The sequence below is a fragment of the Arvicanthis niloticus genome, chromosome 18 (assembly GCF_011762505.2).
Source record: "Arvicanthis niloticus isolate mArvNil1 chromosome 18, mArvNil1.pat.X, whole genome shotgun sequence".
NCBI classification, from domain to species: Eukaryota; Metazoa; Chordata; class Mammalia; order Rodentia; family Muridae; genus Arvicanthis; species Arvicanthis niloticus.
The window spans coordinates 25,840,415-26,417,130 of record NC_047675.1 but is presented as its reverse complement, the minus strand read 5'-3'; the positions used below and the strand labels follow the sequence as shown (position 1 = coordinate 26,417,130).

At 36.1% G+C, this 576,716-nt stretch overlaps 1 protein-coding gene and 1 pseudogene across 4 annotated transcripts; both read left to right on the top strand.

Moving 5' to 3' along the window:
- The first annotated feature begins 83,027 nt into the window (after window positions 1-83,027).
- Window positions 83,028-84,724, top strand: LOC117723486 (metallothionein-1G pseudogene; annotated as a pseudogene).
- Window positions 84,725-145,507: 60,783 nt separating this feature from the next.
- Cdh8 (cadherin 8) lies at window positions 145,508-513,374 on the top strand. 4 transcript variants are annotated; one of them, XM_034522729.2, is made up of 13 exons: window positions 145,508-145,924; window positions 160,421-160,871; window positions 279,501-279,795; window positions 326,863-326,982; window positions 360,533-360,700; window positions 364,382-364,569; window positions 370,319-370,572; window positions 393,132-393,268; window positions 440,195-440,316; window positions 452,952-453,069; window positions 504,070-504,321; window positions 506,699-506,881; window positions 512,893-513,374. In XM_034522729.2, the coding sequence occupies exons 2-13, from the start codon at window positions 160,620-160,622 to the stop codon at window positions 512,937-512,939; spliced, it is 2,136 nt and encodes a 711-aa protein (XP_034378620.2). In that variant the 5' UTR covers window positions 145,508-145,924; window positions 160,421-160,619; the 3' UTR covers window positions 512,940-513,374. The 4 variants fall into 4 exon arrangements, with proteins under 4 accessions (XP_034378620.2, XP_076771816.1, XP_076771817.1 ...); XM_076915701.1 differs by lacking the exon at window positions 145,508-145,924 and having other exon boundaries at window positions 160,503-160,871; window positions 506,699-506,918; window positions 512,893-513,157; XM_076915702.1 differs by lacking the exons at window positions 145,508-145,924; window positions 512,893-513,374 and adding an exon at window positions 507,849-508,035 and having other exon boundaries at window positions 160,503-160,871.
- Window positions 513,375-576,716: the final 63,342 nt, after the last annotated feature.

Here is a 576,716-nt window from a genome sequence, read left to right as displayed (position 1 = left end):
GATTAAAGCATTCACCAGTTGAGTATATTTATTATTTATTCAAAGTCTTTGGAGACAAAAGGGTCCTGGATTTAATATTACTTTTTGTACTTTAGTATATTTGAACATACATGTGATCTTGTATATGGGACCCAAATCTAAACATGAATCATATTTCATGTGTAGCATACTCTCAATAATATTTATATGATATTTTAATTATTTTGTGCATAATGTAAAATTCATTTACACTCAGCCCTTGTAAACCAAAGATGTGACAGATGTAGACCAACAATGTCACAGACAACATATTGGCAGTCACTCATGGGGTTGCCATCATTATTGCTTCTGTCAGAATTTACATGCTACCAATAAGTATCTTTGCTTTCACTTCACTATTAATTAGTAAAATATAATACTCATACTGCGACTACTACTAATAATAATGACGATGCTGGTGTTGTTAGTGGTCATGGTGGTAGTGATGGTTATGGTGCTGGTAACAATGATAATAACATATTGGCATAACTTGGACCAGAAATGTCACTAAAGATTCATTGACTAATGTCTTGGTTGAGCCTTGTATTACTCGGAGTTTGTAGAACCTTTAAGAGGTGGAGCCTAGTAAGAGATATTTCTGTAACAAAGGTCTTTCCTAGAAGAAAACAGAACTCTTTCTTCCTACTTTCTTTGGCTTCATTCTCATGGACTGATTGATACTCTTGTCTTATCATACAATTCTACCTTGATGTATTTCCTCAGCACAAATCCAAAGCAGTAGGGCCAATCCATTATGGACCTCTGAAAAGGGAGACAAAATACACATATATTTTGTCTCTATAAATTAACTCTCCCTGGTATTTATTACTAGATAAAGATAAAACAGTAAGCCATTAATGAAGTGAAGGCAACCTTGTGTTCTAGGTAACTCAATAGCACATGAGCATCACAAAAATAGCTTTATTTGCTGTTGAACAAAAGCAGCAAGCCATAGTTTCCACCAAAATCAAATACTTTTTCCTAAAAATGTTCCTATGTCCTGTAGTTCCAAGTTTGGGTTAAAAACAATTCAGCTAATTAGTCAGATGACAGGACTTTTGCAGAATAAGAGGTATTTGAAGGGAGACCTTTTAAAATTTCTCCCCAAGTCACTAGCCTCATATGGTCTACAATTTCATACATGAACATAGTTTCTTGTGTTACTAATGCACACTGGCTTCAACCCATTCCAAATTGTACACATCTATTCCTTAGGTCAGGTACAGTTATCTCCTATGCAGTACTGATATCATTTTTCCTGTATCTATTATTATAACTAATGGTTCAAGAACCATTTCAGCTATTTCATTCACTAGTTGAATGAAGAACTGAAACACTGCTGCAGATGTTAAAGCCTTCTTCAATACCATTCTTTTTGTGTGTTTGCTTGCTTGCTTGTTTTCATTGGTTGGGCCAAAAGAGCTTTGCACATTCTAGGAAAGCATGTGACTATTTGGTGACATCTTCTCCCCTTTTGTGCTTTTTTTAATGGTAGTGTTCCACCATAATGCTTAGACTGAATATGCATTTACTTTGTATCCAAGACACCATGAATGTGTTATCTTTGTGTCCCATTTTTGCTAGCAGCTTAGATGATAGGTCTGTGCCATTAGGATCTCCAGTATCATTTCTGGCATTTCATAATCACCATATACTTTGTTAGTAAAAATTGTAAAAGTCGAATACAATGGCAGAAGTTTCTTAAACTTCTGCAACCAATGTAGCAACTGTTTAGAGTCTCCTTTGATTTTCACCTTGTCATTAAAGATCTTTTATGTTTTATGAAAACCACTCCATTAAGCGGCCTGCAATCCTGCAATGGTGGTAGATCCAGTCTTTCACTGCATGACTGAGACCTTTACTTTTAGCTTTATGTAATGATTTTTCTGTCTTTTTATTAACTTCTGTCTGTCACTTTAAGCACAGAACTCTAACAGTATATCTGTCTATTTCTTCAGGTCAGAAATGGCTGTCTTTTCAACAACACCATTTGTAAGAGGTTATTAAAAAATACTGCATATTTTCTTGGATAGATTGGGTCTCCATGCCTTTGAGAAATACATGTTTTTATTTTCTTCTTGCTGTTATTCTTAAGGCATTGGTGAACCTTTTTATTTTTCAAAAATATCGGCACACATCAGAATTGAAAGCAAACAAACAACCCATGTAGGTGTTGCCCTCATGTGTTGCACTAGGCAATATGTCCATGAATGTAAAAACTATATCACAGTACAGGGGCATAGTAAGAGGCTACCTTCTTTTAAGGATAATCATTAAATTGTTTTCTTAATGCATTTAAACCGCAACAAGAATGAAGTCAGGTGTGCTTGTTTGCATTTATGGTTCCATAAAAGTGCTCAAGTTTTTTAAAATTCAGAGCATTTTGAACTTGGGTTTTTCAGATTAAGCATGCTCCACTTCTAATAACAAAGCATTTCCCTGATGATAATAAGAGTAAAATAGAGTAGAAAATGCAACATGTCTTGCTACATATCAACAAAGGTCCAAATTGTTGACTCATATTTGAATTGTGCCTCATAAAAAATAATTACATTTACTGAATTATTCTTATATTTTGTCAACTTTCATACTGTAACAATGTAATTTTAGATCTAGCAACATCTTGAAGTTAAGTACTTGGGTTAAATGATTTACTCAGCGCAAAGAGAATAAAAAAAAAACATTTATGTTGGTAAGAGGCATAGAGTTGGCAAAAAAAAAAGTGCTATGTACTAGGGTTTCATAGAAAAAAAGATATTGGGAGATGCAATCAGAAAATTAAATCAAATGCATTTGAACATGTTTTCAGAGGTTTTAAGTATTAACAGATTGTATGCTCTTTTGGCCTTTGCCGTTCCATTTAATTCAGAGCAACAAAGGGATAAAAGTAATCTAAAAATGTAAAAATTTGAAAGCAAGAATCATCCTCTTGTAGTGTGTTGCATATCTAGTTATCGTTGAGTAGAGATGTAAACTGAAATTCAATATGCTTGACTTTGAATTTAGACTTTTGAAATCTTATTAATCTTGAGAAACTTTATTTGACCTCACTATCTCAGAGTTTTTTTTTATTCTTAAAGAGGGAGTATAATAATTTCTACAATGGAAGCATGTATATATTCCATGATGCCAAACACATTGGAAGAGAAGGAAAGCCTTTGTAAAGTGTAATTGCAATGATATCAATAAGAGAAAATACATTATGGCTTGCAGCTCCTCTACTCCGTCTTTTCTGTAACAGCATTATTGTCACTGCAATGGGTTTTCAGTAACTTCTAATGAAGAATAATGCTGGCTTCTCCAAATCAACTTTCTTTGATTAAAAAAAAGTGCATGATTTACATCATAATTAAATAAATTTTGAACACTCAGAATATGCTAATTTTAAATCTGCTGTACTATTTTTTTTCTCTCATGGTAACAACATGTCCAAAATCCACAACAGAAATTGTTGTATTGACATATATCCATTGGAAACAAATTGTACTAACAGAAAATAAGTACATTAATATTGAAAAATACTAATAGAATAACTAAGCAGATAAATAAATAAATGGAGTAAAATAAACACAACATTAAATACATTATTTGTGACTAATTATATATTTAAAATCTTTAATGATTTTAATTATTCACATATATAATTTTGTTAAATAATTTTTCAGTTGATTTATGAGTGCAGCTTCTTCATATTATTAAGTAGCTTTTGAATATTTTTGGGTTTATTAATAAACCAAAATTCCACCAGAACTGAGACAGTGACAATAATAACAAAGATGAAACAAGGCGATTCTCCAACAATAAAATTGTCAAAAATGTACATGGTATAATAGAACCCATATGAAAGTAACAATATATTTCCAGTTTTGAGGATATGGAGATTAGAATATTACTAAAATAATTTTAATAAAATTAAATATGCAATCATATAAAAAACAAACAGAAAAGACAGTAACACAGAGGTTTAAACTATCAGTGTCTGTTCAGAAATTGCTCAGTTATCCATGAGATTTAAAGCTAAGACTTCCCTTATCAACAGCAACCATTGAATCTCATGTCCCATACAAAAACCACATAGTTACAGTTTCAATTGACTAGACTGTGAAAAAATAATTTGCCAACAAATTAGCCATGGAATGTCAAATCTTTATCTGAATTTCTGATTTTTACATCATCTTTTTGAACTTGGAACTCTCTTCACAACTGAGTGTTCTATATTCTAAATGTTTCACTACTGACTGTCAACATGTCATTAAGGACATTCTCTGAAACTGAACCATTAAAGTATAAAGCAGGCTGCACAGAATGCTCAGTCCACATTACACAATAATATCAGCATCTGTGGTAACAAAATTAAAAATGTCAAGTAAATCTTATAGTCAACAAACTATTGGAAAGCATTTAAATAATGTTGAATAAAGTTCTCTTCATTCTAGAAATTTAAGAATCCACAGATTTTTCTGCAACATAGTATGAATGATCTTCAGTCAAAATATTAAAAAACAACCCACTGTATGATCAATGTTTTTGATCTACTGTCTTTGAATCTAGTGGTTTTAAATGACTATTTATGGGAAATTGTCTATTATATATTTATTTTGTCAAATAATCTTTTCTATGATTGAATGTTGATTGGGCAACATATATATGATAAAGTTCTAGTATCCTGATCTATTAAATGGGAATAATATCTTAGGAAATATAAAACAAAAAAGGCATAGGTCTGTGTTTATTACAACCCTGCTCATAACAGCTAATGTATAGTTCAGCTTCAGCATCTATCAACAGATTAATAGAAACACGGTACATACACATAAAGTACATAAAGTTTCATTTGGCTATAAAGAAGTATGAAAGTGTCACTTGCAGAAAAATGGATGCAACTAGAGATGATCATGTTAAGCAGAATCAATTATGCTCAGCCAAATATTGTGTTCTTTCTATCATTGTAGGTTCTATATTTTACACAGGTATAAAAATTCATGTGTATGTCATGAAAAAGAAATGAAGACTGTCTGGTGAGTACAATGGGCTAGCAGCAAAAGGCAGGGTGAAAAATAGAGGATATGAGAGATAAATATGGCCAAATATGTAATGCACTTACATGAAAATGTCTTTATGAAACCCATTACTAGTAGAATGAATAATTCCAATAAAAATAAAATCTTATTAAAAGTAGTTATGAACATCAAATGAGGCTATTCAAATACCATACTTAGCATGAACTTGGCAGATATTAATAAATGTCACATAGCTTTACCTGGACCAAGTCATTCAATACTCTGAAGTGCCTTAAATAAGGAAATGACACAAGAATCCTGTAATTTAACCATTATAAACTGCCTGTGCTCATTTCTGGACTATGATTCTTATCCTTAAAACATCAATGGACAAGGTGCTTAAACACTTTGTGCCTGCCTTTTAAAATGCATAAAATAAAGTCATTCCAGTGGTCATCTCGAGATTACAGTATCACTCATATAAAGAAAGGGTCTGCCAGATGATGAAAACTCTGTGAATGCTACCCACATCTTCCACTGACTAAAATATACATTCTCAGAATTACTGCAATCTTTTTCAGTGATGCTTAATGCTGTTTGAAAGAATGTTAGAGTGCAAATTCTACAAAATTATTTACAATTTTAATGGTCTCCTGAAAATAGATACATGCAAGCTTCATTGGATTTCTATTGGTATGATAGACACCAGATATACATTAACTTATCTAAAATTCTGCAATAATCTTCAGAGGCAACATTATCATTTACAGTAACAAAGAAGATGAATCAGACTCAGGAAGTTTGTACATCCTAACCAGAGTGCACTTAATAACTTTGGTGAGGCTGGGGTCTGTATCTATTATACCAGACTATCTAAAACTTTTCCCCTGCAGATATATATGAGACTTATACTTAGTGGCAACAGACGTGTCTTTTCTGAGCATTCAGTTTAACACGTTAGTGTGAAAGTACTTTCTAACAGAAAAGCTAGTGACATGCCATGATGATAGAGTGCATATACCCAATGCAGTGTCTATTGCTTCTGTTGGTATGTCTACTTTATTAAAGAAAGTAACAGCTCTAAGAATAGCTACTTACATCATTGAATGTAGACAGACGTATCTAGATGTGATGGCTCACAAGAAGATTGAGGACAAAAACATAAAGCTGATACAAAGATGCAGAACAAAGACCAAATCTCTCTTTAATAGATTCTACATGTTGTAAAATAAACATTTAAGAAATATTATTATTGAAAACTGTATATTGTTGTATTGTACATGTGTTTTTTAATTGATAATACATAAAATGAGTAGAGAGGAAGAAGACAGAAGGAGGGAAAGGAAAAAGAAAAACTGAAAAATATATAGTGTATGATTTTAAAAGTTAGATAGGCAACACTTTAAACTATATTTCCTGAGCCATAGGAGACACAGATTTAATTTTTTAAAAGTTGCTTGGGTTCTCTATGTAATTTTTCTCCTGAAATTCTACTCTCTTGTTTTATATTGTAGTGTCTGTCAATGGATATGTGCTTCTTCAGTCAATCTGAATAACTAGCCTTGAATTATTTTTTTTTTATAAAACATAGCTTTGAAAAACTAAAAGATGAATTAAAGAAAATCCACTGTTATATCTGTTAAGGGAATTCTGCAGGCCCTGACACCACTTCCTCCTCCTCCTCCTCCTCCTCCTCCTCCTCCTCCTCCTCCTCCTCCTCCTCCTCCTCCTCCTCCTCCTCCTTCTCCTCCTCCTCCTCCTCCTCTTCCTCCTCCTCTTCTTCTTCTTCCCCTTCCCCTTTCCCTTCCCCTCCCCCTCCCCTCCCCCTCCCCCTCCTTCTCTTTCTTCTTCTCTTTCTCACTTTCTTTCTTGTTCTTCCTTTTCTTCTTCTTCTCCACAAAATTAGATCACGAGTGTATAATATATTAAAACAGTCTATTAGTAACACTTCTTAACCCTAATAATTTCATCTTAGATGTGTTTCTATTAATCCTGTTTCCCTGTGAAATCTCTTTTCATTTATTATATAAGCCTCAGATAACCTCCTAGCTATTTCTTATAAATTTTGTGTGAAATAGTTAACTTTTGTGTCTGGATTACATATATTGTATACTTTGAGATATGCCCATGTATTTATGGGTTATCAATGCTTCATTTTTGACTATCCCACACTTTGTCTATGGAATCATAGCAATTGGATGTATTCTTTGTGTCTATTTATCGCTCTTACGAATATTGCTGCCATGAATCTAGGACATAGGTATTTATGAGACACATGTCTTTATGTGCCCATATGTTTCTATTTCACTTTGTTATATCTAAAATATGGGATTATATAGTCACATGGCATATTTTTGTTTAACTTTGGAAGAATCTGCCAAGAATTTTTCAAGTGGCTGCCTCATTTAACTTCTTTAGTAGCATGAAGGCTTAGAAAACATACTTTGTAATGTTGTCTTCATGGATATGACTTGGCCATAGCTGTCTTGAACTCACAGCATGTGGTTGCATGCACAAGATTTTTTGCAAAATTCTGACATAGAGAAGATAATCTCTAGTCTACCACATTTTGCTATTAATAATGGATAGTGGATGGAGGAGAATAATTTTTTATTAATATGTGACCAGTTTTAGTGGATAATCATACATGCACATATGCATAGCACTAACTGAAGTTATTAGATTATCAAAACAAAAGCTAAGTAAAGTTGGAAGGGAGAATGAGGGAGTTTATAGGGAAAGTTGGAGGAGAAAAAGACATAGGTATTATCATATTTCATTATATACATGATATGTATAAAAATTATACATGTATAAAATCATGTATAAAAAAACAAACATAAAGAAAACTTAAAAGTATAAATCCTTATTCTTCCACAGAAATTAGTAAACTTCTTTGAACAGCCAAGTGACCTAGGTAGATATATAATTCCTAGAGGAAGTTCAGAGCCTAGGGTAGCTGCATTGAGGAAGTTAAAAGGGACAATTCTACTTGAGTTAGCTACTCCCCTGAGGCAGCAGACCTCAGTACTGAGATATTGTATCCTTTCTGTGACTTTTTATTGGAGGAAGACAGTGGAGTCTGTGCCCACAATTTTTTGACCTCAGAGTGATGACTTGGGAATTCATTTCTCTCTTGCTTCACCAGGAGTACTGATGAAATTGGAGGCCTAGAAGAATATGGGAGAACATCCTTATCTGCTATATCTCCAAATATAGATGACTAACTGTGTGAATTCAACATCATTAAACCTGTATAAATAAAACAAATATGAACAGAATGTTACAGAAACATTGACAGTAATATATTAACAATAGAAGTTATGATTACACTTCTTCCATTTATGAACAGTGGATAGGAAAACTCAATAGAATATCATTAATTATATGTCAAATGGCCAACATTATATAATCCCAAGAATCACATACAGAATATTAATGTAAATTTGATATTGATTTTCAATTTTATTCAATTTAAGAACACCTAGGAAATTGGTAAAGCACACCCATGTGTGTATTGTTGTTTGCTGGATGAATTAACTAAGGACAGAATATAAAATGTAACATTCAATGGGCTTGGGACAAAATGGAAACAAAGGAGAAGGAAGACTACTGATGTTAATGTTTGTGCTCTGCGTCATCTGTCACTTGCTCACAACAAGATAACCTGTCTTACTATGTGCCCAAAGCAATTCATCTAGACAGCCTCTAAACAATACCTCAGAAAACATGAACATACTTTTAGCAAACACTTTTAATTCAAGAGCTTTCTGTTTATTGTAAACAGGATTAATAAAGTCAAAATTAATTAATAGGTCAAAAGATAAAGCAAACAACCAGTTGACATGGAGTGAACATAGGAAAAAAACAGAGGGTAAGAGGAAATCAGGAGGATGGATAGAAAGATACATAGAAAGTAGAAAGGGGGACATGAGCTTGAAGAGTTGACTGGTGGCAGTGAGGATGGATACTAGAGGATCGGTTGCAGAGGGGGGAAAGAGATAGGATATGAGGGAGCCTGGGGAGAAAGAGCTAGAGTTTAGGGACATTTGAGTTGTTGGTCAACTGTGTATCATAGAAACAGCCAAAAAAAAAAAAAAAAACCCAGGATGTTGGCAAAACAATAGGTTGTTCTCTACAAACTGAGAGCAAAAGCACATTGCTGAAGACAATACCCAAAACTCACTAAAAAGTTAACTAAAGGTCCAACAGTTGCCTACACAGGACCTTTTTTTGATAAATGCAATCTACCCAAAGCAAACAAAACCACCAAAACAAACATAAAACGGTTGACCAACAATCTCTCCTGAGTATAAAATATGCTAGGGCAATGGTGGCACAAAGCTTGTGGGAATGACACCATGAGATGGAACCCATACCTGACATGGCTTGGGTGGCCAAAAAAGCAGAGAGTAGATAGCCCAGAAACCTGGGGTAAGACAAAATACTACTGGTCTAAAGAGAAATAATAAATAATAAATAATAAATAATAAAATGACTCGTGATGATATTCTATTATGTGCATAGATCATGGCCTCATTTACTCAACATTGGGGAACCTTCCTCTTGCCGCAGATGAAAACTAATAAAGAGACTCACAACCAAACATAGAGAGAGATTCCTTGAAACACACAGCTGTTAATGGTATGTCTTCATAAATCCCACCCCTCGGGCATCAGGGAAGACTACAGTGTAGGAGGCATAAAGAGTGTAAAAGCCAGAGGAGTTGAAGGGTACCAGCAAAAGAAGGCCCTTTAAATCAATTGCATGAAGTTTATATAAACTCATGGAAACCAAAGCAACAGGATAGAGCTGTCATTGGTTTATTTCTTGTCTGCTGTGCATATATTATAACCTTCAGTTTAATATTTTTACTATGGTTCTTCTGAGTATGTGGAAGAGTAGGCCTCTCTGATTCTTGTGTTTTCTCTTGGGGTCTTTTTCATTTGTTTATTTTCTTGGTTCTACTTTGATAGGTTTTGTTTTACTTTTTCTATTTTATTTAATTCTTTTTTTGATTGGTACCTCTTAGAACCCTATTCTTTTCCAATGAGAGACAAAAAGGAAGTGGATGAAGATCAGGAGGGAGGTGGGGGAGAAATTGGAAGGAGTAGAAGTATGATCCATCCCCCTGTCTCCAAGATGATGTACTCACTTCCATCTCCCATCCCACCAGGACTTCCCACTCTTTGGGGCCTCAAGTCTCTTTAGAGAGTTAGGTGCATCTTCTCTCATTGAGGCCAGACCAGGTAGTCCTCTGCTGTATAAGTGTCAGAGGCCTCATATCATGGTATATGATCCCTGGTTGGTATATCAGTGTCTGAAAGTTCTCAGGGGTCCCTAGATGAGACTGCTGGTCTTCCTCTGGGATCACCCTCCTCCTCAGCTTCTTCCAGCCTTTCCTTAATTCAACCACAGAAGTCTCCAGCTTCTGTCCATTGTTGGTTGTAAGTATCTGCTTCTGACTTGTTCAGCTGCTTCTTGGGCCTTTCAGAGGGCAGCCATGTTAAGCTCCTGTCTGTAAGCACACTGTAGCATCAGTAATAGTGTCAGGCCTTGGGGCTTCCTCTGGATATGGATCCCAAGTGGTATGGGCACTGGAGTTGGTCTAATGCTACAGTTCACCATGAGTGTGTATATGGGCAGGATTAAGTGACAAAGTGGGATATGAAAGCAGGGGTATAGAAAAAAGAGAGACAGAAAACAGGGCAGGGATTTAGGATACAATTATGTTGGGCAAAGTCTAAGAAAAGGAAATGTTGAGTGGAGATGATCTAAATGCATTGTATACATGACATTCTCAAGGAATTAATAAAAAACCTTAGGTTAAAAAGATAAATAATACATGGAATTTTAGTCTTTCTGGGTTTACTTATTTTATTTATGCAATGATCTCCAGTTCCATTTATTTTTCTAACACAAAAATTTTATTTTTTTTTTCTGTGCTTGGGAGGAAATGTTTTATTTGCCCAACATGCATTAATCACACCTATCATTGCTAGAAACCAAGGAATAAAGTCAGGCACATCAGTAACCTGAAGGTAGGAACTGATGCAGAGCCCTTATAAGGATGAACTTAATCTGTGGGTAGTCCAGTTGTTTAATTTTCTTTGTTTTGTTTTGTGGAGTCTTTATTTCATTTTTTCTGTTTCTTTCTGTTTATTTGTTTTAGATTAGTATATAATTATAACATTTCTTCCTTCCCTTTCTTTTTACAAACCTTCCTATTCTCCCTCAAATTCATGACCTCCTACTTATTGTGTGCTATTATGTAATACATGAATATGCATATTAATATTTACATTTTTCTAAATATAACATGTTCAATCAGTAAAATGTTACTTGTATGTGTTCATAGTAGATCATTTTGTATTGGACAAGATATGGCATTTTCTTCCCTTGCGAAGACCTCTCCTCCCATTTCTAACTCTTCTTAGTAGCTTGTAATTTTTATATAGGATTGAATATGTTGGGATTTTCCTTACCAATGTTGGTGTGTCCATTGGTGTGCTATTTATTCATCTCATATTTGGGCAGCCCTGTTGATGACACATTGCCCATTTAGCTTCTGAAGTTACTAGGTATGCTAGATAGTCTTGTGTCCACTTGACAGAAATTACTGGAGTTATTTGAAAGTAGGGAACCTCAATTGAGAAAGGACTCCATAAGATCTGAACTTTTTAAAATTAGTGATTTATAGTATGTTTACCTAATTCTGCTTATTAGTATTCTAATACTAATATTGGTTGTTTAAGACCTGATTTCCCAAGAGAAGAGATAGTCTGCATGTAGACCCAAGTAGTGCTATGTGACCTTTCCTCCAAGTTATTTCTGATTGGTAAATAAAGATGCCAACAGCCAATAGTTGGGCAGAAGAGACAGTGGCAAGTTTTAGGATTCCTGAACTTGGGGATCAAGGGAGTACCATGAGAGAGAAAAGGTGAGCAGGAGAGAGTCACGATGAGTTAGGAGTCAAGAAAACATGGCTCTGAGAACTGGCCAACTGAAGTTAAAAGAAGCTCAGATGAAACATAGTAAGTCATAACTCAGGTTTTTGATAGGAAACAGAGTGGGGAAGTAACATTAGTAGTTAATAAGTAGTTAATATAGATTCCTTATGGTGTTTCCAGACAACCTTATTCTTATTTTACTATTCCTTCTTTCTTCTGTATTTACTTTACTTTCTCATTTTAAAGGTGTCCCTTTTCTAATTCCCTTACTAGAGCCCTTATATGCTGCCACCTACCCAGTTGTAGTCTGGGTTCTCCCACATCAATCGTCAATCAAGAAAAGGACACACAGACTTGCATACAGGCAAATTTGATGGAAACATCTTCTTGATTTATGTTCCTTCTTCAGAGATACTCTAAATTGTTTCTGGTTGAATGAAAAAAATAAGTACACTAATGTAGAGACATGCCATGCTTCTCTTCTGAGCCTTTCAAGAACTTACTTGAATAGAGATTTACATAGTAGCTTCACCCATTTACATTTCCATGGATATTATTAAATTCTTTTTTTTCATTTCTTTGCCAGCATTTGTTTAGATTTTGTTAACTCAGTTAGTTGGTTATTTTATGATATTCATTTTGATTGTATCTCACTGTCATAGTAATATGTATTTTCTCAATGGCTAAATGATTTGAACTTTATCTTGTATTTGTGGTTCATTTGTATCCCTTCCGTTGAGAAGTATTCACTTAATCTACCCATTTCTACTTGTATTATTCTTTCCATTAGTATTTAATTTAGTTTCTACAAGAGATCCTGATTCAAGAAATAAAGAGGAGATTGAGCAAGGTGGAAGTTTGGTCCACCCCTCACCTGCTCATCATATCTGCACACACCTGCATGCATTTGTACCCTTCTAACACACATACCCAAACACACACTGTACAATATAAGGAAAAAAGGAAACACACAAGTTTAGCAATGCCTTGGCAAATTGTACTTTCTGATATATGGACTACTAACATCAAGGAAATGGTATTGGATTTGTAAAGATTGGTAAATGATGCAGTAGTTGTATTTAGAAGTCATTAGTAGTTAAAAACTGACGCTTAAAAAACTGCAAGAGGAACAGGCAGGAGAAGGAAAAAATTAGAAAATAACCTCTGAAACTAAGTTCATTAATTGCTCTTTTTATTTTGTTTGGTTTTGTTTTGTTTTGTTTGTTTTTTGTTTTGTTTTTCGAGACAGTGTTTCTCTGTGTAGTCCTGGCTGTCCTGGAACTCACTCTGTAGACCAGGCTGGCCTGGAACTCAGAAATCCACCTGCCTCTGCCTCCCAAGTGCTGGGATTAAAGGCGTGTGCCACCACTGCCCGGCTTTAATTGCTCTTTTTATTTGTGTATCACTAGAAATTTTACATAGTAAAATTCATTTGATAATAAAAAGGGAAATGAAATTATTATAAAATATAAAAGTATAATATGAACTCTTAAAATATATTGCAATTTGCAATTTGTAAGCAGTATAGACAAATATTTCTTTGGTGGTATTCAGTAGATCACCATATGAGTCATTTGAGAAGTTACCATTTATATTAGCAATCATTAATTTAAAATAGTATGCTCATTATAATGGTTTCATGGCTCAAACCGATTTTATAAGAAAACTGTTTCATAAATTACAATTTAAAATATATATGTGTGTGTGTGTGTTTGTGTGTGTGTTTGTGTGTGTGTATTTCTAATTTCAGTACAATGAAATGTTTTTTAATTTTTTAAAGATGGTTACTAATAAATATACCAAACCAAAAGGGTGACAGCACTATTTGAAAAAAGTGGATAATTCGTAGCCTTTGCATAGTAAGTATACAAATTTAAAATGGTACAACTACTATGGGGAATATGAAGTTTTTTTTATAAAAACTTTTTAATTGGATATTTTATTTACATTTCAGATGTTATCCCCTTTCCCCATTTCCCCCCCCCACCCCTGCCCACCCAGGAATCCCCTACCCCATCCCCTTACTCCCCCATCTCCTGCTTCTACGAGGATGTGCCCCTACCCACCTACCAACTCCCACGTATGCACCCTCAAATTCTCCTACACTTGGGACATTGAGCCTTCATAGGATCAAGTATCTCCTCTCCTACCTATGCCTAACAAGGCCATCCTCCCCTACATATCGTGCTGGGGCCATGAATCACTACCTATGTGCTCCCAGGCTGGTGGTTCATTACTATTGTTTCTCTCCCCATGGGACCACAAATACTTTCAGCTCCTTCAATCTTTTCTCTAACTCCTCCATTGGGAACCCCATGATCTATTCAAAGTTTAGCTGTGAGCATCCACCTCTGTATATGTCAGGCTCTGTCAGACCTCTAAGGAGACAGCTCTATCAAGCTACTGTCAACGTGCACTTCCTGGCATCCACATCAGAGTCTATCTTTGGTGAGTGCACATGGAATGGACACCCAGGTCAAACAGTCTCCAGATGGCTCCTCCTTCAGTTTCTGTCCCACAATTTGTCTCCATATTTTCTCCCATGAGTATTTTGTTACTCCTTCTAAAAAGGACCGAAGCACCCACATTTTGGTCTTCTTCATGAGCTTCATGTGGTCTGTGAGTTATATCTTGGGTATTATGAGCTTTAGGGCTAATATGAACCCACATACCTTTGGTCACTTGATCTTTGACAAAGGAGCTAAATTGTCCAGTGAAAAAAATGACAGCATTTTCAACAAATGGTGCTGGTTCAACTGGAGGTTAGCAGGTAAAAGAATGCAAATCAATCCATTCTTATCTACTTGTACAAAGCTCAAGTCCAAGTGGATAAAAGACCTTCACATAAAGCCAGATACACTGCAACTAATAGAAGAGAACATGAGGAAGAACATCAAATAGTTGGGCACAGGGGAAAAGTTCCTGAACAGAACACAAATGGCTTATGCTCTAAGATCAAGAACTGAAAAATAGAGAGGAGGTGGGACTCCCAGGAGCTCTAACCCCGGAAGGATCTTAGGTAAGGAGGCAGCAACACCCTCCCCAAACAGGGAGTAACTGGGACCCACAGGGACCCAGGAACTCACTCAAGGCCAGGGGCAAGCATCACAAACAGAATACAAGAGATAGAAGAGAGAATCTCAGGTGTAGAAGATACCATAAAAAATATTGATAAAATGGTAAAAGAAGATGCAAAGTGCAAAAAGCTCCTAACACAAAACATTCAAAAAATCCAGGACACAATGAGAAGACAAAACCTAAGAATAATAGGTATAGAAGAGAGTGAAGATTCCCAACTTCAAGGACCAGTAAATATCTTCAACAAAATTATAGCAGAAAACTTTCCTAACCTAAAGAAAGTGATACCCATAAACATACAAGAAGACTACAGCACTCCAAATAGACTAGACCAGAAAAGAAATACCCCCCATCACATAATAATCAAAATACTAAAATGCACAAAACAAAGAAAGACTATTAAAGGCAGTAAGGGAAAAGGTCAAGTAACATAAAGGCAGACCTATCAGAATTACACCAGATTTCTCACCAGAAACTCCAAAAGCCACAAGATCCTGGACAGATGTCATACAGATCCTAAGAGAACACAAATGCCAGCCCACTCTACTATACCCAGCAAAACCCTCAAATACCCTAGATGGAGAAACCAAGATATTTCATGACAAAAAGAAATTTACACAATATCTTTCCACAAATCCAGCACTACAAAGGATGATATAAGGAAAACTCCAATACAAGGGGAGAAGTAATACCCTAGAAAGAGCAAGAAAGTAATCTTCTTTCAATGAATCTAAAAGAAGATAGCCACACAAACATAATTCCACCTCTAATAACAAAAATAACAGGAAGCAACTATAATTTTTTGTTAATATCTCTTAACATCAGTTGACTCAATTCCCCAATAAAAAGACATAGAATCTTTGTCTGGATACATAAACAAGACCCACTATTTTGCTGCATACAAGAAATGCACCTCACCAACAAAGACAGACACTACCTTAGAGTAAAAGGCAGGAAAACAATTATTCAAGCAAATGGTCCTAAGAAACAAGCTAAAGTATCTATTCTAATATCAAATAAAATCAACTTTCAACTTAAAGCTATCAAAAAAGATAAGGAAGGACACTTCATACTCGCCAAAGGAAATGTCAACTAAGATAAACTCTCAATTCTGAACATCGATGTTCCAAACGCAAGGGCACCCACTTTCAAAAAACAAAACAAAACAAAACAAAACAAAACAAAAACCTTACTAAAGCTTAAAGCACACATTGCAGCTCAAACAATAATAGTGGAAGACTTCAACACCCCACTCTCAGCAATGGACAGATCATGAAAACAGAAACTAAACAGAGACACAGTGAAACTAAGAGAAGTTATGAACCAAATGTATTTAACATATATCTATAGGCCATTTCATCCTCAAACAAAAGAATATACCTTCTCAATACTTCACGGTATCTTCTCCAAAATTGAGTATATAATTGGTCAAAAAACAGACCTCAGCAGATACAAGGAAAATGAAATAATCTCATGCATCCTATCAGATCACCATGGATTAAGACTGGTCTTCAAAACAACAAAAACAATGGAAAGCCCACATACACATGGAAACTGAACAAAGCTCTACTCAATGATAACTTGGTCAGAGAAGAAATAATGGAAGAAATTAAAGACTTTTTAGAGTTTAATGAAAATGAAGACACATCATACCAACACCTATGGGATACAATGAAAGCAGTACTAAGAGGAAAACTCATATATCTAAGTGCCTATAAAAAATAACTGGAGGGAACATACCCTATGAGTTGACAACACACCTGAAAGCTCTAGAACAACAACAACAAAAAAAAAACAAAAACAAACAAACAAAAAAAAGCAAAGACACCAAAGAGTAGTAGACAGCAGGAAATAATCAAAATTTCAGGGCTGAAATCAACCAAGTAGAAACAAAATGTACTATACAAAGAATCAATAAAACCAGGAGCTGGTTCTTTGAGAAAAATCAACAAGATAGATAAATCCTTAGCCAGACTAATTAGAGGTCTAGAGACAGTATCCAAATTAATAAAAACTGAACTGAACTGAAAAGCATAACATAACAACAGAAACTGAGGAAATTCAAAAAATCATCAGATCCTACTACAAAAGCCTATACTCAACAAAATTGGAAAATCTGGATGACATGAAAAATTTTCTAGACAGATAACAGTTTTAAAAAGTTAAATAAGGACCAAATAAACCATCTAAACAGTCCCATGAGACCAAAAGAAATGCAAGCAGTCATTAAAAGTCTTCTAACCAAATGAAGCCCAGGACTAGATGGTTTTAGTGCAGAATTCTATCAGGCCTACAAAGAATACTAATTATCTTTAAACTATTCCACAAAATAGCAATAGAAGGAACATTACCCAATTCATTCTATGAAGCTACAATTACCCTTATACCTAAAACACACTAAGACACAAAAGAAAGAACTTCAAACCAATCTCCCTTATGAATATCGATGCAAAACTACTCAATAGAATTCTCACAAACCAAATCCAAGAATACATCAAAAATATCATCTACCATGATCAAGTAGGCTTTATCCCAGGAATGCATGGATAGTTCATTATACAGAAATCCATCAATGAAATCCACTATATAAACAAACTCAAAGAAAAAAACCACACGAACATATCTCTAGATTCTTGGAAATCGTTTATCAAAATTCAACACCCCTTCCTGGTAAAAGTCTTAGAAAAAAACAGAAATTCAACACCCATAGCTAAATATAGTAAAAACAATACAGAGCAAACAAGTAGCCAACATCAAACTAAATGGAGAGAAACTTGAAGCAATCCCACTAAGATCAGGGACTAGACAAGGCTGCCCACTCTCTCCCTACCTATCTCCTATAGTACTGGAAGTACTAGCCAGAGCAATTAGACAACAAATGGAGTCCAAAGAGATACAATTTAGAAAGGAAGAAGTCAAAATTTCACTATTTGCAGATGATATGATAGTATACTTAAATGACCCCCAAAATTCCACCAGAGAACTCCTAAACCTGATAAACAACCTCAGCAAATTGGTTGGATATAAAATTAACTCAAACAAATCAGTAGCCTTCCTCTACTCAAAGTATAAACAGGCTAAGAAAGAAGTTATGGAAACGACACCCTTCACAATAGACACAAATAATATAAAATACCTTGTGTGAATCTAACAAAGTGAAAGATCTGTATGACAAGGACTTCAAGTCTCTGAAGAAAGAAATCAAAGATCTCAGAAGATGAAAAGATCTCCCACGGTCATGGATTGGCATGATTAATATACTAAAAATGGACATCTTGCCAAAAGCAATATTCAGATTCAATGCAATCCCCATCAAAATTCCAACTCAATTCTTCACAGAGATAGAAACAGCAATACTCAAATTTATTTGGAATAACAAAAAACCCAGAATAGCAAAACTATTTTCAACAATAAAATAACTTCCAGGGGAATCACCATCACTGACCTCAAGCTGTACTACAGAGCAATAGTGATAAAAACTGCATGGTATTGGTACAGAGACAGGCAGGAAGATCAATGGGATAAAATTGAAGACCCAGAAATGAACCCACATACCTATTGTCACTTGATCTTTGACAAAGGGGCTAAATGCATACAGTGGGAAAAAAACTACATTTTCAACAAAGGGTGCTCATTCAACTTTAGGTCAGCATGTAGAAGTATGTAAATTAATCCATTCTTACCTCCTTGTAGAAAGCTCAAGTCCAAGTGGATGAAGGACTTCCAAGTAAAACCAGATACACTGAAACTAATAGAAGAGAAACTGATGGAAAACCTTGAACACATGGGCACTGGGGAAAAGTTCCTGACAAAACACCAATGGCTTATGCACTACAATCAAGAATTGACAAAAGGGACCTCATAAAACTGCAAAACTTCTGTAAAGCAAAGAACACTGCCAATAGGACAAAATGGCAACCAACAGATTGGGGAAAGATCTTTACCAGTCCTATATCTGATAGAGGGCTAATACCCAAAATATACAAAGAACACAAGAAATTAGACTCCAAATAACCAAATAACCCTATTAAAAATGTGGCACAGAACTAGGCAAGAATTGCCTCTCTCCATCTACAGACAAATTACTGTCCAGAAAAGGACACACATGCAGAATAGTCGACTGATTATATCTGCCTAGACAGAGTAATCAGCCCTTAATAATCCTGCATCACTAAGGTCTGTCAGATGATTCTGGGCCAGAAGGCTGAAGATTTGATGCTCCAACATTCAGTAGTATAGGGGCTTTTCAGGTGTTCAGCAGTCTCTATAAATTGGCTAAGTTTTAGAAGCTATGCTTAGTGCTTCCCATAACTTCAGTTAACTCAGTCATTCTGGATTTCTGATGGGGTTGAAGACCTATAGTCTCATAACCAATCCTGGCTATTTGCTTTGAGAGAAAAGATCTGAGTAGATGGTTTTCAGCTAACATTCATTCTAAAGCCAAAAAGCCAGGATCAAAAGTAAGTGTTTTAGTTAGAAGAGATGACAGAGGTTCTGGTTAGTCAACAGAATGATGGACTGGGTATTAGGACTATCTTGTACCTCACTGGTACAATTAGGAATAAGTATGCTCTAATTGTATTTTGAGAGAAAAGTTCTACTTTAACAGGAAGAGTGATATGTAGGAGGAGCTAAGTGGGAAGGAGTACTGAGAGGAAGAGATGGAACAAGGAGAGAAGATGAAGAAGAAGAGAAGCTAGGTGATGAGAGAGAGAAAGAGAGAGGGGGCATGGAGGCAGATGTTCACATGTCTCCACCAGTCAAAGATAGTCTTTATATCTTGGTTGGGTATTGGGTTACACTTCTGATTGAGCATTACCAAAGTTATAAATCCTTTGATTAACATTTTAAAAATCCTATAAAAGCAAAAAGGAAAGGGGGGGCATGGGACAGGGGTGTTCTAGGGAAGGGAAATGGGGAAAGGGGATGGCATCTTAAATGTAAATAAAGTATAAAATAAAAAAATAGAAGTGCCTACTTCATAGGATGATCCTGAAAAAACAAAACAAAAAACAAAAAACAAAAAACAAAAATGCAGCACAGAGCTAAACAAAAATTCTCAACTGAGGAAACTCGAATGGCCAAGAAGCACATAAAAAATGTTCAACATCCTTAGTCATCAGGAAAATGTAAATCAAAACATCCCTGAGATTCCTCCTCACACCAGTCAGAATGGTGTGAGGATCACACCATGGTCAGAAGATCAAAAACTCAGGTGATAGCAGATTTTGGTGAGGATGTGGAGAAAACACTCCTTTATTGTTGGTAGGATTTCAAGCTGGTACAACTACTCTGCAAATCAGACTGTTGGTTCCTCAGAAGTCTGGACATAGCATTACCTGAGGACCCAACTATACCATTCTTGGGCATATACTCAAAAGTTGTTCCAACATATAACAAGGACATATGTTCCACTATGTTCATAGAAGACTTAATTATAATAGCCAGAAGCTGGAAAGAACCCGAATGTCCTTCAACAAAGGAACAGATACAGAAAATATGGTACATCTACACAATGGAGTATTACTCAGCTATTAAAAACAACAAATTCATGAAATTCTTAGGCAAATTGATGGAACTTAAAAATATCATCCTGAGGGAGGTAACCCAATCACAAAAGAATATGTAGATTCTTTAGTATAGAAGAATTTTAATCTAACATCATGGCTGCTCTGGCAAGGGATCCTATTCAAAATTATCATCAGCCCACCAATCTAGATACACCGTGGAATATAGTAAGGTATGGAGGAACACAGACACACCTTCAGTATACATCTTTAATCCCTAACAATGATGGAAATTAAGACAGAAGCACCCATATTTTAAAGTCATGTCTAAATTAGGGGCAGACAACATGAAGAATCACAGAAAGATTATAAGAGACAGGTTGCAGGGATAACAAGCTAAACATAGGCGAAGACAGAAGGATCCAGAAGAGAAGGAGAAAGTAAATTAGAACATATTGCCATTGTTAGTATGAGAGCAACCAGAGAAATTCAGACAGAAGAAGAGAAAAGACGATTTGAATCAGTCAGTTTAGCAGATTACACTGTATGCAGGCTAGTTGCTTCAAGGCCAAGGCGTAGGAGTAGAAAGAACAGAGAAAGACCCCATCTGGGTTCAGCCCAAGCTGTGTATTTATATAGCTTGGGTATGACTCTCATCTAATCCTTTCAACTGAGGAAATAAAAGAATCATTTCCACTTCAGAATATGAAAATTAGGACTCTACATGATTCAGCAATCTTACATCTTGCCGTGTTCAAAACAACTGAGAGTATTCAAGAGACACCAGCACCCTATACTTACTGTAGGGCCACTGTAGCAACCAAGATATGGAAGACAACCACATCTATCTGAGGGGTGGATGGATAAATACCTTCCTTTTCTCGAATGCTTGTTCTTTTAAATATTATTCCATTTTAAAAATAAGTCCTGTGAAGAACAGTAATATAGGCGAGCATGGAATAGTGTCAAGGTAGAAGAAGCCACCTTATGAGACATCTAGAGAACTTACAATCATAGGAAGAAACATAGAATGAAAGAAATCTAGAAAATACTCAGTAAGGTTTAGAGCAGACTGTGGACTAAGACTGTTGTGAAGCTTGTCATAAGATGTATCTATGACTTTACTTCAGATGCTTTCCCTTTTTTCTTTTTACTAGTTGTGTTCGCAAAAGGAAGATTATGGTAGGACCTTCTTCACAGGCCATAGAAATTATGTCAGAAGACACTGGCAAAAACCCAGTAGCCAAGCATTCTTTGGTCTTTAATAATCAGTACCTTTAACCAGTGAGCCTTCCTGTCATATTGGATGCTTAAGAAATGTTCCTCATTAAGATGTTTTTCCTGAAAATATTTGTAATATTTTTTGATGTTATAAACATCATATTCATTATTTAGCACTGTAGAAAATACCAAATTGATGAAAACTGCCTTGTCTTTAAGGATATTTCCAGTGTTTATCATATGTGACTATAAAACAAACATAATGAGTCTTGGTGATTTTAGTTAATAATGTAATAATTTTCTCATAATAACAAACTTAAATAAAATGGTGTTGGCTTGTAACTTATTTATAGCATTTGTTGTCCATTTCTCTCTCTCTTTTCCATAAATGTTTCCTTTTTAATCACTGTATTTGAAATGCACACATATATACATATATGCATATGTACACACTGTATATATAATGCTTTTGACATTATTTCTTATTTTATTTTTTAACTTCTTAAAATCATATATTATTGAATGTGTGTATGTATTTATAAGTAGATATGCAAATACATATGTCTACATGGGCATGATTGTCACATTTATGAAGGTTGGAAATCCACTTGCTAATGTTTATTTATTTATTTATTTTTTTTTTTTTTGATCATGTGGATCTCAGCATTAAATCCAGGTATTCAGGTATGGAATCAAGTAGTTCACTCACTGAGGCATTTTACTTGATTATTTTTATGCTGTTTGCTTCAGGGTATCATTCAGGGCAATCTAGAACACACTATGTAGTTCAGGCTTGCCTAAAGTTCAAGTCGCCCTTCTGCCTCAGCCTCACCATTACTGAAATTTCAATCATTCACCATCAGACATGACTCTACATTTATACGTCATATGTTCATAAAGTTATTTTTCTTAGATTTAGATAAACTCCACATATACTGTAACCTGTAACATTTGTCAGCTTTTTAAAAACCCAAAGAGACATAACTGTTATCGTTTAGTAATAAGATACTTATTAAAGCTTATTTGACTTATAAAAATCTATAGCATTGTATTTGATTCTAAACTGACTCTTAGTTTCATCTTAAAGTATCAAATCCCTTAGGAACAAAATGGTGTGGTTCCAAATATTACAATTTTCAAAGTCTGAACACTGGAGGAAAAAAGTACTGCAAATACAGAAGTAACACCTCATTCCTGAGGCCCTGCACAGCAGATTAAGCTCACATATCAAGCGCAATAAACAGATAGACTGAAGTAAAATTCCTGTGAGAGTTTTTGTGTATAGGGTTTTGACACTGGATTCCACAAATCTGTGCTATATATGGCATTGACTCCAATATATTAAGATAAAAAAATCAGTGTTGTTTTTATCTGCTGTTACGTTTGATCAACTTGTACTTTTGTTTCCAGAGTACTTTAAAAGGTCCTGTACTCTTACCAACTTAATGTTTTGCTGGATATATACCAGTTAACATAAATACAAAAACTCTGAAAATGGACTGATTTTTCCCATTTTAAGTAGTTACTTTTCAAAAATTAAAAAGGATAGTACTATTTATTAATTATTGCTACAATAATTGTGTTGGCATGTGCAACACAATGGATGTTACCGTGTATCTTTCCTCCCTTAACTTTCTCCCATTCGGTAATATTTCCTGTTACATGAATCTCGATTTGGACTTTAAAGGACATAAATTTGAGGAAGAAATTTTATATTTAGATGCAAACTATTAATTATGCAGGCAAAAAAATCATTCTTTTCTCTTGTGACAGACACATGCCATGAGATCCATGTCTAATTCCACAATGTCTTCAGCTGTCAATGACACTTGACTTGCTAAAATTTTACATATTTCTTCCCTAAACCAAATACCATTCAAAATTATTTCCCCCAGAAACATGTTGAATTAACTCTCATCCTTACATATACTTGGCAATACTGTATGCATAACTTTTTTCAAGCATAATAACAACTGATACTAAACACAGCCATTAATCTATTGACTCTAGCTTGTTTTGAGATATGTCATGCCTTAAACAGTCAATGACATGTTTTTCTTAAGGACTGGGGGAAGGAAGCTATTTTTATTTTTTTCTTTTCTAGCAGAAGTATAATATTTGAAAGCAGCTGAACAACACTTTCACCTGTTTCAGATATTTAAAAATTCTGTTGCTCATTTTTTCCATCCATAATATGTATTTATCCACCTCAGGTGAAAATAACATCAAGGAGGAAGAAAAAACAACAGTAAAACACCAAACCAAATTAAAACAGAAAGATTAACCTAAAATGTAGCTGGACCCAGTCTGATCAGTGATGTTTTATTCATTAATCACCTGCACTTATGTTGAATTGTTTATACGTAGATCTCAAGCATAAATAATAAATATATCTATTCATCTTTTTTTCATAATATCATAGATTTATTTGGGATCTATCAGCCCGATAAATCCACATCACTGTTCAGTTGCCACACAAACTGGTAACTTAATATTTTTGTATTAAAGTAAAAAACAACCACTAGGTGTTTTCTGACATAATAAAATTAAATATCCAAGGTCTTGGTTTCTCTTTTAAAGGTAAGTTAGGTTGGACTCTGAGTAGTGTCAACTCGTTTTTATCATGGGCCAAATTTCTGCTGATGTGTGTGTGTATGTGTGTGTGTGTGTGTGTGTGTGTATACATATATACATATATATGAAATATACATATATATGTATAAAATCCTTCAAAATGAATATTATTTGCAAACAGAAGTATCTGTCAATATTCCTCTGCTTAATGCTGAAGAGTCAAGGAAAAGTTTCAGCATGAACTAACAACACTTGTATTATCTTAATTAATATCCCCAGGAAGATGGAAGAAGGAATGTTTAAGCAAAACTTTGCATAATGCTAAGTGCTGTTTACACAAATTTTAAAGGAGATATCTAAACACTGTCACTATTAAAACAAACACCCTGATACAGGAAAAAACTGAGACAGGTTTGTTCCTGGATGAGGAGAGGTATTATAGTGTCATTTACCACACTTAATTCATACTACTTCTGAACTTGTACACTGTACACTTTCCCAATCTGCCTAAAAAGAACATCAGGATGTACCGAAATATTTTTCTGTAGTTCAGAGACAATTGATCACTTGTTCTTCCCTATAAATCACAAACGTTGTACTCTAATATAAAGGCATGAGCTGAGAAAATAAAAGACATCCCTTTGATATGCAACACCAGTACATTGAAACAATAGTGGTGCAATATATACATATGCTAGCTATATAGTGAATCCACATTGGGCAACACATATTAAAATTGTAAGAGCAGTGTAAAAGTAAAAGAAGTGGTATGGTATTCAGTATTCAGGAGTGGTTTTCACAAAAGTTTTTCTTTTTTTTTTCTTGTTTTTTTCTTTTAGTTCTCTTGCTGTGGATAAGTAATCTATCTTTATAAGATATGGGTGTCTACTTATATGCTTTCAAAGTCTTGTTTTGTTAAAAGAGACTTACATAAAACAAGTTAGAAATGGGCCATTCTTTGACTGTACTGTAAGAAGAATGTTGTACTTTTTTAACAAGAATAGAACATAGGCTTTTATTTTGAAGGTAGCCTGAAGTCAGGAATAAAGAGATTTTTGATAAAAGACATACACCTTATTTATAAATAAATGAAATTTATTGCTGGCCTTCAAACATTTTCTCTCTGCTCACTATTTACACTTTTATCTTAATTTCAAAGTACAATACTAATTAAGTAGTTCTGAGATCCTAAAAAGTGCATTCATACCTGGGGCACCTAACTGCTTTCTGTCACCAGAAATCTCATTTTCTAAATCAGGAAAGTGTGGAATATAAATATGTGATTCTCTAAATATCCTTCTAATTTTGACATCTCCAGTTTCTTTATGAACTTAGAATCTCAAAGATGTTACCGTGAAAAACATAGACAGTTCCCTTTTGAGCTACGCATGCTACTTTATCCTCCCAATGAGACCTTGAAAAAGGTGGAGCTGCCAGCCAGTCCTTGCATTTGTATCAAGCAAGACCCCACTGACAAGCTCCTGGTATTGTTTGGCTCACTTCCTTTAGCCAATACACACTTACAAACAAAGTTAACTTTTTATATTCTTCTTATGGATTGGAAATTTTGATAGGAGATAAGATTTTGCTTTTATCATAAAATCTTAATAATTTTAGCCAACATATGATGAAAAATGCTCTCCATCAAGAAAAGATTCTGTAAATTTTTCAATAATTAATTTTTTTCTTTTCCCTTTTGAAAAGTGGGGTGAGTTTTGATGGCCAATACTTGAAGCCCTTAAAATTATCAGTTCCTTGTGCTTTCCAAATCTCAGGAGCTCTGTTTTCTTTGAAATGTTTGTTTCTCTCAATTTGTAGCTTCTTGGCAGATCTATTTTCAGATGATAAAATTAAAATTTCAAAGGAAAGTGAATAACCTTTCCTAAAGTTTATAACAGATCACAATTGTGAAGACTAATTATCACAGTATGTAACACAGTAAAGTATAATAATCAATGAATATGAAAAATATATGGAATATATGTTGCTGCATGTATGTCTAGCCTCACAACTTCCCCTGAATTTGTTATTTGATGTACAACTCATGCATGAATCAATCAAGTCATTTCTGCATTCGACTAATGCTGTGTGAACAGAATAAAACTGTAGTCATAAATTCTAATCAGACTTAAATAATTTCATGGAAAAAATTACCCAACAACTTCCATCAGGCTGCAGTAGATGAGGAACTCCAATTTTGCTGAAATTCATCACTTTTTGTTTCAGACTCTTATCAGGGTTTTATAAAGTAAAAGTATGGAAGGAAAGTCCCCAGGCTTCAAGAGACTATAAAATCTCATTGAAGTTGGTTTCCTGCAAGTCAAATAAAAAGGAAAAAAAAAAATCCCTTGGTACTCATGCACTGCTGAGTTGGTCAAATTGAGCCAATTGTAATTTTTCAGGGTTGTTGAACTCACCAGGGAGGACATGAGCAGACAGATGGAGTACAGAGGACACTTTATGGACCTGCCTTAGGAAAATGCAAGTGCTTTCTCAGCCTTCCCTTCCCTAGCCAGGAATTCTAAATGTGGGAGCTAACAATCTTTAGTTAGAGCCTCCCATGCCTCTCTCAGGTTGCCTGCTCCCTTGATAATACCTTGTATGACCAGAGATCTCTTCAGCTTTGGACTGCAAACTCTACAGTGGGGCAACACTGATGCTTCACTGGGTATCTATAGGAAGGAAGGTATGCTTTGTAATTCAGAAACTTGATAGTTTTGACCCACAGAAGAATAGACGTGACCACACAGAAAATCTAGAAAAAGCTGGGAGCGGTAAGAAGATAATGAGGGAAAAGTATTCCTTGAACATCTGACAAATTGAATGTTGCTGAGGAAACTGTACTAAATAGTGTCAGGATCCTGAACCTGCATATTCTTGAGCTAAATAAATCTTTTCCAGAATGGCTGTTCTGGACACTAGATGTAAGCAGGCTGAGAATGTGGTTCATTAGGTAAAAACACTTATTGCTGAGAGGAATGAATGAGATAGGCTCATTCCATGACAGGAATCAAATTGGCAGCTAAGGAGACTAGGCCTAAATCTCTGTTTCCAAGAACTGAGCAAGTCCAGGCAATCCTAGGCAAGTCAGTTATTGGGAAAAAAAAACCCAGGCTTCAGACAGCCAGTGAGAATCTGCCCACCAGAGGCCAGGACAATGGGTCAGCAGAGTTTCTAGATTTCCTCAAGAATACTTTCCAGATTTACCCAGTAACAGTTTCCAGCACCAAACCCCAGTAATAGTTCAGAATTTCTTGTAGAGATAGACCAAACAAATTAAGATAGATGACATTCATCCTGGAATTCCCCTAATGTGCTTTAAATTGGGCCTGTGAGCTCATTTCAGATTCTTTCTATCTTAATATTGGGAGACCCCAGCATGCTGGATTTCTGCAGAATAAATCACTGTGAGTTAACATACTATTTGAGTCCAGGGTATCATTGTTCAGAAAATCATGGACCCTTACACTGCCAAACTTGGTGACATCAGTTCCATTCTTGACATAATGGAAATCAAGAACTGAATGTATATTGGCATATGATGGCCTCCTGGCTACTGGGGAAGAGAGAACATGGGAAGAATATTTCTCTTTAAATATTATCTATGTCTGAGTGGATTGCTCCACACCTGTGCGCATATCTGCAGTACAATTTACATCAGTGAGATATACATACATGTGTGTTTGTGTATGTGTGTGTGTATTATTTTAATCTTTGTAAGACTTAGATGTAATTCTCAACTTTTGCTTCTTTAAGAATGTCCCCTTTATATGTTGAATGTAAATGTAGGCAGCCACTCTGCAGAATTCAATGTTTCTAAGGCAGTAGACTAATATATGGAAGTACCTACCCTGATATAGCTCTCAAATGTAAATAAGTCATATAGTATAAACATATTAATGAGTAGGGCAAATGGAGTTGTACTGAATGATTTTCAACAGAATGGTGTGATAGAACAGCTACTAGGATATAAAAGATGTAATCAAATCCCAAGGACCAGTCTCAGCATGAAGAGTGTTCTGATAGAAGGGGTATCTGGGAGCAGTAACAAGAAGGACTTAAAGTCATATCGTGGATCCATGCCGATGACTTGTACTTGCGTTTCTAGTCTGCTTCTGTGTTCTGCTTTCTCTGTGGAGATTTCTCTGTCTATATTCTGCTTAATTACTATTCTAAGATCTCTCTCTCTCTCTCTCTCTCTCTCTCTCTCTCTCTCTCTCTCTCTCTCCCTCTCCCTCCCTCCCTCCCTCCCTCCCCCCCCTCTCTCCCCCATGTTCTGCTTGTTTGTGAGTATATATGTCAGTGTGACTGTGTATATGTGTCTATCTGTGAGTTTGTCTCTGTGTCTGTCTGTGTGTGCTGGTCTTTGTGTCTGTCATTTCTCCAAGTTCTCTCTTTTTATTCTCTAAAGTTCTCTGGATAGCTCATCTCCTGTAGAACTCAGTCTAGTCTTCTATTATACATATCAATCCAATCATTTTCTCCAATTCTTAAGAGACAACAAACATACATTTTTTTTTACCCTTACTAAGGAATTCAGAGATCTGTCTGCCTGTGTTAAGCACAAAGGATAAGCTACTTGGAGAGGACCCTACCCTACCACACCTGGGCCTAACCTCACTGTCCTAAGCTGTCCTTGAACTCAAGAATCTGCTAGGTTTTTCTCTTTCTGACAAACTGTCTTTAGTGTATCTGCCTTTCTTCCCTTAGATTCATGAAGCCCCTCACAATTCCATATTGCATCCTATTTTGCATAGGTGAGAACTTATATATTTTGACTCATATATTTAGAGCTCTTTCCCATAGCCTTAAGGGCTTCCCTATATGTCCCAGTGATTACCATTTTATTGAGACATTAGCCATACCTTCACCTCCTGGACTCTTGCTGTCAAATTATCATGGAGTCATTAACATTAACAGAGAGGACATTCCTTGGAGAAACGTAAAATACTTACATCATTATACAAACAAGCCACAGCAGACACTCAAGGAGGTTCACAATGGGGACCTGTCCCAGGGTTTTGAACCATGTCACTCTGTCTTCACCAGGACCACACTGGCCTTTGCAATAAAGTCATAATGAAGATGTTGTAACAGCCAGACTTAAAAATGAAAAAAGAGTGGAATTCCAATTTGAAGAGCAAATGAACTTGTTTGAAGAAGGACAATACCTACAATGCTAAAATCTAAACAATAAAAAAAAGTATTTGAAAAACTGCAAGGGTGATCAAGGGACAGTCCATAGAATCTATCTTTATATACAAATTTACATGTGTAAATTTGTATTAAATTATATTATATACATGTATTATAGAATTTTTTAAGTATAAACAGTCAATAGTATAATTTCTTATGACTTTTTCAAATATCCTTATTGTTACTTTACCCAATCCTTTCTTCCAACTCTCTTCCCTTTCCTCTAATGACCCACCTTATTATTTCCTCTATCAGATTACTGTATCCTGGTATTCTCCTTTACCCTCCTTCCACCTTCTTCTGTGTTTACCATATATATATAAGGTAAATATATATATATATATTTATATATATTTATTTATATTTATTATATTTTTTATTATATTATATTTATTATATTTTATTATATTTATTATATTTATATTTATTATATTTATATATATTTATTTATATATTTATATATATATTTATATATATATATTTACCTTATATATATATATTTACCTTATATATACATATATATGTATAATATAATTACATATATGCAATTACAGTATGTGAATGAAGAGGCCAGAAATTTTAATTAGAATAGGGAAGGGATTATAGAAAGGTTTATGGATAAAGACATAGAAAAGATAAAGGGGAATATTTTAATTATACTATAGTCTCAAAAATTTAGAAAATATAAATGAAATAAAAATATGTTGTTGCTGATAATGAGCAGCATTTAAGAATGCTATAGTCAGGACATGTTAAGGACGCTATAGTCAGGACATGTTAAGGACGCTATAGTCAGGACATGTTATGCACTTGGATATTTTCTTTCTTTTTTTTTTTTCTTCTTTTTTTGAGCAATAGACTTTATTCTTACTACCAAGATAGAAGAAGAAAAGACACTCAACCTTATCATTGAACACAGTGTAGACTGTAATTGGTTTTAAAAGTTAAGGACAAAATTACAACAAACTGAAGCATGTACACAAAACAGATATCAAACTGGAACTGAAACTGACTAAAGTCATTTGCATGGCTTGAGTATGAGGGTTAAAAACAGGAAAAGAATTATCTGAGGAAATATACTACTAAGTTCATTAATGGACATGATCTCGATAATTGTGATTTTATCTCCTAGAGTTTCATGCTCTTGTCTAAAGTAAAGCAACAACACTTCTGTGGAGTTATTTTCAAGGGAAGAGGTTTCGATATATGATCTTAGACGTTAGCACAGAGGAAGTATTAAAAACAGCATTTTTGTAGATACACAGCAATGTAGGTAAATGATGCTTTTTTTGTTTGTTTGTTTTTGTTTTTGTTTTTTTGTTTTTCGAGACAGGGTTTCTCTGTGTAGCCCTGGCTGTCCTGGAACTCACTCTGTAGACCAGGCTGGCCTCGAACTCAGAAATCCGCCTGCCTCTGCCTCCCAAGTGCTGGAATTAAAGGCGTGCGCCACCACTGCCCAGCATGTAAATGATGCTTGTTAGTGCAGTGATCATGGCAGCACTTTTCTTGTGACAAAGTAAGTCATGTTGTTTTCAGAGACTTTTCACTCTACCTTATGATAAATGACTTGAATAGGGAAAGATTTTTTTTTTTTTAATTAGCAGAATTGGAATGTCTAGTGAATATACCACTTGACAAGAATTAGATCTTGACAGTAAAAAATATATATCTATGTGAGATGAGCCAGATGTGGATGAAAAGCCATTCTTATGAAAAATCAGTATATATTTCTGGGTGAAGGCAAACCCCATGTAAAACAATAATGGGATGTAAAATGTTTGTAATACCAAAAATGTTGATTCAATAGTACTTCATTCTGTAGCATTAAGAGAGGAGAAATATGTCTAAATAAGGAAGTCATTATCTCACCAGTGAAATGAAAGAAACTTATAGTACAGGGAAAAAAGAGTAATGCTTAAACATTATTTTAATGACTGCATCCTTGAATACAAAGAATAAAACAGACAATGTAATCAGGCCATAAAAGCTCCTTCCTTTATAAATGGTCATAAATGGTGAAAGACCTTTTCAGTAAGATCCACTTATTTGCTAAATGACATGAAAAACAGTGCCCTAGAGGTATGGCACACAGGACACTGACCTCCTTCTCCTGTTTAGATTCCTGTAATTCCACTTGTGTTAAGGAGGCCAGTAGACCAGTTGGCAGATCTTTTTAAGGAACTTGACCCTGAATAGCTTGCTTTTGACATACGGCCAATGGAATGTCAAACTGTAATTTATCTGGGGAGTCTGGTTGAAATGTATAATGATGGACATGACATGAACCCAGCTAGAGTGACTCTCACCCGTGCAAGGGAATTGGAAGGCTTACACAGAGGATGCTCCAAGGAGAGAGTGCAGAGAAAAGCGCAGCCTTCATTTGAAATATACCCTTGGTGAATTTCAAGAGTCTGGAACATGTTTTAAGGAAATCTGGGCTTGCTTTCAAAAGCAGGATCCATTTATAGTCTTCAGGGAGAGTCACAGGAGGCTGGGGGGATGCTGGCAGACACTCTCTTTGAATTCCTTGATTTTCCAAATCTGAAGCTCAAAGTCAAATTCTGACCCTGCCAATGATTTGAACCATGACAGGAGTTAAAAGGATTCTTAAAGTCCTTGAAAAATTATACTGCTGGTGGTGACTCCAGCTTGACAACTTTAATTCTGTATCATCAATAATGGTGTCTGCGTTGGGTATTCCTTATGGCGTTCTTCATTTTTTACTTGCGTGTAAGATCTCTACATATATCCCTTGTTTTGGAACCACACGATTCATTCAGGAATAGCTGTAAAGTATTTTACATAATGTGATTTTCTTTAAGCCATGACAATCACCACTTGCTCTGCATTTGGGAGGGTGGATTTGGACCTCTGTCGCTATGACATTTTGCAAGAGCATATCAAAACCCCTTTAAGAAGCAGGCTGGGAGAGTTTGATAGACATATGAAATAACCAGGGATTAAGGCCAGGTGCAAATATAAGTAGTACTTCTGTGTAGAAATGAGTGGAACTAGACAATGGAATCAATAAAGCATGGAGCAGGATTTTGTCACCATTTTACATGTAATGGCGATTGTATGTAGCAGGACTGCTCTGTGGATATACTCCCTTGTTAAACAACTTAATGCTCTTTTTTTTTTTTTTTTTCAAATGTCCCTTATCCTCCCAGATTCAGAAAGACTATTCCAAACTCACCAACTCTTACCACAACACTAAGTCTTAAGCTTGTTTTGCACAGGCTGGTAGTCCTTGTCCATGATCGTTTCTATCCATTTCATAACACCCCCTGTCATTAATAAGCTAGAGAGGCTAGACTGTGTTACTAACAACTTGCAAATCTAATTTGCACACAGCAAGAGAATCTATTGCTTTCCACTTCTAAATGTTGTGTGCATGCCGTCATGGGCCTCTGTTGAAAATGTCACCTGGGGACCCAGGCTGTCAGAGGCTCTGCCATGTTATATTCATACCATCTGTGAATCTAGTCCCTTCAGAGGAGCCAGTGCATGGGGTGTGAGAGTGGAGACTAGTACAAAGATTGATTAGAAACTCTTTCCAAACGTGATCCAAATAATTATATTCCTTTTGTTATTTGGAATTTGTCACCTCAATTAGATTCATTGCAGAGGGGTTAGAAAGTACAGAAGAGGAAGGTCATATTGGCCTCGGCTACGGGTTAGATGTAGTTTGTCTTCCCTAAAGCTCCCTGTGCTGAAATTTAGTCCCAGTTGTAAGGAATTAAGAGGATAGAAACTTAATCTGATTATAGTGTTTAGACATGGGGCCTTTGGGAGGTAATTAACATTAGATAAAGTCATTAAGGTGGAGCTCCCATGATTGAATCCTGGTGGCTTTCTAAAAAGCAGAGACCAGAGCAAACACACAGGCACAGAAAATCAATCTCTGTTTCTGCCTCTACCCCTCTTTGCATCTCTGTCTTTCTGACTCTGTCACTGTTTCTGTCTGCCTCACTATCTCTATATCTATTTTCCCTTTCTCCTTCTTCCCTCCATCCCTTCTTCCCATTTCCATTCCTTCTTCCATATGCCATTACACATAGTGATGAGTACTTAAGAACTACTGCTCACTGAAGTCTCCTAGATGCATCTAACATACACACACACACACACACACAGGCACACACACAGGTACACATGCACACACACACCCGCACACACACGTATACAAACATATACTCTCTAACACATTAATTCATTAAGTTAAGTGTTGAAAGTCCCACTATCCAGAAAAACCCTCCATCTAATCCTGGCCAAATGATTGAGCACTCTAAAAAATGAGGTACGTAAGTCATTTTTTTTTTTTTTTAAAGAAAAGGGTCTCCAAGAAACACATTTGCCTACATTAGTTTTAATGAGATGTTTGGGGAAACATCAATGGAAAGAACAGAATTACTCCAGGAGAAAGGAAAATAGGAGGGAGTGTGAGCGAACAGTTGTGAGAGGGGATGACCAGTGACTGGGATGGGAACAGGTAGCCAGATGTAAAGTGAATAAGTAAAAACAAACAAACAAACAAACAAACAGAACTCAGCTGGGTCCAAGGTGGTCTGTAATTAGTTGGGGCACTAAAGGATAATAGACTAGTATCTGGATGATATTTTTCATCAGATATGTTGTACATACTTGAGAATAATTGAGGTTAATTCTTGCTACAAAACTCAGCTATAAACCATCTGCAGCCTCTACACTGAACCACAGCAGCTGAGGAAAGAATGCTTTGGCTGTCAGCGGGTGACTGCGACATACTTTTACCGCATCCGCCAGAGAAAACAGTTCTAGTAAAAAGTCCCTGGGAAACTACATGAGTTTTTGTTGCAACTTGGGTCTGTGTGTTTATAAACCTTTCAGGAAGTCAACTCCTCTCTTGCATCCCTTCGTGTTTATTTTGGAACCTGTAACTCAGCTGCTTATGTGCACTCTAATGATGCAACTTCAGTTCCTAGGAAGAGAAACCCTGTTAAATATTACATGGATATGCTGTTCACTGCTTTCCTCAGACCGGGTAACTGAAGCCATTTCTTTACTCCCCTGCCCTCTTCCCTAGGCTTTCCCCACTTGGGAAATTCTGGCCAACATCAAAGGGTAGCCAACCTGTGAAGATCTGGCTTTGGCATAATGATTTCTCATCGTGGGATGCACTTGATCTTTCCTTTGTCTGTCACTTAATGCTGACCCAGTACAAGTCTCTAAGGGGCCAAGAAGGAACTACCTCTCTGCACTTCAAGGAGCATGCTTTTTCTTCTCAAATTATCACTTAATAGACAAGATGACCCTTTTCAGATCCATTCAAGTTACCCAATGGGCCTCTAAAACAGGTCATGACACAGGCTGTGCCTTCCTGGATCATTAGCATATCTCTGTACAAACTACTAGACGGAAAATGCAAATTATCGCTTGCAAAAGGCACCTGAAAAATAAGTTGTAATAAATTATCATTGATATTAGTATAGGCCCGTGAACACTTAATCTATAAGACACTTAAAAAATATTGATGAAAAGCCTCAACTTTGGAATCAAATACTCGTAACTTACAATTTTACAGGATATATCCCCCTCTCCAGTGATAGGAAGCACATTCTTCTGACCTATCCTGGCACATACCTGTGCAGTTCACCAAAGGAGTTAATTGGATTATGAGAGCTACCCTAAATGCTTTGGAATTGATGCATCATTCACTCAGGCCAGAAATTAACCTGGTTGATTCTGAGATGAATATGTATTCCAGTTCTGACCTAAGATTCACTAAAAGTGCTCTAAAGTGGACTGTTTCTTCCTTAAGCAAAGATGGCCTTTTCCCTCTGCCATCTACTACTGTATTTCTAGGTATTTTCCTGAGGTTAACTTCAGACATCAACAAATCACACTAAGTATGAAGCAACATGAAGATTTCCGAAAATATATTAAGCTCTATGGAAAAAAAAAACAAGATCCCATGCTGTCTTGAATGTTTACCTGTGCCAAACATTCTGGAATTCTTTTCACCACAAGGCTTATTATGAATATATACCTATATTATTTAGTGAGTTGGTTCTAGGCTTTTTAGTAGTCATAGGCACAGAGTTATACACACATATATGGTGTGTGTGTATGTGTGTGTGTGTGTGTAGAAGTGAGTAGGTGATATAAAAGAATAAGTGATAGACATGAAGAAAAAGAAAAAAAGAGTAGGAGGTGATGTCAGAAGGGGTGGGCATAGAAGAGAGACTACTTAGTAGTAGCTATTAGCAGTAGGAGGAGGGAGAATAGGTTTACTCACATTCATCTTGATTCCAGAGTCCTATTCCCAATGATAGCCAAAACTTCTTCTGCTATATACCTCTTGGCTTTCTCTTTCACTTGAAGAAGATTGAACTAGATTTAACTAAGCAGAATATGAAAGACAAATATTGATTAGTTCACTTTTTCAACGTTCATTAAAAGTTAAAAGTACACTGAAGATACAGTGGCGTTGAGATGCATAAAGCATTCTTAATTATCATGATAATCATCTTCTTTGATCTTATCATCTCTTCTGAAATAAAAACCTGTTGTTCTTTAAGTGACTATCATGTTACTGGCACTTACATTACAGTTTCTCAATTAATGCAGCCTACATTCCCCACTTCTATTGTGATAGGATAACTGATTCAGTTTTATCACATAACTATTCAAAGAAACTAAGCCAAATATAACAACTAAATTTGATGAGCTATTGTACAATAGTCAGCATAGAATTGCAGTGTCTTTGACATATAAAATAAGTGAAATGAAGCTCAAGATCTCCCCAGTTTTTCCTCTGAAGAAACTTTCCAGAACTGGGCCACTGACTAGGAACCTCAGAAATACTAAGAATCGTGGTAGGCTTATCAGAGTTAAAACAGGCTCAGGCAAACATTCTCAACATCCGACTACTGGAAAAGATGAAGGTATTGGTTCCTTGAATCTGAAGAGAATCGGTCCTTTGAGTCTGTACTGAATACAAGGGGGTAGAGTGTATAGGAAATAATTCTGTGAACTTGGTGAAAGGTATTCTAGCATGAAGCTTAAAATAATTCTCAGAGCTCCCACAAAGCTGAGTCTTTTGAGTGTTGACCAGCCAAAGTGAAATGGCTCAGTGAGCATCCAGGTTATCAAGGAAGCCAGTAAAACTATCTCTAGAATAATAATTACTGTAGAGCAACACAAAGTGTGTGTGTGTGTGTGTGTGTGTGTGTGTGTGTGTGTATAAAAGCTAGCCTGGGAAGTAGGTTGCTGACACACATGATACTTAATTGCCAAACAAAAACAAAATTCAGCCATTGAAAAACAGAACAAAATTTAGACGATATAAAATTTGGTATGTGTAATTCTCACTAAAATATATTAGGCAGCCAATACAAGGTAGAGTTATAAGCTGAATGATGCACTCCTAGAATGTAATTATTAAATTTAATCCTGAATTTGATGAAAATAGATAGTGAAGCCTGTGGATGTAATTAAGCCATGAGAATGGACCACTTGTACATGAGTTTAAAGCCCTATTAGAACACGCAAAAAGTTTCATCTGATATTTCTCTGCTATGCTTACCTAAGAGAAGTTAACTCTCAATAACCTAGAAGAAAACCATGACCCAAACCAAACATATTCTTGAATCCTGATAATGAACTTTATACATCCAGACTGCAAGAGATAAATATTCATTGTTGGAGGAAATATCTATGAGAATCAATCATAGGAGCCCAAAAAGGAGAAATAGAATATCCAGGCAATGTCAGAATCATGAGTTTAATATTCACTTTGCTCCAATAAATCATCATCAACAACAACAAAAAAACCATGAATAATTAAAACTTCAGAAACCCAAATTGTCCAGTGTACTTTGTTACTCTGACAGAAGTGTTGATGGGTGATTTAAAGTCTTTGGGACGAATCCATTTTCAACGATGAAATGCAAAAGGTGAACAGATTTTAAATGTAGAATGAACACATGCAAAGCATTGAAAAAAGAGCAAAATATCCACAAACAGATGTTTGAGAATCTGAAAAACAAGCAACAAGGAGACTATAAATATAAAAGAATAAAAGAATAAAAATTAATAATGTACAAAAGGAAGAAATCAAATATCAATTGAAATAAAAAAGAAATATGAGAAGTTGCTTTTTATAATTAAGATTAAATTACATGCTTCTCAGGATAAAGGATATTTTATTGAAAACAATAGAAAGCATACAAAGGAAAATGCAATGAAGACTGCTCAAGTAAAAGTACCGTAAAGAAAATGGCCAAAGTTGATAACAGTGAGATGACACCTATATAGAGGTACTGAAAATAGTAAGATAGTGGAACAAAACTAAGGAATTTGTCACAAAAGAACACCTTCATAAAAACAATAAACTTAACAATAACATCTGTAAATAACCCAATTATGGAAAGTTGAATTTTAGTTAAAATGCCCACAGTATGGTCCAGGAAAAGCACATTGTAAGGATTGCACAAGTGTCCTAAAGGCTGCAAAGAAAATATCTGAAAAGGTATACGGAATATGATTGACCTAATCAGCACTTATGTAAACTCAAGAATGAAGAGAACCTTTATTTCTTTTTTATTTAACTCATTGATTATACCACTGGTTAGTCTACTCATTTATGCACACACATATTACAGTTTGAGCATGTTAGCATCCTAACAGTCTCTCTTCCCCTCTCTACCTCTCTTTATCCTTCTCTTTTCCCTCTTCCTCTTCTTCTTCCTCCTTCTCCCCCTTCCATTTTATTTATTTCTTCTCCCCCACTCTCTCTTTCCTTTCCCCTACCCTCATCATTGCTTGTCCCCACATATAAAAGAAAATTCAAATTTCTCTTTGTCATACTTTATTTAATACATACTAATATAATTTGTTTACTATTTTTTCAATTGTATATGAATAAACCATCTTCATGCATAAATACAACCTTCTTTATCTATACTTTTGTTGCTAGACACCTAGGTTGATTCCTTAACTTGACCGAGGTAAATACTGTTGAAACAATATAGGCATCCAGATATCTCTTTTGTATGGTGACTCTTTGTTCCTTAGTCTGAATTACAGAATAGATATTTGAGGAACACAATGGTCTTCTTTTTAATTTACTGAGGAAACATCATAAGAATTCCACAGAGGCATAAGGGAAATTGGTATTCTCTTTCTTTGTTGAGTCTTTGTGTGGTTTTGGTGTCAGGCTGACTGTTGCATGATAGAATAAGTTTGGCAATGTTCCCTCTGTTTCTATTTTGTGGAATAGTTTGAGGAGTATTGGCACAGCTAATTTTTTTTTGAAAGTATGGTAGAATTGTGTGCTAAGACCATCAGCCACAGGCCTTTTTTTTCTTTTCTTTTTTGGTTGAAAGACTTTTAATTACTGCATCTATGCTTCTATTTTCTTAGGGGTTTTAGAATTATTCCAGTAGTTTATCTGTTCTTAATTTAGCTTTAGTAAATAGTATCTGTCTAGAAAATAATCCATTTCATTTAGAGTTTTCCAACTTTGTGGAGTACAGGCATTTGAAGGAAGACCTAGTGATTCCTTGAATTCCCTCCCTCAGTGTTTATTTTTGTCTCCTTTCTCATTTCTGATTTTCAAAATTTTGATTCTCTCTCTCTCTCTCTCTCTCTCTCTCTCTCTCTCTCTCTCTCTCTCTCTCTCTCTGACTTTTAGTTAGTTTGGCTAAAGTTTGTCCATCTTGTTGATTTTCTCAAAAAAACAGCTCTTGGTTTTGTCGATTCTTTGTATTGTTCTCTTTGTTTTAGTTGATTGATTTCAGCCTTGAGTTTAATTATTGCCTGCCATCTATTCCTCCTGAGTGGGTTTGCTTTTTTTTTTCTTCTAGAGCTTTCACATGTAGTTTTAATTCATTAGTTTGAAACTCACCGATTTCTTTATGAGGGTACTTAGAGCTATGAACCCTCAGCTTAGCACTGCTTTCATAGTGTACTGTAAGTTTGGGAATGTTGTGCCCTCATTTTCATTGAATTCTAGAAAGTCATTAATTTCTTTAGTTGTACCCTGACAGAGTATTCATTAAGTAGAGAGTTGTTCAGTTTCTATGAATATGTAGGCTTTGTGTTGTTTCTATTTTTGTTGAAGTCCAGCTTTAATCCATGTGATTTGATAAGATTTAAGGGGTTATTTCAATCTTCTTGTGTGCGTTGAGGTATCCTATGTGACTGATTATACGGCCAATTTTGGAGAAGGTTCCATGAGGTACTGAGAAAGGTATTTAAATGAAATATTCTATAGATATCTGTGAGGTCTGTTTGAATCATAACCTCTGATAGTGTCAGGTCAGAGTGGGCTGTTAAAGACTCCCACTATTCATGTGTGATTTAAGCTTTAGTCATTTTTCTATTACAAATATGGATGCCTTGGCATTTGGGGCATAGATGTTCAGAATTGAGATGTGCTCTTGATAGATTTTTTCCTTTAATGAATATGAAGTTTTCTTTCCCTGTCTCTTTTAATTATTTTCAGTTAAAAGTCTATTTTATTAGATAAATTAGTGGTTTTCTTCATTCTTTTATCATTCAGGTATCTTGAATATATGGAATGCTCACAATATTTTATAGGTTGAGAATTCCTGAATGGTGTAAGATTGGCGGTTTGAGTAGATGTTCCTACACCAATTAACTGTCAAGTCACTCTACCACAGACTTCCTACAGGTCAACTTCATCTATATATTTCCTCATTAAAAATTTCTTTCCAGGTGATTGTCTAGTTTGTCTAAAGTTAACAGTTAACATGCTAATTCAAGACTTTTGTTTCAACTGTTTGGAATTCTAAGAATTTGTTTTTTAATATATCTAAACAAAGTATGGTCCATGAGTTGATATTTTTGCATTGGCTCCTTATTTGTAATAGTAATCTAATTCCTCTATAAATAATTCCTAATGATATTCTGCTTTACTCATACATCATTGCCTAGCAAAAACATCATTAGAGAGGCTTCTTCCAGCAGCTGATGGAGCAGAGAGAAAAACCCACAGTCAAGCATTAGGCACAGCCCAGAAAGCATGCAGAAGAGGGGAAAAGAAGCATTAGGATATAGGAGCCAGAGGGGTTAAGGACACCAGGAGAACAGAGGCTTACTGAATCAATTAAGCAGGGGCTTATAGGGGCTCACAGATACTGAAATGACAATCACAGAGCCTGTATGGGTATTAGCTTAGTCATCTTTGTATATTTTATGGATTTGTAACTTGGGGTTTTGTTGGACCCCAGACAATAGGAGTGGGTGTAGCTCTGACTATTTTGTCTGCATTTGGGACTATTTTTCTATAGGGGTGGCTCAACCAGTCTTGATATATAAAGATGTACACATTGTGGCATGTTCCTATGTTTGGTTGATATTATGGGGAGGCCTGCTCTTTTTTGAAGGGAAAAGGAGGAACAGTGGATCTACAGGAATGTAGAGGTTGGAGAGACTGTGTTCAAGATGCATATATGAAAGAATAAAGAAAAAAGAAACATTGAAAAATATATTTTTACAATTTTAGTACATTTTCTATCAAATGGTTAGTGTACAAAACTTGCAGAGTTAGCTAGTAGGTAGCTCACTATAGCTGTTAGAATCTTAGCTTTTGGCATCCAAAGCTAACAATAGCTGGGTTTAGGCTAAAAGCTATTACATTCTGTTTGTCTGCAAATGGTTTTTCTTCTACTGTTAAGAGTTTATGCAATTGTGACTATAGAGGTGGTTCAACTGCTTAGATTATATACTGATAATCAAGAAGGCACAAGTTTGAGTCACAGTAACTATTTTAGGTGGCTCACCATGTCCTATAACCCTAGCCAGAGCTTCGATGAACATCTAAACTCATGTGCACAAACTTACATATAAATTAAAATGAGAAAATAAAGTTTAAAAAGCATTTTAAAAGAGTTTATGTGGCTTGTTAAATCTACCCAACTACTCTAAAATAAACTCTCTATTTTAAAACCATCAGAATAGTTTTCCTTATTTTATCAACAGTTAGCAATGTTGATTCTTCAAATAAAGTGCCTTCATGCTGATAACTGTACAGTGAATCACAGTGTATTTGGGAAGGTAAGTATTCCAAGAAGTGAGTATTTCTCATATTACCACACAAGTCTTTTTTGGAGATTAAATGAGAAAAATAATACAAATAATTGAATATAGTGGCTGGTATGTAAGAAAGTCTACATGATTACTAGCTGGCAGTTGCCAGCAATTATCTAGTTTGGGCCATACTTACCGTATAGTTTTAAAAATATAGAAAGGCTTTTAATTTAGAGTGGAAGTATGTGGGTCAAACAATTTCATTAGAATTCACAAAGTATAACAGAAAATCTTAGTACTATCCTTTAGACAAGAAAGCAGACATAAAGTATGGGCCATGTGGAGGGCTGTTAAATAAAAGGAGACAACAAACTTGGTTTTCACCATTTTCTTGTTACGTAGCCCCTTCTTATTTATTCAATTCAACTTTATCTGCAGACTTTCAGCTAAGAAATGGAATTAATAATTTCTATCACTCTATAAAAAGGAGAGAAAATGAGTATAATACTCCAAAATAATAAAGTCCAGTAAATATATTTCTACCTAAATTTATACACAGCTTTTGGAATTAAGACACATAGAATAATAACTCTGCTTACTTAGGAGTAGAATTCATCTTCTTACTCAGTAAAATGATGAGAAACATTGTCCTTTCCCAGGAAAATTGGTAAATTAAACTAAAAAGTTCATGAGCTACTGTGGCTTACCCAAGTTTATCCTTCAAAAGAATGGTGAATGCCAGAGCATTTCCTCTCTCTCTCTCTCTCTCTCTCTCTCTCTCTCTCTCTCTCTCTCTCTCTCTCTCTCTCTCCACACACACACACACACACACATACACACACACACACACACACATATGGTATATAAGTATGGTGTCTTATACTTACCAAAGATGACACTGAATTTTTGGTCTTCTTGATCTACGTCCCCAGTACTGAGGTTACAGGTGTATGCCACAAAGTATCATTTACATGATGATGAGAACAAGACTCACAGCTTTGTACATGCTAGCCAAACACTCTACCAACTGATCAGTACCCCAGTCTTCATAATCTTGATTTTGACATATTTTCACCTCTCAGTACAATCATTAAGTAATATTAGTATTCTAATTGTTATATGAAAAATGACAGAAATATATTTCACTTGGAGATGTGCAAACTAAATAAACACAGTCCTAATGTAAAGTCTTTACCACTGAGGATTCATCTCCTGTGGCTGAAAATGAAATCGCCCCTAAGCTTTTCTCAGGAAACCTCTGAATAGGCTGTATTTTGCCACTATTTATTAATGTTATCTACATTTTAAAATAAATGTTCCATATCTGTGTACTCTGCTCACTAACAATGCTGTGAGCCAAGTCATGGAAGATTAGCTAAGATTTTGTATAATTTGCTATTCGACAATGATAAAATATCCACTGAATCAGGACTGGGCTTGTTAAATGGAGGTAGCTTTCAATTTGTAAATTTCCAGTCAAAAATCTTTACAATGTTGAATCTTAAAACTAGAACATTGAAATAAAAGAAAAAACTTGATCAACTACTTATATTTGTTGAAACATTTTCCTGCTTTACAAATATACTTACCACAATATTACTGTAGATTTAAATTCCCATGTCTTTAATTCTATGTTGATGATTTGTGTACACACTTAATAAATTATTTTTAAATAAACTATAAAGATGTACATAAAGTTATACAAAAACATTATATATACACATATAAATATAATTCATGATGGTGGATATAATTACTGTATATACAAATTATGTATTGGGGCACTTCACAAAATGTATTAGTTCTTATGTATATGTTTCTATAGACAAATAATAAGTAGTTTGTTTTTAATAAGTGCTTGTTTATCATATTTTCATTATAAACTCTATATATCATATCACAGACATTCGTAAGCATCATACAACTATGACTTCTTTGCATAATATTTCTTTAGTGTATGTATTGAAATATTTATACACATGTATGAAACACAGATATATATTTATTTATGTATACAGGTACCTGGATGCCATAATCCATATTCAGAAGTTAGGGAACAACCTCAGGAGTTCATCTTTACATCAACCTTTGCAACAGGTTCTCTTTGTGGTTCACTACTATGAACAGCCTGATCTTCCACGAAAGAACCTCCTTTCACTGCATCCCTTCTTCCCATAGAAGCATTGGGATTCCTGGTACGCATTACCATGCCCAGATCTCATGTGTGTTCCAGGGATTCAAATTCAAGTCCATTTCTGGCTCTTGTGTATATTGCTTTTATTTTTGTAACTACTGTAAATGAAGTTTACAAGAAGTACATGAATTAACTTATTTGATGTTCTTCATTTCAAAACTTTATTCCTATAATACCCCTGTTGGGTGCTGATGATTCATTTGGTAGTCAGACATCTTTCCGTGAGCATTAGACATTTTTAAATTTAATTAAAATATAATTATATCATTTGTGTTCTCCCTCCCTCTCCTCTTTCCAACTCTCCCACCTCATTTTCCTTATAATAAGAGATATTGGCTTTTATCATGAGTAGAGATACAGTGAACAATGATTAAGACAGTATACCTTAGAGAGATTAACAAGCCATACATGGGCTTTTTCCTGGGTCTTCCAAACAAGGGCACTCTGTATTTCTCAAACCAAGCTGTTATATACAAATTGACTCCCAGAAAGTTTTCATTTAATCGTGGCTTTAAAAAATGACTTTTTTGAGGTACGACACAATTGGAATTTCCTCAAATATTGATATATGAAATTTGTTTCGATGAGAATGTGAGGACCATCAGACTGTTTATTTAATGGGAATTTATTTGGGTGTTAATTAAACATAGCGTCCTAGTCTACTGCTGAGTAGAGAAATGGATGAAAATGGGGTTCTATTTTTTTCAAAGATCTTGCTCTCTGCCCACAGGAATACCATTTAAATAGGCTATTAACTTATAGCACTGATCCACATCCATCACAGAAATCTCTTATGTTGGTCATTGGAACAGAAATGGATAATATCTTTATAAACAATATAGCTATTGTCTCTGCCATACGTTGAATTAAATATTTTAAAATATATTTTCATCAAAATTAGTCATCAACGTGATATGTTAGTTCCTGCCTGGGGGTTTTCAGAGCAAGAAAGGCTAACAAACATATTTTAAATCTTGAGGATAGGCTATTAAGGTCAGAAACCAAACCTGGGTAATTATAAAGACTAGGTACATCATAGATTTCGTGTATGACATGGGTTGTTACTGGATTATTTCTGGTTTGGGACCAGGGCTCAGGGAAGGAGTGGTGTTAAAGGATAAAACTTAAAAATTCACAACAACCTTGGCTCCTAAATAAATTCATCTATAGCCAGTAGCTGTACTACAAACATACTTGTTTAATGGGAGGGAATATCAACAGGGTCATAGAGGACATGTTCAGATAGAGACACCAGAGAAAACACGGAACATGCAGACAGTATAGCACAGCAGGGAGTAGAAAACAAAGGTATCAAGCAAGGTGATAGAATTCTCAGAAAACAATAACTGACAAACCAAAGCTTTTACATTATAAATTGTCATTTGATGCCATGGAACAGGTTCTGTAATAAGTCGCATGGCTGATTTAGAATTCAGAAAGCTTGCTCTTCCTTCAGAAAAATGGAGGCATCAGAAGGACAAAACCTGAGAATAACCAACACAGGGAAAACCCTATTGAAAATGTCTAAGAGAGAATAATATATCAAGACAGAGGGAACAGAATGGAAGTGCGAAGGACATTAAGGGACATGAAAGTTGGGGTGGAGAAGTGGAATTTCACATTTCTACCTCAATAATAATATGGGCTTCAGCTCAGGGCAGGTGAGTCCAAGGACACAATAAAAGAGAAGAATGGTGACACCCCTTTGATTTCTAATAATTAGTTGTACCAAGTTATGGAATCACTACACACGTATGAAAATCAGGGATTTTTCCATATCTTTTCTTTTCAGATTGACAGAGAAATTGAGGTTGCTTCAGGATATTGAATGCTACACTAATTCTTGACCTAACAGTGATAAGTCAGAGTACATTTTCCTGCCCTTGGCTTAGAAGATGGATGAGCCACCTCCAAATCTATACAATTCTGTATCAGAAGAGATGCTTAGCTAAAAGAAACACAGATGACAATGAATATTGCAGGAGCACAATTTTACCTGTCTTAGTACCACCTGTCACCCTTTTTGGTGAATGACCTGCCTTCTTCACTGGCACCTTCGCTATAAATGTGACTCACTGGTCTTCTCTCATCTAGTCCTCTTAACTAATATGGTTCTATCCGTGGCTCCTACTATTATGTTGGCTGTTGATATTCTCCACACTACCCACCCACCCCCAATTCATAGACACTCATTTTCTATAATTTTATTAGGTATTACTTTCTCCTTTGACAGGCACAATGTTTCTTGATTGACACATTAGCTTGAAATATATTTGACTTCTTTTTTTTTTTCAGCTCGAGAAACTAACTTGAGAAGTTTTTAAGGTAGAAAACATGAAAGTCATTTCAGTTTGAAGAGGAAGATAAGGCTTGGTTTATGTTGAGTCTCTTATTGTCACATATTAGTACTCTGAACTGTCAGTTCAGGGCCCAACAAACACCAAGATTAGTTATCGTAGTCATGTTATTCAAATAAGCTTATGTTTAAAGAACTTATATGCCTTCTCAACATGCCACAACAGGCTAAAATTTAATTCAGTTTTGAAAGGAAATGAAATGTTTTTGCCTGTGTGAAATCCCCTTGGAAAATTCTAAAAAGTCCCTCCAACTTTCTCTGACCTGCTTTCAATTACTGCACCAGTTCACTCAGTAGTAGAGGCTCCTTGCCTTGTAAAAGTGCCAACAAAACAGTCACTTCAGGACATTCAGTGTTCCGCATTGTTTCATTAGTGTTATCTGAATTGTTCATTTGTCTGTTGCTGTGGAAAACATAACAGGAGTAATCCGACTGCCTATTTTCATGACTATTTAACAATGTCCAGGTATTATAGGATAAGATTTAATGATGGCTTAAAATCATTTGCAACACGTTTCTTTGTGTACCAAAGGAAGAATGAAGAATGAAATTTATATTACACATCAGCTCTGTCTCTTTTCTCTGTAAAGAACATGGATATGGTTGAGCCTGTAGGGAAATCAGCATCCTAGTGTAAAACTAGTATGAAAACAATGCATGATCCTACCATGCCACTCCTGCATATGTAAAGAGTTAAAGTCACCAAAAGATACAGATTTCTAGAGATTCTTGATTTTTCTAAAAAATACATTAAAACAGTCAAATTATGCAATCAGACTAAATGCTCATAAAAGAAGACTAAATAAGGAAAATAGAGCAATTATAGCCACAAAGAAGTATCACTCAGGTATAAATTAGAACATATTTATGTCATTTGTAAGAAGATGGGACATTTGTAAAGAGTGGGGGAAGTAAGCAGCATTTTGATATATGCCTTGGTAAACTCTCATTAAAGAGAAATTAAAATTTCTCTGGAAAGAGTAGACACTGAGATGTATCTTTCAGGAGATCAAAATTCAAAGATGACTCAGGACAAGACAAGAAGTTCTTCATCTCCGCGGGCAGTCTTGATTCCCTTTGCATTTAATTCTCTATAATCTGTAAGTTTCTTAAGGAGCAAACTTTGAATTACTTTTCAGTGTGTGAAAACTCTTGTATCTCTGGAATCAAAAAGCAATATGAGTTGATTCTGAGGTAAAACCAGGGGAGGGGAATTACCTTTATTCAAGCCAATCTCAAGAAGTAGCCTTATATAGTTATATAATACCTGTGGATTCTATCTTGAAATTTCACTCACACTGCTCCCCACCCCCCTCCCCCAACCTCACCCTGTCATTCTGACTGAAGTTTTGATGACTGGATCAGCCAACATAGAGACTCATTTCCATTTCTCCCAAAGTAGTTATGTGATAGTAAAATTTCAAGTCCCATGCTGCCTGTAAGAAAGAGAGCAATACAGCCTGTTCCAACCATTAAAATCATGAAAACATCAGTGTCTTAGTGTTACAAAGGGAATAAATAAAAAGAGATACAGAAAACAGAAAATTTGTCTTTACTTGTTCAATTTCAAAATGACTGAACATGGGCACAGTGGGAAATACAATAAAAATACATAAACAGTGTTGAGTCTTGATAGATTAAATTTTCAATGAACTGTCAACTATACATGTTTTAGGTTGTTGTCTGTAAACTCCCTATTGCATTATTTTTTTTCTATTTTTTATGTCCCTTTATTTTATTGGTTTTGAACTTTTTAATTTTTGGGCAAGTTTACTTAAACAAAACACACTGGGAAAAAAATCAAAAAACCTTAGTTTTATGTTTGAAGCATTCTAAGTAATTCAAAGGATTTAGAAAAATGCCCAAACTCTAAGAATATCCTCATCTATAACAGAGGACAGAGCAAAATAGTCATTCATGAGTTTATAATGGAAAGTCAACTTTTCTGCAAGTATTTAGTCACATATTAAAACTGTCATTTTCAGGGCTAGCCAGCACACTAAGGCATCGTGTTAACCACCCTGAAACAAAATCCAAAATGACTCAGTGCTTGTTCTAGTATTTTCCATATGAGGACAGTGATTAGATAAAGGACAATCACAACTCACTGCCCTCATCCTACCTACTAGTATCTTTTGCTGGCCTGACTCTCTCCTACACAGTAATGGCATCCTTCTTCCCTGTCCTCTCACTCTGAAGCTGAGGAAATCTGCCCAAATATCTTGAACCAACATTGCATACACATATATGTTAACAGTGCTCACTTTCACCCCAATATTTCTTTTTGTCTCTTTCAAATTCAGGGATATGTATACTCCTCAATTCAGTAAATAATTATATTTTAAATTGAAATAGAAATTTAGATTTTTCTTAAATTTTAGTTCTCACCTAATTAACTATGCCTCTTTTTTAAGTATCATTTTTTAAGTATCACAAACACTCTTGTGTGCATACACACATATTAAATGTCTAAAGATTAAGTCAAAATAATGACCATTTCTATATTAAACAATTATTTTTTGTGATAAAAACGTACTCTCTTTCTAGTTCTTTATAAAACATATAAGTAAAGTTTATAAGCTGCAGTCACCCTACTCGTCTATAGACATAAATGCACTGTTTCTATATTCCTGTGCTCTATCACCTGTTATCCGACCTCCTTCCATCTTCTTTCCTCTACATTTCTTATCCTTTAATAACCAACAGTCTTTTTTGTTTCTACAAAATCATGCTTTTATTGTCCACATATTAATGAAAAATGATATTTCTGTTTTTATAACTAGCCTAGCATTGTACCCAAAGAGCCTCTTACAGCACATCTGTAACTTTTATAAAATGAATGAGTTTTCCTTGTGGAGTGCATTCCTAGTGATCACACAAACACTAGTTTCAACCAAGAAGATTAACGGTGCATGTAGAAATCAGGCTGTCAAGTGGATTCTACCAGCAGCAGAGGTTCAGATACCTCAGCAGTTACTCTTTTTTGTTTAGATTAAAATTGCTTAGTAATGAGTCTGTACATATAACAACCATGTAAGTAATGTGGGAACATGTAGCAACAATTACATCACCTGTTTTACATACTTTGCTTTGAACAGGGGCGCTGATACAGGATCGGAAATCTCAAAGTTTACCATTAAGAATGGTTAGTATATCAGGCTCCTGTCAGCATGCACTTTCTGACATCCACAATTTTGCCTTGCTTGTTCTTTGACTATTTGTGTTTATTGTCTTGCTTGTTTCTTGACTATTTGCAGTGATTGTATTGCTAGTTCCTCAACCTAGAACTGACCTTACTACTTGCATGTAATTAAAATCTTATAAAAGCAAAAAGGAGGAGGAGGAACGGGATTTCTAGGGAGGGGAAATGGGGTGAGGGGATGATATGTGAAATGTAAATGAATAAAATATCCAATAAAAAATCTAATTAAAAAATTATTAGTAAAGAAATATTGGTATATTATCCCAATGCTCAGGACTATCTCCGTGATTGAAAATAATATTCCAGTAAAGCAAAATGGTTGATGATAAAACATCATACTTAAAATGACATTTTAGAGTAAAACAGTGGTTGCATCTTAGTTTTCATGTTGCATTTGTTTTTAGAGATGGTCTATAGCTACAGAGAGCAAAGTGTCAAGCTTCACATTCTCACAACTCTTCATAGAGTTTTTGTTGGAGGCTGTTTGTCATTTGAATGATATAAACGTTCAAAGAAATAAGCTCAAATTTCACTTGTTCACATTTAAATAAACTTGTCAATTATTTAAACTTCAAGTTTTTAGTCTAAAATTGAGAAGTCTTGTTGTATCCTCAAAGATGAGTCATTAAGATGAGTAGATTAAATGAATAATAAAATGGTTGCTAAAATTTTAAACATGATACAAATATCTATGGTTATGTTTTATACTTCTTTACAGCCTATGGAATGGAGATTAGCTTGAAATAAACTCTATGCTATAATCTCACTTTCTATATGTGTGAACAATGCCTCAATCTTTTCTTACTTTAAAGATAATATGAATTAACCAAAGTTAATACACAAAATAGTTAAATTCATGAAATAACTGTTTGATAAATGGCCTTAGAAAGCAGGTACAATTTAAAAAGTTTGGGATAAAGAATAAAAAATAAATAAACTTACTAATTTTATTATGTATTTATTATGTAAAGAATATGAGAAAATGGAAATTATTGTGTTAAATGTCGTTAAATAGGTAGATAAATAAAATAGATTATCAAATAGTTCATTGAATATATATAGCCATTTAATGTACCTACCATGTGTCCCAAAATTATGACATGATTGAAATCAAGGTTTTCATTTATCATAGTTCCCTGCAGAGAGCTCCCTTGAAATGTTTATCAAAACAAATGAAATGGAGTGATAGTGAAGGATTCTATTTTTTATTCTTAAAATTCATCAGTACATAGACTTCTTGATTGTGTGCTTTCTCCAGGTCCTTTCATTTATGCAGTTACAATTCTGAGTGTGTAATATAAAATACATTGCCATAATCCCCGTCAGTCTCTACCTCTCTTACCTCAAAGGAAAAGAAAACTTTCTGCAAGACTGTTAGAATACAGTTCTGTTTGGGGAACAACAGCAACAAAAACAGACATAAATATGTGTGTCTAGGTGGCATATATGTTCTGAAACCTCACTGTTGCAGGCTAAAATAAAAATAATATCTGTGGGAAATATTGTTTTGCTGATGAAGTGCTATGCTTTGAAGAATATACTGAAGTAAAAGATGCTCTGAATTAAAACTAACTTAGACAGGAGGAGGAGTAGATTTGTGGGAGTGGGGAGATGGGTAGTGACTGGAAGGAGAAAATGGAGGGGAAACTGTGGTCTGGATGTATTGTATGAGAGAAGAATAAATTAAAAGAATAAAGAAAATATTTTAAAATAAAAAGTTGAAACACAATAACTTTTCAGCCTCTGCACCAAATCAATCTGTTTTCTGAGAATTAATTGAAATGAGTCGCCCACGTTCTGAATGGATCTCATATTAACTCCTGAAGAAGCCTGATATCATTCACACAGTTATGACCCGTCTTATTTGTTCCTGTCAAGTTAGTTACCTGTAATATGTACAGCATTCTGACTTGCTAACTTGTTAATATACTAATAGTATATAAATATGTGATGTTTTGTGAAATAAATGAGCAACTGAATAAATAAATTAGCAGGTGATAAAACATGACAGACAATTCACTACCTAGATCGGTAGGTTGAGGAATAAGTAGTTATTTCCCTGTGTTTTGGACAAATTAACCAATTCTATTGTCATAAAGTAAACAAGTAAACCATTAAAACTACTTAGCCTGTTAACTTTATTAAATATTTCCACAATTGTTCTTCAGATTCAATCTATCAGTCAGATCTCTATAACACATATCAAAAAGGGAATTTAGGGTAAAACAACATTTTTTTTAATTCAAGAAATATTGAGCGACCTACAAAGCCTCTGCACAAAGAAAGAAGAGATCAATTGATGCTATTATCAGTGCACTTAAACATTGCTTCTAAAAATGAGACACTGATGAAAAGGAGTTTAAAAGCTGTTCCCTTAACACTATTCTAAAATAGTTGATGTTATTTCATTTTTTTCTCCTCTTCCAAGCTTTCAAAATACTCATGCTGAGATACTGAGATTGTATTTAGTTCGTGAAATTAGTGACATAAAGCTTCTGCAGACACCCCTATTATCTAGCACAAAGATGCCAAAGCAGAATTGAAACCCTATTATATATATTGCATTAAATTGGTTCCCAGCAGGGCATCTTAATTAAGATGTGCTTATTACCTGGGTCCAGATTAAGTGGTACGGACTGTATCTTCGTCTTTAAAGTCAGACAGAAAACAGGGTTATCTGAGGCTCCGATTTACTAATGAAGGCTAATGGCCCATTGCCTTCATGGTACAATGGTGGTAGGGGACTTTTTAATACCCTACCAGACACCATTTTAATTTAATGCTAAGAATGCACATAACCTTATTGCCCTTTCTTAAGTAAATACTTGTAGGACTTTGAGCATTACCCTCCTAATGAGAAATTTGAATCAGACTTTGACTTTATGCTGTAGCAATAATATGGTCTAACTGAACCTGGTAAAAGTGGCATTGTTCTCTGTGTGAACTCTCTATTACCACTCCTCTCTGCAGATGGTCACGATATTTCCCTATCTCTTCCCACAAGTTTTCTAATTCCAATTTACAAGCCCCAATGGGGTGTGGGGGAGGAAGCTATGAGCAACAAAATAACGTGTGGTATTAAAGCAAAAGCAGCAGTTCAATCCCTTGGGTTCAATGCCTGAGCAATTGAATGCTGAAATTTGGATAACATTCTTTATGCTGGATGTGATCTATAATAGAATACAAATAGATATTTCAAACATATGGGATACAATACAATTCTGTTGGTTTTGATATTCTCTATTTTCATTTGGCCATAAAACCTTAGCTCTCTTACCTAATACCTATCAGTGGCAAATAAGGAGATGGATTATCTTAGTTGACAAGGAAAAGTAGGTGATAGCGGACAAAGTAACAAGATGCTTTCTCATCCAGGAAGATACTCTTTGGTACATGCTCAGTGACCTGTAAGTAAAATCTTTCTGGACATGTGCCTTTTTTTTTCACTCTTGCATTCTTAGGAATTCCATATCTCACTTAAATATTTAGTAGAAAGCAATGATTCTAAGAAAATCAGCTTTTCCAAAATAGCTAGCACAGTCATATAAATATTTGATGATTCAGTTACTGGTGCCACAATAATTACACAAGTCGTAATGGTGATCCTCACTATCAATGATATCATTCCAGATAACAGCACTGTGCACTTTACTCTCAGAGAACAATAACAACATAAACACAGTCCTGACACTTGGTAAAGCAGAGTTTCTCAAGCTGTGCTCACTTGACAATCAGGACAGCAAGGAACCTGAGCAAGTGCATATGTTTTTGGCTCTCACTCAGCTACTGGAGTGTCAGAGAATATTTGGCACTTAATGCTGTGCAGTGGTGTTCCCGTTTGATTGTCTTATACAGTATAAGACGTGAAGCATGGCGTGAAGTAATTTAACAACTGGAATATAACAGACATTTGGGGGAAAACTAATTTTATAGGGAGACTGATCACAGACACTTAAATTGTTCATCAAAATATCACCTTATCATATAATGCAATGTTGAAGATCAAGAAGTGGGTGAAGGAAAAACTGCTTGTTGGAAAATGTCCTTCAGTTCCAATGGCACAGAGTCTATCTTTCATGAGAATGTCATCTTAGCTCCAAATGCTAAGAGGAGCTTTCAAATTGTATACCTTCAACATTCCTTAGTTTTCAAGAACTGGGGAGCTGGGCTTGCAAGTTTGTCTCTTAACAAACTCTATTTCACGGACTGTGTTACAGTATAGTTCTTCCCCTCTGCCTGGCCACTAACAAAACAGTGTGTTTAAATACTTCCGGCTGTGTATCAAATATATTTATTATAATTCAAAAACATGGAAAATGACCAAGGCAGAGTGTAAGCCACTTATGATGCAGACATATTTTTCTTCCCTAGACAATATTTCCAAGTCAATCTCAGACACCAGGCTTCTCATCATACTCACATTATCAAGAATTTCTGTTGGGAAAAGGGTTTTTCTTGAGATGCTTTGCATTCATTGGCTATGCAATTTGCTCTTCAGCATTAAGCACCCACCTCACTCATAGGTGACACTTGTCACTGCCAGGATCTACTCAGACTAGACAGAACTGTGACAATGATGGAATCCTACATTTCCTGCCCTGAGTTGAGCAGAGGACTGAGGACTGGAAAAATCCACACTTCCTTTGCTTTCTTTGCTGCCAATCTTTTGCTTTTTTTTTTCTTTTTTCCCCTGAAGATATGCATGTATTTTAGAATTTGATGAATCCTTAGAGTATAAAACTTGTATGTACTATGTTCTAAAAATACTTTCAACTCATTAATTCTTATACTCCAATTAGCACCCTGATTCATGTCAGAATCATCAGTGACTTGAATGATTCATTGAGTAGCCTTTCTCTGGTTTTTTTAATCTATTTATCTGATAACAATTTTACTGTCAATATTCACCCTAGCCACTCTTATGCTCTTTAAAAGAAAGCAAAAACATGTTCAGTCTATGATCAAATGTAAAATAAAATGAACAAACATTTAAATCTTTTTAAATGAATGATATACGGTGCATCAGTGTAAGGTACATCTTTCTCTTTCCGTGTAATGAATAATAAGACAGAAGCAACAGCAAGGACTTGGCTGGATTTCTTTGTTTTTATGAAATCCAGTAAATAAATTAGTTTCCAGAATGTTAAAGAACTCCATAACTTTTGTTGAGTTAGATAAGTAATTACAGGGTGTGTTATATCTCTCGTTGGGCACCATGGACTGTGCATTAACTTCAGAATTGGGTCTTGCCACGTCTTTATTTTCAGCAAGACTTCTCTATCATGTGACATTACTATAGTACCCAAAATTAAACAAAATTACAAGACAACTAAAAGTATAAGAGGATTTCGTTGTGAGATATTCCATTATAGGTTTAACAATGGGAGGTTCACACAAATTATAGATATGGTTATAAAGGAGGTGAATCACTTAAAATACTAAAAACTTACATTAGCAAATTGATATTCAGGAAAAGGGATATCCTAAGGAAAAATGCACATCTATATAAAGAGTATCTGTTAAGTACCCTACATTCTGAAAAATCCATACATCTGCAATGTTACTTAATGCCAGTCTTTTTGTGTTTGTCTTTAGTCTGCAAATACACCTACAAGTACAAGAGTGCACAATATACTCCAGTCATTTTTTTTCTTTAAAATATAAACCCCAGATAGGAGTCTGAAATGATAGCCAGTCAGGGCTTTCTCTCTCACTTAACTCAGATCTATCTTCCCTTTCACATTCAGATATAGAAAAGAGTTTTGTATTTTAATTTCAAGTAGAATGCCACACTCTGCTCTACCAGCTGAGTTTCTTGCTCTAGAAGAGACATCGAGTATAAATCAGTGGGAGGAAATGATGGCTGGGAAATGAATCTGAACAGTTTTTCCATGTCCTTAGAAGTTTATATGGAAAGATCTTTTGTTGTTTCAGATTATACACACATAAGATTTGTTCATGACTTCAGCAGAATTTTAAGATGGAATTTATAGGATTGGGTGATATTTATGTGTAATTCATAAGGCTGTTTTTATGGAAGTTTTTTTTTCTCCACTTCATTTAGGTCATTTCAATCAATATACCTTACTGGCTGCATGGAGAGCAAATGCCCCAACTTTGGATTGTACACTTCATTTCTTATATCTACAGGGTTTTTTTTTTTTTTTTTTGTCATGAACAACACCTCTCTGAGGCCCATTAATTCCATCTTTGACACCCTGAAATAAGATAAAAAGTCAAGAAGTTAGTAACTCCTGCCTAGTCATCCAGTCTTTGAGATGATTGATAAGACATAGTTGTTCTTAAGTGCCTGGCAGAAATCATGTTTGTGCTCCAGAAATCAGAGATTGAAAGGAAGAAAGGTCTTTATGATTCATGGAACAGGAGAGTAGGAGTTTGGATGATTATTTGGACGTGGTAAATGTTAAGACAAGTGGAACAGAGAGAGATTGTGAAAACATTTAAGGACCAACAGCCTTAAAGAGCATTAGGAATTTTAAGTTATGTGAAAAAAAATATTGATAACATCACAAGACTTCTGTTTATCAAAATAGAATTTATAATCTTATTTGTAAGTTAGAAAATATATATAACTCAGTCTTTAACAGGAAAGACACATCTAGGACACATCACTGGTCCACATCATTGAGCATTTTTTAGTTGTTTGTGTTTCCTGAGAGTATGTGACCGTACTGCTCACTTTTACTACTCAGTTACTCTGAAGATTTCATAGTAGGATATGCCTAGTTTTATATAATACTTTTGGGTGTTTTTCTATTATTTTCATAGTCAACATCTTGAACAAAAATCAAGTTGAAACATAGTTCTTTTAACAATGGGGCAAAATTAAGTAAGCATTGTTAGGACACAAGCAAAAGTGTAGAAAAATGTAAAATATACAGTCTTGGAAATGGATCATTGAGTAGCAGAAACCAAGATCCCTAGAAGGAGACTCTATGATGGAAATCTTCACAGAGAGAATGTTTATTGAGAAATACATTTAGGAATAAGTGATTGTGGTGCGTTTGGCAAAGAGAAAAGTAGATGGAAAGTTACATTGCAACTAAGTGTTCAGAAAATCTTTCAAGTTTCTCTGAAGTCACAGCAATTCTTTAGACAGGCTCAAATGTAAACTGGGTCTTCAGAGACATTGTACCTCTTCATTAACTCTGTATCATTGTACAAAATACAAGGGTCTATGATAAATATAGACTTGAATAGGTTGAAGACAGTATTGTCATCAGATGGGAATTGGAAGCCAATGTGCCAAACAGATATGGTCTGAACACTCTTTCTATACTTAGAGACAAAGTGAAGGGGAACAACAGAATATATTAAGAATATTGCTATAACACTCCTGGGCATATAGCCAGAAAATGCTCCCACATATAACAAGGACATATGTTCCACTATGTTCATAGCAGCCTTATTTATAATAGCCAGAAGATGGAAAGAACCCAGATGTCCTTTAACAGAGGAATGGATACAAAAACTGTGGTACACTTACACAATGGAGTATTGCTCAGCTATTAAAAATTATGAATTCGAGAAATTCTTAGGTAAATCGATGGAACTAAAAATATCATCCTGAGTGAGATAACCCAATCACAAAAGAACACACATGGTATTTACTCACTGATAAGTGAATATTAGCCCAAAAGCTTGAAATAGCCAAGATTTAACTCACAGACCACATGAAGCTCATGAAGAAGGAAGACCAAGTGTGGATGCCTCAGTACTACTTAGAAGGAGTAACAAAATACTCAAGGGAGAAAATATGGAGACAAAGTGTAGGGCAGAAACTGGAGGAGGGGCCATCTGGAGAGCATTCCACCTGGGTATCCATCCCATGTGCAGTCACCAAAGGTAGACACTGATGAGGATGTCAGGAATCACATGCTGACAAGAGCCTGATATAGCTGTCTCCTTAGAGGTCTGCCAGAGTCTGACATATTCAGAGGCAGATGTTCACAGCTAACCACTGATCTGATCAAGGGGTTCCCAATGGAAAAGTTAGAGAGAAAACTGAAGGAGCTGAAAGGGTTTATGGCCCCACGAGGAGATCAACAATACCAACCAACCAGAGCACCCCAGGGTCTAAACCACCAGTCTGGGAGCACATAGGAAAGGACCCATGACTACATCTGTATATGTAGGGGGTGGAGAGGAGATTCTTGGTCCTATAAAGGCTGAACACCGAGTGTGGGGGGGAATTTGAGGGTGGGGAGGTAGGAGTGGGGAGGTAGGTGGGAACACATCCTCATAGAAGCAGGAGGAGGGGGGATGGGGTAGGAGGTTCTTGAGTGGTGGGGGGAATGGGGTAAGGAGATTAAATCTGAGATGTAAATATGATATCCAATAAAAAAGAATAATACATGTTTAAATTGTTTTAATACATGCTTTAAATATGGTAATATTTAAAATAAATTTCAGTTTTTCACTTTGAAATTAAAGGTCTGAAGATGATTACTTGAAAAAATAAAATTCACAGAAGCAAAAAAAAAAAATGAATATTGAGTTTCAGATCTATTTCCCTGGCTGTAGTAGATCTCCTCAGAGGCCTTCAAACTGTTGGGTCTTCAGAGGAGCAGTCAAGCTTGGAGAAAGAGGGAAACCTGATCTGGTATTGGATGAGGGAAAAGGACTGAAGCCCTGAGGGTCAGCAGAAAGAATGGAAACAGGCAGCCTCAGGAGGTAGAAAGTTGGGGGGAATCCTCCAGAACGCTCCAGACACCTGGAGAAGTTGAGAGATTCCCAGGACTCAAAGGGAGAGACCTTAAATGAAATGCTTGACAGAAGGGAGAAGGAACTTATGGAGCCTACCTCCAGCAGAAATAACAGGGCATCAAGAGAGGGAGGGGTTGCCATCCCACAGTCAAAACTCTGACCCATAATTGTTCCTGTCTGAAAGAACTGCAGGTATGGGAATGGAGAGAAGCCCAAGGAAAAGAAGGTCCAGCGACAGGCCCAAAGGGAGAGGTACCAAGGCCTGATATTATTACTGAGGCTATGGAGTGCTCACAAATAGGGACCTATAATGACTGTCCTCTGAAAACTCCCCAAAAAAGCTGAAAGAGTCAGATGCAGATATTTGCATCCAATGAATGAACAGAAGCTACTGACCCCTGTGGTTGAGTTGGGAAAATGCTAGAAGAAACTGAGGATGAGGGCTACCTCGTATGAGGACTAGCAGTCTCAATTAGTCTGGACCCCTGAGATCTCTCAAACACTAGACCACCAGCAAGGCAGCATACACCAGCTGATATGCGACCCCCAACACATATATGACAAAGATTTCCTGGTCTGGGTTCAGTCACAGAAGATGCACCTAAGATTGGTGACCCAGGGTGTTTAGAGGTATGGTGGGGTGTGGTTGTGCAGGGGTATCCTCGTGGAGACAGTGGGGCGGAGAAGGTATGAGATGTGGAACAGTCAGAGGGTGGCCAGGGAGAGGAATAAAATTTGGAGTGTAAATAATCAATTTATTTATTTACTAATTTAAAAAATAATGAGTTTCAAACAAGAAGGTATACATGTTTCCCCAATATATTAACACATTATTTATTTTTGTTGGCGTCTATAAGTATGTGTCACATGTATGAGATTGTCCATATAGCTCAGAAGACACTGAGGGATCCAGAAGATACGGAGTGATTCCCCGACACTGCAGTTTCATGTAGTTGTGAACTTCCCATTATGGGTACTTGGAACTGAACTTTGGTCCTCTGGAAGAACTGTGAGTGCTCTTAACTATTTACCTTTCTCTCTAGCCCTCTCTTAATGCATTACTGAAGTGGAAACTGACACGTAGTTCTGGGTAGATCATTCAGTTGGTAAAATACTTATTAAGCAATCTTGAGAACTTGAGTACAGATCCCCATCATCCATGGATAAACACTGGTTGGTTAGTGGGCACTTGTGATATCAACCAGCAGTAGGTAGGCTGGTGCATGTAGAACCTGAGGCTTTCTGGTCATCTAGCCTAACAAAATTGATGAAATTAATTTCAGAGAGAGACTCTACCTCAAAAAAGTTGTAGAAAACAATAGAAGGCACTGAACACTAACCACTCTCTTCCATATTCATGTGTACACACAAAAAATTGCATACATGTGCAGCTATTTCAATACATGTATGAATTATATATAGTATAAATTTGAGTATGGCTATCTCCTCAAATATTTATCTTTTGCTAGTGATGAAAGTTCCAAGTTTGCTAGCTTTATTAAAAGAAATGATATATTGTCATTACTCCTAGCTATTCTTCTTTGCAATAGAACTAAGGATTTATGTAATCTTAGAAAATTTAGTACACAGTCATCTACCATTACCGGTCTCAAAATTGTGAACAAGTGACCATTCCAGAATGTGTTCTATCTGTCTCTGATGAGTCAAGGTTCAGACTAAGAAAGAAATCACTGATGAATTCTTTATCCAGGAGACAGACAATGACCTACAAAAGATTCCATCGTGACTATAAGCTTTTATAATATCAATTTTTCATAGTGATATGTTGGGACAAGAGTGAATGTTGACTTAATGACACAAAGTTTGAGAAACGGGAAGGACTGATGCTTCATTGAACATAAACTGATGCCGGTTTATCAAGACAGCATACATATGTAGTAACACACAATGATATAGAAGATCCTTATGAGTAGCTCTGTTCACAATTAGGACCAGATAATACTGTATTATATTTCCCATTCTATGTGAGGTCAGGCATTTAGCAGCACCCTTGATGTCACTAGAAATTGACCATCTCCAGAATTCATGAGAAACAACAATGTCTCTAAGTATAGTACATTGTACACTGAACATTGTCCACAGATGCCCAAATGCCTTCATACTATATGAATATTACTGTTTTCTTTATGTTATTACTTGAATCTATTTTTCTAAATGTAACTGTTTCAGAGCTATAATCTGGAAAATCTCAGGCAAATGGCTCAAGCTGGGCATACTTATTAGGCCCCACTGTGTATTATTATATGGATTTAAATAATATGAAGCAGAATTGCCTAGCAGGAGTTTTCTCTATCATGTAAAACAAGCTTCTAATTTCTTCAAGACAGTTCTATGGTGATAAACTGCAATATAAATGTGAATTCAATATATTTTTTTTAACAAATCTGGTAAAAGGTGTTTCACTAAAACTTGACCATATGTGAAATAGATTTTTTTTTTCTGGCAATAAGACCATGAAATTCATCTAAGCCAAGTGGAAAAACATTTTAAAAGTCTTAAGAGAATAGTCTTCACAAATAAGTTTTACAATCAAAGACCAAATGTTCACATAAAATTAAAAGTCTAGTGATTTATAATTACATTTTTAGCTGCTGTTTCAAAAATATAGTTGCTTGTTTATCCAATCCTTTCATTTGTTTCAGTAAATTAAGAGGGTTGAAGACAAAATGATTGAATCCAGGGCACAAAGCTAGCATTATGCTTTTGATATGCAGACATTCTAAATATAGTAATGTAAGCTAATTGAAAATTTACTAATGAGAGAAAAACTAGATTAAGTATTGTTCTTCCTGTTAAAAATTGATTGATTACTGAACTCATGTATATTTGGATCCTACTATAGACTAGAGTCCTGTTAAGCTTGAGGGAACAAAGATCAATAACACCTCTTCAATTATATAAGACTTGATGGGCCTTGGTAAATCACTGATTGATGCACATGACATGAGTAGTTGTCATCACCTTTACCATCATCTTCATCACCAAACATTGACTGTAGGTGACACCTTTGTTTCAGTGCATTTGTGGTCATTTAGCTTACCAGTCACATTGTGTGTTCTGTGAATACTGTGAGTGTATTAGCCTTTAAAAGATAGAGTCAGGCTGTCAGAAGTAGGTCACTCAGTATGATTCTTTGATATTTGTACCTACCCCTCATACTGGTTTAGTTAGATATGCTTTGTGTCTCTCACCATGTGAACAAGCGTCACCCTGATACTCCAGTCACCACAGGCATATTTTTACCACTACCATTTCCTCATAATAATGCATTGTGACTCACCAACATCACAAGGCAAAAAAAAAAAAAAAAAAAAAAAAAAAAAAAAAAAAAAAAAATACCAGCCTTTACTTCCTTAGGTCAAAATAATGCAAAAGAAACCAGTAAAACAGATACTCAAATTTTTCTGAAGTAAATTATATAGAAATTGCACATGAGATCTGATTTGTTTTATATGTTTAAGAGACCACACGGTGGTCTATAAATACAGAGGCAAAAATTCCATTCTAACTCTGAACATTATGTCCTTAACTGCCACTCTAATCTCTGGTAAAATGCTTTTCCTCTATAACTGCTATTTAGTTCATATATGGACAAGTGTGTGATTTATTCTTTCTCAAATAGCATAGCAGTATGTTGTATCGTATAATATTTTTGGGTTTTGTAAAATAGCCTTTATTTCCATATTTCACATTGTTCTCAGATGGCATTTCATGTGAATCCAAAATAGGGTGTCCTGAGAAGCATTATTAATCTTCCAAAAATAAAAACAGGTCCAGAGGAAAAAACATTTTCAAGGTCACAGAACTGGCAACTAGAAAATGTGGGTTTGGAAGCCTCACACGTGATTTTAAGAGCTGACTTTATTAAGTGTCTCTCCCAAGAGCGAGTGGTGGTGGTGATAGCACTCCAAACCCACTCTTGTTTGCATGATATTATTCTTCTCAGCTTCATAATATGCTTACAATACTCATGAACATGGCAGTGAACAACAGGCAAGGAAAAGCATCCAAGGGCACTTACTAATAACCTTTCAGTCCACAGTCTCTTACTAGTAAAGAAACCACATGCCAAAGAATGAAATACTCACAAACGTTCTCATGGGACATCCTTTCTCTACTTGCCATAAAAAATTTTATGACCTTGCATGTAGACAATCTATTTATTTCACAGGTTTGTCCTCTTATAAATATGTTGCTTTAAATATTTTTGAATGGTCATTTACAATCTTGATACATGCTGCAGGCCCTCATTTTATTTATATCTTCACAATGCTGAAGAGGGCGGGGGAAAAATGTCTTTCCTTATGGTCCATGGGGTTATATTTCATGTAACTAACTCTCAGGAATAGGTTATTAAATATGAGTGTTTCTTCATGTCTCATCCCAGAAACATTATAGGCATATTCTAAGTGTTCAGATAACATCAACTATGTTGAAATGAAACAGATTTCACATACCACAGCATTCATATTTACATAGTTTATATCTGAACAATTATTTTTTTCTCCTCAGTGGAACTCAGATATTGGCCAGAAACCTTGTTTCTACATTACAATGGATATTCTCTTTTATGGAATACCTCTTAGGTAGACCATGCTTCAATCCTAAACCATGTAATCACTAAATAAGAGGATAACCAATCCTCGTTGTCCAGATAAGACACAGATTTCTATGCTTATATATTTACAGGTAGACTTTTCTTTCTAGATGTATGACATAAATGGTATCTGATTACAACACTATTCATATTATTGTCTTACTAGAAATGAGGTGGAAAACCAACTTCTGAGCTTTCGATGGAAAGAAAACTTGAAGCTCTCTATTTCATGGATTCTGTAGATTCAAAACAAGCAGCCCTCATCGCATTTCTCCCATGTTTCCCAGCTCTATTCTGCACATGGCCACCATATGCTCCATTTTCCAAACTGTGTCCTACTTAGTTAAGGCATTAGAGATTAAATGCATAACATAGTAATTACTATTTGAGCTCTTAAAAGACAAATATTAAATGTGCTTTGTGTTTAACAAATGAAAAAGAATGAGTATACTGACACCAATATTTGAGGATACAGAGAGGAAAAGAATAGAAAAGAAAGGCTTCATGCTTGTCTCTCACTGCATTATTTCTCTTCTCTTGTTGAAGCATTCCAGTCCTTCTGTCAACCTCTGTTGAAGTGTCTGTCCCCGTCAATTATCTGTTGTTGCTTAATGCCATTCTTAAAAAGACTTACAAACTTTCTGAGTGACATTGTAACTTCAATCAATATGCATTTCTGCCACAGTGGAAATTATTTTTGAAAATCTCTGCATCCTTCTTAGACTCTTGAGATCTTAATTGCCTAGAGTGTCACTCGAGCTCCACACTTTCTGCACGTGGCTTCATTTGAAAGGAGCCTGTGTGAGCATAAGGTGCGTTTCGTTCATAAGGCAGTTATACAAGTCTAAAGCCTTGTCAGACACACAGTGTGGGACATTCTGGCAAGTTAGAAGATGGTCTAGACTTCTGTGAGCTGTGATACAGAATCTCACAGTATTTACTAAACAAAATCTAAAGGATATATATGTGTGTGTGTGTGTATGTGTGTGTGTGTGTATGTGTATATGTATAACATATATATGTATATATGTGTATATGTATATACACATATATACATGTATATATATGTGTGTGTGTGTGTGTGTGTGTGTGTGTGTGTGTGTATGATTCTTTCTTCTACAAGCCCTGAAAACCCAGGGAGTCTATATCAACTATGGAAATGCTGAGTTGCAATTTTTAGTACTGACGCTTTTACTGTTTAACTTACAATAGATTATGATGATTAAACGGAACTGTAATTCTTAGATCAGACATTGAAAGCATTCCATTAGTGCCCACTTGTCTCTGGAAAAAAATAAACATATAAATGCTTTGTTTTGTTTTTTTAACCTGGTGAAGTTTATGATAAAATACATGAGTACAAGGTTATCATGGAAAAGGAATTCAGTCTTTGCTATCCTGATTGAAAATATTCTGTTTGTAGTCGGGGAGTGATATTTTGATTGTGTTTCTGACTGGCTTTCTCATTCATGCTTCATTTTTCCCCACTGGCTATTTCACTTGCTATTCCATCCCTTTACCCCTCTCTGCCTGAACCCTACCTTCTGTCCTTCTCCCCTTCTTCCGTCTATACGTGAGTCTTAGGAAAGAAAGGGAGCTTTGACAAGGTACCATGATGTCTACTTCATAAAACTAGAGAGTGGCAAAGACAGTTGTAAGATACTATCTAGCATGACTACTGTCCGAAACGCCCAATAACAAGCTGAAAGAGTCAGATGCAGATATTTACACCCAACCAATGGACAGAAGCTGGTGATCTCTGTGGTTGAATTTGGGAAAGGCTGGAAAAATTCAAGGAGAAGGTTGACCCTATAGGAAGACCAGCAGTCCCAATGTGAACCGCAGAGATTGCTCTGACACTGAGCCACCAACCAGACAGCATACCCCAGTTAATATGAGGCCCCCGCAACACATTTACAGCAGAGGACTGCCATATCTTGACTCAGTGAGAGAAGATACACCTAAGCCTCAAGAAACTTGAGGCCCTAGGGAATGGGGAAGTCTGGTGGGGTGGAGGAATGGGGTAGGGACATCCTCTTGGAGATGGTGGTGGGGTGGGGTAGAGGAGGTATGGAATGTGGAAGAGTCAGTCAGCAGACAGGGACAGAAATAAAAACTGGGCTGTGAAAAAAAAAGATTAAAGAATAAAAACTAGAAAAAAAGATACTGTTGAAAAAATTTATCATTTGAATCCTAAGTGTTTATCACCACCCTACCATTGTCAACAAAGAACTGACATGATATATGGGTTCATGTTTACATTTTACATAAAGAATGAGTTGGAGTGTTGTAGAATTTACCTCAAGTTTACCCAGCAAGAGAATTGTGAGCTAGGATGTCAGTCCTTTGAGGGCTTAGTCTGCATCAAGGTGCTCTGTCTGCAGCAGCACTACACAGCTATACTATTCATTTCTTTGATGAGATGACACTAAGCCTGCCTTTTTGTTTCCCTCTTAGGGAAGGGCTGACTCCATATCTAATAGCTGCTATTAACATTCTCATACAAGGTCCTTTTAAAATGTAGGAGTAGCTATGAGATTAATTTCTTTTAAAGCAAAGTTGAACCAGCTTTTCTATTGATGCTCTGAAGAGGAAAATAGTCTTGCCCAAGGTCGATAAAGAATTGAAAAGTGAGGTTAATAATAAAAGCAGAATTAGAAGCAGTTTCAGTGGTGATATGTCATGTTCGAGCCTATAAAATAAATAGCAATTATCACATTAGAAAAATGAGTCTCTCAGAATGGGAACTGTTGCTGACAACTCCATCTATGCTCTTCTCTCTTTTGGCTTGCTCACTTATTTCTCTTGTTGAATAAATCAATCCATGGTACTTCCCACCCCTATGCTTAAAATGAAAGCTATATTCTTTTATGAAATGCAATAACCAGAAATAAAATCATGCTATTAGAAAAAATTATCTCTATAAATTGACTTAACATATTAGCAAATGTTTCCTCTATTACATTTTGTGCATGAAAAAATTATTTATTCATTTCTATGATACCTAAAATGAAATAATAAACTTGCACCAATAGCATTAGATAATATCTATGACATTTTAAGTATGAACAATTTTAAGTTATTCTTATGTTACTTATATATTTATATAATCTTTTAAATTACTGATAGTCTTACAAGTTAATAATCATTATTGTCATTTTAGGTATCTGCAGTGAGAGTTTGAGAAGGCATCATAACTTGGGTGCATAGCACTAGAGACTGCAAAGGAAGTTGTAACACACTTTTTAAAGGATATTTTATTTTAATTCTTAAGTGTTTATCACCATCCTATTGCTGTCAACAGAATATCCAAATATAAATGGTGACACCAAAGGCAGAAATTTGTCAGAAGCTCTTTTAAAGATAACAGTCCTGAATTTTCATTGTCATATACACGCATGTGTATCTCATTGTAGCAATTGCATCTAAGTAATTTCTGAGTCATTTATGTCAAGTATAAATATCACACTGATAGTTGAATGCATTAGGATGTTTGCTTTTATATCAGAAGTGATATGCAATGCTATATTCTAATTGAACCAGTAGCACTATTCTCCTCCAAGTAGGGTGGACTTCTCTGTCCAAGTCTTTCTCTTCTGTATACATTAGACATCATTAGCACAAGTCCATGCAATTTTCATCTCTAATATGAAACCACACCTTTCTCTTTGTTTCTACATATGTGCCCAGGGTGATAAAATAATTTGCAAACAAACAGTGGAAGATGATTGATTAATAGGATGTAGAAACAGGTTTCCCTAATAAATGCAATTACTTCCCCTGGGTACATGAGTGATGGTGAAGGGGAAATTTGGTTACTGGACACATCTTATGGGATGCATATGTTTATTTATTATTTACAGATATCAAAGGCTTTATGTTTATCTAAGAATATCTTTAAGGCATAAAAGCAATCATATTTAGAATACCTGAAGAGGAAGCTTTTCGAAAAAGTACTGAAGTGGAATTGTCACATCAAAAATGATTTTATAGGAAATGAAGATACTCAAAAGAGGATGGAAGCTGGGTTTTTGTTTAATGTCAAAAAGAAATATGATGGTTTCAGTCAAGGCAAGATCCTGCCTGTAGGGGTCTGAGAAGAAAGCAGTGGCTTGTTCCTGAATCTCTGGCTCCCCTGAATAAACATAGCGTCTTCCATCTGCCTTACCATGTAGGGGGCCAGGTAGCCAGAAACAAGACCTTGCATATACCCTGAATAGGCTCTGAGACCCTGGCTGCATTTGGAAATATACATGATTGCTCACTTGGGTTAAGTTGAAAAGAAATAAATGGTATAGTGGAGAGAGAGAGAGAGAGAGAAAGAGAGAGAGAGAGAGAGAGAGAGAGAGAGAGAGAGAGAGAGAGAGAGAGAATTGTCACATTGAAAGCAGTAGTCCTCAAAGTTTAACCTCAGATAACAGCATCAGCATTACATTTGTAGCCGTTCAACCTAAAATGTTGTATGTCATTAAAGATGTACTAAGTCAGACACTCTGGGATCTGGGCCAAAAACACACCTATTTAATACTGACAGGTAATATACATGCACATATCCAAGAACTAAATTTTAGTTCCAATGCTTTTCAAATGCATACAAACTTTAATTCATGTGAGGATTAATGACCATTAGAAAGAGTTTCCAGGCATTGACTGATTGAATGGTTGGTTTTGCTTCATTATAATGGGTTTCTCAGTGAATTTAATGAGCAGAGTCAAGACCTAAATGATCCAGGTGATGGCCCTAGGATTTCTATGGAATAGTACTCAAATTTAAATTATGTTTTCAATCTGAATTACCTTCGAATGCCTCTCAGACACTACTCTATTTATTTGTTTGTTTATACAATTTATTTTTTAAAAAAAAATTCTGTTACGTGTGGTGGTGCCTGCCTTTTATCTCAGCACTTGGGAGGCAGAGGCAGGCAGATTTCTGAGAGTTCTGGGCCAGCCTGGTCTACAAGGAGAGTTCCTGAACTTCCAGAGCTATTACACAGAGAAACCCTGTCTCCAAAAAGCAAAACAAGCACAGAAAAAATTAAATGCTCAAGTTTCAGTTTTACCATAGGTAAAGAAAATTGGTTTTTAAGACCATATGGTAGACATGAGATAGGTACTATCCTTCATTTTCAGAAGAGGAAACTGAGGCACGGACACGGTGTGTAATTTTTGGAAGTCTCTCATGACTAAGATGAACTCTGATTGCTAATCTTAGAAGACTGTGTTTTCAGCTATTCTTTTGCAACAATCTAAGCCCACAGCAGGCACACAACTCTCTTTGATTATTTTCTTTCTCCCCACGACTTAAAGATTCTTTTCAATAATGACCATCTTGTTTGTTATAACCAGAGTAACTTCAGGCTCATTTCTTACAGCACTGATTTTTAGAAGTTTGACATTTTGTCTTTCAGGAAAAGAATAATCATTTAAAAATATTTTATAATTTTTGATTTATTCCATGTATACATGCGGGAGAATGTTCAAGTATGTGCATGCCACTGTGTGCACTTGGAGGTCATAGTTCAACTTTCAGGAACCTGTCTTCTTTTTCTACCTTGTGAGTCCCAGGGATCAAAGGCAGGTCATCAGGCTTATTGACAAGTGTCTTTACGCATTGGTCAATCTAATCTATCCAAGGGGAGAGATTTTCTTTTTGAAGAAAGAAAATAGAGGACACGGGATGCTTTTTTATGAAACAAAACAGAATGTTTCTAGATTTCAAGTTTAGGCTAAGGTAAAAGCTTGCTTGGTGTCTGTTCATTGTATTTTGCCCCAAATCTTTACTGTGGTTTCTCACTCCCATACAAGTGTTTATTTATGTTTCTTTTCTTTCAGAGAACAACAGCAAAAGTGAGAGCTCTGAAACAGCTTTAAGATGAGCAGCAGTATATAATTCTATGTGAGAACCAATCTGGTTTTGATAACACTTTTAACTATACCATTGATAGAAATACAGTATTTCCTTATTTGCCCCAGTGGATTCTTTTATATGTGATCTAAAGATGACTTTGGTACTTTCTTGCTGAAGGACTAGATCTGGCCTTCAAAGAATTATTTTGAGTAGTATTTGAAAGAGCCTTACAAAAAGAAAGAAAATATATGTTTTTGGAAAAATATGAATTATTGAATGTTTACAAGGTTCCATGTGCCACTCCATGCATTTGCTACACAAATCTAACTTGATCTTCACAAAATACTATAAAGAATGACTATGGTTATTTTCATATACCTTAAGTCAAATAATTTTCTGATAGCTTTTCAGTAATTAAAAACATGAAACTAGAAACTTTGCCTTCAAATATGAGTTCAATGGATCCTTGCAGTCATCATAGTTTAGAGGAAAATGGACCAGTAACAGTGAGAATGAAAACCTGGTTCAACCTGACTTAGTCTACCAGGCTGGATCAAACATCTAATGAGTCTGATGCCAGATGGTCTATTGTCAGAGTATTCAAACATTATAAAATTTAGGAAAAAGTTTCCAGGTGACAATCATTTGAATTCCAGGTACACAATCAAGCATAAGGTATGACTACATAGAAATTCCTTTGCAAAGTACATGTGACCTTGAAGGTGAATTTCCTAGCATAAGCACTTAGGATCTGGTGTGGTCTCTGACATAGCATAGAGGTCATCAGACTTATAAAGAACAGGTCACACCTCCCCTAAGAATGGGTTCCATTAACTGGGATCTAAAGTTAAAGTTCTAGGGAGGGAGAGTCTGGGATATCATTCTGGGAGGATGTGGGTGAGATCTGACTCTACATATAGCAAAAGGGGGTGGGAGGAGTGAGCAAAATGTCACACGATTGTTATCAAATCCATTCCTTTTTCTGAGCTAAATGCAGCTATTTCATCTCCTCCATTGAGCTGACACCCCTGCATGTGTAACATTCCTGGTGTCCTTAACAATCTGTGGTTGCAAGGGTCTTTGTATCTCCCAGCCCTGAGCCTTTTAGCTTCTATGCTATACAGACTCATTTAGTATTGTTGTCTACAGACTTTTGTGTTATGCTCCTGTTTCCCCTCCATTTAATTAGCAAACATGTTTAATACCCACCCTAAAGGACAACTGATGAATCTGCTGGGATAGCATTCAGGGGATTTACATGATTATTTTACATCTTCAAGAAACTCATTGGATTTAATGTATTTAAATTTTTCTTCCTATCTCACTGCAGCCAAAGTATAAGTTATGGTAGATGATGAATACATTTGTTAAATTAACATATGTATATGAGCACAGAACAGGGAGCGAGCTTACATGAACTGAGCCAAGGGGGGAATAGCAAACATATAATCTTTCGGTTTTTTTTCTGAAACATTTGCTAATAAGTGTTTTCAAAGAAAAAAGAAAACTTTGCCCTTGCAGAATCGCTGGACTCCTATTTGTCAACAATGGAATCACTAATATATTTATAAGCCTAAATACAAATTGCCTTTTCCTCTTTTTTTTTTTTTTATGGTAAAGTGCTATGGTTTACACATACATGTTTCTCCAAAATTAATACATTGCACATTTTATACGCAAGGATGTTATTAAGAGGTGAGTTCCTTAAATGTGATCTGAATAAAGACAATACTATATACGGAAATGTCGGTTAGAGGAAGCCTAGGAGGCTACACTCAATCCTACACTGAAAACTATAGGCAAGTAAGAAATGCTAAGAGCTGGAGAAATAGTCTTCTGTAGGTAATATGTGGCTGGAGAACTCAGAGTTCCATCATGCCAGGCTGTGTGTAGTTGGCTGGGAATGCTCTGGGTTCCTCCAGCGGGAAGCTAAGCCCAGCTGCTGTGGTTCTATGTTTCTTCACAACGCAGTCCCCAAAACGAAAAAGTCCATGGGTTTCCAACACAGGTTTATTGACATGACTGATGGATCTGGACGCACCACACACACACACACACACACACACACACACACACACACACACACACAGTAAAACTCAGGGCGGTCCTGAGTTAAATAGGGAAGGAAAGAGGGGGGAGGGGCTGGGGAGGAATGCTTAATTGGCTCCACCCTCTGACCTTCAAGTACCTTATTAGTATGTAAATCTCTCTAGGGCCTGAGGCCTGTTAATCACGCCCTCTGCCTGTGCCCTACACTGTGACTGAAGGGTGTAGGTTGAATGGAGATTAGACCTCTTAGACCTCATGTCCAAGACCCAACAGTCTTCCTTATTATCGGTTATCCAACACCAAAGGGTAACCCAGAAAACATATTCAAGTAATATTGCACAGACTGAACAGATTATAATATTACTCTTTTTAGGTAATAATAATTAATGAAAAACCAGTCCATATATTTGAAAGGGATTAAGGGAATATATTTTAGAGTTTAGAGGAAGCAAAGGGAAGGGAGAAATGATGGAATTACATAATCTCAAAGAAAGTAATTTAAAAGGGAATTCTATGGAATGTGATTAAGTACCCAGTGTTCCAGCTTGGCAAGTAAAATTAAAACTTTTATAGAAAATGCTAAGCATCATATGCTAGCCCTATTTGTGTCTTTGAAAATTTTCTTTGACACTGGGTACATGAAGAGACAATTTTTTTTTTCTGTCTTTCCGACTTCTTTTATATGTGGGCACACCTGGACCCATACACTACTAGGATTCCAAGTTATTTAAGATAAGGTATTTTGCTATAGTACTCACTAACAAAGGAGTGGCATATGGCCATGTAACCACTTTCAATTAACTTAAATAGAAATGCAGTTTTAAACACACTTTTCACCAACTGTCCTTGTTTAGAGAAATATAACTTTTAAGTGTTTTACTCTTAACTACTTTCTGGAATGCAACAATGATGGGTGGATCATATCAAGCATCATAGATTTTTGCTATGGCATTTATAACATTAACAATTCAAAGGCAGTGGACTGGGACATGGAACCTGGTGCGAATCTTATTCTCTAACCCAATATAGGAAAATCAAATAGATTCTATGTTTTCTTTAATCTGTAGTTATTTGGGCATTCCTCTCACAGTATATTCAGGTCTTTGTGATTCAATATCCATAAATAAATAAGTACAATGTATTGTAAGGAAACAGGTAAGGGGCAATCTGTCTGACAAGATGGTTGGGAAGTCAGAAGAAATCCTAGAAGGAAGAGATGGAAGCTTATAGAATTATATTCTAATCTCCAGATTGAGGAAGTTCATCAAGAAGCCAAATTATTTCTTCAGGATTCAGTAGATAGGTTTGTCTTTAGGCCCCTCCTGATTAATAGATTTATAGTTACTAAAAGTACCTCCTTAAATATAGAGTGCCCAGTGTAAGAGATAAGACTGTTGCATATTTGCTCAGTAAAAACTCACTGCCTCTCACAAAATTGATCCAGTCTCCATATCTAGCCTCACATATTGCTAGTGGAATGTTGTATTATAAACTTAAGCTGTATTACAAGGGTGATGCTTAGTACACAGTATGCCTCATCTCAGCTTTGCAGTTCAATTTTTCTCAGTTGCCCATATTTCCATTTACTTATTTTATTCCAGTTCTGCCTACCCACCCCCTCCTTACCTTTCCAATGTCATTCTTTCTACTGGTGTATTTTATTTTTATTTTTTATTGGTTATTTTGTTTATTTACATTACAAATGTTGTCCCCCTTCCTTCTATAAGGGTGCTTCTCCATCCACCCATCCACTCTTGCCTCACCATCCTAGCATCCCCCTAAGCTGGGGCATCAAGCCTCCACAGGAAAAAGGGACTCCCTTCCTATTGATACCAGATAAGGTAATCCTTTGCTATACATGCAGCTGGAGCCATGGGTCTCTCCATGTGTACTCTTTGGCTGGTGGTTTAGTACCTGGGAGCTCTGGGGTGGGGAGGAGGTTCTGGTTAGTTGATATTGTTTTTCTTCCTATGGGGTTGCATTTCCCTTCAGCTCCTTCAGTCCTTCCCCTTACTTTTCCATTGGTTTCCCCATGCTCAGTCTGATGGTTGACTGCAAGTATCTGCATCTGCATTGGTCAGGTTTAGGCAGAGCCTCTCAGGAAATAGCTACACCAGGCTCCTGCTAGCAAGGGCTTCTTGGCATCAGCAGTAGTGTCTGGGTTTGGTGTCTGCAGATGGGATGGATCCCTAGGTGGGATAGTCTCAGGATGCCCTTTCCTTCATTCTCTGCTTCACTCTGTTTCTGCATTTCCTTTAGATAGGAACCATTCTGGGCTAAAATTTTGGAGATGGTGGATGATTTCTCCGTCAACTGGGGGCTGTGTCTATACTCTGGATATGGTCTCTACAGCTTCTATCTCCCCTTTGTTGGGTATTTCAGCTAAAGTTATCCCTCTTATGTCCTGGGAACCTCTTGCTTTCCTGGCATCTTGGACAATCTAGTGGCTAACCCTAGCTCCCCATCCCCCACTGCTACACACATCTATTCAATTTCCTGACCCCCTGTACTTCCTCCTGTTTTCTCCCACACCTGATCTTGCCCCCTCCACAAAGACATCAAAAAAGGTAGATGTTGATACCTTTCATACATTTCTGTGTACAGAATAATAGGTCAGAGTTTAGGCTGATATAGGAAGACATATAAAATAAGATTAAAATTATCTAGATATTCCAGAAAAGAAGCAACAAGACACAGCAGCTTCCTTTCTTCCCCTAAACAAGGCTTACATTTGAAACTTTAAGATTCAAATAGTTAAAGATGGAAACAAATTGTAATCTATTAAATCACATAAACCTAAATCCTTCCTTTCATTGGAATTAGCTTGGGAGTTTTAATACCACTAAGTTAGGTGCTTAAGTTCCATAATGCCTCATAAAATGTTAGTTATAATGGGAAATTTAGTGAGAGATGCTTCTATAGAGCACACTCTGAGATACTGACTATATCTGTCACTCCCTGTAAACACTAACTAGTGATGAAAAACAAAACAAAGGAAACTTCAAAGCTAAAAACTATGAGGCAAACTACAAGAATGGGGCTTTGTGTTGCAGTTGTTTTTCCACTGATACCTATCCTGAGACCCCTCATAAGATATTATCAATGAAACCAATGTTGAGGGACATATTCCAGAGTAACTGCCTTGTAGCCATTACATGTTTTAAGGACATAAAAGTACATGGTAAAACTGAAAATAAAGGACAGGGAGAAAGAAGACACACAAGAACTAGATTCAAGATTTATTCCTTTCAGTATGGAAGGCACTTTTATTCCTATGGATGACTTTAAAGTCTGAAGATTGGATGATTGTACCCACTGAACCTTGGTAGGCTCCATATCTGTTGATTTATTCAACTGATCCAACCACGTCACATGAATGTATGAAAAGCCCATAACGAAATGCCTTCTCTGCATAATTAGTACCTAGTCATAAAATAAATTAATAAATTAAAGTAATCCTATTATCATAGTCATCTCTCTAGTAAATATGCATATATGATTCATCTCATCAACCATATAATCAAACAAAAAATCAGTGTTTCTATTTAGACTTATAAGTCATCTAGAAACTAGTTGGATTAATGTGAGGACAATATAGGATTTAAAGTACAGTGTAGAGTGACACTTCCTAATCATATGCAAGGGCTTTGGGACTCCGGGATTCACTCTTTAAAGATGTATGAGAACAAATGTTCTATAAGTACTAATGTATGGCTAGAATAAGGGCAAGTGTTACCTTTCACATAGATAACCATGTTGTAGATATAAAGTATATCCCTCCAAGAGCTAAAGTGATTACCCAGTTATTAGGTCCACTAAAAGCTTTTTCACAGAACTAGGTTTGCTTCCCAGTATCCACATGGAAGCTCACTATTAGCTATAATTCCAGTTCTAAGGAATCTTATATCCTCTGGTCTTCACAGTATCTTCCCCCATGTAGTACATATACACATAAACACACAGTCATGTACACACAAATACACACAGAGAGAGACAGAGAGATACAGAGACAGAGAGAGTTACAGAGACAGAAATAGAGGCAGAAAGGGAGACTTTTAAAAGTTCCCACTATAGGACATGTAAAACACAAAGGTAATACAGGACAATAAGACTCTAAGTCAGCATATCACTCACAAATAATTTTAAAAATTTTAAATTCAAAAAAAACATCTTTATTGGTTTTCTGTAAAATTCAAATTAATTTGGGCTATAAGGAGGAAGAAGGTTGGGATATAGATAAACACATCTTGTTATTCTGTTGTTTCTTTTTTATGTACCTCTGTTGGTGATCCTATTCTATCTCTGTTTTGTCACTTCATGAAGAACATTGGTAACTGAGAGTACAGTCTAACCTCAGGCCAGAATGAGTTCTAACCTAAGATCCACTTCCCGTTTAATTTTCTATATTACTCTTGGCAGGTAATATATCTCCCTGTACTCAGTCATATCCCCTGTAAAAGATAAACCAATGCTGATGTTTATTGCTTAGGATTCTCATGAGAATTATGTCAGGTACACCATGCCCCAAGACTTACACAGAGTTTGAGATAGCAAGCACTAAACCTGTATTAAATCCTGGTATTGAATTATTCTCTCTATATATACACCCAGTCCTTTCCAGCTCACAAAGTTATCACAAAACTCATGACCAGTAAGGTAGTCATTGCAAAACACATCATTCAAACTCCTTGACTGTGACTCTGCACATCTCCATTTTGTCAAGCATGTCAGAATTCCATGAGGAATGACAGAAAGGTCAGGACCCAGCTCTGAACAATTTTGGTCCATGAAAGCTCCCTAGAACATACTATTGTGCTCATTTTTATGAGACAGCAAACAGATTCCAAGAACAGAGTATCCAGTTCACTCAGCAAAAGCACAGCCGAGCCAGAGAACATTCTGGTTTTAGTGGTATATTCCATTCAGTACACTATGCATCTTTGTGTAATTGTGATGTACAATCCCTCTAAGCATGGCATTGACTTTGTTGCATGCAGGAAAGGAGAGAGAGGGGGAGGGGAGAGACATCTAATCTATTGACCATAGAACCGTTTAGAATTTGTATGATACAGGCAACAGAGTCTTGCCTATACCACAGAAATAAACATGAAATTGAAGATCCAAAATCTGTCTCATACCACTTAAAAACAGGCAAATGATGGAGAACACTTAAGAACTTGGAATCTTCTAGGAAAGAGAGGTCTGGGAAGTCAGGAGATGTGGTACCATGACAACAGAGAACACTAGTTCTTGCATAATTACTTTCCCAGAACTAACTAACAAGATGTACAAACAGTTGAATCATCTTCGTAGATTATATTTTAGGCAAATGTCTAATGTCTGCAAGAGAAATTATTGCTTTGAAGTTGTAAGGAGCTGAATCAACAAAATTTTACTATTTTATGCAAATAAATCAGATACATTCATAGGTACAGAAGACACATTTTAAAAACTAAACTAAGAGACCTTGGCCCAAGATTTGATACCTTTAAAGTTGTGCAGAAAATCATAAATTTATAAGCTCTTTATTCTTTCCCGAATATATATTTTGATTGAAACTGTGGGCACTTTTCAAATACTAATGAATAGGAGAAATATTATTTTTGCTTCTGTTTATTATAAAAGCCAAAATATGTTCAATTCCACTTAAGGGCACAAATGAAAGAGACATTTTGCAAACCCTTCCTTTAATTCTCTGGCCCTCTAGTGTATTTGAGATCCACAAATTGGAAAGCTGCATGACAGAAGAAAGACACAAGGCAGAAGAAAGTCCTCTGCCTAGAGACTGAGAACTCTGTCCGTCTCTCATATTCAGTGCCCATTTAATATACAATAGGATGCTACAAGGAATTTTCTTATTTTCTTAAAATATAAGATGGAGTTTTAAGATAAAAAAATCAATGAACAAGTACCTAAAGTTATAAAAACCTATTATACCATAATGCAAGTCGCATATGTACATTGTAGCTTTACTTGGTTCTTGGAGGTTAAATGAAGGCTAACCTCCAATTTATGGGTGAAAGATACCTAACAAATAAACATATGCATGTATCAGCAATGTCACACACATTTAGAGCTAGAAATTTATTCTCTCTTCTATCTGTATAGATATATTCAAACAAAAAAAAAGGTAAGCTTAAAAAGAGCCACTCCTATCTGAGAGAAAAGATATCTTCTATTCCTGGAGATTATATATGTACTCATAGTAGAATGAAAGAAAAGCTTCTGTCACTCATAGAATGGACCATCAATCACAGTTATAGTTGGCAAAGGAGGTGACTTCATCCAATGATTGGCCATCAAGAATGAGATAAGAGTGTCTCTCTGAAACATCCATTCTCCGTCATCATCCAAAAGGGGAAAATATTTAAAAAATGGAGCTAGTGAGTCTATCTAAACTAACTTTCACATCATTTAAATTCCGAGGCTTTATGTAGAGTGTGACGTCCAGAGGACTTAGAGCAGGATATAAATTAGGAGACAAGAGCGAGGAGAGGAGCTATTAGTGTGTATCTCAGACTCTATCTAGACAAAAATAGAATCAAAGCACTAACACTGGGCATTTCCTTGTGGTATTGTGGTAAAATATTTGTCTCACATGTATAGGCCGTGGGTTTGATGCCTACCACAATAAATGAAAATGAAAACAAACCAAACAAACGAAACCCAAAGTCTTACAATAATAATTTACTTATAACTTATAGTAGTAATGTATGATATTTAATAACATAACAATATTTTAATTGTAAAAGTAAATTGTTGTAGTAAATATATGCTAAGCTGTGATAAAGAAATGAAGTTTCTTTTCATTGAACTGAAGTGGGGGATGCTGAGAAGGCTTATTGGGTAAAGATGCTCATTACCAAATCTAATAATTTGAGTTCACACATGCACACGCAACACATACACACACATGCACACACACACATACACACACACACATATATATATGTATATATATACATATATATATACAAACACACACACATATATATGTCTGTATATACATACACACACACATATATATATACATATACATACACACCACACACACACAAATACACAAATATTTATTTTAATTCTATTCAATTAGACATCTAAGTATCTATAAATTAGACAGTGCCTACAACTGAATGAGTCAAACAGGAAACCTTGTCTACAAAGAGATTTTGTTTGTTTTAAAATTTTTTCTCAATCAATTTTCTTTTGAGTTTATTGCTTAATGTATTGATATGTCATAGTTTTCATTTAAAAAAAATAGAAAAACTCCCATAGACTGGATAATATATAGTAAATATCTACTTGTGTTGGGACTCTGGACTCTAGAAGTTCAGTTAATATGTTGGCTGATTTCGTCTATGTCTTCCTGTCCTTAATTACGTTTCTTCTGAGAGTGTTTATTCTCATTTCTCTTGTGGGCTCATATTCCATTTTCTTATGAGAGCCTCAATCAAATCAGATTGTCTGATTCTCATGACAACATACTCCTCTCTCTGTCTCTCTCTGTCTCTCTCTGTCTCTCTCTCTCTCTCTCTCTCTCTCTCTCTCTCTCTCTCTCTCTCTCTCTCTCTCTCTCTCTCTCCTCTTTAGTCTCCCTTTCTCCTTCTTCAAAGATAGATATACGATATCCAAATCAACCTTCTCAGGTACACACTTCCAGCCCCCTGACAGCCCTTAGTCCTCTTCATATTTGCTTCCACTGTGCCATGGGACCCCATTTACCTCCCTTCCTTGCCTTACCTGGCCATAGTTCTCCCTCTGCAGGAGGTTGCTGGGGTGCATAGCTTGGTCAGGGTACACATGTCCTTTTCACTGAAGGAAGTTTCTCAGATAGAAATATTATTGCAGTATTATAATAGCAATTCCTCTACCTTTATTTAAAATGCCAATATATTACCCAGTATTACAGCTTCAGTTTTCATGATGTTTATGATTTTTACCAACAATCTTCTCCACAATGTGCACAGGTGAGTCTGGGACCATGCTAGGATTCATACAGAGGAAAACCATCAAACTAACACAGCCCACTCAGAAGGGACTGAGGCAGTCGCCAACCATGATCCCAGAGTAGAAATTTGGGGAACATTTCAGACCAATTTATTACTTGCATCCTGCCCATTCAGTAACCATAAAATTGCCACAAGAGTAGTAAATTATGAAAAAAATAATCCAAAAGATCATCCAGGACAAACAAGAAAACCAATCTTACTTCCTGGCTTGCCTTACAAAGGCCCTCCTACAATATGCAAATCTGGGTCACAAAAACATTAGATCTTACTATTCAAAGTTGAGCAACTTCTCTGGGGGATCTGACTACAACTTCACCTATAATTGTCTTCTCTCCTCACCACCTGTCCCACCTTCTAAACACAAAGATCTCTAATACCTAATACCCCTTTTCTCAGTTCTCTCTATTCAGGTAGCATTGGTAGAGAACATCATACTTAAATTTCAGCCATGCCTACTTCTGATCATTTCAGTTTTCTTCTCCTGACCCATCTCAGAATACTCCCCATATCCCTCTTGCATTGAGTCCCTGAAACACTATAATCTCACCCTACACATATTATACACAAGAGGGTACACAATTTCAAAGAATCATTACTTGTTACATAGATGGCATCTCCTTCAGTGTTAGGGTTTTACTGCTATGAACAGACAGCAAATATATTCAAAACACCACAGTTTTCTACACGAAGGAATATGAAAATCAGGGCAAACTACTGTTTCGGCAACTATAGTAATAGAAACATGAGCCCTTTCAATCTAAACCACAAACCAACAGGCTGAAATAATCGCTCATACTCATGCCTTTCAACTAGTAAAAGACAATCCCTAAAATTTATCTAGACTAACAAGTGTGCTTTTCACACTCCCATGCCAGATTATGGCCTTGCTAAAGGCCTCTTATTTTTCCATTGACAACTGCCCATTGCCACTCACACCAAGCAGACAATTTTATCATGTCCAAGGAAAATAACCAGGGATGAGGCAGCTAGATCTGTAACTCATGGAGGCCTGCATACCTCCCACATGCCACAAAGTACTCTTGTTTTAAAACACACATTTTCAATATCATCCCCAGATACAAGACAGATTTTATCCAATATACATTTGATATTCCACCCTCATAGCCTGGCTTTGTTTCACTTTACTAAAATGTATCTGACCTATGAAGTTCTGTTCTCTCTAAAAACTATCACTGCTTCTTGTAAAATTTGTCAAATTTCTAATCCCAACTTTGAGCACCAGAGTCTCCCTTTCACCACCCATCAAGCTATGGCTCCCACTCTGGATTGAACTAGAAGCTCAGTTTCACCTACATGCCCACAATAGGAGATTACAAATACCATTTGCTTCTCAACCTCATGGCAATAGAATGGACAGGCCTCTCCTCTGAGGACCTCTGACTGCTAGGCTCCCACAGTAGAGGCTTAGAATCGTAACTGCCAAATCCAGGCACAGATGGCCACGTTCTGCCCTATAGACTAAAAAGCCAAATGTCAATCAACAAAATCCCACAAATCCTAGGCCAGTCTGGGAAGTTCCTTCTCCAAGAAGCCCTGTATACAGCCTGCTTCCTGCTCAGTCTTCTGTGACTTCTCACCCGAGCAGAAGCAGCCACCCTCTTGATTTCTGTCAACAAATCTCTTGTGTGAGGTTCCTTGTGTGATGTGACTTTGTCTCATTCCTTGTCTCCTGACTGCCAGGATACCTTTCACTTCTTAGCTGTAACATGTGCATTGTGGATATTGTTCCCCTCAGAGCTGTAAACCTTACACATAGTACCATTTTAACTAACTTGCATCTCAAAAGTCTCTGTGCCCAAAGACTATGAGGCTTCACATATGAGACTGAGAGAGAAAAGTCAGCTCATAGGAGGTTTTTCATTGTTTTCTCTGCACTATGGTATTTCCTACACACTTTATTAGTAATAGAAGAATGTCTACTATTTGTAATATCTTCAGTCAACACTGAACTCTTTCTTTGCATCTTACCTAAAGTGCAAGTGGTTGAGTAGATTAATCATTACACACTGTTAATGCAAAGAAATAGAACAACAGAGAATGTAGGGAGACCTTGCACAGAGTCCTATCTAAGAAGAATTCATCTGGAGGTCTAACATAAGCTGTAAGTCTTAGTCTTACTCACATGTATTATCTCACTTAACAGAACCTGAATGTAACTGCATAATAATCCGGCTTGATATCTGGACTTTACAAATATCTTAGTGATAAAAGAGCTCTAGCTAAGAGGTAATATGTTCATAGCTCTACTGTTTTTATAGTTAGTATAAATTTGTAGAAAAGCTACCTCAGAATAAACCAGAGTCATATATATATATATATATATATATATATATATATATATATATATATATATGCATCTTAAACATATGGTGCTATACATATATGCATATATTTATACATAAGATGTAGCTGTTTTGCAAAGTGAATAAATTATTTTCACAATATGGAAATTGGTCTTTTGGTGAATCTTATTGTTGCTTTTCAACTAAATGTCTAAAAGAACAAATAGAGTTATTACAAAAAGGTACTTCTAACATTTGTGGAAGGTTTTTTTGTGTGTACCAGGATTTTTGAACATTTATATTGTTTTATTCTTCTATGAGTTTCCAAACATCAACATTTTGCTAGTTTAAAATAAAACAATTCCCAGAGTTGAACATGGTATACATTAATAATCCCACCCACTGGGTAGGATGGAGATGCAAGATCATAGGTTCAAGTATAGTCTGTACAAATAGTAAAATTCTATTTCAAAGATAAAGGGAAACAATAAAGGGAGACTCAAAGATGAAAATATGATTTCTCATGTAATCAGGTCACTAGTATTGGTACTATAGATCATAACTGATGTTTGCAGTCTCTCATAAGTTCCAAAATAGCCAAATTATAAAATTTGGTTCCTAACATGCAGTCAAATTTTCCAAATCCTCTGAAAAACCATCCTGTGTAATAATGAAAAGAATAGGGTATTCAGCATCCAGACCTCAAAAGGAACATTATGTTAAATAAGGAAACTTATGAAGCTTTCACTGTTGTTTGAATATGATCCCTCTAACTTTATGTTGCCAATATGAATCTATAGGATGTTATCCTCTGAGGACTCCTTCCTTGTGAATGGGATAAAGGATCTTATAAAGGAATCTTTGCACAGAATCCACTTTTGGCCAGAGGAAGTCATATAATTCCTCCACACACAAAGGCCAACAACAGAGATCTCACTCAATACAGGTATCTCTACATTAAAACATTTTTGCTTTCAGAATTTTGAGAAATATAATTTTGTCATTTTTAACATAGTGGGTATGCTTCTGCTATAGGAACATAACTGACTTCAATGGATATGAATAATCAAGTTTCACATATCTGGTAAAGTTATAACTTTAGCTACCTTATTTTACTAATAATCAAACTCCATGGTCCATATAGATATAAAAAAAAGTCTTTATTGGAAATATTTGCCATGACCCCCATTCTCATATTGGTTCAATTGTCTTAGTGTATAGAAAATTATATACATAATGACTCTTCCATTTAAAATAATTACTTAAATAGATATTTGTGTATTAGCTATGATTCAACTACCATAATAAAATCTTGAAAGCAGAGTACTCCATCCAAAAAAAAAAAAAAAAAAAAGAAAAGACATCTACTTAGCCCACAGTTGGAGAGCTCACAAGTATGTTGCTACAATCAGATTGTCTCTAGAGAGGAATTGATTGAAGATAGGATAACAATGGTGGGAATATATACAGAAGAGAAGAATCATTACACCAAACAAGAAGCTGGACAGAGATTCTGGGATGAGACTTGAAATAGTTCTTACAAGACCACAGTACCTAGTGAGAACTGTCTTACCCCTGCCAAAAAATATATTCTCTCATAATCTAGTCCTTAGCTCATTAAAGCACTTAAATTTTGATAAAGGAGCAGCAAGAACCAAGACTATCAAACATGAACTGTTGCTGGCAAATTGGATTAAACCAGAAAAGTTATCATATTAGGGTTTTGTTGATATGATGAGACACCATGACCATGGCAATTTTTATTAAAAAAAAAAAAAAAAAAAAAAAAAAATTTAACTGTGGCTGGCTTACTGTTTGTTTCATCATTATCATTATCATCACCATCACCATCACCATCACCATCACCATCACCATCACCATTACCATCTACCATCACCATCATCATGGTGCTGGAAGTATTACACTATCGATGCACACATACTGCCAGAAAAGGAGCTAAAAGTTATCCATCCTTTTTTTAAAATTAATAATCTTATTCCTTTACATTTCAAATGATATTCCCCTTCCTGGTAACCCCTCCACAACCCTTCTATCTCATCCTACCTCTTCCCCCTCCCCTTTGCCTCTATGAGGGTCCTCCTCCACCCACTCACCCACTCCCACCTCACCACTCTAGCATTTCCCTACCCTGGGGCATCAAACGTCCACAGGAACAAAGACCTCTCATCTCATTGATGTCAGATAAGTCAAATCTCTGCTACATATGTAGCTGAAGCTATGGACCCATCTATTTATATTCTTTGGTTGGTGGTTTAATCTGTGGGTGATCTGGGTGGTCCAGTTAGTTGATGTTTTTCCTATGGGGTTTGAATTCCCTTTAGCTTATACAGTCCTTCCTCTAGCTCTTGCATTTGGATCACTGGCTAGTCTGATGGTTGGCTGCAAGTATCTGCATCTGTATTGGTCAGGTGCAGGTAGAGCTTCTCAGAGAACAGTCATACCAGATTCCTGTTAGAAAGCTCTTCTTGGCATCAGCAATGGTATGGAGTTTGGTGTCTGCAGATGGGATGGATCCCAGGTGTGGTTGTCTCTGGATGGGATTTCCTTCAGTCTCTGTTCCATGATTTGTCCCTTAATTCCTTTAGATAAAACAAAAAAATCTGTGTTAAAAATTTGAGACAGGTGAGTGGCCCCATCACTCAACTGGGGGCACTGCCCATCTAGTGGAAGTGGTCTCTACACATCCATCTTTTCTCAACCTTCAACCATGCCTCCACTTGCCATGGATCCCAACTGCTCCTGTGCTTCAGATGGATTCTACTCCTGTGCTGGCTCCTGTAAATGCAAAGAATGCAAATGCACATCTTGCAAGAAAAGCTGCTGCTCCTGCTGCCCCTTGGGCTGTGCAAAGGGTTCCCAATGCTGCGTCTGCAAAGAAGCTTCCACCAAGTACAGCTGCTGCACCTGAAGTGGGGGGGGGCATCCCCATAACTGTGTAAATAGAATATGTAGGAAGCTGGCCTTTTTTGTACACCCCTGACCCGTTATCCACGTCTTTTCCTATAAAGCATATAACTGACAATAAAAAACATTGACTTGAAATAAAAGTTATCCATCTTGATCACAGGCTACAGAACAGGACTCTGTAACACACTGGTCATGGCTTGAGCATAGGAGACCTCAATGCCCTCTTCCACAGTGACACACCTCCTCTAACGAGATCTCACCTACTCCAACAATGCTACACCTTCTATGAGTGTCACTACCTATGAGCCAAACATTTAAACACATGAGTCTCTGGGAGCCATTGTTTCCACCATTTAAACTACCACATGACCTAAGGCCAATGACCCTCATATTTATTATATGACATAATTATTGAACAACATTTCCATATTAATAAGTGAGACTTTTCCAAAAAGGAAGGGGATGAGCTATAGGATTCTAAACATGAAGGAGAAGAATCACGAAAATAAAGTTAGTGAATCCTAGCTGATTTAAGGGATGTGAAGGAAATTGATGAAAACCTTGGTGAGGAACACACAATTTCCTGTCCTCCATGTTACACACATACACACACTCCTCCAATGATGAGCCATTCCTTTTACAGCAAAAATCACAGAAGGGCATGCAGCACATGTTCACATTGAGCTACAGATCCAGGCTTCACATTTTCTTTGAAATCTCCTACTTAATCGTTGCTTTGCTGCACTGTCACCATGTGCCATCACCTAAAGCGGGTGCTGAGAATGTGCAATGTGGTCTCTGCCTTATACAAGTCTTCTGTATATGATCTAGACAAACTCTCAAGTACATTAAAATAACTACATAGAACAAAATGCTTTTGATGGGGAGTGGAGAAGAATAGATGATAAAATGGAGCAAAGAAAGAAAGAAAAACACACATGAAGAGAGGAAAATGAGAGGGAGGAAGCAAGGAAGGCTTATCCCCACAAAATAACTCTATATAAGGGGAAAACCTCAAAGCTGAAAATAAGTGCTTGACAGATTGTACCCCCAAGAGAGAAAGCAACTTCTCCAATTCCTCTTGACTCTTGTCTTGTAAAGATAAAGAGCCAATGGTTTGTTAAGCCTTATTGATGAGGACAGAATGAACCTTCACCTCCACACACATTCACTTGATCCTACCAAAAATTCCCAATGGATGAGAAGTGCTTTACAAACCAGCTATTTTCTTCTGAGTGCTATCATTGTGGACCAATTTATTTGAAAGTGTTTCCTAAAAAACATAACCCCCTGATTAATAGAAATCTGCCTGTCAATACAGAAATCCTATGGCAAACATTCAGCAGTGCTACAGACACAAGATGCATTCACACTTGCTTTGCTTTCTTGTCTTATGTCATTTTTGAAAATAACAAAATTTATTTATATAGAATCTTTCACTTTTTGGATAAAATGAATAGCCCTGTTCTTCAAGGAATTATTATAGTTGTTAGTTAGTACATTAGATTGGGGATATTGAAAGATATAGAAATGTTATTGTCCTTTAATTCACCCCAAGGCTAAAGTCATGAATACAAGTCTTTGGAGTATTTGCTACTTATACTACATGGTTTGAAGAATCTACTTAAGAAGCACATATCTGTGTATAGAACTTCTCACTCACTGTATTTTCATTTTGATTGATTTTTATATTTCTCTTTTGAACTTCATGACTTTTAGATAAAATCAGCTTGGCACTGACCACTTGATATTAAAGAATGTACTGAATACGTGCTCTTAAGGGAAAATTGGATGCGTGATGTGACTATCTTTATTTAATGTCAGGTAGTCACAACTTCTTACGACTAGCTTTTCTTAAGACTCTAAAATTGGGCTGCTAATGAGAATTAATTTTGGTGTTCAGTACACTGCTATGGCATGACTTTATCTATAAAGTCTATGATAGGCTGATTCTACATATGAATTTCTAATACTGGAGTATTGTTTATTTGCAACTATATCAATATAAATTAATAAAAATATTGACATTAGCTGAAAGATGCTTATAGTTCATTTAACTGTCATACTGATAATAACCTCTTTGAGACAGATACTATATTAAAATTATGGACTGGAAGACAGTGCCATTGGTAGATGTTAAGAGAAAGGGGCGTGAACTATGAATTTTTATCTTTGATTTTCTTTGACAAAATCCCCACAAAAATTAGTTTATAAAGATCAATGTCTTATTTTCCCCACAGATTCAGAAGGTTCAAAGCATAACACTTGTGCCCGCTTAATTCTGGTGAGGCCTGAAAGTGTTAATGTTTCATGAAAGGTTGGCATGAAGTTATTGAGAAGTAGAAGGAAAGAGAGACAGATGTTGGTGGGGAGGAACATAGAGAAACATAATCCCCTTGGAAGGTACACCCAATGATTCCAGCCTTTTTTTTTTACTTTAACTGCCCATTTTTATGTTTAAATTTTTGATAATTTTATACATAAGCACAATATACTATGATCATACTCTCATTACCCTCCCATTACTCTCAAAAAATTGAAAATTTGTGTTGAATTTCTAAAATGAATACATTGAGTGTTAGAGGAAATAAATTTTTTAAAGATCTGAATTTAATAATTTCCTATTGTTTAACTTTGATTTTTGTCATGGAATATCTTGTTTTCTGTTTTTTTTTTCTTTTTTAATCTATGACACAGGAGACAATATCTTGATTGGAACACCAATATCGCAGACACTAGGAACAACAATCACTAAATGAGACCTCATGGAACTGAGACACTTATATAAGGCAGAGGAACATCAATAGGATAAAATAGCAACCTACAGAAGAAGAAAATACCTTCACCAGTTCCACATCTGACGTAGAGATAGTATCCAAAATACATAAAGAACACAAGAAATTAAACATCACAAAAACCAAATAATCCAATTAAAAATGTGGTAAAAATCTAAACAGAATTCTCAACAGAGGAATTTCAAGGGGCTGAGAAATACTTGAAAAATGTTCAACATCCTTAGCCAGTAGGAAAATGTATATCAAAATGACTCTGCAGCTCCATCTTACACCAGTCAAGATGCCTAATTCAAAAACACAATTGCCAGCTAATGCTGATGAGGATGGGGAGCAAGTAGAACAATCTCCATTACTGATGTGAGGGCCAACTTATACAGCTACTTTAGAAAACAATATAACAGTTTCTCATGTTCCACGCACCTCCTGTGTCCTCCCTCACCCGTGGGAGAGAAACACGAGAGACGCAACGGGAAGTTACTGCAAAACCAGGATTTACTTCTTGTAACAGTAAAGCGGAAAGACAGAAAAAGCCAGAAGCGGCCTAGCTTAAATACACCCTAGAGTGACGTATTCACTTCTGATTGGCTGTTCGCTCACCACCCAATATTACGCCTCGGGATTGGCCAGTGACTTTGGCGGGTTTTCTGCCTTTGCAGCTGCGCAGTTACTTGTTTACTACTGGGAATACACGAGGCCAGCGCCATCTTGGAAAGGCGCATACTGACATACTCACTACGGCTCCCAACATCTCTCCCTGTTTAAATTATTAATATGAAACAGCCTTTTGCCTATTAAGCGCAGCACCAATCAAGATTCGAACTCAAGCCTGATCAAGCAAACTCCATCTTGGAGGAATAAGCGATCAAGAGCTTATAGCCCAAAGATTCTCCCTTACCCTACCAGGTGCGATGGAAAGAGGAATTGACACCCGTCCCTGTGCAATGGAGTATAGCTCCCAGGAGTGCAAGGGCTGTCAACCTACTATTTAGGTACTACAGCTATTTAGGCAAGGGCTGGCTGGACTTAGACCTCTCATCGACCCAGTGCAATGGGCTGAACCCTTGGGGTGCATCGACTGAGGGTCTCAGTCATCGGCTACTTTCTTAGCCTAGATAGTCAAATTTCAGGGAGAGATGCTTGCTCCAAGGCTGCGAGTGCTTGGGCTAAAACGGCCTTGTCACGTTTTTATTGGGCTCTGAGCTTACAGACCAACCATCATGAACACTAATCCACAACATAGGGCTGTACCAAACAGGCCTATTCCCGCTCTTTAGAAAGAAAAAAAAAGGCAGAAGAAATTTAAGAGGTAAAATTGCCAGGGGTAACGGGGTCCATCTGTGCTCCATCAAGGCTCAAAATCCGGATCTGCAATTGCTACTGCATCTGGTCCAGCTTCCCAGTCCAATTCTCTTTTAAATAAGCAGAAAGATTATGGCTTTAAATAAATGTATCATTCACAAATCTCAGAGGTGTAATACCTGGATGTGGGGTTGTTGACACTCAGCTTATTTGAACCACATCCGTGAGCTGCTCCACATGGGCTTGGAACAAATCAACTCTCTGATTGACCAAAGTCTCTTTTAAGTCTCCATAACAATGTACTGGGATGGGCACAAAGGTAGGCACATGCACAACCAAGGCTAGGTCTAGTGATCCATTCCAGCATTGTGCCAAAAGGCATGTAACATTCTTACAATCCAAGATATCAGAATTATTTTGAAAGTTGGACAACATAAAGAAAAATGGAGGGTCCACACACACCAACACCGGTTGTGCAGATGCATTCCTAAAACACCTTATTAATTTTAATGTTATTCAAATGGCTAGAGATATTAGATCATGTAGCCGAAACATTTTGTACTTCATGAAATATATCATTTAACAAAACAAAGGCAGATACACCCTTTTTTAACATTCTAAACAGTGGCTACAACACATAATTTAATTGTGTTGAAGCAGGATAAACTCAAGAAGATACACATATGATTTAATTTAGAACTTGCATCCCTTTGAAAATATCAAACAGAGGTTTAAATCTTCCTATGGTAAGCTTAAGATGAGGTTTTAGCCAAATACTATCTCTTAACAACTTTTAAAAATCACTAAGAGCAAATCAAGATTAAAAGTAAACCATTTTCTTTTTGCATGTACATTCACAAGCCAAAAGATGGCGTTAGATCCCCACCACAAATGGTTGTGAGCCACCATGTGGTTGCTGGGAATTCAGCCTTTATATTTTAAATTAAGTCTAGCCTTTAACGGCTGAGCCATTTCTCTAGCCCCAGCCTGTCTCAAATATTGAAAGACACTGTCTTTGAATCCTTTTTTGGAGTAACAAGTACTCTAAAAAATTTTTAAAGCTCGTTATATTGGAGCAATGGCTTGCAGAAAAAATTTCTTTAGAGAAATCCACTAATAAAGTATCACACAATGAATAATACACACCAAAAGATTTAACCTCTTACTTTTTTGTATTGAAGCAACAACAATATTGGTATATATAAAATGTAAAACAATTAACCATTTTCTGAAGCAATTATTTCTAACAAATATCGCTTCATGGGCTCTTAAAAATTATGAATAAATTTACTAACTGTAAATCTTTTACCTTTACCAGAAATGTAAAGGGAAGGTACAAAACATCTTTTATACAAGCATTTACTGAAATGGCAGCTGGAGTAGGCAACTTATGTTGTATAAATCTTAAATTTGAACTTTATTTTGGATTAATTTAATAACCAATCTTTTTAGTCTAATGAATATATCAGATAAAAACCAATCTTATTCTCTAATAATTGTTACATATATTAGAGGAATCCAAAGCATCTCATCCTCAACAACTCCAAGTACAGAGGAATTAAAACAACCTGAACCATACTCTATCAGCAGGCACAGCTATATTCATGGAGGGAAGCAGGCATAATTTTAATTTCTGTAGCATAAACATAACTTTTAGCCCACAGACTGTTGTAAAGTCTTTGGGTCTAGGTTTACCCCTCCTCTCACAAGAAACAATGAGGACAAAAAACAAATTCCCTTAAGCACATTTCTAGGGCCTGGTCTGAAGACTCAGAACAAAAGGAGCTTAACACCTGAGCTTCTACATTGCATTGTCTTAATTCAAATGTAAATGCACTTAACCTCCCTCTGCCTGCTCTCTGAGGCTTGGCTATGCCGAATTGTGTGGTTTTGATTTTTAACTTAAAACCTTAAATTTAAACTGTAAACCTTAAAAGACACATGTTGTATCTTTTCTCTATAAACATAGGCAAATCAAAAATTTTCAAACTCTCAGTTGAGCTACCAACTGTAGCCAATGGAATATTGGCCGTTTAACTATGTTTTAAAGCCTCTTTTGTAAGTAACACTCAAATAGCTGTAATCAAAAGGTAGTACTTCAGCATTTGAATGCACTGGCAAGAGAACAGATCAAGATCTGACTATGGCCCACAGCGGTATACTTATCACCAAATGGAACTTCAGTATCAGGAGAATCAGAACCGTAATCTTGTAATCCAGCTTCATTCTTCACAATCTGCACCAGCTGAGTAGGGACCCAAATTGAATTGTTTTCACCTGTGGAATAAGCACAAACAGCCCCCCTTCCCTGGGCCACAGCAAGCCCTTAGCTAATCTTGTAGCCTCTTGTTCTTACGAGGGACAATGGCTGCACGGCATTCAGCTGTGGCATTTTTAAAAATCATCTGTTCTATCACTGGCATTGCTTGCTCTGAGCTCGCGGGGCACCTCCCGTGTGCCCGCCACGCTTTCCAGGGCAGACTATCTCCCTCCTCTGTCTGCCTTTCGCGACACGTTCCCTTGCTCTGGCTCCGCCTTGTTGCAAGCCGCTGCAGGTAGCAGAGCTTAGACGCTTCTACAACTGGTCTGACCCGGGGCCTGTCGTAGAGTCTCTGTTCCCACAGCCCGAGCCGAGAAGCACAGCAGGGGACCCTCGAGCCGAGTAAGCTGCTGGCGCTGGGACTGAGTGACTGAAGATCCTTCTTAGTCTTATCTCAGAACGGCTATCCTTTGCACAAATGGCTACTCCCTCTTCTATGCTCTCTTCCTCGGAGCTGCCCAGTTCTATGGAGTCAGGCTCCTTAATGAAGTATAGGGGAGTCTTTTTGACCTCCACTCTCCCCTTAAGCTTAATGGACTCTGCAGTAGCCCTAGTTCCCTTAGAGTACTCTATCCTATGACCAGGCCTTTTTGCCTGTTGCCGGCTAACACGCCCTGGTTCTGATAGCCTGGAGCAGACCAGTCTTGAAAGCTCTTGACTTGCCCTAATAGCTGAAAGCAATGCAAACAAGAGGCTAGCTATTATTGTGGTGGCAATGGGTGAATATCTACCCGCAACGAAGGTTTCTACCCCAGGCATACCTTCCAAAGACGTACCTTGAAACCTTCAGTCTTTTAACCCTCCCCGAGTCTCAGGGGCCTTCCGCAGCGCCTTGAAATTCCCGGGTTCTCGGCGCCAGATATAACGCGCGCCTCCCGAGTCCCCCCATGCCCATGGAAGAGAAACACGAGAGGCAGAATTTGGGTAGTTACTGCAAAATGAGGCTTTACTCTGAATCAGCAAACGTGGAAAATGCGGAAGGACGCGGAAGGAAGCGGAAGGGCTGAAAACAGGAAGGGGCCTAGCTTAAATACACCCTAGAGTGACGTATTCACTTCTGATTGGCTGTTCGCTCACCACCCAATATTACGCCTCAGGATTGGCCAGTGACTTTGGCGGGTTTTCTGCCTTTGCAGGTGCGCAGTTACTTGTTTACTACTGGGAATACACAAGGCCAGTGCCATCTTGGAAAGGCGCATACTGACATACTCACTACGGCTCCCAACATTCTCAGAATATTGGGAATAAATTTACCTCAAGAACCAGCTATACTACTCCTGAACATATACCCAGAGGATACTCTATATTACCACAAGGACAATTGTTTAATCATGTTCATATTAGCTTTATTTATTATAGCCAGAAATTGGAAGCAACCAATTTCCCCTAACTAGTTTCCCCTTAAACAAAGAATAGATAAAGAATACATGGTATTCTCAGCTCCTAAACAATAACATTATGAAATTTGCAAGAAAATATCTGTAACTAGAAAAAAGTTTTGAGTGAGATAGACTAGATCCAGAAATACAAACATGGTATATACTCACTTATAAGTTGATAATAGCTGTAAATTGAACATAATTATGTTATAATCCATAGACCCAGAGAAGTTAATAACAAGGAGGTCTCAAGGATGTGTATGTGTGTATGAATTTGCCTGGGAAAAAAGAGTAGAATCTGTAGTAGAGGTAGACTGGGGACTGGTGCAGACCAAAGCAGGATAGATCATGTCAGGAGAGGATGGAGGAAGAGAGTACTGAGAGAGATGACTGGATTTAGGAGATCATTTTGAGGATGACCTAGTGCAGTGGAAACTCCAAGGAATCTTTGAGGGTGACCCTAACTAAGACTTCCAGTAATGAGTAATACAGAACCTGAACTGTTCATATTTTGTAACCAGGCAAGACATCTAGTGGAGGGATTGGGACAGCAACCCAAGCACAAAACATTCTATCAATAATTTGTCTTGTCTGCAAGTTGTGCTGTGGTAAAGGTGGCACAGAGTCAATGGGAGTGTCCAACTGAAGACTACCTTAGTGTGAGATCTATGCCATGAAAGGAAGCCCAATCCTGACACTGCCTGGATGGTCAGGAACCAGTGACCACGTAGCCAAGAAACCAAGGATAGAACCAAACATGATTGGCAAGAAAAAAAAATCAATGAAATGATTCCAAATGATACTCTGCTATATTGATGTGGTTGGATGAAAGGCTGACAAAAAGGGGGGAGAAGAAACTGTGGTCAGGAAGTAATGTATAAGAGAAAAATTTTAAATTCTCCTCATTTCCTAAGCATTTGCCACATTGGTTGGACATTGTCTTACTAACACCAGAAGAGAAATTATTCTTACTTGGCTCCCCAATATCCTCTAAAGTACCTCTGTAGAACACTGCTCAGCCCCACTGATCTTATGATCATCACCTAGACATGTTGACAAAATATGTGAATGGTCTAAGTACCTCTGATACTGTAAGTATTAATCTGTTCACAATTAAAATTCATTGAAAGTAAAGTAAATAATCTCTTACTTATCATGGTTGTATATAACATTTTAATGTTTACTGGTATATTTGCATTGTGTGAAGTGTTTGACTGCATAAAGATATTTTTATATAATTATGTACTTTGGTCATATTCACCCTTATTAGCCTGCTCTACCCTTTTTTCATCCTTTTTTCCTTTCTCATCTTTTTTTTTATAAATAAAAATAAGATAAATATATCTTTCAACTCTTCAACTTTCATGACATATATATATATGTGTGTGTGTGTGTGTGTGTGTGTGTGTGTGTGTGAATTCATATATCCAAAATATATAATATAATGTACATTATATAATATACTTTAGATTACTATAATTGGTTTGCCTCATCAGAGTAGCATGTGTTAACATAGCATGGCAGGTATGCGTGTAAATATTTATATACACACACACTCAGAAGAATAAGAAAAGGGAGAGGGGGAGAGGGAAAGAAAGAGAAGGGAGAGGAAGAAGAGAGAAAGGGGGAGACAGAGAGACAAAGGGAGAAAGAGAAAGAACATAATTCTATTTGAGGTCACACCCCAAAGACTTAAGTGTCAATTTTTTTAAAAATTAAGATAATTTATTTTTATTAAGCACTTTATTTATTTTTTTAATTTTTGAGAGAGAGATGATTAGTCATCTCTAAAAATGAGCCCCAGATGAGTATTTCAGTACAAATTGGTCATTCGTGAACAAATACACATATGAGCAAGACTAAATGACTCAGCAGGCTAAATTTATATATTCATATGTATAACATTAAATTAAAGAAGAAATCATGAATTTGAAAGGGAGAAAGAATATAAGGAGTTATAGAGAGATGGGAATAGAAAAGAAACAGAAAGGATCTGGGAAGAAGATAAGGAGGGAGGGAAAATAATCAAAATAATTTACAATAAAACTTTCATTAGCCCTCGCCTGGTCCTTGTGGCTGGGGCAAACACTTATCTGGTCTTCTCCTGTAAAGACACCATATCCCAAGACATTCTAGAGGGGCCACTGAACTCAGAGCAGCCTATAAGAACAGTCATTCACTGCCCTACGCTCCAGAGCTACAACTGGGAGTAGGGTTTTCTCAGGACCCACCAAGTACCCAAACCCTGCCCCTGCGGAATACCACTCCCCTTCTGCTCTTCGCCTCATCCTTGTGCCTGGGGCAGACACCTAGCTGGTCTGCTCCCATGAAGATACTATATCCCAAGACATCCTAGAGGAGCCACTACACTCAGAGCAGCAGACACCTAGCTGGTCTGCTCCTGTGAAGACAACTTATCCTGAGGCATCCTAGAGGAGACATGGCACCCAGAGCAGTGGACACCTAGCTGGTCTGCGACCATGGAGACACCACATCCTGAGTCATCCTAGAGGAGCCACTGTACTCAGAGCAGCTGGAGCTCAGGATCACAGGATCACAGAGTCATCTGCACCTTGAGGAGTTCTGACACAAGCAAGATAACTGGAAAGGCAGGCTCCAGTAATAGACAGTGAGTGCAGGTAGCTTTAGAATTAACCAGATGGTGAAAAGCAAGCGCAAGAACATAAGTGAGAGAAACCAAAGTTACTTGGCAGCATCAGAACCCAATTCTCCCACCATAGCAAGGCCTGAACACCCCCATTACACCAGAAAAGCAGGATTCAGAATTAAAAGCACTTCTCATGATGATGATAGAGGCCTTTAAGAAGGACATAAATAATACTCTCAAAGAATTTGAGGAGAACACAGGTAAACAGGTATAAGCCCTTAAAGAGGAAGCACAAAAATCCCTTAAAGAATTGCAAGAAAACATAACCAAACAGGTGAAAGAATTAAACAAAATCATCCAGGATCTAAAAATGGAAGTAGAAACAATAAAGAAATCACAAAGGGAGACTACCCTGGAGATAGAAACCTAGGAAAGAGATCAAGAGTCATAGACGCAAGCATTACCAACAGAATACAAAAGATAGAAGAAAGAATCTCATGTGCAGAAGATACCATAGAAAACATTGACACAACTGTCCAAGAAAATGCAAAATGCAAAAAGTTCCTAACCCACAAGAGCCAGGAAATAAAGGACACAATGAGAAGGCCAAACTTAAGGATAATAGGTATAGATGAGGGAGAAGATTCCCAACTTAAAGAATTTCTTCAACAAAATTATAGAGGAAAACTTTTCTAACCTAAATAAAGAGATGTCTATACATACACAAGAAGCCTACAAAATCTTAAATAGGCTAGACCAGAAAAAGAAATACCTCCCATCATATAATAATCAAAACATCAAATGTACAAAACAAAGAAAAAATACTAAGAGCAGTAAGGGAAAAGGGTAAAGTAATATATAAAGGCAGACCTAATGCACAAAACAAAGAAAAGCAGTAAGGGAAAAAGGCAAAGTAACGTATAAAGGCAGACCTATAAGAATTACACCAGACTTTACACCAGAGACTATAAAAGACAGAAGATCCTGGACTGATATCATACAGACCCTAAGAGAACATAAATGCCAGCCCAGACTACTATACCTAGTAAAACTGTCAATCACTATTGATGGAGAAACCAAGATATTCCATGACAAAACCAAAATTGCACAATATCTTCCCACAAATCTAGCACTTCAAAGGATAACTGATAGAAAATTCCAACACAAGGAGAGAAACTACAACCTAGAAAAAGCAAGAAAGTAATCTTTCAACAACCCCAAAATAAGATAGTTACACAAACATAATACCACCTCTAATAACAAAAATAACAGGAAGCAACAATCATTTTCCTTAATATCTCTTAACATAAATGGACTCAATTCTCCAATAAAAAGACAGAAACTATCAGACTGGATACATAAACAGGGCCCAGAATTTTTCTGCATACAGGAAACACACCTCTGTGAAAAAGACAGACACTACCTCAGAGTAAAAGGATGGAAAACAATTTTTCAAGCAAATGGTTCCAAGAAACAAGCTGGAGTAGAAATTCTAATATCAAATAAAATTGATTTTCAACCAAAAGTAATCAAAAAAGATAAGGAAGGACTCTTCATACTCATCAACGGAAAAATGTACCAAAATGAACTCTGAATTCTGAACATCTATGCCCCAAGTGCAAGGGCACCCACATCCATAAAAGAAACTTTACTAAAACTCAAAGCATACATTGCACCTCACAAAATAATAGTGGGGGATTTCAACACCCCAGTCTCAGCAATGAACAGATCATGGAAACAGAAAGTAAACAGAGACACAATGAAACTAACAGAAGTTATGAACCAAATGTACTTAACTGATATCTATATAGGACATTTCATCCTAAAACAAAAGAATATAGCTTTTTTTCAGCACCTCATGGTACCATCTCCAAAATAGACCATATAATTGGTCACAAAAAAGGCTTAAACAGATACAAAAAAAATTGAAATAATCCCTTGTACCCTATCAGACCACTATGGACTAAGACTGGTCTTTAATAATGACAAAAACAATGGAAAGCCCACATACACTTGGAAACTGAACAATGCTCTACTCAATGATGACTTGGTCAAGGAAGAAATAAAGAAAGAAATTAAAGACTTTTTAGAATTTAATGAAAATGAGGACACATCATACCAAAACTTGTGGGACTCCATGAAAGCAGTACTAAGAGCAGAGATCGTAGCTCTAAGTGTCTACAAAAAGAAACTGGAGAGAGCATACACTAACAACTCAAACAGAACACCTGAAATCTTTAGAACAAAAAGAAGCAAATATACCCAAGAGGAGCAGATGGAAGGAAATAATCAAACTCAGGGCTGAAATCAATCAAGTAGAAACAGAAAGAGCTATACAAATTATCAACAAACCAGGAGCTGGTTCTTTGAGAAAATCAACAAGATAGATAAACCCTTAGCCAGACTAACCAAAGGGCACAGAGACAGTATCCAAATTAATAAAATCAGAACTAAAAAGGGAGACATAACAACAGAAACTAGGAAATTCAAAAAAATCATAAGATCCTACTACAAAGGCCTATACTCAACAAAATTGGAAAATCTGGATGAAATGGACAATTTTCTAGATAGATACCAGGTACCAAAGTTAAAGAAGGAGCAGATAAACCATCTAAACAGTCACATAACCCCTAAAGAAATAGAAGCAGTCATTAAAAATCTCCCCATCAAAAAAAGTCTGGGAACAGATGGTTTTATTGCAGAATTCTATCAGACCTTCAAGGAAGACCTAATAACAATTCTCTTCAAATTATTCCACAGAATAGAAACAGAAGGAACAACGCTCAATTTGTTCTATGAAGCTACAATTACACTCATAGCTAAACCTCACGAAGACCCAACAAAGAAAGAGAACTTCAGACCAATCTCTCCTATGAATATTGATGCAAAAATACTCAATAAAATTCTCGCAAACTGAATCCAAGAACACATCAAAACAATCATTCATCATGATCAAGGAGGCTTTATCCCAGGAATGCAGGGATGATTCAATATTTGGAAATCCATTAACGTAATCCACTACATAAACAGCCTCAAAGAAGAAAACCACATGATTATCTCACTAGATGCTGAGAACGCATTTGACAAAATTCAACATCCCTTCATGTTAAAACTGTTGAAAGATCAAGAATTCAAGGCCCATACCTAAACATAGTAAAAGCAATATACAAGCCAGTAGCCAACATCAAACTAAATGGCGAGAAACTTGAAGCAATCACACTAAGATCAGGGACTAGACAAGGCTTCCCACTCTCACCTTACCTATTCAATATAGTACTGGAAGTCCTAGCCAGACAATTAGAAACCAAAAGGAAGTCAAAGGGATACAAATAGGAATGGAAAAAGTCAAAATTTCACTATTTAGATGATATGATAGTATAATTATGTGACCCTAAAACTTCCACCAAAGAACTCCTAAACCTCATAAACAACTTCAGCAAAGTGGCTGGATATAAAATCAATTCAAACAATTCAGTAGCCTTCCTCTACTCAAAGGACAAATGGGCTGAGAAAGAAATTAGGGACATGACAGCCTTCACAGTAGTCACAAATAATATAAAAATATCTTGGAGTGAATCTAACCAAGCAACTGAAAGATCTCTATGACAAAGACTTCAAATCTCTGAAGAAAGAAATCAAAGAAGATCTCAGAAGATGGAACGATCTTTCATGATCGTGGATTGGCAGGATTAATTTAGTAAAAATGGCCATCTTGCCAAAAGCAATCTACAGATTCAATGCAATTCTCATCAAAATTCCAAATCAATTCTTCATAGACATCGAAAGAGCAATTTGCAAATTCATTTGGAATAACAAAAAAACAGGACTATTCTCAACAATAAAAGAACTTCTGGGGGAGTCACCATCCCTGACCTCAAACTGTAACATAGTCCAATAGTGATAAAAACTGCATGGTATTGGTACAGAGACAGTCAGGAAGATCAATGGAATAGAATTGAAGATCCAGAAATGAACCCACACACCTATGGTCACTTGATCTTTGACAAAGAGCTAAAACCATCCAGTGGAAAAAGGACAGCATTTTCAACAAATGGTGCTAATTCAACTGTAGGTCAGCATGTAGAAGAATGCAAATTAATCCATTCTTATCCCCTTCTACAAAGCTCAAGTCCAAGTGGATAAAGGACCTTCACATAAAACCAGATACACTGAAACTAATAGAAGAGAAGATGGGGAGACCCTCAAATACCTAGTCACAGGGGGAAATTTTCTGAAGAGAACACCAATGGCTTATGCTCTAAGATCAAGATATGACAAATGGGGCCTCATAAAATTGCAAAGCTTCTGTAAGGCAAAGGACATTGTCAATAGGACAAAACGGCAACCAACAGATTGGGAAAAGATCATTACTAATCCTACATCCTTTAGAGGGGTAATATCCAATATATACAAAGAACTCAAGAAAATAGGCTCTAGACAACCAAATAACACTATTTTAAAAAGGTGGTACAGAGCTAAACAAAGAATTCTCAACTGAGGAAGCTCGAATGGCCTGGCAGCGAAGCACCTTAAGAAATACTCAACATCCTTAGTCATCAGGGAAATGCAAATCAAAACAACCCTGAGATACCACCTCACAAGAATCACAATGGCTAAGATAAAAAATCAGGTGATAGTAGAAGCTGGTGAGGATGTGGAGAAAGAGGAACACTCCTCCATTATTGGTGGGATTGCAAGCTCATACAACCATTCTGGAAATCAGTCTAATGGTTCCTCAGAAAATTGGATGTAGCATTATCTGAGGACCCAGCTATACCACTCCTGGGTATATACCCAAAAGATGCTCCCACATATAACAAGGACATATGCTCCACTATGTTCATAACAGCCTTATTTATAATAGCCAGAAGATGGAAAGAACCCAGATTTCCTTCAAGAGATGAATGGATAAAAAAATTGCGGTACATTTACACAATGGAGTATTACTCAGCTATTAAAAATAATGAATTCAAAAAATTCTCAGGTAAGTGGATGGAACTAGAAAATATCATCCTGAGTGAGGTAACCCAATCACAAAAGAACACACATGGTATTTACTCACTAATAAGTGAATATTAGCCCAAAAGCTTGAAATAGCCAAGATTCAACTCACAGACCACACGAAGCTCATGAAGAAGGAAGACCAAGTGTGGATGCCTCAGTACTACTTAGAAGGAGTAACAAAATATTCAAGGGAGCAAATATGGAGACAACGTGTGGGACAGAAACTGAAGGAGGGGCCATCTGGAGACCATTCCATTTGGGTATTCATCCCATGTGTGTCACCAAAGGTAGATTCTGATGTGGATGTCAGGAAGTGCATGCTGACAAGAGCCTGATATACCTGTCTCCTTAGAGGTCTTCCAAAGTCTGACATATTGAAAGGCAGATGCTCACAACTAACCACTGATCTGATCAAGGGTTTCCCAATGGAGAAGTTAGAGAGAAGACTGAAGGAGCTGAAAGAGTTTATGGCCCCGTGAGGAGAGCAACAATACCAACCAACCAGAGCTCCCCAGGGTCTAAACCACCAGCCTGGGAGCACATAGAGAGGGACCCATGACTCTATCTGTATATGTAGAGGAGGATGGCCTTGTTGGGCATAGGTGGGAGAGGAGATCCTTAGTCCCATGAAGGCTAAACACCGAATGGGTGGGGATTTGAGGGTAGAGAAGTGGGAGTTCTGAGTAGGTTTGGGCACATTCTCACAGAAGCAGGAGGAGAGGTGTGGGATGTTCCTGGGTGGTGGGGGTAATGGGGTAAGGGGATAAAATCTGAAATGTAAATATAATATCCAATAAAAAAGACTTTCATTAAAAATAAATAAATAAATAAATAAATAAATAAATAAAACCACAGAGTGGGGAGAAATGGTGTAAATACCATACCCATGTACTAAAGTGTCTTTTATTAATTTGTTTATTCCCTTATTCACTTTACTTTGCAGAACAATTTTTTCCTATCAGTCCCATCCTCTCAAACCTCTCCCCATATTACTCACTCCTCTTTTCCTCAGAGAAGCAGAAGTCCCACATGGGTTCCAATAGGCACTGGCACATCATGTCACAGCAGGACTAAGTGCATCCTCTCCCACTGATCCCAGACAAGGCAGTTAAGCCTAGAAAAATGGATCCAAAGGCAGGCAATAAAGTCAGAGACAACCCCCTCTTTAATTTTTAGGGAACCCACATGAAAACCAAGTTGCACATCTGCTACATATATGTCAGGAACCTAAGTCCAGTCCATTCATGCCCTTTGGCTGGTAGTTTAGTTTCTGTAAGCCCCGATTGGCACATGTGAGTTTACTCTGTAGGTCTTCTTGTGATGCCCATGACTCTATCGGGCTTTGTCAATCCTTCTCCCACTCTTCCACAAGATTCTTGAGTTCTCCCTAATGCCTGGCTGTGGATATCTGCATCTTTTTATCAGCTGTTGGGTGACGCCTCTCTGAAGACTGTTATGCTAGACTCCTGTCTGCAAAAATTGCTGAGTATCATTAAGTTGGCACACTCATTGGTGGCCATCCCTCAAATTCTGTTCCACCTTGAACCTTGCATATTTTCTAGGGAGGACAAATTTGAAGTTGAAAATTTTGCTAGTAGATTGCTGTGCCCTCCCTCCACTGGAAGTTCCACCCCGCTAAAGGAGATGGACACTTGAATCTCCATATTCCCAAGTGCTAGTGGTCACCTCATAGACTCCCAAAGCTTCCCCTGTTCCAGGGATCTAGCTCATCCCCAAAATGGCCACACATACATTTCTATTTTCTTCCTCTACATGCTTTTCTTCCCACATTTGATCCTTTCTCCATCCCCCTTCCTCACCACATCTCTCATTCTGTTTACTCCCTCTGCCAACCTCTGATGTCTATTTTATTTCACCTATTCAAGAATCCTCCCTTGGGCCCTTTATATTACTTAGGTGTTTTTGGTGGTCTGTGGATTGTAACATAGTTGTCCTGTACTTTATTTCAAATATCCACTTAAGTGAGTACATACCATGCTTCTCTTTCTGGGTCCAGGATGATATTTTCTAATTCCATCCATTTGCCTGCAATTTTCATGATATTTTTGTTTTTATTGGTTGAGTACTATCCCATTTCATAAATGACCCACATTTTCTTTACCCATTCTTCAGTTAAATGACATTTAGTTTCCTTCTAGTTTCTGGCTATCACAAATCGAGCTGCTATGGACACAGTTGAGCAAATATGCTTGTGGTGTGGTGGAGTGTCTTTTGAGTATGTGTCCAGGAGTGGCATAGCTGCATCTTGAGGTGGAACTATTTCAAATTTTCTGATAGTCAATTTGATATCCAAAATGCTTGTACAAGTTTGCATTCCCACCAGTGATGAAGAGAGTTCCCCTTGCTCCACATCTTCACCAACATATTCTATCCCTTGAATTTTTTTCATCTTAGTCATCCTTATGGGTGTATTTCATGGGAGTAATAGTCTACACAGTATGATCTTGCCAAGGAATTATAGAAAAGTTGAAATTTATGGAAACAAAATAATCAGGCACATTTGATGTGAAAACAAAAACATATTTTTTCATCATAAACAATACTTTCAAGTATAACAAAATTATATTTTCAAATTTATTCACAACTTTCTCCTCCTTGTAGCCCAGCCTTTGTAGTCCTAGCCATGGGAAAAGTGTTGGAACACCTGGGAATCTGCTCAGCAGTTAAGGTTCTTTCATGAATATTTGTGGTAAGATGCTTTCCCAATATTTCCTTAGGACAAGCTTCCTCAGTACTTGCCCTACTTGCCCTTAGTGGTTCCATAATCAATAACAATATTTCAAGACCCAGAGAAATATGTCAAAGGGACTAATGCCTACTTTCCTTTTCATTTCATCTCCAAAAATACCAACAGTTCTCTTTCTCCTAAGAGAATTTACAAGCTCCTATTGGGCCCTGAAGCTCAGAAGAAAAATGAGCAAAAATAAATCATAAAATCTTATTTTGATTGTTACAATTATACATGAAAGGTAAGAAATTGATTTTCATTGATGGTAGGCTTTCAACCCATGTTTCAGGCTCATTGTTAGATTTCCAGCATTGGGGATTAAATAATTTATGACTATGCAACCCAATGTAAGCATAGTATTGGTGTACAAATTTTACTATAAACATGCTTTACATTTTTTTCTACTAAGGAAACTAGTTTTGAATTTAATAATCTTTCTGTGAAACTTGTAAACATATGGATGGTCTCTAAAATGACCTGAATTTTAAAAATTACTTCTTTTAATTTTTGAGATTATAGTATAAGTACAATTCCCCTTTTCCTTAACTCCCTTCAAACTCTCCCATGTACTCTGACTTGCTCTACATGGCCTTTTTTTAAATTAACATCTGTTACATGAAAATATGTATATGCATAAACATCCTTTCATTTAAAGTGAGAGATACTTTTAGTATATCATCCATCAGAACACTTACCCAACAGCATGTGAAAATGTTTACGTTCAGTATTAATCTGTATATTAACATTCAGAATCACAATATTTCATTCAATATTATGAGTTTTCATAAGCAGAAATGTAATGGCAGGTCCTTGAAGTCTTCACAAACAAAGGCTTCTCTGTAATTCATTCTGAAAACTGTCTGTGGACACAATCAAAACTCTTTCTCGAGCTTTCAGTTTGCATGTTTATACTTTTAAATTGACAAACTTTAGAGATGCTTTGGTCCAACTCCTAAAATAAAAAAGAAGTATAAAGAGAGAGAAATATGAGTGCATATATGTTTTACACACAGACATACACACATACATGGACACACACACAAACACACACCAAACAAACACAGACACACACAGATGTGGGGCAGTAGACCATGCCGGAAACTTAGTAAGGCTGAGTGCATTCAAATAACCCAGTACCCTCATACCTGAAGTTAGTAGGTGTTTCATCTATTCCTGATCAGCTTCCTGTCCTGCAACATGTGACCAGGAAGCACCATAGAGACGACTGTGACAGTCATGTAAGAGCAGTGCTGGAAGACCCTCCACATGCAGATGAGGTATCTCTAATATCTCAGGCTGACCCAAAGAAAACGTCTTCTTTTAGACCCCCAACCCACACCAAAATGTACATTAGACCTATCCTCAATGACCATCTGAGGGTATCTGCTGTATAGAACTGTAATCCTTTGGGGAAGAGAAATTCTCTCCCCAATATTTCACCACTGGAAGCTGCCCAAGCCTACAGTGGTCACTTCCTCCTCAGTGGCCAACTCCAGAGCAGCATTCCCATCCCCCTCCCCCCCCACACACCACATACAGTGTCTGATATTCAGACTGGACCAGTACACATATACACACACATATACAAACACATACAAACAAGGACACATACATAGACACACAAATATACATGAACATACACACAGCAACATATGTGCAATCTGGAACCGTTTATTTGATAATCTCAAAGGTTTACTCACAGGTTTTACCCACTAAAATAGAATTCATGTTATGTCTTTATCTGAATTTAGCATTATAAACTAAAATGCATTTTATATATAAACAGAGTGATTTATGGTTATCTCAATAAGGATTCTGACTTATAGGATAAATCCAACTTCTTACCTTGTATTTAATCTTCTCATCCCTGTTAGAAGGTATCTGTGCCAGTTTCTTTCCTTCCTTAAGTATTCTCTTGTAACCTAATGATTTATGTGAAAATTTGCAGATGTAAATATTAGGCATATCAATTGGGGGGGCAAATTTAGCACAGAAAATTTGTTGTTATATGCTTAAATATTAACTTTAACTAGAAGCTACACATGATAAAACAGAAGGTTCTTTACTATGAAGGCTGCTGAGAAGCTGTCCATAATGAACTGAGTCTAACAAAATAAAATAGACTTATTTGGGTGACTTTCTTTTTTTGTATTCATTTTTAGTAAGCATGTAAAGCAATATGTTTCCTTATGACATTTTTATACATGTATGTCACTGTACTTTGCTCTTTTTAGGCCACACTTTTCTTCCCGTCTCTCCCTCCAAACCAACTTTCCCTCTACTGTCTACAGTCTTGCTTTCAAGTCAAAGAGATACACTGGAATGCACACTCTGGTAGTTCCATTTAGACTCCCCATTGGAGAAGACATTCATCAATGTCTTCTTTGTATTATTTTGTGAATATGCTTTTTACCACATAAAAATTTAACCCAATCTTAGATCTAATGTAATATTTTGTTGAATAAATTGAACAAATGGTATATCACAACCCCTCAAGGTTCGAGTGAATTTGTTTGTCCTAATTTTCACAGGGTGTTTTCTTATATTTTGTTTTGGTTCCTGACTAAACTGAGTAGAGACCATTAGTAATGAGCTTCCTTTCAAGAAGCAATGGTTTGGAGTCACTGTTAATATTTTATAACAAATACCTTGGGCATACTGTACCTTGTCTCTTCTACTGACTAACCAAGAGTTTCTTCAAGAAATATATAATATCTGACTTGACTATATAACAGTAAATTTATTTATATGTTGCTTAAATAATAAAAGATTTTCTTCCTTTTAATATTATCCTTAATACAAAAATACTTAAGCATAATGCTTTAACAATTTTTTTTTGTTCAATCTAAAATACTAAAACATCAAGTGCTTTATTGTTGCCAACCCTCCTGTCTTATCCTGACTGTTTCTTTACAGTCACATTTCAGTGATTTGATGACATGGTGAGGGATGAAATGTTTGCTAAAAATTTCACAAGGAAAATAAAGGATGCTTGAATGTTTCACAGAGACATTAAAAGAGAAAAGCCCAAGTGTTTTTAATTTTTTTCCTCAAATAAATGTTGAACATTTTGAAAATAACTAGATATTGATATTTACTTGTGTAATATTTTATTGATGCTTTTAAAATGAAGATCAAAGTTAAGAGAGAATTGTCTTATAGGAAAGGTAGGGCTTACAAAACAGTCAGCCTGTAAGGCTAGTGGAATGGCTCAGTGGGTAAAGTTATGTAGAAAATCTGACCTGACTTGGATACTGAAGATTCAAGTGAGAATATAAAATGAACATCTTCTAGTTGTCCTCTGGCCTCCACAAACTCACTAGAATATGCAACCTCCAAAAGACAAATAAAATATAATTAAAATTATATTCAACATAAAAACATGTACTTATTAAAAACACAAAGTATTGGTTTAATTGTCACAATGAAGAGAATGTGTATAAGTTATATTGCATCTTGTAATATGTTGTTGAAATTGAATGAAAATTATTGGTCATGAAAACAGGTATAATGCATGAATGTAGGAAAATTTAAAAAAATGAAAGCTATGTGTGATTTCTTGCTTTAAGGGTCATGTGAAGGGAAAGTTTTTGTTGTTGTTTTTAACCTATTTTAGATAAATCAATACTAAAATTTATTTCTTTACTTTATTTTTTTAAATGTCAATCATTTAATTGGAATTTTTTGTGCTTTGAAACTGAGAACAGGGACCATCACTTATGTGGAGCTAATGTTCTGTTTCTTGTTTTTTTTTTCTTTTTTTTTATTGGATATTTTGTTTACATTTCAGATGCCATCCCCTTTCCCCATTTCTCCTCCATAGAAAACCCCTATCCCATACCTCCTTCTCCTTTTTGCTTTTATACAATTTTTTTTTAATGTTAACCAAAGGCTTTATAAGTTTGGTAGTGATCAATATCACTCAGAAGTGTAACCCAATACCCAACCTAGATATATCAACTGTCTTTGACTGGTGGAGACATGTGAACATTCGCCTCCATGTCCCACCCCTGCTTTTTCTCTTTCTCATCACCTAGACCCTCCTCTCCTTCTCCTCCTCCTCTCCCTCTCCATACTCCTCCCACCTTAGCTCCTCTTACATATCACCCTTCTGGTTAAAATAAAACTTTCTCTCAAAATACCATTAGAGCAAAACTATACCAATTTGTGTCAGTAAGGTATAAGAGAGACCTAATACCCAGACTATCATTTTGTTGACTAACCAGAACCTATGTCATCTCTCCTAACTAAGAGACTTAGTTCTGAACCTGGCTTTTTTTCTTGGCTTTAGAATGAATTTCAGCTGAAAATCATCCACTCAAATATTTTCTCTCAAAGTAAATAGCCTGGATTGGCTAGGAGACTATAAGTTTTCAACCCCATCAGAAATCAAGAATGACTGAGTTAACTGAAATTATGGGAAGCACAAAGCATAGCTTCTAAAACTTAGCCAACTTATAGAGACCGCTGAACACCTAGACAGTCCCTATACTACAAAATGTTGGAGCATCTGATCTTCAGCCTTCTGGCCCAGGATCATCTGGCAGACCTAGTGATGCAGAATTATTAAGGGGTGATTACTCTGTCTTGGCAGATATAATCAGTCGACTATTCTTCAAATGTGTCCTTTTCTGGACAGTAATTTTTCTGTAGATGGAAAGAGGCAATTCTTGCCTAGTGGCTGTCTCACCACATTTGGAATGACTCCAAAGAGCTCAGTTTCTTCTTAGAATTCAAGACAGGAAGCTGTCAGGAGCAGACAGGTCTCTAATCAAAATGAACATTAATACAGAAATGTTTGTAACATCAATTCTGTGGACTTCTGATGTTTTGAAAACCAACTATCCATGTAAGGTAATCTGGACTGTTGTCTGTTAACTCCTCTCAACTATGTCTAAATAAAATATAGAAAATACCCTAACAATAAACTCAAAGTCATGAATATGTTATAGGTCCTTGACTCACAATCTAACCATCTCAAATCAGTTAAAAAAGTTAAAGAAGGACTGAGTCTAAGCCTTGTATTACTAAATGTGTTATACAAGCAAAATGCCTATGAGAGTAACAATATTCATCTCACTTTTATATCAATAAGAAGCTCGTACCAATGAAAACCTTAAATTTGAAATCAAAGTAGATTTTGTACCATTTAAGAAATTATAACTTCATCGTAATAACAATTACACATATCTCTACCAGTAGGTTATGCCTATGCAATAAATCCTATCTATTCCTCCCTGCTCCAACAAAACCACTACTTTTCCCTAGAAAGACTGCTCAATATTAATCACTTCAGTCCCCAAGCCCAGGGAATAGGGGTGCGAACTCTTCATTAACTTCTTCAAGCTGATTATGGGCGTTGAGATATTTGAAGAGGGGCGGGGGCGGGAGAGGAAATTGATAAGCCTCTGATGCTGTGTCTTCACTGCATCCAGCTGAAATTCTAGGACATCAGAGGTTTGAGCAGGTTTGCTCAGCTTGCTTGATGAGTAGATACACCAAGGCTATGTGTACTGCAGTATACAATTCTCAAAACAAATTTTAGTATCAAGATAATTTTTTGTTTGAATTCTGGAATCTAGTCTTCTGGCATCTGCCTCTGTTATGTTTAATCCATATAATTCTGGGAGTTCCTATGAGGGTGTGCCCCTACCATCCTCCCATTTTCACCTCCCTTTTCTCAATTTCCCCAACACTAGGAAATTCAAACTTTCAGGCACCAAGGCCCTCCACTTCCACTAATGCCTAACCCCTTAGCCCATCCCCCCTCCTCCGATTACTATGAGGGTGTGATCCCACCATCCTCTCATTCCCACCTCCCTGCTCTCAAAATTCCCCAGCACTAGGGAATCCAAACTTTCAGACACCAAGGCCATCCACTTCCACTGATGCCTGGCAATGCCACACTCAACTACCTATATAGGTGGAGCCATGAGTCCCCTCCCTTTGTGTTCTCTGGCTGGAGATTTTAGAATGGCAACTCTAGAAAGTATCTTAGGACCATTTGCTTGAAAAATTGTTTTCCAGTCTTTTACTCTAAGGTGGAGTCTGTCTTTGTCACTAAGCCAGGTTTCCTGTATGCAGCAAAATGCTGGGTCCTGTTTTTGTATCCAGACTATTAGCCTATGTCTTTTAATTGGGGAATTCAGTCCATTGATGTTAAAAGATATTAAGGAACAGTGATTGTTGCTTCCTGTTATTTTTGTTATTAGGGGTGAAATTATCTTTGTGTGGCTATCTTCTTTTGGATTTGTTGGAAGAGGATTACCTTCTTGCTCTTTTTAGGGTATAATTTCCCTCTTGTATTGGAGCTTTCCTGCTATTATCTTTTGTAATGATGGGTTTGAGGAAAGATATTGTGTAAACTTGGTTTTGTCATGGAATATCTTGGTTTCTCCATCTATGGTAATTGAGAGTTTTGCTGGGTATAGTAGCCTGTGCTGGCATTTGTGTTCTCTTAGGGTCTGTATGACATCTGTCCAGCATCTTCTAGCTTTTATAGTATCTGGTGAGAAGTTTGGTGTAATTCTGATAGGTCTGCCTTTATATGTTATTTGGCCCTTTTCCCTTACTGCATTTAATATTCTTTCTTTGTTTTGTGCACTTGGTGTTTTGATTATTATGTGACAGGAGGTATCTCTTTTCTTGTCTAGTCTATTTGGTGTTCTATAGGCTTCTTGTATGTTTATGGGCATCTCATTCTTTAGATTAGGGAAGTTTTCTTCTATAATTTTGTTGAAGATATTTATTGGCCCTTTAATTTGGGAATCTTCACTTTCATCTATACCTATTATCCTTAGGTTTGGTCTCGTCATTGTGTCCTGAATTTCCTGGATATTTTGTGTTAAGAACTTTTTGCATTTTGTGTTTTCTTTGACAGTTGTGTCAATATTTTCTGTTGTATCTTCTGCACCTAAGATTCTCTTTTCTCTCTTGTATTCTGTTGGTAATGCTTGTGTCTATGACTCCTGATTTCTTTCCTAGGTTTTCTATCTCCAGAATAGTCTCCCTTTGTGATTTCTTTATTGTTTCTACTTCCGTTTTTATGTCCTGGATGGTTTTGTTCAATTCCTTCACCTGTTTGGTTGTGTTTTCTTGTAAGTCTTTAAGGGATTTTTGTGTTTCCACTTTAAGGGCTTCTACCTGTTTACCTGTGTTCTCCTCAAATTCTTTGAGAGTGTTATTTATGTCTTTCTTAAAGTCCTCTATCATCATCATTAGAAGTGATTTTAAATCTGAATTTTGCTTTGTTGGTGATATGGGGAATTCAGGACTTTCTAGTGTAGGAGAACTAGGTTCTAATGATGCCAAGTACCCTGGGTTGCTGATGCTTATATTCTTGGGCTTGCCTTTTGCCATCTGGATCTCCTTAGTGCTACCTGCCCTGTCTCTGACTGGAGGCTGTCTTTCCTATTATCTTGGTTGTATCAGAACTGTGTGGGGGGGGTGTTACTAGTGGGATAAGAGCTAGGGCCTAAAATCTACTCAGTGCTCAGGCGCAGACAGGAAAGTACCAGTGCTCCTGGCCAGGAGTGACTTCCTGGGTCCTAGTGGGTCCCAGTTACTCCCAGTTTGGGGCAGACTTGCTATCTGCTTACCTAAGATACTGCCGGAGTTAGAGCTCCTGGGAGCCCTGCTTCTTCTATGTTCTGTAAGATTGGGGGCAGAGCTGCTGCCTGGGATCTGTTCAGTGTTCAGGCATAGACCAGAAGGCCTTTACTTTATTTCTTTAGTAAAACTGATAAATGATAGAGTATATTGAGAAAAGTGATTACCTAGTATGTGTAAAGTCTTTGGTGTGATTCCATAGCTTCACAACAAACAAAATTTATATAAATCAATGAACAAAAGTTTATTGAATTAATACATTGTTACAATCATATTCATCTTTTAATTGAAAAATAATGAATGCCAGGCAGTAGTTTAGGGTACATATCTTTAGTCATAGCACTAAGGAAGCAGAGGCAGTCAGATCTCTGAATTTGCAGCCAGGCAAAACAAAAACAAAACAAAATAAAACAGAACAAACCACCACCAACAACACCAACAACAAAACACCAAAGTATCTTGTACCAGAAGAATGAATAGCATGGTAAGAGTGAGTGCTATCACATACACATTGCTTCTAGGTCCCCAGGAGTATATGATTCTACTTTTTCTGTACAGGAATTCAGAGACAAACCGTTCTAAGAGGGAAATGTTCCATAGAGGTATCACCATAATAAACTCTCATTGAGTAATTTCTTTCTCCTTAGGGATGCACTGTTTGATTTATTTTAGAAAATGTAAGCTTTTATACAGCAACACACTGCAAGTTAGTAAACTGAGGTTTAGAAAAAAAAGAGAAAAGTATGTACTCACAAATGCACTCAGCAAATGGCACAGAGAAACTATATCTCTCTGGTATTAAAAAGTACTTGTTTTCCAAGATGAAAAATAATTTTCCAGACGATGAAACATTGAAAGTCAAGAAAAGGAAGGCAGCACATATCGAGTAACCCCCCAAATTAACAAGGAATGAAAAAAATGCCATAAAAGAAGACGAGCATCTTAGGAGAACATGTACAATAATGAAACTTGACTGAGTCTAACAGACCAAGAAAATTATCACTAAGCTGAAGTGTGAACAAATGCAAATTCTAGGATGAGATCCAGGAAAATCTGGACTGGTTCAAATCACATGACAAAGGGCGCTTGACATTATTACAGAATCATTTTTATTGGTTTAGAGTACAAAATAAGCCAAGGCTAAGCAAAGGAATCCTTAGCAGAACTTACAAGGTCCACTTCAGTTCTAACCGAATTCCAGTTTTCAGGTAGTGGCTGAAACAGTTTTCTAAGTACAAGAATACATAGAACATCTACAGTAAAGGCTTAAATAGACATGATGCCATACACCTGCCCCAAGAAGCTGAGGAAGGAAGGTTGTAAAGATCAAAGTCAGGACAGACTATGTAGGAGGTCTATGCCAGACTAGTGTACAATTTGAGATACTATCCCAAAAAATTCAAAGCCGTGGCATGTAACCTTATAGTAGAGCACAAAACCTGCTTGGGCCCAGGTTTGATTCCCAACACACAAGCACAAAGAAACACAAGAAAATGTTCTCCCTGCTATGACAGAATCAATCGGGATTCTACCCTCAGCCCCATTTAAGAGCTCTGGGCAGAGATAAATAAAAGTACTTTTTATTTTTACTCAATTATTCTTCTTTGTAGCCCATGAGGATTTATAACTCATCTTGTCCTTGGTAAGTAAATATTTTGCCCACTTGTCCCATGCCTGAAACAAAGGAAATGATATAAGTTGGCATTCACTGCTGGTCATGATTTCCACAACATAAGTAAAAGCTTTTCTCCAAAACACTCCAGGTTTTATGCCTCCCTTAGATGAGAAAGCAAGCTGAATTATTTTACTTTCTAAGCAAAACAATCAAAAGACACTGGGCATCAGAATGGACTAGAGGGGAACTAGCTGTGAAAAAACAGCAGGAGATACAGGAGGTCAGATAAAGTCAAAGTGAGGTATTCACCATTGCTAGAGCCATCAGCAAGCCCCCCTGGGTTAGGCTCTCCTGAGGTTCTGACCTTCTCTCACCTTGGAGAAAGTTTCTGTGCAAATGAAAGATACCTCTGATCCTGCAGTAACGCAGGAGAGATGTCTTTGGATATGATCCAGAAGGTAGTGAAATCAAAATCATAAATCCCGTGGGTGCTTATCCCTGCTAACAGAGAAAAATACGGGAAGCCTCTGAGTGTTGCAACTGTTTCCATCTGTTCTCTTTATGTGCAACTGATGTAAGAAATTAGTGACTGCCAGAAGTCACTTGGTTTGCAATTACAATGTTTAATGATATTAGTACAAAGTAGGAAAATGAGCTGGTCTATTCTCCAACAGAAAGCACAGATGAAGGTGAAATCAACTTCTGAGGTACTCTATCACCTATGTCATCCTGTCTCATTATCTAAAGTAAAAGAGAGTTCTCACTTCACTTATGAAGCAGATGGAAAACCCCTAAGACCTGCTGACACAGGTGGGAAGGAACCAGCAGAGAAGCATGTGATTCTCATGATAAGCCAAAGGAATGGTTTTTGTCTCATAGGGTCAAATGGGACATAGACTGTACCAAGTCAGTCCTAATCTTAATTAACCTTTGATCTTCAGTGTTTGTTGCAAGTCAAAAACAGGTGTCACTGGATCTATCCTTAGTTTTAGCCTGATCCTAGCAGTTCACATATATAGCCATTCTAACTTTCTTTAACCTTCTAAGACATGAGAAGAAACTTCATGTTAAATAGATCTTGATCAGCTGTTTCCATTTAAGAGATAAAAGCCAGAAGAGCTACCTTCCCAGTGGGCTTATTAATCTATACCCTGAAAAGTGCTCACAAGGAAAGTGTGCTCAAAATTTAATGAAACTGGATGTTATTGCAGAACCCAGTACTATAAATGGTCCAGAATCAGTGCTTCTCCTGAAGTACACCCACAATGTGGAGTGATTTTTATAGATAGTCTGTAGTCAACAATGTAGGAACAATAAAAACCCTCCAGAAAAGCAACTGCTGAAATATAATTGGTCAGTTGCAGGAATTAGAATTCTAGCAGAAAATATATCCATTTTATAAAATTAAAAAAAAAAGAAGATATGAGATTCTGAATGACCAATCTGCCACTACTATCTGAGGACTTAATTACATCCTTTTGAAAAGTCTCCTTCCCAAAGTCTAAAATTCCCAGTAGTAAATATAAACAGTCTAGCTATCTCATTTTACCACACAGTATGCACAAGTGAACACGAGGATCCTGACATGCAGTGGATGATTAACAAAGCCCGTTTTGGCCCTTAAAAAATAATCACATCTTATACTTTCACTATTTGAGTCAGGGAGGGAAATCTCACAAGTCGATGAATGAATCACATATATTACAGAGAAACATAACTTATAATACAATTGTGTTGGAAACCATCACAGGAATCACACATTGTCCATGGACTCGTCCCTGGCTTTGATACAATTGGTAGACCTGAAGAATGTGAAGGCCATAGTGTCTATGTTCTGAAACATTTTAGGAAAAACAAAGCAAAACAAAACAAACAAACAAACAAAACAAACAACAAAAGTTCTCAGATTATCCTGTATTAAAATTCCCAATATGCATAATTTTGCAGCTTAATTCACAGCACCTATACACTCGCTTCTAAAAGTAACGATTCCATAGCAGAAAAACCAGACAGGGACATAAGCAACAAACCACTTCATTCTACTCCTCTCACAGTTATGTTGCCAAACTTAAGCGTTATTGGGTTATTGTCTTAAATTGAACAATCACTGTGTTTCAGGGTGCACAGAACATCTGCAAATAAAGCAAACTAGGTACTACACCATTAGCCACATGGTCAATTAATACTGCTGAATTTCTAGATTAATATTGGTGATAAAAAATCTTTGCTTTTAATTTTTGAGAATTTCATACATGAGTCCAATATATATATATATATATATATATATATATATATATATATATATATATATCTCCATTCATTTTTATCTTAGCATTGGGTACACAGGTGTGCTCTGCACCCTCTCTAAACACAAATATGTAAATAAATCTAGTGAAAAAGTTGTATGTATGCAATCATGTATCATCCTTATTTATTTCCCTTATTAAAATAAAAAATTGTATTAGTTCCTTTTGAGTTATTATGTGGATAAAATGTTAATAAATTATACTCACCATGAATTTGCATTTATTACAATATGAATAACTATTATTGGTAGCTATAATTTCTAAGGTTTTGCTAAAAGCACTAACTTAAACTTTCATGCAAGGTTATTTTTAGGTATATTTTTTGACTGTGCAACTTTCAACTAAATGTTTATTTGGTGCATTACAGTCATTCCTTCAGAGATCTAATAACAAAAGCTTTATACTTCTAACAACCTCCTCCCTTAACACTATGATTTTTTAAAAAAATAACATTAGTTAAATAATGAAACAAATAAGCACAAAGAGGTCTTTGGTCGTAAGAACAGAAATCTGGTGAGCATTTTGTTTGTTAACATTTTTAATGTTTTATTTTGCTTGTATTGTTTTAGCAACAGTTTAACTGGGACCATGTATATTTGAATTCAATATGGATCAGTGGCATGTAATGAAGCCAGTTTTGCCTTTAGGCAAAAGTAAATTTATACATAGTAGGAATTTCGCCATCACTGAGCCAAATCCTTGGTAAGATTGTGTTATAGCTTAGGTAAGTCATAAATGAATTTGTTTATTGCATTACTGACTGTTGGTAATATATAAGACCTGAATTGTAGGCTAGACAGACAGCTCAGCGTTTGTCACCAAGGTGAAGGTCTAGAGTTGCATTGTTAGAACCCACACTGTTGAACAAGAGAAACGATGCCACCAAGTTGTGACCTCTACATATGTACTGCAGCATGAAGTGAAAACTTAAGGGTTCTTTGGAAATTCAGTTGTGTTGAACGGTGTTTTTCTGGAGCAAACACCTGAAGGAATGTCTAACGGAAGCAGACACAGGTAAAAAGATGTTCTGAGAGTGCAACAATGTGAAAAAAACAAAAAACAAACATGTGACGAGGGATTCTTCACTAACAACACATATGTACTGCTCCACTTTACAGTAGTTGAGCTCCATTTGTCATGACTCCACAGAGAGAAACACACCAAAAAACTTCTGGTGGTTTACTGAGGCTTCTTGCCGCTTCCACAGACTCAAACTGATTGGCAGAGTGATGTCAGTTGAGAAAGGTTTGTTAAGACTCACATGGTGATGCAGGACGCATGGACATCAATAGGACTTGACAAACAGTGACAGAAGCTTGCTTGGCTTGCCCTGGCTTGGCTTTGCTAGGCTGGGCTAGGTTTGCTCTATAAATAGCTACCTGCTTAACACTTGTTGGTCACGAAACTTTGCTCATATTCTCTTCACTGAGAGAGGCACAACTGAGAACTTTTCCTGGAGATTCTGTGCACACTGGTCCCTCCTGCTGACTCATGCTGATTGGGCTGAGTGAGGCCTGGCTGTTTCTGCTTAGCTCATCCCACCACTGCTGCTATCCCAACACTACAGAACTGGACCACTGCTGTATCCGTGAAGTGTTTGCGAGTGGATAGAGTGGATGGAGTTGCAGCTGCTGACCTGTGAACTGAGCTGCTTATTTCCTGACAATGCATATGGGATTTGCTCCAAAGAACCATTTGAAAACAGGTCCCCTCCTCTCCTTCCCACCCCCCATATCCTTTCTTTTCTAGTATTTCTGGTGGGTGGTGGGCTAGAAGGCAGCTTAAAAATCATTAAAAATAGGATTCAACAAATATTAAAGTTGCAGTGGCACACATAAATGCTCCAACACACACACACACACACACACACACACACACACATACAATGAGTAAATGCTTAAAAGTTTAGATGCAGTGGGAGGGAGAAGTATAGCAGACAGTACTGAAACTTATTTATGAAAATACCATAATGAAACCCATTCCTTTATATTTTAGCCTTTAATGGTGTGTCCTAAAACGAGGCAGAAAGGCTAGTGAGATTAATTAGAAGTTAATTCCACTTGCTGCTCTGTCAGTGGACCCAGATTTGTTTCCCAGTGGCCATGTTCCAGCTTAAAACATTCTCTAGCTACAGTTTCAAGGATTCCAAACCATTCTTCCAGCCTTTAGATACACACAAGCACATGCATACACATGCACACACATTCACAAATACACACTCAGGCAAATATTTTGAAAGAAAAACAGAAAAAAATTAAAAAAAAAGATTACCTCCATATAAAATTGCATTGAGATGAGATAAGGAAGCTGGCTCAGTCATCAGTCCTTTGCTGTCCAAGCCTGAGGATCTGAGTTTGAATCCAGGAGAGGAAGCATGTGCTTGTGATCTCAGCACCTGGGAAGGGTAGGCACAAAAAGATCCCTGGAGACTGCTTCCCAGTCACTCTAGTGGAACCTATGAGCTCTAGGTTCAGCTAGATACTCTTTTTCAAAAAATTCAGCTGAGAAGACACCTGGCATTGTGTTTTGTCCTACAAGTGCATGTACACCTACATCCATGTGCCCACAAACTAATGTGTGAAATTTTATATGAAAATAAAAATACTAACATTGAATTCAGAGCTCATACTTTGACAATGTTTGAGGCACACTCATTAATAACGTTGTTCACTCACATTAAGGATATCATACTGAAAAAGAATGCAGTTTGCTAAGAACCAGTCCACTTTGAACACACAAACTTTCTTTGAAAAATAAACTCTCTCATTATATCTTTTATCATCCATGTTGTACAAAGAAGCTTTCTCTCTGCATTAATCATTTAAATTATCAGTGTGATCAAAATGCAAAGGATGTAGAAAATGATTTGTAGGTGAAAATTGGGTACTCTAGTTCATATAAAAAGGGAAGCAGAATTGTGCCTGTATCTGTTGAACAATAAGAGCTGTTAACATATAAAAGATTAAATTCAATGAAAAAGAAAAGAGAATAGAGAATAATGACACACATATATATAAATGAACCATGTTTTCATTCATGTGTGTGTGTGTGTCTGTGTGTGTGTGTGTGATAGTCTAAAAAAGAGAAAAAGAGAGTGACAAAAAGAGAGAACACAAATTGTATGTCAAACCTCTGGCTAATAACCTTGGACCATGAATTCAAAGATTATTAAGACAAAATTATTGGTTACTGTGAATATACTGATTTGCTGGGATGGTTTAATTGAAATGTTTCTATAAATATCAAGCTATTGAATACTTACTTGGCCCCCAAGTGGTGTACCTTTATTAAGAAGAGTCTTGGCCTTGCTGAGAGAAGTATGTCACTGAGTGCTGGATTGAAGTTGACAAAACTATGGTATGATATCTGCTTGCTATTTGTGGTTCAAGGTGACATCCCTCAGCTGCTGTCCCTACTCCATGCACCTGGCAACTCCCCTATATCTGTGTGGATCCTAAGCATCTGCAACCACAGCCCCAAAGAAACCAATTCTTCTTTAAGTTTCCTGGGTCATAATGTTTCATCAGTGAAGTAGGAAAATAACTATTACACTTACACTGGAGGGCTTGTAAATAGATTATATCTGGGCAGGGAAAACTCAACTAGGGTGGGAAACATTATACAGTAAAGTCCAGAAAGTACAAAACAAACAGTCAGGGAGGAAGTTGCAAAACTTCAGAGTAGATATGAATTACTGAATGCAAGGCTTTCTCAGGAGATTCCCCCTTAAAGAACTTAACTCTGTCTCTAACTGTTAGAAGTATTTTATTAACTCACGTTCTGCTTTCTTTCTACAAGCAACTATACTGGCAGAGGTTTAATTATCATCTTAAATGCTAAGTTGATGTTAGGTTTTTTAAAAGGTTGGAGTAGCATAATCCCTACAAAACATGGCTTTGGAGGGATGAAGGGGTAGGAAAAAGCTCTCTGGAGAAGAGCATAATTGAAATAAATATTAGAATATGGGAGCTTGATAGGCAAGGAGGAAAGAAAAATTATTTCAAAAATATAATTGAGGTAAGTGGGCAAACACATTCCCCCTTCGTTCTGGGTACTATATCCACAGTTATGTATCTGATAGGGAACTATTAATGCCAATACATCAGTGGTTAACTGAGGGAATGTGTGCAGATAACTCTACAGAAGATTTTTTTTTTTCAAATACAGCATTTTATCTTAGAAGATTCAGTAGGTAAGGATAATGTTTTCTCTGAATAAAAAGGAATTAATCTATGTTGCCTACTTGTAAAACAAGACCATTGTCAGCTTTCTGTAACTATCAGTATTTACAGAATAAATGAGAAAATAAGACAAAATGGTCTCTTCATTCCTAAGACCCATGCAGTTCTAAATAAAGTAGCCCACTCTGCCTTCACCCAATCTCTTGAGCATCTTCTCCCCCTGGCCACTCAATATAGTCTGAAAACTTTGTCTGTAAACATCCCGAGGAAACATTAAATCTTTGTTGAACAAAAAATGTACAGAATATAAAGGAAGAATGTGAGTTAGTGTCATACATTAGTGTCCTCCTACTCAGGACCTTAAAAATCTGACTCATAACCAGCAAGTAAACAAATGGATTTTTCTATTCGTTCCTCACTTTCATGTGCATGATGCATGAATAATGGAAGAGAGTGGCTTCCAGGCCGGCTTGCTTTCTCCTCTACTTATTTCCTAACAGCACAACTGAATCCCAAGTTCATTGTCATTGTTTTAAGACGAGAAAGTCATGCTTAACCATGTGAGGAAAAAAAAAGGAGGAGAAAGCTTTTCTGTCTAGGTGAGCTTTTCAGGAAACAGATAAGACACATCTGCTGCAGGAGCTGGGACTTATTTAGTGATTATGATATTTAGGTTCAATTATCATGTGCTGATTTAGTCTGTATGACAGACATCTTAAGGTCCAATCTGATATACCTATTGCACTGCCTTTTAGCACCAAATAAGTTATGAAAAGTCATGCAGTAGTACAACCTTGAGTTAAGCCCATGGAGAACATTGGACCATGGTGTCCATAACCTAACGTCTAAAGAAAGAGACATATGGCAGGAAAATCAAGAATGGCCTTTTAAAGACAATTTCTTCCATTTTTGAAATTATCATTTAATTACATTATTTTAGCCTTCTATTTCCTCCCTCCCATATGCCCATGCATGTTCTCATTCAAACTTATAGCTTTTTTGTTCATGAATTGTTTGTTTGTGTGTGTGTGTGTGTGTGTGTGTGTGTGTGTGTGTGTGTTTGTGTGTGTTTGGACATGCATGAATAGGTACAGAGACACACCCATAGGATGTGACCCACTGAAGAGAAAAACACAGCAGACAAGACCCATCTATCATTAATTATGTTGTTTTCTTTGCTTCTGTAATATGTTACTGAAATCACAATTTCCTAGCTGGCCCTGGATAGATTGTACTCTATATATAACGTGACTTTTGCCATGTGAAATAGTTCACCATGAGGAGTAAAGTCAGGATCTCAGTGATGTTATTTTGGCACATGAAAAGTTGGCTGAGCTGGAGACAGAGCGCAATCTGTAATGTGCTTTTGGGTGAACCAGAATACCTTAGTGTGAACCTCAACACTCATGTAAAATCTGAGTGGAACAGTAGGCATTTTTAATCCTGACAGTGGAGGATGGAGCCAGAAGGAACTCTGAAGCTCTGTCCAGCCAACTCAGTGAGTTTCAGATTCATAGAAAGATAAGACTGTGTCTCAAAATAAGAGTAGATAGTGGCTGAAAGTGATGCCCAATATTGACCTCTGGCTTCCATATGCACACAAACACATGTATCATGCACCTGCACACATATAACAAACACTTAAAAGGAAGAAAAAAGTAATGACACTATGAGACCATTTAACAGAGCTCATGTGGTTTTGAAAAAATGGGTTTCACAAAAGTGAATGCTTGCTTGCTTGCGCTAAGATCTAAAGAATCTATAAAAATAATTCTGAATCGAAGGATCAAAGCCAGACAGAGAGAAGAATGTTAGCGGTCCACTTACATTCTTTTAATATAAGACTGAACAGAGAAAATGCTAGCCAGTTTTCCCAACACAGAGAAAAACAAAGGAGGCTGCCAAAGAAAAGAGCAGGTCCAGACATGTAGGGTGCGGTAATGTATGAGGCCAGTTCTGGTCTGTACACAAAAGAAAAGCACAGCTTCACTAGAGTTCTATCAACGGCTGTGAACACAGAGGAGGAGGGCAGAGAGCAACACTGATGCAGTGTGTATATTTGTTTCCGTAGATACTGAATTTATAGACAGGATGTCTGAGATGGCACGTTTACCTGGACTAGTAAAGGAAGATTTGTAATAGTGTAGGCAGAAGATCCTACACATTTGAGTAAGACAATGTCAGTGCAGATGCACACAAATTATAGAAGTATAATTCTATATATTTTAAAATATACATATAGTTTACATATATGTGTGTGATGTGCAATATATATACATATATTTGATATATAATGTACATACACATCACACACATATATGTATATATTATATATATATTATATGTAAGAATGATTGGAATATTTATATATAATATACACCAGTATGCACGCGTGTGCGTGCAAGCACACACACGCACAACACACACACACATATATATATTATATGTAAGAATGATTGGAATTGGAATATTTATATATAATAGATATATATCTATATACACCAGTATGCACGCGCGTGTGTGCAAGCACACACACGCACAACACACACACACACACACACACACATATATATATATATATATATATATATATATATATAATGTAAGAATGATTGGAATATTTATATATAATAGATATATATCTATATACACCAGTATGCACGCGCATGCGTGCATGCAAGCACACACACGCACAACACACACACACACACATATATATATATGGATGGTTAAAATATAATTAAAATCAGCCGAACTTTCTGAGAGATTAGAAGGGTCGTTACTGAGATAGAGAGTCATTAGACTTCTGGCTGGGTGAATGTCAATGGTACTCAGTAGGAGAAAAGTTGCATGGATTCCATTCCCTACCTACCTGACTAGCAGGGAATATACAAGGCAGGAGTTCTAGAGGCTCTTAGGTCATATACTCTTGCTCACATGCAAATGCTTATACCAGTTTATGTAAAACATTGAAGAAAGAGTAGCATGCCATTACAGAAGTACAGTGAAATTCAGGTATGCTACATTGACCAAAGTCATGGAAGGAATGGATCCGAGCAGTCTTCACTGTTGATGGACTTTCAACAACTGTTTCTCTAGCTCCCCTGATAGTGAGATGCAGGTGAGTGTGGCTTCCCTAGTTCTTTTGAGAAGTTGAATATTATTTTCCCTGTCTAGAAAATAATAACTCCTGAGACTAACTATAAAATACTTTAGAAAGGTAGGTTTTGAACTACAGACTGAGCAAATCCATACCCTTATTTCATATATGGAGAAACTGACATCATACAGATAACATACCAATAGCTACTGCACATCATTTTACAGTCTGCTTCTTCTCAAAAAAAAAAAAAAATTCACATTTAAACATTGCTATTCTCATTAATAGCTTCCCTAATGATTTCTTAACTTTTTCATTATTTGGCAGATTCAGTATTATTACAGAAATAAGCCAAATGTAATATGTCATCATCTAACCTTACTTCAATCCTCTATCTTCTTCCCTAAACTGTGCATTTTATATATTTCTCTTATTCTCAATGATGGTATGAATAACAGCAAAAAGGTTTGCCTAAATTCAAGATGGATATCAATGGTAGGTTTGCTTGTTTATTCATCTCTGGGTTTTTGTATGTATACAAATTTCAACCCATAGAACCTCAATATTTAAACAAGATTAAAAGTAGAAACTACCATAGGTGTTTGGATGATCTAGTATTTGCTTTGGATTAAAACAAACAAACAAACAAACACCACTGGGTGGGGTGCTAGAGAGGTGACTTAGCACTTAAGAGCGTTTGATCATCTTACAGGGAATCTAGGTTCGATTTCCAGCACCCCTATAGCAGCTTACAATGATCTGTAATGCTAGTTCCATAGGGTCTGGCCCCCCTCTTCTGGCCTATTGAAGAACTGCACATACATATACATCTCACACTAAGCATTAGGGGACAAATATGCTTACACATAAAATAAATGAGCAAATATTTTTTTAAAAACGAGCTTGATGGGCTTCTTTGTTTCTTACTTGTACACATGTCTCAAAAAATATGGTATTAAACATTAAAAACTATACATCAGGAATATGGCATACTTCTAATCTATATAACTTTAGAGTGTCAAGGATATGGATTAACAAAGATTAGGTACTGTGATAGTAAGCCTCACTCTAAACAAGCACACATACAGAGAAAGAGAGGGAGAGAAAGAGAAGGAGAGAACAAGTGTTTGATGTTAAGCAGGGCATGACTGGGTTTTAGGGTGACAATCAGAATTTCTGCTAATCCTCATTCCTTATTTAGGAATAAGTTGCATGGTTTAAGACAAAATACTAAAATCTCTGATCTTGCATTTACTTGTCCATATAAAAAAGAGAAAAAAATAATTGTATTTACTTCATAGTGGTCTTGTGAGGATTGGTGATCAAAGGTAGGATAGTTTTAGATTATCGTTGCCTTAGAGAATGACAGTATAAATTTTAGCTGTGCTGAGAGGGTGATGAATATGTGAAATAAAAAGCTAGAAAATACTGGAAAGACCTAGCTAATCCTCTGTAGATAAAGGTGATTTGTGACTATACTGAATAGAAAACAAGGCTTCATCATACATTTCAAACAAAGGAAACCTGGCTATAATGTGATCCTGAGTCCTTGGGTGATTTCTACAAAGAATGAATAATTTCTACTTGAGTAGACAATGTTTTCTGCACATCTCTCTCTCTCTCTCTCTCTTTATTCTTAGCTAACTAATCAACTGAATAGTCTAAAATAATTAAACCATAGAATATGTGTAGATGTCTTAGCTACTGTTCAATTGCTATGAAAAGACAGCATGGCCAAGGCAACTTCTAAGATACAGCACTTAATGGAGGGCTTGATTATAGTTTCAGAGGGTTAGTCCATTATCGTGTGGAAAACAATGCAGAAGGCAACTACGATGGTGAAGTAGCTGTGAACTTTTCCACACATAGGCAAGAATCGAGAGAGAGAGAGAGAGAGAGAGAGAGAGAGAGAAGAGAAACAGAGACAGAAAGAAAGAGAGAAAGAGAGAGAGAGAGATACAGAGAGTCAGAGAGTCAGAGAGATAGAGAGTCAGAGAGACAGACAGATGGAGACAGAGACACAGAAAGAGACAGACAGAGACACAGACACAGACACAGACACAGACAGAAACAGAGAGAAAGAGACTGACAAAGACAAAAACATTGAGACAGAGACAGAAAGAGAGCCAGGGAGACTGGGAAAGGCCTGGACTTTTAAAACCTTAAAGCCCATACCCAGTGACACACTTCCTCCAACAAGGACACACCCCCTAATCCTTCAGAACAGTTCATCAACTAGTGACTAAACATGCAAATCTATCAACCTAAGTGGACAATTCTCATTCAAACAACCACAGTAATCAACTGAATCGATTGTGTGTATCTCGATACTTTATATTAATGTTTAGTCTTTCTTTTTTCATTATATTCATTAACATTATGACTCATTTATTGGCATTAGAAAAATAGAATAGGATAACTAAATTTTATATGATATACTGCCATGAATGGACTTAGATATTTAGACAGCAGAAGGGCTGACAGAAAATTTATTGACTCTAACAAAAAGTTCATTGGAGAGTCAGTTAAATAGTTAAGAGCATTTGCTCACTTTTTTTTTTTTTTTTTTTTTTTTTTTTTGGCTTTTCGAGACAGGGTTTCTCTGTGTAGCCCTGGCTGTCCTGGAACTCACTCTGTAGACCAGGCTGGCCTCGAACTCAGAAATCCGCCTGCCTCTGCCTCCCAAGTGCTGGGATTAAAGGCGTGCACCACCACCGCCCGGCGCATTTGCTCACTTTACAGAGAATCTGCCTCAGTTCCTCCCACTTGTATAAGGGGATTAACAACTAACCACCTACAAACTAATTCTTTGCTCTTGAGAATACAATATCCTGTGGCCTTTACGGACACCTGCATGTTCTTGGTACATAGAAACTCATACAGTTACAAACATATACAGATAAAATATAAAATAATAAATAATTCAAACCAAATTCTGAAATCACATTTATATTTTTCATGGCAATGTTATTAGGTATCTCTAATTACTGGTTCTATATATTTGAAAATAGGCATTGTAAACTGTCTAGTTTTTTTTAATACCTAGCAAAACACATACTATATATTAAGTATCAGGTACCCATTTGGAGGATAAAAAATGTCTCTGTACTCCACAAACATGAGCAAGAGTACATATCTCTCATCCAAAGTATAGGGAGGCCTTTATTTTTTTCTTTAAATGAACCACAAGTTTTAAAGGGATGGTTTGAGATCACATAAACAGCAAATAATAACTCAGTGAGGAGGTGGGAGCCCTGGATTTTGTTTATTTTTTCCAAGTTTTCATAGTTCTTCACTTAGTAGAGACCATAACTCACCGAAATTCTGTGCCAAAATATCTCTTCAGAGGTCACCATCTGTAGCCAGGCAGGAATCCCAGTGGAGAAATATGAACACCAACCCATTCACAAAACTTTCCACCCAAAATTTATACTGTCTACAAGAAATGAAGGGGCGGAGACTGAGGGAATGGCCAACCAATAACTGGCCCAATTTGAGATCCATCCCATGGGCAAACACCGATGTCTGACACTATTAATGATACTCTGTTTTCTTTACTGACAGATGTCTAGCATATCTGTCCTCTGAGAGGTTCCACCCAGCAGCTGATTCAGACAAATGCAGAAATCCATAGCTAAACAATGGCTGGAACTTGGGGACTTTTAAGGAAGAGTTGGGGGAAGGATTGTGGGCCCGAAGGGGATAGGAACTCAACAGAAAGACCAACAGAGTCAACTAATCTGGACCCTTGGGACTCTCAGAGACTCTCACCAACCAAAGAACATACACAGGCTGGACCTAGGCCTCGCTGCACATATGTAGCAGATGTGCAGCTTGACCTTCATGTGGGTCTTGAACAACTGGAACAGGACCTATCCCAAAAGCTGTTGCCTGTCTCTGTGATACGATCTTCTAGCTGGGCTTCCTTGCCTGGTCTCAGTGATATATGATGCACATCTCCCCACTGAGACTTGATGTGCCAAAGGGACCTCCACCATTTCAAAGGAGAAGGGAAAGGGGGCTGCAGAGAAGAATTATGGGAAGGGGCGACTGGAAAGCGGGAGAGTGAGAGGGATGTAAAGTGAATAAATTAAAGCAAAAATGTATCTGTTCTGTTGGCATTTCCTGATCTCATCCAAAGCAAGGTGGAATAGCGAAGATCTTAGACTTTCTATCTGTAGAAATAAACCAGTGACTGCTCTTCTGACTGTCTAGTGGAAGGATCGTTAGCACTCACTGTCTGAAACCATTTAAGAACAGATCTCTCCATGAAATCTGTCCACATATTTGGTTTGAAAATAGTGTATAATGAAGTCAGTCAGAACTATGAGGAAAGTTGATTCCTCAAGATTCAATTGATTCTTGTGTCTTGAATCTGTGGCAGATTTTCTTTTATCAGAAAGAATTAAGTTCCAGAGAGTCTTTTCTGTGAATATATTGTTCAAAAACAAGTCCTTTTGTCTTTAACAACAACAAATACTATGTGTTCAGTCAATGGCTGTCAGCTATCTTCAGGCAACTTGTGTATGGTTCACTATCCCTTTTGCATTTACAGCATCATACATTTTCATTAGGAATGCTTACAAACCCAGTGCTTCGCTACCTGACATCTAAAAATGACCATTAGTATGTTGCAGAAGACAGTCATCCTAGATGAAAAAGACTATGCACTTTCTTTTAAAGGGAGCAGAATTCATAAAATGAGTTTAAAACTTCAGGGATTACAGTGAAAGATTCAATTTGCATTGAGCTGATATAGACATCCCAATGTCAGTGGCTCAATTTCCATATACAATATTGATGAATATGATCACAGTTACCATTCAAGATTTTTCTTGTGTGACAGTTGCACTGTACAAATGTTATTTTACAGTTGTGGAAAGTTAAATTTGAAAGGTAATGGTAGCATACCTAGAAAAAGAGGAATATAGTCCAAGTCACCACATTATCTGATGACACTTGCCCTTCAAAAAAATTATATACTATTTTGTCTTTATGTGGCCACACTACCTGTCTAAAAAAGAAAGCCTTTCTGAATACAATACCAAAACTGAAGCAAGGAAGAAAGGGACTACAAAATTGATGCAGAAAAAGATACAGAATTCTAGAAAAAAGTAGATTTATCCAAATAGTTGATGGGGAAAAAGAAGAAAACAAGAAACAAAGGATGGAATGAAACACAGAAATTAACACAAAGGATCCAAAGTATTTTAAAAGGAGCTGAGAAGCGGCAGAAAGGCACCAAAGACTGGTTCTTTGTGACAATGCAGAAGGAGAAAGGAGCAAGAATGTTTGCTTGTACCCACGTTAAAATCTTGCAATTTCCCTTAAGGAGCACGTATTAGTGTCTCTTTTGATCAGTAAGTCAATGTTTCAGCGGTGTTATCTCTGCCTTCCTTGTGTCTCTTAATAATTATTTTTGAAATTGAAGTCGTTCTGCAGACATACTGGGAGATGCTCCCCTTCACTTGGCTTATTACATAATCCAGCCTGAATCTGTCTCTCCGTCTGCAGGACAAAGTTCTCATGCAGATTGAAAGCCAGTAACGCTGAGAATGAGGCGGGTGTCTCAGTGCAAATTAACTTACATAATGGCTCTGTCAATCTATTCTTCCCTCCAATTCCATTTTTCTTGGTATCTACTAAGCTAGATCACTCTCTGTTTGGGGTCTGTTTCTTTCTCACTCGTCAATCAGTCATCTTAGTTATCTCAGCTTGTTTGAATTCCAGGGAAGTGCTACACTTAATTGCCTGCCATAGTAATTTGAAGAAAACTTCCACCACTAGCAGAAAAGACAGATGGCATTGGACAGACAGGTAGATGTAGGTGTGACAATTAGGAGTCCAAATCAAGGTACAAATAAAGGTCTATCTGTTGTCAACCTGTGTGCTATGTAGTCAGAGGGGTTAAATCCTCTTGAGGAAAGAAAATCAAGACAGTTTCATAGGGACAGGAACTTGTTGGATTCTCAAAGCTGAACCAGAAGTAGGTCATTTCAAGCTGAAGGAAGCATGTAAGCTTGTTTGGCAAAAGGAACTTAATCTAATTGTATAATTCTGGGTGATTTTTAGTGGCTGCCTTAAGTGCTTCCCTGAGATTAATCTTAAAAAAAATGTTTCCAACCATAATCAATTAGATTTGTCTGCCATGGTTCCAACACTGCAGATGAATTTGTGTTAATTGCTACATTCAAAAAGTTCAAAGGACCTAATGAACCAAGTTACCAGGTTCGAAGAAAATGGGAAGGAAGTTTCTCACAATGGGTGTGGCAAATTGTTTAGCAAAATGAATACGAGGTCGAATTTTAAAAGATGTTAGATGTCATACTAAGCAAACAATACCCTGGGGAAAATATTCATTATTATATTTGTTAATAACTATTCAATGTGAAAGTCTGCGCAGAAAAAAAAAAAAACTTGTCTGACTTAAGCCTATGTGTATTCCACTGCACAATTTAGACACTTTCAGTCCTTTCTTCTCAAATGTCAATAGTCAGCCAAGATAATGTATTTGTCCCTACTACATATTGCCCGGCATGCACTCTGTACTTAGATAAAAACACAAGTGCTACCGACATTACTGTACGTAGTAGCAGTAGGGATGACAAGGGCAAATCCCAGGCATCTGGAAGGTAAGACCTTGTGCTGTAAGATGAGGAGTCTTGGTGAAGATACTGTTGGGAGAAAAGAGCAAGGATGTCTTACAGAAGTAGAGAAGGCTGAAGAAGTAGATTTTGGTGGCCAGACAAGATGACTGTTAGCAAAATTCTGCAAGGGATGATAATTAGGTAGTCTGAGTCAAGAAAGAGAAGGAGGGAGGGAGAGAGAGAGAAAGAAAGAGAGAGAATACAGAGGATACAAGAGAGGAAAAGAGGAGCAATTAACACTGCCATATGCCTGTCTAACAATAATTGTGTCCACAGGCTACAGTGGGCTGCATACTACGACATAGACACAGAATTTGCTGAGGCTTCTGACATCCTTATTGTGGTATTGTGGTATATTTAGAATGCAAGTCTTACCTATATGCTGAACACTAAGGCAAGCACTGATAATACAAAAATAAAGACAATGACTTGAAGAATTTGAGAAAGTGTCTTGCATCTGCTACCTATGAAAGAGAGAGAGATGCCAAGCCCCCACCAAAAAAAAAAATCATATAAAAAGTATGCTATCCTAATAGTGAAACTGGTTCCAGCTCAATTCCTGACCCCTGGGCTGTCACAACATAATATTATAGTTATTTGTATGATGGTGGGCAAGGTATTTAAGCACTTCCTACCTCCCATTTCTCATTTGCAAAACACAGATCATGAGAATGCTGGTACTTTAGAGGTTCCTGAGCAGTTGGAGTGGAATTAAAGCACCAAGAAGGGCGCTTTTGTATTTTATGTTATTTCTTTCATATTGCAGTCACTTTTAAAATGGTATTTCTTCCTCCCATTGCTCCACATTTAGGCAAAATATCACACAGACTCTAGCACTATATTTTTATAGAGTTGTCATGAAGCTGAATACATATGTCTGTTGTATAGTTCTCAGTATGACAGAGGATTAATATATTGATGTTTAAGTTTCTCCTTGTTAAAGATAAGGCTCTTTTAGGCTTGCCCATTCAATGGTTATGGGCACATAGTCTACTGTTCTTCTTAAATCCTGCTGTGTTTCTTCACTTTTGCCACACCCACATACTTATCAGAGAAGCTAAGAGGCTCCCAAGGTTAGACAGTCATAAAGATATTCAGAGCAGAGAAGTGACATCTCCAAGGATGTTCTCAGACTCCTAAGCCTTTGCATTTTCATCATCCTTTTCTGCTGCCACACTTGAGAGCTACCCTTATACCAAAATTACGTCTTCACATTGTCTGTCTCTGCCACTTGACTGAGCTTTTGAGGGCATCTTATCTCATTCATCTTTTAATTATCTGCACCTGGTCCTAAGTAGGGAACAACACGAGATTTAATGCATGCTGATGAAAGTGGGTAGTCATACAGATGTATTTGTCTATGCACTTGTTTATACATTAATAAGACACTGATTTCTCATGGATTAATCAAACTAAACACTGTCATGGCTAAGGACTCAACATAGTGCCTTCACACTTAATGAGATACACTTACAGTGAAATTTTCAAAGGCAATGACAAGACAGACAAGGCTGTATGCTGCAGGAGACTATCCTCACATATGCAACATACACCCATCATTTCTGTTTCTCATATTACGACATAAAATGACAAAATTTGGACTCAACGATTCAGAGAAAATATAAATGAAAAGCTGATATTTTTTCTTGTCTTTTGCATTATCCATTAATATAAATACCTTTAATGTTGTACAGGTGTATAATTAATGACCTTTTCTCACATATAGTTCATGTTATTAGAATCGCTAGAATCTACATGTTATATAAATGTAGTGTATGCTGTGTAGGATTACTACAGTCTATTGAGAGAGGTGAGAAAATGTACATGGAAGAGAAAACATGTTTTACTAATAGATAGTAGAAATGAGAATAAGGCAGGAATATGGATAGGTTTTAAAGTGATATGGACAGAAGGTAGCTATAATAAATTAGCATTTCTATCTTGAATGACTCAGGCAATAAGAAGAAATTTACCACTGCAGGTAGGAAAAGAGAATGTAAGGGGACTGTTAAGGTTTGTCAGGAAACAAAGCAACAACATTGCTACGGCTAGAGTAATTTTTAAAGCTCCTATACATACTAAGGATTGGGGCATAGAACATGTCCCAGGTATTCATTGTATCATTTATGTTTTCCAAATCCTTTGCAAAACTGTGCAATCATACACCAGACTTTAATCAGAATTGAAGAAATGCTGTTGGCTTGTATCTAATTATACCCAAGTGCCTTAGGTACATCAATGCAAGACATGAACAAAATAAACCAGTAAATAAATGAATAAACAAAGAAGGCCTTGTATAGTGAACCTGGTAGTCACCAGCCTGGTATTCATGTTGAGATCTCATCTCAAAACAAAATAGCACAAAAGGCCAGTCTCCTCTATAGGACGAGATGGTTAGCATTTCTACCTGTTCTCCCTCTATCTTTCCACCCATCTCTCCCTGTGTCCCCCTCCTCCTCTTTTTATCTCTTTCTCTCTTCTTTTCAGTTTTTTTTAAATAAAAATGTTTTCTTTTTATCTCATTCAGTAGTGTTGTCCAGTAATTCAAACAAAAGGAAAACATAAATGGTCCTTCAGCATTAAGCCCTTAGGACTTGAATGATTTATACTTTCCTTCTTCAGCAATATTTGCTACAAAGCTACTGAAGGTATTATTTAGAGGAACTAGACATTGTGCCACAATATCACCTCCTAATCCTCAGAGAACTTCCGTGATATCCATCAGTAGTTCATAAAGACTTTAACACTTTATGAGCAATATGTTGACTTTTCTTTACAATAGCAAGGACAAGCATATAAAAGTAAACTTTCATGGAAGAGAACTATAATGTCTCCCCAAATGAAACTGAGTGATAAACCAAATAAAATAGGCAGAAAAAAATGGAAGTTGGTTTTCACATAGCCGGCTCCAAATTTGTACCCCGGGAAGATTTAACTTTCTTTATTTACTTCAATCTCATAAGAGTAAGGCTCTGGTATTTTGTAAGTCTAAATCCAAGATCTTAACTGACGAAGATGGTTAGTGTCTTGAAACTTTAGTGGATGGATGCACAGAGAGACAACTCAATAAAAATCTAATACTGTAGTTGTACCTAAAATTTAGTACATTTCTTTAACAACCCCTGGTGTAGGTTATGCTCCTCTGGTGCTTTGTAACTGCCAGAGATGATTTTTACATATTTCCGAGTTGATATTTTTAAAGTATGAAACCAATGTAGAAATATCTGGAACATTTAAAATTTAACACAAATTTAAAATCCATAAATATTGCCATAAATGTTTATACTTCCAAAATTTAAGAGACAATTTACTTGGTGATGACTCTTTGAAAAGATGTTGACTTAATATAGTGTTTTTCTTCCTCAAGCTGTAGTCATGCATATAGCTACATTGCTTTTCTTTTTCTCTCTGAACCATCTGTGTGATATAATATTTTAACCACCTCACTTCTTCAAAATGTAAAATAAACATTTGTTTAAAAGGGAAACTTATATCCATACCTAGAAATAGAAATATTATTTCTACTTACCACACTACAAGGTAAACTTAGAAATAAATTGAATGACTGCAAAGCATTGTTCTTAGATTTAAAAAAAGACACTTAGAGTCTTCTTAAGCCTCTGAGGACAAGCCAGCATTCAGCTTCTTACGAGTATCAGCACAAGCAGGAATAGGAATTGAAATGTTCCCTCTCAATGAAAATCAGAAGGATGATTGGAAAATGACTAATTTGTCACCTACTTATTTTGTGCATCTAGAATCTATGACACAACAGAAATCCATTGCACCAAGGATAATTTTTGGTTCATGACAGATGTTGGGCTCTACTAAGAAGATTGGAACAGATACAAAGCATAGATTGAAATGACACCAGTTTCTTAGCAGATGCAAGATTTGAAGAATTCATCATTGCTTTCTTGTATCTCATATCCTTGGTCTACCAAAAGGTGGTGATTTCATCTGCATCTTCAAATGTTTATGTGGGATAAACAGAGTGACTTCATGCAAAACACTGGCACAGGACTACTCAGTTAATTCAAATTATCATTGACTCTCAGCACACACGTGTTTCTCTATACATCAAACATGTATAAGTCTGTATCCACTGTGTGTCTTCCTTGTTCACACAGGTAGTATACCTTGTAGAATTAGGGCCACCCTAGAATGTCCAGAAGTACAATGTAGCTCATTGTAATGTAAAACTACACATCCTTTGGTGGCGATATAAAATGTAAGTGCACATGACACAGGAAGGTATTTGTAAGGTCACGTGGAATTAGGAGGATTTGTAAATGCATGGATAAGCTCTTACTATGTAACTGAGTCATAGAGCATTCTAAAGTTACTGGAAAGCCATGATTCCTTGTACAGTGGAACTACTGCATCCCTCCTCTGTGAAGTGAATTTCTTCATAAATTGTTTTTGCTTTTGCTGCCGTAGTGTGTCTCTGCTCATTTCTTTGTTTGGGGGCATAAGAATCTAAAACTCCCAGCAGTAAGCACAGATTCCCAATATCAGGCAACACCACCCGCTCCACTGTAAGCTACTGATTTGCTGTCCTCACTTACATTTTTGATAAATGCATTGATTTATATGTTTCTGTACCTGTAAAAGCTCATATATAATTCAGGGTCAAAAATATCCATACTCCCATGTCTTGGACATACATGGTCATACATGATTGCTCAGAACAAGAATCTCTTAGGCTCTTTGTAATCAGAACTATTTTGGAGCTAAGGTAGATAAGAGATAGATAAATAGATAGATAGATAGATAGATAGATAGATAGATAGATAGATGATTGATAGGTAAATAATTGATAGATAATTGATAGATAGATATAAATGGATGATAGATAGATTGATAAATAGAAAAAATGATACATGACAGGCAGACAGATAGGTAGAGATGATGATGATTGATTGTTAGTTTAGATAGATAAATATAGAAAGACGATAGATGATAATGGAAAGACAAGCAGATGAACTGACAGATACATAGATAGATAATGAAAAAAAGATGGTGACATGATAAAATATAAGTTAGCAAGTGTAAGTAGCAAGATTTTGAAAGCAATAGGATTCTGCTCTGAAACGAGACTTTGAAATTATGTCATTTGTACATAAGATCATAGACAAGAAAAGTTTCCTTCTTAAGAGAAAAACAGCTTTAAAGTCCCATCAGACTCCTTTAAAAGGCTTCTTGAACATCAAATATCTTTTTGCAAAACACTTCATTGATTTAAGTGTAAATTAATCAGGGATGCACTGATTCCACCTACCTTAGAATAAACATGGATTTTCACATCCAGATGCATAATGTCTTTCCTGTTCTCCACCACGTCAACATATGAAAGGGTGCTTTAGGTGCTCAAGACTGACTCAGAAGTATGCAGCTTTGCCCTTGATCCTTGCAAAGCAAGAGAAATGGGCACTTTGCCAGAAAAATTCTTTGGTTTTACATCTGAATACGAAGGCAAGTTAGTGTGCTTTCTTAGAATTCCTCACAGGAAATAATAAGTAATTAATAAGCAATGTGACCTTGGCAGTCTTGTTTTTTTTTCTAGGCAGGAGAAGAGCACTTCAGGAGAAACTAATGTGTTAAAATATTAGAAATTTGTAAGTTAATTTCTACTGTAACCAGGTATCATCTGGTTTCCTCACCTAAAAGATTGGGGTACAGACCTATTTACTTTGTAGCTTGCTGTGGGGAATAGAAGATAATAAATCAATAAAAATTTATTGAGCATTTCTTCTGTGCTCGTGGGGATTCAAAGATAAATGGACAAAATATATTTTCTGCTCTTAAAGGAAAATCTCAGCTCTAGATATTAGGAATCTATTCTAAACCTCTTTTTGGGGGGTGGAGTTTTCTGTGTGAGGGTACAATGAAAACAGTGTAGTTTTCCTAGAGGTCACTTGCTTCCTGAAAGGGAAGTTGTTTTATAAAATCTCAGGTATTAAATTTTGAGCTGTTAAGCAGAAGTATCCTCATTAATAGTGGATGCCATTTTTATTATGATTGCTCTAAATAATACATATTACGATCATATAAATCACCATTAGGGGTCTAACCTGTCTCCCTATGTTCACACTTAATTATGTCAGTCAGATATTATGTGTGTGTATGTATGTGTGCGTGTGTGTGTGTGTTATAGAGAGAGGGAGAGAGAGAGAGAGAGAGAGAGAGAGAGAGAGAGAGAGAGAGAGAGAGATTATTCAGCCTCCAATTCTCCTTTCATGACTATTTCTAAAGAATATTTTATTTCTTTGCAAGAAGATTGAGTTTCCTGGTTTTGCTTTGTTTTACCATGCTTTTCTCTCCATCTTCCCTTTTCCAGTGAAATCTGTTATCTCTTTGCGTTCCCCACACCGATCTGTTGGGCCATCTGATTTCATAAGTCCAAATCTGGATCTACTTCTAGTTGGCTGCTGAGAATAATTCCATGGTTATTTCTGCAGCCATATTCACTTGTTCATCATCTTAGATAATATGAACTCTACACATGGAGTATAGACCAGGCTTCCAGCTAAGTTTAGACATCACAGATATGAATAATAAAACCCTTGCTGCCCAAGAAAGAAATGGCTCTCACCTCAAATGAATAAAAGAAGCTAAATATGAGTGAGCATGTTTCACTGAGGCAGCAGTTTCATGAACCTTTTATAGTAATAGAACAAAGAAAGTCGTAAAATCACACAATTTTTAAATTTACGGTACATACATTAGAAAGGTAAATTACAGCAAAGCAGGAAAAAGTCTGCTGTAAGACCTCTATGCTGACTGACAACATTCTTAGCCTTGTTGTTAGTGGAAACTAGGAGTCTGTTCATAAATTCCAAAGGATTATCTGAAAGACACAAAATATGGATGCATATATGACAAAATATGGATGTATATATGTGAGACCAATGAGTGGATATTATGGAGGCTTAAGATGATGTCCCAAAATAGTATCTCTGGACTTGGGAGCATTCAAAACTTTTTAACATCATTGAAGGTAGATACAGTCTCTTTCCAGCCATACTTAATACTATTTACAAATAGTTCAGAAGCAATCTAGTGATGACAGTAGACAAAAAAAAAAAAAAAGCATGAATAAAAGGAAAGTATATGAAGCCGCATACTGCATCACAAATGGAGACAGGAGTTTGTAAGTGTTGAGATAAGTAGAGACCAAGCACACACATCTGTGTGTAACTGGTACCTATATTGAATCATTCCCTCCCCTTCTTGAAGTGAGGAAGGAGGATCATAAGAGTCCAGAAAAGAGGCAGGGTTATAGAAACAATACACAATTGCGGGTGTAGGCAGAGACTGCCCAGCTGAGCTGCCTGGAAATGGTTTCCAAAGTTCCAGGAATGCAGCTTTTGTGAGCTGAGCAACATAGGGTTCTCATGGATGCAGATACCTTTGTGCCACTTGTGCTCTTGTAAATAAGCACTTATCTATGCTTCTGTAAGTAGCCCTCAAGAAATTCATTGGTTCTTTAAGTCAGACTGGTGTGGAATCATTTGTCTGATCTGCCATTTGGGTTGTCCCTGAAGAAAATCGATCTTGGTTCAAATCTTAAAGTCACACAACAACATTATATTTGTGGTTGTGTCAGTTAATTTTTTTGTCAAGGTGAAAAAATTCTTGAAAGGTTGTAGGGAAAAAAGATTGATATTTTTGGCACTTGATGTTAGATATTTCAGCTGAAGGTTATTTGCTGCTGTTGTCTTTAGGCATGTGGTGATGTAGTCCTCTTAATGAGAGTATGATACTTTCCTTTGTAGGCTGAGAAGTAAAGGAAGAAGGTCCAAGATTCTACTATCTGCTACAAGCATCTGCCTCTTCTTACCATTTATTCTTCCATCAGAACTGTATCCCAAAGGATGCTAGAACGCTCATTAGTGGTACTGGTATCAAGTCCTCTAGCCCTTGGCCAAGGTGGTACTGGTATCAAGTTCTCTAGCTCATGATCTACATGGGGGCACATATAGGTCCAAATCATAAGAGAGATACTTTTGGAAATATAGCATGACTGTTATTTATTTGAGAGGGAGAAAACCATATCTCTATGTTCAAGGTCTTTTCAACCAGCTGATCTGATCTGAATATTCTCAGAGCTAAGCCTAAGGCATAAGTAAAGGAATAATTATGTTGCAGATGTGTGTGTGTGTGTGTGTGTGTGTGTGTATGAATCCCTCAATATTAAATGTTAGCATAATGCATATCCAAATATCTAAAGAAATAATGTTTTTTGTAAAAAGGTTCTTATTGTGCAAATTGATGCCTCCCTCAGTCAAGAGCTGGGATGAGCAATACTGTCCTCCTCAGCCTTGACTCATGAATTTCTATCCAGATTTCTCCCCTTTAAGGCCTTTCTACCTACAAGGCTGTTCAAAGTTTGATCTTGAGAGCCCAAGGCTTCCAGAGAATTAGATAAATAAAGCATCCCCACAAGAGGTCAGTTGGCATGAAGCTGACCCACAGTTGGCAAGGCACTTTCCTTCTGAAGTGCTGACCTGGTCGGGAGCATCCTGCCAAAAGATCAGAACCTTGGCATGAATATGGATAGCCAACGTTTTTCCTTGTCTCTAAGCTCTGGTGCTTTCCTGACTTCCAGCTGACACTCGAGGCCATATTTTTGAGTAGTAGTATAACCCTCTGTCTATAAAATCTCCCTTTATCTCATTTATGCCTAAGAATCACATTATTTCTCCTTAAAGTCATTAAGTAAGAAATATTAAACCATGTTTCTTTATCAGATTTCAAGACTGAAAAATCATTTTCTTCTAATATTAGCTGATTTTGGCTTTGTATTAATTTGGATAGAAAGGGGCAGATAGAATAAAATAGAAATAGCCTACCTTCCTTTTTTTCTTTCTCTTTCATTTCTTTCTCTTTTTAATTTAATTTTTCTTGGTGGTGGTGGTACATGGGACTGAATCTAAATGTGGATCTCACAGAGGCCATGAGGTAAATACTGAACCACTGAGCCTTGTGTATATCCCAAGAATGTATAATTTTATCTCCAAGAAATGTTTTTTTTTTTTTGAACAAGGTATAAACTATTTCGAAAATGACAATTTACAGAGAAATGAAAGGAGGGTGGTTTGCCTCAAGCTCAGAATGTGCTCTGGAACAATGGGAAGTACCATTTAAAGGGTGATTGAGAGTTGGCACAATGCCTTGTCTGGGCAGGAGAAAAAAATAAACAAATAAGGCAGAATACTCTGTAGGAATGTAGCAATAATCTATTTTCTGGTTGTCTGTTCTTCCTGAGTTATGGAGATATTAACAGTGTCATGGAAGAGAAGATGATTATATACATCCACAACTAGATAGTACTTTCAACATCCCTCATGTGAGTTCTTCTTACACATACAGAAAAGTTGGACTGAGGATGTATGAAAGAAACTATTGAATTAGCTAGTCACAATGAAAGAGATAGTCATGCAATTCCAAGAGTTGAAACAATACTTATACATTGCCTCAAAGGTCATACATTTTTTTTGCAAGCTTTTTTTTTTTTTTTTTTTTTTTGCAAGCTTCAGTCCTTTTCTGTGAAAACTAATGAAAGTGGTATGAATTTCAGAATATCAAGGCAAGTTTCCTTTGCCTGTAACACACAAGGTACTTTGGTTTCAATATCAGGAGATAAACAAAATTCTAATTATATTTTTAAAAGGTAAAATACATTTCCTGTCAAAACTCTTCCTCTGAAATGTTAAGATTTACTATAGATAACAAAAAAGGTGATATCTATCTATATCTATACCTTTCTATATATACATATATATAGAGAAAAATGTATATATACATATATGTGTATATGTGTATATATATGTTGAATATATATATATATATATATATATATATATATATATGCCCAACACTGCTTTATTCTGCTGGTGGCATTTATTTTCATTTTATATTCTGTATGTAATTTGGAGGCAGTAGAACAACACAGTGAAACATTTTGCTCTTGACCAGAAACAGTGACATAATTTAGAGTAAGAAATAACAAATAACTTCAAGCAAACATGGAAAAAAGAGAAAAAAGATTCACCACACTCTGTGTTTTGGCAAGTCGTGTATGTTGGCTTTTTTTCTGCTTCTGAAGAATAGAAATGTCCTTTTTAATTATCTCCACTTGAAAAGAATTTGTCATAGGTTTACTGTTCGAATTACCTATGAAACACCAGAATTACCAGAAAACAGTTTTAAGGCATATTTTAGCTTAGTTTATTTTGTTTGTTTCCTAGTTTGGTTTGGTTTGGTTTGGTTTGGTTTGGTTTGGTTTGGTTTGGTTTACTTTGCTATCTTCCTGACTCGTGGTACAAATATCTTCCTGATAACTAACTGATTTATTAACAATACTCAATCCAAAAATTTTCATTCGACAAGTTCTTCTTTGAAGGAACGTCTTGTATTGTATTTGAGAGTCAGATTACAAGGTTTCTGAAACATTTCAAGCACTACAAAGCAATAAGTCATATTACTAGACTGTATGAAGACTTGGTGAAAGAAGCAAATATCATTGCTCTCCTTAGAAACTGAAAGTGTGCCTTTTCTAGATTGCATTAATTGGGCTGAAGTTTCTAAACTGTGCTGTGCTTAGTATCCAGACTTTTATTTCGATATCTTACATATTCTTGAGATTACTAGCTCATTTTCCCCAGAATCATATATGTAAAAGTAGGTAGGTCATTATCATCCTTTAAATATTAATCATCTGAAGTCTAATAGTAGTGTCTTTCAAGAGCTACCTAGCTACATAGCTATGTATCTGTGTTCAGCTGTCAAAAAACTGGACAATCAGTTCCTGTAAAATGAAGACATTCTGTAAGGACTCCATTGCGTTTAAAAGCCTGTTACTGAGAAGCTTGTGCAATAATAGACCTGCACATCTCACACAATTGTTACAAAGATCATGTATGAAGTCAAGTGTGTTTAAAAACATTTAAAGCACTATACAAATGTAAATCATAATACTAGAACAGTGATGTTCTTGAATTTAAAAAAAAAAAGCTGAGCAATTAAACAAGACCTTGAGTACTTTTTGAATCTATTATTCCCAGAGAATATCCATAATGGTATTTATTATGCTGAATTACTATTATTTTATCTACTTGTTTTAGACTCTCTGGCGGATTTAAATTTAACTTGGTATCCATGAATCCTAGGCTATGTATTATAAACTCACTTACCGGCAAATATTGTGATAATGCTTGCAAATGTAAACATTAACTTCTGTTTCATTTCAACTTATGAATCCTTTCAGTGAAGTAAAAGTTGTATTAAAAGTAAGTTATAAGAGAGTAAAATATTGCATCGTGGTAGATGGCAATTTTAACTTCCAGAAGATATACTTGATTTTCTCTACTGCAACAGGAAAAAAAAAAGTAGTTTTGGTAATCATACATTAATATAATTTTAACATTTAAGAGGATCAGACATAATCCAACTTTGTTTACGTTTATCCTTTCATTTTTAGTTGCGTGTATGTGTGTGAGTGCAGGTGCCCTCAGATACCAGGTAGATTCACCAGAGCTGAAGTTGAAGGCCCAAGGTGGGGGTTTAGAACCAAAGCCAGGCCCTCTGCAAAAAAAAAAAAAAAAAAAAAAAAAAAAAATACAGTGCACATTTGGAAACTGAGTCATTTCTTCAGACCTCCAGTCATACGATTTTGATTTAAATTGTAGTCTTATGAACTGAGTGATCTGGGAAGGAATCACTTACATTTTCTGAGCCTCAGAAAATTTTGTAGCGCGGTGAACGATGCAAACAATGGCTACCATCCACAGCATTTTAATAATTAAAGAGATGCAGCAAGTAAGGAATCTAATGGAGTAGATTATGTGGCAGCTTGCCTCACTCTTCGTTTGCCCTTGAAGACAGCGCAGTCAGAGGGTACTGTTCAAACACGATGCTGCATAATAATAGCAGTAAAGGAGACTCCAAGCTGAGTAACAGGTATCCGGAAATCCAGCCATTTGAATAATGCCTTGGCATTTCTTCTGTGCTCAGAGTCACTACTTAATGGAATGTTTGTGTGAGTAAAGTTACCTTCTGTTATTATTAGTTTGCATAAAACATAGGGAGATATGCCCAGTGTATGCTTTGTAAGATCTCGTCTCTTCCTATTTAGCTCTATTTATTACATATAGACATGTCTTCAGGAGCACGTAAATTTTTCTTTTGTGATTTTTTTTTTTAAACAGGCCTTAACACTGCAAATCTCTTAAGCAAGTCCACTATTTACAGAAGAAATTGTTTTAACAACGTCAGTATGAAAATACAGAAGTCTCGATAGCGCTGCACTGTGGACTACCGAAGAGAATTTGAAGCCCGGTTAGTAGATGAAAAGCGAGTCCAACTGTATATCAAATTGGGTCTGAGGAACTGAAATTGTTTTATATGCTTCAATTAAGCCTCATACCACCCCCCTGAGGCAAGAAAGAAGTATTATGCACTTTTATGAAGCCACAAACTCAAAACCCATGGAGAGGTTAATCAATTTGCATCAAAGGCCTTCGAGCTGCTCTGCCTTCAAAATGGAAACAAAACAGGATTTCTTCCTGGGGAGCAACTTAGTTTCTTTTATTTGCCTGATTAGCATAGTGTATGAAGCTTCAGGAAAATCATGATGAGCGCTCCAAAAAAAAAAAAAAACCCCTGAGAAAGGATTAACATTTGCTTCACAGTTTAGTAAATGACCGATGTGTTTCACATGCAAAAGCAACAGTACCTTTTTTTGTTGTTTGTTTTGCCAAACACTTATGAGGAAATGACCCCTGTGAGGAAGGGAAAAAAAAAATGAAAAAGGAGAGGAGCACTTCAGGAATGAGGACCGCAGTTGGTGGGTTTCTTTTTTCTTTCTTCATTCCGCCTCCTTCTACATAGCAACCTGCGCAGATATTGCTCGCTAGAGGGCACTTGAAGTAGAAGGAAAAAAAGCTTTGCTATCCATCTAACAGGACTGATGCCTCTGCAAGCCGAAGAGAAACCGACAAGCAGAAGCCAGTTTCCTACGCGGCAGTACCTGTAATGAATGAGCAAAAACATACTTAGACAGCAGTGTGCAGCTTTGACTGACAAAAGGATCCTGCGCACAATCTCCGAGATGACATTTCCGTTCAACCTTTCAGTCTTTCCCAAATGCATGAGTATGTGCTTTTGTTCGATAGTAAATGACTTGATAACAACTAATCAGAACCAAAAACTTCATTTGATACGAAAGAGGACACATTCCCCTCTCCTCCACGGATCTGTACTCATCTTTACGTCTATAATGATAAGTTAAGAGTAAGCATGTACATTCAAATAATGGTAATTATCTAAAAGGTACTTGAATCAATTAAATTTAAATATATTGTGATATTGTGATGTTGAATAAAATATGCTACAACTAACAAGTGATGTACAGAAAAAGTTTTCCTCTCCTCTGTTTTCCTTAAAAATAATGTGAAATATTTCTTAAAATTTTATAGCCGCTTAACTCCCTAGAAAATCAACTAAGTTCCAGGATCTTAATTTAGTTATTTTTCCCACATCTAGAAAGAGAGAGAGAGAGAGAGAGAGAGAGAGAGAGAGAGAGAAGTGTGTAGTCTGCAAGATCAGGGCTGGCTTGTGTGATAGTTTTGTCCAGTCCCTTCAAACCTATCTGCTTTCCCTTGCCTCCTTCATTTCTGTTCAGAAGCTGAATTGGGGGTTTATCTCGTTTCGAGCACCTGGGAAGATAGTAGATAATTCCATTCTGACCACCTTCTTCAAAATGCTCTCTGCACAGATGTGGTTTTTCAGAAAGTGTTTATACCATCCTCTATAGAAAATAATGATGGCAAGCTACAGATGAATAATTACAGTCAATATTCAGAGATATAGCCCTAATTTGAGGAAGAGCTAAAGCCAGTAGTAGAAAATGCTCAGCATCTGGAATCCTAACCTGCAACCGTAAAGAGGATTTTACTTCAAGAATTGATAACCACTTCTCAAAAAACAAAAAAACAAAAAAAACAAAAACAAACAAAAAATAACCTATTATTAAATCCCACAGTTAAAACAGCTGAAGTAGTCTCACAAGGTGATATTTAGGGTAAATTCTTTCTATTTATTTCTGTGACTTGTGATTGTAGTATTCTGAAACCAGTACACTTCAGTACCAAAAAAAAAAAAAAAAAAAAAAAAAAAAAAAATCCATTACTATAACACTCATTTCATTTTTCTTTTCCTTCCTCATTTTTACATTTATCATATGAAAAAGAAATTGCCTAAGGCAGTGGCTCGCAAGCCATGGCGGCGATGGGGCTCCCTGGAGCATGTGCTACAACCCAGATTTCTAAACATCACCTAGATTCTAGATTGCACATTTCCATTTCCGACCAATCTTCAGAAAGTGCTGAGGCAGAAGCCATTGAAGGACCTCAGGCTGAGTACATACCTTTGTCATGAGGAAATCCTCATAATTGCTCAGTGATTTAATTTGCGCACCATCATACCCTTTAATGATTTTATTAAGAGGTTGGTTTAAAACAATCTCATATAATTTTTTTAAAGCTATCCTGTTTAATTAAATATTTATTAACTTTTCAGAAAGGCTCCTTTGTTCTTAAGACTTCCTCAATATGGTAATTTAAGATAAAAATTAGGGGCTGTGCAGATGACTCAGTGAGCAAGAGTACCTACTGCTGTTTTCCAGGACCATTGTTCTATTCCCAGTATCTACTCAGGAGGTCACAACCCCCTGTAACAGTTCATGGACTTCTGATGCCCTCTCCTGGCCTCAGCAGGCATCTGCACACATAGATACATATACAGTTCAATGAATATAAATCAACAAATCTTCTTAAAAGAGATTTAGCTTTCTTTTCTCCCTTCTTACTTGTCCCACCTTTGGGTCTCTGTTTGGGATTGAACACAGAGCTTACTGCAGTGTAGGCAGTCACTCTCCACTGAGCTGTAATGCCATCTCCAAAGTGATCTTTGATCCTGTCATTGTTCCAACATACTCTTTACCCTCCCAGGACTCCAGATGAGCACCATTCCAAAGCTGTTCATTCTGAGGAAATCTGCACAGAAGATTGTGTGCATTTCACATTGTATTTGTTTTGAAAAGCTGCTTCAGACTGCAGATGCTAAATTTTTTTTTTATTGTAAATGATAACATTATGGGTTTCTATCCCAGTGTAAGAAACCCTTCATTCACGGAATCTGCCCTCCACAATTTGGAACCTGGTACATTCAGGGAGAACTTCTTTGTGTTCATTAGCTCATCAAAGACTAAAATGGGAGAAAACCAACCAAGCAAGGCAACTTCACTGTCATTACACCATAGTAAGCATCCATTTTTGTTTTTTATTATTTTCGTTAAGTTCAGTTATAAATGTGTGCTGAAAGGGCGGGGAGTAAAATGGTGCATCTTAATGCAGCCAATAATAGATGTACTGGCATTCTCTGCTCAAATGGAGAAAGTGTAGTTATATCTGTCCCCTTATTCGATGTTCCCCTTATAAGCATGCTAACCGGTGGCTTTGATTAAGCCTCTAAATAACTAACCAGTCCATTTTTAGTGTTTCTATAGCCAAAATTTATAACAAAGGGTCAGCTCTGAGTGAAATAAAAAAAAAATGGAATTACTTTTTGAAGCCAATCTCCATCTTAACCACTCTTAATCCCAGTGGACTCATCTACACATCTGGTGGTCTCGGGAATCAGATAGGGTCATCCTGCCTTGTCCAACTTTTTCTACGACAGATAAGTTTCCATTCTTGTCAGTGGATGGGATTGTGCTCTATGATTGTGCTCTGGTCCTATCAGAACTTTCCCCACTAATCCTCCCCAGTGAAGTTCCACAACTTGAACAATTTGGGTTCCCCATTAGAAAAAGCTGATGGAGTGGTAAGTATCCTCCCTCTGCTGAACTTGTCTGACTCCAGAGAGAATGCTGAAAAGATTACACTTTCTTGAGGAAGTACAGTCTCACCACCAAGACATTGCACTGCATTCTATTTAGTGTGGGTGGAATTGTGAAAGAGACAAATGGAATGCCTTGCCTTTAGCATCCCTGATTGTTTTAGAAATATCCTGATAGGGCTTTTAACATTATCTTAATCCTCTTTCACACTTCTTAATCACCCAGACCTCCCTTAAGAAACTGTCAGGAAAGTCCTACTGCAGAGCTTTATGTAGAGATTAGCTATTTGAAGAAGGTCACCTTAAATTCCAGGGGGCCAAGAGTCAGTGGAGATGACATGCTTTGATATCATAAGAGTAAACATGCAGCAATAACTGAAACACATTGGTAACTGAACTCAGTGACATTGGATTCTGAATCCCTTTGGTTTGTCAGCTGAGTTTTTCTTTTTAGGAAAATTAGATCAGAGGGATATTCTCTCTCCAGCAGTCTTTGCATTTGAGATGACTTTGTTACTTGTGACAATCCGCAGCCTTCAGGAACATATGACCTTTCCTTTCCTTCTCATAGATGTAAGAAAGTACCCCAAGGAAAGGCTCAGACCACTTGTTCAAAGTGAAAATGAATGTCTGAAAATTAAGCACCACCGAAGGTGTGATCTATTTCTTTGTCCACTTGGGACTGTCTGGTCTAACGGCAGTTATAATTTGATTGAGTTTGACTGCTGTTCTTTTCTAAGACAGAATTAACCAAAGCCAGAATACCTCATAAGCTAACACAGCCTTTGAAAAGAGAACAAACAGCAACTGCTCGAGGGGAAATCACCCCTTGCCCCCTGTCCCCAAATAATTTACCAAGTTTCTTTCTTAGGATAACTAGAATATGAATCAAACAGATAAGAAACTGATAGTCAATGTCTTCAACTTTTTACGGTGGGAGGTTAGATGCAGAATCAAAAAAAAAAGCCAAATTTGCATAAGTATTATAAGCATATTGTGCCTATTTTCCCATTCTGTTCACTGCGTCTCATTAATTCGAGTCAGACAGTACAGGCTCTCCTGCCCGTGCGTCTGCTCCTCTGCACCCCTTCTGCTGCAGCTCTGTCCCCAGATGGTCAAAACCCATCCTCAGAGCTCATGTCTAGTCATAACCCCTGTCTTCAATGGAGGAGAGTTTTGAAGAAAGGTAAGGGACGTTTAATTTGTCGTGTATTTGACTGTGTTAAATGATGAACAGAGATCAGTGCTGCCAAATATTTCCACGTGTTAGTCTTGATAACCACAAGAAAAGAGTCCCGGGTCTGCGGGTCGGAGGGTCCCTGTTTGCATTGGCTTATACCTGGGTGCCAATTTCTTAACATGTGAGTGCTTAGGAAATGCTATCAGAAAACTGGGGAATCCAAAGATAGGGCATCCCTTGGTAGAGAAAGGGGGAGACGATAGAACCGTACTCCCCCCACCCACCCCGGGGGGGGCGTGTCAGAGCACCCTGACAAAGCTTGCCAGACCCTCTCCTTATGGCCACAGCAAGTCCTGCCCATTTTCTGTCCAGTCCATTCACTTAATTGCAAATCCCTCTTGGCTTCTCTACTGTCCCTTATCCTCCTAACCCCGATCTCCTCAAGGAGTAGCAACCCTAAAACACCAGGAATGAGCTCCACTCCAGAATCTCGACCCACCACCAAGAAAACAGTAACACACGAGTTTTAGCAGGCAGTGGTCTTGCAAACATGCAATTCCTTATACAAGACGTCTTCAGAATGAGGGGAAAGGTGAATGGCCCACGCGCTGCCGCATCCTCGCCCTCCACAGAAACCAGCTCTGGGTGTCGGAGATGCTTTTCAAGATAAGGCTAGCCTTGGGGCTCAGGTGAGACCTAGAGGGAGAAAGCTGGAGGGTACCTCCTGAGCATCCTTTTCTGATCTGCCAGCAGTCTTTATCCAAGAGCTTGGCCGCGCGGCGGACTGCGCGGAAGGCGTGGAAGGGCTCATCTTCACCCGGTGACTCTGGTGGCGGAGGCGCGCTGGGCGTGCTCGCGAGCGACCAGCGAAAAGTTGTGCGCACTCTTGGTAGGAGGAAAGGGAGTGGAAACCAAGCGCGGGAGAGCGCAGGGGCTAGGCAGGGAGGGGGCGGGGTGGGGGACTGCTTACATGAATTTCCAAGTGGTAGACCTGCCTCTGAGCTCTGCCCAATGAGATCCGTCAGGGGAGGCACCCGGCTCACTTTTCCACATCACTTCACAGTTACATTTGGCAGGCAGGCGGGCTCGCAAGCCGGAGCGCTCGGCCCGGAATTAGTGGATGGATTTGGAATCTCCCTGCCTCCTCTAAGCTCCGCCACTGTCACTTTGAGCATAGACCTGAGCGTCAACACAGGAGCTGTACTTTTAGACTGCGGACACAGAGCCCAGAGCACCGGCTTCGCATCCCCGCACCAGGCTCCGGAGCTCCGAGAGGCATGAACGCGATCCGGAGGAGACTACCCTGCGCGCGGGGATCCGTGGACATTAGCCGCCCTCGCGAACTGACCCCCAGCTCCTCCAGCCATTTATGAAACGAGAGGCTTGAGGCTTTTCCGCATCCGGAGCCCGACCTGAGTAAGTACTATACCCTATCCTCGTACGCCTCCGAGCGGGGAAGAGCCGAGGGTATTGCTTCCTTTAGGAATTCCCACGCGCCCTCAAACACCTTACGCACCTGGTGGATGAGGGATACTAGCACTGATAACCCGCCGAGCCGCATCTCCTTTCGCGGCATCTGTAGCTGATGGGGTCGCCTTCTACCTAACCGGTTTTGCAAACTGCTCTCGGAGCAGATATGGAGGAGTCTGGAATCCCATTCTGCCCTCCTCCAGTTCCCGCGCCACCCTTTCCTTCTTGCGGTCGCTTGTCGGTTTCACCCTGGAGACGCAGGCAGGCGCTGCTGCAGCCGTGCGCCTTCACTGCGGGGTCGGTGCGGTGAAAGGGAAATACTCGCCTCCTGCCCAGAGGAGGCTGTGAGCTCCAAAAAGCAGGTTGTGAGGCTGGAGAAGCTGGTTCCCTGTTTTCCGCATGCCCCCACCTCTTAGTCGTGGGAGGGCGACCTCCTCGGTTGGGCCGAGGGCTACCGCTCTGCTGCGAAAGCCCCAGCGCCAGGATTTTCCACAAGTGTCTGTTCCAGCCCGGGGGCGCGGTGCCAGCTGCAAACTTGCGGAGCTCCCGGGCCACCTAGCCACTCTGTAGTCACCAAGATGCTGCTCCGCATTAGCTTAGGACCCACAGACAGACCAGTCACTGTCAGCGAGCCCGCATCCATACATAGCCCTCCTAAGCACCGGATGACTTCTCCCTATCCCAGAGACCACAGTGCCTAAAGATCCCAGAGATCTTGGTGCTTAGCATCAGCCCACTCTGGGGGTACAGCCGCGCCCCGGCCAGACAGGAGGTGAAAGACACTCTTGATTATGTTTCGCTAGCATGGTAACAGGTTCATGAGAGAACTACCCTGATTTCCCAAGGCTCTAGTCTAGCCTGGTAAACCATGTAAACGTGATGCCGCCGATGCTGATACCAACAGGTATCCAACAATTCCTCCGTGTTTTTTTTTTTTTCCTTCCCAAGACTAAAGCCTCGCCTTGCCCAATGTTGTAAAAAAATAAAAATCTCAAAGTTTTGTGGTGGTGGCCCCTTGCCCGAAGGCATACCGTTTTGAGACACATCAATGACTAGCCTGTTAGCCTCCTGAGCGGAGATGGCAGCTGTTAGTTTGGATTGCTAAACGTAAGAAATTAAACAACATTAATTGTTTATTGTTGTAAACGCACAACATTAGTCTGTAATGGAAAATCAGACTGGCAGCTGCTCACTTCGGCTCCAATTAAAGGGCAGCGCTTATAACCAAGCAACTGGGAGGGAGAAAAGGCCCTTTCAACTTTGCCATGGTTTCTGAAGATTGCAAGCAGTTTCCTCTTTAGGGGGCACGATCCCAACAATCCCTTTGCGTACCAGAGCTGCTAACCAGATTAGCAGCTATTTTCTTCCCTGTGTTTCTGAGAATGCGAAGAAGTCTAAGATAGTATGCAAGAGCGGTACCCTCTCAAATCAGGGACCATCGCCAGGCAGATAGAGAAACTGGGGTTGGCTGGGACCGTTTTGACATTCCTCTCCTCTTTATAACACTTTGACAGCTATCTGGATGCTTAAAAGCCCTCACTAGACTGTCACCTCTGCCTTCATTATTTGAGCATTTCAACTGGAAAACTCTATGTGAGAAAGAGATATTTATGTAAGATTTGAAAGTGGGATTTTCCATCCATTCAGTCTCGCTGCTGTACTTCACTGCATGCAAAATGAGCCCTGTCGTTTCTGCTAAACACCACTGAAATTTCTCCCTGGCTACCGCCTTTCATCAGCCTGCGTCCGGTTTTGCAGAGATTTAGTCCGGAATGTGTGAGTGTGGGTGGGTGTGTAGGGTGTGTGTGTGTGTGTGTGTGTATGTGTGTGTGTGTGTGTGTTTCTTCTACTGGGAAGACTTGTACCTTTGAAGGTTGTTATCTGAGGCATACATTTTTCCCATCAAAGAGAGCTCTTCATAATCGCGATGTGCAAATAGGTTTACCCACTTACCTCTATGGCTGAAATTCTAAGACTAGCCCCCTAATTAAATAATAAAAGACATAGCAGCATCCTTTAAGTCAGCTTTAGCAGACTGAAAACTCCTTGTCACACAGTCATTTTCTGCTGCAAGAGTTGCACAGGACCTTTGTATCTTTGATACATACATTTTTCTCTTTCTTCATTTTCTCCCCCACCCCCCACCCCCATCCCTGGCCTCAGAAGAGGGTATGGAGTTGAGAGAAATCCGGAAAAGAGATTATCCTTTCTGCCACCTCCAGGATGGCTTCATTCAGAATTGCTCCAGGCTGCCTATACTTCTCATTCTGCTCCAAAGACCATGGCAGGAGAGTAAAGTCAAATGCTCACCATCACAAATTGGCTGAGACATTGGCTAAGAATTTCTGAAACCTGTGCTGTAATTCTGTCTATCATACTTTTAAAATCCACCCCCCCCCGAATTAAAAAAAAATCTAATTCTTATTGTTATTAAAAATGTGGTTCTGCGTTTTTCATTTACTGTCTCCAAAATCTCTCCAGATTCCAAATGGATAAATCTCTGCACTCTAAACTGTAGCACTTTATGACTTCACTTCTGGTGTATAGGATGCATTTATTAACGTTTTGATGTAGTTTAGATCTGGCTGAAGGACAGAACATTTTAGAGTAGCTCTCGCCTAGCTTGCTGTATGCATTTGAACTGTTAAAGGGGAGATGTTTGTATCCTGGATTCAAGTGTTTTATAACAGAGCAGCATAGACACCATTCATCTCCTGGAACTCCTCAGTGTAGCACTGAGCATCACATACTTGGACAGTTGGAACATAAACTACATCAAAACTCCCAAAAGAACAAAGCTGTGTTAGACTACTCAGAAGGATGGGAGACCCCTTGAGAAAGTATTTGTTAAGACTGGTCTGTGAATGTACTCACACCGCATACTAGTTCCAGGAAACCAGACAGATGTTTAAATTCTGTTGATCTTTGTTAGCCTAGAGGATCAGACTGTTGAAAGAAATCAAGGGAACTCCAAAGGAAAAGGGTATAATAGTTCTGTTCAAGAAACTTGGGGCTTTGTTTTCTAGGTTTCTTTCATGGGTTAGCAGAGAAGGAAAAAGAACACACATATATTAAAAGGTAGAGTCAATTCTTCAGGTTCAGAAGACCTTGTCAAAAGAACTATTCCAAGAGAAAAAAAAAAAGTGAGTATTCCTTTGCTCAAAGATGGATCTATTGTGGTGTTATCATCATCCCAGAGTGAACAAAATTTCTATGTAACGCCACAAACTATCTGTAAGTTAAACTGGCACTTTGTACTTCTTGCCGGTTTGCTGACCTATCAGTAAGGCTTTCTGCTGGACAAGCTAGTAGACCAGTGCACCCAGCATAGCCTTTTGATTGTAGACACAGTTTAACATCCCTCACAGGACATTCTTCAAAAACACTGTGCCCAGAGGTTTTCCTAGTACTTATTTCCATAATGTTATATTTCTTACAAAGTTATTCAGAGAAGCAAAGAAAGAGATTAGAGTTTCTTCTTCGCATTTTATGTTTGGCACCATTGACATTCCCGGAGGAAGTGGAACCAAGCTTGCTCATTATTTTAAGGAACAGCTCCTTATTTTTGGAGTATTCTATGTCTACTGCAGGCTACAGTCACAAACCAAGGCACGTCCTAACAGTTTGCTCTCGCGTGGACTTCGCAAACACACAAATACATATACAACACACGGACAGATAGCTCATCAAAAACGTGCTTACAGAATTGACTAGTGGATTGGTTTAAGTAGAGGAATTTAATCACCGTTTCCTTGTCACTGCATCTGACTTTAAGTTGTATGATTTGTGTGGGTGATTTGTCAGATTTGTATTAAGATCAGTCTTTTAAGCAATATTGTCTGCAGGGCATTTAAAACACTGTGGGGATTTCACCTAGAATCTTTGCTGTCATTATTCTCTGGAACAATACTTTGCTTTCGATGGGCAAAGGCCACCATCTGATTTAGCAAGGCTTAATTATCCAAGGGGATGTTAGTACTGTCTCCTTTCATTCTCCTTGAAACTTGAGCTTCACAGTTTATTTGTGCTGAGCAGTGGTTTCCTATCTCTGGAACCTACTTCAGATGTAACCATGAGCAGAAAATTAGCTAGACCTGGTAGCTTCAAAAGGTCAGAAAAGAAATGAGTTCAAGGGATGCCATTTAGCTCCCTCTCCCATATGTTGCTGGGGACTAAGTCTCCATTGCTACTTCACAATATCACAACGATACCAATACTGTTTCCTCTTCTGTCATATCCCGGGCTTTTATTTCCTGAGTTTTAAATGTCATGTGCTACTCCCTATCATAAACATCACTCACCTTCTTGCTTGTAAATGTCCTTTTTAAAAAGTTCTGCTTATAGGTAGAAATGTATAGATGGGGTTTTTCTGCATCTTTTAAAGAAAGTGTCACAAGGAAAAAACAACAGCACTTGTATTTCCCTTTCCCGTTCCCATTGCTAAGGACAATTTTGGATGCTGAGGATGGTTGGTCCAGGGCCAACTATTAAGAAATTACCAGAGATTCTGCTTCCCACTTTTCCTAAGCATTTTCATTAACAGGCTGCAGGGAAAGCAATCATATATAAAGAGCAATACCAGGATGCAGCTGCTACAATTGTTTCTACAGAAATTTTGTAAGTTCTCCTAAGTTTATTTTGAGACACAACCTTTCCCATTTAAAAACAGTCCATTTTATTCACATTCCAAACATCAGGGTTTTTTTTTCTCTATTAAAAATAATTTTACATGATATATGAATATGGAGTATGGTGTAGTTCAGTTTGATAGAACTGAAAGCACACCCCAGATTAGATTTGTATCAGAGGTGCTAATAAACTGTAGGGCACTCATAGTTATATTTTATTAGAGAAAGTGTTCTAATTGTCCAGGCACTGTGTGGGCAATTCCGAGCCTGTACTTTGAATGCCTCCAAGGGAATATAAAAGTTTTTATTCCTGTCTCTTCCCCCCCCCCCCCGTTCTCTTTCCTTCCTTCCCTCCCCTTCCTCCTTTCTTTAGCTCTTCCCTCCTTCCTACCCTCTCTACCACCCTTCCTCCTTTTTTGTCTCTCAGTTTTTTGTTCCACTTAAATAAAATATTCAGTGTGTGAATGTTCACTTGACATTATATACAGTCCAAATCTTAGGAAACAATTTTACAACTCTTAATTTTGATTTACGTTTATAAGATAACCTGGTTCTTACACAAGCATAAGGGAAAATATTGCCGTGATAGATTTTTTTTTTCTGGATGTACTTATTATATTAATTTTAGGATTGTGATAAATACTTAGCAAATTGAATATATTTAAATGAAACATTAAACTGAGTACTTTAGAACATTTGTTCTGCAGCATTGAGTAAAAGGGGTGTGTATATTTGCATCCTATTAACATTTAGAATAATGCTTACTTTACCTTCTTTCTTTCTAGGTAGAATACTGCATACAGTAAGACTGTTTCGTTCCTCATGTGACATAAATAACTTAAGAAGATGGGGATAGAGATATAAATATCATGAGGAGATACCTCTTGTTTTACATAAGAAATCAAGTTTTTCAAACTTGTCATGAATTTCACTAGGAGATAATCTCACTTTTATTTAGCTATTGCCATCAGAGCCTAGTATATAGAATTTACGTTTGTGCCCAACCATCTCTATCTTTAAAACAAAACAAAAATATTTTATTAAAGTAGTAAAATATCTTTGTCTTTTCAGGTTTTTAAACTTCATTAAAATATTACAGCTGAATACAGTACACTGATCTAAGAATCCTTGTAAGCTATTCAATTACTGCTCCAACACTATTTTGAGATGATAGTCCAATATTAGTTTTTTCAAATTATTATTTTCTACCTCTCTGTCTATCCATCATCTATGTACATAGCGTAAGGAACAGTCCTGGGGGTGGATTTTTAGCTGTAAAGTCTTCGGAACACAGAAGAATGACAGTGAGGTGTGCTTGTAAGGGTGGTTGCTACTCTGTGTAACCTAATTGACAGAATCTTGACTTGTTCCTAGGACCCTTGGACACATTTCAGATTTAATATCTCAAACTCTGCAGCCTTGGTTATAGGATGTCACTGATTTTCCCCATTTCCCCATCTCAAGAGTGAAAGATCTTATCATTGGTAGAACTAAATTTTCCTAACTATACTAGAAATAGGTTGTCAAATATCTTTGCAACAGATCACTATCATAACCCAACCTTTATTTAGCATTTCCTTCTTGTACAAATATGTGACTTCAGTATCTTTCTGGCTTTGGTAGGGAATGTATACTTTCAGCATCCCCCCCACTAGAATGCAAGTGACCTGGAAAAGCAGTGAAATTGCTGGAAATATTTTTAAATTAGTGGTTACAATTTGATTGAGAATGAATAGCTTATATTTGTCCCAGGCCATGTTTATATTTTACTCTTTCAGCAGAAAAACAGGAACAGAAAAAGGAAGGTCTGTGTGGACCACAAAGGAAAGAAAAACAATAACAGTGGGGCCAAAGAAGTGAAAGTGTAGCCCTTCACATGCCTTTAAAACACTGTGGAGCCATTGCATGGATTATATATTAAAATACATAGTAGATTTATAAAATCTACTATGAGCATTTATAAAATGCTGGTGCTCTAACTTGGTCATTCCATTTACAGATAAGAGTGGGACAAAGTTATTCCATAAGTTAGGCAATGCTACTTCACACCCACTCAAACAATTCTAAGCTCAATTGCTTCAATTGCCACCTTATAAACAGGGAAATTACTAGTTCTACACAGTTACACATCAGGGCTTGGTGGGTGCCTTTAATCCTAGAACTCTGGAAGCAGGTGAGTTCCGGGCCAGCTTTGACTACAAAGTCAGTTCAACACAATCAGGGCTCTGTTACAACTCACACAGAGAAGCTATGTCTCAGAAAACCAGATTTAAAAGTTCTCTTCAGACTTTAAGGTGGGTAACATGAAATGGAGCATCCATTGCTAACCCATTGTATTGAGATAAACTTGGCTCGCATCTTATGAGTGATAGAATTGATGCTCAGGGAACTTCTGATTGGCTATCTTGGAGCTCCTATAGCTGTGCCACCAAGCCAAGCATTACAAATAAGATACGTTCTGATTGGCCACTATGATTTAAAAATCCAGTACTGTCCTTTTTGTAGACAAGTTCTTTGCTGAAATTGTGTCTTAAAGGTAGCAAATGAAGATTTGCTTCTAAACTAAAAAAGGTTTAGTTCATATGGGAAGAGTAAATGCTCATATGTAACTGACAGGAGAGATGTTAGAAATACAAGTATCAGTTGAGGACAATTTCAATAAAGATATGTTTTAAGAAGATCCAATAGAATAGATTTATTCTTAAATTCCTAATTAAACTTATGGTTCTATCTATCTATCTATCTATCTATCTATCTAGAAACCTCCCATGTAAAAAATACATTCCCTTTGCAAAGAAAGAAATCATTTATTTTATTTATTTATATTTATAAAGGTAAACACCAATTACAGAACTTAACAAAGACACAGCTTCGGGTAGAAAAAGAAAGCACTCTGTCAGTTACAGGAAAAGATGAGATATGCAAATACTTTTCTAGGTAGTAGAGGAAATACAACATACGTTGGGATAGATTGACTTGAGATATTATCTGATACCAAAGCCTGGGGACCAGAATGATTATGGCTGACCACAGGGATAAGCAAACACATTGGCAAATATATTTGTGTGTGTATAGGAAGTATTATTGAGTCTTTTTCTACCAAAGTAATTTGGTTAGGAGTTCTGAACACTTTGGGAAAGCGAATGCCTTCCACTATTTATATTTGAACACACGCAAGGGTCTTTCCTTTCCACAATCCAAAAATTGTTCAGACCTGTTCAGCTTTAATCACCCAGAGCTTGTTGAATTGTACCAGGCCACACATTGAATCGTGTCCCCTGCAATCCTGAAATATCACTTTGAATTCAGTGTGCATTTACCTGGTTTGAGAAAAGTTGCTAATGGCTCTAAATTCAAGGTCAGAAACATTTTTAATAGAAACTCTCTGGTCCTGTATGTCATTTTGCTTCCATAAAATATTGTGGCCACTAAGACCGGTGGGTAATAAAAGCATACTTTCCTGTCAACCACAATAATTTGCTGAATTGAACCCTTAAGTGACCGATTTTATTGGACACGTCAGTATCAGTGAGTGGATGGCTCCTTATTTGGAACTTTAATTCATATTGTTTATAACATCAGTGATGTAATATGATTTTAATAATGACAATATGTCTGAGAATTGAGCACATTTGTCTTTAAGAAAATGTTGACACCCTCAGAATGACATCTGGCTATAATTAGAACTGCTATTAAGCAGTGAGTGAGAATTAAAGTCAGATTGTAGGTCTTTTATCTAAAAGAAGATACCTTCTTCTGGGGAAATTTTAAAGGCTTTCTAACTTGTAAAAATTCCAGAGAGACTAAAATCTATTCATATTGCTATTTGGGATTGAGCCAGTGGTATTATAATGAATCAGGTTGCTCAGCTGGGCATGTACGCTGTGGTTGGGAAATGTAAAAAGTAAATTGATTTTTAACTCAATCGTTATAATCTTGTTTCATTTCTTCTAAGAAGTTTGTCTATGTAGCTACAATTCACAACACTTATTAATTCTGATAGCAGTGCCCTAGCATTTTGTTGTATCTCAGGAATACCTATAAAGCGGTTTTCTGATCTAAGGACAAGAGTATGTTCCGTTGCAGAGGTGCAAGCAGATAAAGATTACAGATGTAAACCTTTACAATCACATTTTTCTCATAGTGAACAATCCCTACTGCCTGGATGCATAGATGTGCATGTGATTGCAACAGTAACCTGATCAGTTATTGCCGAGTTACATATAATAGGTAGGAGTACAAGATTATGGAAGACTACTTAGCCATTATTAAAAAAAAAAAAAAAAGTTCATCTACCATAGCTATATTCCCCAAAGTCAAATGTAGGTGTGTATTCCTGTATATGGAAGGCGATAGGCAAATATGTGAGTGGTAATAAATGACTTAGAAGAGGAAGTGACTGCCTACACATCACTGCATTTTCCAGCAAATCTCAAGGAACCGTGAGCAAAGTTGCTCTTTTAGAACACCATGCTCTTCTATCTTAGGTCCTCATATGAATAGCATCCACATTCAGAAGAGCTTGTTGGAAATGAGAACCTCAGAACTCATCTGAGGTCATCAGCATTAGAAACTAGAGTACCCAGATTCCCAGATAACTGTGCAGATTAAAGTTAGAGACAATTCCATGTGAATAATTTTAGAACAGACACTTTGCTGGGTTTAACAGATCTGCTGGATAAATTTTCAATAACTGCCAGAGTTGATTAGTGACAGCATTAGAAGCTTTGAAATTGTTCAGGATAAAGCATCTATATCCTGACAGTAAGAAACCAGTAGAAGTCAGGAACATTTTTTTTTTTTTTTGAGAGCAGCTACTTGTTAAATTTTTCTTACTGAAAAGAAAACATTTGATATGCTACTCTCTGTTCTTATTGCTTATCTATGCAATAGAAATGAAAATTATAAAGTAATAAAGATACTTATATCAGAGGGCTATTTTGAAGTGTAGATATCTTGTGGGGTTTATATGTGTGTGCACATGTCTGTATGTGTAGTCCCTATGATTTAATTTTAACTACTTTTTAAATGTTGATGAATAATCCAATTTTTCAGATATGACCCCTTCTGGAAAGTAAAATTAGATTTTATATCAATCAGTTAACCTATGTATCTATGTATCTGTGTATCTATATATCTATGTATCTGTGTATTTATTTGGGTGTGTATGTATGTATGTATCTATCTATCTACCTACATATCTAACATCTGCCTACCTAACCATTCACCCATCTTTTTTGAGACAGGTTTTTTGCTATGTAGCCCTGACTGACCTATGTATATAAGACTGGTATTATATTCACAGAAATCTGTCTGCTTCTGTTTCCCAAATATTTAAAACTATATGCCACCACACCCATTCTGGTTTGTTTATTTGTTATTATTGTTTTGTTTATTTGTTTATTTTTTGTGGTTTTCTTTTTTGAGAGAAAGCTTCTCTGTACAGCCTTGGCTGTCATGAAACTCTGTAGACCAGGCTGACCGCTACCTCAGATACGTGCCTGCTTCTGCCTCTTGAGTGTTGGGATTAAAGGTGTGTGCCACCATCACCTGAATGGATTTCTATTTCATGCCAACAACAACAGTGAGCCAATTTCAGGAAAATATACTACCATGGGAAATTCAAGAGTTTGGCAGAAAAATGATAATGAGATAGCACTTGAGCATTTAAGTCACTAGAACTTACAGGCAATGTTGAGGAATCAAAGGTGACGTGACTGAGAGAGTGTCCACTGCCTGGACTGCTTTCCTCTAGAGCTATTCCATGGATTCATCAGCATCAGCCAACTTACATTTCTCTTTCCTCTGAAACTTAGGAAGTACATACTCTTCCTACTAGACATCATATATGCTTATTGTGCAAATCCCTCACAAAAAATCAAACACAACCTCTCTACAGAAACTGTAGAACAGACAGCAAACTTTTTGATTCGTGCTGTAGAGGCCAGTATAAATTTGTTGAGCAAAGCTTATTGAAGAGGTGACATTATAAGTACTAATCTGAAAAGACAGGTAGATGCTGAATTATTCAGAAATCCTTGGTTAGCTTTGGTTGACTTGTTTCCAAGGATTAACTCATGTGACTTATAACTGACTCCTCTGAACACTTATTAATAGGTAACACCTCTTCCAGGAAGCATTCATTATCATCACCAGACAGAATGTTACGTTATCTTGCTATGCCTCTAGCCTTCCTAACATTATACTTCTCCTAAAGTAGTATCTGTGCTATTTGTGCTTCTTTGTCTTTGACAGCTGTATTTTTGACTTCCTGAAGGTAGAAAGAAGAAGCTCTTACAGACTGGCTGTGTTCTCCTCTCTGCCTAGCAAATAGTATATGTGCATCGGAAATTCATATGAAAGGAGGAGGAGCCATTTGAAGAAAAAAAAATTTTAGAATTATGTCTCCCAGGTTCAAATAGTGCTTCTGATTTTACTGAAGGGTTTTGTAAATCAAGACTTTTAATGAATCCCCCTGTCTCAGTTTTGCACAGTAATACAAAGTGGAAATTTTTAAACATCTATGATAATGAATACTATTTTTGAGTATATAGTCTTCTGCTGTTAATGTATTTGTTCTCCTTAATGAGGCTTTGACAATATTTAAAAGGTGTAGGGGTCAGTGTTGGCTTTTCACCTGATTTTGATGGACCAGGCCAAGGTCTCTGACAGGTTACACCCCATTCTGAATACAATTGACCAGTTTCTGGGCAGAAACTGTCTGGTATGGATTTAAACCAGTACTAGCTGTCTAATTTTAGAATCATTCAGAAGATTCCTTGTAGATTGTTTAGTTTGACTAAAAAGACAATAGCATATGAGTTTATCCAAACAGCCCCAGAATAAATCAGCTGGTTTTCTGGTTGGCCTGACCCTTTAATAAACAGTTGCAGAGCTAATAGCCATGAGGACTAGAGTTCAAACTCCAAACACGTCAATACCAGAAGTTGTTTCCAATCCTGCTTCTGTACCTATGGATCTCACACCACAGGTGAAATTACACATAGTTTCTGAGCATTCAGGTCCAGGACAGCTTACAGTGGACCAGGATACATTTTGAGCTAAAAAGAAAAATGATCATTTTCTTTGAAAGAATTTAGGGTTGAGGTTCCATGAGTACAAGATCAGCCCATTTATCCCTCCCTAGCATCACCTCCGTCTCATTCCCATCTTGGCCTCTCCAGCTTCATGTTCATCTTCCTCTTGTATTACCCTCACTAGAATCAACTCCCAACTCCTTTTCCTTGCTTCTCAAGCATCACCTCTTTTCCTGTATCCTTTCTGCACTTCACAGCATCAAGTTTATCCTTCCTTTTCTCTACATCACCTCTGTCCTTCCCTCACCAACAATATCTACATTCATCCTCCAGTCTGCAGTCACTAGCATCACCTTGGTTCCCACCAGAATCACTTTCAATCGTTCTTGCCATCTTGAGAATCATGTCTATCTTCCTTCCATTGGCTCTCCACCCTGCTTCCATCCTGTTACACCAACATTATGTTCACGCCCCAACCATCTTGTTGTTAACATTAGTCCATCCTCATCGTTCTCATCTTCATCTGTCCTCTGCCTCACCTTTGTCAGCCTCATCTTTGTCCTACAGTTGTCATCTTCAAGATGACTTCTCTGCTCCTACCACTTCCTGTCTACCCTCACTGAAGAGTTTATAAGGGTTCAGTCTTTAATTGTTCGTCTGTCCTACTCAGGAAGGGACTGTATTACTACTACCCCCTCAATCTGGCTCAAGTAACCACTTCTATTACAACATTGGGAGTATGTCCTATGGTTCACTGCTCTTCATGTTGGTTCTTAGCCATTCACACTAGCACTCTGTAAATTAAGGGTTATTGTGTAGCAACGTTATAGGTGAGAGGGCTGAAATGAAGGAGAGCTTGGTATTGTATTCATCTGACAATAGTAGTAAATCGGGTAATCTAGAATTGAATCCCATACCTAGTGACCACTAGATCATACTGTCCAGTGTACCCTAATACAACTTCAGCATACTACCCCACTTCATGTCTAAGAGGAAGAAGCATGGCATACTCTGACCTTGTTGGAAATGCTTTTTCAGTAAATGAAGACAGACAACAAACATAATAAGGTTTGCAAATCTTTAGCAGTGTCCCTTTCAACTTAAATTATCATATCTGAGGTCTCAATGCTCTGCAGTAGAAGTATATATTAACTTGGAGAAGACTCTTCCTCTCTAAAAAGGCAGTAATTTTAAGGACAGTAGAGACTTAGAAGGTCTCCGCTGGGTTGGTCTCACACTGAAAGCTATCAAAATTTCTCTATTTCCCAAATAGCTGCTCCTTGCATTGATGCTCTGTGCATTCAAGGGGTTAGGTCCTTTTTAGGTGTAAGTCCCAGTGTTGGGCTGAGCAGGATCATGCCGTAGGCCAACTAGTTAGTCCCCAAACCAAGGTGTTTGCAGTAGAATGCCTGGCCCTTTCATCTGGCTCCCATAAGGCCAGTTCCTAGCCTAGTTAATAACGTCCTTGCTTTCACATTCTGAGCCAGAATGGAACCAGGGATCTAGAGGTGAAAGGTTTTCTATCCTATTATGAGTTCCCTCTTACAAACTGTACCGGATAGTGTCCCCAAGAATTATTTTTCCACTTAATCTAATTCAGCCAGGCTTTTCTCAGGAATCTGCAGTGAACATCATTTCTTTAAAAATAATTTTTTTGAGTGGGAAGAAACACATTTTGCTATGCTGAAGGTAAGCAAAAAATATATTTGACACCTCAGGTAATAAGGATCCTTTTTTTCCCCTCCTCTCTCTCTCTCTCTCTCTAAATTCCTTCAATTGAAAATTGCATTTTACCATATTTCATTCCCAAAGGAGCTTTTCATCATTAAAATCTCCCATTCAATGCTACATTTAGCTTAGGTGCATTGACACTGCCTTGCTTATAGCACACATGCTGGACATTAGAGAATTCTCTCTGGATAAACTCTAATTTCCCCTTCATTATTAGCATCTTGTATTAGTTGTTAACAGACCTTCCTGATTGCAACTGACAGTCAAGGCTATGAAACCTGTAGAAAAACCCATCCTTTCTTCATTTCTAATCATTTTAATTATGCCATTTAGTGACCGAAGGCCAGTTTCTTGAAAATGAAGTACGACTTTCCTTGAACAAGTTCATACAGAGATACAAAAGGGGGAGGGAGACAGGTTGTAGTTTATATGCATCCCATAGCAGTACAGAGAATGTAAGGCTGGTGAGGGTAGAGGGATGGAGGGACAGAGAGAGAGAGAGAGAGAGAGAGAGAGAGAGAGAGAGAGAGAGAGAGAGAGAGAGAAACAGAGACAGAGACAGAGAAACAGAGACAGAGAAACAGAGACAGAGAAACAGAGACAGAGAAACAGAGACAGAGAAACAGAGACAGAGAAACAGAGAGAAACACAAAGGGAGATACACACAGACACACACACACACAGAGACAAGACAGAAACAGAGAGAGACAGGGAGAGACAGAGAGATGCAGGAGGGTGGGAAGAGATTGACAGAAGAAGTGTCAATGGTAAGTAAGGGATGTATTGTCTGTTGAGAACATCACTGTCATTTAAAGCAGATTTCGACAGGAGACTTGGCAACGGAATGAATACTAATACCCAAATGATGCTTAGATATAAATGAGTTTATTAGCCTATTTGTTCTGGTTCCTCAGGTCTACTTTCTGAACTCAAGAATTGGGGAATTGCTCATTACCTGTTCACTTTTATGTGTTTCTGCAAAGCATAATTTTGTCTTCAAGCCAGTAACTATGCACCCTTATCATTCTTCCCTCTTGGTTTTGCAGAACATTTCAATGAAAAGGAAAGTCAATGGATCGTGGTCTTTGAAAAGCTGCTTAGGCATGTCTGTTTCCCGGTTCTCTGAACACGTGGCAGAGTTGTAAGTAACCGCTTCGCAGTGCGTGATGAATTGGATGGCTTCAGACCCGAGGCAAAAAAAATAATTGTCTCATTTTCGCGCTGATTTGCTTAACTGGTGGGACCATGCCAGAAAGGCTAGCTGAGACGCTCGTGGACCTCTGGACTCCATTAATAATATTATGGATTACCCTCCCCTCTTGTGTGTACATGGCTCCGATGAATCAGGCTCACGTTTTAACTACTGGATCCCCTTTGGAACTAAGCAGGCAGAGTGAAGAAATGCGGATTTTGAACCGCTCCAAAAGAGGCTGGGTTTGGAATCAAATGTTTGTCCTGGAAGAATTTTCTGGACCTGAACCGATTCTCGTTGGCCGGGTAAGCTTCATTTTTAAGCTCCCATTTCAGGGTCTGTTCCTGGTCTTTAAATGTTTCATTTCAGGCTCTCCACAGTTTGTTGTCACACTTAACTGTAAATCCTTTAAACCAGATGGTTAGTGCGCTAACCTGTTGGCTTCTTTAGCAGTATGAATAATCCCACAGTTTAAAACGTTCCTTTAGGAAATGTCAGTTTCTGCATCACTGTCAGCCTGACTTACCCTTTCAAGAGACCACATGATACTTAGGTAACGCATAAACAAGCAAACTGCATCCTCCTTTAAGTGAGATCTCTTTTGTCAAACCTTTTCTCTAGATTACTGTATTTCACTCTAGTACTTGAATGTTGTAGACAATTTTGTCCAGTTTGAATTCCCATCATAGCAAAGTTTTCTCTTATTTTGAGCTTCTATAGCCCCATTTTCAGGTAGATTTTTCTTTGAATTTCATTGATTGCCATTTCAGCACTTAGAAAAACAAAACAGTATTGGTAACACAAATGCCGGGCAAGGCCTAGTGCTCACATCATAGAGCACCATTTTACTCATCCCCAAGTGGAATCCAACGCATAGAAGGAAAATTCTAGCTCACTAGTGTTCCTGTTTGCCTGTGTATATTACTTTGTCTACATCGTTTTGTTAGTTTTGCAAGTTCTTAATATAGACGCTGGCCCCTAGCTCTCCAGAATTGCATTACCGTACTTCAAGGGTATGTATATGTTCATTCCTCAGAATAATTTATACATTTTTGCTTATTTGGATAATAACTATTATCATAGTTTGAAATCTGGTGAGGGGCTGAGGATCTAGCACAGCTGGGAGCATTGTTGCTGAGCATGTAAGAAATTCTGGGCTTGGTAGTGCACAATGATAATCCATTCTGGAGCTAGAAGCAAGAGGATCAGAAGTTCAAGGCCACACTGTACTTTCAGTGGACCCAATAACGAAGTTTCAAAACAGAAAAGTTTAAAAGCATTTTCTTCTCACAGTGAACTGACAACAACTTACTTTTCTGAAAAACAATGTCTAGAAGTGAATGACATGTTCCTTTCCCAAATTCAGTAAAAGGGATGTAGCCAGGAGAGACTTAATGTCTTGCACCTCACTAGGCACTTCTGGTTCCTGGCTGTGCTCTCTTGTTTTATTGGAACAATTGAGCCTCCTCAAGGCTGGCTTCCTCTTCTCAGGGGATTCAAATGTTTAGTGTTGTGTTGACACAAGAGGTGTGGAGATACTATGTGTTATTTCATTAGGCTTTCTGCAGTCAAACATAGGTACCAGGCACTGGAGAAAGGCACTTGAGAGCATCCTAATAAAGCAGTGGTCTTTGCTGTCTAAGAATTCACATTCTGGTCAATACTGACTGTTTACTATGTATGAACTGTTATTTATATAAATACTTCGCTGGCAGAGACTTTTTTACTTCAACAATAGTCGATCATGTATGCATATGAGTGTGTAGTCATATGTGTACGCCTGTGTCTATCTATGTGCACAAACACATAAAAGGTATGCACTAAAACAGATTTATCGTCTCTTTTTCTTAAATCAAAATGGAAAAAAAATCCACGAAAGATTTTCATGATATAAACTCTGGTAGCAGAAGTGAGTTGAGGCTATTTATAGTCATAATGCATCCCATTACAGAGGCTGTTCCTATACCTCACTGCAGAAATGTTAATGTAGTTGATTACAGGGTGCTGCCCTGGACCCTGCTGAGGTTGTTACTTACTCTATAGTTTATGTGCTTTAATATGTTTCTAAAAAGGGGTGAAGTTCTGAATTCCAAATCGCATCCAGCCCCACTGGTTCTGGATACAGACTTCCTGATTAGGCTTATCATATGTATAAATGCAAAAACTCATGCTTAGAACAATTAATAAACCAAATTATGAATACGGCACAGGTAAATGGACTACGTGAGATTAACTCATGGTGATGATTCCCAAGATAATAATTTCAACCATCATACTGTATTATATTTCAGTAACTGAGTACCCAGGGTTTATAATTTGCACTTGACTTTTAAGAATAGGATACAAAATCAGTACATTCATCCTTCTCAATATTTAAACTTTCTTTAACCAGCTCTAAGGCTATCAATTTTCATCCCATCTGAAGTATATGCATACATGCATATGTAGTTAATACATGGATAATTTCTCCCTGCCTCTCATTGTTACCTTGTTATGAAGGCATATCAATCAAGATGTGTCCTACATAATATAAATAACTGAATGTGTTGTGCCCAGAGCTCATCCCATTTTTATATAAATAAAGAAGGCAATTAAACCAGTTTTTAAATGTAGTATCTGATGGCTGATTTCATGTCCAATTCTAAAATGAAGTGAAAGTGACAGAGTCAAACAGCCAGGTATTCAGGGTTTCTGTGTGACTTACAAATGCCTGAGATGTCTTGCTTATTTGAAGGATAGAAATGCCAATGAACCCCAGGCCTTTGAAATAATGATGCTTCTGAATCTTAACAGACACTGCATAGAAAAGAGCAGGTAGGAGAACTAATCCACTGCCTGCACTTAACTGTAGGCAGTTCCCCAAAACAATTGTTAAATAACAATGACATTAATTTTTCCAAAGATTTTGCTTCAAATATTTTCAATCAGGCCTATATCCCTTTAAAATCAAATTGCTCCTAAAGTATGACAACCTTGATTTTGTGCATTGTGGCCTTTTGTAAAGCTAAAACTCTATTTCAGGTTGCTGTTTTAGATTATGAGTCAGGTAGAGTGCAGACGCGTTCCACATTGGGGCGCTCACTGGTGCTTTATGATGTTTTATCTTTATGCACAGTCTTCCACATCTGACTCTTTAAACCACTTCACTGCAGAGCTTCTCCCCAGGAACCAGCTGAGAAGCATTAGTTACCTATAGGCATACCTGCTCTTTAAAAGGCCCTCCTGCGAGTCACTATGTTGGGGGCCTCAACCTAGTGGGCTGAGTTCAAGCTTAAGGGCAGTGCCAGCTTTTGAGCAATTGGATCTTCAGGATTGCACATACACCTTTATATTATACAGGTTCTGTTTTTACATATCGGTGGCAGTTAGGCAAAAAGAACCTACGTTAGAGACAGACTCTCTAGAGCTTTAAACACTAACGTTGTCATTTCCTGGGTATTAATCCTAGGGAAAATCTTTAAGCTTTTGAAAGTTTGTGCAAATAAGTATATTTACATGTGAATGAATTGCCAGATGCATTTTTGTCATATAATAAAAATAATTACACTTAAATTACGTTCTTAAATGTTTGTGAGTGTGTGTGTGTGTGTGTGTGATTGTGTGTTGTACATGGTTGTAGTAGATATAGTAGATACGTTAGACAAAAATAAACAAGCCACACAACAATAACAAAAGCACTGATAATTGTGTCTCTCAATGAGCACAAGACTATGGAGCCTTCTCTCATCCAGGTTTATTAAGATTAGTGTAGGTGTGACTGAGTAAGGGCTCCAGGTTCTCAAACTGGTGGTTGTAACATAGAACGGGAAGGAGATTGCTGCAATTAGTCAGAGGATATCCAGCTCTTTGACATTGTGATATCACATTGTCCCATGCAAAGAACTGTATACTGAATTACAAAAATCTATTACAATAATTTATCGAAGTGCACAGTTTTTTATTTTACCACATTCATAGCTATCTATCTATGGCCCTGTAAGTTAAAGACAACTAATGCAAAGTTATGGGCATAAAGAAAGATGACAGACCATTTCCTGGGTCAGAAACAAGATAAGTCATTGTATTTCTTGTTAAGAAAGAAAGGAGTAGAAGCCACTTTTAGAGAGCCCATCTCTGTCCATTTTGTCTTCCTCCTCCAGTATTTCCTGTTCTTTACTTACCCAAAAGTTCATCCTTCCTGCATGATTGTCATCTAACATATTCCATATTATGTTTATGATTGGTCTGCTGCCAGAATATAAGTTTTTTAAGTGGTTCGTTTGTATCCCTTGTTACATAGACAAAATGACCTGCAGTCTAGAAAACTGTCTGCCTACTAAGAAATACTCAATAAAATTTCACATGAATGCAGTTTCCCTAAACACTGAAGGAGCTTGAAGAAGTCATGTGACATCAACTAGAGTAATACAAGTGGCATATTTCAATAAAGTGCTCAATACAATGGTTTCATGTACTTTTACTTATTTTATACCAAATGGAGACTTCAACATGTGTTTCTGTGTGTTGATTTTAATGTCTCTTTAGAGGTAGAGAAGGTGGAATATGTACTTCTGAAAGAGTTCTTTTTCAAAATCATTGCCAGATCATGTCTATAGAGTTCAGTCTCCCTAGTGACAAAAAATATATTTCAAACATTTGTCAGTGCTACAGGTTCAAAGTAGATTAGTTATGATCTTTCAGAATTTATGAAGGATAAACACCACCCTAGTCAGATCCAGTCCTGTTTCCAGATGTCTGTGGAAGAAATTTCCACCTAGACTATTCATAAGTACATAAATACCGAATGATTCATGCCACTACCCACTCCCAGAACTGATTTTCTCTGGGAATTGTGTCAAAGAACATAAAAGCTCATGAGACTCCTGACCCAAATAATCTTATATTATATGATGATGAGAAAGAAAGAGAGAAATGCAACACTCAATTTTGATCAAGCTTGCAACTGAAACCAAAAAAAAAATGCCCTTGTGGTAAATTATATATGCATATGTTCTGATAGCCAAATCAGCATCATCTTGAGAGACCTCTGTAGTAACAGTGACAGTGGATAGATACGTAACTGTGTATTGAATTTCTGAATCCTACATCTGTGAAATATTCAATTTTCAGTGGAGTCTCAGCATAGAATGAACACAGATCTGTATCAGGACAAGATTGGTTAAAAATCATGTAAATAAATGTCATATTAAATTTAGGAAGTATTCTAAGTGATGGTATGTGTTTGTATGAGAGCAAAGAGAGGACAGTAACCTAATCTGTAGGCACATGACATGTTCCCAAGAAATAACCTATGAGATGAAACTCACTAAACATGTGAAGAAGGACACAGAATGAAAAAATAAAGCATCCCTGACACTGCATGCCTCAAATTATCTATGGAGCACAGATAATGCCAGGACAACATCATTCAGTGGGAATGTTCTATGCTTGCATATCCTACATGGTTGATAAGAGAAACTTCTCGCTGTGTTGGACACTAACAGTCTGAAATCAGGATACCAGAAAATTTGGGTTCTAGTGAGCATCATTTTCAAGATACGGACTCCCATGTTCATGGTGCACCAGGCAGGCCTTATAGGACAACAGAGTTCTCTGGAGCCTCTCTTAGAAGTTTACCAATTTCATTCACTACTCCTAAGGTCTCTGTTCTTGGCTTCCTAGTCTCTCCTATAACTCTGTTAGGCGTAGTGTAGTTTGGGTTCGTTGGTACTATGTATCATTTTCATTTAGGCACTGAGTCCACAATTGCCTTCTGCTACCCAGGTGCAGGTATTACAAGTGCAAAGTACTATGCCCACTAAGATATATGACCTTTGTGTATCTGTGTGTATGTGTGTGTGTGTGTGTGTGTGTGTGTGTGTGTGTTTGTGAGTGCACATGAGTGTGCATGGGTGCACACGTGCAAGGATACGCACATTCTCATACTTGTGTGTTTTCAATCTTTTGTACTCTTTTGTACTGCAAAGCAAAGATTTAGGACTGGAGTCTTTATACAAAGGAAAAGCAAAGATCTGTGGGAGATATAGCAGATTTTAATTCAGCTCCACTCTCAAGTAGTTTGAAAATATCCCCAGTTACTGATGCTTTAGATATAAATGCTCACAGAACCGGGATATGTAACCTTCTTTCAGTTTTCACCCTGTGTTGCTGCAGCCCTTTTTTTGTGGCCCTTATGACCCTTCTTTTCTCACATTGCTTTATTTTTGAACAAAGGTAGCTGGCAGTCCAGGTGGTCAGTGTTATTCTATCCTAAATCTTTCTCTTACATAAACTCCTGTGCTGTCTCTGCTCCACGTTTCCCTCCTACCTGGGCTTCTGATGTGTTCCTTATTTGGATGTAAATCTCTCACTGGTGATGCCTCTTCTGTCTATTTATAATCCTCTTCCTCCAAGGCACTGACTCATTTTCTCTCTTTAAATTTGACCTTCTAACCTTCCCTCTTCCCTGTAACTTGGCAATCGTTTGGGTGGTACTTAGTATGAAGGACATGGGATGCCAAGTAATTACACTATATTACAGTTTATGGTGTCAGCGGCTAGTAGGAAAATTGCACTTGACATGCCATTATTTTTGCCAGGCCTTTGCATGTTAAGAGCACTGGGCGACTCAGCCACAGCCAAATTGTATCTTTGGCCTTGCAAGAACAATTCACTGTCAGTTCTGTGAAGATTCTGCCTACTCTGACAGAGCCGTGTGCACCAGTATTTTGGCAAAATGCAAGTCAGCATTGTGTGTCTCAATCTGGCCAAACAACAAATGTTGCCTGCCTTTTGCTCAGTGTCCTGACTTGGAAATAACAGGCAGTTCACAGCAGTTGGGTATCATTTGATGATAGTATAAATAAAGGTCATACTGTCTGTCATCAAAACTCACCAATGTGCAAACAAGTGTACACACAGGCACACCCACTTATCCATATACATGCTTGCCCATATAAGAACATGACAAACACTCACATGTGCACATTTAGGATTAACTGAGTTTGTTAGAAAACAAAATCTCAGATATCTTCTAGGTTATTATTCCAGACATCACACACTTTCACTCTCTCTTGCTACATTCTTTAAAAAGGGTCTGGGTGATAAGTTTAATAATTGCCTAAATATTCTATGGTTTTGCAGTTTTATTCTCATAAAATACAATAATTATATTATTTCATTACTAAAAAGCTACTGTATTATTTGTGCTTAGGTACCCAAATAAAACCATTTGTATTTTATTGATTCTATGCAAAACTCTTACGATGGTGTAGGTGAGATACTTTCTCATTTAGAAATGAACAAGCGATGTCATAGACACATTTTGTGTTTCTTAAATGTTTTTGAGAAGGCATAAAGAAAAAAACATAAATTTTATTTTCTCATATTTTAAATTGATATGTTATATACACTGCACTATTTTATTCAAACTATAAATATGAAATAGATTATGATGCTTATGTTATGTCCTAACACTACAGAAAAAAAGAAGAAGCATTAAAAATAAATTGTTCACATCCCCCAAAATATAGACATGCTAAAAGTGAGAGGATAATGTAGGCTTATTTCTGCAGACAATCTGAGCAATAAATTCTTGTTTGAGGGTTATTTCATTGATCCCTATGTGTTATCTAATTGAAACAAAATAACAGTATATGCTTATGGGTTAATAAAAAATAAGACTATGTAATCCTATTTTATAAATAAGGAACAAAAGGTATCTTTTATTTAGAATAGAGATTCAATTTCTATTATTTTACATGGATTAACTAAAACTCTTAGCAATACTGCATGTGAACTCAAGGACTAAATAACTGGAAGGTTTATTTATAATAACAGAATGGAACGAGGGTTCTGAAAACTCAAGAATGACATATTTAGAACATGTACCAAGGTCATAATTGTTAGAAATGAGGAATAAAATATGCATAGATTTGAATCATAATATGCATGTGTGATACAAAGTATCTGACACACATATATTAATATGAAAATGCTTATTTGCATACTCATGTGAAAATGTATCTGTTCAAAGATTGAATGTACATGTGTGTTCTAACACTTACTAGCCTAATAAGCTGCTAGCACCCACCCGGCAGGTGCCCATCCTTCTCTTCTCAACTTCTGTTATCCCTGCACAAGACCTAGATACTGCCAGTCCTCTTGGTTTTCTGCTGAAATTTAAGAGAATGCTAATCACTATCCACTGTTTTTGTAAAAAGTATTTATCAAATTGAAAACAACCCAAGCTCATAAAAAATCCAAATATGTAATGAGAAAGTGCCATCCAGGCAAGCTTCTTTATGCAAAGTGAAGAATTAAATCTTGACATTGATTCGGATTAATAAGTAAACCTCCAGGCAAGCAAGATGGTCTGATATAATCAATCTTCATTTCCAGTATGTATGGCCAGATTATCACTTTGTTTACAAAATAATTTTCTGCATTTTATTTTCATATTTTTTGTTAACATTAAAAACCATGAAATTCCTGAAAATAAATGGTAATGGTGTTCAGCTCAATTATTTAAAAACCCCAGAGTGCCATCCATCCACAATAAATTCTTAGAAATCTTATTTCGTTTAAAGTTAAGTTTATAAATAAATCTTATATAGAAAATGAAGAACTACACGTATCTTACATACTTGGCTGAAGACTGGTGAATCTCATCAATTAATCAATTACTGTGCTAAACATATTTAATCATTTCATGCAACAAGGAAGAAAGAACATTCAATGTTTCTGCAGTGCTGCAGGCATAGTAAGTGACTTTCATTACAATGGAACAGACCAATTATTAAGCGGATGTAAAGGCTTTATATATGCTCTTTAAGTAGGAAATTACCTTGTAAGTTTCTAGTTAGTATAGTCTGTTTACATGCTTTTTTAAACTTTTCAGAAAATAAGAACTACCTAGTAATATTAGTTACAGAATTATGCTATTTAAGAAAGGTTAGTGTGCTACAGAGTTTCCAAGGTCTTATTTTGCCTGGCTATGCATGTTTCCTAGAAGGTGGCATTTTACTTATACTGCAGTATACTTTATCTGCTTGTGCCATTTAAATTCAGTCCCACACCTTCAGCATAGCCCACTCACATCCTCATATGTTCATATATTTTGACATAAAGGCAATTTTGTCCACATACAAGGAGCTGCATGTTCAGTTAAGATGTAGGAAGGTTCTTTGATAAGCACTCACTTTCCATCCTGAGGTTACAAAACATTCAGACATTTTTAGATCCTATAACCTGGAGAAGAAATAGGATAGACTGCATTCTTATGGCTCAGTGTGATCTTTTCAGGTCCCCAGCAGTGACAATGCCTGGGAGCTTGTAAAAGTTAGAGAGTCCCATTCAACATGTGTATATCCTGATTTACTGAATCAAACCTGCTTTTTTCCCATATCTCTAGGTCATTTTTTTGTGCACATGAAAGCATTAAGTATTTAAATATATTTCATATTTAACCAATAAAACATTTAGTTATAAATACCAAAGCAATACCTACAAATATTGCAAAAACACTTAAAAAAAAACATGGTTTTCAGTAAGCGCATCGATTATCGTTCAACCCCACAATAGCTAAATAATTTATTCATAATTATTTAAATATTTGCTCTTGGCGTCAAGACGGATGTCAAGACGAAAAGAAATAGTCACAGAGATGGTGTTTTAAGATGCTTTAGAAGACAATTCCGGAGCAAACAGCTGCTTATCTCCTTTGAACCCACAGGGTAGGTGGGAGGCAAGGCAGGACTCTCTCCTCTGGCACTGGTCTTGTATGGGCAGTCAAAGGAAAGAGTCACTGTGCCCTTTATTTCTACCTCCAACACTGTGTGTTAATGTTGCCTGTTCCCTCCTCAGAGCCATGGGCTCCTTCCCTTTCTGTCTGTATTTACCAGAGTTCTGCAGATGTGCTCTGGAAGCTACAGAGGATCAAATGTCACTGGGCTTCAGTGGAGACAATAGCAGAATCCAAATGAGCTTGCTCAGGAAAGCTTGGAAAGATCGGGAAAAAACAGGGAGTAAAAACTGGGTGCATATTTCTATTTCTTTTTAATCTCAGATAAAAAAAAAAAAAATTGACCAGGTCTGTGGCACAGGCAGTTTTTGGTGTGAATATCATTGTGGAGAATATGAAATCCATGGCATGGTTCAAAGATATTAAAAAGGAGAAGGAAAATCAGTTTTTAAGTCACCAGGAAAGCATACAGTATTTTTGAGGGTTTACACTGACATTTTATCAAGGTTACTGGTCAAGTCTCCCAGCAAACCAATGGGAAATACACTATGTACTCATGACCATGTTAGGAGTCACTGACAAGAAGAGTTAAAGCCATTAGAATGCACATATTCGACAAACAATAAGTGAATGATAAAGCAGGAGTCAAATCTGGATAGGGCACTTCAAAGCTTTCTTTGGTAACCATGGTAACATTACATCACCTGAATCCTAAGTGATAAATTCTCAATGTCCTAGGTTGAGACCCCCAATATGCATATGGTGAAAGTGAGACCACTCATGAATACCAAGTTATTGTCTCATGTTTAGAATATAATGGTCGAGTAATTGCTTAGAACATATTAGAGAAGTCTGAGTTGCAAAGTGTGAGAAAATATGTGCTTGAGGCATCTGCATGTGGTGACTGCATTATTTTCTTTATAGAGAGATGATACTCCTGCAGTCTGGGCCCAGGAAGGACTGGTCTTATATTCACCATGGTTTGTGGGCTGGTTTCTAAATATAGGAGGGCTAGTACAGTATTTATTTCTTTTTACATTCTCATTTTAAAATGTATGGTACACCAGGCATGGTGATATACACGTATAATCTCAATCCTAGGGGAACCTGGGACAGATAAAACTTTAAGATAAACCTGGGCAAGCAGGGGGATCCATATATCAGAAAAACATATGTAGAGGGTAAGAATATGGCACACTGGTTAATGTGCTTACCACACAAGCCTGGACCTGACTCTTGTAAAGATCATCAGAACTCATGGAAAAGCAGATGTGATGCTAGCTCAGCTCTGCAATCTCAGCAGTCCTATAGTGGGGAAGAAGAAGAGATAAGACAACCCCAGGAAGCTTGAAGGACAGCTAGCTTGGCAACGGCAGTCAGGCACAAACAACATAACTTGTTTCAAACATATTTGCTCTACTATGACTTTCACAAATATGCCATAGCATGCAAACACCAGCACTTACTTACACACATGAACATGCACAGACACACATATTTTAAACCGATCATATATTCTTTCATACACATATGTACTACTGATCAGTACTCTACCAGATAATCTGATAGCATTGATGATTATTGTACCTGCAAATGTATAATAATTGCTGCTTCATGACATAAAAGGAAAGTATGTGGAGAAACCAGTAGCTGGTGAGTACTTTTGTTGATGATCTTGCTAGTTCCTTTAAGTATATTTGCAGGTTGCTACTGTCTCTCACTTTATAACATCAGAATTAAGATTTCCTTCTGCAGCCACTTTTCAGTGATCTGCATTAGGATACAGAAATGGTTTTTATGAGCCTGGTGTGATTCTTAGCTCCCCCAATGCTGAGGCATTAAGTCACTTAAGTCTTTGGTAAGAAGTGTGCAATTTTCTAGGTTTTTCTTAAAGTGGGAACTGCCAGAACAGCAGAAAGTAACATATAGTGGTTGAGGGGAACGAAACATAAAATCCTGTCCACATAGACAGGAGCTAAAAGAAGACAAAGCGCTTGTAGCCTCAAGTTGCCTGAACTAATTGTGCTAATGCTGAATAATTCAGTAACAGTCCCCTGAACGCTGGAATCTGAGCTGTTGGGCTGTATTGCCCAGGCTGCAGATGTGGAGAGAACAATTCCTTACTCTCTGCAGTGACTTCTTGTGGCCATTTGTAATTCTGTGTATCTGTGCCTTTCTCTCGTTCACTTGTTCTGTTCCTCTTTCTTGCTGTTCAACCCTGTGCATAATGGCATTCCTCTGGGTGTCCTGGTCATGTTCTTTGCTGCTGGCACAGTTTATTCACCGGGTCCACTGAGAAGAAACCTCTCATGCCTTTAGACAAGTCTCTGAGGAAAAGTAATTTGTGGAAAGAGCAAACATGGCTATTAAAATTGACCAAATCCAATAACTCCTCAAAGCAAGTCAGACTCCCCAGCTACCCAAAGGCTTTATTTAGAACGTGGCAGGGTTATTTATAGTGAAGTCTTTCTTCACCTTTTCTTTTATGTGCTTGTGTGAGCTTAAGTCTGTAAGTGATTTTCTTATTGCAATAGTCTGCTCTGTGTGTGTGTGTGTGTGTGTGTGTGAGCATGTGTGTTTCTCTGAGAGTGTGTTTGTGCATGTGTGTCATTGTGTGAGTGTGTGTATGTGCACGTGTGTGTTTGTGTGAGCATGTGTTTCTCTGAGATTGTGCTTGTGCATATGTGTTATTGTGTGAGTGTATGTATGCGCATGTTTGTGTGTGTGTGTGAGGAAGAGAGAGAGAGAGAGAGGATGATACATATGGAGAATACATGTGTAAGTGTATGTGTGTATTATCTCAGGGCAGCAGAACATTGGCAAGAGTGCATCTGTGCATCTTCTGGTTGCATTTCTGCTTTTGCAAGAGCATTTTATTATCACTCTTGTGAAATTTTTTTTCTTTTCTTTTCAGAAACCATTGCATGTTTCCTATGACTTGTCTTCTTGATCAAAGCCACTGTTTTTTTAAGTCTTCTTTCTATCTTTTCTGTCATTAGAGTCTTAAGCTAAAGTTCTGATCATTTTAAATAGCCATCTCCCAATTTAATACACCACCCAGATTAGCAGGAATTTATTTAAATAACCTCATCTTTTTTTTCCCCATTTCATCTTTTGAGGAAAAGATAGCAGAAAGAAGAAACTGAAATATGCAACAGTGAACATTGAGACATGGGTATTCCAGCATGTTCCGTGACTATATCCATGCAAACAATAGGAGGCATGGAATGCAATCAAAGCATACAAACCACAGAGCCACACAATAAATACACAATGAGACAGAATTCTGGAAATGCTATGAATTCACAAAGGAATTGATATTTAGGCATGTACAATGTGCGGCTCATAAGTTTCATGCATTCCAGAATAGGTGTGAGGGTGTTTCATGGTGTATGTAGACGACAGATGTGGGACCATAAAAGGATATCTTGGTTTTTGGTCCAGCACAGGCCTCGAATCCTGGACCCTAATGGGATGATGATAGGTGTTCGGCCTCACTCCCAGACCCCAGACTCCTGACACGTGGCCAAAGACTCTCATTGATCAGTGCCTTTCAGTCACATAGGGCAGCACCCCTACCAGCCCTTTCACAGGTAGAGAGCATGACTACAAGCCTCAGCCTCAAGAGATTTCCATATTAATGAGATACCTGAAGGCCAGAGGGTGTAGCCAATTAAGCATTCTTTCCCAGACCTTCCTCCCTTCTCCCTCCTCCCTCTCTATTTAACTCAGGTCTGCCCTGAGAATTGGAGGTCGGGGAGGGGGGAGTACAGCCAGATTCATCCACTTTCCATAATGACAATAAACCTTTAAAACCATGAATTTCCTCATCTCTTTGCGTCCCTGTCATGGGGAACCATGGAGAATGCCTCTGACTAATGAGCTGCCGCCACCTAATCTCCAACTAGAAGATTTCTCTATGTTCCCACTGTGGAGGCCAGCAATCCAAGCAAACCAGCCTTAATCCAACCAAGCAAGTGCCATAACCAAGAGTCTCTACCAGCGGGGCACAGCCAGGGATTCTCTCCCCTTTCTTCTTGGCTGCGGACCAGCCCATATGCCTTTGAGTCTCTGTTCTTCTGCAGCTTCCAGCGGTGTCTGGGAGCCCAAGGACATAGACCACCGGCCTCCTGGGTCAGTCATGTTAGCCCAGAGACCACCAATCAAAAGCCCTGCCTCTGTGTTACTTCAGACTTAGATCTTTCAATGCTGGGGCAAAGCGCAGCATCTGACACGGTGTGGAGTGAACTCAATCAAATTCCGGCTTCTGCTCCCCAGAGCCGGGGTTTCAGCTGACTGGGGCGGCAGACATGCAGGAACCACAATAGCCCAACATGACCCACACCTGCCCGCACTTGTGAACTAACAGCCTCACAGATAGTGTCCTTTCACAATGTCAAATAGTTGGACATCCCATGTAGGTTAGTGTTATGGTAAGTTTACACAAGCAGTAACCATCTGAGAAGAGGAAAGCAAAATTGGGGAAATACCACCACTGGATTGGCCTTTGGGCAAGTCTGTGGGCCATTCTCTTGATTGATAACATATGTGGAAAGGCCCAGATGACTGAAGGTGGTGGAATCACATGGCTGTGCTATAAGAAACCAGATTGAGCAGGCCATCAGGAGCAAAAGATTATGCAGTATTACTCCATGGCCTCTGCATCAGCTAGGAGCTAAACGTTCCTGCCCTGAATCCCTTCAATGATGGCCTTTTTCCTGGAAATTTAAAATGAAAACAACCTTTCCCTCCAGACTTTGAAGTTGATTTTGGTCACAGGCTTTTTGTCACATCCCTAGAGACCCTAACTAACACATGCCCGGAGTATAAGAAAGTAGCAAAGAAGCAGAAAGCACGCAGAGAGATCCATATTTACATGGAAATAAAAAAAATAAGGATTGAAAATGCTAGGAACTAGATAGTGGTAAAAGACACAGGCATGAGAAAGGTCAAGCTTGATAGAGGGTATGTGTGAGACAGTGCATAAGGGAGAAGGGATCAAGAAAGGAAGAGAGAGGGAGACAGTGGTTGTGATGGAGAAGAGTTATATTGGCTGGATCCGAGGATTGTTGTGTCTCACCAAATGGAAACTGCTGTTTTACCTCCTGAACAGATGTGTCTAAATGGGTTAACACGTCCATAGAGAGCAATTCTGACCATATAGGAGCAGCTCTTTCTCCTCCTCCACCTCCTTTTCTTTTTCCTCCTCTTCCTTCTCTTTTCTTTCTTTTCTTTGTTTTTATAAGATAAATGCATTTTTATTTTGATGCCTGATATTTGCTGAATAGCCACAGCTGGCCAGTCTCAACAGGAAGTCAGAACAATTTGAGTGAACCAACAGACATGCTGATCTTTCTTCTTAAACACTTAGGAAGAAAATGTTGGCTTTTGAACCTTATGTGCCTCCTCACTCTCGATCCCCCAGACAAAATCATGATCATTTGCTTCAAAGCTGCTCAGAAACATAATGACTCAACACAGAATACCTGAAGTTACTGTATTTTATAGTTCACATTTACAATCTCCAATATTTTTTTTCCTGAAAACATGGGAAGGTAGAAATACTATTAATTGTTCCATCTTCTGCTGCCGGATGATTGCAACCCAGCTTCTCCTCCAGAGACCTCCTATCAGCCTAGCTGAGCTTTCCTTCTCATACTGAATATAATAAAGCAAGGTAGCATTCTGGATTATTGCATAGTTGTTGGCGCATGGTTCATCTGACTCCAGGTTTTTGGTATGTGTTTCTATGTATCTATCCTTTCTTCAGGCCTTTGCTATATCAGCCAGGTCAAGTCCAAATCCATGCAGTACACACAGGGGACATTGTTGAAAATAAAACTATTGAGTTGGGATTTATCTTTGCACTTAGTCACGGAAGCAACTTAATCTGTACATTTGATTTTAAATTTAAAATGGCGTTTAGGAGGCTGTGGGAAGTTTACAAATACATCTGAGAACATGCAAATTTATCTAATCAACAAATAAATAAAGTGAAAATTGATGGCTATGGTAGATGGTAGTAAGAGAATTACTACTTTTGAAAGGGCTAGTGCCTTCTACGGGGGCATATGGCATTGCATCCACACATCACTTATGGATTAAGCTATTACTATCACGAAGTCCCAAAGAGCACACATACAACTTGAGAGAAACTGAGTCACCCCATGGAACTGTCAATAGGTTTGAAAGTTGGATTGGCATGCAGAATGGACTTCACAGAATCAAATCTTCATTTTGCTATTTTGAGCCACCCCTTCCTTCCCTCTCTTTATTTGGTTCTCCCTTATGTTTCATCATCATCATCATCATCATCCCACATGGATGTACTCTTTTGGGACATGAAAACATGGAAAACTTCTTATTTTTATCCAACACAGTTTGTTCTTCCCCAAAAGAATGTTTTTGTTATTCCAATAAACCAGGACACCAAGAGGTAAACGAAGATAGAATAAGACCCACAATAAAATCATTTGTTCTTTGTTGGGTACATTCTGCTATGACTATTGTGACTTATGCATCTTCTGTGAAATCCTGAGCATGTCAGGAGGCAGGTTCCCTATGGTTATTCCTCTGTACTAGGAAGTATATTGAGATTATTAACATAAAACTAGTAGGTAGGACTTTCACACCTAAATCCCACAGCAAGCCAATGCTGAATATAAGAAAGCCCTGAATCCTATTACCTCCTAAGCTCTCTATCCAATCAGGTGGCATATGTGGTCTGTTTAAACTCAGGAACCATGCAGCTTCCCTATTTACCCTAGAAAATGGAGACTGCAAACCTGGATTAATAATAGACATCCTCTCCAGGGACATTATTAAAACAAGTTTTCAAAAGCTCACGCTGCCTTTTGACCTCTTAGTTTCCCATTATGCTAGATTATGTTCCTTAATATATTCCAGCACCCCAGATTCTGGGCAATGCATAATGTAAGCCAGAAAAACAGAAACGCAAAAAAAAAAAAAAAAAAAAAAAAAAAAAAACTGGAAAGTTCTTTTGCTAACATTTGAAAAACAATCCTCAGTAGTTAAAGTTTTTGGGGAATTTGGGGGCATGGAAATAGTCACAGGCTTAGATTTGTGTGGGTTCAAGGCCTCGTGGCTCTGCCAGTGTTTGTATATAGTTGCCTACAATGAGCTACCTAACAGAGAAACTCTGCCACAATTACAAAGGAAATTCCTGTGCCCATGAAGTACTGAGATGCAAGAGTGGGAGAGAAGCAAAGGGTGCCATGTGAATGCTCCTCTCCCTTGGGAGAAACACGGAGTGATCAGAAGAAAGGATGGTTCTTTTGGACCATGAGACTTCCAAGAGTCTTTGCAAATGCAAAATCTTCCTCCTCAGCTGCTCTTCACAGCCCCTCAAGGTTCAGGCTTCTTCTTTCAAACTGTATAAAAGTCTCAGCACAATAGAAACTTTTCTAGCCAATCCAGTCGTATTCCCCTCTGCCCTGGAAATGCTGATGAATGAGGGCTGCAAGTAGAAATTTACCATCAACCATCTTCTCCCTAACTAAAAGGTCATTTTCCATTAATAATATGCGATTTCAGATGTATCAATTCTCATAAGGCAAACTCTTTGAGCCACAGGCTTAGGTTTGAAGCACCAGGGAAAACAAATAGCCTTGCATCTGCACAGATATATAGGTGCACACAGTGGAGTTTAACAGACATGTCTGAACCTGTTACTAAGATCTCACTTGTATCACTGTTTGGCCTCCAGCTTATTATAGAGAACAGGCTGGCCTCCAACTCACAGAGATCTGCCTCCCTCTACCTTCAGAGTACTGGGATTAAAGTCATACATCACTATGCTAAGCCAGTTTATTATTATTGTATGTAAATATAATTGTCGCTTCACAATAATAGGTACTTTAATGAAATTTTCAACCAATATAAAAATTATTAAAACATACTTGTTAGAAGCAATTCTATTGTAATAACTTAGTACATTTCAATTACTATTTTCCTTTGTGTACCATTTAAACAATGGCTTCATCACCACATTCTCAAATCTTTTAAAAATGCAATGATTTGTATTATGCGATACTTGTTGAAATAAAAGCAAACTTAATGGAACATTTTGTAAGTATTTAATGGAAAGAACTTTAGATTTGTAATCGTTTCAATATGATATACTCTCACATATGTGTGAAGAACCAAAGTATCTACTTTGATAAGTGATATTACCTTTTCAAATACTAAGTAATAGTTATTTTTAACCACAATAATTCCTCAATGAATTTGTTTTTACACACAGTGACATTTAAATAGATCATGAGTTATGTGTTGCAATATTTTCCTAAGACATTTTTATTTATTTTATAAAAGCAAAATGTTTTGTCAAGAAAAATAATTTTGTTTTTGGATGTAACAGTATTCTAACCCATTTTGTAAAGGTCCCCTAAAGACAGAAGGAATCTAATTACAAGCAATCCTATGTGGCTGAGCAACAGCTTAAAGGCTTCTATAATTCTAGATGGAACACTCAGGGTGCATCTCACTTACTGCACATAAAGATCACATGGGGTATGTCTTAGTTACTTTTCAATTGTTGTGATGATGGATGGTGATCAAGGCAACTTATTATATAAGGACATATTTAATTTGGTGTTCATGGTTCCAGAGAATAGCAAAGACTATGACAACAATGGAAGGGCATGGCAGCAGGCAGGCAGGTATGGTACAGGAACGGTAAGTAGGAGCTTAGATCTGATCCACAAACACAAGGTATCAAGAGCCAACTGGATTGGTGTGGATTTTTGAAACCTCACAGCCCACCCCAGAGTCATACACCCCTTCCAGGAACCTCTTAATCCTTCCCAAATAGTTTCACCAATAGAAATCAAGTATTCAAATATATGACCCTATGGGAGTAATTCCCAATCATATGAGCAGTAGGTATCATTTAGAATGTATTTCAACTGGTAGGCATCTACAGACTTAATGAGGTAATATATAGTATAATATAATATAATATAATATCTTATGACATAATTGATGAATTGGATGTCAAACCTCACTATATTTGTCATGATTTTCTCTTAAACTTTTTTGATATGTAGTGTGTCATCAAGAGTTACAATTTCTTAAACTGTTCCCATTACAGCATGTAACTGAACACACATACAGTTTTAAAACGAGTGTGACATTCTCCAGCTTTTTTTTTACAATCAATATAGTTGATAAACTTGCTATTCTGAAGTACTGACAAGGACTGGAGAGATGGTTCAGTGGTTAAGATCACTGACTGCTCTTCCAGAGGTTTTGAGTTCAATTCCCAGCAACCACATGGTGGCTCACAACAATCTGTAATAGGATCTGAATGCTCTCTTCTGGTGTGTATGAAGTACTGACAAATGATTAGATAAAAGGTGTGGGGTAGTAGACTGTGTCAGGGAATTTGTTAAGGTTGAGTGGCTTAAGAGAGCTGGTACCTCATACATGAGGACCATGGGTGTTTCACCTACTCTTCACCCTTTCACATGACCACAACACCCTATGGAGAGGATCATATTTGGTCATGTAGGAGCAGCACCCAAAGCCCCTCCATGTGCAAATCAGACATCCCTAACATCTCAGATCAAGCCAATAGAAAGTATCTACTGTCAGACCCCAACCTACCAGAAAATGTATGTAAGAACCTATCCAGTAGGAATAAAGATATAAAAATTACTCTATCAAGGATTATCTGAGAGCTTCAGTCCTATAAGAGCTGTAACATTTCCTCAGGAAGAGAGTTCTATCGATTTCATTGCTGGAAGCTGCCTGGGCCCACCTTAGTCACTTCTTGCCTGGTGGCCCCATCTTCGGTGCTAGCCAAGCCCCTCTCAGCATCTTGCCACTTTGCATCTACTCCAAAGCAACTGTGATGGTCTGAGTAGTGGTGACAGTCAGTGGTCCCTACCTGTTGGGGCCAGTCACCCACCATGTAGCAGTATCTTGCCACTCCAGAGTATTAGCAGCTAAAGAAGAAGGCAGCAGTTGCCTTGATCTGACTTTCCTCTCATTCAAAGAGTGTAACTTTTGACCATTATAACTAGGCCAAAGCCCCTGACAATCTTCAAAGATAGAGTTTGGCATCCAACATGGGGCTTGAACCCAAGACCCTGAGATTAAGAGTCTCATGTTTTACAAACTGAGTTACTCAGGCCAGCTTCCTTTCAGTGTCCTGATCTAGTGTGACATCAAAAATTAAGAAAAAAAATCTTAAACTACTCCCATTATAGCATGTAACTGAACACACATGTAGTTTAGAAACTAATGTGAATTTCTCTAGAGTTTTTTAAATTAATATAATTGATAAACTTGTTATTCTGAGATACTGACAAATGATTGGGTAAAAGTTACCTACTGCATTTGTCCAGTAGTGTTGGAACATTCAGTATGTTAAGGATTTTGCTAAGGTGACATGATGCATAAAATACTTTCTGGATAATATAAAAATTCCCTTTGAAAATGCAAGGTAGGAATGTTTGAGATTTTTCCCCCCTCTTTAAACAACTCCAACTATTTTTAAAATAACATCTACTGTAGTCTTAGTATTCTCGCTGAGACCAGTTCGCCTACATTATCCAGATCTCACATTAACAATCTAAAACAGCTTGAAATGGGAAGAATTTCTCTCCCCTTCCCTCTTTAACAGAGCACATAGCTTGAAGCTAATGCAACTTCCCAGGCAGGGAGGAGAAGATCACTATGTAAATCATGATCACTGACAAGTTAAGCCTCCAGTCAAAAGCAGAAAGTAGTTTGTGTATTTACCTCAGGCTATTTGTCTCTATGGGGGAGCCTTTTGAAAAAAAAATACATACAGCAAGTTGATATCAACACAGCTACAAGCATATACACACAATACTATATTATATTAACCAGTGCTCTCATCTCTTTGAAATATCTGGAGTATAAGGGTAAACTTATCCTCGGGATTTATAAATCCATCTGTCAGTCCCAACCCAGGCATCCATGTTTGAAAAAAAAAAATTAAAAGTGAATACTTCATCTTGATTAAATATCTATGTCATTTGCCTGTGATATATCTATTAAACACGAGGCTAGGACTGTGCGATTACCTGAGACAATCTCTGCATAAGAGTCACATTTTTCCCAGGACAATTTTCTCCATTGCATACAAATCATTTTTTTCCCAAATTTAAAATCTAAATATGTTCTTTTCCTACATCATACTGTAAAAAAGTATGTTGCTAAACTACTCGGAACCTCAGTGTAGTGTGATTCACTTAACTTGATCTCTCTAGAAAGACAGAGAACACTTTGAACAGATGACTACATTGCTGGCAACTGCACTGACTAGGAAAGCGTTGTTAGCTAAAAAGAAGCGATGCTAAACTTACTGTATGCAGTACTTTTAGCCATGTTATCAAAATCACAATTGAATATATTTAGAGCTATGACCTGAGAAATTAATATGCAAAATATTTTAGCAACTTCATGGAGAACTACTGAACTAAGAAAAGGGAGGTAAAATTTCACCTTATGCTCTACCTTCATTAACAGGAACTTTTATAATAAGTACTTGGAGTCAGAGCCAGAGTGTTGCAACTGCTAGACAATCACTCTAACACTAAGGTATAATCCAGGCACAACATACTTTTCTTCTTTTGGTTGACTATGTATGCTTAGTAAATGTTCACTCATTAGGACACCGGAATAACAGTTTTCCTTAAAGTTATATGGCAGTAGTAGGTGTTAAATAACTGTATGTTCACTTTTCATTTAGATTCTTTGGTGTCATTTTGAAAACCAGTCTTCTCAGAAATGGCATAACATGAGCTATCTTAAGCCATGTATTTCCAAGATAAGTAGATTTTTTTTTTTAATCTAAGCAATGTTAACTCATGTCCTTATGTGGCCCTGTATGTTCATATGAACATCAGAAATTTGTGAAAAGGTATACAGAGACTTGTGGAATGTGAAACATGTCTACAAATGACCTTTCCCAGGGTTCCTTAAAATCAGCACTTATTATATTGTAGCTGTTATATATTTTTATTTAGCAATAAATATGAGCTGTGTTTTTTTTTTATTTCTATGGTATATTGAGAAATTGGTACACACCAAATAGTTTGTATACCTCTCATATTTTTTTTTTTAATTTGGCTCCAACTCTTGTTATATTCATTATGCTCTCTGGGTAGAAACTGTCTATAACATCCTGATTTTTTGAAATCATTACTCTACGAGTTTCTGCCTATAGTTCTCAATCTTCCTGTTAAGACTAGAGTCTCCAAAATTTGTGGCCTAACAAAATTAGTGGTAGCTTTGTTTACCTACAAGGAACCATGGAGAAGTCGGCTAGAGGATATTGACATCTAGTTTTGCATTTGTAGAATATTTGGTCTTTTTACACTCTGAACTTGCCTCTCTCTCTCTCTCTCTCTCTCTCTCTCTCTCTCTCTCTCTCTCTCTCTCTGTATGTGTGGTTGTCTCTCTCTTTCTGTGAATGTATATATAAGTTGCATTCAGAGCATAGGATCAGATTTCCCCTTCTCCTATGCTGGTACTGATTTTGAACTAAGTTCTGAGGTCTGTTGCTACACATAGCTTTTGAATCATCTCACCAGCACTGCAACATCTGTTAGGTTACATAGTAGACAACCAGTAATTGGTAAATACTTGTTTCTCTATCTTTGTAGTTCTGGTTACTGTTTTTTTTTTTTTTTTAATATTTATTTATTTTATATGAGTGTTCTGTCTCCACACACACCAGAGAAGAAAATCAGATCCTATTACAGATGGTTGTGAGCCACCATGTGGGTACTGGGAATTGAACTCAGGACCTCTAGAAAAGCAGTCAATGCTCCTAACCACTGAGCCATCTCTCCAGCCCCCGGTTACTGTTTCTAATCAGATACTGTAGAGTCCCATCTAATCACTGAAATTTGTATCTTTCCAAGGTTGGCCCTGTTTACTAATGGCCCTTTACGTGGCTGGATTCACCTGCTTGGTCATCATCTGGTGTCATACCTTCAAATTCTGTATAAAATTTCTCATCCCAAGGTTTCTGAACTGAATACTTTTTTCCCTCTTTATTATTTTGGGTTACATATTTTGCCTCACTGAGTCATTGCAAAACAAACAAAAAACAACAAGCAATATTCACCTTAAAGAGAACAGTTTTATTCCTAGTAACTCAATAAATATTTAAGATTATATAGGTGGCTGACAGAGCAGACTATGGAAGCAGATGTCCATCTTCATCTACTTTTCACTTTGTGCAACTTCTGATACTTCTAGTGCATGGTAATGTTGAAATAATAAATGGAAAATTCCAGAAATGAAAAGTTTGTGTGTTTGTAATTTGTATGCTATGTTGAGTAATTTGATATAATCATATACCACTTTGCTTTTTCCAAGCAGGGATGTGAATCATTTCTTTATCTACTTTGTATATGGTACCTCATCATCACTTATATAGCTTCTTGGGTTATCAGAAAGATTGCCATGACATTAGAGAGCTCAAGACACCTTCACAGAGCAATAGTCATAGTGTGAAACAAAAACAACTAACAATGCTAAACTGTTTTAATTTATTATTTGTCATTTTAACTAATGTACAAATGGCATGTGAGTTATTAGTTAAGTTTCATCATAGTTATGCATATGTAGGAAATCACAATATAGATAGAGATCAATGTTTTGTTTGACTTCAAACATGTATGTATTGAAATGTAGTTCCTGAAGCCTGGAAATGGGGTAAGAACACTACTGTATCTTCTACAAGCTACAGGAGTTTCCATGCCGGCGTCAGTGTTAACACCCATTCTAGATGTTGTTTGATCTGTGATTTGAGATGAGTAACCCAGCTTTCTTTGTAGTGCTCAGCAGATAGACATGGTTTATTAGTTGTACATCTCTGAAGATTCAAGAAGGACTTTATGAGTTCCCAGTGAGATTCCCCTGTTTAAGAACAAGGTAATATGGTTGAAGACACTCCAGAAGACTAAAAACTTTTGGATACTAGGATATCTGGGTTATACTTCTGATAGAGTGATGTCTTGTAACTCTTAAAAAAAAACCTCAGTTCAGTCAAGTGTCAAATAAGAAAAATATGGTACCTGATTTGTAGGAATTGGATGAACAACTTTAATAGTATCTGTCATATAGCAGTTTCTTGTTATGCTACTGTAATTTCAAAATTCACAAGGTGTCAGAAATAATGAATTTCTTCATATTCATCAAACATTTTACCTCATTTTATCATTTTATGTAGTTATACACATTATATGTTTCTTTTGAACGATTTAAATGCATGTTGAGAGCTGAGTGGGAGTACATGCCTGTAATCCATTTCTAGCATTATTATAAGATTTAATTTTATTTATATTTTGAGAAGTTACTTCATGAATTCAATTACCAAAATCTGTTAAAGATAATCTTCCCTCTTGGTCCACATCTCATTCCAGACAAAGTTTAGAATGAGACTTGCCATATCCTCAGGAAATATAAATTTTATTTGACTTTGAATAACCCTAAGTAAAGTCTATTGTAGACAGATTATCTTAAGTGTGTTGTGCTGGGTCTCAGAAAGTTGATTAATGTTCCTTGAAGAAGAGAATATGCCAGAGTGTCTTTGTCTCACCTGGGTGGAGTTCAAGACAGAATGGTGCCTTTTATACAGCATACACCATTTTGCATAGGGGCCCTAACAGGTTGATGTGCTTGAATTATAAAACATGACTCTTCCACCCTGGGTTCAACCTCAACCTCAATGTTGTTATTTTTATCTCTGTTTCTGGGGACTGGGTCGGGTGATCTGTCAGTTCCCTTAGACCTCAGATATTTTCAGCCAGAAACTACAAAAGGCAACAGTAACCATTTCTACAGGCCTTGATTTTTGATGAATTTATCTGCAAGGATGGATTAAATATATTTTCTTTGTCTTGAGGCAACGGAGACATATGTCTTTTAAAGTTGCCTAGCTGAACCATCTTTTTAGTGTGATTTAAAAATACAAGAAACCTTCATCTAGGATTAGGATCAAGAGCAGCAACTAAAAATTTTATAAATTCAGGTTAGAAAATAAGTGGGTAGATGTTTTAAATGTAAGGGGTCAGGGAGGTAGGATGGAAACTTGAGAGGATGAAAGCAGTTTCCCTTTTACTGTAGAAAATTAGTTATTAATTTTGATTATAAAATAAGAATATACATTTTGTATAATTCTAAGCATTCACCAAATCTAATGGAAGCAGCCATGTTACAATTCATTTCACTACAGAATAAGACTTACAAAAAGATATAAATCACACCAAAAATGAGAGTTCTCTAAACAGGTTTAGCCCTGCCCAAGAAGTCAGAACTGGCTAATCTTTAGTAAAAAAATAAATATTATTTTTATAACCCCTGAACAAACTGCTTTGCATTTAATGTTGCTTCTTCTTTTTTTTTTTTTTTCTATTAAGTACTTTACAAGTTCCATCCTGGCCTCTATCAAATCTCATCAATCCTTCTATCCCAAGAAGTGCCTCCTGCATCTCAGATTGGACAGGTTTCTTTGTCTCTACCCTATATCTACCTTTTAGTAAAAGTTTACTCATGATGACCTTGGCTATAGACAAACAAGCTGGCATGATTCCACATGGGAATTGCTATTTTGAGAACTTGGTATGTTTTTATTGATTTGCATGGACATAGAACTAACGCTCAGACAGATATATTTGCTGGATGTATTGCAGAACACACTTAGATATTTAATGGTACAGTAGAAGAAAACATGAACTTGTGCTATGGGTTTCTCAGAAGAAATATAGCTTGTGCTATGGTTTTCTCAGAAGATTACCTAATATAAGGAGGGAAAACCAAGTTTTAGCAGGGAATCTAGAAACATGAACTGAGATGTCAACTCTTGGATTGGTACAAAAACTCAGGAAATACCAGGGCCACATTGGAAATTCATGAAAGTACATTTGAGAGGGTTGTCCTATCAATGTTCTGGATTCTTTGCCTCAAGTATGGGAGAGAGGAATCCATATCGTTAACACATGTCTTTGGAATGCTGCTGTTGCTGGCTTTGGGACCACTCCTATAATAACAGTGCTCATGAAAGTACAGGATATAGATTTTATTCCCATAGCTTTACCATGTCATAGTAAGAGCTATGAATCTGAGCAGGAATCACAGTGTGTTTTACATCTGGCTTGCTATTCTATATGATTTACTTGGCATATAAAAAGGACATCATAACCTATGTCTAGCATTACAGAAATTAATGAGGTATAGTGCTCACATTCAAGAATCAAGCAAAGTTCAATAGTAATACAATACAGTAAACAGCACAGGACAGTTATGCTGGTTGCTATGGAAACATATGGAAAACATGTATAGTTCCTTTTTTTGAGAAGGGGGGGGGCGGGACCTGAAATCAAGGTATGCTATTTGGGAGCAGAAATCTAAAATAAGTTTTGAGCATCATGTGAGGTGTGTTACACTTGGCCATAAGTTTATAAACACAAAAGATATGCATTAAAGATTCAGTCACATGAAATGATAGTGCAATTTAAAATTTTTAAAGAGTTACATGACTTTAGAACATGTAACATTATGGATGTACTCCTTCCCGTCTTGTATTTATTTCTCTTAAGTTTACAATCATGAAAAGTGTTAGCTGATACTGTTTGCACATTACTTTGTGTGCACTAAAGTTTTGAAGGCAAGATCTTCAACATTTTAAACAGAATAGTTCTATTTTATTTAAGAATAAGTAAAGAGATTACAGTAAATGCATTTCTGGAATATTATAGAATGTATAAAAGAATGAGTTTATGAGTGTGTGGACCATCTATTGGAGCACTGGTAGCCTCAAAGAGATCCCATCAGTGAGGAAAGCTGACTGTCCTTTTTTTTTAGCAACCTTCAGTGGCTAATAGTTTCATAGCCAGGTGTGGGAGTTTATGAGATCTTCTGCCTCTCACACTGGGGTTATCGTTTGATCTTGTGCAGGCCTTGTGGATGTAGTCACAGTTAGTGTGGGTTCATGTGTACAAAGGCCCTGTCATGTGCAGAAGTCAGTTTTGCAGTTGTCATTGACACTACCTCAGGTTCTTAAAATCTTTCAGCCTGTTCTCTAACGACCTTAGAGTCTTGTTGGATAGGTCCTACTTAGGGCTGAACATCCCAGTCTTTTATCCCTCTATCTTGACTAGTTGTGATTCTCTGTGTTGATTGTCATCTATTAGTAAAAGAAGCTACTCTGATGCAGGTTGCTAAATATATTAACATATGGGTATGAAGATAGGAGCTGCAGTGACAGTTTATCTCTCTGCCATTTAGCAGAAGAAAGGTGGAAAGTTCTATACTAACTTGTATGACATTATCAGCCACTGGTGCTAGTTACAGTATTTGCTGTGAGTTCTGTCCTATAGAACAAACGGGCTTTATATCCAATCTCACACCAGTAAGCCTATATAGCCAGGCCAATTGTTAACTGTAGCTAGCAGCGTTCACAGTAAATGTTTACAACTTTTCTCCTGAGGAACACTGTCCAGTGCTATAATGGCAGCTGGAGGATAGAGCTTTGAGCTTGGAACCGCATTGGTTTTCCCAGGTCCTATGACTCAGGTCTGTTGTATCCTCAATAAGGTTTTTATCATTAAGTACCAGAAAGTAAACCAAAGCAATAAAAATAGGGTCAGTGTGACCCCACTAATCAATAACATAAGGAGGTTTATCATACATGACAGTCTGATTTATAGTTGATCTCTTGTGGTGTCTGAGAAAGACATTGTCCCAAGTTATAGGGTATCTTCATTTAAACTCTTTTTTATGTGTGTATGCATATATATTACAAAAGGAAACTTTTACCAAGTAGGATTTCATACCGCCTTTTCAAAGTTTAGAGTTAGTTATCCTTCCTCATACTCTGTTGTCTACTACGCTACCATTCCATATCCCAACAAACCTACCCATCTCCATCCGTTGTTTCCCTTTTGCAATTCACAGCATCCATGTTCTATTCCCAGCCCTTGAAACCACTCTCCATGGTCCCTACTTATTTTCCTGACTTTTATGGCTTCTTCAATTTAAGCACACATACCTAAAGACTCAAAGTTTAGATCCACACAGGAGAGAGAATTTGAGAGTTTGTGTTTTAATAGTATATTGTTAAATGGATGAATCTAGGAAGTAAAGCTCTTGCTTTCATAAGACTTCGACCATTGTTCTGATCAAGGGGTTCCCAATGGAGGAGTTAGAGAGAAGACTGAAGGAGCTGAAAGAGTTTGTGGCCTCATGAGGAGAGCAACAATACCAACCAACCAGAGCTCACCAGAGTCTAAACCACCAGCCTGGGAGCACAGAGGGAGGGACTCATGACTCCAGCTGTATATGTAGGGGAGGATGGCCTTGTTGGGCATAAGTGAGAGAGGAGATCTTGGTCCCATGAAGGCTGGACACCAAGTGAGGGGGAATTCGAGGGTGGGGAGGTGGGAGTTGGGGGTAGGTGGGGGCACATCCTCATAGAAGCAGGAGAAGGGGGGATGGGATAGGGGAATCCTGGGGAGGGATGGGGTAAGAGGATAAAATCTGAAATGTAAATATAATATCCAATAAAAAAATTCAAAGTATTTTCTGCCTACCCCTTTAGAGGATTACAAATGAGGCTATATTCCTTTCTGCTTCACTTTGTGCAAAGAGGAAATGCATAGAAACACACACGTTTTTACACAGATTTTACTGAAATTGGGTGAATGTTAGGATATATTATTCACATTGCTTGGGTAGTATCTTAGTTATGTTTTCTGTGATTGAGACAAAGCACCCTGTCAAATGCAAGCCAATGAATGAAGGTTTGTTCCGGCTTACAATTTCAGCATGCAGTGGGTTCCTGGATGGAGCTTGAGGTACTTAGTCCATTGTGGAATAAACAGGAAACAGAGAGCAATGAATGCTTGTATTTAGGTGGCTTCATCCTTTTTAATGCCAAGTCAATGGTGTCATTCCCTCTTAAAATAACCTAATCTCCCACTTCAGATAACCTAATCGAATAATCCCTCACTAGCTTGAGGTGAGCTTTATCTCTCAGGTGACTCAAGTTCCTGTCCAATTGATAATCACCATAGTCCAACATATCCAGTAAGTGCTTCTCACTCTATTGTCTTAAAAGGAGCAGGAAGCTATATTTGGGATACCTCTGAACATCTGGTTACAGCAATCTGTTTCTTTTTTCCCCCCGTCTTCCTCTATAGACTAGATAAATGGTGGCATTTCTCTCTCTCTCTCTCTCTCTCTCTCTCTCTCTCTCTCTCTCTCTCTTTCAAAAGTCAGACTTGAGCTTCATAGACTCAGAAGGTTTGGAGAGTATTAAATGGCATGTCAGAGAAACACATCAGTAGCTTGTAAATGGGCATCAGTGCTAACTTTGACATGGGCTGTTCCAACTCACATTTGAGTTGATTCAGAAACTTTGTGTTCCTCACCTTTAGAGCAGACATATTCTCCATCTGCCTTCGTGTGTTGTCTTAAGTCGTGTGCAAGGTGTCATACATGGTGCATTCCTTCAAGCTGTTGCTTAGCCTAGCTGCGTCTGTGCATTTACCTGAAGTGTTAAGAGCATCTAGAAGGTTGTGATCCCCTGTCTCCCGACAACCTTTGCTCTCCATGGGAAAAGGAGAACAGGAATTTGCAGACAGAAGAATCAGTGGTACAGATGGAGCACAGAAGTGCCTCACACTCTGTGTGGCAGATGGTGGCACCTTAATAGATGTGAGTTTCCTTCCCTTCCGCCTCTGCTTACCCAAAATGACTCTAACTCTAAGACACTAAAGTTTTCAAAAAAAAAAAAAAAAACTGGATTCCTACACTCATAGAATTGACTTAGGATACACAGATATGATGTATTTGTGTGTGTTGTTAGCAAAGATATGGGTGTCAAAGTGGAGAGAAGTCAAATGGTTATTGTAAATTATTCAACTAATATTTGGCTACTTTGGACCAGATTCATGCAAATTTTCTTATCTGAATAATTGGAATGCCTTCTCATTATACAGATTTCAATGGGGAGTGAATTCAAATACCCCAGGGCTTCCTAAAGGATATTGCTTATAAAAGGTTAATTGCTGTATAAAATAAATGTTAGTAACAAGTAAATAAAATCTAGTTCAGCGGTTCTTTTCTTGGTATGTTACATCATTTATTTGGTAAATGTAGATGATTCTTATAGCTTTCTGCCTGGCATTGGGTTAATCATCTTTGTTTCTTCATGTGCAAGATAAGAGAAACAGTGGTTATCAACTAATCTTCTAATTCAAAACTGCTTGATTTTATACACTGCTATACAGTGCTCATAATCAAAGATCCTGTAAGTTTGGAGGTACAGTGATGGAACCTAATTGTATACAGTGCTGAAGCCTAATTAGATGTGATAATTTCTGAAGTGTAAGAGAGTTAAGGTAGATACCTGTGTTCTGGTTTCTCCAAATGATGTAATTTGTCACTTTCCAAAGATCCTGTGGGATATAGGATCTTAACTTTTAACCAGATAAAAAAATGTAATTGTATACTTTGCACAATCACAATGGATTATGAGAAGGGCTTAGTTAATGCATATAGGGCACTTACTTGCCTACACAGGAATACAAAGGAAAGAATAGATGCAAACATGTGCACTCATTCCCTGTGATCTAATGCAATTCAGTACAGTTAATTTATTTCATCAGTTTCATGATCAGTCACAGGAATGAGGGATGGTGGTCTGCACATGTTACACACCCACAGCTGCAAGGCCCAGGCCTTTGATACATAAATAGACAACTGAAAAAAAAATGTTCTTTAAGATTTGAGTTTGATCCCTGGGCTCTGGTCTTATTTCTGTATATGTATGCTTCTCTCCTCATGCCTAGAAGCTCCACTTTCTTCAGAGAACTAAAGATATGGTTAAGTCACAGAATATCCCCGCATCTTTGAAATTCGTAAATCCATCAAAGGTGGAGGCCCAGACATCACTACCAGCAGTTTGTTTAACGAGGCTCCACGTACAGAAGAACTAATTTCAATCAATCGTGGAATTGACTTAATTTGGATTATCTTGAATCATTCTTTTTTTTTTCTTCTAAAAACAGCCAGGTGTCAAGACCATATGGCTAGTACTGCCAAATAATAAAAGTGCAAAATGGTGCATTCAACTTGCTGTTTTTTTTTTTTTTTTTTTTAATCTGTTTTATCTTTCTCCAGTGGACTTAAGATGCTAGAACTAGTTTGTAAGGCACTTATTCTCAAAGGTTGTAAAAGTTTCGGGATACGGGCAAGTCTCATATAATCAAAGGGGTCTTCTATCTGCAAGCCCAAACACAGACCAAAGAACTGCCTGTTCTCCTTAAGTCCTTAAGTCTCATCTGTAATATTCATTCTATTTCTTGCCTACAAAAGCCATTGGGCTAAAATTATATTGATTCTGTCATCTCATGTATGATTATTGTTGGTTTCAGCCACCTTCTCACATCCTGGCTTTCACCAAAGATTGCAGTTTTTCCTGGATATTGTTTTATTATTTGGAAGCAATTTCAGAAATGTAGGGAAGAATGGTCAAAAAAAAAAAAGTTGGCAAGCAGTTTTTACTATCTGGATCGATAAAGACATGAAAATATAAATTAAAAATTCTCACGGAACTATGTTGTAAAAAAACAAAAACTAAATTGATATTCATTTTACTTCTACCCTGTCTTTATGTATTTAGTAGAGGAGGCTCTGTCATCTGAGCCTGATCAATCCTATTTTGTTGTTGTTGTTGCTGCTGTTGTTTTTGTATTAGTGGCTCATGAAAACAGACTCTGGGAAAAGGCTAACATTGTGACTACCTCCCTCTGGTATGGTATCAAGGATGGTCTTATGCTTTGATGAGAAGAGTATATATAATTAAAATGCAAGGCTTGGTTTAAAGAGCACCTGTTTAATCAAGGATGGAAAAAGTCATAGTTTGTACATGCTGCTAGTTGAATAGGTGACTTGAATACCAATTCTGTCCACAGCTATATCTCTGTTGCTCTAAACTTTCTGTTTAAATTCTTTAGATGATACATTTTTTTTGTTTCAATTCTCAGTTAAAATTTCAGAGAAGTGATTTATATTTAACTTGAATATGGAGTTGGTGTGTGTGTTTTAATGTCACTTTTTATGTTTAAATTCACATTTATCTTTAAAAATAATTTCTGACAGATGCCAAACTGAAGATTCACAAAGGAGCAATGGTCACACTGCCCTGCCTATTCTGAGTGTGTTGTAATGATGTGACAGCTTTGCTCCTTGAATAGGTTTGTTCTCTGAGAATAAATATAAATAGTTCGTAGCCCTTGCTGTGAGTTCTGTGAAGCTCTAGGGGCTTGGGCCATTTACTGATGATGTAAACCTCTGAAATTTACTAACCTAGCTCTTTTCTATTTGGAAAAGATAAAAATGATATTACATACCTCATAGGGTTGTTGAGAGAATTAAATGAAGCAATTTATATAGTGTCTGAAACACAGTTAACACTTAATAAATGTAGCTATTAGTATTTTGTTTGCATGCATAACAAAACTGTATAAGAATGAGTAATTTTCAGATATTGAGTGGTTTTTTTTTGCCAGTCTGAAATACCTTACTGACTGTAATTGGGGAAATGGTAGATTCATGTCTTTGATATTACATTGTAATGAAAGAAGTTGCAGAGTATGGAACGAGTTGTATCTATATTTGAATTTAAGCTCCAGTACATATTTGCTAAGGTTCAGTTTTCTCCTTTAACAAGTAGAAATAATAATGCTTATCTCTAAGGGGTATTTTAAGAAAAAATAACAAGTTGTTTCCAAAATATGTGACCCATAGTGAACATCCAATTCATTGTAAATCTGCTGGACATTTTCATTGTAAATCTGCTGGACACATAATGAATCAGCACCAGGATATAGAAGCTGCAATGGTAACACTGTTCTGTAGAATACCTAGGAGTTCATAAAGACAGACACACTTGTTTGAAAGCTGAGACGTGAGATATCAGTTCTCTTTTTTTCTTATTTACTTATTGTTATTTCTTTTTAAAATTTTGACTTGCTGTTGATAAAATTTCAAGTTCCTGCACAAACAAGAAATTTACTCTTCAATAGAGATATAGCTCAACTCCTGCACATTTCGTCATAAAATTACTGTGGTGGCTGCCAGACTATCTGAGACTGTATCTGATGCACGACCACACATGGAAGGGTTAGAAATGGTACTGTGTTTCTAAAGACATGTTCCCAATGTTCTGTAGCCTGGACAATGTTCTATAGCTCTATTGACTCTGAAAGTTTTTATAAGCCTCTGAGTGACATAACCCAGTATTAAGCCAGAGGATCTCAAGTGTTGCTTTCTATGACTCCTATCCTGCCTGGATGCCTTATTTCAACACACACACACACACACACACACACACACACATACACACATACACACACACACACACACCACATCTACTCTAGATAATCATAGTTTGCTTTGAGTTATGTTTCTCATTATTATAAAATACTTCTGTAATTTCAGCTATTGTTTAGACAACACTTTCCTTTAGATCTATCAAGCACATATTCTTCTTTCTTTGTTACCTGTTTGTATGCAACAGACCATATTCCCCCTTCACAGCTGTTTCATATAGACTAAGAAGTTAAAAGGTTTCTTATCACCAGACCTGTATAATTAGAAGTCGCTTAGTTTAGATGTTGCCCAGGCTACTAAAATATCAAAGGTAACTAAAGATGAGTTGAGTTCCATAGGTGGAATTTTTAGTTTCAACCTACTTATTATTTTTCTATTCACTGCTGACATTCTTCAGTAACCTTAGAGAGTTTGGCTGAGAATCTTCTCTTGCGGTCCCTCATATAAAATGGCATGACATTTGCTTATCACTTATTTCACTATCTGACATACTTTAAATGATCTATAGACTACTTATGATGTCTAACAAGACATAAATGCTGAATCAATCACTTTTATACTGTATTTATTAAGGGTTATGAACAATAAAAGTTTTATATAGATTCAGTGCACATAATTTTTTTCTGAATGATTTTTATCTTCGATTGGATGAGTCCATGTATGTCAATCCATAGATATGAAAGGCCTTGATATGTTTTCTTGCCACTTAGTGTTTTGGCCAGAAGGATGAGTCTACTTACTTTGTATTAAGCAACACTGATTACTTGTAGAGATATTAAAGACATTCAAATATTAGGTAATCATGAGAAAACCTGCTGACAACCACAACCTGTCTGGGTTTAATGTATCTGTATTCTCTTCTACAATAAACAAATCAAAGAACTTAGCTGAGTCTGTCTCAAGGATCTGAGATTTCACTGTCTAATAAAAACATTCTGAGAAGATGCAAATGCTTTACACACATATTCAAAATAGCACCAACCAGTATGTGTTATAAATGATTGAATTGATCACACAACTGAGTAATTGAAGAATTAATTGTATTTTACTTTTAATTTGTATAAATTTAATCAAATACATATAGTTAATGGCCACAGTCAGTAGAGATTAAGCCTTTACAGAGAACTATTAAATTCTCAAGTATTTCAGTTTACCCATGTAAAGAGATTCAGTCTTTGCATTTGCTGAGAAGTTAGCATAAAGTTTTAGAGACATTGCATTTGAGAAATGACCATCATTCTTGGAGATTGCAAACAAGATGTAAATACTTAGGTCTAACATGCATCAGGTATCACAGTATATGGAATAGGATCAGTAGTACTGATCAAGTTGGTAGGAAGACAGACAACACATTCTAAATAGAGCAGAATTTAAGCTATAAATACGTAAAAGATAAAATAAGCAAGCATTTCCATGTAGATCAATAATGAAAGACTAGTCAATAAGTGAGGTTAGGGTAAGCAATTACTATCTTGATGAAAATAATTAAAACTCAATTCTATACCACTATCAAAAAACCAATCAAATTAATAAAAGCTATTGGTATAAGAAGTATATGTTTGAAAGGCAAGCAAAGGATATCCAAGTGTATCTGTATGGTAAACACAATTGATAAATGTGTGGTTTTTATCTGATTGATTATTCCAATTGCTTACTCCAATTGATTATGCCAAATGCTCCATTGAGTGTTATACTTTAATCATAAACCTATATGCTCAATGAATATGTAGAAAAGTTCAAAATGAAAACAAATATAAAAAAGAACCATGGGCAACATTATGAGACCGTTCAATTTGATTCATAAACTGCAGTCAATGTATTTAGAAATACGTGGTATATTGTTATGGATAGTCATTCTGTTTGCTGTACAAGAGTAATACCAGGACACATTCTTCCTTTTTCGCTTAAGCTCTGACCCAGTTGGCCAGCCTTTTATCATTCCAGTTAAAAGAAAAGCACTCAAGTATTCTGATGGAAAGGACATTTGAGGTGGTGGGTATAATTAAGCAGCATGATTGGATGGTTTTATAATGCATACATAATTTTTCTATCACATCTTGACCATAAGTATGAATAGTTTATAAAGGACAAAAACTAAAATTATAAAAAATCAACAAGTGCATGCACTTTAACAGCTGCACTGATGTCTGTGCTCACTCATAATCTACCATATCTGCTACTTTGTTTCTCTCTCTCTCTCTCTCTCTCTCTCTCTCTCTCTCTCTCTCTCTCTCCCCACACACACACACACACACACACACACACACACACACACACTCCTATTTCTTCCCTCACAAAGTGCCTCTCCCTCTCCCATTCCCCTTCTCCTCTGAGAGAGTGAAACCCTCCTGTGTATTCCTCTACTCTGGCACATCTAATCTCTGCCAGATTAGGGTCATCTTCTCCCACAGAAGCCGACAAGGCAGTCATGGAGACCGAACTGCATGTCTGCTACATATGTACCAGGAGCCTCCTTCTTGACTGGGTGTGTTTGATGGCTCAGTTTCTGATGGCATTCTAGGCTATTTGACTCTGTTGGTCTTCCTGTGGTGTTCCCTTCCCTTTCAGGGCCTTCCATCCTTCCTATAACACTTCTACAAGTGTCCCCGGCCTCCATCCAATATTTGGCTGTGAGTTTCTGCATCTGTTTCAGTCAGCTGCTGGATAAAGTCTCTAAGAGGACAGTTGTGCTAGGCTGTTCTCTGCAAGCATAACATAATATTACTAGCAATGTCAGCGATTAGTGCTTGCTAATGGGATGGCTTTCGAGTTGGGCTGTTTATTGTTTGATGCTTCCTTCAGTCTCTGCTCCATTCCTGCATTTCTTGTAGAGAGGACAAATTTAGGGGCAAAAATTTTGTGAATGTATTGGTGTCCTTAGTACCTCCATTGGGCTTCTTGCCTAACTACAGGAGGTGGCCTCTTTAGATTCCATGTCCCCATTGTTAGGCATCTTGGCTAAGAACACCTGCAGTGATTCCCAGGAGTCTGGGACTTCCTAAAGATTCCACCCAAACCCCTACCCTCTGAAGCTACAAATTTCTATTCATTCTCCTGGGCCTCTTCACCTCTCTCCTGTCTCTTTCTAACCTGAATTCACCTCCCCATGCCCCCGACCCTCCTCTCCCCACCCACAATTTCTTCTCTGCCTCTGGCTCCTATGACTATTTTGTTTTCCCTCTTTTAATTGTGATTCAAGCATCCTCACTTGGGCCTTCTTTCTTGTTTATCTTTAAGTTTTTAGAGTTTATCATGGATATTCTGTACTTTATGGTTAATATTCACTTACCAGTAGGTACATACCATGCATATCCTTTTGGGACTGAGTTAACACACTCAGGATAATATTTTCTATTTCGGTCCATTTGCCTGCAAAATTCAAGATATCCTTGTTTTTGATGGCTGAATAGTATTCCTCTGTGCAAGTAAACTGCATTTTCTGTATACATTCTTTGGTTGAGGGACATCTGAGTTGTTTCCAGTTTCTGGGTATTACAAGTAAACCTGATGCTATGAACATGGTGGAGCACATGTCCTTGTGGTATGGTACCCAAGAGTGGTGGTATAGCCAGGTCTTCACGTAGCACTATTTACAGTTTCTGAGAAATTACCACCAGATTGATTTCCAGAGTGACAGTGCAAGTTTGCACTCCAGTTAGCAATGGAGTAGTATTTCTTTTTCTCCACATTCTTCCCTGCATGTGTTTTTCCTTGTGTATTTGATCTTAGCCATTTTGATAGGAGTAAGGTGAAATCTCCGGGTCTCTTTGATTTACATTTCCCTGAGAACCAAAGATGTCACACATTTCTTTAAGTGCTTCTCAGACATTCATGATTCCTCTGTTGAGAATTCTCTGTTTATCTCTGTAACCCCTTTTTCAATTGGGTTATTTGCTTTTTTTTTGGAGTCTAATTTATTGAGTTTTTTAAAATATATATTTTGGATATTAGCCCTCTGTCACATATAGAGTTAGTAAAGATATTTCCCCAATCTATAGACAGCTGTTTTGCCCTGTTGACAGTGTCCTTTGACATATGGAAGCTTTTCAGTTTCATGAGGTCCCATTTATGAACTGTTGATCTTAAGGCCTAAGCCATCGGTGTTTTGTTCAGGAAATTTTCTTCTGTATTAATGCATTCGAGACTCTTTCCCACTCTCTGTTCTAATAGATTTAATGGGTACAGTTTTATACTGAGGTCCTTGATCCACTTGAACTTGAGTTTTATGCAAGGTGATAATAAAACATGTCCAACATACCCAGCTTATAGGGCACAATGAACGCAGTACTAAGAAGAACATACATAGCACTAAATAGCTTCATAATGAAACTGGAACGATCTCATACTAGCAATTTAGTAGCACACCACCTCAAAGCTATAGAACAAAAAGAAACAAACACACCCAAGAGATGTAGAAGGTACGTAATAGTCAAACTCAGGGCTCAAGTCAATCAATTAGAAAGAAAGGAAACAATAGAAAATAGTCAACAGAACCAAGAGCTGGTTCTTTGAAACCATCGAGATAGACAAGCCCTTAGCAAGACAAAGTAAAAGGCACAAAAACAGTATCCAAGTGAACACAACCAGAAATAAAAAGGGAGACAGAACAACAGGAACTGGGGAAGTTCAAAAAAAATCATTAGGCATAATTCTTTAATGGGACACATTCAAGGACTCAACTGCTTTCCCTGTAAGCTCATTAATTCTTTTAATGAAACCACCGAATCACTAAAGCATAGCTGTATTGACAGATGTATTTCTGGAAATGAAATTGTCATGTGTCTTTTGTGATATAGATATGGACTCAGCTGTTTTACAGCATTTAACATAGTGTGAATAACATCTTTATATGAACTCAAAGAAGAGAGTATTACCATTCATCCTTTTTCAGAGACTTAGAGCATCTTGCCTAATATTTCACAGCTGCTGAGACATCTTTCTTACTTAGGGAATGTGGCCATTGAGGGTGTGATTCAGCCATAATAATTTGACTAGCCATCTAATCCACATCTACCTTCTGAATTGATGTAAGCAGTGGGTCAACGTATTTATTATTAAGCATCTCATTAGATCAACAGTAGGGAACAGTAACAAGAAAACGCAAAGCAAAAAGAAGATAATGCCTCTATTTGCTGAAATCCAGACTCATTTTCAGACAAGAGAAAGCCTAGAAGAAAAGATGGGTGTGCATAGAAAAAGCCCAGAGAAAGCCAGGAATTGTTTTTGCTAATTAAAAAAAAAAAAAAAAAACTTATTAAGAAGACCTTTTAGTTTCTAATTCCAAAGTATTATCTAAATAGTTTTCATTTATTAAGCTACTTCCCAACTCAATTACTAGATTCACAGTTATGCTCATGTTTACTCGAATATTCTCAGGTTACCACATCTGTCTGCAGTACTTTCTCCTTTTCTTTTTTATCACTAACACAGATGCACACATACATACTCTTTGTTTTCTAGATTCCATTAAAAATACATAGAATTTTAACAGTTCCTTGCTCCCCATCCAGTGATCAAAGGAGTTATTCTGAGTTCTTCTAATTTCAAAGATAAGGCAACAGACTCTCCAGTATTCTTGAGAGTTAGAAAGCACATCTCTGTATGAGAGAATGTGAATGCAGGCTACACAAGAGACACATTACCAGATCTTGAAAGAGGAATGAGCCAGGACTCATTCAAGTTTGCCTGGTAGCTACCATAATAACTGACAGGAATTGGACGGTCAGTAGACTTCTAAAACAGTTATCAGTGACTGAATATCACCTCATCATTGTTCAGCTTAACATATTTTATGAAATGATTTCATCCACTGTTACGTAAGTGGTCAGTTGTAATTTTCAAAATCTAGGTTAGTTCTAACAAAATAGAACCACAGCCATAGCTGTCCAAAATATTTCCTAGCTGTAAAGATTCAGTTCATACAAAAGTGGTTTTCCCCCTTGTTCTCTTCTGATTGATTTACCGAGTCTGTGCTGAATGCTGTATTTTTGAGGATGCTTAGTTAATCCTGGCCCAGGGAGATCAAGTGCCTTAGTCAATTAGCCATGTCTGTCTTGTGCGCATGGTGGTGGAGTGGGGGCATGAATGCAAAGTATTGTTTGACCTTTATCTAGAGTTGATGTGCTCTGCAAGTAAAAGTAATCAATGAGGGAAGCTTAAGTCAATGACAAATTCTATCTGGAAGCAAACATGGCTCCTGTTTCTCAAGTTCACTTTAACTCTCTCTGTCCTTCTGTCTGCAAGGAATAAACAGAGCACTTACTTCAATTCCACTCATCCCTCTCGAGCCTTATCTTTAATATCTGAAATGTCAGTATCTGAGATTGATTGCAGTGTCTACCTCACTGAAGAAACATTTGCTTCTGTCCCATTGTTTCTACCACCTCCTGCTTTGGGTAGAGATTATTTTTCTCTGCTTTTTTTTTTTTTTTTTTTTCTTTTTCAAATCTAGAATCCAATTTCTTTTCAAAAGTTTAAGAGAAACAAAAGTAGCTTAGGGTAGGTTAGAAATGGAGAAAATGGCTCATTTCATGAATAAATATTTGTCTGCAGTCCTCCACTTCACAGACTCAAACAGGTATTAAAAGGTAAAGATTGACAAGAGGGAGGTGAACAGGCATTCAGGCAAAAGCAGCATGTGCGTTACAGCTCCATACATAGAGGATGCTGTGTTACAAGCATAGCATGCTATGAGTAGCCCTTTCTAACTGCTACTAAGAAGGAAAATCTAGTGGAAAGAGCAAGACTCTTCACTAGAAATAGCTGAATTTGGATCACATTTGAGTGACATGAACTTTTGTATGTGACATAAGATCTCAGTGTGTCAGTTTCTTGATCTGTTAAGTGGGGAGCAATTAATAGAAACTGCCATGTAGAGAAATTGTTTAGGCTCAACAGCAAAGTCTAGTTCTCTTAAGCTTGTTGTTAAGAAGAAAAAAAAAACAAATGAATCATTAATGCTAAATTCCACAAGAACATTTTAATAAAACACAGTTATAGGCATTTTATCAGAGTAAATATATTTACCATACAAAAACTTAACATGGAATGTGAAGATGGTCTGTGAATAACACACTTGACTTGTAAGTGTTAGAACTGAGTTTGGATTACCAGAACCCATGTAATGCTGGACATAGAGATGTGCATCATTTCATCCATGAACTTAGACCTAATGTACACACACACACAAACACACACACACACACACACACACACACACACACACACACACACAATACATGTCATATAGACAGAAATTTTAAAATAGTAAAACAAAACTAAACAAAAAACCAGGGTCAAACGGTGTTACCATTGCCACTTCCAAAAAATACAGTGATGGCAGTCACTTGTCTATCAGTGAGAATTTTTTTCAGAATATATATTCAGGGAGAAATGTCTCATTTGTTCTACCAATAGAGAAAGACAAGATGGGTTTAGCAAAACTATATCCATATGTATATATAATCACTAGTATATAATGCAAACAAAGTATTTCCGTCTTGTTCAGACAATATGCTCACTGAAATGCTTGTATATCCTCCTATGTTATATAAAGATTTTCATAGCAGGGCAGAAGAAAATATTGATATATGCTGATAGTATGGAATTCACGCCAAAAGACAGAAAGGCTGTAAGTTTATATAGATGGTGAACTTAACTGAGCATGGATATAGATGGTAAAAGCTATCTTACAGGCTGGACACACTCTATATCTCTCTGTGTGTTGTCATGACAATGAAGATAAAAAGAAATATATAACTCAGCATAACAACCACCACAGTGGATTTGTTCCTGATACTTACTCATGGTAGTTGCGTGGTATGCTTTTCAATAACCTTAAAGAACCTTTGTTTTATGGTTGTAAAGGAAAAGGTTAATGCATATGGTTGTTTTATCAATTCACAGGTCTGCTGGAGAAATCACATAGTGAAGGTTCAGAATTCTAGGATCACACAGGATTGATAATAGGCAGGTGTGGTCTTAAGGTGTCTTTTTAAATTATTATTCTTTTTACATTTTGATTTTCATATGAAGAAACTTCCCTGATGCATTCACTTTACCTGTCAGAATGTCTCATGGGGATCTATGGGCATTTTTCCTAAGCTGTATCATTGAATTTTGGACCAAGAAAATGTTTTCTTATAAATATGACATTTTTAGAGCCTGGAGAGATGACTCCACTTCTTGTCCAGAGATCTGAATTTGGATATCAGTTCTCAGATTGAACAAGTCACAAACAACTGTGACTCTGCAGGTGACATGCACACAAGCAGCATACACACACGAAGACATCAATATATTTAAAAAAATAAAAGGTTAATATCACTTTCTGGTCAGTTTTGATTTCCCATAACTGAAGATCTGCATGTCATAATATATAATTTTGACAGTTTTTAGTTTTTGAAGACACACATCTTTATAAAGTTGTTGAGAAAAAAATCTTTGGAGAAATATGGAATAATTTCTCATTATCATAGGACCTTTTCCTCTTTGATTTTCATGATTTTTTTCCTGCAGATTCCCTGCCTTCTGCTTTCCCACAGTGTATATTCAGACATTATTATGCATTTATTATGTTCCAGACATGACCTGAAACTAAAGTTTCAGAGAAATTTTAGTTGTTCTCTCTACCTTAAGTACCTGGCATTCTATATTCTCCCAGGGGAATAAGTAACACAGGATCAGGAATGAGTATAAACTCAGGACAGATGTAGAGATTCTGCCTTCAACTCCATAAAAATGAAACTTTATCCTTCCTTAAATTTCATTGCTATTTGTTCTTTCTTACAACTCTTATTTTTTTTTAAAGGCTTAAGTGTAGCCTATGTGTATGAGTACTTGCCTGCATCTCTGCATCACAGAGGTCTGTGCCCCATGTGTATGCAGTACATTCAAAGACCAGAAGATGAGCCTTCTGATGCTCTTGAAATTTCACACTGTTGTTAGCTACCATGTAGGTGCTTGAAACTGAACCCATGTCCTCCACAAGAACATCTAGTGAGCTTAACTGCTGAGCTATTTGGCTACCTGTCCCCTACCCCCAGTTCTTGATTCTTTTGTAATTCCCAAACACATTGAAGGTCTGTGACATTTGGAGTTATGGAAAGTGGTATTTGTACTGGATGTCTGCATTCCAGACTTTTTTTTTTTAAAGCACTGTTAATGTCAAACAAAGCTTATTACTGAAACAGAATAAGAAATAGCTTATTCTTGAAGACCAATTATGAGTGATTATAGTTCCAGAATATTGGGATTCACATTGTTTTAAATAACATTTCAATGTGAAAACAGTTTCAGGAGGTTGTGGTTGGTTCAGAAAAACATAAAAGTAATAAAACAAGGCACTTTTCAAGTGTAACAGTAGAAACATCAGGTAGGTGGGTCACAGAAAATCCCAAAAAATATCTACTATAGGTGGCAGATGGTAACTGATGATATGTTTAGCTTGTGCGTAAGTAGTCTAGGATAAATTGGTACATTTCCAAATACTTCCCCAATAGTCAGAAGAATGTTAGGTCAGATATAATGGTATATCATAATTAACTATTAAGTGGTCAAACTGTAGGTCAGAATAGCTAGTGTCTTGAGGTTGAACAATCTACTCTTGACTGTCATGGAGTATTTGTTTGCTTTAATTCAATCTGCTTTAAATAATCTTTAATGTAAGTGTGACTTTTTTTCCTACCCATGGGAATGTCACTTAACCATAGTAATGCAGACTTTTAAAGCTGTATTTAAATAATTTACTGTGATTGCGTCCAGCAAAATAACAAGTGATCATGGACCATAGTTGATGGATCCTAAGAGTCATACAGGTGATCACAGACTTCTGGCTTAGATTTGAGGCTCAGGTCTCTTCATGTGTCTCCTATGCTGTTTCTCTATCCCAATGTACTTTTAGTTTAACCACAAAACTGTACGTCTCTGTGAAGTTTGTTGATAATAATTATTAAATATTTCAGAAATCTGTCCAAAGAGAAATAAGTGTAAGTATTCAGAGGTTCACAGGATCATGAGGAAGTCTGAACCAGAGCCTCTTATTGGCTTGGCTAATGAAAGCCTGATCTTGGGTTTAAATAGAACTTATATAACTATAGTATTCTCTCAGGGGAAATCCCAGATGAACTGCTGCATTCTTAGGGAGGGCAGTGTAGAAAGGGGCTGCCTTCATTCACGCGTTAAAATAGACCTATTTAGTTCTTGGCTTAATTTAAAGTCTGTGTAGGACTGCAGGAGTTAATGAAGCTGCCATGCACACATGAAGCTAGTGGCAGGTAGCTAGTGTCTGTCAAATACTCTTACCTTCCATGTAAGTAACCATGGCCTTAAGTCAATCAGTCTACCAGAGAGATCATTTCTCTCTTTAAAACCAAAAGGAACACCCTTCAAAGGAAGGCTTCCTATATAGAGAGCTAGATCACTTTTACTATTTTAAATACTATGTGAGTGAATAAATGAATGATTAGCTCATATATTATTTCATTTATTTATAGTGATTACATTTGCTACATTGGCCATGCTATGAAAACTAACAAATGCCAAAGATTGATAAAAAATCATTTCTACTGAATGACTTGCCTTTACAAAATGTATGTGTGTTTGTATGAAGTTTGTGTATTATGGCTTTTATATATGCACATGTATGGAGGTAAAAAAGGGTGATTATGTATATAGAGGCCAAAATTCAGTTTTGAGTGTGTTCCTCAATTGGTTTCTACTTTGTTTGTTAATGTTTTTGAAACAGAATCTCTTACTGAACCTGGATCTCACTGAATCAGCTTGCCTGTATGGGTGGTAAGCTCTAGATACCTGCCCTTCTCTGCATTACCAACAATGATGTACACAGTCATACTCAGCATCTATATGGGTACTTGGGATGGACTCAGGTTCTCATGCTCGTGCAATTGACTGAACCATCTCCTCAGCATCATCACTATCATTGTTATTTTAAATGTTACTTACTTTCACTATTTGTGCTTCTTGAAAATCAGCTGCTCTATGGCAACCCTAAGTATTCTCTGTTGTGTTCCTTATGTTATAGATCTACCATTCTATAGAGACGTGAAGAACAGAGGTTGACTAGGCCATTGGGTTGTGCTTGGACTTAACCCCATTGTCCTGTGCTTGGCTATATATACCTTAATGGTATGGATTTTCTACTTTGGAATACTAGTGTCAAAATGCTGTTTTACCCACTTCTTAATGGGAAGACTTTTGTAGCTCCCCACCTTCCTCACTGTTCTGCTCTCTCCCTCTCCCCCTCATTTCTTCATAAGGCCATCACATAATCTCAAATGACCTAAACGAAGACGAAAAAGATTTATGGTTTTTGTAGTTTGTCTTCTGCTTCTCTGAGAATAAAATGAAATTCCATGTACCAAACTGCCACATACTTCACATCTTTTATTATTTTTCAGGTCAAACAAGTCTTTCTTCTTATAAAGGGAGTCATCCTACAAGCATTCATTCACTGTTCTTAAGGTCACGTCTGGAAGAATTAGAGAATTATTGTCAACACACTCAGTGTAAAAATATGAAACCTGTTTTTTTTTTTCTGAGAAAAAAATTATTCCTTATGCTCTTATCAGAAGCAAAGTGCTCATGGGGGACCGAGGACAGGAAATTTAGAAACATTTTGTGCACTTTGTCTTCTGCACAAACAGATGGCATCAGATTGAGTCTGCTTGTTACCATATCAGTTTTGTTGTGTATTGCCATCTTGGATGTTGTACCTCCTGGAATTACTGACCACAAGAGTGGTACCACTTAAGATACTACAACAATTCTTTGCATTGGTATTTTCATTTCTGAAAGTCTATAATTTAAAAACCAAACACATGTACAATTTTCTTTCTTTTGATTCTGCTCACAGGCTTCCAAAGACTGTCTACTAACAATAACCCTGCCAACTAATATCCCAAATGGTTCAATATTTTCAGAACCAGTTATCTTTAATTCCATAGTACATATCACAACTCTCTTACTAAAAAAAAAAAAAAAAAAAAAAAATTATACTTCTCTCATGCAATACATCCCAATGACAGCATCTCCTTCCTCCATTTCTTCCAGTTGCCCTAAACTCTACTTTCCCCCAGACCCATTCTTCTTATTTCCCCCCCAGAAAAGAGAAGTACTCTGAGGGATACCAGCTGAGCATTGTACAACAATATAAAGTAAGAACAGGTCCAAATTCTCACATCAAGGCTGGGCAAAACAACCCAATAGTTGGAAAGTGATCCAAAAAAAAAAAAAAAAAAAAAAAAAAAAAAAACCAGGCAAAAGTGTCAGAAGCACCCCCATTTCCACTGTCTGGAGTCCCTCCAAACCACCAAGCCAACAATCCTGACATATTTGCAGAGGACTAAGCACAGATCCATGTAGAAGCTGCAATTGCCACTTTAGTCTCTGTGAGTCTCCATGAATCCTGCTTTGTAGATCTGTTAGGCAGGACTGGTCTGGTGTCAATTGCCAGGCTTGTCAGAATGAAGCAGTGTTGTTCTTGAACCCAAACCCTCACCCCTGATAATTGTTGATGCCAAAATCCATTCTCATGTAAAACTAGCTAGCTTCATAGGAAGCAGCCATATATATGTATATGTATATATATTTGTATATGTATATATGTACGTATATGTACTCACCTATCATTTCTTTCTACTAGCATAGCATCAAGTTATTACAAAGAAGTTTCCTTTGAATCTATTATTACCTGTGTTTGTATAGATATTTGCCCACTGTACCTAATATTATTTTATTTCAGCACAGGACTAACCTTATTTCTGTCATCAGTTGTTTGCAATGGTTACTGCATGTAAACTGATACTTAGATAATAGGTCAGCTGTTCACTGGATGCCAAATCTGAGAAAGCTCTTGGGAGTTAATGGAAGAATATGAACTAAGAGCCATGTCACAGATTTGAAATGACATTAGTAAAATAATGAATTATCAATGATGTGCCTGCTTGGAGAAGTGCAAATAAAGACAGAATGCTTCAGTGTCAACTAAAAAAATTGGGGGTTATCTTTGGCTGCAGATTGAGAAGTTACAGAAAGCCTTATTTCAGATCATGATTAGCATTTTAGGTGTCTGTGTTGACCGATTCTAATGACATAGTATTTATAAACTGGATTCCAGGTTTCTTCGTACCCTGTGGATGCTTTCTCTTTATCACTGTGCACAAATCTTTACAGATTCACCAAACCTGTGTTGTGAATGAAGACCCCTAGGTCTCTATATGTACCCACCTTGAGGTCTATAAATAACTTCATTGTTACGTATTGTTAGTATCAGGCAACCTGAGTTGATTTCCATGGGAACTGGAGAAAGCAGTTTACCAAGCTAGATTCACCTGTATTGGAAAAATCTTATGTAGCCTTGAAAAGTCTCTGTATATTTGTCTTAGTGTGTCTTTCTTTTTTCTTTTTTTCCCCTTAACTGAAAAGAGATGATTATATGGACTATTTCTTATGAGAAACTTGAATATATAGAAGATGATGTCCCCACAGGTTTACCTTTTTCATTTAAATTCAAATAATATGAACAATGGGAACTATGTTTACCTGGAACTCATATAGTTGTGTGATGGAAAGACTTAATGTCTGTACTTATAGTCCAATCATATTGCCATTGTTCTTGAACAGTCTACAAGGAGCCAGGTTCAATTATGCATATGCACCAGTGCACATGTGCAAACACACACACACACACACTCATACACACAACCATAAATGAGTGTGGTCCCAAGAAAAAAATTAGATAAGTATTCTTGCTAACAGACAATGGTGTGCATATGGTTTTTACAACTTCAGAACCAACTTTCATGACATCATTTTCATGCAATTAATAATAGCATTGTATATTACTGTCTCACCACAAGCTCACTGGACTGTAAAAATAGAAGCTTTTTTGCATGACACTTCTCAGGTACTGAACAAGATGGCCATTTTTTGACTTTGTTATACCACATTTCTTTTTGTTTCTTTCTTATATTTGTAGATTATTCTTTCCTGTACCTGTTACTGAGTTTTTCTATCACCTTTCAAACTTTATTGATGTATAATTGAGTGATAAAAACTGAATGCATTTAAGGTGTTCAGTATGGAGTTTTACTGTACAATGCTTATCTATTTGGTACATTCCACTTGTTTGTGCCTTTGATTGCATCCCTTTGCTGCCTGCTTATGTGCACAGCATAGTCTCAAATCTCTTGCTTGATTTTAGCTTTCCCCTTTTTATTTATTCTTCTCTCATATATTACACCATAACTGCAGTTTTATTCTCCTCTCCACAGCCTCTCCTCATCCACCTTCCCATTCCCCCAGATCTACCTCTTTCCACCTTGTGGAGCTGTAGCGCATGTGTGGGTGTGGGTCCTGTTGAGGTGAGTTGTGGGTCCCATTTGTCTTCTACCCGAGGCAGCTCAGGGGGGCAGAAGTGCAGGAATTTGACTGAGTTTACTACACACAGGGCCAGCTGTATGTCAGGCTGTGAGAACTCACAAAACTCCACTCTGGGCATGGGGAGATCCCAGTCTGAGGTCCTGTGGGGGCAGAGCTCTTGGGTTAAGGGTCTCCTGGCCAAGGTGGCTGGTGGGAGACTGGCTGGTCTTAGCCCTTGGGGTCACAGATGCTGCTGGGACTGCAGAAGAACTGAGATGTGGGGGAGGCATGAGGGCTGGACCGGCAGCCCACCCCTCTCCCCCTGCATGGTCATCCTCTTGGGCGATGTGACTCGCTTGGCTGGGTCATGGCTGGCTTGCCTAGCTTGCTTGAGTTGACAGGCCTCTGTGACTAGAACATAGAGAAGTCCTCCAGCAGGAGATTAGGCAGTGGCTCATCAGTTAAAGGCCCCCTCTATGGTTCTCTGTGACAGGCCCCAAAGACAAGAGGAAGTCCATGATTTTAAAATGTTTATTGTCATGTCGGAAAGTGGGTGAAGCTGTACCCTGTGTTCTCAGGGCGGGCCTGAGGTTAAATATCTTTTGCAAGGAGGAGGGTCTGGGAAGGAATGCTTAATTGGCTATGCCCCCTGGCCTTTAGGGACCTCATTAATATGGAGATTTCTTGAGGCTCTGCTACCTACAGTTACACTCTCTACCTGTGCTACGTGACTAAAGGCCACACACCTTTCTTTAGGCGGGGCTGTGGATGGCTGAAGCTAAGAGAAAGGAACCAGGACCCAGGAGCAAGGCCAAACTCCTACAGTCCCTTTAGGGTATCCTGGGTTCGATGCTTGCTCTCGACCAGATAACAAGCTGCCTCTCACAGCCCACTGCCCACACCACCTAACTTCACAAAGGAACAGGCCTCCCAAGGACATCAACCAAATAGGATATAAAGACCTACAGTAAAACTGGGCACATATTCTCACATCAAGGCTGGAAGAGGCAATCCTGTGGGAAGAAAAGGGTCTCAAACACAGGTGAATCAGAGACAGCCCCAGCTCCTGCTGTTAGGAATCCCACAAAAACTAAGCAAAACTAACATACCATACATGCAGAAGACAACATCAGACATAGAGAGGCTCCCTGATCTCTGTGAACCTCTTGGAGTCCTGGTCAATTGATTCTGTTGGTTTTGTTCTTGTGCTGTCCTTGACCCCTCTCTATTCTCTGTTCCTACCTCCTGCTCCTCCTCAGGACTCCTTGAGCTCTGTCTAATATTTAGTGGTAAGACTCTGAATCTGTTCCCATTAACAGCTGTAAGAAGTCTCTCTTGGATCTCTGATGACCATTATGCTAGGCTCTGTTCCCAACTCATCCAGAAGGCAAAATAAATTGTAGGTTGGAGATTTTGTGCTAGGTTAGTTTCCCAATCCCTCCACTTAGGGCTTGCCTGGTTACAAAAGATGGGTAGTTAAGGCTCTGTGTCTTCCACTAACATGAGTCTACATCAAGTCAAGACAGAGAAGTGTATCTTCAAATTAGGGTGTCTCTTTATAGCTTCTAAAACACACGTTATGTCTCCACCTAGAAGTCCACCTCAGTACGCTGAGCTTACAAGGCTCTTATGTAATTATAAATTCATGTGCTGTAGTTGTCTTTTGGACTTAGGCAGTAGTTTATCATCTTATATTTTTTTAATAGAGAGGGAAGACATTTCAAAAAGAGAAGATATCACACTGGCCTTGAAATCACAGATAACTAAGCTTAACCTTATACTTGTGATTCTTTTATGCATAGATGTCAAGATCTGGGATTATAGTATCCACTAATTTGCATATTTTATATTGTAGTCTTGATTGTTTCTAGGCATTGTGTATATACTATGCAGATAATCTACCAACTGGCCTTCATCCCCAGGGCCAAGTAAATACTTTCTTACTCTCTCAGGACATATGCATTAAGGTAGAGAATTATTAAATTGGTCACTTCAAGCCTACTTCTAAGATGAAGGAATGTTTTCTACAAGGTGAGCCAATGCCTTAGACTAGTTCTAGTCTGGGAAGAGAGCCACACCAACAGTCTGAGTCTGTATACATGCTATTGTTCTTAAAGAACATGAACATTATGGTATCATAAATGAGATTTTGCATATGAAACCACTATTGTTACGATCCACAGAAAATGTAGATAAATATAGAATATTTGTTAAGTAATATGTTCACTAACAAGTGTATATATTCATCTCTATCCATAGATCAATAGTTACAATTACATCACTAGTTGACAAGCAGTAACTTAAAATGACACCTCAGTTGTTTAGTTAGTAATTTGTCTTTGTGGTGGATATTCTTATATAGACTTCACAACAATTAGGCAATCTGCTCACTGCACTGCCAGATGATTAAACAAAAAGGACAATATGGCTCCACAATTAAAAATACTATTTGATGCCACACCCATTTTCCATTGATGCACATAATTATGTAAATTGAACAAAAGCGCACAGATAAGCAACACTAGGCACAGGAGTCTACCCAGTACTTACAGAGGCAGACCTTGTGTTATGAAATCTGTTTCTGATTCTAAATCTGTGCTTTATCCTGCCATGGCCTGCAGATGGAAATCCATTTTAACATTTCAAAGCCTCCAGGGAAGAATCACTCTCTTCAGGAATCCACTCAGTGATGGGTCTCCCATCTGAGACTACTGTTTGAAGTGCTTTCCTGTGTTTGTGTCTGGTTGTGTTCCACAAGTTCTAAGACCTTTCCTTTCCTGTCAGAAGCCAGGTCTGCACTTCACACCACTCACTCTTCTCAGAGCAAGTCTGTCTATTTCCAGCCATTTGTAACACCAGTAAAAAAAACCTTTTGTGGGTAAAGGTATAAATAAAGCTTTTGAACATATTCACCTTTACTTTTTCTTTCTCTTTAATTATATAACTGGTTAAAATGATTGTTTTTCTGTTATGAATGTGTGTTTATGTGCTTGTGTATATGTACATTTAGTCTTTAAATGAGTGTATATCAACACTTTTGAACTCTGAGTTGCTATTTATAATCGTTTTTCTCTAGGAAAAGTATTCGGTCTATAATATACAAAAAGTGATAGTCTCTGTCTCTCTCTCTCTGTCTGTCTCTCTGTCTCTCTGTCTCTCTCCCTTACACACACACACACACACACACACACACACACACACACACACACACACCTCCTTTTGTTTTATTTAGTTTTTCTTTTTCAGCAGAGATCTTGTTTTAGATGAGCAACCTGCACCCTGTCAGGCTTCACGCAGCTTTCTCAAGCAGCACAAAAGGGAATGAACTAATGGTAGCTGATGCCAGTGATGGGCAAACACCCTCCTGCTGCTCAGAACTGAAGTCTGAGTGAGAGCAGTGGGGGCTTGGGCCAAGCCTGGCAGAAGCAGGTTTTTAACAGCATGAATTTATGAATACAGTCAATGCAAATGAGAGTGTATTATGCCTGGAGATGGGGAAAACGATGCCTCATTTATTAAGTTAAGCTGCAGAAATCAGAAATCATATTCAGATAGGGTTGAACAACAGATTTCACAGAGAAACCTAGGCTTCACATTCATTGACCCTGCTTATATTTTTTTCTGCACTGTTTATTAGGCAAAGTGCTGTTAAAAAATGAGGATTAGTGAGTAGCAGGGCTGCGCTGAGGTGAAACATAACTCAACCACCTGTTGTGAGATAATCTTTATTTTTTTCAAAATGGACATAAGTTCTGACTATGGTCAACGAAAGTTGTAAAGGACATCCTGCTGGTACTGAGATAAACAGGAGCACATACAGAGAAGGAAATTTCTAGATATATAAACAGTTTTCTTACTCCTTGAAGTAACTTCTGAATGATTTTTATATAGTTAATATGTCTATTTTATGTGTTCATATACCACCCCCACATGTATACACGTCCCCACATACTTCAAACTATTAGATGTTATTAGAACAATTAGCTGTTCAAGTCAGGCATAAACAGAGGATGATTCAGAAATGTGCATTTCCAATCTAAGTTACGCTAAAGAACCACAGCAAAGTAATAAGGATTAGAATATGTTAGGTTCCATTTTCTAATCCTTACACTGCCCCTGTTTTAGTTAAAGAACCACTAGCCTTAAAGTAATGGTCTCTATTTAAATCCAACTGTGCGACAAGTAATATGAATATTTTAACCCCAGCATGAGATTTCTCACTTGGTTACTAATTATCAATTTTTAAATGTCAGAAAGAAATCCAGTGATATTGGAAAGAAGGGGTAAAAAAAGCCTACACATTATTTGAAGTTTAGCTATGGCGTGAGATACTTTGGCATTCCTACCTTTAGAAGTTAGCATATTTAAGCAACAACTCTGTCCTTTCTATGACTAAGGTTCCTCCGCTACAAAACGAATGTATCCTCCTCTGTGTCCACGGTTGTTTTGGTTAATTAAGGGGATATTGCATTTATAGAGACTAGGGCAGAGCTTTGCAAAAGGTGATTAGATTTGACAGGTGTTCTTTCTATCTATGTCCCAGAATTAATAATAATGCTGTAATTGTTTCTATATTCTGGGGAAAAACTGATTTGGTGTTCTTGATTTTAATGATCTAGTTCAATGATTTCTTAAAGTAGCAGAAATTCCATGTTGGTAAATTCTCAGTTAAATATGTAAATCTCTAACAATTGTGTCTGTTCCCAGACAAAGAAGGATGACTAGTGAAGAAGACTACTATTGCCTGTGCTCCAGCTCCTTCCTGTTCTCCTCTTTCATTACTAAATATATCAGTATACACGTTGGTTTGTAGGGACCTTAATACTGTCTCACATCTTTTTAAAAGAATCATAAGAAATATGTTGGCCAATGTGATGTTTTCTATCTGTTTTTAATACTAATATTTTCTTTGAAATGGGTTGGTCTAATAGAGAGCCTTGTCGTGATACAAGTCAATGGATTAAATAATAATCATAAGTATTTTAAGCATGAATTTTCATGCTAGGAAGCCAATTTACTAACCTTTCAACGGTACCATGGATCTGTTCAAGCCCATAGGTGTTACTACAACAATTAGCTCTTGGATTCAGGTGTAAACAGAAGGATAATTAAGAAATATGCATTCTCAATACATACTAAACTAAAGAGTCACAGCAAATGAAAAGAATTAGCATATGTTATGGCCCATTTTCTGGAAAGTGCCCGCTTGCAAATGACAATACCTACTTGAAAATGTGCAGTTGCATTGTTCCCTAAAGTACAGTAGCACCACCTTCTTTCTTGTCGGCATGCTTTACCAGGGAGGCAATTAGGTGCTAGATGATTTTGTGTTTGTTTTATCGCTTGCTTTTCTTCTTTGTTTTTGCTTTATTTAGACTTGTGTGTTTGGCAATACACATAAAGAAGAAGAGTTTCTTTCTGAAGCATCCAGCTATGTGACCTCAATTTAAATTACTTTTAGCTTCTAGAAGTCATGGCTTATTTTTTTTTTAAATGGTAAGTAAATAATAGAATCAAGAAACCTTTCATTATGAGCTGCTAGAGACATAAGGAGACCATTTACTAGTGTTCTTAGCCACTGTGGGAGTAGAGACAATCTTGTCCCTTAGGAGAAAATAATTTGCTTTGGGATTGACCTCCCCTACAGGATGGTAGACACATCCATAAATTAAATATCACAATGAGAATTTGACTGAGAATGAAAGAACAAGGTGATAGAAGAAAGTAGCAAATGAGCAATGGAAGTCTACCTACTTTAGATGATGTTACTGTGAATAGACCACACGTAGCATTATGTTAGGGGTGGCCATGATGCTGCTTACTGCAGGGCATATTCACTGGGTTCATTCTTACTCTCAAGCTTACTCCCCAAAACAACAACCAGAGGATCTGAGGTAGTAAAAAATATAATCCAGTCCAAAAAAAAAAAAAAAAAAAACAAAAACAAAAACAAACCACCATTCAGCAATTGTATTACTGTATTGAGGTAGACAAAAATAGACACGACCTTGGAATATATAAAATGTAAAAGACTATTTGGTAGTATCGAGACAATGCAAGGTTCAGGAGACAAATTTGAAGAAGTCAAATTTGATTTTTTATGGACAAGAAAGCAAACTTAAGGATTTTAAACAAACAAATGTGATCTAACTCACACTTAAAAAGGATCTGACTGTGCTCTACAGAACATCTATGTAAGAAAAAAAGGCTGCCAATTGGTCCATATTTCCCCAAAAGGAGTCAGGATTGTTGAACAGACTAGAGAAAAGTGAATGAAGCATTCTCTGTGTATTTCAGGACAGACTAAGACACAAGGACTCAGCCAAGGACTATGGTAGGACTGTGGTTAAATATCTGTGTTCCTAGCTTGTCTGTGTGCCTATAAATAGATAATAGTTAAAGAACATTATAGATTAAAATGCCAAAAGGGCTTAATTGTGCTAGTACTAGCTACTTTTGCTCCTTGAAGATAAGCATAAGAGAAAAGCTCCACACAGCTTAAAAGTAGATTTCCAAGCATCCGTTTGCATCTGATCCTCAATTAAAGATGAAACAACAATGAATTAAAATGATGGCTGCATTATTTTTCTAAGACATTCAGGAACCATGGAGTTCGAAAGAAACACTTTAGAAATGTGGAAGCTTCTCATTTCCCAAGGCATTTCTACTTCCCTCCTCTTTCAGTCTTTATCACAAAAGAGAACAAAACGTCCCAGCTTATTGTTGGTCTTTAGTGTGTGTTAAAAGAGATTAGAGCATCCCTGGGCCTGAGGCTTCTTCTCTCTTTCAGAGAGCTTTTGGCTGACAACCACATCTGCACAGAATTTAATGACATTGCTTTCTTTTCATCGAACTCATATTTATGATTGCATTTCCTTATGACATGGAGTACAATTTCTCTTCTTTCAGTGGTGAAACAAAGTTCTCTTCTCACGTACATTTGAGCTAAAAGTCAATTTAAAGGCAAAATTACAAAGGACATAAATGATATGAACATTTACAAATTGTACTAAAGAGCTGTCAGAATCTTTGTGCAAATTGCTGACTGATGGGTGTGGAACCTTAAGAAAGATGTGGTCAGGGCCACGTCCCTGCATCTATCCTTTCAAACATTGCTGGTCTTGTAAAACCCAAATGAAAAGGACCTCACTGATCCTTGGAGAACTGCAGACGCACCCCAAATCACTCACAAGAAACACAACTTGATGCAAATCGCAAGAGGTTTACTGGCTAGCCAGGGCTGTCTTTCCTTCAAGCCCGGGCAGGGAATTCAGCAGCCAGAACAAAAGAAGTTTACAGCTTTTAAGGGGGAATCTACAAACCAGGTGGGGGTGGAGTTAGGGAAGGGGGAAGGCTGAGAGTGGAGTTAGGGAAGGGGAGGAACAGGTCACTAGGTCATCGATACATTTGATCTCAAATTCCTAAGATGGATGGTGTGTCACTTTATAATTGGCTATTTCGAACTATTTTCACACTATATATCATGAGCTCCAGTTCAAGGGGGTCAGACTTATCTCAAACTTTTAGCATCCTGGCACCAACTGTCTCAGGGCTGTTAGTTCAAATCATGGCTAGGCTAATCTCGGGCCCATAGCATCCTGACACCATGAATCTTAAGGTTTGTTTAGTTAGGGCCATCTGTTCAAATGGTCAGCTAATTTCCTGGGACTGAGGCAACACAGTGTTTGACTTACAGGTTTTTATGTCTTTGCTTTTAAGAGTAGGGTTCAGGGGATCAACTTAGGATTTTTCTATCTTTCATTCTTACTTTGCTTTTCTCATTGTTCTCTATGGCAACTATCAGTTTTACAAAGTAAAAATGAATATATAGTAAAAGAAAGCCTTGATTGTACTTGTCTAAATTCAAAAGAAGAGTCTCATTAGAGAAATAATTACTATTTTCTCAAAATTTTGTTTTTATTTTATTGTTTTGTAGTTTTTAGATTTATTTATTTTATGTCTGGGAGTGTTTTGGCTGCATATGTATGTGTGTGCACCATGTGACTGTCTAAGTCCATATGTGGATGCTGGAAACTGAACCCTGGTCTTCTGCAAGAGCAACAAGAGCTTATACACACGGATATTTCTCTGTTGCCCTCAAAAGAAAATTCTTTAAGGCATCTGTATTCTATTTGTACTATAACATGGCATATGCTTATTATGAACGTCTTGGATATACAGGGTCTCCAAAGCAAGCTTGATGGCCAGATGATAAGCTTTTTATAAGCTACTGGATAACAAGTGCTGAGAATATGATCCTATTAGGAGATCAATCTATGGGCTGATTAATGATTTGATGGTGTTACAGGGAAAAGTTAGGAAGTAAGTGGTCCCCAGCTCCCCCTACCCTGTGGCTTAATTGTGCCACACCCTATGGCCTTCATAGTGTTTTCTTTTGACTCCTTCATCCAAAATTATCATTAAAAGATAGTGAAATGTTGGGCCATAAAGAGATGGTTTGGTATCCCCAGCAGAGCGCAGGGTTTGAGGTAGCTAGGACCCAACAGAACAGCATATATATATCTCCCCATGCTCCAGGATTCCAAACTACTCTATGTGGTCCACATCTCTTATTAATACAGAATTGCCCTTCCTTTTATGAAAAAAAAGATAGTGGGATGTCCGGCCATGGAAGGGTATCCTGGTTCTTGGCTTGTGGGTGTTCGGCCATGCCCCCAGAACCCAGGCTCTTGACAGGAGGTCTAATCTCCATTCAACCTTCACCCTTCAGTCATGTAGGACACAGGAAGAGGGCATGATTAACAGGCCTCAGGCCCTAAAGAGATTTACATACTAATGAGGTACCCGAAGGCCAGAGGGTAGAGCCAGTTAAGCATTCCTCCCCAGCCCCTCCCACCTTTTTCCCTTCCTATTTAACTCAGGTCTGCCCTGGGTTTTGAGGGTGGTGGTGCATCCAGATCCATCCAACATTCACCATGACATTAAAGCCTGTGAAAATCCATGGACTTTCTTGTGTTTGGGGCTGCCCCGTGAGGAACCATGGAGAGGCCTTTAGTGAGCCACAGTGGCCGGGCCTAACTTCCCCCTGGAGGAACCCAGAGAGTTCCCAGCCAACTACACACAGCCTGGGGTGAGGAACCCTGTGCTCTCCAGCCACAATTACCTACACTAACTGTTCTCTGGGCATGATTTAGAAGGACACTGGGTTTCCTTAGCCCCTTTCCTATCTCTTTGATTCATCTCTGCTGTGACAATAGTAACTCTTCCACCAAGCTCTCTGTCATGATGGTTCTGTATCATTGAAGGAATACCTACAATGAAGCCAAGTCAGCACATACTGAACGTTCTGAAACTGTGGTTCAAGTACGTATTTGTTCTGAGCTTTCGGTTTAGGTACTCTGCCACAGTAACAAAAGGTGACTGGCCTATCATTAAAATCCCAAAGAGACAAAGATCTAACAAAATTTCTGCTTTTCAAAGTAAACTAGCAGCAAAGCACTCCAATGAGTCCTCATAAAAGTGTTTTATTTATTTTTATTTCTAAACACATAAAACAAATGTAAGGCATACCCACATGGGTATATATATATATATATATATATATATATATATATATATGTGTGTGTGTGTGTGTGTGTGTGTGTGTTTGTGTGTGTGTATGCACAGAGTATCTGCAGAAGTGTGTATAGATTAGCTAGTGATTATTGCTTCAGACCAAGTAGTGATTCTTCAATAGCAAAAGGTTTGGTTTAGTTTTAAATAATTGTGCATGGCTTTTCATTCTTCTATGTTTTACTTTATTTTTAATAAAAAGAATAGAAGGAATGGTGTGTATCTTCCTTTGGAAGGAAAGAAATGCCACCAGTTTTCAGTTGAAGACTATAATATACAGCAACACTCAGGGCTTCGGGGCAGTAGCCCTAGACAAGTTTCTGGAAGAGGTTCTCTATATTGTCCTTATAGGAAGGGCCATGTGATAAAGTGATGGTATCAGGAAATGCCCAGTGTGTTCAAATTACGGTGACATTTCTCTCAGTGCATCTTCCACTACTCTGCAAACTTTAAGCCCACCACCATTCAGAAGGCAATTCTAAACCTACTTAAACAGAAACAAACAGAATTAGTATTTGTAGATTTTAACTAATTTAGTAAGGATTTTTTCTCCTGTTGCTTGGCACTCTTTTAGGTAGAGACAAGGAGGCTTGTTAAAACAACATTAACTATTATTATTTATGAAATACATTTATTTATTTGTGCATGTGTGTGTGTGTGTGTGTCTGTGTACCATCATCCACATATGGAGGTCAGAAAACAGCTTATAACAGTTAATACTCACCTGTTATCATGTGAGACTGAGGGATTTAACTCATGTATTAAGTACTGGCGGCAGATTTCCTTACCTGCAAGCTATCTCCTGGTCCTCTGCTATTATTTTTAATTTGGAACAAGTAATGATGTCATAGCCTAAGAGATGAGAAAATACTAGGAAAAGTGAGAAACTATTGTTGTCCTCAGGTCAGCTTGAGGGACTTAGAGCAGTAAACAGTATTTCTTTTCCAAGAGTTACTATGAAAGCCAAGCCTTGGGAACCTCTCAGTGATGTGCAAATGAGGTGGACAGGGTTGAGGAAGAGTCTGAAACTTTGAATTTTAGAATGAATGATATGACAGCCTACACTATTTAGACTGTGATATTTCAGTATACTTTACTGAATGCCCATAACATGACAAGCTTGTTTGACATAGTCAGAATTTATATTTAAAAGGAAATGGTCTTAAACCACAAGAACTTAGATTCTAGAAACACTTTCTGGATTCTTAGATATATCAGAGAATAGGGAAAGTTAGGAGTAGAACAAATCAGATCCCTATAAGCCACAAAAAGGAACTTACCCAAGAAGTCTGTGACAGTGATGCACACCCATGAAATTTTAGGGGGATAGTGATGTGGTCCAGTTCGTGCTTTTAAAGGGATCATTCCCTATGAGAGTAACCCTAGCAAAGTCTTCTACTGATGGGGCATATGGAGCTTGAATTGGCCATCTTCTATAACGAAGCAAGGCTCCAGGCAGTGCTACTCAGACATCAGAATGCCTGACCTTGGTACTCTGCATATGTATTATAGATGTGTAGCTTATTGTCCCTGTGTGTTTCATAACAGTGGAGGAGGGAGTATCTCCGACTCTCTTGCCTGAGTTTAGGATCATCTTTTCTCCTACTGGGCTAAGTCGACCAACCTTGATGTGATGGTGTGTACCTGGTCATATTTTAACTTGTTATGCCATGTTCAGTTGATATCCCTGCTCTTTAATTAATTAATTTGTTAATTGATTGATTGGTTGGTTGGTTGGTTAAAGTGAAACAGAGGGGGAGTGAATCTGGAGAAGAAGGAAGGTAGGGGATACTGGGAGGTGTGGAAGAAAGGTAAACTGTGCTTGAAACATAATATATGACAGCAGAATAAAAACATAAAGAAATCATTCCATCTTTGTTGCAGGAAATAAAATCTAAATACAGACCGGGAAGTACAGAGCATTGTTCTGATTTTCTTGGAGCTTTCATGTTAGAACTTTAAGGAATTTCAATTTTCAAAGATGCTGATGTAAAACAACAGGTGAAGTGAGGTGAACAGGATTGAAGCTAGTTAGGAAGTCGGCAGAAATAGGCCACCTGGATACAGCCTGTGTGCATTAAAGAAAGACCCAGTCATCCCTTGATGCTGGAAGAGGCAGGTGAGAAGGAAAGTACAGGAAAACAGAGGGCCAACTGAACAGAAAATAAAGCAGCCCTGAGTTAGAAGTGACTTGGCTGTTTAGTTGCTTGTTTATATTTTGAAATTGTCTGTATAGTTTTGAGTAATAGGTGATGGGTCACCGTACTATGCTGCACTACACAGGAAAGTATTTCTATCTGGTTTTCCACTTGATCATTTTTATGGCTTCATTTCACAGACAAAAGACCGAATATAGGGTTTATGGTTGGCACACTCTTAAGATCGCAGGTTCTATAGGCATAGGGCAGGCACATTTGCATGTCACCTAAGAAGTTCACAAATTTCTTCAGCCTGGAAGTGTACTATGCTTAGTTACCTGATGTGTTGTTAGTTTCTTGAGATTATGATTGGTTATTCTTTAAGTGTAGCCCAGTATTATATTATAGTATCTGCATAAGCAAAAGGGGATGGTGAAGGCAAGGACCATCCTTGTTATTTTGTACCTTACTTGATGTGCTTTCCCTAATTTCTTTCTCATTATAATTTTGTGCCTCAGTGCTACAACTGGTGTAGCTAGACCTGATACCATGCATGTGGCTAAATCAAATAGTAATCGTGTAGTCACTTGCCTCTTCTTTCTGATAATGTTACACAGACAGGCACTAGACAGAAACACATAATTCATTGGTAGGGTGGAAAAGCATGTTCAAAGCAGAAATAAAGTTGACTCAGTAGTCAACTTGGAGCCCTTGCTGTGGAATCAGGAGGATCCAAGCATCTACACAGCAACCTAGGTGTCCATCAAACCCATCATGCCAAGCTTGGAGAAATTTGATTCCACTTCTCGGCCTCTATTGATGCACATCCAATGTGTACCTGCCCACACATGAATAACTCCCAGCCCCAACACACACACACACACACACACACACACACACACACACACAGAATTTTTTTTTCTGAACAAACCAAAATGAAAGAACATGAAATTGTGTGCGTAGATCGATGTAGATAAAATTGAATCTCAGAGGAGCTCTGGAAACAAGACAAATATGATCAACAGATTTCCTATGATAATTTCAAATAATTAATGAACATATTCTTGGATAAGAGATGCATTTTAGGGATATGTGCAAATTGTGTTTATGTCTGAGGAAAATATGTGGAGTTGACCAAGTGAGAAAAAGACTTCGGGCAGAAGGAACTAACACATGAGAATGTGAGAAATTCTGAAGAAGCTGTGTGCCTGAGGATTTCAGCTGTAGTTATGGTCATTGTTGTGGGAATGCCTGAGGGTTAGGAAGACTGTGATGAAAGTGGAAAGAAATAGCCAGGGTCAGAGCAGGGTGACGCCTGCCGTGCCACATTCTTAAGTGGGGAAGCAAAGTGTCTAAAATATTGCTGTGCGTAATCTTACATCTGCAGACAGTCTTGGAGGTTTTAAGGACTGTGACTATAGTAATTAATGAGTATTATTTGAATCTGATTGTACAAATTCATTCAGGTGCATCATTGACTTCGTGTGGTAAATGAAATGTAGAGAATATTATTAGTAATCATTATTAATATGTAGCATTACAATGGATTTGGGACTAGAATCTGTTGTCCCCAGACAGGTGGAGATGAAGTTGAAAACAGATTTGGATTTCAGCATTTGTGTGTTTAACCTTCATTTTAGTTCTGTTTTACAGGGCGCTAGATGAATAGCACTGGAAAGAAAAGGGCTTTGATGGATTACGAAGCATTGCTCTAAATTAGAAATATGATAGACTCGCATGTGCTGTTGTCATGGATGAAGTCACATATTGATATGACTGTTTTGCACATTTGACTTTCCGCATATCACCAGACCCTTAGGGATAAGGTCAACTTTCTAATAGATGTAGTAACTCTCATGGCTTCGAGCATACATGCATGCTTTTCTTTCAACTGGAGCATGTCCAAGCATTCTTTCATTTAACTCACTTTCTAAGTATTAATTTAAGCTATCAGCAGCCTTGGGAGTTTTCTCTGCCTCTTGGAGACTAGATTGCTTTTTTCTTTCTGGGCTTCCTTGAAGCTCTGTGCTTTCAAAGCTCTGCTTATCTGTGTGTTTCAACCCTTATCCTTCCATCTTGTAAGAGCTAGCCCCCTTAGTGTTTGTATATGCACATGTGAGTACAGAAACATTATTATATGTTTGCATTAGGAGGCCAGAGGATGCTGTCCGGCATCTTTTGTTATCACTCTGTACCTTACTTATCTTTTGAGACTAAATCTCTTGCTGAATTTTGAAGGTACCAGTGGTTAAGACTGGTTGACCAGCTTTCTCTTGAGATCCATCTGTCACTGAATTCCCTGTACCACCACCCAAACTAATGCTACTGATGTGCACAATCATATCAGGGTTTTATAAGGATTCCAAAAAGCCATATTCATTTCCTCAAGCTTACATGACAGGCACTTATCTGACTTAGTCATTTCTCAACCCTAAGACAGCAGACTCTTGAGGCAAAAGTTCCTGTTTTCACATGCTAGCCTTAGTCCTTAGAATAAACCACAAGGTAACAATGCATATCTATATTATGTTATAAAATTATGTAATATTTTATTATATCAAATCTAATATAAATTACTCAGTCCCTTACCTTTCTAATAAAGGCTTTCTATCTAGCCTTGAATATTAATTGAATTAAATATTTTAAGGTGCACACTGTGTTAGGTTCTTGGGGTAAAAATGTTAAGGAGACAATGTAAAAGCAAGCAGACTAGAAGAGAAGAAAGGATTCTCATAATGATGATCAGCACTGTTTACCCAAGAAGCTTTGACCTGAAGAGTAAGAAACCAGTCACTTCAAGATCCACGTGAAAACTATCTTAAGGACCTAGCTGTGTTACAAGAGCATGTGTTGGGTCAGAAAACCTGTGTATCCCGAATAGTGATGTGTAGACTTATAGGTGTATGCTTGTGTTCCTGTACATATGCTTTGTTATTCACGTAGCTGGGTGCTTTTCTTTCCACCCTTAAATCTTACTCTCTCCTGTTTTTCTTTGTACCTGAGCTGAATGGCTACTTAAATAGTTTGTAGTCTGTTGAAGTCACATTAACTGGTGTTCTTTTACAAAAACAGTGACACTGACAGAGAAGAAGGGTTTTCAATGTGTTCCTTTTAAACTACACTTAGCTGCTGCTTGTGGCTCTAAAATCGACATTCTTTCTGGCTTCCTTGAAAGGAACAATCAGATAGACTGTAGGTGGTCCTCCTTAGACAGCTGAAGCTTTATTCTTAGACAAATACTGCCAGACTATGCTTTGATGACTGAGAATACTAAATCTTTTCAAGGTATGTTTCATGTGTGTATGTGTGTGTGTGTTTGTCTGTGTGTGTGTGTGTCTAAGGATAAGAGAAAGGACTATCAATTTTAGTCTCTTGAGCCCTGATTGTATAATTAAGAATCAACTAGCCAAAACCTAATTTTGAATATATAACCACTTTCATTCACCTACAAGAGTGCTTTGCCAAACAATATTGCATTAACACCTAATCTATTCAGAAATTCAGCTAGAAATAGTAAATCACTCAAGTTCATCTAATGTTCTCAATGGGGCATGTATTTTGTATTAAACACGAGTGCTGACCACTTCATATTTCTTTCTATGAAGAATAACCTAACATGGGCTGTTTTGACCACAACGAAAATGAAAGTGGATTGTAGACAATGCAGCTAATCAAGTAATGTGATCTTTAAAGACCTCACAGAGCCCCTGACTGAAGTGCTTCCAGACCATCTCTGTGATCCAAACCAATACCAATGAAAATACGAGTGAAACTGGAATGCCATGCTGATGACTGGATATTTTATGTAGCTTTTTATATTCTCCTCTTTCTGTTTTCTACTGAAGAAGCAAAGTAACTTCTTGCCAAGGAAGTACAAACTTGCTAAGCAGCATCATAAAAGTGCTATTCAGGGACTTGGTATTTTTACAGTAAAAATAGATACTGTTTTATGCTTATGCAAACTAGGTTTAATTTGCCCGCATAAAATAGAATTTGTATTACCTTGCTTCTGTTGTTTGGAAATTAGATAACATTAAGGAATATAATAAAACACAATATACATTTACTTCCATTCCCTTTTATGGAGATGAATTTTATGGGCATCTACTGGTTATTTGAGTCAATTGCAGACATTTTCTTTAAGTTCACTTTAAGATTTTCCATGGGAGTCTGTTGCTATTGCAAGGATTCTCTTGCCTGATTTAAACCATCCAAACAAACAGCTATTCTCTTTTAAAATTAACACTTTCAGGAAATGGGATCAGAATAAATCTACTATTTAGAACAATGGTTCTCAACTTTCCTAGTGCTGTGAGCCTTTAATACAATTCCTCATGTTGTGGTGACTTCCAAACATAAAATCATTTCCTTGTGACTTTATAACTGTAATTTTGCTATGCTTACAAAGTGTAATATAAATATCTGCTATGTGATCTCCCAAAGGTCGGGAAACAGTTATTTAGACATAGAAGTTATATATGCATAGTTAAAGGAAATGTGTATGTGTTGTAATTAAGCAAATTACAGGACTGATACTAGTTTGTAAAAATCATATGTGAATAATTAAAGACCGTTAAACATTTAAGCATTTTTCAATTCTTGAATACTAGTGCATATTCCTTAATACATTAGTTACAATTATTTTACAAAAGTTGCTTTGTTTTGTTTTGTTTTTGGTGTTTCTGCTTGTGGCTTATTCTTGGATATGTGTACACCAGAGCTTGTCATTTTTCAACTAGTCAGGCAGTTCCGCAACCCTCAGAGATCCATGTACCTTTGTCCTATGGTTGCAGGTCCAGCTATGTCCTGCTTGGATGTGGGTAGTGGGGATGGGAACTCAGGGCCACATGCTTATACAACCGTTAGTCAAATACCAGAACCATTTCTTCAATTGCACTTAATGACTCCAGGCCTTTGGAATAGACCATCTACATATCTCAGGTCACTCCATCTCATGTGGCAACTCTGATGCCAGGATGAGCCATATTTGAACATTTACTAATCTGTCTCTTATATTCAAGCGCTTACCAGAACCTGAGCCCAGTAGATTCTTATTCTCAGAAGACCAGTGAGACTCCACATCTGTCTTTATAGGGTTGTAGGCATGAAATGGAGTTGATTTGGTTTCTCTTGAGTATCAGAAGCTGCTATTCTGCTTTGATTTTCATACTCAAATATGCTGATAGTTTTGTGTGCTAAAAAGACCCTTGTGACTAGTAACAAATAAAAAAATGTGACTCGGTAGATGAAGGTTGTCTTTATGAGATACTAGGTTAAAAATTAAAACCCATTTTGGTTACACAATATCAGTATTTTGCAATAGAGAGTAGGATAATCATAATGTGGAAGTCAATTTCTTATGGACTTACTGGATCTATAGCATATTTGTGTAATTTCCATAGCTGTATTACATCTGAGAACAGAGTCAAAATCACTGTTGAATTGCAGTGTAATAGACTTTAGTTATTATTTATTACCTTTGGGTACTATTACTACCAATCAAAGTTTAAATTCACAGATATAAAATAATATTATATTTTAATTTCTTCATTTATTTAGTTAGTTAGATATGTTTTTACATATGTGTACCTATGGTCTTGAAACTGCATTGCATGCAGGCGTGAACCCATGTCAATAAGAAGGCAGTAGATTCCCCTGAACCTGGGAACTGTAGGTATAGTGGTTGTGGTCAATAAGTAGGGGCTGAAACTGATCCTGAGTCCTGTGTAAGAGAAGTAAATGCTGTTCAACCTTGAGGCATCTCTATAATCTCTCCTTATAGTATAGGTAATGATTGGTACTGAATTTCTGACAATCAAATGGTAATATCTTGCTGTAAATATTTTCAAAAGTATTTTTGTTCTGCAAGGTTATTCTGAAAATTTGTCAGACATGAAGTTTAGTCCTACATGATAGAGATCTAAAGATAATTGAAAACAAGTTCTGGTACTTTTAAAAGACAACAAGAAACATAAAAAAGCCTTAAGACTATTATTGAAAGAATTGTTTTGACAAGAAATGGCAATAGAGAAATTAAAAATTGTATAAGTAACAAATACCATATCTAGGGTTTGTTTCTCTGTTGTGTATAATGTATAGAAAAAAACTGGACAAAGAACTTTGAGATATAACTGAGCTATAAGAAACTACATTAGGTATTTGTTGCTGTGACAAAAATATCTGATCAAATTGACTTAGAAGAGGTGATTGTCATTTCAGAGTTCTCAGCCCAGGATCTGTTGCTGTACTTAAGCTAGGTTTGTGGCTAGGCAAAAATATCCTGGAGGAAGGGCATGATGTACAAAAACTTACTTCATGTTAATTGACCTGCCACCACGACACAACACAGGACATGAGTTGGGACAAGGAGTGAGGGAAAGGGGAAGAGGGAGAGGGAGATGGAAAGAGAACACATATATAAAATATTCCCTTCAAAGGAATACACTTCTACCTCACTTCCTCTAACATATCACTTTCTAATAGTCTGCTCAATATCAGCTCATCATCAGCAATGGATTAATTCACTGAGAAGTAGTGCCACCAGATAAGGAACAATCCTTCATTATAGGAACTTTGTGAAAGAACACTTCATACCAAAAACATAACTGAAACTGACATTGATCTCGTAACTGACTATTATACCCTCCACCAGTTAAAAATGATTCTATGAAGTTGCTTAGCACAAACTTAAACAGGATGCAAATGTTTTGGCTCCAGTTTAAAATTATTTCTCATTCGTTGACATTTGAAGAAGAAAGTCTATACAATACACATTTCTTAATACCACATACTTAACCGTATTATAATTCTTAACAAAGATCAAATTGTTTTCATGGATAACATTTAGAGTTATAGTGGTTGTGCTCTCTCTCTCTCTCTTTCTCTCTCTGTGTACATATATATATATGTATATATAATATATAAGTATATATATAAATGTAATATATATTAATATATATAATTTATAATATATAATATATTATATATATTAGTATATATAATTTATAATATATATAAATTATATATACTAATCTATATAATAAACATATATTCATTTTATTTAATTTCAATGCTTTCTGCAATATATGGTATAGGATTATCCATTAAAACACTGTAATATGTTATTGCTAATATATTTACTTGTATTTTAACTAATACAATTTATAATATTCATATACGAAAAATAATATGATGATGGAGATCAAAATCAAAATTTTAGAAATCCTCAAATTGGCCTGGGAGTTATATATCCTACCTACATTTAATATCCATTTGCTTATCTGCCTTTTTACCTTTTTGATGTCTGTCTTAGTTCATTTAGGCACCATAACAAAATATGATACATTGGGCAACTTATAAGCACATGGTATTCATCTCCCACCCCAAATGGTATTCATCTCCCACCCTTTTATACACTTAGCACTCAAATATCTGGTGTCTGGTGAGGGCTTCTTTTAAGCTTCTTCCTTTATCCTCACAGGGTGAAAGGAATGAATGATAATCGTCTTCTTCAGAAAAGATAGAGAATCTCAGCCATGAAGTTTGTGCCCTTGAAACTTTCCAATAAGCTGTAGATTTCAGCAGTCTTACAGTCTTCAACTAAAAATTAGAACCTCTTATTTTTCTTCTTTGTGTGTGTGTGTGTGTGACAGAGAGAGGAATAGAAATAGGAGAGAGGAGAGAGAGAGAGAGAGAGAGAGAGAGAGAGAGAGAGAGAGAGAGAGACAGAGACACAGAGAGACACAGAGAGACACAGAGAGACAGAGAGACAGAGAGAATGAGCATGTGCTTGCCATAGAGCAAATGTAGAGAACAACCTCCAACTTGTTGCTAGCACGGTCTCTTCATTATCATTCCCCTGTGCCCAGGGACTTTAGGTATTTCTCCTGTCTCCACCTTACCTTTCCCCATGGAGACCTGCAAGGATTAGAGATACTCATTGCTATGTCTAGTTTATACATGGGTTCTATGTAACCTAGACTCTGGTAGTCATGCTTGTATAAGCCCTTTACCAATTTAAGCTTCTCCATAAGCCCTGGGAGTAAAATTCCAAGTTCCACATTGGGGAGTAGAATTATGAATTTGCTTGACACATGGCATTTAGATGGTATCAGGATCACAGTAATTATCTAGACTCATGAGATGTTACAATGTTTTAAATAAACTTTGTAATTTTGCTGGTCTATATACTGACTCATGATGATGATATAATTTGATTTCTATTTTCAGATCCTTCAGGGTACTAGACAGGTATTATTTTCTCTCACTTATAGAAGGTGAGTTCTACAGATCCTTAATAGAAGGTATGATTTTGTCTCTGCTGGTCTGATCAATTCTCTCCAGAACAAGAAATACTTTTACAACTGCATCTCCATTGTTTCATGTCTTTCCTCTTGAATGGATAATTTTCTGGGATTTCTATATAAGTTATTTTCTGTGTTGAACTCACTTTCTCGGCCATCTCAGCAACCAGTCTCAATCCTCACTTCTCTGCAGATCTTTAAAACATTTTTTTCACTTAACAAAACATTTCTGATACATCTTTAGCAAGTGAAAATTCTTAATTGTCATCAGAACCCCAACACCTGTCGGGCCTTGAAAGGCAGCCTGGTTTCTGGTTGAGCACAGGCTAGAAACCGCGGGAGACCCCAGGTGAGCCTAAGGGACAGCAGTTGCTTTGTCACATCCTCAGACTCTATGCTCCTGCATAGATGTGATTCTTTCAGTCAAGAAGCCTCAAGACAGACCTCCATATTAATGAGGTACCTAAATACTAGAAGGGCATAACCAATTAAGTTCTCCTCCCCGCAAAAGGTATTTAACCTCAGGCCCACCCTGAGATACTGGGGTATGGTTTATCATCTATTTTCTGCCATGAAAATAAACATCTTAAAACCATAAACTGCTTCTCTTTTATTGATATCAATTGTGGGGAACAGTGGGACAGCAGGTCATTACTTACAGAGCCACCATCTAATCTCTCACGGAAGACTTCTCTGCATTTCCAGCCATGGTAAACACCAACCCAAACAAGCTGACCACCAAGACAAACCAAGGACTCTCCTCCCAAAGAGCTCAGCCGGGAGTTTCTCTCTCTTCCCCTTAGTAGGCCAATTCAACCTGTATGCCCCACTTTGTTCCGGCTCTTTCATGGATCCCAGAAGCGGATCCCAGCAGCGCACGGAGGCCCAAGAGCCGAGAGTCAGCCAGTCCTGACGATCCCCCTCCCCAACCAACTCCTGAAGTCCCCAGGGACCTCAGACTGCTCTTCCCACCCCTGAAGCAGGGTCCCTCAGATTCCCGTAGCCCAATGCCACTTTGGGAGAGTGCAGTCAAACTTGTGCCTCTGTCTTCTTGAGTGGCCCTAGCCCCATGGTGTGGCAGGCAGGACACACATTATCCCAACAAACGCCTTTCTTTTATAACAGCAAACAACCTTCACTGACGAGTTGTCATTGTTTTTATTTTCTTGTTGCTTATCAGGACAGCTTCCTTACCTGACCTAGTAACAGCAATCAAAATGCACTTATTTTAACTCCCATTAACATTGAAAATAATTTTTACATTTTTTTTTTTAAAAAAATGTATTTGTCAAGGTCCAAGTTCAGCTCCTATGAACTTTGGTCAATATGGCAGCTATGCAAATGAACAGGAAGACACAGTCATTGTTGCCAAGATGTTGGCTATGATTGAGTAATTGACTTGGGGGTTTATTCTGTTTCTCTTCACATCAAGTACTTCTATTTGATACCACAGTGAACTGAGGTCCAGCTAAGTTGGAAAATTCCTGTGAACCTAGTTCTGTTTTCCCATTGACTTTCATTATTAAATTGAAAGCACACTTCCTCCCGGTGGGAGGATTCTGCAGTAGTGTATTGCTTAGCGTTGTAGCTCAATGAGAAATTATATCCCTTTAAATGAGTAAAGCTGGAGAAAGAGGCATGACAGGAATGGTCAGCATCCTATAAAAAGTGCTGCAGTTACAGAAAGGATAATGGTGGTTCTGAAGCACATTCGAGCTTTTAGCTCCAGCGCAGTAAAATCCGAGCCTCAATAGAAAGGGGAAGCAGGCTTTAGGTTTGAAATCATGAGTGCTCAAGCTAAATGATCGGTGTAGGGCAATTTGTTCAAGTTCTTTGAGTTGCTGTGTTTCTAATGTGAGAGAAGAAACTAGCACGGAAGCTCTCCCAGTTGGGCTGATAGGACTGAGTAAAGGGTATCTGCACTGTGAAGCACAAGAACAAAGAAGAAGTACCCATCCCAGGACACCAACTAGAATGATAGTTACTTTACCCTTATTACCTTCATTCAATGACTGAAAGGTGACATAAAACAGAGCAGTACATGAACTATGTAGACAATAAGATGTGTGAATTAGACACACTTCAGGGAATAAAACCCTAAATTGACATTTTGCTATTTGATTCCTATTGAATTAAAGACAAAGTAATCTCCCACTTTGATACTTTGTCTTTCTTGATGTTTCCCATGTTGTCACAAAGCCACTTTAATCAGGAGCAATGTTCGAGATAGACACGCACCCAGACACATTCTCCTTGTGATTCTGCGCTGGCATCATTTAATCTTTTCGACATTGATTCACAAGTATTGAACTCCTGTGTACATTTACTAAGTAGAATAAAATCTTGTATGCACCAGCAATATTTCCCTAAAAGAGTGTTTCTTAAGAAGAGCTACTTCTCGGCTAAAAATACCCCACTTTCTGTCTTATCTCAAGTACTATCTTTCAACAGAAAATCGGAGGGAAAAATGATCTCTTTGAGATCAAAAGCCCTCGCTTCCTGTATTACAACCTGTCTCACTTACCAGGAGTGCGTGCACTCATCCTTTATGGACAGAAAGTGCTTTATCAATAATTCCACTGTACAACCTTATTTGCAGGTCCTGAAGTATCTTGATTTCAGGACTATTCAGGGCTATACCTGGTATAGGACATGATAACGAAACAAGTTCTATAGTGATGCAATGCTTTGATTCATGGAGCTGACACTCACTCAACACTGTACTGGGAGGCACAAATAGCTGTCATACAGGGTAGAATTTCCCACTGTTGAGCACTGAGCTCATACATTAATTGTTATTGAACTTTAATACAAAGAATTATAAGAGCATAATCAGGACTCTTGTCACACTGATCTGTTATATGTATCTGCCACTTGGGGATTTGGGATAAGATGGACATAATAGGTGATGTTTCTAAAATGCATTAGATTACTCTTATAACCTCATATTAAAATAATAACAATAATGAAAGAATGTGCATTTATACTGTCGTGTGAGGAGTATAGGTTATTTAACCATTAACATCCAGTTTGGCCTCGTAATTGCAAGGGAATAATTTTACAGATCACATTTTATTTGTGTCAAAATATTAACAGCAAAAATAAGACAAAAGATAACTTTTTCAGTTAGATATCTCCTTACTTTTAAGATGTTCTTGAACCGAGTTAAATGTATGTTTACAACTACTTTAGGATGCTATTTTTTTGTAGCAACACTATAAAATACCCGTGCCACCCAGAGTAGAACTCATCCACTATTTTGGTTACATAATGAAAAATATTTGATAAATAATAACTGCATCTGCTATTAAAGGGACATTTACTGGGTACTCAGTCTTGACTGTGCTTTAAAATACTTCTGTATGCTTTTCACACTTATTCTGGGCAAAGCCTGTGGTGAAATCAGAAGAGTTAGTAAAGCAATAGGTCTGGACCGCTCACCTGCAAATTCTCACAGGCGAGACTTAGACTGTACACGTCTGTTTGTTGTTTGTTTGAGATGGCATTTCACTACTGAGTCCAGGCTTACCTGAATTCAAAAACCTCTTGCTTTACAGTACAGGACATTTTTCTTCACACTGTTGTGCATTCCTAGGGAGAATGCCATGGCAGGGAGGAATTGTTTGCTTTAATTTTAGTACATGACTTAATGTTTAAGAGTCCATTTCGGCAAAGAGGATTGATGGAATTCATGATATAGAAATATATTTCTGAGACTCTTCAGGGAAGATCAGAAAGCAGGAAGTAGGGGGAATGTTGGTTTTCTGCAAGCTTTTCTCTAGTTCCCTTTTATTTCTCAGTCCAGAAGTATAGCTACATGATGAACTTGCCCACATTATGAGTGATTCTTCTTTTTTTAGGTAAGGCTCTCTGGAAATACCCTCATAGGCATAGACTTGGATCTTCTAGGTGGTCCTAAATCCAGTTATTTTGCTTGTAAAGATCAGCCATTACAAAGGTTCTCTAAAATGTCAGAATCGCAGATGTTGCTACTCTTTTAACACCACCACCATCACCTTCTTAAAAAGGTAGTTCCCTCTTCACATTGTGATTCTATCCCGCTACTGAAAATTGTGAAAGTGATAAGCAGTACATAGAGTCCCTCCCTGTGATTTGGGATTTTGTTCTTTTTTTTGGGGGGGGGGGCTTCAGAGTGCCATGATGTTCTCTGCAGATAATGAACATCAGAATTGCATGGCTTCATAGTGTGATCATGTGCTCACAAGAATCACTATCCAATACACTGCCCAGTGTTCTGTCCTTTTTACCTGTGACTTTCAGCAGGTTATATCTTAGAATGCATTTTTAACATATAATAGTTTCAGATTACAATGTGCTTTTGAATGCCCAATTATTGAGTTTATTAGAACATAAGATCTAAGATATCCCTCTCTTCTTTTGTAGTTATCGTTGCAGTATCAATTACAAACAAATCTCATGTTAATTCTATTGCAGTATCACCTGATGTATTTCAGTTTGTAAATATTAATTATTTATTTGATTGATTAATTTTAATATGATTTTTTTCATTGGGATTCTATGATCAATGTTGGATTACTAATGACTAAACAACCAGAGTAGATGGGTGGACTGGAGAAGATGGTTGGAGATTGTTAAGTAATTGTCTACTTTGATGTATGAACATAAATTCCATCAGATAAATATGTTCTCAGGGTATTTGCTTATTATCTTGGAGGGGAGTCACAAAGTTCTTTGAGTTGACCAATAATAATTATCTTGGAAACTGAAATGTATTTTTAGTAGTTTAACATTTCTCTTATATCATAATTACAATATTCTAAAGTTCTCAGTAAAACCTATTTTTTTTTCTTCGAAAAACATTTGAAATACAGACTCTTGCAGATGGGGAAGCATAGTAGCTAGTTGTATACCATTGGCAAGCTCCTAGCCTGGAACACACATTTTTAAACCCATAATCATAAAAATGGTCTTGGTTAGACTCAGTAGGGGATACAACAAAGCCAAAAGTCAGAAGCCTGGGAAAAAAAGATATGCAGAAAAAAAAAAAAAGTTGTTCTGGCAGGTTTAGGAGGGAAATAGAGAGTGGGGTGACAAAATGGTCAGAATATATATGAATAAATGAACAACATTTGTTAATACAAAGCAATCACATGGCGTAAGAACAATTCCCTTTTGTCATGAAATCTGAAAAGCAGGGTACTGCAAAAATTAAAAGAGACTTGTACTGTGCTTCTTTTAGATTCATGTTATCAGAAACTTGAAGTCTCCTCCATCTTTGTTCTCTATTGAATTCTGTGCTCTGAGAGGTTAGAATTGAGTATAGCACAAGAAACTAGAGGCAAGGACCTGCCTAACTTATCATCCTGATAATAACACTGTAAGTCCTCAAGCAAATGAAAGCAACTTTCTCTTTGTGTTTTAAATCTCTGAGTGGAAAGAAGTGGAACCTACTGGACATGCCATGATTATGAAAATATGGACTTAAAGAATGTTCATGCTGGGCAGTGGTGGCTCACGCCTTTAATCCCAGCACTTGGGAGGCAGAGGCAGGCGGATTTCTGAGTTCGAGGCCAGCCTGGTCTACAGAGTGAGTTCCAGGACAGCCAAGGCTATACAGAGAAACCCTGTCTCGAAAAACAAACAAACAAACAAACAAACAAACAAAAAGAATGTTCACCACCTTTCTTGATATATGTAATATATATTTAAATCAAACTTATTGTGTTCATGAAAGGAATAATTTGATGCATGACATACAAAAATCAGATTTTTTCTTATTTCTGCATAACCATTATAATACTAATCAAATCATACCCAACTAAGGCTTAATGCACTGTAGCTTAGAAAAATAAATAATGGATTGAAATCATTTGGGTAATGTTAATGATACTGTTTTCATGAAGTCTAAGTTATTGGCCATAGAGAAATAGAGAGCTAGTTTAACATGTTATCAAGAGTATATTTAGTAAATTAGTGCTCCAGGCACTGGAAAATGTTCTACTGAGTGTAAACAGGAGAGTTAAAGACTTCATTTAACCTGTCTTAGTGACCACACAGTGTAAACCTTTAATCTTAACCGAAGCATATCTCTTGTCTTCAATAAATTCTGCCCCTATATGTGAGCCAAGACAATAGGCTATTGCCATTTAATTCGATGTGTGTTTTTAAGAGGTCAAATTGCGGAGATATAAAACCTAAAGATAGCTTTATAGATTGTGTCTTCTTGATAAATTACTTTGAGGGAATTACATTTCAAAGCAATCCTGTTTTCTCTAAATTGTATCTCATCTTTATAATAAGGAAAATACAAATATATTAAGAAATATTTTCCAAAAGAAACCTACTATTTATCGAATACTTATTATATACCAAAGACTGTACCTATTAAGCCTAGTTTTCTACCCTAACAAAGGTAGGGAAAGGAAAGCAAGCATAGACTTTTAAAGCTCTCTTCAAGTCCTAGCATGCCTACTTCAAAAATACATCCTTTTCATTTTCCATAAATCATGTTTCTAAGAATTCAGTGCACACAGCTTTTTTTTAAAGCAATGCTTTCTTTATAATTCTGCAAGGAAGGATAAACAATTTTCAATTCATATGGTCCCTTCATATATATATGTATACATAATTTTCACTTAACAGAAAAAGAAAATCAATTCACAGTGTCGTTCATAAATTTTGTTCAAATTTGAGAGATAATGTAGACCTTAAGATGTAAATTCAGCCGCCATGAAGAATCCTGCAACTGTTATCTCCAACATTGTACATATTTGGTAGTGAGTCTGCTTCATGTTTTCTGTGTGTTGGTATGTGTGTGTGTGTGTGTGTGTGTGTGTATACGCTCACAAATACTGGTGGCATATTCATCTTTATAGAAGCTTTAAAACAAGAACCTCTGCTCAAATTTGTAATGTTCCTTTGACAGGCAGATTTCTGGAATGTGCTCCAGTCCATTCTGCAACCTATTAAGGTGATTTGAAACCACAAAGCATCATTTCAGCCATATTCCTTTTCCCACTTTAGAGTCATTCATTCTACACTCCTCCAAAGGATTCCGAAGAAAAACAGAGGGAATAATGAAACAAAACACATTTTTTTTTTTAAAGCATGTCTGAAACAGCTGAGAGAATGCCTGGTTCTGTGTACATAGCTTCCCCCAGCACCTTTCAGCAACATATTTCTCTTGATTCACTCCAGCTGGTGGTTTCTAATTTCTCCTCAGTGTCTTGGAATAGCTGTTTTCCTTGAAGCTAATCTCCCAGGCTTTGCAGATGCTTCTCTGGATTTGGATTTCCTAAAGAAGGTGTTTGTCCTCCTCAATCACGTGATTTTTGCTGGTCTTCCTAGGCAAGTTATTAACTCTTGAATAAAGGTGGCTTTTTCAGCTAACCTTTGAGTCAGGAAGCTCCCACAGATCCATGTGGCCCATGCGTTTAGATGAACTTTGGGAGTGAGAATGATGACATATTGGGGTGGATAAAATAGAATCCCTTTCTTTTATCATGCATGTGGGCACTAAATGAAACTGGCTTTTTGGCAGGACTTATAGCATGAGGACTGTGCATCTACACACCTCGTCTTTGAGCAGTGATAACCCTCTACTACTTTAGAGCATGTGATATTGCAACCAACCACTTAGATGCCAATTCAGTCAACACAGACAGGGGTCTTTTCTCAACTATTCCCACCTTAGTCTTCAGAAGGATTCTGTCTGAGGTGTAATCTCATTTTATCTTTAAGTACAATTTAAACAACTTCCCAGAAATTCCAGATAGTAAAGGTTTTGTTTTATTTTTGTTGTTTGTTTGTTTGTTTTTGAATAAAACCTTAATTCAAACTTGATACTTTGGGATTTAAAAGTTAAACATTCTTCCAGCTTCAAACTCCCATCTGAAAGCTAATCTGACTAGGAGTGGTGGATTTCTGTGGGAAAGAAGTCCCCAGAGGTCCGGCTGCTGGGTCACAGGGATGTCCTCCATGACAGTCACTCGATGGGCCCCAATAGACACAAAGGAGTCCTTGAATTTCCAAGAGCTTATTGTTCATGGTGAATGTAGATGATCTAGGTGCACCCTGAGAAACTCAGGGCAGACCTGAGTTAAATAGGGAGGGACTCTACCATTATCACAAGCAATATGGCCAACTGATGGTGCTGAGGAAGGTAGAAACATTAACCTTTGATATAACTACTGATAGGTTACTCATGATTCAGTAGATGGTACAATATCCATGTGCATAAGATTAGCAATACTTGGACTTAGGAACTTGTTAATCATAAATAAATAAATAAATAAATAAGAAATGACATTGGGAAAAATGAGTTGGGGATACTTGGAGTATTTGAAGAAATCTAGGTAGTGATGTACAAATATGACCAGTATGTATTACATAAATATATGGAACTTCCAAAACATAAAAATACTATGTTTAAAAAAATTCCACTACAAATGAGTGACATACTCAGTCTTGTATAAGTACACTTTATCATGTCTCCATGATAAACCCAACAATGTTTTTCTCAGATTGTATCATCATTTTTATGTGATGTAAATGGTAACTGACTGTGAAAAAACTCACATATATTCTTTTTATATTTATATGACTATAAATAAGTATATTTATTTTGCCTTTAATTTCAATATATGCATTTTACAGATATCCTTCAATTGAGAACCCCCCCCCCTTTTTTTTCTCTTACAAATGAGCATCCACAACTATTCCTTACACATCGCTCCAATTATTTTTAGGTATTGATATTATATCTTTTAAAATACAATGATTTCATGCATCTAACTTATTTCATACTTAAACCAAGTTAATTATTTAGCTGGCAATACTATTTCTGTTTTAATAGTAAAATAAATGAAGGTGCTAATAATTTAGATGAAGTAAGAAGGTTAAAATTAGATAATATTAATAGCTATGTACTCTATATCTGCCTGAGATGCTGCCTCCCCCAAGTGTTTAGAAAGAGGCAACTGGGAAGCATTTGAGAAAATTATTTTTTCTGTTAACTGTGTCTTTAATTCTGATTCTTAAGAATAGCAGATTCTCTGATCATCAGAATTCAAACACTGTACTTGGGCAACTCTCCGTTCCATTAACTCATTCCCTGTTCTCCCATGCTTCTCAGAACTCCTGGCACGAGTAATTGGGCACTCAGTCTAGAATCTCAGGCAGCACATGTTTTATACCTAGTATCGAATTACTTCAGCCTCACAGTGTCTGCTTGAGACAATGAACAGTGCTCTTCAAGCCTCGGTTGTTCTCATTTGTGGAAGCAAAGCTTAGTGACCTGCTTCAAAATGACTCATGAGTCTTGGAGCTGGAAAGCAAATCCTGGAATGTTCTGCCTGGTCTCAGAGCACATGTTCCCCTGCTACATGCAGCATGCAGCTGCTCAAAATTCCTATCTATTTTCATTCATATGCATTTTTCTTCTATAGGTTTTGGTGGACTCATTTTCTTTTTGGTGAACACAGTCCTCATTTATTGATCTCCCAGGCTTCCCCAATTTTTTTTTTTTTTTATTACATTCAGCATCTCATAGATGAAGCATTGTCTACTAGTCATCTTCTGGACCTCACACAATACTTTCTCATAGCATACGTCCAGTCATCAGCCCTGCTATAAAATCCACACTCTACTGATTGTTCTCTCATCCGACTAGATTTAGAAGAGGTTACAAAAAAAATTCTTTTTCCCAGTGATATATTTTGAAAGCCAAGAGAATAAATAGAACATAGAGCATATATACAGTCAATAGGACTTTTGTTGAATGTCTCATATGTCTGGAAAAACAAGTTTTGCAGATGTGACTATTTTTTTAGTATTCATGTGAACAGTCCAGATTTAACTCAAGAGTAGATTGATCACTCGATCGAATCTTAGCATTGTTTTGACAGGAAACTAATCTGCAAACAGTTATCCAGAATCTCAAACTAATCCAAAGGACAGGGAAATGTTCTGTGAATTGAACTTTGTCTTCCACAGGTATTGTAGAAGTAAATGCATAAAAAAAAATTTCCTTTTGTTACCACTGTTTATGGCCACCATTTTGTTCATGGATTTAGCAGTCAAGTGTAAGTAGTCTTTTAAGGACACCCTGCTGGATACCAGGAACTAGAATTTGATGCCTATAGAAGGATGGGGAAAATAATGCACATTACTGTATTGGACAAGGGAAATCTGGTAGAGGAACTAAGCGATTCATCACATTTACAAAGTTGTGTGCTGTGAGTTGAGTAATAGGGGATGGAGTGAGACTAGAGCTGGGGTCAGGTGTCACAGGGATTCTTGGGTTAAGAGATGAGCTTAAGCCATTTCCCTGCCCTGGTTGGAAAATACTCAAAAAGGTTTCTTAACTGGTTCTATTAAAAAATATTACATCAATACTTTAGAATTACTTTGAGGACAGATCAGTGTGATAGGCTCAGAAACATCAGAGACTAATATTTGTGAGATGACTTAGGGAGTTCAGGGAAGAGAAGACACTTTGTTGGTCTGAGAACTGGGAATCAAGAGAGGTGAGAAAACCTCAAAGTTCAGGAATCCATTGAAAGAACAGGGCAGCTATCTTTACATGGTAGCTTGGGAGTTAGAGGTCATTAGAATCTCTGAGTCTTTTCTTTGGGTATGATAGTACTCACAACTTATGTAGATAAAGTGATAAAAAGTTGTATCTATGGAAGGATAAAAAGTCATGGGGAGGAGGGCAAGGCCATAGGAAGATCATCAGTCTCAACTAACACAGACACCTGAGATCTCTCAGACACTGAGCCACCAACCAGGCAGCATACAGGATCTAGTCTGAGTCCCCCGACACATATATAGAAGAGGACTGCCTGTTCTGGTCTCAGTGGGAGAAAATCTACATAACCCTTGAGAGACTTGAGGCCCCAGAGAGTAAAGAGTCCTGGGGGAGGAAGAACATCCTCTTAGAGATAGGGAGGAGAAGAAATGGGATAAGGAACTGTGTGATGGGTGACCAGGAGTGGGTAATGGCTGGACTGTAAAAAAAAAATAAGTCTGAGCTCTTCTTTCCTCACATTAACACTGTGTGTGTGTGCCTGTGTGTGTGTATGTATAATGTTACATATCCATGTGAAAATATTAAGAGCAATGTGAGACAAATCAAGTATTCAAAGCATATATTTGAATTATAGAGACTAAGATAGGATAGATTCTGTACTTAAGGCTTTTGTTGCTGTGATAGAATAGCATGTCCAAAAGCAACTTGGAGAGGAAAGGGTTTATTTGAATTATGGTTCCATATCACAGTCTATCATCCAAGGAAGTCGGAACAGGAACTCAAACAGGACAAGAACCAAGGTCTGGAAATAAAGCAAGGCCTTAGAGGAATACTGCTTACTGACTTGTAGCCCATGGTATGGATTGTACATACTACAAGGCCACCTACCTTGGACTGATGTCACCTGCACAGGCTGGGCCTTGGTGTATTGATCACTAATTTAAAAATGAACTCCAGACTTCACTCCAGGCCAGTTTTCTGGAAGAATATCTCAACTGAAGTTCTCTCATCCCTAATGACTCTAGGTTTTGCCATAAAACTCGATGGTCCAATAAACTAAGATGTCTGCAAGTAGTGGCTCTCAACCAGTGGGTCTCAACCTTTCTAATGTGGTAAAACTTTAATATAGTTCAGCATGTTGTGCTGACCTCTACCCACACAATTATTTTTGCTGCTTCTTCATAACCGTAATTGTTCAACTGTTAAGGAATGTTAATGCAAATATCCATGTTTTCAGATGCTCTTAGGCTGCTCCTGTAAAAGGGTCATTCAATACCCAAAAGGGTCACAACCCATAGTTTGAGAACCCCTGCCTGAAAGGGCCCGCAAAAGCAGAAAAGTTAAAGAAAGCATTGGACAGGGCTTTAATACTTTGATTTTGTCAAAGTAATAAGTGTAGCAGAATATGGGCATAAAATATAGAAGAGAACGAAGAAACAAATATTCTTCTTTGTTTCTCATTTTAAAATTTTAATTATTTGTATCACTGTTGATCATAGCATGGGCAATTTCAAGATACACTGAAAGACAACTTAACTTCCCCAAATAAAGACAAAGACCTACCAGCCACGTTTCTAGGTCACATCTCTGGAAATCTCATCTAATAACTGAGATCATCTTCTCAGTCTTTACAGGAATAAAATAAAGACCAAAGATGGCTTCAGTTTGCTTGTACACTTTTTTTTTTTTCTGAGTTACATATGATATAGCTTTCCAAAAATAGTTTTGTATCATAAAATTACTGTATATTCTTGTAGCAATTTTAAATAGATTAGTGTTTTTTTTAATGCAACAAGATTCCCATGTTTACATCAGATTCTCATATCTTCTGTCTTCCCATACCATCATGATATGGTTGTTAATATGTGGTTATTATCACTATGCTTTTATTTCTTTTGTTATCAGGGTCTCATCCTCCTCAAACTTGCTTTTACACTTTTGAAAGAGAGACAAAGAAAGTTAAGAATCCACACAGAGTCCTTTTTTTCTTCCCCCTAAGTAAGGTTTAGAGTTAGGTGTCATTACATCAGGCCCAAAGGCACTTCAGGGATTCCAAGTTTTATAAACTACTTGCATTTAGCTGTACAAGATCAGTTCTACCATCAAGGTAGTAAACTCTAACCTTGCTTAGGAATGAACACACATATTCAGAAGCCAATTTGGACCAGAAGAACTTAGTAAAAAAAACACTATATGGGCAAAGGAATCCTGAGGGTTTAGCCCTGAGGTAATTCAAATGTTTGCAGATAATCAGCATTTGTTATGAGAATATGTAAAATGAGATGTTAGGTAGATATATTGTTTTTAGTACTTTCATTATTTGCCAAAATCTAAAAGCTGTAATCAAAAGACTCGTTTTCTCTTCCACGTTTTATTAGCTAGGTTTTGAAATGTTAAATTCTAGCCCCATGACACTAAGTCTGTGGACTCTGGAACATGTTTCTTAAACTCTGGGCACCTACACTTCTCATCAGTGCAATGTGACAAGCAACATTATTTGTCTGGAAATGGAAGATATTCAGTTAGTGACAGCTATTCACAAGACTGTTTTGCATCTTTCTACAAATTGCTAAGCCTTTAGCCTTTTCTGTAACTTAATATGTAGCAAGAGAGGCAGATCTATTTGCATAGCTGTCATTTTTACATTCTAGTAGGGCTTGGTATTTAGCTTTTGGTATCATAGTCAATTACAAATGATTTATTAGCTACTAAGAAGGTGCAGTATAAATAATAAACTTGAAGGTTATAGATAAATTATGTTTTTAATTGGAATGCTAATAAATTAAAATGTCATGTTATGAAATAAGTAGCTGGATTCTCCAAACACAAGAGTAAATAGCTCTTGATGAAATTCTCCCCATGATGGCATCAATAAACTTTAGCAGCAGAACAAAACCCTCAGAGGGGAAAAACACAACATTTCCCTATCTTTAGACCTAATTTATTTTCAATTAAATATTACTACTGCTATAATTTTTCATAAGTCTGGAATATCTAGACATATTTTGAATTAGATTATAATAAATTTTTCTCTCCCACTTCCCTTTTTATATATTCTAACTAACCTAAGGAATTTATGTTTTCACATACTCTCAATCCCCCGCAAAATCATGTTATTTAATTCTAATTAGTAATTCATTTAAGAATTGGGGAGAACACTAAGATTGTAAAATACTTGATTCCCAATCAAGATCACCGAAGTTTGAATCCCTAGAGTCCAAGTATAAGCCAGGAACAGCAACAGGCATCTAATATTAGCACTGGGCTGGTCTCAGGAAGATACAGATGGATAACAGGCATTTATTGGCCAGTCAGTCTAGCTTAATTGGTGAGTTCTAGGTTCAGTGAAAGACTCTGTTCCAAAAAATAAAATGGCAAGTAATGAAAGAATACATGCAATGCTGATGTCTGGCCTCCACCATCATATGTATCCAGGATACACACACACATACATACACATACACACATGCATATGCATGTGAACACACAAACAGACACACACACACCTACACACACATACACACACACACACACACACACACACACAGACACACACACAGACACACACATATGTGCACGCACCCACATTTAGTCTTATAGCCATACAAATGTATTTACATTATTGATGGGATGAGGCACATTTTCAGAGCTGCATCTTTCTGGAATGGGTCTTGATACTTGTATTTGGTTCTAAAGAATGTATAAAGGATTCAGCTTGACAAACAGAATCATATTCAGGAGCTGAGAGAATTGGACACTAAGGAGAAAGCAGGTAAGCATTAATCTGACAGGGGTTCTCTGTTGCAATCTTCATCTTCCTGGCTGACATTTTCTTAAGGGCATTCTTGTATAGCAAAACTAAATGTAATTATATTAATGCTTATTGGATGGGAACTGAATAGCCTGCATGGTATTAGACATTTATGAACAGTCTCTTCTTTATTATTCACAGAAAGCCCCTGGAAATATGAACTGACACCATCCCAATTTGAGATGAATAGGCTGAGTAAGAGATCCTTGATTATTCTAAAAGTTTACATAGCAAATAAATCGGGAAGCCAGATCCTTACAGCATATCGATTTGTGCTTAAATCCAATCTACTCCTTGTCTTTTCCACTATGTTCTTTTGTTTTACTTTGTATTGTGTGGAGGGGAAGGCAGATGGATGTATGTGAGGTATATGTATGTGGTATATGAGCATGCATATGTGGTGGGATATAAGTACCAGAGAAAGGTATCTGTATTCTTCCTTGTCACTTTTTTTAATTTACCCTACTCTTTCAGGAAAAGGTCTATAAGCAAGGCTAATTAAGATAGAGACCAAAACATCCCAGTGATCTGCGTGTGTATCACTCGTAGAGCTGGGGTTACAGGTACACATGATCATAGCTAGCAAGATGGAAACTGAGATCCTTATGCTAATCCAGCAAGTGATCTTACCCACTCAGTAGTATTTCCCAGCCCCTAATACCATGCAGATTGATGGCTCCTCACATCTATGATCTGCACATTTATATATATTAGAAAGACTCTCAATCTCACAGGAAGTAAAGAAAAAAATCTCCATTCAGGCAGGAAAGTGATACGTAACTGTGAGAGAGGAATAGTTCCTTTTTGAGAATGAATTGCTCTAGTTCTGAAACTACTAGGAAGATCAAAGATATCGCATGCACCATAAAATGGATGACATTTGAGATGGTTGAGTAATTAATTCACTTCTCATCAGCATGTCTATAGTCACTGATTTGTCACTTAGACCTGTTTTAGTAGGTACATAGAATGGAGACACTCAATGAAATCGCTTTGTACAGGATATGGAGAATTAAAAAGCAACATTACATTATCTGGATGACTCAACATGAGATGCTGCAGTTCTCTGGGGGCATCAATGAGATACTGGATTGTACCATTTGTCTTTTTTAAAGCAATTTGGTTCCATTAAATTTAATAATATTTAGTACTTTAAGGGTATCATCTCCTTTCAAATGGAAACATTAACTGCTGTAATTAATCTTACCAGCACTTCTCCAGGCTAAATATATAAATAGAAATAGAGAAAGCAATTAGGAACAGGTGTGCCCTGGATAAATGCATGAAGCACAATTGGATGCTTAGCCTCTGAATATGGACTCCTGGGTTCGCCTTCTGCCTGTAGAAGGCTTTTCCTTTAGGGAGGTGAACAGTTCAATTCACAGACACTATGGCTTATAAAGAAGTCTGGTTAGTTTGGAGAATATATCCAGATCTCTTTACAGATATTCTTAGTGTAAGGTTTACAATTAGCCAACATTTGAAAATAAATGACATTAACACCTTAGCTTACTGTGCATGTTATCCTGTGATAGGTGAGAACAGATTTAGAGATGAATATAAACATATGTATATACACACATATGTAACAACAGTTGTTGAAAAAAGACATCATAAATTTTAAAGAGGAAGATGAGTGTATTTTGGAGGGTTTGGACAGAGAAAGAGGAAACTTAGAATGATGTAATTATATGATAATATAAAAAAACTAGAGAGGAGTGGAAGATGAAGGAGCAGATAGAAAATAAGACAGATTATTTGGTATCGAATTTTCCATTTACAGACACATCCTAATTGAATTGTATCTCTTTCTAATCTCTCTTCTTTCTCTTTCTCCTCTACCCCACCTCTCTCTTTCCCAGCCCCCTGTTTCTTTTTCTCTCTGTGTAAATATTATCTATAGTAATTTCATTTTCAAAATCCCTCAATGAAAGATAATGTTAATTTACTTTCCCTACCCATTGTCCTTTAATGGGTCACCTACTGTAAGCAAGATGTATGTTTTTGCCAAATAGCATTTTTTTTTTTTTTTTTTTTTTTTTTTTTTTTGCCTATTTACCACCAACTCCTTGATTCCTAGAGCTCTGGCGACATATTGTGAAAGTTTATATGGATTAACATATTAGTTATAAATTCAGGTTTCAGAGTCTGGACTCATTGGCTACATCTGTACAAGCATCATTACACGGAAGAACATCAAAACTGAACTGCCATTTTTATCCTAAGCACACATTAAAATCTCCTACGAGTTTAGCAATATCAGACCTGTTCCAGAGTCTCTTTGCAGCCTAGTGGTTCACGACTTAGCGAAGGCTTGTCTTGTGTTTGTGTTTTTGTTGTTGTTTGGGTTTTTTTTTTGTTTTGTTTTTCTTTTTATTGTTAATAAATTATTTTATTGATTTACCTTCCAAAAGTTGCTCCCTTCCTAGTCCCCGTTCTCTAAGTTCTTCACTCCCTTCCCCTTTCCCCCACCTCTGAAAGGCTGCTCCCCCACCTGCCCAAACACCCTCACCTCACCCACACCAGCATCCCTCTTCCTTGGGGCATCAAGCTTTCTTAGAATTAGGCACATCCTCTCCCACTGAGGCCATACAAGGTAGTCATGATCCTGCCTTGACTACACTCTGCTACACATGTGCCTGAGGCCACAAACCAGCCCAGGTATGCACCTTGGTTTTTGACTTAGCCTTTGGGAGTTGTGAAGAGTCCAAGATAGTTGACACTGTTGTTCTTCCTATGGGTTGCAATCCCGTTTGGCTCCCACAGTCCTTCCTCTAACTCTTCCTGATTGGTCCCTGACCTCAATCCAATGGTTGACTGAATGTATCTGCATTTGTCTCAGTCAGTTGTTAGTAGAGCCTCTCAGAGGACAGCCATGCCAGACTTCTGTCTGCATGCACAATATGGCTTCAGTAATAGTGTCAGCATTTTGTGTGAGCACATGGGATGGATCCCGTGTTGGGTTGGTTAATGGATGGCCTTTCTTTCAATCTCTACCCTATTTTTGTCCCTGCATTTCCTTTAGACTAGAACAATTCTGGGTTAAAAAGTTTGAAAGTGGGTGAGGAAGGGCTCTATCCCTCAACTGGGGGTGGGAGGAGCATGTCTACCTACTGGAGTTGGTCTCTTTAAGTTCCATCACCCCACTCTTAGACATTTCGGCTAATGTCATCCCCATTGAGTCCTGGCTCTCACATCCCAGGTCTGGGGACTTTCTAAAGGTTTCCTCTGCCTCCTAAGCCCTACTGCTGCATATTTCATTTCATTCTCCTGGCCCTCTGGGCTTTCCTCCTGTCTCTCCTCATACTTGATCCCATCCCTCCTTTTCTCCTCCCCTCCCTTCTCACACACAGTTTCCTTTCTCCCTGTGCCTCCCTTGATTATTTTATTCCCTTTCTAAGCGGGTTTCAGGTACCCACACTTGGGCCTTCTTTCTTGTTAAGCTCCCTATGGTCTGTGAGTTGTATCCTGGGTATGTTTACATTTTTGGCTAATGTCCACTTATCAATGAATACATACCATACATGTCCTTTGGGGTCTAAGCTACCTCTCTTAGGATAATATTTTCTAGTTCCATCGATTTGCCTCCAGAATTCATGATGTTCTCATTTTTAATAGTGTTTCATTGTGTAAATGAATCATCTATTCTGTATCCATTCTTCAGTTGAGGGACATTTAGGTTGTTTCCAGCTTCTGGCTATTACAATTAAGACTGCTATGAACCTAAGTGGATCCCGTGTCCTTGTGATATGATGGAGCATCTTTTGGGTATATTCACTGGGTTTTCAAATAAAGATATTTTCAATTTTCTGAAAAACCACCAGATTGATTATAGGAATGGTTGTACCAGTTTGCAATTCCACCATCAATGGAGGAGTGTTCCTCTTTCTCTACATCCTTACCAGTGTGTACTGTCACTTGAGTTTTTTATTTTAGTCATTCTGATTGCTGTAAGGTAGAACATCAGAGTTGTTTTCATTTGCATTTTCTGATGATTAAGGATGTTGATCATTTTTTAAGTGCTTCTCAGCCATTCATGATTCTTTCGTTGACAAGTTTATTTAGCTCTGTACCCTATTTTTTAATTGGGTTAGTTGGTTTTTTGGAGTCTAACTTCTTGAGTTCCTGGTATATTTTGAATATTAGCACTTTATCAGTTGTAGGGTTAGTGAAGACATTTTTCTAATCTGTAGGTTGCCGTTTTATCCTATTGACCGTGCCCTTTGCCTTAGAGAAGCTTTTCAGTTTCATAAGGTCCCATTTGTCAATTGTTGATTTTAGAGTGTAAGCCATTGGTGTTCTGTTCAGGAAAATTTTCCCTGTGCCAATGCGTTCAAGGCTATCACCAAATTTCTTTTCTACTATATTTAGTGTATCTGGTTTTATGTAGAGGTCATCGATCTACGTGGACTTGAACTTTGTACAAGGATGTAAATATGGATCAATTTACATTCTTCTCCATGCATACACCCAGTTAGGCATTGTTGACAATCATAATTTACAATTCCCCCCAAAAAAGGTCATTTCAAGTTTTCACCAAATTTTAGGCCTACTTCAATGACAGTACAACCACAGGTAGTATTACTTAGCAGCTATAAAGAACCTCTGAAGTAAAACAATCCTGAGGTTCTTAACAACATGCTCTCAAATTATTGTTTAATTTACTGTTTATATAGAGACATACTAAGCTGTAAAAATAATCAGAAAAATAAGCCCCTAGGAAATATCAATCAGTTTTGTCTCTGACTAATACGCTGTATTATCTTTGTTTCCCTGCATCTCCATTGGCAAATACCACTCGTCAAGCAAGCAAAAGCCTTCTCCCAGTTTGGGCTTCTCTTCACTTACTGTTTGAGAAGTAATGTTCTACTCACATTTGGCATGTGTGCTGTCTTCTACCACTTCATGTGACTTCTTCTGTGATCTAGCCATATGAACCCTCCCATATTGGGCCACGGAAAGTCTAATTTATTTTCCATGTTTTTAGCCAGCCAATGATGGTTGTGCAGTACTATTCACTGACCACTGACTCTTGGTGTGAGAATTGAAAGGGACAGTAGTACAAACCCTGCATTATAAGCCCTTCAGCAGTGTTAGCTTTTGGTAAGTGTTGGCTGCTGTCATTGTTTCTGCTTTCAGAGATTTTCATGAATTCTCCCAAATTGCTTGCTTTCCTCTGTAATAATTCTGAGTGGCATCTCTTAGTCTCTTAGCAGGAAAATCCAAAGTAAAAGTTTATATAACTTGAATTTTTGCTGTGTAATAGCCATTATGTTCTGTAAATATTTATATCTTATTCAATAGCAGGATTTCTAAATATGGTAATTATTCTATTTTACAGTATGTGAGTATGTGACATAGCATTATAATTGATAAGATGAGATTATCATCTTAGTATGTCTGATTCATAAGCTTCATCACTTTTCCTGTCTTACATATATAAGGTCTCACTCTCATGCTTGTTAACTGTGAATCTATCCCAGATAGCACATTCTTCAGAAAACCAGTGAGCAACTTTCTATATTGTACATACATATCCTGTAAATGTATCTATGGTGGTGCACAGCATTTTTTGCTTTTTATTCAAAGCTTGTTGTGAAAAGCTCATGGTTCTCTGGAGGACCACACATATAGATAATTTGTTTAGGTGTCTCGACCACATAGTAAGTTGTCTGATGGATACTTAGTGCTGAAAAGATGCTAATATTTGAAAAAGGAGAAAAATGAATAGTGAAAGCATGAGATACACCCAGAAAAATTAAAATTATCCTGGAAATGAGAGGTTTCTTCCCTCCTATTCCATTAAAGAAAGACAGATTCATAACCATTAGTTTCTGGTTGATAGTAAGAGAGAATAGGAAACTCAGCTGATGATTTCCATCCTAATACTGCATTTCTGAAGTCCTGAATATCTAGACATGTAATGGTAGCTACATGATACAACTATCATTTTCAAATTCCTCTACTTAGAATTTGCTTACATAAACCCAAATTATATATAAATGAAAATGTAATGGAAATATATTGGCTAATTCATTCCACATAAAATAGTATTATGGCTTTATTTTTTTAGTTATACATCATGTGAAAACGTCTTAAGGCCTCTTTATGCATTCCAAATGGGATCAGTGTATCCTATGTTTGCATTAATCAGTCTAGTTTAAAACATGGAGGCTGAAAATGCTTGACTTTTGACTCTTCCAAAGTTCTCTTGCAGAAAATCGGAGCCTTCTGATCAGGAATGCAATCTAATGTCTAATCTATGTGAAATACATTCTCCTTTCTTATATAAAGTAGAATTCACTGTATCTTTGAAAGAAACCCAAGGGGTGACCACAATTGCTGTTAATAGTACAAGCTTCCCCCCCCCCCCAGTATTTCCAGCAGGCAATCCTCTGTACACTTTCAGTTCTGTTCACTTTGGGATCTGCCACAAATCTAACTTTAGAGTCCTGACTTGCAGTTGCGACTATTGTACTAGAAGCCAAAGCTCAGTTTTACCTCTGAAAAGTTGTTGGGTGACAATCAGACCTAAATTTGCTGGATATTTTAGAGCCAATAACTGCCAGATAAATCTTGAAGACTGAATACCAACAGCATAGTAAACTCTGTGCTCAGGGCCAGGGATCTAGTGACCTTGGGTTACATGTAAAGGATTGAAATATGTGTTTGGACAGGGACAGAATCTTGGAGGACATTCATATTAGGAGAATGAGTTCAGTTTTCTTCAACTAAACTGTTGCTATGTATTGGATAGTTACCTTTAGTGTTCCCTAATTTGATTGTATGGTTTCCAATTTGAAAGTTGTAGTAAGATAACTAAATTATTAAAGGTAGAATAAATAAGGTTTGTGTCAAATAAAATGGGGGCAACTTTGCAATTCCTGCTTGAGATACATGCAATATAATACTTTGTGTCCCCAATAATAACATGAAGCTTCTTTCTGCAATCCCTCAGTTTACTTAAATAATATAAAATTACCACTTGCTCAGAGAATACTTGAAGCTATTTGCAGTAAGTTTTAGCTTGAAGGAAGGCTTGATGCATACATGTGAATTTCCTTCAAGTCCTAAGTGCTTTTTGCATTTCTCCTTTCCAATCCATGTCCTTCATTATGGGCAGACAGTTCTTGGAAATATAAGGGGTGAATGTTCTCTCTCTGATTTTCTCTCAGAAACCACTTGATGCCCCTGGAAGAGTTTGGATAGAACAACTTTTTCAAATCAGATGTTACTTTTTAGTTTGTGTAACTTACCAATATTAGAAAATAAATGTACACATGTGGCAATTATTTTCTCTGATATTAGAGGATCTGTTCTAATGAAAGAAATAGGACCACAGCATTCACAGTTTTTAAAGGGATAATTCTCTTTTTTACCCAGAGAACCTCAAATCTGTATGCCTTTAGGTCATTTTAAAACAAAATATAATAACAAGTAGCTACATGCTAGCATCTTAAAAGAAACCCACTTTTATATATTTTGCTAAAGTTCTTATGCTATTTTCACTGTTAGCAGACATCAGATTGGGGTGTTATAAGCTAAATGTTGAACCATGAATTAGGAATTCTACTAAAAGTCAATGAGAACCATTATTCAAATCCTAGTTTTGCACACCTGTAGATAGTTCACTAATGTATTCTTAAGGTCAGAGTGCCATTTTAAAAATGCTTGCTTAATAAGTGATTGAATTGAGTAACACGCATAAAATATTATAGTAAAGTAATGGCTTGAATGTAAACTTTGTGTTTTATAATAGTTTAGTTATGGTTTAAACTTCTGGAATTAATTTAATATTATATACATGGTTTATTTTTTTATCCAGTATTTAATAAATTATTTGACTATTCTTGCTGTGGTAGTGCTGTGTAATTGAGGTAAAAATATTATCTAAAGTAAAGAGGTGGCTTGTGCACCATATGAAGTAAGTAACAGACAACTTATGCTTAAATGTGAATAGGTTGTAATATTTCCTGCCTCCAATGCTAACATTAAGCCTTCTTTTAATGTTGGCTGATAAGTCTTCCTAAATATTGAAGATGATAGCCTCAATACTACCTGAGAGCTACTTAGAAATGCATAATGACAGCTGGAACCTGAATTTAATGTGTCAAATCTGTGTTTTAAAAGATTCCAAAGAGCTGATTACCTATGGAAGTTTAGACGGACTAGACTAATGATTTTTATTTTGTTTCCCTAAACCATGTCAACACTGTTTAGTTTTTTGGAGTTCTTTTGTAGAATTTGAATCATGTTAACATGGACCATAGAATCCATATTCAATGAGAGAATGAGGAAATGCAGACTTAATCACCATTATGGTCTAACATTTAGAATTACAGAAATCATAAAAGAAAACAACTAATGGGATCTGAGAAATAAGCCTGAACAAATTTCCAGACATGTTCAGGCTATTCATATACTCCAATATATCTAGGTCATTGCCTAGAAGTGAATATTCTACCCTATCCTACATATAGAATTACATAGCTCAGGATTAATTTTTTTCAGAGAAAACATGTACTCCTTTTTGGCACACATTTTCTTGGTATGGCAAATTTGACTATTCCAAATATATGTTCAAAACATAGAAATTCAGACCTATGGATTGACTGTTTTGCATTTGTTTACCTATTTTGTTTGTGTGTATAAACAGTGTGCACATGTATGTGTTTTGGTGGAAGTATGGAGGTCACAGGACAGCTGGTAGCAGTTTTCTTTTTTCTACCATATGAGTTCTGGGAATTGAACTCAGATTGCCAGATTTGAGGGCAAGTACCTTTACACATCTAAGCATCTTGATTTTTTTTTTTATTTATTCATATTCTTTGAGCATTACTTTGAATATATTTCACAGTGATTTAAAAAAAACTGGTCATATATCATACCATAAAGATATTTGGTATTGTTTCACTATGTTTACTACATGTAATTTCTGATACAGTGATTAAACAGATATGTGGTCAGGTGACCATGTGTAATTATTTTTTTTTCACAAAATTTCTGGCACCACCCATTTTAAGAAATAATAGCATTTATTTCTTAAAAGCATATTCTATAATGGTGGGAATATGTTTGTTCAACATTTATGGCTATAACAAGTCAGAAAAAAACCCTTTGTAACCTTTTTGATAGAACCAAGTGTTTTGCATCACAATCCCTACTAGACAAAATTGAGAATCCTAGAGGCAATAAAACGTGTCAGAGTGGTGTGTGGAGAGCCTAGTTCAGACCACAGAACACTCATAAGCATTCAGGGGCTAAGGGATTATAAATGACTATTTACACATGCCCTCATTATTTCCACTGTTTTCTTTTAAGTGAGTTGTTATGAACACGTATTTAGGCCTCACAGTTTCAAACTTGTAGAATCAAACACACAGAAAATTCTAGAGGTCTTTGATACGACCATCAGGCAACTTGTTTATTTTGATGATGTGGTTCAATGTGCCTGTAGCTCCTCAAGCCCAGTTGGAAGCACATAAGGCTTTTGTGAAATCTTATGATATTTTTTAGTTACTCAAGCTAAATAATAATGAAGAATAAAATAAAAAGAATTTCACTCACAATGACATTAGGTCTCTTTGTTTGCTACAATCTAATATCAAGAGACTACCCACTCATGCCCTTTTAAAAGAAAAGACAAAACTTGGCTAAACCTTAATATGGTTCATGAGAAAATCACAATACAATGTAGCATACTTATGGTAGTTGCTATTGTAAATCTGCACTCTATTTTATAGAACTGAAAATAAACAAAAAATGGCTGCTTAAATGTTCACATAATTTTGAACATACACAGGGTTTGTGAGAATTTCAAAGGTAAATGAAATATTATAAACTTTTAACACAATTAACTTACATAGTGTCTCTACAAATAGTGCTCATTCTTCTTTCTCATGAACAAAAGAATCTGAACTACCTCTATTGAGAGGCACAGAAAATTGTTTAATTACTTTGTTCATTGTTATGACCAAATACCCAAATAAGAAGCAACTTAGATGAGTGGCTTACTTTGGGTCCTTCCAGTGACCAATTGTAACCGTCTCAAATAGTTCCACATACTTAAAATCCAGTAGTGGAGACAAGTGAATATATAGGGACATATCATAATAAAAATCGTAAGAGACATAGGTTGATGTTAGTATCTGAATGTGACGTCAGTAACTACTTGAATTTTTGGTTTTCGTTTTATTATAGTTGGACAAAAGGTAGGACACGTTAAATGAGAGAAAAAAAAAACTAGGGACAAAATCAGCTATCCAAGACAGTCAAGAATGATAGAAAGTATAAGTTTTCTAGTATTTTGTCTGAGAATTGATCAGGTACATCTCTGAAAAAGATAGTTATAAGTAGGCCATGTGAAATGCAGAAACATAAAATGCATGTGACAGGCCTGCCATTGAGCATTTTCCAAATAATTGTCATATTTCCATTGCTTGTTAGGGTTTACTAAAATAGTTAAAATTTATTTTTAAAATAATCTCTCATAAAACCAATTATAGGACTTCAAATGTTAATCAGAGTTGAGAGCAAAATCAGAAGATGAAATGTAACCACAGGACAACTAAAATGACATGGTAATTTTAGCCAATATAAAACTAAGATATAACTCATTTATTCCTGGTGAGAAAAACCTTTTAAATCTCATTTGTGAGTTGATAGTTTGAAAAATAAATCTGATTGTTTGTTTGTATACATCAGAGAACATGAGTAATAAAGGAAACGAGTTCATACTAAGAAGTTTGTGTTACTGACTCAGTGTTGGGAATCGCTGTCTTCACCTAAGCGTTTTCTCTTTGCAATATAATGAGCAATATCCTCAACCCTACCTCTATAATATCACAGCAAGGTGTCTCATAGGACTTTTAATTTCCAGCCTTTCTTAATGTAGGTCACAAAAGATGCAACTATTGTGTGCCAAGTGCGCTTCAGCGAAACTAACTGTACTGAAGGGAAAACCCATTATGTAAATGGTCTTGAATGGAACCCCCATGTCTTTCTTTGTAGCGCAGGGATAGGTATTGCGGGATTTAGAAAGATGATTCCCATATATTTCTATGTAGCCTAAACTTGATGTAGGCAACATTTTCAAATAAAATTCTTAAGACTGGTTAGAATGAAATAGAATCTTTATATTCCAGACCACATTAACTCTCTGGCCTCTCATGTTCCACATCCAAAATGATCAATACAGACTTTCCCACTAACGTAAAAAAAATGGAGCATATTTTGACCACAGATTTGTTGCTAAAATGTCATTAGCACATATGTAAATCTGTATGATATACATGAGAAAGTAAAGCTAGCTTTTAGTGGAGAAGTAATGAATGTAGCAAATTTTATGTGAAATTATTAATTACAGGTTTACCTATAACATATTTCTGCTGTCTATCTCTCTACTTATCTGCCATCTATCATAGTCTCTAACATTATCTTTAACATCATTAAATCATATATGTGTGTATGTTATCACCTATGAAGTAATCATTAAAATACATGCAAGTAGAGACAGCATTCTTTGGTGACTCAAGATTTATACTCCCCCTACATAATATACCTACATCTAATGTGTCTACAATTAATTGTCACAGATACACCTTTTATTGTAAGTCTCATAGTGGCTTTAAGATATTATGCATTTGGAATAAAAAAAAGCTAAGATGTATGTTTGTATGTGTATGTATATATATTTAGAGATTTGTTGAAGGTTGTATGATGCTTTAGACACAGACTTGGATGTGTTTGAAGAATGAACAACTTTAAACTCACACTCTAACAATTGGTGATTTTGAAATTCCATGGTAAGTAATTCAAGGCAAAAAGTGAACAGTGGCAAGAAAGGAATCTGAATGATCTCTAAAGCTAAGTGTCCTCAGATCATAAGCACCAGCTCATGCTTCGCCTTCTAATGTGTCTTGTTGTCTTTTCCTCTTTATTCTTAAAATTGTCATGGAAGATAAATGGCAGAGTTCAATGGTGGTAATTAGACACTTCAAACAAAAAAGTTCAAAACATCTTAAGTGAGACCTTTTGTTGCCGTTTTTTTCTCCCAAATGCCATCGTTAACTCAGTAATGCTAGATGCCAGTCTCTGATGTGTGTCTACATCAAATTGCCATTTCTGCTCAAAGAAATCTGTGTAGACTCACAAAAACAAAACAAAAAACAGAGCTTATTATATAAAGATTATGAGCTGTCTATTAGTTCTCCTTTGTGAGTATCTTCCATCCTTGTTATCCCTTTGACCAGATAACAATTATTTAAATTCTGGGTCATCAGTGGGCATATGTTCCACCTGTCAGTTGTCACAGAAAAACTAAGGACATAAAAGCTGACCACCTAATGTTTTTCATCTGTTTTGGGAATTCGAGACATAGCCCTTTGGAAGAAACAGCTCACAAGGACATGGATCAAGATGCCAATTTGGAAGATGTTACAAAGACAGAAACAAAATTGTATAAATAAACCCAAAAACTTGAAAAAAAATTGAGAGGCCTTGGAGGTTAATGGAATGTTATACGTCACAGTTAGGGCCATTTGTTCTTCTACATTTTGTGCAATATAACCAGTGAATATTAGGGCTAGTCTTCAATAAATGTTCATTGAGGTTCCTTCTTTCAGAATTTAAGTCATAGAGTTATTTCCTCCTATTTCTGTCCACACCTGCCAGGTGAATTTACTTCATATATAGGTATAATGCATGACCTTGGGATTTGAAGTCAAACCTTAATGCATATGCAGCATGTGATCTTTCCCACCAAGCTGCCTACCCAGCTTAAAACTTTTTCTTTTGGCATCAGTCTCTCTCTCTCTCTCTCTCTCTCTCTCTCTCTCTCTCTCTCTCTTCTGCCCCGTGTGTGTGTGAGAGAGAGAGAGAGAGGAGGGTAGGGAAGGAGGGAGGGAAGGAGAGAGAGAGAGAGAGAGAGAGAGAGAGAGAGAATGTGTGCAATGGGTACATATGCATACATCCACATGCTTGTGGATGCCTGAGGTAGATGTTAGGCATCATCCTTGGTCCTCTTAACTGAATGAGGCAGGGTCAAAACCTCTCTAATATGGCTTTCAGATATCTAATCTCTAGTGTGACTAATATTTCCTGCCAGGTTGTTCCCGGAATTCCTCCTTCTACCCTCCCAGCGTGAAATTATAGGCAGCCACTACACCCACCTAGCATTAAATAGATTCTAGAGCTCTAAACTCTGAGTGGTCATGCTTGTCTGGTAACTGTTCTAACCTCTCAGTGATCTCCCCATCCCAAATTCCCACTATTCAGGTACATACAGACATCCACATTCATGTACGTACACGCTGCAGAGCTCAGATGGAAACTCCAAAGCTGTGCTGCTTGTTACCTCCAAGTTCCTGCAAATTGCTCCGTAACACCATGTCTCATGTTTCTCTTCTAAAACATAAAAATAATTTAAAAGTTCCGATGTTATTACAACAGTGAAGTAAGACATGTTAAATTATTTGCTCATGCCTATTATTATTTATTTATTAAATTATTTGCTATTTATTTATTTATTAAATTATTTGCTATGTCCCAGGTGTCAGTAGCTTTCAGTCTTCTTCATATTTGACTTTTTCTGTTTTAAATTATATTACCATCTTCTGACATCCTGGGAGGAGTCATCTTTGATATAACACTATAGGATGTCTGTTGCTGTATAATCAAATAAAGATCAGTCAAATAAGTTATAGAGTGAATGACTATTTATTATCCATCTTTTTGCTTTCTGTAAATATTAATTAAATATAAATACCTCATTCTTCTCTTTCCTTTATTCCCTTCAACGGACCCTAAGTCTTCTTCCTCCAATGCCTCCCACTTCCTCTCAAATTCATGACCTCTTTTTCTTTGATATTTGTGTTCCATATATTCATAAATATATAAATCCAAGCTACTGGACCCACTTAGTTTTGCTTGTATGTATATGACTTTAGGAGGGATATTTTGTATTGGATAACCTGTTAAAACAGTGAGTCTCAACTTTCCTAATCATGTGACACTTTAATAGAGTTCCTAATGTTCTGGTGGCCCCCCAACCATAAAATTAATTTTTTTGCTACTTCATAACTGTAATTTTACTAGTTATGAGTCACAATGTAAGAATATCTGTGTTTTCCATTTTTCTTAATTGACTCCTGTGAATGGTTCATTAAACCATCAAAGGGACTGAATTACAGGTGAAGAAATACTGAATTAGGGTGTCCATCCCTTGGGAGATAACTTCTCCATCTCTCAGTATTTATTAGTTACCTGTAGTTTTTTGTCTTAAGGTAGGACCCCATGAAATTCCCCCTTTTGGCCTAAGATTTTCAGTAGATATTGTAATTGTTCAAGTCTTGTACAGATGGTCATCTGGTAAACGTGTCAAGGGTGTAGATGTTCTGTCATTTCTGTCATTTCTAGGAGACTTCCTGGTCATCTGTCTCCTAATATTTAATGCCCGATACTTCTTAAAAGAAGCAATATTTTCCGATTAAGCAGAAAAGAAACTGTAGTTCAATTTTGAAATTCATGATCTCTTGAGTTTTTGAAATATGCAGTAGTAGATTTCATTTATTCCCGAATGAGTTTAAATGGAGGACAAAATGAGCAGTAGAATATACACTGTAGTTTCTATGAAAAACATCTTCAAAAGCACATGTCTAACAAATAAGTGACTATTCTCCGAATGATAACTGTTTTTAGTGAAATGGGAGCTGTGTGGTTTTGAGATACTCACTATGGTCCGTACTGATATATTACTCCATTGAGATCGATCTGTGACTTGTGGTAAGAAGAGCTGCTGTCCACTCTGATTTCCATTAGCTTCTTAGTTCCCTGTTAAAAGTAACCACATCAAGAGCAACACAAACCGCTTTGCTCTTTTTATTGCATTTAGTCTTTTAAATTGATCAGCCCGGCCATGTCTGATAGGCATTTCGCAGTGTTGCCACCCCTTGGTCTCACCTACTTTAATTGGACAATGGCAGTTTTCAATTAGCTGCAATCCCAGCTCCTCAGACTGCCTCTGTAATTTCTCTCACACATATACTGTAATTAGCGTGTAACTCAATGTGCGAGACTGTAAACATATGCTATATATTTGAATAAGGGTGCTGTCAACACTTTATTTTAGAAGTGTATTAATTATGACTGAATAATATTGTGAATGCTAATGCAGAGTGGTACCCTCTCCCTGGCTAATATTTACATTACTCTCTGTGCCTCACTCTCAAAATAACAAATTTAAAATAAAGAACATCTAGCAACTTTATGAAAATTGTGTATGGAGCATGTTTTACAAAGAATCCTCCTTAGGATGACTAACAGCTCTTTATTTAAATTATTCCTTTGGCAAAACCAGCAGAGATGTTAAATATGGAATTAACATTGCAGTAACTAACAGGGACGGCATGTCTGGTTAGAAAGATTGTTAGTTTAAGTGCTTTAGTCTTATTTTTTTCTGAAAACAAATATTCATTTACCTAGATTCTATTGCTTCAACACGCTCTAAAATCCTATACATGTATGAGTGTGATTTTTTTTAATGTAACACTTTCACAAAAGCTTATGGTGTGAGTCTAGCAAGTTAATTATGTTCAGTAATGTCCAGTAGTGAATGTAGAGGCCAATGATAGAGAAGAAACTTTTTTTCTTTCAATGTTCCAGGGTCCTATGGCTCTGGACATGTAACTTTATAGGTAACATTGTTCTAACAATTATAAGACTGTGAATCTGTTATAACCTGTAACAAGATGATAAAAATTTATTCGGTATGCTAGACTGAATAGTAGAAATTTCATAAATGAATGTTGACTGGGTAACTATCTTATATAGCTAAATATCTTAGTACTTGAAACATGAGTGTATAAACATCCCGAAAACATTTGGAAACTAAAATTAATTATTTCCCACCAGAAATATTTTGAATAATTAAAAAAATTATTTATCAACTAAAATAATTCCATTTCAGATATTTGAAGATATTCATGAAGCAAATAAAGAAAAATATTGCATCTCATGTATAAGATGCTCACCTCCAAATTATTCCTTCCTAGACTAACAACATTAGTACACCCTGAAAATTTCAAAGAAAAGTAATCTCAGCCTTGTATCCAAATTCAATAGGAGGTCACAATAAACTGCCTTTGAAGGTGATTCTATTACTGATGATCATGCCATTTGGTACATGTATTATTACAAATAGTGTTTATACATTTTCTCCTGCCATTGATTCTCCCAGAATAATAGGATTCCCTGGGGTGTAATTTACCTGTGACTTACATGAGTCAGGTAGCATCTCAGAAGAATTCTTGGATGTGAGAATTATTGTTAAATTTACCCCAAATGAAGGTGTTTGGAAAAGAGAGGTGAATAGACCTGTTCTCTGTTATGTTTTTGACATGTTTTGTTTGATTTAATACAAAGCTTCAGAGCAAGATTGGTTTCTTTGTATAACTTGAATGGCTTACCTACGCTCATGCATTGAAAATCTGGACTCAGACATTGTGAATCCAGCAGTTGCCTCTTCTGCTAAACACTGTTATGATTAAGAAAAATGATGGTCAGTGACTCTGACGCCAAAGGTTCCAGAAGTGCTCTGTATAGAACAAACCTTCTGGAATATCTTCACATTGGTAGAAAGAAAAAGTTAATTGGAATAGAAAGTCCAAATCATAAATTTTAAGACTCTTTCTAGACTTCAGTGAATAAGTGCTCTCACACAGACCAACATTAGCATTCTAAGAAATGATCATATGAAACAACATATCAAAATGTCTTATAAAAATAAAGATCTTGTGTAGAGGACATTACTACAGAATTGTGAAACCTTTAACATGTGCTTTTGCTCATGAAAAAGCTTTGTTATTCCTTCCAGTGAGTGATTGGAACAGGAGAAAATGTGCTTTTCCAACTTTTAATAATTTATACCTGATGTGTAAATCACAAAGCTTAAAATAATGTTTAGAATGTGAACTTTCATAGGGATTATATTTCTCCTTGTAAATGAATATGTGATTTTTTTTTTCCGCTTCTGGATCAAAGAGCCTGGTTAAAGACAACACTAATCATAATCCACTAAAATACATACTTCCTGACCACAGCAAAAGAATGGAAAAATGTCATGACAACAATGGTCTATTTCATCAGAAGAACAGTAAAATTTAGGTGTGCAACCCAAAAGAAGTGGAAATTGAGGCTTAGGGATATGGTATGAGTTCTGAGTTTGGATCTTTGATGCTACAAAAGAAAAATGCAGGGCACAGGGCACAGAATACCCATTTGCAACACTGGTGCATTTGGACAGATATAAAAGGATCCAAGGGACTAGCAGACCAATCTATCTAGCCATTCAATGAACATAAGATTCAGTGAAAGTTTCTGTCTCAAAAAGTAAGGTGGAGAAAGATTGAAAAAGATACCTGTCATTGTAGACCTCTGGCCTCCTCAAACACAGGAGGAGACTTTGCTGTTTTTTAGCTGATTCCAGCCATATATTTCATTTGTCTTGGGAGAATTGACTAAGGATTGGTATGGGCTTGAATTTAAGGAACAAAAAACATGCAGTCAATATCTAAGACTTTTAAACTTCCTTAGTGACAGTGCTCTAAAGTCAAAGCAGTGTGATGGAAAATAAACAAATTTTGTTCCCTAAGGCACCATCAGATTTGTGGTCCTTATTTAACCTCCAAAGCTTCATCTTCTTGTCTAGGAGATGGTTAGTACCTACCACAGCACTGCTGCTGGAGGAAACAGTGAGAGAATGATTTTTGACTATTACACTTTGACTTTTACACAAGTATTAAAACTTATGATTTTTATTACTTGTTATATGTGTAATTTTAGGCAAAATGTTTCAGAAAAAAATCAGAATGGTTTTTAGTTTATGAGAAAGTATTTTAATGTCATTGTTTTCTGAAAACAAATATTCATTTACCTGGATTATATTGTTCCATCAAGCTCTAAACTCTTACATCAGAAATGATTATAATGCATAACTATAAAAACGATCATTATACCACCCTGTCCTCTGATTCTCCACATTCAACCATTATCCATAGAATAAAATGTCATTTTCTTTTTTGAAAACAATCTTTGTTGGCATAGAATTTACATATGTATCTCACAAATATTTTTATCATAGGACCATTTTGCTTTTATAACAAAATTTAATTTTAATTGTAAATTTCATTTATTTGCTTATTTCTTTCCTTATTTATTATTCATTGTGAAGTGGTTTGTCATGGGGAGGGTATCTGTGTAAATCACAGTTTGAAGAATGAGATCATAGTGTATCTGACCGGAATTAATTCTCTACTTCTATGATAAAGATCTCTGGGATTGCTCTCAAGTCATGAGGGTATTTGCAAGTACGTTAACCCACTAAGCCATGTAGATGGCCCCTATTGTAATTACTTTGACATGATCTCATATAACCCAATTTGGCATATCCTGTTATGCCTGAGTCTATTTAAATTTTAGTGAGTCATATACAGATCTTTAATTTATAAGAAGGAAATCTCTTAATTGTTTCATAGTATGAATCGAAATAGAAAATTTAAAGAGAAATTTTAAAAATTGAAATTAGAGGGCTTGGAATGGCACACATTCTATAAAATGCTTGGATAACTTACAGACCCAGAAACAGCAACAAAGGAGATGGTGGGAGAAAGAGCAGAAGTTCAAGGTCACCCTTGGCTACACCTCTCTCTTGAAAGAAGATGCAACACAATGCATAAAAAATAAACTAATGTTATACAAATGATATATTTTAATAAAAATAATTACCTATATTTAATGCCAATATTAGTGAGAACAGTGAGGTTTTATACAGTTAGAATAATGCCTTTATCTAAAGCCAAGAAAAAAGCCAGGTTCAGAACTAAGTGTTTTAGTTAGGAGAGATGACAGAGGTTCTGGTTAGTCAACAAAATGATGGACTGGGTATTAGGACTATCTTCTACCTCACTGGTACAAATTGGTATAATTGTGCTCTAATTGTATTTTGAGAGAAAAGTTTTATTTTAACAGGAAGGGTGATATGTAGGAGGAGCTAAGGTAGGAGGAGTACCTAGAAGAAGAGAAGGAGTAAGGAGAGGAGGAGAAGAAGGAGAGGAGAAGCTAGGTGATGAGAGAGAGAAAGAGAGAGAAAGAGAGGGGGGGATATGGAGGCAGATGTTCACGTGTCTCCATCAGTCAAAGATAGTTGGTATATCTAGGTTGGGTATTGGGTTACACTTCTGATTGAGCATTACCAAACTTATAAAGCCTTTGATTAACATTTTAAAAAATTTGTATAAAAGCAAAAAGGAAAAGGGGGCATAGGATAGGGGTTTTCTAGGGAAGGGAAATGGGGAAATGGGATAGCATCTAAAATGCAAATAAAATATCCAATAAAAAAAAAGAATAATGTCTTTAGATCCTGGCTTAACATAATGTATCTAGCCAGCAACAGGTGATCATTTCTGTGAACTTAGCAACCAAGAGACTGAGGCAGAAAGAAAGTTAAGAATTCAGGATCAGCAAGGACTGTACAGTAAGCTCTATACTAGCCTAAAATCTATAGGACAATTGCCTTAAAAAAACTATAGTCTCCTCTCCCCCAAAATTACCACAAAAACAAAAACATAGAACAAAGCTAGCTTTCTCATAGCTGTTCTGTATCCAGTCTTGCAATGTACTGTATTCATTGAATTATATGAAGAAAATCTTTGCACACAGAAATATGTAGATGGAAAATGCATGAGATTTTAATAACCATTTGAGATAATTGAGGCAATTTTTCTTTGATACCACACTAAATATCCACAAAAGGTAATATCTTAGAAGTTAGCTGCAGTGTGGACTCTCAAAATATATCAATAAACTTTTGTACTCTGATACATCAAATCCATGGACTCTCTTGCACTTTGAAAGGCACTGTTGCCAATTTGTAATTTTCTAAAATTATGCGTTTAGAAAACATTGGATTTCTGATTTGAATAGCTTGGGATTGCATTATATGATATTGAAAAAGTATCATAGGCAGTAATATTAGCAACTCATAGAAATACTTTTGCATGTCTAGATATTTCAGCCTAACAGATGCAGAAGTATATTCTAACTTCTCAATATTTGATGGACAACTCAAATTTTGATATGAGGAACTAATACTGATGCTTGTTTTTGAAGAGATATAATAGTTTTATTCATTTTTGTCAAATATGTAGCTGATATAAAAGTCAGAATAGTTGTAGTTTATCAGTTATCCTATTGACAAGATGAGGTATATTAGACATGTGACTATTTCAGCTTGCAACAGAAACATCTAGCACATTATGGCCTCTGGATGTGTTTGTGCTTCAATATCTGGAAGAGAAACAGTATGTACAACCCATTTCATTACACAGAATATTAAGATATGTTATATTTGGTTCAGACTCCCTTATGTAAGACATTTCTCTCTTTAAAAAAAAAAGAGTAAGTGAGGATGGATTTTATGTTATTGTATTCAGTGATGCTAACCTGAAAACACTTTACCCATTCATAAATGAACCTTGCAAATAAATTTCAATACAAGGATAAGTACAACTAATGTTGACCTTCTAGATGCTCTGAATAGGTTCCCGAGACATCTAGAGTCTTGTGGAGCAGTCTTTGTTAACTGCTGCTCCACACATTTTTTGTGTCAGGTACAAAGCACAGATGTAGGAGGTTTCTATGGAGGTGGGATGACTTCCTTGCTAATCTGCCAGCTTTATTTTTTGCCAGCACTCTCCAGAGCTCTTGCAAAGAAGTTCCACTGTGCACTGTTTCAATTCAGTCTACTGTTTTATGGGCGATTTTTATTATTTGCCTGATTCTGGTGACTCACAACCCTCTCTCACACACAACATATTACTTAGATAGGTATATTATGTACAGGTGGATAACACAAGACAAATGAAACCAGGAATCCTGATGAGCCAATTGCCGCAGGCCTCAGGAAAACTATTCGGGTGGAGAGAGTCTCCTCTGTGCATTCCCCACTTGAATAGTTCTGCAGGACTCTAGAAAGTAGCGCAGCCAAGCATTTAACACTTAAATAGAAGTGGCCTTAAAATACTAAAGGACAACCTTATTTTAGAGGCCACAGGGGTAATGCCAGGTGAATCCACCCACTGTTCCAGGTTACTGTGTTTTCAACATATTTTAGTTCTTCATAAGTAAAAATGAAAAAGGGTGGGGCTTCAGTGAATTTGGCCACTGAATGAGCTGTCCAACATCTTAACAATGAAGAGTGGCCATTTCAAAATGTAGCTCTAGGGGATTAAATTCAGTGCAGAGGATAAAGACAGCATTTTTCTTTCTTTCTTTCTTTCTTTCTTTCTTTCTTTCTTTCTTTCTTTCTTTCTTTCTTTCTTGTTTCTTTCTTTCTTTCTTCTCTCTCTTTCTTCCTTCCTTTCTTTCTTTTTCCCTTCCATCCCTCTTCTTCTTCTCTTCCTCCTCATTCATTTTCTTCTCCTTCTTCATCTTCTTTATTAATTTTTACAAATTCACAAATCATCCTATGACAAAAAACTTGAACAATGCTTAAATTCACAGTATGATGTCTTAGTCTACTAAGTACATGGCTACTCTGGAAAATAACTCATTCCTATACATTGAAAAATATTGAATAATAGCTTAGGTTTCATTATTATCTCTCTATAATGTGCTAGTGAAGTCAATGCTTTCAATGAAATGTTAGAAATTCTGTTCCAATTTTACATGTGACAATTTTTTTTGCATTAGCAATAATTACCCGCAATTTTTCTTTTCTCATATACAAATTAATAGTAAATTAATTATATGCAAAAGTCATACCCTGTTTCCTCATTCTTGTCAGTCTCATCCCCTACACTGTCCTTGTGTGATATCGTATGCTTTAACAACATTCTAACATGGAATATTTATATCAAGTAAAACTAGAATAGTCTGCAAAATGGGAGGTGTTTAGAAACACCAGACCAAAGATAGTCAGAATGAGTTGAAGAACTTTCAAAATAGACCGACCTATATTTTATTTTATCTTGCATTTCTAGACATACTATGAGGATTAAGTATGGAAGAATGTGCTTTCTATTGAAAATTGTATATAAAACATCCAGTATGTTCCTTAACACTGTCATTACTTTATTGATATGAAAAATAAATACCCATGTCAATAAGTTAATAATCAGAAATGCTTATACTGACCCATGGATTCTGAGGTTTCAATTAACAAGTCTCTGGTCAGCTAGATTTATCCTGAGGTGTTGCACTGCTTCTAGGTAGAAGTGACTGTCCTCCTGGCATCTTGAAAAATAGAGAGAAAGAAGAATCAATGGGGTTTGGTACCATTTAGATATGAATTGTGTTTCTTGAATTTTCATGTCCTCAATGCTTAGTTTTTGATGGAAGCAGTGTACAGAAGTACTTTCAGATAGAGAATGAATCATAAGAGCTCAGATATCATGAATCAGTTAAAGTGCAAGTCGATGGCTGGGAACTGTGGAAGATGTAACTTAGTTAGAGGAAATATATTATGTAGTTGTGCTGTAAATGAAGTACTTATACCCTTGCTCTTTCTTATTACTTCTGTTTCCTGATGTCTTAGAAACATTAAGATGAGCAACTTTGCTACCATGTGTCCTTTACCCAGGATACTCTGCCCAGCACATATCCACAGTGGTAAAACCAAATGCCTCTTGAATAAAATCTCTGAAACCACTATTCAGAATAAATCTATTTACATTTGTTACTTTTCTGCCATTTTTAAAAATGTTACATGAACACAATACCAGAAATCCGAATAACACAGATCTCAAATCCCTTTATATATCCGTTTATAAGGCACATCTATGCTGACCCATTCCCTACAGGGTCCACTGATTCCAATAACAATTTTAAACATGTAGACATTTATGTTACACTTTTGCATTATGGCAATTATATTATGCAATAGCATAGTGTAAAAAAACGTATTGATCTTTCTAATGAATACCTTTACTTATGGCCACTTGAGAAGATTATCTACTATGCTAGAGTCTTATTTGTAAAAATATATTTAAAAGTTCCCAGTTTTGTCATTGTTGTCTATAAACCTTCTATCAGGTCCCTCAACTTTGCTATGTTAACAGAGTATTACAGTATTTTAGGGATCATGATATACAAGACTCTGTTTTTTATGCCATGGCTCTGGGTTGATAATGACTGCCTACAAGTAATTCCTATAAGAGCCTAATATTAAAAAAAATACAACTAATATATAAAATAAACAACAGAGAATAAAACATACTGAGCACCTTTTAATTTTTTGAGTAATGATGACTTTGGTGTTTGGGTGGTTTTTTTTTTTTTTTTTTTTTTTTTTTGATTTGGTTCCTTTATTTTTCTTTCTTTCTTTTATTCCAGGCATGTACTTGATTTTAGCACACCACCTTAAAACTGTTATTAAAAATAAACAAGGGCTTGTTAGACCTATATTTAAAATCTTCATTTTCTGAGCTTGGTAAATCAAAGAATAGGGCTTTTATGATAATTAGATGAGATAAAAGAGAAAATAATTTAAAATATTGGATGCAGGACAACTTTCAATTAATACCCTTGAGGAAACAGTTATGTAATAAAATGCATAGGTTACCCCTCTCACTTGTATCTTGGCAGTGTATATTTTGCAAGGAGTCTCTATGGAAGTGTATTGAAAATGTCAAGTAGGTGTGCAAACAGGGAGGGTGTATCTCAATATTCAGACGCTGTCCTAGCAAACATCCTGAAAGGGATTTAGCACTCCTTCTTTTACATTACCAAACAGGAAAGAATATTGGGTATATCCAAAGTTTTTAACTGCCTGAAAAAAAAATGCTTGGCTCCTTTCCATTACATTATTGATTGCAAAACATTCATTTATTCTTTGCTTTAAGAACAAAGAATCACAAGTTTAATGCCTTAAATTTATTGTCATTTATTTTCTTAACACGTGTCTCATTGGGAAATGATAAAGTACCCTTTGTATGGATTTGGTCCATCTCTAGAATCTCTGTAGGTATTTTCTTCTCATACACATTAAATCTTCTAACCCATTGGATCTATCTCTACAACATTAGAGCCAGCAAGGTTGTCTGGGTTCAAGCACCCTTTCAGAGTCCTGTCTCTAAGTGACCAAAGAAGATATCTTATTCTCTCAGGGATCTGTGTAATAAGGCACATGCTTAACTCAGAATAAGGTCCCCATCTGAGCACCTCAGTTAGTCATATCTACACAGTTTCTGCCATAGACAACACCATTTATTTACTGATACTTGGATGTTAGGTTCAGACATTCTTTAAAAGGGACTGATTTTGTCTTCTTGAAAGCTGAGACTCTCGTCTGGGAAATGTTCCTAAAAGTTGCTGCTGCCATTTTGCATCAATAAGATACTCATTTATTAATAGTTAGCATGATTTTGAGGGCTTTATTCCTTTGGTAGTACAGACATGACAAAGTTTTACAAAGAAGAAATCTAATATAGAAGCAATTTATTGTCCTGTACTTCTTAATACCATAAAGTCTATGCATGAGCTGCCAATAAGTTTGCTCCCCTCAGAAGCATCACTCTTGACTTGTATGTGATCACTTTGTCATGGCATCTTTGCCCTTTCTGAAAATGTGTATATCCTATCCTGCTATCTCCTTACATGTCTAGGTCTCATCTTCTTATGAGAATGCCAGTCACATTGGCTCAGAGGCAATTCATATTTCAATTTAATAACTTTTGCAAAAATCTTATCCTTACATGATCCTTTTCTGATACATCAGATAGAAGGTTTCATGCAAGTATTTTGAGGAAAAATATTCCTAGAATGAACAGTGGAATTCAGAAGATCATTTTTATTTCAGATTAGTAATAAAAATTCCATAATTTCAAACACTAGAAAAATCACATTCAATACTGGACACATTTATATTTCCATCAGTGCTATTTGTAGTTTGAAACAGCAAGAGCATTTTGTATTTGCATTGTGGGTTTTCATTGAGTTGGTTGGTCCCTTTTGCCCCCTTCCCTTCCCTTCCCTTCCCGTCCCTTCCCTTCCCTTCCCTTCCCTTCCCTTCCCTTCCCTTCTCTCCCATCCTGTTCCCTCCCTTTCTCTCCCCATCTTCTCCCTTCTCTCCTCCCCTTCCCCCTCTCCTCCCCTCCTCTATCCCTCCATTCCCCTCCTCCCCTGCCCTCTCCTGTCCTCTCCTGTCCTCTCCTGTCCTCTTCTGTCCTCTCTTGTCTTGTCCTGTCCTGTCCTCTCCTCTTGTCTCTGCTTGTCTTTTCTTTTACTTCTTTAACCCAGAATTTAGGTTTTATTGTCTGAATAGAGTTTAAGTAGAAGAGGAACATATACATGTTCATGTAGTTGTGCCGTATATACACAAATTCAAACAGGCACACAAAGAATATGTATCTAAGTCTGATAATTTGATGGTATTTTTGGCTTGATTTCTCATTCTGTATTGTGGTTCTTATTATACTTAAGAATATTAAATTAAAAAATCTAAAACAGACAACAAAACCTTTCACTTACTTGATATATTCATAACAATCTAAGAGTTGTGATTGCAGTGTTAGAGGCCTCATTAGTAATATATTTACAAGAAAAACTAAATGAAAAAAAATACTAAATATTTAACCAAGCTCATGCCTGGTAGTTGTAAATTCATCCAGGTCCTTCATTATTTTATTGAAAGGAAGTTCAGTTTTTCTCTCTTTAGTTAATCTTTCCTTTGATTTTTATCCATCTTTGCTTTCTTTGAGAAAGCTCTCTCAGTTGGGTTTGGCTGCATCATGTAACACTAGTACTCTAAGGCATGAGACAGAAGAATTGCAAATTTGGAATCATCCTGAGTACATAGCAAGACCTGGTACCAAATCAAAAGTAGACTATTCACTTTGTCTACACTCTTCTCATTCATTGTGGGTCTTTTAACCACGTTTATCTAGTGATGGAGAAGCTGTGCCTGAAACGAATAACTCAAAAATGTAATTAATGCTGGTAAAGTTGAAATTTTGTCCTGAGTTCCTGTATTCTTAAAGGTTTTAAATGTAGTAGGCTATGTTTCTCAGACTGGGAAAGTAGAATGAATGTAGCTCCTTATCAGGATTTAAGGTACCAGAAAAAGAAATGATTCTCCATCATTGTGATTCTCTTCTGGGGATTAAAGGACAATTTACTTTTATGCATTTCCTTTTATAAGTTCAATTATGGCTTCTCCCCAGGTACCTCAATCTCCATAGAACTTCAAACAGAGGCATAACTTATATCCTCCTAACCTGCCCTTATCACTTATTGCATAAAGAGGAAAACTAGTTTAGTCAGAAATAGAGATTTTGGTGTTATATTTCTATCTTATTTTCAATTCCTGTCAGGAATTGTCTGGTTACTCAAGTTCTTTGAGTAATAAAGACCACTGATGCTCTCATCTTGGTGCCTTTGTCTTGAGCCATCAATATTTTTGTAGTGTAGATTATTGCATTGAATACTGTTTTTGTAACTGTTTGATGGGATAAATAGGCATTTTAATTTTTATTGGTGTTGTCACTGCTTTTATCTGTTTACTTTTTGTCTCTGTATATTTGTATATATGCAGATAGTAAGGTATATATCTACTTTCATAACATGCATACACATGAGATATTCAAATATTATAAAGAGAATTTAGCTTTTAAAAACTAGATATTTACAAAAGATCATTATGTAAGTATATCTTATAATTAATATTGAAATTTAAAATTACTTAATGTATCACAGGGAGTAATGCTTTGAAACAACATAAAACTTTTAGTGAAAGATATGTGGGACCTTTTCAGCTTACCCTTTCATTATTTTGTTCACATATTCATTTTTAATTAAGATGTTCATGGTAAGTTTGAACATAAATGTATATTGTGACTAATATTATTTCTATTAGACATATCTTTATCTGCATTTACCTTCTATGAATTTATCAATATAATAATTTATCTACCTATATTATCCATCTGAATAATTTTATTAATCAGTCTATCTAGCCAGCCAGCCATCCAATCAGCCAGCAGGCCAGCAAGCTACCTACAAATGCATCCTGTTTTCATCCATTCATATCAATGTATTTTCAGTAATAATGGTGCTTTTAGAATTTTTCTGTACTCTTATCTACTCAAATTGGATGACCAATATGAGCTAGTTTTAAGCTGAGGTCAGATAAATCATGAAGTTATATTCTTAGACAAGGAAGATGAGTCAGTTGGGAAAGTAAGGTAAGCATGAGGACCTGAGTTTTATCCCCAGAACATGTCATGCTGAAGAGAAAGACTGACTCCTGAAAAACTGTTCCCCACTTCCACATTTACATGATGACATCATGCCCCACACCCAAATAACTCTCATTCACACATACAAATAACTGAACTAAAAGTTTTAAAACTTAAATTCTTAATTTCACTATGAGTAATATTCTGTTTATTATATTTTCAGATTTAATTCTTTTTCTAATTTTTTAATTTTTTTAAATTCATATCTGGCTTATACATAAAATATCTTTATATTTCCTAAAGAATGCTAACCTCTGTAATTGTCTTTGAATTCCTTTGATCTTAGAATATACCTTTAATCACATTATATATTGCTTCAGTTTAATAATTATAGACTCTTTAAGGGGTGTTATTAAAACACTATGCAAATAAGAAAACTGACTATTGAAAGTGTTATGTTAATTCCTCTCTATATTAGAGTTTATTTCTGTCAAGGTCTATTTTTTTTATTATTCTCTTATTCTAGAACTCATAACCTGAAGTGTTACTCTACATGATTATGTTAGATAAACATACTAGCTTTAAATTATATTAGAAATGGCATTTTATACAGGCTGCTATCAGCTTATATGCCAACACATGGATATTCTCCATTAGAACTGACCATAGTAGCACACAGCCTTGGCCAAAAGACACTTACATGCCAACCATAAAAATGGCTAAGTAGAGAATAATTAGTTTTAAGAGGCATATATAAAGAATAAGGTTTTCATCCATTTTTCTTCTAAGGCTTACTGAACTAAAACATTGTATAGCCACAAATGAATAAATATTTTTATGTTACCAATATTGAATAGAATAAATAAGTACTTAAAAATGAAAAGAAAATGTGTTTCCCTTAGTTACTTTTTATGATTTTCTGGTGAAATATATAATCCAACCATTTATCTCATATATAAAAGAAACAAGAATCATTGAGCATCTAGTATTTGAACATTCCTGGGTTAACTTTAAATATGCTTCTAATAAAATAAACAAATTTTATTATTTATTATTATTACAGTATGAATGCTTCCAGTTCCCTTTCTCTGAAATTCATTAAAGTGAATGCTTTGGCTTTGATTGCTTGTAGGTCTTGTTCTAGAAAATAAAGGAGTCATTGTATTAACTCAAATATTCTATAAACTCTGATAATACTACTTTTCATCAATGCAATCCTATTAGTTTTACTTTTTCCAATAGAAGAAACAAGAAAACAAAGAGAGAGAGAGAGAGAGAGAGAGAGAGAGAGAGAGAGAGAGAGAGAGAAAAGAGAGGAAAGAAGAAAGAAGAGAAAAGGGAAAGAAAAAGAAAGTTAGAAAGAAATTAAGAAAAAGAAGAGAAGAATAGGTAGAAGAATGGAAAGAGGGAGGGAGAATAAAAGAAGGGAGGAAACGAGGGAAAGAAAGAGGTAGGAAAAAGACACATACAGAGACTTGTGAATCTTATTTAAACTTACCAAATAATGAGTTTGCTATAAATCTAGCACATAATGTTTGTAAATCTGAAAAGTTGTGGTTCTGAAATGAAATGGGAGCATATTTGTCTCATGAATATCAGTTCTAGTAGTGTATTCTTATATCACTCTTTTGTACTTACTAGCTTGGCACACATACTAGCTATTATTTCTATATCTATTCTGTTTCACACATTTACAAAATGCCTTGCTCCACAGATTGTTTGACATGTCTCTCTGTTTGTCTGTCTGTCCATCTGTCTGTCTGTTTGTCTTTCTATGCTATAATGTGAATAACACAGAAGACCTGGTTTTGTAAATTTTAATATTTAAGAATAGTAAAAAGCGGTGACTTTCTTTTTTCTGGTTGTATTCTCAGCGACACACAGTACAGAGTCTCATTTCACATGGACTATTAATTTTCCATTTCTGAAGGTACAGGTCCCCATGGCCAGGCCAAACTTTCTTTACACTGGAAGAAGAAGCAGTTTGATGTATATGTGCCTGTGTCATCAGAGTGCTACACATTGCCTAATGGAAACTGACAAGAAACCTGTGTATTCATTGCTTTCTTTTCTTGAAGCAGATATCATTCACACTTCAGTATAGAGAATACAGTTTTTCATTGAGTTTGAGGCATTTCTTCTTCACTCTCTCAGTTCTTAAGGCAAATTAAAAATGTAGTGTATTTAAAAATTCTTTGGAAACTTACCTTGATTTCAGCAAACTTGTATTTTTTCATATATGTGGTTGGAGGAATAATTACCTATTCCATAACTTGTTCTTTGCTAAAATCTTAACGTGGTTTTGTAACTATTATATTGGCTTATTATGTGATTCAATTTTACAAATTGTTAGCAATTGAGTTACTAAATGAAAAGTAGTTTTTATTCTTTAGATTTAGTCTGTAGTAGAACATTTCAAAAAATAAAAGGATTTTCCATAATATACTCCCCGTCAGGGCATTTTCTCAGTTTTTCTCGACCTATCATAATCTAAGATGCTTTACTTAGCTCTAAAGCATCAGGCATACTTTTTTTATTTATAAGGTCCCAAGTATCAGGTGACTGTAGAGATCTTATTGATTATAATTACCTAGCCTCATTAAAATGCTAAAATTTATGGTGGTCCAGCATCTTTTGGAAGATGGTCTGTTGGACATTAGAGGATTGGATCAAAAGTTAGAATATGCAAATGGTGATATTAACTCTCAGGCTGTCATAAAACAGTCTAGAAACACAAAATGAGCTCATGCTTTCCTCTTCTTTTTTCCTAACGTACACTGTCACTTTCATAGTAGTCTATATATGTATCTATTCTAGAATGAAGTTTTATATTTTTAACACCTCAAATATTTAGGCCCAAACCATATTGTATGAAACTGTGTGGTACCATCTTGATATGGAATGGTTTTAATCTATGGATTATAATTTATTCACAGATGAATTGATAGGCCATAGCCCAGTTTCAACCCAGCAGGCAGTATGCCAGATCCTGAGAAGATAGTGTATCATGTAAATTGGTTCAAAAGTGCTGAGCTTGTTAACTTTGAGCCAGATAACATTCATGTAAAACTAGGATCCATAAACGGCAGTGATCTCTGCAGCCTGTAAACTCCTGTGCAACCCTTAGATTCTAATACATGCTGATTTTCTCCTTGCAACTTAGATATTTCCTGGGAAGAAAATAATAAATCAGAGAGACATTTCCATGATGCCCATTTGGATTGAATAGAATTGCAAAATGAGTTGTGATCTCAGGGATACCTGATTTCAGTTAAAGATGTGATTTTACCTGTACATAATCCATGCTGTTTTCTCATTTTAAGTAGGAGATATAGTCACAATGTCCTGACATAATTCTGTCTGGTAACTACATAATTATATCCTAAATTAATATTAACAGACATGAATTAACTATAAATTTTATGTCTTGAATTAACTTAGCGTCATAGAAAAAACTTAGCATCATAGAGATTATTTCTTGACAATACATACGTACAATCACAAGAATAATGTATGTTCTTACTCTGACTCTATGAATACTAATGGACACATATAAGATAATTTGCATCTGTCACTCTTTTTATTAATTTATTCATCACCCTGTGCTCTCGATCCACCCATTCACTCTTATTAACTAATCGATCTTAGTTCCTACTTTGGCATTAAGATTCAAATACCCACTTGGAATGCCCAAGAACTCATGTTTACAACAGAAAAAAATTGAAGTCCATGGATCTAACTTTCTTAAGTTCTTTTGCTTCCTTCTTTAAATCACTGTTTTAAAAATGAAATGGGAACTGTTGTTTTTTTCTCCTTCATTTGTACTCAACTTCACAAATATCTATTGTACTTCCAAAAACATGACAGGACACATTACTAGGTAAAGAGAATGCAAAGGATAACCAAACGCAAATGCCTACAGTTCTTAAAGTACAAATGTGCCTTTTGATTGGGTGATGTTATGGAAATATATGGAGGATGAATAGAATGTAATGATGCTAGTTCTCCTGATTCAGCGCCATCATAAGCATCTCAGCCATGACTCTGTAATTGAAGACTTAATGTAAAAGGCTGTGATCACCTCTGCATACCGGACAATTTGTGAATCTCCAACAAATGGAGGAATGCCCTCAGGTTTGCTGCAAAAGAAGTTAAATGAGCTGGCAAAGTGCTTACCATACAGGAAACACTTGATGTATATGTATCAGCATTGCTATGACACAATACTTGACGTGAACCATTTATGGGAGGCCAGCTTTGCTTAGACTCCTACTTTCAAAGGGTTCAGTTCACCATTGATTGGCCTTATGCTTGGTCAGCAACTAATGATGATGGATGTGTGGTAGACTGTGAGCAAAAATTATGTTAAGTCCTCCATGTTTAGCAATTATATGTTCAGAGCATCCAATTTCTTCCAGCTAGATGCTTCTTGTAAAGTTTCTAGAGCTTTCTCAATTGGTGTCACCATACAGAAAGAATCATTTAATGTATTAGCCCATGGGGCAAACATTTTATTCAAATTCCAATGACAGAACTGCAATAATACCAGTATTAATCATCATGTTTCTCAGGTTTTTGTTTATCTCCCAGAAAACTGGGATTCTGAGAGCAGCGACAATTTTCACAACTTTCATCTTTACAAGGAAGAGTGTAGGGTACATTCTACATGCTTAAATGAAAGGATAATGTCTTTTTGTGCCATAGAAAGCCCTAGAGTCTTATCTGTCAAGGCTTATTTTCATGTGGCCTTTATTCTGCTCCAGTTAGTAAAACCAGCTTCTGAGAAAGGTAACATTCACATGTTCAGATTACGCACAACTGTGAACATTTAGTTCACTTGGGATGTCTTTAGCATCACAGGCTCTTGTCAGTGGGATGAAGTGATGAATAAAAATCATTACATTAAATGTGCAGGACCTGACAGACATGTGGGAAAGAACAGCAAAAATAGTAGCTTATAACTCTGCTTTACCACTACAAAGAGGGCCAGACTTGGAGTCCTATGTGCCCTGGCTCGTTCTCAATCATTTTTTTTGTTGTATATCCACATTTTCAAATTATAATTTCAAATTCCTTACCTAGTGTTTGTGCACGCATATGAGAGAGAATGGGAGAGATGCAAATGACTCCTTTCAGTATCATAATATAAAACACAACACAACCTTTAAAAGTCCATTAGCCTTTAAAAATATAATATTTTTAAAAGTCCAAGGTCTCTCTATTATGCCCCAAATGTGGTTTAAAAGTGTTCTCCTACAAAATACAATTTATATATTTCTTATTCCAAATGAGAAGACCTGGATTATAGAAACAATAACAGTCAAACAAGACTAGAGTTTAAGAGTGGAAATCTATATTCTGCAGCCGTTCCATCAGCAGCACACAAAGTTGTATCATATGCTTAGAGCAGCTTTAATTCATACCTGACATTATCCTTGACAGACATCTCCCAATTTTGGCATCTCCAATATCCTGGAGTCTTCATGGCAAATGAGGTCACACCTTCAGCAATGGGTTTTTCTGGGCTCTCCATAGACATCTGAACCCTGTTCCACAATGTTTGGTTTCCTGTGTTCTCCCTGACCTCCTTGATCTTGCATCTCTAGTCTGAGGACCATGTGGGAACTCCTACTCATTGCCATATTCAGCTGCCAGGTGGATACACAGCCTGCTCTCCTTGGACTAGCTTCTAGGTACTGATCCTAATTGCTTGTTTCCCAAGAAGTTTTCACCTATACAATATTAATAATCTCTTATTATCCAGAGCTGACTATGCAGTCACAGCCTGTTTAATGTTCTGAGGTTCAGCGAAGCACATGCTTTATTTACTTTAGTGGTACTGTCCTGTTCTGTGAATCTGGGCTGATTTTTTAGACCCAGCTGATCAGCACATACAAGATTCTTAGCAAAATATCATAAGAATAGTTCCTAGCCGAGTTCCAGTAGATTACTTGTAACCATTTAAAATGTCGTAGTCCAGGCCTCCACAGTCCCCATTTCCCTTAGAACTCATTTCTACCAAGCTGGTACTAGGACCAATGAGGTCTGGGCACTTACTGGGTTTCCAGCACAAAGTGTCAAACATTCCTCTGGAAACAACACAGTAAAGATCATCACAGGTACAACTACTACTCTGGTATTAAATTCTGTTATAGTTTATTTTTTGTAACTGGGGCAGATACCATGAGCCAAAATAACATAGGGAGGAAGGAACTTACTTGGCTTCTACTTCTGCTTGACACACCATTATGGAGGGATGTCATGGCAGGAACTCAAGAAGGTCATGAAGCAGAAACCTTGAAGCCATACACCTTGCTGGCTTGTTAAAAAGCTGATGTGATCAGGTAATCCCTTAATTGAGGCTTCGTTCTCATGTGTTCCTAGGTTGTGTTGAGTTAATAGTTAAGGGTCATAGAAGAGAATGCATATAATATTAATTTTCTTTAGTCTGTCGCAGAATAATATAAGTAAAAGTTACTTGAAATATTTTTTCAGATATATAAATATTTGTGTGTTCTTGTGTGTTTACCTGTATGTGTACACACACACACACACACACACACATATATATATATATATATATATATATATATATATATATATACATGTGTAAGTCAGAGAACAATTACCTGGAGGTTTTTTCTACCATCATCATACTGGTTCCAGGGACTTAACTGTTATCATGTTTGATGGCAAGAGTCTTTGCCTGCTTGAAACATTTCACTGACCTAAGTTATTTGCATCTGTGTCACAAACAGATTTATGCCAGAAATATCATACAGTTATACATAGTTGAAGAACTTATAGAATGAAAACGTTCTCAGCTATGTTATACTCAATATGACCACTTTTATCTTTAATAATCTTTAGTTTGATACATCCTCTCAGGTTCTAAAATCAATCATGTAGATTAATTGTTATGTCCCTAGAATAACTGAAGCTCAATCTGTCAATTAAATCTGTCAGTCTCCATAGAATATTTGTTTTAAAAGAGCTGACTTTTACAAATATATTTATTCTTAGAAAGTAAACAGACTATGCTTGTTACTTCTTTCTTCTTATTTTTAAATACAAGTGATTTAAAAACCTAACATCACAATACAATTTATTAATCAGATGCTATTGATATTAGGAAGAAAATACACTGAAATAATTTTTAGCATAACTAACAATAAGGTCAGTTTGTATGGTTTATTTGTTAATTCAAAAAAATTGTGGACAAGAGTGATACATATGAATCCCCTTGTCTCCATAATGACTTCTGTGTGAACAAAGGCCTGTGTGAATGATATATTATTCAAATGTTCTTTTTTTAATAAAAATGCTAATGGAAATGTTAAAATGCACATAAATTAAAATGATCATAAATTAGGATTAATATCACATTAATGAATTATAATCCCTCATTCATTAAGATAAAGTGGCATTTCAATATTTGTTCTTGTTCATAAATTTAATACAATAAATGAAAGGGATACATTTTGAGATTCAATAAATATTTGATGTAATCTCATGCTTCAGTTTTTAAAAATAGACAAAGGTAAAGGAGGTGATCTCAATGCATTTGAGCTCTTTGTTGCTATTTTATGTCTTTTTCATAATCTTTTCTTTTCATTTATCCAAGCTCTTAATACAATTCAAATGGGATAAGAAAGCAATAGAGCCTCTTCTGAATAAAAGAAATACCAGGAAGACTCCAGGCCCTTTGAATTTTGTAGGACTTTCTATCCACAACACACCTATTATTTTAAATTATTTTATTTATTTACATTCCAAATATTACCCACTTCCTGGTTTGCCATCCTTTAGTTCTTCATTTCCCCACCCACCTTTGAGAGGGTGCTCCCTTACCTGCCCACTGCTACCTTGTGCATGCAGACAGGAGCCTGGCATTGCTGTCCTCTGAGAGGCTCTACCAGCAACTGACGAAGACAAATGCAGATACTTACTGCCAAACGTTGGATTGATGCCAGAGACCAGTATGGAAGAGTTAAGAGGAAAAACTGAAGAGGATTGCAACACAAGAAGAACAAATGTCAAATAACCGGGATCCAAAGCTCCCAGAGACTAAGCCAAAAATACACCTACTTTTAAAAGGAACAACTACTTTATATCTCCAGGTGCAAAAACTTAGGGCTGTATTGGCAGATATGAAGTCAAGTTAAAGAAAAATATGTGCATGGAAGCATTATTTTGCAACATTAAGTCATTTCTTTTATAAAAGCAAGATTCGAAAAAGAATGTACATTTATTTAGATTTGTTTACTTTTGGTTTATGTGTATAAATGCTTGCTTGTGCATATGTATGTGAACATCATACATGCCTGGTGTCCTTGAAGATAAAATAGGGCCATCAGATTCCCTAGAAGCAGAGTTTGTTGGGATCCACCATGTGGGTGCTAGGAATTGAAACTTGGTCTTCTGCAAGATAGCTCTTTGACTGCAGCAACATCACCAGAGTCCCAAATGATACGTATTTTTTAGCAAATTAATTATTTTTTTAAAATCAGAAGGCTACATAGGGGAACCTACCAACTTTTTTCATGGGGGTAAAACAACACAGCAGACCACTCCTGACTCTCTGCTATAAATGATCTCTAAGGATTAGTTTTATTTTTATGTATTCCTCTCTCATACCATGCATCCTGACTGCAGTCTCCTTTCCTTTCACTCTCCTCCCCACTTTTCCTCTCCCTCAGATCCATTGCTCATCCATTTACCTTCAGAAAACATCAGGCCTCCCAGTGATAGCAACTCAATACAGCGTAACAAGATGCAATAAGACTAGGCATTCCCTTCATATCAGGAAGTAACCCAATAGGAGGAAAGGGTTTGTAATTCTGCCATACTCCGTACCTACATAGGTGTGTAAGGCCAAGGTTTTGCTTTATATTGAAAAATCAAAGACTTTGTTAAATCAGTGCTCATTGATGGAATTTGTGATGGATCTTAACTCTTGCTGAACAGTTGCCATTTTCCATAAAGTTGATTATTTTCCTTGAAAATGTTCTCCTGTATCTAACATTAATACTTTTTTTCTATAATGTGGGAATCATTTCCTGGATTGTAAAAATTACTGCGAATTAAAGAAAGATTTTTTGTTTTGTTTTGTTTTTTTCGAGACAGGGTTTCTGGCTGTCCTGGAACTCACTCTGTAGACCAGGCTGGCCTCGAACTCAGAAATCTGTCTGCCTCTGCCTCCCAAGTGCTGGGATTAAAGGTGTGCGCCACCACTGCCAGGCAGAAATGAAATTCTTAAGTATAGAAGTTGAGGTGGTTTTTTTTTTTTTTTTTTTTTTTTTTTTTTTTTTTTTTTTTGTGTGTAAGTACAGCAGCAATTTGATCAAACTATTGGCCCACTCCATTTGATCTTATCAAATATAAACTCTGCAGAGTTTATGAGCCATATTGGCCCTCTGGTTTTAATATCTCTGACTAACAAATTGATATTTAAATAAAATTTAATATATTTACATTAAACCTGGATAATGGTTTTTACCTCATTGTGCTTCACAAAAAATAGCACTGATAGTTTGTGAGTGTGTGATTGTGTACGTGTATAAATAATTAAAAACCATACATGCAATTTTGTGCTCTCTAGACTTTCTCATCATTTTGAAAACCATGCAACCTTATATTAAACAAATTTGAGCATGCTATAAAAACTGGTCTGGATGAAGTTCATTATATCTTATTGTAACATGTTGTAAATGCAAATGTATATATTGTTGGTACAGCTCTGCTTAGCAGAGACTGAGGAAGTAGTGTAAAATAAATTCCTTTGATACACAAGCAAGAGTCATTTAAATAATTCTGAAGATAATTTAGCTGTCTCCACAACTAACTTCTGCTACTTTTCATTTTAGTTACACACAGATCTGGATCCTGGGAGCAAAAAAATCAAGTATATCCTATCGGGTGATGGAGCTGGCACAATCTTTCAAATAAATGATATAACTGGAGATATCCATGCTATCAAAAGACTTGACCGAGAGGAAAAGGCTGAGTATACGTTAACAGCTCAGGCAGTGGACTGGGAGACAAACAAGCCTCTTGAGCCTCCTTCTGAATTTATTATTAAGGTTCAAGATATCAACGACAATGCACCTGAGTTTCTCAATGGACCTTATCATGCTACTGTTCCAGAGATGTCTATTTTGGGTATGTATGCTTCCAATTTCTCAGACTTGTTAAGAGCCATCTTTCAAATAGCTCCTAGCATCAGATCTGGTATGTTGCTGAATAAAAGACATTTATTTCCTACTTATCTTTCATTTGCATTTTTAAATCCTCTTCCTTGGCGCAAGTTTCACAGCTCAATAGCTTTAGTCCCTTCGTGATAGAGACTGACGGAGAAAGGGGTTTTATTAAAATAGTGCTTCTTATGTGGCACTATTTCAATAGGCTTATTTGCATTTCCGTCAAAGACAAGTATTGTCACTGAGACAGATTTATCAAGATTTGTTCTGACATGCCAACTTAATCCGATTGATATTTGGTTCATGTTTAATTATTTGTTTGTGTATATTCTCATGTAGATGTAGTTCACAGAGGCACAGGAAAATATTTAAGACTAGAGACAACCAGAATATGGGCAGGTTGAATGGAATGAGTCTAAGGTGGGTCACGTTTACCAATGGCTTTCTCTTTTATGGTTTACTGACATTACGTGCATGGTTACTAGAAGCCAATGCTATCACCTTTCACTCCTAACTTCTCAGAATCATTGACACATTTATTTTAGAAAAACAATATAATATGCTTTCAAGAATTTATTTTTGAAATAAACTTTAGTGCACACTCTTGTAGGTCTGATTATATGTTTTTTAAACCCATATTTTCATAAAGGATCCCCCCCAAAGTCTCAGACTACTCAATATGAAGGGAGATATTTAGATCTCTTTCTTCTCAGACAAGTCAGGAGGGAGGATCCCAAATTTAAAGTGCAGCATCACGAACTTTTGCACATGAAGTATGTAACTTAGGTTATTTCAAATTGCATTTAAGGATATGTGATAAGCAACAAGGCCAAATAAACTAGAGAAGGGAAAAATGACAATACAGAAAATGAAAAAAAAAACAGAAAAAATCAAACAAAATAATAAGTGCTTCAAATTGAGGAATCTACTACTTCATCTGCCTGCTTAAGCCAATATCTTATATGCTCATAGGTTTTCAACTGGAAGTTCCAATGAAAACCAAACATAATATTAACTCTTGACTCTTTTTATGTCTTTGATCTAGATTTCTAGATCAATTTTCTGTGTCTTACACATTAAAACCCTACATAAAACCTGAAAGACATTGGTCAAGTTTTTCTTTTCTTTCAAAATTTGCAGCAGTGTGTTCTTATATAGCTGTAGCTGACAGTAGTGCAATGTATAAATTGTTCATTAATTCTTTAAGAATTTTGTACCAAATGCTTTGGTAATATTCACCCAAATTTCCTCCTATATCCCAGATTCACTTCCCTCAATTTCCACCTAACTTTCTGATTTTGTTACTTTATTTTTTTTTTTCCTCATCAAGACCAAAGTATACTGTCCAAATATTGTTGGATTTGGGATCTTTCATTAGAACATTAATACTTTATCTGGGGATACACTTTTAAAGGAAACTGACTCTCCCTCTTCCAGAAGTCAAGAAATGCCAGTATGAGCTCATGTAGAGGTGGAGTTACATGCCTGTCTTCCATCTTTATGTTGTGGTGTGACTGACTTTAGACTTGCACTATAACTATGTACACCATCACAACGACTATGAGTTTATATGCCCTCCTGTATCCAGGGGAAACATTTCTTTGTAGCCATCTACCACCTCTGACTTTTAAAATCTTTTTGCTTTCTCTTCTTCATGATCCTGGAGCCTTTGTAAGAGACATGTGGTATATATACTCTATTTTGGTCTGGGCATTCTCTAGTGAAATCTCAAGGAATTATAAAACTTCACTCTTGACTGAGTAGTTCTAGATCAGACCCCAGTGTCAGCAAACGGATAATCTCAGCAGTCTGCCTAATAGTATACTTAAATATTCTAACCTTGTTACTTATTGTTTGCATGTACCATGGGAAAAAATCTTCCATGCATTTCATAGCTTGTTTATTTCTTCCATTGACTAAAACTGCCTAAACTCTTTAGCCAGTGAGTTTTTGATGGCTTTACACTCATTCGATACCCTGTGCCTGGGCAGCCTATAATAAAACTGCAGCTGAAACTCCCATTTCAGCAGCAAATCAGAAGTGATTTCAGTTCTTCATATCTTACCCATATATTTCTCCTGGCAGGAATCCATTTTATCTACTTCTTGTGAGAGGAATTCTATTTTTATTTATTTATTTTTTTTGCTCATCAAAACTGAATCGTTGCTCTATAGATGCCCGAAATGACACGTTTGCTTGGAGAACCTTTTATGAACTCCTAGCTGTAATGTACCACTCCTACATCAGCACCACCATAAAAATGAAGTACTCACGCAGTGGAAACATCTCCATCTTTGCACAGATTTTAAATCCTGAAGCACAGGCAGGACATAAGAAATTCTGTGTGATTGTGCTCTCTTTTAGATCTCGTTTGGTCTAGCCTTTACCCAATTTATCTTTTTATTTAGATTTTATTAAGACATTTTAGAAAAATGGAAATATTAACATGTTCTGTACACAGAGCATGCTTAGTTAAGTACAAACGGTGTAGAAGGAAACTGTAATTGTCTCATGTTACGTTCTCTTCATTAAGCCCAATGCTATATCTGTTGACTATAAGTGTAACAGAGAATGCCTTTTTTGTTCATGTAAATTATTTGCCTTTTACACATGCTGGGAAAATTTTAGTTACATAAAAAATACATATTTTTTATCTATGAAAATTTGTAGAAAGTTATTCACTATAAAATATCATGTGTATGTGTACCACTGTATATGTATGTGTACATGTATTCTATCATTATTTTCTGCTAAAGGGATAGAATTAAGTAATCTTTACACATACATACACATATGTTTATATGCACACATACACATATTGTACATATACACATAAAAATTTAAATCCTTAATATGTAAGAAGTGTTTCAAAATACACAGAGAATTTGTTGAGGTTATCAATACAGATTTGAGTCTAGATTTCATTCTTTATTCAGGGGTTGATTGTAAAATATTGACAGGTTAAATTGACAGCCCTATTCAGAGCTATAGTGATCGATTAATGACTTCAATGCTCATATACAAAGTAAAAGAATGCTTGAAAAGAATTCATGTACCATTATTGGTTGCTTCAGTGATGGTGAAATTATCTATATTAATGCATTCCTCACCTTACCTTTGTTCTTTCCTATTTGTATTGATTTTAGGCTGTAGGTGTCTGGTTTTTGTTGGATGCTAGCTTCTCTTGTTAATGTAAGCAGAGGCAGCTATGCTATTTTATTGCCAAGTGTGAATTATTCCCTCATGAAGGTGATTATTAGGATGAAGGTCAGATACTATCTCCTTTCTCTCCCAATTACCACTGTTGTATTTTATAGTATCTCTTCCCTCACTTCCTTTCTTCTTTCATTCTTCTTCCTTTGCTATAGTACAAATGCCAGCATTTGCCCGCATATGCCCTAAGGAATGCCAATAAAAATTGCATGATTTCATTAAACAGAGAGTGAAAAATATAACTCTAATTGAGAAATTTACCAATACTTAATGAAAACAAATGTGATGTTTGAGAATTACTTGACAGTTGACAAGATTTGAAGATAAAATACACACACACACACACACCACACATATAATATATATAATTTGCATATATAAATATAATTTGCATATATATGTATGTATATAAAATTTGCCCAAATGGCAGCCAAATTAATTTAGAAATATCTGAATTGGAAACTGGAAACATGGTTCCTTTATATTCTACAGAGAATTTCAGAATTCATAATAATTTGCTTCTGTAGCAAAGTTGTATAAGGATATGCATGTCAGACTTATTTTAACAATGGAAACTGAAGCTATTTTTAAGTTAAGATTTGCACATATTTTTTTACTTCAAATAGTCAGTATGTAGCTTAATATTAGTGTGTCTTGAGTTAGGGAGTTTTAAACTATAAATGTTAGTCGAGATCTGGACTAAGGTACAATAAACTTTCTGTTTGCTTTATAAATTGATTCTGGAGTTAGTAAGTTCCAAATCTGGTTTCCAATTGTGAGACTGTTAAAGCTCCTAACTTAAGAAGACATCATCTGCCTAAGTCATGTAGGAAGTCCTAGCTGAAAATGTGCTTGGAGAATGTTAACTATCAAACTGCTAACTATGTGGCTCAAAATAGAAATGATGTCCAATAAAATCAAGTTACTTTTTTTTTTTTTTTTTTTTTTTTTACAATCAAGCTATTGCAATTTTATTGTAACAGTATCATTCAATAAAATTTTGAAAGCATGGAGAATACCTTGGTCAATGAGAACTTGTTCATTGACAATTATTCTACACATTTACATGCTAGTATAAATTTGTTTAAGAGAACAAAATAAACAAAAAACCAAAGGGCACAAAGGGGACTTGCGAGCAGATAGAATTTGGACTCTGGGGTATTGTTTCATTATTATCTATGAAGCTTCCAAATACTAAATAATGGTTCTAAAGCATCCCAATGCTGTGACGTTTTAATACTGTTCCTCATGCTGTGGTAATTCCAACCATAAAACATAAAATCTTTCTCCTTGCTACTTTATAAATGTAATTTTGCTGCTTTATGAATCACAATGTAAATATCTGATGTGCAGGATATCTGATATACAACACCTTTCAAAGGGTCATTTGACCCCTACCCCCAAAGGGATTGAGGCCTACAGGGGGAGAATCACTGATTAACACTACATATCTTTTCCAATACCTTGTAGCCCAGTAACACTCTAATAGCAAAAAATACGCATTGAAATGTTACCCTTAAATATCACATATGTTAACTACTTGTAATTTCTGCAATAGTACTGTGATTTCAGTACAGAGATAAATTTCACTAGTCTTTATTAATTTTAAACAAACAAAAAAAAAACCCAGGATAACAATCACTCTTATGAAGCCAGATATTAATGTAAGGAGAGTGTGTTTAAATTTAAACATCTGGCACTACCTCCGGTGGGTCAACCATCATGCTCTACTGATCTCTAATAATATCTCTAGAGAATTTTGTTTATATGACACCGATGATTATGCTGCACATTTACCACAGTTAATGTTCTTCTAAAGTAAGAGAGCTTTTGAGGTCAGTATACTTTACAAATTAAATAAAAGATGTGACAGGAAAGTTGTAAAAAAAAAAAAGTTTGGAGTGAGATATTACAGTTACCAAGATAGAAATGTAAGTACTTAAAAAAATCTAAGACTAATACAGCATACAGGAATTCAAATAACAACAAACATCTATAAAAATCCCTGTTGTGAATGGCAAGGGCTGATGTGCTGCTAGTGTATTAGATTCAAATGCAAAAGAAAATGAATGGAGTGGACTCCGTTTTTGTTGGTGGTGAAAGTAACTTTTTGAAAAGTTTAGAAAACTATTTAGGCAATATGCCTTTTAGAAAAATCACATCCCATGGGTTTCCAGGGTTTTCCCATCTAAGATGTAATGGAAGCAACTACACGACAGAAAATTGGACAGTGACTCAGTCTAAAGAAAAAAAGTGGTAAAACTATTAAGTTATTAATGCATCATTGTGTTCATGTATTTCTCTCCTCCTTACATGTATATAATGAATCTTTGTAAAGTTGCCCTTTTATGATAAAGACTTGGGGCTTCTTATGAAGAGAAGCACATAAGCACATACACACATTTGTGATCATTGTTATCTTTAATTTTAACTCAACAGATTAAGTCTTATGAGAAAATGTTAGGTATCAACCATACATCTTTGTTATAACATGAAAGAGTAAGACGTTGATGTCTTGTCTCCTTATTTGACTACATAAATAAGCCCTCATATAGATTTAATTATATACTATGATAACACTACTATCAAGCTCAGGAACTGGATACTGACATACATTTGCTGTTAGATACAGAGGTCTCCCACAGAGTCTCCTACCTGTCTAAAACATGTCTATTGTGGTAAGAGTGACCTCTTTAGGGCCAAACATGCATGAGACCCCATTACTCTGTAAGTTTTCTGCAGTCGTCTCTTCATTGACATGATCTTCCTGTACCTCACTGGTACAAATTGGCATAATTATGCTCTAATTGTATTTTGAGAGAAAAGTTTCATTTTAACAGGAAGGGTGATGTGTAGGAGGAGCTAAGGTAGGAGGAGTACTGAGAGGAAGAAAAGGAGTAAGAAGAGGAGAAGAAGAAGGAGAGGAGAAGCTAGGTGATGAAAGAGAGAAAGAGGGGGGAGACAAGGAGGCAGATATTCATGTATCTCCACCAGTCAAAGATAGTTGTTATATCTAGGTCGGTCAGTGGGTTACACCTCTGATTGAACAATTCCAAACTTATAAACCCGATGATTAACATTTAAAAAAAATGTATAAATGCAAAAAGGAAAAGGGGGCATGGGATAGGGGTTTCCTAAGGGGGGTGGGGGGGAATGGGGATAGGGGATGCCATCTGAAGTGTAAATAAAATATCTAATAAAAATATGATAAAAAAGAAAATATTTTGTTGCAATTCTGAAATGTTGTCAGTTATTTATTTGGTTGAAAACAGAATATGCCTTTTGAAAATACATTCCAAGATAAGGCAACACTGAGTTCTTTGAGGTGCCCTATTTTTTCCTTTATTGGTGACAATAACTTTGATCACTCGGCTGATGAGGTACCCCACGTAACGCTATTCTTTTGTTTATGTGCTCAGTGCTTTGAGCCTTCATAAATATCTTATTTGTCATCAAACTATGAACACCAAATTTTAACATGAATAGATTTCATGGCTGAATTAATTAGTAGCATGAGGAAATGCAATCAGGGAAATTTTTCACTTCTCTCCTGAGGAGACATTATGACATTATGTGGCATACTAGTGACATTATAGGTAGAATGCTCTTTTCTTTCTACTTATTTACTTATAATAATTATTAAACAATTATTAAATAATGCTCAGATTATCTTCAGCAAGAATATGATTTGGTCTTGAAGCTGATCCTGATTATTCTACAATTTTTACTTTCTTGGTCAACAAAGTTTTTGAGACTTCTTTTGTGGGTTTAGTTCAATCAGGAAATTACAAATTTATACAAAGAACTCCAATGACAGAATCTAGATTGTAGTGTTATTAATTGTTGTTAGAGTGTCTCTGTTTCCAAAACTTCTTGAATAAAGTGCATCTGAAGAATTCTTTGGGGGATATATATATGCTTACACACACACACACACACACACACACACAAATACACACACACACACAAATACACACACAATTTACTCATTTGTACAGGGTTGAATTGTATTTCTAAATCTCAGAAATTAAAAGAATAAGTTTATATAAAAAAGATATTTATGTATATTATTAGTTAAGTCCATATCATATTGGGTTGCATATACTATTACATAAAATCTGTGCAAAGATATAGACATATTTAGGGAAAGCCATATATAGATAGAGTCAGAAAAATGTGTTGTGCTTCAGAAGCTAAGAAGTAACTGGAAAGGACATAAAAGGACTACCCAGGGAAAACTGTGCCTACCAACACTATGATTTCAAATTCCGGAACTATAAAAAAGTGAAATTCTGTTGTTTTAAAAAGTAGTAATACCAGCAAGGAAGTACACATTAGTACCTTTCTATCCATATCTACTGTACTGTTATTATTTAACAGATGTATATAAATATTTAAAATTATATATTAAAAGTTCACTTACACAATCTCATGGCAAACAACCTTTGATGGCTTCTTGAACTAGAAAGAAAGAAGGGAAGGAAGGAAGGAAGGAAGGAAGGAAGGAAGGAAGGAAGGAAGGAAGGAAGGGAGAGAAAAAGAGAGAAAGAGAGAGAGAGAGAGAGAGAGAGAGAGAGAGAGAGAGAGAGAGAGAGAGAGAGAGAGAGAGAGAGAGGGAGAGAGAAGGGTCACTTCTCACAAAAAGAAAAATACATAAATAAATTTAATGTAAAAAGTTTAATACATTTGACAAATTCTGAATTTATATTGTTATTTTGGCCCTTAAAATATTAATATGATTTTTCTTATTTTATATTATGTGCTCTTATTGCATTTCTGAAATTTCTATGATCACATAACTCATTTAAAAAAAAAAAAACTCTGCATCTGTACAGCATCTTACCTCAATAAAGGGCTTAGAACTATACTGAACTCAGCTTGCATGGATTATGTTGCTATTCTTTCATTGAGCAGTACATGTTGTAGCCACAAATAAAGTTTGTATACAATTTAATAACTGAAAAGATTCACACTTTTTTTTTTTACAATTAAAGAAACATTACATGATCAAAAGATCAAAGGATGCCGTGTCCCGACAAACTGTCGGAAGCTTCTGCACTTATTTTCATAATTGCGAGTGTGTAGCTTACTTTTGTGATCTCTTTCTTCTCTCTCTGAGCAATCTTTTTAAGAATCTGGCAGCATTGTTTTCTAAAGGAATGATGCAAATTGAAAAGGGGGAAAACATATCTTGATGGATCTGATTATATTTTTTTGCCAGCTCTGATTCAGAGAGATGAGCAAAATTAAAATTCTTTAGGAAAACATGGGCAGAAAATCATGAGGAATGAAATAAACAATTTCAAAAGATATCCAGCTGGTGTACCTGATATGAATGGCAATAACATCTGTAGTTTCAAAACCTCAGGACAGAGTGAACATTTCATTTCTATTTTGCATAAAGAAGCTAAATCTTCCTTAAGGATGTGGAGATGGCATAATACCTGTACACACACCCTCACACACACACACACACACACACACACACACACACACACACACAATCACAGCAAAAGGCAAAAGCTTTTTGGAAGAGAGTGAAATAGCAAGCAAAATTTGCAACATTCGCTTGTATATCGGCAAACATTTATGCATGCACACATAAAGTATAATTTAACAGAAGCAATCCAGTGTTAATTTCTAATTTATTTTTCTCTGTTTTGGTAGCTCTCCCACAGTTGTCCAAGGTTTAGGACTCATCAGAATGATGTGTATGCTGTTCATGACACTTCTCTTAAAACATGCTAGTCTTTCAACAGGTATTAAGTTATTTCTCCATGGTGGATGAAACCGAGCTTGATGAAAAAAATATGAAATTATAAACATAGTTCACTTATGTAAATTTTGTAATAGGGATATCCTGAGTCACCATTTTTGCACAAAAAGTGTTCAGAACTGCATCAATTATAGGGTGACAAGTTTTTCTTTTAAAAAAACTGTACTAGATAGAAGCATACAATTCATTCTTAATATTATCTGTAGAATTCTTAATAGTTTTTTTTTACCTTTTACATTATTAAACTCCTACTGCTAACCTTTTTAGATTTTAAAGTCCATGGTCCAAACCTCAGTTCATAATATGTAATCAAACACAGCAGGATAAATTTAGGGGATTTTCATTCTGCATTTCATCGAAAAATTGCATTCCTGTGACTTTGAAAACAGTCCTAATGTAACCACAATTCATTAATTAATTCTTGTCCTGTGTCAACAGCTTTACATATACTCTTGTTTCAAGGCACATATCCATGGGATGTTACCTGTTTTAGTAGTTTCTTCCCTTTTGTTAATTGTCTTTGCAAATTTTTAAGTAGCTGAATTTGTACTAACTGTTCAATAAGATTTCATAAGAATGGCCTAACAAGAAAACATGATGGTTCTTCATTTGATTTTATAAGTGTTAATAATTGCAATAATATCCTTATGTTCCTTTTGTCTTACATAAGAAAATATGCTACAAAACATATTCATAAATACACATACAATAACCCAAAAAATAAATCTATAGAAAACAAATTTTGAATCTCTGTCTGTATCTCTGTAGTGAACCATGAGTGTCCCTTGGCATGATTTGTTGTCTTCCTTTGTTTTAGAAGTCTTTTGCCCTGTTCACAGTTCTACTGTAATTTGACTAAGTCTTTTAGAAGATTAAAACTAAATTAAGATGATCTGGTATTAGCAATATCCATGTGGAGAAGCAACACTGTTGATATAGCTCTATATGAGCCATAAAATCAGGTCAGTCTATCTAGGTAGCAAATTAAGCCCAGTTTCTAACTCCAAGCAGAGCAGTAGCTAATGCGCATAATTCTTTTTGTTTTTCTTTTATTTTCTTCCATCTTTTGACGCTCTGCTTGCTTGGTAGAATGCTTGCAAATTGGAGTTATCTTAATGTTGGCTCATTATTTTTATATAGGGATAAATCTTTAACAAATCCTTATTATAAATCTTTAACAAATTTTTAACAAATCTTAAACCCTAATCATATATATGAAACATCTATCTATCATCTATCTATCTATCTATCTATCTATCTATCTATCCAACTATTGAGATATATTAACAAATTCTTTTTTTATGTTTTTATTGGTTATGTTGTTTGTTTACATTTCAAATATCTCCTCCTGTCCTGGTTTCCTCTTTCAAAACCCCACATCCCACCCTCCTCTGCCTGCCCCCATGAGGGTGCTCCCCCAACCACCCACCCACTCCCGCCCCACTACCCTAGCATTCCCCTATGATGGGGCATCAAGAATTACTTTTTCTAACCCTGTTTCCTCTTTGAAAGGGAGTGAGCTGACAAAGTACCCACATCACAGTAATATATTCATCCTTCAGTGAACTGGTATTTGCCAAACTTAACACAGCATCTGGCATGAGTGAGTGCTCTGTAAATGTTAGCTCTTCCGGAACTACAACAGGAGTCTTCCTCACCACCACTGTCACATTTACACCACAGAGTATAATTGGAATTTGTCATTTCTTACAAATGCTACATAATCACCACTTCTTTGTTTGATGTACATCTTCTTATCCTAGATTGTCTTGAATATTTTCTAAGATATAGCCTTTGGATTTATTCTTATGTGTCTGCATTATATATGACATTGCATTATATTGATCATTTCAATATTAGTCAACAAACTGTGATTTTTCAAGAAATATAATTATGGCAACTTTGTATCATATTATACAAATAAAAATTTATTACAGTGATTAAAAAAGTGAACAGATTAAAAAAGAATTGAAGACCAAGAAATGATGACTCATTATCACCCTGAGTATTAGAATTTTTTTCAGTGACACAGTGGTTTTTGAAATGTTATGTTATCATTATGGCACCCAAATTTACAGTACTTAAAAAACTCTTCTATGGAGAGGAGAAGCTAGGTGATGAGAGAGAGAAAGAGTGGGGAGACAGAGAGGCAGATGTTCATATATCTCCACCAGTCAAAGATATATCTAGGTTGGGTAGTGGGTTACACCTCTGACTGAGAAATACCAAACTTATAAAGCCTTTGATTAACATTCTTAAAAAAATGTATAAGTGCAAAAAGGAAAAGGGGGCATGGGATAGGGGTTTTCTAAGGGGGGGATAGGGAAAGGGGATGGCATCTGAAGTGTAAATAAAATATCCAATAAAAAAATGAAAAGAAAAACTCTTCTATGGCCAAAACTTCATCCAGATCCACTCTGAGCCTTCTAAGAGATAGAAGACACCTACTGAATTGTTGGTACTTGGGATAATGAAACCAGCAAACCTGTATTTACCACAGAATCCTATTTCTAAAGAGTTTACTATATAAAGAGGCGTTTGACAACCCAGATGGTGTTCTACTCAAACAGTCTATGAATTTAAAATTTTTTTGGAATTCTCTTGTTTAATTTTAATTAAACATGTTCTTTATCTGTGTACATGTGTGCATTTATGTGATTGTATGCTTGTATGTTACATGTGTACAGGAGAAGACAATAGATCCTCTGACCATGGTTTATGGGAGCTGAACGCTTATCCTCTGAAAGACGGGATGCTCTTAACCATGAACTCATCTTTGTAAACTTACCTTTGCAACTTTGCATTTAGATAGAAATCAGTATTGCAAGATACAACACGTGTATTGGTTCTACAAAGGATATTCAGGGTGCTCGTGTGTTTAGAGCTCTGTGAATTGGCATGAACACTCACAGTGTATTTTAGGATTATTTTTATTTGTTCCAAAGGGGTTCTAAAAATTCATGAATTAAGAGGATTTGGAGAAGGACAGCACAGAGTCAGCTTTTTCCCAAATTTGTCTGGAAGGAAAATGAGTCAGCTGCATGTCAGGGCAGTACTAAAGCATGCATCTGTGAAATTCTGAAATCTTGGCTGAAAATGAGTATCAGACACCATTGTCAATATATTTTTGACATAGTCTCCCAGGAACCTCGCCTCTCATAGTAATGGAGGTTTTAGAGAATATAAGATGAATATAAGTAGATATTAGATGAGATTATTATCATCTAATATTATAGAGAATATTAGATGAATATAAGTAGATATTATTTCTTTAAATTTGATATCCAATTTTAGTACAAAAATATAGGTCCAAGTGTTTTTATTCTTTGGTTGATTAGCATTCATATTTTTATAGTTTTGAAGCATACTTTTATTGTCTTCTCTCTTAGGAATTTTACGTAGAGAAAAATAACATTATTGATTTATATGACAGTTTGCAAGAAGCATAAACACCCAGGTTAATAGATAAAAATAATAAAGAAGATATTCAAGCTGTTAAGTAAATGAAAAATAAGGAGCTCTGTAGACTTATGAAGAAAGAGATTTAAAATATGTTACATGTCTTCTTTTCATGTAATTAATTATCCTGACAAAAGACAAAATAGAATTACTACCCAAGACTGTGAGTAAAAGCATATGGATTCTGTGCAATGTACGCACTCAGATGCCTTTCTCATTCGGTCAGGATGGAGTTGCATCTTTTGTTTCTGGACTCAGCTTCACAGTGAGCAGAATCAGACTTGTGCCGTTACTGGAGAGGATTTTATTCAGTTTTCATTTTGTTAGAAGCACAACAAGAGGAGCCTTTATATCCATGTGAGACCTTTCAGAGCCTCATCATTGTATAGCCATTGTGATTCTTTACAAATAACAACTGTAGGCTGAGTTCAGAAAAGACATTGAGGTCACAGAGGGAAATCAACAAATAAAGTTAAAGGCTTTGGGGTTGGAAAGATGGCTTGGCAGTGGAAAGCACTTGCAGAGAACCTCGATTTGGCTCTTAGCACCATAGGATGGTTCACAACCATTTGAAACTCCAGTTCAAAGAGATTAGATACCCTCTCCTGCTCTCTGCAGACACTAGGCACACATGTGATGCACACATATATGTGCATTCATATACACATATACATAAAATAAATATAAAACTTTTTTAAAAAGTTAAAATCTTCTGTAATATGATTCGAAATATTTGTAATAATGTTTTTAACATCCAGAGCAATGCTTTTAGCTTAAGGCCAGAATAATAAATACCTACTCTATAAGTCAATGACAATTAATATTAAATAGTGATAGGCAATTCTATTTCAGCCACCTTAAATTTGAATGCTACCACAGCACTTTTTTTTTTTTATTTTATTTTTGCCATTTAGAAAGCAGAGCCAGAGAACTGCAAATGAACTTCATTGCTGCCTATGTTCATCTGCCCACTATATCAATTTTGAGATTCCCTACAATGTCTTATTTGAGGAATCATTTTAATGTGAACATTTTACTTAGTAATTTTAAGATTCAATCATTATTTTACTTGGCTAAATAGTTTGTTGCTTTTTGTGGCTAAATCATCTTTCATGGTGTCTGTTAGCATCGTTCACACTTTATTTTGAAGGACAGTGAAATTAACTTCGAGGTCTTTTGTGATGTTGAGATAACAACACTACTGAACCTATTGTAAACATCTATGTAGTCATTTTTGTTTATAAGAACACTTCCATTAAGGTTTGTTTACATATAAATTCCCATATCTCATGTGAGTACTTTGACATATGGTAAGATGACACTTTGCTTTGTGAGAGATTCCAAAACTGCCTTCAAATGTGCTTGAATCTTTTTTATTAACATGGATGGGATTTCTTGTCCCTGTAAACACTCGATGGATTGATACTTTCTACTAGAGGATTTTAGTAACTTTACTAATTTTTGTAATGGTGCTATATTTATATTTAATGATATAATACTGGAAGTTGTTTTATTGAAAGAAAACAGTTTTTTTTTAATCCAGTATATTCTTATCATAGTTTGTGCCCTCCTTTCTTCCTAGATCCTCTTCATTCTCTTCTGTTGGTCTTCCTGTGCAGTTCTTATCCCCTTTGAGGGGATATATCCCAAAAGCTGTTGCCTGTATGTGTGGGTGAGATATGATCTTCTGTCTGGGCTGCTTTGTCACTGAGAGAGGAAATGCCTAGCCTAGCAGAGACTTGAATTGTCAGGGTGAAAGGATACCCAGTGGGGCACCACCTGCTCAGAGGAGAAAAGGAGGAGGGATGGTGGGAGACTGTGGAAGGGAGTGACTGGGAAGGGGGAAGTGAGCAGGATGTAATGCTAAGTAAAAAGTACATAAACTAAATTACTACATTAAATTAAATTTGAAAATAGAAAAACTTATCTTGGATCCTCTTCCACATAGCTCCTTGACCCCAGAGGGGAGAAATTTGACGAAGACAACCCATATAGAATTGAGTGTTTTAAAGTCCCTCTCTCTCTGCACCTTGCCCATATGTGAGTCTGGATTAGCTCCCATCTCCCTCAGGCGGAAGCTTTTATGATGATGCCTGAATGAGACACTAATATATGAGTCTAGCAAAATGTCATTAGTTGTCATGTGACAGTTATGTTCCTTTAGCAGATCAGTAGTATTTGCTTTTAACCTGGGCTCATGGCCTATGTACTTTACTAGCACTGAACACTACTAGTAATATTTTATATACTACTAATATATAAAATAAAAAGAGGCAGTGAGGGTGGGATATCCTTCCTACTGAACTTTTGAAAGACATATGCCTGACCTTGAACTAAGAAAATGAGACTCAAAGGAAGACAATTCTCAGTTTTTCATGCAGTCTAAATTTTCAGTCTTACATCCACTTTTTTAATATTCAAAGATCTTATTAATGAGGGTAAAATAAAGTACCATGTTCTGTGCTTTGTTCTTTAATAAATTACCATAAAAAACTAGGTGATATATACTGAAAACAAAGGGAAGCAGTCTTTCCTGAATATGTCTTTCGTGTTCTTTATCCTCACCTTGGATGAATACTTTGAATAATTATAGTCAACCAAGATTCAATTTTCTTCCATATTTAAAAAAATTAAACTACTATTTCTGTATAATTTTTGGAGTTTCTGATACTATTAGGTGACAATATAAAATATAAGATGTCTCCAACGCATTTATGGACAGTAACAAGTTATATTGTCAAAATTAAATAAAAGAATAGGGTCAGTGTTTGACCTCACAGCTGTTCATACAGAAATATATTCTGGACAAATGTTCTGTGAGGTCCTTGTTCTGTTACTTGGTGCTTCTGCAACAAGGCAGAGCAATGTGAAAGCATCATGCTTCTCTCATTCCTCCAACTTAACACAATTGCTACTCTTTGCCTAACATTTGTAAATATTAATAACATTCATTGCAACTCTTGGTCTACTTCAGCTTTTTTGACATTTATACTTTAAATTTTGCATTCAGGTATTATGTCAGTGCAGACAAATAAATCTATCTTCATACCAGAATCTAAACAGGTTTGTGAGATTAGCATCAAAATAAAGTCAAAATGTTACTAGTCTTAAAAATTCTCTTCTTATGATGTGCAAGATCACATTGTCTCTTCTTTTAATAAGAGCCATCTTGTTTTTCTATGAGTGTAGATAAGTTTAGTCTGCTTTGTGTTTCAGATAGACTCATGAATATGAATGCTTTTATGTCTGGTTTCTTATAATTTTTGTTTTATTTATTTATCATGTTAATTGGTACCACCAACAACTTTTTTTCTCTCCTTTCTCTAAACGATGACTTTTATAATATTGCTCTTGAGTAGGGTTTTATCATGTAGCTAACTATTGCTCAGTAGGAATGCCCAGGCTATGGTCCAGCATTGTCTTCGTAAAACAGATGATAAGTTCGTGACCTTGTCATACTCTACAAACCTTTATTTGCTTCAAAAATACCTTAGTTTTCTGAGAAAACTCACTTATTAAAACTATTACTTCTTCTAAAAATAAATAGAACTTACCTCTTCTGCCTTCAAGGTTTTTTTTTTTGTTGTTGTTGTTGTTACTACTCCAGAACCTACTGTTCTGTTTTCTCCAATTTTTACAGCCAGACATATATTGTAAATATAGATTGAGCAACGAGATAGTGAAACCACAGAGACAAAGGCATGTTTGCAGATAGACAATGGTTAGCAGTTTATTCTCTAAAGTCGGCAAGCCTTGTTGCAAATCCCTGAAAGCTCCCTTAGAAAGAACACTGAATCTACCTTTTGTCTCATGAGATCTACTTTCAGGATTTATGCCTGGCATCAGGAATGCTATGAACTAACATGAGCTACATCATGCAAAGAAAATTATTCATTTATATGTGGTTTGCATTAAGATTTTAGGAAGTAACTTTATGTCCCTAACAATATCATTTGCAAAAATTTCCAGACAAACAGTATGATATGAGATATATGTTCATGAATAATAGTCAGCAACTTATCACAGGCATTACTGCTGACTAAAGCTGTTATTAGCAAGCCTTATGATTTTGTAATATATACGGGGATACTAGAAGGTATCAGGAACACTGTGCATGTAAACTAAAATAGAATTGACATGCTGTCTTCAGCATAATCAAAAAGATTAAAAGATGAGTAAATTGGATATAAATATATGTATGTATAGATTTAAGTTAATTAATATTGATTCCTTGTACACCTAGAGTAGACTGCTGGCACTATACCATTTGGAAAGGAATATATTCTGCAAACTGCAGGTAGTTTAGTACATGCCAAATCAAAGCATGAAACAAGTAAAAGTGTGCCTGCCTTCCAGTGCCACTAGGCTGGAAGGAATGACAGCCTAGAATCTTTATAAATACCTGAAGGATTATTGTAACAAATTATAATATTTCGGTTACCCAGAAATCATGGAAAACATCATCTGAAAAACTGTTTAAGGTTACATTATAAATATTAATTAAAATCCCATGATTATTTGGACTAGAATTAGTTTAAAATTTTTTCAGGTGAATCCTGTGGATTTTAACTTGGATCTTCTTCTTTTCATGGCAAATATTTGACATGTACCAATTTTCCAGACCCATGGCATAAATAATGACACGATGTCTCTATGTGTATCCATGAACCAGAGTTAGGATGGCCTTAATGACTGATTCCCAATGTAACTTTAGAAAATGGCTGTAGAATCATTCATTTCTCTCTGTGTCCAAGCAGTCCAGTAAAGACTTGCAATCAGTGCCACATGCAACTCTGCATCAGGTGGATTGGTTTAAAGGGATGTGATTGTTTTCCACACTGAAAGTGAGCTTCATGTCACATTCACCAAATGAAGGACACTTGGTCAGAAGACATTTCAAAAATTCCATATTAATCTTTTAAATCTGGTATCAGCAGTGGTAAGGAAAGATATTTTGAACCTCTAATACTTCCATAGAGATAACTATTAGGTTTTAAGGAACAACCTATCACTTTAGGCTTGCCATTTTCTTTGAACAGAAAGGTCTTCCTTGTTAATTCTAAGATTTTGTTTGACTTAGTGGCTTTGTCAACAGATCCCCACTTATTACAGAGCTTTGATCACTTTATTTAGCAATCTAAGATTCTAGGCTGTGCATAGAGATATTTGAAGAATATAGGAATACTTGTTACTTCTTGCTTTAATGTTGCCTTAAAGTAGCCAATCTTAAAAAACTTCAGCCAGAATATCTGGCTAGTGCTATACTCATGGATTTTCAAAGAATTGGGAAGAAAATTTACCTCATTGAATCTCAATATCTTTTACTTTAAAATGACATTCAAAACAAAAGGTATATTAGTGGCTGTAATAATGTGCAGGGCATGTAGTATTTAAAATATTTACATGGCCAAGCTCTGAGACATTACGTATGACTGTGAAATTAACCTTGGCTCGATTTCCTGGTCAACAGGGTGCTGTAGAGTTCTCTGGGCATCCATATATTTTATTATCCTCTCAGGTGTTACTATTTAGGATATAATTAAATTAGTTGCTGTCCCTGTTCAAAGCAAATGGTAACTATTTCATTGCCTTGATGGTTAAAGGTCTCACTCTTTGTTTATCTTCTTAGTACACCTTCCATTTAATTACTATTGTTTATAATTTCATTTTCCAAAAATCAGAGTCCCATATTTGACCTTTATTTTAGGTCCCAGAATACTTCCCAAACTGCTGTGTGACATCATAATTGAGAATGTGGCACATTCTTATACGTCTATGACTGAGTATCTCTTCTTTTAAACAACATTATCACAAACATTATGGTTAGTATCAACACACTTATTATTTCCTAGTTTGTACGAGTCATCAGTCCAGTAATAGAATGGGTCTTCTGCTTTTCTGCTTAGGGTGATTTATAATGCTAAAACCAAGATTTCTGCCATGGCTGAGGGCTCATTTGAGATTTACATGCACAAACTCAATATGTTCTAGTTGTTACCACCATTTGGGGCCTTCTAGTTTGATGAACTGGAGGCCTTATTTTTTTTCTGATGTAGACAAGTTGCCATCTCCCATACTTTGCTCTTCAGGACCTTTCTGTGTGACAGCTTATGTTCACACAATCACACAAAACCTCCTACCTGGATGAATTTTATTGATTCTATGTCAGTCACAGGTTGTGGATACTCTTATCATTCCTTCTCAGATTCTTGGATAGCAAAAGCTAACTTTTCCAAAGAGGTTTTATTTATCTCATCTTGTACATCTACCTATTCCTATTACAAATCAATGTAGAAAATCTTTGAATTGTTTTATTATAAATACTAGTTACTTGACCATGACATGTTTATGATTAATATGTTTCTATCATTCTTTATGGCATTTTAGATGTAATTTCAATCCCTAACATTTGGTGATGCTGCTGCATATGCTTTATGCAAGCCAACAAACTCATACTCAAGCTTCTTATAGGCTCGGTTGTGAAGGTTTCTACATAGGTGGCTATGAATTTGACATGTGAATGTTAACAAGGCAGTTCTAATACCTAGTGTCTCTTTAAGCATCTGAATTGTTATTTCTTAGCCTTTTTGGGGTGGTTTTGGCTTCTCCTTTCTACAAGTTGCAATTCATTAATTGATTAGTTGTTAGTATAGTAACTTTACCATAAGCTTTCTGTTACAAACAAACCAACAAAACACCTTGTAATAAATCTGACTTTTTGGTATACTTTCTGTCCTGGGTTCTGGTTTGAAAGCTCTTGTGGGAATGGCTGGGAATTAGATACAGAAGGCCAGAAAGTAAATGCTTTGTGAAAATGATCACAAGTAGTTAGCAAAACTCAGAGCAATGCAGAAATTCAGTGATAGGGGACATGCCAATGTCTCATTCTTTGTTTGTTTGTTTGTTTGTTTGTTTGTTTGTTTGTTTTTTGAATGCTATTTGGATCTAAGTTGTCTCCTAGAGTAGCAAGTCCTGAGATGTGACAATTAAGGAATTTCTTGTACAGACACCTGCTTCTACTCTTTGTACATGGGGAAAACTGATCTTTCAATGTTCTTTTGGTATTCAAATTTTTTCTTTCCATTGTGGCTAAGCTCTTCCTTTGACAAGTATGAAGTGTCCTTCCTTAACTTCTTTGATAACTTTTAGTTTAAAGTCCATTTATTTTTGACATGACTCCCCTCCAAAATTCTTTGTTTTGTTTCCATTTCCTTGGCTGGCAACTCCAGTGAAACTTCCTTTTATTAGATTTTAATTTTTTACCATCTGAGGTATTACAGAACTTCATAGTCCACATTCTAGAAAATATGTTTGCAACTTAAAGGATGAAGTACAAGCTTTACTGTGTTTATCTATCTATCTATCTATCTATCTATCTATCTATCTATCTATCTATCTTGTTTTCTATGGCTTCACCAATGAATAGGTCATGGAGATGAATATACAAATGTTATTCGGAGACTTAGGGTTTCTATTAGGTAATAAACCATCATGACCATATAACCACTGTGGAGTTTCTATCAGCTTATAGTTCCACACTATAATCCAACACTAAAGGAAGTCAGAGAAGGAATTCAAACAGAGAAGGAACCTAGAGGTAGGCACAGATGTAGGGGTCTGAAAGATCATGCTCACTGGTGTGTTACTCATGGCTTGTTCAGCCTTCCTTCTAACACACAGGACCTCTAGCCTAGGAGAGGCACTACACACAGTTATCTTACCATTCCAAGTTAATCATCAACCAATAAAATATCATCCAGACTTGCCTATAGGACACCTTTATGGAGGCATTTTCTTGATTAAAATTTCCTCTTTACAGATGACCCTAGCTTGAATCAAGTTGACATAAAGCTCACCAGCATACTCAGATATAAGGCATTAAAATTTTTCAGACTGTAACTGACACTGCCTGTTATAAATAGTACTTTATACAGTGGAAAAAGGCATTGAATAGAATAGAGCAGAGAGTGGGAATACTCTGGAGAGTGAATTGTATATCATGGATGCTTTGCATTAAACATTCAAATCCATATATCTTTTATTCTTCTTTACACATTTAATTTATTATCTTTAAAATGAGCATTTTGTTTTACTGTTATGTATTCTAATACACATGCAGAAAAGATACTTAGTAGATTCTCAATAGCTGTTAGTTCAGAAGTAATGTCAATATCCCATACAACATGCTCAAGCAAGCATCTTGCAAATAGAAACATTAAGGGCATTGTAGTGCCGTGGTCAGGGTTATCATTATCATCATCTTCAGCACTCGGGTGTAGCCGTACACTGGGGCCTTTCTCTCATTTTATGTTTCTACGCTTATCAGGCCAAGGTTTTAACAAAAAAATGAAAAACTTGATTTTCACCAAGAAAATACAGTTGAGGACCTGAGAGTCTTACAAAAAATGGGCCATAAAGCTGTGAGCCAACTTTCATAAGCTGGATCACAAACTCTTTAGGAGAGCTAACATGTGATGCTTCCAAGAAAAAATAAAGCACATATACAAAATACTTGTGTGCTTTGTTGAAAAACACAATTGAATTTGAGGTAGCCAAGGTTTCTTTCACTTCTCATTCAGTCGCGCCACACAAAAACCTGTGCAATGGAAGTATTTTGAATACTTCCATTCAGTGAAATCCACAGTACCTCAGTGTGTGAGAACTCAGATATTCGAGGTGCTTCTTGAGCCATTTTTCCAGGATGCCTTCCTGGGGATGAGAAATAGCATTTATTATCTTTCACTAATACACTGCACCTAAATATAAAATAAGTTTTTCAAAGAAGTGCTAAAAACTTTTGAATGCCTGACCAAATGATTGGATCATTGCTCAAATGTCATCACCATGCAGTTTGCATGGGTGATTTGCACAAAGTGATCTAAAGTAAGCCAGTGCTTACATATGGCTTTTTCAACGGTCACAAAGAAACAGTTTTAAACGATACATTCTAGGGCCTATTCTTCTTAGTTTTTAACTTCTTTATAGATTGAAGGACAGTGCCATTTCTAAAAATATTTTCTTTTTTAGTCTTAGTCTTGGTAGGATACAGTTTTTATTTCTTACTTTTTGCTTTACTTTTATTTCTGCTGCTATGAAAAAAAAACTTTGACAAAAAGCAACATAGGGAAGAAAGGGTTTATTTTAGCTTACAATTCCAGCGTGCACTCCATCTCTGCAGGAAAGGACCAGTGGCAGAAGCTTGAGACCATTGGCCACATTGCTTCCATAATCAAGAGCTCATGCCATACATGCCTGATACTTAGTAAGCTTTTTTTTTTTCTCATCTACAATCCAAGACCCTAAGCCAGGGAAAGTTGCAGGCCAACATTCATGGTGGGTTTTCCCATGGCAATTAAGGCAATCAAGAAAATTTTACCAAACATGACCACTGCCAGCTTGATCTGAACAATCCCTTATTGAATTTTTCTTCTAGGGTGTCTTCAGGTTTTGTGAAGTTGTTAGTTAAAAGTACCTTTCATCCCTCTTCTAAACAATTCTCCTTTCAATCTCCTCTTTCTTCTTGCTCCACCCCTCTCTCTTTCATGCACACAGTATCTCTGTCTGTATTTCTTATTTATATAAGTTGCAATAATAGGCTGCTTGTATGTGGATTTGTGATATATATATATGTATATATATACATATATATATATATATCACAGTCTATGTGTATATTTACATATATATGTGTATACACACACACACACACACACATATATATGCAGTCTATGACAGAAAGAAAATGTTACTTTCATTCCAAGTCAAAGAGAAAAATGTGTATAGTCTGGAACAACAACAAAAAATAGCTGATTTGACTCACAATCTCCCTGCACAGAAATATAAATTCTATCCTAAAGGGAATTCTCTTATGAGTCTACAGTAGGCATCTTTCCATATATACACACATAGTGAAATATGTGCAAAATCTTAAGTCTCCTTAAGAACTAGAGAGATCATTAATCTTGTATTATCTTAGCAAAAATGGGGCTGAGAAATTATTTATATTGTAAGCTCTGATTCAAGGCAATTCAAGTTCCAAGGGATTGAATTGCAGCAAAAGTGGAGAATACCACTTCTACCTTCTTGAATTCTATATTTTTTCATTTACTTTGTTATTCATTTGTCACTATCACCCATAGTACATAATACTGGTCTTGTTCCCTATGATGAAAGCATTTATCAATCTTGGTGATTAAAGTAAATTTTATATGACTTCCATGGTCTTTGTGAAGGGTGTGGTCTCTGCTGAAAAGTAACAAGATCATTAACAGAAATCTATGATGAGAGAGAAAAGTTATGACAGTAAATGTCTAGGTATCGTTATCACGATTGTCTTTGGAGATTGGATGGTATTTTTTATGCTATCAAATCATGGTGTATATTTTTACCTTACATGCTCTCAGATAAGAAAAGCAGATGAGTAAATTAATCTCTAAATTAGTGACATGTTTGAGACTTGTATGTCAGTCTTTTGGTGTCACTAAACCCCACATATGATCATTTCTAGACTCAAAGTGATTTCCATTATTTTAGGATGTGATGTGGGTCCTAACCAAAGAAAGGGAAGTCAAACACAAACTCAAGGTGGACACTTGCATTCCTGGTGATTATTCAACAGATTTTCATTTAGGAATTAGAAAGAAAAGTATTGGTACTATAAGACTGCATGTACTACATGATGCCTACTTCTCACAGGACTAATTTTTGTTGCTGTTATTCCCTGAACAAAATTGGAAGAGACAGAAAGTAAGCCTCAGCAACCAGTGGCCTTTCCATTGTTGACAAACTAAAACATATGGAGACCTATTTCCCAAGGTTAATAGGAAACTGTCAAGAAGCAAAATGCTCAGGGCATGTTGGTATTAGTCATTTCAAAGACCTGAATTATAGCGTATCTTATAAAACACAGGCAGGAAGAAGCTGACATCAAGAACCTGACATTACTGAGGTGGGGGCCTGGGAAACCATAAGTTTTAACCTGACATTACTGAGGTAGGGGCCTGGGAAACCATAAGTTTTAACTGTTACCAGAACTGTAAAAACTGTATGCTTGGTGGTATACACTCACTGACAAGTGGATATTATACAAAAAGTACAGAATACCTATGGTACAACCCATAGACCAAAAGAAGTTTAACAAACAGGAAGGCCCAAGTGAGGATACTTCAATCCAACTTAGAAGGGGGAAGAAAATAATCACCAGAGGCAAAGAGAGGGAAGAATCTGAGTGGGAGAGAAGGAGGAAGGGGAACAGGATCAGTTATGGGGAAACAGGAGAGAAGCCCAGAGGGCCAGAAGAATGAATAAAAATATGCAGCCTGTGGGGGTGAAAGGTGGTGGGACCCTCTAGAAAGTACCAGAGACCTGGGAGATAGGAGGCTATCAGGACTCAATGGGGATAACTTTAGCTAAAATGCCCAACAGGTGAACAAAGGGAACTTGAAGACTGCACCTCCAGTAGAAAGTGCATCCTCAAGTGGATGAATGGGGTTACCAACCCACAGTCAAAATTTCTGACCCAGATTTGTTACTGTCTCAAACAACTGCAGGGACAAATATGGAGAAGAGACTGAAGGAAAGACCATCCATCCACACTTGGGCTGCATCTCATTGTGGGGCACCAAGGCCCTGTTACTGATGCTGTGATGTACTAACAGACAGGAACTCATTATGGCTGTCCTTGAGAGGCCGTACCAGCAGCTGGCTGGGACAGATGCAGATATTTACATTCAATCATTGGACTCAAGTCATGGACCTCTATGGTTGAATTAGAGAAATAAAGAAGCTGAAGGGGATGGCAACCCCTAGGAAGACCAGCAGTCTCAACTAACACAGACCTCTGGGAGCTCCCAGAGACTGAGCCATCAACCAGGCAGCATACATGGGATAGTCTAAGCCCCTGGCACATGTATAGTAGAGAACTGCTATGTCTGTCCATAGTGGGAGAAGATAGTCCTAATCCTGGTGAGACTTGATACCCCAGGGAAAGGAGGGAACACCCTCTTGGAGGCAAGGGGAGGAGGAATGTGATGAGGAACTGTAGGAATATGCTTGGAAAGTAATGCTTCCTTAATTCTTGTTCAGCATGTACTTTCAATGGCTATGCTCAGATGTTTAATAATTTTAGAGAAAAATATAATTAGCCCAGAATCTATATTATATCTACTATAAAGTATACCATCTTATAAAATTCCAGATAACCACTCTGGTCACAATTTGTTAAAATTTCATGAGAAGATTCCATAACTACTGGAGGGTCTTGAAAAGTTGATTACTATATCCTTATGAGAACCTTGTAATAAAAAAAAATGAAGTATCTAATGCAGACTTAGAAGAATGACAAGAACTGATATAGTGCCTTTAAGATGATAGGTACATTTTTAACTTACCTATAGTCTAGAAACATTATGATTATCCCACCAAACATGGAAACTCACCAGCTTTTTAATGTTCAGGTTTTAGGTACTGAAGTTGATCACGTGTGACAGAACTGCGTGTGTTCGCATGGCACACTGCTCTTCTTCTTTGAATGCTCATTAGAATGACCTGTTGGGTCACTGTATACATATTTTGAGCCTCACCTGAAGATTCCAGGATTTGGTAGTTCTTGGGTGGAACTTGGAGTCTAAATGTCTGACATACTCCCAAATCTTTTCAGTACTGTCGATTTGAAGACTACATATTGAGAATGACTTACATAGTGATTTTCAACAATGTCTAAGTTGTCTATTTTGAGTCCATGATAATGTACCAGAAGATCTGAAAAGCACGATGAAGGGTGTGTGTTACATCTCAGAGGTTTTCCTAGAATATTTGTGAACCTGTTTTGTATTTAAAATAATATCAATATATTAGAGGATGAATTGAAAACATTTCTTGCCGGGAGGTGGTGGCGCATGCCTTTAATCCCAGCACTTGGGAGGCAGAGGCAGGCGGATTTCTGAGTTTGAGGCCAGCCTAGTCCACAGAGTGAGTTCCAGGACAGCCAGGACTACATAGAGAAACCCTGTCTCGGAAAAACCAAAAAAAAAAAAAAAAAAAAAAGAAAAAAAAGAAAAAGAAAAAGAAAACATTTCTTATGTTCCAAGCAACATAAGATGTAGATGTGTTTTGCCATCATCTTTACCTACAAATACTACCACACCTTTGGCAGCCTAAATTTCTATAAATTTTTTTAACATTTCTAACCATTTTTTTTTTTTTTTTTTTTTTTTTTTTTTTTTTTTTTTTAGTATTTGGAGTTCCTTACTAACAAATACCTGTTTGATTAATCTTGAATTCTCAGACTGTGGCAATAGAAAAGCTTCAAAATTCTGTTTGGTCTTAGACAAAGCTTATTGAGGCCCTTATAAATAAAACAGAATCAAACACAGACCACTTCCATTTTATTGGCTAAGCTGATACAAACTTTGGTCTCTCTCATTGGCAGATTTAGAAACAATCCTTAAAAGCAGTCACAAAAAGAAATAAATACATTTGAGACTATTCTGTGATACATGGTATTTCATCACTAGTATTAAATATTAATGTTAGTTACTAATTTTAGCTGAAAACCAATTAGTGTTCCAATAAATAAATATATATCATTAGTATGTCCACTTGTGGTGAGTATAGGCATCATATGTTCGAATGAACTTACAATGTACTCCTTAATTATGTTGTTTCCTACTGTATAGGTTTGTTAATGATATGTGTGTATATCTGCATATCTCTGGTAGTTGGAGGTCCATATCAGGCATCTTTTTCAATTTTTATGAAACTTCCTTTTTAAGACAGTGTCCCACTCATTCATTGAAATGAAAGCTTACTTATAGGATTTCTTGACTGGATTGAAAGCTACAGAATCTTACCACCTCTGCCATTCCATCTCTGAGATTATGAAGATGTCCTACCATGTCTGTCTTTTTAAGGACCCCATGCCTGCTAGACATGCACTGTTCAAAATGGGTCATTCTTACAGTCCCGTATAACCCCACATCCTGTTTTTTAAGTACAATACTACTCTGTGAACTATGCCACAAAAACATGGTGTACTGGACAAAAACAAAGTGTTATTCAGCAGGTAAAGCTCTTACTGACAAGCTTAATAACTCATATTTAGTCATCAAACCAATATGGTAGAATGAAAAGCTTACACCAAATCCTGCAAGTTACCCTCTAATCTCCAGAGGCAAGAACACAGAGAATGCATAAATAAAAAAAATAAAAAAATAAAAAAAAAAAACTATTTAGCACACCTCAGATAAAATAATACAAATTATGCATATTTAGAACAATTTGGTTATTCAAACAGCTAATGTTTTTATTATGTAACTATTATGTAATAGGAGCAACTATATTCACACATTTGCTCAAAACACACCCTAATTAGGAACAGAATTAGAAATAGAATTGGAAAAAGACTGAAAACTACAAAATGTAGATAGGCTTAACTACCTAGAAACATGGAGTCAAAGGTATGGTCTTTTCCAGATATTGACTCATTGAGTGTTTTCTGTGTGTTTCTCAGAGAGTGTGACCCTCCTACCCACATTAATTTGTTTTTGACAGCTCTTAAGAGTGCATTGCTAATTAACTCCTTAACACTTCTTTGCATAGTCCAGTGCCTTCTAAGGTGTTTCTTTGAGTGGCTTACAAAACAAGGTGTGTTTGTGACCATAACTGTGTAATACTTTTGTAATGAAAATCTTCAAATAGCATATAATTATTAAAGGCATGTAAACATCCTGTTCTCTTCCTAACTTCCCTACTAAAAGGATTTTTTGGTAGGCTAGTGTGTCAAGCACTGCCTCATGAGATGTTCTACCTCATGAGATTTTGAGGCCATTTCTACTAGGAAAGTCAGAAGTATGAATGGATAGATACTTGAGTTCTATAGTATTTGGCCAAGCTCAGAGGCTTAGGACATAAAATATTCTTTACTGAGCTACATTAACTTTTTTAAAGTCTCCATTTACTTACATGCTTGAAACAAATTCCAAAGAGGTTGCATAACCTAGGCTTGAATACACTCTGTAGACCAGACCCAACATTAAACTTGTGATTTTACTGCATCAACCTCTGGGGTAGTTGAGATCACTGGCCAGTGGCACAAGGTCTCTAATATTTTCTTTGTAAATACAGTAACCCAGATGACTAGGATCAAGGTGGAGTTGTCCTAACCCAGAGCAGAATTTCCCACTTAAATATGATGCTATGTTTTCTGATAGTCAATGCTTTGTTTTATGCCTTCAAAATAAGTCCTCTACGTATTCCCACACTGAGATCCTCAAGTAGCATTTTTCTTTTTGTTACATGGGAGAACAATAACAGAAAGTTGAATACAAGCCATTTATTTTTAGAAGTATTAAGCTCTCTAAAATATGTGACACAGATCTTTGGCTTCTGACTTGAAATTCTGTTTTTGTTGTTTCTTTAATGTGAAACATCAAGTTTTTCTGTAGTTGATTTTTATCTTGTGTATTCTGCTTTGTCATCAGAATGAGTTTCTTACATATTTATTATTATTATAAGCATTGTTAATAACACTCTATTTTTTTTGACTAAATTTACCTTCTTGAGGATTTATACATAAGCCCTGCATCTACATCATCATCATTAATGTTCCTCCCTCCAATTCTTCCCATGTCCTCCCCTTTCCTTATTAAATTCATAATGTACTTTTTATTATAACACATACACAATACACACATACATATATATCACTTATTTAGTATTTAGTATTTTATATATATATATATATATAAATACATTTAGTATTATATATATACATATATGTGTGTGTTTGTGTGTGTGTGTGTATGTGCGTGTGTGTGTGTGTGTGTGTGTGTGTGTGTGTGTGTATCTAGAGAGTTAGGACAAGAACACCTGTGTGGAAACTCATCACTGACAGAAACTGATTCTCTCTGTTTCAGTAACTATTGTCTACCTATTGTTCTTAAACTAGGAGTCAGACTATGTGTAATTTCTCCTATGGTATGTCAACCACTCTTCAATACACTGTTTTTTTTTTTTTTTTTTTTTTTTTTTTAAGGCAACTGTACTGTTAATTGTTCGTGGATACAGTTCTTCTATTGTAGCAAAGGGAGACTATTTAACAGTAGGTGTCCTGGGTCACATCTTCTGCAATTTGCCTGGATCCTTTGGTGGAGAATTTCATTATAGATACACAAGTTGGGCTCCCCAGGGTCACTTATTCTCTCTATTTTGTACAATTCCATATCTCTTTAACAATCCCCATTTGTGAAAAAGAAAGATTCTATGGACATAAAATTAGCATTTAGAATACAATTATAAATGAAGTTAATAGTTAATAGGTCAGCAGTACCAAGGATGAGTTCCCTCTGTTTGAGCAGAACTTAGGTCCAATCACAGAGCTGTTGGTTATCTCCACAATTAAAGTTCCATCAGTGAACTATTCTAGATATCTTGCCAATCTGGCTATTAGTTAATAGGTTTTACAGCTAGATAGATAGGATTAGTGATCCTCTTCTTTGGCAGCTTTCATTAGCTTCAGATAATATGAGAGCCAGTTCTCAGGGAAGAGGCTTTCAAGACAGTTCTATCTTGATTCCACTAAGTGTTGTACCTAAAATATATGATGTTTTCAGAAATATGCTCTTGGGAATTCTGGAAGGCTACCAAGGGCTATAATAATAAGCCTTATTGATTTAAGGGTCTCTTGTATTCACTTGACCAAAATCTCATGGGTAGCTTTCCCAAGCCTAGCATTTTTTTTTCTGCTAGATTTCTAATGGACCTTGGGGGAGCACTACTACTTGCAAAGAATTTTATTTAAAAATATAGATGTTCACATGTGTATTATGTACTCACAAAACTGTATCTACAGTTACCTTATAAATATTTATTGGTTTACTAGATTGTATCACAAAGATAATTGTTTATGTTTTGGATTCAATAAAATAGCTATACCTGAATGTTTGCATAAACTTACACATGAAAACATACCAACCAGGTCATCCTAATCTGCCAAGGGTTCTGCTATATCACATTTATATAACAAAAACCTATTGGTGGTTAGGTCTCAAATAAAATAACAATATTTTTTATAACAAATATAATTTATACCACACTGTTTGAATTATGTATAAATTACTTATAAAACCCCATTCAATATCAAAGCTTTATAAATAGTTGTGCATGTTAATAATTTAAGAAATAATGAAATGATATGGTCTTGAAATACCCAGTAAAGTCAATGTGTATATGAGAGTGGTGCATGATCATAGAGGCTAAAAAAGGACTCCAGATGTCTTGATCTTTTATTCCCTCCTTTAAGTCTGTCAGGTAAGGGCTATCACTGAACCTGAAGCTATGCTGGTGCCTTATAAGCCAAAGTAATTCTTCCATCTTCACACTACCAAGTGCTAGGGTTACAGGAACATACTATACCCAGATTTTCATGTGGATCTTGTGATTTCTATCCAGTGAGACAACCCTTTAGCCATGAGTCACATTTTTCAGTTTTAAATGTGAATTTACTATGTTATACGTATTATATGTCTGCGTGGCATATACAGAAACCAGAATAGTGTGTCCATCATGAAAATTGGAGTTGTGATTATTTAACCAGGGTACTCTAGAAGAACATCCTGTGCTGTTAAGTACTGAGACATATTTTGAGATCACAATTCAGACTTGTTTTAATAGAAAAGTTTACTCTGATGTTACTTGAATTCCCACACAAGTTTTTATGGAGGCACCATGGGCTTCCTTGAGTCTAAAAGTTCTTTTTCCATAATTGATGGTTTCCACAAGATGACATGGAATCAGTGACAAAGGATATAAAGACATGATCTTGGGTATGTGTCTGTGAAATGGTGAGGAGTGTATATTTCTATATTGGTGTGTGCCTATGTGTTTTCCAGGATTTAATCTTAGGATATTTTAAATTATGTCACAAACAGAAATTGCATCTGTGTTTCTGTAGATGGAATTACAACGGGTAAACATCTGTTTACTCTTAGCCCTTCATGGTAATCTAATCTAAAGTGATTTACATTTCTGGGGAGGCTGCTCAGAGGAAAAACTAGTTGCTGGACAATCATGAAAACAAAAGTTCAGGTACCCAGCACTCACATAAAAATAAAAAACAAAATATATGGTGACATATAACTGAAACCTCAGTGCTAGAGTAAAGACAAGAGAGGAAGATCCTCAGAGCTCACTTGCCAGTGAGTAGGTGATGTGGTAGATTGCATATCTAGTGAAGGACACTGTTTTCAAATAAAATGAAAAGTTATAGAAGAAAACATTGGATATTGATCTCAATATCAGTAGACACATATGGGCAAGCATACACACACACAGACACAGAAGTACACTAATAATAACAAGTTATTCAATAATATATATCAAAAGAACAATATTAAGGTCAGAGATATAATTAACCATTGATTCTTATTGTTATTATAGATGGCTAAATTTAAAAAATAACTTATTTTGGCAATTAGGCAAACAAATAAAAACAAAGTACAAGAAGAAAGTTAAAATTATGTGCCATTGCAAAAAGTCGGTGTACTGCTGTCATCCTTTTCTTTGGAATAGAGATGTGGGAGAAGCCTGATTCATGTTTTCTAGGGAAAATTGGGAGTTTTTTTTCTGTATGAGATATTGTACTGAATCATTTTTTTTTTTGGATAATTTAAAAGCAAACAGAGAAACAACAACATCAGATCAAATTTCAGAATTCTTGAGTCTGATCTACACTCTCTACTTCAAACATTTACATGCACACATGGACAAAATTCTGCCACATTTTTTCTTTCCACAGGGGAACAGCTGTAGAGATATTAATTGTGCTTCAGTTATAAATGAATTGCCAAAAGGGACAGAGTGGGCTCTGTATCTCATCCACATGCCCTGCCTGGTATAAATAATGAGACAAGAACTTGGTAAATTGGAAATTTGTGATAAAAACGAGATGTGATGTTATGAAGCCCTGCCAGTTCTTTCTTCTGGATTTATTGATTTTTAAGGCACTCTACGAAACAGCTATATCAATGATTGTCTGTCACAAAAACGTTGGCTAAAAGGGCTATATTACTGGGGTCAACTATGAATTAGCCCAAAGTGTAAACACAAAGATAGTACAAATTTTACAAAAAAAAAAAGTCACACATAGAAAACTACCTGGAAAGTCACAGCTGTTAGGAAATAGTATATATAGTTTTTGATTCCAATGACAGCTCCTAATATAGCTTTTATGAAAAAAGAACTGGTAAAAGTGCACATAAAATTAAAATTAGTCTTGTAATTATTAAAGTTATTCATATATAATTATAATCATATATAATTATATTCGTATTTATAATCCCATATATCATTTTAACATATATATTCATATATATGTATATATATATATACATACATATTTTACTCAATGTTTTTATTTTTAAGTTTCCAGTATTATAAAATAATTATATACCTTTTCCTTTTTTTTTTCCATCCTCAAACCCTGCAACTGTCTTTCAAAATCATGGCTTCATTTTCTTCAAGACTTATCTATCTATCTATCTATCTATCTATCTATCTATCTATCTATCTATCTATCTATCTGAGAGACTGAGAGTCTTCTTAGTCTATATAGTATTACTTTTATGTACATGTTTTTTAGGGTTAATCATTCAGCATTGGATAAATAAGTGGTGTACTCTTCCTTAGGAAGGAGTTTCTCTGGTTTGCTCTCAGCATTCCTTAACTGTCTGTAGTCTAGGATTAAGGCCTCAATAGCTCTTCTACTTCACCTTAGCAAATATATTGTTGACTTATAAAATCATACCACATTCCTGCTTCTTTACTTCTACCTCACTCCTCTGGTTCCTTGCGGTTTCTTCTTCTTCCTCTCAAGTCATCAGCTCTTTCTCTGGTAGGTTTTGTACACACAAGCATACACATATGTATGCACAAATATATAAATCCAATCTGCTGAGTTCTTTGTTTGTTGAATGTGTTTGTTAAATGTTTTCAAGGCTAACCACTCTAAATTGGACAACCAAAAAAGGATTCCTTCTTGAGAGTGACTAATTGTTCTGCTGAGAATCATTAGTTTCCTGTACTCTTTGTCTAGGGGTTAAGACATTGCATAACTTTTTTTCCTTCCATGTTAATGTGTTCCTTTATATTGCTATTCCTCTGGTCTTGTTTATTCAGCCATTGTTACAAAATACTATTTTATAATAGAATTACTGGCATTCTAGTCCTTAAAATCTTTCCATTCTTCTTCCATGATGCTCTTTAGTCATATATGCAGGAGCTTGTTACTCAGATTTATGCACTGTGGCTGCAAATGTGCTTCTTGAAATCAGTATTACATGGTTTGGGGGTCAAACTTATCCATTGACACACATCTCACTTGCCATCTCTTGTGTGATTTAACAGTGCCAACATTTTGCTTTCATTTTCTTTCATAAAGATTCAATGAAATTACTATAGGTTAGTTTTCCCTTGTTCAAAACACTTTGGATCACAAGATACACACACACACACACACACACACACATATCATATTATATATATATATCATATTATATATGTATATACATACATAAATTTATAATTTATATTATATATAAAACAGGAAGATAGGTTTACAATTTTTTTGTATCTCTTTATTCTGATTATATCTATCACATGAAGTCAGCTGTACAAAAATTCTGTGAAATTGTTCTCAAACTGTTCAGAATTTTGGAGCATTTTTCATTTCAAATCTGTGTATTTGAAATGCTCATTCTGTACCTCTCAACATGGTGTCACAATTATACTTTAAAAATTTTAAGAGTGCTAATTGCAAATGTGTACAGCAGATATGTTTGTGAACATTAGGTTACTTTTTGAACAAAGCTCCAACTTATTTATTTAAGAAATATCAAATACTTCAATTGCTGTTAATATATCCCTCATGTACCTTTACAACAGCACACACATTCACAATTTTCTTTTATAAATTCAGTATTCAGAAAGCATATATCCCACCTTTAGAGTTGGAGCACAAAAGATATTACTACATAAAGAAGATTTTACTTATTTTACTTACACACTGCTCACCTAACCTCCAGTTTTTCCTGGTAGTCATCTAGGCACAAAATGTGATCTTACTCATAGCAAGATTTCAGGGTTTCTGGTTATGAATTTCTTGCTATATACTTCTCTGCTTGTAGATTGTGTGTTCCCCACAGATTAGGAAAGATACATTGGCATCTTTGATGTGACAAAGAATAATTTTTAGCTATAATAACTGATGAAGATTTATAGAATGGAAAGGGACTGAGGCATGGAGATTTAGATAAAGAAGAAAATATATAAAAAGAACATAATGAAGAAATAAAGTGTGCATTCTGCTTTCTTGCTAATGTTTTATGAATCTATAAAAGACATCTTCAGGGCTAAACACACAACACTTTGGCCAGTCTGTTTCTCTGGTAGAGCTCACTCTCTCTATCACTCTCTCTTCTACTCTTCCAATTACAAAAATGAAACCTGAAGAGGTTAGGAGTACCTTGTTTAATCATTTGTATGTGTATGTGCCACCCTCTCTGTGACCCATAGCTTAGCCTTTCACATATTCTTTTGTTCTTGCCAAGATTTTAATTAGGGCAGACAGAATTTCCAGTGCAATTTCTCAGAATCTAAATATTCACATATCAAGGTCTCACTGTATTCTTATAGCATATTGTTCATATTCTCTGGCTTTCTTGTTCAATATGACATTTTATTGCTTTATATACCCTTTTAAAAGATCCTTTCGATTCATAATTTTGTGAAGACAATCTATGGGAAAGAAAACAGAAACTAATGCATCCCAGTACACAGGAATGATTTGAGTAGGATGGGGTTGATCAAACTGCAAAGGATGTGTTGCTTTGTCTTTGCTTCAAGCCTAGCCTATTGATTTGTATGTATGTTGTGATATGAAGTCTCTTTTTCCAGAGCTTCTTTGTGAGGACTAGACAAAGATTATTTGTGAGAATTCGACATGCATGCGTGTGTGTGTGTGCGTGTGTGTGTGTGTTATATTGTTGAATTTCAGGTATGTGGCTGTCATTAAGTATTTCAGATAAGTTGTCAATATTTCATGGTAGAACATTAAACTTGAGAGGAAAAATTGAACCAGCCAAAAGTATGATTAACCTAATACCCATATACACCAATGCATTTGTCTAGTTTTTTAGTCTGATATCTTATCAACTTGAGATAGTAGTGTCTAATTATTAGCTATGTCCAGAGTACAAAAAAAAAATCACTGAGTAAATGTTTATTTTGTAGCACTAGTTGGAGACAGCAATACCATCATCCATATCACAACTGGAAATTGGGAAGAGGACCAAATACCTTTTCTTCTAACTCTTCCTGATTTAAAATTATGATTCTGTGATAAAAAGATATTTCATTTAACGATACTGATACTAATATTAAAAGACATATATTGCATAAATATATTGATGTATTTTCAGAAATGTTGACTTGGTTCCTATACAGCTGTATTTGTGTGAAAGATTCTCACACCATCACATGGTCCAAGGCTAAAATAAACAGTAACAGTTCAGGCTGTTGCTGTGGAATATTAGAAAACTAAGTCTATTAAACAAGGGACATTTCTTTCTCACCATCTGAAGGACAAAAAAATCCAAGATGAAGTCACTGCCTTGTCTCCAGGTCTGGTTTCCATAGTGACTTTCTGTGCTATCACAGTCAACAGCAAGAAAAGGACTCCTTGATAAACTTTGTTTTGCCTCTTTTCTTCAGAGGGATCCACTATAATAACCTTCTTAGTCCCTTCTGGAGGTAGGGATCAGAAGTTCAATTGAATCCTTTGTTATAAAGCAGGTTTGAAGAACAGTTTAGGGTACATGAGGCATTATCTCAAAACATTTGCATTTTTCTTTTCTCAAGCATTAATAGAATGTCCTTTACCACATAACAGCAAGACCATCACAAAATATTCATTCATATGAATCAAAGAAAATTCCAGAGTTATTTGCTATATGAATTAACTAGGTTTCTTTTAATCTTTGTTAATCTTGACATTCTTCCCTTGAATAACCAAAGGACTGACTCATTAAAATAAGACTGAGAAATTATAAGAATGCCAATAAACATTATATTGGTAAAAAGTGTGTTTAAATAACATTTTCTGTGTTCAGCATATTTTAGAAAAATTTAACTGGATGTAGTAATAAACACTTTTTATCATATGTTATCATATGAGCAGGCTTTCAAACATCAATGTTTGTTCTGAACTCAGATCTTACACATTCCTAGGTACACCGAGACTATGACACCAATTGTAACATGTTTGTTTCCAAGGTAGTAAAAGTTATTGACCAGGCATTTATTTGTCAGGCATTCTACTTTGCAAAGGTCACTAGGTCAACATAGAGCCATATTTAAAGCATGGACTAAATGATAAGGTTATGTTTTTTCAGAAATGTGTAATTTTGGAGGTGAGAATTATAGGGAGATTTTGAAACAATAAAGAAGAATACTGTTGTTTAAAAACGTTTAAATATTCTTTTTATTTTTATTTAAAATAAATTATTCTCTCATACAATGCATTCCAAATACAATGCTCTCTCTTTCCTCCGCCCCTTGCAGCTTCTTTTTACCTTTCCTCTTCTCCATATTTATTGACCTTCCATTTCTTTAGAAAAGAGAAGACCTCCAGGAGAGGCCAGCCCAACAGGACAAAAAAACATACAGTTAGAGAAGGCAGAGTCCTTCTTATGGAGGCTGGACAAAGCACTGTTAAGAAGCTTGTAGCATGTAAAAGAAAAGTTTCTTTGTATAAAAATTTCTACATAAAATTAAAATTACCTGAAAGACAGTCAAATAAAGCATTGTGAGACCTCACTGTTGGGGATATTTCAACATAGGAATCAAGCATATCTTCAAAATGTTGTTGTTTTCTGTTAAAGAATGATAGGACTAGATTTGCCAGACCAACTGTTTAGATAAAGAAAAATGATTCAAAAGATTAAAGTTCTGATATTTTTCTTTTTAAATGGCTACTTTTTTTCTAATTTCTCCCAAATAAGCTCCAAAATGATTCACTTAACTAAGGATACTGCCCCAAAATTTCATCTACTATGAACTTGGAGACAAGATTATCCTATTCTTTCAATATAAAAATTTGCCTAATGCTATGATCAAGACCTCCTCATCTTAAAACCATCCATTGACTCACTTCATTTTGTTTAGCTGCCTGGACTGTTCAATATTTGGTTCACCTACAATATTCTATGATACCATTTTGTAGCTATTGCTTAAAATATTCATGCTCCCACTACTTGCCCTCTAAAGAAAGCAAGAGTTTTCTCCTAGTGATAGTTTCTAAGCTGCTAAAATAAGGGGATTATACATCACAGGATATCAACAAAAAGATGGTGAAAGTCCGAAATAGGGGATAAGCTGACTTGTCTACTTGCTGGCTATATTGTGGATACCAGTGTGCACAGAGGAACAGTCTGTTAGTAAACATTATTTTAAAAAATACTCTCTCTGAAACCAAAAGCATCCTAATGACATCAAAAGAATAGTGCTTTGTTTGGATCTTCCATTCTCCTTGCTCCACTGGCTCAGTGGCTTTTCACTTAGGCAGGTCTGAAATTTGACAGGATTTTGTCTTTCCCTTCAAAAAAGAGAGCTGACAGTGCACTGTCATCATTTCTACAAGTCCTGGCTTCTTAGTAGAGAAGTGAGCTTATTCTTAAAGAACAGAAATAAACAGCCACTATGATGAGTGTGTTTATCTTCATGCATAATAGTCTTAGCTCATCTTTTATCAAACAGAAAGTGTCATGTTAGAGAGAACACAAGATCTTGGCACAACGAATATCCTTGTACCTGGCCATAATGTTATCCTCCCTTTATGGAGACCCACAGTAAGACAACCAAGAACATAGTGTACTTTCTCTTAAGATATTTTTTCTTGTACATTACTTAGTTCTGTGTGTTTGAGGTCAAGGATGCTGTCTGTGTTGCTTTGTGTCAGGGTGCACATGTGGATATAACAGGACAACTTGTGAGAGTCATTTGTCTTCTCCCATCATGTGGATACCAGCAATGAAATCAGGACCTCATGCTTGGAAGCAGGTGCATTTATCTGCTGTGCTAGATCTCATGTCTCAGTCTCATACTGGATATTAGAAAACTGAGTCAAGAATGTTAAAAAGAAATTCTTATTTGATGAATATGTCAATTTATGGATGTAGAATATGCTCAATCTGGTATCTGTGTCTGTGTATGAGCCCAAGTGTGTGCATGCATGCCTGTGTGTGTATACATTTGTATTTGTGTGTTTCACATTCACATATGTATGCACATGGTCCCTCACTTAACTTTTAGCTAGCCAATTTTGTGATCTCAGAGGATTAGCGATCCCCTAGGATCTGCTTGAATCTACCTGCTCACACTTGAGGAATGGGTATGTGGCATTGTGTCCGGAACTTTACATGGACGCTGGGGATCTGAACTCATGTCCTCATGCTTATAAAACCAGTGTTATTCTGAATAACATTTGTTTTTTAAATAAGTATATAATCAAAGTTTATAGTTTTCTGCAATGAATAAATATTATCTGTATACACTGTTACTGTAATCTTCAAACATAGTTTTACTAGAAATTCCAACTCTCCTATCCTTTTCTGGATCATAACATCCTACTCAATATGTCACATATTGTACATACTGTTCAAAAATCTCTATCAGAGGAAACAAATTAACGAGATCATATAATAAAACAAATAATTAAACTTTCCCATCAACCATTCCATCTAAATGGTCCATCTCAATGCCACCAGTACCATAATTTTGCAAGGTCAGAATAGATATACCTGATATTCTAAAGCACATATAATATTGGCTTCATTCTCTAGTATTTATAGGTTACTATTTCTTAAGAAACTGATCAGTAGAAAACTCTATTGCTAGAAAAAGGCTGCCTATGGAATAAAAATACATGCTTTCTTTTCTGTACTGTTGGGGAAGTCATCAGAACTCAGAAAGAGTTTATTTATGCCCATGTTACTGTAAACCAGTCAGCTTATTAGTTTTCCCAACCAGGCCTCCAGTCGCCCTCATTATCTGTTTGCAAATGTACTGCCTAGACCACCAGGATAGCAAGCCTTGTCTGCAAGTATTGCAGAAGGTAATTTCCCCCTCTGCATTGTAAACATGGGTGAGATTTTTACAATGACACATTTCCACATGATCCTTTCCAGTGCACTCAGTCAATCCTGAATGATGTATGGGGTGAGCAAGAATTGTCCATATACTCAACTACATTTTCTAAGGCATTTTAATCATGTATGAACTTTTCTGGCTCATTTTAAACACAATGTTAAGTGGTTTGGCTATTTCCTTGTTACACTATTGCATATGTCTATATCTATGTGCTCCAGAAAAAATACGTGTGGAAGCCGGATTTATTTCCTTAGCTGATGTCTCAAATCATGGAGCCAGAAAGAATGGAACGGCATAGTGCATTTTGGTACTGTTCCTCACATTAACCCCATTAAGAAACTTGCCCACTCGTACACTAAAATCATTTTGGAGCACATGAAATTTGGCAGACCCTTTCCACTGTAGGCTAAGTGATAGCTTAAGAAGAACAACACTCAGAGAGCAATGCATATTATAAGAGAGAGGGGGGCTAACCCCTGGGAGTTTGATGTTTTGTGTGTTTGAATAAAGGAGTCCAAGTAGAGCTCAGCACCCATGTCAGCTGGGTTTGACTGATGGCAAGATTGGATTATCAAGTAAAGAAAGACTGTTATTTGTTATTCACCAGGCCTGAAGTTGAATATTTATGTGGTTTAGCCCCCTGCCTTCAGAACTCCACAGTCAAAGAGATCTGCATATATAGGGTTAATCTATAAAAAAAAAAAAAAAAAAAAAAAAAAAAAAAAAAAAAAAAAAAAAAAAAAAAAAAAAAAAAAAAAAAAAAACCACTATGTTTTTCAGGTCCATGTATAATCTTTCTTAGCCTTCAAAAAACCCCACCCCCAAAGCAGCCTTGGAGATTTGGAGATTTGGCACGTGTGTCTTCTACAATTAGGTAGTGCAGCTGAGACATACCAATAGGTCTTAGAACATGTTTCCCACTGGGAGCACTTGGTTGATGTCTGTCTGGAGAAATAAATGTTGATGACTATGGTATTACAGAAATGGAATAGTGATATGAGTTGGCTCTTGGGATTTTTCAGGTTTTACCTTAATTACACAAGGGTTTTGTTAAGCTGTAAGTAAAAAAAAATGTAAACAAATGAAAAGGCATAAAACCTATATAATTATTTGCCAGTCCAGTACTTGACTACCTTAAAGAATAGTTTAACAAGACTACAAAGTAATGGACTGGATATGACATGTTGAAAATATCCAACACATCATGCTTCAGCATGTAGTAACTGTTAATTTAAATGGCAACAAGTTATGCAGGTCATGTGAGATTATGGCATTGTTGTTTCACAACAAACAAGCCATGTTGTCATGGAGACCCTTGTGCCCATGTATCTATTGTGTTGTGTTGCAGAGTTCTTGGAAAAATTAATAAGGAGAATGAGAGAAGTTGAGCCAAGGGTTTATTTTTATTAAACTAATGAGAAGAATCCCATCACTGCTGTGACCTTGTAGGCTTGTGATCTTTGCGATGTGTATGAATGTTTAAGGATGGCTTTTTCAGATGACGCATCTGCGCCCTCTGTGGATTGTTCCTACTGAACTTGGAACAGGGAGCTGGAAATTAAAATGAAAAGTTTGAGGACGATAGGAGGAGGCCAGCAGTGCACGCCTCTTTGGATTTCAGCTGTTGCAAAGGTTCTGCTTCTTTATTTCTCCACTGGCTATAGCAGTGCTTATTCACTAAGAATGTATTGCAAATGACTCCTTGCAAATGGGGTCTGTGTTCCTCTCATCATAATAGCCTTAGCTTTTCCAGTGTGTGCATTTTCACGCTGCACCAAACCTTTGTTTTCTTGCTCAGGGTGTCAGCACCAGCATTTTTCTTTCTGAATAATGTGCAGAATTGGTGTGCTGACTTGCTCATAAAAAAAGTATAGCCAAGCTAGCAGAGATATGCTACCTAAAGCCCAACATCTTATTTTCCCGAAGGCTTTTCATCTTAGTTTGTCAGCAAACCAGAACCTCTAACCTGACAGAGTAACGTCTTTGATGGTTAATTTTGCTTGTAGTGTTTGCTGTCATGATTGGAAGAAAATATGTGTGTTCTGAAGATAATAGGAGGAAAGTTTCAAGTGGAAAAAATGTGGCTGATACTGCAGGCTCTCTATTAATTAAGATACACGCAACATATTGCCACATTTCGTTTAACTAAGAATCTAAATGCAGAAAAATGGGTTTGCTAAAATCAGAAATCACCTTGGACTGGGGTGTTCACACTTGACTTGATACTAGAAGGCTGGATTGCAGTGATGGGGATCATATTTTGTTGACAACAGCTGGAGAGACAACAGCTATATTATTATAATTAGGATCAACATCCAGTTGGATTATAATAGGGGCTTTCTTGGAGAAATGGCACAGTGTCAAATTTATAGTCACTAGCTAAATGAGTCTCTTGTATCCTTGACAAAAGGACAAAAACTGTTCCAAATGAAAACACAAACAGAGAATCCTGGTTGTTGTATTTCCCGGGTATTACTCAGGGTCCTATTTATCACACAGTAACACTTGCTGCTTTGAAGAAACATTATCCTGCAAGGTTTACACTTTTCAATTTGCTTCCGCGCTCTGCATTCTGCGTGCATTTCCATAGAGAAGCCTACACAGCAGCTTGACTTGAAATCTTTTCTGCTGCAAGATTAACTTCAAAGCATCTATTTTCCTTCTTCTGGGTAATCACTTGACAAATGCATCCACAAAGCCTCCCCATACTTCCATTGCAATGTACAGGTGCATCAACAGTATTGAATTACTATGAAGAAAAACCATCCCTGACAGACTAGACACTTTCCAAGTGTCTATGATCCATGGATGTGGATTTCTGGAACACGGACTCGGAGCAGACATATCTGGGATGAGTTTGTGGGCAAAAGCTCTTCTAAGCACTGTTATGATTCCCAAACCAGTAGAGCATCTTCACGTCCATCTGGGATAAGTGTGATCTTGAGAGTGCCTTCTATTCAAGTGGCAAAAGAAAACTTGTATTGGCAAGTTGCCTGATGCCTGGCTTTGTGCTCACTACATTAAGCACTTTTCTCTTTCTGACCCAAGAGCAATTTATCCTGAAGCAGAAACTGATGTAAAATAGATTAGACAGAGGTCATGTGCTGATGAATGTGAGGTTACATGCCGATGTATCCTTTTTTGTCAACTTTAATAATGAAATCACTTCCTTCATATGAGCTTATTGCTATATATATTTATTTCATTTTATTTTAGCTGACATAGACTCCTGTATCAATTGTGTAATGATCAGCTTAGAATTAAAAGTGTACCTATTCACTTATTACATCTTTAGCATTGTAAAACAATTCGTATTCAGTTTTACATGTGTACGAGTAAGAATCTTTTAAGTGAGGACACAAAGCTTCTAGATATATTATAAATAAAAATTTCCCATTGTTTTCATGGATTAGTATACTGAATTATCCTACCATATTTGCAATATAACAATTGCTACCAACTTTGTTAAGACAAAGAAGGGTGCCAAGGGTTAGAAAGTTCAAATATTTAGCTAAATGTGCAGAATTTGAAAAGAATCAGAGATAGGAAATAAAAATTGTGTTCTGATTCAAGTCTTTGTGACCTTCCCTCCAACACTGTATATTTTTCGGCAGAGTTGTACATAATACTTTTTAAAGTCTGCCAAATAAAAATGATTTTCTTGGCCTATGAATAGCTGAACCATGGAGTTGCTAAGTCTTTTCCTCCTCTACCAGTGCTGTGATGGGAAGCCTCTCACAATGAAATGACATCACATGACAATAGATAGAGAAGCTGAAGTCATGGAGACTAGTTTGGGAACAAACAAAATGCCAAGGACACATTCTTACATCCTTCTCTGTGAGAAATGGTCGGCATGGCTTGCTTCTCTAAATGAACAGTTTTAAGTAAGCTACATTTTAGAAACAAATCTGAATAAGGGTTTTATTATTCAAAGTAGTCATACAGAAATTAATGTGCTGAAGCAAAATATGCATGTTCAGTTGGGAAAAATTTATCTTCACATATATTTGGAATCATTGCTTCACATCAGAATTGTCTGAGAAGATTTAACAACATACTCTTCTACTCTCTGTATCCTATCATTATAGTTGGTCCTTAGGGGACAAGTTTTGGAATGTAGTAAACCAGCATAGAGGCATGGCTATTACTCCCAGTCTTAGCATGTTATAATTTCTGGCTTATCTACAAACATTATTTGCTCAACCCTCCACTATAGGAGTTATATAATATATAACATATAATATATTACATATGATACATTATACAATATATTATACAATATATAATAATGTATTATTAAAACATATTTATATGTACACATTTATAGATGTATACATACATACATAAATACATTTATATTTATGTTATAAAAATATATAAGTACATTATATATAATTAATATAAGACTGTATCAAGTTAAATGGCTTGCCTGAAGATATGTGTTTGTCTTTCAGAACAAGTTAGCTCATTTTGTATGCAAAAGTTTCCAAGGTACTGCTTAACCCAATCCTATAGATCTTCAGAAAATATTTGAGTGTATTTTTCAAAGACATTTCTTAATTTGAGTCAATGCAGAATATGGTTTCAGTGTTGGAAAATAATCTTTGATTGTTTCCTCTGTTTCCCCATGTTTTAGTAGTGACTAGGCTAACTCACACAGTAACATAGTGACCATTAGACATGAATAAGTTTTCCTATTAGTGTATTGTTTCATGCTGGGAAGAAAAATCACTTGTTAAGAAAAGGAGAGATACTAGACACCACAGCAAGGGAAAGTTCTCCAGTGTTTTTCAGTGTAGAGTTTCAAACTCATTTTCATTCTGATTTCTGTCAATCCTTTAAATTATACTTGGAGTATGATTTTTTTCCTGTCCATTATATTTCTTCAATTTGGGGGGCTGATTTTGTACTTTACAGAAATAGTTACTGTATAATAATATCTTTCTTATAAAGTGTTTGCACTCTCACAAAATACTATAAAGTGGTATTTTGCAAAATAATATAATTCAATTCTTTCCTGCTTGGAGATAGTCTTCTGTGTGTTTAGAAAAAGTATGTTGCCTCTTCTGGCAGTAAGAATGTGATGTCCCACAGGAAGATGGATGAAGGTGGAAGAGCCAAAATGACCAAGCTCTCCCATCCCATTTTACATAGGAATCCAATGCAACTAGAAAGAAGCCTGAAGGTCTGACCACTGTGCAAATGCCTAGCTACACAGCAAAACCCTGTCTAACAAACAGGCCAGGTTACTTGGTGCTGTCATTTTCTTTTTTTTTTCCATTATTTATTGGATATTTTATTTACACTTCAGATGCCATCCCCTTTTCCCATTCCCTCCCCCCTTAGAAAACCCCTATCCCCTGCCCCCTTTTCCTTCTTGCACTTACACACTTTAAAAAAAATGTTAATCAAGGGCTTTATAAGTTTGGTAATGCTCAATCAGAGGTGTAACCTGCTACCCAACCTAGGTATATCAACTATCTTTGACTGGTGGAGACACATGAACATCTGCCTCCCTGTCTCCCCCCTCTTTCTCTCTCTTTCTCTCTCTCATCACCTAGCTTCTCCTCTCCTTCTTCTCCTCCTCTCCTTACTCCTTCTCTTCCTCTCAGTACTCTGCCCACCTTAGCTCCTCCTACATATCACCCTTCTTGTTAAAATAAAACTTTTCTCTCTAAATACAATTAGAGCATTATTATGCCAATTTGTACCAGTGAGGTACAAGAGAGTCCTAATACCCAGTCCATCATTTTGTTGACTAACTAGAACCTCTGTCATCTATCCTAACTAAAACACTTAGTTCTGAACCTGGCTTTTTCCTTGGCTTTAGAATGAATGTCAGCTGAAGACCATCCACTCAAATCTTTTCTCTCAAGGTAAATAGCCAGGATTGGCTATGAGACTATAAGTTTTCAACCCCATCAGAAATCCAGAATGACTGAGTTAACTATAATTGTGGTACTGTCATTTTCACTGTTAACAACTCAATTTAAGATGAAACAGATCCAAGCTGTGATTAGCATGCACTCACTGAATCATCAGATTGCCGTCTCAGCACACAGATACAAATAAGGAAATTGAAAGGTGCGTCTACCTTTCCTGTCATCCTGTCTCAGTGGTCTTAATAGGACTACGGCTGTAACCTCATAACCGATCTGTTCTCCTAATCAGTCTCCTTGCCTCCAAGTTATTCTGGCAGCATTTAAAGCAGATGTTGCTCATCAGGAATTGACCTGGAACTGAAAGGACAATCTTCAGACATGGTGCATATAATACACATATTCTTTTATTCAAATGCTTCTTATAATTTGATCCTAGCTTACATCTGTAGCCCTGTATTTGATATCAGACTTTTCACGTCATCTTGTCTAAAATTATTTTGGCACTTGAGCTCCCTACCTTCCCCTCACATAAAACTCTTTCCCTCCAGTTGTTTCCAAGTTAAACTATATTCAAATAATTGTCAGTATGAGTCTTCTATGTGTTCAACTTCCCCCAGCAACATAGATACGTCACTTGGGAAAGTGAGTCTTATTACACACACACACACACACACACACACACACACACACACACACACACACCCCAAGATGGACTGTCCCCAATTTATAGTGGGAATGCTTTATATAAGTGACATTCAAGACATCTTGTTGTTCTGTAGTCTTTAAAACTGATGAAACATCATTCTGAGGATAAATGTCTATTATACAACTATCAACTACTCAACAAATGTCATTACACTTTTTTTTTCCTGAACAGTGACTGCAATTGAAAGCATCTCAAAAACATTTTGATTGATAAGATCTTTCCAGGACTCAATTCTATTTAAATCACAGTGAAAATAGACTTCTATGATTCACAATCTATTGCCTTCAGGACTTAAACCCTCTTCCCCTATATGCTAGGAGTATTAGCAATTGGCTCTGCAAGGCTGATAACCCCTGACACCAGTTTGTAGTTGTCCTTAGGAAAACACAGCAGCCTTGCCCAAGGCCAAAGTTCTATTCTTTTGGGCCATCTTATCTTCCTCTTCTTTGGTCTTGCAGAGGGAATGTCTGGCCCCATTTCTCCATGAGCATTCCAGCTCTCAAACCCTGCTTTATACCCTCATGTGATCTACTTCAGCCATTGTCATGGTGGTTTCATGACAACTTGTATCTCCTACTTTGTCTTGTTTCCATCGCTTACCTTCAGTCATTAATGAAGGGCACCCTGCAGTAAAAGTTACACAAGTATTCTTTTATTAACATATTTCCTATGAATGATCTGTGACATTAGCATTTTCACTAAATCAACAGGTAATTCGAATATGTGCTTTCATTTAGCCACTTAATTGATAAACGTGTTAAATACCTACTCTGTGAATGACCTTTTAATAGGGGAAGAACAATAACATTGGGCTTGCCCTCATATATAGCTCCAATCACGTCAGATTCCTGTTGGTCTCCAAGTTTCAGAAGTCATAAAGCTATTTCACAATCTTCTATGCCTTTACTAGTTCTTGAGCTCTTTCTTGGGATTTCCTCTATGCACATGTCTATGCCAAACCTGACATTTTGTTAGTATTTAGTTTCAGTGTAATCTATCCTGAAAACCTGTCCATGACCATTTTGTTTGAGCTAGACCAAAAGAGGAGCACATGCTTGCTGCTCCTGTATTCACTTGAGTTGCTGAGTCAGCTTATCTGTTACTTTCTCTTTTGTCCCACCACAAAACTCTCTGTTTCTTTAGTACATGGATTTTTCATTAGCATGTACACTGCCATTCAGGAAAGCTCTGTGTGTGGTTGTTATAAAACACAGGGGAATTATGTGAGAAGAGGTTTTCGTTCTGTTATCCATGAGTCTAATTACCTGAGCTTGCTGATTAATAGATTGTTCCTATCTTATTTTATATTCTGAGAAATTAAGTGTGAGAGAATAAAATATTCCTTTGATATTTATGTGCTGGCTTTTACAGCAGACAACTTTTCAAGATACATTCAATTGTACCTCAGCAAAACGCAAGTGCTACATGCTGTATTATATTATTAACCTTTTGTTTCATATTTCTTTGATATGGTTCCTTTGCACATTTCTTAAGCTCACACAGCTCTAATAGATATCCTTCTGATGAAAACTACAAAAGTATCTTAAATAATAGAGACTAAAAATGCTATCTTAATCTACTATTTCAACCTGGCAGTACTGTGTCTTATAAAATATTGCTCTTGGAGTTCTAACAAAGCAGTTTGCCTCTATATTTGGTGAGTTCTTTATTTCCTATGGGTTCATGTATGATAAACCTGACAAAATGTAGCACCTGCAAAGAATAACATGGTTTTTCTTACTATTTTCATTCACTCATTCTGTCTCCCTCTCACTCTGTCTTTTAAATTAGGTACGTCTGTCACTAATGTAACTGCCACTGATGCTGATGACCCGGTTTATGGAAACAGTGCAAAGTTGGTTTACAGTATCTTGGAGGGACAGCCGTATTTTTCCATTGAGCCGGAAACAGGTTTGTGGATTAAATTTTAAGTTCTATTTAACGTGTTTTGCTTCAGGGAAACACTTATTAGGAACTGGTTTATGAAATGTTCTGGCTAAATATTTCACTCACTTTACCAATAATGTTCAGCTGCACACTGTGAGGTACATGGCTAGCCTGCAATGATTGATGCTGATTAAAATGAATTATAAAACTGGGGTTGGCTATCTCCCTTTAAACAGATGGGTCAGTACCATTTTTCATAATGGCATAAAGAAAAAAATTGCTTACATCAGGCAAGTTCAATATCATATTTAAGTACAGATTCTGTAGCTTATTTGCTTTGTGTTGAGTGACAAGCCACTTTCTAAGTTTCAGTTTGCTCATCTATGAAGTGAGTATAAATACTGCCTTTGTGTTTTTAGTGACACAATGACCATTTAATGCACTGCAATGTCTCTATCATTACTTCTACCACTGGAGTCTTTTTTTATATCCCAACAGTTGATCCTTCATAAAGACTGTTAATGGATCAGGTTAAACTCAACTAATATTACCAGGTCTAATTGGGCACATATAAAACACTTTCCTCCAAAAACAAAGAAACAAATAAATACAAACATAGACATTGATTTTTTTCTTTTCTTTTCTTTTCTTTTTTTTTAAAGGGCAATATAGAAAAGATCCTCATTGAACAATACATTTTGTAAATGAAGATACCCATTCTTAAATGCTTTAATGGAGCCTGAGATTAAATTTATTCTGACAGGCTGTGTTAAGTCATGGGGTTTTATTATAGCATACATAACATTATTATATTTTATTGGTGTCAGTGTTGTTATTAAGAGCAGTTGTTGATAAAAAATACTTTCTACTGAATGTATCTTTCTTTTCTACCCTGTGGTTTCTGTCTTCACTTTACTGTTCAGAATCATTCAGCCTACCTGTGTTATTTTTTACTTTGGTTCATAAATTTTTACCACTATTGAGAGAAATTCCATGAGTTGCCATTATGCCAGTCATTAATCAAATTAAAAATTAAATTTTTCTTTGTGCTCTTCAAAATAAATTCAAAGAGTACAATATGCATGTAAATGAAGTACACTTATACATAAATAGGTCACAGCTACAGTAGTAAACATAAATTTGAAAATAGGAAAGCACTTGTAAAGTGCATTAAATTAGGATGCTATGGTTAGAAGCATAACCAGGGAAGAAGGAAGTCTTTCATAAAGTTTATCTTATTTGAACCTTTAAATAATCCTGGATAAAATGGAATAAAATATCATTTAAAAAGGGGATAAATCTAGATATTCTCTATAACCCTACAACCTTGTCAAAAGTCTAGTGGTATATTTGGGAGAAGCTGAGACTCATATCTATGTCTCCATTTTCATAACCACTATTAAAATGTTATACTTCTATGATTTCTTCCCTTCATCTTTCACTCCCTCTCTCTTTTTCTTTTACACTCCCACCTTCCTTCCTTTCTTTTCTTCCCTTCTTCCTTTCTTCATTTCTCCCTCCCTCCTTTACTCCCTCTGCCCCTCCCTCCCTTTCTTTTTTCCTTCCTTCCTTCCTTCCTTCCTTCCTTCCTTCCTTTCTTTCTTTCTTTCTTTTATTCTTCCTTTTTTCTCTTATTTTTTCCTTCTTTTCCTTGTTTTACATGATCTCACATAGCCCAGGCTTATTGATAAGACCTTACATTTTGGAGACCAGCCCAGAACTTCTAATCTTCTTGCCTTCACTTCCCAAGTACTAGAATTATAGGTGTGAGCCATCACTGTACCCAGTTACATTGAAGATCACTTGTGATACGGAACAGGGAACAGTTTTGTTAAAATAGCTTGTATAAGAGAGAATTATCTTGGTTGCAAAACTAAGTTGAACAATGTCGTTTCCTGGTTCTTACCTCTTGCTCACTTGGGCATTTTTGTGCATCATTTCTAATATAAAAAAGATATGAAGCCGAGAGCTTCCACTGAATGTAGGTTAAAAATTTGCTGGGGAACCCAGGGCTCCTCCCCCCCAACTCTGTGCATAGTCAACTGGGAATGACCTGGGTTCCTCCAGCTGGAAGTTAGGCCCAGCTGCTCAGTAAAGGCCTCCACAGTTCCTCACAGCACGGCCCCCAGAAAGTCCTTGGATTTCCAAAACCGGTTTATTGGCATGGTGGGTGGTGGATGGATCTGGATGCACGCCCCATAAAACCCAGGGTTGACCTGAGATAAATAGGGAGGGGAAGGGGGGAGGGGCTGGGGAGGAATGCTTAACTGGCTCCACCCTCTGGCCTTCAGGTACCTTATTAGTATGTAAATCTCTCTAGGGGGCCTGTTCATCAGGCCCTCCACTTGTTTATGTGACTGAATGGCTCAGATTGAATGGAGATTAGACCTCCTGACAGGAGCCTGGGTTCTGGGGGCATGGCTGAACCAATAACCCAAGAACCAGGATACCCTTCCATGGCCCAGCAATTGAACATTCAGCATATACAGCTACTGAATTAATGATGGGGAGGTAAAAACATATTATAAAGGCTAGTCTCAGCTTATAATAGTCTGCAGCTTCTCTATAAGTTAAGGCCAGAGCCAGACAATCTGAAATCTAAAAGGAACATTCACAAAAATACCTCTGGTGGTGTCAAGAATATGTGGATCACCTGGATCCTCTGGGAATAAAAAGACAATGAAATGGAGTTAGGCATAAATACTGCATAATGGGGTTTATGACTACAAAATTAAACTAGTCAGAGCCAGATTGGCAGAAAAGTTCTTCATGCCAGACTCCCATCAGTTAGGAAAGAGAAAACAGAAAGGAAGAAAATACTAGGCAAGACAGTTCTGACTCCATTTTTGATGAATCCATAGAGATCCTTGGGGTGTCTAAGGCATCTCATATTGCACATAAATGTCCATTCTCTACCATATACCTTATATTGATCTATGGACTTTTATGTATCTAGAACTTTCTTATAACACTTGAAGAGCAAAGTCCTGCCTTATGAAACCATTGCATTTAATGTTGAGTAGTAACATGCAGGGTCAGCAAATGTTGAGTAGTTAGTAGCTCCCATGCATGAAGAACACCAAGAATGTTTTCAAACATTTATCCAGATTTCAAATTCTAGAAACAGTAAAGAAATGTTCAGGAATGAGCAGAGACTTCTTATACTTCTGAAGGCATTTGTCATACTTAGCTTTAGTTGTCACCTTGACACATCTAGGAAGAGGAATCTTCAGTTGAAGAATTGCCTGCAGGCCTGTCTTTGGGGGTAATTTTGACTGATGATTGACCCAGGAGAGCTAAGCTAAGATGCTGAGTGGTAGCATCCCTAGATAGGTAGACCTAGGCTAAAAAAGAGGTAGGTAAACATGAACCTGCAAGTAAGTCAATAAGCAGCATTCATCTGTGTTTTCTGACATCAGTTTCATGCCTTGAAATTCTGCTGACTTTCTTTTATGATGGATTATAATCTTGGAATTGTACAATGAAATAAACCGTTTCCTCTCCAATTTTGTATGGTTCAATAGTTTATCACAACAACTGAAAACTGAACTAGAACAGCCTTCTCAAAGAAATGTCTCTGTACATGTTTGTTTTCTCGATTTCAGAAAGTGACACAGCAGGATTCAATCATAAAATGTTATCAGTTATATGGAGTCAGATTTTTTGTTTTCACAAAGACCTGGGCATACCAGCAAAGATCAGACCTGTAGGTAAAGTGATCAATAATTTGACAGAGAACCTCTCACTCAACAGGTTGTGCAAATATAGTTATTTTAAGGATCTTTATGGAATGTAGATTGTTCCTTGATAACTGTCAGCAAATTCTTGGTATGAGGGCATTTTCAAATAGGTTAAAAAATTCCAAAGCATAAGAAGCAGAAAATAACCTTTATCTCATCTTGTCCTTGCAAGAAACGTAAGAGCAGAACCTTTGCTTTTGGAACAGATAAATTCTGCTTTCCTTGCGTATTATTATTCTCACATAATGGAATTTGTTCTGTTGTCATAGTGGGTGATCTGTGTCAGAAAGGCTCTTCCCTTATTCCAGGTATCAAGATCACCAAGAGACACAAAATTTGTTCGTTAATTCCTGCTTTGAGCTTGAATATATCAGTAATTATTATGTCCATTAACTTTTCATATTTTAAATAGTTTCTCCTATTAGAAGGTTCAAGATTGAGACAAATGAAGCATTTTTATTGTGGTGGTTCCTGTATCTGCTAACCTAGAACTTTGCCCCTAAGCATAATTCTGGAATTATTGAGAGAGAGAGAAAGAGAAGGAGAGAGAGAGAGAGAGAGAGAGAGAGAGAGAGAGAGAGAGAGAGAGAGAGACTGAATTACCACTAAAAGGGTAAAAAGGGTAACTGGATCAAAAATTACAAAAGTCAGAGGATTCAGACTCTACAAAGGATATAGTTTATAGCTTTCAAACTCAAATATAATTTATTTTCTTTGTTCTTTCAAAAGTGAATACTTTTAATGTCAATCATATTTTGTTTGATATTTATTTAGAATTATTAACACTCATGTCATTTCCATATCTATACCTTCAATGCCTAGGTCATATAATATTCATTATTCCTATTCTAAAATCAATAAAAAACTTAAAATCACAGAAGATCCTTGCTCAAATTCACTTAAAGAACATAAAACATAGAAAAGTTTAGAGTCAAGAGAAATAAAGAAATAATTACAAGGAGATCTACCTCTTCTGTAGGTCCATGCAGAAGAACCCAATGTATTTTTTCACATTCTAGATTGTATTGAACTTTATTTATTTATTTTTTTATTGAAAATGGTTTTTATACTCATATAATATATCCTGATTATGGATTTCCCCTCTCTCCACTCTTCCCTGTTCTTTTCCTCTTTTTTTTTCCCATCCAAATCAACTTCCTCTTTGCTGCACTTTAAAAAAATGTTGCAGATGGAAATGCTTCTGTCTTCATCTTACACATTAAAAAATTGTTCATAAGGAAGGAGTTAATAGATAAAAATATTCTAATAGTAATAAGAGGTAAATGAAACAAACATATGTAAAGTCATTCTTAATCTGACATTTATTGCATTTTTGACATGGTGCCGCGGGTATGTCTACTCACCTCATCAAATATATGTTTACTTATTCCATACATTGTTTTGAGAAAAATAGTAAGACCATTTGAGCATCACCAACAAAAACCTGTGGGGCTTAATGCCATTTCTTGCTCAAGGTGTTTGAAGCCATATCGAATGTGAACTGATATGAATCTGCAGCCCAGATTTGAATTCTTGTAAGCAACCACCTGACATCCACCAGTGTGGTATATTTCATATTAGTGGAGGTTCATGGCTTGGAAAGAGACCTACTAAACTTGAAAGTAGGTCCAGATTTCCTTTATAATAGGCATAGGAGAGAGAGAGAGTGTGTCCTGTTGGATAAAACGTGAGTGGAAGCAATTGTAAAATGCACCATCTTTTTTGTGAATAGCTTTTATTATGGTACTTCAAAAAGCTTAAAATAGCTTATTTGTAGTCTAAAAATATTGCTTTTTTTTCCTTTTCTCTCTCCACTACCCCCAATGCCATATGTTTGCTTATAACATTTTGAGCATAGCCATAGAGAAAAGCAGTGTTTCCTTCAGAAGCCAGCAGTGAGAACACAGTTGCAGTGAGTCCTAAGTGACTGAAGACAGAACGTGTAAATGAAATGCTGGTTGAGTAAATAGTAAATGTTTAATTATCTGGGGAAACTGGGGTGAAGTTTCAGGAGAGTCCAAGCTTTGCTCCAGGCAAGCTAGAGTATGAAAAATGACCTGCTTAAAAATAAACCAACTTAATTCATTGACCCTTTTTTCTTCTTCTTCTTCTTAAAACCAAGACTATCTTTCTTCATTGGATACAAATAAGATTTGTCTCAGTGGAACCTGTAAAAAAGGAGGAGAGTAAAAAATACTCCTGGGGGGGGGGTGGGTACCATATAATGAATGGCTCCCTTTTAGAAAAATCAAGATAATAATGGATTCTTCATGGAATATTGCAACAGAATTGAGGCAGTTTAATGTCTTCAGAGTCAAAGTGATAAATTACAAACACACAGGGCACAGAGTTTCTTTTTAATCAGGACTGTATAGGTTAACATAGCTGCAGACAGGATCAGCTTCGTGTGTGTCTTTGAAAAGGAATATTCAGAGATTTTTCAAGCAGGCCAAACTTGCTGGACTATGCATAAAAGGCTAGTAATGACTCCTTAGTTCACATTAATTGGTATTTACTCTTCCTTCATGTGCTAAATCATGCTCTAGGTACTCCTGGGGAGGCATTGTGCCTAACCAATACTGTTACACATTAAATTTATATTATATACTTAGAAGATATTAAATTAGAATATATCCTATATAGCATATTATACAACACAATGCACATACACACAAACATAAGGAACAAGAAATAGGGTTCATTATATATGAATGGAGTGGTTTGCTACCTACACACACTTGTGTATAAAAAGAAAAAAACAGAGTGTCTTCTTAAAGTTCTCAGAGAAAGCATTCTAAAAACTTGATAACAGTATAACAGGTGACACATTTGTGCTTAGGAAAACTGCTGATAAGGTTTTGCCCAAATACCACATCAGCTGGCACTATGTTATAATGCAGGCCTGAATCTCAGGGTTCATGAGGGAGACCAAGCAAGAACATGTTTCAGGCCAGTCAAGGCTAAACAGGTCCCCCACAAGCACATCTCTCAAAAAGATAATTTCAAATAATTTATTTATTTAGTCAATGGTGACTAGAGGAAATAATGCCATTTGTGGTTCCAAGATTATATAGATATTATCAAAGACATCTATGAATAAGTAAAATAAGACATAAAAAATCTTAACAGAGATAGGAGAGAGGGGAAAAAAAGAAACATAGAAAAAGAAGAAGACCCAGGCAATTCTTCAATTGATTTTCTCTCAGATAGCTTTAGGCTGGGTCATGTTGACAGTTAAATCTAAATCTAGACTCCTAAAAATTTAGAATGTGTCTCTTGTTATTCTTATAAATGTCTGATTATTTGGGAACTGTAGGTATGATATGGTTGGTTGCACTCCAGCAAACCAACGATGCTCACATAAGTTGTATATAAGATTAGTTCAGATAACTGTACCCTTTTTCACATGGCTGATGTAACTCCCATCCAGGAGCCATGATGTATTATTACTCATAGCAGTGACATCAGTAACTCTGTGCATACAGACTAGAAAACAAGTTCTGGTCATCATAGATAGTAGACACCAAAACCTGATTTGTGCCACTTTTACAACTTGTTTGGAAACTCTGAAATGGCTGTTGATATCTTTAGTATATATGAAAGACAAATAAAGACTCTAAGAAAATAGGTTTTGGAGTATTTTACAGCATTAGAAACAAAAACTGAAATTCCTATTATTATCTCTTTAGTTTCAAAATGTAACTAATTGCAAATCAGGAAACTGTAAAAAAAGATTAAGAGGAGGCAAAGAATCTGAGACCAGGCTGTGGACAAAAAGAAAGTAGGTGCTCTAAAGATGTCAATAATTGCATTTCAATTATTGTTGTCTTTCAAATAAGTAATCCATACATATTTATCTCCTTCACTGTCAGAAGCATGGTTGTGTGGGATATAGACTGAGACTGCATCTGGAAGTCACAGAACTTTACAAAGATGTCATCCAAGATAATGAGGCTTGTATACATATTTTCTGTATAGAACAAATGTTATAAGAAAATAATAAAATGATAAGATGAACAATTCGCTGTAGCTATTATTATTATTTGTATGATGGAGTTGAACACTGTGAGCAGAAAGTAGAAAATTAACAGAACATCTTTGAGTAACTTAGTCTAAACAATTTAGTTGTGTCTAGAAATTGGTGATTTAGGTATCTGTTCTTTTGGGGAATACCAAACTGACGATACTTCCAAAAAAACGGTGACTATTGGCCGAATCACCCCTTCATTCTTTAAAAATACTTTCAACTTTTGTAGTTCAGGAGAACATTCTGTGTATAATAACTGTAATTTATTCTCCTCATATGTATGAAATTATGCACTTATACAGAAATAATGATATATTTCTAGTTTAAACTGTGTATAAAATGCTTAAGTATGTATGTGTATATGTATGTATGTATGTTTGTATCTTTGTATGTTCTGGTATCTTTCCAGTGGACTTGGAAGTCATAAGATAAAATTCAATGCCTTCCTCAATTGGTCCATCTCTTATTTACTTTAGACGGCGCCTCTCATGGAACCTAGAAATCACTGTGCTTCAACTGGGGCTGCAAGAGAGTAATTTCTAGTGAGTTTCTCAATGCCTCCAGCTCTACTGCCAGTCCTATGGTTATAGGCATATGCAGTCACATCCTGCATTTTATGCACAGATATTTAATAGAATCTGAACTCATGGCATCATTCTTTTACAGAAAACACTGAACCATTCCACAACTCCTTATCCCAAATTGTAAAATAAGTAGAACAAAAAGTCATTTTTCAAACAACTTTGTACCTGTGTCATGTTAAAAATTGGTGGTTAACATTGAATTCATTTAACACATCATTCAGGATGGTAAATATGATTTCTTTATTACAAACTTTCAGTTTATATAAACATAAGAACCAGAAATTTGGAACTCAATGAATTTGAGATTTTGATCTTTAAAAGGTTAACAGGAGCTATAGTCTTTGATAAACACACACACACACAGAGAGAGAGAGAGAGAGAGAGAGAGAGAGAGAGAGAGAGAGAAAGAGAGAATGAATTTGAAGCATGTCTGTAATTGCATGAAAGGTCTATGTATGCCAGAATAAATAGTTATGTATGCATACATATATAATATAAAATATAAATTTGGAAAACTTGTTTTGAAGATTTTCTGTGTAAGAGGTCACCAGTGGAACTTCCCTTTTCATCCTATTAATTTTAATATTCCTGCAGCCGTATGGTCTACTATAGCAGCCATCTTTGTCCTGACACCCACGAATCACTCGAAGCAGAAATGGGAGATGGCTTAATAGGAGTGAACATAGTTTTTCAGGGTTATATTGAACAATAGAATGGAATTCGAGTTTTGTTTCGCTGTTTTCATTCTCAACAGAGTATAAGTTAACTGCTCCAGACAGAAATAGGAATAATAGAAAGCAATATGTGCCAGACCTTGGGCAGTGAAAGTAGATAAAGCACTTGGTAATTGCACAGGCTGGAGTGAATCTTGGCTGGTCCTCAGGTCCTGTTTTGCCAAATGGGGTCAAGGAAATAAGTGGCCTCAAAAACTTTTCACAAATGAGAATTCTCTCTTTAGAATTCACACAGAACATTTGAATTCGGATGTGACTGAGTACAAAAATTAACACCTTTAGCAATCAAATTTTGCTAGATTTAAAAATTCACAAGTTCAAGAATCTTAAAACAGTAATAGTCTGGCTCAAGGACTATTCATAATAGGCACTGAAAAAATATTTACAAATTCAGTACAGCTCAGTGCTTATCCTTACCTTGTAACTTCAAGAGTTATTATCCAATAGTTAAAAGGTCATGCCTCTGTCCTTCTTCTTGTTCTATTTTCTCATTCTAAAAATAATGTAACAATTAAATATTAGAATCACCACAGTATAATCTATTTGGAGATGACATAATTTCTATGAGATTTGAAAATGTATTCAGGGAAATATCACATTCGAAGCCAAAATTTGCCTTATTTCTGTCACCTCAAAACTTACCATGGACTTCCAACACTATAGAAACTAGTTATTTCTGATTTTCACCTAAAGCAAATGAAACAAATGGAAGAATGAATATGCTTGTATATGTTCCAAATAAGTCCTTTACTAGAACAAAGCTGAGACTCCATGGGATTGTTATATTTGAGAGAATAGATTTCAGAGAATGTCAATATGAGTAATATGATTTGATGTTATTGATAGGAGCAAAAATAATATGTGAGATAGTCACTGCAAATCCTGGAAACAGAGTCAAAGTTAACTTCTGAATCTACATTTCATAGTATCTTTGATATATAAGGAATCTCAAATGTACATGGTCTCCTTTTTTTATTTCTTAAAGTTAAGTAACTATAGGTATATTTCAGGGCCCTAAAATTATTCCAATGGAATAGTCAGAGTATATAACACATAGGTCCCCCTCTACTCTTTGAGATCTTGTTCTTTTCAAAATTAATTTTAATGTCTGAACTCAGGTCACAAACTTGGATACTACTTCTTTCAGGATTAGACACACCGACATAAAAATACTGACTATTAGCTTTATAAAGAACTCATCTTGCAAACTATGTTTTATTTATCTTTAACAATTTTCATAGATCTCTACTGTAAGTTGCCTGTTAATTTATTATGTAGCTTAAGGTGACTTCTAGCTTATGATGATCCTTCTTCTACCTGCCAAAGGCTGTCAAGGCCACCATAGTTTGTTTTTATGATGCCAGGGATTGAACTCAGGACCCTCATCATGATAGGCAAGCACTCTACAAACTTAGGTAAATTTCCAGCCCTCATTCATCTTTCTCATACAGATTACCTTATTAATTTGGTAAAATATCCATAACACAGTAAACCAGAGTATAAAGTCTTTATTTCACATTATGCTTCAGCTGAGAGGGAAGTGGCATTTCTAAGTGATGGCTTACCCAGTCATCCTGAGTACTTCTTGACTCTGCATATTTCCTTCACCATTTGTGTTTTCTCACTGACAAAGGGCTGCCTTCTTCACTGACTGATGTAACACCTGTATTGGAGTCAATTTACCTCCCTTTTCGATGCAACCATTTCAATAAATGTCAAGGTGCTGAATTTTCTCTTGTGCAAATATTTATATAAGAGAGAGAATAAGCACATCAGTAATTTAATTCTGAGGTATTCAGAATGTTTCACATGCATAAATTAATTACGCCCTGTAGCTCCCTGTTAAGTAGGGCAATGTCGCTCAAGCTCTTCAGTATTATCTGCCCAGAGTTTTCAATCACAAAGGTGATAAAATAGAAAATATTAGCTTAAACCTTTTACTTTCTCCTCGGAAGAGGTCTGGATGTGAGCATTAGATGGATTTATTTTTATATGGAATTTCTGTCTTAGTTTGTCTGTGCTGCTATGACAGAATGCCATATATACATGGCAATGTATAAAGAGTAGCCTTTTCCTCACAGTACAGAAGACTGTGTAATCCAAGGTCAATGTTCTGGCATGAGGCAAGGGTATATGTGGCTACATCATGAGCATCACGCATAGCAAGACAAAGCAAGTGTGAGGATGAAAGGCAAATAGGGGCCAAAGTTGCCTCTCTTTAAGAAAGAAACCACTGTGATAACAGTTAATCCATTTAGGAGGGCAAAGCCCTCATGGACTAATCATTTCTTAAACACCGCACCTCTAAATACTGTTGTGAATGCAATTAAATTTCAGCTTGACTTTTGGAAGGGTTAAACATTTAAATATAGCAACTTTTTTAAAAGAAGGAAATGCTCTTTGTCAACATTGAAAAGTCTACAATTTTGTATGACTTAATGTGTCAGGCATATTCCAGACTGAGTCAGCATCAATAGAAAAGTCAATTAGGTTCTCATTTCTTCCTCTACAAGTAGAAGGCAGTTGAGAAAAGCCTTTGATGATTGGATAGGAAAGAGCTGGGATGTCAGCACAGCGGGGGGTGGGGGGGATATTATTTCCTGCAGGCAGGCAAGTAGAAGAAAGTGATTGAAATGCTGTTTCTACAAACGATGAGAGGATCAGTGAGAAGATGTGACTTTGGTAGAGTCACATTGTCTGCAGTATGCATCTGGGAGAGACTGGTTGATGACATTCTGAGTTTAGGGCTATGCTTTTGAAATACAGAAGGGTGGAAATTACTCACTAAGAATATAATGCCATTAAACTGCATAGGGAAGTAGGCTAAGCGATAGTCACTTCCTTTGTAGTAGGAAGATGGTAAGATGATCTTTAAATCTCAGAGACCAAACTTTAGATAGAGTTGGGCCAGCAAATTAGATTTGAAATTAAGAAGAAAATTATATATGGAAACCAATCAAGTATGAATAATGCTGTGGTAGCATGTTGTGGTATATGCTCCCAGTGTTCAAATAGGACAGTTTAGATTTCAGCACAGCAGTGACTGTCTTTTGAATGTTTGAATGTGGGGCTGCCATAATCTCTGACCTAATCCTTTTTTTTTCCTGAGTCATCATCCCTTATCACAGTGGCTGTTTCATTAAAGAGGTTCTCTCAGTATCATGGATTTAAATCACACAGTCCAAAAGTTACACGAGGATGAAGAACTAAAGTGGGCAGATAAAAGTAGCATGACTTTCTGTCTTTTCCACATCTAAAAAATTAGCTTTAAATTTGCAGTCTTAGACAGACTTAGCACATGATGATGAATCACTAAGTAAAGGAAAAATTTAGCTCATTTGCCAGTTTCCTGTTTTTTTTCCCCTTAGAACATTTTGTATATGAAGGCCATTTACACTATAAATTAACCCCAAGTTTCCCCTTGATATAACAGGCCATTTTCATCTGCAATAACTATAAGACTTAAAACATTCTGTGCCTCTAAATACATAAACCATCAACAAAACTAAGTTCAGAGTTTAAGAACATCGAGTGTTTAGATAAGCAGCTATGAAAAGAATCTTGTACAGAGTTATCAAGAATCAATGGCATTGTCTTATATTTGAACTCTATAGGAGTAATGCTTGCCAATTATCCCAGGGACAAAAATGAATAAAAATTCTTTCAAAGGATATTTGCAGCAGCTAGTCATCTCTGCACTCTTCCTGTAACTATGACATGTTTGGCGTTTTCTGTGTGTTCCCATGAAGTGTACATATTTGTGATAGATCAGTAAATAAAAGAAAGACACACACACACACACAGAGAGAGAGAGAGAGAGAGAGAGAGAGAGAGAGAGAGAGAGAGAGAGAGAGAGAGAGAGAGAGAATGAATTATAGTTCATTGGGTGGGGAAAGTATTAGAATTTAGATAGAAAACATGGATTCCAACATGGTTTAGTAGAGAAGTACTTTGAGTACATATACCATGTTGTACTTACAAGGGTAGGAAAATTATCTTTTCAGTATACTCACACCCATTTCGTTCAATTAATTCCTCTGTTAATTTAGAAACAAACATCACAGAAATCATGATTAAAGTGTAAGTGTGAAAAGTGGTGGAGATTTCCCTGTTGGTCAAGTGCTGACACAGAAGCACAGGACTCTGAGTTCATTCTCCAACAAACATGTAAAAGGCCAACTTTTTACAACATCAGTGTGCTTCTCTAATGCTAGCACAGAGAAAGTAGATGCAGAAGGATTCCAGGCATATACTCATCAGCAGTTTATCCAAGTTGACAAGCATCATGTGGAGGAAATTATAAAAGATACATGATGTTAAGCTTTACTCTTTATATGCACAGTCAAATAAGTTCAAACAAGTTCTAAAGAGAAATTTTATATTTGTGAACATATGTGCTTTTGTTGACCATTATTGCTTTGTCTGTCTCACATGGGCTCTCCTTTATGGAGTAATCATGCAAAGACACAGAGATTCGCTTGAGAGGGAATATTTTATGCAGATTTGCACAATATAAAGCATCACATGCAAGAAGTGAGTACAAGTTTCTCAGAAATGGTTGGCTCAGATTTTCTGTATTCTGAGGACAAACCCAGATCATATAAACTTATAAACCTCATACATTATTATTATTATTATTATTATTATTATTATTATTATCATTAAAACAAACAACCAGAAGCTTTCCAGAACTAGAGTGCTCACCAATTTGAAGGCATTAGTTGCAGATAAATCTCAGGCAAGATTCTTCAACAGTATTATTTTGAGAAAAGGGAATGTGATTAGTTAGAATGTATTGAACTTAAGCAAACTGGCATTTAGAGAAGAGTGGGCTTCCTTGTTAATTTTGTCTTAGACTCACACATCAAACCTGAATTCCTAAAACATTTATCTTCATGTAGATTTCTTGGAACAAAGTCTCAGAAAGAAATATTTGTATAACAGCAGAAAGAGGATGGAGTATGGAGAGTGGAAAGGTTGATCTGAATCAGCAAGCTATAAATAGTCTACTTTAAAAAAATTCAAAGAAATAAAAGTGATATGAACTATTTATTGCAAATTTAATTTTAATGTAATCTGTGATCTACTTAATGTATTTGAAGAAAAGGCATTCTCATAGGTTTGCTGTTGCGCCTTAAGGGAACAATAAACCTATATGTACTTGTCCTTCCTAACTCCTTGCATAGTTACACTACTAGCTACCACATGTATCACTACTTCTTCTTCTTCTTCTTCCTCCTCCTCCTCCTCCTCCTCCTCTTCTTCTTCTTCTTCTTCCCCTTCTTCTTCTTCCCCTTCTTCCTCCTCCTCCTCCTCCTCCTCCTCCTCCTCCTCCTCCTCCTCCTCCTCCTCCTCCTCCTCCTCCTCCTCCTCCTCCTCTTCTTCTTCTTCTTCTTCTTCTTCTTCTTCTTCTTCTTCATCTTCTTCTTCTTCTTCTGCCTCTGGTTTCCCTCAGGAAGTCCAAGCTCTATCCCTTGTGTTTTACAAGTCTGATTATATTAGTCCTAGAAGGACATGGATCCATTCCCATATATTTGCCTCTTTGACATGTGTGGTAATCTTAGCAGGAAAGTAATATCCAGAAAATAATCTAAAAAATCAGTAAAAATTTGTTTATGTAACTGAAACAACTGATAATAATCAGCATTTACAGGATATACTTATATACACACATATATCATGTACACATCTACATTTTTTCTGTTAGTTAAGTATCACAGTATAACAGATGAAAGGTTCATAACAGAATCCAATGACTATGGAGGCCAGTAACCCTGCTTCATGAAGCACTATTAGTTGTAATATGCTCTTCTGCTTTCTCACAGGATAGTAAAGTTTATGTAGAGAGCCCCCTTGCCTCTTTTTGTCACTGCCTCCTTAGTAGATGAGGCCATGTTTGATGTGAAGTAGGTGCTCCATGAACACATGTAAAACAATGAGGTTCTTCCTTGTGAGTTTTCAATCACACGTCTCCCTCTCTTCTGTTTGAAATAGAGCTGGAATTTTTGTTGCTGTCCTTTCACTCCCAATACATGGGAAATGAAAGATACTGAATACCGAGTACCAACATTATTTTTAAAACATGCAAAATAAAGAAAGAATGCAATAACTAAACCCAGTGATGACAGGGAAGAGGGAAAAGGAGAATGGTGCAGTTATACAAAAACTAAGGAAGTCCTTCAGAAAGACACTGATATGACTAAGTGGGCATAATGCAGAATCATTGTCAAAAAACAGGTATGTTGAGAAGTGGATTAGGCAATTCTTTTCTGAAGGACAATGGGAAGAGGAGAAGGGAAGTCACCATTTGGGACAAAGGGGAACTTTTACTCTTTTTTTATTGGATATTTTATTTACATTTCAGATGCCATCCCTTCCCTCCGCCCGCCCCAGGAAACCCCTATCCTATGCCCCCTTTTTCTTTTTGCTTTTATACACTTTTTAAAAATGTTAATCAAAGGCTTTATAAGTTTGGTAATGCTCAGTCAGAAGTGTAACCCAATACCCAACCTAGATATATCAACTATTTTTGACTGGTGGAGACATGTAAACAACTGCCTCGATATCTCCCCTCTCTTTCTCTCTCTTTCTCTCTCTCATCACCTAGCTTCTCCTCTCCTTCTTCTCCTGCTCTCCTTACTCCTCCTCTTCCTCTCAGTACTCCTCCCACCTTAGTTCCTCCTACATATCACCCTCCCTGTTAAAATAAAACTTTTCTCTCAAAATACAATTAGAGCATAATTATGCCAATTTGTACCAGTGAGGTACAAGATAGTCCTAATATCCAGTGCATCATTTTGTTGGCTAACCAGAACCTCTGTCATCTCTCCTAACTAAAACACTGAACCTGGCTTTTTCCTTGGCTTTAGAATGAATGTCAGGTGAAAACCATCCACTCAAATCTTTGCTTTCAAGGTAAGTAGCCAGGATTGGCTATGAGATTATAAGTTTTCAACCCCATCAGAAATCCAGAATAGCTGACTTAACTAAAATTATGGGATGCACAAAGCATAGCTTCTAAAACTTAGCCAGTTTATAGAGACCGCTGAACACCTGGACACTACCTATACTACAAAATATTGGAGCATCTGATCTTCAGCCTTCTGGCCCAGGATCATCTGACAGACCTTAGTGATGCAGAATTATTAAGGGCTGATTACTCTGTCTAGGCAGATATAATCAGTCGACTATTCTGCAAGTGTGTCCTTTTCTGGACAGTAATTTGTCTGTAGATGGAAAGAGGCAATTCTTGCCTAGTGGCTGTCTCACCACAACTGGAATAACTCCAAAGATGCTCAATTTCTTCTTAGAATCCAGTACAGGAAGCTGTCAGGAGCAGACAGGTCTCTAATCAAAATGAACATTACTACAGAAATGTTTGTAACGTCAGTTCTGTGGACTTCTGACATTTTGAAAACCAGCTATCCATGTAAGGTAATCTGGACTGTTGTCTGTTAACTGCACTCAGCTATTTCCAAATAAAACATAGAAAACACCCTAACAATAAACTCCAAGCCATGAATTTGCTATAGTCCCTTAACTCACAGGCTAACCATCTCAAATCAGTTAAAAAAATTAAAGAAGGATTGGGTCTAAGCCTTGTATTCCTAAATGTGTTATATAGGTACAATGCCTATGAGAGTATCAATATTTATCTCACTTTAATATCAATAAGAAGCTCATACCAATGAAAACCTTAAATTTGAATTCAAAGTAAATTTGTGCCATTTAAGAAATTATAACTTCATCTTGATAATAATTGTACAGATTTCTACCAATAGGTTATGGCTATGCAATAAATCCTAGCTAATCCTCCCTATTCCCACAAAACCACTACTTTTCCCTAGAAAGACAGCCTAATATTTACCACCTTAGTCCCCAAGCCCAGGGAATAGGGGCGCCGACTCTTCGTTAACTTCTTCAAGCTGATTACAGGCATTGAGATATTAGAAGAGGGGTGGGGGGGGAAGAGTGAATTAATAAGCCTCTGACACTGTGTCTTCACTGCATCCAGATGAAATTCCAGGACCTCAGAGGTTTGAGCAGGTCTGCTCACCTTGCTTGATGAGTAGATACACCAATGCTGTGTATTCTGCAATATACAATTCTCAAAACAAATTTTAGTATCAAGATAATTTTTTTCAGAGGGCTGACATTTTATTAAAGATGTTGGTTCTAACTCTTTTTCTTTTTTATCCCCCCTCTTTTATTGGGGACCTTTTACTCTTAAAGAAGAGGATGGGAGGGTTTCAGAGAAGAGACTGTAGAATACAACAAAAGGCTCTTGGATTGAAATGAACAGAGTGGCAACAAGATTATTTTAGGTCAGGGTACTTCTGGATTGTAAAGAGTCAGGTTGTCAAAATTTGACTGACTCTATCATGTAACTCCACTTAGTATTGGTCTAGACCCAAAAGAGTAGACTGGAGCAGCAGGTTACTTTTAGCTCATTCCTATTCCTAATTTCTCTCTGAGAGCAATCATGCCAAGTGATTAGCTCACCTATGACACCTTTCTTGAAGCTTCAATTAGAAACAAACAGCCTTTTAAAAACCTGTCTATCTGCAGTCCTGTGAGAAAGCAGTGGAACCAGATTGTTTCCTCAGATTGTTAGTCTTTTGTAAATATCATGTATATTGTAACATGAGCTCATTATGGTATTGATGGGTTAATTACTATGTTTTCAATTACTAGTTGTATATTTTGCATGTTTAATTTTCCTCCCATTATTAAAAAAGGAACTATACCTTAAATGACTATCTTCATATAACCATAATAAAAATCAGAGTTCATAGATGTCAAGAACATTCCCTGGTGATTTATAACACTGTAAGTTAAAAAGGAAGGCAGAAATCAACACCAATGTGAGATACCAAATTTTGGCTCCCACATGTCTGGATTGGCAGGCTCTGATCAATACATTGTGGAGTGTCTGAATAATATAATTCCTTTGAACCATGAGACTAACAAGTTGGTTAACATCTGTTTTAAGTACCTATTTTACTTTCAGAATTGTGAGGTGCAATTTTATAAGACCTCAGAAGAGTGTTTGTCTTAGTTAGGGTTACTATTGCTACGATAAAACACCAATACCATAACGTTGGGGAGGAAAGGGCTTATTTGGCTTGTGCTTCCACATTGTATATAGTAACATCACTGAAAGAAGTTTATCCAGGAAATCAAGTAGGGCTGTAAACTGGAGGCAAGAGCTGATGCAAAGGCCATGAAAGAGTGATGCTTACTGGCTTGTTCTCTATTACTTATTGAGCCTGCCTTGTTATATAATCCAAGACCACGAGTGGCTCCACCCACAATGGTTTGGGCTTTCCCCCATAATCACGCAGCGTGAAAATGCACCATATGCTTGATTACAGGCAAATTTTATGGAGCATTTTGTTTCTTTCCTTTTTCTTTTTCAAAACAGTATTTTCATTGATTCTTTGGGAATTTCTCTTCATACACCCCAATCATACTCACTTTCCAGACCTTCCATGTCTCCTCTCCAGTCTATGTGAGCTCACCCACAAACAAAAGAAAAGTAAAAAAATAAATAAATAAAAGAAGTCCACTCTGTGTTTTTATTATATTTACTGGAGCATGGTTAAACTTCCAGTTTCTTGCCTCCTAAGGAAACTTTTTGAGTCCTCTTTATGCTCCAAGAAGTCAAATGACTCTGGACTATCTCCAGTTAAAATACATTTAGATAGGATAATTGATACCTAGAAACCCTGAACACAAAATATTTTAAGTCCTAAATTATTTTCACTTCATCTTCTTCTACCTCTTCTTGTTGTTCTTTTCTTCTTCTTCTTCTTCTTCTTCTTCTTCTTCTTCTTCTTCTTCTTCTTCTTCTTCTTCTTCTTCTTCTTCTTCTTCTTCTTCTCCTTCTCCTTCTCCTTCTCCTTCTCCTTCTCCTTCTCCTTCTCCTTCTCCTTCTCCTTCTCCTCCTCCTCCTCCTCCTCCTCCTCCTCCTCCTCCTCCTCCTCCTCCTCCTCCTTCTCCTCCTCCTCTTCTTCTTCTTTGGTGATTTACTCCAAGATCTTTGATTGATAACTTTTACAAATAAAACATATTGCAAGTCCAACAGGTTTTATAAACTCAACTATTTTCAAAGTTCAGTCTCTGAAACTCAAAAGTCTCCTTTAAGATCCAAGGTATGCTTTAAAAATTTGGTTCTTTCAATTATGGGCTCCTATAAAATCCAAAATACGTTAAATATTTTCTTTTTTTAAAGAGTGAAACCATGGTGCAGCCACACAATCTCATTAAAGTAAAGCTACAACCCCACACTATAATTAATTTAATGTCCAATATATGGAACAAACTCATGATTTTCTGGGCTCCTCCAAAAGGCCCCAGTCACTTTTCATACTTGCTGTCTTGTGCACACAGAGTATGTTCTCTATGTTCATGCAGTCTTCACCACTGGGTGGGGGCTATTCTTGACAGTCACCCAATGTTACTGACATATCCAAAATGCTATGGCCTTTTACTAAAACTGGGCTAAGCTTTCACCAATAGCCTCCCCTGGGCTCTCTCCTGACCTTTTGAATTCTGGATCTTCAAGTGAGTATTTACCTTCTTCACTGTACTCTGGGCCTCTCACAATACCAAAAGTGGGCTGCTTTGATAAGCTTTTTATGCCTTCAAACTAGTACCACTTTGGTAAATCTTATACTACCAAGTGTGGCTGCAGCATGATGTACAACCATGACTACTTCTGACACAGAGCTTCTGTGCACGAACTCTCAGAAAACACTTCCCAGAAGATTTCACCTCAATGATGCTGTTGTTTTCTTAAGTACAACTATTTCTCAGGTCCAGCTGAAGCACATTGATTATCCCAGAAAAGCAAAAATTTCACTTTAATGGTTCTGGTCTTTTGTTAATCACACCCAGTTCTTCAGCTCCAGCTGACCAGGCACCACAAATTCTTCCTATAAATATCCCCATTGAGTATTTTCTTCCTTCTGAAATTTGACATGCCAGGCCTCCATTATCTGCATTGTCCTGAACATTCTCATCTTCTAAGCTCCTTCAAAACAGGCTGCTTAGCTCTCAACACTCCATGGATTTTATAGCTCAATGTCCAAAATTCCTTCCAAGATCCTTCCTAAAATAAGACAGTCAGGTCTGCCCCAGCAACACCCTGGTTCTGGGACAAAAACCTATATTAATCAGGATTCTTTAAATAAAAAGAATGTATATAATATGTATATGTGTAAATCTAATATGTATATATGTATATATATATTATATAATATACAGGTGTATGTATGTATGTATGTATGTATGTATTAGCTAACAATGGCTGTTAACCAAAGAAAGATCCAAGAGTGCAGTTGTTTCTCAGTCCCCGAGGCTGGCTGTCTCATCTGGTCTTCAGTATATTCCAGAATCCTGAAGAAGCAGGCTGTAATGCCAGGGAAGAAATGGGCTTGCCAGTAAAAGAGAACACAGGCAACAAGAGCATGCTTCCTCCTTCATCCTCTTTTTTACAGATGTCAGGAGAAGGTGTGGCCCAGACTAAAGGTGGACTTTCCCACATCAAAATATGAGGCCCCTAACATATATACAGCAGAGGACTGCTGGGTCTGTGTTCAGTCAGAGAAGATGCACCTAACCCTCAAGAGATTGTAGGCCCCAGGGAGTTTAGAAGTCTGGTTGGGCAGGGAGTGGGAGCTGGGGGGGGGGGGTAGGGACATCCTTATGGAGACAGGGAGTGGGAAGGAGGTTTAGGATGTGGAACAGTCAGAGGGGAGAATAAAATTTGGACTGTTAAAAAAATAAAAAATAAATGAAAAACAAAAAAGTGTCTGGATTAGAGCCATATCCTTTTACCTCAAACAATGTGGATTAAAAGTAGAAGTTCTTGGTCCAGTCAAGGCTGGATGCCCCAGTGTGGGGAAATCATGGGTGGAGAAATCGTGAGTGGGGAAGTGAGAGTGGGAGGGTGGGTGGGGGTATATCCTCATAGAAGCGGGAGGAGGGGGTGGGATAGGGGGTTCCTGGGGGGGGGGGAAGGGGATTACATAAAATGTAAATAAAATATCCAATAAAAATGTTTAAAAAGTGGATCTTCCCACTTCAAATGATTTTTTAACAATCTCTCATAGGTGTACCCAACCACATGGCTTTAATTTAATTCCAGTCGTAGTCAATCTGAAAGTGAAGAATAGCCACCACAGTGTTTCTATATCTATTTTGTAGATAAAGAGACTCTTTCTTCCTTTCCTTTCCTCCCTCCCTCCCTCCCTCCCTCCCTCCCTCCCTTCTTTCTTTCTTTCTTTCTTTCTTTCTTGTTGAGAACCACACTAGCCCCACGTTTGGGTGGCCAAAAAATGTTGAGGCCTAAACTGGAGTCCCTATTCGGGTGCCAAAAATGTTGGGGCCTAGGCTGCCCCACTTTGGGCGGCCTAAAATGTTGCGGCCCGAGCAAAAGGTTGAGGCCTGGGCTGCCCCGAGTTTGGCAGCCACTGTATCCCAGCCCAAGCTGCTCCTCTGGTCCACGGGTCAAGGTTTAGCAAGAGAGAGAGTGAGGGCAGTCCGAGGAATGGAGACCAGACAGTGTGTTTCAATCCCGTTTATTCTTCGGTCTCTCTTCCTAGTCCAAGTCCCAAGTCTTGAGTTTCTAATTCCTAGTTCCTAGTGCCTCCAAGTTCCAAGTTACTTCTTCCAAGTTCTCTTCCAAGTACCTGCTTCCTAATGCCTAATTCCTACTCCAAGTTGTAGTCCAAGTTGTACTCTCTGAAGTGTCTCCTAAAAAAAGTGTCTCCTCTGTCTGATTCTCTGATCTCTGTCTGTCTCTGCCTTTTATATGTCTCACTTCTAAGCCATGCCTCTAAGTCACACCTATAATCATGCCCTTAGGTCTTGTCTCTAAATTTGATCTCTACACTTCTAAGTCAAACTCTTAAATTACACACCTTTAATCTCACACACCTTTAATCTCACACACCCAAGGTATCTAAACCAAGATTATCTGAGTGTGCTCAGCTCTTGTAGGCTATTGTAATCCAAGTCTCCTGTCAGGGTATATGGCTCAAGATGGCTGCAAAGCTGATAGCCACTTTCTGCTAAAAGTCGACCCCCAACACTTTCTGTCTTCATTTTCTTCCTTTTTTAATTAATTTATTTTATGAAAATGGATGTTTTTCGTGAAAATGTTTAGGTGTATCAAGTACATGCCTGGTACCAACAGAGGCAATAAGAGGGTGTTAGAGCCCCTGGAATTCAAATTAGTAAAAATGTGAGACTCATGTGGGTGCTATGAAACAACCCTAGGTTCTCTGAAAAGCATAAAGTTCTTTTAACTGCTGACCTATCTCTCCAGTCCTTGGATTCTTCAAAGGTAACCACATTTGATAATTGTAATATTTATAATTCCTTCACTTTTCTGAAAATTAAACTTTTTTCTTTTTATTTATGCTTCTTTCATACTATACCCTAACTGCAGTTTTTCTTCCTTCCCCTCCCACTAGTCTCTGCATCCCCTTTACCTGGATCCACCCCTGCTTTGCCTCTACTCAGAAAAGAGCAGATCTTCTAAGGACATCAACCAAATATAATATAATAAGCTACAATAAGACCAGGAATATATTCTGAAATCAAGGCTGGATGAGGCAACCCAGTAGGAAGAAAGGGGGCTCTAAGGCAGGCACAAGAGTCAGAGACAGCCCCTGCCCTCACTGTTAGGAATCCCTCAAGCACATCAAGCTATCAAACCATAACACATATGCAGAGAACCTAGGTCAGACCTATCCAGGCTCCCTGATCTCTGCAAATCCATGTCTTAGTGAGGGCTTCATTGCTGTGATGAGACATCATGACTCAGGCAACTCTTACATGAAAACATCTATTTGAGACTGGCCTACAGTTTCAGAGGTTCAGTCAGTTATCATCATAGCAAAAAACATGACAGCGTTGAGGCAGATATGGCACTGAAGAAGGAACTAGGAGTTTTACATCTAGATCTGAAAGCAACTGGAGGAAAACTGTTTTCCATGGGCAGTGCGGAGGAGGCTCTGACTCCACACTGGGCAGCTTGAGCATAGCAAACCTCAGCCCACCCACACAGTTATGCAATTCCTTCAAGGCCACTCCTATTCCACCAAGGCCATGCCTCCTAATAGTGCTCATGTGTGCCAAACATTCAAATACATGAGTCCTTGAGGGCTAACCGTTTCAAACAACCACAGCCTACTCTAGTCCTGGTCAGTTGAATCTATGGGTCATGTTCTGGTATCCTTGATACCTCTTGCTCCTCCAATACTTCCTTGCCCTCCTCTGTAGGACTCTCTGAGCTCTGTCTAATATGTTGCATCTGCTCCCATCAGTTGCTGGAAAAAATCTGTCTGGTCACTCTGATGACAATTATGCTAGACTTTCGTCTTAGCACATCTGAAATTCTGTAAGTTGGATGTTTTGTGGCTGTGCTTGTGTCACAGCTTGAGGCCTTGCCTAGTTAGAGAAGATGGTTGGTTCAGGTTTCATGTGCCCCATTACTAAGAATCTTCACTAGTGTCGCCTTCATAGATCTATAAGGATTCCATTGCAGTAGGTTTCTACCTTGCTCTGGAAATGCATCCAAGTTCCAGTAGTCCTCTCCAGTTTTTTCTTCCTCCAATCTCCAAACCGGATTCCTCCTCTTTCCATCCATACCTGCCTCCTGTCCATCCTTAAAATTTATTCTATTTCCAATTCCTAGGAAGATGGAGACTGTTTATCTAAGAGCTGAAAATAGTCACCAAATGTATACAAGATTCATGTTTTGATCATAGATTCGCCTATTTGTAAGGGAGTCCAAAAATGTTTCTTTTTCTAACTTGTGTACACTCCTGCTGTTCTTATCAGTGTACATTCAGAAAGCCTAGGATAAAGCATCCAGTTCATAACACCTTTCACTTTGATTTTATGAACTACCCCTTACCTATTTAATATAAAACTCATCATTGAACTTGTGGCTTAAGGAAAGAATGGTGCTATCATAGTCTTTACAAAATCACTCCACTTGATTGACGAGTTTGTGGAAATGTTTTAATTTAGGAGCAAAGAAAATTTCACATTAATTCTGAATAGGAGTAATTGCTAGTATTTTCATATAACTCCAAATTAGCCATTTAAGTAGCATCAGCATTTGGCTAGTCATTGGCTAGTCATGAGTTGATATTGGAGATTGTAGTGTGTGTAGATTTATTTAACAGAGGATCCAAACATCTACGAGAGCAACAAACCATATCATAAACTCATGATGCTTGTTGTATTTAACAGTTTATAATGGGTTGTGTGTGTTAATTTATTTGCTAGGATCTTGTTTGCTATTCTAGGTGGATGTAAACTCAGACATTGCTATTATCTACACAGCAGGGTAACTAAGAAGCCATGGTTTCTAATTGAAGAATATATTTCATGATAAAGGTGAAATTTTACATGCAATAATTCAATTTTATACACCAAGATACTTAAATGATTCTCATTAGTTTTATTTAAATATTTCTAGCTTGATGCTCTCTCCCAAACATTCAAACCCAGTGACATGTGGTAGAGAGGCTCATACATTTAAAAAAGAGACACATATTCAGTTCATTGTAATGCTTCAGTGGTTTAGGAAGGAACGGTTAGACAAACATCCTGCTAAGCATACTGTGAAGACGTTTTTGGCAAAAAACAAGTATATCATTTTGTTCATGCTTCATAATCAGAGCATTAGAAACTCAGATGGAGCTTCTTGTTCAGTCATAGAAGGTACAACCTTGCTAAAGACTTTCCCTCCAGCTGTATCCCATACCAAACTCCTAAGATCCAAAAGACAAGACAGTAAATGTTCAAATTCTAAAAAGTGAATTGTTCTTTTTATAAGCTGCAGAAGGAGATTTTGAATGTTATAACTATGTTTTTTTTATAAGATAGATAAACATCCATGGGATTAAAATATAGGAATTAAAATGACTGTTATTAAAGTGTATATATCTCAACATTTTTTTCATAAATTCATACCCAAGTAATTAATTTTAAAAAGTATTACTATGATATGTAGCCTGTTATATAGTACCAGTCTCCAAATTGAAGATGGCTGAGCACATATGCAATATTGTAACACCACACCATATATACTGACATGGTAATTAATAGCCAGTAATTAATGCCAGTCAGAAAATAGTTAAAGGTGTCTAGACAAAGAGAAAACTATTAGTGTTAAAGTCTACAATACTGTCACCTCATTCTCATCCTCTTTCATCTTGAATGTTCACACAAACTGAAGCTGTAACTGTGTTCTCATGGAATGATAAGGTCAAGTGTTTGACCTCGGAGACACATAGGTACCTTCTAGCAGCATGAATATTTCTGGTCTCTGGAGATAGGATGATTAGTATGTGTCAGAGTTTACATATTCATAAATGAATCTCCAGGCATTTTTCTCAAGTTGATAGTCCTCCTTTGGCTTTTTCTTCCCTCCTACATTTTCTTCCTCTTTGTATTATTTTCTTCTCTCTTACAATTACTAAAGACCTATTCTACGTCGTCGGGGAGTTTGTTATGTGTTAGGCATATGGAGATGGATGAGATGTGGCTCTGCATATGGTAATTTGCTCTCAGGACAGATTGAAATAGTAAAAGTGGTAATGAAATGGAGACAAAACAGAAAATTAATTGCTGCAAGAAAGTTTCTAGCAAACATGCATAAGATAAAAAGGAAGAAAGCTATTAGTTCTACCTGGAAAGGCCTTCTTACTGATGAAACATCAGAGCAGACTATGAAAAGATTAATGAACTTTAAGAGGTACAGTAAAGGGGAAAAATGGACTTGCTGCATTATCCATCCACACTTGTTGATACACTAAAATGTGTGCCAGTTATCAAGAAATTACAAAGGCAGAGTCTCAGAGCCATAGGCTCTGAAGAGAATTACACAAACTCATGTTTAGGGATACGGCAATTGCAAAAATTTGATTGTTAAAAAAAAAAAAAACCCTTCTGTTTTTTTTTAACATTTACAGGGCACATTTATACCTCGAAGTGTCTTATTTTGTTAATTAAGAGTTATTATTTATGACAATTGTCATCCCAGAATAATTAGTTAAATTTAAATTTTTACATATTTAAGTTTACATTTGTAAAATGCAAAAAATACTATGTGTAAATTAAATAATTTATTTGTAATATATTGCATGTTTATTGGTATAAGTGCAATGTATACATTACCTTACCTACATCTGTCTGTGTAAGTATGTGTGTGTGTGCATGTGCATGTGTGTATGTGTATGCATGTGCATGTGTGTATGTGTGTGCATGTATGTGTGTGAGTTTAATGTTTCAGGGAAAAAATTTGGTTTTTATATTTCATGTTATAATACCAAAACCTAAGCTCTTACTTGAAAATATACAATATTCTGTATATGTAATATGCAGATTTGAGGGAAGTTATCTTTCCAAGGTCACATCAACATAATTCTTTCATAACAAACTCTCTTGCATTAGTGCCTGAGCCCATTCTCTAAAACATGTAGCTCTGTTGTCTGTCTCAGAGTACTAAGAAACAGGGCTCAGTTCACTATAGCACCTTCACAGGACAGATAAAGGTAAGTTTGTATATATTTCACTGTCAAATTTTATATTCATATAATAAAATACATCAAACATGGCATATATTATGTGTAAGGAAAACTGGAAATTTGTTATACACATTTTTTATGTTGCTAAAAAATTTTTATAATGGAGTTGTTAATGCTGGCATGATACTATATGTCTTTACCATTAATTTAGTATTTACTATTGATATTTAACTAATCTTACTTTTATGGTTATGTCTTACAAAATATGAAAATACAAATACAAGAAGATTGAAAAGTTTGAATCATTTATAATTATCTTAGATATTTGTTAGTTTCAGAAATCTAAGTTAAACAATGTAAAGTGAATTTTTGATTCCTGATTCATTTGAATTCTTTAATTTCTAATAATTTTGTTACATTTTCATATATTATTAGATTCATTTAATATTTCTCACTACCCACGTTATTGTTCATAAACACCAAAGTCTACCAAAGATCATTCTCATATGCATAACTTCCCACTAGCTTACTTATAAACAGTTTACAAGGTAAATGCTATGTGAATAAAGGTTATATTGTACGGCTTAGATACTAAAGAAAGTCTCTAAGCATTCATTACACACTGAATTAAAATATATTTTAACTCATAGTTATTGAATCTATAAATGCAGAACTAGTGTCAGTAAAATATAGAGTTATAAGACCTACCTTCACGCAGTTGATAGAATCAAATGCAGATAACCACAGCCCAATCTTATGCAGGGGTGATGGAACCTTGTGGAAGAGGGAGAAAAATGACTGAAGAAGCAAGTGAGGTTAAGGACACCACATGAAACCCACCAAGTCAGCTAACCTAGGCCTATAGGGATTCCCAGAGATTAAACTACCAACCAGAGAGCGTGGATGGGACAGACAAACTGTCCCATACATGCACATAACAGATGTGTAGCTAGGTCTTCATGTGGGCTCCCTCAAAGCAAGAATGGAGCTGTCACTGCCTCTGTTGCCTGCATTTAGATCCCTTTCCCTTAACTAGGCTGCCTTGTCTAGTCTCAATAGAAGAAGGCTGTTGACTGTCCTATTGCAAGGTGGGTGGATAAACATGGGAAGCCTCCTCTTCTCTGAAGAGAAAGGGAGTGGGCATGAAAGGAGGGAGGTCAGAGGGTTTGAATGGGAAGAGAGGAGGAAGAGGAGGCTGCAATCTAGATATCAACTAAATGAATGAATGAATGAATGAATGAATGAATGAAAAGGGAAGATTTAAGTGATTTTGTCTATCTATTTAACTGCCTGTTGTCTTTGTACCATCAATATCTATCTATCTATCTATCTATCTATCTATCTATCTATGAATCTATCTATTTATTATCTATTTATCGATCTATCTATCCACCCATCTATCATCTATTTGCCTATCTATTTTCTGGAAGTTATTGCTTACAAAGAAAGAGAAATGCAGCTTCTTTTGAAAATTATGCTGGCTGACTCAGTTTCTAAGTTATTTGTGTAAGTGTCCCCTTTCTTCGTGATTTCGTTGTGCAGATTAAACATTTACATGATAACAGTTTTGAGTGCTATGGTGGGTAAGTAGGCTGCATCTCCCTTTGCATAGTTTTGACCTTCATAACTAGTAGCTTGTAGCACCAATCACATACCCAGCAAGAAGAAACAGTGCAATACAGGACTTCCAGCAGAAATCTATCTCTCAGTAGTCTGTGCCATTTACTCTCATATGTGACAGACTCTCTTTCAGAGACAGTGAGATAATAATTGTACATTGAATCAGCAAGGGCTTCTGGGGATAACAAAGGTAGGGGTTTCATAACTGAGATAATGTGTTCAACAAGACACATTCAAAAGAGGAGTCTAGCGCAGCGTTTTCTATCAACTGCAATCTCTGTGCAGCACAATCTGGGAGACCCACGAGGAGTGAATTACAGTAATCAGCCTTCAATATGACAAAAGACTTAATCAGCATCTCCTTGCCTTTCTCATGAAGCCTCTCAATCTGGTGAGATCACAGAAATTATAAAAAGACGTTGTTGAGATGGATACAAAATGCTTCTCCAATGATAATGTTAAAGACAATGGGAATGGGGGGAGGGAAGCATATACAAGTTTTGTATTTCTGAGATGTCGGAAACAGGATTCTAATCAGAAGCACTCCCTCAGTGCTTAGCCATAAAAACCAGCTGTCTAACATTGGGAAGAACTTAGGCCAGTCTGAGATTCTTTACTTTGAAATTTTACACTAGGGAAATCTCTATTTGATTGAATAAAGCAAAGGTAAAACTATGTCTTTTAAATACCAGAGAAGGAGTCACATGGGTCTATTCATAGGAAGGTGATCAGTGCAGACTGAAAAGAGAGACGATCCCCTTTTCACTTTTTCTCTTTTCCAGGGTTCCCTCAAATCCCTTACCTTTCCTACCTATACTCCCCAGTGTCAGTTCCAAGTATGCATTGAATTAATTCATGAAGAACAAATGTTCTCATTCATTTTCTGATTAGATTAGATTTCTTAAATTGAGTTCCTGGGAATTTCTTTTAAAAGACACTAGTTTTAGCATCTACTCTGAACTTTAAAAGTTATGTTACAGATTGGCTCAGGACCCATGTATTACTTAAGTTTCTATTATGTTGATCAGATACAAGACAGAAACAACTCAAAAGGGAAAATCGCTAAATTTGGTACATGTTTCAGAAGTTTCATTAAATGATTACTCGGCCAAATATATGAATGATTTCAGTCCAGAATCATGGGTTGAAGGAGACTTTTCTCAGTGGGAACTGAGAGTATAGAAAGGGGAAGGACCTTTAGCCCATATATAAGCTTCAGTGGAAAGTGCAGTGCCCTACATTATCCAGCTACTACTTCCCAACTGCTATAGTTTTTACCACTTCTCAAAAGAGTAAAACCTTCTGGAACCAGGAACATAGCACATGAATATACAGAGGGTATTTTATATCCTAGCTTTAACTACCGACTTGTTTTCTTCAATCAAAAACCCAATTATGCTTGACCTTTCTCAAACTTTTGAAATGCTAGGGTTCTTCATTTTTCAAGGAGAAGAGTTTACCCTGGGGATGTCTTATGATTTAAACAAGGTTAGAAAACCACAGAAGAGGCTAAATCTAAACTTTAGAAATGATACTTATCTAAAATTTATAAAAATTAGGAGTAAAGTGCAATAAAATTATTATATTAATTCACAGAGGTCCTAGAATTTTTAGAGTGAGAAAAATTATTTTTTTATTTATTATAAAACTATTTCTTAAATATGTCATGACAAGTAAGCAAAGGATGAATTGTCTGTGAGAAGTAGGGAACCATAAGATGTATAACAGTTGTAGGGTAGAGCAAGGAATAAAGGAAATTGTAAGTGCAAAATAAAGTAATAGACATATATGAAAACAGCATAACTAAACCCAATACCTTGCATGCTAACTAGAAAAAATAATCAAGGGAAAAAAATTCACATCAAGGAGCTTAACTAGCTAGCCCAGAAATTAAAAAAAAAAAATTGTCAAACATCATTTTGAAAAAATATAATCTGTTTATAATTTGTTTCCAAGTTGCAATAGAATCTTAAATACATATAACTTCTTGAAAATGCAGCTGAGCACAGCTAACGTGTGACTGACTATTAGCACATAAGTGAATGCAAAAGCACTAACGTCCATTGGTCAATATGATAAAAAGGGATAAACACTTTGCATTTTGGCTACACGGAAGCATTTTTATATTACTTTGTCTAACATAAGGATGGTAGGAAGCTCTTATTTGCCTTATTAAAATCAAAGCTGGAACCTGACAAGAAATTCCAGTGCAAAAAAAGATTTAAGTCTTTTTTAGTGTCCACATGTCCAACACTTTGAACTACAAATATATGAAGAAAAACAGCCTGTTCTAATTACTTGTTTTTCTACTTTATGTTAGACAATATAAAACACAAATTTTTTTTATAAAGAAGATTCTTTCTTGTCTGTAAACCTCCCAAAGCTGCTGATTTTGTGATGAAAATATGGGCCAAAGCAGCAGAGACTTTTAATGTGATTTCAGTCTTCTATTAGGAGTTTATCAATGTCTCACAGCGCCGTGGAAGTGAAATGCTCTGTCCTTTGAGTAGGAATAAAAACTCAAGTAACATGTATAGCTAGGACACAACACAAAGAGAAAAACTTGGTAGATAAAAGGCACTAGCAGTTTTTACTGCACTGTCTTTATAGCCACAGGGTAGCTAAACAGAAAGTTCTAGAAATTCTGTCTTGGATCTTGTAATGAATTACTGCTAGTGCTGGGGTTAAGAGTAGAGGCAGTGGGCTCCGGCAATCTGTTCATTATACGGTTTGAACCAAAGCCAATTACTTGTATTGTGTGTCCTGAAGTAACCTTAGAGGGAATTCCCACTTGCTTTAGCAATCTGGAATGTTACTCCCAACATCTTAAAAAGGAGATAAAGAGCAAAGCTGCTAGACATACAACTTTCCAGCTTGATATTATTGAGCTAGTCACATAAGGCAGAATTTTCACTGTATTGGTATGTGCATACATGCCATGGTTCTCAGTGAGCCAGCCTCATAACTACAAAGCAAGTACTTTGAACTGTTGCTTTCTGGAATACAATGGCAATGTCTATTGCCACTGGATTAGAAAGTGAGAATATATTCACTATATTTGATGACAAAAGGTAACTTGGTTACTGGAGAACGCTGATCTTCAAAGCATCCAAAATTTGCAAAGCAAGTACCATCAACAACCTTATCCATGAGGGAGCAAAAGAGACAATGAGATATTAGACAGAGCTGTTCTATAGCAGCATCTATAAATTAGGGAAAAGAAATGAAAGCCATGTCATTACTATTTTGTTTGGGGAACTTAAAATTTTTTTGACACAAATGTACAGGAAACAGAAAAGCATAGTACTGAGCTGGGGATTGAGTGCTGTATTAGTACTTGCCTAAAAGAATAGAGATCTTGGACGTTCCTATCAGAGGAAAAACACAAAAATAACAGCTGCAGGAGGAGGAGAAGAGGAGGAGGAGAAGGAGGAAGAGGAGAAGGAGGAGGAGAAGGAGGAGAAGGAGGAGAAGGAGGAGAAGGAGGAGGAGAAGGAGGAGCAGGAGGAGGAGGAGAAGGAGAAGGAAAAGAAGAAGGGGGAGGAAGAAAAGATTATAAAGCAGAAAAGAGCAAAAAATTTATTGTTGTCTACATGACCATGATGTCAAGACTATTAGGTTCTGGAAAGGTGAGAGAACTTGATAGTTTGAAGATATGTGTTACTGTGAGACTGTGAACTAACATGGTACATTCATATAAAAAAAATTTATGTACCTGTAAATTACATTCACTGTGTTAAAACAATGAAATATGATAAAATGCTAGTATTCCATGTATAATTGTGATTGAGTGTTTATAAGCATAGATACAGGTAAATACTAAATGCATGATAAACTTCGATTTGTGCAGAAGGTGTAGAATACTTGTCAATGACCAAATGCATGTGAATGAATAGAGGGCTATGTAAAGATTTTTGAAAATCAAACTCGGGCGAATACAAAAAGGTTTTGAATATTTAACAGAATAGAAAAATTATTAGTAAACAGATATACCTTCATAAGCTTTAAAATCTCCACAAAGAACTTAGCAGTACCTGTCTGTGTACCAGACACTATCTGTGGAGATCCACCTGGAGTGGCCAAAGAGTTGGGCTCTCTGAAGAGAAAGGGAAGTCAGATCAAAGGAAACTGCCCTGTCTTTTCCAAGGCCCCTTGCTGCTCTGGAGTCCATGCAGGCTAGGAGTCAAGGTTGGTGCCACCGAGCTGGAAGTGACTGTGGTAGGCTTCCAGAGAGAATTCTCTTCCCTATAGCATTAAAGCTCTATAAGACAGACACTCTCATATGCTACTTGAGGAAATAACTCCTCTGTTTTATTCCTTGTGAATAGGATCTTATATACATTTTGAGGTGGGTTGGGTCTAAAAGCACAGGCTTTCTGTTGGCTTGGTCTGAGATATGAGAGATGTCTCATTTGTATGTGGATGGGCTTCCGAGTTTGTCGTACATGACTGATTGTCACAGTCCTCGCCATAGTGTGTCTTTGTCATGTGTTCCAGGATAGGAACCCTTTCAAGAGTAGATGAAATGCCTACCAGTCTCAGATATGAGAATGCACCAGGGTTTCTGAATCTGCTCAACCTTCTCAGTTTTTGTCTGGTGACAGGGTTCCACTTGACCCACATAGTACTAATATGTCTCTCCTCCTTTTTTTCTGTTTTTCTTCCTTTCTGTATCTTCTCAGCTTTCTAATCCAGTTGTTACTTTTCTGGTAGAAAAGATTGTACAAGTGAACTGTTAAAACAAACATAAATGAATAACACTACCTTCGGATTTAAATACTTGTCTGCTTTACTTCTCTTTGGTGTTTTACTCCTGTGAGTTGATCCTAACAATTCATTCATTTTTGTTCACTTTATTAATGAATTTGTGAGCCAAAGAATAATTCATCTTTGATCTTAGAGCCTCCAAGCTTTTTGTTGATCTACTCATCTTCTAGGGGAATTGGGGTGAGTGATAAATGGCAGGATTCTTTTACTTCCAGGCTTTTCCAGAGTAGATGAGGCTATGTGGTGATTTATACTTTAGTATGGTCAGGCAGTTTGTTTTCCAAAGTATATTTTTACAAGTTTCTTATATCTTAAAAAAAAAAAAAGGTGTTTTTGAAGGTTATCTATGAATGCCTATGACTACATTCAGACGCAACATTAGTTTTGCAGACAAATCAACAGAATCAATATCAACAGAATCCAAAGACTTCTCTTAGTAGCACTTGCTATATGCATAAGTGTGTCTGTGGAGCTACGTGTCAGTGTGTGATATGTTCATTTTCTAATGAATGTTCTACTAAAGTTCATTCTTCTATTTTGTTTCTCTCAGCTATTATAAAAACTGCCCTTCCTAACATGGACAGAGAAGCCAAGGAAGAATACTTGGTCGTAATTCAAGCCAAAGATATGGGAGGACACTCTGGTGGTCTGTCTGGAACCACAACACTCACAGTGACCCTTACTGATGTTAACGACAATCCTCCAAAATTTGCTCAGAGTAAGTGATTTCCTACACGAGACAGGAATCATGTACATTTTAACTGTAATTTTTCTCAGCTTTGCAGACCCTGATAACAGTCAGAGATTGCTTACTTCCAAATTTTACCTAACAGAAATTTATATCCATTTTCATAATTTCAAGGACAGATATCAATGGTAATAGGTAATAGAATAAGAAATAACTTGAGAGAGTAATGAAAATTCAGCTCAGATATTGATCCATTAGTAATCCCATTGTTGTAGAAAATAAACTAAGTCTCAAGTGAAAAAAGAAACTATACATTAAAGGTGTTTCCATACAGACACTCTCCTTCTTGATGGTGGGAGAGATACCAGCAATCATTGATTCCCTCCTCCTAGGGTAGACTCAGCTTCAGCAATCTTATCAGAATTCCAGGCAGCCACAATCAGTGGTCCTTAGAGATAGATGATCACTATTTCCTTACATCCTCAACCTCTCATGAAACACATCTTAAGAGCATTTACCAAATAATATTATGTGAGGAAGTAATTTGTTAAAGTATTTCAGATATATCAGGATGAATCTTGACTTGAGAAATAAAGGAAGCATGGAAATACATGGAACAGGATGAAATGAATAAGCCAACAGAGGGATCATAGACACTGAGGTTAAAAATCTGTAGCTAAAAACATATATCCATAATACTATGTGTGCATATTACTATACATATATCCACGTTTAAAGATTCTGAACAGGAATACATTAGATGATACTTTTTTCTGTCTAGCTTTTTTGATTTAATGTAATTTCCTCTATGTTCAACCATGTTGTCAATAAAAAGACATTCATTTATGTTAGAAAAATACACAGACACTATAGTCATATGCATCACTATTTAGTTGTTTAATATTTCACTGATAGATACAAAATTATTTCTATTTTATGTGTATTGTAGATAATATGGCCCTAAATTTGTACATGCCTGTATTATGAGCATTGCCCTAATTTTGTACATGCATGCACAATATATGTATATAATATATATATTATTACATACATGTAATAATATATATATTCACTAATTAGGAAATTTACATGCATGTATACACATATACACATACATGTATATAATATTGTTTGTATTGTTAAATACATACACTACAAAAATGGTAAAGATTTTGCTGCCATTGAAACTCAGAAATCCTGTGAGTTATTTTTACTGAAAGGCACTGGAAAATGTGGCTGCAGACAAATAAGCAGCTACTGAGGTAGTCGGCCATGTTACATACCATGATGTTTAGCCTAAGATCATTAGGAAGTTATTACGATGTCTTAACTTGTATGTGAATTCACTGAGTTTTCTCAAGAGAAATATTAAACAAACAGATAAATAATTACTTAAAGATTTCTGAAGTGTTCACCATATTACAGCTCAACAACAATAAGTTTACATTCTTTTCAAAGGTGTTAGTAGCCTTGGGATACAAACTTGGTACCGGTATAAGCAGAATAAAGTATATAGATTGTCTCCAAATACTTAGGTATTGGAATGATGGAAGCCTAAGACTGTGCTGTCTTACAAATATATTTCTGATATCAGCATCTAAGTACCTACTGGAGCTTCCTCCTAGCTTAGGAAACGCCATATGAAAACTATTTTTTGAAAAGATTGAGAGGAACTAGGAAAGGCAAGGAGAGAGAGGAGGGGCAAAGTAGAGGTCTAAAATGACACATTTGATAAGCAATTGAGAATTCATTCAAAATACCTTCATATAGAGATGTACACCTTTTATATCTACCCTTCTTTGAATTATGAACTTTTTAAAGATATATATTGAAATAATCTACTTTATCTTTTCGATCTATTCTATCTTTTTAATTTGGCTTTCTGCTACTCTTACTCATTAATATGCAGCTCGTCTTTTACTAAAATGAGATTATTTCAATTCAATAGTTGTAGGTGGCTTTCTAAAGCAATTTTCCTTTGCACAAGTAATGGTTATTAACTGTGTTTGCCCAGATAATGTTGACAAGAACACTCAAAATGGGAGTGGATAAAGGAATGCTGCATTTACTTAGCTTTTCAAGGTTCCCTGATGTAGGACTGACAGGAAGATGAGGTCGAACGACTGATTATTTACTTTGTAAGCACACCAAGAGAATATCCCCCAATTTTACCTGAAATATAAGCTTTGAGAATACTGGGCAGCTTGTGTTGGACAGGAAGATTGTCTTTGCCTACTTTATTACATTTGTGCTAATACACACATTTCTTGGAATAACAATTCCAAGAAATAATTTTGCTTTGTTTTTAACAATGAGAACTTAAGGAAGTCTGCTCATCAAATTAACCAGTCAAATTCAATTGGATAAACATATCATGGTTATCTAGGGATTCCGTGTTTGGGCCTAAACTAAAATTAGGTAATGTTCTGTAGATTTCTTTTTTTTTTCCCCATTTTGTCGTGGTTGCTGTAGACTCGGTCTTCCTGGTTGTCTGAGTTCAGGTTTTCTTGAAACAGCCCCTGAGACAAGAATCTTATTATATGTAATTTACCTCCCCCAAGGAGCACCAGCAGGGAGGAAAGAAAAAAAAAAAGGCAGGCTAGAAAGCCAGCGGTGTGCAAGTTCCAAACACTTAACACCATGGCTGAGTGTATCTTTAGCCTACTGAGAAATATCTGAACTGTTGGAAATATAAGAAAAAAATAGTAACAACTCAAAGTTATCCTACCAGAGAGGGGGAGAAGTCTACTACTATTTCATAAACTAACTTCTGTAAGTCTTTGATGACTGTTTCTATGGCATGAATCAATGCTTGAACAGTTCCTCCAGCCTGACATGCAATGGATGAAATAGAATCTGAAGGCGAGATAAAACCCTGAGGCAAGGAAATATAGGAGCAGGTAGACAGATGTAGGGCAGATGAGCAGGAATGTGTTAATGGCCAGGGAGAGTGTTACAGTACCACGCGACTCCACTATACCAATGAAGATAACTGCAACCAACATCACAATGAAGAAATTGGAATAAAAAATAGGACAAATGCCACTGATTAGACATGCTTTACTGTCCCCACAGGAGAATGAAAACACATGGTAATTGTATTTTGCCTAGGGAGTTTTGAAAGGTAGGATTCTAGTCTTCAGAGCAATGAAGAATTTAGTGACAAGAGGAGTATTTCATGTATCTGGATAGCTTGCTGCAGGGCATGGCAGAAGTTTAGTAATTGGATTTTATCAAAAACGGTCTACAAGTTTGTAAATATAAAAGTAAGTTCAAAAGTGACTTTCAACACATTACACATTGCATCTCTCTATGCTGAAATTAGCTTAATATTTTATGTGGGGCAACAATGACTATTCCCACAGGCAGATAGTGTGATATTACAGAATTTAGGAAAGGAAATTCTCATAGACACACTAATAATCTGGTAGGGATTCTCTAAACAAATACTTAATAACCATACAGCAAATAAGTAAGTTCTCGGGCTATGAAGAATGATGAAGAGGACTCACTACTTCTAGGAAATGCTTGTTTTATATTTGTTTAAATGAGTGTACATTTTATAGAAGAGACAGGTTTTCATTTCTACTACTATCCTGGTAGTATCTCTAGAGACATCCAGAATATAGAAAAGGTCCAATTAATCTTGCTAAATTAATTAGTGAATGGATAGTGTTTTTATAATACCCAGTGTTCTTCATCTTTTTAAAGGCTTGTATCACTTCTCGGTACCAGAAGATGTGGTACTTGGCACTGCGATAGGCAGGGTTAAAGCTAATGACCAGGATATTGGTGAAAATGCACAATCAGCCTATGACATCATTGATGGAGATGGGACAGCACTATTTGAAATCACTTCTGATGCCCAGGCCCAGGATGGTGTTATAAGACTAAGAAAGGTAAGCTAAGAAGTATTTTCCTTATTTTTTTAAATATCTTTGTGAAACACTACTTTTGAAATCTCTGAGAGCTGAGAGGACAGAAAGAACCTACAGTTGGTAGATAATTAGCTTTAAGTTGAATGGTGGGTTGAAAAAGTATACGTAACAGAGCTATTCAGGATTGTCAGTCTCTTAGGGCCACATCTCATTTCAGATGCCCCCCCGGTAAACAGCTACCATGCTGTAGCTGGCATCCTACTACTTGTCCCCACATTTATGATTCAGAGAGTTGTTCACTAGGGGAAAAAAAACAAACACAAAAACATTTACTCTGTCTTTAGACAGGGCACTGAAGTCATTGCTACGAAGGGAACCCTCAACCAATGAAGAGAAAAGATAGACAGTTGTTACTGGCTCATAAAATTACTCCAGGGTACAATTACTCACAGTTTAACTGAATTCTCAGTGGGGACGTGTGTCAGTTGCCAACCCAGGAGTAACAAGTTCAATAAATTCTAGATGTTTTCTTTGTAACTCTCATATTTCTGATCCGGTTTCTTTAAATGTCCCTCCAAATGCATTGGCATTTTCCCTGGGCTTATTAAAAATTATGCTTAAAAACAAACTCAGTGACAAGCAAGATGCTCAGGTTCCAGCATCCTTTGTAGCTCTGAAGCTCAATAAGGAGACCGACTCTTCTACCACTGATTACTTTAAACATGTCAAAAGTCCAAGCTCTGTGGAAAACAAATCTCATGCTGTCCTTGTTCCAGAGGTTTGGACATTAGTACAGGAAGAAAACCTTCTAAAACAAATGAAGATTTGAACCATTTTGGCCATTGAATTGTTTCCTCTTTCTTGTTGTCTTTGCATTGTTTTGGTGATGTATGTGAATCACTCTATATGGTTTTTAATTTGTGTTCTTCCTCATGATCCCTATCTTCACAAAAAAGCATGCAGCAAAAAGGTCACAACTCATGTTAGATGCATCCTTGTGAATGCCATGATCCTTTGGTCAATATTATTCTTCACATCTTCCTTACAAGTGCTATTTTAAATAGCTTTTCTAATTTATGAATAGTAAGTGATAATACACACTATTGGGAACCAGTAATGTTTTTGCTGCTGTCTTTATTAGCACTAAATTGACACAATGTTAAACCTACAATGTTGTTCTATCATGTTGCATGATAATCTAAGTCAGCTGGAGATGTAGCTCAGTGGGGTCTGCTTGTCACTCATAAGCAAGACCATGGAATTCTATCTTTGGCAGCTCAGTAATATATGTGGAATGGTTCTGCTCTAAATTTCATATTGAAGAGGAATTAACAATGGAAACCCCAAATTTTCTGGCTATTTTTTAAAAATGAAATGCTTACAAACAATGGTGGGAACAAATGGCTATATTTATTGTAATTCTTCAGTGAGAAAAATTATTCTGGTGCCAGTATCCAAGTTCAGAGCTTTTAGCTAAGAAAATTAAGTCAATTACTGAATAACCCATGACCAAATTTTCCTTGCCTAAAATTTTCTAATGACATTTTTATTGTCTTTAACTGCTACCCATTGTTCCCATTAGGTGGTTTTGTAAATTGAGACAATTAGTGGTTTATTGTGATTCTGTCCACTAATATTTATAAACCTGGAGGTGTATGCCATGAACTTAGTGCCTTGAAACACAAAAGTTGTTTTTAGAGTCTGTCTATAAGGGATCACATTTCAACAGGCCATTAGGCTACTGTTAACTGGTAAAATCCTAAGGACAGGAGAGAATTTTTGGACACATTACAGTTAAGCTGGGCTGACAATCCCAGACAAACAAACAAACAAACAACAAATAAAAATGTCCTTGGGGAACCACTTTTTTTTTTCTGAAGCAAAACATGGAGTAAGGTACATAGAATTTATTTACCAATTTGGGCAGAGTGGTCTACAGCATCTTCTTATGAAAGAATCTAGAAACTATGTGGAGAATGCCTACAGTTTTTGATATTGAGCTTTGTGAGAGCCTGAGGTGAAGGGAAAGAGAAGATATTGATCAATGAGTTCAAAATACAGAGCTGGACAAGATTTAGTGATAGTTTGTGCAACCTTATGGCCAGAGCATTTCCACAAGAACCGATTTTTTTACTTGTTTGTTTTTTAAGGTGAGAACTTTTTTCCATTAATTATTTAATTTATTTTTATATCTTGATTGAAGTCCATTTTGTTACTTTCCTCCAACTCTCATCTTTATACTCCCTTTCCAACATCACCCTCCCATTTTTCTCCAAGGTGAGGTCCCCCAAGGGTACCAAACAGCCCTGGCACATCAAGTAGCAGCAGCACTAAGCCCATCCTCTCCCACTAAGGCCAGACAAGGCACCTCAGCTAGGAAAAGGGTTTCAAATATAGGCAACAGAGTCAGAGACAGCCTTACTCCATTAGTCAGGGGACTCACATGAAGACCAAGCTGCACATCTGCTACATATGTTTAGGGGCTATAGGTCCAGCCCATGCATGCATGTGGTTGGTGCTTCAGACTCTGTGAGGCCCCATGGACATAGGTTAGTTGACTGTGTAGGTCTTCTTGTGATGTCCTTAACCACGTTAGCTTTCTCAGTTCTGTTTTCCACTCTTCCTCAAGAATATCTGAGCACCATTTGAAGTTTGGCTCGGTGTTTCTGCATCTTTTCAATAGGCCTAAAGATGAAGCCTCTCATAAGACACTTATGCTCCTCGTGTCTGCAAGCATATCAGAGTATCATTAATAGTATCAGGAGTTGGATTTCTTGCATGGGATGAGTCTCAAGTTGGGCCATTTATTCATTTGCTATTCCCTCAATCTCTGCTCCATCTTTATCCCTGAACAACTTGTAGGCGGGACACATTTTGAGTTGAAGGTTTTGTTGCTGGGTTAGTGTCCCTCTCCCTCCAATGCAAGTCCCATGTGGCTACAAGAGGTGGTAACTTTAGGCTGCATATCCGCAGCCATTAGAAGTCTCAGCTAAGGTCACCACGATAGACTCCTGGGAGTATGGCAGTTTCAGGTTTTCAGTTTGTTCCAGATGTGTCCCCACCACCGATCTCTATTCAGTCTCCAAGCTCTCTGTTGCCCTGTTCTCCACTTATCTAATTCCTACCCATGTTCCTCTTTCCACCTGCTCTCCCAGCCAGTTCTCTGCTCCATCCAATTCTCAGGTGTATTTTATATCTCTTTCTAAGTGAGATTCAAATATCTGCCCCCCCCCACCTTGGTCCCTCCTTATTACTTAACTGCTCTGGGTGTTTTGATTGCAATATGGATATCCTACACTTTATAGCTAATATACACTTATAAATGACTATACACCATACATATCTTTAGGTATGCATTTCTTTGTGGTACAAAGCTAAACAGAGAACTCATAATAGAGGAATTTCTAATGGCAGAGACGCACTAAAAGAAAGTGAAATATCCTTAGACATCAGAGAAATGAAAATCAGCTCTGAGATTCCATTTTACAGCCATCAGAATGTCTGAAACAAAATCTCAAAGATAGCATATGCTGGTGAGGATATGGAGCAAGGTGGGAGTGCAAACTTATATAACCTTTTGGAAATCAATTTGTCACTTTGTGAGAAAACTTGGAATAGCTCTACCTCAAAACCCAGCTATACCACTCCTGGACATATAACCAAAAAATGTTCCACCATCCTATAAGGAGACTTACTTAACTATGTTCATAGCAGATTTATTCATAATAGCCAGAATATGGAAACAACATAGATGTCTTTCTGCCACAGATAAGAAAATTGTGGTATATTTACACAATGGAATACTACGTAGCTATTAAAAAAGGAAGAATTGAATCTTTGCCTTAGTCAGGGTTTGTATTCATGCACAGAACATCATGACCAAAAAGCAAGCTGAGGAAGAAAAGGTTTATTCAGTTTACACTTCCACATTTCTGTTTATCACCAAAGGAAGTCAGGGGACATCACATAGGGCAGCAACTTGGAGGCAGGAGCTGATGTCAAGGTCATGAGGGGGATGCTGCTTACTGGCTTGCTTCTGCTGGCTTTCTCACCTTGCTTTCTTATAGAACCCAGGACTACCAGCCTAGGGATGGCACCACCCACAATGGGCTCTCTCACCCCTAATCATTAATTGAGAAAATGCCTTACAGCTGGATCTCGTGGCAGCATTTCCTCAAGGGGAGCTCCTTTTTCTGTGATAACTACAGCTTGTGTCAAGTTGTCATGCAAAACTAGCCAGTACAATCTTAATTTTCACCAAAACTGATAAGGGAGTGAGGTAAAAATTATGTCAACTGAGATGATCAAGTTCTTGCTTTATATACTAGCTAGCCTAATAGGTCAACTAAGTTACTCTTAACTTACTATCAAAGTAAAATTACTATTTGTCAATTAAAAATAATATTAGTATATTACACAGAGCATATTTTAAATATATTTTGTGAAGTGCCTAGAATAACAAAACTATTATAGGGCGGATGATTTGAAAAACTTCATCCCATCGTAAATCATTTCTTCCAAACTTAATACATGCACATCACTATTTCATAATCAACAGGGAAGTACATTTGCACTGTTTATCAGAAAATATTGAGGAGAAAAGCTAATTCCCATTATATCTGAATTCAAATATAAAAGCCAACATTGAAGGTTGAAATAAGAATATATATTTAATCTCGCACAAGTGCTTCTCTGCTAGCTTTTGTTCCAGCTTCCATTTTCTAAAAATCTGCATTGCAGATTTAAAATTCTGTTTCTTCTGAGAAATTGTGATGCATATATAAACTATCTATTTGAATCTTGACAGACTTACATTCTTAAAATCTGGAATCTTATAACTTGCCAAGAATTTCCCTAGATGGTTTCTGATGTATGTAAGGGGAATATAGCCACTTACCTTGCTCAATTTACACCAGTCACTGACAAAAATCTTGTGGACTGTTAAGGAATGAATGATGACTCTCTCAGAAATAACATCAGGAACAGAGAAATGGTGTAATTTCAATTTTTAAGTGGTTGCTGGGCAAAGTCAGACCTAGTTGAGTCTATTTATTTGCTTTCACAATTTTTCCCAAATATAAACAAAAATAGGTTTGCATGTGCTAGCATATCAGTTTTTCTGATTACCTGTTCCATAGCACAGCACTTTTGACAGAGACCTAAGAATGTTCAGAGAAGAAATAAACCCCATTTCAGTCACATAATCAGTTAGAGTAGAAATGTTTGGGAAATTATATAAAACACTATTTGTTAGATTTAGTGCTAAATCATGCTTTGTAATGTCTCTTTGGGTGAAACAATGATTATTGTTTCTAGTCTTTCCATTTCACACACTATGCAAAAATGATAAAATATTGTTCCCAGATAGAGATCGTATTCAGTTTTGCCTTATCTGCCACCAACAGAAGCTTGGTTAACCAAATGTTTAGTGTGCTGGTCATGTCGTCGCTAGTAAAATTTTATTATGACTCTGAAGTGAAAATTTGATGTTACAATTCATGACTGTGAATATTTTTGTGAATTCCAAGTGAAATGAGCAAAACAAAACAGAACAATAGGAGATTAGACTCTCTGAGCTAGTATAATAAACAAGTATCAATAAATGCCTGTAAAATGTACAGGTTGAATCTAGGGGGAATGTAGCCCATTAAGAGTCACAAACTGGCTTAAAGGAGAATAACGTCCATCCATCTACATTGCACTCATTTGTTCTTGTTGCTGTGGTTTAGTGAGAAGAATTCATCTTTGTCATTTTTTTTTTTTTTAACAGCCTCTGGACTTTGAGACCAAAAAATCCTATACTCTGAAGGTGGAGGCAGCCAATATCCACATTGACCCACGTTTCAGTGGCAGGGGACCCTTTAAGGATACAGCAACAGTCAAAATTGTTGTAGAGGATGCTGATGAGCCTCCGGTCTTCTCTTCACCGACTTACCTCCTTGAAGTTCATGAAAATGCTGCTTTGAACTCTGTGATTGGCCAAGTGACAGCTCGTGACCCTGATATCACTTCCAGTCCAATAAGGTATGTCATTTCTAACTGCAGTACATGCTGCTTCATTGGACAAGAGAAGGAGCCTTGGGACTGTGCCCTTGTGATGAAGGACTGTTGATTATTTTATCCTCTGTTTCTCTCTCTCTCTCTCTCTCTCTCTCTCTCTCTCTCTCTCTCTCTCTCTGTGTGTGTGTGTGTATGTGTCTGTGAGTGTGTGTGTGTGTATGTGTGTGTGTAAGTATGTGTGTGTGTGTGTGAATGTGTGTGTGAGTGTGTGTGTGTGTGTGAGTGTGTGTGTATGTGTCTGTGAGTGTGAGTGTGAGTGTGTGTGTGTGTGTGTGTGTGTGTGTGTGTGTGTGTGTGTGTGTGTGTGTGTGTGTGTGGTGAACATCCACAGTCTACTAAGTCACAGACAATGCCTAGGAATAGGAGTATTAAAATAAATCAAGTTATTCCAGCTCTTGGAAAGCTTGAAGGAGATGAAAAATTACAAATGTTTTGTAGCACTTTGGGAAGAATCTTTTACATTTCATGCTTTATATATTTTATATTTTTAGTATTGCATGAACATTTCACTTTTATTTTGTCGCTTCTGACAGATATAGTGAATTATATTTTCGAATTCAGAAGTATGAGACCACCGTGTCAATGCATTTAGATGTCCCTATCTTGTTTCTGAATGTGGCTTCGAAATTACCTTATTCTCAGTTTCTGAGAATTTCTGATAAGTCAGCATATCTAGACCAGTTCCTTTTACCCAAAAAAAAAAAAAAATATTTCAGTGTCATTTTGAAAATGCCCTGTGTTTATAATATTTTTGCTCAGATGTTTTTCTTAGGATGATAACTAATCACTTCAAGTTATTTTTTCTTGCTGTAAGAAATGATGCTCAAATCTGTTTCTATTTTTATGTTGATTTATAGACTTTTTTTCTCATTTAGAAGTCAACAAAGGAGAGGGTAGGTGCTCAAGCTAAATAAGTTTCTTGAAAAATCATACCCAATACCCATTATGTTGTGTGTTAGTCTCCAGGAATGAATTGTTGGCTGATGATGTGCTTGACATTGGATTTAAATATGTTTTGATAAATATGTGTACATGTGTTTTTGTGTGTGTGCATGTGTGTATATGTGTGTGTTATATGTGTGTGTGTGTGTGAGAGAGAGAGAGAGACAGAGACAGAGACAGAGAGAGACACAGATAGAGATAGAGGGGGTTATGCAAATACTAAACATTTTAATTTCTAAGCTACAGTTATCTGGAGCTGTCATCTTTGCAATTTTTTTTTTCTGATAAACTCCAGAAAGGTAATTTTCTGGGTCTTGTATGTATATACAGTTTAAAATTTATAGCACTATTTCATTTCTTAAATAAATGCTAGATGCTGTTCCTTGTACTTTTATCATTATATGCTTATGCCTTAGAATTTTCATGTCCTTCAGCTATTGTACATCTTAAGAAATATAGACTTTGGAGGCAACAAACCATTTACGACTGTTTTGCAATTTGTAGTCACACACATATATATATCATATATATTACATATATATGTATGTATATATATGTAATATGTAATATAGATGTATATATTATTGTAATATATATTATATATATTACAATATATATTGTAATATATATTACAATAATAATATATTGTAATATATATATTACAATAATAACTGTAGAAGAAGAGGTAATTAATTTGAGTTGGAGTGTTAACAGGAGGGTGGGAAATGATGTAAATGCAGACTTGCATGTGAAATTTGAAAAGAAAGCACAATTTGAATAATTAATATATTATTTTTCATTAATATTTTTTATGAAATTAAAACTATGTTACATTCCCAATACTTGCACACTGACAAAGCTATGAGGTTGAGGTGAAACTTTTCAGAACAGTCAGTTCCACAAATGACAGAAGGTTGGACCAAAATCAGAGATATTTTCAAATTTATCAAAGCTCTTATTAAAATATAGTTTATATTTGGAGCAATAAAAATACCCCCCTTGAGGATAAACAGAAAGGTTTCTGGAGAGAACAACTAAGAAGTTAACACTCTGTGTGAGGATTTGACTAATGGCCTGATGGCCTAGAAGCCCAGACATGCAGAATGTTCTTCATCAGGTTGAAGGAAGTATACCTGTAAGAAGGTCAAATGTGAAATGTAAAAGTGAGAACAATCCAAAATAAGACACACTGGCATCCATTTCCTGGCTACACTGTGAAGTTGTACAGTGTCTATGGTGGGATCTAACCTGCATGAGCACAGTTGTATTTATTGCAAGAATATGTGACCTTGTTTTCATGTTTCTCCCATGTTCTCTGTAATGAAATATTCTTACTTTACTCAGAAGCCCATACACGAACTGTAATATGAAGGGGGTAAGCAAAATGGCTGCAACTGAAGTCTCATTATGACAATAATTTTATACCGTGGTGTGATGTCATTGTAATTATTACAAGCAACAACAAATAAGTGCTTGCAACTATAATAATTCCTAATATAATGATTCCTAAGAAATAAAGGATATGCATATGATCACACACAGAGAGACAGACACAAACACACATAGACACAGAAAAATATACATTAAAACATACATATCTATCTCTATCTCTATCTCTATCTCTATCTCTATCTCTATCTCTATCTCTATCTCTCTATTCCAAATATAGTGGCCATCACACCAATGGCAATGGTATTACTATGGAGTGGCATGTTCTTAATCAAGACTAGGTTTGAGGAACTTAGTGACACAAAATGAAAGTAACAGTTGAATCATAGAACTCAGCATAAACCAAGGTCACTACCCTTTTCATTGTTTGTATGGATTTAAAAATCTCTCCATTGTACTCTCAAGTTTTATTGAAGTAACTGCAGCCCCTACGTAGTCAGGCTGGGAGTCTCACTGTAACTTATTATAGCCATATCTATTATTGCCACTGGAAGTTGACAATAATGACTGTTCAAAAGAAGCTAGGGAGTCTATGACAACAACTATCTAGCTTTAAAGCATGCCATTTTTCAGTCCAGTTATAGGGAGAAACTGGAAAAAGATGGACAGATCAAGTGTGATTTGGTGACAGACATATCAGTGCTTCTAATATATGCCAGGCAAGTGTGAGTTCTTCAGCATCTCTAGTCCCTTACAAAGAAGAAAAAGAAACTGTTTGAAAGCATGTATGGCAGACTTTGATATGTCAGACATAATGTGGGCCCCACACAGTCCTGGCTGGCTGGATTGGCCCATGGAGAAACTACAATGAACCAATGCTTTTTCCCACCCTTTCAATACCATCTATGCCTTTCTGCAGCCCTCCTATGCCAGATGGCTCACAGAGTAGCTTCCCTATGTCTGTACCCAAATGGTTAATTTGATGTAAAAATTAAGTCCTCTGACTAACCAGGTCAGGGCATAGGTATTATAAGTCTACCAGATGGGTTTAGAACAACTTTTTCTTTCAAAATAGATCTAGCGAGTGTGAAACTACAGGGAATCTCTGGGCAACTGATAGCTGTGCATTATTTTATCTTTAGAGCTATTGTATTTCATATGCTGACAAGAATGTATCCATCTTTCAGGATAATATTTGCTTTGCCATCCAGCAAAAAAAAAAAAAAAAAATACAGTCAGCTATTGTGGCATCTGCCATGTTAAAGCATGCAGTCATTTGCTGGCTCATTGACTTTCTGTTAGATTTCATTTTTGAATGCAGCTCCTACCCAGAAATATCCTGCATTTTGAAATACTTATACCTAGATCTAGATCTATATTCACATCTTTATGTCTCCATATTCCAGTCTGGGGAAAATGAACAGAGATATACATTAGAATCTGTGATCACAATGTCTCCTTCTTGGGAACATCAATTAAGGGGTTGCTTCTTTCTCCTCTATTACATGTTGGGCAGTAATATTAAGTAATTTCTGACAATGTATTTAAAAATGATATTTCTCAACATAGCCAAACTAAGCAAAAAAAAAATCATATTACTGTTTATTTTTTCAGCGTAGCTGTTCACATTACACTTCTCCCTGACTCTCTTTCCTCATTGTATAAGATCCAATTTTCCTCATAGCGTATTGAGCAGATGAGGTTGTTTTCTCCGATGACATATCTATTGGTAGTACAAGCTTATAAGGGGAAAAACATCACACATTTTAATGTTTTAGAGATTTATTTACATTACCTGTATGTATGTTTTGCCTGAATGTATATTAGTGCACCACTTATGTGACTAGTGCACACAGAAAACTAGGAGGACATTGGACTCCTTAGATTGGAAGTTACAGATGGTTGTGAGCAACCATATGAGAACCAAGAATTAAATTAGAGTAATCTATAAGAGGTTCTCAATACCACTGGGCCAACTTTTTAGCTCTCCACACCCATTTTAAAAATTCAATGGAGATTAAATATTTTGTATGGGAAAAGAGATTTCTAGTGAAGTTGGGCAGATCTATGTAGAATGACATGATAGTTTTTGGTGTTGAGGCCCAAGCTCGAGTCCCTGTTCGGGCGCCAAAATAATGTTGGGGTCCACACTAGCCCCACATTGGGGTGGCCAAAATAAATGTTGCAGCCCAGGCAAAATGTTGAGGCCCACATTTGGGAGGCCACTGTATCCCAGCCCAAGCTGCTGCTCTGGTCTGCGGGTCGGGGTTCAGCAAGAGCGAGGGTGAGGGCAGACTCAAAGAATGGAGACCAGACAGGGTGTGATTCAATCCCGTTTATTCTTCAGTCTCTCTTCCTCTAAGTGTCTCCTGTCTGATTCTCCCTCTATAGTCTGATTTCTGATCTGTTCTGTCTCTGCCTTTTATATGTCTCACTTCTAAGCCACGCCTCTAAGTTACACCTTTAATCATGCCCTTAGGTCTTCTCTCTAACTCTGATCTCTATACTTCTAAATCATACTCTTAAGTCACACACCTTTAATCTCACGCACCTTTAATCTCAAGGTATCTAAACCAAGATTATCAGAGTGTGCTCAGCTGTTGTAGGCTATTGTAATCCAAGTCTCATGTCAGGGTATATGGCTTAAGATGGCTGCAAAGCTGATAGCCGTTTTCTGCTAAAAGTCAGCCCCCAACATTTTGGCTTATTTTATTTTGTTGTTTGTTTTGGTTAAGTGATATTTTGAAGACTACAAATAATGTAAATAATGCCATCCGTTCTAATTTCCTCATGCTGCTGGTTTATACATTGTCACTAGTGTGATCAATGTCCTAAGGCCTGTGTTAATATGCTAGTTTACTCTGACATTTTTCTGAGAGGATATGTCTAATCAGCATCCCCATTTAATGTAGGAAGGCGCTGAGGACAAATGGATGAGCCTTTCCTGCTTCATGTGAACAAATGTGTGATCTTCATTGTCAACTTCATAATTAGAACCACCATGAGAATTCTCTGTGTGTCTATGGGGTGCTTTTCAGAAAGGAATAACTGAGGTGGGAAATCCTCCCTCCTGTCCACCCTACTTTATGTGAGCAGTGTCATTCCTTGAACCAAGATCCTGAACTCAATATGATTGGGAAAGTGAACTGAGACCCAGAACTCATCTCTTTCTGCTTCTTACCTGCAGATGGAAGGTGGCCAGCCTTTAACAGTGTTGCCTTTCCTTCCCTGGCATGATGGGTTGTTCTTCAAATTGTGAGCCACAAAAAACAAGCAAACCCAAAACAAAACAAATCAAAAAAAAAAAAAAACAAAAAAAAAACAAAACCAGAAACAAAACAAACAAAAACACAAAAACAAATAAACAAACAAAAAAAAAAGCAAAAATAAAACACTATTCATGAAGGCACTTTCTGTCAAATATTGTCAGAGGTTTGAGAAAAGCATCTTTTTAACACTGTAGCAAAATACCTGACATAGTCAACTTAACAGAGGTGCACATAAGTTTCAGACATTTTAGTTCCAGTTATGTGACAACATTTTGAGTCTTGACAATTCTATGTATCATGTTGGAAATGTTGCTGAAGAGGCTGCTCACACCATAGCAAGTCTGAAGCTGTGATGAAAATGAGATTCTATATTCTCTGTAAATGCCACTCACAGGCAAACTAACTTCCTTACATAGGGCCTCCCATAGTGAAAGTTTCATTTCTACCTCCTGGTAGTGCCTGCCTCAACTGAGAAGTAACCACTGGGGACATTCTAGACTGAATTCCTTCACTTGGCTATTTCGATACTCTTCCTCCCCCTCCACATATGATATAGTTCCTGTCTTTTAGCTATGATTGCTGCAACTGCAAGTTTTAACTTATTCGTCATTATCGAAGTTGCCTCACCAGACCCAAGGAGTCTACAAGGGAAGCAGAAAATAACTCGTCTCTGGTGTTCAGCCAAATCTGTGTGGGATGGCCCCCACGCATCTGCCTTGCTACTTTCTATAGTATGTTACTACTGGCTGTGAGCTGTAGTGTGTTCTGGAAGATGAATATGGGAGGCTTATTCATGAATCTAACATTACTCCAAAGTGCTGAGAAGTGGTAAGGTTTTAATTTTGAGGAAAGAAAGGTGAAACTCGAGGTGCAAGGATGTGAGACTGTATCAGTTCATTATGGCACAGGGTCTAAACCAGAGTTTGCAATCACTAACTACTAAGTTCTCGAGTGGCCTGCTTGGTTTCAGATTCTTGCATGAGAATATAATGATGACAACTGATGCTTGCTAATGCCATATTTAGTTACACACTTACTAAAAATATGTAAAATGTAAAGAATTATTACATTTAAGGTTTAAAAAGTTCCTAACATACAGTGAGTTTTAAAAGTAAGTGGACATTTTTATATAAAACTTATGTATAAGCTTTAGTTTATTCCCCCCATTCTTCTATAATAAATTTATTTAAAATATACATTGGGAGTCACAGTGGTTTTGAAGAGAAAGGAGGCTGGTTTTCGTTTGGTTTGCTTTTTTGTGTAGCAGCTTTCTGCTCTTTTCAGAATACTCACCTTGAATAAAATTACATGAGCTGCTTAAAATAAAAGTCAGATCAGTGGCCATTTAGTAAGAGAATACATGATTGACTCCAGATCACAATGACCACATATTCTGTTGTTCTGATTTCTCTCCTGAACGTAAGTGTCCACTCAACACAAGAGCAGCACATTGCTATTTGCTCTTGGTGTGATGGCATCCTTGGACCTCCTTTTGGTAACCAGGCTGGCTGATAATGAGCTCTTTTCATAAAAACACTCCTCACTCCCAGCATTTCCAGTGATACTGAAAGAGAAGCATTTCTGACTATACAAAACATCTCATTAATTTGAAATAATAGTCTACAGTCGCTGATTTCTTTGTCAATCTTGCGATAACACCCCATCGTGTGTGTGTTTGTGTGTGTGTGTGTGTGAATGAGAGAGACAGATACAAAGACAGAGACAGGGACAGGGACAGAGAGAGGCACAGGAACAGGGATACAGGGGACAAAGAGACAGAGACAAACAGACACACACACAGTCAGAGAATAATATGAGAGACAGAGACAGACACATAGAAAGACACACTGTGTGTGTGTGCGTGTGTGTGAAAGAGAGAGACAGATACAAAGACAGAGACAGAGACAGGGACAGAGAGAGACACAGGAACAGGGATACAGGGGACAAAGAGACAGAGACAAACAGACACACACACAGAGAATAATATGAGAGACAGAGACAGACACATAGAAAGACACAGTGTGTGTGTGTGTGTGTGTGTGTGTGTGTGTGTGTGTGTGTGTTTGCATGTGCATGTACCTGGCTTACTGTAATACACTCATCATATATTGTCGAGAGCACAGATCAGTGCTGAAGGCTGTGAACACAGCCTCATGTAACTGAAATCCTACTTGTTCATCAGCTGCTCCTTGTTTCCTATCTATTATGGCTATCATCTCTTTAGGGGAGTTTAATTATCTTAGATACTTTATATAAGCAAACAATGCAGTCTTTTCTATTTGTGTTGGGCTTATCTCGTTTATTGCAGTGTCTGTGAGGGCTACCTGTATTTTTTTATATATAATTTAGCATGTCCATTGTTTTTCAGAATGAATAATATTCCATTATGTTTATATATTGTACTTTATTCATCTATCACCAGCCAATAGACATAAACATGATTCCACTCCTAAAACTCAATGATGTCTCATTGAATTTGGTTCTATGTCTTTGAGATGCTTTCCTCAATTTTATCGGCTAAATAACAGGAAGTGGTATCTCTAGATTGCATTGCAGTTTGTTTTGTAAGGTTTTGAGGGAATCCCATGCTTTTTCTCCTAAATGCTGCACCATCGTTCATTCCGCCCTGAAATGCATGATGGTCTGGTGTCAAGGATCGAATCTTTTGAAATATTTAAAACTTGATTTATTTGATGTCTAAATTCACTTCTCCAAAGAGAAGTTTCATTGTCTCCCCAGTTAAAGAGCCAATTCTTTCAATACCATTTCAAAGCCACTCAATTCCTGTTTACACTGGCTGGAAACAATTCCTCACACAGTGTTATCTATGCCCAGTCATACATTCACTTACGTTTACAACAATATTTAGTCTCCCATTCACACTCAATTTTGTCCTCCTTATTCTAAAAATTGAGCTTACAGTTTGCAGAAAGTTTTCTTATATGGATCCATTCCTTGGAAGGCCCTTACCTCTTCTCTAGCACTTCCTTCCGTGTTTTCCTTCTACCATACAGCATGACTCCAGCTATATAATCTACCCCCTCTATTTCAATACATAAGCTCTCCTCCAAAAAAAAAAAAAAAAAAAAAAAAAAAAACCCAAGCCAACCAAACAAATAGATACCTCCCATGGTTTTATATTTGTGTTCTATAGTAAGAAGTCTGACTGAATAACCACAGGAAAATCAAGCCATACATAGTTAGCTTTTAGATTAGCTGTCCTTTAATTTAAGCTATGTTGCTATGATTAAGTCAGAGCTTTAAAGTGAAGAGGAAAGAATAGATTCCGAATATAATCTGTGTGGAAGCAGCTATCGCTGTTTAATGAAGTTAACTGCAACTATGTTATCTTTTAGAGGCCCTTGCACTAACTTGGAAAGTGGACTGTGTTTATTGCTTTGATTTTTTTTTTTTTTCTGTTCTCTGCTCCTCCCTCAACAAGAGACATTTTCCCCCTAGAGAATAAACAGAACTCTGGGACTAGAAGAATACAGACAGTATTATTTATTAAAGCAGCCAGAGCAACCTGTGGAGAAATTAGAGGCAAAATGCAGGAAACTTGTAGATGGAATTTTTGATTCTCAAAGTGCATGCAAAAAAAAATGTTAAAATGCTTTCTTTGGGCATAATAACAAAAGTGAGAATGAAATTAAGCAGTGAGAAGGAAACAGTAGGAGTTCAGTAAAATATAATAACTGATTCATAACTAAGGGGTTTATTTCATTATGTGTGGCTCTAAATAGCATCTTCACTTGCAGTCAGCTCATATTGTATCCTCCTGTACATTTTCCAGAGAGAGACTGCAGACTAGTGTTGAACAAAGCATGTTTTTTATACTACAAAAGCACATTTGTTCCTGCTAAATTTGAAAACTCCAGCCACACTGCCTTTCCTCTAAGGACTACCATTCTCTCGCGTGTTCTAAATAACACATGGACTGTGGGCAAATGGGTTTGAACTCAACTTTCTTTGCTTTAGGATCTCCCATGACGTTCATTTGGAAAGGAGATGGGTGTTTTCCACCAATGAGAAAAGACACAGTGCAGGCTACTGGTGAACTCCGCAGAGCATTCAGAACACACCATTTGCCATGTTAAAGGGGGGGGCCACTTGAAATCTTCAAGATCCTCTGTGTTCTAGGTCATGATTCCCCAAGGATTATCAGTACAATACTTGGTTTTGACAATCTATGTATCCTCCTTTTACATGACTAGTCCCTCCATGATTTTATAGCAATAAGCCCATTAAAGGAAGAATAATTATGGACATTAGTGAAGTCTTTGACTAAAACTGTAGAGTATAAATAACCAAGACACTCTGGACAGCAAGCCTGAAAACACCTACTCTAAAGAACTTGACAGACTCCCATACTAGCACACATTAAGTTAGGTTCATATGATTCCAATTAAATAAATAAATACCATAGACCTCAGAAATGCTTTTTTTGGATAAGATGCCTAAAATATTTTCTTATACTTTTATAATCAATTAAATTAGTTTTGAATGAGCACAGATACATGTGATGAGAATTGCAATTTTCATGGAGCTTCGGGTTGCTACTTCCCATTGGTCCCACCTGAATGCCATGGCATGTATACAGAAAGAACACTCAGCATCAACACTTAGGAAGCAGAGGCAGGCATAGTCTGTGAGTCTAGGGCAATCCTGGTCTAAATAGAGAGTTGTAGAACAGCCAGGTGTACACAGGGAGACTCTGATATCTCAACAAAACAAAAATCAACCTTCATACATCCTTCATTGGTCTTTACCTTCTATCTTGTTTGAAGCAGCATGTCTCCTACAAACTATGAAGTACATCTGATTACCAGCCCATGAGCTCCCAGGATTCTGCTATCATCACTCATCAACACACAGTAGGAACACTACAGAGCTTTACATGACTTCTTAGGATTCAATATCAAGACTTCCTGTGTATGTGGCAAGTGTGCTATGCACTGTGGTCCCACTTTAACTCCAAAGCTGCCCTCCTTATAACTCACAATTGCCATACGAACCATGAAAGAAGAATGCTGTGGAGGTAACTGATTAAAGATGAGGCTTTCCTTCAAAACGTGCTTTCATGATATTGAAACCTTGATCTCTTTCCTGCTTCATCCTTTCTCCTGACCTCAGTTATATCTATTCTAAGGGCTTTGTGGGACTTGGGCTGATGACCACCTTTGTCATATTCTTGTCTTTTCTATGATTTTGATAAATGCACTGATTCTTCTTGCACTTGTTTACCTAAAAGCATGAAACAAGTTTCCATAGTAAATTCAGTAAACACTTGAATGCATTCACTGGTAAGATAGTATGCATTCAGCAAGAGACATTGTGATATTTTGTTAAGGACATTTAGCCTTTACGTAGTGGCAACTTCATTTATGTTTTACTTATGCTTTATTGCATTACCTCTGGGAATTGAACATGTTCATCTTCCCAGTAACCAATCTGTCACACATTTGACTGTCCAGAAGATGAGCATTGTGGTATAAGATACGTTAAAAATCAGAGTTTTGAAAGGAAACAGTAAGAGACAACAAATGGAAGGATAAACTATGAGAGAGAGAGAGACAGAGAGAGAGAGAGAGAGAGAGAGAGAGAGAGAGAGAGAGAGAGAGAGAGAGAGAGAGAGAGAAGGAAGAAGAAAGGAAGGAAGGAAAGAAGGAAGAAAAACACCTTCATTTAGCCTAGTTGATCTTTTTCAGCTAAATATTTTCAAGCACGGGAGTTTTACCTGAAGTAAAATTGAAACAGTCTCTATAACTGTTTCCCTAATTATACTTAGACTTGGGACAGATCTCGCTGACATTCAGGAACACTATAAGGAGTGGACTACTAGAAGTGAAATTCTTTTTTAATTTACTCTTTTTTTTTAATTTATTCACTTTATATTCTACTTTCCTGCTCTCTGTCTTCCCCGAAGGCACCTCTCCCTCATCCTTCCCCCACTCCCCCTCCTCTTCTCTACTAAGTGGGTTGGAGCCCCCTTGGTTATCACTCTGGCATAGAAGTAAATTTCTAATAAAAATCCTCATAGTGTCTGTATTAGCATCATTCCTATAAGGGAAAATTGTGGAATATATCTCATTTTTCATGAACAAGTGCATTGGAAATTCTTTAGTTGTTTGTTTATATTTTGACTGAATGAAGTATCAAACCTCAGATGTCACAATACACATACTAGAATGGTACTCCACCACTGAGATAGATTCTTAGGCCCCTAAAATCTCTTCAGCAAAGTGACAATTCTAACTGTCTCCTTTATGTTTTGCGATATTTTCAGATGCTAACATCAAAGTAACAAATCACATGGCCTGAATTATATCAATGTGTTGTCGGGTGTTAAAAGTGAATGGTGACTATCATTATGTACCAATTTTCATGTATTAATAAAATATTTAAAACACGAGATCCAGTGTAGTAAAACTAGAATAATAGTGATTAAAGACAGAAATAAAGAAGTGTTGATAAGGTTTTAAAACAGATATTTTACATCTTCTTACTTGTGAAGTATCTCTCTTCTGCAGGAATCAAAACATAATAATAATGCTTACATTCTAAAGAAACAAGGATGCCAGCCGAATCTGAGCTGCAGTGTTATACATCATTGTACTTATAAGGCAGAATAAGTCCCTTATCTTGCATCATGGCAAGTGTACACTGAAGTCCTTATCCGATATTGAGATATATGGACATCATTTCAGCAAAGCATTTTTCATTACATTTCTACACTCCAATTTGAAACTGCACTGCCCAATGAATCTTGCTGTTGATGAAGGACAATCAGATTTGACTTATGATATAGAGGAAAAACATAGAATCATTTCAGTAGAGCTCATATTGAAAATGGAAAATCTCTACTTTCCTATTCTATAAAAAGCTTATTAGATCCACTCTACTAAGAGCAACCAATTTCATCCAATTGTGACGCCTAGCCTTTGATTCCCTGTGATTTATCAGGTCCCTAGCGATGGGTAATTCAGGTTTGTGATGATTTGCAGACATTTGTGGCTTTGTAATTGTGTAGCAGTTTTCTCCAAGATAAACCCTTGTAGAGAAGCTCCAGAGTCTGCCATATTCAGAGGCAGATGCTCATAGTTAACCATTGATCTGATCAAGGAGTTCCAAATGGAGGAGTTAGAGAGAAGACTGAGGGAGCTGAAAGGGTTTGTGGTCCCATGAGAAGAGCAACAATACCAACCAACCAGAGTTTTCCAGGGTCTAAACCACCAGCCTGGAAGCACATAGGGAGGGACCCATGACTCCATCTGTATATGTAGGGGAGGATGGCCTTGTTGGCATAGGTGGGAGAGGAGAACCTTGGTCCCATGAAGGCTGATCACCAAGTGGGTGGGGGGAATTTGAGGGTGGGAGTGAGGGGGTAGGTGGGGGTACATCCTCATAGAAGCAGGAAAAGGGGGGATGGGATAGGGGGTTCCTGGGTGGTGGGGGAAATGAGGTAAGAGGATAAAATCTGAAATGTAAATATAATATACAATAAAAGTAAAAAAAAAAGGAAAAATCATTCATGGCATAAACATACTGATACTTAATGTTTTGGCATGGATTTAGTTTGTCATGTGGATGTACAGTATTCTTCTTATAAGAAAAATAAATAAATTAATTAAAAAAAACAGGATCTAAAGCAGGTAAACCATTCCATCATCTATGGAAGTTTGCTAAATTCAAGAAGTGAACAACTTAGAAATTTCAGGAAGCCCCCGAAAACAAGATGCAGTATATTCTTTCATGTTCCTTCCTTCCCATGGTCATGTAAGCAGTAGGGATTGGTAGGAAACACATCCTAGGACAGCTCAGCTGCCTAGAATATGCAAAGTACCTAAGATGCCCACAAAGATAGTCTCCAGCTTATTGAGCTGTCTTAAAGTCATAAAATGTGCTCCAGGTTTTCAGCTTTTATGAGCTCTCACCCATGCTGAGGCTGACTTTTGGTGATGCAGCTGTCTTTTATTCATTTCTTCTCTTGCAAACAGCCCCATTACCTACATTCCTATAAACACCTCAACTGTAAATCATTGCTTTATCAAATTGGATACTGGTGATATTTTTACTCTTTTGTGTCATTCTCAGTTACCGAAGCATTGTGGTTAGATTTTTGTTCAGGATTCCCAAGGATTACTGCCACATAATAGTAGGACACGAGAATATTATTTATGAAGCATAAGCAAATGCCAAACTCCGGAGGATGTATTCAGGGATAAAAATAGCGGCGAAAGGCTTAGCTGCAATACCCAAGGAAGGTCTGTTATTGGCAGGCATGAATTGATGATGGGAGGAAGTGAGAAGCATGTAGATAGAGTTGGCCAAAGAAGAAACATTCAGAATAACTTCAACTGGAATTAAGATGTCTGTTGTTGGACTTTGTAAAAGAAACTCTGACAGTATGGGACAAGAATTTCATTTGGCGTGGGAGTTTATGGTCTTAAACACGTTTGACATAGAAAGACTAGCATATGACATAACAGTGAGATGTTGTACTTAAGTTTTTTTTCATATTATTGAATTAAACAAGTGATTGTGATATACTAGTATTTCTAATTTGCAAACCATCTTAATAACCAGTAAATTCTCATCACTTACTACAATAAATTGTATTGTTGCTTAATGAGTCTGATGTCCAGCTAAAATTCCAAAACATAAGTAAATTTATAAAAAATTTTACCAACTCTGATTAGATACAATTATGCACTATTCATTTACTATTCTGGAATATGCATGTTTTTATGAGCAATTTTTCTCCATTGTATACTAGTTTGATCAAAATTGAAAACAGAACAGCTAATTAAAATCAATCCTTTTTATAGGTACTTAGAATTTGTAGTGTGATTATTTCTTGTTAATACATTGTCAGGATATTATGCATATGATTTCAATATATTTATGGATGTGGAAATATGCATTATCTTCATTTACTACCATAGACATTAGAATGTGAGTGCAGTTAAATTTTATATAGATGACTATAATTCAATAGAAATAATTAAAAAAATAATGTATGAGGATTATCAAAATTTTGATAGGTTTTAACAATTACTTAAATATTTTGTTAAATATTACTATTGTATTTACAGTCTACATTGACTGCTGGATAGTGAAATACTTTGTCATTTTATCTGTGTAGTAATTGCATAATTTAAATACTATTTGTGAAGAGAGAAGTTAAAATTAGTATTATCAATTGTGCTAAAAGTTATGATTTAAGGAGAAGAAAGCTACCCTACAATAATAGGTTGTCTTGATATCTCTTGCTTGGTATAGTCCTGTAGACAAGCCCTGAAATTAGTTTAAATTCCTGTGTCTCCAGGGTGAATAATGAAGATTTTTAAAAGGCTTTTACATGACCTTCCATTTTCTAGAGCTAAAGAATCCTTGGTGTCATTTGTTACACTTTCCTTGATAGCCCTTTCATTGACTACTAAACTTACATCTGTGTTAAAGTCATCACACAGAGAGAACATATGTCTGTGCTAGGTTTTTTCTTTTTGTTCTTCCCTCTTTTCTTGTCTCACTGTTAGCTCCAAGAGATGTATATTCTTTTATTACCTTACCACATATAAACTAATTTACACACGAGAAAAATCATATCTACCTAATGCAAAGTCTTTTATATAGCAGGGAAAACCTAGGTCAATACTTTAACAGAGCTTAGTTGCTATCATAGCTTATAGGTGTCTTTAATTTTGTTTTTATTACTTGATAAATGTTCCTCTAAGTTAGATCAACAAACTATAGTCCTCTTTGGAGTTGGGTCATTTAGAAACTAGGATATAGTGGGAAATTGTAGAATACTGGAGGCTTGCTCTAAAGCAGTGTTTCTCAACTTTCCTAATGCTGTGAACTTTTAATACAGTTCCTCATGATGTGGTGACTCCCAACCAGAAATTATTTTATTTCTATGTATAGCTGTATTTTTGCTATTGTTACGAATAATACTTGTAAATAGGTGTTTCTTTGATAAGGTGACTTTAGAACACAATAAAGTATACTTAGCAGAGTAGTTAGGAACTATGGATTTAGAAAATCATCAAATATCTCATATGATATCACCCTTAGAAGAATGCAGTTTATACCATATTGACTCTTAACTGGATTGTTACAATAATTAGTAGAGCTATGGAGTGTTGAGGTGCCGAGCCACTCCACGATTGGGGGCCAAAATGTCTCGGACCGCTCTATCAATATCAGAACCCACACTGCCAAAAGCCTTGGTGGCTAAGTTGTTAGAGCTCGCACTGCCCCAAGCTGCTTCAGTCCTCAGATCAGGGTTCAGCAAGAGAGAGAGTGAGGACAGACTCGAAGAATGGAGACCAGACAGAGTGTGATTCAAACCCGTTTATTCTTCAGTCTGTCTTCTTCTCTCCAAGTCCCTAGTTCCTTGTCCCTAGTTCCTAGCACCAAATCTCTGGTCCTAATTCCTAGTTCTAGTTGCTAATCTCTTTCCCAGTTTCAAGTTCTTCTCCAAGTGCTAAGTGCCTAATCCCTAGTTGCCTGTCTGCTTCTTACCTTTTATATGCCTCACTTCTAAGCCACACCTTTAAGTCACACCCTTAAGTCTTGGCTCTAAATCACACCTTTAAGTCTCACACACCCAAGGAAAAATCCTGGGTATCTAAAGCAAGAAGTTATCAGAGTGTGCTCAGCTGATGTAAGCTACTGTAAACAAGTATCTTGTCAGGGTTTATGGCTCAAGATGGATGCAAGGATGATAGCCGCCTTCTGTTGGCTCCCCACACTGGAGTATACCCCTTATTCAGCCTGCAGTTTGACTGTGTTACCCTGGAGTCACAGGGAATAATAAGAAAACCTGATAAACCCTGAAAGTGATAATTATCATCAGATTGTTATATTCCAATGTTCTTAACTGCATATTAATCAGGTAAAGGTTTTTAATAATCAGCCAACAACAGTAATGCAGCGGTATGCATTTTCCCAACACAACAAAATTTGCTCAGGTGTTGTCACAAAACCAAGCAATGTTATTTTCTTAAACTTCTGATATCTGACAGATAATCTGAATGGAGTAAAATTGATGACATGAGTTCATGTCTGGTTACAGTTTCATGTTAAATTACCACTTTACATCATACGCTAAGCAACTAGCTTGGGCACTTTCTTGTGTGTGCAGCCTTAATTCCATAAAGGAAAGTAGTGAAGTCCTTAGCATTTACTTCCAGGAAGCTCAGCTGTAGTGAAGAGGAAGCCAAGCCAAGTATTTGATGGTTTACAAATAAGAAAGTATCTGAAACCACAGATAATATGGTTTCTAAAACTCATCTTTTCCATATGAAGGGAACTATTTCCAAAGCTCTAATTATTACATTTCATATAATCATGACCCAAGAAGCTCATATTCTCACATTCTGCGTCTCACTGTAATAATGAGAAGGGGTTTTTGTTGTTGTTGTTTGTTTTTTTTTTTCCTTATTGCCGTAGGAAGATGATTTTCCAATGTGTATATTATTCTGCTTGAAGCTGTAACTTTCAACTAAAAACATCATAAGTAATTATGTAAAAAAAAGTCCACAAATGTAATACATAAAATCTTAAGAAATCAGGACAGAGATTCAATCCTGTGCATAAAAAGTAAAGTCTTTATATGTATTAGCTAGAATATGTTTCCTTTTTGAACATTAGTTCTAGGACACAAACTTCTCTTTTTTCTCTCTTTATTTTCTTTATCTTCAATCTTTTTAATAATGTGATTCACATGTCATAATAACCTTACTCAATAAATGACTATCTTCACATAGCATTGCAAAATTACAGCAAACTATCAAACTTATTTGATGTTGGGATGGATGAATAAAGCCATCTTTTTTTTTTTTTTTTTTTTTTTTTTTTTTTTTTTAAGTAAAGGAGGGCAGGGGTCAGGTACATGTTTGAGAAATAATAGATAATAGGAGAGACATTCTTCAGAAAGAAAGCCAACAAAGACTGGGGCCAAGTGGCAAAGATGACTTGTGGAAGACTCATGACCTAGAAAGCCAATGTAGTTTCTCCCGTCTTCTACTGGAGTTTATGTTCTGTTGAGATAACTAAAGGTGAATAGTGATGTAGACAAAATACCACAAAGTGTTTGGGAACAGTGTAAAGACTCTTTTAGGGCAGTTTGCTCTTCTCACAGCTGCTAAAGTATTTCAATTAGGACCTCTATCCACATCTTTCTATTTCTGGACTCTCAATCCCACACTCAGTCTGGCCCCTGCATGATTTCATCGTTTATATACTTACTTTTATACCTGTTATAAGTTATTTTTCAACTCACCACAAAGCAAAACACTGTAAAGTAGATCTGTTTTACAACGTATAGACTAGTATCTAGGACTAAGAGGTTGGTATGACACTGACCTATTCCCACAATTGAGTTTCAGCTGAAGAGTCCCTGGCACTAGGCCAGAATTTATTCTTTTTTCTGTAGCAGTATTCAGTGTTTGATAATAGCAGGAACTTCAGGGCAGCTAAATGATTATGGGTATTCTTCTGAACCCTTTGTCTACATGCTCAAATTTTCAAGACTTGTATTATATTTCCCTGTATTTACTCTGATTCTAAAATTTGAATCATTATTCCAGAAGCTACCCTATATTACTTTGAGAATATTTTTTTATTATTTGCTAATAGTGTATCCTAGATAGGAAATTATTAATCCAGACCAGTGACAGTTTATGACATATGTTGTTATGCAACCTAGGTCTTTCCTGGTAGTCTAAGAAGAAACACACAAACTAGCTGTGATATTAGTCATCAGTGCAGTGTTTGTGAGATAATGATGTGGATTAAAATTTATCCAGAGGTATATAAAAATGATGAGAGATAAAAGACTTTATTCCTGGCATCCAGAAACCTAAATCTTAATTATCTTATTTAGCAATTCATCTTTACTTAGATCTCATATTTTAATACTTATGAATTACTAATATATTCAAATTGGTGGATTCCAAATTGAGAAAAGGAATTACCTTTGCCCAAGTCTTGTCTGTTCTAGAGACATTAAAAAAATACCATATATTGAGCAGCTTAAGTCAACAGTAATTATAATTCAGACTTCCTGAAGTCTGAGACCAGCAGAGCAGCCTCTGACAAAGCTCCCTCTTTTGCTTGATTCTACAATGCCATCTCACTATCTTTTCACATGGTACAAAAGACTTGCTTACACCCTTGTATTTCATTTAAAGAAGAGGAGAAAAACTCTTCTCAGCCATTCACCCTCCAATTTATTGAGGATTTGAGTACCTAAATGCAAGTGCTATGGAGCACACAAGCATCCTAACTTAATACTCTATCTCCTTTTTTATTTTTAATATTCAATATGCATGAAGAATCCAAGTATGATATAGACTTCTATGTAGGTGATATGAGATCCTTTGTCACAACGCTTACTTCATAATGGTTAGCATAGTATGCTGCAATGTATCATCTCATCTAATTCTCACAGTAATATTACTATTATTACCATCCAATTCTGAGCACTTTCTGTTTGCTCTATGAATGGACATTAGAAGGAATCACAAATACATACATATTCTAACTTTTCTAGTGACCAATTACACTATAAAAACACCCCATTTTCTTGAGAAACTTTACTTTATTTATTAATAGTTTGTTTTTTACATCTAAGGGTTTTATACTGTAAAATCAAAACAATTTTGAGTCCATCCAAATAAATGTAAACTATTTCTTAAAGTGGTCGGAAGCAAAGATCTTCTGGTGAGTGCAGTTCTGAACTCATGTGAATGAAATTATATATAGGGACATCCTACTATGATTGCCTCACTTTGCCCATATCCTTAATCTCTCTCCAGAACTTCTGTGTTTATATACGATGATGTTAATTGTATGATGGTTGCATCTATATTAAAAATCTGCACCCCATTTTTTTCTTATTTCAAAAACAACGACCACTTTTATTGAATTTATACTGTATTAGATGATATACATAGTTGAATTGAATGATTGAAAGTACCTGGATTTGTAACAAAGACGTTAAATTTTATATATCTGGTATCAGTTGCATATCTTGTATCAGTTTATATAAAGAATTTCAAATCTTATTTTCATGCACTGTGAGTTCCTGGAACCTGATAATTTGAAGTAGCAAAGGAAAAGCCATCTAGCCCTGTACTACTAAACATCTAGTGTTGAGTTGTGCTAGCTGACTGTAAGGTTGCTTGCTAACTCATTTTCTCATTGATTAGCCATTCTTAAGAAAATTTATCATGAACTCAAACTGGCAATAAAATATGAAATAGAAAACTTTTTAGAAGCACCAAGTCTTCCTGACACAGTCCAGATAGATGAGAACATTCAAGTGATTAACTTGTTCTACCAACTTTCCTTCATTGTACAGCCATGTGATGTTATTACGGTTTTACTTCTGATCTTAACATATGGCTGAATGTATTGCTTACTAACAAATTCATATGACTCACTCCTTATTGTCTGTAAGGAAGTGGAACCTTAAAAATTGGGATAATATTTAATAATATGGAAGTTAAATAACACTGATATTTTCTAGTTTTATGATTTTACATATTGTTAGAGATAGATCACTTGCCATTTCCCTTCAGCTAGTTTAAAATTATATTTATTGATCAAATTTAACAATTATCAATAAACGTATCAATCCTTAGGATGTATAAAGAACCAAAGTTTGTGTTTAATTTATTTTCAGTTGTCTAATCAATCTCTCCATATATATATATGTATATATATTTCATAATTTTCCATAATTTCTACCTGAGTTAGCAAACTGTGAGTATGGACATAACATAGAATAAAGTGGAGGAGCTGGTAATGAAAAAACCAAAACAAGCTTTTAATCTCCACACTTGCTTGTACATACATGCAAATGTAGCTATGTAGCTATACACACATGTACATTTGTACACATATGAACACATGCAAACACACACACACATACACATACACAGAAAATCAGAACAAATATATTCTGAGCACATTTCTTGTCTTAATCACTCAATTTGACCAAGGGGATAAACAATGAACTTTGTTCCAAATACCTTAGCACCATTCTAAATAGTTTAGGCTACAACTTCTAGTTGCTGATGACATAACCACTAAACAGTCATGAAGCATGCTTTGGAAGAAAGGCTAATTGTGCAGCACTGATTTTATTAATTCTTACTAACTGTGGCTTCTGAGAAACTCATTGAGTTAATATGTAAAATATCAGCAGCACAAAAATAAAATTACAAGAACCTAGAAATGTCTGAAACTTTTATTTTAAAAATATGTTGCAGGAAATGATAGTATAGCCTGCAGATATTTCTGAACTTTTTTTTAAAGAGTCAGAGTGCATACAGTATGTGGGACAAACCACTTATCTTTCCAGATATGTTATAGCTAACATTGGAACGCCAGTAGTTTACTCTGTTTTACAGGAAATTTCCCTTTAGTCTCATCTCAAATTACTAGGGATTAGAAGATTTTATAATAAATACTTCCTCATGTTCAACATCCTATTGTAACATTTCAACCCTATGTTGTGGAGATGTTGAATCTTTTGTAAATTCTTCAATTCTCCGGTCGAATTGAGATGGACTCTTTAAATCTCTATTGGATGACTAGTAGTCATTATCTTAATTTTGTTTATTATGAATAATTACTAAATCAAAAGTTATAGTTTCACCTATTGTTTTATCAGGGAAATTATATTTAACTAAATGTCAATAACATTACATGGCTTATGGTACTATTTCAAACACTTGCATGATAATTGACAGAGGATTCAATAACGATATTTCCTTTTACTTGTCTTTGAATATAGTATAATAGATACATACACAATCTTCAATGAATAAAAATCTTTAAAGATGGAAGAATAACTATTTATTCAATGACACATATTTATCTACTTCTTCAATTCACTATACAGTTAGTGCAGAGGATGAGAAGATAATGTTGTTGACTACATTTAAGAGAAAATTGTGTGTCACACTACGCTTAGTAATCCCTACTTCAAATTCCAAGCTACATTTCAAGCCCTATATATTTTCCTTAATGTCTATTTCGAGGAGTTTTCTCAACTGCAGAACTATTTTCATTTCTATTTGAAAATATTATTTTAGCAGCATGATGCATGGTACATATATCAAAATAGATATATTTTATTGGTTTATTTACTTATTTACAATTCAAATGTTATTCCCCTTCCCATTTTCCCCTTCATGACCCCCCTACTCCCTCTTTCTCCTCCTGCTTCTGTGCGGGTGCTCCCCCATCCGACAACCAATTTCCACCTCAGCACCCTAGCATTCCACTACACTGGGTCATCAAGCCTCCACTGGACCAACAGATACCTTATCTATTAAAAACATTTACTATGGTATGAAGATCTACATGATTTTTACCAACGTGGAATAATTGAAACCCTAAATGATTACTTAAAATGATAACACAAGAAATGATCATGACAAAATAAAGCTTCAGAAATGTCTAGTTAGTCTAAGTTTAGCAAAAAATCTGTACTTTTTCCAATAGCTATAAATAACATGTTACCAGCACACCCTGCATTAGCCTGACTTTGTTGTTTTATATTGTATCTTGTGGCAATGGCTAATTATCATAAGTTGTCTAATAAATGTGATGGATTGTCCAATTAACTCTTCATCAGCATCAGTTTTTGAGGATGTTACCTATTGAAACCGATGGTGGTTTATGACCTCCATGTTGCATATCTGGCTAATTGCTCCTTGGACAATAATTATTAAGTTTCCTATGCCTCATTCAGTCATTTTGCTTTACAAATTATGATGCCACAGGGTTTCCCAATTCATTTGGCTTCACAACTATGAGTCACCCGGGATTACTAAAGATCTGCTGTAGAAGGTACACATCACAGGAACCTTGGAAAAACTTACAGATCTCTCTGTTCTGTAGGTTTTCCATCGACCGTCACACTGACCTGGAAAGACAGTTCAACATCAATGCAGATGATGGGAAGATAACATTGGCAACTCCACTGGACAGAGAACTAAGTGTTTGGCACAATATCACCATCATTGCTACTGAGATCAGTAAGTGTTTGGCCTTGTTTCTTCCTTGTGTGTATGTATTTGGTACCCTCTGAACACATGGTAAATGGTCTACTTAGTCTAGCTAGTTTGGCATTAAAATTTATTTCATTTTTTTTTTCACAAGAATCTTTGGAAAGAGTCATCGCAACACAAAGCCATTTACACTGTAGTAAACTGACAAATGTAATTAATATATGTTTGAAGGAAACATTTACATATCTAAATAGTTTTGTATTTTTAATTATAGAAGCATTACGATTTCTTTAATGAAATTCAACATGATGTTCTCTGAAAATTATGTGTAAAATCTGCTCTCTTATAGGGAATCAGTTTGCAGTTTTACTAAAATAACACCTCTGTCTTTGATTATGTAGGGTGTTTTACACTTAATGAAGCTACTACAATAGCTACATGCTAAAATTTCATTTGAGACAATCTTTGCAAGCTTGCAGTTTTCTTCACTAACTTTTTTATTTAAAAAATTTGTGAAGGGGGTATTCAAGTCCCCAGCAACCATGTTCAAAGCCAGGTATAGCAGTGTATATCTGTAACTTCAGTGCAGTGAGGAAAGATAGACAGATCATGAGAGTTTGCTTGACAGTAGGTCTAGCTGAAACAGCTAGATCAAGGCTCAGTGAGAAATCTCATGTCAAAATGTAAGATGGAGAAATGACTGAGGAAGACACCACAGAGTCAATCTCTTGCCTTCATATATGTCTATGTTGGCAAGTGCCCAAGTGGGCACTGACACATGCACGCGTGCACATATATACACCATATATACACACATAGAGAACTGTAAATAAAGCATTATTTTCATTTTATTTCCAAGCAAAATACACATTTTATAGTACATATATATGTTTCTGTAAAAAAAAAAAAAAACATGATAAAGACTTCAACACTGGACAAAGTCAAATAAAATGACACTAGAATCTAGAAAGACCTATGGAAAAAAATATGAAAATGAAGATAATATTAATAGCCTTGTTTTTAATCTGTAGCAAAATAAATTTAAAGGGGGGGGCATTAGAATAATGGGCTCTTACCTATGCATACCACAGAGACGGTGTAGAGGTAAGTTAGAGCTGTACATTCTAAATGCCACTCTTTGTTTTCTGGTGGCAACTATGAAAACAAGGGTGCATTCCTCAGAAAGAGGAACGGATACCCAGGGAAAGGAAGAACACATGTCTGAGCTGTGAGGAGGATACCCTGATTGGAGATTGTTGAAAACAGTGCTGTATCTGGATGCAGCTGGGGCACAGCTACCATAACACTGAGCAGACAGAAGGAGGGAGATCTGAATTACATCCAAACATAGGCTACATCATGAGACCCCTTTCAAATGTCAAATGCACACGAGTGAACCTAAAGACAGAAGAACAACATCTGTGTGGGTGAAAGTATATTTACGCTGAAAGAATGTCTGAGTACTGATGGACACAGGCCTTGGAACTGCCCTCTCTGTTTTCAGATATTTTCTTCCCTAAAGCCTTAGTTTGGCTGTAGTTTCATCCTTTGCAATGTTAAGGGAACAATAAAACGAAGCACATCGTTTGCTGGTCTGGGTTTATTAGAAGTGTGAAGCCCATTCAGAAGTGTACAGACATAAAATACTTATAATTTATAGTGCTGAAGTGCCATTATCACCTTTAGTCTCTAAGAGAGAAGAAAAACTATGCCTCATTACATTAAAGACCATGTAAAGCTTGAAAGAACAAAAATAGTTTTGGATAAAGGATATAAGCAGTACTTACTTTTAAAACTAAAAACTTTCATGAATAGAGTGCAATCTATTCAAGTTAACCTTAACCTGTGCTCCAGTTTTAATGAGAATGATTCTTCCACTTTAATATTCATCAAGGATGTCCCAATTATAAGCAATCATGTACTTCATTCTAAGGAACAAAAGTAAATGAATTCACCAAACAGGTGTTTAAGAAACATTTCAGGGCAATCTAGAAACAAAAGGTTCATTTTCAAGGAATCTCAAAATGTGAAAGACAAAGGAAAACAGATGTTTTGGGGCAATGAGCTATTAACTTCAGGAAGAAAAGAGTACCAAACCTCCATGAGGGAAGATGCATGCCCATTTCTTACTTCAGGAATCATTGAATCTGTCGCTCTTAGCACCCATGTATTCAGTGTGGATACTGCAGGGAATAAAAACACTCAAAGTTCTGCAGTTTTTCCCTCCCTTAGCCCTGGAAGCACCTACCTGTGAATGAGTATACTGAGCTGGGCTGATCCAGAGAGAGAGTTAGAGAGGTGAGAAAGACCATGAGTACCTGAAAGGTAGCCTGTTCATTTTATTGAGGAGAAAAAAAATGCCAACAGGGACATTCACTTAATGAACATAAGATGTTAGTAAAAAAAAATGTTATGTAATAAAAATAAAACATAGCCTTTCCTGTAATAGTGAGATAGCTGGTTAGTATTATCATCACTTTTATTATAAATATAAGAAAATCAAACTATAAAAGAAGATTGACAAAACAATATTTTTCTAATATATTTTCATGGTAAGGACTTAGATTTGTGTCTGACAAAATTTGCCCAGTTGGTTTTATACAGAGGAAAAGCACAGGGCACTTCTTCCTTCAAATGATCTCAGCTTCACTGAAAACTTTAGAGAATTTGAAGTTGATATACACAGACATGTGTAAATCTGTTGAGATAGGATTCTCTCTGTCTCTTTGTCTGTCTTTCTGTCTCTGTCTCTGTCACTCTCTGCTTGGCTCTGTCTCTGTCTCTCTGTCTCTCTGTCTCTCTGTCTCTCTGTCTCTCTGTCTCTGTTTCTCTGTCTCTCCATCTTTGTCTCTATCTTTCTGTCTCTGTCTCTCTCCCTCTCTGTGCATGTATATGTGTGTTTGTGTGTGTGTGTGTGTGTGTGTATGTGTGTGTGTGTGTGTATTTTACATGTGTGCATATTCAATTTGGCTGCAGCTACACTGTCTGGCAAGTGCCAGTGAGTTTTCATGATCCTTCGACTCTCTCTCACAGTGCTTAAGTTAGTTTAAGGCATTTTGAATTTAGGTCTTCCTTGGTTATACAGCAAGCACTTTACTCTGTGACTAATCTCCCAGACCCTGTATTTAATTTCCATTAACTTGGTGACTTCTATTGGTTTATTTTACAATGAACTTACAATGACTTTAATTGGTTCATTTTATCTGAAGCAAATCCATCACACAAAAACTCTTAAATACAAAAATATAGATCTATTGTCACCCTTATTTATAGGTTTTGTTTTTGCTTTTCATTCATGTTCTTAATACTAACAAGAGTGAGAAGATAAGATAGATTTTTAAATGTTGCTTTTAAAGTAAATGTTAGGTTAGATGAAATAAATAGCAAAGCTGTAAATATACAATTATAACTGGGAGATAAATTATAGATAATAGGATCACCAGAACTTAGACAAAGTAGAATAACTAGGAATACAACTAGAGAATTGTTTTGACTCATTTTTTATTATGGAGTATTGAATGCAATATTTATCTTTAAAGCCATAGGCCCTATCTTAGGAAAAATATTAAAAATGTGCTTATTTAATTTGTCTAATATTAATATTAAATCTATCCAGGACAACAGAACCCCTTAGGAGAAGGTTCTAATAATGATAGAGAAATATTTATTTCCCAGAGAACAATTGTAAATTCCTCTCTGGATGCTTTTTCATCAGACAAAAAGAATTAAACAAATGAAATTAAGCAAAGAAGTGGGTTTTAAGGAAGTCCATCTGTTATCTATTTTGTGAATGGAGATATCAGCCTTTATACTCTTGTGTCAGATTAACTTAAATGAGGCTAAGATAGCTCTCTGGGTGCATTACCAAAGTGTTTCAGTGATTACAGATTGAGCCTGCCTTCCTGATCAATTGGCACATCTCATGAGACCCATGTGCCTGCAGTTAGATACCCATGTGTTATGAGAAGATTAGGCTGGGTACTAGATCTCTGCCAGCAACCAGCTCATCTCCAGAAACTACCCCACATGGCTGGTGTTTATCAGGACAGTAAGTACCCAATTGTATTATAATGTGTTCACCAATTTAATAGTGAAATGGAATTATAAAAACTTTAGAATGCATTTCATCCTTAAAGCACCCTTTGAAAGTAGGTACTGCTATACAGAGAGCCCAGACAGTGGCACACAGAGATGTACTGAGTTAGTTGTTTAAGTATTTTATACAAAGCAAAGGTTTGGTGTGAGAACAAGTACAAAGTCATCAGTTGGATCTGCTTTCCTCCTCCTCTGCCTTCCTGTTCAATTTGACATTCCTGTCATCAATACCAATTTCCTGAAGTGAATGAAGGAACCAGCTTTTCCCTGGAGTGAAGAAAGCATCAGAATATTAGTTGGGAGATTTGTATATATTCATATAGAAAAATACATTAGGGGCAAGGATATTCCTGAGCATGCCCAGTTAAGATCAACTCAAGAAGAATACATTAGACATGTTTAGGGTCTGCTGAGGTCAGGGTCACCTAACCCATACTGAAATTGTTAAAATGGATGTCTTACAGAAGGACTTCTGGGATTATCTACCTTGCACCATAAAGACAGTGAAAATGAATGCCTCTGGGCATACTCATCTTTATTCCAAACCAGTTAGTAGAACAAACAATGAAAGGACACTTTGAAGGCACTTAATGTATACAATCACACTGTATTTCAGAATAATATTAAATTTCATAAACAGTCAGCCTCTTCCACCCAAAGTGCTGGTACTTTTATATAAAAGAGTCTTACTTGCTTAGCAGTTAAGACTCTGTAACAAAGGACAATTGCATATTGTCAGAGCAGGCTATCTCATGCTAACGTTTATTAAAAGGACAACATGATTTTTTTACACTGGAATTTTAGGTCCAAATGAGAGATTGGAGAAGAGATCAAAAGACACAGTGTGGTACACTTGAAGGGGATTATGGTTTTCATTGAATACTCTCAATCCTATAAACTTACTGTTTATAACAAATTAATAAGAAACTGGAGTGGCCGCTCCCAGTAAAGAGCATTTGTTGCTCTTGCAGAAGACCCATGATTGGTTTCCATCAACCATTTGGCTACTGATAACCTCCTAGAATTCCCCTTCCAGCAAATCCAATGTCATCTCCTGATCTTCTTCAGCACCAGGAACTCATGGCATGTACACTCTGACAGCAGTGTATACAATATGCCATAAATACAAATAAGAAAAGTAATAAAAATATAAATAAATATGGAGTGGAAATTTAATGAAAGATACATATCTGTTTTAAACTTATCTATATCTCAATACATTTCTCAATTTAGTGAAAAAAACTAGTATGAAGAAACATAAAAATAGGTAGTTGTTGGAAAACAACAATTAAATATACAAAAAATTAATCCATCCCTTGCAATACCTACTTGTCACTAAATTAGATCCAGAGAGGAGAGATTCCAGCAGCCATTTTTTCAATGCTTCATCCTTCACTGAATTTATAAGCTCTTAAGAAGGGGACAGAGAAAGGTGGTGTTTGATGTTTGTTCTTTTTTGGTTTTTCTTTGCCCACTTTGTAGGTTTTCATTATGCATTAGGATGAGAGTTGAGGCAGAGCTTGGAGATGAAAATTGTAAATTATAGATACAGCTATAGGAGAGAAATGGGATGTTTGAGGACTTTGAAGAAATTGAGCTGCTTAGAATAGTCTGGGTAGGATGCTTCCACATGTACTGAGCACCAATTTTAAAGACTGTGCTCTGTGCAAGACTCGATGGTGTGGCTTGGAAAGAAACAAAACTCTAGAACTCTGGACCTGGGAGCTGGCAATTATCATGTACAGAAAGCATACTACTGGTGGTTACCTGAAAGTATTCAAAGCAAGAAGCATATAATTGCCCATCAAATTAATTTCTTTGAGTTAGTAATAATGCATTGCTCAGGCTCACTACAGTGAACTGCACACAATACTGCAAATGAAGCTTTTCACTAATGATGGGTGAATCTCCAAGGGAAAATGCTAGTTTGATAGTACTTAAGGAATGATGCTTCTTGGCTTAAAGCCCAGTTGTTAGAGTAATTGCTTCATCTAACAGTTGCTGTGTCCAACCTAGGATGCTAAAAAGTGTGTAGATGATGATGATGATGATGATGGTGGTAGTGATGGAGGTGGTATAGTAGAAGTAGTTGTAGTCATAGTCATAGTCGTAGTAGTAATTTTATTTTGGACCACTTATGGAGAAGTTCTAGAGGTTATAGGACTTAAACCTCTTTTGGTCCTGTCTTATTCTTATAATTTTAGGCATAATATTTCTTCATTTTTACTCTCAATTTTCTCAGTTGGGAAGTAGAACTCAAAATTACGTTTTCAGTCATATGAACACTCAAAATTGAATTTGAAGCTTTAGTGCTATGGCTCTGAGTGAAAAGTATATTGATACACTTTGAAAAGTGATAAATTCTTTCTGTTTTTTAAATAGTTAATCCAGTTCCTAAAGTTTGATTTATTTCTGATTTTAAGATTATGCACTTAACTTATGTTATCTACTCTCCATTTCTTCTCCTTCCCCATAGTGAAACAAAAATAAAACAACAACAAAACCTTAGAAACAGATCAAAGCCTGATTGTTATTGATAGGTGTAAATTTTTGTGTGACACGTTTCTTCACTGACCTCCTGCATCTCATGCCCTTGGTTCAGGCATTGTAGATTGACCAGTTGTTTAAGAGCATGGATCTTAAAGTGAAGCAGGCACATACTTAAGTACTTATATGCTAAGACAGACTGATTGAATGGGAGGCTTCAGGTTTATCAGTAAGAAAGTGTGTATGCTCCAGTGTGCATCTTTGCCTATCATGAGGTCAGGCTAGAACTTCACTGGGATCTGGAATATTTTGAGTAGAATGAAAGTGGAAGATAAGAGTTATAAGTTTCCTGTGTACTATAAGTGTCCCTCTCGTCCAGAGCACTAGTAAAGTCTAAGTGAGTACTCTTGTAATCCTGAAGTTTTTAAAGTGTATCTTTAAGACTATAAATGGTTAAATCACCCACTCCTGCAACATTATGTTATTGCTGTGTTTTGTAAATTGGTGCTTTTCCTAGAGACTTAGCAAATACTTAAGAAATGCTCACTAGGTAAAGGAGTAAATAAGGATATAAGACAATAACACCATTAGGGAATACCCTGGTGACTTCTGATTCCAGACAGACACTTTTAATTGACTGGTGGAAATTAAACTTTAAATATATACCACTCAGTGATTAGCTGCAAATTTCAAATTTCAGGCAGAAAAGCACACGGGTATTATTGGTATCTAGATTCTTAGGTCATTTTTTTTTTCATAAGTGACTGACACAGTCTGAGGGTCAGGTGTAAAGGTACACTCTTTGAATAAAAATTATGGAACATTGACTGTACATACAATGGCTTCTCATGACATATCAACTAATCTTGGGAATAAGAAGCAATAAGAAATATGTTAGTGGAGAGGACTCTAGGGTCTCCTGTCACCTTCCTGAAAAAGCCAGGCATACTGATCTAGTAAACTTTATTTCTCCTCCTTTCAAGAGCCCTGAGGCAAGCCTCAAACAATGCCATCCTGTAATTCATTACCTAACAAGTCCGCTTATCATTTAATCTGATCTGTATTGAGCAAGTGGCAGTGGGTTACAGAACAGCAAAGTCCGAATAAAGAAAGTAAAGCATGTTTTCTGATTACAGGAATCCTTAATCCAAAGCTCTGGGAGTGAGGCTAAAAATATAGCCTCTGTTCCCCCTGAATGTCCCCCAGCCACCTGCATTTCAGAGCAAGCCAAGTGGCCTGTTATAAAAATACTAGATATTGAAACTATCATAACTTGTGATGCTGTATGCAGTCAATCTGTAGTCATGTATATTTGTATTATATTTAGAAGCTTGAAATCTCTCTTAGGACAAAAACTACCCTCAACTGTAACTCAAGTAGAAAGACTATTGTTTACTACAATGAAGTACCACACCAACTCAGTTAATAGCTGCCAAGTGTGTGTCCCGAGACACACACACACACACACACACACACACACACACACGTCAGCTAAGAAATAAGAAACTACTAGTATTTTGAGTTTCAGTGATTTAAGAAGAGAAGCTGCATCGAACTGTAATAACACCAAGGAATGATGAAGTGTGCTTTTAGATGTAAAAGCCATTCCCAGTCAAAATAGCCAAAATCCAGTTAGCCTTGCCAACACATGGCATTTCTTCTCACAGGTTTAGTAATTCTCTAAATTTTCATAAATACCCAAATACCAGGAGCAGACAGGGTTCATCTCATTACAGTATTTCATGCCCCTTGACTGTGTGTTCAAATTAAACTCTACTTTGAAGCAAGGGGGCAGGATTAAGCCCAGAGTATCCTCTGAAAGTGAGAAAATAAGGAGGAAGTAGATATAGCTATAAAATAAATTTGAACAAATTCTTGCTACTTTTTGTTGTGAGGCAGGAACAAATGTACTAATACATTAGCAAAGAAAATAAGTATTCAGGATCTAAGAATACATCCTGGAGCAGGATAGTTGATGAATAGGTCAGAACATAGAGAAAGGGGCAGGGAACAACATATATGAACCAGCATTTAGAATCACTTAACAATGATTTCAAGTAAGTTCCCTTTTTGGACTAATGCTGCTAGTCTCTCTATAAAGAGTAAAGCTACAGGCCTGCTAATCTTTATTCAAAATTAAAGTAAAGCTGGATTAGAGGTGAAATTGAGTAAACCGAAATCTACTTTGTTTTGAACGTAATGCTTGAAGAACAGTAGATACTTGTGGAGACTGTAAGTCCTATTGACTAGGACATAGAGAAGTAAGTAGGAGTGTCATGCTTGCTCTGTGCTGCACAGTGCTCTAATCTTATCTGTGCTTGCTAATATGATTAACTCTCACATGGCTGTGAGTCAACACCATGCTTTCTTCCTCCCAATAAAGCTAAGATAAAGTGCAAGCTTCCCAGATTGATTGATGACTGTGGATTTGATCTTAAATCTGCTGGAGTCTTAATACCAATTTCTGAATTGTATTATATATCTGCTCCTGAAGATTAATGAAGAACACTTGACTCATACAGATAAAATTTCGAGTGGGTTTCTGTGAAAACATGTTTTTGTCTGCTCTCTCCAGTCTTAGGTGTCCAAATCTTCATAAGCGAAGGTCAGCAATTTCCATTATGCAAAGGTTCTCTGATCATTTCCAAATTTGAGAATTCATATCGTTTTCAGGAAATTTTTCATTAGAGATTATGAATCATGGAGAGCAATGTTAGACTTTCTTCCCACTAAAGGAACTGAGTGGGTTTTGACGGAATAGATGTGACCCAGGTGAACATGAGAAATTTAGCATTTACATCTGTTAAAATCTGCATTGGAATATTGAAGTTTAGAAAGCCTTCTTCCTTAATTCTGAAATGATTAAACTCTTAATTGGGGGCTAATATTTATGTCTAAGTGTTTCTGCTACCTCCTAGGGTAAGCCAGGAATGACATTGCAGTTGGCACCACATCCTCCTATTATAATTGAACAGTGAATGCAAAATAATAGTCAAGAGAGTTAGACAGAGAGTAATACTGGGTAGAAATTGTGGATGAGAATGGCTTAGACACCATAATCAAAGACATATGAATTCCAAGTGAGCTTCTACTTGCAGGTTTTTTCCTGTATATAAGCAATTTCCATGACCTAATTTGTTAATCAGAGAAAATAAAATTGTCATATTTAATAAGATATGGATATCTCGGATATATCGGAAATTTATATGTAATATTACATTGTGATGTACATACACACATACACACACACACACACACACACATATATATATACATATGTATATGATGTATATGTATATGTATATGTATGTATATTCAGGTCACATATTATATAAACTCATTTTTATCAATACGAATTGTTTTCAAACAGTGGAATGTTGAACTTCTCTGAGTGTGCTTTTATGGTGAACTCCATTCACACTATGTTTAAAGGATGAAACGTGTTTATAAAAACCACTTTCTCTTGGCTTTATTTAACTGCTTTGTTTAGCAAACACATAAACAACTAATGCACTGTGAAAAAAATATGTGCTTGGAAAAATTTTCTTTTATTGATTGTCCTTAAATAAGATTTGTCATTTGGTTGTGCGTTAGGCACAGTATCTAACTCTCTTTGCCTGTTTATATTTCAGTATCTTGGAATATAAAAATACCCACACTGAGCCAGCACTTGATTTCCTGCTGAATTGTTTTTCACGTTTCCAATATAATTATGTCACAGTTACAAAGAAACAAAGATGAACTCTGCTGAATACCATAGAAACCCGCATTTTTTTATTTAAAAAAAAAAAAACAAAACATCTAAGACAGACATTGATGTGAGGGTGACTTCTCAGGGTAACTAATACCTAAAATAAACTTGAAAATATCTAGATATTTATTACAAGTGAATGGCTAGACACGATGAACCTTAAAGAGCAGTTCCATATCCTATAAATGACCCCTAGCATAAGAATACAAGACCTTAGAGAAAATAAGAACTGCTGACTTCATTATCTTCTTGTGAACTCTGTCCTATGAATGAGTGCTTTTGTCTGTAATGGCATCTATCACAAAGAGCTCTAAGGGCAAATAGGCCATTTCTAAGTGTACCAAATAAATATAGAATATGTGCTTAACATATCAGTAATTCTAAGCAAAGACACAGGTTGTTGAAAGCCATGGAGCTTCTGTAGAGTAAGAAACAACACTGAGCTACAACTATGTTGTCCAACTGGAGAAATGACACAGGATCACAGCAAAAGTAAAGAGGTGATGAAATCTGCCTATCAAGTGCTTTTTTTATGGTACTGTATAATCAAGGCAGGTAGTACAGCCCAAAGAATACTAAAGGAGGAAGACTGCCATAGACCCTGAGGGGTATCCAAAAAGTTCCCATGTATATCGGGATGAAAATGAGCAACTTGTTCATCTTGTCCTATTTTTAAAGATGTGTATATGGCAGCTTTAAATGCATGCAAGTTATTTCCACAAAGACCTTCTGATATATTTATGAGTTAAGTGGTTCTCCTCCTCAGTGACAAAATTTGAAATGTGGCCAACGTATGAAACTTCTCTGAGGGCTAATCTGATGACAGGAGTGGAAATTATTACAACCTAAAATTCTGTTCCTGGCACAAGATTATTAAAACTATTTCATCAAACCCTCATGGCCACATGGTTAAATATATAGAAATTAAATACCTTTCAGTATATTGTATCTGTGGGATTGAGTCTTATTTTTATTATGCATATATGAAATTCTATATAATGAAGAAATTTTAAAATTCAGAACACTCTGGTCACAAGCTGTTTGGTTGATATCTGTACAATAGCTGAGGTGAATCAGCACAAATGTATATAAGGTCTATCCCTGGTTGTAACAGGTCAGAACAGGTTATTAATTCTTTCATACCTTTTCACTGGATATTTTATTTATTTACATTTTAAATGTTATACCCTTGCCTGTTTTCACCTCCTCAAACCCCCATCCCAACCCCTCCCCCTTGCTTCTATGAGGGTATATTACACCCACTCTCACCTCACCACCCTGGCATTATACTCTACTAGGCCATCAAGCCTACAGGGGAACAATGGCCTCTCCTCCCATTGATGCCAGACAAGGCCATCCTCTGCTACATATGTGGCTGGAGCCTTGGCTCCCTCAATGTGTACTCTGGTTAGTGGTTTAGTCCCTGGGAGCTCTGGGGGTTCTGGTTGGTTGATACTGTTGTTCTTTCTATGGGATTGCAAACCCCTTCAGCTCCTTCAGTTCTTCCCCTAACTCCTCCACAGGGGACCCTGTGCTCAGTCTGATGGTTAGCTGCAAGCCTCTGCCTCTGTATTTGTCAGGCTCTGGCAGAGCTCTCAGTAGACAGCTATGTCTTTAAAATCAGTCCTAGTAAAATTATGGTTGCCAAATGGGCTATTGATTAGCTCTAATATATATCAATTATAATAATCAATATAATATATATAGGTATATATAATTGTATAACATAGAGATGTGTCTATAAAGGATACAAAATAAAAATTATTTAAGATGTTCAAAGTTAGTACTTAAACATTTCCTACTTTTAGGACTTATGTTTGATATTCTGTGTGCATGAGAAATATAGGATTCATGCTGTTTGTGAATTACTTGAGAAGACCACAAAACATGTAAGAGCACATATAGGATTCCATATTTTTAATTCAGTGTAGTTTCCCCTAAGGACCTGACTTACTGTCACTCTGCTATGAACAGTTTGGGGATATTTTAAGGGTGCATATCTTAACATCATGTCATTTGCAGTGGAAAAATTCAGATTTAAAAATTGGTAGTGCTTATAAATCTACATTTGAAAAGTTGGGCTTTGTTCTTGAGGTTACTATAATTCTTCCTCAAGGTTTTCTTTATTATCTCCTTGGGTGAAGAGTTACTAAGAGTTGTTTACAGATCTTTGGTAGCATCTCTACAATTGTCCCCTTGCATGCTAATGCTGAGCATGGGATTAGGGGTGGGAACATTCAAGTTGTAATACATTTATTAAAATCTGATATAATTTTTTATTGGGCAAAATGCTCATTTATTTTTAGTCTCTATTCGTATTATTAATTTCTATAGTACAATATTTTTAAATTATCATGAATCGAGTCTAATAGATTTTAGTCATTAAAAAATCATGTTTAAAAACTTAAAAAAATATTTGAACTATTAGAGTTCTTTATTCTCTAGGACAGCAATGTTATACTAGAATATAGAGGATCATAAAGTCTTGAAAATGTTCGGTGATCTTCAGGCTAAAATATTGTTATAATAACACGAAGCCATGCTTTGTCCTTTACACTATCCTGATAGTGATGGAGGTTAGGAATTTTGTTGGTTCCTGGATACATGGTTCAGGTTGGTGAAATTGCTGCATGGCTATTAATATATATATATATATTCTTGACATTTTAGAAACGAAATCATTTTAGTTACCAATGTGATGAAAATTAAGATGTATACCACAACAAGAAAAACATTCACAGATAAATGTTCTAGCATTCTTCAGTTATCTTGTGTGGGTAAAAGGGACTCAAAAACCAAACTTTTAAGAACTGCTGCCTTGGGAAGGCATTTATTAACTAAATTGGTTTGAGATAATTAGTTTTCAATATTTCCACACTGTTGAAAAAGTGTCACTTTTAAAATGTGGGTTTTATACTGATAGAAGTGCATATGTCCTTAGTATGATTTTGGATACAGAGTACCAACAGGGTTTGGATATTAGGAGTCCTCTACAGGATTAGGTATTAAGTGCTTGAATTTTAACTGGTGGACCTATTTAGGGAGTTCTGAAAACATTAGGAGGTTGAACCATCAGATTCACAACTTTGAATATTATACAGAGTTCTAGATTCCTTTCCTTCTTATTGTTCCTCATCCTCTGGCATTATGTTCCATCCAAGTTCAGTAACATGGACTGGACATTCTGCAAACACAAGCCCAATGAATCCATGTTCCTTCAAGGAGTTGTTGTCAGATACTTGTTAGGAAGGAAGAGTAATTAAAATAATTATATAATACATGTTCAATATCTGGACAACAACACCACAGTGAATGTTAGGCAACTCAAAAAAAGTAGTACTGACATTTTAATTTACCTAAGTTGGTACAAAAATGCTGGCCTTTATACACACTAAAATTATTCCCAGTCTAGATAGAGAGCAGCCTACTCTTGCTAATCTCTCTTTATATATTTTAATTAAAATATTATGATGTCATTAAATCACTTCCCCATCCCTGTTCTTCCCTTTAGTTCCTTTCATGTTCTCTTCATCCAGTCCATTCTATGACCACTCCCAAACTCTCAAATAGCCTCTTTTTCATTATTTTTGTGACATATACGAGTATGTAATCACCAATATAGCAGTACAACCCACTGAGTCTGTTTTGGCTGTTTGTGTATATACAATTTTAGGTCAAAACATTAGTACTGGGTATTAGTACTCTTTCAGAAGTGCATGGAGAGCTAAACATGTAGATCACATATTGGTGAAAGAATCTCAGCAAGGTGCTCCCAGAGAGAGAGATGCTTTTTAAGGATCGATCCTGAGTGCTTAACCTCGATGCAACTCTGCTTCTGGACCAGGGATATAATGTTCAAATTAGGCCATTGCATACCTAACATTACCCAACAAGCCCATATGTCTTTTATTCCTTGTTTAATCCACTTTTTCTTTTCACAAATTTGAAACCAACTGTGAAAAATTGAAGTAATAACAAGAATGGCTAATGATGCTTACCATTCAGTCATTTCTTAAGTATACTTTGTTCAGTGCTTGACATAAAAGGGTTTTAGGGAGTGATCATGTTTTGGCAAACTGCCCAATGCCATGGGCATATTGTCAATACCATAAGAATAATAAAAATTAGAAAGCTATGGCTTTCTCTTTTCCTTGAAAGACTGCATATGTAATACTTGACAGTATTAGGCTTTAACACTATTTCTTCTGCTGCCTTAACAATATGACATAGTGCAAAAGCTATTGTCGAATATTTTATGTTTCGTTGCAAACCAGAAAATTGCTTTATTGCTATTTCTTTACCCTCAAAGTGTTTAGCTAGTACATGGTAATTTTGGAGCTACAATTATTTTCAAAATGTGAAAATAAAATGGCCATTCTTACTATGTTGAGGACAAATTCCACAATCCTAGTGAACTTAGCAAGGTAAATGGCATTTAGAAGACTTAAGACACAGCAGTGAAGTGTTTTGTAGAAAAGGCACCAATTAGATGGCTCTAAAGTTTGTAAAATGACTGTTAACTCTTTCTGATGGAGAGCCCACAAAATAAGACTATGAATTAGACTGCTCTGGTGTTTAGTATTGTTGGTTTATGCAAACCAAATATCAAAGAGCTCAAGTTGTCTTCAAGGTTATTAATCTGCAAAGGTATTCTGCAATACTAAGGTTACTCAGAATTCCTATTATTTCTTGGGTGAGATACATTGAGAAAAGAGATGTGCTGCAGTTCTCTTCTAGTGACACACATGACATTGGTAATTATAGTGTCATCTGTTGATCACAAACAGATCACTACCAAGATTGAAGCATGATTATTTCACGTGGATATAGTAAGGCTTGTGCCACACACACTCAGAGAGATACCATACATAAATTACCTTGTAAACATCTTTCGGACTATAGAATTTACATCATGTGTGTCTCTACAGTCCCTAGAAACAGGATGCCTCTTTGCAGTGCAGCATGCATTCTTTCCTCCCACTGCAGATTTTCCCATAACACACCAGGGGACCTCCCAGAGAGCATTGTGCTCTGCTAGTCTAAGCACTGAACATGTATTAAAAGATGGTAGGATCACAGATATTCTCTGCATAACATACATAATTTGTGAAAGTGCAAGCTGGGATTTTGTATAGTTTTCTTATATGCAATATTGAAATGAGACCTTTAAATAGGTAAATTGTGTTAACACCAATTTCTAAAAAATATATATAATATATTCACGAGCCCACCTAATTTCATCCAGTTTAAAGATCACATTTTATGATATTTAAATGTTCAACTAGATTGTCTTTTTATTTCCAATAAACTATATGTATTTAAACATAATGTGCATATCTGTCACGGAGCATATTTTGTTCTCTAATTTGAGTCAAGATCTTTTCTGTTTAGGGAAACCATTTCCCATAGTTCTAGAAAAATCATTCTTAGATTTTTTTCTTTTTTAATTTTTAACATTTTAATTTAATTATTACATTTCTCTCTTGCCATTCTTTCCTCCAAACCTTCCTATGTGTCTCTCCCCAATCTCCTTCAAAATCTTAGCCTCCTTTCACATTGTTATTGTATATGTATAGATATTTGAGTTTTTAAAAACAAGTGAAACTTCTTTTTAAAAATTAATTTCAGTGTATGGTTATACTCATTTATATATAATACAAAATTCTGTTGATATCGCGTATTTTTATATAGTATAGTTACTTCTGTTGTGTAAAGCTTATGTATATTGCTTTTTAAACCTCAATCTGGGAACATTGTTAGGTGCATCTTTAATTATATAATGCTAAAACAACTGAAAACAAAAATGGGAAGTTAAACATATTAGCATTTTATACATAGACAACCAACAACAGGTATGGGAAAGGCTGAATGGATATTTCTGTTAATTTGATGAATTCTAGGAAAAATAAACCTTAATACTTCATTTACTAACTCTTTGGAAATGTAGCTCTAATGACAGTAATCTTAGCCAGCAACAAGATGGCAAGCTGAATATCAGTTTGTGGTATTTTAATGTTGTCTTTCAATCTTTCAATCCTCAATTTCTTTCCAAAGAAGTTAATTCCCAAGATCTATTTTATAGTTAGGCATTTGATTTAAGCACTTGATTGAAGTGACAAAGATATTTTAGCATGCATTACTTCTGTATTCCCATGTCTATTTAATTCATAAAGGTTAGAAAGGTTCTGAAGGAAATTTTATTTGCAAAATTCAATAAGATAATAAAGATGGTATCTTAATGTATCCAATTTATTTCTCTTTACAAATACATTATTAAATCTTGAAGCACCTCTCAAGTATGGAAAGGGCAGATATAATTAGACCCATTTGTCAAGTGTAGAAAAATAAGATAAAAAGACAAAAAAAGTCATTTCCCAGAAAATGTAGAAGATGCTTGTCCAAGCCTATCAATGTCTATGATTACAATGTTGCTTTTGAAATATTAGAACTTTTCAATGCTCAACATCATGTATTCATTATGATTGAAATATTTACAATGATGGAACGTATTTATATCCACACTTTAAGATGTGAATGTTATATTTCCAGGAGAAGTGGGACATTGTTTGCACACATTAATACCAATGTGGAAGAACTGATGACCAGTTAATTGATTTGGCTGCATCATGCTTCTCGCCTTTAGATGCACACTAAATATATCTATATCCCCAATATTTCTCTTTAAAAACACAACACAATAGTAGGAGACATAGAAGTTCAGGAACACAGCAGTGCTGAGACTAAATGTAATGTAAAGGAACACTATTCTAACGTATCTGCCGAAAGGAACATTACATAACCTCTTCACCATGTGGATGGTTAACAGTTCACAAAGATGGTTGTAATTAGCTTCACTTTCCTAATGATGAACTGCACACATTTGAAAACCATCTGTGAGAGAAAGAGGAGAAAGGAAGCATTGTGAGAGACAGTCTTTGGTTTGATGGTAAAAATCTCCTCATTTCTCAGTGAGCCCTTCTGACTTCTTCTCATCTCCTTTTAAAGTCTCTTCACTTCTTTCCTAAGGAGTGGAGTTTTAGACAAGGGCTCATTTTTTTTTGTTTGTTTATTTGATTTTGTTTTTACTTTTGTTTGGTTTTCCTTGTTTTTGAGACAAAGGTGTTTTTGTGTAGCCCTGGCTATCTTGGGATGCACTTTATAGACCAGGCTGACCTCAAACTCAGAGATCCAAATGGCTCTGCCTCCCAAGTGCTGGGATTAAAGGCGTGCTCCACCATCCTCATCCAGCTACACACAGAGCTCTTGGTTAATTCTTTGTCTGTGCAACCTGTTTGCTTCGTGGATATGAGAAGTTCATTTGATATTCCCAAGCTCCAGTTCCCGTTTCTTGGAAAAGTATATAATAAAGCCAATAGCATAGGAGTGACTGAACGAGAAAAGGCCATGTTTGCACACTTATCTTCACAACTGGCAATTGGCATCATCAACATACATAACAGAGTCTGTGCTTGTCACCTTCTTTACTGTTGCAGATATACCTTTATTCATTGATGATTTCACACGTGAAGAGCTGTGGAAGGTACCAAAAGCATTCTCATGTCTTATTGGATATTTTATTTATTTACATTTCAGATGTCATTCCCTTTCCCCACTCCCTCCTCACATAAACCTCTTATTTCATCCCTCCTTCTCCTTTTTGTTTTTATACCATTTTAATTACATGCAAGTATTAAGGTCAGCTCTAGGTTGGGGAACTAGCAAAAATAATAGATGCAGATAGTCAAGGAACAAGCTCGACAATAAACACAAATAGTCAAAGAAAAAGCAAGGCCATAAACAAAGTCCTGTGATCACTCCCATTAATTTTCAAACACCTTCGAAGCTCTTTGCAGTCATTCTCCCTTACTCATTTCACAAAAAATAGTTTATAAGAACATACCTTTTCCGAAGAAACTTTCAAACTATCTACGCTTTGTGAATTTTTCTATTTCCTTTAAATTAAATCTTTAACCTAAAAATGATAAATGCTTTTTCCCCCATTCTGTCAGTTGTGCATTCTCACAGCAGTTGCTTCTGTCTGAACACTTGCACAGAATGGAAATGTGGGAGAAAGTATGCATAAAATCAAGCCAGAGACAATCAGAGATTTCCTCTCCAACTCTAGGTCCCCAAAGTATTGTCTTCCAGCTAATATGTACTCTGCAGACTTGGAGCTGGGTTTTGTGATTTACATGGAAAGATCAATGGGGTGTCTTCCAGAGGAGAACATACAAATACTCTTCCATTCTGAAGCCAGAAAACCCGGAGGTGGTAGATGTGCGCCTCCTGCTTTTAGGTTATTGTTTGGACTGAAATGCCATCAGAGCTGTCTGAATGAATAATGTTATCTGCTCTGACCCTGGCAAGAGAGCCTGCAGTTCATGGCATTCCCTGCTGCAAATGTTTGGAAACCAGAGTTAGCCAGTAGGAGCTGGCTCAATGGATGAAGTAAGAATCTATTGCACAGTACTTATGACCATAGACATAGGACAGATCCAGGAAACAGAGATTTTGTCTTTTGATGCCCTGTTTAAGCTTACATTGGAACTGTGGCACTTAGAAGATGTGTAATACATACACCTCGTTTAATACCACTGCTCCTATAGGATGTGGTACCCAAATGATCTTATCCTCACTGCAAGAATTCTGCATTGTGATGGGATGCATACCATTTTTGACTGCCAAATACCTGAAGACACTGTATCTCAAGCTTAATGTACCCAAGAATTATCTGGGGATCTTGTTAAAACACAGATTTTTATCCTCTAAGACTGGAGTGCAGATTCTGCATATCTAATCAGCTTCTAGTGATGTTAATGCTACCAATCAGCAGACTGACGGTAGAAAAATGTTCTATTCATTTTTAAAACATATAGATACTATACACACATTTCATAGCTATCACAAAAAAACCTTTGAAGGTACTGTTACTCATCAGTTGTTTTAGTTAACTTGTGGGATTAGTAAAGTACAGATTACTTGGTTCTTTCCTCTGAGTTTTTGCATTTGTTACATCTGTATTAGAGACTAAGAATTCACATATTTATGTGATTCTTTAAGAGATATGCATCCTGTAATTGAACCTTTCATTGCTAACACTGACCTGATACTATTCTTCCTTCATCTAAAACATACTATTTTCAAAGATTAAAAAGAATCATATAATTAGAACATTAAAAAATGAGATATTTAGTGTAGACAATTCCGTATTTGTTTGCAGTTGGAAGAAATAATAAAGAATTTCTCTGGACATTTCAAGTAGATTATTTCAGTTCTAATATCTTGACTTTTATAGTAAGAGATTACAATTGAGGTACTCTTATGATTCATGAAACTGGCTTCATTGAGTTATTCCTATTTATATCATATATAGTATGTGGGATCATGTTTATTGTAAGTGTTATTCAATTTTATCATATGCATAACTATGTGTACAAATTACCATGACTTAGACATTAGTGCTACCAACAAGGTCCCACAGTCTGCCTTTTTTCTATTCCATTTTTTCATAATACTTAGAACCCATAATCAGTTCCTAATCTTTAAAATGTTATAATTTTAGGAATGTTACACAGCAGGAGAATGTAGCATTCCTGTGAAAAATTTTAAGACTTGCTATATCCTGGATTGCAACATTGTATTCATAGTCATTGAAAATAGGACATATTATATTAATGCTTTAATAAGCCCTCATATGATTCTAATACTTGTTCAAATGTTACCAAAAAATAAAAAAGGCCCTAGCTTCAGTGAAAATTTATAGCTAAGATCAATACACACACACACACACACATATATATGATGTGTGTGTATATATATATATATGTATATATATATATATATTTATATATATAGAGAGATAGATATAGATATAGATATAGATATAGATATAGATATAGATATAGATAGGATAGATTGATAGATAGGTAGATAGATAGATAGATAGATAGATAGATAGATAGATAGATAGGTAGATATCCTTCTTTCCAGTCCCCAAACATTAATTATATAAGCATGAAATTAGTTATTAACATAAAAGTCTTTTAAAAAGAGCAAGTTTTAGAATTAAATTTTGTATGTATCTTTGAAAATTTCAAATTAATCCTGAGTCAAATGGTAACTTATTCAAAATGTACGTATGGACAGTGTATATAATTTGGGAGAGGAAATTCACATATATATACTTGGAACACTGATCCCGGCAATTCTTTCTTGTGTCGCATTCATTTTGGTTTTTGGTCAAAAATAAGCTGAGTAAAACCAGAAAGATAATTATTCAATTTCCTCCTAAAAGGAAAGGTTTAACTAGAAATTATAAACTCACAGATGCCTAATGTGTATCTGATTTGTGTTTTAAGAAACACTGTATAGAATAAATAATATGGCAAATGTCTGAGTCTTTGTCCCGTACTTTAAAAGAGCTCTGTGTTAAATTATGTATTTGAAAAATAGCTTTTTTCTTGAAAACACACAAAAAATTTCCAAAAAATTGTTTTCTTTGTTCTTCATGTGTATAAAATAATATTAATGGGTTTTAAATAAAAAATCATTAAAAATCCACATTTCAAATGATTTTATTTACTCAGTGTTAAAAGTACAAGTGGCTTACTAGTTATTTCTTTTTCTTTTTGATACATGAAACTGCACTTATGCTGCCAATGATGAATAAAACCAGTTATCAACACTGCCTAATAAAACCAATTAGAAATCCTATTTAAATATTTAAAAGCTCCAATTTGTAAGTTATGGTATGAAAATTAATTTTTAATATCTGATAGTGAATACAAAGTGAACTCCACACTTTCTGATATAAAACAATAGGAATCAGTTGATTTGTTAACCTTCATAATTTCATCCTTTAAACATGGTTGTCTCATCTTACTCATTTAATACCAGCTAACAAGACTTGGGTAAAGGCTGGATGATTTCTGTGACTCATTCAAGTAAGACAGACTGATTGTTGTGTTTATTCATCTCAGAAAGGGGCTCTAAATTGTGACATGCTCTCTGTGATCTCTGCTGTCTGATTTCCAGAAGTAAAAGTCATACATACGTGACAAAGACTAAACCTGTCATTTCTTGTGGCTAGTCAGCTGGAAGCTGACACAGCATGATTTCTGCCATCTTTGAGTGCTAAAGCAGTGCCAGACACAAGGATCAATGGGAACAACTCAATGGGATGAGTGTTAAAGAATTTTATGTCACATTTTCAGATAAATCGAGCCCATCTGTGGCCTCAATTATTTGTATTCCTACAAAGAACATCCTGATAGCTTAACTTACCATAGCATCTGAGTCAGGCTTCATGCCGAGGATTTCCTCATACAAATCAAATAAATGTGTGTATTAGAGGTGTCAGAGGAGGCAAAGAGCTGGAGCATGGTTCTCAGCTGAAGATATCCGAGTTAAATGGATGGCTCCTGCCTATCACAGGTTCAGAGCCCATGGGTGGCACTGTGTGGGAATAATTCTAGAGGCACCATTATTGATATGGGAATATCAGAATGTCACATATTAGTTACAAGTAAAGGACCACTCATGAATTCAATTTACTGCATATTTAAGGGTCCTTGATCAATATAGTTTGAAATTGTTTCCACTCTCAGACTCTGGACTGTGACGTCAATGATCTTGGTTGTCCTTTCTTTTGTCATTGCTGCTATTCTTGCTTATCAATTCTCTTTGCAGTGGAAGTCTCTTCTCAATCCATTTACTGCTTATAAGTGAGAGTCCAGTGTTTTGCCATACCAGTTTATGTTTAATCAATGCACCAGGTTTTCTTTAAAGACTGTAACAATTTTATATACCAATTTATAATTTATGTAAATAAACAAAAGTCACATTCTCAGTTCTTTCAAAGGAAAGTCTTCTTGTATGAAACATCCCCTGATCAGAGTTCAAAAGATGATGGAGGGTCAGTGAGAGATACACTTACTTCCTGTGATATTCTCAGAGTGCTTCTTCTAACACAGCAAGCACTTCAGAAATTTCTGAGATCTTAACATCAGAGGACCACATTTTCCTATTCTGTATTCCAGCTAGAAACTTGGATTCTTACTATGAAAGTTTTGTCTTTTGCTGAATGTATGCTTACAAAGAGACTTTCAATTCATGTAGCCCACATTCCTAGGCATGCTCATCCTGTAACTCATACCTGTTCATTCACATTTTATTTGAACACTGAGAAGAAGAGATACGACACTTTTAATATTTAGCATCTGCTTAAAATTAATTTAAATAAACGTCTAAATTCAGTAAGGATTTTCCTTCTTACTCAATTTAATCAACAGGTAGCAATATCTAAATTCCTCCAATTTTGAAAAAAAAAAAAACACTCTTTGCTTTAAATAACATCATAAAAAGATTCCCACCAATAGCTTTCTCATAATATATTGAATATATTGAATATATTGATCCTATACTAATATTCTCCCAGGTTAGATTTTTATTTTGTTTTTTGTATGTTTTGGGTTTTTTTCTTTTTTTGTTTTGCTTTGTTTTGGGGTTTTTTGTTCGTTTGTTTTTTGTTTTTTTTTTTTTTTTCATTTTCACTAGCTTCCCCATGCATCCATCTCCTATCTGTTATCTGGTGTGAAAGGTATTGTCATGCAGTTTAACTTGTCATTATAACAGTAGTAATTACATTCAGTCATTAAAAGCTGTTTTAGTTACTTACTATTACATAACAAACAATATTTTGGAAAGTTGTGAGATATAAAAAGCAAAACTGTTGAACTGAAAAGTCTGATATATGGGCAGGACTGATCAGTGTGAGCTTGTTGTTGAAGAATTTGGCACCAGCTAAATTGTTTGCAAAGGGTTGGCTAGCATTTCTAAGGTTGTCCACTCTTAGTTTGCAAACTGTTGTTGTGACATGTCCCTCAAAGAGATGGCTTGGGACTGAAGAAACCCAAAATAAAGCATAGATGGAGATTGCCTAGTGTTGCTATTTATCTTCTTAGAGATTCATCAAACGGAACTAGAATGGGAGTTCAGTGACTTTCCAGACTCCACACTAAGAGATGGCACAGCATGATTTCTGTCATGCATACAGACGGCCACGCGAACAGAGGTCTACAAACATGATACTCCACACTTTAGTGGTAGACATACCTAAAAACTTAGATGCCACATTTTAAAAATGTCATATTAATTTTAGCAATAAAAGAAGTCCATCAATAAGTTGTAGTTTATGTCCTCAAAACATTTTTAAATAAAAAGTAACTGAAATATTTTATAAATTAGTATGAATAATTACCAAATACCAAATAATACTTTTTAATTAAAAATAGTATTTCTTTTACTTTTGAGTAATAGCATAATTACATCATTTTCCCCCATGATTTTCTCCCTCAAAACCTCTCTTTGCTCTTTTTCAAATGTATGGCTATTTCTTCATTAATAAATATTTCATATAAATAAGTTACATATTAGTAATATATATACATATATACTGCAATATATTGCATATGTAATACAATATATTGCCATATGTATATATTGCATATATAATGCAATATATGTATATATGCATATATATTGCATATATAATGCAATATATATGTATATATGCATATATATACATATATTGCATGGATTACATAAGTTGAACCTGCACAGTGTGCATGGTGGTACTCAAATGCATATTTTCAGGGATGACCATTTGGTATTAAGTAACCAGTGTGGTTGTCTTTGAAGAATCATGTATCTAATGCATGAGAATGCCTGCATCCACGTTTTCTGCACTCACCATCTTCTAACTCCTTTGGTCCTTTGTGTGGTTTTGAGCAAGATAGAGAACATTTCCTGACTTTTAAAAAGCCCTTTTTGATACTCTTATGCTTTGCCATTACATATAGGAAGTTTTAACTTAAGGCTTTGCTTTCTAACCAGCCAGTGAGCCGGGAATATTTCTCAGTTTCACACAGATTTTTAAAAAATATATCTTTACTCTGTAAATTAACAATATTAATAATAGCTTTCACTCCCGATGCAGAGGAATCTGTGATGATCAATAATGAAGTTGCGGAAAATAGGAAAAAATGTGAAGGTTGACGGGAATGGGAGTGGGATCTCTAAACTGGGCCAAACAGTAAATTTCAGGCATCAGCAGGATCTGTTTTCAGAAACAAGGCAGAGTGACTTCAGTGTAGGCAGATAGTTGTCTCTGTGTTCTCCAACCTCCTCAGATATGACGAAGTACTTTGACTAAACCTAGGCATTTTTATTCACTGAAATCTTAAAAAGTATGATTTGTTTTTACAACCACCTGATACGATCTCAATCTAGATGAGTGTGAGGACACCTATGGGGACACATTTATGGAGAGATAATAATGAGTGATGATAGGAACACAAAGTTTATTTCAGACATCATGGTATCCCCAGCACATTATGTTAAATATGTCCCCACCACAGAATTACTACTTGAAGGAGGGAGTCTGTGTTCACAGAACCTGGAGTGAAGCTGTATCTCAGGGAAATAATGTGGGATAATCATAAGTCATAGTGCATCAGCTAGTGTGTGTGTGTGTGTGTGAGAGAGAGAGAGAGAGAGAGAGAGAGAGAGAGAGAGAGAGAGAGAGAACTCACTCATTGAATAATCATGTATCGAACACATCAGAATGCCTACTTTCACATCTGTGTATGGGAATATGTGTGTTTAGTCTCCTAAAATCTAAGTGGAAATGATTCCCTCCCATAGTACTTTGAGATTTCCTTTACTTTTCTTTATGAGATCTTTCTCTGAAGAATTTTTTTAAAGTATTTTCAAGAAATTTGAATGTGATTTTACCAAAGGGGATGACATGTGAATTCAAATGTACCCTAAACATTTGGCAATAGGAAAATCTTGCAGATTTTGTGAACGCTCTAAAGATGCAAGTGTGGCAGAAAAAAATACAAGTGAATATTGCTTACATCTTCAGTGTTAGAGACTACATATGAATACATGTCAGCATCTGTGAGAGTGGGAATAAAATCTTGATGTCATTTCTATTTCTTGAGATAAAATATCTATCATTTATCCTGATTAAAATCTGTTGGATGGTTACTCCATACATTATAAAACTAGGTTAAATAATATGAGAATATATTGCTCTATGAACTCACAACTTGAAAATAACTACCATTAGAAAACAATATATGGATATTTTTACAGTGTTGTTACAAAAATGTTAAATATTGATCATTCAACTTTTCATTTCCTCTTGCCATACAAGGAAAATTACAAGTATATTCAAAAGTGATATTGCAAAATTCATTGATAGTTTAATTTATATAAACTTATTTTTACACAAAATAAAAATTATTTGTGATATTATTCCTGCTGTTTTGAAATATTAAACTGGAAGTGGTAATATAGAACTTATAACTATGTCACACCATAGATATATAAACATATGTGCACATATATATGGAGCTATATGTTGGTATATAACCAGTATATGTGTACATATGCCAGAATTCTGAATGTGCTAGTTTATTTAATCTTCTTCTGAGTATTTAAAATATGCTAATCTTAGTTTCTAATGAAATGATAAGTAGTTTACAATTATTGCTCACACATTGACAAATACACCATTGGAATTTTTTGATCGATACTTTTTAATGTCTACAAGATTAAATTTTATCTTGAACATGTATTCTAGCTTTCACAAACTTTTCTTAAAATGATAAAGGTTTTATTTGCTTCATATTATCATTATGACATAATTTTGTAAATTAGACTATTTTCCATAAAGTAAATACATGAAAGAAAGGAACATTCTTTATATGACTCATTAAATAAGCCAAATGCTCATCTATTCATCCATATTTTTGCCTATCATTTAATCACATTTTAGTTTATGTACAGATTTATAAGCATTTATCAACTCTTCTTTATGAAAAAAATTTACATACTGATTTTGAAAATTTAAAGATGTTTCTACAAAATATATGACAATTTGAAAGAATGCAAATTATATACTTACAGCAAGGTCCAGAAATTTATCTTCCCTGTAATCAGTATAAATGCTTCCTTCGGTGTTTTCATCTTGAATATAGTTACATTTCACGGATTTAATTGTCATTAACTAAATGTAGGTTAGAGGTAGGTAGAATTTTATCATTGCAACACCTGGCAGAGGATGAAATGAAAGCGCCTACTCTCATGCCAGCACAATACCTATAGTGGTAAGTAAGTTCCTTACAAACTGTATATGTTACTATATAAACCTATGTTCTTGGAGGGCTCCAAGAGTTGGTTTAACATGGCAGTGAGGAAATAAAGAAAGCATACAGAGAGAGAGAGAGAGAGAGAGAGAGAGAGAGAGAGAGAGAGAGACAGACAGACAGAGAGACAGAGAGACAGACAGAGACAGAGAGAAAGACAGACAGACACAGAGACAGAGAGAAGAGACAGAGAGAGACAGAGAGAGAAAGAGGAGAGAGGAGAAGCTTCTGGGATCAGTAGGGAGGGGTTATCTAATGGAGAAGCTGCCTCACCCTGGGAACTCAAAGTGTATATGATATATCGTTGACCAGAAAGGTGGAGTCATAGAGCTGAACAAAGATGCAGAGTTATTACATACATGCAAACAGTGAGACAGTATTATTATATAAATGAACAAAAAAACCTGGTTGAAATAATCTCAGTACTAGAAGTCTCTTACAGAGAACTAGTGTTCGGACCATCAACATCCAGAATGAACAAGCTAAAGTAGGGATTTTCTGCACACACTTTCAACCTTCACACAGGAACCATCTGTCTAAGCCTCACCCAAAGAAGACTTTGCTATTCCTATGGTTCTAAGACGTTGGCCCTTGACCTGTGCCTTTGTTAAAAGCACATATTCATTAACTATTTAATAATTCCTTACTGTAATAACCACACTTTTGTCTCCACTAACTGGATTTAATTGTAATGTGTAATATATAGTATGAGTTGATGTTTAATGGTTCAACTCTATTTATATCATAAAATCTGTACTTATACTGTCTTTTAAAAATTTTTTATTAGATATTTTCTTTATTTACATCTCAAATGTTATTCCCTTTCATAATTTCTTCTCTGAAAACACCCTGTCACATCCCTCCTTCCCCTGCTTCTATAAGGGTGTTCCCCCAACTATCTATTAAATATCACTTTTAGTGATAAGATAAATTCAGTATGTGACGCAATCCTTAAGGATTCTATATATGAATAAATAGCTTAATGGGGAATTATTTATTTCAATACCTAATATCCATTGAATATACCAATTATAAATATGTATCATATATTTGTTTTATTTTAAGCTTAAGGAAAACATTAAAAAGTAAAAGGCTAGAAAATATTTACCAAACTAAACTATGTTGTATGTGTTCTGCCTGATTGCTGGTTTCACATATAGGATTCGTGGGCATGCCTTATAGATCCAGCCCTCTTCACAGTTACACATTAAGCTTGGTTTTGTTTGCTTGTTGGTTGGTTGATTGAGGTTTTGGTTTTTATTTTCATTTCTAAAGGTGACCTACTACATATTTGCATTCCAAAATATTGCTTTTCCTTTGATGTCCAAATGAAGTTATAACTCCTTCTGGAAGACAAATAGATCTCAACAATCACAAGAAGTTGAGAAAGCCAAGTGTGAAATAATTAACAATTATAATTGTCTTCCATTCTTTTTACACAGATGATAGACTGGGAACATAAACTGTATATTACACTGTTTAAAACCCCCTTCATTTCCAATATGTAATCTGCAATATTGTATTATATATTACTAGATATGTTTTAACAAATGATCAAATGGTGTGTGAAAACCTGTTTCTTTGTAGTTTTGTAGCACAATCTGTGGCTTATACAGTCTTGTGTACCCTCTTCTGCAATAAGCCCTGGGCCTTAGGAAGGAGCATATAATGGACATAATGCATTTATGTTTGAGCCCACTATAGTCACTGACATTCTGCCACTCAAACAGCTTGAATACTGGGTTACTCACCATCTACAGAAAGAGAACCTTCTTCAATAAGCTTCAAGAGATACACTGTCTGACTATAATTATAAGCTGATGGAAGCCAGTTTAACCTTATGTCCCCTTAGCAGAATGTTAATAATAGGTTCTCCCTTGAAGACTATGGCCAGTGCCAGCACAGATTCTTGACCTTGAAACTGCAAGGTATGGGTTCCATCTTGTGGAACAGACTTTAAATCCAATCAAACAATGTTGGGTTACTCCTATAATATTTGTGTCACTATTGCAACAGTGGGTGCATCTTACCAGGCAGGTTATTATTATGACTTGTGGTGTTCACAGATGTATAAGATTAATCATTACATCCTCTAGCAATAGCATTTGTGAAAGTGAGACAGTAGGTATGAAACGTCCATGCCAATATCAGTTTTATTTCTCCATATACTATGACATAAGTACTCCATCATCTTCTGTTGTATTTCTTAGAGATACTTTGGGCATTGTTTCTTTAAAGGAAATAGTTTTGAAGGGTCTAATATCTCTTTTACCTAATTTTAAAAAATCTATCCACTTCTGTGTTTAATAGAGACATTCAAAAACATTGTGACAAATTAGGGTATTTTCTTTGTAGACAGATTTATAAAAAAGTTCCTTCTCATGTACTATGAATTTACAATTCAAACTTTGTTATGCCCAACAACTGCAAAAGATTTTAATGTAATTAAGAATTGTACATATTTTAATTCTGATGCCACTATTTTGCGGGTATTTATTAATTGTCTGACTCTAGAAAAGTAACATACTTTCTCTTCGCATTTGTTTTGTTATCTGTAATTTGGACAAATATATAGTAACCACAAACAACACATCCATCATTATTAGCTTCTTCTTTTGTTTGATTCTTTGGTGTACCTTTTTTTTCTTGCTCTGAAACTATACTCATCGTTATTCAAATGATGAAATGATTTGTTTAATTGCCTTAATATATTAGGCAATTAATCTTTTTAGTGTTGAACAAATTCCAACAGTTTCCTGAGAAGAAATTATAATGAAGGTTTATGTGAAAGAAATTAAAAACTATGGGATTTTTCTTCTATTTTCATATAGTTCTGAAAAAAAAAAGTACCTGCATAGGCAATATTTGAAATTATAAAATTCTGAGCTGCATTGAGGCAGTTAATTAGAGGTTAATATGAATATCAGGGATGAGAAATCATGCAGTGAACTCACTGGCAGTATTCAATTTGAGGGCTTTATAATTGGTAATTCATTGTGGGAGGTCACATCTCTACCAATCAGAGTTGTATAAAAAAAGTTGGTAAGGGGAAAATTTTAGAAGAACATAGTGTAAATAATAGCCAAAGTACTTACAGGAAAAACAGAGTATAGCTGTAATTATATGACCTGGAATTGTAATGGAGCAAATAATTGTGATGGAAATCCACTGCCTTTGTTTTATGAAATCAACCCTTAGATATGGCTTACAAATTCAAATTTAATTTAGTTAAAACATTAATATTAATATTAAAAGGCAATGTTTGCTTTTGATAAAAAAAAATTTTAAAAATCTACACCTGTCTTGCTATACCATATGTCCTTTACCCTCCCACAATTTTACTTTGCTTTGACAAACTATCAGGGGTCAAGGTTACTACTGTTTAGGGTGACTTGCTTTCCCTCAAGAAGACATCCTGGAAAATGCTTCCTTTAATTGATGCAGAATGGGCATTAAATTTTATATTTTTTTTTCTGCTCTGTAAAATACTAAATCTGTTTTTAAAAATGTTCACACGACACATTTTAGTTTCTTGGGAAAATTGCTAAAGGGAAATCTATACTTATAGAATGGGACACTAATGTGTAGGGATCTTGAAGGAAAGTGGGTAAATAAGGAAGAAATTTCAGAACTCAGTACAAAATAAAACAAGGGACAGTGGAAAATTATAATTCTGAAAGTTGCCTTGTACCTCAGGACATCAGTTGGTATTATTATCTAAGAGAAAATAGGACTTTGGAGGACAGTCTTCTCTTTACAACTTTACCCTATACTTCAATGTCATAGTCCCTAAAATATAACTATAATAGCTTGAATCAGAGGATTTACAAGGCTTCTAGATTTCATTGAGTCATGTATAATGTGGGTATGAAATAAATAAATCATAAATTAGGAGAATTTAGTAAAGATGTCTTTCAAGTAGTATCATTTCTATAGGAGAATAATTATGTTGAATTCTCCACAGAACTCTTATGGAAATAAAAACATGATTGATAAGCATGTGGCCAATGAGCAACTCACAGTATCAAATACAAACTGATGACAATGAAAACACTCTGATAGGCTATAAATTTATTACTAATAAAGGAAGGTGTCAGTTGATGAGTAGAATCATAGCATCACTGTGTTCGGAGGAAGATTTAAACTTAGAATTGTACCTTTCATTCTTACTTTAATGCTCGTGTATTAGGAGTCACAAATCACTTTTCATTTTTTGCTTGGACATACTGTTTGAAATTAAGTCATTTAGTGCATCACTTACAGAGATGCCACAGCCTCCATAAATCCTGGAAAAGAACGAAGCTTTGACAGTTTTAGAGGGTTGGCTAATATTGGGCATTATTTTGTAAATAACACGGAAGAGTCTGATGATGGTCTACGTTCCTGTCATCTCCATAATGTGTGGAAACGAACTGGTTGTGATGTGTGTTCTCATCCTTTCTGTTGGAACAATTACAAATTTGCAGGATTGGTATTGTCTTAGTCAGGGTTTCTATCGATGCACAAGCATAATGACCAAGAAGCAAGTTGTGGAGGAATGGATTTATTCAGCTTACAGTTCCACATTGCTCTTCATTACCAAAGGAAGTCAGGACTGGAACTCATGCAGGTCAGCAAGCAGAAGCTGATGCAGAAGCCATGAAGGAATGTTACTTACTGGCTTGCTTCCCCTGGCTTACTCAGCTTGCTTTCTTATAGAACCCAGGATTACCAGACCAGGGATGGCACCACCCATCATGGTTCCTCCCACCATTAATCACAAATTGAGAAAATGCATTACAGCTGGATCTCATGGAGGCATTTCTTCAAGGGAGGCCCCTTTCTCTGTGATATCTCCAGCTTGTGTCAAGTTGACACACAAAACCAGCCAGTACAATTGACCTTTTGTCAACTTGACACAAAAACACACCTCTATTGAGCCTCAAACTTTACTTTCTTATTCATCCCCATGATCTAAATAACATTAAATATCCCATAGTCTTCACAGATTCTTACATATTAAAATTTCAATCCCTTTAAAATATCCAATCTTTTTTAAAATGCAAAGTCTTTTTACAATTCAAAGTCTCTTAACTGTGGTCTCCACTTAAATACTTTCTTACTTCAAGAGAGAAAAATATCAGGGAACAGTCACAATCAAAAGCAAAATCAAACTTTTAACTGTCTACTGTCTGGAATCCGGTCATGATCTTCTGGGCTCCTCCAAAAGCTTGCATCACTTCTTCAGCTCTGCCCTCTGTAGCACTCTAAGCTCAAGTTGATCCACGCCACTTCTGCTGCTCTTCTTGGTGATCATCCCATGGTACTGGCATCTAAAATACACTGGAGTCTTCTGCTACAACTAGGCTTCACCAATAGCCTTTCATAGGCTCTCTTTATGGTGCCAGGCCTCAAATCCTTTGCATGACCCTCCAGTCCTGAGCTTGAGCAGCCAACTGAAACTGAGGCTGCACCATTCCCAGTGGCCTTCCATGGCATCTCACAGTGCTGAGCCTCAGATGCTCTTCCTGAGCCCTTCATGCCTTCAAAACCAGTACCATCTGGGTTACTCTTACACATTACTAAGTCCCGCTGAAGCACGAGGTACAACCTTGGGTAATTTCTTAGCTCCAGCTAATCAGCATCAGTAGTCCCAGTAATACAAAGGATTTGCTTTAGTCATTCTGATATCTTGTTAATCACAGCTGATTCTTCAACCCCAGCTTACCAAAACTACAGAATCTTCACAATCAAAATAGCAACAGCCCTGATAAGAGTCTTTGATCTTCCCTCTGAAATTCCACAGCCAGGCCTGCATCTTCTGCACTGTTCTCAACATTATCTTCCAAGCTCCTATAGAACATCCCACAGAGCTCTTAACATCCCGATGGCTCCTCTAGCTCGAGGCTCCAAAGTCCTTCCACAGTCCTCCACAAAACATGGTCAGGTTGTCACAGGAATACCCTGTGCAGGTACCAGTGTAGTTAGGGGTTCTATTCATGTACAAACATCATGATCAAGAAGTAAGTTGGAGAGGAAAGGGTTTATTCAGTTTACATTTCCACAATGCTGCTCATCACCAAAGGAAGGCAGGACTGAAACTCAAGCAGGTCAGGAAGCAGGGATGCTGGTTCAAGGTTAGTTCAGTAACTGTTCTTCAATAAGCTAGGTAAGGCACATGCAGCTAACATCTGCATTTTAGACACAACTAAAATGTTCTGGAAATAAACACAAACATTCTAAAGAAAACATTATCATGATCTGTAGACATTTTCTTATTAACTATATATATATATTAAAAAGTACTTTCCATTACTTACAGCTTTGCATATTTTACTCAGTGTTTCATTTTAAATTGCATGACAAAGATATACAGTATTCTATTTTGGCTTCTTTTTAATATACATAAACAGATGGCTTGGAGGACGAACTGCTGTACAAAGATATCTGCATATATATCTATGTTTACATTTAGTTATATTCAATCCATTCGACATAACCATCTGGTAATAAATCAACAGAATCCATTTTGTTGTTATGCACATGTTGCTGAAGTAGTGGCTTGCACTGCAGTTATCTCGGCCATCTCTGCTAATCATTTATGTTGAATTATGTGTGTTTATTTAAATCAATATGCTGCATATATCTTGTTCTACTGGCTCAGGAATATAGAATTTACTGTAGTTCAAGCAGGGAAGGATAGTCTCAAGAGATAAGTATGGCCTTTTAGAGCATCAACTAAATATAACACAGCCTAAATGATGACCCCTGGACCCTGAAAGGCACTTCTTACAGTGTTCCTTAGATTCACTGAGCATTAGAATTATTTTATAGCAGTTTTTTGTCAGTTGGTCCGCAAGGACAGGACAATTTACAGTTTCATCTTCTTAAGAAAATTATGAACTTATTATGCACTAAAGTTAAAAGGATAGGTTATGATTTTTTTCTAATAACTATGCTGGTGGCTTATGTCTAACAAGCTCTCTGGATGTGATCAACTATAAAATTAGAAGACAAAGATACTTGTAAGAAGCTAGCATTTAAGGAATGAAAAAGCAGAGAAAGGCAAACACATTGAAATGAGCCCTAAATTTAGCGCTGTTTATTCCCTTCAGAATGTCATGTATTAGATGTAAATTAGATGTAGAATTAACATACATAATAACAATGACACAGGAAAAAGAAGGGTGTAACAAATTGTTGTAAACAATTAATGCTTTGCCAACATTCTTGCAATGCACATAAAATGTTTGAAGCCTTATAAAATGTGCTCTATAAGAGATATATCTATAATCTATCAGTCTATCTATCTACATTATATTTAGCAGTTTTCTAGAATAATATTAATATACTTATTTTACAATTATAGTGAACAAATGAAATAATAAAAACCATTTGATCAGAAAAAAAATTGATACAAGATGTTTTATGACTGCTCCTGGAAAGAAAGAAAAACAAATGTTCATTCTTCCTAGAAAACTGAGATTGACCAAAACCAACCCCCAAACCAACAAACAGCTTACCAAACAAGTGAGTTTATTGAGATGACTTGTGGAATAATAGATGAGGATAAGCTGATAGGAGCATGGATGGCTTAGAGGCAACTCAATCACTGAAAAATACAGTCTAAATGTTGACTCCAAGATGCTATATCACTGAAACTCCCTGAATGACTGGTAGGCAGCAGCTGGACTGAGAGAATCTCCTTAGCAAGTGTTGCTGCTTGTGCAACCTTGAAGAAGATACTGTAACTTTTAGAACTTAAAGAACTTTCTAAGTCTGACTCACTTCCCTGATTTTACAGGACTGCCTCCTTCCAGAAAGGAATGCTCCAATATGGAGGAAACAGCTGTACAACAGTGGGGGTATTATAAAAAGGCTGATGAGAAAAGTCTTAGAAAATTGAAATACAATATGAAATTCAAACATACCTACACTGAAGCCATGTAAAACCATCCCATTGCTATAAATAGGCTGCTATAAATTTGTCTAGTAGACAAATTGTCATGTGAGATTTTATAAAGAATATGTAAGCCTCACTTTTATTCAGATATGGATGTTAAATAAAAAGTACACATAAGGATTAAAATGAATACAAAACATATACCAATTCAGACAAACAGAAAAATATTAGTACAACAGTCAACTGGGGAGAAAGAAATAGTACTATAATACAAGGAAAAGTTTCATAATGACAAATGCCTAAACTCACTGAGACAGAACAATACTATTGAAGTTGTATTCACCTAAAATGGATTTCCCATGCGCAGAATTAAGAATTATTAGAGACACAGTGATCAATAAGAAAAATCAAATTTTAGATGAACCTAGTAACTCTTCTTTTGGAAGATGTTCATAAATATACTAAGGTAGAAAACATTAGAACATCACAGTTATTACATTTATCCAGTTAAATGTGTAAAATTTGTCACTAAAACATGAAAAGACAATTATTTATTTATTTATTTATTTATTTATTTATTTATTTATTTTTACAATCCAGATTTTATTCCACCCTATCCACCCTCTGACTGTTTCACATTCCATACCTCTAACCCACCCCTTGTCTCCAAGAGGCTGTTTCCACCCCCACCCCCACACCCACCCCACCTGACTTCTAACCTCTCTGGGGCCTCCAGTCTCTTGAGGGTTAGGTGCATCATCTCTGATTGAAAACAGACCAAGCAGTCCTCTGCTGTATATGTGTTGGGGGCCTCATATCAGCTGGTATATGCTGCCTTTTTGGTTGCCCAGTGTTTGAGAGATCTCGGGGGTCCAGATTAATTGAGACATCTAGTCCTCCTACAGAATTGCCCTCCTTTTCAGCTTCTTTTAGCTTTTCTGTAATTCAGGGGTTAGCAGCTTCTGTCTATTGGTTGGGTGCAAATATCTGCATCTGACTCTTTAAGCTTCTTGACAATTCGTTGTGTGTTTGTGTGTGTGTGTTTAATTATTTTATCTTATTTATTTATTTATTTAAATTCCAAAAGTTGCCCCACTTCCCAGTCCCACTGAGTTCTTTATCCCATCCCCTGTTCACCTACTTCTGAGATGATGCTCTGCCACCTGTCTACCCACCCCTTCCTCACACCCACCAACATCCCTTTTCCTTGGGACATTACGTTTCCACAGAGTTAAGCGCATCCTCTCCCACTAAGTCCATACAAGGTAGTCCTCTGCAACACATGTGCCCGTGCAATGAACCAGCCCTTGTATGCTCCTTAGTTTCTGATTTACTCTTTGGGAGCTCTGAGACATCCAGGTTAGTTGACACTGTTGATCTTCCTATGGAGTTGATATCCTCTTCAGCTCCTTTAGTCCTTCTCTAACTCTTCCATATTGGTCCCCGACCTCAATCCAATGGTTGGCTGTAAGTATCTATATTTGTCTCAGTCAGTTGCTGGTAGAACTTCTCAGAGGACAGCCATGTGGGACTCCTGTCTGCACATACATTATGGTTTCAGTAATAGAGTCAGGATTTGGTGTGCATACATGGAATGAATCCCAAGTTGGGCTGGCCTTTCTTTCCTGCATTTCTGTTATACAGGAACAAATATGAGTTAAAATTTTGAAGATGGGTGAGTGGCTCCCTGCCTTAAGTGGCAGACATGACTATCTACTGAAGGTAGTCTCTTCTGGTTGCATCTACCCATTGTGGGCATTTTGGCTAATGTCGTCCCCATTGAGTCATGGTAGCCTCTCACATCCCAGGTCTCTGGAACTTTCTAGAAGTTCCCCCTCTCCCCTAACCCACACTGCTTCATATTTTGATTCATTTTTCTGGCCCCCTGGGCATCCTTCCTGTCTCTCCTCATACCTGCTTCTGCTCCTCCTTTTCTCTAACCCTTCCCTTCTCCCACTCAGTTTCCTCCCTTCCTCTGCCTCCTGTGATTATTTTGTTCCCCTTCTAAGTGGGTTTCAGGTATCTATACTTGAGCCATCCTACTGGTGAAGCATCTTATAGTCTGTGAGTTGTATCATGGGTATTCTAAACTTTTTGGCTTATAGCCACTTATCAGTGAGTACATACCATGCATGTCCTTTTGGAACAATTCTTAGCCTGCATGTCCTTTTGGGAAAATTCTTTACACATGTATCTAAAACATTTTATCAAAATACTTCTAAAATGGCCCATGTATCATGTTACAACACATGCAGAAACAGCTACTTACCATAAACAAAATAATTGAAAAATACTATTCTTAGTTTTGCAAATTAAGCTGTGAACTTCTGACTATCCTTTGGAAAACAGAATACAATACAAAAGTAAATTAAGATACATAAAAATCAAGAATACCAAAATAACAATATGACTAACCATGTGAGATGCAAAAACATATCATCTGATGGGAAAGGTCCTTTATGTGTCCATATCATGGAAGAATAAATTGTGGAAGTCAATTATCTAAGTGTCTATTTCACAGAGACTGAAAATAAACAGAAGACAATACTGTAGGAATGTGAAAATAAATATGATAGAAAATAATGAAATGAGAAACAAGTGCACAATACTGAAATTTAACAAAGCTAACACCTGTTGGCTTTTGTGAATAATGATATTTATGAATAATGTAAATAAAACCTATTGAGAGACATTTAAATGGTAAATGTTTCTAATATTATATGTTAAATAGCATGTTAATGATGTTTGTAGATAGTGAAATTCAACTGCTCTGCAACCATAACACCCAAACACACCCATGGTCATTATTTATTTGAAATAATTCCAATACCATCATAAATACAAATAACTTTCCAAATGCTTATGGCATACAGTAAGCCTTGAAAACATAACTTTTGCAGTTTTAAGTGAGGAAAAATTTAAAACATAAACAGACACACACATACACATATGTGAATATAAAACAAAGAAAAATTAAAAAAAAATAAAATATTTTTATCCTATACATCATACCAGTCTAGTCTTATCTTGTAACTATATTCAAATCATGACAGAATCTAAACTCAACAGCCTTTATTTAATATGCACAATTGTAGCATATCAACAAATAAAATCATTATCACCAATAACCAAAAGTAAAATTTCACTCAAAGACTATGGGTTTAATTTATAAAATAAAATAAGAAGCCTAATGGTACAAATTAGATATTCATAAAACAAATAAAAGTATATAGACAATTTCAACAGATACACAGGAAGATAGATATTTAATCTAGCTCAAGGTAAAAGTGGTATACAGCAAAGGAAAGAAAACTTACTCTGATTAATTGCTGCCACAAAAAATCACAGGGATTAAATATCAAGCATAATAGTGAAATATGGAAATCTTTCTGAACCTCATAGAAAGCAAGTTTAATAAGCCCATCGATTTGGAAAAGGGGACTATTGTCAGTGCCCATATAAGTCATGACTGAGTGCATTAGAAAGAAACTGTCCCTACTACTGTAATAGTGACATTTGCAAGATTGTTACTTGTTATAAAAATAAATTTCTGTGCTACCAATATTCAAAATTAAAGATGCTACTTATAATAGCTAAACAAAAATAAAACAAAATTTAAAAATTCAGTTATGTCGTAAAAAACTAAGTGCATGGTATCAAAATAGAAAAGATAAGCCTACTTACATAAAACAAAGAAAATCTAGATATTGAATGGTTGTATAAAATAATTAAATTATTAAAAGAGAAAATAATTTCAACATAGTATATGTTTTTTAAATGTTGATTGTTTATACAAAAAATGAAAATATAAGATTTCTAACACTATTTCAATTATATTGGATTTTATCTATACGTTTTAAGCTGTACTAAAATTTTAGTCACTTTTTAAGAAAGTGATAAACATTAAACAATTGGTGAATGAATTTTCAATTTCTCCTTCCTGAGTTCCAACTTTACATGAGGCTAGTTAACAGGGAAAATTTTTTTATTTTATTTCCCATTTTTCAGATTATAGTGGAGATGGTATGACAGGAACTTAGAGCTCCTTTTTTTACATCTGAGTAGTTGAGATGGAAAAAGGGAGAGGGTGTGATTTTTGTGTTGAGCTTGCTTTCTTCTTTTGTTCTTATTATTCAGTCTGGAATCTTAGCCCACAGGATATCCATATCCAGGATGGGTTTATTTCCCTCAGTTAAACATATATATATATATATATATATATATATATATATATATATATATATATATAATAAATGGCAAATAGCCAGAGATGACAATCCAATTGACAATAAAAATTGACCATCTAAAAAGATACTAAAAGCATATGTAATTTAGGACAAAAGAAAAGAATAAAATGTTTATGAAAACAAATAAAATTTCTTGTTTGTCATTTTCTTCTGGATCCATATTTTAGATTTGCTGATTCCTGACTCGAATCAGTTTGAGCAAGCTGATAGTACACACAATACACTCTTTGGCATACTAGATGCTTAGGATTTGCTAGGTTACAATAATTTGTATAAACCAATTATGCTTACATCTTGCTATAAAACATAACCATAGCCTCTGTGTACTTGGCTTTCATATATCAGTCTTCTGCCTCTCTTCCTAACTTTCATCGGTATTCAAATTATTTTTATAAAAATCCAAGAGATGACATATGACAGATCACTCAATGCCTATTATGTCATTTCTAGTGCTCATATTTTTTTCTAATAAAGTTAGTGCACTTGCTTGTCTTTGCACGGTTTAGAAACATTTCTGAAAACCGGAACTGAATGAGTAGTTAAAGCAAATGTTAGAAAACTGTGTCCATCAATCTCCTGAAACTTTTAACTCCTCAGCATCATTATTCCAATGTCTAAGAAACTGAAATAGAATTGCATCAAAAACTATCTTCAATTATTTACTTCCACTAAACTTAAAAATGAAGAAAACATAAAATTTTGTGGTTAAAAATTAATGAAATTCATTTTGCATAGCAGATTTAGAGATGTTTACTCAGGAGTCTCAGAAGTTTTGAAATGAAAATAGATTGTAACAAACCCTACACACATTTTAAGTTTCTTCCCTTTTGTACCACAGAGAAATAAGGTGTGTGTAAGTTAAATGCAGGCAAATATTTAAGGATGTTAAAGAAGTAAGTACTTGATACTTTTGATTTACAGATTCAGCAATAACATTGAGAAACAAACAATTCATATCAAATAAACAAGCAACAAGAGCATGCATGCACATATTTTCATGCCCCAAAAGACATTTGTATTCACAGAATATATAATAATGAGAACAGATTTGTAAACATATTTAAGTATTTAAAAGTAGGTGATATTTTGCAATGCATAGAGAAAGAAAATAAATGGACAGCGTATATTTACAATCATTAGTACCAATTTGTCATGTATAAAATTCCTTCCATAGCATTTTCATTTAGAGGGTAAATTTTAAAGATTTATATACAATTAATAAGACGTCAGGTATGTGAAGATGCCTCAGTGGTTAAGATGATTTGCTGCATAGTCTTCAAGTATGAAGTATATAATTATCACTTATATAATCGGCCATCATGTTGGTACCTATGTGAACCTGAAACATTAGCTCTGATAGGACAGAGATAGAAATATTTCTGGGCCTCGATTTTTTTCAAGTTTAGTCCAAAAGAATACATTAAAATGCAGGTTCATGGAAAAACCCTGCCTTAACTCTACTTGATTTGTAAAGATAAAACATGATGCTTAATGTGTTCTCTGCACTACATATGTACACAGTCACTGAACACACACACACACACACACACACACACACACACATACATCTGTGTATACACATGCATACACACAAACACATGCACACAAATAAATATATACAAACAAATAAACATATTAAAACTTAAAATTTTTTCCTTTTAAAAAGAAACATACTCTTTGAAGTTCAAAGTGCAATGGCTCCAAATCTCTTTCTCACGGGACAAGGACTTTCCTGCCTTAAATTTACCTGTCAGCGTTTCAAGATGTCAACACTGTAGAGAAGAGGAGGAAACTGGCAAACTGATTAGAGATACATAGAAATCAGTGCAGTTGACCTGATACCTGCTTGTATATGATTCTAATATCTCCAGACTCACTTAAGATACATGCAATATATAAGAGAAGAAATCATCTTATATTTGGCATGTAAAAAGAGATTAGGCTGAAATCATGGCTTTGGAAGTCATGAAATTCAGAGAGGAGTCAGGGATGAGTCACATAAGATGTCATGTCATTAAAATTAATTTTTTTTAGAGTGGAAGAAATTTTCAAACATATTAAAATCTTCAACTTGCCGAGTTAAAAAAAAAAAAAACCTTTCTCTTCTTATGAGGAAATAACTTGGTTAATAGAATAGCTATGTATAAAGGTTTTCTTCCTGAGATGCTAATGTCCATTCAAATAAACTCTAATTTAATTTGAAAGTATTATGTTGACAGGCTTGGGTTTCATGGACGAAATGGAGTGATTCGTTATTAATACTCTTTTAAAATACCATAATAAACTATTAGAATTTATAATAGTTCCCCATCCCATTCTTCCTCCCCCTGTATCCAAGAGAATGTCCCACCTCCACTCCTACCAGGCCTCCTCACTCCCTGGGGCTTCAAGTCGCTCCAAGGTTAGGCACATCTTCTCTTATTGAGGCCAAATGAGGCGGTCCTCTGCTGTGTATGTGTTGGGGGCTTCAGCACAGTTAGGCTATGCTGCCTGGTTGGTGACTCAGTGTCTAAAATATATCAGGGGTTCTGGTCAGTTCAGACCTCTGGTCTTCCCATGGTGTTTCCCTTCTCAGCTTCTTCCAACCTTTTCCTATTCAACCACAGGGGTCCCTGACTTCAGTCCATTGGTTGGTTGTAAGTATCTGCATCTGTTTCCGTCAACTGCTTCTTGGATCTCTCAGAAGACAGCCATGCTAGGTTCCTATCTGTAAACATACTATAGCATCAGTGTGCTTGAAGCCTTGGAGCCTTTCCTTCAGATGGATCCCAAGTTGGGCCTGTCACTGTACCTCTTTTCCCTCAGTCTCTTCTCCAATTTTGTCCCCACAGTTTTTGTAGTCAGGAAAAATTCTGTGTCAGATTTTTTGACTGAGGTATCTCAACCCCATCTCTCCAAATTACTTCCTGGCTTTCTTCTGGAAGTAGACTCTACAAGTATTCCCTCTCTCCACTGTAGGGCATTTCATCTAAGTTCCCTCCCTTTGAGTCTGGAGAATATCTCACCTCCCAGGTCTCCAGTATATTCTAGAGCCCCCCAACCCCAAACTTATTTCTAAATGTCTGCCTTTAGTCACTAGAGTGAATGTAGCTTTGAAATCATTTTTGAAGATCTTTCCATTCCCAGAAATTTTATTTTAAACTTCCTAAGTTGCCATCTTTTCTATCATATATTCATATCACATCTTCTTTTGTGAATTTCCATTACTACTGGCATGCATTTTTCTTTTATGAATTATTATTTTGCATTCCCTCTTTGAGTATAATTTATAATTCATGGTTTTTATCCCTGTACTTATAGAAGAATCAAGATTTTTTATTTTTATTTTTTATTTTTTTGGTCCCAATAGCATCTCTAAACTGGTCAAATTGTGTTTTTCTTCTTATAGTCTACAAAGACAAATATGTTTGTTTCAGTCAATGCTGCAAACATATAAGCTCACTGAACAAGTTAAAAGCAAATTCTCAAGTAATTCACACTTGGCAATATTCCATTACCTATGCTTATGGAAATGAAAAGTTGATTGTCAATTTATGAGGAGGCTATGGGACAGAGAGGTGACTGAAAGTAACTATAACTTTTCAAGTAGACCTCAGGAATTTGCTTAGATAAGGTACTATTTTAGGCTTTGGTTCTATGCTCCTTATTTTAAAAATTAGCCTGATTTTTGTGGCCATTTGGATAGGGTCTTTTCCTTACAGACCTCTTTGTCCCATCTCTTGTGTTTAGAAAATGAATATTTAATAAATGTTAATCAAGTTTCTAATTATAATATCTTTATATTTAATGCTTATGTATCAGATGAAAGGCAAACATTTTGGGTCCAGTCACAGAGGGCATGAATAATTTCCTCAGAAGCATATCTAATTAATTTTATTACTCCATAATAGCTTTAAATTTCGAGCTCTTATCATTTCACCAGTTTGGACAAAAAATGACTCTTTAGTACTTAAGTGAGAAATTTGTACTGAAAATTTTAAGTTGTAATTTAAATCATGTGCAGGCATCTACTAGGGACAAAAGTAACATTTGGGGAATGTTCAGTGTAGATGGAACAGTTGTTTCATGTTTGCTTGTTTTACTAATTTTCTCATTTTTTCAGTATTATTTTTGATGATTTTAAATAATGAAATCTAATATAGAAAATCATTCCATAAGAAGTAGTTTAGACAACAACACTTCTTGATTTAGACCCAAGATTTCTACTCTTAGGCCCCACTACTACTGGTCTGGGGATGAGAGAATGAACTGTAGACATTTATTTTCTGTGCTTAAGACTCAAAATAGGAGAGACTATCTACCTCTTTACCAAGACTGATATTAGATGATTATTTAAAGAAATTTAAAAAATCTTTTTCTAAGTAACTAATACTGTTAGTAAATAATAGTAAATATGATTAAGAAAATTATAAATAAGCCAACATAATATGAACCTATTAAATGTCAAATATTTACCTCAGCATATGGAAATACACATATAATACTATAGTGAATAAATAAACAGAACAATGAAGAATAAATTAATTAACTAAATAAATAAGAAAAAAAGTTAACAAAATTCTCATAAAAGTACTACACTATTTTAAATGTCCTAAATTTATATTATAAGAAATCTTGAAGAATGAATTTAAAGTACATATGGCTAAATCAATTTCATCTCACTGATTCTATGATAGAAGTGGAGTATAAATATAACTATATCTTTAGGAAAGAGACTATGTTTTAGATTGAATCATGAAAATTAAAACAAGATGTTTAGAACCCAAACTGGAAACCTGTCACTATCACATCAGTAATAAAGTTTCTATCACATGTAACGACTTTAGCATATAGGATGTGCTCATTTTAAGTTCCTTCACTGTGCCTTAAATCTAACCACACATCTGGACAAACTAGAACTATCAAACAAATCGATGTCTTGACACAGTTTAACCCTTCTTATGAGTTCAATAGGCAGAAGGAATGTGAGACAGGGATGATGATGGTGATGATTAGTGTAGATTTTAAGACCTTTTCTACAGAAGATAAGGTTTCTAGTTCATCTTGAGTGAATGTATAACATAAGAACAGCAGAACACTCCTCTGAAAACACAGGTGCAGACATGGGTCAGACTTTGCCACAGACTATATGGACTCTGTGAAAGTATCTTATAAGGAGAAATAAGTAACAAAAAAAATTAAAAGAAACAGAAAATCTGCAATAAATATTGGACTCTTATGCTTAGCTCAGGGTTCTGGCAACAGTAGAATGTCTCCATGTTGCAAGGCCAATGACTTAGTATTAATGAAAATAAAACACGTTAATCTCTTTAAAAGAAATGTAGCTTCAACTCATTCTTAGAAGGACCAAGGAATCGACAGAGGAAATGGATGAAGGCATTCAGTAGTTGAAATTGTACTTAGTTTAACTGAAATTTCCATTATTTTTACAAGACAGTTGAGGCTACCATCTGTTTCCACTGCATTAATGTCAATTTCAGTGCAGTGGAAAAGGTTTACTTAAAGAAAACCTTTACCTAAGCACGCTAAAATACTAAATGAGAAGGGAAATTCTAATGTAAATCAGTAGTAGATCACATACACAAGATGTATAAGATGTTTGTTCTCAATACATACACAAAAGACAGAAACTGAAGTTCTTAACCTCATAATAATCACTTTAAGTACTAAAAAGGAGATGTTTGTATACATATTTGCATGTAAGATGTGTTCATACAACAAAGGGGAAATAGCAACTACCATATTGATAGGTGTTTCAATGAACCTCACTCTGTGGCTTTCCTCATTTTTCCCTGTCAGGGGTCAAGACACTGTGTAAGAACAAGGATAAACTCTCCATGTACCTTCTATAGTCTATAGTGACAGACTTTGTAGTCACTATTTGACACAGTTTATTTAGTCTTCGATGACCACTTAGTAATAAATGACATTAGATTGAATACAAAAACGTCTAACAGGCATTTTGTGTAATTATTCATATACAAAAGAATTGGTCTAAGATAAAAATGAATCAACATTATAAAAATAAATGAATAACCAACAGTACTTTGCTGTCAGAACACATGGCATCTAAAAAAATATATAATTCACTAAACGAGATTTTCTGTGATAAAATAGAACCATAAAGTAATGAACTTAAATTGTATAGCTTCTTAGGGAAGATTGTAGATTACATGTGCAATTTTAGGAATAATAAAGGTTATGGAATTCATTAGATAGATTTGGAATGATATCTGGATTCAAACTTCAAAGATCAGTCAAACTCAAGAGGAATACAACAAGGATGGAAACATTTGAGGACTTGGTAGTAATTAGGTTCCTGAAAATACTATATGTCCTTCATATTTGGCAATAAAAATGGTTCACATGAAAGACCAAAACAGATTATAATAATATTATAACAGTGTAAAATATATTCTTTAGAGCAACATGATATATACATGATCCTGATGATACTTGAAATCACAAAAACTAGAATGTGTATCTGAACACACACCACATACTCATGTCAGAAGCGTTATTTCTTCTATTATATGACTTAAAATAATTTTATGAATAATACATTAAATTCTTGGGTTTTAATTTCCCTGGGAAGAAAATGAGTCAAATTAGGGGCTAAAGAGGCAAAGATGGACTCTAAACTTTGCTGCAAACAATGTTTTCTTTATAGTGCACAAACTACTCTAAGCTCATATCAGACTAGAAAAGCAATAGAAGCCTTTAAGGATCTAATCATTTTGCATTTAAAGTGTAACCTTTGCATGGTTTTGTTGACTAGACAAAATATAAAATGTCAGTTCCTTCTCTTAGAGACATGGGTTATACTGTTTTTAAAATTTGCATTACATCAAAGCTAGAGAGCTACGTGCTTCCTCTATGAGAGAAGAAATTAATTCATTACACATTAAACAGCAAAATAAAAAGGGCAAAACCTGGAAGGTACTGAGTGGCATATCATCTTGATTTTCAGAAAGTTGTGTTCCATAACTTACATGAAGGCAATTCCGTGGGACCAGTGTCAGCTCTCCAGCCTCAAATCATATCTGAATGTTAAGAGCATGCTACTTCAATTCAAATGCATTTAAAATTTAAGGGCCAGCTAGGAAGCAATTGTAGATTTGTGGGATGGCTGGAATCATTTCTTGTGTAATTTAGAAGTGACTTACACTTTTGAAATGATGAGTATTGGAAGGTTTTAAAGATTTGTCCTTAATCAATTGTCAAAAACAGAAATTTGTCACATCAGTTGTATGCCTTTTTGTTCATATTGAAAACCCAAAACGTGTTTCTACTTTGCTAGCTTATAAATATTCAGTGCCACAGCAACACAAATAAATACTTGTCTCTTTCCAGTACATTCTGTATAGTTTACAACAGATCAAAGATTGCGACATTAGTCAGAATGGAAGTACATTCAATTTAATACTTATTAAAAAATAAGCATTGCTTAACCCAGCCATACATTTAAGAATCAAGGAAATTGTGTGATTGTGTGTGTGATTGTGTGTGTGATTGTGTGTGCATGTATGTGTGTGTGTGCATGTTTAGACACACGTATACATATGTTTTATATTTAGTTTAAAGATCTAAGGAATACAAATTACATATTAGATTCTTTACTATGAGACTTGACCTAGAAACACTAGAAGACCATAATCTTATTTATTTAAAAGTAATTATGAAAATGACAACAGTAAAATAACTCAGTCTGCTGCTCATATCAAAAAAATATAGCAAGACCGACTTTTACAAAAATTTACAAAGTTTATGATTCTTCTCAAATTTTATCTTTTTCATGCTTGATTTAATTCTGCTCTTTCACCTGCTTGGTAGCCTTAATCTTAATAAATACAAACTTCAACAAATGAGTAATAGCTTGTACTGGGCATTTTTTCCTCTTCAATGAACAGCTGAATCACTGTTGTTTACATTGTTTTCCTGTACATAATGGGTTTTAAATAAAATACATCTTACTTCATAAGCAAAATCTCTTTCAGCTCATTTATATATGGTCATTTGTGGGGTAGTCTCCAGAAGAATAGAGTTTAAAACACAAATTTATGTTGCTGTTATATATATATATATATATATATATATATATATATATATTATTAAAGCACTTGCTTTTCTACCTCACAATGTTGAGTTTAGACTCCATAATTGTCATATAAAAATGGCCTTTTGAAGGAAAGTGACAAGACACATAGAGAGGGAAAGTAGAGCTACAAGTTCAAATGAAATACCCTGAATTCTGATGTTATTTTTTCCTTCCTATAGGGAACCACAGTCAGATATCTCGAGTGCCTGTTGCTATAAAAGTGCTGGATGTCAATGACAACGCCCCTGAATTCGCATCCGAATATGAGGCATTTTTATGTGAAAATGGAAAACCCGGCCAAGTAAATATCTCCATGTTGTTAATGCTGAATATGTTTGTATACAACTGTCTCATATTTAATTAACCTGCATTACTGCGTGCATTTGCATTGGTTGGATTTACAGAGTCACAGGCATGAAACTCATCCAAATGGTAACAGAAGGGAATATTTGCCTTTTTCAGATGTTAATTCTCTTCTTACTTATGAACAAATTGGTTCATAAAAGTGCAATGATCTGCTCTCCTATGACCCCAAAGCCAAATCATTGTCTTAAAAGATATCACATATGGGTGATTGCTGGGGATAGTCTTACAGTGCAGAAGCTTGAAATAAGCATTAGTTGGCAATAATCAAGTAAATAGCTTATAGGAAGCATGAATTTTGGCTTTAAATTAAAAAAAGATTAGTGCATACATGTGGAATGTGGAAAACCAGTAGTTTATAGAAAGCTCTATGTAGTGGTACTTGTGTCTGTTCACATATATGCAAGTTAAGATAAACATAATATAGACATCAATTTTTAGACATGCCCATAAGGCATTTAAATATGTAGAGATAAGAATCATATTGCATAGATTAATGATGAAAAAAAATAAAAGACAGAAAAAAATTTATAAAACAGAACAAACAGAAATGCACTAAAGATCTAAAGATAGAAGCAAGAAAGAGGGGAGGGATGGAGGGAGGGAGGGAGAAAGTGAGGGAGGGAAGGAAGTAAGGAGGGAGGGAAGAATGGAGGGAGGGAGGGAGCAAAGGAGGAAGGGAGGGAGACAGGGCTAGAAGAAGATAGGGTGGGAGGGAGGGAAGGAGAGTTAAGGATCAGGCTGTGGGGAAAGGTAAAGTTTAAAATAAAATCCACAGAAACTACTATACTCTGAATGTCAAAATGCAAGTAGCCTATGTAAAGCATTACAAAACCACAAATGTAATAGATTTATTTTAACGAGGTGCTGAAGTACTGTATGTTTAAGAAATTTATCATTTTTCAACTTCCTAATTTATTTCTGGATGGTGACATTTTAATTTAAATAAACAGCAGCTGACAGCATGACACTGGAGTTGTTAATCCAACTATTCTTGTGCCTCATGTGGGTGTTAGGAATTAAACTTACTATTTGCCAAGAAGCTTACCTGACAAGAGTCATTTTTTTTTTTATATCCTAAAGAAAAGAATAGGACTGTACCTACCTAGTTCTATTCTCTTATTTGGTATTACAAAGGATAAAGAGGTAAACTGCCCATAAAGTAGTGGGTAAAATCTTCTATACAAGTCCTACTTATCTAAATGTTTTTCTCCTCTTCCCACAGTCTACCAAAATGTAAAGTAAAACAAAAACAAACAGAAGCACAAAATACAAATTTCACACACAACAAAGCTGAAATTCTCATATTAAAATTTACGGTCTTTAATTAACTAGGTGCTATGCTCTTATCAAAACATGCAACCTTAACAGTTTTTATTTTCATATTCCAAATACAAAATTAGCTTTTTTCTAATTTTATAATGTAGAATTTTCAAATGCGAATTATAACTTCTAAGCATTTTGATTTGGGATCCTTATTGGCAGTGTGTGTGTGTGTGTGTGTGTGTGTGTGTGTGTGTATTCTCACATGCTTGTGTGTATGTGTATGCACATGTCTGCATGTGCAAATGTCAGTGATAGCATTTAGCCAGGTTTCTGAATTAATAGGCAGAGAGAGTTTGATCAAAATATGGCAGGTCATATTCAAGGAATGGTTGCTACATGGAGCAGAAAATTGATAGGATAACAGGGCTGACTACTGATATAAGCTAGGCATTTATGTATCTTACAGAATCTGTAAAACACATTAGAATTTAACTAGAACTTCATTGCTCATGCAGAGCTCATCACACAAGTTCAGAGTCAATGCCATTGACACTTCACATGTTGGCCTCAATAGTGATATCGACAGGACTGCTGCTTGGATCTCTAGGAATCTGGAATGTGACCCTGTGGAATTTGACTGTTTATAAAGTTTTAATGATTTTTTCAGCAGTTCTACTTATCCTCAGGAAAAAAGGAAAGAAAGAAAACAACAAGCAAATGAACAAAAACCTATGCCTTGTCTCCTCTCCTATTCTATGCAACATCCTAATAAAAAAAAAAAGTTGAATCTTTGTTTTATGATTTTTCCAAATTTCAATGTCTTTGCTCTCTGTGTGTCATTGCAGTGTGTTCCCTAATGAATGTGCTTTCAGCAAGATTACTTGAGTTTTATTTCCCTGAAGGAATCAATGCTTGTTTTGCATGGGTTTGGGCCATAAAGCCAACTGGGTGTGGCATGTCCATTGTTAAAACAGTTTTTAACAATTCCTTGGATTCTTTGAATCCTCTGTGTCATCCAGAACTCATGTAGGATTCTTTATATAACTCCTGCTTATTTGTTAATGATTGACTATCTAGTTATTTCTATATTTCCCCCAAATTTTAATTTACTATACAATATATTATGCACATACAGGGGTTGAAATATATGTATTTCTTACCTTCCTGCCTTAAAAATTTGAGACAGTGTCTTATTATGTAACCCAGAATGCCTTTGAACTCAAAATGTCACTGTTACTGTCCTCAAACTCTTGATCCATTCTGCCTCAGTCACCTCAATTGTAGTATTAAAAGCATACACCACTATCTCCAGGTAGAATACATGTTTGTCATCTCTCATAATACAACACAAATTGATAAATCACTTAAAAATGCAGTGTTCATACTAGTGTCCATAATATCATGATAAGTAAGTATTAAAAAAGAAGTAGAACTAACTACAGTGACAATTACCTTAGGTATTGTTCAACAATTAATACTGTTGGAAAATAACCTCAGAAAGATAAAAGTCACACTCAAATGGGTTGTGTTCCTGAAAGATACACATTTATGGATAAATGTCTTCAAGAAACATCTTCCCCAGAGACTTGGCACCTGGAAAGTTTGAGCAATGGTTCAGGACTAGCTCTTAAAGAGAGTATAAAAAGGTCTGGACTTAAAGGACATATGCAAAACAATTCTAAAATCCCTCACAAAAGTAGAGTCTAATGTCAATATAGAGGTAGAGGATCTATTGCAATATATCCCTTTCAACAGAATTCAATTTATCAAAAACAACCAGAACCACCTAAAAGTGAGAGTGGCTCCTTTCACTTGTCTAGGTCATCAGCACTATTCCATAATGCATCATATTAAAAGAGGTATAACTATGTTTTTGAAGAAGAATCATGAATCACATCTGTTTCTATGACCTTCTTAAAATTACAAGGCAAAAGGTGGAGTTCATAAAAAAAAAAATGGTTCTCTCAAGAGAGCAATAATCACTGCCATAGAGAGGCAGAAGTCATGGTCCTGCACAGAAAATCAACCCAAATACTTTTATTTTAGAACATTTTAAATGATCCCGCTAAATAGCTAAAAGTTAATGCAGTATTTTGCATGGCTATTTATTCTGTTAAAATACCATGTCTAATAGATATAGGTAAGTTGTGTTAAATCAAGAGAGATACCTCTATAGCATTTAAGTCAATCAAAATGTGATGTGGTTATCTACCAAGCAATTGATTCTTAATTTCATAGGAATCATAGAAAAGATCTCTTTGTTTAAGCCTGACTAGTGCCCCTGGTAAAACTTGGAATGTGCATCATACTAACAAAAAGGTTTATAGTTCATATTTATGATTGAGAGGATTTTTGTTCATTTTGTTTTGTTTTGGTCAGTAAGTGTTCAATGAACATAATCATTATCCCAGTGTTTGGCTAAGCATGCGTGGAATTCAATATAAAAGAATCAGAATTTTATCATCATAGAATATTCTTTCAGGACATATGCATTTAACTTAGCATTTACAGATTGTCAAGAAATTCTTTCAAACATCCAGAACACTACCTAAATGGACCTAAAGAGATAAATGATACATCATGAAAAGTCTTTAGATTCTAGGACAAGTTTCGCAGGGACAAAAACCATTTTGTCTGAGGAGTCAGTTGGGGATAAACCACAGTCTATCTGAAGACCATGGGGATCCAGTCAGCAGGTGAAGGAACAGATAACAAATGTGCAGAGACCAGTGTTTTCCTTCAGTTAACATTCCTACATTCAGACCCAAACATGGGAAAGCAATGTAGGTGATCATCCACAATTGACTAGAGAGCTTTCCAGAACTCTGTTCTACATCATAGTTCCTTAATTAGGTTTTGTAGGATTTTATATCAGGTAGCAGTGTCTTACATACTGTAGACAGATTAATAGAGATTTACTTCCAATACTTTTTTTCAGCCCAGAGACTAAATAAACATTTATTCATTTTTCGCACGAGTCAAGATTTCCCTTTAAGTATTTTAAAATACTTACATAACAGGTTGGTTAAGCTTTTCATTCTTTTTCAAATGGCTTATCTTGTTCCTATAAATTCATGTAATGGATTATAATTTGAGTTTTGTCAACATCTGTACTAACAGAGACCTGCTGTTTAGACTGAAGCCATTGTGTCTGGCTTATAATAAAAATATACCAAAATAAAAAGACTTTACATCACCTTAACATATATCAAGTATATCCGGAAAACTTGTGGCTATTTACCATATATTTATTATAGAAATATCATAGCTTACCAAAATATTGTCTCCCATACATCTAAATGATGTATAGCGTAGTTGCCATATAAAGATTAGTAACAAAATTTAAGACTTATGTTTCTAACTGATTTCAATCAGCAATGAGATATATTGCAAAGTTAATTTATCAGATATTACTATGGAAACACCTGCTTTACTCTCAGACAGACACAATGCATCTTAACTTCTACAGATGAAATTGTTCATTTATGTATTGAACAATAATCATTGTGCATCTATGGTGTACTAATTATTATAACACCAATTGGAAAAACAACATGAAAGTGTAGAAACATTCTCCTGAAGTCCAAAGAAGAACATATGGTAAACAGAGTAGAGTGCATAAATCATGTCATTTAAGATATTTCAATTAGAATAAAGCAAAGGTGGAAACAGATAACAGAGGTGAGCAGCAAAAAACACATGGGATCTAAAGTATCATCTGATACTTTGTTTTGTGTTGTCTTATCTTTTTCGAATTTGTTGTAATTAAAGAAAATGACAAAACACTATACATGAAGAGGAGCTTCTAGCCAGCAACTTAAGCCAGAACAGAATTTGCAGCAAGAACTCTGCTTGAATCTCAGGATATCCTGGCCTGAGAATGAAAAGCAAGGACTAGATTGGAAAGAGTTTCATGTCTGAGTAGAATTTGTACCAGTGTTTATGAAAGGAAAAATATACTATATAGTAGAAAGAGCCTTTAGAAGGCTGTAACTGCAAAGCACACTCGTTAATCCTTTTTTCTCAGGTGGAGACAGAAGCAAATGAACCTGTTTGCTGCATTCAGGACATGACACGTAGAATCACTGACTGTATCACAGACATAGTTGATTGAGAAATTTGGCACTTTGCAGCCATTACATAGCTAAGGAAGCCAATGATGAAGAAGACTCAGGTGTTTTGTTTTCTTTCATTTTGTTTGAGATAGGATCTCACAAGTCTTAACTGACTGACCTGGAATTTGATGTTGGAGAGGAGACTGGTCTGGAACTCTTGGAATCCCACCTGCCTCTGTGTTGGGATTGGAGGCATACACGAACACATACTTAAAATGTTTCAAATTCTGCTCCTGAAGGTGTCAAAACTTTGGGATTTTTAGAGACTTACTCTACTCCTCAAGAAAGAAACATTTTGAAATTTTTAGAGTATCCAAAATAACTCTTAGATTCGTAGCCATCAGAACAATAAGATTCTGAATAAAAGTGAGCAATACTACCAAAGGAGAAAACATATCAACTCCTGAGGAAAAAAATAACATATTTAACTTAAATGCACTCTATGAAAACTTGGATAAAGAGAAAGAAAGCTAAATGTGAAAAGTAAAGATAATTCTTCTTTTAGAAACGTAGCTAAGTGTAAGTCTAGAACATTATTCATTTCTTTTCAGTTTCATATATATATATATATATATGTGTGTGTGTGTGTGTGTGTGTGTGTGTGTGTGTGTATGTATATATATATACATGCACACACACATACATATATATATATTATATATATCACAACAAAATAAAATGTGTTTTGTAACACTGATGAAGCAGTTGTATAGATTTTATTTTAACTTGTCCATCAGAAGCCCCCCCCTTTTGATCTATCTGCACACACAAGTGGGAAGCAGGAATGAATTAAACCAGAGGAACTTGATGACCTCAACAGAAGATAAGAAATACACTTTTTCACTTGATTTTGGGTAGAGTATAAAGATGGTTAGTTAACAGAATTCATAAAACCATATATGGAGAAGTTATATGTAAAAAACTTTTTAAGAAGGTTATTAACAGGAATATGGATTATAGATCACAATTTTTATGGAATGAAAAGAATATGTAATAAAATATAGTTAGAGGTTTTTCTAGGGAGGAGAAATGGGAAAAGAGGATGGCATCTGAAGTGTAAATAAATAAAATATCCAAAAAAAAAATCCAAACCAAACCAAAACAAAACAAAAAGTGACTATTGAGTAGAACAATACAAATGTCAGCTTTAAGACATTTATTAGTGTTGTGACTGAATATTAAGTGTTATGACTCAGTATTAAAGAATAGGAATTATTTTAAGCTAGTAAACTACCATACCTTAGAAACCTCTATGTATGAAGATATTAATATATTCATAAACACACATAGACACACATACACACACAGATGTTTGTTGTTCCCTTTCCCGGTTTCCCCACTAATGCCCCATCCCATCATACTGCCTCTATGAGGGTGCTTCGCCAACCACCTACTCACTCTAGCCCCATCATCCTAGCATCCCCCTACACTGGGGTACCAAGCCTCCACAGGACCAAGGCATGCCCCCATTGATGCCAGTAAGGCAATCCTCAGTAAGGTATACATGCAACATAGACTTTCTACTAAAGACATAAATTGAGTTTAAAATGGAACTAGAGATATTAGAAAGATGGAGAAAGTAATGTCTACACTTCTATAGCTTTCAAATGATATGATATAACACTCTCCTGCAGAGGATAAGCTAAAAGACTTGTAAAGTAGCATAATAATCTGTGGAGTATGTAGCGGTATGTGCGTTTTGTGTGTGTGCATCTGTGTTTGTATGTTTTTGTGTATGTTTATGAATAAGGTCAAGAAACACTGAAATAAACAGAGTTCAAGAACATTAAATTAAGAACATTTTCATTACATTCCTTTCATATTTATGCAGGAACATGAATTTCCAGATGGGTGGCATATATTAATAAGCCCAGTAACTCATTTCTGCTTATATATTCTTGCATGTTTCTATCAAAACGATATAGATAAAATTAATGACTGAAGGGATTCACATTGAAGGCCTTACCTTTTAAAGAATAAACAATCAGCTTAGCTTAGAAACTATTGTTTGTCAGCACAAGCTGGAGATAGCATAAAAATCTATCTGGTCATAAGGGGCATGATTGAAAAGGGGATCGTGACTTCAAAGCAAAGAAGACAACTGAGTTTATCTTTAAATGAAAGCTAATTACCTCAGGATTCATCCATTTCTATAACTGATGGAATGGTCTGTTTTAATATTGATAATTTCTTGAGGGCATAAAAATATATAGGGCACATAGTGAGTCAGCAGAACAATCCAGGATACTAAACATCAAAAACCCAACTCATCTAAACATTCCATTCATAAACTAACATTGATATTGTTTTTGTGTTAGTGTAGTGTCAGTGAAAATGAGGAGGGTAAGATTAAAAGTGGGAGGAATGGTTAGGTGATTCATAGTGGACTTCTGAGGGCCCAAATCTCACATATTTATCCTGTGTCCTTTCTGTAGCTCATACCTTCATGCTGTGTGTTCTAAAGAGCCATGTGACATTTTGGAAACAAAGGGCGATTCTAGTTTTAAAAAAAGACAAAAGAAACCATTATGAACAGGGAAGAAAATAAAATACTGACTACAAGTGAAAGACTAAACAGTTTACCCATAAATTCTATTAGTACCTTTTAAATAGATATGAATTGTGCTTACATCTGGGCTCTATCATCTAGTTTTGACATAATTGGTTCATTTCCTAGATTTTCTTGGGTATATTTCATCTAGCATATGTACATTTTCTAGTTTTCAGTAAATAATATTTATTTTAACTTTATTTTTATAGAAAACTTCTCTAGAACAATAATTTTCAACTTTTCTTTTGTTCGATTATAGACAACATAGATGAAAGATAAAAACATATTTTATTCTCACTTATGCACATAAATTAGTAAGTCCAAATGATTTTAACTTTTAGTAGAGATATGTAACTAAAGTTTGATCATCAGTCATTCACTACTTTTTCAAGTTCAGAAAAACTACCGCTGCAGGAAATTGACATTATTCTTTCAGGAAAGTTAATATTTATAGCTTGAATGAAACTATTTCAGAAGAATAAATGGAAATATGAAATTGCTTTTCTACCATTTTATATACCTTTTCTTTCATTGACCACTGCTTTAGAGTTGCCTTCTACTTAAATAATTGTAGGAGAAGTTAAAATACAACAAAGGTCATTTTTGAATGACTGCTTCACTTGCAGATGCCCACTGGACATCATTATATAGTCTTCCTAGAGAGTATACATGCATACAAATATATTACATATATTTATAATATACATTTTTATTCCTGAAGCCCTGAAGAATATTTTGAGAGTTACAACACATTAGTACTTTCTCACCTTCTCTCCACAGCTATGATTATCAACATTAATTGGATTGTGAATTTAACCCTTCAGAGACATTAAGAAACTGTAGTACTGTTGAAACCAAGAACATGAACAATGAAGACACGTATCTCACCTTCCATATGCCAGTATATTAGAAATCGAAATTCAAATTTAATAAAATATATAGGGAGAACATGTGAAAGTCAGTGAACTTTGGATTGATCTTGAATGCTGAAGACAATGTAGATAGTGTTTAATGAGACATGTTAAAGTTGATCATAAAGATTTTTTGGTGTTCTAATAAATATCTTAAGGTTTACTTCTTAGGACATTATATGAATCAACAAGGATGAGGAAAATATGTCTGAAATTACTTATTTATTCATCTGTCCATTAACTTACTTCTCCCATTCATGTTAGGTAGTCGCTGGCTACTGCATGCCAGACAATTTACAATAGAAGAAAGAGGGTAGAGTTTCAGACTGTCATGTTTCAAAACCTAAGAACAAACTGATGAACAAATACAAGAACTCATTGAAAATTTTATAAGTAATCACATGATAGTCTTGTTAACAGATCTGACCTTTCCAATGTAAATTATCACAAAATAAATTTTTAATAAGAATTACAAGATTTCCATGCATATTTAGAAGGATGTATAATCTAATAATTTATAGAACCAGAATTATATTATCAATATTTTTTAGTTTCTTTCTTCAAAATGTTCTTTGATGAATTTCAAGAAATGTCTGTATGCTTCAAGATTCAATAGTGGCCCTGAAATGCATTCCCTTAATATTACTTCAAAGAGTCTTTGCTTTCTTTCTTCCTTTTTAAAAAACAGAGGTGTACTAATCCTTTGCTGCTTCCACTGAAACTAAATAAATTTCATAAATATTGCTAAGCCTTAGCTATCTTAATTGCACAGTCCCTTTACAAATAGAAGGGAAGGTATCTAAACTGAAAGTTAGGTACACGTTCTTCAGCTGTAAATTCTCCGGACATTTCTAAAAATTTCAATGAAGTATGAATTATGCAAATAGTAACAGAGCTCCTAAGACCTCACAGTAGAAACTCTGAGATTTCCACATGCGATCTTGGCACTTGCTCTGTAATGGGACTCTCTCGGGGTTTCCATGGAATACATTCGTTTTCTTCCACTGTTTAAAATAAGTGTATTCAGATGTTATTATATCATTGAAAAATTACAATTTTCTTAATATAGGTATCTTAATATGTTTTAGTGGCACAAAGCCCTTCAATGATCTACCAGGATCAACATTTAGATAAAATGCCTAAGCAATCATTATCTGAATTAAAATAAAATGAAGTTTTGAATATGGTTTAAACAAAAAATGTTAACCACAGCCAATTTATGGGACAGTTAATAAGGCAATTAGATTCACTATTTTGATTACTTTCTTCCCAACATGCCTGAGACCGATGAGCACCACTAATTTCTGTAATGGATTTAAAAAGAAATGGTTTTAGATTTGAACCTGTATCAGAATCACTTAAATTTTGGGACCTCCATATTGACATGCCCTGCCCTGACACTCTCTGGTTTAACAGTTTGTGGGTAAGATTTAAGGAATTCCTTGTCTAATGAGTCCTGGTTGATGTAAGTGATGGAAAAAGCATGCTTCATTTCCAGTATGATGTACAGACAAAAGTTCTAAGACGTGGTATGGTAAGTAGCTATATGTTTTTATACATGCAAAATAAATAATGGATTGCATGCATTGTTTTCAGTATGGTGGATTCACCAATCGAATGACTCTGATCTGGGTAATTTCATCAGCTCTTATGAGCTAATACATTCACATTATATATAAATAATAGGAAATTTATCTATGTATACCTTTTATGACTGATCTTCATGCTAGGTAAATGTAGAAATTATCTCTTCCACTGTTCTATTTTACATATACACTCGCATACATGGTGAATGGAGGAACCAGGTAACAGAAGGTCTGCAGTGACAAGATTTGGTCAATAGGGAAAAGAATGGCACAACCGATTCAATGGAAACCTCTGCCATTCCTTGATTTTGTAACATGAGTTTCTGACAGAGCTGTCCTTAACTAAAGGAGTCACTTTCTACTTCTCTCTTAAATAGCTATACATTTGTGCTCCTCTGAAGAGTCGTATTCATTAAACATCTTCTCACCCGTTCATTCTAATTTATTCTTATGAAATTATGACCCCAGAGCTTCTCCATGCTCTTAAATGTCAAAGCATATATACTATGTGTTTAGCAACAACAAATATAATTTCTTAGTTTTTAAATCTGGTTAGAGTTAGATTGCTTCTCTCTTGGAGTAACAAGAATTTTTTAACTACCAAGAATCATGTCTCCAATGAGAAGTAGAGTCTTTAACAAAAACAATAGTAATAATCATGAATGACGTTTCATTTGGCATTTCATATGAGTATTATATGAATTTACAAAAAGTATGAATTTACCCATGAGAAAACACTCTTGTGTTTTAAGCATTACAGGAAACTAAGTTTTAGAATGTATCAAAATATTCTCTTAAAGAAGGAACATGAAAACTGTGACTTCAGTGTAGAAAGTTTAGTTCAAGAAAAATTTTAATGATTGACTCAATGTTTAAGGATAAACTGTATTTGCAGCTACTTTATGTCATAGGATCACTCAAACTGACTGCAACTATAGTAAGTTCTAGAACATAACTAGACATATTTCCTAACAAAATGTAAACATAATGTAAACATCATTTTAAACTTTACTGTGTTTCCAAATATTTAGTAATGGTAGAATGCAAAAAATCATATTGAAATTATAAATTCAGGGTTCTTCAATTTGTACAAGTCATATGTCACAAGACAATAGGGACTCATTCACCAAAATGATTTTTCTTTTATTTTTTTTGAAAATTTCCAAGTCCAATGGCGTATTCATATTCATAAATACATAAAACATTTAGAGCCTTTATTATCATATACTCAACCCTTTATTATTATAGATCATTTCTTGTTTCCATAGGTTTGTAAGATCTATTATCACCTTGTCTGCGATAATTCATTTATATAATAACCATATGGTAATTATTTGCAATAGAAATATAAGCCCTAATAAATTTACTATGTGACCTCTTGTCCAATGTTTCACATTGAAGTAATAAATATCATGGACAAGAATTAAGATAGTTCTCTGTCATGCAAGGAAACAACATGGCATTAAGTTAGTGTTGCTTTGCAAATGAAACTAGCACAATTGGTGTGGGATTCCAAAAGTCTATGTCTATCTAAACAGTCATCCCTATAATCTATTCATCTAAGGATAAAATCCTAAGCACTGTTTGCATGTATTATTCACTAGCTTTAAAAACAGCTTTCATTATTGGAAGAGAATACACACATGTCCTCAACGAGGTTTCTTCCTGGGAGCTTTGTTTGAGAGAAATTTTATCTGGCAGCCACTCATACACTGATAGGTAAAGAAGAGCTGCGAGGATTCAAAGTTTAAATCACTCCTCCAGGATCCTCCCAAAAGCCCTCTTCGATCCCTGTAACAGTTCCAAATCTCATTCTAGATGCCCGTAAATATACAAATTGGAAAGAAACCTGTAATTACCCAGTGGAGTTTTCAAATACACTTAACTTTGCTATTTCAAGCCACAGACACCAAATGGAAACCAAGGTAATGCTCTTAATTTTCATCAATTTATCACAGCTGAGGTTTTAAAGTGATGAATTTTGCTCCATAGCCTTGGCACAAAGTATCCATGATAATTTAGAAAGCTGAAAATGAGTCTTTGGCCGAAAGTACCAGACCACAAACGGGATCTCACTGAGATATTACAGGTAATGGGAGCCCTCTGAAACGACCAGAAATGCTGATGGCGATTTTATATTACAGGTCATTCAAACAGTAAGCGCCATGGACAAAGACGATCCCAAAAACGGACATTTTTTCTTGTACAGTCTTCTTCCAGAAATGGTCAACAACCCAAATTTCACCATCAAGAAAAATGAAGGTAAATATGTTAGCACTTTGAAATGTTGCAGGATGGAAACTGGGAGATGGCATGCAGTTTCCAAACAAGAATGGAAAATATGATTAAATTATTTTTTTATTCATTCACGAGTAGCTGAAAGCCCATTTATAAGCTGCATGGTAAGGTAATCACATCACTTCCTCTGTCTAATCCTGACATTCCAAATAAGAAAACTGTTCATGAAAATTAATGGTATCTAAGAGAGCAAGTTCCTTGAGGAGATGTGAGGCTCCATTTACCTCCCCCTAAATGCTTCCAGGAAGGCTGAGATCCTGAGATACGTGTTACTGAAAGACCTAGTTAGCACTTCTTTGGAGTTGCTAACTTTTAATTGTCTGTTAACTAACTCTTCAGGGAAAGTCTATTTTAATTTTGCCTATTTTATTTGTGGGTACACAGTAGAGGTATTGGTTTTATTCTTGTACCAACCTTCGTAATAGCAATTAGATCATAAAAACCTTCTTGAAGGATCTGTCTTATCAGTAGTATTTGTGAAGTAGTACAAATTAGTTTTATTTTTATGTTTCTAAGTCACAGAGAATATTTAATCTAGTCTGTTATTTCTTGAGAGCCTTCTTCAAATGGCCACTGTTCCTTTAAGTGTATTGTAATCACAGGCTGTAGCTCAGCCATTAAGACATTATTTCATGTATACACTAGTATTTATTCAGATACCATATTTAGAGGACCATAACTTTATTTTGGCTCTAATATATTTCTTAGTCTTAACTAACCAGATTGTTAGTATTGTCTGGGTCTGTTTTCTGGTATATATATACAGATTGCTTTGCTTTCTAAAATAGAAATATAGAATTTGTACTCAATTAGCACAGGAAACTTTGGTGCATGATAACTTCTTGGAATATTGCTGTCTTAGTTTGTAGGAGGTTAATGTCTTTTGAGAAAATTCTGTTATGAAATAAAACAGCATTTTATGGCTCATGTTAAATGTATCATGGCCTTGCCTTTCACTGAAATGTTACTTAGCTCTTTGGGGATGCTTTGATAAATGTAGATGCATTACAGAAAAGGAAGCAAGAAGGTCATGATACAGACATTACTTCCCTAGCCAGCTTTCATTATTTAAAAACATTAAAGTGACAACATTCCGTTCCGTCTCCTTAAAGATGGAGTCCTTACATGTTAGTCACCCCAATCAGAAACTCTTACCCTAGAACATTATTTTTGTTCTTTTATGAAGACAAGTAGATTTATCTTTTTTGGAAATCTCATGTATATAAATATGCTCAAAGCCCTTTCACAACCCCAAACTTCTGATAATATACAATAATGTGGTCCCTGCTTATTCTGACCCTGATCTTACTGGTATCTAGATTGTATTTGTATAGAATACTCCACATTTAAAGTCTACCTGAGGCTGGAGAGATGGCTTAGTGGTTAAGACTGCTCTTCCAGAGGTCCTGAGTTCAATTCCTAGCAACCACATGTTGACTCACAACCAACTGTAATGGGTTCTGATGCCCTCTTCTGGTGTGCATGAAGAGAGCAACAGTGTACTCATATATATAAAATAAATAAATAAGTTTTTAAAAAATTTAAAAAGTCTACATGAATTAATATGTTCTCATTTCCCATATTCAGATAGCTTTATTTTCTCTATCCAGTCCATGATTTCAAGGCTTGTCTTTTTATTGAAGTAGTCCTGGAAGACACACAGAACACAAATATTAGATGAATGAGAAGGATAATTACTGGATTCCAGACGAACTTTAATTCCAGCCTCTATAGTAAATGATAATACTTGTTAAAGGAATGTGTCATATGATAATGGATTTCATATATTTTCTCTGAAATGTTAAAATTAGTAAAAAATGCATAGGAAATGCTCTGTCATAAATTTCAAGAAGCTCTAAACAGAATATTTAAAGTTCTGTGGATTTTCTGTTTTGCTTTGTTTCTAGAAAATAGAAGCCCAATAGTTGGCCTATCTCCCAGGTCTGAAAACAAGTCTGGGTGTTACAAAGTGACTCTAGATTTATAAAGGCATTTTGTACACTACAGTTTTCATTTTAAATCATATAGTCATTTGTTTTGCAAATAGTGCCTGGGAAATTTGTTATTCCAAGGAGAAGTATTTTTTATTAAAGTGGAAGAAGCTGCTGTTCATATTTATGTCTGCAAAACACCATAAACAAGGAGTGTCTTGTAGAACGTAGGGCATTTGTTCACTGTGATTCTGGATTCAGGATCCAAACACTCAACAAACCCTCATAAAATAAATCATGACCCTGAAGGCCTTTAGATTATATATGTAAAGTTTATGTACTTTTTGCCTTTGCCTAGATTATAAATTCATGAAACTTGCTACAAAGGCTAATACTGCTTTGCTGTATGAATAGTTATGGTGAAAATAAGATGTCTTAATAATATACAGAAGCAATTGAAATAATTAAAGGTTTGTCAATTTTGAAATGTATAGTTATATAGACATATGGTAGACAGACACATAGATTAGAAAAGTTAGCACATAGATGATCTGTGAGTATTTTTACTGTTAATGATGCTTGTGAGAATGCAAAGGTAATAGTGAAATATTTATGTTAGTATTTACTGTAAGTATTTACTTAATGTTGTTAGCATAAGATAAAATCAAACATTATAATTATATTTATGGCTATTAATCATTTATTTTATCCTTAATTTGTACTTTTAAGTGATTAGAAATTGATGCTTCTCAAGTGAGTTAATTTACAGATTTAACTCTATGAGAATAAACCATTTTAAATTTTTGTGACATCCAATATTTCCAAATCTACACTCGATGAATGGAATAATTTCTCAATTATTTTGATCATCAGAAAATACTTTGCTTTTCTAAAAAACTTGTGGCCATGTCTTCCAACTCAGAATTATCATGATCTTTCTTCTTAAATAGATAGTTCTTCATGCAATTTTTTCTCCACTATTTCATAATCAAAGACAAAATGAAATAGAAATGAGCTGTCTCTTTTGTACTACACAGTTGAATGATTTCACAAATAATCCTTCCAGTAAGTATATAGGAATAATATTTATACCATAATAAGATGGCAGCTTTCAATATGGAGGAAGGGAACACAGAAGGTCAAATATGAAAATACAATATATTATGCATATCTAAAATTCAAAGCACCATGAATCTTTTAATTTGGTATTATAGACATTGGTTTCTTCATGTTTTAGTTGGGTGAATTTATAAACAGAGTTTTGCTGACCACATTTTTGTATTGGCTTTTATTCTAACTGTGGAAATGAAAAATACCAAACCATTCAATATAAGAAGACAAGGAAGATAAATGGACCTTTTACAGATACTGAAATATCTTGCTTGCAGGAAATTAGAGGTCTGCAGAAGCTGCTTTCCCCCTGCCTGCACATTGTTGGTAAAATAATTTTTGATTGGATTTGCAACATCTTTGGTTGCTGAAAAGGGATCTTCTGTGGCTTGTACCAAAATACAGAGATGACTTAACCTAGGGAAATGTAGAAACTGAAGTTCTCTCATTTAAGCAGAGCCTATGAGAGGAAAATACACACTACACCTAAGCTTAGCCATTACTTGGTTACAGTTGGGAAAAATCTAGTGATTAATCATAATCTCAGATAAAGTTGCTTTCCTTCAGCTTGCAATTCTTTGAGTTATCACTAATCTTACTGATAAAATATCCACTCTAGACCTGTCATTGAATCTCAGAGAGAAAGCATTAGAGTAATATATATGGCCATGGAGTCAAACACAAGTATAAGTATATTTTTTCTCAACAAATGATTTTCTTAATGTAAATGACATGGGCTGTTAATTGAGCTTTTGAGTAAGCATGTCGTGCATTAGTTCAATGTCTACAAAATATTTACTTGTAAAGATTGCAGATCATATTTTTTTCTTCGGAATTCTATCTCAGTTTGAAATTTAACTTCAATTGTATATGTTTAACACTTTTTATACTGTGAAAATATCTACCTTAGGAACATTATTTCTATAAATTTACTGGGAGTTCAGCTCACTCATCTGCAATACCAGGATAACAATTTCATATATATATATATATATATATATATATATATATATATAAACAATTTCATATATATGTGTGTATATACATATATATATGTTCACACACACACACACACACACACACACATATATATATATATATATATATATATATATATATATATATATATCAGTATGAGTATGAATATAAAGACATATACTCCTACTGGACATCTCTGAGAATGTGGAAAACCACTCAATAAACAGGACATGATCTGTTTGATCTGTTTCTATGTGAATTTTATTTCGTTTTGCTTTTATGTGTCTGTGCTTTTAGTTTTGTTCTGGTACTTTGCTTTATTGTTTTTATTAATAAATTATTTTACTTATTCATATCCCAAATGTTGCCTGCTCCCTCGCAGTGCCCCCTAGCAGATTTCTTCTCCCCAACCCACCCCCACATTTCTGCTCCATGGGGGCATCAAGTTTCTACACCATTAGGCACATCCTCTCCCACAGAGTCCAGACAAGGCAGATCTTTGCTCAGCAAGCCCCTGAATACTTTTTTGTTGGTGGCTTAGTCTCTGGGAGCTCCAAGGGTTTCAGGTTAGTTGACACTGTTGGTCTTCCTATGGGGTCTCCATCTCCTTCAGTTCCTTCAGTCTTTCCCATAATTCTTTCATATGGGTCCCAGACTTCAGTCTAATGCTGGTGTATCTGCATCTGTCTCAGCTGCCAGGTGTAGGGTGTTGGGGGAACCTCTATAAAGTCCCAAAGACCTGGTATGGGGAAGGCTCCCAGGACTCAGTGTGTGAAACCTTAGCCAAAATGCCCAACAACGGGGATATGGAACCAGCAGTTCGACTAGGCCCCCAGTGGAGGGATAGGGACACCAACTCACCTTCGAATTTTTCAACCCAAAGTGTTGTTGTCGAAAAGATATGCAGGGACAAAGATAGAGAAGAGACTGAAGGAATGGCTGACCAGTGACCAGCCCAACTTAGGATCAGTCCCATGGGCAGACACCAAATGCTGACAATATTACTGATGCTCTGTTGTGCTTGCAGACATGAGCCTAGTATGGCTGTACTCTGAGAGATGTCACCAGCAGCTGACTAAATCTTGTTTCTTGATTTTTTTTTTTTAATCACTCCTTTACATATCATTCTTAACCAGGTCTCCTTTAAATTTTTCTCCATAGGCCTTTTTAATAGAGAAGATTAATTTTGAATGTGACATCATCAGTAAAGACACTTATCCTCACCAAAGGCTTTGCAAACAATCTTCTTACAGGATAATATCACAGTCCTCAAGGTGTTATTTTAGAAAGACAAACGACTTATCCAAGAAGAGCAAGGAGGGAGAGGGGGAGATGGAGGTTCTCAGATTTAGCCATGAATATAAAAACTAAAAGAAATTTTCTTCCCTTTTTGTTTTTTTTTTATCTCTTTCAACAAAGTAAAACTCAGTCAACCTATTGTTTTAACCTTTGTCAATTGTCAGCTAATATCAGTTTCCTATTGACCTTACATTAAAAATCTGTGGCCTAAAACTGAAAGCATATTTTTTCTGATCACAAGCCACCCAGACTGAAGATCTTTCCTCCTGTGGAATCATCAGGAAATCTTTTCTTTTAACAATGAAGAGAGGTCCTTCCTACCACATTAAGAAAGTTACATGCCTCCACATGAAATTTGAGTATTAGCTCTCCTTGTTTATTCTCAGTCCAGTTGCAGGATAAGCCATGCGTGCTATTTCTAATTATTATAGGCCTCCTTAAGTTCTTCTGCTAGTCTAAGATACTGAGAGGTAAGAAAAGCCTATCATAAATTACATTTCTTTCCTCAAGTGGCCATTACTAGAGACCTCATTTACCGGCAGCAGCATATTCATTGTTATCTCTCTCTCTCTCTCTCTGTCTCTCTGTCTCTCTCTCTCTCTCTCTGTCTCTCTGTCTCTCTCTCTCTTTCTCTCTTTCCATCTATATATATATATGTATATATACATGCTGTGCCTGTATAAGTATAATGTATACCTCTTCTTGTAATGCAATATTAAAACACTGCTTTCAATTACTATAGCAAATTATGCCACAGCATACTCACCGAACCAAATGGTTGATACTGCTTTAAATATTTCAACCTTTGCACTTACTGAGGATGAGACTTCCTTCTCAATCAAAATTCATGGCTCAGTTTTCACCAAGAAATCAATGGGATCTCTAATATACAAAATGAGCCTATGTATAAAAATGAAAAGATTTCTGCTGTACTAAAACAACATAATTTATTATCTATTTTTATATTTATCAGCAGTATCTTGTTAACAAAAACACACGTATGTTTATAAGCTTCAAATAAAGATACTATCTGAGTTATGGAAAGTTGGAAATAGATCTATTGTTTTATTCTAACATATATGACTATGCAATGTGATTCAGAGAACAGGATTGTTTTATTTTCTTACCCTTATCTTAGTTTTTAGTTTCTATATTTTCTTTTAAAAATTTATGGGTAAGGTTATTTTCAGAAATGCATTTTTTTTGCATTTGTCCTTCTCAAATATTGAAAAATTTTAAAATTGTTACTCTGTTCAGATATAGAAATGCCCTTATTGTCTAATTCTCATTTTGTGTTATGAAAGACAATTAAGCTTAGGTATTGAAGGACACTTAGATATAATTTAGAAACAGCATACATTCGTATGTGTGTTTCCAAAGCTTCTCTTTCACTTTGTTAGCAAACGTTTCCAGTCCTTATTAAAGTCCTTCTATTAAAAGAGATCTTTTTAAAAAAATAAAATAAACAGTCAACTGTATGTACATATTTACCTTAAATTTATATTTGTTATTTTCAAGATACTAGGGTATAGAGCCCTGATTTGAAAATGTTGGTCTTTGAGAAACTCCTAAAAAATAGCATCTAAATAAAAATATAAATATAAAAGTAGCTTCTAAAGAAAAAATATAGGCTTATCCTGAACAGTACGCAGTGTGTACAGAACAAGTAAGCGTTGACTTTTGTTTTTAGTCTGGCTTCGTTCTGCTTTGCTACTGTTTATGCTGTCAAAGAATAATGTTATTTATTGATTTTTCATCAATTGTAAGCTCAGAAATAGATCTTAGATATCTATCAGATGATTGCTCTGAAAACTGGAGCCCAGGTTTAAAATTAAAATTTAAAATTTAAAATAATATGAACCATCAGTCTATGTAAATTTTTCTTTTCTAAAGATGTACTAAGTGTAGCTGGCAATCATCTCATCTCTGTTCACCACAGCAAAATGCATTTCACATTAATTTGAACATTTTGTAGACCAAACACTAGGCTTACTTGACATTCTGTCCGGGGTGTGAACTGAATGATGCACACCAAGTCCTGAGGTCCTCACAGTTTATTGTAGAAGCTGTAAGTGGAAAAGAATTAGTCAAGAAGAGATGGAGAGCAATTGGTGACAATGTGGGAGACATGCATAATGAACATTGTAAAAGTTGATTGGGAGTGAATTAGAATAAAGGATAAACAAAACCCAGGGCAACAGAAACTTCAGGCTTAATAACAAGCTACGTGCATATTTGGATCTTTACACATCTTTGTACAATGTATAAGAACATGTACAAAAATAGAAGTAATGGTGTGCTGTTAACTCCCAGGTGAAAATAATATTTACTCTTACACTGTTCTTGGTATTAAAATAGTAAGTAAACTAAAATTAAAAACGTTACTGTACTAAGTCCATAATCAACAAATTGGAAATGAACAGTAGCAAACTCTTTTTTTCTCTTTCTTATACAGTATTTTGTGAGTAGCCTCAATCCATTTCATCACTCATTGGTTAAAAAAAAAAATCACTAAGAAATCAGAAATAAGTGGTTGGGTGATAACTAATACTTTGTCTTATTGGACCTAATCTAGCTGGCCAGCAACCAAATATGTCAATGACCTTTTCTATGACTAAAGCATAAGTAAATGAGAAAAAAAGAAGATTATTTATATAACATAAGTAGTTCATTGGATACATCCCTTATTATGGTAAAACAAACAGAAATATAAATTATGAGTAGCAAACTATTGGAATTTTCAATTCTATTAGAAAATATGTGTAGTTCTATAAAAGTGGAATATCTGAGAGTTTGTGGGATCATACTCTTTTTAATATAGGACTAACATATGAATAATGAGTTAATGTAGTTATTGAATGACAGTTAAAAGTTTTGAAAATAATAGAAATAAAACAACAGGTCAGTGAATTTGGCTGTCATTTTTATTTTCAATCATTGTCCCTTAAGCTCTTGATTCATTATTTTCATTCAAAATGTGAAACTAATTAGATATTAAATTCCTTCCTGGAACTCCACTTATCTTGTAATATAAACCTCTGCTCTTTACCTTCTTTATCTAGTTAACTTCTAATCATTGATAGTAACTACAGTATACTCGCTTTTCATTTTTATTGTTAGCTGGTCCTGTGAAGTTTGCCCTCTTTGCTTTCTTTGCAGTACTTCATGGCTCTTCTTAAGACAGTTAGAAATCAAGAAATGTCTCTTTTACATTCTCTAAGGTTATTAATAATAGATCATATTTTTATTCATTTCTTCATTTACTTGATACCCATTTATTTAGTGCCCTCAAACATATCAAAGAATGCTCTGTGAGTTGGAAATAAAGTAGTGAATAAAATAAGATATTGACTTCCCCCCTGTATAGTGTATTTTGTTCTCCTAAGGATTTATTTCTGAATACCAATTGAATTCTTAGAGAGGACGCTATAATTTTTAGAAATATTTGCCCTATGTTATCAAAATTCATAAGCTGGTCTGCAAAATCCTATGATTTAGAGTGGGATGATGCACATTCTAAATTTTATACTTATTTTGTGAAACTACCCTTATATAAAAAAGTGTTTCATTGGCTCTCCCATATTCATCTTAAGGAAACATCCAACTGGTCAGAGTGATGATATCAATCTATAATCATGGACAGTGGATGTTCCACCTAATTCCATATTGATGCTTCTAACATGAGAAAGTCTAGATGAGGAATGTTGATGCATGCTATTAGATGCCAGGTCAAAGCAGACTGGTGAGATATTGCAGTTGATATTTTATCTCAAACTGAGGTTTCTACTTTGCCTTTGACCACTCAGTTCCCAGATAAAAAACACACAGCCTTCATATTTGTAATAGCCTTTAATCAGCACTAAAGCTCCACAGATATCTGCCCTCTAAGCTACTATGTCTACTTCTCTGACACTAGCCCTACAATATGACTTGCTGTGTTCCATCTGAACTGCTCTTAACAAAATTCCCAGAAGTGTGTGCAATTTATATAGCATGTAACATACTTCATTATCTTTCTGAAATTTCAAGAGAAATAAGCATATATATGAGCATAATATTTACACCAGAAATTTCAGCATAAAATCTCCAGGTATTAAGATACCAAATAGTATTATTAATAATAGTGTCCTGTATCATTAACATGTCTCTTTTTTACTACATTGTGGCAGAATTCTCGACCTATTCAAGAACAAGACAGTTTTATACACTTAAAGAATTCAAAAAGTGATGACAGCTGTTCATGATACTTCAGATTTTAGAAATTCTTCATATCTTTTATAGAAGAAAACAAAAATTTAAATAAATCTCTTGAGATTTTTAGTTACTTGATTCAAATTTATTTGTCAGGAAGTTGTTTCACAAAATAAGTGCTCAGGGACATGCTTGTAGAAGTAAGTTTTCTCTGTATCTTACAAATTTAGTGAGGAAAGTTCTCATGTATAGGTGAATTACCTAAAGAGTAACAGACTAGGCCAACATTGTTTTTAAAATAAAGTTGTCATGAGATATCACATGGTTAGCAAAAACCTACATGACTACAAGACTTTTGTGGCTGCAGAAAGAAGATTAATATTTTTGTTATTCTGATGAGTTTATATCTTAATTTGATGATCTTTCAGGATATCAAGTGTTCCTAACACAGTGAGCATGTGTTTACATGTGTACAGTTTAATAATAAAAGTAAAATAAGAAAATAGTATGTACATCAGTAATATACATGAATGATTATGTCAGTATATATTTAAATCCTTTAAGTAACTTCAAAAGGGGTATCGGAGATATGATTTAATATGAAAAATGTTTTCTGATCATGCAGGAGAGCATGAGGTTTAATCTCCAGTCACCAGTGTAAAATGTCTGGCAGGGTGGTGCTCTTCTGTAAAGCACACTTGGTTAGGGCACAAGACATCTAAAGGTAGGTATCTCCCTAAAGGTCATTGGCCAATACCTCCAGCAAAATCAATCAGCTTTGGGTTCAGTAAAAGACCCTATCACCAAAAAATAAAATAATAATAATAATAATAATAATAATAATAATAATAATAATAATAACATTGAGCATGCTTGAGATGAAGCCAGACATTGACTTCTGACTTTTACATATATATATTTGTGTACATCACTCATTAATACACATATACATGTACAAACACAAATGAAAATATGCATGGACAGTTAAATGATTAATGATAGGTATAGATAGATAGATAGATAGATAGATAGATAGATAGATAGAGATGGATAGATAGATGAGGCTAGAACATACTTTGCATGTGCTCTGAAACTTTAAATCAGCATGAAATTAAATGTTGTTATCAGTGTTAGTGGCTAAAATTTCAAAATGCTGACAAGAAAATTATAATTATTTTTGAGGACAACAACATAAAAATTAGATACAATTGTATATAGATTATATGATTAGGTAAAGAGAGAAATTGGGGGGGAAAGTTACCCCTAATATTAGCAAACATTTGTGACTAAAATACATATTAACTTTATGATGAACTTGGCTTAGTATAGAACATAAATAACACCACAAGGCAAAAAGTCTACATTTTAAAAAATACTATTGATCATTATCATAAATATTTTGAATCACTATTTATCTATTTTTGAAATTTAAATTTTTATAAATTTGAAATTTGAGAGTTCTTTGATGATTTTAAGATATGTATATGCTCTTTCCCTAGTATTTTACGTTCCAGAGAAACAATGGCTAAAGTGTATCACTGTTATTTTCTACTACATTATACTACCTGCCTTTGGTCATTTTCTCTGTGTATTGAAAAGGAGTAAACCACCTCAGATACTGAGTACATTCTTACCAGCCACCAACTCTCTTTGTAAAATTGACGGTTTAATCCTTGAATATATTCTTAATAATATTGTTCATATTTTATTTTCTATTGTAAGCAACATTTACTTTTTTGAATATTATTAGAATGTATATATCCTCAGATAAATGCTGGAAAAAGGTGTCCTCATATCATTTTGGGTGAAACAAGAATTTTTTTAAAAATTTACAACATAAACTTGTCTATTGCATTATTATATTCACATGGTATAGAATAGTGATCATAACCACATCTCAGTGAGCACCTGAAAAATGTCAAATGCTATTTTATAATCTATAGGTCTCATGCTCATATTGGTAGTTGTAACACATTTCAATAGTACAAAGAAATTAAGAGACTAAACATTTGACACTAAGATTACTTTTAAGTAAACTTAAGTAGAGTTAAGAGTACTTTTTAACATCTTGAAAGATCTTAAAATATCTAGTGTGCACTAAAAAGAAGAGAAAGTATTCAGAATTCTTTACTATTTTGTGTAAATTAATAAAATATCTATGGCCTAGCTTGGAACATGAGTTTGATCTCCAGGTTCCATGTGATAGAAGGAAAGAACTGACTCTCACAAGTTGTCCCCTGATCTCTCTAAATGAAGTAAATGAATAAATAAAAGCTGTAAAAGAAACATTTATTCTCCTGAAAGGAAGGGAGGAGATGAGAGCCAATCCCAAGCATTATGAATACATACATGGCTTGGTCTGAACCCAGAGAATCTCTACCTATCTCTAGGCTTAGTCCTGGAAGCTACTAGCATCCATAAATTCTAATCCTCTTCATGTCTGGACCTTAAACAGTTCAGTTTCTAGTCTTTGTCTGAAAATCATGGCCTGGAATGTTCCAGCCTGCAAAACTTTTCACTGAACAAGCTCACCCTCTCTAGCTCCTTCTGAACTCTGGCTGGCTGATTCAACTTGGCTGTACTGGCTCCAACTCCCTTTCAAGCTGCCTGATTCAAACAGCCCTTTCTCAGCTTTTGACTGAATTGCTCAGCTTGACCTCAACTAACTCTAAAAATCTGTTCTAACCTTCTGTATCCTTCTCATTCTCTGGCTCACTCTGTCTTTACCTGAGTTCAGCTTATTTGTCAACTCTGTCTAAAACTGTTCTGGTAAAAAAAAAAAAAAAAAAAAAAAAAAAAAAAAAAAATCTTGCTTCTGAATCCACAAACTGATTTGGCACAAACTGAAGTGATGTGAACTCAACTCACTGACTCAACAAACTGACTGACTAGAAACCAGAGATCTGTATGCCTCTTTCTTTTGAGTCCTAGGACTAAAGGTGTGTATAACACCATGCCTACATCTAAGCCTTTCTTTACTTGAAACTTTTTCTATACAAGGCCTGTCTTAAACCCAGAGTTCTTCTTGCCCTTGTCTTCTGGGATTCAAGGTATGTCTATATTCTAGCCAGATCATACAGACCTACAAGGTCTTTGGATGTACTCTCTTGACAGAGCAGTCATGCTGCTGGCCTAAAATTCATATATATATATATATATATATATATATATATATATATATATATATATATATATATATATATCACTCAAATGGCTTGTCCAATGATCACTGCTATGAGTTACAAGAATACTTCATGATGTGGTCTTCCCCCTAATACTCTACTTTCTTTTACACACTTGATTTCACAGAAACTAGCTTTGAAAATGAGAAGGTCTGCTTAGATCTTATGTTTTTACTTATGGCTTTTCAGCCTAGAATGTGGACAATTGACCAAATTGAGCAGTTCTTTGTATTTACAGTGGTGAAATATTCTCAGATCTGCTATTCCATCGCCACAATTGTTCTCTGTAAGTAACCTGCATATGGGAAAGTAGACAGTGAAAATCCTGAAAAATCTATGATTACAATAAAATGCCCTTGATTTCTTTGTTTCAGAGGGACATCATCTCATTGTCAGTCTTTTAAATCCATAAGTCTGTAGTTTTCCAAAAGTGAATCTAGTTTTAATTCACACTGAACTTTATGATAAAAGCAACTCTTTGCTGGTTAAGTCCTCCCTACCCACTGGAATGCCTTGATTGAAAGTTCCATCACAGTCAGAAGTAGCAGAGGAAGGTCAGTTTTAAATGCAAGTCCAGTATAGAGTCAGGTAGGCAGCATGAGTAGGCCAGTGGCATCAAAGCTATGGGTGAGCTCAATGAAGGGATTCCTTCACTTCCCCTAGGAAGCTTTTTGATTCGGAATGACTCTCCTGTTCTGAAAGTTATGGATTGCAGTTGTCTGTTACGTGATTTACATTGTGTTACACTCTAATATGTCATTGTGAGATGTGACATAATATAATGTGACAGATTGCTAAATTTTTAGAACAAGAAAACTTTTTTTTATATCCAGAATCTGCTATCAAATTTGATAGCAGCTATCAATCCATTTTTCTTTTCTACAGACAGATCAAAAGTCTGATGTACATGAAAAGCAGGTCGTTCTGAGACAGCCACAAATCCTTCAGTGCCTACACATCTCAGGAATGATAAATCAGTTTAAGAAATACTTTGAAAGCTGCAATGGTCTTTAGTCAAACTTTACTCTCCTTTTTCCCCTTGTAGATTATAGCAATATTGTTGCAGATCATAAGTTTATTTTATGGATATTACTAAGAAATGATAATTATATAAATTGTCTACAGCAATGAATTGTACCTGGAGATGATTTTATAATCCAGGATGCATTGATAATGAATCATGACATCACAGTTGGGTCAAGTTTTCAAAGATGCCCTGACTTTCTGATCTTAGCCATCCTGACCATTATCATTTAACCTGAATATAATCATAGTCTCATCTGAAGTCTGCCCAAATAAATGAATGTTTGCTACTTACCTAGTCCTTAAAACAGGGCAGAGAACCACATGATTAAATGTGCTAAACAGGAAGTTACAGAATCTATTTGCACATCATATATGATTTCTTTTTAATTTTCAGGCTGAAGTTTTCCCAACTACATGATAGGAATTTGTATAGGATGAACGCATTCTGTATACATCTCAAGTAGACATCCTTTAAAAATTAGAGTTTATTAACTGTGCCAACAAATAGGTTTCCTTATTACATTATTGTCTGCAAATACTGTACATAGGTTAGTTTAAGTCTCTCTATCACTCTTTTATAAAACTAAATTTTAAAATGCCCTTCGTTACTATATCACACACATATGAAGCTTCTTTGTGTGAAACATCGGTGAGAAGAAAGATTACGAGACGGATGGGCTTCCTATCACACAGGACACATGGAATAACCAGTTCTCCTCACTTACATAATCACCACCAATAGTAATCTGAAATCAAAGAAAGGGCTCTGTCCTGCTATAAATTTACAACTGTAATCTCTGCCAGAAAAAAGTTACTTTACATTCATTGGTTTCACACTGGATTGAGGGTGAACCCACTTCTCTACACTCGCACTCTGTCTTCAGAATGATACTGTATGAACAACATAGAATAAGCCATAGTGAAAGCCTATGTGGCCCTGCCAAGTAATGATGAGAATCTGACACTTTTCTCTGCCAGAGCCAGGTGGCATTGGTAAAATAGATAAATAAATAAGTAAATATTTATATACTTATCATCAAATAAATAAGTAAATATTTAAATAAAGTAATAAATAAAGAGATAAATAAATAAAAACAAACCTTAGGATTTAGATAGTAACAGATAAAAATAGCAACCGATTGACTTTCTTTTGTTAATGAATTTGGCCTTTGCTGCCTTATTTTTGAATGTGTGTTGATGATTTGAGATTGAGTATGATACTAAGATGAAGCAGTTACCTTGGTGTTTGATGTGTAATCACAGGTAGCGTTTATTCACTGCTCAGTATTCTACCATTTAGTTACTGAGAATTGGGATAGAAGCCTGACCAGTAGAACGTGCTCTTTCTGTACCATGTGTCTGCAGCTACTATTTGCTTAGAATTCAAAATATTTAAATGTATTTGTAAAACTGATATATCTCATATTATTTATCTTTATCCTTTCTTTGGGACTGTCCTAGCAACTCACACCCTTTGTCCTCAGCAAGTGTTATTTTACACATAGCTCATTTAATAACAATTGAACAGCAATGGCATCAAAGTTTCTAACAATTCTTTTTTGAATTAAACTATAGGGAATGTCTAGAAATATATTCTTAAAGGTTTTTTTTAGATGTCTTGGCAAGAGATATTGGTGATTTAAATTTTACCTCATTCAATGTTGTGCACAGGAACATATTTTTTTTTAAATACAGGTTTATTCTCTATTCTCCCTGTTACATGTATTTAATCTGCCACTAGTGATACAGTATGCTCACACAACTGTACCCATGCAAACAGGTGACACTCTATATTTTGTCAGTGGGTTTGCAGATTTCTGTTTTAGACAGCTTCTACTGTGAGAATCATTTCCTGCATTGAAAGACAGAACAGTGCACAAGTAATTTGGGCTTCTAACCAGAAAGCCATAAATAGTATATTTCATTAAATTATGTTTCTAAAGTGAATAATTCATTTAGTCATTGTGTTTTATCCTATCTCTTTTAAATAACCCAATTAATGCTTTTAACATTTTGTTTAGAAAATATTCTCCCTAGGTTGAAAATTGGTAAGTGCAGGAAAAAATATGGCTGGGGATCCCAGGGTTCCTCCCACCATGCTGGGAATGCTCTGGGTTCCTCCAGCTGGAAGTTGGGCCCCTGCTGTTCATTAACTAAAGGCCTCTCCACAATTCCTCATGGTTCCTCATGGCGGTGCCAGGCCCCAACACAGGAGGAAGTACTTGGGTTTCCAAAACCAGTTTATTGACATGGCAGATGGTGGATGGATCTGGATGTACACCCCACAAAACCCAGGGTGGACCTGAGTTAAATAGGGAGGGGAAGAAGAGGGAGGGACTGGGGAGGAATGTTTAATAGGGCTCCACCCTCTGGCCTTCAGGCACCTTATTAGTATGTAAATCTCTCTAGGGCCTGTTCATCACACCCTCCACCTGTGTATGTGACTGAAGGGTGAAGGTGGAATGGAGATTAGACCTCCTGTTAGGGCCAACAGATAAGGACTTTTTAATAAGTATATAATTCTTGTACAAAAGAATGGATTGCATTGTGTATGTAATGGTTTTCATAGTTGTATATGATTCATTTTTATTCCATTCTATATAATAGTTACTTTGTAAAAAAGCATTTTCTCTAGCAGTTAGATAAAATTACATATGCAATGCATATGATGAAATCATTCTACGCACATATACAAATGCCTTCAGGCATGGATATGACTTTGGGCTAGGATAGGGAAGTAGGCTCAGATATTTTGGACATCCTGATAAGCCCTCAGAAACAGTGAAAATGGGAGTGATCACAGGACTTTGTTTATTGCTTTGCTTATTCTTTGACTATTTGTGTTTGATGTTTTGCTTATTTCTTATCTATTTGCATCTATTGTATTGCTAGTTCCTCAACCTAGAACTGACCTTAGTACTTGCATGTAATTAAAGTGAATGAAATTAAGCCTATTTAAATTATTTATGCTATGTTGATTTGTTTTATATTTAAGTTTCATAAGTGGTTACTATAGAGAAAAATGTAATTTTTTAAAGACTTTGCAATTTGATGGAGTACAGGTTTTTAAAGTATTTCCTTAGTGATTCTCTGGATATCCTTGATGTTTGCTGTTCTGTCCTCCTTTTTGTTTCTATTTTTGCCAATTTGGATATTCTCTCTGTGTCTTTAAGTTAGTTTGGATAAAAGGTTGCTATCTTGTTGATTTTCTCAAAGAACAAACTCTTTGTTACATTGATTCATTGTGTTGTTCTCTTTGTTTCTATTTTATTGATTTGAGCCCTTATTTGATTATTTCTCACTGTCTAGTCCTCTGTTGTGAGCTCACTTCTTTCTGTTGTAGAGATTTCAGGTGTGCTACTGAATTGCTACCAGAAAAGCTGTCCATTATTTTTTAAATGTAGTCATTTAATACTATAAACTTTCCTCTCATTTCTACTTCCACTGTGTTACATAAGTTTGGGTATGCTGTATTTTAATTTCCACTGAATTTTACAAAGTCTTTAATTTCTTTCTCCATATTTGTCTTGACTAACTTTTCATCCAGTAGAGAATTATTATGTTCCCTCAAATTTGTAAGCTTTATGTTGTTTCTATGGTTATTGAAATCCAGCTTTAATCCACCATTGTCTGATAGGATTCGGGAAGTTATTTTAATTTTCTTGTATCTATTGAGACTTGTTTTGTGATGAAGAATGTGGTCAATTTTTGGAGAATGTTCCATGAGTTACATTGAAAAAGGTATAACATTCTTCTGTGTTTGGGTGAAATGTTCTACAGATATCTGTTAGGTTCACTTGGTTTATAAACATCTTTTAGCTTCAATATTTCTCTTTATTCTGTTGTTGTTTTGTTTTGTTTTTGTCTAGTTGCCCTGTCTGCTGGTGAGGGTGGGAAATTGAAGTTTCCACTGTCACAAAGTAAGGTTCAGTATGTGAGTTAAACTGTAGTGGTATGTCTTTTACACAAATAGGTGCCCTTGCTTGAGGCATTGATGATAAGAATTGAATTGTCATCTTGGTGGATTTTGTTTCCCTAGATGAGTATGTAGTATCATTTATTATTTCTTTTTATTGGTTTGAAGTAATTTCATTAGATACTAAAATAACACCAGCTTTCATCATGGGTCTATTTACTTGGAATATATTTTTCCAATATTTACTTGAATGTTGAAATGTGTTTCTTGGCTCTCAGAGAAGGATGGAACCTGGTTTTACATCCATTCTGCTAGTCTGTGTATTTTTATTGTGGAATTGAGACCACTGCTATTGAGAAATATCAAGGGCCAATGATTATTTATTCCTGTTATTTTGTTTTTGGTGGTGTTGATGGTATTAGTATATATGTGCTTCCATTCTTCTGGTTTTTCTTGTGCGAGATTATTTATTTCTTATGTTTTATGGGATTATTTATTTCTTATGTTTTATGAGTGTATTCCACCTCTTGTAGTTTGAGATTTCCTTCTAGGACTTTTTGTATGGGTAGATCTATAGATAGATACTGTTCCAATTTGACTGTGTCATGGATTATTATATTCTTGATCTATGGTGATTGAAAGTTTTGCTGGGTATAGTAGTCTTTGCTGGCATTTGTGGTCTCTCTGCAGTACATCTGTCCAGGCCATTCTAGTTTTGGGGTCTCCATTGAGAACTCTGGTATAATTCTAATATTTCTACCTTTATGTTACTTGGTCTTTTTGCCTTTTGAATATTCTTTCTTTGTTCTATATATTTAGGACATTATTATGCCCTGAGTGAACATTCTTTTCTGGTTCAGTCTATTCAATGCTTCTTGTGTCTTTATAGGTATCTGTTTCTTTAAGTTATAAAACTTTTCTTCTGTGATTTTGTTGAAAACATTGTCTATGTCTCTGAGCTAGGATTCTTCTTCTTTTTATATTTCTCTTATTATTAAGTTTGATCTTCATAGTGTCTCAGATTTCATAGATATTTTTATGTCAGAAATTCTTTAGATTTAATTTTTAATTTCACTGATGCATTATTTTTCTATTATATCTTCAATGGCAGTATTCTCTCTTTTATCTCTTCTATTTTGTTTCTTAAATTTTCCATTGTAGATTCTGTTTCAATTCATAAATTTCTCATGTCCAGAATCCTCTCAGTTTGTGTTTTCTATATTATTTCTATTTCTGTTTCTAGTTTTTCAAGTTTTGTTTCCTTCAACTGTTTTTTGTTTGTTTGTTTGTTTGTTTGTTTGTTTGTTTAAATTTTCTTTAAGAGATCTATTCATTTACTTCAATTGTTTCTTTGGCATTTTCCTAGCTTTCGTCAAGGGATTTATTCATTTCCTCTTTAAGGACCTCTACCATCTTCATATAGGTGGTTTTAAGGACCTTTTCTCATGTTGAAGCTTTATTAAAATAACTGGGGCATGTTGTGTTAGCTAGTTAGACTCTGATGGAGATATATTATCCCAGCTGCTATTAATTGTGTTCTTATACTGCTGTCAAGGTATCTGGGTTGTTGCTGATTAGAGGTCTTAGTCCTAAAGTCTGGGTTTTGCTATTCTGGGTGGGTGTTTTATTCTTTGGTATCTACTTTCTCTCAGGATTTTCAGAGAAAGAGAGAGAGCGAGAGATGGATGTTTGACCTGTTCAGCCTGTTTTGCAAAACCTCCTGTTTTACTAGATTGCTGGACCACAGTGTTCTCAAAGAAAGCCTGCTGGTATTGGATGCTTAGATAGTCATTACAAGTTGGATGAGTGAATTCAGAAGGAGATGATCTGTAGGATCCATAGGAAATATGCAAAGAATAAAGGATGGTGAAGCTGGTGCTCTGTGGCAGAGATGGGAGTAAACGTGAGAGATTGGGGTTTGGAGAATCAGACTTATTACAAGCAGGTAACCTGAAATTCTAGCAGGTATGGCTTGTTCAATTTGAATTTCTAAAAGATGATTTATGAGTTAAGTGGTATAGAAAATTTGAGTTAAAGCCATGATGCTCCCTCCAGGGTAGAAGAATTGGGGAAGGAAAGAAAATGATAAAGCTGTATATGCAAAATGTATTTCAATGCCATAAATAGCAGCTGATAATATGGAAAGGCTGTGTTCAGCAATGGCCTAGGCCCTCCTAAAGGGAGGATGAGAACCTTCCTTATTAGGGATTTCAAAGTAGGAAAGGAACCACTGAGGTAATGAACAATAACAGCTGGTGAGCATAACACAGATGAAGAGTTTGGGGACTGAAATCTAAAGAAAAATCTAAAGCAAGCTTTTGGAAGCAGAATGTGTATGACAAACATGTTTGTGTTGCCCAAGTAAGAGGAAATGGACCTCATCCAACTAAAGACAGAGACTTGCTTTACCAGACAGCCAGGTATATAAGAACCCCTGTTGCTACAAGATTGTAAAGTGAGAGGCAAGTAGGGATAACAACCTAAAAATGTGTCAGAAGAGATCTAGGGAGTTTTTCAGTAAATTCAGGACTGAGATGGCAAGGTATGAAAAGGAGGAGTCTGTCTTTAAAATTACTTGTACACTATAAGCATAAAAAGATGAATTAGGCCCAAATGAAATGAATTATTCCTACTGTGAATCCCGGACGACTTATGCCTAAATTAAATAAACTGCTCCTCCTATGAATCCCAGAATCTCCAATTACTAACTATAGATACATGTTTATTCTAACTCAGAAGTTTATTAGACTGGACATTAATCTTACAGTTAACACATGGTACTATTAATGAACATGTTACTTGGCACAAGAAAAAAATATCTAAGTGAAAAGTCCAGAAGGCCCCAGAGATTCAGCTAAAATGATTGATCAATAGAAGCCGTAAATGTGTGGATGTTTATTGAAGAGCATAAATATTTTACAGTTCCCATTTCTGCAAATACTGACCAAATTCTGCAAAACTTACCTCTTTATAACATTAATAAAATGTTTTTCTTTGAAACTGTATTTTTTTCTCATGTGAAATAGAAGAATTTATATAAATGGAGCAAACCATGTTGGGATCATTCATGTACAAGACAACAAATTTAGTGAGAGAATTCATAATTGCCCAACAGTAACCAAGGATTATTAAGAAAGGGGAACAACAAAAATTGCAACAGTGATCAATTAATACAAATATCCAAAATTGAAGAGGATGGAGGCATTATTTTATGTATACATATACTCCTTTGTTGGCCTTGCTCCCAAGTGTTAGAATTCTGCTTCAGGATCCTCTCAAGCTAGGAATCTTGGTTGTGTTCAAAACAAGGATGTTCCATTACCAAAATCAATATCAATGCAGATCTTCCAGGTCTGACTCTTCAGCATATAGGTAGCCCTCAGCCTTGCTCCTACAACTTTAACTTGCACCAGCCATAATGCAGTAATGTAGTATAAGGACACATATAAAATAATGTATATATGGCGAAAGTGGCTAATGGATATAACATTAAAACAGGAGACAGTCAATGGAGTGACTTCTAGAGTGTTGTGAGTGTGCGGAATTCAATTATATCCTTATTAGGAGCAACCATGGATGAGTTTGTTCAGCTTGCAAAACTTAGTCAGTCCTTGCCTGAAAATACACATACTAATAAATCACGTTCACAGTAACTTTGCCAGAATGTTTCAAACAAATTCAACAAATATTTGTTATACCAAATATCTTATATTTATCATCAATAAAGAAAATATTCTTAACAAATAGTAATAGTGCCTGCCTTTAATGCCAACCATTGAGAGGCAGGCAAGCAGATCCCTGAGTTCCCTACCAGCCTGGTGTACATTGTGAGCTTCAAGAGAGTCAAGGCTACAAAGAGTAACCCTGTCTTGAAAGAAACGACCCAAACAAAAGAAAAAAAATAACATACAACAACCATAAAAAAACCAAAAGAAGGTATTCTCAAATCATAAAAACTTTGCTTCTTAGCTTTTTATTATGTAAACATTTTTTTAAAAAAGTCATTATTCATTTATTGAGAAAAGGCCACAGTATGTATTCTTAGTAAGGCAGAACTCATGTTGCATACCAAACTGGCTTCAAGCTCATTAAGATCTTCCTGCCTCTGCCTCCCAAGTATAGGGATTTGCTTGTTCTCTGACTATTTGTGTTTATTGTCTTGCTTGTTCCTTGACTATTTGCATTTATTGTATTGTTAGTTCCTCAACATCGAACTGACCTTAATACTTGCATGTAATTGATATGGCATAAAAATAGACTGGAAAAAAAGGGAGAGAAAAAAAAGGAAAAGGTGTGTATCACCATTACCAGCTTGGCTTAGAAGCTATCTTTCACATCCTTGCATCACTTCTTTCCCTGTGAAGAGCCTTGAGAGTCATTATTGCTTACAGCTCAGTAACTATGGTTACACAATTGCTAGTGTAAGGTCAATAGTAAAGTATCAAGGGTGAAATACAGAATCCAATGTTATAAGTAAGTTGAAGGTAAAATGACTATCAAAAGTTTCGCTAACACCAATAAATTTTCCCTATACAAGTCCTGTACAAAATTTATTAACATATCATTTCCACCTAATAACAATATTATGAACAGGCTCTTTATTTTACCAGAAGAGCCACCATTCTAACTCCATTCATATTGCTTCTTAAATTCTTGGTGTTTCATGAAAACATTTTGTTTTGTGGCACAGAAAGGATAGCAGATTCTCAAATCATTCAAAGGAAATAAAGGACCATACCTTCACTGTGTGTAACAATCTGGAAGTCTAGGTGTCAGTGGAGATACCTTCCTTCCTCTTGGTATGTTTTCTACCTTTTGGAGGCAGAACTTCAGGCTTTCTTATATTGCAGACATTTTCATGGTATGACTTATATGAAAAAGAAGGAAGGAAGAACCTAAAATAAATAAAGCAAATTGGGAAGCAATCCTTCATTGCCCACTACTCCAAAATCTCTACAATTGCTTACATCTTCTCTTTGATAGTCACAATGATTACGATGTAAATCTTGAGAGAGGCATAATCTCTAAATACATAGGAAAAAACTTATTCTTCAAATGGGTTGCACATTCTTTGCAAGTGTGTTCGAGGTTTTACAAAAAAAAGATTCTTTCCCACTGGGGAAAAAGTCAAAAGGAATAATTCATGCCTTTCAATATACACATTCCTCTGTCATTTCAGAGCTATAGCTCTGCAGAAACCCAAACCACATAGAACTAGTAATAGCTACCTTCAGAACTGGGAGAGGAGCTTGGGACTTATCCCCTTTCTCATAGGCAGTGACTGTGACCCCTTCCTCTAGTTCCTCCATGGCCCATCAGTATATATGAAAGAATAGCATTCATCAAGAAAACAAAACCCTGGGCACATGTAAGGCTGTGAATGAAAAGAAAAAAAGAAGGAAGCAGTCTTTAAAATGACTTGTACATTACAACAAGAATAGAAAGATGTACTTTATCCACATCAAAGAAATTATTCTTATTATGAATCCAGATTCTCCAATTACTAGCTATAGACTCATGTTTATTCTATTTCAGATGTTTTATTAGACATTAGTCTCAGAGTTAACACATTGTCCTATTAATGAACATGCTACTTGGTCCAAAAAAGAAAACCTAAACAAACAAACAAACAAACAAATAACCAACAACTCTTTTCTTTTGTTGAAAATTCTTTGAAAAATAATTGTACCATGGACAAGTATGAGCCATGAAAGAGCCAAGACACTATAGAAATCATCATTTCCCAAGTCTTTATATATTACATTAACTTTCTGTTAGAGTTTCTTAAATTTACTTGGTAACATCATCTTCTTCAATCAGACTTTATTTTTAAAATATAACACAGGCACTCTAGTAGAGGAATTGGCACAACAGAGATGGCATTTTCATACAACATAATAAAATAAAAGGATGAATACGAGTGCTCAATTCTTGCTTTTTCACTCCATTCTTCTCTGGATTTTGCCTTAGAAAAGAAATTTCAGTGGGTGGAACATAAACTCTAGAGACAGAGTCCCAGATTTAAGGGTTCTATCCCAGTTTATGGGTTACTAATTTCAGTATTTTCACTTTAAGGATTCTTTGTGGGAATGAAAATAAATAGTGCATGTCACAAATTAATATAATAGTTAAATGAGATGAAGCTTTGAAGTGACTGAATTCAGTTCAGTGATTATAGATTCACACATTCAATAAAAAATCATTAGAATTAACTCAGGCTTGGATAGGTATTTTCTCTATTTGAAGAGCATAATGTAATACAAATGGAGGTTAAGTGGCTTACCCATATAGTTGATATTTGGTGAGCCAGGTTCAAAATTAATTAGTTTGATTCTACAATGCACAATCAAACACATTGTGTTAATGAATGCTTTTTTTCCCAGTATGATAGCAGGATATCACTGACATGATGGCTTGTATGGGGACTATTATAATTACAGGTATAAGATGTTGGAGGGCATTTAAACCAACAGCAACTCAACGAAAATCATCAATGCCACTCCCCTGCCCCACACCAATATTATTCTTTAGAGTCTTTAATCTAGACTGTAACATCAAGAATTCCAGATTCTGTGTTGCCTCTAAAGAATAGAAGAGCCATTGAATGATGTAAAGCCTCTGGGCTTTATAGTTCTAATGTATGAAGTGGATATATGGTTATTATAACTGCAATGGAGAGTACTATATAAAACCTGTACATGTGTAGTATATAATCAATAAGACTAACCTTTCTTCATGAACTCTGTAAACTTCATGAATAGTTGACTCAAGAATAAGGATGGGACACTTTCAAAAATGGCCTGCATGTGAATGTCTAAAGACAACTTCTTAGAATTGTTTCCCTGTTTCTTCCATGTGGATATTGTGGATTGAATTCATAAGGTCAAGTTTGCTGGCAAGTACCTTTAGTCTTAAACATCTTGTCAGCATCATGCTCATATGTCATAGTTTTATTACCTTTTTTATGGAGTTAAGGAAAAGTTAGATAACAGAGACTTAATATTAACCCACTAAAATCTAGGGATACTGTTCAATAGTTAACATGATTCATTACGAACATTCAGAAAATTGGTAAGCACTAACACATGCATAACAGCAATGTTAAATGGACTTACTACTTTGCATGTGTCTGTAACAAGATGAAGAGTAGATGTCATGCAATTGGAAGGCAGTCAGAAAGTACCCAGAGAAATTGAAGCAGGGAGACTGGTAGAAATGATGTGGATACACATTAGATAGTATAGCAAACCACGGGATACTGATATCAAATTTGACATATAGATCAATTTGAATCACTGGACCTTTCTGGGTTAGTATTATTGTTTTAAAAAGCTTAAGCATGTAAAGTTTATGTTGGGATATGTAGTTCAGTATGGAACAATAGAGGAAGTTATGTAATATGCATGCAAAATTATGGATAGGAAAGGAAGTATTACTTAGTACCGTTTTATAAAACCCACCATATGTACTGTTCTAATTATAAAAAATGCCTGGTCATTGTTAAGAGAATTTTATTTCATACCTTTTAAGCCTTTTTGTTATGCATAGTTATAGCATTTATATCTCAATGGGATGTGTGTATCATGCAGATAAGTCCCTCTAATTTCTAATGCATCCTAACGTAAAATTCAAGCATTTCAATAAATATAAAGAACCATATAGCCCAGCTCTGTTACGGGTTGTCCGGAGGAGATAAGGTTTCCAATTAAAACTCTTTCCCTTTTCTCTACCCAAGTAGTGTTTCCAGCATAGATAACAATCTTACTTCAACATCTTTAATATCATTAATGATTGGATTTTTCTACAGAGAGCTTAAAAGGCCATAGAAGACAGTGGCAGACCTGAAGTAGGTTGGTAGAAGGTTACACAGCAGGGAGAGCTAGTGATCTGAACATATTAAAGAATGTGTACCAGAATTAAAAGAACCAGATGAGGGCCACTTAAAAAGTAACACTTGAATACCAACCGACTGCTGTTTTTCAAATAAGAACTTTGGAAAGAGGAGCTAATTTGCAATTTCCCTTTGGGCCTGTTTTCACAGGCAAAATCCAATGAATGGTTGAGGTGATCAATACTAGGAACAATGCTGTGTGCAGCATATGTGGCCAAGAACTACAAAAAAAAAAAAAAGTGAAGAATCTGAACAAAAAATAAGTTCTTGCTATCCTGAAAATAAACTGAATAGAAACATCATTGAATTGATGATGTTTGTTACTTGAATCATTGTCTAAGCGTCCAAGTTATCTCTGTCTCCTACTAATACCAGTGAACACAGTGGCAATTAGTTTGGGCAGTTCTATTATGAATGGAAAAAGCCTGTTGTACTTTGATTTAGAAGCATGCCATCCTCGCAATCTTTCTGCAGCACCAGTGACACAATTAATTTCATTTAATGTATAAAGAAACTGAACATTCAACCTTCCAAAAGTTCTTACAGATACTAAATATTACTGTCTAATATTTCTGTCAGAAATGGGATACATCCTAACTACTCTGATCTCAGAAACTAAGCAGAATCATTCCTAGTTAGTCCTTGGATAGTAAAACAAAACAAACCAAATAAATAAAAAGAAAAAATGGTACCTTTGTTGTTACTCTTTCATCTTGAAAATGCCATCTTGGGCATCCCCAGTGATCCTTCCCAGGATCACTAAATGTGTTCTTTCTCATAGCACCACACTTTTCTACCTTCTGACTTACTTCTTTGCTTCACCCACACCTGAACATCAACTTTAGAGGCAGGCATTTGTTGTGTACGCTTTTCACTCATTTCACACCCTCTAAACTCCCTCTTATTTTCTGAATAGAGGTCTCCACTTTCTTTGATATTTTGTTGCTAATCAAAATGGGCTGTGCTCTCACTCCCCAAACAAAGGGCCAAGACTGGATGCTCATTTTTGTGTAGTGCCTTTTAGTGATGAGAGAAATCCATTGCCTCTGATGTCTTTCTCTTCTCCATTGAAAACAGTGAATCAGCAATGATATGCCAAGAAAACAGAAGCCAAGCAGAGTATTTAAAAGAGAAAATAGGGTAAATGTTATAAGGATGACAAAAATGCTGAGAAGCCAAACTTTGGGGAGGAGACATAAAGGGGATTATGCAGATTTAAATTTGGGTTTCATTAGGAAACAATCAAGTCAAAGTGAAGAAACAAACAAAATATTCGAGAACTAGACTGAAAGCTTTAATTGCAGATTCTCAAAGAGAAAGTAATCATAAGTTTAAAACCAGAATAAGATTTAACTATAATACATAATAACAACCCAGGAATCATTTCTGAATCCAGACTACTGTGGATATTGATGAATTTATAAATAGATGTTTAAAAATTTACAATAAAGAATAATTACCATAAAATTTCCACATGCCATGTCCTGAAAGTTTTTTTTCAAATTATACTTATTTTATGATATTTTAAAATTTATGTTTCAAATTAAAAATGGAACTCATTTCCTCTAATTAAATAAGCTCTTCTTGCATCTGATCACTAATGATAATGAGCTATTAAATACTCCCAGAAATTTTTGTCCTCCTAAATGATTTCTTGTAAGAGTCAAGGGTTAAGGGCTGGAGAAAATGGTTCAGTGGTTAAAAACACTGACTGCTCTTCCAGAGGTCCTGAGTTCAATTCCCAGCAACCACATATTTGCTCACAAACGTCTATAATAGGATCTGATGCCCTCTTCTGGTGTGTTTGAAGACAACTACAGTGTACTCATATACATAAAATAAATATAAATAATATAAAAATAAATCTTTAAAAATAGTTAAGAGAGTCAAATATTGCCACTGTTCCCAGAAGTTTGGTTACTTTCACTTTTAGACAAAGAAGGAGGATTAAAAACTCTTTATTCGGGCAGAGGGTGAGTTAAACAACAAGATCTACTTACTGACTTATGTGAATATCTTTTTTTTTTTTTCAGTATAGAAATTTCTGGAGCTTGAAGGCATTCTTTCTCCAGAGACTCAAAGAGGATTTTAAAATATTATTTTACTTGTTTTCTGAAACTTCCATACATTTCTACAATGTATTCTGATTATTTTCATCCACCACTACCTTCCTTACAACTCCCAAGGGCTCCTACACTCCATCTCTCTCCAAACTTCTTGTTCCCTTTTGTTTTTTCTTATTTTAGTTATTATTATATTTTGCTATTAATAGCCCCTTGAGTCCAATTATTGTTGTCCATATGTGCATGGAAATAAGGCCAAATACTCACCATGGGGAACCCATAAGCAGCCATATCCCCAAAATGACAGTCCATTCCTTAGAAATCCATCAGCTACCAGTGCCTGCCTACTCATGGGTGTGGCTTCAGAGCATCCCCCTCAATCTGTGCTGAAGTTTAGTCTAGATTGAGGTTTGCTGGTTTTGTTTTTTTTTTTTTTTTCCAACAGTGCTTGCTGTGAGCCAATGTATCCCAATTCCCAGCCAGGTCAACTCAGATGTTAACATTTCAGTGTTTCTCTTCATTTGCCATCTCTTATGTTCTCTAAGGCCTCTTTTCAATGGTGATGCTACTAGATGGGACAAGGTTGATACAGATAATTCATCCCTAACTGAGCAATTACAGGCACTTCACAGCATGTTGACTACTTGTGAATCTCCTCATTAACTACCACCTACTATAAAAAGGAGTATTTCTGAACCAAGTTGAGGACAACATCATGAATCTATGGGTAAAATTTAGAAGACAGTTTAAGAGCATAGAAAAAGAAAACAAAACAAAACACTATTCCATTTTTCCCTGACGTTAAGATCTTCCCGGTCATGCGTTTTGGACTGGTTTGCATTTAGGCCTGGAATCCCTAATGCAGTCACAAAACCAGATGTGCTCCAGCATTCTGTACTTCCTGTTTGCTGAATCTAGAAACAGTGTGATCAGTTACTTCATGCCCCGGCTGCCATGACTACTCTAAAATACTGAACATGCAGTATTATTAAAGTATACAGTATTATTAAGCTCCTCTTAAACCAGGATCCAAAAATATGGTACTTTTTTCTTAAGATGTTTTTCTCAGATGTTTGTTCAAAGCAATGAAACTAAAAGTAACTAAAAGAGGGAAGTATTCAAAAACATGAGTCCTCTAAGTTACAGCTACTACTGTCAACCTAAGATTTGCATAGTGTTATACAAAAGGAGAGATTAATATCCTTAATATAAAGCCAGAAAGTAATGAATGCCTTGCCTCATATGGGGAGAACTATGCTCATTAGATGAATAGAAATCTACTGAGTAGAGTGACAGTTCATACAAGTGCTAATATGACAGAGGTGTCCATGTAGTATAAGGCTAAATTTTGAGTGTAAGTTCTCTTAGAGGAAAGCACCTTTTATATCAGGTGAACTAAAGTTTTAGATTGACAATGGGAAAGACTTTGAAGAAGAAATGAAAAATCCCAATAAGGAAAGGAGCAGCAGTGACACACGGGAGCCAAGTACATATTCAAACTGTCATCAATGTTGGGTTATACCATGTTCTGCATCCCTGATCACGAGGAGATCAGAGACAGGTGCCGAAGGGACTTCGTAAAACAGGAAAGTGAGAAATTCAAAGAGAAAAACAACAATCTGCCCTTCTCTGTCAAACTTGGCAAGGGCAGATGCTTTCATTTAGGTGAATTGGGAGGTGCTTTCATTTAGGTGTGTGTGTGTGTGCGCATGTGCATGTGTGTGCATGTATGTGTGTGTGTGTATTTGCACGTGTGTGCATTATAATGCTTATGGGATCCAGAGAATAAACTGCATAGTCAGTCGTCTCGTTCTATCAAGAACAAGCATTTTAACTATATATTTCCAAAAGTTGGTTAAAAGAGTGAACTCATGCTACCCTTATTTTACACTCATCATCTCATGATTATCCCTCATTCATTTTAAGATCATCTGAGTACACATGCTAGCAGACTCTGAGAAATTCCATGATAGGTTGTTAGTTTTGCACATCTTTATAAGCATCCTTCAGTGTAGTGTCATTTGAGGGGAGTAAGGCACTGTCCATCATCCTGTCAAAGGTATCGCCTTTATTACAGCCTAATTACTCTGAGTAGGGACTGCAGCAGAGTACAGGAATAAGGGGTAAGAATCACCTTCCTTGATGCTGGTTTTTGTATAAGATTCAGTCTTTCAATAAGTATAACATAAAGCGAAAAATGTTTTTATAGTTGAATTACACCTCACTGTAAGGAATCTATTCAAAGTTTGCAAATATTTTAATATAAATTATTGTTGCTGGTTATTATAAAATTCTTCTATTGACATAATCATTTGTTGCTTCTTTTCATTTACCTAGCTACTAAGATAAAAATCACCTTGTGTTTCTGGCAGAAGCACCTCTGGGAATTGTTAATATAATTTTATTTTGCTTTCTTACTCACTTGACCTTTTCATTGTTATGAGACTATCTTTTATTATTTATAATATTCATTCCTCTACAATCCACTTTCTTTGATGTTAATACAACTACCCTAGAAGTCTGATGATTAGTATTTTCTTGAAGTATTTTTACATTACATTTTTGAGGATGGTTTTACATGATAATTTCTTCATGTCTATAACTTTGTGATTGAGAACTTGAAATGACATAAGTATCTTTTCCACAGCATGTACTCATATATACAAAGCAATGTGCTTCAAAAGGACAATTTATTATTCCAGTATGTTACATAACTTGATCATATTCACCCCTGATATCCATTGCTATCTCCCCTAACTCCTATTTGACAAATAATCCATGTACTCTCACATTATATATCTATACATAGGCACGCTTATCTAGAAGTGTTGGCATATTTATATTAAGTCTATGTTTCACATATGAGATAAATATAATTTTTTAGAGTGTGGCTCATTTCATGTAACACTGTGATCTACATTTTTAAATAAATTTTTTGGCTAAAAAAATTCTATTTTGTTAATATCCCTCTCATGCTATCTATCTATTCATGTATCAAAAGATGAGGACGATTCTATGATTTAATAATTCTGAAGTGTTCCATAATAACAATAGGTACCACCCCACCCGGGGATATCTTATCCCAGAAAGACTAAGCATATCTTCTCCCCCTGAGGCAATATAAGCAACATAGGTTGGAGAAGGGGATCCAAGGGCAGGCAACATAGTCAGAGATGCCCCTCACTCCTACTCTTAGGGCAACCACATCAAGACCAAGCTGCACATCTGCTACAAATATGTTCGGGACCTAGATCCAGCCCCTGCATAGTGGTTCAGTCTCTGGGAGCCCTATGGGCCCGGGTTAGTTGACGCTGTAGGTCTTCTTATGGTATCCTTGACCCCTCAGGCTTGGTCAAGTCTATCCTCTACTCTTCCACAAGACTCCCCAAGCTCCCAGCTCTTCCTGATGTTTGGCCGAGGTTCTCCAAATCTCTCTCCATCCACTGCTGTTGAAGCCTCTCATGAGAGAGTTATGCTAGTTTCCTGTCTCTAATATTAGCAGAGTATCATTAATTATGTCAGGATTTGGTTCTCTCACATGGAATGAATCTCAATTTGGGATAAACATTGGCTGACTATTCCCTCAGTCTCTGCGCCATCTCTCTGCCTGTACATCATCTACACAAGACAAATTTTGGCTTGAAGATTTTGTGGATGGGTTGATTGATGTTCCTCTCCATCCACTAGAAGTCCTGCCTGGCTAGAGGAGGTGGCCATTTCAATCTATATATCCTGCACTGGTAAGAGTCTTAACTAGAGTCAACCAATAGACTCATAGACTCCTGGTAGCCTCTCCAGTCCCAGTTCTACAGCTAGTCCTAGAGATGCTTCTCCCTCTCCTTGCACCCTGTCCCCAGAGCATGCACACACACACACACACACACACACACACACACACACACACACACACTCTGATTTTCATGAGAATCTTCCATACTGATTTCTAGGTTCACCAGCCATGTGGAATCATTCCTTTTTGCCATCCATCTTTACCATCATTTTTGAGTGAAAACTATAAGATGAGATGTAAGATTTAAATGCAGTTTTATTTGCATTTCTCAGATGACTGGATATATGAAACTTCTCTTTTATATGTAGATTGATTATTTGTGCACCTTTTAAAAAATATAATTATATGATTTTTTTCTTTTCATTTTTCCCTTAACCCTTTCTATGAACACTGCCCTGCTCCAGGAGAAAACTTGCTTTCTCTCAAATTCATGGCCTGTTTTGCTTTAATTGTTGATATAAATATAGTTTTTTTAATTATAGAAATGAGATTTTCTCAGCTGAATTATGTTATTTATATGTATTATTTCAGAGCTTAGCATTTGGTCAACCAATTGATGGATTCTTGCCTGAGAGAGTCCACTTCTTTTGCTCTCAGTTTACCTTAATTTCCTGTAATTATTGTCTAGAATTTAGACTCAGTGAAATTTTCTTTTTTACATGTTAGCACGCCATTGGCATTTTTGCTCTTCTGGTCTTTTTAAAAACAGCTTTGTTATTTGATAACTATTATTATTACATGTAATTGACTTCTTAGTCAAATAAACTATGTGGAGATAGATTTAATTTATTATATGCTTTATGTGTTCTATATATAGAAGGGACACCATGTCCAGAGCAAATCTTATAAAATAAATCATTTGACTGGGACTTGCTTACAGTTTCAGAAGTTTAGTCAGTTTTCATTATGGTGGTGGCATGCAGGCAGACATGGTGCTGGAGAAGTATCTGTGAGTCCTATATCCTATTGTGTAGGCAGAGAAGAGGAGAGAGAGAGAGAGAGAGAGAGAGAGAGAGAGAGAGAGAGAGAGAGAGACTGACTGACTGACTGACTCTGGGACTGATTTGTGCTTTTGAAACTCCAAAGCCCACTCCCAGTGACACATTTCCTCCCTAAAAGGCCAACCTAGTCCAACTAGGCCACACCTTGTAATTCCTCTCAAACAACATCACTCCCTAATGTCCAAACATTATAATGCATGATCCTATAAGAACCAATCACTTTTAAGCCACCACACAGAGTAACTTTTAATGTATATAATTTACACTTATAGTAGAGCATCTTATAAATAACAAGGTACTGGTTTAAGGTAGCCATATACTAGCCATGAACTTTTACCTTTATTGCGAAGATTTGGGTTTCTTTTATTTATTTTTAATAATTAAGTTTTAAAATTCACTTTACATCTATCTTTCAGCACCCCTCCCTCCTTCCCTTCCAGTCCCATCCTTACAAATAACTCTCCCATTACTGCCTCCATTTCTCTTCATAGAAAGGGAAGATGCCCTCGGGTATCGCCCTACCATGGAACATCTAGTCTCAGAAAAACTAAGCAAAGTCAACTAACCTGAGCCCAGGAGGAATCACAGAGACTGAATTACCAACAAGAGAGAATGCAGGGGCTGGCCTTAGATTTGAGTTTCTATCTGTAAGATTTTCCTTCAAGGTGAATATATTCTTTAACAAATCATTCACCATATTCCTTTCCTGTCTTGTTCTTGGGGAACTTTTATCACATTTTTGTGAGACCTTTTGCCATATTCACATTAGTCACTGGATTTTCTTGACATATTTCCCCCTCAATGAATTAGTGTGTTAGCTGTTATTAGAATATATATCAAGCTATGTATCTTTTCTTCCATAGATGCTAATTTCCCATAAAGTAGATCAGAAAAAATTTCATTATATATCTTAATTTTAAGACTGAAAAATAGCAGTTTAATTAAATAAATCTCATGTTCACTTAATATTCAGATTACTGTTTTTTATCTTTTAAATTTAATAATATATCTACTGTTTCTGTTTATTGTCTTAATTTTTTTTTTGTTGTGTTTTGTTTTTTCGAGGCAGGGTTTCTCTGTGTAGCCTTGGCTGTCCTGGAACTCACTCTGTAGACCAGCTGGCCTTGAATTCAGAAATCTGCCTGCCTCTGCCTCCCAAGTACTGGGATTAAAGGCGTGTGCCACTACTGCCCATCTTATTGTTTTAATTTTCAGAATTCAATTTGCATCCCTATTGCAGCCCTTCTCCCTCTTCTCCCAGTCTCACCCTTACAAATCCCTCCTCTCAATTGTCACCTCTATACTGCTTTCTAGGGTCTATATTTTCTCTTCACTATAGGTTACATATATTTGTTTGTTCATCACTCTTGAAAATTCATTTCAATTCAAAAGCTAGTAATTACCAGGTATTTGGTTCATGTTAACACATCTTTTTCTCATCACTTTCTTTGACAGCAATTAATTTAATTTAAGTACAATTTTAAACCATTTGAGGCTTATTCAAAATTCAAAACAATTACTTCATATTTTGAGTGCCTATTTTTCTATACAAGTATATTCCCTAATCTTCTGATATGCCTTTCTAATTTTTCTATTTAATAATCTGTTTTTTTTCAGTAAAGAGTTTCTACCTATCTGAAACAAAGTATTTCAAGCCTGATGACAAACATAGAGGTTTTTTATTTATAGCTATATAATTATCCAAGGATGCAAAAACATTGATCATGTTTATTAATTCATTTATGCATGCAATTCTTATTTTCCTTCTCTAAAATTTTTGTTTTTTGTTAACATTCACACTCATATCTTTGTATTCAACACAAGTAGACTGCCATTTAACGGTTTAACTTTACTTGAAAATTTAAAATTTTAATAAAAGACATTAAAATATTGAGTTAAAATGTCTCCTGTCTTTAAAATTATTGACATTTCTGTATGTGGTTATGCACATCTTTAATCGGAAAACTGGCAGCAGGGGCAGGAAAATCTCTCAAAATTTGAAGCCAGCAAAACAGCATAACAAGTTCTGGGCCTGCAGGGCTACACAGAAAGATCCTGTCTTGAGCAAACAATCAAACAAACCAAAGGTAAATACAATGATAAAGTTGTAGAAAGTAAAGCTAATATTTTTGTTTCTGAAAGAACATTAGCACTCCAATACCAGAACCATGTTGCACAAAAATGAACTAATATTCATAAATTTTGTAAGAAAAGAATTAAACATGCTTATAAGAAAATCTTAATTTATAGTTTAAGAAGCCAAAATTGACAGGCCCTCTTTGTTGTCCTGGAAGTCTCTATAAATTAGGCTGGCCTCAAATTTATAGACATCTACCAGCCTCTGGCCCCAGTGATGAGATTAAAGGTGTGCATTATCATTACAGATATATATATATATATATATATATATATATATATATATATATATATAATCATATATATTATATATGTAATATGTATATATATGATATTATATATACATACATTATATATAATATAATACACACACATATATATATGCAAGTAATTTAAAAGACAAGAGACATTTTAATTCAAAATTTTTTTGTCATTTATTGAAACTTAAATTTTTCACTTTATTATTTAGTAAAATGGATATATTGAAATGACGTGCATAATATGTAGGGAAACATTTTATTGTTTGAATTCTTGTGGTCAAATTCAATGGAGAAGCATAGATATAATAATAAGTGTGAATATATCAAGTGCTGACATACTGAAAGACCCTGAAGAATCATGGTAGAGGGGCTGAAGAGATGACTAGTGATTAAGAGTAATGTATAATCTTTCAAAGGATTGAGCTCAATTCCCAGAACCCACATGGCAGCTCACAACTGTCTTTAGCTCCCTATCGAAGGGATCTGACATCCTGACACCAGTGCATATAAAAATTAATCATTAAATAAGGAAACACTTTAGACGAAATTAAACATATGCCTCCCCCAAACTATTTTATTTTCAGGTCTCTCTCAATTTGGATACAATAAAATTGCTTGTCAGAGCACAGCAAGATAATTCAGCAGAGATCTTACAATTAAGACTTAACAATAGTTCCTGAAGAGGAATAACTCCAGGAGCTGTCCTCTGATGTTTACATATATACCCTGATATATGCACAACACACACACACACGCCCTTGCATATGTATATGCATAGTCACACACATGTGTACACACATAAGTATAAATAAATGTAAACCTAAAAGGGAACACTCATTATCTTAATGTTTTTAGTGGGCGGGAGATCGGTATGAAGGTTGTAAAAGTAGAAAGACCATTTCTATAAGCTGTATTACACTATATTCTTAACAGAAGTATTTAATGGTTGTTTTTTCTTGAATCATTTTAAAACTCAGTGAGATCAATCATGAAAATGAGATAAAAACACAATCCTGAATGCTTTGACAGCCTGAGAATAGCACAATATTGTATGTAGAACATTTCTAAAATGCATAATGAAAACTGGTGAAACTTCACATGAGGGTTTAGGAATTAGACAGCCTGAAATATCATGATATTCCCTAAACTTTCCCAAGTTCATTAAATGTACCTTCTATTATTAAAAAAAAAAAAAAAAAAACACTGTAAAGAATTTAGAGTTAGGGACATTTATAAAATTGCTCAGTGCTAAAAGGTACTGCATTTCCATTGTCAACTTAGGCGCAGCAAGACTGAAAAATCAAATATCATCTGAAACTATTTAAAAAGACTCATACAAAAAAATCCCTTCTTTTATTTTAAAAAAGTATTAAAATGAAATCATGCGTGACTTCAAAATGTATTCAGATTTCTCTATAATGTCTAACAATAGGGCATTTTATCAGATTACATTTTCAATAAAAAAAAAAAGCATTTGAATGAGTCTGGTGTGATTTCTGCTTCAGTCATGCGGGTGACCTACACAGGTGTCTTTTCCTTCTTCAATCATTTCATTTCTGCTCTCGTCATCTGCATTTTAACCTGTTAATATGCGGGCGAATATAAGGAAAAAGCAAATCAGTTTGACCTTTAATGTAAAGTCATTTTTGAATGATCAAAACAGCACTATTTCCAACAGTAGAAAGAGTATGAATCTTGAGATACAAAAGCATGTGCGGTTCTTAGCAGCCTGGTAGGAATGATAATGTAAGCACGGCTTGAATGATAATTTTATCTACATAGCGTCTTTCCATCGTCTTGCCTTCACTGTATATGAAGACTTCTGCCCAGAGATATATGTTTAGCCAAGCTGTTTTAATATAACATATTAAATTTTAAAATGATTCAAGGACAAACACTGGACTTCGGCTCCCTGCAGGATGCCACATTTTCTTGCATCATTTCCCGCCTTTACTAGCAGCAATTTTACCACTAAACCAGGAAAGAAGGAATTATACAGGAAAATTGCTATCAGCTGCTACCCCTGCTGGATTACACAACCCAGAGCATAATAGCTTTCCCAGTGAAGCCTCAGACAGCTTGGGCAAAGCCATCAACTACTGCTAACACCTAAGGGTAGAAGTGAGTCTCAGGCTTCCTAGGTTTTTATATCAAAAAAATAAATAAAAAAGTTATTTCAAATGCAGAAGATTAGGCCCCATCCTTAGAAATTCTTATTCAGCCATTTTACAATAAAAAGGTGGGAATGCACATTTTTAACATTCTTGGGTATATATATATATATATATATATATATACACATACACATACATATAAATGTATATATATGTATAATACATACATAAATATTATATATATGGGTATAATATATTAATGTATGTTAATGTAATGAGTGGATATTTTATTTTAATTTTACTGTGCATATATTCTACATGCACAATTGAAAATTAGACAAGCCTTGGATTTGAAATGCCAACATGGATTGGATAGTTCAGAGTCTAACTTACTAGTATTTTAAGTAAATTTATAAATAGATCTACCATGGTATTTTGAAGTGTGTTTGCCCTTCATTTAAAACTTAAGTCAATGATATGTGCAAGATCAGCAATGAATGCTGCCTTCATTGCATTGCATGTGTGGAAAATTAGGTGTGTTTTACACTGCTCTCGGCATTGCTTGTCACATGACCTGTTACACACTGAATAACCTTTATTAACTGATGTCTCTTGTGAACTTATTGGCTAAGTTATTCAACATGACTTTATACTTTTCCATATACAAATCATCATGTATCTGATATATTTCTGAATTATAGACTCCAAAATCTTTAGGTTACTTTCTCTATTTGCTAGTTCCTAAAGGACTTTTCAATTTTAGCTGATTACTGAGGGGTGACAGAGGTTTCTCGTATAGACATTTTGATGTTACTGGGTATAACTTGAGAGATGTGTATATCATAGTCACGATGACTGCACTAAAGAAATCTGTTGTTTAAATATTTAAAGGTTGAATGTATAATATTGAAGATTCTGATGGACAATTTCAACATGTAAGTGAAAGAGGTATACATTTGGAGTTACAAAAAGATACTTCAGCACTTGAAATTAGATAGGAATCCAAACTCCAAAATCCCCAAATCAGTTAAAAAAAAGACTAAGGAATATAAACAACAGAGTTTATAGTAAAAGAGGGGAGATGCTTCTCTCTGTTTTACCACTATGACAAAAACCAACCATTGTAAGTCCAGCTCACAGGCCTCACTTCACCAAAGTTTCTTTCTCCATTTTAGTTGAGGATTGAGATTTAAAGTAAGCTCAGGAGAGAATAGTGGTTCACAGCACTGGATCCATGTCGAAGGACATGGATGACAAGTAGAGAGCACAACATCAAATGAATGATGTCTTGCCAAAAACAGCCTTTTATTTAAGTTCTGGACAAAAACTTTTTAAGACTAATAATTCTATCTCATCTTCCCCAACATCCATCAGTTCATGTAACAAGGATTAAGTGAATTCTACAGAGATTATTTAGTAAAACACACATAGGCTTTCTAATATGAGTAATAAGGATTAAGATCTCTTCCTCAAAGGATCTCCCAGTTGGTGAGTCAGACAAGGAGCATCCCATTGCATTGCCCTGTGTGGGGTAGGATGCTGGGGGAGGCTTCCCTCTGCCAATGAGCTCTTAAAGGCACTTTGTGACAAATTACTGAGGAAAAAAAATTAAATGTATCAATGTGGACTTAAGAAAGGCAATTTGGCTATGAACAAAAGAGATTTTTTTGTTCTTGCCTCATAAAGGCAAATGCAAATTATATGTCATGTGTTCACATATGCATAGGAAACTCTCTACATGCTTTGTAAAAGAATGGGTACCAGGACCCAACTAAGTGGTGATTTCAAAGATAGTTTGTATTTTGCAAATGAAAGCAAGTTATTTGGGTAACAATTCAGCTCTCGATCTTTTCTCTTATTCCCTATACCTTTTAGGTTTAAATATTCAACATCTTGGAAACAATGTGTGTGTCGCTTATAAAATAAAACTACATTTAATTCGGCAAGTTTAAAGTAAATTTTACTGTGATCCTTTATAAATGTATTATTGACTATATGAATTAACACAAACCAGCTCCAATACAAAATAAATTTCTCTATGATTTCTAGTTCTTCATTATATTCATGTGATTACTCAACACATAAAGTGAAAAGCAAATCTGCTTATGGTAGATTTCTAATACTGTGGCATTTAACACTCATAAGCTATTTTCTGAAACCTTCACAAGACTTCAATAAAGACCTGGATATTATTTGTTTTTATTTTCTCTATGAAATTTGTATCCTGAAATGCATATTTTATACTTTTTAAAAAGTGTGCATAGTTAAAATATTCTTTCCAGAGATGCTCATATTTATGAAAGCTTTAAAATCCCCACTCAAGCAAGATGGAAAGTGACTATTGTGTGATAGTCTACCTTTCTTTTGAGCATCAAGGGGTATGTAAAAGGGGTGTGCATAGAGCAATGGTATAAGAAAAAGACAAAGGTTAAGGAAGTCCAGGGGAAGTGCCAGCACACTTCAGCACTGGAAACAGGGTCACTGAATGTACATAGTCACTGGATCATGTGGCTTCTGGATGGTACACTGGTTCATAATGGAGTTATGGCTAATGTTATTTTTATAATATGCTATTTTGTTTTCCTATGCAATTATGCTAAGCTGTGTAATGTTATATCAAGGTACACCATTCTATGTTGGATGGCTTTTTAGCTGTTGTTTACTTACTAGTTTTTTTTTTGCATGTTTACATGTTTGTGTGTGTTTGTGTAAGAACCTATTTGCCTATCTATATGTATATGTCAGAGATTGATGTTGAATATTTTCCACAATTATTGTTCTCTCTCTCTCTCTCTCTCTCTCTCTCTCTCTCTCTCTCTCTCTCTCTCTCTCTGTGTGTGTGTGTGTGTGTGTGTGTGTGTGTGTGAATGAGTGTGTCTTTCTCTCTCTCTCTATTTGTGTGTATGTGTGTCTGTCTCTCTGTGAATGCAGATACATGTGGAAATCACGCCGTATGTGGAGATGTGAGAAGAACTTGTTCTATTTCATCTATGTAGGCTCCAGGGACTATGCTCAGGTTATATAGCTTGGTAAGAAACACCTTTAGTTGCTGAGCCCTATTATGGGGACTAACCATCTTAATTTCTGATGGCCTGCCACTGGACTCAAAGCTCACCAGTTTGGTAAAACTAGCTGGCCAAGCAATCCCCTGGATAGCCCAGCATCTTCTTCTTAGTGACTGTAGTTTACTGGCTCATGCAGTCCTACCTCAGCTTTGTGTTGAAGATCCAGTCTCATGTCCTTGTATTTACAGACATTAGGTATATTATGGAATGAGTTATCTTTTCAGTCCAGGGTATCTTTGTATTCACTTTGAAAATCACAGACTTTCGTCCGCCAAAGACCTTGACCATTTTTTTTTTCTTTTTTTTTTTTTTTTGCTCACTTATGGGTATAGCAGCCAGAGATAGAATGGCTTCTGGCTTCCTCTTTCTCATTTATTCTTGTCCTTGGTTTTTTTTTTTTTTTTTAATAAAACATTTTTAGAACACTCTTTACCACTTTTTTTGAGACAACTTCTGTTCAAAGGGGACAAAGAAGCATTGCAGAAAATCCATTGAACACGATCATACTTCCCAGATTTCAGATAAAAATCCTTGAACCACTCACTTTATCTTTTAGAATGCTCCTCACATGTATAATAAGAGGGGTCTCATATCGATTCCTTATCCTGCTTGGTAAATTAGACACAGATTTAGCAAGAATAACTGATTGAATTTATTGTATAAAGAAACTTTAAACGGGGGTAAAAGAATAGGTCTTTCTCCTTTCTTTCTTTCTTTCTTTCTTTCTTTCTTTCTTTCTTTCTTTCTTTCTTTTCCCTTTTCTTTTTCTTTTGAGTTCAGGATAACATTTGAAAATGTGTCCGACAGGCTCATGTTCCCTCCAGAGGCAGTGAGAGAATCTAGATTTTCTCTCCCACTTCTGTTGCTGCAGGCATCCCTTGGCATGTAGCCAAATCATACCATCTCTGCCTCTGGCATTCTATGGTTTCTTCTTTTCCTCTCTGTCAAATTTCATTCTTCCACACTCTTGCAAAGACAGAAAGTACAGGATGTAGGGTTCACTGAGTAATCCCACATGAACTCCATGCTTCAAGGCTTTCAGTCAGTTACCTACAAAGAAGACTCTTTTCCAAGTAAGATCACATTTGTAAATTCTGTGGACTAGGGGGTTGGCATGAGTTTTCAGGAAATCATCAAAAATAGCATTAAACTAATGTTCTGCCAGTCACTACAGTGAAGAATGAAAAACACAGAAACCAGCACAATGAAGAAATGAGGCACAATCATTTCTGAGCATTATACCACTAAAAATCATTTTAGTTTTTTATGACATAAAATTCTTCATATTAATGCTTTAGAAATGAGGACTCCAGCTTTTTAAGAAAGAAAGCCTTAGAACCTGCTTACATTTCTATGGCCTACTATCTGTACATTTCCATTCCCAAATGACAACTAGCTAGATATTTATAGAGCCCTGGCACTGGAGGAGCTGTGATGCAGAAAGAACTTCCAGTGTGTTTTCCTATGTTTAAAAAAAGTGCTAATTCATTCTATGTGTAATTGTAGACTGTTGACTAAACATTACACTTGGTGTTAATCTAGGAGATTCCAAAGAGATTGCAGATGATGCTCCCTTTTGAAAGCCTGTCAGACAGCTGTTTTATGACTGAGGATCTTTGGTCACTTGGTATTATATGGTGATGATATTTGGTAATGTGTCAGTATGTAACCATTATGGTGATAGATGCCAGGTAGCAAAATGAACACTTGAAAAGAAAAGGAAAAACAACAAATTGTAAATCAGCAGTCTAGTGACAAATCTCAGAATACACAGCTAACTGTGGCAGATGATATGAACAGAACACACTGAAGGAGAATTGTAGACAGTTATAATGGTGAGGAGATTGGCTTCACAAAAAGTTAATTTTTATGAACTCATTACCATGAAACTATTCCCATATATACTCTTGAGTCAGAAAATATGTGTAAAGTATAGTAGACATTATATTTGTTTCATACCCTTATGTATTAGACACTGTGCATGCATACTTTGATCATGCTGAAAGGGCAGTTTTAGCAGTTTCTATGGTTTTAGAATTGTTTATAAATAAACAAAAGTTATAGCACAATGTTAAGTTCTTAATTAAAACTCTTGATTATACTTTCTAAAAATGATGCTAGCTTTTTTTTTCTGTTGACCTTAAGACTATTTACATTTCACTTGAGTTGACCAAGAAAATTTGAATTAAATTTGCAAGTCAAATATTGCAAAAAGGCACAATGTCTACTGATTATCCCTTCAGCTCTTTGTTTTGTAATAAATGGTAACAAAAGCTTTCTTTAACTGAGGTTCATTGTTTTAAAACTGTAATTGCATATGAAAGACAAAGTAAGAAGTATTAACTCCTTGGCTGCAAATGAATAGACCAAAGTCATATTTAGACATTAAGACCACCACATATGAACTTTCCAGAAGCCATCAGAATAATAGGACCTGCTGCCATGTTATCTAAAATTATAGACTGCATACAAAGTATTGACAGAGATTATAATTGACACTTTTATTAAAAATGCAAGAGGCAAATTGAATTAGAAAAAATATATGTACATAGTCATCTGCAAAAATTTAAAATGATACTAAAAAATACCCAGATACTTATCTCTTTAAATCGTATTTTTTTCTTAATTTTTCTTTATTATGGAATATATGTCTGATTCCAACAGGGTCATTATCTGCCCTCACAACTGTATAAACATACTGCAAACTGATGCTTTGGAAGCAAGAAAATGATCTCTTAGAGACAAGAAGGCCAAATCAGAGATGGTAGTGAGGGAGGTTTCATCCTGGGCCTCTTCTCTTGGAAATTGGAGTGCTAACACCTAGATGCTCCCACAAGAGCTGCTTTGTGTGGATACAGAAACTGAAGAATAGAGAACGCCAGCTCTTCCGCACCACTCTTTCCTAGATTTCTAATCTAGTTGGTTAGGTCCTCAAATGTTATGGCATCAACTGTGTATGCATCTCCACATCGAGCAACCGTGTTAGTTTCAATGCAGGAATCTGAGGGAACGAAACCCAACAAACTCAGCTAATACTAAAGGAAAAAAAATGGAGATAAAACTTCTTTGAATAATATACTTTGTTATCCCATTCCGGATGATGAAATGCTATCAACAATCACATGAAAAATTAATCTGGGTTAAGTTCAGACTACTCGCTAAAGATAGAATAAAAGTATCCATTTTATTTCTTTCTTTCTTTATTTACTTACTTATTTTACAGTTCAGTCATTAGCCCCTCCTGGTCTGCCATCCACAGTTCCACATTCTATTTCTCCTGCCCCTCCCCCCCCCCACCGTCTCCAGGGAGATGACTCCACCCTCACTACAGCTCACCCCATCCACACCAAACCTCCCCACTCCCTAAGGCCTCAAGTCTCTGGATGGTTAGGTGCCTCTTCTCCCACTGAGGACAGACCAGGAAGTCCTCTGCTGTATGTGTGTTGGGGGCATTGGACCAGCTAGTATCTATCCACTTTTACCAAGTAAAGGGGAATTTTGTGGCACACCTATTTTACATGATGGCTTTTCCTGTAATTATGCTGTTTCTTCATTGAGCCTTCCTGCTTGCACCTATGCGTTTTCAATTTACTGCTCACATTCTATGATATGAAGCTTTCTCAGAAAAGTATTTGGAAACTGTCAGTCTCTTAAATTTCCATATACAACCACAGGCTATGTATGCTTTCCTGTATTTTGAAATTGAACTCTGCCTTTGATTTATTATACAGCCACATATATCTTCCTTTATCAGTCACATGAAGACACATGAATGTGCATATAACTCATGGTTACTTAGTCATTTGTTTATCTAACAAATATTTGCTGAACACTCATTATGCATTTAAATTGGTTATTTGTTACTTGGAACTTTCAGTTCATTCTCCTATCTCCACTGTCTATCAAATCTTCATTACTGTATCATTTCTTATAATAGTGTTCTGATAAAAGTGTAAACTATTTTTGGAAGATCCAGTAAATAAATTTTCTAGAGACATTTAGAGAAAAATATCCAAAAAGAAGTAACATTTAGGTATAGACAAAAGATAAAACATAAAGTATTCACAATTTTAACTATGGAAAAGGAGAGGTAGAGAAAGTATCTGTCAATATAATAATCTAAAATTTCTGATAAAGGAAGAAACTTGGGTCAGAACATAGCAGGACATCTAAAATGTAAAAAAAGAAGGAAGGTCACATATAGAACAGAGAAAGGGAACTAGGCAAGGCCTAGGGCATACAGTAATATACAGGAAAACAAATCTCTAACCTGCAATAGAAGCAGAATTCTAAAGATCTCCCTTCATTTATATCTGTAGCTACATTAAGATATTTATATGTCAAGAGACATATGTATATATATTTTCTATATATTTACACAGAACTATAGATATTTTATAGCTATATATTTATATTTTATGTACATACATATTAAGAAATATTATAACATGTTTTTAGTAACATGATATTCCCAGAATCCTATGTTTATTGGTATTGTTTTCATTAAGTAAAAGAAATTCTGATGCATAGACTGATGCATAGACTGATTGATATTCCTACAAGATGCTTCTTTTTTTTTTTTTTACTATTTTAGAACAGATCTCAGTTATAATGAGTCAGATGTTCAGTTTATTGAAGCTAAAGTCATTGCAAATAAAACAGGCTAAACAATGCTATTGGTGCTATGACAAATTATGAAAAAATAAATTATTAATACTAAGGTTAAAATATATTTATTTATTTATTTATAGTGCAAGCATGCTAACTTTAGTAGTTATGTGTTCTGTCTCATTTATTTTCTAGGTTATAACAGATCCTTGATTGTTCTATTAAGTCAGTACTAGGACATATTATAACACTTGTCCTGCTCAAAAAGATAAGATAAAGGCCAAAAAAAAAAATACAATAGCAGAAGTCAAAACAAGAGAGCAGGCTAAGATAAAGAAACCATAAAATTATACAATATTAAAATGCAAGAAATTCAAGGGAAAGAACAAAGTTTCCAGTAATTCTACAGTAAAATTAAAGTTAACTTTAAAGCAAATAGAATAGGTATTCCTTCATGTCATTGCCTTTAAATTACTAGAAAAATGCAGCACACTATATAAGAAACTAAAGAGAACAAGAAAAGCAAATTCTTCACTCAACAACAGCAAAATTATCTTCCAATAAATACCATCAACCATGTTCATGTGTACTTGAAATCAGAACGCTTTTCACTTAAAACCAGAATAAGGTCCAAAGGCCAAATATACCTTCTTGTATTCATAATACTTTCAGAGAACTGGCTAATATAAAATAAATAAAAATTAATTTGAAGCAATAACACTTAAAAAATGAAATCTTGACCTTTGGAGAACATACAAATGGGAAGAAATTGCCAAACTCGTCCAGATGTGGTTTTTAGCCTCTATTTTATTCATTTACTCTCTCTCTCTCTCTCTCTCTCTCTCTCTCTCTCTCTCTCTCTCTCTCTCTGTCTCTCTCCCCTTTAACCTTTAACCTTTTTTACAGTTCAGTTGTTATCCCTCTCTAATTCTCCCCTCTGACAGTTCCTAATCCCATTTTTTTCTCCTCTATCTCCAAGAGGATGGCCCACAACCCCACACCCTCCTCACCCCGCCAGACCTCCCCATTCCTTGGGGCCTCAAGTCTCATAAGGGTTAGTTGTATTTTCTCTCCTTGAAGCCAGACCAGGTAGTCCTCTTCTGTATATGTGTCTGGGGCCTCAGAACAACTAGTGTATGCTGCCTGGTTAGTGGCTCAGTGTCTAAGAGATATCCAAGTTAGTAAGATTGCTGGTCTTCCTATGGGATCACCCTACTCCTTAGCTTTTTCTAGGCTTTCTTTAATTCAACCACAGTAGTTCCTGACTTCTGTCCATTGGTTGGGTGTAATTATTTGCTTCTGTCTTAGCAGCTGCTTGTTGGGCCTCTAGGAGAGCAGCCATTCTAGGCTCCTGTCTGTAAGCACATCATAGCATCAGTAATACTGTCAGGCCTTGGAGCCTCCTTTTGAGATGGGTCACAATTTGGGCCTGTCACTGGACCTCTTCTCCCTCAGTCTCTTCTCTGTTTTCGTCCCTGCAGTTCTTTTAGACAGGAATAATTCTGAGTCAGTGTTTTTGAGTATGGGATGGCAACTCATCTCTCTATTTGATGGCCCTGTCTTTTTACTGGAGGTGGATTCTACAAGGTCCCAGGCCTATAATACTCTCCATTTCTTAAAGATTTCCATTCTTGTGGTACTAGAATTAGTTTGCCCTTCTTTCCTAGATGTGTTAGAAAGAAAAATTAAACTTTCACTTTGAAATCTTTCTGATTTCTTAATATGAACAAATTGAGTTTGAATTTTACCTCCACATTTTGATGTGCAGTCCATGAAATTTTTGTTGTTGAATATTCACTTATACAGGTATGCATAAATGCTTATGTCCATATATTCATGTATCATATTTTCTAAAGCTCTAATAAAATTTTCCTTGACCAGTTGGATATTGAGTTCTATACTATTTAACTTAAACATTTTTGTTTTTTATATGTTTTGGTTACTTTCTCTCACTGATTTCTGATTTTATATTAAGGAAAACATAATTTGGAGTGATTAAATTACCTAATCTCACCTTTATTTTGTGATTTACACAGTTTTCAATGTTGAATGTTTACAGTGTACTTGAGTGAAATATTTATTCTTTAGAGTTTAAGTGAAAGATCTCTGTGCTTTTGGTGGGAAAGGTTTATATTTTATCATTGCTCAACTTTTCTACTTTGCTCTGTATATTATTCAAAGTGAAATATTGGAGTTTTATTTTCATGTGATATATTCCACAACACATTAAATTAAAATTATTTGATAAAATTGCTTTCAAAACTACATACTTTTACTGTCTTTTAAAATTACACAATCATCTGCACAGCTATTTTTTGTTTTTTACATGCAGTGAATTACAATTTACAATTGTTTGCTTTTAGTATGTAGAAAACTACCTACAGTAAATCCTGATAATAAATTCAGTTTTTTGATATGTGTTGTAAGAGCTCAATATCTCTCTCTCTCTCTCTCTCTCTCTCTCTCTCTCTCTCTCTCTCACACACACACACACACACACACACACGTAAGATTTTGAAGATAGCATTACTGGATTACTGGATTAAATTATTGATTGAGAGGTTTAATAATACATTATTTGTATGAAAATTTCACCTGTTAATTTTCAATCATTTCCTTGAATGTGATATGAGCTTCCCATTGCTTTTAAAGTTTTCCTATTTTTCTAGCATTGTGACTATTATGTTTGCTTCTTCATTTATTTTTAAATACATATTTTTTCACACATTTTCTTCTGAATCATTGCCTAGTACTTCCAATGTTTATAAAGTATATGGGCATCAACAGGAGCTTCTGCTTCCATACAGTATAGAATTCTCTGATGAAATTACCTGTGTATTTTGAAAACTAAATAGAAACTACTTTAGATTATTGAAAATAAATGTAATTTACAAATTAGTTACACTTTATTACACTTTATTTAGCAGCAAGTTTACTAACAATATGATTTTACAATCTAACTAAATTTACACATATTTACTTTAGCAATAATATGCATATAGTAGCAACAATAAAATTTAAAAAGTGGAATGGTAGTTTAAATTAAAATACTTTATTCATATATAATATAATAATAAAGATAAATCAAGATTTTGAAAAGACTAATAGCCTTAAAGATGTTAAAGCTCTCCAAATTCTTTTATATTATATAAAATATACTGCTGTTTCCATAAATTTTACTCATGTTATTAAAAAAACTGTCATGGAGGCTGGCATTCTGTATTCTATATTTATCAGAGAACAGCAAACAGACAATAATAGCACAGTTTCATACAAAAGCACATAGTAAAAGAAAAGGTTCAGAGAAGTATCGAGGATTTTTTGTGATACATTCACACTTAGAAAAGATGCCAGTGATGGAAGATAAAAAAAGAAGAAGAAGAAGAAGATGGTAGAGACACAATAACATGCAGATTCCTGAAGGGATATGAGCGCATATACTTGTTTTGTGAGAGACTATTCAGGATCATTGGGCAAAGGAGAGCTTAGACTGTAACTTGGAGGAAATTAATTATCGTCATGGAAAAAGTCAATTCCATATGATAGTGCAAGCCAGAAGATTAACACCACCCAAAATATCTTTTAATTTTAAAATGTACATATATTTAAAATACCAATAATAAGAGACAATTATAGGATTAAAGTTAAAATTGTAATGAAATAAAAATCCAACATATACTTATAAAAAAGGCAAGAAATGTTGAAATGTATAATTTTGAATATTTACTGTGCATGTATAGGTATATTAGCTTTAAGTGCATGAAAGTATTCTTTTATAGATTTAATATGTTCTATAATGATGATTTTATTTAGTTAACTAAATATAAACATAGTTAAATCAATAATCCATGCAAATATAATTTTTTTTAATAAAAAGGGAGTTAATTAATGTTGCCTAGGACAGACAGGTAAGAACCAAGTAAAATAACTCAAGTACTTCTTTTATACAATAATTTCATGCATGTGGAAATAGCAACACAAATGTAAAATCAATGATTAGTATAGAAATGCAATTAAGAGCGCAGTATTAGAGTCTCCAGTGTTATACAGTCACCACTTTGTTCTGTAACAAGTAACAATTCTGCTGCAATTTCTAAATTGCCGCTGTAGATTACTTAAAAGAGAGAATATACAGCAATACTTTTTTATATAAACAATGTGAGTCACCAAAAGAAAAAGCCTCATTACAATTTTACTAATTCTGTATCATGAAAAAAGCATTTGTATCTTATGTTTTGAACTAAAGGACACAAAGCAATCTAACAAATATTCCCTGTTCTAATTAACTGGATGCAGATTTGCCATGACTTCTGAAGATATAACACGATCATAGATTCTGTATCTATGTTGATATGATGTTGCCCTGCTTTAAGTTAACTGATATTTCCTTCTAGGTCATGAGAAAAATGCTACTGGATCATTTTATATATTGCTGCTTAACCCTTCTAGAAGACCTTATTTTTGCTGTGCAAATTGCTAAATAATGAGGCACAACCAAAAGGAATTCTGAAAAAAATAATTGAATCAGAGTGCCTTTTCTGTTTGACTCCTTCCTAGTAAAGCGCTATAAGCCTGTTTATATCCTACGCAATATAAATTACACGTAATTATACATTTATTTTAGAGAATGATTTCTATTTTCTACACAATTCTAATAGAGGTTATTATATGGCAGGATTCAACATAGTAAGTCATTTGAGTCGAATATTTGTCCATTTATTTAAATGGTTTGGAAATCAGTAGGAAACTGATGGCCAGAAATTACACAGCTTTGAAATCATAGATGATGTCATTAATTGACAATAATGACTTAACCCAGTATTCTGATGTCTGTGAGTTTGTCAATATTGGAAATATTTTCCAACTGAAATAGTCAGTCACTTTTTTTCAAATAATATCAGTTCAGTAAATACTCTTTTTTTGTCTGAAATACTATAGTGAGGTAATTAGGGTTCCCATTTTAAGTATTTATGTGTCTTTTATCGATTAAAATTTAAAGACAGATTAAAATATGCATAATGTGACTGTCATTCTCCTGGGCATGATGAATGACTGAATTGTTCATTAGTAGGCTGAAATTATAAAAACTAAAGGGCCAGTGTGGGACCAGTCACTTGACATGAACTAATTTTACTTCAGACTGAAATTACAGCATCACATGTTACTTAAATGTCGATAGATATGGCTTTGCATACTCAATGTTATTTTTTCTATAAGTAATGAAAAATGAATTCCTTCTTCTACATCTCTTTTTCTTACCCATATAAAAACTATGCATAAAGGAGTCTATAGAAACTTAAAATCTATGATCTATCTCTTCCACGTGGCAGCAATTTGTTTTCTGTTATCTCAAGATAAATGCTTCAGGAAATTATTACTTTTTTTTTAGGTAACATAGTGGTCAATAAATTTAGCTTTTAATATTCATGTTTTCATCCAGTCTGTCTTTCAATACATAGCATCTCAAATAGACATTGTCTATATGGTAATGGTTTCTCTAGTTAGGTCCTGTGATTACCTTATAAACGTAAACAAGGAACAAGCAAGACAATAAACACAAATAGTCTAAGAACAAGCAAGGCAATAAACAAAGTCCCGTGATCACTGTTTCTAAGGGCTTATCAGGATGACCAAAATATTTGAGCCTACTTCCTTGTCCTAGCCCAAAGTCATTTTCAAGCCTGAAGCCTACTTCTTTGTTCTAGCCAAAGATTCAGTTTCCTGCCCGAAATTACCTCTTTGTTCTAGCCTGTTGTCAGATTCCTGCCTGAAGCCCATTTCCCTGTCCTGGGCCAATGCCAAATTTCTGCCATGTGTGTTTATTGTCTTGCTTTTCCTTGGCTACTTGCTTCTATTGTATTGCTAGTTCCTCAGCCTAGAACTGACCTTAATACATGCATATAATTTAAATGGTATAAAAGCAGATTAGGAAAAAAAAAGAAAGATTTTTTTACATCTATCCTTGAAATTTATTTAAAATTGTAAATGACTGTTGCATTTCTTGTTAAATTGTTACAATTAGAATACACTATCATTCTACAAAAAAAAAAAAAAAAAAAAAAAAAAAAAAAACCACACACCTTACCCATGGATTTATGGTAGATGGTATAACATGTGTATTCTGAAAAGACCCTTGAAGATTATTTTTATAAAATCTCTTTTGCATTTACAAGGATATATAAGACTTCAAAATTTTCTTACTTTCATACAACCTCTTTTACTGTGAATATCTTGTTTTCTGTCAATTGATAAAGTTGGAAGAGGAAGTGGAGAAGCTGTGATTATCCCTTTGTATTTGGAAGTAGTTTAAGGTTCACGTGGATGTGTCAACTAGAAAAAACAAGTATTATTTGCATATGCATTTTGAATTGATGCAAATAACTGTCATTTTCAATTTTCCCAGATAACTCCCTGAGCATTCTGGCAAAACATAATGGATTCAACCGCCAGAAGCAAGAAGTCTACCTTCTGCCTATAGTGATCAGTGACAGCGGGAACCCCCCTCTGAGTAGCACCAGTACCCTGACCATCCGAGTCTGTGGCTGTAGCAGTGATGGTGTGGTCCAGTCGTGCAATGTTGAAGCTTATGTCCTTCCGATTGGACTCAGTATGGGCGCCTTAATTGCTATATTAGCATGCATCATTTTGCTGCTCGGTGAGTATCACCACCTTCATAGCCTACTGCTGTAAGTGACTATAAATAACAGTAGTAAAATCTAACCTGGAATGTAATCAACATTAAGATAAAGTGAGAAAGGGTTGTGCAAACTCTGTCCAGGTTGAGAGGATTTCATGTGCCTTGTTCAAACCCATCACCAGGGAGAATACAAACAATGTAAGAGGCAAAATGACAAGCAGGTAGGGAATGAGACTATACATTCCTCCCAACACCTATTACAAAAAACAGCCTCCAAATCACATTTTGCACATAAATTTAATGCAAGAGGTCATTTTTCCATGCTCAATTACTATTGAATATAAATAACACATGGACTGGGTCATTGCATCATCAGATCTCAGAGTTTAGTGAAATATAAATAGAATAAGTGAGCTTATAAACATATGCTCTTCTTAAAATCATCTTATAGACAATTTAGCTGATACTAAGGTAAAATTACAATAAAGAATTCAAATGAAGAGGTAAGTTTTATTACTTTTCTATTTAAAGTGCTCATTTTAAAAACAAGACTAAGCCTGAACATAGTGAAAGCATCCCTGTAGTTCAGCACTTAGGAGAAAGGGAAGGACCTGGGCTTCCAGACTACCCTGGGTCACATGGTAAGTGACTCAAATGCACACAAGCAGTGGTTTTACTTCCACGAAAATATCAAAGAGAGGATATATGTCTCAGTCTTATCTTTCTCTTGAAAATTAAAGTGCCTTAACAGTTATATCGTTTCATGATTCATTTGGATGGTAAACGTCTTGGATGACAGTCCTTCTTCTCTTAAGTTGGAACAATCTTTCTAGACAGAGGAGTGCCAGCTGTCATTCACCATAAGACTTTAATTGTGTAATGATTTATATAATGTATGAAGGTAATCTATCACTTAAGTTGAGAATATCTTAATACATCATTTGCTTTGGCCATAGTTTAGTGATTGAGTACCTACAAGCATTCGGAATGCCCTGGGTTTAGTTACTGCTACCAGCAGCAGCACTGTCAGAAAAATAGTTCTTCAAGTACCACACTCACTAGATGGTTTCTATGTAGATAGAAACCAAGGGAATTGAATAGTTCGCATAATGTACGTAATGTGTTCACCATGCTGCAGACGCTATTTTCTCTTTTGTCGGGCTCACCTTGGAGCTGATTCCAGTTTATATGTATTTTACATCACAACAACAGATGTTTATTAAATGAAACTGCCTTTGAGGGATCTGGACAAAAATTTAGTTTTTATCAATCAGATAACTGTTTAGGCTAATTAAAGAGTTTAAAAGTCTGGGTGTCAGCATGACTGAACACTCTAAAGCAGTAGTTCTCAACCAGTGGTAGCAACCTCTTTGGGATTTGAACAACTCTGTCGATGGACATTCTTAAGACCATTGGAAACTCGGATATGTGTATTATGATACATAATAATATCAACTATAGCTATGTAGTGGCAATGAAAATACTTCTGTAGTTGGGGAACATAAAAAATTATATTTTTATGAGGGGTTGGCCATCTTGGAATTTGACATACACAGTCACCAAATTTTATTTTTTTGGTTGTTTTTGTTTGTTTGTTTGTTTTTGTTTTTTGTGGGTTTTTTGTTGTTTGTTTTTTGAGACAGGGTTTCTCTGTGTTGCCCTGGCTCTCCTGGAACTCACTCTGTAGACTAGGATGGCCTCGAACTCAGAAATCCGCCTGCCTCTGCCTCCCAAGTGCTGGGATTAAAGGCGTGTGCCACCACTGCCCAGCCAGTCACAGTCACCAAATTTTTAGCACAAAGTCGATTACCAGGTAGGGGCAAGGTGGTGGGGTGTAAAGTCAGCAAAAACCCCAAGTAAGCACAGGCAAGAAAGCAAAAGAAAGTGTTTCTGCAGAAGTAGGTTTTTAAGGGGGAAAATGAGGAGTCTGTGCTATGGTGAGTGGGTAAATCCTGACTGAATATACTAAACAAATAATGGTTTTTTGAAATTTTGGACCTCAATGTTTTGTCTCCGGAATGAGTCCATGACCAAACAATGGTAAAGACCTGACAGGCTAACTTACTGAATGTGAAGGTTTTTTTTTTTAGCAAGGAAGATGGAAAGAAATTAAATGGCAGAACCTGTCTTCAATGTTTGCCATGCTCAGGCCTGTGTTTGCCATGCTGTGCCTGTATTTGACATGCTCAGGCCTGTTAGAGCCTTTCAGTATTAAAGTGTTGCAGCAGTAGGAAGGTTGAGAACCACTGTTCTAAAGCAACACACTCAAGGTGCAAGGTTGCAGAAGTCGAAAATATACTGTTTTAAAATTTTTCTTCTCCTCTGTCATCTCTTCTTCTATGATCATGCCCATATATGCTGGTCGACTGATTGTGATCTGGTCTTTTTCTTACAGTCATTGTGGTTCTGTTTGTTACCCTGAGGCGGCATAAAAACGAACCACTAATTATCAAAGATGATGAAGACGTTCGAGAAAACATCATTCGCTATGACGACGAAGGAGGAGGGGAGGAGGACACAGAGGCTTTTGACATTGCAACTTTGCAAAACCCAGATGGAATTAATGGATTTTTACCCCGTAAGGATATTAAACCAGATTTGCAGTTTATGCCAAGGCAAGGGCTTGCTCCAGTTCCAAATGGTGTTGATGTCGATGAATTTATAAATGTAAGGCTGCATGAGGCAGATAACGACCCCACAGCCCCACCATATGACTCCATACAGATTTATGGCTATGAAGGCCGAGGGTCTGTGGCTGGCTCCCTCAGCTCCTTGGAGTCCACCACATCAGACTCAGACCAGAATTTTGACTACCTCAGTGACTGGGGTCCCCGCTTTAAGAGACTGGGCGAACTCTACTCTGTTGGTGAAAGTGACAAAGAAACTTGACAGTGGATTATATAAATAATCAATGGGACTGAGCATTCTGTAATATTCTAGGGTCACTCCCCTTAGATGCAACAAATGTGGCTATTTGTTTTAGAGGCAAGTTTAGCACCAATCATCTATAAACTCAACCACATTTTAATGTTGAACCAAAAAAAAAATAATAAAAATAAAAAGTATATGTTAGGAGGTGATAAATTTTGTGGAGTGTGAATTAAGTATGTGGAGTGTCTAGAAGTGTTTGGATATTTGATATTTACCTGACGGCCACAGTCAGAGATTGGGATCCTAGCAAATCCTTAGAGAATTGTTTAAGAGGAGAAAAACAAAACAAAACAAAACAAAATTAAAAGGTGCTTTATTAGAAAAAAATGGACTTGCAAGGACTCTGCTGCTGATATGTGTCTTCTGTAAGGATTCTTATGAGTGCAAATGGTTTTTATTCCCTTCACCAATAAGGATCCCGTCACAAATGATAAAGCAATACTTTGGTCTGCTGTACATTATGACTTTATGGAGTTTGGGGAGGCCTCCTAGATTATATGGTACGGTGACCATACGTTGTACATAATTGTTGGCCCCACTCAACAGAGACTGACTAGCATCTTTAAATATTGTGTCGAGCCTTAAAATATTCACATGTTCGTAATCCATTCCAGGGTGGGGATTGCCAACTCAAAGGTGGGAGGAGAGAAATGCCATTCAAACTGGCTCTGTCTAGAAGCAGGATTCTTCGTTCCCTCCACTTCATCTTCTTCCACAAGGACACAGAGATAAACTGTATTCCACAGTGGACCACATCAGAGACAGATGGTTTTATTGCTAGCGTGTGAATTTATTTGTTTAATCCTCAAAATAAATATTTTATTGATGTCCAATAATGCTTTTATTTATTAAGGTTGGTAATCTATAGATTAAGGGATTATATGGGGAAAACTAAATTATATCCATTAATAATCCTTTAGATTGTTTTATATTAATATCTATACAATGAATGTTTAATACATGTACATTTTGATGAGATAAGTATGGCAGGCAATATTATCAAGGGGAGAGGTTATAGTCGCTTTAGAGTAGAAAGTGTAATTGTGACTGGTGATTACAGAAACAGCATTTCCCAGAGAAACTTTTGGACTATTTTCTATTTTCTTCATAATCCTAGTATTTGGTGTTTTTACTACAAGCACAAACATCTGGAAGTATTATTGATTCCTGTGAATATTTAAACTCTAGACTTTTAGATACTTACATAATGCCCCACCTAATAAACACTCTTCAAGTTTTCCTCTCCCAAATAATTTAGAGCAGAAACTGATTTGTACATAATTTTACTGCTTCTGTTGTTTACACTTCTGTCCCTGGTTATGGTGATGCACAGAACGTCTTAGACTACAAAAGCAGAACAGCACTAGAAGATGTGAGCATATTTAATTTGTAATGCAAACCTGCCATGTAGGAGTAGGAAATGTATGATAAAACTCAAGTATTACATGCAGATTATTTTACTTTTCTACTTTGCTTTAATGCAATATTGTTTATTTACTCCATGTGTTGTATTCAGAGAAACTCCTGTATTGTTTCCTACTTTGTGAAATATATTTTTATAAATACCTTTGTTGTCATCATTTTTTTCCAGCTACATGAAGATTTCTGAGCAGATCTATTGGCTCTAACTAAAATTCTAAACTGTGCAATCAAATCACACCGTGGGCCACTTTTAGTTTTAAGCATCTTTAGTATAATAAAGAAACAGAGAACAGAAATGGATTGCTATTAATCCTATACCAAGAAAACATCAAGGGCATAAAAGTAAATGCCATACCTAAAAGACAGTCAAGTGTGTTTTGGGGGTCCCTAAATACAAAAGAGGCTAGGGTGGACATAGCAAAAGAGAGGATAAAAGATCAAGAGAAAGATTCTGCATAGAAAATGTCTATAGTTAGGTTACAGTCCAAAAAATATGGTAAAATAAAGGGATTGAAGTTTTGGAGAAAGAACCTAAACTACACTGCAGACGTGAAAACCATCGTTTTCTAGATTCTTAGAGGATCCATTAGAACAAGACCCATGGGCTCCTCTCACCCACCACTTTGTCCATAGCTTGAGGATCTTTCAGAAAATCATGGATTTGGCTTAGATATGGAAGGCAACCGTTTCTGGAAGCTGTATGCAGCACATCAGAATCAAAGTGACTTAATATTCAACTAAAAATTTGATAGCTATTCATTAGCTAACCACTTCCTCATTATTCACTATTGCCTGGTCATAATCCTTCATTTATGATTCTCTCAGTGACTGCTGAAAACATTTCATGAAGTCAAAGGGAAAGTCCATAGAGACTTTTACATACATCAGATTAGCAAGCATCCTAAAAACTAATACTACAACTTATAATAACAATAAAAATCCATATCCTACCTCTCTCCTACATTATAAATCAAGGTGGATTTAATTTTTCTTTTTCATTTGCACTTCAAACTTATCTCTCTTTACTTTAAAAAAAAAAAGTAGTGCACAAAACATTTGTAGCAGATATACCACACTATTCTTTTTATAAGATTATATAAAATCAACATCCTCAGTGTTGATGGTCAATAGAATAATATTCATATTATAGCGCTCATGGGAAAGAGGCAATCTAGAACCAGTTTTCTAATCTACCTTTGAATTTTGCTTTGTTCAGAAAGACATCTTTGATACCTGAGCCCCAAAATAACATTTCTTTCCACAACTACCCAAGTCTTTTGTGCTTCAAAGCCAATCTGAAGTTTTGGTATGCTGGAGAAAGTAGTGCTATGTATAATTATGTAGGGATAGTATGTTTTTGCTATATGAAATACATTTTAGGTTACCATGAATTTAAATTATACTCAAGAAAGCCCATACCAAACCATTAGACTACCACATCTACTTTACCAACCAAGTTACTAGAACTCTCAGATTCAGAATAGAACAGTGAAGATCTAAATTGTTTTATTTTTGAGATTGAGTAACTCCTTCCTTAACCCTCGTCAAGCATTGCATTTTAACTTTGTTAAAGTTTTGTATTTATGCAATTATTTTGTTCTTGCAATGTTGATACATCAGATGAATCTTCGCATACACACAAATGGTTAATTGTCAAATATAACAATGCCACATGCTACAGTCATTACTTTGTCTGTGGTCTTTGTGTGTCCCACAGAAAACTCTATTTTAATATTTGCCCAAGAATTCTGTGCCAAGTGATAGGTGAAACAAAGTTAGTCTCCTTCTGCTTACTTTACTGTAAGTCTCTTTTCTGAGAGATTGAGGCATCCATGCATGTGTGGAGGCCACTTGGGATCAACTCAGCCTCTACCTTCTGTATTATTTGATCAACTATTTTTTAATATCCACATAAACATATCATCTGATATTAGTAAGCCATTTTAATAAAATTCTCACTATGAGTGCAGTCAATAAATATTTAAAATGGTTTATGATATGATGGTTGAATTATATTCATGTGGTGCCTTTCCTACCCCAAATTGTGCTGTCTATGACACAAACTCTACAGCAAAAATGTTTTGTACCAAAAAATAAAAATGGGTAAGTGTGTATATGCATATATAACCTGAAAGGAAACTTGGATGCATCAGTATACCCAGTGAGGCAAGAGTTCTCAGAAAGAGACAAATGTGTCTTTGAGAGTTTGCTTAATCATATGCTTAAAGTAAGACAAGTCTCTGCATGAGATGTAGAAATCTCCCAGGAGCAGCTGGCTACACACTGAGAATTCACAGAGGGCTGAGCTATCTGTATTTTGGAGAAGGAAAGCGGGTGCTGAGAGCTAAGTAGCCAATTACTTTTTATAGCCACATAAGGACTGGAGGCAAGTAGTCCTTTGCAACATGTTGTATTATGCGATCGTTGGCTTTGCAGGGAATCTCACGAATGTATAACCTTCTGATTGCCTTTTTGATTGAAAGTTCCATCTGAGATCAAGGCAGTGCAACCAGTAATAAGATTTCAAAAAATCCCATCACTGGCACTGTTGGAAAGGTTGAGCGTGCCTGAAATCCCATCACTGTCAGTCAAAGAGATAAGGTAACAGTGGGCATCACTATAAAAGCTGCATGAATGCACAATTTAAACATGAACATCAACACAAAAAAGAATGCACGTGCATTTATATGAATGCCCATATATATATATATGCCCATGTAGACACATATGTACACAAATACATATACATACACATGCACACACACATACACTTAAGTTACTTGGTATAATATATATTAATATGTTGTCATTTCAATAATAGTTTTTCATATCACAGTCTCACATACTACAAAAATACTTGAAATGATGGTTATTTGTTTCTCTGACTCTAACCTAGAAGTTGAAAGCAATCTGTCTAGTGGTAAAGGTTTCTAAATGTGAGTTTTTGTTTATGGACATAATAACAGCTTATAAAGCCAGAGCTTAGAATTAAATGAATCTCACCAAGAAGCTGGATTTAGATGCTTTTGTATCATTGTATTTTTGTGGAGATAATAATTGTAGAATATATTTTGTAGGAAATAATTTTCTCTATGTTTACATTTCTTTGATCCAACACAGTTTTCTTTGCTAAACAAGCTCCTTTTCTTTGTTGCTCAGATAACCAAAAAGTGAATAAAATGTTTACTATCATTGTTGTTTTTGTTTATGATAATTATGATGTCGTCATTATCTACCATTAAAGGAGATATTTATTTTAATCATTTTCTGTGTAGTTGGTACACAGTTATTGATCAGAGTATATTCTTAGTATTTACAGTAACCCAGTACTGCTATCTTGGATGTACTTCCAAAATTCCAGAGCACGTGGAATTAGAATTTCTACTGTTTCTTTAAGAAATGTGTTTATTACATTTAATGAACCTCTACCAGATTTGAATTAAGCTACATAGGATTTGTGAAAAAGGTGAAGGTTTTTTCAACATTTTTCACTGTTGGCGAAGTGAAGTTAATTGAGCAAATTTAAACTAATCAATGGAACATTATTTGTCTGTCTTTAAACAGCATTCAAATCTGGGTTTACTGAGCAGTGTTCCTAACTTCCCTTAAATAGTTCTAGTTCTAAGTAAATTATGAGGTTTCAAATGGTAAAATTGAGAAAGTAAGTTACCTACTGCTCTACAAATGAAAGCAACTCAAGATGGCAAAACATGAAGACTTCATGAGAAATTTGCTTTTTAAAACTGGAAATTAAGCAATGGGTACTAAGAAGCCACATATTTTTCCATCATATCTGAGGTTAAATTATTTTTTAAAAGCACCTAAAAATGTCAGTAATATATTAGAACACACAAAGATTAATCCCTGACAAATGTTCAAAGAATACCCTGAAGGTGCCTAAATTATGGCACACACTATGAGCCACATTAAATAAAAATCATAAATTTATTAAGGGGTTTGGCACCATTACTTTAGAGATCTGATGAAAAAGATGGAAGTGAGATCTAGTCTTCTAGGTCATTTTTAGCATTGGGAAACTACCAGTGCTTCGTATGTATGTACTTCATTTACTAATAACAGCTCAACAAAAATGTACGTCCTGGTGGCATGTGTATCTGTGGAATGATCCTTCCAACCTTGGTTAACCAGACCCAATCTGACTCACATCTTGAATACAGGTCTAATTTCCTCTTAGCTATACAAATAGATAATAGCTTTCTCTGTCATTATTCACAGATTACAGAAGAGGCTTCCTAAGAGGAATACCAGAGAATGCTGCCTGAAGAAAAGGACAATGGACAACAGTGACTTCAAAGAAAGAAACAGCCTGGACTTCAAAAAGGAAAGGAGAGGTCACTAAAGGCACATGTTGGTTCTTTCAGATCCCCCCTGTATATTTAAAGGTCTCTGGAGCCATGTGGATATGAGCAATATTTTAACAGTTACTGTCTGATATTGAACTTAGCAATTATGAACCATTGGCTTGGATAACTCCCGTTTCCCTTGAATATGACTCTTGGGTTTTTGGGTAGGTTTTTATTTATTTATTTTTAATTTTTATTATTTTTTTTTTAGATTTTCTTTAATACAACATCTAAAGTTTGAAAGCTATGGATTATTTGACAGGTTTAAAAATTGGATGTGTAACTTGATGATCAAAGTTTATTGTCAGCACTATCAATAATGATTGTTCAAATAAACTTTGAAAATTTCTTCCTAGCAAGAGATGTCTTTTCTAGATACAGTGTCTGTGACAAGGAAACCATATATGCTTAACATATTTCCACTGCTTCTCAAAGAAATGACATATGATTAGACAAGTCAGTACAGAAGCTGATACATGATGAAACATTAGACTCGTCTTTACTAAAGGAGGGACTCAAAAACATAGAGAAAGAATACGACCACCTGCCAATTCATGCACAGTGTATTGCCATAGGCTTCATTGAGATTGAGTCTTCACCATCCAAGAACTAGCTCTGTAGACAAGCTGGCCTCAAACTCACAGAGATCTTCCTGCTTCTGCCTCCGAAGTGCTGGGTTTAAAGGTGTAGATAGAACAGTCAGCCTGACCAAGTCACTGACTCTTAAAATGTGCATGTCATAGAATAAGATCTGATTATGGGATCTGAAAATACATATTGAGTCAGTAGTTCTATTAATGGACTTTCCAATATTCAAAATTCCATGTGACAAATTTTTTAGGTCCTTATTTTGAGAATAGCATGTGCTAAAATATTCCAATGTTCTAGATGATTGTGATAAAGTAAGTTCTTGCCTCAAAATACAGAGGTAGGGGATAAGAAAAAATATAAAACATAGAAGCATTAAAATTGATATAGTCTAATGAGAAAAATGGATACAAGCATAGACATTTGAAGTAGATTTCACTAGGAAAAGTTTGAGGTGCTATGTTTTATATAAGCAAACCATAGAATGAGCTAGGGTAGTGATCCTTTAGTGGTTCCCCTTTAGTAAATAAATGGCAGATGCACATATACATCATCACAGATAAAGATTCAGAAGATGTGGAGAGATGAGCAGAGACCACATAAAATATTAAAATTAGCAGTTCTCATTCCCTTTATGTAGACCATTAGGATGGCAATGCCAGGGTTTGACAATGCAGGATTGGGGAAGTTGTTGGTAGTAGCAGGGATTGTGCCAGTCATGCATGTACTTGAACTCATCTGTAGACCTATCCTTGACTTGCGATTTTTAAAAAGTCGCTGAGATTACTGTATAGAAAAAAGCTTGTAAGACATTGGAATGATAGGATGACATGCAAATAGGGTTGTTTTAGCCCAAGGAACAAACTTGCCTTTGAGTGCGACAGAGCTAATGAAGTTACAAGAGTAGGATTCTGATAGAAGATTGATAGTTGTGGTATGTACACTTGATGAGCAAAATAAGAAAAAGAGAGTTATTATTTTAATGCCAAATGGTCAGCCCTAAAAACATACATACAAGTAACATTAATTACACAGATTAAATAGGTCAAAAATGTAGTTGTATACACATCCTCTTTCAATGTGTGTGTTTGTGTGTATATGATACATATATGTGTGTGTGTGTGCTTTTACATTCATGCATACACTACATCTTTGGCAATTGAGAAAGTCTGGCGCACAAAATAATGAGAATTTCATATATAAAACATGATTTTAAGAGGATGCACTCAAATAGTTTTAACTTTATTTCATTATCGGCAATGTATTCTGTATATAAGCATGTATATAGTAGAAAGTATTATTAGTTGGTTGACTTGCTAAATGTCATGATAATTATAACTAGGTATTGGTTCTGGTTATAAAAGTGTCTCAAAACTTAGTTATACCTCCAGCTCTTTGCCTTTTTCATTACAGACATGGTATGTGTTGAGGCTGGCCTTGAACTCACTCTGCAATCTAAGAAGTCCTTTACTTTGTGATTATCTTACTTATTTTAGCAGGCTTTGCTATATTCCTGTTGTAATATAGTTTGTTGCAGGAATATAGTCTTGTACAATAATTATTTAGCAGACACAAATTACATTTTTGAAGGCATTACTAAATGTATTTTGAGTGTCTAATACAGCTTATGACTTGAAATTTTTTTGAGTTAATTTTATTTTTTTATCTTTTTTTTTTTACAATCCAGTCTTTATCCCTCTCCCATTCCACCCTCTGACTGTTCCACATCCCATACCTCCTCCCATTCCCTGTCTCCAAGAGGATGTCCCCACCCCCTTACCTCTCATCACCACACTACAAGACCTCCCCATTCCCTGGGGCCTCAAGTCTCTTGAGTGCTTGATGCATCTTCTCTCACTAAGTCAACACCTGACAGTCCTCTACTGTGTATGTGTTGGGGGTCTCATATTTACTGGTGTATGATGCCTGGTTGGTGGTCCAGTGTCTGAGAGATCTCAGGGGTTTAGGTTAATTGAGATTGCTGGTCCTCCTACAGGGTTGCTCTCCTCCTCAGCTTCTTCCAGTTTTTCCCTAATTCAAGCACTGGAAACACCAGCTTCTGTCCATTGGTTAGGTGTACATATCTGCATCTCTTTCAGCTGCTTGTTGGATCTTTCAGAGGGCAGTTATGCTAGGCTTCTATTTGTAAGCACATCATAGTATCAGTAATAGTGTCAGGCATTGGGGACTCCCCTTGAACCCAATTTGGGCCTGTCACTGGAACTCTTTCCCCTCAGGCTCTTCTCCATTGTTTGACCCTGCAGTTTTTTCAGACAGGAACAATTCTGGGTCAGAGTTATTGACAGTGGAATAGCAACCCCATCCCTCCACTCGATGCCCTGTTTTTCTACTGGAGGTGGACTCTACAAGTTCCCTCTCTCGATTGTAGGGCATTTCATCTAAGGTCTCTCCCTTTGAGTTCTGAGAACCTCTCATTTCTCAGGTCTCTGATGTATTCTAGAGGATTGCACCCCCACCCCCCAACTCCTACCTCCAAAGGTGGACTGTTTTTATTTTTTCTGCTGGCCATCAGGGCATCAGTCCTGTTCCCCCCAGTTCCTGATCATGTTCCCCTCTTGCTCTCCCTGTCCCCTTTCTCAGCCAGGTCACTCCTCCCCTCTCCGGTGCCCCCATGATTTAAAACCTTTAGAAATTTGGACAAGGAATGGAGGAAAGAATTCACTTTATTTTTTTAGGTTATATATTTATTTTTGAATTTTCGAAATTATTGTATAATTATATCACACTTCTTCCCTGTACTCTCTCCAAAACATTTCACATATTTTGCTTTCTTTCAAAATTATGTTTTTTATCACTAATTTTCTTTAAAAAGAATAATATACCCAATATCTATATCAAGTAAATAATAGACAGTTGTAAAATACATTTCTTTAAGATGGCAAGATAATAGTTGAATTCTGGGACTGTTACGATTGGATAGGAAAAGCATGATGTTTTGTAGACACATAGAATATATTGAGTATGATGGCTAGTCTTGGTTATTAACAGAAAAGGAACTCTCAGCTAAACAGCTGCCTCATTCAGATTGACCTGCTGGAATATGTTTTAGGACATTTTATAGATGGCTTTTTGATGAAGGAAAACCTGTTCCTTTGTGATTGGTAACATTCGTATGTAAGTAAACCTGAGGTGCACAACGATAGCAAGAACAATAACAAATTTTCTAGTAATGAGATTGTGATCAAACCAGGGAATGCTGTTTGCCTAGTTTCTGTTTCCATTACTAGTACATCATAGCTTGTAAAGGTATAATGAAATAAACCCATTCCTTTTCAAGTTTTTATTGGTCATGGCATTTATTACAGAAACTGAGAAGCAAACTCTGATCCTGGGCATTATGTCCTAATTGGTGAAAATTTCATCAGACATATCAACAATTATAAGATTAAGTTGATAAATTATTAATACTAAGCAGATTTCCAGCATCACCGTTAAATCTGAGTGAGATTGCTTTGAGGAGTCAGATACTGACCTACTGATCGTACTGATTCCCATGTACCTACAATTCTATTATACTTAATCAAACTAATCGGTGGAGTTTCTGATCAATTCTACATCTAAAAAAATTCCCTGCTCTTCTTTGTTGAGGCCATTCTTTCATAAATTAGAGATGGAAAGATCTTTAGGGAAACATAACTTAAACACGAATAGTTGAGAAAAAATATTCTAGTAAGTTAAAAACATTAAATCTAAAAAAACCCAACAAACAACACAAATGAAGTTATAGAATTCTTGCTGTATGTTGTGAAGCCAACTTCAATCCAGGAGTTCAAGATAATTCAGGTTTAGAGGCAAGATGTAAAAGATTACACATTTATTTTAAATCTGTAACAAAGGTGTAAAATTGTGAGTAGAGTAAACTTTTGGTGCCTATGTTGAGAGTGAAGAGCTTCCTGCACTGTTTCTCTTACATACAGAAATGATACCATGACTTCGTGAGGAAACACAGCCTATATTACTTACTATACTTGTTTATTATGTGAAATGTGGAAGACACTAAATATGTGTTCTTACTGAATGTGTGATTTTTAATTATGTCAATTAAATCACATTAGGCAGAAATAAAAAACAGCAAACATACATTGCTTTTGAAAATGTGCTAAGTTCAAATAGCTAAAGTAAAAAAAAGTAATTTATAATAATTTCTCTGCATGAATGGGATCACAGGATACTATCATATATTTATTTAATAACTACATTGTTTATATTTCTATGATAAGTGGGAATAACAGTGAAGTCACACACTTAACACACAAAATAATAACTTGAGAGATACAAAACCTACTCAGACAATAAACAGTGACAGTATCAACAGGCACTGTTGAATATGGAGAGGCGTCAGATGGCATAACTATGTTGTATGTGCATAAAGACTCTACACAAACCACTGGGATTTAAGTAACATTTCTAGCAAACCTGACATGACACAGGTTCCCTTGTTTATAATTAAAGAGGCTAGCCATAAAAGGTCATTCTGTTAGGAGAGGAAAAGATCTGAAGTGGTTCAACGGAACTGGATTTTAAAATATTATTACATGCATACAAGTGCACGTAGATGATTTTCAGATTAGGTAAAGGCACTGCCACAATAATTATTGCCCCACAAATAGAACTTTGAATTTTTGCTATATCACATTCTCTCCAGTTCATTAATACATACATAAGAACGCAAACATTTTCTAGGTTACTCTGCAAAATGTTCTACTGGATTGTGAACCTTCAGGAAACACTTTCAAATTTATCATGCAAGTAAGTGTGTGTGTGTGTGTGTGTGAGAGAGAGAGAGAGAGAGAGAGAGAGAGAGAGAGAGAGAGAGAGAGAGAGAGAGAGAGAGAGAAACTGCATTTCTGTGTCATTGTATTATCTACAAATTTTGCCAGCCTTCCATTTTGATGATGGTTTGTTAGTCAAATCCTAAAATCATTGTCCTCCTCTTACCCATGTTGGCAATGTGGAAGAATGACTTGCATACAGCAGGAGGTTTCTCACTGACAAATTACAATCAAACAAATAAACATATTTATGGGGCAATGATGAAGTGATCATTGAAACTGCTTGGTGATTCAAGTTAATTGTATTATTTTGGACAGAATACGTAAATAAGGCAACAAAATTAATTTTTTAGCAACACTAAAACCAAATCTTGTAAATTCCTTCAATCAATTAAAGTGAAAATACTATAAACAATAAAAAATAAAAGATACAGAAAATAGGTTCTGCCTATTCACTTGTTACCATACCATGTTTCAAAATAGCTGTGCTCAAAGATCACGTGTCTTCTCCTAGCCTCCATTGAATCTAACACAGGGTAATGAGAACTTACTCCATTTCAATTGTTATATTTAGCAACTCTTTCAGATCTAAACTTTTTGATTATATAGTCCATGGCTCTGCTTGTTATCTGTGTACTTGTTCATAATTCAAGGTTCTCTGAAGTTATGATGTGATTTTTCATTCCCATTTGATTTTTCCTTCTATTGCAGGTTTGGATAACCCAATATTTCAAATTAAACCATTGACTTCTCCTCTTATATCTCCATAGATGTTAAAATGTAGTCTTTCAGTCCTGAACATTTGATATCTGGGTAACTGAAATGTTGTGCTGACTGGCTTTTCTGTATTTAATAACTGAATAAGGGTCCCCCCAATTCAGTGTTTTGTGGGCTAAGGAGGCAGAAAACAGGATAATGAAATTCTGAGAAGAAAGCTATGGTATCTTAAATATAGAACACAAGATAACTGAACACAAGGTATGTTGTATGTATAACAAGTTTGGGTATTTCAAATGTAACACCAGAAAAAAAAAAAAGCTCAAATTCTCTTATTTCTGACTGGACCATGAGAACAAACAAATGCTAGACACTGCAAAATGATCAAAGACTTGTTTTCTGTATAAAATGAAGGGCTATGGCAAAAAAAAAAATGTGATTTTATTCATTCCCATTAACTATCCAGAAACTGGGAGTGACAAAGGCATTTAAAAACTGCAATAAAAAACCAAAAACACTGTAACACTGTTGAAGTTTGACCAGGTTAGGCACTATGGGGTAGTATCCCCATAGGTTTTGTCAGATGTAAATCATTACATCTTGTTTTAATAATTACATGAATTGAGAAACCAACATTCAAAAAAATTAGGTGATTATGTATAACTCAATACTCATGTAATTGGAAAGCTCAAACTATAACCTGTAGATGAATTGTAGTAAGGTAAAATTGCTAGAAGAGATGAAAAATATGTGGCCCTTATTCTTATTCAAGTTTGTTTTTTAAGATTCCAAGGCTATCATCATCATATCATTGATTTACACAGTTTCATTTATAAACAGTATTGAAATATCCTCTGGGATACATAGATTTACTAATTGCTTTTTTGCAAACGTTCAAAAAAAAAAAAAAAAACCAGGCTTTTCTCTATTGCCTATGAACAAGTTGAGAAATCATAGCATCTTCGTCTAGCTTTTACTATACATACAAGTTAGCTTTATATGGAAACATGATTTCGAATGTGATCCAGCTCACCTTTTACATTGTACAAACATTTAGAAAAAGTCTTCTTTATAACTCTAAAATTCCATCTAAAATCATTTGGTAATGATTCAGTTCTCTTACACTTATGGCAGGGGTAAAAATCTGACTGTGACCTCGGGCTTATCTGTGAGTCTCTGTTTCTCTTTAACTATTGGGAAGAAATAGTCTTTTCTCAACACACCTGGCAAGAAGAAAGAAGCATATGCCTCAGTCAATGATACTAAGAGATAACAGACTATTAAATTCTCATTCATGGGAGAAAATTTCAGCACAGAGGCCTGGGAAATTATTCTCTTCCTTGCCACCTGGTGCTGAAAACCTTCATATACCTGCCTACCGTTAAAAAGTCCAAAAAGAAAAATCTTAGTCTTTCAAAATACACCTGGTATATATTTACTCAGCCAGTGTGTATTTGGTACCCCCATCTGCTAGAGATTATATTGAGTTCTGAGTATACAAGTGGAAAAGAAAATGGCAGAGCCCTCACCTTTGCGGATTTAACAGAGTTGTGGATGCCAACAGTACTCTAAATAAGCATGCAAAAAGTCACCTCAAATTGAGTATTGTGGGATGTGTCTTAGGAGTGTCAGAATCAAAAGGAATATGAAGTGTTTTCACAAGGTACTTAGAGAAGGAGGGTTCATGTGAGGGTTAAGGATTAACCTGGCTAATGAACACACATGTCATAGCATGGAGCTGCACCATATTAGCTCACACACTTAGAAGGAATTTTTTTAAACACCGTCACCTGCAGGAGGACTTATCTCCTAAACCATACAAAGAAAATATAATAAGCAGAAAGCCCTGAAGAGCTAAGAAGAAATATTTTTAAAGATCTGTAAAAGGAAAGAATAAGGGTGGCTTATTTCATTAAGTTAGCTGGCAAATTCTGAAGAATAAAAAAATGCCATTTAAGCTAACATTTAAAGGATAAGAAAAAGAGCAGAATTAAGGCTATAACATGGTAATGTACCTCTAATCAGAAAAATAACTAATTTGAAAGCCAAATAGAAGAGGACTGAGGACTAGCTTAGACTTGGAAAAGGACATTTTAATATGAAATGAAGTAGAGAGATAGCTAGTGGAACAGACACATTAGATCACTGAGGTTAATACTTATTTTAATTATTGATTAATTGGGAAGTCATCTCTGTTTACTTCCAGTGTTGATAATGAAGAGATGAATGGAAAGACAATTCTAGAAACAGGAAAACAAGAAAGTTTTATGCTGGAGGTAGTATTTAAGATATCAGAAGTTTATGCATGGTAGTCAACAAATTGAAGCACACAGTGAGTAAGAGGATAAAGGATATCCCGGTACTGTGCTAAGAAAGGGTTCAAGTAGGAGAGAAGACAGGAGAGCAGAGAGAGAGAGGAGAGGAAGAGAAAGAGAGAGAAAGACAGAGACACAGAGACACAGAGACAGACAGAGACAGAGACACAGAGAGTCAGAAACGGAGAGACAGAGAGAATGAATGCAGAATGCAGAACCCTACAAAGCAGCTCAGGAGAAGGTATGAAAAAAGAAGCTCATACAAAGAAAGATGGGTTGTAAAGGTTACCTACATGGTAACAGAGTAGAGACATTTAATGCAATAGACAGATAGATAGATAGATAGATAGATAGATAGATAGATAGATAGACAGACAGACAGATGTGAATTATATTTGTAAATCATTGTAATACAGATGTATTGAAAATGACTGCTAAATGTATTTTCTGTAAGTGACCATTGAGGATGGAGGTTAAATTTAATTGAGTATAATGAGCAAAACCAATTTAATGACAGATTGGGACCTTTAGAAAGAGAGATAGAAGTAATTACCAATAGAGGTAATTACTGGTAAATACCTTAAGAGAACTAATATGTATATATAAAGTTATAACAACAATTTGGAAACTTTTATGTTTGTTTGTATGATTGTTAGAGATGTTGAATTATGTCTAATCAATAAGTGGAGATAGCTTGATGTTTGGGGAGAACAGTGATAATAAACAATAGAATCAAATTTCTGGTGACATGGGAGGCATAGAGACAGGATGTAGCCTAAACAAAGTATAAGAGAATTAGTTTATCATTGACATGATGCCTTCATTTTATTTTCAATCAACAGAAATGTCAAATAGCCTATTTACCTATTTTAATAAAATTCAAAATAAGAATGCTAGCTAAAAAGCTTGAATACCCTATTCACAAAGGCTGTGGATACTCCAGTTGCCATCACACCTTGGCCCTCATCGTGCTTCTTTGATTCAGGCTAAGTTGGCAGATGCATAGATAGAAATGATAGCACAACCCAGCAAAAGGAAGCAAATGATGAGTGAAAAGAAGGAAGAGAATTCAGATAATGTAGCCAGGGAAGATTTCTCTGAGGTTTTGGCATGTGTGCAGTGCTCTGAAATAGAGTCATCTCTGACAGATATGGCTGGCTAGAGAGGACCAGGGATCCTCCTGTCTATGTCTATTGAGTGCAGTTATTATAGATATACTGGCATATTAGACTTTTGACATTGGCGCAAGAGATCAGAACTCAAGTCATTATGCCTTCCCAGCAAGCACTTTTTCAACTGAGACATTTATGTAGCCCCCGCCCTTTTATGAGCTCGTCTAAGGAAGGAACTACTTGCAGCCTATCCTTGTGCAGTTGATAATTATCACATTTTGATTGTCTCTTAATTTTTGCTACATGACATATTTCTATGCCTAGCATCCATGATGAGAAAGATATTTTATAAAAGTCAGCTGTTTTGTATAACGATGGGTCTCAAATACATTAAAGGTATAATATGCATCTCTAACAGTTGGTAAAAAGTCATAGCCTGATGGTTCAGTGACTACACAGTTCCCAGTCGCTTCAAGAATGCTTTCTATTTTATTAATGTAATGATAGAGTTTAGTTATCCATAGCATATAATTACATGCATTAATAGTAGCTCTGTGATGTTATATTAATTATAATGAGAATTAATGGATAGAATATGAGTTTTTGCTGTGAGGAAAAAACTTAGTACTAATTACTCATGTATAGCTAGAAATGAATTATTTAAGAATTTATAGTCATGTATAACCAAAACTGAATTAAGCAGAATTTTAGTTTGGTGATTCATTTAGGAAATTATAACATTTCAAATTTCCACAAACCCTGAATTATGAAAATTAGGGTAATATATTGAACTTTAGAACTCAAAACCTAACTTTACTGTAAGATACAGTAAATTGTCATGGAGCGGAAAGGTTGGCAAACCAGTGTTATAGTTCAGTGTCTAACATTACTAACATATGAATTCTTCATGATTGGTTCACCCTTCCAACTTGAGTTAGGGCTCAAGACAACTACTTCCTTGAGCTGTACTGATATAAAAGCTAACTTTGTAGATTTTTAGCTTGCTGATTGGGATGTTGTAAATATTGTATAAATGATAAGTTCTCACATGGGAAATTGAGATGCAATGTGTATGAATAAAGGACTGGCAAACATCTTTCCCATTGAGTATACAAGAGAAAGTAAATTTAATCTTTGAAGCTATATTATTTGATATCTACAAATGAATCTACAAATGAGTATCGACCACAAGTGTACCTGGGGCCAAGAGATTAAGAGGTGGAAACTGTATTTTCTGACCCATAAACCAGAGAGGAATTGTGATTTTGAATGGTAGACCAACCACAGTTAAAACAGTAACAGCAACAACAACTACAAACAACAAAAACCAAACACGCATTCTCTCCTGGCAAGCATATTACCCTCAATAAGACAAAATTAATTGATAAGTATCTCCTTACAAAAGACTAAGCTTACAAAAAAGGCCTACAAAAGACTAAGATTCTTCTAGATGTCTATGTCTACTTAAAAAGAAATTAATGTAAAATGAAAATTATCATTATTTACGAATATAGAATACCTTCTAGGCAGCCTTTCTGCATTAAAATCTCCCATTCCTAATTATCTACCTATCTCTTTACTCCTTTTCCCTGTCCCCTCCCCTCTTTGTTTGACGCACAATCTAAGAAACACACAGAGGCATAATGGTTTCAAAGTGGCCTTTCTTTTCTCAAACTTTTGCAAGTTACTTCTAATCATGGTGCAGAAGGGGATATCTATATCTGTATCTATCAGCAACTATTACTGTATCTGCATGCATATGACCATATGACTTTCACTTATTAAATTAACTAGTCTTTCTGCCTTTATGGAAGCCATTGTGATATTCAAGTAAGAGCAATTATTACCATTTGAACCTGATAAATACACACCTTAAACACTATATATTCTTTCTCCTTTATAATTAATTGAACATGTGTCTATTCTCTCAGACCCTAAAGAGAAGTCAAAACACTTGAACTCTGTAGTTCTGTTTAAAGCTCTCTTTTTCTTCTCCATAACCTCAAGTTAAGAGAACATCTGCATTGTGAAAAAGAGAAACTACATTGACATTTTCCAAATCTTGAAAAGCCACGGAAGCATTCTGTAATGAGATTTTCATTCTCCTCTTGTAATTTGAACTGCAGGGTCCTTTAGGGTCCCATGCAGATGGCTGTCAAGCAGACCTAGGAACAGCAGTACAAGCAAAAGTTTCCTGGTAGAGAAAGAATAGGAGCCCCTTCACTGCCTGCAGTTTTGAAATGACCTCTGCTTGAAGCCTTTGCCTTCATTAGCAGAAAAATCTTTGCTTCACATTTGGAGACATGGGCTCAAGGGAAGCCCGTTAATGTTCTCTAAATTGGGTTTAAGATTAGACCTCCATCTTAATATTCCCCATACACTTCGAGTCTTAAAGAAGCCTAATGTCTTCTGAAGGGAGCCTAATTTAGGCTGCTTTCCAGGTGGGGTCTTGGTAGTGTTAGTATGAATTCCCTACGCATCTTCCAAACCTTCTCTTAGCAGATTTCAAATCTAAATTCTTCTCATGAATTGGTGAGGGGTGATCTGTGAGATCTCACTTAGGCCTTATCTGGCAGCACATCCATTAGATATATGACCCAATTAGAACGCTTAGACCCATTCTAAGGAGAACTATTCTGAACTCATTAGAAAAGCCCTAGTCACCGATCTGCTTCCCAACTTCAAACAATCAATAAGCTCTGTCAGAAAAGAGACAGTGGGACTATCTGGTTCTTAGAGGTAAAGTGACAAGAAGAGCTTAAAGCACAGTTCAAAAGTCAAGATCCAAGGGTCAGGTAAAGGGCTCAGTAGGTAAAGGAGCTTGTGACAAAATCATGAGGACCCAAGGTCAATTCCTAAAACCCAAGGTAGAAGGAGAGAACCCACTTCCCAAAGAAGTCCTTTGATCTCCACATGTGCTGTGGCATGTACACACACACACACACACACACACACACACAGACACACACATATGCTGCCATGTAGGTATGTAGGTGCTGGGAATTGAACCCAGGCCCTTTGGGAAAGCATTAAGTGTCATAAATCTCTAAGCCATTTTTCCAACCCTTAAATTAAATTTTAAAAAAATCAAGATTCAAGTTAAACTTTAATTAAAACCATATAAACTTTAATTAAAACCATATATGTATATATAATTTACATATATATATATATTCCATTTACCTGTAAATTTTATTCCTTGAGATTTTTCTGCATGCATATAATGTTTTGATCAAATCCACCCTTAACTCTTCCCTTCATCTTTTTCCATACACTCTTACCTGCCTCTTTTCCTCTCAACTCCACCTATTCACTTTTATAAACCACGGAATCCATACTTCATTCTGTAGGTATGTACCGGATGTAAGGGTATCCCCAGGATCAAGGGTCACATCATTAAAGAAAATTGGCTTTTCCTCTGCCATCATTTGTCTTCTTACAACAGCTCCTCAGATATGTGATTCACACTGCCTTGGTTTTATGCCAGTCCTAGCAACCTCGAGTCCACATGTGCCCTGGCTCTTTAATACCCACAAAGCAATGCTTCATAGCAATCCTCTGTTCCCTCTGTCTCTTACAACCTTTCTCTCCCTTTTCCTTTGTGCTTCCTGCGAATTCAGGGGGGGGTGGGGATTGTGCTATAATTATCACATTTAGGGCTGAGCACACCAAAGTTTCTCTTTATCTTCACTTGGCCCAGTCTTCGCTAGTTGAACTTTTAAGGTGTGCTAAAGAACATTTCATTTACCTGTCCTTTCTTTCCTTCTTCCACTCAATGGTAAACTGGAGATTTTCTGATCATTAAAATTGGAATCACTGAAAAGATCCTTTTTGATAGCATACAATTTTCAGTGTAGAGTCTGAAGATAGTAGCTGAGCAAAATGACAATGATTTTTCATGCAGGTTTTTATCTAGATCTGTCCATCTATCCATTTATTGACTCAATTAACTGGCATCATGGCCAGCATCCTTTATAAAAGATGTCATTCCAGACAAATGAATGAGAGTGATCATTATATACAAAAGAAATAATGTCCATCACAAACGCACTTGAAGCATCACAAAAGGGCCAATAAAGAAGGCTAATGTCCACAATATTTTGTGAATACATTTCATAGATAATGTCAATCTCATTAGTTGTGTTTTCCAATCTTTAAAATCTCTCGAAATGCATTCATTACAAACTTGTTTTTAAAATGTTAAAATTCAACTTGGGGTCAAAAGTATAGCAATTGTAAATAAAATTCTTCTAAAAAAATGCATTACCAACAGCAGGACTCTAAATTTTTTTAATTCACTCATTATTCACTCATAATTCTGTGAGTTCTCTAGGTTTTGGCAGAACTTGTTGGTCCTCCATTCCTGACTCTGACTTCCGGTATCTCTCCTCCATCTCTTTCTTATTCACTTTTGTCCTTTTTTCCAAGCCTCCTACACTTCCATCCTTCTTTCCTGGTAGTGTATTTTTTATTAAGCATGGAAAGATTGCTTAATAGAAAGAATCAGATGAAGAATATAGTTGTGGGCTAATATTTTAGAAAGTAATTGTTCATCAACAAGTTCAGACATGAACATAATATAGTCTAATTACTCCTTCCTGAACTCTCTTTTGTCTCCTATCTCAGTCAGTCCTTTAGTGTCCCAATTTATCTTTTATGCCCAGATTTATGATTTGGGTTTTGGTTTGTTACTTGCTTTTATTTTCTCAAATAGAATAAGAAGCTTAAAACTTTTATTTTATGTGCTTTATTTTCTTTTACCTCTTGAAATTATTTTTTAGCTGATATTAATTACAAGAAACAGAAGAGATAGTTCAGCAGTAAAAACTGGGGGATAGTCATGCAGAGGAACTGAATTCAAATCTCAGTAGTTGTGTGGCAGCTCTCAACCATATTTAAGTGCTATTCTCAAGTAGCTGAAGCTGTCTCCCAACCTTCCCCAGTATTAAGCATGCATGTGATTCAAGCACAATACCCATTCCTATAAAAGTTTTAAAAATTAAAATTAAAACAATATTAGGAACTATTTTTACTTTCAGAATAAAGTGTTTGCTGAATTTCATGGTTTAGGATATTAGAAGAATAGCATTATGGCCTGCAATCATTTTCATATTAAAATAATCATTTTCATAGCAATGGATTTCCCGATTCATTAACCTTAAAGATATCCTAACACAGTGTGAAAGTTCATCTATCATTTATGTTTTATGAAATGATAACTTTTCATTCTCATCTTATCTCTAACCTGTATTCAAGAGTCTTCATCTGATGTTCTCAGTCTGATTTAAGACCTCTCTGAAGTCTTTCAAGATTTTATAATTTTTTAACTGTTTATTTAAATATAAATTATGAAACAATATAAATTTCAATTCTTACTAAGCAAGGAATAGCAGCAATATCTGTATAGAAGAAAATGTACTCCTGAGTTCATATTCACCATCCCCCCAACGCAAACAAACATACCAAACACACACACACACACACACACACACACACACACACACACACACAAAACATAGATACTCAATATCCAATCACTCCTTCAAATCTGAAATTATGTTTTAGTGGGGCTGTTCGTGTGTGTGTGTGTGTGTGTATGTATGTAAAATGTATATATGTGTGTATATGTATGTGTTTGTGTCCAAAGAAACCCATTTACTTAAATAAGAATTATATCAATAGAAATAATCCCATCATAAAATTAAATAAAATTAAGCCAATTATAAATAAAATGATTTTTCCAATGCCATACACAAACTTTCCACATTTTTTGTGCCAGTAGTTACTTCAGCTATATACTTACCAACTCTCTATATATGGGAAGTGGTAATGTAAAGGCCAGTAACTCCCACTCTGTTCTTTAAATGTCATTATTATATCATCTCAGTGGCACTGCTATACCCGGAACACGTGAGTTTCCTTTCCCTCTGCCTCTTCCCTCCTTGCTTAGCCAAGATGTTCTCAGCTGCCTTGCCACTCTGCCACATTTCTCACATACCATCTGTAAACAGTGAAAACCTACAGAAGGTCAAGCAAGCTGCCATATTTTCAAGTTTATACAGAAATGTTGTATTAATAATATCCTATAGTTTCTTCAATAAAACTGAAGTTCAAAAATCTATCTGCACAACAAGTCATTGCTTTAATTTACTGTAGCATCCTTCTTGACAAACTAATACTCACATGAGCTGCATCAAGCCAACTGTCTAAGCTGCCTTTCCTACTCCTCAGCATTCAACACCTTCCACAAGACTCAGTCATTTGTTCCTTTATAGATTTATATGTGCCCTTGACTTCCACTATCACCTTCTTACACTTGGGTTAAACGCAAGTTCTCCTTGGGGCAGAACTATTGTGTGCATTTCTCCTATAACAGGCCATACATAGAGATTATGGGGTCAGAAATATCATCATAGTGTGTAAAACCATGACACATAAGACATCGTAAATATTTTGGATTTTATACAGTACAACACATTTTATGATTTTTCAAGCCTCAAGAAGGTTAAGAGATAAGCAAACGAAATGTTATCAAAACACATCATTGAGGGGGAACTTGGACCACAATATTTAATGTTTACATATACAGTTAAATATTAAGAATGTAAACAACTCAATACAAAACAATAGACGAATGCCTTTAATAAACTTTGTGTCAAAGAAAAACTTTGGTTGGACATTATACACATAAAGGGAAACAGTTTATTAGTCATGAAAATGAGCTCCAGGTACCATAAGACACCAAGGTGCACAAAGAAATATTTAGATATGATGAAGGTATGAAGGCGTAGGTGTCTCACGCATTTGTGTAGAAAAATAGTACTATCAATTTAAAACATGTATCCCCATCTATATAAACTTTGCCAGCGAAAATTCATGACAGCATTACTTATGGCATTCAAAACTGAAGCCAAACACAATGTAAACCACTGAGAAGTTGATCAGTAAAATGTAGTCAATCCATAAAACCTAGTATTATTTTTCCATCAAAGTGATACTCACTGATATGTGTCACATAGTGGGACATCATGGATGATGGCAAGGAAAAAAGCCAGATTAAAAATATCTATATATCATATAATTTTATTCATTAGAAATGCTAAGAGAAAATTTAATGACTCTGAAAGAAAATTATATTTGCCCAGAAGCTGGGAGAAAGGAGAATAAGTAATGCCTGTTAATGTGTCATTTTTATGATTTTTAAAAATGCAATTAAAAAAATTGAAGATGAGGTTTTCTCTTTTTTCTTTCTTTCTCTTTCTTTTTCTCTCTCATTCTGTGTCTCTGTGTGTGGTGAGTGTGTGTGTGTAAGCTTTTGAAATATATTACACTTGCACTATACTTTAAGAATATGAAATTTTCTCATATTAATTGTATTCATCTAAACATGTTATTAAAACATTTATTTATACATTTATTTGTATAATTATTTGATTGATATTTGTCTTCTCTATCTCTCTAGATATCACAAGGATAGAATCTCCAGTCCTCAATGCCAAATATTATCACTAAATAGATGGTTTTTCAACTGATACCTGGCACTTGATAGGCATTCTAGAAATATTAAATTAGCAGAACAGTTAAAATATATGTTGAACGGATATGATCTAAAGCAACATTAGTGTGTGTTATTCGTAATATCTCCTGACTAAAGGTGGATATCTTGGCTGACTTTGCAAGCAGAAATTAATCCCCACTCTACATTTTTTTGTAATTATATATAATCTCATTTTCTGAATCTTAGAATAGGAAGAATCTGCGAAATTACATTTGTGACGAGGTGGTTTGAATATGCTCGGCCAGGGAGTGACACTATTAGGAGGTGTGGCCTCATTGGAGTAAGTGTGGCCTTTTCTGACGAAGCATGCTACTGTGTGGGAATGGGGTCTTTGAGTCCCTCCTCCTAGCTTGGACTAAGGAACACTTCCAAATATAATTCAGGACTCAAGTATCAGTAGAGCATTTACTTTATAACTAAAAAATTGAAATATAACAATGGACGCTTTAACTATGACATTTATTGTTATTTGATTTATTTACATTTCAAATGTTATCCCCCTTTTTGGTTCCCCTCCACCCCACCCTGGCTTCTATGAAGAAGCTCCCTGATCCACCCACCCAATCTCCTCTATGTTGGGGCAACTAGTCTCCACAGGACCAAGGGTCTCCCCTCCCATTGATGGCAATCTTCTACTACATAAGCTGCTGGAGCCATGGGTCCCTCCATGTGTTCTCTTTGGGTCGTGATTTAGTCTCTGGAAGCTATGGGGGTTCCGGTTGGTTGATATTGTTGTTCTTCCTATGGGGATGCAAACCCCTTCAGCTCCTTCAGTCCTTTACCTAACTCCTCCACTGTGGGCCCCGTGCTCAGTCTAATGGTTGGCTGTGAGCATCCATATCTGTATTTGTCAGGCTCTGACAGAGCCTCTCAGGGGACAGCCACACCAGGCTCCTGTCAGCAAGTGCTTTTTGGCATCTGCAGTAGTGTCTAGATTCAGTGTCTGCAGATGTGATGCATTCGGATCCCTAGGTTAGCCATTGTCTGGACTCCTTCAGTCTCTGCTTCATTCATTGTTCCTGTATTTCCTTTAGACTGGAGCAATTCTAAGTTAATATTTTTGAGATAGGTGGGTAGGCCCATCCCTCGGCTGTGGCAGTGCCTAACCTCTGAATAAAGTCTGTACAGGTTCTCTCTCCCCTTTCTTGGGTATTTCAGCTAATGTTATCCCAGTTGGGGCCTAGGAACCTCTTGCTTTCCTGGCATCTAAGATATTCCACTGGCTACCCCTAGTTCCCATCCCCTGATGCTACACAGCTTCATTCAGTTTCCTAATCCTCTGTACCTGGTCTCCTCCTACAACTGATCCCTGATCATATAAACTAAAATTAAAACTTGCAAAGCTGTTAAAGTTATCCAAAATATATGAGCTATGTATTTTGTTCTAAATAGGTCAATATAATTTAAGTAAGTGGGAAAATTCTATGAATTGTATAGACAAAAAATTAGTTTATAGATAATTAAATCAATAATGGAATTTGAAGAGTATAAATGGAGGTTCATTATATTCTCTTCCTCTCCTCTCTCTCATTGCAAATAGATCGGTTTTTTTTAATACAATACATCCCTACCACTATTTCCCTTCTCTCCACTCCTCTCACAGCATCTCGCTTTTTCCCTGAATCCACTCGCCTTCTCCCTTGAGAAAAAAGCAGGATTCCAAGAGACAACAACCAAGAGAAAACAAACACAATAAGAAAAGACAAAAGTGCTCACATTTAGTCCGGACAAGACAAACCAGCAAGAGGAGAGGACTCTGAGAAGCAGGCAAAAGAATAGGTCACTTTTTAATAGAATTTTTAAAAATAATTGATACATCTCCATTTTTCATAATCTACAGATGTGAACAGGGCGTTCATAGTCTATGTCTTGGTTTGGCCTTTATGGTTGAGATAGAAAGAATACTAGTCCACATATCTAGTGATTCTAAAAATTTTCATTCAGGCAACATACTAACTCAGCCAAAACAAACAAACAAACAAACAAACAAACAAAAAAGTAACTGTAGAAATCCATATTCCAAAATTCTAAAAGGTAGGCTTCATCTCTGAAGGGATCAAGAATAAACATCCAGATAAAAACGTGAGTACAAATATGAATCACAAATTGTGCCCTTGCATGGTCATGGAAAACATTAAGGAGCTCTGTAACATCACTCACCAGATCATGCATAAGTCATTCTCTGAACATCTTCTCCACATTACCTCCCTCTGTTCTTCCCTGAGGCTTTCCAAAACCACAAACTTTCTCTTTGTTCCTGAAATAGGCAGCGCTTGTTCATGCCTCCAGGCTAATGTCTGGATGTACTACCTTCCAAGGTTGGTTTCCACTTGTCATTTTCATTTCAGCTTATCTACCATCTCACCCAAGCCTGCTGTATTATTATTCTCCTCTATCATTGTTCCATTGATCTTGTCTGGATTTTACCTGAAGTCATTTGTTGTTTTAGATCACCTAGTCATTTCTGTCTCTGCAACTGGATGGAATTAAGCTTAAGGAGGTTTTTTTTTTGTTTGTTTGTTTTTGTTTTTTTAATTTTCTGTTACTGGTATTCTTATTTCAAACATAGAACTTTGCCCAAGGCACCTTCTCTACAAGTATTTTTTTAAACATTGGATTATTCCACAAAGAAGATAAGTCATACTGATCAATAATGCAAGACCTGGAGACCAAGATGACTCATTGGGTAAAGTCAACTGCTCCTGAGCCTGCTGACTTGAATGCATTTCATGGAACTCCCATGGCAGAAGGAGGGAACAGACTCTTGGAAGTGAGCTTCTGACCTCCAAATGCACACCATGTTATGAATGCACCTATGCATATGCACACAGAACAAACAATTAAATACATAAGTAAACTAGTTGGGGGAGAAGGAGTATAAGATCTGAAGATAATTCTGCAAATTACTTTTATCACATCTACTTTTATTATTTTTCAACAACATAGCCACGGGCTTGTCCAATTCCTCAAGCCTCAAATGATAGCAAGAAGTTTTCTTATAGCTTCTGTGAGAATTTCATATAGTCATATGTATAAAGTGTTTAAAATCATACTAAAAATGTTATAAAATATATATCTGAAGCATATATGAAACAACATAAACTCCAGGCACATGATAACTAGGGCTTTTCTATGCTGGCATATATACATGTGTTAGTATGTGTGCAGGTCCCCTACATTAATTGTGGATATTCATAATATTTCCTTCAAAATGGCTGTAAGGGATGCTTCAACAATAATTCTCTTTCACCTCTTGGAATCAGGTGTCTTATCATCCTTGTGTGAAATCTGATTGCTTGTACTTCTGAGCACGTGTACCTATTTTATTTGGTTTATAAATGAACACTTACAATTACAGTGACCATGGGCATTTCAGATAATACATGAACTTTATACCATAAATGAGAAGTCTGATAGCTTTAAAGTTTCAGGGAGAGATGCTTTAGTTTATAAATAATTTCTCAGTCTCCCAAGCCCTAAGAATAAACACACTCTCTGGATTCAGGACCAACACTGGTGATTCCCAAGTCCACAGTCAGCCCCATTCTTGTTTATGATGTTTGCTGGTTTCAGAGTCAGCTCCTTTCCTCTGACTTCATTTGCACAAATTCCCATCTAAGGGGTTTAGATAAGCAGAAAATACAAAGGAACAATTTGTAAACACATGTTTCTTTAGCTCTGAACACAATGTGGGAGGAACAAAAGGGAGTCACAACTCCCTGATCTAATCTTTCCAATTGGAAAGCAGTCATGACGATTTTGAATGATTTTATTTTGTGAAGTGACAAGAAGAGGAGAATCTTACTAAGGTTTAGGGTACTGTGAACTAACTGTGTTATCACTTTCCTTATAGAGTAATGTCTAAAGGGATATAAATGAAATGAGCTCACATTTTAAGACATTTCCTTTAAGCACATGACTCATTTAAAGACCTGGAAGAGTGCAGCATGTATAGGGAAAATGATCTGAACAAATAGCTGACATCAAGAGTGGTAGTGGTAGGTGGTGTTGCTGGTGGCTGTGTGTGTGTGTGTGTGTGTGTGTGTGTGTGTGTGCACCAGCATGTACATTTGCTCTTATATGTTATTTTGCCACAGTTTCTTGTATTCTTTGACATTCTTAGCAGTACACTCCTTCCCTGTTGCAAAGATTAACAATGGGCATAAAATTATTCCTGAGAGGAAATGTGATTTAGAAAGAGATGTTTACAAAATATTAAGGGCAATGGTCTGTCTTCACCTCTCCACATTACAAGAAGGTAACCTGTTGGCAAATAAAGCTCCTCCAAGGACCCCAATTATCAGTTAGAGCTCTGAAAGGTATATCTGGAAGTCAGATCGTAATAGAACGTGTTGACTGTGAAATCCTGCCAGAGTAACCTGTTCGAGGAAGAAAGCATTTCCTATACAAAATTTAGTTTTATCATCAGGCAATTTAATTCATTTGGGAGCTCAGAGACCTCATTTCCAAACCCCGGTTTTAGACAAGAAATTTCTAAGTCTTTCGGGTCCAGCAGTCTATAACCACTAAAGCCTGCTTCACAACCTGTTCTATTTACTCAACATATTTTTCTCAATCTTGTTAATTCTCTGCAATTCTAATGCATGAAAATGCATTAGCAATTTTAAATGCTTGAAAACATATATATTCAAATGGACAAGATGAGATTACAGAAAAGAGAATAAAATATATCAAAAGAAATCGCAGAGGACTGCTTAATTCTCAGAGTTTTACATGAGTTGTTTTCTTCTAGGACAGCATTATAAATCTACTGCATGGTAAGAGTATATAATTTACTTTCGCAGCTATTTTCTGAGTGCCGAGAAATAAATTAGCATAGAGTCGTAGAGGAGGAATGAGAGAAGTGATGAACAACAGAAGACATAGTGTTGTCTTGAGAACTAATTAAGTTAACTTTCTTCCTGAAGTATGTGGAGTGGAGGTCCAGGCAGCAGTGCTTCGTCTAAGTAACAGCTCTAATGCATTATGAGCTAGGAGTCACCAAAACAAAAACTATCAGATCTTTCTGTGGTAACTTCAGAAACTAAAACACAGACAAAATGTCCTTTTATAAACCAGGCATGTCACCTCTCAAACCCTCACTATCCCTCTGATAATAGCATCAGATCAACCCAGACCACCCCCCCCCCCAAAAGTGGAGAAAATAGGAACATGTAGAAAACCTGTCAATTTATCACCAGAAAATAAGAGATAGGTAGATGATGAATAGATAGACAAATGATAGGTAGGTAGATAGATAGATAGATAGATAGATAGATAGATAGATAGATAGATAGATAGATTGGATTTTTCCAGGTATTGCTAGATTCTGTTATACCTTCTACCCCTGAAAACAGGAGAATAGGAAATATACTTTGCTGAGATGAACACTAGGTGTTTCATTATCTATTATTGTGTTTCTTAGATCCACTCATGCTTTTGTGGGTATGCTTTCACTGAATTTTCATTCACTGAATTACTTCTTTAGTGTTCTTTTTTGCTTCTTGTCAGAAGCAATCCTCCTTACTGATATGTTTAGGAAAACTAAAATCATGGTCAAGCTAGAGATCCAAATAAAGATTCAAGAGATTAGAGAGATAGTTTCAGAGCTAAGAGCACTAACTGCTCTTGTAGAGGACCTGGGTTCAAATCCCACAATCCACATGGTAGATCATTAGTGTTTCCAACACCACTCCCAGGAGTTCTTTTGCCCTTTCCTGCTCTCAAAGTGGTATTTAGTCATGGATGGAAACAAACACTCATTCACTTTAAGGAAAAATGGATAATAAAATAATAATAATATTAAAAGAAAATAAATAAGACTATTCAACATATAATGGCAATGTTGAAGTTAAACATACCAATATGCACTCGTATGCCTTCTAGTACAAAGAAAATATATTATCTCTGTGTTTGTGCCTCTTTTTGAGTTGTCTTTATTACCTGTAATTTATTTCCTGATTTAACTTTCAAAGGTGGATGAGACCTTACATGAAATCCCCTACAAAATTCTCCTTCATCTTTAAATAACTTCATATTCCCCTACAGTAAGTAGGAACATGATTTCTATTTTCTATATTGTATTCTATGTTGTATTTTGTTTTCACGAATACAGCATTTAATTCTGTGCTTTCATTAAATATTATCTAAACAGTAAGATAATAGGACACTAGATAATTACCATGAAATGTACAAATGGAAGAAGTAGTAGTAAAAACAAACACAACATTTTTTTGTTGTTTTTAAAAATTACTCAATGTAACCTCAGCAATGAAGTCTCAGGCCACCGGAAAATTTTTGTTTGCTGTCTGTTTATGTCTGTACCAAATTCACAGCATTGATTAAACCAATATTTAGGGTAAGTGGAACAGAATTATAGGAGTCTATTTTAAACTTGAATATTTAAATTAAAATTATTAAAAAATATGAAGGGTGCATTTAAGAAACTCAGAAAAGAAAGGCTCTATGGTATTCATAAATAAACACTTCCTTATAAAAACTATAACCAGTACATATATAAAATAATAGGTAGGAAGAGACAAAGAAAAGATATTCTACTGTGAAGATACAGCATGGAGAAGATATTGGCACATAGGTGGGTATGGTACTTGGTTCAGAAGTGTCAGTTCACCTCAAAGGTAAATCAACCTCAAATGTGATACTTTTATAACTCAGCCAGTCTGTTACCTGAGAGCTGTAAACCAGAATGACTAAATAAGATAACTCATAACAAAAGAGTGTGATATAATATTTTTTAACTTAGAGAAGATAATCCATTCTTGTTGGTGTCAAGGAGAAAGGCCTTATCTCATTAGTACTTCAGCTGCTCAAGGATACAATGCACATATTGCCAAAGTAGGAGGCTCTGCTTAAAATGCTGAAAACTTTGCAATAAATCAACAGCTATTCCCTTGCTCATTATTAAATTTGTCGTGATGATTTATTTCAAGACAGTAAAAACACTAAAATATACCACAAATGTTTCAAGTTTTAACACTGCCCCTGTAGGAATGATCATAATTGCCAATATAATGCCTACTGTTGGAAGAACTCTACCAATTACTTGTAAAATAGACCATTTTTTAGGTAGAGAGATGAATTGCACTTGCTACTCTGATTTGGGTTTGCTCTTTATGTTCTGCCTAAAACTTCTTCATGCTCATTCAAACAGGAACTGAAACTCACTATGCCACCTCTTTGGATCTCAACTCTTCACTGCCAGGGCTTCCTGGACGCCCCTCCTCCTCGCTCACTTTAATTCCATAGCTATGAGAAAGGCAATAATATCCTGCTTGTTGTAGTCGGTGGCAGAACTTTCCAGGGTTTCAAAATTGTGCAGTGTTCTGAATTTTGAGCCAATGTGATTTGGTTAATTCTTCACTTCTGAAAAATTATTGTTGGGTAAATACTTATAAGTTATTCTAAATTCAATTGCCAGATAAAGCCTTATGTTGTTTTTCTTTGCAGCATTACAGTGTGCAGTGCTGTCAGACTTGGATGTAAGTTTAACATTGTCTGATGTGAAAATGAAGGCACAAACACCAAGGAGGGGAAATGTATGCCTTCACTCACTCTTGACAATGGGAAGCTCAAGCTAATATAATAGGATCAGTATATCAAAGGAGTTAACTCTTCAAGAAGGTGTTTATTAGATAAAATTGGGGATTACAACATGGCACACTATTGTCCTTATCTTGCTGAATCTAGGTTACCTTTTCACTATGTGTTTTATTGTGTTATCTACTTATTTATTTTGTTGTTTTCTAAGTTCACTGCAGTGTGGCCAAGCTAATGGCTCTCTTGCATTCAATATTGTCTCAAATTTATTCTAGATGTTTGGCTTGTACTTTCTTCTTCTCATGCTCTGGCTTCTGCACCAACTCTGTCATCCATTCTCCAGACACGTGTGCTTATATTTAGCTTTAAATTTAGGGAAATATTTGCTACAGATATTCATGTGTTCTTGAAGTCTCATGTATACACTTTGATCCCAAGTGACAGGATATTTGGAGACAGGAGCCCTGGAGAAGCTGAACCTTCGTGATGGTGCAATTCATGTTCTTGTAAGGAAAAACATGAACAAAAAAAAATAAAGAAAGAAAGAAAAGACCTCACTTTCTTTTATTATCTTTACAGTAAATGTTACAGGAAAAACACAAAACAAACAAACAAACAAAAACCCCAGCATTATTTGAGCCCTCCCCAAGAACTATTTATTCTGGCAACTACATCTGCAACTTACATCTCTAGACATGGAAAGAATCAATGGATGTTAGGGATTGTGTTGTGGAGATGCTGTCATTTCTGTCCAAACATAGATAATAATCTATCCTCTGTCTCCTACCCAGTCTTCTCATTTTCCAGCTTTGACAATGAATGTTCTTGGATGGTAATAACAAAAACAGATACATAAGGTTTTCTATTGATCATGTGACTTTTTAATACCTTTCATTGAAGATCTCAGAGAGATATGCACATGTACATATATGTATGAAGCAAAAATTAATGAAAAAAGAGTCCATGAATGTGAAAGAGAACAAAGAGTATTATATAAAAGGGGTAGAAAAGGAAGGGAAAATTTGTGTAATTATAATCTCAAAAATAAAAAAGTGAGGCATTATCTATACTCTTGGTCTTCAGGATAGCACCAAACTTCACTATGAATGCAGATATATCCCAGAATTTAGCCAGAATTAAATACAATTAAAATAAATTAAACACTGAGTTTTCATCCTGTGTATTAAAAGTCTCTGTAAAGACTTATGGAAGAATAGGAGGAAGAATTGTGAGCCTCAAAGGGGATAGGAACTCCACAGGAAGACTAACTGAGTCAACTAACCTGGACCCTTGGGATTTTTAGAATCGTAACCATCAACCAAAGAACATACAAAGGTTGGACTTCGGCCTCCCCTCAAATATGTAGCAGATGTCCAGCTTGGCCTTCATGAGGGTCCTGAAGGACTGGAATGACAGCTATCTCAAAACTGTTGCCTGTATGCATGCTATGTTTTTTTTTTTTTCCTATCATTTTCTTTATTTACATCTCAGATGTTATCCCCTTTCCCCATTCTCTCCCCAGAAGCCCCCTATCCAATCCCCCCTCCTCCTGCTTCTATGATGGTGTGCCCCCACCCATCCACCCATCCCCACCTCCCCACCCTCAAATTCCCCCACACTGGGGCATCCAGCCTTCACGGGACCAAGGACTTTCTCTGGGCTGTCCTGTCTGTGGGAGAGAAAGCACTTAGCCTTGCAGAGACTTGAAGTTCCAGGGTCAGGGAGAATACTCAGGAGTCCCCCACCTGCTCAGAGGAGAAAGAGGTAGAGGTTGGTGAAGGATTATGAGTGGAGGTGACCAGGCAGTGAGCAGGATGGAAAGTGAATAGGAGTAAGAAAATAAAATAACATACTATAAAAAAGGACTCAGAGTAGACATTTCAAAACTAAAATTAGTTTTACCATCATATATTTTTTAGTTATTTGCATTCAACTTCTTTTTGTAATTTGCTACTTTTTCCCCAATCTTGTGTGAGATTTTTTTTCTTCTTCATGTATTTCTTTTGAATCAGAAAAGATTGTCTTTCCTCTTGATCATGTTTAGAGCACCTGAAAAACACTGCTTTAATCTACTAACCAGGACACACCTTCTCAAGTCAGACACAGTTGCCATTCATAGGAGCACTTCAATGCTGAAGGACTTCATCGTGGTATTCTTTAATCCTCCTCAGCTTTCCACTTCCTCACCTACCCGCCTCACCTTTCTTTATTTTCCAGTTAACATTCATGTGTCATTTTTCACTTGCCTCATTATTCACTATTAAAATCCTCCCCAATATCTATGCTAGTGTGGTTTTATTTCAGAAAGTGATGGATACCATCTTCTCCCACACTTACTGAATAGTAGTTAAGGTTTTGAGTGTCTGTTTAGATAAATAAGGAGTACGAATGCAGTGGCAGTAACTAACTTGTTCACATTACTAATTTTCATACTAAGAAATAATATAATAAAATAAAAAGCATATAATAATTTAAGGTAAAAAATGAAATACAGTTAAGAAAGCATATAATAAATTTAAAAATATATAATAAATGTGTATTTGGAAGATTTTTCTCAAAATTATATAATATATACATATATACAATTATATAATATATACATATATAATTATATAATATAAAATATTATATAATATATAAAATTATATATATATATATATATACAATTCATATGTATGAAGAGACAGGGTGAAAAAAGAGAGACAATATTTCTTTAAAGATAAAGGTTATTCTAAGCCACCTTTATGTCAAGCTACTATATTTGTTATCAGGTAGGAAATAGTTTTGTATACATAATAGACATGGCAAGACTCTTGTTTTGTATCTCACAGATAGCATTCCCTAATATATACAACATTCTCATCATTGAATGCTATCCTTATTTCTACCTGGCCTTAGTCTTTGCCAGGAAAAAAAAAAATCTCTATTAAGAAAACTGTTCAGAAAAGTATTTGACTTCATTATTATTATTATTATTATTATTATTATTATTATTATTATTATTACTACTACTACTACTATCATCATTTGTTACATTTGTTAATCTTTCTTATTAGTTCCCCTCCTGGTCAGCCTTGTGACTGCTCCCCATCCTGTACCTCCTCCCTCCTCTGTCTCCAAGAGGATGTCCCCACCTCCCTCACTCCTACCCCACCAGACTTCCCCGCTCCCTTGGACCTTAAGTTTCTGTAGGGTTAGGTGCATCTTCTCTCACTGAAGCCAGACCAGGCAGTCCTCTGCTGTACATGTGTCGGTGCCTCAGGTAAGCTAGTGAACGCTGCCTGATTGGTGGATCAGTGTCCGAGAGATCTCAGGCGTCTAGGCTAGAAAAGACTGCTGATCTTCTTATGGGGTCACCCTTCACCTCAGCTTCTTGCAGTTTTTTTTCTAACTCAATCACAGAGGTCCCTTGCTTCTGTCCATTGGTTGAGTGTTAAGTGTCTGCAGGTGACTCTTTCGACCAATTGTTGGGCCTCTCAGAGGGCAGGCATGCCAGGCTCCAGTCTGTAAGCATTCCTTAGCATCAGTAACAGTGTCAGGCCCTAGTGCCTCCCTGAGCTGGATCCCAATCTGGGCCTGTCACTTCACCTCCTCTCCCTCAGGCTCTTCTCCATTTTTGCCCCTGCAGTTCCCCTAGAGAGGAACAATTCTAGATCAGAGTTCCTGACTGGGAATGGATGGAACTAGAAAATATCATCCTGAATGATGTAACTCAGTCCCAAAAGGGCATTCATGGTATGTGCTCACTAGTAAGTGGATATTACCCAAAAACATATAGAATCCCTAGGATACAATACACAGAACTCAAGAATGCTAACAAGCTGAAGGACCCAAGTGAGGATGCCTCATTCCCACTTGGGAGGAAGAAGAAAGCAATCACAGGGTGTGGAGGGTGGGGTGGGGAGGAAACAGGGACAGGAAAAGGGAAACATGATCAAGTATGGTGGGGGGGGGGCATGACTGAAGCCCTGAGAGCCAGCAGAAAGAATGGAAACCGGCAATCCTGGATTTATGAGGTGGGAGAACCCTCTGGAATGTATCAGAGGTTTGGGAGGTGAGAGACATCCAGGACTCAAAGGGAGGGACCTTAGATGAAATGCCCTACAGTAGGGAGAGAAAGTTTGTGGAGTCTGCCTCCATCAGAAGGACAGAACATCAAATATTTGACTTCTTATATGTAACACCTGTAGGAAAGGGTAGTGGCACCCTAACGAAACAATGGTGAAGTCATGAGAAATGCCATGGTCTAAATAAGTTCCTCAGGTATTAGAATCTTAGCCCACATTGTGGCTATAATGAGACTTAATGGAACCTATAATTAAACTGTACCTTTCCATGGAATTCATCTAACTATCATGGAAACCCAGTTAGTTCCCATCAGAGTAGATGGCTGTAAAAGAGTAAAACTGCCAATTATTACCTACTCCCTTTTTTTTGTGTTTTTTTTTTCTCCCAGTAGATGTTCACATAATCCTGTTAAAATGTCACCTAATGAGACATGATGGAGCCAGGAGGACCTCTGTTGGAGCCAAACAAAAGTTGATGCCATGCTTTTGTAGCTCCATAACTATGAACTATAAAAATCTCTTTTACCAGGTTCTTGGCTTCTAGGGGTTTGCCATAGGAACAGAAAAATGAATTGGTGCTAACCATCACCTGAAATGAATTATTGTTTTGTGAATGTATAAAGATAAACACAAGATAGACTATAGAAACAGATTATGGTAGAAATGTAAAGAATAGGTAAGAACTAATATTTATTAATCTTCTACTACAGACCCAGTCTACTAGTGACTTTGACACCAACTTGTGGCTGGGTTCTGCTTCTGCTTTCAGGGTATCCAGGCACCATGCCTGAGTGAAGCTTGTCCAGGTATTGGGTTTGCAGGAACCTGCTTGCCTCAAGTACAGGTGTTTGGCCACATCACCTCATTCTTGCTTGAGACCTGTTCCAGTGGTAGCATGGTTCACTTGGGAACAGAGTCAAAGAGAAAATGTTCCAAAATAGTTAAAAGGTGCAGCCAAGGTCTTGACATCACAATGTATCCTGATCAGTTCAGTAAAGACTAACAACTATTCCTGGAGAAGAAATTATGGGAAGTGGCATAAAGAACAGAAACTGAGATGAGTTCTGTTGTCTCTACAGGTCCGCAGAGGCTGGCATCAGGGACAAAATAGACTTTCAATAAAAAATAAAGAAAAATCAAATATTGTTGTAGGCTCATAATGTCTTGAACTGGGGCTCTCATTTGCTAACATGAAAGGAAATAAGACCGTTTGATGACAACTGATAAATACATGACCCATTTCTGCCACTTTATGACTGTGTAGCTTTGAACAAATCACATTGTCTCTCAAAATTTGAGTGTTTCTGGCTGCAAACTATCCAACTAATATATTGCCTGGAAGATCCTCAGTTAGTATAGTAAAGCAGGAAAAAAAATCAGGACACCACCCAGTGCAATGTAAACCATTTTATGTGTGTTACTGCTACATGAACTAACTTAGGGAATCTGCCCTAAGCACACAGTGGGCTGGTATTGAATTTTGTAGAAAGTTGGGTGTCTAAGCATATGTATGGTGTTGGTCAGATAGCTTTTCCAATTTGCCTGTATTCCCATGCCAGGATTATTTTTTTTTCTATAAAGGTCTGATTATCAGTCTCTGATTATCAGATTGTAGGAAATCTGAACTGATGGAGTTTACCTAGACTTAGGTAGATATAAGGGTTGTATTAGAGGTTATCCATTGATACTGAACTCAATCTTCATCTATTGCAGACAAGTTTCTTTGTGGGAGAGAAAAGACTGTAGATATAAGGACAAATACTCAGAATGTAACTAGGGACTATGCTTATTTGCTAAAGTGGTGGCCTTAGGTTCTCCTCCAAGATCCATGACATTACCAGCTCTGGACATTTAGCTAGGTTTCCAGAACCACACATGATATTTGTCTTAGTCGGGGTTTCTATTCCTGCACAAAACATCATGACCAAGAAGCAAGTTGGGGAGAAAAGGATTTATTCAGCTTACATTTCCGCATTGCTGTTCATCACCAAAAGAAGTCAGGACTGGAACTCTAGCAGGCTGAGAAGCAAGAGCTGATGCAGAGGCCATAGAGAGATGCTATTTACTGGTTTGCTTCCCCTGGCTTGCTCAGCTTGCTTTCTCATAGACCCCCAAGACTACTACTAGCACAGGGATATCACAACCCATAATGGTCCCTTCCACCCTTGATCACTAATTTAGAAAATGCCTGACAGCTGGATCTCATGGAGGCACTTCCTCAAGGGAGGTTAGTTTCTTTGTGATAACTCCAGCCTGGTCAAGTAGACACACAAAACCAGCCAGTACAATATTCCTCTTGGTGAGCAGGTCTTAAGAAACCTCAAATCTACACAAAGAACTGCAGGCAAGTAAGGATTTCTGAGAATAAAAGAAATAGTCTTTCTTAGGGAAGAACACACCATTTCTTATAAAATACACTTTATTATTCAATACCAAATGGTCAGCTTTGGAAAATATACAAACATGTCACATGGTATTATAGCCTGAGCAGGTTGTGCCTGTCTATAACTCCTGGTGCACAGGCTCTGCTGTCCTCTTTTGGCTGTTGTGTGCATATACATGTATTACATACATGTACTCATATACACACACACACACACATGCACACTCCGCACACACACACTTAACAAACATAAAATTTAAAAGTAATTTTGGTTTCTAGGATTTTTTTTTTAAGCGAACTAAAGTCTTACATGATATTTACTACAACAGACAGCCAGGCATTTAAAGAAGGGATATCCTAAATTGAAAGGAAAAAAAAAAAAAAGAAAAGACATTACTTGAAAATAGTACAAAAGTGGAATTTTGTAAGAGACCAAATATTTGATATGAGTGGTGGGTGTAATTTACATCATGTATTTACATTTTTAAAGTATAAATTTTTATATAGTATATATAACATATAATAGCAATTTCTATTTCTTTATATAATCTTGGAAAATGTTTATTTTCATGCCTGTTTAAAGGTTATTAATAGCTAAGCAACAAAACAACATGTAAAAATACACAGAATAAGTGAATGATTTAGTTTACGCTATGTCATATGTAATCCAAGTTCCATGCTCACTATACAGTGCTACATTTTCCTACATGGAGCAAAGAAGTCACTCAAGAACACAGAAAGGATAACAACCTTCCAAATGACTTCATTCATTATTAGGTGAAAGATTTTATTTTAAGCTCTATCAAATTGAATAATGCAGCCTTATAAGCTTTATATTTATTTTACTTAAGAATAAATGTGTGTAAGCCATCCCATTTTCTCTCTTCATCCTTGGTGAAAGTAAATCTTTCTATTTTCCTTCATTTGTATTCTATCGCTGGAATCCTGACATACTGTTATGGGTGTTTATGATATGAAATTTTAAAATGTAGCTTGCAGCTTAGTAAAATGAAAGAATTGGGCTCTGATTGGCATCTTTAGTGCTTATCAAAATATCGTCAGCTATCTGTCCCAGCTCTGATGCTTATTAAGTAGGTGATCTCCTGTATTGAACTTTATGAGCCTGAGATTTCACTGTGGATAAAAGAAGGATTGAACATTCAAAATAATGAGGATAAATATGTTCCGATTTTTAATATAAAATCTACATTGCACTTAACTATTCACTTGTCTGTGCATACTGGGGTTGCTTTTATGGCTTATTGTGACCAGTAGAGTTGGTTATGCAAATTCTGAGCCTCTACTTCCATTCTTTCAATTCTCCATGAATGTGAAATTTCTATCTCATATGCTTTTAAAATAATATTGAGGATACTTCTGTATTGTTCTCCACAATAGCCATACTGCTTTGCATTGTTAAATTTTAAAAGAGAATATTTAAAGTGTGCTATAACACAGGTGGACCTAGGGGCAACATTGGCATATTTTTTGAGCTTTTCTATTGGGCTCTGTTACTTACGATCCTTCCAGCCCTTATTCTACCTTAAACCATTCCCACTCCTAACACTGGTAGAAGAGGAAGAAAGATACAGAGGAAACAGGGCATAGACCTCTTCAGACTACTACCTGCTGACTAGGAACATCAGGTTCCTTGGAACAAGTCCAGTCTTGGTCATCAGGAGATCTTAGATTAGCAATCCAACAAAATAGCAATACAGCAGTAGCAAAGGCAACAGCAGAGACATTGTCTCGGGGAGCAGCAGCTGCCACAGGCCATTTCAGGGCTCTCAAATGAGTACCCTCTCAAGAGTCCCCAGAATTCTAATTATAAACTATCTGCAGCTGGCAAAAATCATGCCCCCTTCTAGAGCACAAGACAATCATCGTTAGTCGCTGTAGACAATCTGAAGCAGCCCCATACCCCACACCTGGGATTAAAACTAAAACAGTCACATAACATCACTGGGTTTTTAAAGAAACCAAAATTCTCACTATATTTCCCCCTTTCGGTGCAAAGACTGTTTTTCCCATTTAGTATATAAAACAACATATAATATGAACAATTATGAGACCTATAAGGTACGAATTACACTCACAATGTCCACTCAACATTTATTTGTCTAGCAACCTTGGAACAATATTCCACATCTTTGGTGTCTTGGTGAATCCAAACTACTGTACCTAAATCACTTTCTTATCATAACTTACATTTATCAACAAAAAATGTATCATTTTAGACACTAAAACATTTTCTTAGTTCTGAAATAATTAAACTTTTGTATCTTTATAAACTTACATCTCATATATGAGTTTTCTTTTTGTATCTGATAACAGGGAAAACTGTAACACTATAACTAGCTAATCTTCAACCCTATCAGATACTCAAGAAAAAGAAATATTACTTGAGTAAACGGGAAAGACAGAACAAAGAGTTTCCAAGACTGTAGAAATGCCAGCGATTGCTGGCCTCTCTGGACTGAGATTCCTCTGTATCACTGGGGCATACTGTCCTTGACCACAAGGCCCAGAATATCTGACAAACTTTTCAGTGAAACAGGAATTTTGAAGGCCTGCCTTACCTTGTCTATGCAAATTTGATCAATTGACTTTCTAATGGCCAGATTGTCCAAAATTTGGAAAGCATATTGCCAACAGTCAAAGTAAAGGGCTCCCCATTCCCCCCAATGGCTAGATTTGACACACTTAAAGCAAGCTCCATGTAGAGGTTCTTCAGTTCCCATCATCATCTTTGAAGTTCAGGGCACTGCCAGGAGCTGCTTTCTGCCAGAAAAGGCTTTTATTTTTAAAACATCTTAAATGCCATATTCTGCAAGTCTCTGAAGTGTTTAGGACCATGTGTCTATCTCAGGATTTGTAAATGGAAACTGGTTTTTGTTTCAAGCTCTGTACTTTATGCTTAATTTTGAAAACATAGATGGAAGGCTAAATTGTGCTTCTTTCTGTAACTAACTAAACAAGAACCCAACAAGTCTACAAGTAAAAATATTTATAGGTGGCTAACACACATTTGTTAATAATCTTAATCACTTTATATTAGCAGTTTTCAAGGACTAGATATTTACATCAGATTTTTGTAAACATACACAGAAGGCTAAATAAATCTTATTTCTGTAATTAAATAAACTAGTCCCTAACATGGCTACAAGTATAATTATTTTTAGGTGATTAACTATTAACTTGCATTTCTAATTATACAAACAGTTTACACTAGTAGCTTTTAAGTACTAGATTTTTATATCAAACTTTTAAATGAGTTGCAAATATAAAATAGGCATCCTTTAAACATAACCAAACATAAATACCTTATGCTAGAACAAAAGAACCTTAAGTTTCTATCAATATACAATATTTCATACCAATGTGAAATATTTGAGACTTGTTGACAGTTTTTCATCTAAAAGTAGATACAATAAACCTTTTTTCTCTTTTTTTTCTCAAGGAGATACAATGACCTGTGTTTTTTGTCCTTTCATCCCTATATGGCTATGCAGAGATATTATCAATGAACCAAATACCTTTTAAATCAGTAGGGTGGTTGTTGTTGTTGCTGTTGTTTTGGTTTTGATTTGGTTTGGTTTTGGTTTATTTTGGTTGTTATTTGGTTTTGGTTTTTAATAGCCTGGTAACTCTCAGCTGCTCTTGTTAAAAAAATAGGTCTTACATTTTGCTACAGAGCTAGGGCCCCAAAGACATGTTCTGATGACAAGAGATTACATTGTATGTCCCTCTGGACCTGCACTGATCAGTTCAATAATATCCCTTGCTACAGTGTCTGGAAACCATGAGAAATCTAGGCATTCCTTCCAAGAATCCAGTGCTGCCAGAAACTGCCTGATTTCATCTACAGAAGACTAGATTCCAGAATTCAAACAAAAAATTATCTTGATACTAAAATTTGTTTTGAGAATTGTATATTGCAGAATACACAGCCTTGGTGTATCTAATCATTGAGCAAGCTGAGCAGACCTGCATGAACCTCTGGTGTCCTTGCCCCAAGTTCTTAAAGTCACCAAGCAACACTGTTCTACAACGGCACCAGTAGATCAGATTTGTTCTTGTAGGTGAGAACGCCTCCCTTCACCAAGCAATGAATTTTCAACGAAGTTATTCCCCTTGTTCAGAATTCATGCTTCCTCCCTCCAACACATTAACCATTGTAACTGCTGACTGGCCTCTAGTGTACCTGTTAACAAACCTTCCCAGTCTTGGAGGAAATAATTCCATTTGAGGTAGCCCAATTACCTAATATTTAATATTAGTTTAACATAAAGAGAATACATTCTGTAGAAAACAATAGCCTCTTTAAAACACCTCTGATCTACCATTTCTATTGGAAGCCTCTTAAACTTAAAATAATCCTAATCAACATTATTAGGAGGCCTGTGTTACAGAATTACTTGGAAAACACAGTGATTTCTTAAGCCCAGTACCTCCTCTGGTGGCACACTTAGCTCAAGAATAATCCTTTCTCTTTAACCCTGTCATCCTACATGGGCTTCTTCTCACATACTCACACCTCCCCAGCTCCCAGCTCTATCCAGGGCCTACAGGGACTTGAAACCATAAGTTTTGAGTGCAGGGTAGGATGACACTCTACCTTCTTTCCCAATATGTTTTCCTCTTTCATCCTGCCAAAAGCACCCACTCTCCCTAACAAGGTATGAACTCTTTTATTCTCTTTTCCAGTGATTTTCACTTCCCAAGCCTTCAACTTTTACCAATAACCTCTCCAGTTATTCTGCAACCCTTTAAAATAATGAAAGAATAGAATACCCCTTTCTAGTTTTCCTATTTCATTCATTTTATTTTGTTTGTTTCTCAGAACCCTACATTTCCACTTGCAACTTTTCCGATTGTTCAACCCTTTTCCCAACCTATTTTGAAATGAAGTACAGGAGGAAGAAGGAAGAGAAGAAAAGGAGGAGGTGAAGGATGAGGAGCAAGAGAAGAATGAGGAGAAGGAAGAGAAAGAGGAAGAAGAGAAGGAGGAGGAAGAGAAGGGGGAGGAAGAAGAGGAAGAAAAGGAAGAGGAGGAGGAAGAGGAAAAAATAGAAAACAAACTCAGTTGCAGTAGCTGCAATAAATCTTTGCTGACATTCTGAAACAGTATATTCATTTTTTCATACACTGCCATCTCCTATACAGCATTAGAAACCAAGTTTCCCATCCTGCCTAGCTGAATGTCTGAACACCACTTATTGGCACTATTACGGGGGACTACTTTATTGGATTCTATTATCTACCATCCTCCCATACATATTGCATCTCTTTCACTTCCAAATCCCCAACATTAGGTAGAAGGGAAAGAAGGTTAAAGAAAGAGAAGATAGACCTCTGTAGATTACTTTCTGCTGACTAGGGACATCATGTTTCTTGGGGGCATTCCAACTGTCCATCATCAGGATATCTCTAAACAGCAATCTAGCAAACAACCAACAAACCAGCAAACCAGCAAACAAGCAAACAAGCAAACAAGCAATCCAAAAAGCCCAGAATACCCGCAATCCAGCAAACCAACCAGAAAGCTGGCAAGCCAGCAAGCCAGCCAAACCAGAAAATCAGAAAAGCAGAAAACTAGCAAACAACCAACAAACAAGAAAGAACCAACAAACCAGAAAACTAGAAAACCAGTAATATAGCAATACAGTGATAGAGTTATAGATAGCTCTATAGTTATGTTTATGTTTGGAATTCTTGGGACACTAAGATATAGACTTAGATATGACTATAGATAGTTTATGTTTGGAATTCTGGGGACTCTAAAAAGAATATGAATGTGTAAATCCTCAGAGCGCCCTCCTAGAGCAGGACATGATTATAGTGAGTGGCTGTGTATAATCTGAAGTAGCCCCATATGCCACACCTGAGATATTTATATAACATAACTGGATTTTTTAAAAAAAAATCTTTATTTCACCTTTCATGTGTTTTTCATTGTTGTTGTTTCCCACTCTCCCTTCTCTCCTCCATCTTGCTCCAGCCGCACTTGTTCCAGTCCCCTGCTCGCTCCAGTCACTCTTTGCTCATATGAGTGCATCAGATCTCATTAGGTTGTGAGCCACCATGTGGTTTCTGGGATTTGAGCTCATGACCTCAGGAAGAGCAGTCAGTACTCTTAACCCCTGAGCCATCTCACCAGCCCCATAACTGGATTTTTTAAAGGAACCTAATTTCTCACTACAGGGAAATATGCTAAATGAGGTAAGCCAGTGCTCAAAAGTAGAATACTGTGTTTCCATGTATAAAAAATTTGTAATATAGCCAAGATCATAGACCTAGAAAGAAGAATTTGTTGCCAAAGACTGAAGGTAGAGAGGGATTGAGAAGTATTAATAGATGCAGAGGTTTTAGTCCTATAAAATGAATAGTGCCTACACATGGTTGTTTGTGATAATGGCATAGCATTTTGCACATATAAAATACCACTGAAATATGCTTTTAAAGGAGTTAAAATATGGTATTGTACATTATGTAAATTTTACCATAGAAGAAATATTCTAAAAACACAAATGCCCCTCAACAAAAAAGAAGGCAAATTATAAGTATCATATTATTGGGTTAAAATATGAGATCAAGGAAGAAAACCACTAGATAGCTCTGGAAAAAGTTAGGTAGGGTATATTTTCAGGAAAATAACTGATAAATCTGGATGAAGCAAGGCATGATATATATTGCCTTTCCTCTTGCATCTCAGACATGAACTTCTTGTGGTATAATTGACTTTGAGAAAATCCCTAGGAGATCAGCAAGGCCATGAGAAGGCTGTAAAGAGGGATGTGTTTTAGCAAAGGCATGGCCTGAAAAAGTACACTCACCTCCTCTTGTGTGTTTGCTCACATTCATCATCCAGTTACCACATGGAAGGCAGGGAAACAAGCTGCCCATTTCTTGTCTGGGAGAGTTTGCCTGTATTTTTAAACAATTGGAACAGATACTTGTGATCTATAATTAAATTCACAAGAACAAAAGTGTGTTTCCTTGGACATGTTTTCCGAGATTTGAATTTTCAGTAGTTAATTTAGAGAAAGGAAGTTTAACATTTGGGAACAAAAAAAAGAAAGGAAATGAAAAAAAAAAAACCTTAAAAAAATATTCTATCTTTGATTGTCCAGGGAACAAAGGCCAGAGCAACTAAAGGCACATGGCATTCTTTCAACTTCCTTGAAATGAAAACCTGTGTGTTGTCTGGATTGACTTGAAAAATAAAACGAACTATGCCGAGGCAAGAGCAGCAATGAGCTTGTTTATTCGGATGCTGTTATGTACTAGTGTCATTTCCCATTTAATAACTCATACTGAAGGTAGTCGCTCTTTGTTCTTCCCTCTCTCTCACCAAAGAGCGTCAGACCCTGTTCTCAGAAGAGGACTACGAAACCTTGTCTTTGATTCATTTGAAGGCTGTAATTGGGCAACTTCAAACCCCATTTAAAACCTTTCTGTGGTACTTGAAGGCCTACTTCTACACAAAGGGTTCTGCTAAGTCTTTCCTAAAGTGGATCTCATCAGCCACAAGCTAATGTGCTGTGTACACTCGCGTGTCCGGGAAACATAAGCATTAGGAGTGCACCGTAATTGTAAAACTGCTATCTGTAACAACTCTCTCCGCAAGAGCTCTGTGAGTCAGAAGCCTATTCATTGTGATATTTATAAATTACAAGTATGCTTTATAATGTGAGAGATACGGGAGAAATCATAAACCCTGTGTAACTAAGACTCTTTGTCCAGCTGGGTGTCCTGCTCTTGCTTTAGTAGAAACCTCTCCCTGAGGAATGCCGATAATAATAATCAAATCACAATGGCAAAGTTGCTGAATGATAAATTAGAAAGATTATATTTTCATATAGTGTGCTAAGGCTGATCACAAAGAAGAGGAGGAATTGTATTTTCCGACCACTGATGCTCTCTCAAAGAGCTCTGGCCATGCGCAATCCTTTCCCTTACTCATACTTCCTTACTGGTTATTTGAAGGTGATGGACACAGACTCCAGGGCAACACTGGGCAAACTGTCATTAGCTAGACCACAAGCTCATGGTTTTTTGAGATCATGATGCTAACCCAGGTCAACTTCAGAATCCTGAGTTTCCTGCTCTCACCTTAGTGGCTGGAGTTATAGATGTTTATTCACCAAGTCTGGCTAGTTTTAATTTTCTAAAACACTTCCTCTTCATTCTAAAATCTAGCAAGACTGCCAATCATCAAATGTGGTTCTGTTACTTTCTTGACAATTTACAATCAGACCTGTTTACATTGAATTTGATAAGTCTAAATCCATGTTTCTACATATTTTTTTTTTAAAACCAGACTCATGATACCATAACTCTTATAGATTGTTATTACTGTTTTAATTTTGAAATACTTAGATACACACTTTTCACTACATTTACAAGAACCAAAGTTGCTCAGTGTTTTCTGCCAATATATAGAATGCCTTGGATTTTTCTAAATAGCTAAATATTAGAAATTCATTTTATAATATTTTACCATGAATTCTTCAACAATTATATAAATAATATTAAGATATATATATATATATATATATTATAAAACATATACACAATATATATGTGGCATATTTTACTGAAAAATAACAAAACTTATTTAATCATAAAGCCTAACAAGAGCTGATAATTTTAATTTTTGTAACTATATATACAGCCAACTTTTCCAAAGTGTATATGTCATTTTTTCTGTATTAGTAGAAATCTCTTGAAAATGTTTTGATAATCATTTTACTTAGACATATTTAAACACTTGATACCTAATTCCATGTTGCTATTCTATGCATTTTACTAATTTCTACCAAGTCTCATAGATAATTTCTTATGTTGTTTTAGAATATTTTCCAGTAAATTTTATTGAAATTTGTATGGACAGCTTGTTTGGCATAAATTTATCTATACTGGAAGTTGCCTTGTTAAATGATTAAATCAGAGGAAATGGCTTTGTGTGAGTGTGTGTGTGTGTGTGTGTGTGTGTGTTATATTATTATCGAAATACCAATCAAGAAGACTCAACTAATTCAACTAATTCTCATGCTTATATTTTGTAAGAACATCTTTGACTTGGCCACGCAAATCTCCTATTCTCTCTTACTCCACAGTGCACACAAACACAATTTAAAGCCTCAGATTCAGTTAGGAGAATGAATCGGGAAGCACTGAATCAAAAACATGTTAGTTTCTGTTTTGAAACCTCTCTCAGATGAGCAAAACTAAACAGAACTGAAGAGTTCACGACTATAGGATCCTGGTTGTAAGTCTGTTGGGGACCGCACTAGTCCCACGTTGGGGTGGTCAAAAAATGTCTCGGCCTGAGCAAAATGTTGAGGCCCGGGCCAACCCACATTTGGGCGGCCACTGTATCCCGGCCCAAGCTGCTGCTCCGGTCTGCAGGTCGGGTTTCAGCAAGAGCGAGGGTGAGGGCAGATTCTACCTAATGTCTGATGTATATGAATCTCTCTCTCTCGTCTGATGTCTGGTTCTGTCTTCTATATTCTCCCTAATGTCTTCTATCGTCTCAATTCTGATCTGTTCTGTCTCTGCCTTTTATATGTCTCACTTCTAAGCCACGCCTCTAAGTTACACCTTTAATCATGCCCTTAGGTCTTGTCTCTAACTCTGATCTCTATACTTCTAAGTATACTATTAAGTCACACACCTTTAATCTCACACACCTTTAATCTCAAGGTATCTAAACCAAGATTATTGGAGTGTTCTCAGCTGTTGTAGGCTATTGTAATTTAAATCTCATGTCAGGGTATATGGCTCAAGATGGCTGCAAAGCTGATAGCCGCTTTCTGCTAAAAGTCAGCCCCCAACATAAGTCAGTCCTATGTATCTTCTTTTTGGCAGGAGTATCATCTGATCTTATTGGTTCTATGTATTTTGTGGGAGAATGTATTCAGTTTTAGATGACTCTGTTGTTACTGAAAAAGTACCTCATTCAATTTATGACGTATGACAATAAAATTTATATTTTGAATATTACAATATTCCAGAAGGTTTTCCATCACAACAGCAAGACAACTGTGATAACCAATTGATGAAGAAAATTGTTCACTAGGCTCATGGCTTTGCCATCTTCAGTGTATGATTAATGAGCTTTGGCCCTTTGTGATCTAGGAGTATATGGTGGGAGACGAAGATGGCTTACCTCAAAAACCAAGGAGGGAATAGAGCAACAGACAGGTTCCCACAATCCATCTTGGAGTTCCACAAAGACCTAAGAAAACATATAAAGTCCTGCATCATAAAGATACCTCTAATAAACTAATATATGAGGAAGATTTAAGAAACAACCTTTAGTGTTATAGAATATCTCTTTCTCTCTGTTTCTGTCTCTCTTACTTCATCTGTGATTTCGCTTTATTATTCATATATATATATGAATATAATGAAAAGAGATATATGTGTGAAGTTTGCATGAATAATTCACTTATGTTTTAAATATATAAAATATATGATATATACTATATACAAATATAGACATATATGTATGTGTATTGTGTTCCTGTATACATATCTATATGTTTGTAAATATAGTTTTCATAAATAATTTCATTATATTTTAAAATATACAATATTGAAAGTTTAATACTTAAGAAGCCATACACAATCACACATCTTAGTTGGATATTAAATGATTTATATTTCTTTTTTATGATTTATATTTCTTAGCATACACTTTTGAAACAAAATCACAACCAATTGTTATGTATCTACATATGCTCTCTACACACCCACATGAATTCACATTTGCTAAAGCTCTTCACGAACACCCATCCAGTCCTGCATAATACCTTTTTGTGTGGAAAAAGATATTTAAAGTTGGCATCTCACTAAAACATATCAGATTTTGTTTCTTCTTTTGGATCATGAATTCAAAGGTCTTTAAGAAACAGAGAGTGCTTTGTTCTATTTTCACAATTAAGCACAAGTCTAACCACATACAAAATAAAAGGCTGTTAAAATAAAATTGAGAAGATAGGCATGAATTTAAAATGTGAGCATTATGAAAGGAACAGGGTACTCCACAAATAATTTTCTCTCCCAAAAGTTTAATCATGAAAGTTTGAAAAATATTCATTTCTATTAAAACATTAAGTGCTTATGACTATATTTGTATTAAGATAAAACAGTAGAAAAAGTATTGTCTAAATTTAAACTTGGTAAAGCTTTTGATTAAAAGAAACAATATCAATTTTTCCAGGTTTTAGGACATAGTAACTGATTTAATGAGGATCATTAATGTCAGAACCAAGGGGCTGGTGGTAGACACACTAAGATGTGTGTCTGTCAGTTTAGTTTCCTTGTATAGCACTGCCTCTCTATCTGAGCATAAATAAAATCTCTCAATCATAGTTATTCTTTTGCGGACTGTGGGTCAAGGAGGCTGCTATGCTTTGAATATACCTGCCCTATAGTTGAGTTACTAAAATTAATGACCAGCATTGTATCTGAACCTGAATGATCCTTGAAAAGTGATTGGGGCAATAAAAAGCCCCCTTTCATTGCCACACAAAAAAATTCTTGCCTAATACCCTATTTCCCTTGCCACATGATGATATACCATCCCTCCCTTTTGGAATGGTCAATATTGAAAACAGAGAAATGATTCCCAGTAGGCAACCAAACCTGCAAGCACCTTAATTTTTTCAAAGTCCTAGTTTCCATAGTGGTAGGGGAAAATAAATTCTGTTGTTTCTAAAACACCTACTCTATGATATTTTGTTGCAGCTGAATACAGGGACTAACGCCTGGGCATTTTTAAGTCAAATAAAGGCCCTCTCTTTGTCTAGTTCACTGATGTAGTCAATAATAAAGAATCAAACTATGAATATTTCATTTTCAATAAAGAAAGCAGGTATTGAGTCTTAGCCTGTCTCTAAAGCTGCATTAATTCAAGATGGCATGTCCAGGTCCTATCTTCTATTACTCACATAGTCACTGCCTACACCCTTAATGTAGTGGAAGGGTTGATTCTTGGGCTTTTCTTCCTCTGGAGAAATAATTGTTGACATTTAACTTTACACAAAGTAACTGAAACTAGTCTTATCTAACCATCTTGATTTCTTTCCTGTAAACTTCCCTGCATTCTCATTTCACTCTTAATATTTCAAGACAGAAAGAGTTTGTGTACTCTTTATTTTTAGGAAAAAAAAAAAAAGCATCTTCCTAGACATCATTGCTCTGAGAACTAATTGGATGTTGCTGAAGTCTGAGACTTTGCAAATCTGACTACAGAGTGAGGCTCAGCACTGAGAATGCAAGCTGCAGGCTTTGGAGAGAAGGGGTAACATTTGGATTCCGCTTCTTGTGGTTATTATTTCAACTTTACTTAAGATCATCTAATATATAATCTCCCATGAATACATATACAAAACAAGAATAACCATTCTCTCTAACACAGCTGTTCAATTGATAAAATGTATTGAACAGATTCTTATCCTAAAGGACTCCTTTAAGTACTTTAAGAGGATACAGAAAAAGGATCTACGGTATTATTGACCTAAATAAATGACTGTGGTAACACAGTAAAAAGACTTGCCTATTTATAAAAGTTACTATTTATAAAAACTACAACTCTTTATAAAAGTTAAGACCATATAGTCAACTTGATACTTAAATATCACCTGATAATTACTTAATTTTCTACTGCTTTACAATAATCTAGACAATAGTAATAATGACATCTACATATTTTTCCAATTATTATTATATAGGTACAAAATAAATTGATATGGCCAGGACAATTAGAATTCTTATACATTGTAAGTATACAATATAGTATAAATAACTACATTATTCAAGGTTCATCAGAATACTTTAAGACAAAAATGTGTTTCTATTGTTAAAATTGTTTGTTTAAAGATATTGGTCTAGGTCAGAGCAGCAGACAAGGACAGAATTGCAGGGTGGGTTGGCCATCTAGAATATCAGAGCAAGGTAGACACAGTACTTCAAGTCTAAAGGCCACCATGTTAAACCCAGAAAGAAGCAGGTGCTGAAATTAAAATCAGAGACTCACTATATAGAATCCCCTCTTGTTTAAGGTGGACAGGTAAGTTTTTAGTTTTATTCACAATGTTAATTGATAGGTTGAGGTTCACCCAGATTATGGAGTACTCTTAGCCACCTCCTCAAGCAAAATGGAAGCCGTGCTCATGCAGACCTCAATGTAAATATCTACCCTTGGTTATAGTCCACATGCTTCAATTTCAATTCACCTAAGTTTATAAAAAAGAGTTAACTATAGTAGTGGTAAGTCTCAACTGTATTGTACTGAACACTAAAAAAAACAAATGTTTAAGGATGGTGCCTTAGTTATGGGTTTTACTGCTGTCAACAGACACCATTGCCAAGGCAGCTCTTAAAAGGACAGCATTTAATTGGGACTGGCTTACTGGTTCAGAGGTTCAGTCCATTATCATCAATGTGGGAGCATGGCAATAATCAGGCAAGTATAGTGTAGGGGGAGCTGAGAGTTCTACATCTTCTTCTGAAGGCCTCTAGGAGAAGACTGGCTTCTAGGAAGCTAGGATGAATGTCTTAAAGCCCATTGTCTCAGTGACATGCTTCCTCCAACAAGGCCACACCTATTTCAACAAGACCACACTTTCAAACAGTGCCACTACCTAGGCCAAGCATATTCAAACCACCACAGATGACATCTAACAAAGAAATAAAATCAGAATACAGAAACAACAGCAACAACAACAAAATGGGTAGAGATAAGTGTCGGGCAAGGGAATAAGACTGATGACTTCAAAAGGAAAATTTGGAGATACTGCTATAACTGAAACATTTATGCTTTACGATTAAATTTATATGTCAAAACTCAAACTTCATTTCACTTTATATAAATTATACATTAGCAAATGATCTCAAGTTGATTCTACCAAAAGACAAACTAGTCATTTGTATATTACATGTAATTTAAAGTGGCTCACATACCTCAATCAATAAACTAGGTGAAACCTCAGAAGAAAATTGACAACCATTTTGCTTTCAAGTTGATTTTCTTAGAAGAGCACATCCACCCATTTGTAAATATTTAACAGATAAAGAAGTAGCTTTATTTAAATGTACTGATTTAATTTTCTGACAACCTATGGTTTAAAGGCATATCCTTCAGCTATACATTTTCTCCCATTAATTCATTCTAATGAAAATGGTTTCATGTTTATGCTCATCTTTCCTTATTGTTGTATCAAGTTTCTTTTAAGGTTGAAATTAGTTTATTTAACCATAATATATTCTGATTACTTTTACTTCTCCAACAACTCTTCCCATGACCTTCCCACCTCTTCAGTCACACATATCTATTCTGTTTCTTTCTCTCTTTCTTTAGGATGCAAAGAGACATGTAAAAAAATAGTAATAATAATTACATTAAATAATTAAATTTAAATAAACCAAAATAGGAGAAAACAAACAAGCAGAAAAAGAACCAAAAACTTAGGAAACACATATAGACACAAAGACATGCACATTCACACACAAAGTTAAATAATAAAAGCACAAAATCAGAAACTATTTACCCAAAGAACCCGACAATTAATAAATAAGTGAATAGGTAGATTATAGATGAGAGATAGATGATATATATATAGATAGATGTAAAGAGAAGATAGATGATAAGTAGATAAATACATAGATATATAGATAGACTAAAGAAAGTTAAGACCTTGACAATGCATTATGAAACAAACAAACAACAACAACAACAACAAAAAACTTTCCAAAAATGCCATTGATTTGTGTTGGCCATTTACTGCCTTAAGTGTGGGCAGTGCTAGTCTCTGTCTCTATAGCCTTCTTAGGGAATCATATTAGTGCTACTGAGTTGCCTCATCTAGCCTTAATATGAGGGGAGGTGCCTAGTCTTATTGCAACTTTATATACCATGTTTAGTTGACATACCTGAGAAGCCTGTCCTTTTGTTAAGGGAAACAGAGAGGGAGTGGACTTGCCAGAGAGAAGAATTAGAGCAAGTTGAACACAGAGGAGAGCAGGAATGAGAAACTTCAGTCAGGATGTAATAATATATGAGATAATAAATTATATGGAGTGGCATATATACACAGTGAGAATCCACTGGAATCTAATTTTCAATTTCTGTGTAGATATCAATTGGTCATAGCAGGCACAGCGGTGCATGCCTTTACCCAGTACTTGAGACACAGAGGCAGGCAGATCTCTGGGGATTTAACCCATCCTGGTCTATAAAGAGAGTTCCAGGGCATTGAGGAGCCCTGTCTCACCACCACCACAAGATAAGAATTGGAGATAGCTGACAATATTTTGGGGTTAGAGATGGGAGATGTTTCCATTTCTGCTCTTAACCTTTTAGTGGTGGGACCCCCACTATGCCCAAACCTTTGTGGACTCATGCTGCCACAGTTTCTGAGGTAATACATTTTTAGGAGGCCTTGTATCATTGATGTCCTTTATCCCTTGGCTCTTACCATATTTTCCTATTTCCTCTTTCACAGGGTCCTTAATCGATCTTTCAGATCTTTCAAGTACTTTAAGTTTGGACTTAACAGATTTTTTTTTTTTTGTAACATGTATTTGACACATATTTGGGTGTTAGTCAGATTAAATCAATTATTCCTTAAATGTTAATACAGCTAGACTTCATGATCCTACAATAGAGATTTTACAGTTTATGTTGTAAGTCTTGTTCAAGTTTATTAGACTAATAATCCAAGGTTTGGATTTAAAACTGTTTGAGTACAAATGTCAAAAGAATTTTATTTTCACATTGCCAAAGAAGGTATTAGAATGTGTACTGAGTTGCTATCGCAGACACTTTGATGCTGAATTTCTTCAGATGGGGACCAGCAGCATGGCTCAGTATGTAAAGGTCCACCCTGATGATCTGAATTCCACTCCAGTCAAACAGATGGTAGAAGCAGAGAACCTATTTTGTAAGCTGTTCTCTGAACTCCATATAGTCATTTATAATTCCTCCATATCTTTCATACACACAAGAAATAAATATAATTCAAATAATTTAAATAAATAAAATGTACAATTATTTACTTAGTCAAAAATTCAAACATTAGCACAGATTTTTTTCCAGTACTTGGAATCAAACCTAAGAACCTATGTATTCTAGACAAGCTCTCTAGTACTGAGCTATATTTCTAATGCCTGAAATCTTTCTCAAGATTAGATTTATCCATTGAATTTGATACTGCACTACAGACTGAAATAGTCAAATATCCAAGATCATGTTCATCCAGGAATTTCTTTTGTGTCGTTATAATAGAATTTACAAAGTGTTTCCATCAGGAAATACTGAGGAATAAAACCTGAAAATCTGTTCAGAAGGCCTTTGTCACTGAATTGATTTAAATTTTACTGATAGTCTCCCAGGTTCAGTTTTCAGTCTACAAGATGAAGAATGGGGAAGTAGATTTAGCTTTTTCATGATCACACAAAAAGCAACAGAATATCTCATTGTTTAGATTCAAGTGAGACCTGGTCACTGTAGTCTCATCAGCACATCTCTGTGAATCATTTTTTCCCACAGCTTTACTAAATTGGCACATAGAAGAAAAAAAATCAGTATAAAAAGTTCATGCTAACAGTTAATTATCAATGGAATAGAGTCTCTCAAACAATAACATCTTTGTTTATAGAAAATAACTGGTCTATCTTCTGTCTGGATTAGTGATCCAATTTCAGTAATGATACTAGGGCAAAAATCCAGAAATTTATGTGCCTCCAATTACAGCTAGGCAATCAGAGTTGACCCTGGCTGGTCATGTCACCAGAAGGTTGAGGTGAAAATTGCTAAGAGATACTGGAAATCACAGTGAATCTACTTGCCTTCCAGGCACGCCAGGTTCCTCTGTCAAGATGTCCACAGAATGCCATTAATGGAACGACAAGGAGAGGGAAGTCAACAACTGGGCAAACAGGGTCATTCATGAAAGAAGGCAAGGAGACAAGTGAAAATTACAGTTCTGACATCAGGACAAGGGAATAAATGGAGATGCTCTCAGACTAGTGTTTGTGAGCTGTGAACAGGTAATTGCATATAATAAATTTCCTGGAATTGTCATTCTTCTTGGCCTGTACACCCTTTCTAGTTTTATTGCCTCCTTTGGAGACTTTGTGTGGTTTGTTTTATTTCCTCTCTTACCCTTCCACTTTATAGTTAATAAAGAGTCACTCTTAGAAACTAGAGTTATACTGTCCCTGGAAGAAAGAAGTAAAACTCATACAGAATGTGGTTTCCTTTCCTGTGTGTCTGACATACAAATTCTTAGGCCTTTTATTCCATCACATACTTTGGAAGCTCATGCCAGATATTAAAGCAATGCTCATTTGGAATAATTAAGCTGCAACATCAGGACTTAATAAATGGCCGTTCCTTACTACACACCATAGTCAAGGCTTTTCATTGTTTTGTGTAGCATCTGATTAACCACAAGAAACAAGAAATGTCAATTCCATGAATCATATGGCATAAATATACTCATGTTCTAATTCACCTACATCTGATTGCTCTCTTACTTTCTGTTTATTAAGAGACCCAAAACATCACTAGGAATGTACTTTGTTCAAATCTTTAATCAGAGGACACAATGCATTTACCTGATTCAAAGCTGAAGCTGATCTTGATTTCACATTCTAAGTAAAAGACTATCAGCTCTGTCCTAAATAAAATCCTCTCTCAAGAGTCTTCTCATTCATGAGCATTATGTCAAATGCACGTCACTAAAGCAAGCCTTGTCATGCCACCAAAGAATGTTAAAGCTATAAACCTCTTTAGAGAAATGCTTTACTGCTTAGAGGAGAGAAACGCTTGGAAGAAATGGGGTTTTTATAAGAAGGATGAAGTAAACAGACAAGCAATACATTCTAGAACCAGTAATTTTTCTGACAGTCATGACAGATTACTCCTAATGGCTTTATCGGATTTGGTTGTGGAAACGTAAGAGACTGGGAGGGAAGCTAAACTTATTTCAGTTTACCTTTTTTTATCCATTATGATATGCTCCTTCAGTGTTTTTACATAATGGTACAAGTAAGGGTTAGGAGGCTGTAGCAATGTTAGGACTGTAACTCATCCCCTTGGCCCATTAAGCAACTGATAAGTCTGTACATGAAAATGTCATGCCTCTTGGGCTGTTCAAATTGACTTCAATGTTTTGTGGTTTGCTGGAAACAAACATAACACATTAAAAGCTTGATCGCTAAAAATGAAAACTTTATTAGATTCAACAAAAATGGTTACCGAACAGCAAAAATACAATATGTGGTTAACCACAGAAAAAAATGGATTCCCCTTGACCTCCAAATCTCCTTTCTCCATCAAAGGCACTCTCCTGGAACTTGTCCATGTGCTGAGGAATTAAATGAAGAGGACTAGTGTGAAGCTAGCTCTAAATATGTTTATGTAGAAGACAGATACCATTACTCTACAATTGTTCTCAACTTTCCTAATGCTGTGACCAATTAATACAATTCTTCATGTTATGGTGATGCCCAACCATAAAATTATTTATGTTGCTAATTCATAACTGTTATTTGGCTACTGTTATGAAGTATAATGCACATATTCTTTTAGAGGTTGCCAAACGGATTGTAACCCACAGTTACATTGAAAAATGCTGCCCTACACAACTTAAACATTTTTCTCCCTTTATTTTGGGGAAAAAGAAATTAGGCAAATTTTATTATATGCATCTTAATCACCAAATTTTATTATATGATATAATCAACATATATCATCCAAGATTAATCCTTAATCTGAACATAGCTCATGAGATCATGATCTAGCAGGAAGTAGGAAGATAGACAGAGCTGTACATAAGATGCTACTACAAGTAACACAGAATAGAGTGGCTTTAACTTGGTTGCAATTAAAAATTTAAAATTAATTTTAAAAATATTTTATAAGCAAAGAAACTATCTAAACATTGGGATAATTTGCCCAACTTTTAACACAGTGATTAATAATGGCTTCGTTAACATATTTTTTGACTTTTAAAAATCTGGATATAGCATTAAAATGGATTTATGTCAGGCATGGCAGTGTGTAGCTGTAGTCTGGGCACTTTGGACACTGTGATAGGGTAATCATAAATTGGAGACAAATTTGAACTATAATCAAGAAACAAAATAACAATAAAGTAGTAGTCTAGAAACTAAATAATAATAAAAATTGGACTATCTCCCTCCTATGGCATTCTGTGCTTTGCCTTTCACATTGCCTTTCACATTCACATTTGTTTATGCCCATAGTTTCATTTTTAATAAGATTTGAATCTACCCTATCTTCTAAAATTATTTAATTTTGCTTTTATGTTGCAATCATACTTGAAAAAAAGACATCTGATTCCCACTGTTTTTCTCTTAACTTAGACTATCTTCTTGCATTTAACTTGAAGTAAGTTTCAAAATTATTATCATGAAAACATAGTGAAGAACGGATTTTTGCAAACCAATGTAGAAAAATTAATCTCCAAATAGCTAGTACCTAACTCTACTGTTCTATAGCAAAAAAAAAAAAAAAAAAAAAAAAAAAAAAAAAAAAAAAAAAAAAAAAAAAAAAAAATGTCCTTTGGTTTAAACTTGGTTACTTCTCTACCAATATATTTCTTTCAGAGTAATTTTTCTAACTTTCTGTTATAAGTTACAATTGAACCAAACATATTTCCAATATCTTGGATATAAACAAATTATAACATTTATATCAAGAAAGTTTGTAGCACTATGGCCAAAGAAGCATGTAGGGTAATGAAGATTTTTCACTCCTCCCTTGTATTTTATACATACAATCTCCCACTTTTACCATGTTCTCTGTAGCAGAGTACCTGTGGTGGCTTACCCCTAAGCTCTGCTTCTGTCTCCAGTGGGTCCTGGAGTATACACACACACACACACCACTACCACCACCACAACAACAACAATAACAACAACACCACCAACAACAACAACACCCACCTAACAAATACAGGACCAGATATAAGCACCTAGATTTACAATCTTCAATTTCACATACTCAAATACCTACATACCAGCATAAAAATCAAAAGCAGTAACAACCATGGCAATTTGTCTCCACTAAAGCTCAGCAACCTTGGTACCTTGCTGAATATGATACCTAAAACACAAACAAAGTCATTAAAATATATTAAAACTATAGAGGTCCTTAAAGAGGAATTCTTAACAGAATCTATGAAAACATGAACAGTGGAAGGGAATGAATGAAACAGTTCAATAACTGAAAGTAGAAATACAATAAAAACAAATGACAAAGAATCAATGAAAAAAGTTGGTTTTAAAAACAATCAGATTGACAGTCTCTTAGACAAATTGAGTAACTTAGAAATGAAAAGGGGATACAACATCAGACACTGAGGAAGTCCAGTCAATCATAAGAACAGAACCCAAGATACAATCCACAGAACTCAGAAAGGTCAACAAGCTGAAGGGCCCAAATGAGGACACCTCAGTCCCACTGGGGAGAGAGAAGAAAGCAATCACAAGTGTGGTGGGAGGAAAGGAAGAAACCTTGGAAGGAAAGTGGACCAGGGTGTGGGGAGAGGGGAACCTGATCTGGTATTGGGTGAGGGAAAAGGACTGAAAGCCTAAGGGCCAGCAGAAAGAATGAAAACATGCAACCTTGGGAGGTAGGAGGTGGGAGGGACCCTCCAGAATGCACCAGAGATCTGGGAGGTGAGAGACTCTTAGGACTCAAAGGGAAGGACCTTAGAAGAAATGTCCCACGGTAGGGAGAAGGAACTTATGGAGTCCACCTCCAGCAGGAAGACAGGGCATCAAATGAGAGAGGGGTTTGCTATTCTACAGTCAAAACTCTGACCCATAATTGTTCCTGTGTGAAAGAACTACAGGGATGGAAATGGAGAGGAGCCTGAGGAAAAGAAGGTCCAGCAACAGGTCCCAAGTAAGATTCAGCTCAAGGGGATGTCCAAAGGTCTGACACTATTACTGAGGCTATGGAGCACTCACAGAAAGGGACCTATCATGACTGCTCTCCGGAAGACCCAACAAACAGCTGAAAGGGTCAGATGCAGATATTTGCACTCAATCAATGGACAGAAGCTGCTGACCCCTGTGATTGAATTAGGAAAAGGCTGAAAGAAGCTCAGGAAGAAGGCAACCCTGTAGGAGTATTAGTAGTATCAATTAATCTGGATCTCCCCTCGCCCAAGATCTCTCAAACACTGGACCACAAAAATGCAGGATACACCAGCTGATATGAGGCCCCAACACATATAAAGCAGAGGAATGCTGGGTCTGTGTTGAATCAGAGATGATGCAATTAACCCTCAAGAGACTGGAGGCCTGAGGGAGTTTAGAGGTCAGGCGGTGTGAGGGGAAGGTCGTGGGCACAGCCTCACGGAGACAGGTGGGTTGGTTGGAGGTATAGGATGTGAAACAGTCAGAGCATGGAAGGGGGTTAAAATAGAGAGTATAAAGTACAACTCAACTGAATTGGAAAATCTAAAAGAAATGGAAGAACACAGTTTGGATGAGTATTTGGCAATGAATCTAATATATCAAGTGCTGTGCTGAGGGAAAAAGAGAAAGAGGAAGAGACTATGGAGAGAGACAGTTGCACTTAATGGACATTTTAGTGTTATGGAAAGCTAATACAGTAGAACCTCCTAATTTAGGAGAACCTCTCTAAAATATAGGGCAAAAATCTCATTGCTGCTGACAAAATATATACAGTTCATCCAGTATGGAAAAGTCAGTCTGGTGCCTATGAATAGCTTTCATCCCTATGTGTCTTTGGTACAGAAAGGTACTGTGTATGCTTTTAAAAGAGACAGGAACACCAAGTTAGCCACCTACCATTTAATCTACAGTGATATCCCACCTACAAGATATACAATGGCTGCATAAAACTTGTGGGAGCAACCAACCAATACCTGATCTATGGCCCACTCCACAAGAGAGAACCGATACCTAACACTTCTTGGGTGACCTAGAACCTGAGTCTAGATACCTAGACTAGGTAAAAAGCAAATATCCCTTTTTTTTTCCAGGAAAATAAAATGACTCCTAATGATATTCTGTTATAATTAGAGATTAGTGCTTTGCTCAGCTGTCATCACAGAAGCTTATTTCTGCAGCAGGTGGGAACAAATAAAGAGACATTATGCAATGAATGAGAGACCTTGGAACACTCAGTGTTAAAGGGAATATTTCTATCAAATCACTTCCATCAGGTCTTAGGGATCTCTGTAGAAGAGGAAACAGACAGAGAGTAAGAGCCAGTGGGGATGGATGACACCAGGAAACCAGGCCATCTAAAGCAACACGATCAACACACATGAACACTCAGAGACTGAGGCAGCATGCACAGTGCCTGAAGGGATCTGCACCAGATGAGGTTGTAGAGATGAAAGAAATGGATAAATTGCCCCATCCCTAAACCGGAAGCAACTCCATATTGAAAATCACTTGCAAATGAAAATTTAGTTTCTTCAAAGGGAGTCTCAACTACTCTTAAGGATGTTCTGCCCAGCATTAGATGACTATGATAAGGATATATTTTGTGAGAAAAACAAATCTATTTTCAATAAAATGACAAATGAAAAGGTAAGAGTGTATCATCTAACTTGGTGAGTCTAGTGGCTTAGAAATTGCATGGAGTTTCTGTACCTTCTTTCAGATTAGTTCACAAGTTACACATTTTTTCCTTCACTAATATACTCAATAAATATTATTAACATTTTTAATATGAAGAAAATTCACATGGTTTAGGATGTAGGAGAATTTAATTCAAATCTTTCCTTGTCCTAGAAACACCAACAGAATTCCTTGAATGCTATTTTTTAGTTAAACAGTTGTAATTGGAGATACTGCATTTCACATGTCTTACAGTATCCTCCATGTTTTATATTCTTAATAAATGCTTTTTCTCTTTTCATATTGGTTATTTTCAGGATAATGTGAAATAGAAGAACCATATTGATAATGGCTGAAAATCTTTGCTGTTATTAAAATGAAATTAAAACATTAACATCTCTCCTCTATAATTATGATTAATCTTTTCTCACTGTTAATAAGAGATGTTGGCTCCAATGACCCTGACTATAGATGAGTCAAGAAAGGGTAACCTTCTCATTGTGCAGGTGTACATGTATGTGTGCTGTGGCAATGCTTGGGTTGCTGAATGTTATTTCTGAAGTGAATTGTGTGTGCTTAGAGAAGCAACTGGAGTTGAAATTTAGATGAGTTATCCTGAGATGTAAAGCTACAAGGTAAAGGTCAGATTAATATAATGACAAAAGAAAACATTAATGAATACTATGAATTTACCAGAAAGAAATAGAATCATGTTAGTTTTATATTGATCTATAAAATAATGGTTGTCCTTAAAATATATACATGCATACATATAATCTATATGATAATTTTATTTATTTTTGTTTTATTTTAAGTACATCTGGGCCAGTTTTCTCTTCATTCACATCTACCAGTTCCCATCAACTTCTTACCCAGATCCACTCTTTCTTGGTATCTCTTAAAAAAAGAGCAGGCCTCCCATGGATGTCAACTGAACACACTTGCAGTGGTTTGAATATACTGGGCCCTTGGAAAGCAACACTGTTATAAGTGTGGCCTTGTTGGAATAGGAGTAATCTTGTTGGAGGAAGTGTTTCACTATGTAGAGGGGCTTTGAGGGCTCCTAGTTTTCAGGCTTTGCACAATGTGGAAGACAGACTCCTCCTACTTGCCTGCAGAAGAGAGTTTCCTTCTTCCTGACTTCAGATCATGATGTAAACCTCTTAGCTACTTCTCCATCACCGTATCTTCCTGTATGCTGCCATGCCTCCTGTCATGATGATAATGGATGAAACCTCTCAAACAGTAAGCTCAACTATGACGGCTTGAATATGCCATCCCTGACAGGCAATGTCCTGTTGGGTCCCTGGCTATCTCAAACCCAGAGCTCTACTGGGGAGACCAAATATCTCTTCACAGCCCAACATCTCACTCTCTTTTACTGAAAATTAGTGTGTAGCAAACATGAGGTTACTTGGGAGCAAGCATGTCACGGTCTGTCATTGAGATCCTAGAAAGGCAAAGGTGATTGAGGAAGTTTTAGTCCTAGAAGGCACCTTTGAGTCTGTTTGGATGGCGGAGGAAGAAAACATCATGTAGGCAGCAACAATATGTCTGTAAAAGGGAAGTAGTTGTTAATTAAAACTCAAGACATGGTGATCAGCGGGTTGACTTAACCTGTGGAAGTAGATTGGATGACTTCTGAACCTTAAAGAAATCTTAAAAGTTAAAAGAAAAAAAAAATTGGACATATATCACGAGTGTTAGAGAGAAAAGGAGACATTTAAACAAAAAACAAGAAAATTTTTGGTCGAGAAGCATGGACATTGTTGCTGTAGGTGTTCCTGTTAGGGAGAAAAGGAAACATTTAAAATTTTTGCTTGAAAAACAGGAACTGTGTTGTAGGTCTTCCTGTTGTGGAGAAGCAGTAATGGCGGGTTTAGAAGCAGTGGGGGAGGGGCTTGCTCTGCCATGTGGAGAGTCTGGGTGTTCTGGCAGAGAGGTCCTGTATTCCTCCCCCCCCCTTTTTTTTTTTTTTTTTCTTAGAAATCTTAAATGTAGAGAAGGAGAAAAAGGCTAACTTGAAGAAAGTTTAGAGGAAGAGACATATAGGCTTGATAGGAGAGCCAAGAGTCAGAGAGAGTGAAAGGCTATATCTATAGGAGAGACATGTGACAGCCAGGCCACAGCCTGGTGTTTTTAGCCAAGAGGCAGAAAGGTGGAGGTGGGGAAGGGAGCAAGCAGGGTCCCAGACCTGCTGGTTTTCAGGCAAACCTACTGAACTAAATGGTCTGCAGTAGGCCGCAAATGATGAAGAATAAGGGGAAAAGCCTATGTTAGCCTATGTTAGCAGGCTGTGTGACTCCCTGGGGGGAGAAACACTGGGGACTAGAGTTTAGAGTCAGTGCACTTGAAAAGCTAGCAGGCACCCCTGGGGTGAGGGGCAGAGAGTGAAGATTAGGAAGTAATGCCACCTTGTCAAGTTGAAGAACACATGGGGAGAGAGAAAGAGAGAAAGAAACTTATGTTAGTAGGCAGTGTGCAAAGACTGAAGTCTGCACTCCAGAGAGCTCAAAACAAAGGGGAATCTCTCACCTAAGGGAAGAGTCTTAGAAGGAGGGTCACAGCAGGCGCTGCGACTTGAAAGACAGCTGTTAGCTGTGAAGGAGCCCTCTCTGTGGAGCTGGGGGGATGGGCAAAGTGGAGCTTAGGGAGTAGCCACCATCTTGCCCTTGAGCTGGAGAGCACAAACACTTGGAGAGGGGGAGACAGAGAGAAAGAGGAAGAGAGAGGAGTTAAAGCAGAGAAGCTGACCAGGAACACATGGAGAGAGAAAGAAAGGGACCTAGTCTTTTTGAACTAGGCAGGAGCTAGTGGTAGCTAGGAATTAGAGAGAAGATGTTAGCAAGGAACACATGGAGAGAGAGAAAGAAATGGGGGAGACAGAAAGAAGCCTGCCTAATCTTGTGAACTAGGCTGGGGATTACTCACTGTCCTGGAGTTTTGTGGAGAAGCTTTTTGTGGGCACCAGTGGGGAAGCACTCTTGAAGCTGGCTCTGCCACCTGTCCTCTACCACCTGTAGGGAATGATGTAGGCTCCTGTATGGGCTGAGTCTGTGTTGTCTTGTGGGTCCGTGGGTCTGTCACAGCTCAGTCAACTGGAACTGTGGCTCAGCATGGCAGAAGCAGAAGTGTGGGAGCTTTTACTGAGTTTGTTCCACACTGCACCGGTGGGCACTATGGGCCCCATTTTTACTCAGTCTGAAGTTCCATGGGGTGTAGAGCTCTTGGACTGGGGATCACTGGAGGTGACCAGAGACCGACTGGTCTCAAGCCCTCGGGCTTTCAGACAGCCAAGAGGCTGTGGAAGGACCGAGTCCCACGTGGGTCGAGCCGTCCTTTGTCAGGGGTAGATGTCTCAGGGTAGGAGAGGCCAGCAGGGGTCTTGGTGAGAATCTCCATTCTGGGCTCCAGACATCATTGGGGTGGGCCTGCAGCAGGACAGAGACTGTGAGGGTGCATGGCGACAGGTCCATGTGCCAAGATTGGCCGCCATCTTGGGGTCTTTGGACACACGGTAGGATGGAGGCGGGCAGCATGTGGCATGTACTGAGAAGAGAGAGCTCTGGCACCATGCCTCACAGGAAGTATACACGCTTAGCAGACTCGGCCAGGACGGTTCTTGTAGATGTGTGGGTGTTCTTGGTCCATGTTGGTACACCAGCTGTAGGTAAAAAATGGGCTGGGGAACCCAGGGTTCCTCATACCACGCTGTGTGTAGCTGGCTGAGAACACCCTGGGTTCCTCCAGCTGGAAGTTAGGCCTGGCTGCTCACTGAAGGCCTTTCCACAGTACCCCAACACACGAGGAAGTCCTTGGGTTTCCAAAACCGGTTTATTGGCATGACAGATGGTGGATGGATCTGCATGCACACCCCATAAAACCCAGGACGGACCTGAGTTAAATAGGGAGGAGAAGAGGGGGGAGGGGCTGAGGAGGAATGCTTAATTGGCTCCACTCTCTTGCCTTCAGGTACCTTATTAGTATGTAAATCTCTCTAGGGCCTGGGGCCTGTGTATGTGACTGAAAGGTGCAGGTTGAATGGAGATCAGACCTCATGTCCACGGCACAACACACCTAGTATGATGGCTTGAATATAATTGTACCATACCAAGTAACACTGTTGGGAAATGTGGCCTTTTTTAGAGGAAGTATGTCATTGTGTAGGTGGGCTTTGTCAGATCCTATTGCTGAGGCTTTGCCCAATGGTGAAGAGAGCCTCCTCCTAGCTGCTTGAAGAAGGGAGTCTCTTCTTGTTGTCTTCAAATCAAGAAATTAAACTCTTAGCTTATTGTCTATTACCATGTCTGCTTTCATGTTACAATGCTTCCTGATATAACGACAATGGACTGAACCTCTGAAACTAAAATCCTTCCCCAATTAGATGTTTGCCTTTATAAGAGTTGTTTTAGTCATGATGTCTTTTCACAGCAATGAAACCCTAAATAAAGCCATATGATAACAAGATACAATAAGACTATGCACCAATACTGATATCAAGGAAGAGCAAGAAGCCCCAGTAGGAGAAAAAGTGTTCCACGAGCAGATGAATGATTCAGAGACACCCACACTCTCAATGTTAAGAGTTCCACAAAATGACCAAGCTACCAAACACAATATATATACATAGGATAAGCAGAGATACATGCAGACTCAATTATTGTTTCGTCAATCTCTGTGAGCCCCTATGTGTTGTACTTAGTTGATTCTGTGAATCTCTGGATTTTATAATTCTTTCTCCCCCTTTTTCTGCACCCACAAAAATGAATATATTTGATGATTTGTATTTCCAGAACAAATATAAAAATATATTGTCAAAATCTCATGATAATATTGAAGGTTTCCCCTTAATATAGGCAAAACCATAGCATATCTATGAGGAACTGAAAATGTCAAAATTAGTAACACTGAACACCTCAAGTTATTTTTTTTAATAATCTAATGCTTCTGTTTTATTTTCTCTAAATCTACTACATGGTTACTAATTGTTCTCACAGAAAATGTGTGAGGGTGTGAGGGCTTTTTTTTTTTTATGATTGATATTTCCACAACAAATGTAAAAACACAGTGTCAAAATCCCAAGACAATATTGAAGTCTTTCCCTTAATATAGGCAAAATCATATCATATCTACCTGATAATTCTCATGAAAAACAGGCTGTTAGATAACAATTAAACATAATCTTTCCATTAGTCTGTCTTGAAATCTACAGTTTGGGAAAACAATCCTCACTAGCTTCACATCCAATAGACAGTTAATATCCAAAATATATAAAGAACTCAAGAAGCTAACCTCCAAAAATCCAAACAACCCAATCAAAAATGGGCTAAAGAGCTAAACAGAGAATTCACAACAGAGAAATCTAGAGTGGCAGAGAAGCACTTAAAGAAATGTTCAAAGTCCTTAATCATCAGGGAATTACAAACCAAAATTACTCTGAGATTCCAGTTCATATCCATCAGAATGGCCAAGATCAAAAACTCAGGTGAAAGTACAAATTGGTGAGGCTGTGGAGAAAGAGGAACACTCCTCCATTGTTAGTGAGATTGCAAACTGATATAACCACTCTGGAAATCAATCTGGAGGTTCCTTAAAAAATTGGAAATAAATCTACTTGAAGACCCAGCTATACTCCTCCTGGGAATATACCCAAAAGTTGCCCTACCATGTCACAAGGGCATGTACCCCACTATGTTCATAGAGGCCTTATCTGTGATAGCCAGGAGATTGAAACAACCCAGATGTTCCACATTTTTTTCACATGTTTCCACATGATCCATGGAAAAATGGATACAGAAACTATGGTTCATTTACAGAATGGAATGCTATTCAGCTATAAGAATGAACATCATGAGTTTTCCAGAAAAATACATGGAACTAGAATATATCATCCTGAGTGAGGTAACTCAGACCCAAAGAACATACATGATATATACTCACTATTAAGTGGATATTAGCCAAAACATGTATGGAATACCTAGGATACAATCCTCAGAACTCAAGAAGGTTAACAAGAAGAAGGACCCAAGTGAGGATGCTTTAATCCCACATGAGAAGAAAGCTATCATGTGAGGCATAAAGAGTGAGGGACCTGGGTGGGATAGAGGTGGGAGATGGTCAAAGGAGAACATGATCAGGTATGGGGGTGGACACAAGAGAGAAGCTCAAGGGCTAGCAGAATGAATGGAAATATGCAACATCAGGTGTGGAGGTTGTGAACCATCTAGAAAGTACCAGAGACCTGGGAGGTGAAAGATTCTCAGGACTCAAAGGGAGGGACCTTCGATGAAATGTTCAACACTGAAGAAAGGGAAATCGAGGAGCCCAACACCAGTTGAAAGGACATCACAATCAGAAACTTTGATCCAGAATTGTTCCTGTCTAAAAGACGTGCAGGGACAAAAATGGAGAAGAGACTGAGGAAAAGGTGGTTCAGTGATCCAACTTGGGATCCATCTCACAAGAAGACTCCAAGGCCTGATACTATTACTGACACTATGGTGGGCTTACAGACAGAATCCTAGCATGGCTGTCCTCTGAGAGACCCAATGAATAGCACTTAGAAAGAGGCAGATACATGAAACCATTGGACTGAAGTCAGGGACCCCTGTGGTTGAATTAAAGAAAGGCTAAAAGAAACCGAGGAGGAGGTCAACTGCATAGGAAACAGTCTCACCTAACCTGGACTCCTTAGATCTCTCAGCTACTGAGCCACTATCCAGGCAGCACACATAATATGGTCCCAGGCCCCCAACATTTGTACAGCAGAGGACTGCCTGGTCTGGCCTCAGTGGAAAAGATGTGACAAACCCTGGGGACTTGAGGCCACAGGAAGTGGGGAGGCATGATGTGGGGAGGGAAGGGAGCATCCACTTGGAGACAGGAGAGGAGAAATGGGATGAGAAACTGTGAGAGGGAAGACTGGGATGGGGTAATGACTGAACTGTAAAAATAAATCTAAATATTAAAAAGGAAATTCAGGCACTGTTAGGTGTGTAGAGCCTAAATGCAATCATAGAGCTCATTTGAAAACATGGTTACAATTCATGGACCCAGCCCCTCTTATTGGGGAATAGAGTAAGCCCATGTCCATGGGCTTATTGTTGGGATTATGTTATACAAATTCTATTCCCCTCAGGGAAAGGGTACAAACAGACACCAGAAATTCAATAAGCTAATTCCAAATATGCTTGTTCTTTCCACTATATACATTCTTATAGAAACCACTCAAAGTGTTCACCCATACTTGCTACATATCCTTCCTGACTTTTGACTAACCGGAGTGATTACACTGAACATGACCTGGTGTTCTCTGAAGAGAAGTAGAACATAATAAAACTGCAAAGCTCTATCTCGTTTCTCTTACAAAATCAGTAAAGGTCTCACCACTCCTCATCTATTGTAATCAAGTCATTGGGGTGTCATTAACTGTCCTAATTTCAGTGTTGCTTTATTTCAGGCAATAGAGAAGCTGAGTGTACTGTGAAAGGCAGAACAACTAAGAGGGAATCAGGACACATATAATTTTCCACTAAGTTCAAAGTCTTATACAAATACCCTTTTGGTGCATCCAAATAATTACAATAGTAATATCAAAGTTCACTGATCTGAAACACAGCTCAGAAAACATAGTGTTTGTTCACCATGTGTGAGGTCATTAGTTAGCTCTGCAGTCCTACAAAAAAAAAGTCGAATCACACTGACAAGTTTAATAACAATAACTTTTCAAAGGCTCTGAATTTACCAATATGTGGCAAAATGTACCTATGATGTTTAAAATTTTTGTTTGTACACTCTCAGGAAACAGAATTGCAAAGGATCTTCAGTTGGTAGAAAACAGGGTACACAAGCAAACACCCCTGACAGTATCATCAAATCAATAATTAAGCAATGCACAGCAAAATGAAGTATGACCAGATTTGAATAGTTATAAGATTATTGTCAAATACTGGCCCAGTGTACATGAACATAGAAGAACGAGGCTCTTCAGAAGACTATTAAACTTAGAGCAGAGACATTTTGTGACGTCTTAGCATGCTAACATAAAAAAGTGAGTGTTTCATTTGTATCCAAATTTCCAAAGGGATGAGATAGTACACATTCTCGTTGTAAGTCAAGTAACTAGAACTCTGAAATATAACTACTAAATGGTGTGAATGTTTGTCTTGAGCAATAATCCCTAATATATGTCTAATGAATTATCTGGTAAGCACTAGCTTATAAGCAAGGGAAGGAGAAAAATTGTCAGTTATTGAGCCTGAAATTTCTTTTGTTCCAGATTTTCTCCATTATGAGGAATAAGAAAATAAAAAACCTGAGCCAGTCATAAAGCTAGTTTTCTGTCGGCTCCAAGAAACCATATACTTCTAATGATCCCCAGAAAAATCATTCAAAAATTTTGCAAACAGAATATAATATATCATGTATTGATTTATTAATTATAAAACGAACAACAACAAATACAAAACTATAAACAAAAGTCTGTTAATGTACCGCAATTGTGGGATATCTGGAGTGAGTACTTGAGGTACTGAATTTGACTCTCATTTTTATAAAGAAAAAAAGCAAACCTACCAAACTACTTGCTGGCTATTTCTTTTATAACTTATTAACATGACCCCCCCTCCCCCCCCCGCAATCTCACTTTTTTTGAATGGAGGCTGTCACCTAATCTCCTTTAGATCAATAAGGTCCATTTGGCACTAAATGTAAACAAGACAAAGCCAAACAAAAAAACTCTATGTGATTAAGGTTGTAGTTTCTTTTGAAAGATCCAATTGAGGTAATAATTAAAACTCCATAGCTTTAAACAGGATAACAAGCCTTGAAAAATATGCAACATTATCTCCTAGGCTAGCAACAAATAATTCACCTAATTTGTTGCCTATTAAGTCTAAGTGACTCTATTACTTAAAAGCCTTAGGGGATTGGAGGTGGTGGCGAGAAGAGAGCCACATAGTATTATTTAGGAATTTTACACCTTACACACTTTGCAGATTGAGAGAGGGCTTCAGGAAATGTAAGGATATATAATTCTTACTAAACTCATTAGGAAAACTGGAGAGTAAATGAGTGAAAAAGTTGAAGTTACTAAAGAAAAAACAAATCAGAAAAAGGAGTGATTAAAAGACCAGCTTCCAGGTTGTAATCAAAACCTTGAGATCAGAGGTTGACAGTTTGTATTAGTTTTAGGAGTGAAAGTCATCATTTATAAATGTCTGCTGGGAAACTGAGCTATCATGAACTTTGCACAAACTCATATGCCTTGAGAAAAACGGAGCAATGATCCTGTTCAGAGAGGAGTTCTTCTAACATCTTCCTGATTTGGCTTGTCAGTCGCAAGAGAATTCTCTTATCAGTAAAACAATAGGATAAAGCCAGCTTTGGATACAAGTGATGCTTGTTCTTGTTCCCATTAACATTTTAATAGAATTAAAATGATATGGGATCATTGGCTCCTATGACCTATTATCAAACAGAAACAAACACTCTCTAGAGGCTTGTGCTAAGAGAACTCATGGTAGAAAAGCATATTATTATTCACAGTTTTCACATTATTTTTCCAATATACTAATACATAAAATTTAACATTTAATTGTAAATAAGTAGGATTATTAAAACAGATCATGGATAGAATTAAATGACCACCCCCCCAAAAATGCTTCTTGCCACATACACACATAAATACATTCAAGCACACACACACACACACACACACACACACACACACACACACACAATCACATGAAATGATGAACATGAAACCTTTTTTAGAATGTTTGTAATTATATATATGCATATTTATATCCATATGTATACATACATATGCCATGCATATCTACCATATATATCATAATATATACCATAATGTATACCATATGCATACACACACATATATAATTTATATGATATATAATATGGATATATACATATATATGTATGTATATATATACATATATATG

Coding starts and splice junctions, on each gene's coding strand:
- Cdh8 (XM_076915700.1), top strand. CDS start 160,620: ATGCCAGAAAGGCTAGCTGAGACGCTCGTGGACCTCTGGACTCCATTA. Junction 326,983..360,532: donor TTCCATTGAGCCGGAAACAG/GTTTGTGGATTA, acceptor TGTTTCTCTCAG/CTATTATAAAAACTGCCCTT. Junction 504,322..506,698: donor ATGCATCATTTTGCTGCTCG/GTGAGTATCACC, acceptor TTTTTCTTACAG/TCATTGTGGTTCTGTTTGTT.